This window comes from Pelophylax lessonae (assembly GCF_965119305.1).
Source record: "Pelophylax lessonae genome assembly, chromosome: 3".
NCBI lineage: Eukaryota > Metazoa > Chordata > Amphibia > Anura > Ranidae > Pelophylax > Pelophylax lessonae.
The window spans coordinates 328,352,155-328,873,415 of NC_138770.1; the positions used below are offsets into that span (position 1 = coordinate 328,352,155).

A 521,261-nucleotide genomic window follows, 5' to 3' on the forward strand; every position below is an offset into this window, starting at 1 on the left:
GAGAGATTGTATGAAGACCATTGTTGCAAGTTAGCCTCAAATTTCTTAAATAGGGGTGGGTAGTTAAATCTTTAAAGTCAGAGTCAATATTAGTGGTAAGCTGCACCCTCAAGTATGGTATATTTGGTTTGCTCCAGGTAAAAGGGAAGTGGCCCTTGAGGCGAGCAAGCACTGCTGAGAGAACCATAACTTTTAGAGCCATTGACTTGGTCGCATTCACCTCCAACCCCGATACCTTCCCAAACACTCGAAGCAATCATAAAATGTTAGGCATGGAGATCAAGGCAGAAGTTTACAAATAAGAATAGGTCGTCTGCAAACAGCGTGCACTTGTGCTCCTGCAATCCGCAACGTACCCCCTGTATGTCTGGGTCGGTCTGGACGGCCACCGCCAAGGTCCCTACTGCAACCGAAACAATCAAAAAAGACAGCGGGGAGAGGGGGAAGCCCTGTCTCATACCCCGGCCAGTAGAAGTGGGCCCAGAAAAATGTCCTGTGCTTGTGAGGCAGAATACAGGGCCTGCAAAACCCCTAGAAAGTGGGCTCCAAAACCACACCTGCTCAACACGCTAAACAAATAAGACCATATCAAATGCTTTTTGAAGGTAATAGACAGTAAATACCCTTCCTGGGGAGGCCTGCCAACCCATCCGGACTGAAGCAAAGACACAATATTAATCGCCTCATAAAACTTGGTCAGGGCCCTGCTTTTGAGGAGTAAACCCAACCTGGTCCAGCCGTCCCGCCTTCTCTGTCAGCGGGGGGAGATCGCCGGTGTCAGGCGGCGATCAGAGCCATCTGACACCCGCACTGGCTTCCCCGCTAACGATCGGGGGTGGGAGCGCACCGCACTTGCCCCCTAGTGGCCTCCCAGGCAGATGACGCCTATTAACGTGATTTTGCCTGGGAGAGCCACACTGCCGATGTAAATAGGCAGTGCAGCGACGGCAAGTGGTTAAGTAAGAGGGCCATAGAACTCTGGTAAGCATTTTCTGTCCTCACTGGTGGAGTTCTGGAGAATGGAACATATGTGCACAATCACCGAGTCTTACATCTATAAGACAATGCATGTTTTGTTGGGCTTAATGTAATCACGCTTTTGGTCACAAATTGTATTGTGTATGGGTTATCACTTGATTCTTTATTACTGCCACTGGTTTTGGCTATATTAAGTATAAGTTAACACGGAGATAATGTTTTGTTCACTTAGGTATCAGCTCTTACAACTTTTGATTACACGGGTGATATTTATTTGTATAAAGTCATATAGTGCTGCACTTTTTGGATTAATAATTAATGTCATGTATTTTTTCATGAAATCATTTCCTACTGTTTTTTCCTGCTTTCTTGTAACTTCCTCCATGAGCCTCCACACCTCTTCGTAACTATCTATAAAATAGCCATACCTGGAATTTCTTTTTAATAGCACATAATAGATAAAAAAAAAAAGTTTAGTGTCACTTTAATGTGAACTTACCCTAAAATCCCGAGACCCGTCCTGTTTTTACACTTCTCCCTCGACCTCACTCCATAATGACCCATTCTCTCTCAATTTCTCTAATTCACTAGATATCTGCAGTGGCGGCCGGTGTGTTGAGGGCCCAGGGACGCCGCCCCCCCCCCTATCCATGCGTCCAGCCCCCTAATCTACATGCGGGGCGCCGGATGCATGGAGAACAATGGGATTTTTTTTTTTTTTTTTTTAGCCATGTGCTTAGAGCCAGAGGCTCTCACAGGCTAAAAAAAGGGGTGGACCCGGGGCGCAGAGCAGTGCGTCCCAAGCCCACCCATTGTGTGACAATAGCGAATGAAAATTCGCTATTGTCACACGGATCCTCCTCCTGGCCAATCAGGAAGCGCGTCAGATACGCGCATCCTGATTGGCCGAAAGGCAAACCCCATGCAATTGGCTGGGGACTCTGGGGAGGACGGAGGCGGGAGTCGGGAGGACTGAGGACTCGCCAGTCGCCGCCACACCGGAGAAGGGAGCCAGCCCGGAGCAGTAGCAGAGAGCAGAGCTGGCTCTAATCACATGGCTAAAAAAAAAAATCCCATTGTACTCCATGCGTCCGGCGCCCCACATGTAGATTAGGGGGCCGGATGCATGGATAGGGGGGGGCGGCGTCCCTGCGCCCTCAACACACCAGCCGCCACTGGCCGCAGTACGAGCGAGGAGGTGAAGTGACAGGATGTGATCCTGGCGCACAGGTACCGTGTCCGCTTTCTTCTTTCATTCTGGCTGTTCACCTGGTATGACGGAGAGGGCAGTGTAAGCATAGAAGTGGGCACCGAAGCCCTGCGGAACTCTGGACAGGATGAGGGAACACGGCTTGGGAGGGGGGGATAGGGGGGTGGCGGCGCACTGTGTGATTTTTGTGAAGCTGCATGCTAATCAGCCTGTATTTCAGAAATGGGTATGAATCCTACCGCCTGGAGAACACGTCCAGATCTTTTGCATGCAGTGCTGTACATTGGCCTGTGCCATGCCTGTACATTGACCTGTGCCATGCCTGTACATTGACCTGTACCATGCCTGTACATTGACCTGTGCCATGCTTGTACCATCACCTGTGGCATGCCTATACCATCATCTGTGCCATGCCTGTACCATGACCTCAAAGTCACGCAATTTTTACCGCTTTTTTTGCTGCGAAGCAATACCTATTACATTTTTCTTTTTGCGCAACCCCCCCCCCCCCCAAATTTTTGAGCACCAGCCGCCACTGGATATTTGACCAACTTTTTTCCCTGCATAGCTGCCAGGTAACCCATATTTAACAAGACAGCTATAATATATACACACAGTATGTATAAAATGCAGTAAATGTGTATTTTGTTACTTTGGTTTCTGAAAGGTTGACAACACTTACAGAACATACTGACATTGCACAGCTTTTTTTTGTTATATGCACTAGATATAATTCTAAGGTTTTTGGTCTTTGTGTGTAAAGATGTAATTTTTACTACGTTGTATATGTACTTGCTCTATATGTATGGATGCTGTACAGTACCATTCCTAATGCCTTGTATACTGGGTGTAATTTTCAGTATTTGTGTTTAAAGTGGTTGTAAAGGATAAAGGTTTTTTATCTCATACATTCTCTTTCGGCTGCGGCACTGATCAGTGTAATCTAACAGCAGAGTGCAACTACAGTAATGCAGCTAGAAGTATTTGTATATTTTACTTTATTTTATTTTTTGTATCACCTTGCTTAGGACATAGGGATCTCTCTCAGTGACAACTGCTTGACTCACTGACACTGCTTTTGGCCCTATTGTAAAAAATAAAAGTAATATGTAAGCCTTTATGCAGTGCTTTATGATCTAAACCCTCTTTTGGTATAATTAGAGTATGGGTGAAAAGGCATCAGTAACAAGTGAAGAATTACCACCTGTGTCTTTAAGGATGGGTGGGTTACTTCTAGGCTCACCTGCCCTCTGCCTATCCATTACAATGCATGTGCTTCTACTATGGAGGCTCTCAAAAATGTGTTAGGACTGCGGATAATAATGGGGTGCCTTATCATGGTCTCTGCAGCTTATGCATGGATTTGCAAATGTGTGCTAATTAAACCCCTGTTTTTACAGCAAACTGTTAGACAGGTTCATTTGGTTGGTTGCAGGCTGGTTGGTAAGTTGAGCTGGGAATTTTCTTTGGTTTTGTTTTTTGCATGTGTTGCCTTTCTATGTGCTCCTTGCTGCGAAGGCTAGTTATAGATGGGGGCAGTGGCCATTTGTTTATACTATTATCAAAATTCTACAGTCGGCTGGAAATTTTACTTTCAAGTATATTTATAAAAACAGCGACTAGCCAGCAAACAGGAATGGTTCTTACATTACACAGTTTATAGCTAATTTGATGGATTAGCATCTCTTTAAAAAGCTTTACAAGTTATAAACCTGTCAACTTTTAATGTGTATTAAAATACTAGACATTTATGCACTGCCAGACATGGGCAAATAATTTGATCAATGGTAATGGCAGAGGAGCTCACTACAGACTATTCATCTCACCCATTTACACAGTTTGTAAAACTTTATTGATCTTTGCTCCCTTAAGACCCAAACCAATCATTATTAATAATAAAGAATTAGTAATTAATCTGCAAAATTGCAGTAACTAGACTGAAACAGGAAGAGAATAAAAAAAGAAAAATGTTCAACACAAAGTTTCTTTTCGAGTTTTAAAATAAACAGGCTTACATAAATATTCTGGTAGCAGCAAGGAGATTTCAAATCAATTTATAGCCTACAGGATAGAAATGACAGTACTTAGAGACAGGCAGAAATGGAGAGGAGTTTATGAGCTTTGAGACTTTCTGTGGAGCAAAGTCTGGGAATAGTTTCTGTTGTTTGAACCAAAATATTTATAATAAACATTTTTTTTTTTTTTTAGAAAATGAGAAAGGCTGAAACACAAATAGATAAGAGAGGGGGAATAAAATGACCTAACCTATGTCTGGACTAGTGGGCAGGTGTGTTCAGGCATGTGGCTGCTACAGGACATGTGGCTGCTACAGGGTTTGGGGAGGGGGAGATAAGAGTGGACTTTTGGGGATAGCTTGAGTATTTTTATAGCAGCTTACTTAATGCAACTGTGTCTCCACCCTGATGCCAGGGTTGCAGATGGGCATCAGGTGTCCTGTGCTGGAACACTAAGCATTCCAGTACAGGGGACTGATCCATTAAGCATCACAAGGAACAATGCCACCCCCCATGAAGAGCAGCTACAGACAAGCCAAAAGTACAGATGCCTGCCAGGAAATTAAGGCTCCTTTCTCTCCCTATCATGTGACCTATCACAAAACTGGCAATAGAAAGATGTTTCACTTTGCCTGTACTGATAGTAGTTCTGAAGTAAGTAGGGGAGAGGAGTGCAAAAGGAACTGAACTTTGCCCCCACAGTGCCTCCAGCCTGCTGCAGAGCCTCTCCAGCTTCTTAAGGCCCGCTGACCTCCCACAATGCCCCCCAACCTCCAGCAGTGCTCTCCAATATCCTGCACTGTTCCACAGTGCTAAGCAACCCCCTTCAGCGCCCCCAAGCTCCTCTTTCCAGCTCCAAAATCCTCTTCCTCCACTGGGCCATTCAACCTGCTGCAGAGTCCCTCACTCTCTTAGAGAACCACTATTACCCCACCATGCCTTCTAGCCCTATCCAAAGCCCTCCAGCCCCCCACAGAGCCTCCAGATTTTTCTTCCTACTAACTGTAACGGATCAATCGGCACCCTGACTGGGTACCTCCGTTGACGGATGCTCCTAGTGCTTCCCGAGAGCTCCAAGCACTCCACCAGACACCGTAACCACCGCAAACCCCACGAACCGCCGCAGCTTGGTTGGGGTCTCGCCGTCTTCTACCCACCTTGGACCTACGACAAGGCTCCAGGTTCCAGTGGGTGAACCACTATTTCTCCAGAGAGTGAAGCACGAACAAGAACAAGCTCTTACAAGAGCTTAGTGAGTTTCCAAGGGAGTATGAAGAGCATAGCAATCCCTTGTAGCAGGTTCCCACAATGAGAGACAGGACTCTAGATTGAGGGTGAAATAGAACTCAGAACTTTATTGAACAAGAAACAGACTTTTATACAGTTTTCCTCCACAAGGTTACCGCCCAGGTGGACTTTGAGGAGAACAGGACATGACATTCACAATCCAATGAAAACAGAGGTTTACACTCCCATACAGTGTACACAATCCCTCCCCATCATAGTAGCATATGCAGATGAAAGTGTATACAGGAACAGAATTAACCTAAACCAATTATCTAGCCATCTGGACAGAACAATGTGAGATCATTAACATCTAACAATGGGACAGGTACAATCCACATTCCCTCCCAATACACAAACAATAGGACAAGGCTGCCAGTGACAGTCTGTGTGTCTCTCTCACATTGAAGCTGGAATACACTTTAGCATCACTTGTAAATACAGACCCCATTTGAAGCAATCCAAACCATCAGTCTTTCACTCCCAGTGATGGGTAATACCGTCACATATCTTCCCCCCAAAGGTAGACTAACCGGGTTCCAGACCTCCAACTGGCCTGTGCCTGAGTTTGTAAGTTTGTCCTGGTAAGGAGCATGGAGCTCTCATAGCAGAACAGTCTATGGAAGTCTGGTTTGGGCAGGCCAGACTGGGCTTCTTGGGCACCCTGTGTCCCTAATAGACACAGCGTGACTTAGACATAAGAGGGGCCTAGTGGGCTGAGATAGTGGTTTTCCAACCTCTCTAAGGTAGGCTGTGTTCCACGGGCCCTCCCAATGTCTGCACCCACCCAGTTCCCCAAACAAATTGTCCAGAAAACAGTGTTAATCACCCAGCCAACCTCTGCCTCTCTCGTAGAACATACCCGCCGCTGGGGATAAGTGCGGACTGGCCCTTCTCCTGGGAGTCCTTTCAGCCACTGGAGAGAAGACAGGGTGGTGGGGCTCACTTCATCAGGCTGTTGGGGATCTTGGCCGACTGTCCAGCATCCCTGGGGTATACAAGTGAAGACTGTAGTCCCATCCACTACCACAGGAACTCCATCTTTTGTATGTTGAGGGCAGAGGCCAACTGCACTCTGCTCTGTTGCCAGCTCTTCTTATGGGTTGGTGTCATCATTCTGCCGTACCAACTGCTTCTTGGAAGGGGAGTCAGCTGCTCCATATTCCTTACCCCCACCTAGCGGTTGGGACAACCTTTCACCGATACTGTCTCCCAGATGCACAGATCTTGGCTGGGGAGGGAAGACAGTTTCCTCTGGTATTCCTGCGGGGTAGGTTGGGGATCTGGACCGACCATCCAACATCCCTGTAGGTCTGGTGCAGAGACCGCTGTCCCATCTGCACCATTGGGGTCAGGGCGGTTGTCTCCCTGTTGTTGGGGAGAAGGCTTAGTTGTCTCCTCTCCCTGGAAGGTACAGTGCCGCTGGGGAGGAAGGACGACATCTTCGGCTCCCTGTGACTCTGTCTGCCGCTGGGGAGTAGAACCCGGCTGTCTCTATTCCCAGTAACTCCTGCTTTAGCTGGGGATCTGGGCCAGCTGCCCAGCCTCCCTGTAAGTCTGGTAGAGAAACCTCGGTCCCATCTCAACCTGCCAGCGGTGGGTCTTTCCAGTAACAGTCTATAATGTCTCTCCAACTGAAGGGTTGTGGGTCTGGATCTGCCACCCCACAATCTGGCTCTGCTTGCAGGGTAGATTGGGACAGAATGGAGCAGAGGAGTCATTGGTAGTCCTGCTCTAGTTACCACTCCATTCTGACCAGAGGAATCAGGTCTGACCCCAGGTCATCCGCTCTTGGGGGGACCCAGTAGGGCTTCCCTGGTGTCGTGGATTTCCCAGCGCCGAAACTCTGCTGGACATCCAAAGTCTTCGCTCTCCTCAAAGGCCTCCCACAGCAAGCCCAGGCCACTATAATCCTCACCTTCCGACATATTGTCATCAGCCATCCAGTGGTCACACCGGGTGGCGTACCATTTTAGTGCCTGGTAAGCTCCATCCAGCCACAACTCCTTCCAAATCAGGTCCCACAGCTCCATCACCCACTCATCCAGGAGTTGCAATCCTAGGAAAGGTAACCGCAGGGCAACATGGAAAACCTGGAACCACTGTTCTTCACTGGGAAAGCTCTCTCTCCTCCTCCACTGCACATCCTCTAAGGTCTCATACCACATTTCCTTTCGAGTGACATCTCTCCAGTCCAGTATGCCTTCCTCTGATACAGGCCCATCCTGTTGGGCCAAGTGTTGCTGCAACCTCCAGAGAAACTCCTCATATGGGGACGCTGCATGGGTGTTAGCTCGCTCCATAACATTACCTGTGTCTCAGAGAGCTGCTTCTCCTTGCACTAGGACGCCATCCCACTGCTTGCCACCGACTGGGTACCTCCGTTGACAGATGCTCCTAGACTTCCCGAGGGCTCCAAGCACTCCACCAGACACCATAACCACATCAGACCCCACGAACTACCGCAGCTTGGTTGGGGTCTCGCCGTCCCCTACCCACCCTGGACCTACGACAAGGCTCCAGATTCCAGTGGGTGAACCTCTCTTTCCCCAGAGAGTGAAGCAGGAACAGGTACAAGCTCTTACAAAAGCTTAGTGATTATCCAAGGGAGTATGAAGAGCATAGCAATCCCTTGTAGCAGGTTCCCCAATGAGAGACAGGACTCTAGATTGAGGGTGAAATAGAACTCAGAACTTTATTGAACAAGAAACTGACTTTTATACAGTTTTCCCCCATAAGGTTACTGCCCAGGTGGACCTTGAGGAGAACAGGACATGACATTCACAATCCAATGAAAACAGAGTTTTACACTCCCATACAGTGTACACAATCCCTCCCCTCTGCCTGATTACAGTAGCATATGCAGATGAAAGTGTATACATGAACATAATTAACCTAAACTAAGTATCTAGCCATCTGAACAGAACAATGTGAGGTCATTAACATTTAACAATGGGACAGGCACAATCCACATTCCCTCCCAATACTCAAACAATAGGACAAGGCTGCCAGTGACAGCCTGTGTGTCTCTCTTACATTCAAGCTGGAATACACTTTAGCATCACATGTAAATACAGACCCCATATGAAGCAATCCAAACCATCAGTCTTTCACTTCCAATGACACCCAGTGACATGTAATACCATCACACTAACCATCAGGGCATTTCTACTCAAAACACTGGGATGTACTTCTTCCCCCCCACCACCGATGCCAGGGTATTTCTTCCTCCTACTGACCACCAATGCCAGGGCATTTCTTTTTCCTATTAACCATCAAAATCAATAAATGTTTTCCTCCTATTGACTACCATCACCAGGACATTTATTCTCTCTATTGACCACTTATGTATTGTCATTGCTTCTCTTTTACTGATTAGTGCTAAAATAAATTTTTACTTCTTAGCCACTGACCCCAGGGCATTTTTTCTTATGTTTTCAGTTACCACCAGTGTATACAAAGTGAGTGAGTGAGTGAGTGAGCACTCACTACCAATATGTAACATATCCTTGATTGCACAGTCCACCAAAGTATAACAGAAGCCTGTGCAGTGTGCACTAACCATTAATAGTTTGAAAGGGGAACATTTCAGTGACCACCAATGCAATGAAAGGGATATTACTTTGCGTACCACCAATGTAATAAAAGGCGTTGAGTTGAACATGCAGTACCTGGATTTTGTTTGAGCATTATTAGGGTTTGGGTGTCAAATCCCACTGAAGTCAATGAGAGCTGAATTTCAAACAGCAGTTCAGGCTATTTGCAGGCTTATAGGCAAGGGATTGTCAAACAAAAAGTTTTGCTAGGCTGTTAATTTCAATAATATGTTAAGTAAAAGATTAAACATGCAAATCTCCATAAAATGACATACCAAGGGAATGTCTTGTCCCTGCAAGAGGTCCCTCCAAGTTAAACACCAGGCCCCATGGGTTTGGTACGGGTTTTAGGAGGGAACCTCCACCCAAAATCCATACCAGACCCTTATTGGAGCATGTACAGTAGCTTCAACCCCCCTCCTGAATTATACTAGGCAATATTCCCTAAACATAGAGGGGTGTATGTTGCCAGGGGGGACCCCCCCTGGCAAAGTATCTTGTTCCCATGTTGATGAGGACAAGTGCTTCTTCCCCACAACTCTGCCCAGGAGGTTATTAGATGAGAATGGTTCCCAGATGTGTGCTGGTGGGCAGCATTTTGTCCTTTCAATGGGATACCCAGCCATGTAAGCGAATGGGGTCGGGGATATCACTGGATGTTAAGGACTCAGCAGTGCCTGCACCTGATGGAGTTATTAACAACCATCTACAGAAGGAAGTTGTCATGAGTAACAGTGGTAGTAATACTGCTATTAAACATGACATTCAGCTCCCACTGAATGGATAAATGTTCAGGTATTCGTCTGTACACCTGAACTGCCATGGCTGAGTTTGAACTTATCTTGTTCCCATGTTGATGTTGATAAGGACAAGCGCTTCTTCCCCACAACCCTGCCCCGGAGGTTATTAGGTGAGAATCATGCCCAGATGTGTGTTGGTGGGCAGCATTTTGTCCTTTCAATGGGATACCCAGCCATGTAAGCTTATGGGGTGGGGGATATCACTGGATGTTAAGGACTCAGCAGTGCCTGCACCTGATAGAGTTATTACCAACCATCTACAGAAGGAAGTTGTCATGAGTAACAGTAGTAGTAATACTGCTATTAAACATGACATTCAGCTCCCACTGAATGGATAAATGTTCAGGTATTCGTCTGTACACCTGAACTGCCATGGCTGAGTTTGAACTTATGTTCACACTGGACCTTCTCTCATCCCTACTCAAATTCATTTTACACACATAGTTGATTAGATATTTAGTTAGAGAGAGACAGTCTGAAAGCAAACAGTTGCCACTATGCTCTCTTCCTAGAAGTCTTATGCTCTGTGACAATAATGTTAAAGTTGCACCCTGTGTTAAGATTATTGCATTTAGAATTAATATAGTTACATAGTTACATAGTTAGTGAGGTTGAAAAAAGACATCAGTCCATCCAGTTCAACCTATGATGTGTGTGGGTGTTTGCTTTTAACCGTACATTGTATACCCCTGTATGTTGTGGTCTCTAAGGTGCCCATCTAATAGTTTTTTGAAACTATCAATGCTCCCTGCTGATACGACTGCTTGTGGAAGAGAATTCCACATCCTTACCGCTCTTACAGTGAAGAACCCCTTACGCATTTTAAGGTTAAACCGCCTTTCCTCTAGTTTTAGTGAGTGGCCACGTGTCTTATTGTATATCCTTTCTCTGAATAGTTTGTTCCTTATGCTAGGGTCGCCAGTACAGAATTTGTACATTGATATCATATCCCCTCTCAAGCGTCTCTTCTCCAGAGAGAATAGGTTCAGTGCTTGTAGTCTTTCCTCATAGCTGATGTCCTCCATTCCCCTAATTATTTTTGTTGCCCTTCTCTGGACTCTTTCCAATTCCAGCACATCCTTCCTGAGGACCGGTGCCCAGAACTGGACAGCATACTCCAGATGTGGCCGGACCAGAGTCTTGTAGAGCGGGAGAATAATCTCTTTATTTCTGGAGTGAATCCCCTTTTTTATACATCCCAGTATTCTGTTGGCTTTGCTTGCAGCGGCATGGCATTGCATGCCACTGCCAAGCCTGTTGTCTACCAGTACCCCCAAGTCTTTTTCCATCCTAGACTCACCCAGAGGTTCCCCCCCTAGTGAGTAGCTTTCTTTCTGGTTTCTGGCCCCCAAGTGCATTACTTTACATTTTTCAACATTAAACCTCATCTGCCATGTAGTTGCCCACCCCGTTATTTTGTTCAGGTCCGCTTGTAAGGTTTCCACATCCTGCATAGAAGATATTGGCAAGCTTAGTTTAGTATCATCCGCAAATACTGAGATTGTACTAGATATCCCCTCCTCTAGATCATTTATGAATAAATTAAACAGGATTGGTCCCAGGACAGAACCCTGGGGGACCCCACTTTCCACACCCGCCCAATCCGAGTACTCCCCATTAATCATCACCCTCTGGACTCTCCCCTGGAGCCAGTTCTCTATCCAGGTACTCACCCTATGGTCCATACCTACCTTCCTAAGTTTGTACAGTAAGCGTTTGTGGGGAACGGTGTCAAAGGCCTTTGCAAAGTCCAGATACACCACATCCACAGGCTTTCCTTTATCTAGGTGGCAGCTCACTTCATCGTAGAAGGTTAATAGAAATCCATGCTGATTACTACTAATAGTACAGTTTTCATTACTAAAGTCTTGTATGTGGTCCCTTAACATCCCCTCCAAAATCTTGCAGACTACAGATGTTAGGCTGACCGGCCGATAGTTACCCGGGATACATCTCGGCCCCTTTTTAAATATTGGTACCACGTTGGCTTTTTTCCAATCAGCTGGCACCATGCCCGTCTGTAAACTATCCTTAAAGATCAAGAATAATGGTCTGGCAATCACCTGGCTGAGCTCTTTAAGAACCCTCGGTTGCAAGCCAACCGGTCCCTGTGATTTATTTATGTTAAGTTTCTCTAGTTTAGTTTTAAGTCTATCTTCTGTTAGCCATGGCGGTATTTCCTGAGGTGTGTTGTTTAGTTCGGCCTTACAAGATAGGTTCGTGTAGCCCCCCCGATTCTTTTGTGAAGACTGAAGAGAAGAAATTTATTTAACACTTCCGCCTTTTCTCTGTCCTCAGTGGCCATATTTCCTTTGTCATCTTTTATGGGGCCAATGTGTTCTGGCCTCGCTTTCTTACTGTTTATATACTTAAAGAACTTCTTGGGGTTCTTTTTACTCTCCTCCGCTATATGTCTCTTGTGTTCTATTTTAGCCGCCCTGATTTTGTTTTTACATTTCTTATTACACTCTTTGTAATGCTTAAATGCTGCCAATGACCCCTCAGTCTTGTATTTTTTGAAGGCCTTTTCTTTAGCACTAATATGCATTTTTATGTTGGAGTTTAGCCACCCAGGGTTTAGTTTTGCTCTTTTAAATGTATTTCCATTTGGAATGCACTGGTCAATCCCCTTGTTAAGTATGCTCTTGAAGCACTCCCATTTTTCCTCCATGTTCTTTGTTCCCAGGGTTCTATCCCAATTTATATTTTCTAGCAGCGAGCGCAGTTTTGGGAAATTGGCTCTTTTGAAATTCAGCGTCATTATATTACCCCTCTGCTTCCTATTACTGTAATTAATACTGAAACTTATTGACCTATGGTCACTGTTTCCTAAGTTGCCCCGTATTTCTATATCCGTGAGCAGGTCTGTATTGTTGGTAATCAGTAGGTCAAGTACCGCATTGTTTCTTGTCAGTGCATTCACCATCTGACCCATGAAATTGTCCTGCAAAACATTTAGGAACTGCCTAGCCTTGGCTGAGTGTGCGGTTCCTTCTGCCCAGTCTATATCAGGATAATTAAAGTCCCCCATTATAATGACATTTCCCATCCTTGCTGCCAATCCTATCTGTAAAATGAGGTCCGCCTCCCCCCTCCTCCCTCTGGTTGGGGGGCCTATAGCATACGCCCAATATTACCTTCCCCACCGTGCCTTCTTTTGAAGCTCTACCCATAGGGATTCTGCCTCGTCCTTAGCTCCATTATTAATATCATCCTTCATATTTACCTGTACACTGTTCTTAATATACAGACATACCCCTCCCCCTTTTTTACCTTCTCTATCTCTGCGATAAAGGGAATACCCCTCAATGGTCGCCATCCAGTCATGAGAGCTGTCTATCCAAGTCTCTGTTATCCCCATTATATAAATAATACAAAAATGTTTAAAGCTGAACTACGGGATAAGCAAAATGTATCCTACTTGAATCTTGGTGTACTTGTGAATATCTTCCAGATCTGTGCAGTAATCCAGTTTGAAACTTTGCAAGAGATCAGTCACTGCTGCTGTGTCCTTGTACAAGGTGAGATTTTTTGTATCAGCCCTCTCCTGTTTCCTGTAAGAAGTCTGTATTGGTGATGCCTGCTGTTTAAATGCTGCTTCAGCTTAAATTCTTTGTCTGTACTGTAGGTTTACTTTGCATGTGCCAAGTTAAAAATATTGAGAACTTTTGAAAAGAATTGAAAAAAATGTATCTGTGTGTTACTATCTTTGTTTTTGGCTTTAAATGCTCAATGTTTAAGGATGATACAAAATGCAAAAAAAGCAGGAAAGGGTTAGAACCTTTAACAGTTGTTTATTACTATCTGTGTCCCTATTGGATAGATTTACCCTCACTGTCAGGTTGAAGGTGATGGGTTTTTCCTCCGATGTAGACATAGACCAAAACAAAAACAAATTTTTAGCGAGGATAGGGTAGAACTTCCCATAATAAATATATGGTTTTCTGTAACTTCCCATAAGATTTCTAGCAACCACTTTGTGCCACCCCATTTGTTGTTCTTGTGTTGCAGGGACAGGAAGTAAAGGAAATTCACCCCAATTACATGAATAAAAACCTGACAAACATTTAACTCTTCTTCAAAAATAAAACAAAAAAAGACCAGAGTAAGGCTTTAAGAAATTTCTGTGGCATAGAAAAAGAAAAACTAAAAATCCCTACAAGTGCTGCTACTAATAAAACAAATGTTGATAGACAGTTATTTTATAAGATGACTACGTCAGCACAGGGACAAAGGACGTGACTTTTTTGGCTCTGCTTGGCATTTCTCATACACCATAGTGTTTTCTTACAGGTCCTCTGGGATTTGAAGAAATAAAAGTTCCTGAGAACATGGCATTGCCTGGGAGATCATGAATCTGTGGGAATGAAAGAGTTATTAAGGTGTGAGGGTTTGACGTCTAGAAATAATGTGTTGATTGTGTATCCATTTATATATTCTACATTAGATGGGAAAAATCTAGGAAACAGGACAAAACTATTTTAGATGCTAAACAAATTTATTGAAAGACAGAAAATATTTAGTGATTTAAACAAAAAACAATATTGGTGAAAGTATGGTGGCTCACAGAGCATTCAGCCCTAAGAAGTTCCAAGCTAATACTGAGGGGATCTGGTTATTCCCGTGTAGATTGGTGCTTGTCTACAAGAATATGGAGAACAAGCCAGAACATCAGCTGCAGCTGCTTTCACTATCACTTTACTGCTATGCTGGATGTTGTGTTACACTATTCCCTCCAGTTAGCAGGAGGAGAGCTTTAGCCAGGAAAGCCTATAGACTTCTATGCAGAACACTGTGGATCATGGGACTTGAAGTCCATGAAGTAAGCCATATTGTGGGACTTATGGACTCTTTGCACTATACTAGCCAAAAGGCACTGAGGCAAGGAGGAGCAGAGGAGCTGCTTGTCTGGGACTGTTCAGCTTGGCTCTGTTTTATTTTTGCAGCACAGGAGCCGAGATGTGCACATCAGTCCTGGTGCGCACAAACCATCTACAGGGTGAGTGACCCGAACCAGAGACTGGGGCCTGTGAGCGCTGTTTGGCACCAGTCTTTCTGCCAGCACAAGGCCAGAAAGCACTGCCACTGAGTTGTTGCCACTATTGCCACAAGGAGAACCTGAGTCCCTCTGCACAGATTCAAGGAACTATTATACAGCGGTTGATCGCAGCTGTATCACTAGGACTGGTGAGAGGGCTTAACTGCCCATATCCTCTTGCTGCTAGTAGGGACTAAGCTTTTAGGGTCTGAACACTTGACTAGCAGCATCTGATACTGCATGCAGATTCATTTCTACTGTGCACTAATTCGAGTCTGGGTCCCAACGCTAGCCGGCTGACGAGTAGGGAAGGGGACTGTTTTTCTAAAGATGTTCCACAGGGCCCCTATTCACTGCCTAGATAGAGGGTACCCCTTACAGACAGGTCTGGTCACAGCATAGTCATCCATAAAGTGCACTCTTGCAGTATAGCACCCTGATTACAGGAGGCTTGTTGCCATAATTACTATTGGTATATTTAAAGTTATCATTGATATTGTTTATGCCAAACCTATTGCATAGTACTTTTTCCAAATTGCTTCTGTTTAGTAATTATACTGTCTGGTGAGTTGCATTAATTTATACTACAAATCCACTCTCTCATGCATTTACTGCTATTTGATTTAATACCTGATAATATGCTAAATCATTTTTCGCTAGTTAGTCTAGTGTCTATTTCCTGTTATAGTATGCTTTATGTGTGCAAAGTATTATTCTTGGTGCTTTCAGTGGCACTGTAAGCTCTGTTTGCTTAACCTTGTGTGTCAGAGGGGCTGAAGTTGTTCATAGCATCGAGGCAAAGAACAGAGAACCCATTCAATACAGCAGCTCCTACTGGAGTAGAGCGGGGGCTTGTCTGGGATTTCCCTACAGTAAATAATGCTGTCGCCAACAGCAACAGTTAAGAAGATTGTGAGTTTGGGGCATTCTGTAGACTGTCCAATACATGTACATGCCGGCAAGAAAGAGTTTACTACTTCTGAGGAAGAGTCTGCTTGCAGAGAAGGAGAAGCTTGGTGCCAGAGTGCTGGAGATAGAGGAGCGGAGCCACAGTGCTGCATGCCGACTGAGAAAAGGTCAGCGTGAAAGAGAATGTCATGTGCGGTGGGTGCACCAACCCATGGCAGGCAACCCCACCAGCAAGAGATACAGTGGTAGGTTAAAGTGCTTGGTCCTGCTGTGAAGCTAAAAACTGGTGACTAGCATCCTTATACATTCTCTGTGATGGCGGTGTCACAGTCACGAAAGACATGATTGCCTGCCTGCGTGCCTGTCTGTGGCAGGAGCCAGTGTGGAGCCTCTCTAGTGTGGCCCGTTCACCAGGACTCACTTAAATGTAAACAGTGGTGGTCTGGTCTGCAGCACAGGAGTTGTCTGCAGAGTCCCAATTGCTGGTGCTGCCCCTATCATTCCTGCAGCAGGTGGTGGAGTTGTTCCAGCTGAAGACAAGGAAGAGTCCAAGGTGTCAGGTTATGACATGGGCTTTGACCTCTTTTGTTAAAGCTTTCAAATGGCGCTTTTCCTCTGCATGGAACCGAACGGTTTGGCTCGCTTTGTGCTTTTCCACTGCTGGTACCGCATGGTAAGGTGTAGGAACGGTTCGGTACGGTACGGTACGGCGGCGCTTTTCCACTGCATGGAACCGAACGGTACAGCTCTCAAAAACAGTACCACCTCAATTGTGGTTCCAAGAGGTACCATACCCGGTACCATATCCCACAATCCTTTGCATGCCGTCACTACTAGCCACTGATTGGTCAGAGAATCGTTGTTATCCCACCCACTTAACTTTAGTACTACTTTAGTGGAAAAGCAAACCATACCGTACCGTACTGAACCGTTCCAACACCGTACCATGCGGTACCAGCAGTGGAAAAGCAAACCGGGCCAAGCAGGGCCGAGTAGAGCCGAGCCGGTACTTGCAGTGGAAAAGTGCCATAAAGGGACTTGCAATCATGAAAGCTGGATGCAGGGACCAGGAGTTGTTAAACATACGGGGTTCTAAGAGAAAAAAAATGGCAGAGGTCCCTGATCCCAATTTTTACAGATGATCTATTGTGCTTTTTCTTTCCTAATCTGTTGTTGAAGTCTTCTGACTTTACACTTTGCTTGTTCTTGGGAAATTTTGAAATTAGAAACTGAACTGATGCTCAACACAGGGAGCAACCTGAGTGCCCACACACATCTCAGGCCATGCAGTGTGGACTAATCTGTAAAGGTGATCCTCTGCATTCTTCCGTTTGCTAAAACTTGGAAAAGAGAAAAAGAAAAAACAGTTGCAATTGATTTTTGTTGTTTTTTTTTTTTTGGTCATTGTTTTTTTTTTTGTTTACTTCCTTAATGCATATTGGATTTTTGCCTTGGAGAGCCAATGGCCACAGTCTACCTATGTAGATACCTATACAGTACTGTGCACAAGTCTTAGACAGGTTGAAGAAATACTGTAAAGTAAGAATGCTTTCAAAAATATACATTTTAATTTTTTATTTTTATGCACGTGAGCAAACAATTGGAGTCAGGTGTATGATTAACCATTCATACCAAGCCTGTGCTAATGTTCATCAATTTCATATGTAGGATAAAACCCAGTCATTAACTGAAACAGAAACAGTTGTGTAGGAGACTTGAAACTGGGTGAAGAACAACCGTTCATCAATTTCATATGTGGGATGAAACCCAGTCATTAACTGAAACAGAAACAGTTGTGTAGGAGACTTAAAACTGGGTGAAGAACAGCCAAACTCTGGTACTAATGTGAGGTTGTGGAAGACAATTTCATGTCACAGGTCTGAGGTCATACACTATGGCAAGACTAAGCACAACAACAAGACACAAGGTTGTTATACTGCATCAGCAAGTGGCCGGCCAAGGAAACTTAATTCAGCAGATGAAAGATACATTTTGCCTACTTTCCATTGACATCAGAAGGTGTCCAGCAGTGCCATCAGCACTGAACTGGCAAAAATCAGTTGGGCTCAGATACACCCATCTACTGTCTAGAGAAGGCTAGCCAGAGTTTCAGCCAAAAAGCCATACCTCCAACGTCAAAACAAGGCTAGGCAACTTAGAAAACATAGAAAACATAGGAACTTGGGTGCAAAAAAATGGCAGCAGGTGCTGTGGTATAAGCAGTTATAAGCAGTAGAAAGAGAGAAGTGCTTATGCCGCTGTACAGAACACTGGTGAGACCTCACTTGGAGTATTGTGCGCAGTACTGGAGGCCATATCTCCAGAAGGATATAGATACTCTAGAGAGAGTTCAGAGAAGAGCTACTAAACTAGTACATGGATTGCAGGAAAAAACTTACCAGGAAAGGTTAAAGGACCTTAACATGTATAGCTTGGAAGAAAGAAGAGACAGAGGGGATATGATAGAAACTTTTAAATACATAAAGGGAATCAACTCGGTAAAGGAGGAGAGCATATTTAAAAGAAGAAAAACTACCACAAGAGGACACAGTTTTAAATTAGAGGGGCAAAGGTTTAAAAGTAATATGAGGAAGTATTACTTTACTGAGAGAGTAGTGGATGCATGGAATAACCTTCCTGCAGAAGTGGTAGCTGCAAATACAGTGAAGGAGTTTAAGGATGCATGGGATAGGCATAAGGCTATCCTTCATATAAGATAGGGCCAGGGACTATTCATAGGATTCAGATATATTGGGCAGACTAGATGGGCCAAATGGTTCTTATCTGCCGACACATTCTATGTTTCTATGTGGACTGATGAATCGAAATTTTAAATATTTGGCAGTAGCAGGAGGCAGTGTGTTCATCGAAATGCTGGAGAGCAGCACTCTAATGAGTGTCTGCAGGAAACAGTGAAGCAGCGACTATTGAATCTGAATTAATATTCTGCTTATTTTAAAATTAGGGTTGGCATTTATATTTATGTCTAATAGGTTTGCTGTAATACTTTTTGGCCACCAGGTTAGTAAAATAGCAATAGTGCAATAGTAAAAATAATTTATGAACCCTAACTACTATACTGTATCACAGGATTAAAGATTATTTTGTGCTATTGATTTATTAGATGATCATCTCTGCAGAGATAATGCTCCAAACTTGGATCATTATGTCTGTGCTGCTCTTTTATTTATGTTCTTTTGCAGGTGAGTAGTGACAGGAGACCTGCTCTTTAGTTGATATTTCAATGTGCTAATATTGCTGTTCATTAATGCAGTAACCACTTAATATAGAAACATAAAAAAGTGACGGCAGTCATGTTTTTTTTCTTTAAATACGCCCACACGCCTGGACTGGCACCCCGCTCAGCCTCTCAGTGAGCCCACTCCCGCCCCCTACACAGTCCAGCTCTCCAGTGAGCGCGGTGGGCAGAGCAGAGAACCAGTGACAGACAGTCACCAGCTCACTGCTCAGGGAGCTCTGGGAAACTATGTATCAGCGGTGTTTGATCTCTCAGTTCTTAGTCTTAGAGCCGGCTGGGGATAGATGCAGCATCAAACCGATGCTGTACTCACCTAGGTAAATATGATTAAAAAAAAACATTGCCATCTCTTTAAAGTTCCTGAAGTCGCTTTCAATATGTTTTATTCCCCAGACATTTTACCATTTTTATAAGCATGTCTCTGGATTTGTTCTATCTAATCAATATCTTTTGTAAGTGAGGTCTTTAGACCTGGACACAGTTTTCTTAATGGGGTCTCACTAAAGACTATATAGGGGAATCAGGGCCTCCTTCCACCTGCTGGTGATTCCTCTAGTTATGCATCCTAAAATTCTATTCACTTTTCCCACTGTAGGGTCGTTTTCTCATTTTGCAATTATCTGTGGTAAGTACTCCCAAATATTTTTCCTCTGCAGTGCTGGCCAACACAGTACCCCCAATGTCGTACTCTCTCAATGGACTCTTTTTCCCCTTGGTGCATTATTTTACATTTGGAAACATTGAACTGCAGTTTCCCCTGCTTTGACCAATCTTTCAGCAATGCCAAAACATGTTCTAAGTTAGACACCTCCAGGGATATCAACCCCATTAAACAAACCTTTGTCCACAGCACCACCCTGGTCCAAAACATTGGTAATATAGTCAGATTAGTCTGTCATGATTTTCCGTCAGTAAAGCCATGCTGCTTTGGGTCCAGCAAGTTATGTATTTTTAAGTGATCAATGATCCTTCTTTTCAGGAGAGATTCCATTAATTTTACTACAAACTCACTGGCCTGTATTTGCCAGCTTGTACCTTGCTGCCCTTCTTGTGGATACATACAATGTTAGCTATCCGCCAGTCATGGGGAACTTCTCTTGTTAGAAGAGATTGGTTAAAAAGATCTGCTAATGGTCCAACAACTATACCTTAAAGTTCTCTTAAAACTCTGGAATAAATATCATCAGGGTCCATTGCTTTATTACCGGTTCACGCCCGCCGTATTGTAAAATGTCGGGCGAGTGGGAGCACTCTCATTCTGGGAGGACTTCATATGATGTCCTTCCACTCTTGCCATGCCACGCATGACGAGGCTGTTTACCCATGTGATCAGCTGTGTCCAATCACAGCTGATCACATATAAACAAGGAAATGCCGGTTATCGACATTTCTCTTCTCACGCTGACAGCTCGAGAGGAGAGCCGATCAGTGGCATTTCATCACAGGGGAGATCTGCACAGATAATCAGGGCACTGATTATCAGTGCAGCCCCATCAGTGCCCAGCAGTGATGCCAATTAGTCCCCATCAGTGATGTCAATTAGTGCCAATCAGTGCCCATAAGTGATGCCAATCGGTGCCCATCAGTGATGCCTGTCAGTGCTGCCTTTCAGTGCCTGCTCATCAGTACTGCCTATCAGTTTCCATCAGTTCCGCTCATCAGTGCCCATCAGTGTCCCCTATCTGTGCCACCTATCAGTGCCCATAAGTGCTGCATATTAGTGCCCATCAGTGCTGCATATCAGTGAAGCCTGCAAGAGAAGTAGTGGAACCGCACTCAGGTAGATGAAAGCAAATGGAATTACTTTATTCTTCAAATCATAGATGAACAGACAGTGCAGGGAACAGGTAATCCAAGGTTAACGCGTTTCACGGCACACACGGCCGCTTACTCATAACCGTTATGAGTAAGCAGCCGTGTGTGCCGTGAAACGCGTTAACCTTGGATTACCTGTTCCCTGCACTGTCTGTTCATCTATGATTTGAAGAATAAAGTAATTCCATTTGCTTTCATCTACCTGAGTGCGGTTCCACTACTTCTCTTGCAATCATCCGGATGACGGGTCTTACCAGCACCAGGTCTGGCTGACACACCTGAGAGGCTTTGTTCTCTTTCATTACTGCTGATATCAGTGAAGCCTATCAGTGTCCATCAGTGCTGCATATTAGTGTCTCCCCATCAGTGCCACCCCATCAGTGACCATTAGTGCTGCCTCATCAGTGTCACCTCATCAGTGCAGCCTATCAATGCCCCTCAGTGCAGCCTCATAAGTGAAGGAGAAAAATTACTTATTTACAACATTTTATAACAGAAACTTTTAGTGAAAAGAAAAAAATTTAACATTTTTGTCCTTTTTTCTTTTTTTTTTATCAAAAACTCAGTGGTGATTAAATAACACCAAAAGAAAGCTCTATCTGTCTCAAAAAATTATTTAAAAAATGTTGGTTTTTGGGTACAGCGTTGTGTGACCCACGCAATTGTTGTTCAAGAATAAAGCTGAAAATTGGCCTGGGCAGGAAGGGGGTTAAAGTGCCCAGTAGGCTAGTGGTTAAGCTTTAATGGAGACAGTTGCTCTGCTACTTATGTCTCCAGAAATCCTAAAAAGTAATGGTCATTACTTGACCCAATTACTTGAACCAATATGATTCCCCAACTTGTTATTGTTGGTACAATTTATTTCTGAATTTCTTAATTGTTTATATGGTTTGCTATATCCAGGTCTCCCTCAACATAAGTATTGCGTCCAGTTTCCATTTCAGTGATCTTATTGTATTTTTTTCCTTCTATCGCTGATGTAGCTAAAAAATATTTTATCTCCTTTCTTAATAGACTTAGCATTTTCCTCTTCTTTCTGTGCTTTAGCAGCACTGATAATGTGTTTGGCTTCCTTTTGTCTGTTTTTATACTCTTCTCTAACAGCTGCACCGTCTGTTTCCTTGAAGCCTTTACCTGTATATGCTGATTTCTTTTCTTTACTACCCTACTTACTTCTTTAGTGAAGCATATTGTTTTTTCTTTTGTTTATTCTTGGCAACTTGCCTGACATACTGTATTATCTAGTTGCCTCCAGAATGGCAGACTTTATCAGTGCACACTGATTACTTACTTCTGTTGTTTTACTCCAACCTTTTAAGAGTTTTGACACCTAACAAGGTTTTTTTTTTATCTCCTGAGTGTATTGTACAAAGTGTATCATACCTCAACTAAAGAACATTTACACTTTTATTTCCCTCTCTCTCCATCCTATATTTTATCATGAATATTTTGCTCTTGGAAACAAGAGCATTTTTTGTTGTGTTACTTGGCCCATGAAGACAGGGCCTATTTTTAAGGGGGTTGATGTAGAGCCCTCCTAGCATAGGATAATAGATAAATGAAGTTTTTGGCTTCTTCTGTAATCAAGGGAGCAATGATATTTTTTTGTCCTAGTCTGTTCAGGGTTTCATATACTGGAAGTTTGATTACTTTCCCATGCCTCTGGAAGATGCTTCCAGAGCTTAGAGTAGGAAATTAAAATAACCAGCCTGAATATTTATTTTGCTCTAGGCAATCCCTGGAGAGGAATGCCCAGAAGGGTACTGGAAGGGTGCATAGCCTGAGGCATTCTCTTCCCCCCTGAGGGTTGCTGCCCTCATGCAGACCATTAACTGTGTAGCTGTTCTTGAGACCTCAGCAGTGTCAGGGCTGAGGGCCTGGATAGATTTTCCTATAAGCTGATTGCAGGATCTCACCACAAGGGATCTGGCCTGAAGAAGGACTGTCTCACTCACTGAACCTTGTATAGATAAAGCTGGCTACCAGTGGTTGTGCATAGGCACAAGGTAACCAAATGCCAAAGAAACTTGCCACATGGTCTCCAGGTGCTAGGCCCTAGACTGCTCACTTCCTTAAGGAGAAGATTGTGCTCTAACTGCTATGTGTAAAGCATTTTAGAGTGCCCCATGCTCTAACTCTTCTCCTGTTTGAGTTCCTTCACGCAATAAATCTTAAAAAGATATTCTCTAGACTATGTTATTGAAACCAGTGTGAATAGACTGGTGCTTGTGGTGGTGGGCAGCCTCTGTACTTTTAGAAAAGAACCAGTTATTACATGCGGCCCCTACTGGGGTAGCGTTACATCTGCTTCTATTGCTCAGGGTTATCATTCCTTATTCTAATAAGGAACTAGAGAATGCAAGGCTTGCCCAATCAAAAAATGATGTGTAATAGTAGATTTTAAGGGCTTGTCCACACGCCAACTGTAACACTAGCTTTTGGCAGGTGGTTCTGACTCCTGTCAGTGCCCACAAAAGCTGCATTAGTGTCATGCATTCAACGATCAGCAGGCAGGGAGTTGTGGTAGAGCAAACTGAACATTATAAGAAACGTTTGGAGCTCGGCTGCTTATTATTTTCTTTTTCTTTTTCCATGAGGTAAACTAGCTTAGCCCTTGGAGAAACACTGCATTAGATATTCTTCTACATTGAATGCAATTTGAATATAGTACATGTAACAGAGGTCAGAAATATTGGATCTTTCTTTTTGTTTTTTGAAATTGACAGTCTCTAATCCAGTTGCAGTGTGTAAGAAAGTCAACTTATCTGCACAATTTGGTTTATGAGTTCCTGTGTCCCCACAGGGGGTAGGACATGAGGCTGCACTCAGTAGGCAACACATAAATTTCTGTATACAGTATTAGGATAGAGACAGACAACTCAGCACCACCTGCATTTGAGGTGAGGTCTCTGGCTGAATTTAATGTACCCAGATAACAAAAAACCATGTCATTCCTCCCTCTCTCTCTCTCTTCCTAAGGGTTGGTTCACACTGGAACATTGTGTGTGCATTTCCTGCACTGCATGCAATCATGCTGCCCTTGTGAGATGCACACAGGCCCCATTCATTGATAATAGCAGCGTATTTGCAGCCACCAAACCACATGGTACTGCAGTATTATGCGGTTTGAAAAAGTAGTGCTTTGCAAAGCATCCCCATTCTCCTGAATGGGTCGTGGTCACTGGGAAGTAGTGCCTGCCAATGCATCAGCAGATATCTCTGCAGCTAAAAGGGGGGTACTTGACGAGGTGGTAAAACCATATGGTTGAGCCACAGTTTAACCACCCCTACAACCACTAGTGTGAATAAGCCCTAAGTGTTGCATATTTCTGACATTTGAGATAAGATTTGCTCCTGATTTACATTTGCTCAAGCAATGCTGCACTGTATACAGCAACTAGGTTCAGCTTCTGTTTTTTTTTAAATCAAAGACAAAGTTTATTGAACACAATTGAAAGTTCACAGGCTTCAATTCAACAAGACTCCCTTACAAAGAGAGTATAGGCATAAACCAACAAATACATGGCATCTTCAAGAAAGTGCATTCCCAGTAAAGTAAGGACATCTACATACCCAAGCATGGTAACACGAGCACACATCAAAGACCTGCTCCATAACCTGCAGACAGAACATACAGGGAGCTATTGGAGTAAGCGATCCATAATAAGATCAGCTGGTGCCAGGCCTGGCTGCGCCAGCCACCCAGCCCATATTTTTTCATATCTCAGCGGGACACCTCTGTGTTGATAAATTAGGCGTTCATACCGTAGGGTAGCGCCCATTGCCTTCACCCACATCTCCAGCGAGGGAGGGGACGGGGACGTCCAGTGCTGCAAAATAAGCTTCCGGGCCTGAAAAAAGGACCTCGACAACGCCAAACGCACGTTGACATCAGGCGAGTAGTCCTCCACCATGCCAAGGAGGCACGGCTTCGGATCAACCGGCACAGAGAGGGAAAAAGCAGCATTAACAGTCTGGACCACCGCCGTCCAATACCTGTGGAGCTTGGGGCAGCGCCACAGAAGGTGAATGAGGTCTTCACAATCTCTACTACACCTGGTGCACAAGGAGTCAGCTCTAAGACCCATCCTGTAAAGGCGGAGGGGGGTGCGATGGACCCGGAGGAGTATGTAAAGTTGAGAGAGTCGCTGCGCGACTCCCAGGGAGCACGTACGCACCGACTCCAAGGCCTCGTCCCACTGATCATCACTGAGAACCCCTACATCCGCCTCCCAGCGAGATTTAGCAGGGTTAGGAATTTTTTCCAGGTAAGCTGTTAACAACATAGAGTAGCATTCCGAAATAAATCCCTTGGTTGTAGCACAGCGCCTCATCATAGAAAAAACTGGTGTTGGGGACAGTTCCGGGCTCAGCAAGGAGGGCTGGGCCCGGACTGCATGCCGCAGCTGTAAATATGAAAACTGCATAGTCGGAGGTAGGGTGTAGACTGCACTAAGCTGGGCAAAGTCTAGCAAGCGTCCCTGGAGGAACACCTGCTTAAGGTGAGTAATTCCCCGAGCTCGCCAAGTCGCCGCACACGGCAGCCCGGCCAACTCCGGATACGTCAGATTATCCCATAGTAAACTATATTCGGTAAAACCGGTAACCCCCTGCAACTGTTTCGCCTTCGACCAGATTTTATGCATCAATCTATAAGTAGGAAACAATTTGTTAGACTTCAGGAAGAGCTGCGATTCTAATGCCTCCGGGACCCCGCGTGCCGCCACCTCATGGAGTATAACCTGAACCGTAGAGTCCCCAGTCTCCCGGTCCTCCCCACAAAGGGCCTTCACCAAGTGTTGCAGCTGCGCCGCCAAGTAATAGATCCAAGGGTTCGGGAAGGCCAAGCCTCCCCTATCTTTGGGCCTGTACAGTTGTTCAAGGCGTATCCTGGCAACCCCGGACCTCCACAACAGGGAGCGGAAGATGGAGTTCACCAGACGGAACAACCTCAGAGGGATGACCACCGGGGAATTATGTAGGAAATATAAAAGTTGGGGCATAAAGATCATCTTTACCAAATTAGCCCTACCCGCCACTGAAAGCCAAAGTTTGGACCAAACGGCCACCTTGTCCCTGAACCTCGTCAAAAGTGGGAAGAGGTTCAGGCGACAATAGTCGGTAATGACAGCGGAAATCACCACCCCCAAATATTTGAACTGTTGCACTATCTGCACCGGGCAAAAATCAGACAACTGGGGATCCACCCCCCGGTCCAGCGGCAACAAAGCCGACTTGGACCAGTTGATGGTCAGCCCCGAGAAGCCTCCAAATTCCGTGATTATGCGCATCACTGCCCGTAGGGACGGACCTGTGTCACCCAGGAGCAATAACATAGGTTCAGCTTCTGTTTAATCACGCCAATGACACTTAAATCTATCTCTCTACTCCTCACCTCACTCCTTCAGTCTCCTCTCGTATTACTAACTTACTAACTGACATATCAGCATGGATGTCGCACCACTTTCTTAGCCTCCCTGGTGGTCTGATTATGTCAGGATTTCTGTGCTAAAAGCGGTACATTGTTTTGCATGGAAATCTGTTGTTTTATATATTAAAACTCACCTTCCCCTGTGATCCCCTGCCATTGTGACGCAGGGGGGGGGGGGGGTGGAACCGGCGGCAATTTCAAAAGTGTAAATACACTAAATGACATGATACAAAGTCGTGATCCTAACGGATTACACTGTATCATCCCATTTCACCTCAGGATTTCACCTGGTGTCTTTCCCAGTGCCCTGCCTGTGCTTTTCCAGTTCTTTGTGCCTGGAAAATAGAGAACGACCATGGCATCCAAAAAGAGATCTTTTTTTAGACGAACTGGAAAACAGTGACAGGGAAATGGAGGTACTTGAAGAACTTAGCGATAGCGATTCATGGCAAAACTTTTGGGGGGAACAGTGACATTACTACAGTAATCAGTGCTATAAATATGCACTGTTACAGTAATAATGACATTGGCAGGGAAGGGGTTAACCTAGTGGGTGATCAAGGGGTTAAATGTAAGCCTAGGGAACTGTTTACTAACTGTGCGGGGGAGGGGCTTTTGAAATTACCATAGAGACCTGTGATACTATATAGAAGGATCAGAGGCGCTCTGTGATCATTTCAGAGAGAAGAACGGTCAGCTGTGTTTACAACAGCTGTCCGTCCTTCTCTCTCAGTGGGGAACGATCGCGGGTGTCAGGCGGCAATCGTGGCTGCCGGTCACATGCATCGGAGTCCCCGTTGCCTAGTGGGGGCGGCCCCCTAGAACCATGCGCGCGACCGAAGTAGTACTACATTGGTTTGCGCAGCCGAGCCAGCTTGCTGCAGAATTACTGCGGCAAGCTGGCTCGGCTGTGCAAACCGATGTATGGGTACATCGGTTTGCGGGAGCGCTCCTGGGGCCTTCACTAGGCAGCGGGGATGCCAATCCATAGGGCCGGTGGCCACAATTGCTCCCCGCTGAGAGAGAAGGACGGTCAGCTGTTTTAAACTTGTTGTTCTCTCTGAAATAATCACAGAGCGCCTGTGATCCTCCTATATAGGAACACAGGTCTCTATGGTCATGCGGACTTTCTTGTGCATCATCTTTAGAAGGGGCTTCCTTTTGGGACGACAGCCATGCAGACCAATTTGATGCAGTGCGCGGCATATGGTCTGAGCACTGACAGGCTGACCCCCCCACCCCTTCAACCTCTGCAGCAATGCTGGAAACACTCATACATCTATTTCCCAAAGACAACCTCTGGATCTGAGGCTGAGCACGTTCACTCAACTCCTTTGGTCGACCATGGCGAGGCCTGTTCTGACTGGAATCTGTCCTGTTAAACCTCTGTACGGTCTTCGCCACTGTGCTGCAGCTCAGTTTCAGGGTCTTGGCAATGTAGCCTAGGCCATCTATGTGTAGAGCAACAATTCCTTTTTTCAGATCCTTTAGAGAGTTCTTTGCCATTAAGTGCCATGTTGAACTTCCAGTGACCAGTATGAGAGAGTGAGAGCGATAACACCAAATTTAACACACCTGCTCCCCATTCACACCTGAGACCTTATAACACTAACAAATTACATGGTACCAGGGAGGGAACATGGCTAATAGGGCCCAATTTGGACATTTTCACTTAGGGGTGTACTCACTTTTGTTGCCAGCGGTTTAGACATTAATGGCTGTATAAATAATGTATATCAGGTGCGCTAACCAAATTAGTGTGTGAAAATGCAAGTGAAATCATATATATCAAAACACAAGTAGTAAGGTCTATAATAAGACCAATCAATGGTGCTAATAACATATATGAAAAGTATGCAAATACAAACTGAATGAAATCAACAATTGGGCATTCATTACACCCGTGAGTGCCAAACAATGGTGACCATACGAATAATATTGTGGCAGAAAAACAGTCCCAAATAAATGCACTCAAAAAAAAAGAAGTCCAAATCCAAAATTCTTGTGATGAAACGGTTAAACTGAAAGTGTGGAAAGCACGTGAATGAGGATTCAGTGTCCCACCACCAGCTTAGCTTCTTACCAGAAGATTGGAATATAAGGGCGTATAGAAAAATAGCTCTGCTCCAGAGATCACACAGCAAAGGAAAGACCCAAAGGGGTATAGCCACTGTTGCCTCCCAGATGGAAAAGAGAGTGATGAGCCTCTTACCAGATAATTGGTTAATTGAGCTGTGGGCAAACAAACACTCCTCTCCTATGCGGGATAAGATGTGGGATGGATCTCTGGTAGGTTCTCGCCTTTCTTGTCCTCAGTATGAATGGGGAAAGAAGAGGGACCGCCAATGGTGCATTATCGTTTAAAGCATTTATTTTGAATAAAAGAAATGCAATTACATTTAAGATGACAATACAAGCTACAGTCTCCCTCGGAGTTCAGCAGATAGCGGCAGCCGCCTGTAGTGCGGACCGCCGTGTTACTGTGTGAGTGATGACGCGGCGCCTCCCCTCTGACGCGTTTCCTCCCGATTGGGCATCAACTGAGATAGGAGGTTATTCAAAATAAATGCTTTAAATGCTTTAAACGATAATGCACCATTGGCCTGACTGAGGTTGATATTTAAAAAACATAGCTGTAAGAAGCACAACATAGACTCTCACTTCCACTCCATTCCCCCTTCTATGTCCTGCTGGCGTCCTTTTTTTTGTGGGAACTAGGCCAACCCCCCTGATCAACTGGCAGTGGTGCAGACTATTCAAGGAATCCTTATTGCTAATACCCCAATTCCCAAGAAAGTTGATACGCTGTGTAAAATCTACATAAAACAGAATGCAATAATTTGCAAATCCCATAAATTTGCATTTTATTCACAATAGCAAGGATATTAAATGCTTAAACTGAGAAAATTTAACATTTTAAGAAACAAATAAGGTCATTTTGAAATTGATGGCAGCAACTCCGCTCAAAAAAGCTGGCTTCTTCTTTGCATGACAGAGCTTTACCTTGCATTTTTGGATGGCATTGCGAACTGTTCACAGACAGATATGGTTTCTTCCTTGTATTTTTGGATGGCACAGAGAACTGAGTATTCCTGAGCCTATGCAGTGATATCCATAAAAGAATACAGGACAACTATTAGTCACACACTCCACAAATCTGGCTTTTATGGAAGAGTTGCAAGAAGAAAGCCATTGTTGAAAGAAAGCCATTAGAAGTCCCCTTTGCAGTTTGCAAGAAGCCGTGTGGGGGGCACAGCAAACATGTAGTGCTCTAGCCAGATGAGACCAAAATTGAACTTTTTGGCCTAAAAGCAAAACGCTGTATGTGGCAAAAAACTAACACTGCACATCACCCTAAACAAACCATCCCCACCGTGAAACAAGCTGGTGGCAGCAGCATGTTGTGGGGATGCTTTTCTTCAGCAGGGACAGGGAAGCTGGTCAGAGTTGATGGCAAGATGAATAAAGCCAAATACAGGGCAATCTTAGAAGAAAACCTGTTAAAGTCTTCAAAAGACTTGAGACTGGGACACGGGTTTACCTTCCAACAGGACAACAACCCTAAACGTACAGCCAGAGATACAATGGAATGATTTAGATCAAAGCATATTCATGTGTTTGAATGGCCCAGCCAAAGTCCAGACCTAAATCAAATATAGAATTTGAGGCAAGATTTGGAAATTGCTGACAGGGCTTGAGCTATTTTGCAAACAAGAATGGGAAAAAATGTTACTCTCTAGATGTGCAAAGCTTGAAGAAACATACCCAGAAAGACTTAGAGCTGTAGTTGCAGCGAAAGCTGGTTCTCCAAAGTATTAACTCAGGGGAGCTGAATAAAAATGCATGCCACACTTTTAGGGCTCTTTCACACGGTCCGCCTCCGTAGGCGGATCCGTGTTGCTCAGCGGGGATCGATCCGCGATCCCCGCTGAGCCGGGCGGATGACAGCTCCGTCTCTGCTCGCAGAGCGGAGAGGGAGGTGTCTCAGCACCCGCTGCCCTCTATGGGGGATCGGATGAGAGCGGACCGCTTGTCCGCTCTCATCAGATCCGCTCCGATTACTGAACGGATGGAAAAATAGGGTTTCCATCCGTCCAGATTTCAGCACAGGATCGGATGCGGATGGCAGCGGGTGTCAGCGGAGGTGTCTCCGCTGACACCCGCTGCCCCATAGAGCTGCATGGAGGATCCGATCAGATCCGCCTAAAAAACTGACAGGCGGATCTGATCGGACCGCCCGTGTGAAAGAGCCCTTAAGATATTTATTTGTAAAACATTTTGAAAACCATTTATTATTTTTCTTCCACTTCACAATTATGTCCACTTTGTGTTGGTCTATCACATAAAATCACAATAAAATACATTTATGTTTTTGTTTACAACATGACAAAATGTGGAAAATTTCAAGGGGTATGAATACTTTTTCAAGGCACTGTATGTTATCTGTTTTCTATTGTGAATAAAATATGGGTTTATTGGTTTATAAGATTTGCAAATGATTGCATTTTGTTTTTATGTAGATTTTACACAGTGTCTTGTTTTGTAGATAGTGGGTCAATTCCAGATTACTTTTGAATTGCTGCTTCAACTTGACCTCAAATTGTTTACTGGACTATGCTTGCTTGCTTGCTACCTACCCTGAACCTGGAACTGTCTGTTGGATTATGGTTGTTTGCTACCTGCCCTGGCACCAGAACTGTTTTAGGTCTTTGCCTGCTTACTACCTGGACTGCTACCTTGAACTGTTCCAGGATTGCACTACCAGCTGTTGTCTACTGACTGACCAGCCTCGGAGGTACAGATACCTTCCTTGTGTCATTTGCACAGTCCTGGGGCTGTCTGGCCAGGAACTATAGCATCATGATCTAAGGCTGGCCATACACTATACAATTTTCCTATTCAATTTTCTTTAGATTTACCTTCAACTATGTAGTACAAGGACCTGCCTGACTGCGTACAAATTGAAAGTGTCTAGGATTGACCTTATATTATATGGTTTTGGTAAATCTAAAGGAAAGTTGAACAAGAAAATTGTATAGTGTATGGCCAGCCTTAGACAGACAATGGTAGGCCTGCTTGCAGAAGAAACAACAGCCATCTATAATTTCTCACCTAGGCATTGGGCTGTGCATTACACTAACTAATGGCAATTTTTTTTTATATTTTTGTATAGAGCGAAAAGGGGTTAGAACACCTGTCAGTTTTTAAATGCTGTCTATGTCCCTGTAAGGTAGATTCAATCCTTTATTGAGTTGTCACCAGAGCAGGAATAGAGGGGAAATATTCCAATGGGGACACTGGCTCTGGTGATCCTAGGGACAACCAGGCATTCCCTCATTTTGGAGGTATTTTCTTTCACTGTTTTGGCTGTGGGACAGGAAGTGAAATGAAATTGCCCCAATGCGACACAGATGTCAATAACTGATAGGGGTTTATAACCCTCCCTTACTCCATCCAAAGTGCAAAAAAAAGTTTTGCCTTTAGTTCTACTTTAATGATTATTTTTTCACAATAAAATATTAATGTTTTCTTTGTATCTGCCTAATCTCAAACATTACCAGCACATGAACTTAATGAAAATTTGCCACATAGGAGATAAAACAATTTTTAAAGTCACTTATACATGTTAAATTTATTCTCATATTAGACTGTATTGGGAAGAGTTTCCTTTTATTATGTCATTTTTCCTAAAAGTGAAGCTGCTGCATGTTGATGCGCTTTTTTTGTGAGTTATTGACATATTCTTGTTAAAGCATTATTTGACAAAAATGCATCAATATGTGCTTTCATTTTAATGTTGGTTTCTTTTTGGATAATGTAAATTACCAATTCAAACATTGTACGTCACCCCCAGGTTTATACTTCGTTCATGTATACTACACAATGGTTACACAATCTCTCTCATCTGTGTCGGCTTGTGCCATGCAATGCTTGAGTTCTGTGTCTGCCTTGCTCTGGCACCGTTTGTTGCATGGATACTTAAAAAAACACAATAGGCCCCAAGGTCTGAGCTACATACGTGACGTAATCTTTCCAGTTAAAGGCTTTGCCTGTATGTGGGTACCATGGCTATGATAACTACAAATATAAATGTAGGTATTATCACTTTCATGCAGCCATGCAGGCTGGAAGTATTAGATCTATGAGTTCCTGTGATCAAATATTGTTTCCAAAGTGCAAGTAACAGACCATCACTGATATCCAAGGACATCAAAAGTAATTTATATAGTAATGTCATTTGTTTATAAGGTCTACTACGTAGATATGATGAGCTAACCAATGCAGTACAAGTATTTACTGGTTGTGAACCATAGTGAATATCCTGTTGGAACTGGAAATTATGTTCTTATTTCTTAATGTTAAAGCAGAACTTCACTTAAAAGTGAAAATTCTGCTCATCCTCCTCTTCCCCTTCTCTACCCCTTGTGGAAGTTTATAGCTTTTTTTCAGGGGCAGGTACCTTTTTCTAAAAGGTACTGGCTCCTATTTCCGAAATTCTCACCCAGACCTCCTATTATAGCCTAGACTTAGAATGAATTTGTTTACATGTGTTTAAGTGTTCTGAGGAGCGCCATTTAAAACAGAATTAATAAAGAGGAACTTTAATCACATTAAAATATGTTGTGCTGTTTTAAAGCCTGCTACCCACTTTGCATGCGTGAGATGCCTTCCACTTTCACATTGGTCTTGCAGCCTTCTGGGATATGTGATGTGTCCCAGGGAGTTGTGGGATGAGGGCACGGAGGGGCGAATTTCTGCAAAATCCCTTGTAATAGAAATAAGCTGGACAGGTCCTCTTTAATGTGAGATCTGGGGTCAAAAAGACCTCAGAAATCATTTACAATAAAAAGAAGAAAAAAAATGGCATTTTTTTTATATCATGAAAAAAATGGGCCCTTTAAGGCCGTTGGGAGGAAGCGATGTATGACGTCACTCTGGTCCTCCAAGGCCATAGAGTCGAGTGGGGGCTAGCTTGCCCTCACTCGACTTCCTGCCTAGGAGGGGATAGGACCGGATCATTTTCCCTGCTACCGTAGGCTCCGGCAAGCAGGGAAAGAGACTGGGAAACGGCAGGGTGGGTACCTCTCCCCCCGCCCATAAAAGTGATTTCACAGTGAATCTGCCGCTGGGACCACTTTTATGTGAAAGAGGACCGCCTGCCCTCTTTATCTGCCTCACTATCTGCTGCCATAACCCCGGTATTTAACGTCAAAATAGCAATGTAAAACTGGGGTGGGCGGTCTGTAAGTGATAAAGCTAGCCCCCCAGAGACAGGAAGTGCTAATATATACTAATACAGTACATCACACTGAGATATTAGCAGCTAACAGTAAAGAGCAGAAGATCCCTACACTAATTTTGTTGATTCATGATCACAAATGGAAGGTTTTAGGGAATATTTGTTTATTTGTAACATTCATTCAACTTCATACAGTATTTAACGATGTAGAGTTCTCCTTTAAACTTGCTCGGTATGTTTGCTTGACAGAGATTTGTTTTTTAGCCTGCAGTCTAATGCCGCTATGCTATGACTGCTCTGATGCAAAGTAGTAGCTGATGAGAGCCAGTGCCTTTCCTTACTGATATTTCTATCTGGAGTATTAGTCCTTTTGTGGGAATCCTAAAGATATACAGTGGCGAAAATAATTATTTGATCCCCTGCATAGTTTGTAAGTTTGCCCACTTACAAAGAAATTAAGGGTCTGCCATTTTTATTATAGATATCTTTTAAAATGATAGTCAGAATTGCAACCAAAAATCCATCAAAAACACAAATGTTATAAATTGAGCTGCAGTTCAGTAAGTAAAATAAAGATTTGATCCCAAAGCAAAACATGACTTACAACTTGGTGGAGAAACCCTTGTTGGCAAGCACAGAGGTGAGATGTTTCTTGTAGCTGGTTACCAGGTCCGCACACATCTCATGAAGTTTCAGTTCTCTTTATACATTTTCTATAGGATTAAGGTCTGGAGACTAGCTATGCCACTCCATGACCTTAATGTGCTTCTTCTTCAGCCAGTTCTTTGTTGCCTTGCTGGTATGTTTTGGGTCATTGTCATGCTGGAAGACCCATCTTTAGTCTTAAGGCTGAGGGAAGAAGGTTCTTATCCAAGATTTACAATACATGGCCCTGTCTATTGTCCCCTTAATGGGGCAAAGTCAGCCTGTACCTTTAGCAGAGAAACAGCCACAAAGCATAATGTTTCCACCTCTGTGCTTGACTGTAGGGATGGTGTTTTTAGGGTCATAGTCAGTATTTTTCTTCCTCCAAATATGCTGAGTCAAGTTAATTCCAAAGCGCTCAATTTTGGTCTCATCTGACCACAGCACTTTCGCCCAATACTTCTCTGAATCATTTAGATGTTCATTGGCAAATTTCAGATGGGTCTGTACACATGCCTTCTTGAGGAGGGGGACCTTGTGGGCGCTGCTGGATTTCAATCCATGGTGGCGTATTGTGTTACCAATGGTTTGTTTGGTGACTGTGGTCCCAACTGCCTACTGCCTTAGGATCATTCACAAGCTCCTAACGTGTAGTTCTGAGCTGTTCCCTCACTTTTCTCATGATCATCCTTACCCCATGGGCAAAATCTTGCATGGAGATCGGGACAGAGGGCGATTGATTGTTATTTTGTATTTCTTACATTTGTGAATAATCTCTCTAACAGTTGTTTCCTTCTCACAAAGCTTATTGCTGATGGGCTTGTAGGCCATTCCAACCTTCTGCGGGTGAAAGATCTTGTCCCTGATGTGCTTTGACAGCTCTTTGGTCTTGCCCATGAGGGTGAGGTTTGAATGGAAGAAAGAGATTTTGTGGACAGGTTATTTTATACACATAACGAGTTGTTGTTAGGAGCACCTTCTTAACCACTTGCTCACCAGACCATAGCCGAATGACGGCAACAGCGAGGTCGGCTTGTTCTGGGAGGTCGTACAATGGCGTTCTCCCAGAATCACGCTTCCCGCACGGCCCTGGGGCACGCACATGAAAGTGTCCATGCTCGCCAGGTTCACCAGACCCTGCGCATCATGGATCGTGGTAGAGGGCCAATGACAGCGACCCTATACCACGGGACGGAGCGATCAGTGGTCAACAAACCCGTGCATGTCCGGTTTAGCTCTCTCCTCTCCTCGCACGCTGTGGCATCCCTGCCTCTTCCGTGCCTTATTCATGCCTCATTCATGCCCATCTGTGCCTCATTCATGCCCATCTGTGCCTCCTCCATGCCTCATTCATGCCCAACTGTGCCTCATTCATGCTCATCTGTGCCTCACCCCTGCCTCATTCATTCCCATCTGTGCCTCCTCCGGGCCTCATTCATGCCCATGCTTGCCACATCCATACCTCATCTGTGCCCACCCATGTCTCATCTGTGCCCATCCATGCCCCATCAGTGCTCATCTGTGCCTCATCCATGCCACATCAGTGCTCATCCGTGCCACATCAGTGCTTATTTGTGCCACATTAGTGCACATCCGTGCCACATCCATGCTCATCCGTGCCACATCTATGCCACATCAGTACTCATTCGTGCCACATCCATTCAACATCAGTGCTCATCCGTGCCACACCCATGCCACATCAGTGCTCATCAGTGCCACATTCATGCCACATCAGTGCTTATCTGTGCCATATTCATGCCACATCAGTGCTCATCTGTACCACATCCTCGCCACATTAGTGCTCACTAGTGCCACATCAGTGCTCATCCATGCCACATCAGTGCCACTACAGTGCTTATCAGTGCCCTATAGTGCCTCACAAAAGTATAATGGGTAGTTAGGAATTTAGATTTGTTATTTTTTTGCCCCTAGAGCACCTGACGGTTCTCCCTGGATGTTGGGCCTCTGTATGTGGCTAGGCTGCGTAAAAGTCTTACATATGTGATATCGTCATACTCAGGAGGAGTAGCAGAATGTATTTTGGGGTGTAATTGTTGCTATGTAAATGCTATGTGTTAGAAATATCTTATAAATGGACAACTTTGTTTAAAAAAAAAATGTTTTTTCATTTTCTTTCCACATTTTCCAAAAACTTGTGGAAAAAAATGACACATTCAAAAGACTCATTATGCCTCCTAGATTATGTGTTGGGGTGTTTGCTTTCCAAAATGGGGTCATTTCGTGGGCTTTCCCATTTTCCTGGTGCTCAAGGACCTTCAAAAGTGTGATAGGTTGTCAGGAAATGATATGTGTAATTTATGCTCCTAGAACACCTGGAGGTGCTACTTGGATGTTGGGCCTCTGTATGTGGCCAGTCTGTGAAGAAGTCTCACACGTAGTATCACTATACTCAGAAGGAGTAGCAGAATGTATTTTGGGGTGTAGCTGCAAGTATGCCTATACAGTGTGTGAGAAATAACTTGGTAATATGACAATTTTGTGAAAAAAAATCTTAATTTTTGCAAAGAATTGTGGGAAAAAATTACAATGTCAAAAAACCCACCATGCCTACTTTCCAAAAAGGGGTCATTTGGGGGTATTTGTACTTTCCTGGCTTGTTAGGGTCTCAAGAAATGAGAAAGGGCCATCAGTACATCAGGTGTGATCAATTTTCAATAATTAGCACCATAGCTTGTAGACTCTAAAACCTTCACAAAGACCAAATAGTATATACTTATTTGGGTTATTTTTTACCAAAGATATGTAGCGGTATAACTTTTGGCCAACATTTATGAAGAAAAATTACTAATTTGCAAAATTGTAGAACGAAACGAAAAAATGCATTTTTTTTACATTTTGGTGTTTTTTCATTTATATTTCAAAAAATAAAAAAAACCCAGTGATGAATAAATACCACCAAAAGAAAGCTCTATTTGTGTAAAAGGAGGACAAAAATGTCATGTGGGTACAGTGTTGCATGACTGAGTATTTGTCATTCAAAATGTGAGAGCACTGAAAGCTGAAAATTGGCCTGGTTAGGAAGGGGGTATAAGTGTCCAATGGGTAAGTGGTTAAATTGACAGGACCAATCTGAAGTACCATACAGCATATACTGTAGCCAGTCTGGGAGCCAAAATGATTTTTGGTTGGTAGGGGATCAAATACTTATTTTACTCACTGAACTGCAACTTAATTTATAACATTTTTATTATGTGTTTTTTTCTGGATTTTTAGTTGATATTCTCTCCATCATTTAAAATATACCAATAATGACAATTATTGGCCCTTCTTTTTTTTTGTAAGTCAGCAAACTTACAAAATCTGCAGGGAATCAAATAATTATTTTGGCCACTTTACACCCTTTGCCTCCTTGCATTTCCTTCTGTCAATTTGCTGCAAAATCATTTGCTTACTGTCCTGAGCCATGAGTTTGTCACATCATCCCTATGGCCAGCCATTGCAAAGAAAGTAGGGGCATCTGTTCTATAAGATTTTCTTTCAGGTGTATGGGAAGCTGACCAATGGTCTCTTTGCCATTTATTCCCTCCAGATTTGCATGCATTCCCTAAACTGGACCAGTGCTGCTCGTACCTTGGCAGGCAAAACCTTAAGGCTCCATGCACACAGGGCATCATAAAAACGTGCTCCAAAGCTGTTTACTTGACGCCGGGAAACAGCAGCTGTAAAAACGTGCTTTCAGTAGTTTTTTCCACTAGCGTTATTGCACGTTTGGCCACAGTAGCTGTTAGCAGCGTTTTTTCTGCCTCCATTCAAAATCAATGGTTCCCTATGGGAGCCTATTGATTTGAATGTAAGTTGCACCGCTTGCGGCGACCTGCACTGTGAGAAGAGCCGGATGAAGATTTTTAATAAACTTTCCAAAACGTCTCCTGTCGTTATTTCCATACACTGCCTTTTACCCCCACAACCATCGGCCAGGGTTGTGGGGATGAGGCCCTTGTCCTCATCAACATGGGGGCAAGGTGCTTTGAGGTGGGGGGTGCAGAGCCCCCCCTGCCCCAAAGCACCCACACCCCCCATGTTGAGGGCGTGTGGCCTGGTATGATGCAGGGGGGGTGGGGCCGCTCGCTCGTCCCCTCCCCTTTCCTGGCATGCCGGGCTGCATGCTCAGATAAGGGTCTGGTATGGATTTTGGGGGGGCCCCACGCCGTTTTTTCGGCGTGGGGCTACCCTCAAATTCCATACCAGACCCGAAGGGCCTGGTTTGGAACCTGGGGGGGAACCCCACCGTTTTTTTCCCCATTTTGGCGTGGAGTTCCCCCTCAAGATTCTCACAGTGCAGGTCGCGCCGCAAGTCGGATCACCCTGATCCGACCTGCGGTGCGACTTCCATTCAAATCAATAGGCTCCCATAGGGAACCATTGATTTTGAATGGAAGAAAAAAAAACGTATAACGTGGCTTAATGCACGTTAAGCAACGTTATTCAGCCTTTAGCAGCGTCAGACGTTTTTATAGCTTGACGCTGCAGCTCCAGAACGCACAGTTCCTGGGTTTTTTTTGGAGCTGTAAAACGCCTATGCCACTTGGAGCTCCTAAAAGCTCTATGTGTGCATGAGGCCATAGAATGGATGGGCGTTCTGCAGCTGCAAAAAAAAACGTCTGACGCTGCTAACAGCAGCTCCAAAAACGTCCAGTGTGCATGAGGCCTAAATGAATCCTGTCTTGTTCAAGAATCCAGTGATAAATATGACAAAGACCAACAGGTTGTCATGTTCATTAAGCACGTGGTTCGGCTACCTCCAAAGTATTGTTTCCACTTACCTTGTGCAGGAGACACTTTCTCTGGCAAAGTCTAGTTTTCCTTCTAGAACCAGACAACAAGTCTCTAAGCTGTCTCAGGCCAATCAACTGTCAACTTTCTCTGGCAAAAATATGCAAAAGGGATGTTTTGCCCTTATTAGGGAGGAAGGTCCCTAGTGTATGAAGTTACCATGTGGCCCTTATGAGATTAGCCAGACACATGACTTACATTAGAAGATGCTGTGTTCTACAAGGAAGTCTCTCACCGCATTGATCTTGATATTAGAAGGGGAAACTTAAACTGATTGCAAAGGTCTGTAATTGTGGTTAGTAAGGCTTCCTGCCTCAAAATAATTGTCTGTTAAGTTAAAGTGATACTAAAGTCTAGTTTTTTTTTTTTTTTTTAATTAAAATTAAACATATTATACCTACCTGCTCTGTGCAGTGGTTTTGCACAGAGCAGCCCAGATCCTCCGCTTCTCTGGTCCCTTTTCGGTGCTCCTGGCCCCTCCCTCCTGTTGAATGCTCCCACAGCAAGCAGCTTGCTATGGGGCACCTGAATCCAAGACGCAGCTCCCTGTGTCCATTCAGACATGAAGCCGTGGCCTGCCCCATTTTTCTCCTCATTGGCTCGCTGACTTTGATTGACAGCAGTGGGAGCCAATGGCGCCGCGCTGCTGTCTCAGCCTATAAGGAAGTGAGTCTGAGGTGACCAAATCTATCATGCAACATCGTTGGATCTAGATGGGGCTCAGGTAAGTATTAGGGGGGCTGGGGGGGGGGGGGGCTGCTACACACAGATGTTTTTTGACTTAATGCATAAAATGCATAAAATGCATTAACATAAAAACCTTCTACCTTTACAACCACTTTAAAGAAGACCAAAGTGTAAGAGTTTGTTTCCACTCTCATTTCAGAGAGGTTGCTCCTGATTTTCCAGCTGGAAAGTGAGAACATCCTCATCTAAGAATTCAGAAAAATCCTTATTCAGGAAGCTAGGATGCTTCCTGATATTTTGGGTTTGGTGCCACCCATATATGCTCTATGGGTGCTTTGTTGCTCCTCTTTTGACATACAGTACAAATTATTATTTTTTTCATTTTGTATTTTTAATAAATTTGCAAAGATTTTACACAAATGTATTTCACGTTGTCCTTATGCAGTGTTGTTTATAGAATTTTGGGGAAAATAAAGAATTTAATCCATTTTGGAATAAGGCTGTAACATAACAAAATGTGGAAAAAGTAAAGCGCTGTGAATACTATCCGAATTTGTTGTAAAATCCACAGAATACATAGCACACCAGATCAATGAGCCTAATTACATTATCGTTTGCAAAAGAAACTGTATACAGGAGTTTAATTAATATAGCTAAGGAACTGCCAACATAAACAGTGCGCTAATCCACCTCTAGCAACTTATAGCTGACAGTGATTTAATTAACATGAACAAATTAACAACCAGCCACTTAAACCAGCCTAGGTGACCCAACCCTGGATAAAAAGTATATTACACAGTAATTATAAGCATAAACACATACAGTATCCCACAATGGTCCCATTAAAAGGTAGAGTGGTCACAATATTAATCTCATCCCCGAGAGATGATCAAACAGACAGAAACAATAGGTCACTCAATTAAGAATGGGAATGCACACCTAGGCAGCAAACAATGGGACAAAGACACTTAACACATAACACCTTAAACAGATCATATCAGGAGACCAAAGGATCAGGTTGATTTGAGTTGATAATATTAAGATCTGCTCTGAGTATCACAATCTAAAGCAGTCATTGCTGGCACTAAATATATATCCCAGAGTCTCCAGAGTCTGTGTGTTTTACTGAGACATGGACTTGAATCAGAAACAAGACCCCTCCAAGGGTCCCTCAGGCACACACCTCCTAAAGAGTAGTGTTCCCTTAAAAGCCAGGGCCCATAGTTTGTAGGCTACCCTGCAGTCCCCTCCAAAAGCCCCCTGTCCTGGTTGGGTCTGCCACAGTAGAAAAAAAACATTTGTGCTTGGGAGTATTTGTGCTGGAAAGGGTGATGGGGGGGAGGGGGGTTGAGGTTTGAGTAGGAGGGGGATTGGGGGAAACTTTTGCACCTATTTGTGCTAAGAGGGGGTGAGGAATTTGGTCTAAGAGGGTGGATTGGGGAGGAATTGTGTTAGGGGGGGATTGGGAAGGGACATGATTTGTGCTGGGAATGGCAAATTGCAGGGGGTTCTGTTGGAAGGGGGAATTGTTCATGTGAAGGGGAGAGGATTTGTTGGGGGGGGGGTTTATTTGTGCTAGGAAGGAGGATTTGTGCTAGGAGTGGGAATTGGCAGTAGAATTTATGGGGTTGGGGAATTTGGGCTAAGAGGGAGGACTGGGGGAGAATTTGTAATAGTAGGGGGGATTGGGGGAGATTTGTGCTGGGAGGAGAGTTTGGGTAGGGAGGGAGGATTTGTGCTGAGAAGGGTAATTTGGAGGATGTTGTGCTAGGAGGATTGGCAGGATTTAGGTGTATTTATGCTAGGAGGGGGTGATTTGGTGGAGAGGATTTGTGCTAGGAGGGGTGATTTTTTTGGGTAAGGGAGATGTTTGCTAGGAGGTGGGAATTGGGGGCATTGGAGGTAGGATTGGGGGGGGGGGCAAAGATTTGTGCTGGGAGGGGGATTTGAAATAGGAGGAGGGGGAATTTTTGCATTTTTGATTGAAGAGAATTTTGTCTTGCAATAATTTGTCATTTTAGCCTTGGGTACAAGATCACCTTGTCCCAGCACTGCCCGCACTGCACAGGAAACGCAACAGATCTCCTTCTCCTGACACAGCTCATAGCTGGGATTGGATTCCCTGACAGATATATCCTCAATCTGCAGAGTATATAGCTGGCTGCTATGTTGCATTTCTGATCTGTGAAACCCCCAGATCAGAATGGTAGCTAAGCTGCAGAGGCCAGCTACGCACTGTGCAGATTGAGGCTGTGTCTGTAAGGGAATCCTATCCCAGCTATGTGCTTGTATAGGGAGGAAGAGATTGGCTGAGTGCCCTGGCTGTGTGCAGTGCGAGGATGGGTGGAGGAGCTCTGCTAAGTGCTCTGCCAGCAATAACCCCTGCTTTCTGCCCTGTCAGCAGTGACCCCTGCCCTCTTCTCTGCTGACCACTGTCTTTTGCCCTGCTGACCCCTGTACACTGCCCTACTAACCCCTGTCCTCTCCCCTGCTGACCCCCTGTATCCTGCCCTGCTTACCCTGTCCTCTATCCTACTGACCTCTATACATGTCCCTTCTGACCACTGTCCTCTGCCCTGCTGACCCCCTTTCCTCTATCCTACTGCCCCTGTTTTCTGCCCTGATAACCCCTGTTCTCCATCCTGTTGACCACTGTAATCTGCTCCATTGACCCCTATCCTCCACCTTACTGACCCCTGTACACTGCCCTACTGACTCTTGTACACTCCCCTGCTAACCTCCCATCCTCTGCCCTGCTGACCCCTATCCTTTGCCTTATTTACTGCCTATACATTGCCATAGTATCTCTTGTACACTCACCTGCTAACCTCTGATCCTCTGCCCTGTTGACCCCCTGTACATTGCCCTGCTGCCCCCTGTCCTCTGCCCTGCCAACCCTTGTAAACTGCTTAGATAACTCACTTTACACTGCCCTACAAACTAATGGCCTCTGTACTCTGCTCTACAAACTGCTGATCCCTCTGCCCTGCTGACCCCCTGTGCACTGCCCCACTGACTCCTATAAAATGCCTTGCTGACCTTACATCCTCTGCCCCCATGACGCTTTTTACTGCACCCCCACATCAGACAGTCTAGATCCTGCCCTGCTTGGATTAAGGAGGGGGGGGGGGCTCTCAGGAGGCAATAAAACATGGCTTAACCACTTGTTTTTACCACCACTCACCGCAAGCATAAATTAACCTATTAGGGCGAGCTGCAGTTGTTTTGGTGTGCCCTAATATCCTTGTTATAAACACGCATACCTCCCAACATTTTGTGATGGGAATGAGGGACACCTATCAGCAAAAGTATGTAGGCATAGGACATACCCCCCACGCTCGAGTAAAGGAGATTTATACAAAAAAATAAAAATTAGTTAACTACTTCCCGTCCGTGCTATAGCCGAAAGACAGCTACAGCGTGGACCTTAATTGCCGTGGGGGCGTCCATGTACATCCTTCCGTGCATGAGCTGCCTGTGTGCTCCCTCCGGTCCCGGCCCCTTACCACATGATCAGCTGTCAGCTAATGACAGCTGATCACGTGATGTAAACAGCAGCCAGAGATCTTTTTTTTTTTTTTTCTCCTCGCGCTGTCAGCGTGAGGAGAAAAAAAAGCTGATCGCTGGCTGCTGTTAGAGGGACATCGGTCCCGAAGAGGAGAGGATATTCTGTGCCTCAGTGCCACCTACCAGTGCCCACCAGTATCCACCAGCGCTACCTACCAGTGCAGTTCAGTGTCACCTGCCAGTGACCACCAGTGCCACCTATCAGTGCCCATCAGTGCCACCTATCAATGCCCACCAGTGCCACCTGTCAGTGCCCCATCATCAGTGCTGAATCAGTGTCACCTACCAGTGCCTATCATTGTCACCCATCAGTGCTATCTGTAAGTGCCCATCAGTGACCCCTATTAGTGCCCATCAGTGACCATGAGTGCCACCTATCAGTGCCACCTATTAGTGCCCTTCAGTGCCACCTACCAGTGCCCTTCAGTGCCTCCCATCAGTGCCCATCGGTGCCACCTATCAGTGCCCACCAGTACCACCTTATCAGTGCAGTCTATCAATGCCCATCAGGGCTCATCAGTGCTGCCCCATCAGCGCACATCAATGAAGGAGAAAAATTACCTGTTTGCATAACAAACTATAAAAACTTTTATTTTTTTCGAACATTTTGTTTGTTCAGTTGAAAATAAAAACCCCAGTAGTAATTAAATACCACCAAAAGAAAGCTCTATTTGTTTGAAAAAAAATGATACAAATTTCATTTGGGTACAGTGTTGCATGACCGCGCAATTCTCATTCAAAATGCGACAGCGCTGAAAGCTGAGAATTGGTCTGGGCAGGAAGGGGGTTTTAAGTGCCCAGTAGGCAAGTGGTTAAACCCCCCATGTACTTTTTTTTCAACTGCTGCTATTCTTTTTACTGGTTTTGAAATTTACAAATGCAGCCATTTAGAAATTGGATGAAAAGTTTACCACTGGAAAACACTTTTATAGAGATAGATAGTGCTTTTTATATACAACTATACAGATCAGACCAAAATGAGGGACAGATGAGGAGGAAAGAGGGACAGAGGGACAGTCCCTCGAAATCAGGGACAGTTGGGAGCTATGTGAACACATTTCATTTTGTAATACCAGTTCGAACCACTAGATGACAGTAAAAGACAGGGTTTTAACATACCTAATAGAAAAGTAAAGTAGAACGTAATGAACGCGAAAGAATTTATTGCAATACCAGATATAGTCACTAGATGGCAGCGGCAGGTAGGGCGTGAAAAGACCAAATAGAAAAGTAAAGTAGAACGTGATAATCTGCAAAGAGGAAGTAAAAAACTTTTCTGACTCATGCCATAGTTGAAAGGTTGGAAGTTGGAGGCGGGGACCAAAGAGGTAGGAATAAACCGTGAATGCAGTTTTTAATTTGTAAATAGCATAGATTAATGAGCTGTGATTATTAATAGGAAGGAAGCAGCTTTAGTTACAGTAGTGCTTTGCTTAGCTGGCTTAGTTTTACGTTTAATTGTTTTTTGCTGTTTATGATCTCTGTATAACTAGCTTCCCCTAAAGTGTCAGCTGCCTGTCACTTGGGGACACGATTACAGGAGGACTTAGACAAGATCTGATGCAGCAGACTCTCATAGAATCCTATATAGCACCATCTGATTGTCCTATTCCAACTCTGATAGGTTCCATTCTAGTAGAAGAATAACAAGTGCAAAAGGGAAGTATGGAAACAGACCTCGTACAGAGTACAATGCACCCTTCTGATTCATTGAAGGGAGTAGAAGTTCTGCTTGGCCCCCTAGAGCCCATAGGTGGGGGTGGTGGCATTGGCACCCTTTGTGCCCCCTAGAGCCCATAGGTGGGGGTGGTGGCATTGGCACCCTTGCAATTACCCCCCACCTTGCAGTGGATGTGCAAAGTGTTGTAATTCTGGCTAAAAGTAAATGAAATGATATGCAAAGTGTAACTGCTGAAATCAGGGGTGCTCATCCTGTGGCCCTTGCAGCCCTCTGATGTGGCCCTCAAACCAGGGAAGCGCACTTCTGATATATCTGCAGGTTTCCTGCACTTTCTGAAAGCACACCAAAACCCTGTTTTGGTGCGTCTTCAGAAAGTGCACCACCCCCGCATAATATAAGTGTATGGCAAAACGCAACTAACCCGCAGGAAAGCCGCAGGTGCATAAACCGCAGCGCATCTGTGTAAAAGCAGCCTTATAGCTCTTACACACAGGAGGACTGTTCAGATCCGCCTGTCAGTTTTTTTTTGGCGGATCTGTACGATCACCCCATGCATCTCTATGGGGCATCGGATGTCAGTGGAGACATGTCCGCTGACATCCGAACCGATCCGTCAAATCTGGACGGATGGAAGCCCTATTTTCCATCTGTCCAGCGGCTTGGATTGGATGAGAATGGACTGACGGTCCGTTCCCATCCGATTCTCCCATAGAGTTGCATGGGGGCCTGACACATATGTGTGCGCAGCCTATTGCATTAGGGTGTGCACCCCAAAGCTCAAACACATCTGTGTGTGCATGTGTATATACTGACAGTGTCCGTAGAGCTGAGGACAGTGTCAGTCGGGCAGATATTGGTGTCAGTAGGGCAGTGGATGGTGACTGTAGTTTTTTTTATTAATTTTTTAAAATTATTTTTTAGTTTCATTTATTTTATAATCTTTTTACAATATATAGAATCTGAACCACATAGGATGATTAGGGTGTGCCCAGGCACAGCTGGCACACCCTGTGCGCACGCCTATGACCTGACGGCTGTGTCTCAGCACACAGAGCGGAGAACAGCTGTCATCAGGGGAGGACTGGGAAGGGGGGCAGGGTGGCAATTGCCCCCTGGGCCGCTCTGATGCTGGGTAAAAAGGCTGCACTCAGGGCTGGGTTAATGTAGGGGCCAGACACTGTAAACAGCTGCTGGTTGCCACTACACAATGTTATATTTGCAGAGCTGCAGTGGAGCGGTATGAATGTGCGGAGTACGCTCCTGCACCTGGCCGGCACAATGCTAACAGTCACTTCCCTGTCAGGCAGAGTGATCTCTGCCCGATAGGAGCTTCCTAGGCCCCGCCTGGCGTGATGTCATGTATTTTTGTTAAACCTCCTTTGTCGCTAATAACATTAAATTAGGTTACCACATTGCATCATGTTTGTCTTGCTTCATAACATCAATCTCAATTATAAAACCAGGTGGACATGGATGGTGAGCTGATTTGATGGTTCAATGGGCCACTTGACTGGACTTGCCCCCCAGGCCCAAGGCTGTCGCCCTCCCCTGGCTGTCATTCTCTTGCTCAGCGGGGGATCAGCGGATCGATCCCCCGCTAAGATAAACTGAGTCCGTCTGACGGATGGAGTGTGTGAAAGGGGCCTTATAGGGGGCTCAGGACAGTAAGGGCTTTCTGGGGGCAGTAAAATCCCATAGTTGAGACATGTTTTTAACCACACCCACCCATCCCCCAACTACTGATATAGCATTAGGCCCCTTTCACACATGCAGACCTTCTGATTCATCAGTTCAGTCAAGTTTTTTTCAAAGAAAACGCAGATAGCGTTTTTTATCAGTTGAGGTCGGGATTACATATGTGCAGCCAAAGTTTCCAGCATGTGCATTTCTGATAATCAGTTCAGGTGTGATTCAGGTCTCAATTTTTGTCTGAATACACACCTGAGCCAGACCCAAAAATGGAATTCACACTGCAGCCGCCCCAGACATGTGTGAACCCGCTCCATTGACACTCACATGTCATGCGAATTGGATGCAGTGAAAACTGCATCCAATTTGCAGATATGTGAACCTGGCCTTACATCAGTTTAACATTCGTTTTTCATTCATTTTTTTTTATCACTTTACATCCACTACTAATGCAAAAAATGGATGCAAAAAAAGACCTTTTTGTCTGTTTACATCCATTTTTCATTTTTTGTTCTGTTTTTTTAATGGAACAAAAATAGAGCTTTGACCCATTTCACAAAACAGATGTTGACAGAGGCAGATGTAAACTGATGTAAATGGATGATAATCCGGTTTTCCATAGAGATGCATTGATGTCCGTTTTTCATATGTCACCGGATGGATGAAAAACAGACAAACGGTTCACATGTGTGAAAGGGGCCTTAGGGGTCATTTAGCAACTGTTCATTATGCTATTCAAAATAAAACATTTGAAATTCAGAAATATTTAATTTCATTGTGGCCCGCAACCAGTTGCCGAATCATTTAGGTGGTCCTCGCTCTTCAAAAGGTTGAGCACCCCTGGCGTAGATGATCTTTTCTTGTTTTATGATAATAAGCCAACTTAAAAGAGAAGTGAAGGATATGAAAAAAACAAAAAAACATACTCACTAGGTGTAAAGCCCCGTACACACGTACCGAATGTCGGCCGAACGATCGGCCGTCTTTTGTCCGGTGCTGTTTTGTTGGTTGAAAAAGTGCTAAAGACTGCACACGAATTTTGTCGGGCCAACAACAGCCGACTGCAGAAGTGATGTCATGTGATGGTTAACTTTCCATGTGTTTTTTCTTTTCTGAGCATGCCCAGTCTTGCTAATCTGCTGTCTGTCGGCCGAATTCTGTACTGACTGGCGAACAATCGGCCGTTCTGGTGACGGCCAACAAAAATTTTAAAGTCTGCACGCCAGATTCTGTTCGGCCGATAACAAGCCGACAATCGCTACGTGTGTACGGGCCTTTAGCAGCATCAGTCCCCCCACCGCCTATACAGCAAGAACTGAGCAATCAAAGAGCACTGATCTTTCAGTTCTTGGTCCGCATTCCTGTTCAATTTACATGCGATTAAGTGCGGTGCAATTTGAGCCCATTTATTTTAAGTGGGCTCAAATCACATCAAAGTCAGGCATGCACCAGTTTTGGCACCGGTGTGGGAAAACGCCCTGCGTTTGGGGTGTTGTTAAGATTTCTCTGACACCCGCTGCAGATAGCAAGAACAGTGCGATTTGAATGCAGTGCAGGAAATGTGCAGGGATTGCAGGGTTTCCAGCACCGCATTAGTGTGAACCTAGGCTTAGGGTTACTAGTGAAATACTTCTCAGTCAGTTTTTCAATGTTGCCAGTGTTTAGAAGCCAGTGCTCGCTTTTCAGTTAGCAAAAGTAGATATCTGGGAAGACTTTTTACGATGAAATATTCAAATGTAGAATGCTACAAGATATGTCAATGTTTTATTAAACAATAGTTATCGCTACATCCGTGAATATTTTCAGAATCATGGCTGTGGACTGGATTGGTTTTGGATATGCTGCACTCTTGGCCTTTGGTGGCTTTTTGGGGTTTTCTCGGAAAGGTAGGTGTTTTAAAAAAAAAATGAATCCAGATTTCCATTGTCTATTTTGTTGTCCTAATCTTTTAGTTAGGTTTGCAAAGGTAATTTACTAATTTTTTTAAATGCTGTCATGTAATATTAAAATGTAACATCCTTTTATAGTAGTTTTTGTTTGAATATGATAAGTTAAATAACGTTCTGGCCTACCAGGGATGTGTGAGTATAAGGCCCCATTCACATCTCAGGGTTTTGTAGCTTAACCACTTAAGCCCCGGAAGATTTTACCCCCTTCCTTACCAGGGCCTATTTTGCGATTCGGCACTGCGTGACTTTAACAGACAATTGCGCGGTCATGCGACACTGTACCTAAACAAATTTGATGTCCTTTTTTTCCCACAAACAGAGCTTTCTTTTGGTGGTATTTGATCACCTGTGCGATTTTTGATCATGCGCTATAAACAAAAAAGTGCGTCAATTTTGCAAAAATAACAATATTTTTCACATTTTTTTCTATGAAATTCCCCCCCAAAAAAAATGTAAAAATCAAAATTTTTTAACATTTTAGGCCAATTTGTTTTCTGCTACATATGTTTGGTAAAAAAAAATTGCAAAAAGCGTATTTTGATTGGTTTGCGCAAAAGTTATTGCGTTTACTAACTAAGGGAAAGATTTTTGTCATTTTTGTTGTTTTTTTTTTTAATGCGTAATGGCGGCGATCTGCGATTTTTTTTTTTTTTTGCGGGACTGCGACATTGCGGCGGACAGATCGGACCCTTGACTGACATTTTTGACACTTTTGGGGTTACCAGTGACATTACTACAGTAATCAGTGCTATACATATGCACGGTTACTGTAAAATGACACTGCCAGTGAAGGGGTTAACTTTTTTGAGAGGGAGGGGTTAAGTGTGTCCCTAGGGGCGTGCTTCTAACTGTGATTGGCTGTGGCTTGAGGTGTAGGAACAGTGATCAACGGTCCTACATAGTAGAACCATATGATCACTATTTCTACACGGGAGAATGACAGGCGGCTTGTTTACATTAGCCGCCTGCCTTTCTCCCACTCTAACGGACGATCGCGAGTGCCCGGCGGACATCGGGTGCGCCAGGCACACGCTCGGGGGGGGGGGGGTCCGTGACCCAGCGGGAGCGCGCATCCGGCGGCGCGCACTCGCTCCCCAGGGCCTCACAGGCTAGTGACGTACCCATACGTCACTTTGCCTGTGAGGGTCTGACCGCTGCAGTATGTATACTTGCGGCGGTCGGCAAGTGGTTAAAACTCCAAAACGCTGGAGGAGAAAAAAAATCAATGATTCTCTATGGAATTGGTTCACGTCTCCACTCCAAGTCGCCTGAAGCTCAAAAAAGTTCTGGAGCATTTTTTGTAGCTCGAATCAGGCAGATTTGTGTGTCTTTGAAGCATTTATGTTCCATAGAAAGACATTAAAACACTTGATTTGCGCATTTTCAAGTGTTTTAGCGCATTGTCACACGTTTCTGAATGTTTTTCTGCTCAAATACAATATTTAAATAAAAGTAAATAATAATAATTATTAAATAAAATACATAAATAAATTATAATAATCATAAATAATAAAATATAAAATTACTCTAACCCCAACCCCTATCCCTAATATTAATCCCTAATAATAGCCCTAATCCCTAATTTAACCCCTAACCCTAATATGAAACCCTGACCCCTAATCTAACAAAATAAATAATAATAATAAGTTAATAAATACATAAATGAGTCCCTAACCATAACCTTTTAACCCCTAACCCCTTGCAAAACAAAAGTGAAACCATTAATAAATAAATAATAAATAAAAGTGGATGAAAAGCTGAAAAACATAGCTACAAATGATGAAACAGATAATATTTTTCTCTATTGGCTTATAAAAAAAAGCCAAAACTCAAAAACGCTGTACAAGAACACTCCTGACTTGACCAGTAACAGGGTTTTAGACTAAGGCTGGCCATACACTATACAATTTTCTTATTCAATTTCCTTTAGATTTACCTTAAACTACATAGTGCAAGGGCCTGCCTGACTGCATACAAATTGAAAGTGTTTAGGTTTGACCCTATATTACATGGTTTTGGTAAATCGAAAGGAAAGTTGAACAAGAAAATTGTATAGTGTATAGCCAGCCTAAAGCCTAGTACACACTCTTTTCTTTTTTTGTTGTTCAATCCAGCAATCTCCCCTGCTGTGCTATTGTGTTCAAACCCCCCTTCCCCTCACTGCCAGATCACTCGGGAGCTGATCGGCAGACCCAAACGTGATGAAAGTGTTCTTGAACTGTATTCACACCATCCACCACCTTGCAGTGTGTGATCCTTCAATTAACACCTATACCAGAGATAATATGCTTGCTTACCAGCTTGCATAGACCTCCTATCACTGAAGGTCAGTAGCACTTGTGGCCTTAAACCAAGCTAGGGCCGTTCCAGAGAACCTCATCAAACCCTGCCAAAGCAGTGACAACATCCAGGGACCTCTTTAGGCATGTGGACCGACCATCCAGGGGGCGTTAGCATATGGGATCCACAAAATACAGAAAACTTGCCATAGCATGGTCAGCCCACATGCCTAAAGATGTCCCTGGCTGTTGTTCAGGCTCTGACAGGATTTAATGAGGTTCTCCTGATGGTGTAAAGGCCCCAGCTGAGTTTAAGGCCACAAGTGCTACTGACCTTCAGTGATAGGAGGTCTATGCAAGCTGGTAAGTGAGCATTTTATCTCTGGTGGAGGTGGTAATTGAATGATCACACACTGTAAGGTGCTGGATGGTGTGGATACCGTTTAAGAACACTTTCATCACGTTTGGACTCTTGCTATCACTGTTGTTTGGATTAATATATTCATTATTAACGCAAGTCCATATTTGATACAACATAAATATAAAAGTCTGCTCCAACCCTTAAAAGGAAAACTGAGATTTGCATAAAATGTAGCTGCATATATCTCTGGATCTGTAGGTTGTTAAGAAATGCAGTTTTTACTAAGGCTCCGTTCACATGTAGGCGTTTTTGGGCGTTTTTCTGCTCACTGATCAGCTCTCAAAACGCCCAACAAGACAAATCCCATTCATTGCAATGACCCCTGTTAACATCTGAGCGTTTTGACGCCCTAAGGAAAACGCCCAACGCTCAAAAAAGTACTCGAGCTTCTTTTTGGGCAGATCACAGGCGTTTTGTCCCATAGACCTCAATGTAAAGTGATATTTGGCGTTTCACAGGCGTTTTACAAGCGTTTTGTTGCTCCTGATCAGCTCAAACAGCACAACTCTCCACCCAGCTCTCCACCCAGGTCTCCACCCCCTTGGCATGCCTCTGCTGTGAGCACATTTTCCTGAAACATGGAGAACAGCAGTTAGGCAGTTTAGGTGACCAGACCCTGCCATACCAAGGTGACCGTAATGAACTTTACTGACTTAGCCTGCTGCCATACCAGGGTGACCGTAACAAAGTTTAGCTGACTTAGCCTGCTGCCATACCAGGGTGACCGTAATGTAGTTTAGGTGAACTGACTCTGCTATGCCAGGGTGACCGAACTCAAGGTGACTGTGAACTGACTCTACTATGCCAGGGTGACCAAACTCTTCCATGCCAAGGTGACCGTAATGTAGTTTAGGTGAACTGACTCTGCTATGCCATGGTGACCGAACTCAAGGTGACTGTGAACTGACTCTACTATGCCAGGGTGACCAAACTCTTCCATGCCAAGGTGACCGTAATGTAGTTTAGGTGAACTGATTCTGCTATGCCAGGGTGACCGAACTCAAGGTGACTGTGAACTGACTCTACTATGCCAGGGTGACCAAACTCTTCCATGCCAAGGTGACCGTAATGTAGTTTAGGTGAACTGACTCTGCTATGCCAGGGTGACCGGACTCAAGGTGACTGTGAACTGACTCTACTATGCCAGGGTGACCAAACTCTTCCATGCCAAGGTGACCGTAATGTAGTTTAGGTGAACTGACTCTGCTATGCCAGGGTGACCGAACTCAAGGTGACTGTGAACTGACTCTACTATGCCAGGGTGACCAAACTCTTCCATGCCAAGGTGACCGTAACGAAGTTTAGGTGAACTGACTCTGCTATGCCAGGGTGACCAAACTCTTCCATGACAAGGTGACCGTAATGAACTTTACTGACTTAGCCTGCTGCCATACCAGGGTGACCGTAACGAAGTTTAGCTGACTTAGCCTGCTGCCATACCAGGGTGACCGTAACGAAGTTTAGCTGACTTAGCCTGCTGCCATACCAGGGTGACCGTAACGAAGTTTAGCTGACTTAGCCTGCTGCCATACCAGGGTGACCATAATGTAGTTTAGGTGAACTGACTCTGCTATGCCAGGGTGACCGAACTCAAGGTGACTGTGAACTGACTCTACTATGCCAGGGTGACCAAACTCTTCCATGCCAAGGTGACCGTAATGTAGTTTAGGGTAAATTGACTCTGCTATGCCAAGGTGACCGTAATGTAGATATATATATGGAATCATAAAACACCATTTTGAAGCCCTAAAACCAAATAAATGCCCCTAAAAAGTGCCTAGGGTTCTGGATCATGCCCCAGGGACTATGAATCAGGCAAAAAAAAGTTCTTAAAAATTGTCGTTTTTGATAGAGAGCCAATTATTGAAAAAATAAAAAAAAAAATAAAAAAAAGAAAAAAAAAAAGATTTCTTTGGATTTAGTGTCTGGGGGGTCTAAAAAGTGTACCTGTGAAGTTTCAGCTCTGTAGCATGTCCAGAACCATAAAGAAAAAAGATCATGCAGAAGAGGAGGTCCCTGGGAGGTCCAATGCAGAGGAGGAGGTCCCTGGGAGGTTCCTTTGCAAATGTTGTAAAAAAAACACTCTGCTTTTCCATTGGTCACCTCATTACACAAAAACACCTGTTAAAAACGCCCCAAAAAAACGCCTGTAAAACGCTTGCAAACGCTTGCAAAAACGCCTATAAAAACGCCTGTAAAACGCCTGAAAAACGATAAACAAACGCCTGAAAAACGCCAACGCCTACATGTGAACGGAGCCTAAAGGTAATATCTGCTTATGAATTTATTTTCGATATATTGTCAGCTGGTCCAGGTTTGCTATTTTTTCTTTAAAGTGTCATTGCCAGCCATAGAATATTAACATCTACCCAGCAAGGCAACCTTTACAACCTATAGCTTTCAAAATCTTTATTGTTGTGTGTGTGTACCCAACTTGTATACCGTGCTACTGCTTTGCTTTCTTTGGATCTCTGGCCCATCCTTTGAATAATAAGTTGTCTCACTTTTGGCCACTGAATCTAAAAGTATGTGCAAGCTTTGCATGTTTATAGGTTATATAGGATCACTATAGATTCGGTTTCATCTCTTTCTTTCCATTCCAGGTAGTATTGTGTCCTTGGCAGCTGGTCTCACTTTTGGTTTGCTAGCTGCTTATGGGGCATTCTGCGTTTCATACAATCCAAGGGATATCAAGATATCATTGAGTAAGTGAGATAAGATAGGAATGTTAAGGAGCTATGGTTAAGTGGGGATATATGTAGTGACCTGTGTTTCCTACTGTGTTATTGGGCCTTGGGTTTTAAATGTAAAAATATACAGTATGTACACTATAAAAAATTGAAGTGGTTCAATTATTGTTCTATGTGACTTTTGAAGTTTGTTCATCATCATTGATTTTAGTGCTTCTGTTATTAGTAAGCTAGATAATGCATAATGCAAACAAAACCCACATACGTATTAAATATAGCTTATTGTAATTATAAGCATGGGTTGTATCCAGGACTCCAGTGGCTCATTCACACCAGGTACTTTGACCCGCATTCAGAAATACATACTTAAAGTGATACTAAACACACACTGTTTAATTTACATTGTCCCTTCTCTTTATGTATGTGGAGGATGGCATTGTCATTTTTTTTATTGAAAAAAAACTTTTTTCCTAAATAATATACAGCTGTCACATGACTCAGCTCTTTTCCAGCCTGTCTGCAGGGAACTAAGCAGGGGGAGCTTCTAGTCCTTTGCTTCTGGTCACATGTTCAAAATAAAAAAACAGCCGTTGACATACAAAGTAAAAGTAAAAAAAATAAATCAATAAACTGTTTTAAATTGTCATGCAAAATATATTCAAAATTATATCTTTATTACTTTGGGGCAATGACTTGGTGTGGGCAGCTTTCTGCCAGTCACAAGCTGTGTCACGCCCCTCCAGCCTGTGTCTTAGAATAACAAGGAGGTGAAGCCTCCATCAATCGAAACTTAATGTCCCACCCCCATTGTGTTGAGTTGGCTAGTGGGCATGGGGGGAGGAGAGGGGAGGGAGTAGGATGTCATTTACCACTGCGTATACGTCCACAAATGTGACTCTATATAGTCACATGGGCTGCTCAGATGTGATAGGGAGGAAATGCTCATCATAGAAAGTCACTTAAAACTGAGCATGTGCAGAGCTGCCAACACTGCTCAGCAAAATCCCCAACTGAATTGGGAACATGAACAGAAGGTAGAGATGGAGAGCAGCAGGATCAACCAGGTTTTTTTGCAGAATACAGAAAACGAATCCCATAGTGACTGAGTATGAACAGCATGTAATACACCATTTATTGATAGTTTTTATGATGTGGGTTTAATGACACTAAGGCACATAGAAAATAATTGTTTTCTATTTTCCTTGTTCACACCATACATGTGCAGTGTGTAAAAATGAAGAAGGTAGTTGAAAAAAATGAATGTGACATCCTAATAAAGTTTAAAAATAAAGAAAAAGTAAATCGTGCAATGTGTAACTCATCACAACACCCCATACACAACACAATGGGCGTTATACTGGTGTGAACGAGCCTTAAGAGTTTAACTCATTGATGCAATCGTATATTTACAAATGTCCTGTATTTTCTGTCTCTTGTAAATATGTTGGATCAAATGAACCAAATTGTACAGTTATGACATAAAATCTGTGCGTAAGTGCCAGTATAAGAAACAAAATTGAAAACCCTCACATTTTATTTAGAGGCAACAACCTAAAGAGGGTATCCTGCTTTAAAGTATAAATAAACCCTTTTGCCTGGTTTTAGGCTGCCTTAGGAAATTGTTAGGGCACATTAATAATAGGAATTGCATGTGAATCTCACAGGAACGCTGTGCAGTTCTTGTGCGCTTCACATGGAGTTCTGTTCAGTGCGATTTCAGTGGGCTGTAATCGCACTGCACTGCATGCACTACTTTTTGAAACACACAGGAATCGCATTGCATGGTACTTTTATAACATGCGGTTTCGGTTCAGGCAAACGCATTGCAACCTGTGTTTTAGGTGTAGTTAACTTTGGACTGAACCCTGCAGCAGATCACAAGGGCAGTGCAATTGGAATGCAGCAGGGGAAGTGCGGCTTTCCCGCACTGCATTCTAGTGTGAACGGGCCCTTAAAAACAATGTCTGGTTTTATTATTGCTGTATCTGTCCCCACTGGGGAGACCCTTTCCCTTTATTTGCCCTGGGAACAACTGTTTAGGGAACAGAAAGTAATCACAAATTCAAAATTTTAGACTGGTTAAAGGAAGAAGAGGTGAAGAGATCCTCTGATGGGGACAACTGTTCTGGTGACAACTGTCTGAGAGGGAATACCCTTACTTTGAAAATGGAAATGAATCCCCTTGAATAGAAACAGACAGCAAAAATGAAACAAAAACGCTGAAGTTCTTTCTAAAACTTCACTACTTGATCCAAAACGAAATAAAAAAAAAGGTTCTGGAATGGGATACACTATGAAGGAACTTGTCAGATAGAAATATGCCAATATGCAATTAAAGTTACATGTTTCCCATCTATCATTATATTGTGAGCCACTGAGCTAGAAAAAACATGAAGACACCCAATATTGCCTTTTTAAAGGAAAATAAAGAGATAAATAGAAGGGTATCCATTGCTAGCTAACAGGACATTGTCTTGTGAGGAAGAGGATCATTGACCTTGTGAGCTCCACCACAGGAGGACATGGAGCTTACACGGTGATTAGGCCTCGGGCAGGTGAACGGGCTGTGTGGGAGCATTTGGTTGATAGGTATTTTTGATTGAGAGATTGGACTATCAAAAAGAACCTGGCACTTTTTTCTTAATGAGTAAAGTGACAGATTTACTTTAGATTCCAAGTTAGTTTAGGTTAGTTGATGATGTGTACTGCATGATCTAATTACTCCTTCTATATATTGTATTTTATTTCCATAGTTGCTGCAGGTTCTCTAAGTGTAATAATGGGTCTGAGGTACAATCGATCAAGGAAAATCATGCCTGCTGGACTTGTAGCTGGCATTAGGTATGTTTTACATCTATGGATTTGAATGCTTAAATTTTTATATAGATTTACCTGCTTCTTTGGATTTTATGTAAAAAAAAAAAAGTCTTATTCTTTGACTACTTACACTTGTCTTCGCACATATTAGGACCCCATGTTGTTTGCATTAGGGCGAGTTGTGCGTGTGGGTATCATTGCAGGGGTATGGTAATGCAGAACTTAGGTTCACTCTGTAGTCAGAGGGCCAAAATGTGTGTTGTGCGGTGTACATCTAAACTAAAAAACTGCTGGGAGCCAGTTGAAAAAGCCAAAAAAACTCTAACTCCTGCTGGGCTTTAGTTCTACTTTAGTCTTTAGCATTACTACAAATCCATTTAAAGGTCGCTAACTACTATTAGCTTTAGCACAGCCTGATAAATGAAGAACATTCAATGACATGTTATCAATTAGTGTCAATGTAAAACATGTTTGTTTTATAGTCTGTTATATTTGTACATGGGGGGCGCAATACTGGCTCACTTAAACAATGTATAGGGAGGCAAATTGATGATAACCTGAGTGTTTGCCCACTCTAGTGGAAAATCTCCATATTGTTCTATTTCATAAAATAAAAGGTATGTAAAAATGTCACATCAAAAGTTACTTTTAAAGTGGTTCTAAAGTTAAAACATTTTTTTACCTTAATGCATTCCCTGTATTAGGGTAAAAAACATTTTACCACTTGCTGTGCACCCCTCCCTCCCTAAACACTTACCTGAGTCCTCTATTGATCCAGTGCTATGCTTGTCTACAGGTCTTCTCTCTCCACTCTCCTTCACATGCTTCACTGAAAGCACTGGGAGCCATTGGCGCCTGCTGCTGTTGGGCAAATCTTGTGAGGAGGGAGAGGGGGCCGGAGCCGTGTGTATGTCTATGGACGCACACAGCCCGGCTTGGATCACACAGCTTGCTATGGGGGCACATGCAGGAGAGGAGGAGTGGACAGTGCTGGCAGATGACCCCAGAAGAGGAGGTAAGGAGCCGCTTTGTGTAGTTGTATGGTAAGTACAATGTACGACCAAGTAGCTGAGAAAGCAGTCTGAAATGTTTGCAGCCTGAAGAAGACTGTGTTAAAGTGTTTTTTACACTAAAAAAAAAAAAAAAAAAAAATAGATCCTGTTAAAGCATGTTATACAGAACAGTGCTTGTGCTGTGTAATTTGTCCCCTGTATCACCTGAAATACCTGGTTGATCCTGCCTGGCTATGCCCTCCCCTCTGTATACTGACCATTTCATGGCTGCTGAGCCCTGACACCGTGGTCAGTTTACGTGCCTCTGCTGCCTTTCGCAGCTATCTGCAGCTCTCCTGTGTTTCCCTCTGTCCTCCTCCCCCTTCCCCTCCCTGCCTGTCAGCTCTGTCCACACTACGATCTTCCCCTCCTACTGCTTTCATAATACAACACCCTTGCAACAATCCCCTCTGTTATGTTAAATAATGTCTCCAGTGTATTTGTTTTTTTTTTTTAAATGCCGCTGTGTACCTGATTTCAGAGCACCGATCTGCGCTCATGTGACCTCTCTCCTCCTCCTGGCTGATGTCAGTGGGAGTCTCTCAGCCCCGCCCGCTTTGTTGTCAGCTCAAGGGAGGCGGCCGGTCAAGTGAGCGCCGATCTCAGGCATACAGAGGCATTTAAAAAGAAAACAAATGCACTGGGTACATTATTTACCATAGCAGAAGGGATTGTTGCAAGGTTGTTGCATGGCTTAACAACCACATTAAGCATACAGGGTTCATTTTAGTGTTGGCCAGAATGATCAGAAACTCTGAGGGCAATAAATCTACACTACTAAGACAGCTAAATGAATTCTCCCTATTACATAGCCTGCAGAGGAAGGTCTGTGACTGGCAAGAATGATCCTGAAAAGTGCCCCTGTGGGTCTGAATTCCAAGTTAATTGTATCTAATAGTAGGTAATCACATTCAACAGGGCTTGTTCTGTAATGATGAAAATGTTTGGAGCTTATCAAGCCACTTCTTCATTTCCGTGAGTGTTAGAAAGTTACCCCAGCATTTATATTCACAGTTTAGGACCCCTTTATTTACTCTTGAATGTATAAAAGTTGACGATCCAAGAGCAGGATGGGAGGTGTGAAAGTTGTGGTGCTATCCTCACCTCGTTAGAAAACCCTGTTTTTGGTATCAGGAAGTCTGAATAGGTATTAGTTCCTCAATTTACATGGCTAAAGGTGTAAATTGTCAAATCGCTGGGATAGGAATGTTAAAATGGCATTACGTGTGGAAGAAAGTTGGTGATGAAGGCTCTCACCCCTGTTCATGAATGGTTGCTCAATTTGGATGTAGATGGCATTTTTCATATCTGTTGCACCCCAATTGTCCTCTCTGTCCAAAATGTCTACCTCACTGTTCTTGAAAGAATGTCCATTTTCCTTAATTGGAAACTACACAGAAGGAACATCAACATCTGCAATCCATGATACAGTATTGGATTTGTGTTATCTTCACATGCACACAGATTTTCTATGCTTAACTGCTTCCCGCCCCCGTATAGTAAAATGACGATTGGACGGGAGCACTCAAATTCTGGGAGGACATCATATGACGTCCTCTCATTCTCACGGCGCATGCACGCCCCTGAGGGCACGCAGCCCGGGGATCGGTGGTGCACCATGTCCCTGGAACACAGGGCAACACCGATCACGGTAAAGAGCCTATGATGTAGGCTCTTTACCATGTGGTCAGCTGTGTCCAATAACAGCTGATCATAGTGTAAACAGGAAATGCCGGTTATCGGCATTCCTTTTCTCATGCTGACAGCGTGTGAGGAGAGGAGAGCAGGTAGGAGCCATTCCTCAGCGGGGACATCTGCACTGACAATCAGGACACAGATCATCAGTGCAGCCCTAACAGTGCCCACCAGTGCTGCCAATCAGTGCCCACCAGAGCTGGCTGCAAATGGCCATCAGTGATGCGTGTCAATGCCTCTTTATCATTGCCACCCATAAGTGCTTCCTATCAGTGTCTGTCAGTGCAGCCTCATCAGATCACATCAGTGCAGCCTCACCAGAGCTTATCATTGCTGCATACCAGTGCCCATCATTGCCGCCTCATCAGCGCACATCAGTGAAGGAGGAAAAATTACCTATTTACAAAAAAATTTAAAAGCAACTATGAAAAACTTCTTGTTTTCAATAATTTTAGTCTTTTTTTTTTCTTTATTGTTTAGCAAAAAATAAAAAACCCAGTGGTGAACTCTATCTGTCTCAAAAAATGTATATACCCAAATAATGGTTTGGGTATAGCCTTGCATGACGCAGTTGTCAGTTGTCATTCAAAGTGCGACAGCGCTGAAAGCTGAAAATTGGCCTGGGCAAGAAGGGGGTAAAAGTGCCCAGTAGGCAAGTGGATAAACATTCTAAACAGCCCTCTAATGGATCCCTTTCCCCTCCAGGGTCCATAGTAGTTGCATGGGCTGCCAAGACAATTGTCATACCACTGCTATGGAAACATGCCTAGGTCCACATTTGTTGCAGATGCAATGGGGATTGACCTGATATTTTTATGTGCATTCGCCGAAGCAGGTGAAGATCCTATATGCACCCTGTATTTGCAATTATAAATACATGCCATAGCAGATTAGGTTATCTTCTGTCATTCAAGGTGCTGTATCTATTGTCACAGGGCACTACTATATTCTATTGCTATTCTGCAAAGCTTTAACAGACTTTTCTATCTTTACAGCATTTTCATGGTGTTGAGGCTGTTGTTGAGTTAAGAGATGTGCACCTGCTGAAAAAAGGTACCAACAACCAGCCCCTGGTGATGTACAGACCAGAAGCCTTCCACTTTATATACTGTATACTGTAACATGGCATATGCACTGACTTTTTAATCATTCCATAACTTGCATTGCACTCATTTTTACATCTCTGTGTTTGGCTTTTATACTGTTCTTTGTTTCAACTTTAATATTTCAGAATGACGCAAGTGTTAGAGCAAAAGCCCATATTAAATTTTAGTTTGTTTCTGTTAAAAGACAAATGACTAGAAATGCCAAGCTTAATGTTTTTCACATTTAGAAAATAAAAGTGCCTGGTTTCTTATGTTAGGTGTTTTATTCGTCTGTTATACAAACTGATTAGAGCTTTTGTTTCATGCATGATTATGATGGTATGATGGTGTAAAGCCAGTTTGCCTTTTGCTCATTTAAAGCCCTCGGAGTTGAGAAAGCCTGCCACGAGAAGAGCACTGCCATTGCTGACCTCCTTCTGAAAAATGCTAGTTGCCTGTCTCTTATGTTGACCCAATAGCATCAACGCTTAGCGTCACAGACCTAGAACTATTACACAGATCAGAAAAGTCTGAGGAATAGCAGAACACCTTATCTGCATGTTTATTCTAGGTCATTGACTGAAAATATTTAAAGAGGGTCAGAATGACTGCTGTGCAACTAGCATTTCAGGAGAAGCATCCTTTATGAATCTCTTATAATAGGTTTCTTATAAGATGATGCATGGCACAGCTTGTTTAGCCACTAGAATGTTGGCTGGGATACAGAGTGTGTGGGGAGAAGTGTGTTGATCGAATGGAAGTCAGGTATGTATGCTGCTTGTTTTGTAATATACAGTGCCTTGAAAAAGTATTCATACCCCTTCAAATGTTCCACATTTTGTCATGCTACAACCAAAAACATAAATGTATTTTATTGGGATTTTATGTGATAGAACAACACAAAGTGGCATATAATTGAGATGTGGAAGGAAAATGATAAATGGTTTTCAAAATTTTTTACAAATAAATATCTGAAAAGTGTGGCATGCATTTGTATTCAGCCCCCTTTACTCTGATACCCCGAACTTAAATCTAGTGGAACCAATTGCCTTCAGAAGTCACCTAATTAGTGAATAGAGTCCACATGTGTGTAATTTAATCTCAGTATAAATAAAGCTGTTCTGTGAAGCCCTCAGATGTTTGTTAGAGAACCTTAAAGCTGAATTCCAGGCACAAAAACAAAATTTCAATAAACATACCCCCGGGACAGTCAGGGCTAGTACATTCCACAATGGCTAGCCTCTGATCTGTCCCGGTTCGCACTTACCTGCAAGAAGAAATACTCACTTTTAAAATCTCTTCTCCAGCGTTGCCATCTCTGTTGTGGGCAGCTGAAGCCGGCACGATCCTCTTCTGCGTCCTCTTCCGCGTCTTCTTCTCCCAGAATGCACTCCTCTGTCACTTCCGGTGCGGCGCCGCATTCCTCCACAGCTTCTGGGCATGCCCCGGAAGTGACGAGCGGGGCCGGTGCCGTCGCATTGATTACTGGGAGCGATGATGTTCAGCTCCCAGGAATCATTGCAAGCCGGAAGAGACGGCGCAGGAGGAAGTGACGAAAGGTGAGTATTTCTTTCTACAATTACAAGGTAAGTAAAAAAAAAAAAAAAAAAACCTAACTATCCAATTCCTTTTCAGGTGACGGAGACCAAGCGGATGGGCACAAAAAAAAAAAGGTTGATTTTCTGCCCGGAACTCCGCTTTAATGAAAAAACAGCATCATGAAGGCCAAGGAACACACTAGACAGGTCAGGGATAAAGTTGTGGAGAAGTTTAAAGCAGGATTAGGTTTTAAAAAAATATACCAGGCTTTGAACATCTCATGGAGCACTGTTCTATCCTCCATCTGAAAATGGAAAGAGTATGGCACAACTGCAAACCTACCAAAACATGGCCGTCCACCTATACAGATAGGCCGGGCAAGGAGAGCAATAATCAGAGAAGCAGCCAAGAAGCCCATGGTAACTCTGGAGGAGCTGCAGAGATCCACAGCTCAGGTGAGAGAATCTGTCCACAGGACAACTATTAGTCGTGCTCTCCACAAATCTGCCCTTTATGGAAGAGTGGCAAGAAGAAAGCCGTTGTTGAAAGAAAGCCATAATAAGTCCCGTTTGCAGTTTGCGAGAAGCCATATGGGGGACACCGCAAACATGTGGAAGAAGGTGCTCTGCTCAGATAAGACCAAAATTTAACCTTTTGGCCTAAAAGCAAAACGCTATGTGTGGTGGAAAACTAACACTGCACATTATCCTGAATATACCATCCCCACCGTAAACATGGTTGTGGCAACATCATGCTGTGAGGATGATTTTCTTCAGCAGGGACAGGGAATATTTATACAGGGCAATCTTAGAGGAAAACCTGTTAGTCTGTGAAAAACTTGAGACTGGGGCAGAGGTTAACCTTCCAGCAGGACAATGACTCCAAACCTAAATCCAATGGAGAATCTGTGGCAAGACTTGAAAATTGCTGTTCTCAGTCACTCTCCATCCAATCTGACAGAGCTTGAGCTATTTTGCAAAGCAGAATGGGCAAAAATGTCACTCTCTAGATGTGTAAAGCTGGTAGAGACATCCCCAAAAGACTTGCAGCTGTAATTGCAGTGAAAGGTGGTTCTGCAAAGTATTGACTTAGGGGGGTTGAGTACAAATGCACGCCACACATTTTGGATATTTATTTGTAAAAAGATTTTTAAAACCATTTATCGTTTTCCTTCCACTTCACAATTATGTGCCACTTTGTGTTGGTCTATCACATAAAATCCCAATAAAATACATTTACATTTATGGTTGTAACATGACAACATGTGAAAATTTCAAGGAGTATAAATACTTTTTATAAGTACAAAATATTGCGCTTAGGCAACAATGATTGAAAAGCAAAAGATAATTAATATAAAAAATAATTAGAAAATAGCAGCCAACACAAAATCTTGAATGTTGTAAAAAAGATAACATTTCAATCTTAAGTCAGGTGTAGCGCTAATAAGTTCCACAAAAAATCCCACATCCAAGAGAGGGACACAAGTGCGATCTTCTGATTAGTGATCGACCGATATCGTTTTTTTAATACCGATACTGATTTTTTGGTCATCGGATATCAATATCGGCCAATATTTTCGGACATGTAAAACATTTTTTATTTTTTTTTTACTCTTTGTGGACCCCAAACCCCTCCTTGGCACTGAAAAGCATTCAAAATGCCAAGTTTGGCTGTTTTGAATGCTGTCAGTTTTTGGCGCCGAGTACCCTAAAGGGATGTCATGACATCACTTCAGGGTATTTTACATGGGGACCCAATCAGAGCCGAATGCGGCTTTGATCGGGTCTTCGACGGCTGTGCAGGTAGGATGCCCGGGTCTCCTGGTAGGACAGGAGACCCGGGCGAGCCGCGGAAGGCAGTGGGAAGGGGGGGGGCGTCCCCTCCCGCTCCTTGTAATGACAGCCGAGCAGCTTCTCAGCCGCATCGGTTGTCATTACAAGACAGCCGACCGTTGGCTATGGACGCCGGTACCGGGTTGATGCCTCTAGCTGCAGGCATCACTCCGGTACAAGCACTTTCCCGTAATATCGCCAATATCGGTAACCTCAGGGGGCGATTCCGATATATCGGGGAAAGTGCATTTCGGCCCCCGATATATCGGTGGTGCCGATAATTGGTCGATCCCTACTTCTGATGATGTGATTTAGGAGACCACCACCGACACCCAATATCACAGCCTCTTACCAATAAACATAGACCCTCCTTACAAAGGTCTAAGGAAGCAGTGAATCATTGTTAGGCACAGGTGGCGTTAGAATCATATCAGCTTTACACCATAGCATTCCTTTCCATTGTTCTGATAGACGATGTACAGATTATTCTCTAGTGCAAATCTCTGCATTTCTCTCTGTAGATCGGCAAAAATCCCCAGAGCCTCTGAAGCGTGGAAAATGTGGCAGAGCCCAGCTTTGTGAGTCGATAAACTTCAACACAGATTATTTTTCTGGATCTTGTCCTTCACTGCCATCCACTGAACCATGTCCTACTATGGGGATTTTTGCTGATCTACAGAGAGAAATGAAGAGATTCGCACTAAAGAATAAGCTGTACATCCTACAGAACAATGGAAAGGAATGCTATGGTGTAAAGCTGATATGATTCCCACGCCGCCTTTGCCTAACAATGATCCACTGCTTCCTTAGAGCTTCGTAATGAGGGTCTATGTTGATTGGTAAGAGGCTGTGACATTGGGTGTCGGTGGTGGTCTCCTAAATCAGATCATCAGGAGATTGCACTTGTGTCCCTCTCTTGGATGTGGGCTCTTTTGTGGAACTTATTAGTGCTACACCTGACTTACTATGAATACTTTATCAAGGCACTGTAGTTCTTTATGGAGGACTAGTTGTTATCAGTATGAACTGCTTATAGATATGTGGCATAATACTGTTATAAGAATACCAGAGCAGTGTTCTGTGATATGCTGCGCTGGTGTTTTTGCTGTTCTTGCATATGTGCCATAGAAAAGACACAGCCCAGATTATATAATAAATAAAATCGTAAACTCAACTTTTCTGACTTTGTACGGAACAACTGGTCAGGTGACTCATGATTAGAATTCTTGGTTCTTAGAGCCAAGCTAAAACGACTGTTCTTTCAGTTGTAAGGGAGCATTCACACCATGTTCAGTGACCTACATTTTTCTGCACTAAATAAAAGCAAGTCACTGCAATGGCACATAGAACATAGTGGTTTTCAATGAAACCCACATTAACATTATAAATGCCATGCATTGGCAGTCTTTTTCTGTCCCTTTTTTTATTCCTGCATCCCCAACCTTGCATTACTCTGGCAGCATATTTTTTCTTTTTTCATTTGATAGTATGCTGTGTATATTTTACATTACTTATATGTAACTGTATATTTTACATTCCTTATATGTAACTGCAACTTACCTAACATGTTGGATATTGCATTCATGTCTTTATCCAGCCTTTTTCAACCAGGGTGCCCAGGCACCATGGGGCACCTTCAGGTTTCTTCAGGGGTGCCCTGGCAAAAAGCCTAGGAATTGCCCAAAAAGTGTATACAAACCAGCGGGAGGATTAAACCTGCCTTTTAGTTACACAAAGCCACAGGTTTTCATTGTGCACCATTACAACCTTCCATTCACTGGCATTCTAACAACCAGTGACGTCATCAGTCAATGAGGAGGATGTGGAAAGCCTGCACAGCGCTCTTGTTTGCCCCACCCCTGCTGATATCCATCAAGACTGGGGCCACTTTAGCTGAGTGAGGGAGAGAAACTGAGGGAGAAGAGAAACATTGGAATACCAGTCAGCTCCGGTGTGCAAAAGGAGTGTTTGCTTTTAAAAAATAAATCATCTCTAACATTGAGTATGTGTGGATGTTGCTGCGATGTGTAAAACTATTAGTTTTCTTTTTCACATTTTAGAACGAAGTGCCTCAAGATTGTGCATCATTTTAATGAGTGCCTTTACTAAAAAAGGTTAAGAAACACTGCATTAATCCACTCTGTTGGATCTTTCTTGTAAATCATCCAAAAAAATATGAATGCCTTTGTAATATTTATTTATGTATAATTATTTACATGAATTCCGGCACGTGCATTTTTATGCACAGTATGCAGCGAAAGTACCTTAAGGCCTTTATACTAGGGCTGCGCATCTTCACTTACCTCACGATTCAATTCGATTAAGATTATTAGGGATACGATTCGATTCCGCGATAAATCACGATGCATCACGATTACTGCCCAATGCCCATGCTCAGCCCACTGCCCAATGGTTTTCAAAACTTTATAAAAAAAAACAAACAATCAAGCAGTCACAAATTAAAGAATCATTTTTATTTTCATTTGCTTTTAAAGGACACTTCCCTGGACCCTGGCATGGCCTGCAAGCCCTGCATAGTGCATTGCAAACATATAGGAGGTCTCCTCAGGGATTTGATAAATACATGGTGGTGTATGGAGGTCTCCTCAGGGATATCCAGGATGTGATATATACATGGCGGTATATGGGGGTCTCCTCAGGCATGTGATATATACATGGCGGTGTATGGGGTTCTCCTCAGGGTTGTGATATATACATGGCGGTGTATGGGGGTCTCCTCAGGGATGTGATATATACATGGCGGTGTATGGGGTCTTCTCAGGGATGTGATATATACATGGTGGTGTTACACCACCATGTATATATCACATCCCTGAGGAGACCCCCATACACCGCCATGTATATATCACATCCCTGAGGAGACCCCCATACACCGCCATATATATATATATATATATATATATGACATCCCTGAGGAGACCCCCATACACCGCCATGTATATATATCACATCCCTGAGGAGACCCCCATACACCACCATGCATATATCACATCCTGGATATCCCTGAGAAGACCTCCATACACCACTGGTGTATGGAGGTCTCCTCAGGGATATCAGGGATGTTATATATATTATATACATGGCAGTGGATGGGGGTCTCCTCAGGGATAGACTGATGAGGCTCCTTCAAATAGGGATTATGGATCCATAAAACTCTTAAAACTGTCATACCTGGCACTTTTATGTGTTCTAACTCTAGACTCAGTGACACAGTCACAATATTTTCTTGATAAATTCTCCCTGTACACAATGTGCTGGGAAGCGGGAAGATTATTCCTAGAAATCATCTTTATTGGTTACATTGAGATTGGTCTAGTACTGATATTTTACTGTTTATCTGTTTGCAAGGAAAGCACAAGAAATGAAAAATAATGAAATTATTTTGTAAGAAGTATTGTGTGCTTTTAAAGGGAATCCAGCGTACTTTCATTGAGTCCATATTTTTTAGGTTATGACTGTAATATTAACATAAACACGTGGCTTTCACATTTTGATATGATAGGTCTACCCTATTCTCACAATGGTATTTTAATACAGAAGGTAGCTTTAAATGGACAACCAATACAATGAGCAGTTAAGCTTGCAATCCCTATCAATTATCAGTGGCCAATGGTCCAAATGTCTGTCCTATGACAAGTGACATAGGAAAAGTGGACAGAGCAGTAGCAACTGTGATTTGTGTCCCTTTTTCAGAGCCGACCTAGTTTTCCTTTTCCCACTTATGCATACACACAAATTTAACATAGAATTTGGCAAGGTTTGGGGTACCCGCCACGGAGAATCTCAGCTGCAGTGACCATGCCGAATAGTCTGGCTCCCCCTCTCCCTCAGTGTGCTTCCCCTGTCTGCCCCCTCACCTGGTTCTGCCAATTCTCCTCCGGCTCGGACGAGGCCTCCTCATCCTCCACAGTCACATCTCTGGCTGTGAAGGCTGCGGCCGCCCCGAACCCTCCCGGGACCAGAGCACTGATAGCTCCGCTCTCCTCCTCTCCCGCGAGGAGCTCCATGTTCCACAAGCTCGGGCCGCTGCCGCCGCCGCTCTCATCAAGCCCCGCCACCGGAACTGACGTCATTAGCAAATCGATTTTGCAGTCACCCCGAATCGATGCAAAATCGCAAAGGATCGCATCGCGATGCATCGATTCGGCGATTATACTCCGCAGGCCTACTTTATACTAATTAGATGCATTGTCTATGGAATATTGCACACAGCTGAGTAAAGATCAGTGATACAACGATAAATACAGAGCCAAAAAACAAAAATAGAACATTTTATATTTGGTTGCAGTAATTTACAGGCATGCGCATGTTTAAACATCTGTAAGAATGTTTATGCGAGTATAATTGAGTATATTGCAATACTGCCAATGAAGAATTTTACTCATCTACACGCTTATGCACTTTTACACGGCTATACTCAACATTACTCAGGGCTTTACACACAGTTTTTTTTACTTAAAGTGGATGTAAACCCTCACATATACCCAGTGAAGTGGACAGCCTCAGGTGATACACAGAGATGAAACAAATTTCCCTACATAAGCTTTATTTGTAAATCCTATGCTTTCTTTACTGTTTAGAATGTGAACATCGTGTTAGAATTTTTTCTTCCTGTTACAGCACTGGGTGTGGAGTCTTGGCATACGCTGTGTGACAGCTATTTGGAGGAAAGGCAAACTCCCCCCTCCACATAGGCAGGAACGAAGAAACATGCAGAGCTATGCTGTGAATAGACAAGCTCTTTGCTAATCTATCTCTATGCACCCACCCTGACACAAATTTCTAGCTGCTTTTATCTCCTGCGTCAGAGAAACTTGTCAGAAGTTTTCATGCTGATAACAGAGGAACTGAGCAGCAGAAAGACACGGGACTTAAGGCTTTGGAGAGAGATAAGTAAACACTACAGATATATGTGCCCAGGACAAATTTAACCACTTCCCGTCGGCGCACTGCCTATTTATGTCGGCAGTGTGGCTCTCCCAGGCAAAATCACGTAAATAGGCGTCATCTGCCTGGGAGGCCACTAGGGGGCCCCCGATAGTCAGCGGGGAAGCCAGTGCGTGTGAACTTAACAGAGTTCAGATTGCTTTAATAGGATTGTCAATATAAACACACATGAGGTATTAAAAATGTATCCACTGTTTTGGAGTAAATACAATAACATACATGACAACACAGGTTGGCAAGATTTTAGGTATGTGTTGGTTGCCCAAGGAAACTCAGAACACCAAGAAGAACAGGAAAATGAAATAAAGAAGTAACATGAATATATAAGGATATCATCCAACAGACAGACCAGAACCTGAGACACCCTAGACATGCATTCGAGATGCCACCATTCTCCATATACTCTCTGAAACAATTATTTCTCATTGGAAGAGGTAAGATGGGCAATTCACAGCTGATATGTACCATGGAAGATTTTCTTTTGGTTCTTCAGAAACATTCAATGGAGGTAGTAGGTACATTATTTGACAAAGCAACACTGTTTTGGTACTGTCACACAAGAAACCAGTGGCCATGGTTCATCGCAACCAATAAAACCTTTGTTTTAAGCATCTAAATGTAAACAGACTAATAAAAAATCTCGCAATTTGGTTCTATAGGTGAAAACATTATTGTTCTTTGCATGTGTTACTCTCTCTGGTGTGTTGTCTTGTGGTTAAAGCACACCATGAAAAAGCTAGATGTCAATGCTAGATGCTAAATCAATAAAAATGCAAAATATTGTCACTCAAAATGTACAAAATAAGCACATAAAAATATGTCATGCTGCGTTTCACTTCTTTTTTTGTTCAGGTTAATGTTCTTAGAGCACAATAAAAATCACACACTGGCCAGGTAGATAAAAGATTTTCCAGAATGAAGGTCAAAGTACAACTAGAAGAGTTCCTTTGATATGTGAGAGCTTTCTCCCTGTGACCTAAGGACATAGTTTTATAAACCACGTCAGTGATTTTTGACTGAACAATATTTTTGCAACTGTACAAAATTCTGTAAAAAAAACTATAATTACAATTGTAGTATTAGTCGAATCCCTGTGTCCAGTATATTTATATTGTTCCCTAGAAATAGAAAATAAAATCGGTTTAGACCAGGGGTCTCCAAACTTTCTAAAGAAAGGGCCAGTGTACTGTCCTTCAGACTTTAAGGGGGCCAGATTGTGCCCAGTGGGAGTAAACAATATCTGATCTCTGGTATTAGGGGGAGAAATAGTTGGTGTCGGTGGCAGGAATTATGACCCATTGTTAGTTAATGGAAGGAATAGTGCCCCATTGCTTGTATCAGTGGCAGAAAATATGCCCCATTCTTAGTGAAAGTGGAAAATATAGTACCCGATTGTTGGTGTCAGTGGAAGGAATAGTGCACCATTGCTGGTATCAGTGGCAGGAAATATGCCCCATTCTTAGTTAAAGTGGAAGCTATAGTGCCCGATTGTTGGTGTCAGTGGAAGGAATAGTGCCCCATTGCTGGTATCAGTAGCAGAAATTATGCCACATTCTTAGAGAAAGTGGAAGGAATAGTGCCCGATTGTTGGTGTCAGTGGAAGGAATAGTGCCCCGTTGTTGGTATCAGTGGCAGGAATAATGCCCCATTGTTGGTGCCACTGGAATAAATAGTACCCCATTGTTGGTATCAGTGGCAGGAATTATGCCCCATTGTTGATTGAAGTGGAAGGAATTATGCCCCATTGTTGGTATCAGTGGCAGGAATAGTGCCCCATTGTTAGTGCCTGTGGAAGGAATAATGCCCCATTGTTAGTGTCAGTGGTAGGAGTTATGCCTTAAGGGCAGAAGAAAGGCAAGTAAAGGGCCGCATCCGGCCCCAGGGCCGCAATTTGGAGACCACTGGTTTAGGCGAATGTCTTTGTTTCCTATAACTGAATTAAGGTAATATTTTTCTGAAATGCTGTTTGCCTTTGAAGAGGATCAACAAAAATAACCCACTTTTTTAATTGTGTAATCAATATTCAAGTTTCCATGAGAGATAACCAAGACTTTGCTGCCGCAAGAGAGCTGGATTTACATACCCCACGCTTCAAGGATTATGGCTTTCAGACCTTGGCTAACACTGATATATTCATCGAGATGCATAGACACACACAGCTGAACAGACATCAAAGAAGAAAATGTGACACATTTAGCACAAAATGCTTAACTGTTAAAATAATACACATTTAGTTGTCAGTTAAATAAATATTACAGCAAGAAAAAAATGGTTAAGTAAACCTCCAACTTCCTTTCAGTCAAGCTGCAGCTGTTGCTATCAACATAGCAGATGTTTGTTCATGAGTAATAGTTGAAAAAAAAAATACAAAATTGCTTTAAATGTCAATTATTATGTACATTTACCCATTCCAAAAATGAACACCTAAACAAAATAAGAAACTGACAAAACTTTTACATTCTAGGAAAAACACATTTATTTTATATTTTGGACAAAAAGCATAATATCAGTCACCTTATAGAGACCCCTAGTGGCCAAATTAATCTATTACATGTATTGCATGTAATGTAATTAAAGCGGTTGTATACTCAAAAAAAAAACCCTGCAAGACAAAGGCATAATGAGCTAGTATGCATCGCATACTAACTAACTCATTATGAAAAACTTACCTTAAAACGAAGCCCCGACACAGACCCACGGACACCGCTGTGGGAGCGGACATGATCCCTCGGCATCTCTTCCGGGTTCGGCGGCTCCGGCGCTGTGAGTGGCCGGAGCCGAGATGACGTCACTCCCGCGCATGTGAGCGGGGGATTAACTTTCCAGCAACTTCCCGGCAAGGAACTCTAAAGGTCCGCTGGACCTTCAGAGCGCTTGCGCTGCTAGCGTCAGCGGCTGCATGCAGTGCAAATATCTCCTAAACCGTGCAGGTTTAGGAGATATTAATTGTATCTACAGGTAAGCCTTATTATAGGCTTACCTGTAGGTAAAAGTTACAAAAATCGGTATACTACCGCTTTAATTTAATTCATTTGAATGGGCTGCTGTACCTGCAGGGAAAAAAAAAATCTCCAACCCTTTTTTAAATGCAGCTCCACGGAACTGCATGGTGCTGCAGCACCAGGATATTTAGAAAATGTGCCATGTTTTCTGATACCTGGGGGTGCTATTAAGAATTAATGGTACCCTCACTCATCCCCAAAAGAGCAGTGCAATTAGCCTGCAGGTTGGAAACGCATGCAATTATGCACATGTTCTCTACCCACACATATAGGAACTACTGCAAAATAAAATTGTAATATATTGCAGCTAACCAATTTCTAAGTGTGGTGGCTGCATATTAATTTTCTTTTTTAGCCTTTTTTTCTTTATTTATTTACACATGGGTGTAACATGTTACGAAAGGTGAACCTATCCTATAACTCTTCTTGCACTAAAATTGGTCACATCTGGAATACAGCTATAGGTCTAAGTGATACCATAGCCATGTTCACATCTGAAACTCCCCAGAGGGATCATTTATTATTAAAAATTTGAAACATCTTTTTTAAAGTTTAAGCCTGATGAGATTCTGGTTTCCATTGTAGAAGAATTTCAAATTAACCCATGTATTTGATAGTAATCATATTAATTTGCATATGTTATTAATATAATAATTATTATTATTATTATCATTAGTTATTAGGATATTCATATTATTACTATAGTAGTAGTAGTGTTAATATTATAAATGTTATTATTAGTTCAGTATTAGGCAATAATTATTAGTTTATAGAAATTTATACTATACTATTTCATAATATTGAAAACGTAATTTTAGGTTGAATTCTTGACCACTGCCAAGAAAAGATAGCTTTGGCAAGAGATAAAATAGAACCTCGGAAGAAAGCATTCCTTAAAGTAGTAAAACAACCACTGACAAGAAAGTAATAAAACTTTATTTTCTGTTGGATTAAAAAAATAAACATGCGGAACAGAGTCAAAAAGGTCTGCTTGCATCCTAATACCTTTGAAATATATTTGAATAAGAGAACATTATGTGTGATACTTATGTATGTATATATATATATATATATATATATATACTGTATCTCACAAAAGTGAGTATACCCTTCACATTTTTGTAAAAATTTTATTTTATCTTTTCATGTGACAACGTTGAAGAAATGACACTTTGCTACAATGTAAAGTAGTGAATGTACAGCTTGTATAACAGTGTAAATTTGCTGTCCCCTCAAAATAACTCAACACACAGCCATTAATGTCTAAACCGCTGGCAACAAAAGCAAGTACACACCTAACTAAGTTGGGCCCAATTAGTCATTTTCCCTCCCCGGTGTCATGTGACTCATTAGTGTTACAAGGTCTCAGATGTGAATGGGGAGCAGGTGTGTTAAAATTCGGTGTTATCGCTCTCACTCTCTCATACTGGACACTGGAAGTTCAACATGGCACCTCATGACAAAGAACTCTCTGAGGATATGAAAAAAAGAATTGTTGCTCTACATGAAGATGGCCTAGGCTCTAAGAAGATTGCCAAGACCCTGAAACTGAGCTGCAGCACGGTGGCCAAGACCATACAGCCATTTAACAAGACAGGTTCCACTCAGAACAGGCCTCACCATGGTCGACCAAAGAAGTTGAGTGCACGTGCTCATCGTCAAATCCAGAGGTTGTCTTTGGGAAATAGACGTATGAGTGCTGCCAGCATTGCTGCAGAGGTTGAAGGGGTGGGGGGGTCAGCCTGTCAGTGCTCAGTCCATACGCCGCACACTGCATCAAATTGGTCTGCTTGGCTGTCGTCCCAGAAGGAAATTTCTTCTAAAGATGCACAAGAAAGCCTGCAAACAGTTTGCTGAAGACAAGCAGACTAAAGTCATGGATTGCTGGAGCCATGTCCTCTGGTCTGATGAGAATAAGATAAACTTATTTGGGTAAGATGGTGTCAAGCGTGTGCAACCAAGTGAGGAGTACAAATACTTGTCTTGTCAAGCATGGTGGTGGGAGTGTCATGGTGTGGGGCTGCATGAGTACACTTGGGAGCTACAGTTCATTGAGGGAACCATGAATGCCAACATGTACTGTGACATAATAAAGCAGAGCATGATCCCCTCCCTTTGGAGACTGGGCCACAGGGCAGTATTCCAACATAACGACCCCAAACACACCTCCAAGAAGACCACTGCCTTGCTAAAGAACCTGAGGGTAAATTTAAAGGACTGGCAAAGCATGTCTCCAGACCTAAACCCTATTTAGCATCTGTGGGGCATCCTCAAACGGAAGGTGGAGGAGTGCAAGGTCTCTAACATCCACCGGCTCCATGATGTCATCATGGATGAGTGGAAGAGGACTCCAGTGGTAACCTTTGCTGAACTCCAGTGCTGTTAAATAATGGTGGCCACACAAAATATTGACACTTTGGGCCCAATTTGGACATTGTGTACTCACTTTTGTTGCCATCGGTTTAGAGAATAATGGCTGTGTGTTGAGTTATTTTGAGGGGACAGCACACTTACACTGTTATACAAGCTGTACACTCACTACTTTACATTGTAGCAAAGTGTCATTTCTTCAGTGTTGTCACATGAAAAGATATAATAAAATATTTACAAAAATGTGAGTGGTGTAGTCATTTTTGTGAGAAACTGTAGATAGATAGATAGATAGATAGATAGATAGATAGATAGATAGATAGATAGATAGATAGATAGATAGATAGATAGATAGATAGATAGATAGATAGATAGATAGATAGAATATAATAATAGTTAGACAATATTAAATAAAATTGTTAACTTTGCATTAAACAATATACTGTAGTGCATATTTATGAAACCAATATATGAATACATACATATATAGAACTGTATGGTTAAACACTATGTGACACTTAACACGTAGAGTGGGGTAAAAAGAAAATTTATTTTCCCAAAGTCATAAATATGTTAATGTCCTTGGGTTGGAGAAGTTTTATCAAAACAAGAAGAGATTGATTTAACATGTTGGTTGTTATAATGTCTCTACACAATAATTTTAAACGAGTAAAACTATACACAAAAACTTAGTTATAAATAATTTTAATAAACATATAGGGCTCTTTCACACGGCCGCTCAGTTTTTTATCTCCGCTGCGGTACTTTTTTTTTTTCTTTCACGGACACGGATGACACTTGTGTCATCCGCTCCGTATGTCCGCATATCATCCCATCCGTTTGCGGATGATATACGGACATAATGTTAGTCTATGGGGATTGCGGATGTCAGCGGATGACACCGCTGACATCCGATTTTGCATCCGTTCCATTTTTTTTAATGGAAGAAAAATAGGGTTCTGTTCCGTTCCACAAAACAGAACTGAAAGGACACAAATCGGATGTCAGCGGATGGTCATCCGCTGACATCTGCAATCCCATTGACATGCATTATGTCCGTATACCACCCGCAAATGGATGGGGTGATATACGGACATACGGAACGTCCGTGTGAAAGACCCCATAGGAATTGTGGGATGTCTGGTTGTATGACATGTGTCAGATTTAGGCCCCTTTCACACTAGTGCGACTTGTCCCGCGATTTTGGACCGCAAAATCGCATGACAAGTCGTTTTCATTATTTTCAATGAGCTCCATTCATATCAGTGCGTTTTGAAGTTGCACCGACTTCAAAGTAGTTCCTGCACTACTTTGCCACGATTTGATTGCGTTTTCAGCCATAGCCATTGCTTTCAAAATCACGTCAAAATCGTGGCAAAGTCGCGTCAAAATCGCGGTAAAATCGTGTCGCATAAGTCTGAAAGGGGCTTTATGGTTAGTTAAAATGATGTAGATCTTTGCAACCAATCATATTGTATCACATGTAATTCTTTGGTGAAACTTTGTTTTAAAAAGACCTGCGTGCCTTCTTTCTTTGAGAAAATAATGCATCTGTTCCCAGCTGTAGCTGATATTACTAAACCTCCTGCTCTTTTGGAAATTCATTGCCTGGTTATGTTATTACCTTCCCCATCACCATTTTAAATACCCAAAACACCTCTTACTTGCAGAGTGTTAGGAAAACATCTCCACCACGTAACAGGTGACTCTTTCCAATCTTTATACTGAAACTAAATTATTATCTGCATTAATCTCTTGAGCAAAGTGTTTCACTAAATTGGTGGTTTTATTGACTTAACCACTTGCCGACCGCCGCACGAACATATACTGCGGCGGTCAGCCCCTCACAGGGAGAGTGACGTATCGGTACGTCACTAGCCTGGGAGGGTCTGGGGAGCGAGCGCGAGCCGCCGGCGGTGCGCTCCCGCTCCCGCGTGGTCACGCACCCCCCCGCGCGTGTGACCGGCGGACCCGATGTCCGCCGGTCACTCTGCGATCGTCGGGGGAGAGGGAGAAAGGCAGGCAGCTTGTGTAAACAAGCTGCCTGTCAGTTCTCCCTGTGTAGAGACACTGATCATACGGTTCTACTATGTAGAACCGTTGATCAGTGTAACTACACCTCAAGCCACAGCCAATCACAGTTAGAATCACGCCCCTAGGGACACACACAGCCCCTCCCTCTCAAATAAAGTTAACCCCTTCACTGCCAGTGTATTTTTACAGTAACAGTGCATATATATAGCACTGATTACTGTAGAAATGTCACTGGTAACCCCAAAAGTGTCAAAAATGTCAGTCAAGGGTCCGATCTGTCCGCCGCAATGTCGCAGTACCGCAAAAAAAATCGCAGATCGCCGCCATTACGCGTTAAAAAAAAAACAACAAAAATGACAAAAATCTTTCCCTTTGTTAGTAAACGCGATAACTTTTGTGCAAACCAATCAAAATACGCTTTATGTGATTTTTTTTACCAAACATATGTAGCATAAAACAAATTGGCCGAAAATGTTAAAAAATTTTGATTTTTACTTTTTTTTTGGGGAATTTCATATAAAAAAATGTGAAAAATATTGTTATTTTTGCAAAATTGACGCTCTTTTTTTGTTTATAGCGCGTGATCAAAAAATCGCACAGGTGATCAAATACCACCAAAAGAAAGCTCTGTTTGTGGGAAAAAAAGGATGTCAAATTAGTTTAGGTACAGCGTCGCACGACCGCGCAATTGTCCGTTAAAGTCACGCAGTGCCGAATCGCAAAATACCCCCTGGTCTTTTAGCAACCAAATCCTCCGGGGCTTAAGTGGTTAATATCTCCTAATTGGTCTTAAATTATTCTACCTATCAGTCAGTGTTCTCCCAAAATATTGAATTGGCTTTATGAGTAATAAGAGAAACAATATTTCTCATATTACAGTATATGCATTGGCTGTTTTCTCGTTTTTGTAGAAGTAGAAATGATGCATTTACTTTTCCATTTAATTTCACTAATGAGATTTTACGTTGATTATTAAAGGGGATTTCTAACATTCACAGGGGATAACCTCCAATCAGAAATCTCAATTTTAAATCTTTCACCTGCAGATTCAGATGTTTCAGTATAAAATATTCTGAGACGAAGACATTGACTAACCAGCAGCCCCTAATTATACGTCATGGGTGACATGGAGTGGTATGCAGAATGGTGTTCCCTGCCATGTTTTACCTATAAAAAGTGGACTCCACACTCTGGGAAACATCATCTCCAAAGAAGAATACATTCAGAAATTTTGATGTTATTTAAACATGACAAAAAAGGTGGCCAAATTACTCAAATCAGCATTAACGATAATGAATAAATCATCAATATGAAGAAAAAATAATAATCTAAATGTTTTTTACTAACATAACTCAAACAATGTTACCAAAATGCTATGTACAAATTAACAAATGGTAAAAAAAAGAAGAACTTATAGAAGCCCAATACCTGTAAATAATACTTCTAAGCAAAAGAAATTGTGTGTGAGAAAATAACTATTGCCAACAAAAACTCTTTGTGCTCCTTGGAGTAATTAATGTCCAAATCCTAATAAAATGACACTGCCACCCCAAATTATGTGGTATATGAGTATAGACTCTTCACATTGAAACTCACCCATTTATAAATGCTTTGCCAATTATATGCTAAATTATTATAGAAAAGACATTGCAGGGAACACCCATCTGCATGGCACGTCATGCCAGCCAAGACATATAATTAAGAGAACGCTGGTTGGTCAATTTCTCAGACTCAGCAGAAATTGTGCTAAAATATCTTTAAGTTGCAGGTGGAAGATTTTTTTTTTTTTTTTTTACAGAAAAGCAAGTAGAAGATCGTAAATGGAGATTCAGGAGCAGAGGTTATTCCCAGTGGATGGTAAAATAAGTGTTGATAACATTGCCCTTAATAATCAACATAAAAACTACAGTGAGGCTATAACTAAATGACAAAGAAAACAGGATTGTCATCAAATGTTTTATAACCCTTATAGTTTGCAATTGGAATAACATTAGAAATAAAAAAAAAACATTTACCAGTACTTTCAGAGGACCCAGGGTATGTTAATAAAATTGAAAACAGTGGAATAGTGGTCCTGAGGAAAGCTAATACCCTCAGCTACAGATTGTCACTTTGTTTCATTGAGGTTCCTACAGACAGTACATGATTATAAAAGCACATTCAACTGTGCTGACAAGATATGTCCATAAAGGATCTATTATTGTGCTGTTTGTCCAGTTTGCAAAATAAGTGTGTTTTTAGAATGCCTACTCTGGGTTTGCTTAGTGTGCTTATGGCATGTCTCTTGCTGATGACATCATGTTGTTGGGGCATTATTCCCTAAAGTAGCCATCTGTAGCTCATCAGATTTGGAAACCTTTAATAATCCCAAAGGAAAATTATTGAATAACCCCAAAGGGAACTTACTGGTATTAAGTGGTTTCCCATTTAAAGTGGTCCCTAGGTCCTTTTTTGACTTGTTTAGACCAGTTGGTTAACCCCTTCCCACTCAATATTGAACCCTACGGACTAAGACTGTAATGCCATTAAAGTTCATGTGCGTGTAAAGGCAGGTGTCCCAATACTTTTGGTAATATAGCGTGCCTTTCTCTTTCCTTGCAGAGAGTAAAAAAAAAAAAAAAAAGTGTGTGTAAAAAATAAATAAATAGTAAAAAATAAAGAAAAAATTCTAGATCAAAGTTTGATCTAGATCAGTGCCAGGGTTTGGGTCAAGTAAGAGTCAAAGGTCAAGGTCAGGGTCAGTATATTTTGGAAATATAAAACACAAAAAAAGGCTCTGAGGAAGAGGCATATGCCTCGAAACGCGTCAGCCGTCATCCAAATAGGACTATGGACAATCGTATGGACTACTCCTGATACTCAAGTTCTTGAGTTCGATATGATTGATTTTCACCTATGTTTCTGAGTAGCCATTTTTATGTTTTAACAATAAAGCCATTATTGAGGATAATGCGCTAGGTCGGTGCGCCCTTTTTTATGTTTTATACTTGCAGTACTGTTGGACTACCCAAGTCCTTTAGGGCAGCAAGATCGTAGCCATCCGAGACGCCATTTGTAAAGTCCCGTGGAAAGAGCAATCGGGGAGCCTTGTTGTCTGAGTGCAGGAGAAAGGTGGTTTGTTCACCTTATTTCTTTGGATCAGTATATTTTGGGCAGGATTTTTTTCGGTTTTAATTTTTTTTTAAATTTGCATCAGTGTCAGTTAGTGTCAGTGTGTTTTAGGTAGGACAAAAAAAAAAAGAAAAATGTGCACTTTTCTTTCCGAGCCCATCTACAGGTACAAACAACAAATACCATACACATATGTGGCATTACTGCGATCATCAGGAGCAGGAGAATTTATTTTGGGTTGTTCTTTGGTGGTAGGTTATGGTAGTAACAAGAAATTTACAGCTAAATTATTTTTTTTAAACTATTTTCTGCCAGTTTTCTTATGATAATAAAAATAAAATCAGGAGATATCCATAACCATTTACTACCAAATGAAAGCCAAATTTCTCCTGAAAAAAAACAAGGTATAATCCACCTGGATGCACAAAGTAGTTGAGATGATATGATATTTTACTAACACATGTCAAAGTTGCAACCTAGGCATTAAAGTGGATGTAAACCCTCACATATACCCAGTAAAGTGAACAGCCTCAGATGATGCACAGAGATGAGATAAATCACCCTGCATATGTTTTATTTGTCTATCTGCTGTCTTCAGCTTTCTACACTGTTTAGAAAGTGAACATCGTGTTACAATTTTTTCTTCCTATTCCAGCACTGGGTGTGGAATCTTGGCATACACTGTGTGACAGCTGATTGGAGGAAAGGCACACACCCCCTCCACATAAGCTCTCTGCTAATCTATCTCTATGCACCCACCCCGACACAAATCTCCAGTTGCTTTTATCTCCTGTGTCAGAGAACTTGTCAGAAGTTATCATGTTGATAACAGAGGAACAAAGCAGCAGAAAGACATGGGACATAGGGCTTTGGAGAGAGATAAGTAAACACTACAGATATATGTGCCCAGGTCAAATTTCATGAAAGGGGTTTAAGATTTGTTTTACCCTTAGGCGTGAAGGGGTTCAACAGGGAAGAGCTTGCTTCTAATTTGGTTCCATTTGGGATCAATTTTTGAGGAAAAATAGTGCATCTGAGGCCTTAAGTGTTTTTTGTATACCACTTTAAATCTTTACTATAATTATTAAATTTATGGGGTACAAGTTACTTAGATGTGGCCATCTGAGTTCCAGACATGGTGTGTGAACTTACTTGACAGCATTGTTATTTTAATGGTAAATAATTGTTTTTTTTTATATTTGTGGTATTCTTGCAATTATTAGTGAATTAATATCTTTTTGGCCACATGTGTCTTCCTAATAACTATTTATTTATTTTTTTTATGCCTCAGTGGCTGTGCTGTGGTATTGTCTTTATGAATGTGCATTTAGGTTACTTAGACCACGCCGAATTGGTGGTTTATTCTGGTTTAATTTTACTGTAATTTTCACGTGTCAAAAACAGTACAACATCCAGGATATACAGTTCATTTATACCAATAATAATAACTTCCAAAGTAGACAAAAGAACTTATGGTTTTCAGCATATGTACGTATGTAGTGTATGTAATACCATCTATACTAGAGTATGGTGATATTATACCTTATGTTTTAAGTAGAACTGATGCCAAAAGAAATCCCTCCATAGAGAGGGATTTTATTTACACATATGTAAACGGTATTCGATCCATACATGGGAGGTATCGCCACGAATGATAGAGCAAGAGCAATAATTCTAGAGCTAGACCTCCTCTGTAACTCTAAACAGGTAATCTGTAAAGGCGTTTAAAGCATCGCCTATAGAGATTTTTAAGTACCGCAGTTTCTCCCCATTCCATTAACGTGTGCAATTTTAAAGCGTGACATATTAGGTATCTATTTAGTTGATGTGACATCATCTTTCACAGTATACAAAATAAACTGCTGCGTAAATACTGTGTGACATAAAAAATTTCAGCGATCTCCATTTTATTCTACAGGATCTTTGCCTAAAAAATGTATAATGTTTTTGGGTTATAAGTAATTTTCTAGCAAAAAATACTGATTTAGACTTTTAAACAAAAAGTGCTAGAAAAAGCCTGGTCGGCAAGATGATAAAGAACGCAAACAGCGTTCCAGGTATTCAGATACTGCACTGGTTACAGTGCAGATGCTAATTGACATCTCCTTGGACATGACCCCAGTTGATGTATGTTTGCCAGTATTATAATTAGTTCAAAGACTTTGGGGCCTATTTATTAAGGGTTACATTTATACCACTTTTTGTGACCTTTTTACTGTACCCCTTTTTTTTTTGTTTTTTTTTTGTTTATAAAATATGTTAAAAGGCTTATTGACCAGGGAAATTTGCCAGTTTGTAAGTTATCAACCATTTCTGCAGTATTTTAGTGAAATTCACCAGGGGGGTATATGAACATTTCTAAAATGTCTGCATGGTTAGTATGGCGCAATAACAGAGATAAATGTAATTACTTTTTATGTAGGCCTTAAATAGAAGTTCAGCAGTTGTGTTGTAGTTGATTTTTTTCTTGTACAAAAAAAAATACAGCACTGGCTCAATATACCTGGCATATGCCAGTTAGCTGTTTGATTCTTTAAAAATGTGGCACTCAGAGGCGCATGCATGGCTTTTGGACATGGCGGACGCACGCTAGATGAGCTCCGGACTCCGCTGACTCTCCGCCGCTCCTCATCAGCTTCTATCTGCTTTTCAACCTCTGGGAGTGAGCTGCCTGACCCTCTGATACCTTTGAAGCCCCGATGGGAAAGATCGGTCAGCAGAGACAGGGGTATACAGCGCCATTGGAGACCCGTACCCAGGCCGCCATGGACTGCTTCGTTACTAGGCTGCAATCCCCGGCCTCAATTTCACAGGCAGACCCCTTTGCAACGATGGATCCACTGTTGGGAGTTGAGAACTCTGCGGACCCTCCTCCTCTGCATACACCATCTCGGGCACCCTCAGTTCCCCCAACAACGCAGCAAGTATTAACCCCAGCCATTTTGGATGAAAAACTCCAGGTGTTGCTTTTATAGATCACCCGTAATATCGCTGCAGAGGTGGGTAAACTATCAGTGGAGTTAAGGGGGGGAAATTGCACAGATTGGGGAACGTACAGATACTCTTGAATCTAAATTTGATGATTTAGTGCAATATGTACAAGTTTTGGAAGAAGAACATTCCTCTATGAAACATTCAGTCTCCCAAATGCAGTTACAGCAGGAGGATTTGGAGAATCGTGAGAGACGCCAGAATCTGCGCTTTAGGGGCATACCCGAAAATGTGGGTGACAACAACCTTCGCCCCTTTCTGCTGGGCTTGTTTAAAATTCTAGCCCCTAATATTGTGGACATAGATTGGCGTTTGGATCGGGCTCACAGATCATTGGGCCCCAAGCCGCCTGCAGGTGCGAGACTTAGAGACGTTATAGTCCGCTTCCACTACTATGACAGCAAGGAGGCCCTGACCTTGGCGACCCGCAATAAATCTCAATTGGAATATAAAGGCGCAAAAATCCAAATCTTTAATGATTTATCCCCCATCACTCTCAACAAACGGAGAGTCCTCCGTCCTGTGACCTCAAATCTACAGAAACATCGGGTCCCTTATTACTGGGGGTTTCCGTTTCGCCTGGTGGTCACCATAGATGGCGCTCAACATAACATGCGGGATCTCCATGAAGTGGAGGCCTTTATCAGAGGCCTAGGTCTTCCACCACTGCCTGAAGAGGATCTTCTCCTCTGCCAACAGCCCCCGGGACGTCCTGTACCGGTCACCCCAGGTCGTATTTGGACCCCTGCGAAGACCCCACAGCTAAAGCCTAACGCCACCCCACAACGCCCGCGATTTCCCAGATTCCCGCCTTGAACAGTCACAAGTCATGTGAAGATCCGTGAGTTTCTGTCTCCAGGCACTTCTTGATGGGACTGGTTGCCTCTGCGGTACCGTTGAAGATATTCCTTGCCACCCTGGCTAGGGTGGCCTACCTTTACCCTCCCATGGGGTTTTTTTACTAGTTCAGACGTTCTAAAGTTTTTATTTTTCTTATTTTCTTCAGCTGGAGAGCCGGTGGGGTCCTTCCCTACTGGGGTTTTACCCCATGGAAGCTCCCATGTTGCCCTTTTTGCCCTTGGGCCGTGGCCCGGGTTCCCTGGGAATTCGAAATCTCCCAGGGTTTCTTCTGATGAATCTGACTGACTTCAGATTGGTTTAATATATGTTATTGGATATGCCTTTTATTTTCCAGTTGCACATGTTTGTTGGACATTTTTTGTTTTTTTGTCCGACATTTTATTTTGGTATATGTGGATTGGTGCCTCTGTGTGTTGTCTTTGGGCAGGTCACAGACTGCATCGGTAGCTCATGGTGATGTTTCCCTTCCAAGTTATGCCTCTGCAAAGAGGTACATTTTCAACACTTGTGTCCTCTGTTCTACCCATTGGGCATTATGGCTTTGAGATTTCTCTCTTACAATGTGAAGGGCTTGAACTCAGTACAAAAGCGTTGTCTGGCTCTTAAGGGGTTCCGCTCCTCTAGGGCGGATGTGATCCTAGTTCAGGAGACACATTTCCGTTCTTGGGGATTGTTTAAATTTGCATCCAGGTACTTTCCCACCTCATTTGTAGCTTCAGGTCCATCTGGTAAGGCAGGGGTGGCAGTCCTCATTAGGAAATCTTGTCCCATTAGCGTCGGGGAGTCACTACTGGACCCTCAGGGGAGATTTATTGCTTTGGTCTGTGATTATCTATCAACTTCATTTACAGTTCTCAATCTTTATGCTCCAAATTCTGGTCAACTAGATTTTTTGGAACAAGTTCTTCACACTACCTCCCACCTTTCACAGCCTTTTATGGTGGATGGTGGTGATTTTAATATTATCATGTCCCCTTACCGAGATAGGCAGTCCCTGAGTCGAGACTCCCCTTCTCATAGACAGTTGACACAAGCCAAATCCTTTCGTAAATGTATCCGTTTCCATAGACTCTTTGATTCCTGGCTAATGAAACATCCCACCCATAGGCAGTTTTCATTTTATTCCGCTGCTCACAAAATGCACTCCAGACTGGACCACTTTTTTATCTCGGCCCCATTAATTCCTTGCATGGTTCAGTCTGAGATTCTTCCCATTTCTTGGTCTGATCATGCGCCCATTACCTTTGATGTTTCCTTGGCGGCTGCCCCCCCCCCTAAAACTTGTCATTGGAGTCTTAATGATCGCCTCCTTCAGATTCCGGTGATTTGTGACTGCCTGGAAGGGGGACTGAAGGAGTTTTTTGCACTTAATGAGGGCTCCGTAACCAAGGTGTCTACATTGTGGGAGGCACACAAAGCCTTTTTTCCGGGGCTCCTGCATTGCGGAGGGCTCCCGTTTGAAAAAGGACACTGGGAGCCTTAGGCGCTCGCTTTTGGCTGATCTTCGGGCAACCGAATCGAGGTTACAGGCTTCCCCCTCGGTGCCGGAGCTTTGGAAGGTGGTTAGTATTAGAGATCGCATCAAGGCACTAGACATGTCTAAGATGGTTAAATCCTTGATGTGGGCTCGGCAGCGTTTTTACGAATATTCCAACAAACCTCATAGGATGTTGGTTAATAAGCTCAAGCCTAGGCCGTTTCATTCAATCCCAGACCTTCTGGTGCAAAATGACGGTACTCCTACTATGAACTTAATAAATTGAATGCAGTTTGGGGTGACTGGGACTTACATGCTTCAAATTCTACCTGATCCCTTTTCTCTCTTGGATACATGTCTCTCTAGGTTGGTGTGTTGCTTTTTATACGCTGTATTGCAGTTCTGTGCTTCATTGGACTCTGTTCTTTGATGTTATTTTACTTCATAACCTTTCTGTTCCCTGTGGGGGCACCATTCCCCTCAAATGCTTGTTTATTGCATTGTTTATTTCCTGTAATGTGTTCTTTTTTTTTCTTCAAATAAAAATATTTAAAAAAAAAAAATGTGGCACTCAAGCTGCTGTGCAAGCTCCCAAAGTGATATATTAGGAAAAGGTGTAAACATTTTATAAAGAAGCCCCAAAGTTGCTACCTTGGCAGGGCTGATGTCAATGGTTCAATGTATTCTGGAAAGCAGCATGGAATATGCTGGTATTATACTGTATATTGTTTATATTATTATAAGTGATTAGTATTCTCGCATACATTCAAGGTCGGTTCAGGTAATGTGCTCACCCTTGCATTTTGACAGTAATAATTAACAGGGCGGCTTTGCTGTGATAATATCGTTTAGATGATAGGTTGCCAAATCTTAGATAATCCATGTATTCAGCCTTCACCCAGTCAGGAATATATGATGCCTAAATGCTACTTGTAATTTGTATTCATTATATGCCAAGTGTGACACACCTCTACAAAGAAAGACAATAGACCTAAAGAGGAACTGAACTCAAAAAAGAGAGGACAAAGGACTAGTCACTAGTATTACCCATAGACTTACCATCAAAAAACACTCCAAAACAAATTCCCCTACTCCTCACAGTGATACCACATACTGTATATTATTTGTTGTTTGTACCCATACTAGGGTTCAGGAACAGCAGTGTGCATTTCACTTTTTTTAATCTTACCTAACCACTTTGGGATTGCCTGCCGCAGATATACTGTGGCATAGCGCCCCCCCCCCCCGTACCAGATCACGTACATGTATGTTTTCTGCTTCTTCCAGGTAGGGGGTGGATGCGTGCGCTCTCCACCCCCAGAGTGAAATATCTTGATTGTAGAGACTTAAGTATATCAGGCAGTATTGGGCGGTTCAATAGAAACCAGCTGACATTCAGCCCGTGTGAATGGCAGCCGGTCCATCACAAGCCCACCAAAAGTCTGGCTTCTGTCGAAGGGGCATGACCAAAAAAGGTCTACATGGGCTGAGAGCACTGACCGGTGTGTTCTAATGGGGGTCAGTCCCCTTGTCAGTACACAATAACTCAGCGGGGAAGATCGCTGTACTAACATCAGATAGTAAGTACAGCGACTCCTTCCAAGCTCTTCAGTTCTGCCCGCTGAGTTGAATTAAAAAAAAACTGCTACTGTGCACTAGGCTTTCGATTTATGATGTTGTGTGATTTTCACTTCTGCCTTTGTCTTTGTGTATAGTACTAAACTGTATCCCTCTAGATTAAGCTTATCAAATCCCTTTAATTCTTCCTGTGACTCTTCAGTGTCATACTGCTTTAAGAGGTTAATAAATTTAAAGGAGTTGTAAAGTCAGAAGGTTTTTTATCTTAATGCAGTGGTCCTCAACCCTGGGCCCACTAACAGGCCAGGTTTGCAGGATAACTGAAATGCATCCCAGGTGATATCATTTGCTGCTCAGTGATTGCTGTACTCTAGTCTGCATCTCCCCAAGGTAATACTTAAAATCTGGCCTGTTAGTGGGCCCTGAGGACCGGAGTTGAGGACCACTGTCTTAATGCATTCTTTGTATTAAGATAAAAATCCTTCTGTGTGCAGCAGCCCCCCTCTGCCCCCCTAACACCTGAGGTTCCTCTCTGTCCAGCGATGTCCTCCCTCCTGATTGGTTGAAACACAGCACCGGTGACATTGGCTGCCGCTGCTGTTAATCAGAGTCAGTTAGCCAATCAGGAGAGAGAGTGGGTGGGGCCGGGTTGGGCTCCATGTCTGAATGGACACAGAGAGCTGTGACTCAGCTTGGGTGCCTCCATAGCAAGCTCCTCGCTGTGGGGGCACTCCACAGGAGGGAGGGGCCAGGAGCAGCTAAGAGGGACCCGGGAAGAGGAGGAAATGGGCTGCCCTGTGCAAATCCAAAGTATAAAATGTTTGTTTTTTTATAGGAAAAAAATTAGACTTTACAATCACTTTAAAGGCTAAGTTCAGGTTAAAAATAAATAAATAAATAAATGTACATTTTTTTGCAGGTACGTAAATGTGAATTTTTTTTTTTTCTATAAAGCCAACAGAGCACTGCACCTGCGATCAGCAGATTGCTCATGCGGGGTGGCCACGTGGGCAGATCCCTGCATGACCATGCTGTTTTAAAATTGTGGCAGAGGGTGGGGGTAAATGATCCCCCACCCACTGTCACAATGGTGGATCGGGGAAGCTGCAGGGACTGCACAGTAACATGTCACACCCTATATATGGGTATAACATGTTACAAAAGATGAACCTATCCTTTAAGGCAGTCTTTGTTAACTCTCATAGCTAGCAATTAATTGGAGCCCTCTAGTTGCAGTACCTCATAAATGGTTTAAAAAGGGATGAAAGGGAATCAAAATATTTAGGACTATAAAATATTACCATTAACCAGCAGTTCTTTTTTATCAGCCTAATTTCTTTTCAACCTTCCAAGTTGGTTAAAGCAAGGGTTGACTTTGTCTGCTTAGTTCCCGTTCTGAAAAGAATTCTGGTTCGTCCTTTTTTTTTTAGTTTCTACAGAAAATGTAATGTTTTGCTGTATCATTGTGCCAACAATGAAAGAGTCAATTGGCAATCTCTGAGAAATGCTTCAACTGCTTAACCCTGTGTCTGTTTAGGGAGCACAGACTGCTTTCTGTCTCAATTGTTATGTTAGGTATTATAATCAGAATTTAAAATGGCATGTGGGAATGCAGGCAGCTTCTGCTGTATACATGTATAATGCACAAAATGACTTGTGTAACCCAGTGCCATTAGAAAAACACTGGAATATTGCTGTCTTGTAGGCTCTAAGATGCTGTGATTAGCTTGCAGGCACGTACAGGCTTGTATGACAAGCTGCTGTATATCCAGATGATATCACATTTCACAGAGTACTCCATAGCTATAGATAATTTTTGGCTGGTGCCTTAAAAGATTTTTTGACTGTTCTGCTTCTGCAGTCCAAGCACTGAAAGTGTGATAACTATAACTGATCCAGTTTTGGTGAGATAGCTATACTTACAGTCTTAGTAGAATTAGCAGACAGTGACTCTATATAAATGACAGCTTGCATATCATAGAATGCTTTAATCCAAAAACGTGTTCATCTGTTATGGTCTGCACAGGTGATGAGGAGGCAACATAGTGACTCCCCAAAAACCGGTAATGCCTCTGAAAATCAATCTGATGGAAGACTGCTTTTCAAAGGCTCAGCAACTTTGCCAAACATCTAAACATAGCCGTTCTCAAAAGAGAAAAATTACTGAATATTTTTGTTTTTTCAATTCCAAGGATAAATGTTTTAAAAACAGAAAAGAGAGTAAAGTGAGTAAAGTATTTCATAATCAGTTTTATTCAAAACTCTGAAAAATATAGACTAGTACAATGAAAACTTCAGTTTGTTCACATATATCCATCAAATCATATTTTTTTTATTAAGACAGTACCAAGATTTCTTGTCGATATCACAAGCACAAAACTCTCTTTACGGTGTTTACATATGTGTCATCAGCAACAGGCTTTTTTTGACTGCCTGGCTCCAGGAACTTCTTAATCGTTGGTAGTGCACTCATTCTTCCTTTAAAAATCTAAAGAAGAAGAAAGTATTACAACATATAAAAACTCATCGCTTGTATACTTAAGAAGTTATCATAGGATGACATCACCACAAATAATGTATAGAAATAAAAAACATTTTTAACACAAAGTTAATATTTAAAAAAATGTGTTAAAAGACCACTGAAAGCATAGAACACAATGCTATTTTTCTATAAGGCGTTGAGATCCAGCTGTGAAAGTCATGTAGTATATTAGTAATTAATAATAACAAAAAAAAATTGGAGCAAATGAGAAATATTTTACTGTATGCAAACTCTTTTCTACCAGTTTATTTCATAACGGTTTGCAAAATTACCAGCAGCAATTATAGTACCTGGGTAACTATGTCACTGCACAGCCATTATTACTGTTCCCAGGGTATAACAGGACATAACACCTATTTCAGCAATTCCCCAATTAAAAACTTCATCTACATTTATTTTAATGACTCATGCATAAGCAGATCCATCTGACCCTGCAAACCCAATGCATTTTACTACCTCATTAACCTATTCGTAGTGTCATCTATATGTATGTAATATAAATCTCATAGGAGTGCGCACAGGGTGTGCCAGATGTGCACCTAATTACCCCTGTGACACAGATTCCCCCTGTTTAGATCCCTGATATTTCACCAAAGCCCCTAACAGGGCTCCTAAAAAAATAGTTAAAAAATAAAAAATAATTTAAAAAAAATTGTAAAAAATATAAAAACATAAAATAAAAATAAAAACTACTAACACTGTCCACTGCCCTACTGAAACCAATCTCTGCCCTACTGACCCGTCCACTGTTCTTCTGACACTGTCAGTATATATATATATATATATATATATATATATATATATATATATATATATGCAGAGATGTATAGTAACTAAGTAGAACTACTTCACTACTGTACTTAAGTACCGAAAGGCGGTATCTGTACTTTCCTAGAGTAGAATTTTTTTTTCCTACTTCCACTTTTACTTCACTACATTTTTTCAATGATTTCAATACTTCTACTCCAATATTTTTTTTGTGCTGCATAGTTACTCGTTACAATTATAAAAATTAACACTGCCAGAACAGTAGATGGCAGGTTTCATGAAGCTCAAAACGTGTATTATCAGCGCATACAAAAATAAAAGCTACTGTATGTATAAATAAAAGCTGCATTTGAAATAATAAAAAACAATATGATGTTCAAACTTTTGACTTCTTTCTTTAATAACTACATAACACAGTACTTGTACTTTTACTTTCAGTACTTGAGTAGCAAAATTTTTAAAAAAACTACTTGCAATACTTAAGTACAAAAAATGTTGAATACTTAAGTACTTCTACTCAAGTCACTTTTTGATCGAGTACTTGTACTTTTACTCAAGTATGGGTTTCGAGTACTTTATACAACTCTGTATGTATATTATATATATATATATATATATATACACACATGCAATAGGCTGTGCACGCCTATGATAAATCTATATGGTCAAGCATCCATCAGAAATTAAAATTATTCAGGCCAAGTTTACCAACAACTGTTACAGTCCATTTGCACGAGTTTAATACAAATGGCATAAACATCCATGTCATTTATGTAGTTTGCTTACCTGTAAATTAGGAAAGTCCTGCAGGAGTGTGGGATGTACCTCTTCCACTGCTAAAATGGTTTCCAAAAGACTCACATCTGCAAAACTCAACTTGTTTCCAACTAAGTATTCCTGGTTTTTCAAAGCCTAAAAGTGTAGATGAACCACACAATAAAAATGTTAAATACAAACATAAAAGGTCAGAAAAAATATACTTTTTTTTGGGTTTATATTTTAAACTATAGGGTCTGTGTACACTGGGCATAAAAAAAAGCTGCTTATACAGGCATTTGGTATTTTTTTTTACTCAACCTGTATAAACAACTCTATGTTAGCCTATTATGTTCATGCACATTGGGACATTTAGAGGCATATTTGCAGAGGAGTGTTTATAGGCTGAAAAAAAACCATCACAAGAGCATTTTTTAGAGGAGCTTTTAGGCAGAAAAAATGCTTGACGCTCATAAACGCAGCATTTATGGGCATTCAGCTTTTTCACATGTACATTGAAAAATGAGCAGAGGGAAAGTTTTCGGGAAAAAACGCATATAATAGCATATGCCCATAAACACGCATAAACTCTTCTGCAATATGTAATAGAAAAATAGTGCAGCGCAATCCTAGTGGTAAAATTCTAAAATCATGCAGAGTCCCAGTGTTAATAGGTGTCCATATAAACAGATAAAAGTCTCCAGTGTAAAGTGGTCCTAGGGCAATTCCATAAGGTGCTTGTCTCCACGAGTGCTCATGCAATCCCACCACCTGTTCACACTGCCGCTCACCTTAACAAAGAGACCCTACAGGGTCAACCAGCATTTCATCTCAAAATCAAAGCATCCTCACACTTTCTTCCTTAAGCGTAGTAAATGATTACACCTCCGATGCACTGTCAGCTCCTCAAACAATGTTACCAATATGTGTAGGAGACAAGAAAAAACGATCTAATGCTCTCTGTATGCAATCAAGCACTCTTTAATCCATATAAGAAAACAACTCACATTTTTGAAGAAAATAACAGCGCATATCTGCAGAGTTTGCAAGCAGGCGTGCATCAGGTCCACCAACCCGGAAGAGTGAGAGGCGGCCGCGGGTCACGTGACATCCCTCGTACGCGTTATGTCCGTGAAAATAAGCGGGACTTCTTCAGCAAGGGTCACGTACCATACTGCGGACCCGTCTTTTATGACAATATGATCTGCCCACCTCCTGTCTTCAATTAACTAATCAGTATGATTCCAAATGGAAACAGGAAACAGGAAGTGATGTACACAGGAAGTGATGTACACAGGAAGTGATGTACACAGGAAGTGATGTACACAGGAAGTGATGTAAACTAAGGGCAGGAAGTAAACACTGCATGACCCTTAAGCCAGGACCAGCCTGTATTCTTATATGCAGTGTGTACGGGCAATTTAAAAACTTTCCACAAGAACCAGCTTGTGGAAATACATTAAATACAATTTAATAAATATACTATGCCCAAATTTAAAATAATACATCTTCCCATAATCCAAAGGATTCAATGGGTGGTAATCGTCATTGTGACTCCGGCTAAATCTCAACTCTCCACTAGATGGCGTATCTGAGCATTGCCTAATCATAAATGTGAACAATAAGTGACATATACACAATAATGCACATAAAATTATTAAAATTACAAAATATAAACCGCAATGTGAATACTATAAAAGACAAAGAACAAAGCAATAGATATATTCCCTATAAAATATAAAATATAAGAATATGGGAACATTAAAAAGGCAAAAAATATCTCATCGGTCAGAAATAAAACAGTTGAGATCAAACTCAACATTGAGTCCTAATGGCGTTAAAACTTTACATTCAAAAATCCAATAAGACTCCCGTTGACTCAACTGTCTAATAAAATTCCCACCTCTCCAGTGTGGGTGGACTCTCTCTATTCCCCAGAATTGCAACCCACTGGGATTTTTTTGATGGAATTTTTTAAAATGTCTTGAGACACTATGCGTTTCTAAACCTTTACGGATATTAGTGATATGCTCGCCCACCCTGACGTGTAAAGCACGAGAGGTACGTCCTATGTACTGAAGGCGGCATTCACACTGTAACATGTACACCACCCCTTGCGTTTTACAGGTGATCAGATTTTTGATGTTATATGATTTATTAGTAGCAGTAGCTACAAATTCTTTTCGTTTCTTTAGGTTCTTCTTGCAGCTCTTACAGGTAGCACATTTCCCACATGTATAGGTGCCAGAAAGAAAAGAAAAAATATGATTCTCCCTGATACGAGGTGGGTCAACAACCCCAGGCGCGATTTTATCTCGCAGTGAAGGGGCCTTCCGGTAGATAAACTTAGGGAATTCTGTCAGATGGGGTCCTAGAATTTTGTCCTCTTTAAGGATAGGCCAATACTTTTTAACAATACGTTCTACTTTTTTGTAGTGTATATTGTAATCAAAAATTATTCTGTAACCTGGATCCACTGGATTAATTTTGTCTCCATTCAGGAGAGTATCGCGGTTACTCCTTCCCACATCCTCCAATTCTTTTCTAATGGGGTCCTTTTTGTATCCTTTCTCAAGAAAACGCTTTTCCAAAACCTTTGATTGTACTTGATAGTCACTATCCGAAGCGCAATTGCGTCTTAATCTAGTGAATTGTCCCCTTGGAATGTTGCAAAGCCACATCTGGTGGTGACAACTATCCAAGGGGATAAATGCATTCCTATCAGTAGGTTTGAAAAAATTCCTTGTTCTCAAGGCGCCTTCGTGTTTATAAATCTCAAGATCGAGAAAGGCAATCTTTTCCTTCTCCAAATTCCATGTTAAAGTGATATTTTTGGTGTTACTATTCAACCTATCCATAAATGTTTGCAGATCTGCCATGTCTCCTTCCCATACCATAAAAATATCATCAATATAACGTCTGTAACAAATAAGTTCCTGTGGTAGGGTGCCAAATACAGCCTCTTCCTCCCAGTGGGCCATGAAAAGATTGGCCACACTGGGAGCAAACTTGGCCCCCATCGCTACTCCCCTTGTTTGGAGGTAGTAGCGATGGTCGTACCAGAAATAATTCCTGTTTAAACAGAAGTTCAAACTTCTGTATAGGAATCTTTTGTGTTTATTAGTCAGAGTTGAAGTGGCTAGGGACCATTTGACTGCTGCTAAAGCGTCCTCATGTCCAATGATAGTGTATAAAGACCCAACGTCTGCTGTAATTAATACACTATCATTGGAACACGGCAAATCATTCAGGAGTTGGATCATATGCTTAGTGTCTCTCAGAAAGGATCTTGTTTCCCTCACAACTGGCTGTAGATAGTAATCAATATACTGGCCCAATCTTGAAGAAATGGAGTCTATTCCATTCACGATTGGGCGGCCAGGGGGGTTATCTGTACTTTTATGAATCTTAGGGAGACAATAGATAATTGGTCTTCTACAAAAAAGGGGATTAAGATACAAAGCCTCTTTATGACTCAATACCCCTTTTCTTTCTCCTTTTGTCACTAGAGAGTGCAATTCATCCTTAAACTCCAACATGGGATCATGGGGCAGGATCTGATAAGTGCTCCTGTCACCCAGGAGTCTCAGCATTTCCCCTCTGTAATAGGTTCCACTAAGGACTACCAAACCTCCTCCCTTATCGGCAGGCCGAATTACAATGTCACTCCTATTTTCAAGTGACTGAATCCCTCTTTTTATGTACTGGGGATCTGATACTCTTTTCACATTTAATTTCTCTAAGTCCCCACAGACCATGTTGCGGAACACTTCTAAATGTTTTATATCTTGGCCTGGAGGGTTAAAGGTAGATCTATTCCTTAGATTAGACTGATTAATTGTATCAGAAGATGCATTTTTTGTAATCGGATTGGAGAGGAAATATTTCTTAATATTCAACTGTCGTGTAAATTTTTGAATATTAATATACGTCTGAAATTTGTTAAGATTTCTGATGGGGGCGAATTTCAAACCCTTATCCAGAACCCTCATCTCATCTTCTGTGAGTGGGATCCCGCTAAGGTTAAAGACTCCAGCTCCTACCGAGGTCTCTGTTTTTTTGACTTTTCGTCCTCCCCTGCATCCTCTCGATTTTTTCGTTTGCCTGACTGAGGATGGTTCCCTCTCCAGGGGTGTTCCTGTTGCGGGGTTCTGAATGCTCGTGGGGGGAGCTGAGTCTGTGGTCCCCTCCAAGGGGACCCTCCCCCTAAAAAAGAAGAGGAAGAAGCGGTCGGATTGGAGTACCCTTGATTCTCTTGATAATCTCGAAGAGGAGCAAATCTATTACTTGAAAGATCAACTCCTTCTCTCTTCGCTGGGTAAGGGTGATAGTTTCCTCGACCCCTTCCCCTCCCTCTTCCTCTTCCCCTAACCATCTGCCACTGATTGGTATCTCTATGTGGAGGTGGTGGGTCAGGGATTGGGGCATATGTAGAGAACGAGGGGGGGCCATAGTCATGTCCCCTACCCCGTCCTCTCCTATTTTTTCCCTTCTTCCCTCTTTGATGGAAAACCTGGGAACGTTGAGGCAGAGGTGTTACAATTTGATGTATAGACCCCTGGGACCTTTCTACATTTATATTATTAGAAGAAGAGGAGGCTTCCATTTCTTCATTTCCCCCCCCTTCCATATTGGAAGATGAGGGTTCCAAGAAGGACTGTTGCCATTTAAAAATATCATTGGAACCAAAATCGGTCAGATCTCTCTGATATTTACTTTTCTTTTTTTTTTTTTTTTTTTTTTTTTTTTTTCTCTTGAATGTCCCTATCCCATTTTTCCATTTTAATTTTCAAATCTTTAGAAAGTCTCTGAAAATCAGAATGATCCTTTTTAAGCTCTAGTTTGTCCTTTATTTCTTTAATTTGTAATTCAACCATATCTTTTTTCTTACGTTTGCGGATTAATAGAAAACTTAAAAGTTCTAAACCTTTGGAAATAAAAAATTCCCCCCATTCTTTGAGGGAAACTTGATCCAACAGACCGTCATTAGGAGGGACATCCCACCTAAGACGTCTGGGAATAATTTTTGCAGATAAATAGTATTCAAATGTTAATATGTCCCACCAGATTTTTATGTTTTTCTCGAACAAATGTCCAAGTTTTTTAAACAAAAAACCTAGATCCTCTGGATCTTTACGGGGTACGGGAACATTAGAGAATACTTCATTCACCTTCACTTCCCTTTGTTCTAAAAACTGAAATATATCCATGTCCTGCAGCTGAATAAAGGAAGATTGTAAACAGAATCAAATAAAAAGAAATATTCAGCGCTGGACTCTTGTACACACCACTAATAAATGGACCAGCAGCTAAGCACTCAAGGGCAATATCTCCAAAACACCTTCTGAATACATAATAGAAAAATAGTGCAGCGCAATCCTAGTGGTAAAATTCTAAAATCATGCAGAGTCCCAGTGTTAATAGGTGTCCATATAAACAGATAAAAGTCTCCAGTGTAAAGTGGTCCTAGGGCAATTCCATAAGGTGCTTGTCTCCACGAGTGCTCATGCAATCCCACCACCTGTTCACACTGCCGCTCACCTTAACAAAGAGACCCTACAGGGTCAACCAGCATTTCATCTCAAAATCAAAGCATCCTCACACTTTCTTCCTTAAGCGTAGTAAATGATTACACCTCCGATGCACTGTCAGCTCCTCAAACAATGTTACCAATATGTGTAGGAGACAAGAAAAAACGATCTAATGCTCTCTGTATGCAATCAAGCACTCTTTAATCCATATAAGAAAACAACTCACATTTTTGAAGAAAATAACAGCGCATATCTGCAGAGTTTGCAAGCAGGCGTGCATCAGGTCCACCAACCCGGAAGAGTGAGAGGCGGCCGCGGGTCACGTGACATCCCTCGTACGCGTTACGTCCGTGAAAATAAGCGGGACTTCTTCAGCAAGGGTCACGTACCATACTGCGGACCCGTCTTTTATGACAATATGATCTGCCCACCTCCTGTCTTCAATTAACTAATCAGTATGATTCCAAATGGAAACAGGAAACAGGAAGTGATGTACACAGGAAGTGATGTACACAGGAAGTGATGTACACAGGAAGTGATGTAAACTAAGGGCAGGAAGTAAACACTGCATGACCCTTAAGCCAGGACCAGCCTGTATTCTTATATGCAGTGTGTACGGGCAATTTAAAAACTTTCCACAAGAACCAGCTTGTGGAAATACATTAAATACAATTTAATAAATATACTATGCCCAAATTTAAAATAATACATCTTCCCATAATCCAAAGGATTCAATGGGTGGTAATCGTCATTGTGACTCCGGCTAAATCTCAACTCTCCACTAGATGGCGTATCTGAGCATTGCCTAATCATAAATGTGAACAATAAGTGACATATACACAATAATGCACATAAAATTATTAAAATTACAAAATATAAACCGCAATGTGAATACTATAAAAGACAAAGAACAAAGCAATAAATATATTCCCTATAAAATATAAAATATAAGAATATGGGAACATTAAAAAGGCAAAAAATATCTCATCGGTCAGAAATAAAACAGTTGAGATCAAACTCAACATTGAGTCCTAATGGCGTTAAAACTTTACATTCAAAAATCCAATAAGACTCCCGTTGACTCAACTGTCTAATAAAATTCCCACCTCTCCAGTGTGGGTGGACTCTCTCTATTCCCCAGAATTGCAACCCACTGGGATTTTTTGGATGGAATTTTTTAAAATGTCTTGAGACACTATGCGTTTCTAAACCTTTACGGATATTAGTGATATGCTCGCCCACCCTGACGTGTAAAGCACGAGAGGTACGTCCTATGTACTGAAGGCGGCATTCACACTGTAACATGTACACCACCCCTTGCGTTTTACAGGTGATCAGATTTTTGATGTTATATGATTTATTAGTAGCAGTAGCTACAAATTCTTTTCGTTTCTTTAGGTTCTTCTTGCAGCTCTTACAGGTAGCACATTTCCCACATGTATAGGTGCCAGAAAGAAAAGAAAAAATATGATTCTCCCTGATACGAGGTGGGTCAACAACCCCAGGCGCGATTTTATCTCGCAGTGAAGGGGCCTTCCGGTAGATAAACTTAGGGAATTCTGTCAGATGGGGTCCTAGAATTTTGTCCTCTTTAAGGATAGGCCAATACTTTTTAACAATACGTTCTACTTTTTTGTAGTGTATATTGTAATCAAAAATTATTCTGTAACCTGGATCCACTGGATTAATTTTGTCTCCATTCAGGAGAGTATCGCGGTTACTCCTTCCCACATCCTCCAATTCTTTTCTAATGGGGTCCTTTTTGTATCCTTTCTCAAGAAAACGCTTTTCCAAAACCTTTGATTGTACTTGATAGTCACTATCCGAAGCGCAATTGCGTCTTAATCTAGTGAATTGTCCCCTTGGAATGTTGCAAAGCCACATCTGGTGGTGACAACTATCCAAGGGGATAAATGCATTCCTATCAGTAGGTTTGAAAAAATTCCTTGTTCTCAAGGCGCCTTCGTGTTTATAAATCTCAAGATCGAGAAAGGCAATCTTTTCCTTCTCCAAATTCCATGTTAAAGTGATATTTTTGGTGTTACTATTCAACCTATCCATAAATGTTTGCAGATCTGCCATGTCTCCTTCCCATACCATAAAAATATCATCAATATAACGTCTGTAACAAATAAGTTCCTGTGGTAGGGTGCCAATATGGGCATTTTTTTCAGCCGCTTTTTCTGCCAGAGGTTTTGCCATTTTTTTCTGCCCCCAATGTGAATGGACCCTTAAACACAAATCCTTACTCAACTAATTATTAACCACTTCAGCACTCACACATGTACATCACCTATGGACATGCGCAATTTTATATTTCTTCCATTTTCTTTTTTTTTTTTTTACACAAACAAGGCTTCTTATGATGAAAACAAATATTATTTTATTTTACTGCAGCCTATAATCAAAAAAATTTGGGAAAACCAAATAAAAGTTCTTTATTTTTATTTTGATCAGTTTTAGTTAAAAAAAAAAAAATAGTTACTGTACTATCACTGTGGATAGAAAGTATAAGGAAGAAGAGAATAATAATTTATTTAGGGCTGAATATGGAAAACTAAGGGTTAACAAGGGCTTAAATAGGAATACATTTATTTAAAAGTAATATATTTTTTTTTTACTTGTCAGACAGCTTTACATTTTTTTGCTTTGGATAGAGTGGAGAGGGATGACATCTGTCAGGTTTTTATTGCTGCCTTTTCCCTTATTAGGGAGTTTCACCCTCCCCATTTGTCCCATTTACTGTAATCACCAAAATTTAAAGTGGGTTGTCACAAGAACAGGGATAGAGGGAAAATTGTTCAATGTGGACACTAGTTTCAGTGACATGGGGGGTCTCAAGAGATTCACTTAAAGAGTATGTAAACCCAACCCTTTCATATTCCTGATATGTGCCTTCTGTACTATATGCTTGTATGAAAAAGCGTCCTGTTCTCTTTGTATTACTTCCTTTGTGTGATATCCCTGGTGTTCTTGCCAATCCTTCTGCTTTCCTATTCAAAACTGACCACACTAAGCAGGAGAACACACAGTGGTCAGTTCTCTAGCTATGCTGTGAACTCTCCTTCAGCCTGTTCTCCTTCAATGATCAGACTCGTCCTGGCACAAACCCCTGCACAGCCTTTAATTGGAAAGAGCAGTGTACTGCTAATCCCCCCCATTTTAACATTTGATTTTGGAATTAGTTGGTTTTCCTGAAAAAAAAAATACACTGTTGTAAATTCTTCAAGAAAAAAATTTCCATCCTGCTTCTTCAAATTATCTTGTCATTTTGGTTGAAAACAAATTATCTGACCCACATATTGATTCGAAAATCAAAGGAATATTCTTACAAGGAAAAATATCAAAATAGATTCTACTAGTGTGTGGCCAGCTTTAGCTTTTTGCATAGTTTTGGATCCTCTAAAGGTCTTGCAACACACTCCATCTCACTGGATGGGCTCCTGGGTTTGTAGGATACCCAAAGCCATAATGCTTATGTCACCATCAAACTTCTAAAGGCACAAAGCAGCTTGGGAGAGAAGCTTACCAAGGGAAATTCTGTGAATAAATAGTTGGATGGTGCTTGACCCAAGACAAGCTAGGAGAAAACCCTTCATTTACGTTTGGGTAGGGGACAAAACTGACTTTAGCGTGCCAGTGCTCCACCCCCAAATAAAGGAATAAAATTGAAATCATGCAGCACTTCTGGCATTTTCCTCTTTATATGCTGCAGTCCTTTAAGCATTCATGATCAGCAGGTTCTATGTTTGGTATGCTAAGATGGGAGTGTTTAGACTTGACACCTTGAACACACATGGTGCAGGCAGTGTGCAGCGATCAGAACTTTGCAAAGTGACAGTTTTATCCAATTTTCTTATACATCATAGTTAGACATCCAATTCTACATATTATCATTAGAGAACATTGTTAAATAAATAATCATACTTTATCAAAAACTGGAAAATATCGATTCAAAGCTCTTTGTTTAATAAGATCCCTTTGCTTCTGCTTTTCCTCTTCTTTTATGAAGGGCATTGATAGCATCAGTGTCATTAGGTCACTGTTTCCATCAACATACATGTCAATGCTGGAAAAAAAAAAGATACTTAGCAATTATCACTAACTGAACCCTCTATAAGTATTCCACTATTCACTACTGCCATATACAGTACTAAATACAAAAAAAAATCTCTTAAATTTGACCAGACATTTATTTTGAATAAATCTACTATATATTCCACAAACGGTAGATAAAATGTTACGAAGTTTAAATCAAAGTGAATGAAAAAAGCTGTAAACTTTACAATCAAATATAAGCTAATGATGATGTATCTAACATAACAATCAATGTTTCATAAAACCTTATCCAGATCATATCCACGTTAGGATTGGTAACTTTTGATCTGGGAGACAAATGCAACCAATGGACCCTTTCAAAGTGGAAAGTGGGGGCAGTTTTTTGTGGGCTAAATACAGAATCACAGTGCCATGTGCAGTTTAAAAAAAATACTGTACCATATATTCGCCTGGTGAACAGACAAGGACTTGATACGTATTGCTGATGTGTGCGATCAGAAGGGTATCTTATCGAAAAACATCCAACTAGAAAAATACTGACTTCCTATCTTGGAAATTTAACACTACTCTCAGATCATGCATTTTTTGACAACCCTACAGCGTACAAATGATCTAACCACTTCCATCTCAATAGAATATCTATGTAGGTCTTTCAATGTGGATACCGGCCATATTTCAAAAATGTATAGCATTTTGCCCTCTATGTCGGAAAAATGGTTTTCTATAAATAAATGGGAACAAGATGTAGAGAAAATGCTTGAAGTTGACGAATGGTGTGAAATAGTACAATATGCCTCAAAAAATCATACATTAATACTTTATTGATTGAGGCAAACTACAAAGTTTTGCCACAATGGTACATGGTTCCGGTGAGAGTGGTGGCATGTGTCCCAGGTTCTCCCTCTGTTTTTGGGGATGTGGAATAGAAGGCACAGTACCACATATGGTGGACATGTCCAAATGTCAGGTAATTTTGAATTCGCATCTATAATTTTATTTATTTACTAACCCAGGTGAATTTGATAAAATCACCACAGCAAGTGCTACTAGGATGCCGAATGGGGGGAGTATCTGGACACATAGGGAAACTTGTAGCATTCATCTTTACAGCATCCAGGATATCAGTAGCTATATCTTGAAAGGCACCCATTATCCCCTTAAACCTGGTGAAAAATACGTTGTCATGAATAATGATAAATGAACGCCTTTCAGCGATATTACTTGATAAGCAGGCCATCTTTGAAAAGGTATGGGAATCTTGGATTAAATATCTGTCTGAAGCCTTATGGATCATCACATCTCCCTTTATCTTACCCTCCTTTCCCCTTTTTGTTTCTTTCCTTTTTTACTGGCTTTTCTTTCCTCTCCTTGCTTTTTTTTTTTTTGAGTAACCAGTGGGTTATACATTATATGGTATATCGTTGGAAGTGACTCATTATGGGGACTCAAACATATCCTAATTACAACTTGGATTTTTTGCTTAGTCCCTTCGCCCCCACTCATCTTATATCACATAACGTTATTGATATTAACCACATGGTAATGCTGTTGTGGTTCCCTCCCCTTCCTCATCATTGAGTGTAAAGGAGCGAAAGGGACCCTAGAATATGCCAACTCTTTTGTTATTATTTTTTCTTGTTGTTTATCATGATGCAGCTCATAGAGCTAAGAAATATAACAGGTATATTTGTTGGAAAGTATCATTATGTCTATACTTCTAGTATCTTGATGTATCTTTTGGTATACTGAAATACCCGTCCTATGTAAACAATCTTTGAATTTGATATATACATTTTTAATAAAAATTATTGGAAAAGAAAAAAAATTCTGTGCAAAAATAGTTCTGACAAATGAATGAATATATCTTTGGTGTAAATGTGCAACATGTGATGAATTTTGTTCAATAAGAAGAACAAATCACCACTAATTGTGGCTGTCCTACGCATGTGAATGTTGCCACATTATGCGAAACTATGAGTTTGGTTTTTTAAATTTTAGACAGGGGTGCCTTGAGATTGTGTGGAATTTTAAAGGGTGCCTTGATAGAAAAAAGGTTGAAAAACAATGATCTAAACTGATTAAAAAATGCTTAGATTTACTCCTCCCTTTAGTATATCTGGCCACAGGTTCTGTGGAACATCAATACATGTACAGTATAATAAAATCAGGCACAAACAAAAGCAGATCATAGGGTAATACAGTTTAACATAGAAAAGTGACAGCAGAAAAAGCCCAAGTAGTTTTTTTTTTTGTTTTTTTGTTAACTTTATTGTCTGAGTATAGATTTACGTTTGTCCCAAGCATGTTTAAAGCCATTTACTGTTGACTGTTTCACTACCTCTGCTGGTAAGTTATTCCAAGCATCAACTACCCTTTCAGTAAAATAAAACTTTCTCAGATTAGTTTTGACATCTCCTCCAGTTAGTTTAAATCATGTCCCTTTGTTCTTGATTTTGCTTTCATATTGAAAAAACTGCCCTTCTGAACCTTATTGACCCCATTGATGTGTTTAAAGGTTTCAATTATGTCTCCCTTTTCCCTTCTTTCCTCCAGAGTGTATATATTAAATTCCTGAAGTTGGTCTCGATATGTTTTATCCCCCCCAGACTTTTTACCATTTTTGTTATTTTTCTCTGGACTCGTGCTATTGTATCAATATCTTTCTGTAAAAGAGATCTCTAGAACTGGACACAGTATTCTAAATGAGGTGTCACTAAAGATCTATATAGGGGAATTGGGACCTCCTTCCTCCTGGTGGTGATTCTTATAGTGATGCATCCTAGAATTATTTGCTTTTCCCACTGACTGGGGACACTGTTTGCTCATTTTGAAATCATCTGAAATAAGTACCTTCAAATCTTTTTCTGCTGTAGTGCTGGGCAACACTGTATCCCCAATGTTGTACTCTCTCAAGGGATTATTTTTTCCCTAGGTGATATTATTTTACATTTAGAAAAATGGAACTGCAGTCTACACTGCTTTGACCAATCTTCAAGCAATGCCAAATCATGTTCCATGTGACAGACACCTCCAGGTATATCAACCCTATTACACACCTTTGTATCATCAGCAAAAAGACATATCTTGCCTAACAAACCTTTAGTTATATCACTTACATATAGATTAAATAGAGCAGGACCCAGTACAGAGTCTTGTGGTACACCACTAGTGACTGGTTTCTGTTCTGAGTGAACCCCATTTATAACCAAACTCTGGTATCTATCCTTTAGCCAACTGCATATCCACTGAACCACCCAAGGTTAAGTCCTAGTTTGTACAGCTTTTGTATTAGATCATTATGTGGAACTATATCAAATGCCTTGCTAAAATCCAGATATGCTTTGAAAAAAAATAAAATAAATCAGATTAGTCTGACATGATCTGCCCTTAGTAAAGCCATGCTGTTTTGGGTCCAGCAAGTTGTGTATTTTTAAGTGATCAATGATCCTTTTTTTCAGGAGAGATTCCATTCACTTGACTACAACCGGTGTTAAACTCACTGGCCTGTAACTGCCAGCTTCTACCTTGCTGCCCTTCTTGTGAATAGGTACAATATTAGCTGTCCGCCAGTCATGGGAAACTTCTCCTGTTAAAAGAGATTGATTAAAAAGATCCGTTAAGGGTCCAACAACTATATCTCAAATTTCTCTTAGAACTCTGGGATGAATACCATCGGGGCCCACTGACTAATAAAGCTTTAGCCGAGCCAATTTCTCTGCAGCCTATGTCTCCGGAAACTAGGGATGGACCGATTATCAGCAATGCTGATATATTGGGGGCCGATATGCACTTTCCCCGATATATCGGAATCGGCCCCTGAGGTTACCGATATTGCTGATATTCCAGGAACGTGCTGTACCGGAGTGATGCCTGCAGGTAGAGGCATCACCCCTGTATCGGCGTCCATAGCCAATGGTCGCCTGTCTTGTAATGACAACCGATGCGGCTGAGAAGCCGCTCGGCTATCATTACATGGAGCAGGAAGGGACGTCCCACCCCTCCCGCCGCCATCCACGGCTCTTCCGGGTCTCCCGTCCCATCGGGTGAGCCCTGCATCCTACCACCATGCCCGCCAAAGAGAAGACCCGATCAAAGCCGCATTCGGCTCCATGTAAAGCCCCGCTGTTAGAGGTCCCAACTGGGCCAGCTGAAGGGCCTATCTAGCTGAAAGTTCCTGAAGCTGATTGAGGGATTTGTCTTCTGGGCATCTAGTCTGGTATCACTGAAAAATGTCTGGAAGATATTGTAAGGAGGCTACCAATTAGGATTCCTGAGACAGTGGGCTGCTTTTATCCCTCTTGTGCTAGAGTCAGCTGTGTTCAAATAGGATATTGTGTCTTGTGTCCTGTAGAATCTTAGTACATTAACTGCTTATGCAAGGACTCAGATCCTTAAGAAAAAGTTTCATATTCTCAAGTGCTACTACAAAGTCCATTATTTGCTGCAAGCAAGGGTTTTTATTCACATTATTGCTGTTGCTTTTGCAATAGAGTCAGTACTACCTAAAGGGAATTCACTGTCTAAAGTGTTCCTTAAAAGGTTGTTCCAATATTTGCTGCAAGCAAGAACCCTTGCTCACCTTACTAAGAGAACCTTTAGTGTCCTCAAGTTCACTAAGAGTTACTGGAGTATCCCACAGTTACCCTGAACCCATCGAAGTTCAAGTTCTGCAATAAAGCATCAGAAAATCATGCCCCTTGGCTGTTCATTGAGCCAAAGGAGTGGTTGTGACTGGGTGCCTGGCTGTAGGGCAGTTACTGGGAAAAGAACCCTGGGCATCTATTCAGTGGCCCCTGTGGGGGTGAGTGCTACAATCAGTTATTACTTGAATTTAGACAATAAAACCATTCCTAAACAGAAACATGAGGACAACCATTGGTGATCTCCTTCTGAAATTGTTGTCTAGATGTTTTTCTGATACTGTGGCTTCAATCTTTTCTGAGTCACTGAATTAGTACCAGGATCAGGAAAGTCAGAATAAAGTGAGAAGCCTTTTATTGCATTTCATTTTTTTATTTTTTTGGGGCGGGGAGACGCTTCAGAATTACAAACTTTGTCATGACCATGTACACAGTCAGTGTGGTGAGTACATTGGATTGCATCAAGGCTGGGGCTCACAGTGTATCACATGCAAACTGGCTTGCCTCCAAAGCAGGAGGAGAGACAATATTGTAATTTATGCTGATTGAAGTCAGCAGTACACACTGCAGATACCATACCTTCCAACTTTCTGAGATGATAAAGAGGGACTCCTTTCGACACAGTGTACATAAAATTCCTTTGCTAAAAGATTCTGGCCTTTGCAAAAATCCTTCTTGCACAGTGTGTTACAAGCCATGGTAAATGTGTATATGTATTTTTTTCAGTGAATACTTACAATGCTCTTTCTTTTAGGTCCTTTCCATATAGGTTGTATTTTCCAGCTATGTAGTTCTGGATGGCTTTTGATGATACTAATTTCATGCCATCTATTTCCACCATTGGAACTTGCTGAAACAACAAATCTCCTTCTGCAATGGAAAAGAACAAGTGCTGCCCGAGTAAATAAAAGTCACCTCCAAGCTGTGAAAAAGGTAATCACTAGAACAATAGTGCAGGAACTAACACAGAACATGCCTCTATTCTCATGATTTGTATTGTAAAAGGCTCATGATTATATTGTAGGATGTAGGGCCTATATCAGAGAAACTACTCAATGAAGTAAACAGAGGCAACTGTCTTGTCATAAATGAAGAAGGCTTAGTGATGACAGGGAAGGGGGGTAATAAAGAAGCACAACATTGGATTTAAAGTGTATGTACAGCCACATTTTTCAGTTTTACAAAGAGTAGAGGATGTCCCCACTAGATGATTTCCCCACACCTATTGTTCTGGGGACAGTGCTAACATTTTGGATTTCCCCTTTCTTTCTGGGAAACAGTGTTTACCAGTACAAATAAAATCAGCCTTAAAGAAAAAAAAAAACACAAAAAACTTTCCCCACTCTATTCAAAGCCAAAAAAAAGCTTTTGCCTAGAAATACTCTTTAAGAGAAAACATTGGGGAAAAAGTACAATAGCACATAAATTAGGACTCCCCCTTTGTCTAGGTGAACATTAATCTTAAACATTAAGCATTATCTTATCCAGGGCTGCCGCTAGAAATCCCGGGGCCCAATACAGCCTACCTGACAGGCCCCCCCCTTCCACCGAAAATATCAAAATTATATTATCCCCCCCTCCACCAATCCCTCTTCCTAGCAGAAATCCCTCCCAATCACCCCTCACAGTGCAACCCCCCAAATCCCTCCACAAATTCACAACCCCATCCCCGTACAGAGTGCAGGGGTAAGGAATGCTTTACATACAAAGTACAGGGGTCAGGAATACGTTCAGGAGAATGCTAGATACAGAATGCAGGGTTCTGGAGTGCATTATGCACAGGGTTCAGGAGAGTACTAGATATGGAGTAGTGCTATACTAAGCTGACCAAGATTTCCCATAGATGCAAATGTTAGACAGGGAGCAGTGCCATACCAAGTTGACCAAGATTCTCCATTGAGGCCAATGTTAAAAATTGGGAGTAGTGCTATACCAAGGTGACCAGGATTCTCCATTGAGGAAAATGTTAAAAATCAGGAGTAGTGCTATACCAAGGTGACCAAGATTTCCCATTGAGGCCAATGTTAAAAATCGGGAGTAGTGCCATACCAAGCTGTACATAGTAGCGAATGTATGTAAATGCCTCTGTACTGCACCTCTTCCCAGCTGCTTCAACCTCTGCAACACACACACCTCTCCTCTGCCCTTATCTTCCCCAAAGGTCCCCCATCTTCCACATGATTACCTTTCTAAAACACCTTTCTGTTGCTGGTTGCCATATCTTCCTTCTCCTTCTTCCCTATGCACGTGTTGCTTGACACAGGGGGCGGGTCTGAGTAGCAGTCCCGCCCATTACCAACATCACAGCATGAATCTGGCAGGTGCAGTCTCTCATTGTGGCTGCATAGTGCACACCCAGCTGGTTTGTTAGCCAATCCCTGGCTGTTCTAAATGTTCCCACTGCTGCAGGTCCTTCTGAGCTAGAAGGTAACATTTTTCAACAGAATTATGCTGGACAAAGCCTCTGTAAAGCGGGACAGTCCTGCCCAGGTTTGGAGGTATGCTGTCATACTACCGATCATCCTGCTGTCCGGGCCCCCCTATGTGCCGGGGCCCCATACAGGAGTACCGGCTCTACCCCCCTGATGGCGGCCCTGATCTTATCCCCACACACAGGGGTGGACTGGGCTGGGGGGCAGGGTGGCAATTTCCCCCTGGGCCGTCTGTATTCCCTGTAAATGGGCCGCTGTGCTGGCAGCTCGGAGCTGCACATGTCAGGTACTGGAACTGGTGGTGTGCTACTGCTCGGGTGGCTCCAGAGCGGGGTTAACAGAGTGGAGGAGCAGTGAAAGAATGCCGCTATCCCCCGCTGCAGCTACGAGCTGACGATGTGTCCTGTGACAGGGATTTGAGCTGAACCTGTCACAGAGTGTTCTATCCCTGCAGAGCACAGCCCTTCCCCCCCCTCCTCTACACAAACGGGAGAATAGATCTGCTCTCCCTCCTTCCGCCCCTCTCTCCCTGTGCCCGCTGGAAACTTTAAAGTCGGATCCTAAACATGAGGCAGCCGCATTATCCAACAGTCACATCCTAAACATGAATCCGCTGACTGAGCCAGTGAGGCTGCTGCTGGGACTGTGCAAGTGAGTGAGCTGTGACCACACTCTCCCCTCTTTACTCTTTCTTCCTACTCCGTCTCTCCAGAATGCCTCTCCCTCTCCATCAGCCTTATTTAACCACTTGCCTACTGGACACTTTCATCCCCTTCCTGCCCAGGCCAATTTTCAGGTTTCAGCGCTGTCCCTCTTTGAATGACAATTGCGCAGTCATGCTACACTGTACCTATATTACATTTTTATCATTTTTTTTCCCCACACACAATTCAAGCTTTCTGTTGGTAGTGTTTGCTAAAAAAAAAAAAACACCCAAAAAATGTTTTTAACCACTTGCCAACCAGCCGCCACAGCTATAGGGCGGCAGGTCAGCAGGTTACCACGTACGGCTGTCCACAGGAGCGCTCCTGGGGACATGTGCCCACTCGCAAGCAGGGAAGCCAAACCACGGGGGCCAGCAGCCACAATTGCCACCAGGCGCCCTCAATCACTCCCCTTGGAGAGAGAACGGCAGTCTGGCGTTGTAACACGGCAGACCGTTGTTCTCTCAGAAATCAATATAGGGCTCCTGTGTTCTCCCTATTTAGGAACACAGGTCTCTGTGTTCATTTCACAATACCATCCCCTCTAACAGTTAGAAAACACCCCCTAGGCTCACACTTAACCCAATGATCGCCCCTGGGTTAACCCCTTCCCTACCAGTGTCATTATTACAGTAACAGTGCATATTTTTAGCACTGATTACGGTAGTATTGTCACTGGTCCCCCCAAAAGTGTCAAAAATGTCAGTTAGGTGTCCGATCTGTCCGCCGCAACGTCGCAGTCCTGCTAAAAATAGCAGATCGCCACCATTAATAGTAAAATAAATTAAAATAAATAAAAATGACATAAATCTTTCCCCTAGTTTGTAGACATGATAACTTTTGCGTATATTAAATCAAAATACGCTTATTGGAATTTTTTTTACCAAAAATATGCAGCAGAATAGAAATTGGCCTAAAATGATTTTATTGGGAATGTTATATATCAGAAAGTAAAAAACAATGTTTTTCTAGGTAGCACTGATGTGGAGGCACTAATATGCCACACTTATCGGGACTGATGTGGAGGTGCTAATATGCCGCACTGATGGGCACTGATAGGTAGCACTAATGTGGAGGCATTAATATGCCACACTGATTGGCACTGATAGGTGGCACCAATATGGAGGCACTAATATGCTGCACTGATGGGCGGCACTGATAAGCAGTACTAGCAAGACACTGTGTTGCTCCAGGACAAAAAGCCTCCATTCAAAGTTCAGCCTCAGAAAGGAAATTCAGGTGCACGCCCTGGTTTCAACAGAAGCATGTGGAAGAAATGGAGTGGATAGTGGCACTCCAAAAAATGAATCCTTTATTGAAGAAAAAAAAGATACAAAAATACATGAAGGATGATCATACCATAGCGGAGATGATGACACTGGCAGCTAACGCATTTCACACCCAAGCTGGTGCTTAGTTATAGCATGATTGGAGTGCCGCCATCCAGTCCATTTCTTCAACATGATAAGCAGTACTGTTTTACACTGATGCAATGATGGGCAGCACTGATGAGCAGGCACTGATGGGCACTGAAAGGCAGCACTGATTGGTGTCACTGATAGGCACAGACTGTGGTCACCTGCTGAGCAATGCTGAGGCTGCACTGTAATGCTGTGCTCTGATTACCTGTACAGGTCTCCCCTGCGAGGAGATGCCACTAATCTGGCTCTCCACATTTACACGTGATCGGCTGTGATTGGACACAGCCAATCACATATGTAATAAGCTGCTGCATCGGCTCTTTAACAAGATCGGGGTCATGCCATGTCATATTTGTCTTGCTTCATAACATCAATACCCAATATAAAACCAGGTGGGCATGGATGGAGAGCTGATTCAGTGGTTCAACGGGCCACTTGAGTAGACTTGCCCTCCAGGCCTAAGGCTGCCAGCCCTCCCCTGTCCTCACACCCCCTTTTATAAAGATTAATACTTTGGGTTGCGGGTTGGTCCTTGGTGTCCCCACTTTCGATGCAGTACTGCTGATCCTACATTGTACATTATGACGTCACATTGCCTGTGACTGAGAGAGCTGCAAAGAGAAGCAGCTCCACAGGACCAGTCATGCAGGAAGCCTGCAGGAGCAAGGTAAAAGCTACATAAAACTGCTTTTGACTATTCTCTTGGACTAAAAAGAAGCATTTAGTTCCACTGTAATGGTAAGTTTGGATTTTCCTCAAAGTAAAGCATTAAAGTGTCCCTGTCACCACAGGCTCACTTGAGTAAAATGCAGATTGTGTAAAAGAAGAGACAATATATTTTCCTTTTTTGTGGCCCATGTGTTAAAGACTTTGCTTTGCTTCTCCTTGACCAATGCAGGTATTTGATACATCAGGTGGGTCTAATACCTAGTGCCCTGCTGCAAGCTGTGGTTCCTACCAGCAGCTCATACATCCTATAGTGATGTATGAACTAGCAGGAGCACCTACAGCGTGTGATGGTGGAGCAGTTTAGTCTACAGCGACCTGGGAGAAGCAACGCGCCAGCATTTCAACACATGGACCACCAGAAAGGTTAAGTATTCTGCCCCATATACAGCGAGTGTATCCTGCACAAGTGACCATTAGTTTGCTAAAACACAGTGGGGTAGATTTACTAAAACTGGTGCACTCAGAATCTGGTGCAACTATGCATGGTAGCCAATCAGCTTCCAACTTCCACTTGTTCAATTAGGCTTTTGCAATAAAACCTGGAAGCTGATTGGTTTCTATGCAGCGCTACCCCTGATTTTACACCTTGCAGTTTTAGTAAATAACCCTCAGTGTATCATAAATACTTGTCATTTTGTTGCAGTAAAATACTGTTTTTCACATTTTCTTCATCCTTTGTCGCATTTCAGTGCTGTTGTTTTCCTACAGCTGTTTTACAACCTCTTGTCTCCATGCATGACCTCCAGCAATGGTTGCATGGCATTTATCAGAGCCTGTTCTCTGATGGTGAAAACAGTGGACCTTGTTTGTTTAATGTGTGCTAAAAAGGCCATTTGTAGTCTCCATTGGACAATGCAGAAGGCAAATGGCAATGACGCAAAAAGGACAATCACTTTGAAATGCGACACATTAAACACAGGTAGCAGAGTTTTGCTGCATGACATAATAACACTTAAGATGAAGAATCCCATTATTCTCAATTGGCCCGTTCACATCTGACTGTTGTGTCCTTTGTTACCTGTTGCATAAAGCTTGAAAAAGTACACAAGCTTTAAAAAAACACGCATTTGTATCCCTCTTGACTTTAAAAGCAGTGCCTAAAAATGAATATTTATGCACATTTTTCATGCCCTCCTATTGGGCCAAAACACACAATTCTGTTCATGTACCACAAGTCCCGAGAAAAACATTAACATAAACCAACAGTTCTCAGTTCAAAAACAAAGCATAGATTTACATTCTCTCAGCATGGGAAACCATACCGTTCCTGAGAATGGTAACCTACAGAATACACATGTTGAAGAATTAAAATAAATATTTTATGAGAGAAATATGAGAGCTACCATTGGTAACCTTCTGAAAATGGAGCAATATAACAGCATACAGTGGCAGAGATGTATAGTAACTAAGTAGAACTACTTCACTACTGTACTTAAGTACGGAAAGGCGGTATCTGTACTTTCCTAGAGTAGAATTTTTTTCTCCTACTTCCACTTTTACTTCACTACATTTTTTCGATGATTTCAATACTTCTACTCCAATATTTTTTTTTTGTGCTGCATAGTTACTCGTTACTTTTATAAAAATTACCACTGCCAGAACAGTAGATGACAGGTTTCATGAAGCTCAAAACATGTGTATTATCAGCGCATACGAAAATAAAAGCTACTGTATGTATAAATAAAAGCTGCATTTGAAATAATAAAAAACAATATGATGTTCAAACTTTTGACTTCTTTCTTTAATAACTACATAACACAGTACTTGTACTTTTACTTTCAGTACTTGAGTAGCAATTTATTTTTCAAAACTACTGGTACTTTTACTTTCAGTACTTGAGTAGCAAAATTAAAAAAAAAACTACTTGCAATACTTAAGTACAAAAAATGTTGAATACTTTAGTACTTCTACTCAAGTCACTTTTTGATCGAGCACTTCCACTTCTACTCAAGTAACTTTTTGATCGAGCACTTGTACTTTTACTAAGTATGGGTTTCGAGTACTTTATACAACTCTGTACAGTGGGTTAAAGCTCCATCCCTTCAAGCCAAAAATACCAGTTAACTATAAATCCAGACACCCCCGATATTCATTATTCTTTTTTTTTTTTTGGTTCTTGTCTAGGATCCTTGTACTTTTTTTCTTTTTTCTTCTTTTTTTTTTTTTTTTTATTTTTTTTTACTTATTTGCTGATTTCCTGCATTCTTGCCAGAATGGTTCAGCCTCTCCTGGCATGATGTCTCCTCTGGGTAAACTTTATCAGGAACAGCACAAAGGGGGGCTCATTAATTAAAATCTTGGGAGATTTTGAGTTTTGGCACTATAAAACAAGTTCTTCAAGCAGCAGGTCCTCTTCCACACCTTTTTTATCGCCTCTGAGGACCCTCATCCTCTTCATTGGCTGCTGGAGCACATGCCATGAGCTCCACAAGCAGCTAATTCCTGTTTTTTTCTTCAGCAGATAAGATGGCAGCCAATACATGTCCTGGTGTATGCATGTGCAGCAAGCTAAAAGGGTGGGCTTTGGCCTTGTTCAAGTGGCAGTCCGAAAGTCTACCTCTGTGTATGCATGAGTGATTGCATTACGCTCAGTACAGAGGTCATGGCTTAGTAATCGAGTGGCCAGAAGGTTAAAAAGTGCTTCCTATCAAGCGGTGGTGGTGACAGTTCAGGTGATACCTGTCATTCCTTCACACCATTAAGAACCCTCTCTTCTGCAAGTGCCTGGCTGTTTATTGCTTATCCTGTCCTTGCCTGTAGGTAACCCTTTCCCATTTTTGGCACTTTAGTCCTCCTCTAGCTTATGTAATTTATTTAAATGTAAAGGTTCCACCTCTCACCCTCCATCTGCTACAATAGACTGCGTTCCCAGCATCACAGATCTTCTTTCGTTCAGGATCTCACAGCATTAAGGGGCATTTCAAATACAGATTATTATCCAGAGACCGAGAATTTTATCAGCACAAGTACCCTGATAAAGACCAGCTGAGCCTATGGGAGACAGGCCATTCCAGGAAGGTTAGTCTGTCAGGAATACCATCTAGAATTCATCTGAGATCTAGGGGCAGATGGCATGGAAGTCAGGAAACATTTGCCAAACTGTCAGAAAATCGATTATGAGCTTACAAGCCACACCTGCCTTGGCATTCCTGTCCTGTATACAACCAGTTCCTTCCACCTCTAAACAGAAAACTGTGAAGTGAGACTAGCGCTCCAAATGATGCTTCCTATTGAGGAGGCTGTATCCTTCAAGGACGTTCTAGAAAAGAAGATCAATACATACCTCAGAGTATAGCATCAATTTAATTAAACTCCTGGGATATTGATCTGTTTAGTTAAGTAGCATTGGGGGTTGTTAATCAGTTTCAGCTGCTTTGATGTTAATGAAATTAACAACAGGTGCACTAGATGGGCAACAATGAGACAACCTCCAAAACAGGAATAGTTTTCCAGGTGGAGGTTACTAACGTTTTTTTTCTCTACTCATCTTTTCTGAATGTTTTTCACAAGTTTTGCATTTGGATAGGATCGGTGTCACTGCTGGTAACATTAGGCGATACCTGTACCCTATAGACGTTGCACAGGCAGTTCAACACCTCAAGTAAGTCACATCAATACATACCATTGCAAGAAGGTTTTCTGTGTCTCCCAGCAGTCTCACGAGCATGGAGGAGATTTCAGGAGACAGACAGTTACTCTAGGAGAGCTGGACAGGGCCATAGAAGGTCCTTAACCCATCAGCAGGACCATTATCGGCTACTTTGTGCAAGCAGGAACAGGATGAGCACTGCCAGAGCCCTACAAAATGACCTCCAGCAGGCCACTGGTGTTAGGAGAATACCTGTAATGAGTGGAGACCAATGGCCGACAACGTCAGGCAAGCTCAGTTCTCAGGTCTGCAAGAGAGATAAAAAAGTCTGCATTACTAGACCAATATTCTGTGTTGGGGTCACAAGCCAAGTTCGGTGCCGGAGAGAGTTTCGTAATTGGGGTCACAAGCCAAGGTCAATGCAAGAAGAGAGTTTCGTAGTCGGGATCACAAGCCATGGTTCGATGCAGGAGGGAAGTTTCGTAGTCGGGGTCAAAAGCCAAAGTTGTTTTCCAAACAGCAATAAAAGTAGTTCAAGTAGTATGCAGGATCAGACCACAATTATCTGGCAGCTGGAAGTGCAGATGCAAAGCTTATATAGGAAGTTCATGGGAGAAGCAAGAAATTCAAGGTTCAAAAGCAATCAAGACACAAGGCAGGGTTGTCCAATAGATCAGGCAGAATTGTCCAATAGATCAGGCAGGGAGCTGTCCAGCATCCCAGATAGCTCAGCAAGAAGAAACAATGCCAGACACAGAAGAGGGCCCAGGTCCTGACAGTACTCCTCTTCTCCTATGATGTCTTAGGGCCAGGTTTTTGAGGAAATCTCTTGAGAAAATCTCTTATTATTCTAGGGGCATGAACGTGCTCCTCAGGTTCCCAAGAATCCTCCTGTGGTCCATAGCCTTTCCATCTTAATAGGTTTTGTAGTTTACTATGATGCAAAGGGGAGTCAAGAATTTTATCCAATAAGAATTACTTCTGAAAGACTTTAAAAGAGCTGTATGAAAAACAGGATGGATCTTCATAGAAGGTGGTAGTTTAAGTTTGTAAGCTCGAATTAATATTTCAGCAGCGACTTCAGCTGTAGGAACACTAGTGATGGGCTCAAAATGAGCCATCTTAGTTAAACGGTCCACCACCACCATTGACAGCTGTAAATCCCTTGGAAAGGGGTAGGCCCACAATAAAATCCATGGAAATGGATCCCCATGGTCGCGATGGCACAGGGAGAGGCTCTAGCAAACCTACCAGGAGGGAGCGTGTTACTTTGTGTCAGACACAGGTTCACATGAGGGAACATACTATTTTGCATCTTTCCGATAGGAAGGCCACCAAAGGGTACGAGCAAGGAGGTCTACCATTTTCCTAATTCCAGAGTGACCAGCAGATTTTGAATCATGCACCAGCTGAAGGACCTTAAGTCGTGCCTTTTCCGTGACATCCATTCTTTTTTCAAAGGTCCAGTGGCCCTAATGAAAGTCCATGTGCAAAATTCCTGATGTATTGTTTAAGAGTGGGTCCCGATCATACGTTTCTTTAATCTTTGAATGAAGCGCTGCAGGGTACATTACTCCCAAAAAGTGTCTGTCTTGTAAGATAGTACTTACTGGTTCTAAGTCGGTAGAAGTGTCAGCAGACATTCTCGATAAAGCATCTGCTTTTCCATTTTTACATCCTGGTCTGTAAGAAATGATAAAATTGAATCTTAAAAAAAAAAGAGTCCATCTTGCCTGCCTTGCATTGAGCCTCATTGTGGATTTAATAAATGCAAGATTTTTGTGGTTAGTAAAGACAGTTACGGGATGTGTGGTGCACTCCAGAAGGTATCTCCATTCAGTGAAGGCTTCCTTTATTGCTAAAGAATGTTGCCGATATTATAGTTCTGTTCTGCAGTTGCCATTTGGCGGAATAAAAGGCACATGGGTGTAAAAACATTTTTTCACCAATTCTCTGAGAAAGAACTGCTCCAATGGCTGTATTGAAGGCATCTACTTCTACTATAAAGGGAAGTTCTGGGTTAGGATGTACCAGTACAGGTGCAGTGGTGAATAAGGTTTTCAGATGTGTGAAAGCCATTTCTGCCTCTGTGGACCACTGGAAGTGTGCCTCCTTCCTTGTCACATGAGTAATGGGGGCCACAAATTTTTAAAAATTTTTAATAAATCTTCGATAAAAGTTTACGAACCCCAAGAACTGTTGCACATTCTGTATGTTCTTGGAGGTAGGCCAGTCTAGGATGGCTTGGATCTTGCTAAAAACCATAGTCAGCCCTTCAGGAGAGATGATGTAGCCCAAGAACTGTATACGGGTCTGTTCGATATCACATTTTTCCAAATTAAAATATAATTTATTTTGTCATAGTCATTCTAAGACAGTACGGACATGATCCCAGTATTCCTGTAAATTGGTCAAAAAGATAAGTATATCATCCAGATAAGCCAACACACAAATTGGGGCTCCTGGTACAAGCTCTATTGGGCAATCATATGCCCAGTGGGGTGGTAATTGGTCGGCATTGTTCTTATCACAAATGTCTTTAAAGTTTTGGTATTAAGGGGACAATTTTTCTAGGTTAGTCGATGTCCCTCCAATAATAGTAGATGATATATCTGTTTTTTGACAATGTAACTCACAATGTTCAGAGGGAAAGGCCAGGTTTCTGGCCTGCCAGTCAATCGTGGGATTGTGAATTGATAGCCATGGAATTCCTAAGATGACAGGAAATTGAGGAGAAGAAATCAGATTGAAAGATATTAACTCTTGGTGTCCAGGCTCGATGCTATATAGGGAAATGGTCTCATAAGTGATTGCTCCAGAAGCGAGTAGAGAACCGTCCACTGTCTCCACATGTATTGGAGATGGTTTGGGTATTTTGGTACTGCCATTTTCTTCCGCAAACTCCAAATCCATAAAGTTACCACCAACCCCGGAATCCAGCATTGCTGAGGTGGAGAGTAACTGGTCTTTCTTTTTAAGTGTGATGCCTAAAAAAATGCAGATGATGACAGACAATATTCTTCTTTCCTGGTGTTATGGAAGACAAGGGTTGTAATGGATCCCACTTGCTCCCTAGATGGGGACAATTCTCTTTGACCGGCTGCTGCAATGGTTTGTCTTGTTCGTCTTGATGAGGCACCCGAGGGCGTAGTGATCTGACTGACCGCAATAGAGGCAAAGATTCAGTTCACATCTGCATCTCTTTTCAGCAAAGCTGAGAGCTCCAATCTGCATAGGTTCGGGTTCAGGTTCATAGCTGGCAAATTATTTAGCCGTTGGTTGGAGATTGAACGAGGAACTAAAGTCAACAGATTTTTGTTTCTCAAATCATCTCTCCATAAGTCGTCTATCGATCTTAATGCTCAATTCAATAAAGTCATCAAGACCATCGGGCGTATCTATTCTGGATAGTTCATCTTTTAAAATTCTCAGAAAGTCCTTTTCTAAAGTGAAAGCGCTTTGCACTGTCATTCAAAGTGGTATCAATTACCCATCGACTAAATTCGGCAGCATATTCAGCAACAGGATGTCTCCCTTGGCGTAAGTTCAGTAAAACAGTTTTAGCAGTAGGGCTGCGATTGGGATCATTGAAAATAAATTCATGGTGTTCACAAACCCCTCCAAATCTCCTAGAATCTTATGATCTTGCTCCAGGTATGGGGAAACACATGCCATGGCCTCATCAACGAACAGAGATATAATAAAGCCTGCCTTGGAATGTGGGGTTACAAATCGGTAAGGTTGCAGCTGAAAGTGCAGTCGACATTGATTCAGGAAGCCTATATAGAGTTTAGGATCCCCATTGAATTTGTCAGACAAAGGGAAGCGGTTTGAATCACTGGTAGTAGCTGTTTGTTGGCATTGCTGTGCAAGTTGTGTTGGCAATTCAATTACTTCTCCTTGTAACTCTTGCACTCGTGTTTGTAAGCCTTGAACAACCTCAGTTAGTGAAACAACATGTTCAGTTGCGACGGTCTCTATGTTGGGGCCAGATTATTCTGTTAGGAGAATACCTGTAATGAGTGGAGACCAATGGCCGACAACGTCGGGCAAGCTCAGTTCTCAGGTCTGTGAGAGATAGGAAAGTCTGAATTATTAGACCAATAACCCGTATTGGGGTCACAAGCCAAGTTCGGTGCAGGAGAGAGTGTCGTAGTCGGGGTCACAAGCCAAAGTCATTTTCCAAACAGCAATAGAAGTAGCTCAAGTAGTATGCAGGATCAGACCACAAAAATCTGGTGCCAGGAAGGGCAGAGGCAAGGCTTATATAGGAAGTTCATGGGAGGAGCAAGGAGTTCAAGGTTCAATAGCAATCAGTACAGAAGGCAGAGTTGTCCAATAGATCAGGCAGATGAAAGCAGGTTCAACCTGAGCACATGTGACAGACGTGAAAGGGACTGGAGAAGCTGCACAGACAATGGCATCCTGACTGCCATTAGGAATCGGGATAATATCCTTGGACTCATTGTCACACCCTACGCTGGTGCAGTGGATCCTGGGCATCGCAATGCTTGGCCTCATGTGGTGAGAGTATGCTGCCAGTTCCTGGAGAATGAAGGAATTGATGCCATTGGTCCATCCGATGCCGTCAGGTTGCACCTCAGTCTGTTCAGGAGCTCAGTGATTCCCTGGTCCAGATCTGAGATCTGGACCAGGTCGCCTCATTAATCTCATGAGGTCGTCTCATTAGGAGCATAAGGAAGCCATACAAACTACTGAGTATCTTTGTGAGCTGCTGCAATGAAATTTCAGCAAAATGGACTAGCCTGTTGCATCATTTTTTCACTTTAATTTCCGGGGTGTCTTTGAATTCAGTTTTCTGTAGGTTGATAATTTCATTTCCATCAAATGATGTGGCATCCTTTCGTTCCTAACACATTACCCAGTCCTTATCAGTATAGATATCCAGCATGAGAATTTTTTCAAAGTTCTCCTTTAATTTTTTTTGAGCAGTGTATATTGGCCAGGACCTGCACTGGCAGTGACCTCGGTAGCAAAATTGGTTCAAATCTAATCTAGATACAGAGAGCATAATTAAGGCCCTATATAAGTGAAAGTTAGCTTAGTTCGTTAGGAGGTCATGGAAGGGAACACAATTGATATTATTATTATTACCTTACTTTTTGAAGCTGGACAAAATCAAGATTAATTCTTTGAGCCAAGACTCCCAAAAATCTTTTTTTGAGGGTGCTCCCACCCAGAATGGAGTAGTGGGTGCCAAGCATGCAGCATTTGTGCCAGTATGGGCAGGACACATCCAGAAACCATGGCTCATAACAACCATAAGCTAGGGCCAGAACTGAGCATCCAAGACCCAACCTCCTACAACTTTCAAAACACCTAAATATCATCAAACAACAGCATGTAACAGGTACTCTTCTAATACATTGTATCCCTGCTATTGAAACAGGTGATTCTGAAGGTTCTGGAGGAGAAAAGATCCAAGGTGTTCCAAGCTTTTTCTTTTTTTCTAGTGAAAAAGAAAACCAGAGACTGGTGCCTTATCATTGAGCTGAACAAGTTCAATATGCAAATTGAATTGCAATCCTTCAATATGAAATCTCTACAGTCTATACTTCTTGCCAACAATGAGGCTGTTTATTATTGATAGACCTTTAAGACACCTATCTGCATGTTTCCATTCACCAGTCCTTCCAGCTCCTTTTTGCTTCTGCATAGTGGGAGTGCATTTTCAGTTTGAATGCCTCAGTTTTGGAATTTCCAATGCACCTAGAGAATTCACAAAAGTGCTGTTACTGATCATCGCTCTTCTCAGGCAGAAAGGAGTGAGGATTTACCGCTACCTAGGCAATATATTTTTGCTGGTCTAGGAAAAAAGCCATTCTTTAACAGCACTAAGTACTCACACAGGTCTTGCAAACCTTTTGGGTAGCTAATCAACTGGATGAAGAATCAGCTAAATCCCATACAAAAGGATGACTTTCCTGGGCTTACTATAGGCATGGTAAAGACTCACTGAGCATGCCAAAGAAGATCTCCCACATCATATCCTGAATCCAGTCAGAGAAAACCTCTTTTTTTTCTTGTTTCCTTTAAGCTGACAACAATCAAATATACATGTTAAAAATCACCTAAGACATTATGATCAGGCATCTCTAGCATCCTGGACATTTTGTAGACAGTAATGAATCAGCTATGAGATTTTTTTCATTATTAATGTATCACCCTCCTAGATTGGTCGGAAAAATGTAGTTCTTTTTGGTTCCGCTGTAATCAGTGGAACAGTTTGTGAAGGGCTTTACTGGCTGCAGGTTTGATTGTTACTCCCTGCCTTCTGGAGTGTTCTAGAATATAGTCGGCTGAGAAAGGCAAATCAGCAGCCTGAATATTTATGTTGTCTCAGCCTCTCTGGGGTGGGAGGGGGTGCTCAGTAGGTGGCTGGGGAGTACACAAATAGTCTGGAGCCTGGGGCAGTCCTGTTCCTGTCCATTGGGAGAAGTTCCCAGCCTGAAGGGCTGCTGCCGCTCTGGGTAGTCCAGCTGATGTTCTACATGTGTTCATCTAGGTCCCAGCTAGGTTAGAGCTGCGGGCCTATATTTACAAGAATTGTTAGAACTAATCAAGAAATTTCACTAGGTATCTGGTCTGGAAAGCTCACAGGTGAATGTCTGGCTAAAATTGGAAGGAGGCATCCAAGTATCCAGGGACATTGTGAGTATAGACCTAAGTCTAGGATCCCAGTGACTGTTTTTTCTCTTGTGCAAACGTGCCGGTATTGCTTGGACTAGGACAATTCTTACAACGTCACAGTGCCCCCTCATTCCCTTGGCTGACACTAGAGGGACTGTTCTAACAAGCACTGACATAGTGCAGAAGGTCCTGGTATTACTGTGTTGCTGCAGTATCCCACAGCTCCCTGTACCCCACCCAAGATTATTCAGTAATAAATCTCAAAGACAAACACAACGACAAAGACAAAGACAAACCCCTAGGCTGTTCATTGAGACAAAGTGCAACTGTAGCTGTGTGCCTGGGGGCCTCTGCACTAATCTGAGAGAAGAATGCAGTTAGCGGTCCCTGCAGCACTATATATTATAAGCTCTAATGAGCAGGGCCCTCTGATTTCTACTGTATTAAACTGTATTGTCATTGTACTCTCTGCCCTTATGCTGTGAAGTGCTGCGTAAACTTTGGGCGCTATATAAATCCTGTATAATAAAAATTATTTACATTACTTTTTTTACATTATTTATAGTACTACCAAGTAACCAGCAAATGGTACAGTACATAACAGCCCAACCAAGCCAAGCCTTTCTTGTGAAAACAGTATGGGCAGGATAAATAGTAACAAATACGTACTTTTAAGCATCTCGTCATATTGCTCCTTTGTATCAATAAAATCCTCTTCAAACTGTCAAAATAAAATGAATAAATAAATAAGTTGCATCAGGCAATAAAACATTCACGCATACTAGAAATTTTCTGTTTATATTTACTTAAAACCAGTATCTGTAAAGCAAATTGGAGACCCAAACTCTGCCTAATGGCAGCTATGGACAGAGGACAGTTGTAAGGCAGGCTGTACGATTGTATGAACGATCAGCTCCTGAAATCTGTGGACAGTTTTAGGTCAATACCAGTCACACACCAGGCCTTCTCATCATTAAAGTAAAATCAATAAATGAATAAACAGGTACATGGTAGATTTTTTTTTTCAATTAAGCTTTACACCAAACTAGAAAAAACAAATGAATAAATACAAGAGGCATTTTATTTAAAGTGATATCAAACCCTTTTTATGTAGCTGATTTAGTCACTTACTGAGTATGCAGCCTCTTTTTTTTTTTTAATTCCTTTCTATGTTCCCATTCAAAGTGGTAGTAAAGTTAAAAAAATAAATAAAAAAACTCACCCTACAAGCAATGTCATAATGTGCTAGTATGCATCGACACGGTGCATTGTTCCTTTAGAGCTCATGTGCCGGTGATGTCCCTGGCTGATGCTCCGTGGAATATCTCCTAAACGGTGCGCGTGATACGGTAGAGTTTACAATACGCTCTTGGATTGGTCCCCTTTCCTTAGAGACTTGCTCTGTTTGACAACAGCCTCTTGACCTATCTGTTTTTTTCCATATATCAGGACCAAGTGGGCTTAATGACTAGGGAAGCCAAAGACAACACAAGCAGTGTGCTTAACCTCAGCTACTTTGCTCAATCGAGGAATGGCCTGCATCTTTGGAAATCAGCAGAGGTGAAGAAAGACTTCAACGAGATAGACTGACAGTTTTTGAAACATAAACTTACACATCTTGTCGCCAAGATCAACATGTCTAAGTTGATTGATGCAATGTACTTCCATCCTGTTGCAGCAGTTTGGGTAAATGAGGCCCTCTCTTTTACTAATGGGACATGACAGGGATGCCCTCTATCCCTTTGATCTTCATTTTGCCTGTGGAACCATTTTGTGCACTGTATTAAATCAAATCCTGAGGGTAAAGGCCAGGAGAGCACCAAGGGACATCATAAGGTTGTGGCTCAACGTGATGACCTGCACTCTTTGTTAGCTGAGGTCTGAGTTATGCAGAACTTGTTGGCAAGTTGGAAGCATTAAACACCAATATCAACCATGACAGACCATTCAAGTTTCCTGTTCAACTGGGTGACAAATTAAATTATTTGAAGTATACATTACACCATTGTTAGAGGGAATTTATAAGGAAACCCCCCCCCCCCCCCCCCCCATTACTGTAAGCAATAAGATTAGACCTAGTGCATTGGAATTATCATATGTTTATGTGGTTCGAGGGGAATATCGTATTAGAATTGAATATTTTCCCCTGGCTGTTGCATCTCCTACACACAGTCCTGACATCTATTCTTATATCCTTTCCCTGGTCCATTAAAGCTGAGTTTTCCACCTTTTTAGGGGGGAATAAATCCAAGAGGTTATTGTACAAACTCTTGTCCTTTCCAAAGCAACAGAGATTTCCAGACCCACCTAAATATCACCAGCCAGTCCACAAGTCACACATCTCTATCCTTGCAGCTTCATCTCTCTGTTATGACTCCGCCGATTGAGTCCTTGTCTTTTCCACCCGGAACCCTGAGATCCTCATTTTAAACCATTCAGAGAATCCAGGAAGTCCATTTTGAGAATACAGACAATGCTAGATCCTTCATTGAAACGTTGGCAGGACATACAGCTTAGGAATTTTCTGTCTGCCATTAAATTACATGCATTAAAGTATCTACGGCAAAACTTTTTTTCCCCAAATTTAGATAGCGTAAGGGAGGGTTATAACCCCTGTCAGTGTTTTTGCCAACGGTGTCCAATTGGGGAGATTTTCCTTCACTTCCTGTCCCATAGCTTAAACAGGAGAGAGAGGTAACCCCTCAAAAGTGAGGGAATCCTGGTGTGTCACCAGAAATAGTGTCTCCAACCAGCAATAAAAAATGACAGGTATTCTAATCCACTCTATTCAAAACAAAACAAAAAAAAAAGTTTTCCTTTAGTTATATTCAGCCTTTGATAATTATGGTCTAGACCCCTTGCCTTTATGGCATTACTTGTCAGCTTTGTACAGTCTTAAAACGCTCTCAGATAAAAGCCTTATCCCCTTCTTTCTGTAAAAAAAATGGGAACGTGACAAAAAAACAAAGGGACTATATGTTGCTTTTTGAACACAAGTCATCTATTTCTATAATATTCCAGGAGGCAAAGGATAAAATCTTGACCAGGTGTTATAAAGAACCCTTCCTTTTGCATAACATCTTTCTTTCCCCTTTTATGTGCTGGAGACGCAACTCAACGAGGAGTACTATATTGCATATTTTTGGGGAAATCCCGTTATTAGAACCTTATTGGGAAGACTGCATGGTTAACCTCACTAATGTCTCCCTTGGGGATAGCCCTGTGGCATTTCTTTTGCATCTTACTCCACTTCTTAAGCGTCACTATAAGCATTCTCTCCTTAATGACTCAAAATGCAGCAAGAGCTTGTATTCCTCAAAAATGGAAAAACACTGACCCTCTTTCTGATGGACAGCGGAAACCTGTGGTCAAAAATATCAGATGCCTGGAAGAGATTGCGGACTTACTGAAACTCATAAAGGACTTTTTTTTTTGTTAATTCTTTATTTATAAGTGTTATCAAGAAACATACAGTAGTGGTCAGACTCAGAAGTAAAGAGTACACACAACTGCATATTGCTAAGAAGTGAGATATTCCAGAATACAACATATAATCGATGTTCAGTCTACAGTATATAACATGATAAGGCTCATCCAGTATACTGTACGTTTCAATATATAACATATAACCAACTGTCAACATAAGTAACAACATATAGGTCTTCTAAGATGTGAAACCAGCTATACCATGTACCAGTACATTAGAACTCAGAAGAAGAATTGCCCCTCACTATGCAGCCCAAGACTTGTCTAGTTCAGGCTGAACAATTGATACACTATGTGCATGATGCAGAAGATAGAAAAAGCGTGTAATAAGGAAGAGAAAAAGAGAAGAAATAAGTAGGACTGTCACCCCCATAAAGGGCAGTCATGAAGGACTGGTTTTCTAATGGTGGTTTTATTGGCATGATTTCCAGTTTTCCCAGGAGTATCATTGACTTTCTTTTCTAGGGGTTTCATACCTCTAAGGCTACCTTTTCAGGCTAGCCCTTTTCCAAATGCTAGATCTGTGGGGGGACCACAACCTTTGATGCCTAGACCTTGTGGGGTTTTACCCTTTCTCTCACCTTTATAGTTCCTCCTATTTTTTTTATCTTTCTCATATCCCCCTCTAGTAGTTACTAAATTTCTGTTTCAGATATTATAAAATAAAAAATCTACCCCGGACATATATCTGGACTATATGAGCTTGATTCCTATATTTTGGTTGTGCTTTTGCCATGTTCACATGACAGTTAGGCAATATTCTGGAGTCATTAATATCAAGGTTACATTATAACTGTCCCAGGTTTAGGTTGTGATGAATATGGATTTATGTACACCCTATTGTAATTGTGTATTGATTTTTTTTGGCTACCGTGCAAGCCCGATTCGTGCTCAAGGCTTGGATGTTGACAGCCGGACACGAAAGAGCACAGGATTGTTTGATCACATGCTGGAACCCTTAGTGTCGGGATGACACTTGTTAAATGTGAGTTTCACTTTTACTTTTTAATAAAAGATTAATGTTTTTACGGAGTCATGCTATGTGGAGTCATCCTTTTCTCCCAATACATGACACATCCCTGCCTGTTCCCATGAGAGTGTCTGTCTGAGGATGTTCAGATAGAGTGGATTGCGGACCGGTATACCTGATATACTGCATATATAATTAAAGGCACAATAGCTGGTTTATAATCTGACCAGCCACTCCATCTGAGTTAGTTTGGGGTGATTGGTGGGAGTAGCACACAGGGTGTTTTCTGGCGCACACCTTCTATAAGAAGATTTATTATACAGAAATTTATTTGTGATTTATTTGCACTTTTTTTGCACACTGTTGGACTTTCTTTTCTCAAGAATATTATCTAAGAATTGTGAATAATTTTTAACTCTTTTTTTTCACATATTTATTGTAATAAGTAATGCACGTATATGATGAATTATTGATGGTTGTTTATCTCACATGTTTTTTATTGGATATCATTTTTATTGCAGATTTTACACATAATTTTTAAACAATTGGTGTTTGTGATAGGGTATATTTGGTCATTGTATTTTTGCACTTGCACTTTTGAGTGATAGGTTTTAGGATACTATAATATTTTAAAAGGTATTTTTGTGCTGATTTCACATTCTCTTTCATTCATCTTGTGTATTGTCTTATCTGTAAAAAGACTAAATAAAAAAGAAAATAAAAAGACTGGAAAATGCTGCGCTCCTTGTGCAGAGTGGCTAACGGCAGGTTTCCTGCAGGTTTCTACAGGAGTAGAGTGTAATTGCTGGGCCCCCCTCCACAGCTTTGCACAGGCTATGTGCAGTCTGTAATGACATCATTGCTACATTTATAAGGTAATACAGGAGTTTGCCAAGCCATTTGATCACACAATACACCCTTGTGACTATTGAAGAATATATGTAAGTAAAATGTATGTGCCTGGAGTTCAACTTGGATTGTACTGTTTTGGAAAGATTAGAAATAGGAGTCAAACTTTAACTTTTTATTGATGTCCGTTCCTCTTTGGAAAACTGTTTCTGAGTCAAGTAGTAAGGGAACATGTCACCTGTACAGGAAGTAAGGGGAAATCCCAAATTGGGATGTATAGCGATAAAAAGAAGATAGTTTTTTAGGCTAAAGCTGCACAGATTTCCAATAGCTCTGTCGTGCTACTAAAATCGATAGCATTTATTTGTTAGAAGTAGCAATATATTGCTAAACAGATAGACAGATGGGGTAAACTACAAAGTACACATGTAGCATGTAGTAAGTGATCAGTCTTGCATGATCGCACAATGTTCTAATTATATAGGAGTGAATACTGCAGGATGTTACTGGATGCAGCTTGCATAGATTACTCCATGAGGAGCCATTTGTGCCATCTGTTTAGCCGTCACTTGCTACCTCTTGAGTTCAATAACTAGAGATTTTGGTAGCATGACAAGGATAAAGAAAGTCTCCTATATTGCTGCTGCAATTGTGTTCCCTGCCTTCATCACTTGGGCTGGCCATATGCAGTTCAAATCTCATCCGGTCCAACAGTAGCTGGACAAGATTTGGACCATTAAAGGGCAGGCTGAATGTACCAAGTTGATTGTTCGATTAACTTGGTAACAACCAGCCTGCCAGATACTTATGAATATTGCTAGCGACTGCTATAGCCACTAGCGGTAATTAATTTATTCTCTGAGCAGGGAAGGCTCCCCCCCCCCCCCACACCGGGAGCAGACAATAGCTCTGCAGGAGTAAAATACCCCATCAACACTGTCCGTGTCGATGGGGGAATTGTGTGAATTTCTTTCGTGCAACCCACGGTTGCAGGGAAGAAATGTGCACCATGTATGGCCAGCCTAAGTATAATAAACATGTTGGGTACAATACCCTATCAATGGAATGATGAAATGCTTGTATTCACATCCACCATATTAGGGATTATATTGCATGCTATTCTACTCTGACATCAAAAGGAGTTCAAAGTTCCCCAAAACCTTATAGCTGTTCCTTGGCCAGGTTTACCTTCGTATTTCAGTCTGTGGCTGGGGGTATGAAAAAGGGGGAAACTGCATCTCTGTCTGTATATGCTATTTCCTATAGGATTAAACCTAAGAAAATATGCAAGGTTTCATCTCAGTTTTTAGTTTGTTTCTCATGCCATCAATATGCCATCAATATGTATATGATGAAACAATTATTAACTATGGAGCGAGTCCTTGTAAAAAAAAAATGGAGCATGATACACTTTTGGATTTGTACAAATTCATGCCTATTGATGCATCCAGCTAAAACCTCCAGTTTTGGTGTTTCAGATTTCTGCTATGGTTGGGCTCACTTTATTTAGGTATATTATCAGAAAACCATCCTCCTTTTTGTACGTGTATCTAAAAACACACAGCCAGCCCACTAAATGTTTCGCTTAATGCTCAGCAAATTAGCTGTGCAACATAAATGTGACATAGAACACAATTATACTTATAGTGGAAAGGGATTTGTAGTTAATGTCCTATCTATCATCTGATCTCTACAGAAAACACTGATTATTTATTATGTTTATTAGAGTAGGCAGTGGAACTTGGTTGGTCATGTTATATGGATAGAGCCACGGGCTTAATTATAATAGGATGTTTTGGGCTTAATTACCCAACTACAGCATTTTTTTTGGCATAACCCTTTCCTCTCTAGTATTTTTCAAAGAAGATCAGTATATTTTGCTTTTTTTTTTTCTGCCAGGCCAGTGATGTCAGGGGTCCTTCCTCTTCTTTTCCAGCAGAAGTTTGTCAGGTGGTTCTTTCTTCTAGACAGCGAGTATGCTCGTGTAATTGCATGGGAACACTGTTGTGTCCTGGAGTACTGTGAGCCCAGCCCGGGGTGAGGATGCTCCCCCAGGGGTTGTGTCTTTGACAACTTGGGTTTACAGCAAGTGGGTTCCATGATGAAGGGTGTCATTCAACCCTGAAGAGGAACAATGCTGGAGTTGTGAGTCTGCAGGGAAGAGTAGTGGAGAAGAATGGAGAGGAGCAGAGTATTGCAGAGAACGCTGCTTTACTATTTCTTCAACTGATGGCTTTTTTTTTTAACATTTTTTAAATGAAAATTAAGTCTAATATTTCAACATTGCATTATACCAAATTACCAACCTCAATACCAGCTTGAATTAGGTCTAATATTTCAACATTGCATTATACCAACCTCAATGCGAGCTTGAATTAGGTCTAATATTTCAACATTGCATTATATCAACCTCAATGCGAGCTTGAATTAGGTCTACTATTTCAACATTGCATTATACCAACCTCGATACCAGCTTGAATTAGGTCTAATATTTCAACATTGCATTATACCAGCCTCGATACCAGCTTGAATTAGGTCTAATATTTCAACATTGCATTATACCAACCTTGATACAAGCTTGAATTAGGTCTAATATTTTAACATTGCATTATACCAACCTCGATACCAGCTTGAATTAGAACTAATATTTCAACATTGCATTATACCAACCTTGATACCAGCTTGAATTAGGTCTAATATTTTAACATTGCATTATACCAACCTCGATACCAGCTGTAGCAAACAACCACCGGATAGTCTCCGCTCTCCCCCTTCCTTTGAAATAGTGAATCACTGGTTTATTAGACATGGTTACAAGCCTAAAAATAAATAAATAAGCTTATGTGAATATTATAGAAAATTCATGTGATGCAAAAATCTATATAGAATGTGAATGTAAAGTGTTTTCAATGTTTTAATTTAGATTAACACGTACAAGAGATAACTGTTAAAGTTTTTAAAGTGGGGCGTTGCCAAGAGCGGCATGTGAGCAGACGTGTCTCACAGAGCTCCCGCCGGTATCCATCCAAACTGATCCTTTTCCCGGCCCCACAGCCGGCTTGCCCTGCAGCCACTGATACCCGATAGCCTCGCAGACCCCTGGCACTTATACCTGCCTGTACACCGGGTGATGCGGCGCCGCAAACAGCGGGGGGAAGCCACAATGCCAGGAATCCAAGAAGCCGCCACACCGAGCCTATCACAGAAATCCATTAAGGGAGACAAGCCTGCGAGTTCCAGCAAAGTCAGTAAGCCGCCTAAATCTACTTCTAAGGAAGCGCAGCTTGACATGCGTTTTTTTACACAGAAATCCCCCATTCTAGCGGGGAAGGAGGTGAGTGCGGGGGCGATGCATGGATTGGGCCTAGTGGAGCCCTCAGTACAGGGAGGGAGCGAGCCCATGGACACTACTATTGATACTACAGCAGTGGGGGTGCGGGATTGGGACCCTGGGGACATTGAGCAGCCCACCCTAGGTGATATATTTCGGGCAATTCAAAAATGCAATGCTTCTGTGGATCATTTACAGGCCCAATTTGGTAACTTGACTGAAGCAGTCTCCTTGATCCGTCAGGATCTGCAGAAGGTCAGCGAACGCACAACTGCGGCTGAAAGCAGGATAAGTGACTTAGAAGATCAGTTGCATCCTTTGACTAAGGATTTTCAGGACACTGCTCGGCTGGCCAGGGCTCTGGAAGCAAGGGCTGAAGACATAGAGAATCGCCTTAGGCGAAATAATGTCAGGATTGTGGGTCTCCCGGAAAAGGTGGAGGGCAGGGACCCTATGGGTTTCAATGAACTTTGGTTGACTGACATTTTTGGAAAAAATGTTTTTTCCCCTCTCTATGCAGTTGAGAGGGCTCACAGGGTCCCCTCTCGCCCCCTGAGTAAGAGTTTCATTTTATCCAGACTTCTCGGCGGAGGTCCAAAGGAGTAGAGCGAAGTTCTCTGCAGTTAAACAACGCTTGAGGCAAATGCAGGTGATATATGACATGCTATATCCAGCTAAGCTGAGGATTACTGAAGGGGGCCAGAGTCATTTTTTTGAAAATCCTACAGAGGCCTCTACCTGGATTGACCGCAATGATCATCTCCTGCGCCCTCGCCCACCTACACCTGAGGGTGACGGTTGAAATAGGCATATCTACAACTGTGGACTAACGGATGGGCTGAAGTGGTGTATTCTTATTCTTTTTTTATTACATGTACCGCTGTGGAACCATGATGGGAACTTTTACTTATTTTTTCTATTTTTTGAGCTCAGGGGATCTGACCATTCCGCGGACCTTTGGTTTAATTAATTATATCCATTTTTCACACAAACTGTTGTTTAACATCTTGTCTTTGATATGCAATTGCTGGGTATGGTAGTTAGGAAAAATGAGTTGCAGCTTGTGCTGAAGAGTTCTCCAGTCTTGATTGTTTTTGTGCTGGGTGGACTGGGCCCTGTGATTAAGGGCTTGCTTTGCAGCCCGGGACACATTCCTCCTAGCACTTTTGAAGACATTAGTTTTATGTTATGTTTATTGCCTCGATGGCCATTACAGTTGTGAGTCCACCTGAGGCCCGCTTCGGATATCTTCCATGCATAGATGGATATGCTCCCTTTTATATACTTTGTAATTTGATGGTGACAGGATGGGACCTGTATTTCAGGCCCCATCGTTTCACTGCAAAGCTTGCATTCCAGCCACCATGACATCATTACCAGTGGTATCATAGAATGTAAGAGGTTTGAATGACCCGCTTAAACGCACAATGGTCTCTTCTGTGCTTCGGAGGCATTTACCGGCCATTTGTATTAAAAAAAAAAAAAGTTTTTAAAACTGTTCTGATATAACATTTTTTATTTTATACACGTGGGAGAAATCAAATTTGTTTATTACCTATTTAGGGTTCTGTTCCCTGTTTGGCAGCATTACACAATGATTGCATTGCACTTCTCACAATGCAAGCCCATGGGTTGGACAACTTTTTATAAGCAATGCCCACTTTATTTGGTTGATATTCTCTCAACAGTTAAGAGAGCTGGGTGTCGGTAAAGCGGGCAGCTAAGCCACGGTTTTACCACCCCTGTCCGCCCACCTGAATTATCCCAATACAACCGGTAGGGCCTGTACACATGCTGTGACTGCAGCAATTTTTACTCAAGGTGTAGAATTTGACAGGTGGTACCGCCAGTCAAACTCACCCATTGAGTTTATTGGAGCTGCATTGCAACTGCGTACAATGCATGCAATTGCAGTGCAATAACCCAGCATTATAGGGTTTTATCAGGCAATATAACACTTCTATGCTACCTGTAGGTGGTGTGCAGCATGGTGCGGTGGCACAAATTTACACAGATGGGTGCAATAAAGAACTTGTATTGAAGTATGCAAAAAAGTTCACAACAGAACCCGGAGGAAAGACTCGCGATTTTCAGCAATATGAATGGAGTGATGCTTAGCCAGACTGATAGCACATATAAAGTGGGCAGAATGCAGCTTGGCCGTCTCTTGCCCAATCGTGAAGATGTCCAAAGGAGTCCCAGACCCTACCCTTTCCCTCCTTGTCAGGAACCTTCTTCTACCGCTAACACTGCCTCTAACAGGCAGGGTACCTTTCCCTGCAGTGCACACTCTCAAAATTTGTGCCAAACTTGGGAGCCAGGGCCTTAAATAGGCTCTGCCTGACCCAAGATGGCCACAAGAGTCACAAGTGGCTGCAGCATCCAACGGGATAGCTTCTCCATTGACCCAGTTTTGTTATTTTTAAACCAAAAAAAAAAAGACTTTAATATCTTATTAAATTGTACTTATACTATGCCACTTCTGGTATGTATGTGAGGCATTTTTGTGAAATCTGTCTGAGACAGTTTTTCTCTCTATACGCTAAAAGAGAGTTTGTTTTAATTAGGGTCACTTTTACATTTGGAGCATTCAATGTGACACAATATAAACATAGCCTATTCAGTGCGAAAATGTAAAAGTGGCACACTTTACAACTACCTGAAATTGGCGCAGGGGTTGCTGGCAGAACCAGAAGTGTTGCAAATGCGTCATGAATTTGGTGCAATAAATGAACAAGAGGGAATAACGCCAGAAAAGTGGCGCAGCAGCTTTATTGAATTTCCCCCATTATCTCCAAGCTGTCTCCTCGTGATCTGTATATTAACCCCTTGCCTCGCTTATCTTGCACACCAGAACTTTTACTCCCCTCATCTCCTTGATACCCCTGTATGTGATCAGTACATTAACCCCTTCACTTCCTCCTTCCTCTTGGTACACCTGCACATTATTGTATCTAGTACACCATTCTCATGCTCTGTGTTTAACTCACTCAGGACTGGCATGTTTTTTCATTGCAAAAAATTGTGGCAAAATATTAGGTCACCTTAAAAAGGGTATCTTGCAGAGTGGGGGGGTTTGTACACTTCTGGTCTGTAACAGAAAGTAAGGGAAACTTTTTTTTTCTTTTTAACATTTTTCTTTTTAACATTTTAAGTACCACCAAAAGAAAGCTCTATCTGTCTCAAACAAATTATATAAAATGTATTTGTGTACAGGTTTGGTTGAGGAAGCAAATGTCTGTCAAACTATCACACTGCTGAAAACTGAAGAAATGGTCTGGGAATGGCTATTATAAACACAGCTGCCCGTTCTTCTCTCTGGAATGATCACAGAGTGCCTGTGATCCTTCTATATAGGAACACAGGTCTCTGTGATCGTTTCACAAGCCCCCCCACCCCACAGTTAGAATCACTCCCCGAGGCTCACATTTAACCCTTTGATCACCCACAGTATTAACCCCTTCCCTGTCAGTGTCATTATTACAGTCACATGGGTCCTGTACCATTTTGGTCCAAATGCGATGTAAATTCAGCAGTACAAACTGTTTGGCTGAATTTGCATCGCACAGACATCGCATGTGATCTGCACAGCAATGCAGTGCGAATCACATGCGGTGTCTGTGATCGCACAAGTGTAAACCCAGCCTTAGAGCTGGTTCACACCACATGCAGTCCAAAAACACATGGACAGTAGGTTACACGAATTTCAATGGCAAAGTTCATACCATTGCATTCCAGAACAGTAAAAAAAAGTAGAACATGCTGCATTTTGGGAATTTTCACTTGGCTTAGTGAATGAGGTGAATCTGTGCTTTCCATCATCCAATCATGTGCAAGTAAAAATATATATTTTTTTAAATTTTCTTTGCACGTGTTTGAGTATTCTTTGGATGCATGATTTTTCATCACATTCACAAAGAAAAGTCAAATTTCCTTGCAAACTGAGCAGGCTTCACTCCTTTTGTAAATCAGCCAGGTTAAAGTTAATCTATGGGGAAATTAAAAATCTACCTTTGCAGGAGCAAACACACTGCACGGGTAAATGCTCATTTTTGTTTAGGATATCCATCAAAAGAAGTTTTACTTATCCCCTTATCTTATTCCTTGCTCCTTAGGCAGCTGGTGCTCACCTGTTCTCTCTGTTGCCCAGAGATGTGGGCAGGCGATCAGCACCCTCACAATGCAGGACTACAGGTCCTGCATTGTACTGGAGGACATCAGAGCTGCAACCACCAGCCGGAGTGCTGGAGGCTTCATGGGGACTGGTCACATGGAAGACAGATCCTGTGGGTACCAGGGATACATAAAAGTGCTTTTTAATGATACCCTAGGCATAAATGAGAATTTATGGAGGAGCCCCACTGCAAGAGTAGTTTTTTTTTTTTTATATTTTTACAATTCAACTTTAAATCTTTAATCCAGGCAGGTAAAAAAAAACAAAAAACTGTTTAATGCACCTTTATATTTATTTACATTTATTTTTTTTATATGCAAGTAAAGTACTTGCATTGGACTCAGTACCATCTTGCTGTACAGCAGAGCTCACACCGGGAGAGAGAGAAGCAGCAGATGAAGACAATCAGTTGAGCTGCCTGGCAAAAGCATACTGATAGGAGGAGAAAGCAGAGTAATAGATAAACTCATTGATAGAGAGATAAACTCCTAAGTGCAGTTCTTCTCCTTTTACTGCTTGGTCACACACGATCAGATAATCGGACGACTTATCGATCGCATTTTGTTGCATGATACAAATATCGAATTCAACAATGCGTACTAAACGTATGATTTTTTTTGTATGGTTTTGGAAAAGCTTCTTGGTTGCGTAGCTACCTATCAGATAGTACCAAACAAAAACAATGGCAGCCAGGCTTTTTTCAGGGTTACTTTAATGTTACTGATCATGTGTGGTCTTTGTCTCTCGATTTTTAGTGAACGCAGGCTGAACTGATTAAACGATTGTCATTCGCTAGGCTATCGTACGACATAAGTTTTACTGTTTCTCCCTTCAGATTTTGTTGGAAAAAATGTCATGATTGGCTGTCGGAAGCTGTGTACTAATGATCGGATTACGGTGTGATCAATACGAAAACTATTTTTCCTGTGCGATTATCTGATCGTATGTATGAGGCTGAAGGGAGGAACAAGACTGTTCTTTTACACGGGTGATTAAACACCCTGCAGATTCCTGCAGCTGGAATACACAAGTGTGTCTGAAGAGCTGAGGCTAACCATGACTGTTCGCCAAGCCACTAAAGTGGCGTGTGGTAGAGCTGTATAAATCACAGTACTGGATGGACAGAAATAAAATACTTTGGCCAGGAAAACAGATCCCATACAATCAATGTATTTCATCTGTATATTTAGCCATTTGCAGGTAGTTCAGCTTTTATTCTGACATGCCTGCATTATATCCTGAGGGAAGTTCTTCTACAGTGAAAAATATTTCAACAACAAAGCAGGGTGCGTCCTAGATGAGCCATGTAGGATCATCTGGATAGAATTACACGCTTATAACTTTGCAGGATATATTGCAAATTCTTTCTGCTTTGAAAAGAAATAGATATATTAGAAGCAGTTAACATATGCATGCAGATATACAAATGCACAGTATTTTATCTACAAACAGTAGAAAAGAAGAATACACACACACACCAGTATTCCTGCTGCACACATTAATGTCTACAAGAACAGAGAAAGTAGCCCCATGTATGACAATTTGTTTGGCAGAAACGTGTGTAAAGCTCCTTTGTTCACTGGTAACCTAAGATTCTGGAATTATAGTGGTAAATGCATTTGAAATATTTTACATATCCTCAAATTATAAATCGTATCCTACCTCCAGACAAGGGAATACACAGCAATTCAATGTGAAGTCTTCTGATCAAACACTAACATAGAAGCAGTTATAGCAACTGCACAATATTATTAAATAGAGGGTGGGGTCTATCCAACCAATCCTGTTTTTCCTTACTTGTAGATTTGAATGTTTAAAGAAAGCAGAAAGATAGCTGACTTTTAAAATTTTAAAAGTATTATAAGTAATTATATAGTGGGAGCCTGGGAGGGTAAACCCTGCCATAGTATAGTAGAGATAAAACCAGTCATGGTATAGTAGAGATAAAACCAGTCATAGTATATTTGTAGAGATAAAACCAGTCATGGTATAGTAGAGATAAAACCAGTCATCGTATAGTAAAGATAAAACCAGTCATAGTATAGTAGAGATAAAACCAGTCATGGTATAGCAGAGATAAAACCAGTCATGGTATAGCAGAGATAAAACCAGCTGTGGTATAGTGGAGATAAAACCAGTCGTGGTATAGTAGAGATAAAACCAGTCATGGTATAGTAGAGATAAAACCAGTCATGGTATAGTAGAGATAAAACCAGTTATGGTATAGTAGAGATAAAACCAGTCATGGTATAGTAGAGATAAAACCAGTCATGGTATAGTAGAGACTAAACCAGTCATGGTATAGTAGAGATAAAACCAGTCATAGTATAGTAGAGATAAAACCAGTCATGGTATAGTAAAGATAAAACCAGTCATGGTATAGTAGAGATAAAACCAGTCATAGTATAGTAGAGATAAAACCAGGCATGGTATAGTAGAGATAAAACCAGTCATGGTATAGTAGAGACTAAACCAGTCATGGTATAGTAGAGATAAAACCAGTCATGGTATAGTAGAGATAAAACCAGTCATGGTATAGTAGAGACTAAACCAGTCATGGTATAGTAGAGATAAAACCAGTCATAGTATAGTAGAGATAAAACCAGTCATGGTATAGTAAAGATAAAACCAGTCATGGTATAGTAGAGATAAAACCAGTCATAGTATAGTAGAGATAAAACCAGGCATGGTATAGTAGAGATAAAACCAGTCATGGTATAGTAGAGACTAAACCAGTCATGGTATAGTAAAGATAAAACCAGTCGTGGTATAGTAGAGATAAAACCAGTCATAGTATAGTAGAGATAAAACCAGGCATGGTATAGTAGAGATAAAACCAGTCACGGTATAGAAGAGATAAAACCAATCATGGTATAGTGGAGATAAAGCCAGTCATAGTATAGTAGAGATAAAACCAGTCATGGTATAGGATAGATAAAACCAGTCATGGTATAGTAGAGATAAAACCAGTCATGGTATAGCAGAGATAAAACCAATTGTGGTATAGTAGAGATAAAACCAGTCATAGTATAGTAGAGATAAAACCAGTTGTGGTATAGTGGAGATAAAACCAGTCATGGTATAGTAGAGATAAAACCAATCATGGTATAGTAGAGATAAAGCCAGTCATGGTATAGTAGAGATAAAGTCAGTCATGGTATAGTAGAGATAAAGCCAGTCATGGTATAGTGGAGATAAAACCAGTCATGGTATAGTAGAGATAAAACCAGTCATGGTATAGTAGAGATAAAACCAGGCATGGTATAGTAGAGATAAAACCAGTCGTGGTATAGCAGAGATAAAACCAGTCATGGTATAGTAGAGATAAAACCAGTCATGGTATAGTGGAGATAAAACCAGTCATGGTGTAGTAGAGATAAAACCAGTCATGGTATAGTAAAGATAAAACCAGTCATGGTATAGTAGAGATAAAACCAGTCATGGTATAGCAGAGATAAAACCAGTCATGGTATAGTAGAGATAAAACCAGTCATGGTATAGCAGAGATAAAACCAGTTGTGGTATAGTAGAGATAAAACCAGTCATAGTATAGTAGAGATAAAACCAGTCATAGTATAGTAGAGATAAAACCAGTCATGGTATAGCAGAGATAAAACCAGTCATGGTATAGTAGAGATAAAACCAGTCATAGTATAGTAGAGATAAAACCAGGCATGGTATAGTAGAGATAAAACCAGTCATGGTATAGTAGAGACTAAACCAGTCATGGTATAGTAGAGATAAAACCAGTCATGGTATAGTAGAGATAAAACCAGTCATGGTATAGCAGAGATAAAACCAGCTGTGGTATAGTGGAGATAAAACCAGTCGTGGTATAGTAGAGATAAAACCAGTCATAGTATAGTAGAGATAAAACCAGTCATGGTATAGTAAAGATAAAACCAGTCATGGTATAGTAGAGATAAAACCAGTCATAGTATAGTAGAGATAAAACCAGGCATGGTATAGTAGAGATAAAACCAGTCATGGTATAGTAGAGACTAAACCAGTCATGGTATAGTAGAGATAAAACCAGTCATGGTATAGTAGAGATAAAACCAGTCATGGTATAGTAGAGACTAAACCAGTCATGGTATAGTAGAGATAAAACCAGTCATAGTATAGTAGAGATAAAACCAGTCATGGTATAGTAAAGATAAAACCAGTCGTGGTATAGTAGAGATAAAACCAGTCATAGTATAGTAGAGATAAAACCAGGCATGGTATAGTAGAGATAAAACCAGTCACGGTATAGAAGAGATAAAACCAATCATGGTATAGTGGAGATAAAGCCAGTCATAGTATAGTAGAGATAAAGCCAGTCATGGTATAGGATAGATAAAACCAGTCATGGTATAGTAGAGATAAAACCAGTCATGGTATAGCAGAGATAAAACCAGTTGTGGTATAGTAGAGATAAAACCAGTCATAGTATAGTAGAGATAAAACCAGTTGTGGTATAGTGGAGATAAAACCAGTCATGGTATAGTGGAGATAAAACCAGTCATAATATAGTAGAGATAAAACCAGTCATAGTATAGTAGAGATAAAACCAGTCATAGTATAGTAGAGATAAAACCAGTCATGGTATAGTAGAGATAAAACCAGTCATAGTGTAGAGAGATCTTTAAGGATAGTTTACATACGGGTATGGTGCCAGCTGATTGGAAAAAAGCCAACGTGGTACCAATATTTAAAAAAGGGCCGAGATATATCCCTGGTAACTATAGGCAGGTCAGCCTAACATCAGTAGTCTGCAAGATTTTGGAGGGGATGTTAACCACTTGCCTACTGTGCACTTAAACCCCCTTCCCATCCAGACCAATTTTTAGCTTTCAGCGCTCTCACACTTTGAATGACAATTGCGCGGTCATGCTACACTGTACCCATATGACATTTTTATCATTTTTTTCACACAAATAGAGCTTTCTTTTGGTGGTATTTAATCACCTCTGGGTTTTTTATTTTTTACAAAAAAAAAAGAAAAAATACAGAAAATTTTGAAAAAAAAAGTTTTTCTTATTTTCTGCGAGTAAATTTTGAAAATAAATACATTTTTCTCCTTCACTGATGTGCGCTGATGAGGCGGTACTGATGGGCACTGATAGGCTGCACTGATGGGCACTGATGAGGTGGCACTTATGGGCACTGATGAGGTGGCACTTATGGGCACTGATGAGGAGGTACTAATATGCCGCACTGATGAGCACTGATAGGCGGCACTGATAGGCGGCACTGATGAGCACTGATAGGCGGCACTGCTGGGCACTGAGAGGTGGCACTGCTGGGCACTGAGAGGCGGCACTGACGGGCGGCACTGATGGGCACTGATAGGCGGCACTGATGGGCACTGGCGGATGGCACTGATGGACACTGACGGGTGGCACTGATGGGCAGCACTGATGGGCAGCACCATCAGTGCCCACACTCAGTGCCCATAGTGCTGCCAGTCAGTGCTCATCAGTGCCTAGATGACCAGGCACTGATGGGCACTGACTTGCAGCACTATGGGCACTGATTGTGGGCACTGATGGGGGGCACTGATGGCGGGCACTTTGTGTTTTTTACCTTGTGTAATCAGGGCACTGGTGATCAGTGCCCTGATTACATTCTTCTGTGTCCCCGGCGGCTGATCGGCTCTCCTCCTTCCTCACACTGCAGTCTCCGTGTGAGGAAGGAGCGCTGGCGATGAGAGATGATCTCATATGTTTACATATGAGATCATCTCTCATTGCATGGGCCGATCACGTGGTAAATGACCGCTGTGATTGGCCATTTACCACGATCTGTGATTGGCTGTGTCCAAGGGACACGGCCGACACAGATTTTCCCCGATGCGTGCTCGCGGGAGCGCGCGGGGAGCCTGTTTCTGGGAGGCTGTTTAAAGACGGCCTCCTGAAAATTCGAGTCCGCGCTGCAGCCGTCTTTCGGCTATAGCACGGACCGGAAGTAGTTAAGGGACCACATACAAGACTTTAGTAATGAAAATGGTATTATTAGTAGTAATCAGCATGGTTACATGAAAAATCTATTAACCTTCTATGATGAAGTGAGCTGCCTCTTAGATAAAGGTAAGCCTGTGGATGTGGTGTATCTGGACTTTGCAAAGGCCTTTGACACCGTTCCCCACAAACGCTTACTGTACAAACTAAGGAAGGTAGGTATGGACCATAAGGTGAGTACCTGGATAGAGAACTGGCTCCAGGGGAGAGTACAGAGGGTGGTGATTAATGGGGAGTACTCGGATTGGGCGGGTGTGGAAAGTGGGGTCCCCCAGGGTTCTTTCCTGGGGCCAATCCTGTTTAATTTATTCATAAACGATCTAAAGGAGGGGATATCGAGTACAATCTCAGTATTTGTGGACGATACTAAACTAAGCATGCCAATATCTTCTATGCAGGATGTGGGAAACCTTACAAGCAGACCTGAACAAAATAACCGGGTGGGCAACTACATGGCAGATGAGAATTAATGTTGAAAAATGTAAAGTAATGCACTTGGGTGCCAGAAACACGAAAGCAAGCTACTCACTGGGGCATGCAATGCCAAGCCGCTGCAAGCAAAGCCAACAGAATACTGGGATGTATAAAAAAGGGGATTCACTCCAGAAATAAAGAAATTATTCTCCCACTCTACAAGACTCTGGTCCGGCCACATCTGGAGTATGCTGTCCAGTTCTGGGCACCGGTCCTCAGGAAGGATGTGCTGGAACTGGAGAAAGTCCAGAGAAGGGCAACAAAAATAATTAGGGGAATGGAGGGCATCGGCTATGAGGAAAGAGTACAAGCACTGAACCTTTTCTCTCTGGAGAAGAGACGATTGAGGGGGGATATGATATCAATGTACAAATACTGTACTGGCGACCCTAGCATAAGGAACAAACTATTCAGAGAAAGGAGATACAATAAGACGCGTGGCCACTCACTAAAACTAGAGGAAAGGCGGTTTAACCTTAAAATATGTAGGGGGTTCTTCACTGTAAGAGCGGTAAGGATGTGGAATTCTCTTCCGCAAACAGTCGTATCAGCAGGGAGCATCGATAGTTCTAAAAAAATATATGCTAGCCACATAAAAGACCACAACATACAGGGGTATACAATGTACGGTTAACAGCAAACACACACACATCATAGGTTGAACTGGATGGACTGGTGTCTTTTTTCAACCTCACTATGTAACTATGTAACTAAGATAAAGCCAGTCATAGTGTAGTAGAGATAAAACCAGTCATGGTATAGTAGAGATAAAACCAGTCATGGTATAGTAGAGATAAAACCAGTTATGGTATAGTAGAGATAAAACCAATCATGGTATAGAAGAGATAAAACCAGTTGTGGTATAGCGGAGATAAAACCAGTCATGGTGTAGTAGAGATAAAACCAGTCACTGTGCATGAGGAGATTTCAGGAGGCAGGCAATCTGCCTCCTGGCAATTTTTTGAAGAGTAAGTGACACAATCTGAGTCAGCGGCAGTGCGCCCCTAGGAGGCAGTGCGCCCTAGGCCGCTGCCTAGTTCGCCTAGCGGGAGCGCCGGCCCTGTTTAAGAATAGAAATCTACCGTTAATGTCACTTACACTTTCTTGATAAGTCCAAGGGACATTATTAGCTATAAGTATCGACACTCAACGTGACTTAGTTTGTAAATTGGTTGAATGGTAAACAAAAGGAAAGACTCTGTTGTTAAGATATTGTAATTTATCTGTTTTAAAGTGAGTTTCTTGGATGAATGCAACATTCGTTTTTACTCGTTTTAATTCACTTAATAAAATCCGCCTCTTCTCAGGAATATTTAATCCTTTCACATTAAGGGAAATGAGTTTTATATCCTCCATCTCTGGGAAAAAGAAAAAAAAAAAAAACCCCACACAAACCCCCCCCCCTCTTTACACTCTACCACCCCCCTCCCCCCCTATCCCTGATTAGTTCCCAGAGGAGTCTGGACTGATATTTCCCACTCTCCTGGTCCCTTCTACGGGAAGGATTTCTATCCTTTATACACACGGAACTTTGGGTGCCACTTGTGTGCAGGGCCGGACTGGCGTACCGGGATAGCGGGAAATTTCCCGGTAGGCTGCCTGCCCTGGGGCCGCTTTGGACTGTGGCCAGCTGCTGCGGTGCCCAGGACCAATCCCGGGCGGCGGGGGGGGTGGCTGAGTGCACAGAAGAGCGGGACGGTGCTCCGTGATCTGAGACAGAGGGGAGGAGCATCAAAGTCCTCTTCTCCCTCCTCCCCTCCTTGTGTATGACAGAGGCGTAATTATAGCAGCCTGCAGGGAGCCCGCGCAGGTCCTCTGTCAAGTTTGTACATAGATAGCTTTCCTTAGCCGGCGTTGTGGGCGGAGCTGGGGGCGGTCCTAGGTACGCATACCTGCTTGTCACTTCTTCACACTGTGGATACAGCTAGCACGAGGGGGTATAGGCGGGCAGGAGGGGCGACATATAGGAGAACCGATCTCCTCCTGGCTCCTGCAGGGCTTTCAGTGGCTGCAGGGGCGGGATCATTTCTACCATATGCCTCCCCACCGGACCTCCTATCCAGCCTGGCGCTAGCTGTATTCACAATTAGTCATCTGTTCCTAGGACCGCCCCCCGGCTCCGGCCGGCTTCAACTCCCGCTTCTTGTTGTCTCACAGCTGTTCCAGCCAGCTGCCACTGGGTCAGGTAGGAGAAATGCTCCCTGCCCCGAGGACACTCAAGTAGAGCACAGTACAAACACAATCTCTGCCACAGCAGAGTATCAGGAAATACACTGCCTGCAAGTATAGCGTTCCAGGTGTCCAACTGACTGTCACTCTGCTCCCACCGCCCCATACTGCCCCCCTCCCCCCATACTGTCCTCCATTGTCCCCCTCCCATCATGCTGCCCCCCCATACTGTCCCCCTATACTGCTCTATACTGCCCCCCTCCCAGCCACCCCCCTCACCACCACCACCGCAGCCACCGATCCCACCCCCCTCACCACCACCGATCCCACCCCCCTCACCAGCACCACCACCGCAGCAACCCCCTCACCACCACCGATCCCACCCCCCTCACCACCACCACCACTGATCCCACCCCCCTCACCACCACCACCACTGATCCCACCCCCCTCACCACCACCGATCCCACCCCCCTCACCACCACCACCACCGATCCCACCCCCCTCACCACCACCACCACCGCAGCCAACCCCCTCACCACCACCGATCCCACCCCCCTCACCACCACCACCACTGATCCCACCCCCCTCACCACCACAGATCCCACACCCCCTCACCACCGCCACCACCGATCCCACCCCCCTCACCACCACCACCACTGATCCCACCCCCCTCACCACCACCACCACCGCAGCTACCCCCCTCACCACCACCGATCCCACCCCCCTCACCACCACCACCACCGCAACCACCCCCCTCACCACCACCGATCCCACCCCCCTCACCACCACCGCAGTCACCCCCCTCACCACCACCGATCCCACCCCCCCTCATCACCACCACCGCAGCCACCGATTCTACCCCCCTCACCACCACCGATCCCACCCCCCTCACCACCACCACCACCGCAGCCACCCCCCTCACCACCACCGATCCCACCCCCCCTCATCACCACCACCGCAGCCACCGATCCTACCCCCCTCACCACCACCGATCCCACCCCCCTCACCACCACCACCACCACCACCGCAGCCACCCCCCTCACCACCACCGCTGCCAGACTTTGATTGTTTTTTATTCTGGTAATATATCACCATCACAATAAGTGGACTGTTCTTGATAATTGCTCCACTTTTAACTGGAATTTGCTCTTATATACAGTATTTATGTATCTATCTATATACATATATATATAAAACCCTATGTGATTTCATATCTGTCTTATCTACATATAATACACGCTTAACATGTGCTTTAAAATGCATGGTTTTCCCTTTTATGAACAGGAAAATAATGGCGTTATGCTGTTGGGCCGGTATAATAATGCTATGGGGCTGGTATGAAATTATTTCCAGGGCTGGTTTTTATTCCCAGTCCGGCCCTGCTTGTGTGTCTACCTAAATGGGGGAGTAGCCGGAAGAGGCCAAGAGTCTCCCCCCCCTCCCCCCTCCCCCTTATTTCTAAAATTATTATTATATTTTCAATACCTCTTTTCTTATGCAGTACTGCCCGTATTTTCTTTCCAATATGGTATTATTTTCTTTATTTACAATTTTACAACTTTCCTCCAGTTTTACCTTCCCTCTCCTGGAGAAAATTTTACTTAGCTATGATCATAGCTGCTGCCCATTTACACTTTACTGTAGGCATGGCTTGTTTGTGTGTGATTCAATTTGTGTGTGATTCAATGATGGCTTTTTCTTCTACAGTTATCAGCCACAAACTGCTATCTGGAACTTGATAAAAAATATATATATATATATTGACTTGCATTAGCCAGGATTCGAACCAGGGACGACCTAGATGGTAAACCGTTTCCTTACCATAGGACCATCATACTAACACACTTATAATTAGTATAAAAAGTCCTCTTATCTTTTCTCACCATGATCTGCAAAGTGAAAAGACATTGTACTTAGCTATGATCATTTTGAGCACTTTGTTCACAAGTTAAAACCAGTTTTTTATCCTAGAAAACTACTTAGAACCCCCAAACATTATATATATTTTTTTGGCAAAGACTCTGGAGAATAAAATGTCGGTCATTGCAATATTTTTTGTCACGCGGTATTTGCGCAGCGTTCTTTAAAACGCCATTTTTTGGGAAAAATTTTGAAAAATCACATTTCACTGCATTTAAAAATACTAAACAGTAAAGTTAGCCCATTTTTTTTGTATATTGTGAAAGATGATGTCACGCCGAGTAAATAGATACCCAACATGTTACGGTTTAAAATTGCGCCCCCCGTGGGATGGCGACAAACTACGGTCAATAGAGATCTCAATAGGTGACGATTTAAATTTTTCTAACGGTTACTAGTTTAGAGATAGAGTGTAGCTCTATTTTTTAAATTATTGCCCACGCTCTGGCAATCGCGGCGATGCCTCACATGTGTGGTTTGAACAGGGATTTCATTCGCGGCTCGACTTCCGTATACGTTATTTTTTGTGCGTGAGCTAACGGTGACGGGGGGCGGCTAAATTTTTTTTTTTTCCCATTTATTTTTATTTTTTTTTAACTTTATTACAGTTTTAAAAAAAAAAAAGAATCTGATCACTTTTATTGTTGTCACAAGCAATGTAAACATCCCTTGTGACACCAATATGTAGTGACAGGTACACTTTATGGAGGGATCGAGGGTCTAAAAGACCCTAGACCCCTCCACTACACTTCCCTGTATGCAAAACGCCGAAAACTGCGTTTTTGCATACAGCCATTTTTTAAATTTGCCGCCTTTTGCAGCACACTAACCCGGAAGTGACGTCATGGACGCCGCCTCCGGGTTACGTCCTCGGAATACCGATCAAAGCCGTTTCCGGCTTTGATCGGGACTCCATCAAGCCGGGTGGGTGCTCACCCAGGTAACGATCGAGCGGCTCCCGAGCCGCATCGGTCATTACCGACGGAAAGCCACCTCAGTCTGTTCAGGAGCTCAGTGATGCCCTCGTCCCGGTCTGGGAGGAAATACCCCAGGACACCATCCGTCATCTTAAAAGGAGCATTTTGAATTGCTGCAGTAAAATTTCAGCAAAATAGACTAGCTTGCTGCATCATTTTTCACTTTGATTTTCGGGGTGTCTTTGAATTTCGCCCTCTGTAGGTTGATCATTTTCATTTCCATTAAACGATGTGGCAACCTTTCATTCCTAACACATTACCCAGTCCATATCAGTATCCAGCATGATATTTTCCCCATTGGGATCTGATGTGTTTTCAAAGTGTTCCTTAATTTTTTTTTGAGCAGTGTATGTAAAGGCATTTTTTTGATTTGAATGGAGTGGGTAGGAGTTGAGCCCGGTCATTTTTTTAATACTGTGTGTGCTCCTGCTGGGGAGATTTACCCCTATATTTATCCTGGTGAGCATTATCTCTGAGACAGAGCTCTTCATTTACTAAAAGGCAAATAAGCTGTTCACTCTGGAAGGGAAGATGCACTTTGCAACAGAATTATACCCAAAGCTTAAGCTGGCCATACATGGATCAAAATTCAGCAGTTTAACAGGGACTAGCTGAATTTTAATCCATGTATGGACAGGCTGGTTGTGCAACCAGCCTGGTGGGTTTTTTTACAAGCGATCAGTGTGGTCAGCTATAGCCCGCAACACTGATCATTGTATTCTGACAGAGAAGGCTCCCGGCTGTCAGGATACAATACCACAGAAGGAGAGAATCTCCCATGCACGTGTGAATGGGAAAATCAGCTAATTTGTTTAGATCAAACCCGCTGGTTGAACAAAAAATAATGTATAAATGTATGGCCAGTCTTAGTGAATGTGGTGAAATTGCACTTTGCAAATGTCGTGGCATACCTATCTCGCATTTTCTGGATACCTTATTGGCCTTTACAGGATGCATTGACTGGCATTTAGAATGGTTATCTTAAACAAAATGTCTTTCGAGTTAATCTCATTTTACTTTGATTTCTTTACATGTGTCACTGAGCTTGCAAAGGCTAAGAATATATCAGATGAACGAAACAGTGGAAATTCCCTATCTCTCAGAATATCAACTCTGTCTGGACAGCTGACCACAAAGCCAATAATATCTTCTAAAAGCCCCTTTGGAACTTTTATTGTGTGTCACCAAGAAATTTCCCTTTATGACAGAGAATCACGATCTAGATTGACATAATGCTTACTATAATTAGTTGTTAACTTTGATTGGATAAAAGATGTTAATAACAACCCATTTCTGTACGTCAGATTGTAATGACAAACCCATATTTGAGTATATATAAACTCCAGCAATGTTGTAATAAATCAGGTCACTATGATTCAGCCATCTTGAGTCTTGTCTGATCTCATTATATATATAGCTATATATTGTCTGATTTGGTATCACTGACTAACAGGTAACAGGTATTTTGTACCTGAGGAAAAATTCCACAACACAAAGAATACCCAATCACATGCATGGAAAATTCAAAAGAGGAATTTTAACTTACCTATAAATTCCAAATCTTGGGAGTTCAATACAGAACACAGGACACTTTTTCATACACTATGGGTTAAAGGTTTGTACTCTCAGATGATTGGACACTGGCAAGCATTTGAGGACACGCCACCCTAGGACCCACCTTCTATAACCCTACCCCATTGTGTGAGGGCTCAGCAAGCAATGCAGAGTAAGAAGGAGAGTTTAGGGAGGGTGGCCTGTGTTTAGCACTGTACCTCAAGATATGGAATTTACAGGTAAGTTAAATTTCCTCTTTTGTTAAGCATACAGTACAAGGCACAGGCAACTTATTCACACACCATGGGACATCTCCAAGCAATAAATACATAGGGTGGGCAACAACTAGGCAAAAACTTTTCTAAAACTTTTCTTCTCCTGTGACTTATACTCTGGGGTGAACCAGGCCAACTATGTTTATATGTGCAAACTAAAATTTACAATGCATCCTGTTACAACTTGTGTCCCTGGGTTGATCTGCTGAGCTGGTGGATTTTATCCAAAATTTTGGAATTTAAAGAAATTTGTTAAGGGAATTTATGTCCATGGTAGGATGGATACCTCTGTTGGGCTTTGGTATTGTGAACAAATTTGAGTAAAAGCAGAATGCAGTTGCCAGATCAGCTTTGCAGGTTGGAGGTTTGTCACCTGCCATGCAACCCCATATTATCAATGATTGTGGAAATTTGCAGGTTGTTTTCTTCAGGCAGTCTTCATACTTTTCATTGGAATGGCATCAAACAAAAGTTCCAGCATCATCACCCTGCCCAATGCAGATTCATAATTCATCACTGAATATCACTTTCAGTAAGTCATCCACAGTCATGGATTGCTTTTCTTTAGCCCACGGTAACCTTGTTTTTTTCTGTTTAGGTGTTGATAGTTTTTGTTTGGCATTGACTCAATTTCTGACCATTTGTTTTGTTGTGCATTTTCTGTTTTTGAGACATATTGCTTTAAGTTTTCTATCTTGACGCTTTGATGTCTTCCTTGGTCTACCAGTACGCTTTTAACAACCTTCCCATTTGATTTGTACTTGGTCCAGATTTTAGACACAGCTGACTGGGAACAACCAACAACTTTTGCAACATTCTATGAGGATTTACCTTCTTGAAGAAGTTTTATAATACTCTCCTTTGTTTCAACTGACACCTCTCGTGTTGGAGCCAAGATTTAGGTCAATCAGGTTGGTGCAATAGCTCACCAAGGTGTGCAAGCACTTTTTTTTTTTTAACTGCAGACTAATTAGCAGATTTAATCTGATGCCGATGTTGGCTTTAGAACTGAAAACTACATGGTGATTCCATAACATTTTTCTTAGAATTGAGAGATTCTATATTTTTCTTTCCTCTGCTTCTCTTTCTTTTAAGCGTTTCTTAAAGCCAGAAGAAATGTGAAATGAAAAGAGTTTTGATGCAGGTTTGTGATTTTTTTTTTTCTACACAATTAAATTAATATTTTACAAGAGTGGCGAGTCCATACTTTTTTCCAGGGGTTGTAATGACAATATGGGGGGGGGTAGAGAAATCTTCTGCAGGTTCCTCAAATGGTGCTTCAACATCCTCTTCATTCCCCTCCTCTAGGACCAGCATATCAGGGTGTGACTCCAGTTGTAAAAAGGGAGCATGAGAAGATGCCATAGACAAAGATGGCCAAATTAAGATTGTAATCTGTCTGAGTAATTGTGACATGCATGCAGACAGAGAATTCTTTGTTGAAATAGGACGCTTGTTGCATGCCTGAAGTAGAGCTAGAATCCGCTGCTAAGACTGGTAAAACTGGGTCCAGCTCTGGTGTGAAGTAGACATCGCTATTTAATGTTGTGTGGTCCTTCAGCAAAGTGAATGTTCCCCTGTGGTTTAGAATTGGCTCCCTTTTGTCTGGTCTGCATAATAGCTACAAGTTAGGGTATACCCCTGTGGGATACTCATGGAGTAGAGTGGGAGATATGGTAAGTGTCTGCAGAACAGTCTACACCTGGGTTATCATATACTCCTTTCAAAGGATCCGTGGTAAAGGGTGGGAGGAAGCACCCAACTACCATATGGGTTCTAGGCAGAAGTGATGCAACGTGTGCGCCCAGTGGTATGATGTTACACTTGGTCATCCACCTGAGACTGAGCGCTCAGTGGTTGAATTTTAGCATCAGGTTTGAAAAGGGTACACTGAAGTGAATACATTCCAAACATAGCCTTGTTTTACACAGTAACAGTCATAGATACAGGGTGACTGTCTTACCGGTCCACAACGTTGGGTATGTAAATTTCAGGCTTCATCTCTAACAGTGGGAACAGTTCCATAGCAATTGACCACAGCCCTGGATTTTTTTTTTTTTAGCACCCTGTGATTAACTATGTGTTGCACCTAGTTTCAAGGTGAGCGTTCTATGCCATCCAATGCCTAAAGCAGCAATAAAGGCTGTCCCCACAGAGTAGGGTCTGGGTATGGTTCAAGGTTTTAAAGAGGTTGCAATGATCCAAATACACTTCTGTGTATACAGTATGTAGCACTGCCCACTTGAGGGCTGCTGTATTTCACTCTTTCGGGTCCTCCTGGATTACCATTAACAACTCCGACAATCACAGTCTATCGCTTTACTTCTTGGCTCAGTCAATAATTAGCCCAGGGGTATGTAGTGATTTTGTGTTTTATTTTATAAATTAGGGATGGGAGAAGGGAATAGTGGGATACTCCAGATTAACTATGCACAAAGTTTGGAGGACATCTGTTGATACAGCAAGGGCTTGCCCATTAGGTGGATTTAGGGTTAAAGTTTCTTTCCAGATGACTTGGTGAACTAAAGTTATCCTCAGGACACTCTCCTAGTATCCTCTTTCTTGACCACTGACACCCATCCACTGACTATCCTACTCCGGGGTAGCCCCCCTCAGGTCAGGCCCCTTGACAAGATCCCCTGTACTCACGATACTGCTTTTCTAGGGTCTCCAGTGTCTCCCCCTCAGTCAGCTTTCCTGGACCTCTGGGTTCAGCTCCACTCCTGTGGTTCTCAGGATGACCTCCTGATGCCATGTGCCACTGCTACAAAGGAGGCAGCTGCCACCCTCCCTCCGGGACTCTGCTCACCAGCCAAAGACCCCACAGCACATGTGCTCCTGGCTTTTATACAGTATCCCAGAATGCACTGAGACCACCTGTCTCTGTCAATCACCAGGACTGTATCAAAGCCTATGTATCCATTGGTCAGGTTTCCTCCTACTGTCCAACATGCCTTAATGACTCACATACTGAGCCGACCTCACTCCCAGATTCTGCTCTCTGGCAGGCAGAAAGCAATACAGATTTGCCTGCTGCTCCTCTGATAGGCAGACAGAGCCAAAAACTATACTCTCTCACTAGCACCTATCTAGGAGGGTGCTGCAAGTGGAAAACCGTAAGGGTTGACTGAAGAATTGAAAGATAAAATATTAAACTAGTGAGGTTGGGTTCTCCAGAAAGGAGAAGAGGTCCATCACCTTCAGACAGGACTGGCGTAGAGTTATAGGGGAGGTTGTGTCCGCAAAAGCTTGCCAGCATCCAATCACCTGAAAGTACAAGCCTATAACCCATGGTGTATAAATAAGATGTCCTGTATTGTATGTTTAAGATAACTGCATTATGCTTGCACATGATGATTAAAGTCAGAAGAGCTTGACCTCATTCATTAAGCGGGGGGGAAAAAAAACCCCCTCAAAATGCAGCTTCCTTTTCAAAGTAACCAAACTATTTGCCTTTAGTAAAATCAACCCCGTAAAGTGCTGGAAAATCCAAAATGTTAAAGTTGCCTTCAGAACGAAGTGGGTATTCTCCCTTGTGTTTCTGCTTATGCAGACAGTTAAGCACTTATATTTGGAGATCTTGTCCAGTGACCCAAATATTCATCTTCTCACTTCTTACTAAGCTTATAAGGTCCCTTTCACACGGGTGGTGCACCTCGGCGGACTCCATTTTGCTCAGCGGGGATTGAGCCGCCAATCCCTGCTGAGCAAGCAGACGACAACTCCCATCTCCCGCTTACTTTGCAGAGATGGAGCTGTCAGAACCCGGCTCTTCTCTATGGGAGATCAGATGAAAACAGACCACCTGTCCGTTTTTATCAGATCCGATCCTCCAGACGGATGGAAAATATGGCATTTTTTTATATGTAGCACCCTCCTAGGTAGGTGCTAGGTAACCTATAGGGGAGACCTTGTCTGCTTATCAGGAGGGTGCAATTATTTGGCAGGCTGTCATGTATCCTCAGGTGTGACTGTTGGGCTGGGGAGTCTCCCCACTGTATCCAATGAGGGTTCTTATTGGACAGTGGAGGAAACCTGGCCAATAGCACACCAGGGCTTGTATCTATCCCAGAGAGGGCATAATCTGCTGCATGGCATCCTGGGAAGGGGTACAAGTCTGAGGAGAGCACATTACAGATTGTCTTTGGCGGTTATGCAGAGTCCCAGGAGGGAGGTGATGGCTGTCTCTCCTCCTGTCCGCGTGGAACGGATGTCCTAGGTGGCTGGCCAAAGAGGACAGAGGGTTGAACTGAGCTGTAGAGAGGGATCCAGTGTGCTGAGGACCAAGCGGAGCTGTGGGGGCCGGAGTTTCCAAGAAAGCAGTGTCGTGAGTACTGTAAACTGCCCTGGGGTCTTCCTAGGATAGGGGACCACTCCGGAAGGTCAGAGGGATCCAGGAGCCAACAAGCCGGTGTAGAAGATTATAAAGGGGGTGCCAGAATTTAAGCCCTGAAGAGCAAAAAATGGATTTTTGTAAGAACTTACCGTAAAATCCTTTTCTCTTAAGCTCATTGACAGACGTAGTCTTCTTGATTCTCAAGAGCTGGGTTATGTTGTCTCCGCAGGAGTAGGACTAGGCAGAATGACAAAAACGTTCTGGCTCCACCCTAGGGGGCAGTCCCTGAGGGTATATCCTCCCTCTCTCTGCTACAGGGAATCAGTTCTGTTTAAAGCAGTACAGAGAAATTAACCCAACCCAACTCAATGATAGAGGGGCGGGTACTACGTCTGTCAATGAGCTTAAGAGAAAAGGATTTTACGGTAAGTTCTTACAAAAATCCATTTTTCTCTATCGCTCATTGACAGACGTAGTCTTCTTGATTCTCAAGAGCTGGGACATCCAGAAGCAGTGCCACAAATGAGGGGTGGGATTGACAAAATCAAATCCAATCTAGTAGGCCCAACCGGTGCCAAACTAGAAGTTTTAAAGGCTCATTATAAACAAAGAATGAGACTAAAGAAAAAATTTTCCAACGGAAAAAAACCCTCGAGGTAGACCACTGGTCTCCTCAAATTGCGGCCTGCAAAACCTTGCGGCCAAATGAGGCATCAGACGATGCCATTACATCAACTTTATAATGTTTAGAGAAGGTATGCACCGACGACCAGGTAGCCGCCTTGCACACCTGGACCACTGACGCCTGATGGCGAAAGGCCCATGACGCACTAAGTGCCCGAGTGGAGTGCGCCTTGACAGGGAACGGGGGCTCCCGACCCTTAATAGAATAAGCCTGTACTACCGTCTGTCTGATCCATTTGGAAATGGTCGCGGCAGATGCAGGCAACCCCTTTTTGGGTCCATCTGGGATCACAAAAAGTGAATCCGTCTTGCGAAACGAGTCTGTCGTTTTCAAGTATACCCTGATCGCCCGGACCACATCCAAGGAGTGCAAAGCAAATTCCCGAGGATGACTGGGCTTAGGACACAGGGAAGGTAATACAATTTCTTCATTCAGATGAAATTCTGAAACTACTTTTGGTAGGAAGGATGGATTCGGACGAAGAACCACCTTATCTCTATGAACCACCAGATATGGTGAACGACAAGATAATGCGGCCAGTTCTGACACCCTGCGTGCAGAAGTAATAGCCACCAAGAAGGCCACCTTCTGGGACAACGTGGGTAGAGGAATCTCCCTAATATCTTCAAAGGGAGGTTTCTGAAGAACCGACAACACTAAATTAAGATCCCAGGGGGGTAACGGCGCATGCACTGGCGGAGCCAGATGTCGCACCCCCTGGATGAAATTCCGCACCAAGGAATGAGTAGCCAAAGGCTTCTGAAAGAAGATGGCTAATGCTGAGACCTGACCCTTGATAGTACTCAAGGCCAATTTCTGCTCAACCCCTTGTTGCAGAAAAGCCAATATTCGACTAATCGAATAAGACCGAGGACGGAACCCCAAAGGTTCACACCATGCAATGTAGGACTTCCATGTGCGATGATAAATCTTTCTGGAAGTCGCTTTCCTTGCTTCAACTAGAGTAGGAATAACTGAAGCTGACAAACCTTTGTCCTTCAGCACCTGGGTCTCAATAGCCAGGCCGTTAAAGCCAGCGATCGTAAAGCAGGATGGAAGATCGGTCCCTGAGACAGTAGATCCTCTCTGAGAGGAAGTCTCCACGGGACGTCCGCCACCAGTCTGACCATGTCGGCGTACCAAGCTCGACGAGGCCAGTCCGGAGCTACCAGGATTACTGGGATTCCTTCCTCCTCTACCCTGCGAAGAAGTCTTGGCAGTAACGCGAGAGGAGGGAAGGCATATATTAGCTGGTATTGCCCCCACGGGGCGATCAGTGCGTCTGCGGTTTCTGCTAGAGGATCGCGGGAGCGAGCCACGAATCTCTGAACTTTCCTGTTGAATCGTGATGCCAACAGATCCACATCCGGGGTGCCCCACCGTAGGCACAACTGGTGGAAAACGTCTGGATGGAGGGACCATTCCCCCTGATCCAGGGTCTGACGGCTGAGATAATCTGCCTGCCAATTCTCCACCCCCGGACTGAACACCGCAGAGATTGCTGGAACAAATCGTTCCGCCCAGCGAAGAATGCAAGCCACTTCTTTGGCCGCTCGGACACTCTTGGTGCCCCCCTGGTGATTGACATAAGCCACGGCCGTGGCATTGTCCGACTGGATCCGAACCGGGCTGCCCTGGAGCTGCTCGGTCCAGTGAATCAGACAAAGTCTGATCGCTCTCAGTTCCAATACATTTATCGGTAATCTGGATTCTTCCGGGGACCAAAGTCCCTGGGCAGATAATTGACCGAGAATTCCTCCCCATCCGGATAGACTGGCATCCGTGGTCACTATCGTCCAATATATTGGCAGAAATGACTTTCCCTGGCTGAGCATTGGAGACCGAAGCCACCAAACCAGAGACTCTCTGGTCTGTTTGCTCAATCGTATCTGATTGTCCAGGGATTCCGGATTCCGATTCCATCTGAGGAGAATCTCTTGCTGAAGAATTCGGGTATGGGACTGGGCAAATGGGACTGCTTCGAATGAAGCCACCATCAACCCCAGAACCCTCATGCAAGTCCGAAGGGAAGACCAGCTGTTGGACAGTAACAACTGGACTGCTGATTGAATCTTTCGAAGTTTCCCTACCGGAAGAAACACTCTTGTCCTGACTGTGTCTAGAATTAGACCCAGATATTCGAGCCTCTGGGTGGGAACCAGAAAAGACTTTTGCTGGTTCACCAGCCACCCGAATTCCTGTAAAGAAATCATAGTAATTTCTATGTTTTGTAGCAAGGTCTGAGGAGACTCTGCATGCTTCGCAAACCCATTTGTCCGGGATTCTGGAAAGCCATGGATCCGGGAACCGGCGAAGACGTCCCCCCACCCCAGTTATGGGTGGGGGCGCACCTTCAGGCTTTGGATGGTTTATCTTCAGGTCTGGAGGGGGCGGGCTTTTGCTTGCCCGACCAACGACCCCTGACGCCTCCTGTAGGAACCTTGGAGGACTTAGTTTTTTCACCCGCTGGACGAAAAAACCTCTTGTGAGCAGAAAAAGAAGGCCCTCGTCTTTGACGAGTTCCTCTACCTTTAAAATTTTGCGGTAAAAAGGTGCTTTTTCCACCGGTGAGATCCTTAATGATCTCATCTAAGTTGGCTCCAAATAGACGTTCTCCTGAAAAGGGGATATTAGCCAATGCTTTTTTGGAACCTTGGTCGGCTATCCAACCTTTTAGCCACAGTGTACGCCTGAGAACCACTGCTGAGACTGATGCTCGCGCCATTAATGGAGTGGCGTCTAACGCCGCATCACATACAAACTGTAACCCCTGTATCATTTGTTCCAACAAATCTGATACCGCCTGAGGGACTTCTTCTAAGTCCCGGCGTAACCACTTGGTCCATACAGTTACAGCCTGCGAAACCAGACCAATAGCAATTATTGGCCTGAAAGCTGATCCAATCAAGGAAAACATGGTGCGAGACATAGCTTCTATCTTGCGATCCACTGGATCTTTAAAAGACGGAGCGTCTTCTAAAGGAATAACCGTGGCTTTATTCAATCTAGCAATTGGTGAATCCACCACAGGTGGTTCTGTCCATTTCTTAATAAGGGTTTCCTCAAACGGATAACGCCTGTCAATGCGTTTGGAAATATTAAAAGTGCGTTTTGGCAGACGCCATTCTTCATCGATTGGATTGCCAAAACATTTGGGCAATGGAAAAACCTTTGCCACTTTGATGCGCTTTTTAGTCCCAAAAGGGATCTCAGTTTCAGCTATTTCTGATGGAATACCCTGTAACCTTAAAGTCTCTTGAACAGATACAATGAGTGCGTTTACCAACGCTTCCTCTCGGGCTATGGCAGATGCCGAAACATCCTCCTCACTGTCTGAAGAGACAGGACCCGAGACACCAATACCAGATGAAGTACCTGCAACTGCAGAAATAGGCTCAGAGTCTGAATCCGAGGTTTCAGATAATAAGGGGTTAGGCGGGGGTCGCTTTCTTGCGCCCTGTCCCTGACAAGCCACTTCCACCCGGGACACAAAAGTTTCCATAATGGCTGACAAAGATTCAATTGTCAATGGGGTGCTGGAGGATCCCGCAGACCCCTCGAGGGGATCCGGAGGAGATACATGAGTGGCAGGGTCCATGTTAATACAGCACACTTTTGCCAGCAATAAACAAAAAAACTTTTTTTTTTTTTTTTTTTTTTGTGTGTCTCCCCCTAGCGCAATAGCGCCCCTCAGAGTACCTGCTTCTCGATCCCAGAGAGAGAGAGAGAGGGACCCCCAAGGCTCGCCAACCGATGCAGTGCAGTTTCCAACAAACTGCAGCCAGCGTCTGTCTTACACAGACTGGAAGGAGCTGTTTGCTTTTTCCCGGGCAGAAGGCGTGGCTCCGCCCCCTGTGTACGCCTTCCGGCGTTCCCAGCCCTCCACGAGGAAGCTGGGCTCACAAAACATGGCCGCCCCCATAGAAGAGACATAAGACTCCAAAAACATGGCGGCCGGCGTGACCTGAGGACATACATGCATTCGGTCTACGGCAAAATGGCGGCGGACCGCCGATATCGTCTTCCCAGCACATCCACCTGCACTCTGCTGAGAGGTGACATATGGATCTACAGAGATACACTGCACATAAGGTAGGATTATACCTCCTATGTTTGCTGTAATGTTACAGTCTGCTGGGTAGAGTGTTAGCTCTTGAACCAAGTCCACTTCCCACAAACACATGCTGTATTACAAGGGGGACTTGTAAGTGTCAGATATATACTGACCATATATGGAGGGGCCCATAATATATACTGCCTCATAAATGAGGAAAAAAGGGAACGTTTTACTCACCATACCGAACCGACAGGCACCCTCTCTTCATAATACCCTCTCCACCGAGGTGGGGGTTTGTGGACGCCTCGACTCTCTGGTCCTGGCATCCAAGCGAGCTTTTAACTCGCAAAGTCAGTCCCTTTACTGGGACTCCGTCGCGGCCGACTCAGCGCACTGGTCTGCACGCGCTTTTAGGCAGAAACCGGGGTGACCACTGGATCTCACATCCAGCCCGTCGCCCGGCCCCGCATACTTACTTGAATATGTCGCGGCCGACCAAGCGCAATGCCTGGTCTGCACGCGCTCGTAGGCCGGCTGGGGTGACCACAAGTGTCGCCCAGTCCGGCATTTTTGCTTGAAGATCTCACAGGAAAAAAACACTGGAGAAAACTACCTAAAAAATGTCTTTTTCTTAAAGAAAAAAAGTCTTGCCAGGACCAAAAGATCCCAGCAAGGAACTTAGGTCCTTACTCCTGACTAGACAGAAAAAAACTGATTCCCTGTAGCAGAGAGAGGGAGGATATACCCTCAGGGACTGCCCCCTAGGGTGGAGCCAGAACGTTTTTGTCATTCTGCCTAGTCCTACTCCTGCGGAGACAACATAACCCAGCTCTTGAGAATCAAGAAGACTACGTCTGTCAATGAGCGATAGAGAAAGTTAAGTTGCAGCGGCATTCACAGTTAAGCTACCTCATCCGGGAGGGCTAAAAGGACCAGTGCAAAGGACTTTTGTATCACTGGAGTGTATCAAAAGTCAGTTAAAGTTCAGACAGCAAGTCAGAGCTAAGTAGCGCCAACAGGCGTTGACCGACATTCAGCCAGCGCCAAGAGCCATTTTTCTCAGTGTCCCAATCTATTGTGTATAGTTGAGGAGTATCCCACTCATTCCCTTCTGCCATCCAAGTTCCTAAATATAAAACCAAAGATGCTATTTCTATGACCATTTCTTGTCTTGGTGTTCACACTTGGAGAACATGCTTAAATGTGCTGTTGCTAGCGGTAACCCTGGTGAACCCACATCCAGCAAAATGGCTGGGAATCCTGCTACATATAAAAGACAGACAGAGGTACACAGGCTTAGGAAACAAAGATGATTATTTAACACATTAAGTTATTTGAGCAGGAGGAGGGACATGGAGCTGACAGGCAGGGAAGGGGGGGAACACAGGAGAACAGAGAGCAGGGCTGCGGATAATGGAGGCATGTAAAGTGACCACGGTGTCAAGGGCTCAGCAGCCATTATATACCATGGTCAGTTTACAGGTGGGGGGGTGGGAGGGCAGAACCAGGCAGGATCAGCCAGGTTCTTTTAGGTGATACAGGGGGCCAAATTACACAGCTCAAGCACTGTGCTGTACAATATGTCTTAAGGGAACAGGATTTTTTTTTTTTTTTGGGTAACAAACGCTTTACCGGTCTTCCTAATGGAACCGATTCTGGCCTCCTGGGTCTCCAAGCAGGAATTTGACCACAGCCTAGGTTGTTCATTCCCTTTTTTTTCTCTCCATTCCCCCCCCCCCCCCCACTCCCAACCCTTCCAAGGAACATCCAGCTAAAAAATACTTTTTTCCTTCTTAAAAAATAAATAAATAATAGATAGAATCTCCATAGAGTCTTTAATGAAAAATTCTGAAATATAAACTACAGCACAAACTTCACACTTTAGTATAAATTCAAAAGTATGTATATTAAATCATTGCATTTTTTTTAAACATGGGTATATACATTTCTTATTCACGTCAGCTGAAAAGAATTTTTTTTACAGTGTTTACATATGTTGCATCAGGAATAGGCTTTTTTTTACTTCCTGGGGCCAAAAACTTCTCAATTGTTGGAACTGAAGATATTCTTGCTTTAAAAGCCTATAGAAGAAACAGTAAAACAGTATATTAAAATATATCCCTCATATAAAAGGTTTGAATAGGATGACATAAAGGTATAAAAAATTAGCCTTGTAAATGCAAAGGTAATAAGTTACTATCCTGAGATTCCTTGGAGGCCACTGGAAGTATAATTCACGGTTGAGATTCCCGCTGTGATGTTCATGTATTATATATAGAACAAATAATGGAAAACAACCATTTTGGAGTGGAGTAATTGACAAGACAGTTTTCCTGTCAGCTAAACATTTCCATCAATCCATTGAAAAACGAATCAGCACACAGTTCGTGTCCCACTATAATCCCCCATCCTTACTTTTGTATTCAATTTTCCCCCCAATGACGGTGTTGCAGTGTGCAGGTATGGCTACATGTGGTGTAGAGATGAACAGAAGAGCCAAGTTGGGCACTTTCATTTACTTTAAAGAGCTTGAACTCATACCCGAGTACTGGAGCACAGGTGTTGGGGGACAGTAAATAGTGCCTAGTGAAGCAGAGAGTTGGGCAGTGTAGAAGGACAGTGCTGGGTGTGTGGGTTAATTTCTGGTATATTAGCTAAAGGCATGGGGAAAATGGGGGGGGGGGGGTGTATTGGGGATGATCATGCTCATGTTGCAGATGCACCAGCTCAAACTATTTTAGGACATGGCAGCTCACTTAATAAAAACGGAAAGTGAACATAATCAGTTGCCCACGCAGGGGTTTCCACTATCCACAATGACAGTCAACTAAAAATGCTGTGCCACCTGGCTCCATTATCAGCAGCATCACTGCTCTTCTTACCAGTCCATATGACTGTTGTCCAGCTTCTCTGGTTCACTTAAGTTGCAGCTCACTTTAAGTTGCAGCGCCCTGTTAAACGGCCCACACTTGGCCTACAGATGAGGGGTTCCTCCTAACACCCTGATAGGAGCCCACCTGAATCCTTGAACGAGACTTCCTGTCTCCTGGCTGGGGCTCCTCTGACCCCTAGTTGAGACCTTCTGTCTTCTGACTACTGGCTGGGGCACCTCTGACCCCTAAGTTTAGACCTCCCATCTCCAATATGGGAGCTGTCCCCAAACTGGAAACTGAGCTTTGCTCAGGCTTAAATATATAATGACCCTGAAAACCTCTTGGGGGGGGGGGGGGGGGATCAGGAAGGAACTTTTTCCCCTGCTGGAGCAAATTGGATCATGCTTTGTTGGAGTCTTGCCTTCTTCTGGATCAACTGTGGATATAGGATTGTACAATTTTTTGTTCCCTTTTATTGGTTGAACTCGATGGCTTTTTTCAACCAGTCTATGTAACTATGTAACCTATGTACTCACCCAGAGTCAGGGAAGAATCTGAGGAAACCTGTCAAATATGGCAATATCCAAAATGGCCACGCTAATTCGTGCATGTGCATTAGCAAAACGGCACGCAATTGCTAATCTTCGTATGCGACAGCGCATATCGCATATGCGCATGAAAAACATGCTACTTGCCAGCATCCACTGGCTTATACAAGAACACCAATTCCTCTTATAAATTGCTGGACTATCGTCAGCCTTGTATCCTGTGCCTTATGCTTCCGCTTGATTACACGTTACTACGGCTTGCCCCTGACCTGTTCTGGCTTCTCCTCTGGCTCTGAACCAGGCTTGCTCCATGGACCTGCTTCTGCCTTGTTCCTGATCTAAATACTGTGTTTCACCCTGGCATGACCTCAACCATGCTTCTGCCTCGGCTCCTGAATGATTTCCCTTTGTTTGACCCCCGGCCTGGCTTCTGACCTTGCTTCCTGCTTTACCCATCTGTCAAGATCTGCCAGCATCGCCAGAGAATCATCTGATGCGAATTCAACTCTGCCCTTGGGTGTCCTCACATGTGGAATCAGGCAGCTTCACCTGCAGGCAACCTGTGCATAACACCCTCTGTCACCACCTTCAGGGTTACCCTGCACTCAGCCGCAAGGGAAGACCCTTCTGTCACTTCAGCCTTCAGTCAGGTTTGTGACACCCAGGCTGCAGGCACTTGGTAAAATCTGGACACAGGATTGAAGGTTCCTTCCCACCCTATACACTTTGGAACCTTCAAGCTCCAGGCCCAAATCTGGGACTACAGAATCCAGAGGAAACCGAAAACACAGCTTTCTCCACTCAGAAACAGTCTGACACTTCACATTAACCCTTAATGTGAATCCTGTGTCATTACCTCCTAAATTTTCACAGTGGCAGTATGCACTTGTTACAATGGTTTTTCATAAAAAAGGTAACGTGTACTTTAAATAAAAACGACACAACTTGCACACAAAGTATGTAATTGAATTCCCTTCTCCCTTCTTCCCTTCCCTTCCACAACTCACCACCCCACCTTTTTCTTCTTTCCCCCTCCCTCTTCTATTCTTTCTGCTTCTCTTTTCTATTTCCTCGGTTTCTCTTTATACATAAAACTCAGGTGGTTTCCTCCTCAGTCATGGGTCTATATGGACCTCACCTTTTTCATAATGTTCCCATTCTTGGGCTTGCATTGTAAGGTACTCCACATTTATTTGGTTACCTGCTTTATATATGGCCTATTCCATCGCCTTCAAGCTGTTCAATTGTATTTACCTTATCACGGTCTAATACTGGAAAATGAATCTTGCACCAGTGGATGCTTCCTATTTTTTGATTCCTGGACTTTTTGGCAACTGCTTTTTTCGCTAAATAAAAAAAAAAATGTGTCAAGTATGCAATTTGTTTACCTGTAAATTTGGAAAGTTCTGCAGGATATCGGGATGTAGCTCTTCCACTGCCAAAATGGTTTCCAGGAGCTGCACATCGGCTATACTAAATTGTCTTCCAACTAAATATTCCTGGTTTTCCAAAGCCTAAACAAATAAAACAGATTAGCTACACAAAAAATGTAAAAGTAATCACCGAGATTGCCTTGTAAGGAGGGCTTACAAAGTTTGGCCCCATCCCTCCCACCGTATAGTAACCAAGTTTCTGTTCTATTATTGGACGGCACCTTCTTACATTTAGGGAAAAGGGAACCAGTTAAAGTGTTGGGTGTTGAAGGCCGTCACTAATATAACATTGTTCTGTGTGCTGGATATACCAAGCCCTGCCATGAGGTCAACAATTTTTCCCTGTTCTAAACAAGGTGATCCCTGGATAGAGTCAGAGTTCCCCCAGGAATTCCTATTCCAGTCTGTTGTTGTTAATGGCTGTTACATATCCACGGATCCATTAACAACAAAGTTGATTACCTTGAAGTGGAACTATACCCACCAATTTAACGGTTTTCCAAAACAGTTATGTGCAAGACATGTCGTGAGTGATAACCATCACAGTTGCTTGTGCTCTCAACTGGACTGTCAAGCCATCAAATGACTGGTCTCACAACTGATTACATGTGCAGCATGATGGCAACTGCAGATCAGAGGCTAAGATGGCAACTTTCTTGGCAGTAAAGGACAGGAGTGTTTAGCTCCACATGATCTTTATTGTTGTCAAGCTGAGTGTATGACTCAATATCTAGATGCTATGTATGTACTACGTTGAGATTTCAGCAAAGTTTGTCTATTCCTCCTGTCCAGCTGTACCATTATAGAGTTTATGCTGTGAGAAGTTAACAGTGCCAGTGGGGGGGGATCAAAGCTGGGCAAGAAGCAAGGTGTTTAGCAGCCAAAGAGAAGTAGCCATCAAAGAGAACAATATGCCTCTCACATTGGAAAATAGGGAAGAGGCCTCCTGTGATGTGCAATGAAACCAAGCGGTGGAAACTGTTCTGTGTCTTCAGAGATAGGTCCTGTGTCTCAGCAATGATCAAAAAGTCCACTGGGCATTGCAGGATGTAGCGTGGGCATGGGCTGATTGTGTAGTCAAGAAGCTCCCAGTGGTGTCCCAGAGGACTTAACAGTATTGAAATCTATTTGTACTCACTTCCCCCTAAATTTTACATAAGGCTTTCCAGGGCATGACAAGTCCCACTGTGGCTTTACAAACAAAATGATTTACTTTATGTCAGGCTCGTGTTTTAGGAGATTGGTAAGATTTTCCCCCTCTATCCCTACTCGGTCTGACACCCATCATCCGAACAAAAAGTAGGATCCCCAAAAAAATATATACACCTCACAGGTTCCTATCCTTAACTACTAATAGCATTGTTTTAGTGTTTTTTGATCACAACTGGAGATTTTGCCACACTTTCATGGTTTGAAATCCATCAAATAGATAGGAAATAAGGGGAGCCATCCCTAGCAAGGAGGCACAGCAATAAAAACTTGGCAGCAGTTTTAACATTTACCTACTCTGTGCAAAGCTCCAAAAAAAAAAAAAAAAAAGTTTTGGCTGGAGCTGGCTTTAAATGGTACCCACTGACATGAGATGATCATGGTCATTTCCAGTCAACTTCACTGACTGGATGAGAAGTGCTATGTTTATACAGAGCAGAAAACTGACAGCCAATCATACTAGAAGCAACATTATATGAAGGAGGAATATCAGCATGCATATGCACAGGAAAAAATAATTGATTGGTAGTTGCATGGTGCCTGTACAAAGACAAATTTAACATATAAAAATCGACAGGATGTCAAAACTGGCCCAAGAGTGTCAGTGCTCCCCCACCAAATGGGTAGAAAAATTTGAAACCACCTTGGATTTGTTAAAAAATGTATATATTGCAGTTAGTGACTGCACTATGTCCTGTGTTCACTATGGTAACAGATCAGAGTGTTTAACTCCCTGAACATAGAGGGTGCAGACAGTCTGTAGTGATGGGAACAGGTTTTATCCTATTTCATAATACATTATGGACAGAATGGACCGCCACTTCTATTGATTTTAAACGGAAAAAAAAAATAAAAAATCATATATACACCTTTTCGTAAACTGGAAAATATCTGTTCAAAGCCCTTTGTTTAACAAGATCCCATTGTTTCTTCTGTTCAGCTTCAGCCATAAAGAATGATGGTATAATCAATCCTATTAGGTCGGAGGCCCCCTCAGAATACATATCAATGCTGGAACATAAGAAAATGCACAGTATAAATCATTTATACCAATGAACCCCTCTAAGTACAGCCCTGCATAGTACTGAGTCACAGAAGAACCCTGCTCTTAAAGAGACCCTGTCATTTTGAACATGCAGAGCAAACTGATAATGTCTCTGAAAATGGACCCCCTCTGTCTTTTTATACTAGCCAATGCCTACCATTCTTTGTTGCCAGATACACAATCTTGTGCTTACTAGGGTGGAGGAACATTCACCCTTTTAAACTAGGTGTTGGAGGGGATCCAGATGTAGAGCAGCCAGTATTGAGCAAGGTTTAGTAGGTAGGATTGGGGGCATTAGTGGTAGGGTGACTACAATATCAAAACCCAAGGTAAGCAAGTTGACAAATCCAAATTGCAGCCTCAAAACTACTAACAAGGAAATCGTATGTGACAGGACAAAATTACAAGGCTTGTACACCAATGCTAGAAAGTCTAGGTAATAAATGGGAGAACTGGAGCTGCTAATGTCCGAGGAGAATTTAGATTGTGGGAATTTCAGAAACTTGGTTTGACAGCTCATATGACTGGCTGGCTGGCAACCATTCAGGGCAGTTCCCTATAATGTAGAGAAGGGAGGAGGAATATGCCTGTATATCAAGAATGATGTGCAAGTGAACATGAGGGACGACATCACAAATGGAACAAGAGAGGATAAGGAATCCTTGTGGGTGGAGCTCCAAAGAAAGGGAAAAAAAAAAGGGGGGGAAGTAATGGGCATATGGTACAAGCCCTCTAACCTGATGGAGGAGGGGGAGTGGCAGCAAGGCTAGGAAATTTTAATTATACAGATGTCGACTGGGCAGAAGAAACCGCTTATTCGACCAAGGCTCACCAATTCCTAAATGTCTTGCAAGATAATTGTTAGGGTCAGCTGGTAAATGCACCAACAAGAGATATTGCATTACTAGACCTACTGATTACTGATCGCGGATGTGGAAATACAGAGCAACTTAGGAAATGGCAAACACAGGTCAATTTGATTCAGCATAAATCACAGAAATAGGAGGCACAAGGGTAATACAAGGCGACTGAATTTCAAAAGAGCAAACTTCCCTAAATTGCGTTCCTTAATAGACAATATTGAATGGGATAGAATCCTAGGAACAAAAAATACGGAGGAAAAATGGCAGTGCTTTAAGAGTATACTTAATAAAAAAAAGGTATTGGCCAGTGCATTCCAATCGGAAATAAGTTTAAAAGAGCTCAAATAAATCCTGGGTGGCTAAACTCAAAAGTAAAAATGCATACAAAAACAAAAGAAAAAGGCCTTCAAAAAAAAAAAAAAAAAAAAAAAAAAAAAAAAAAAACACACACAAGGCTGAGGGGTCCTTGTCACATTTCTCGCTGCATTCTTTGTATTGTTGGAATGCTAAGAGCACAATCAGGGCAGCTAACATTTGTCATTTGTTAATTATATATTATATATATATATATATATATATATATATATATATATATATATATATATATATATATATATATATATATATATATATATATATATATATATATATATATATATATATATATATATATATATATATTTTTTTTTTTTTTTTTTTTCCTTTTTTTGCAGCATCAGGTTCTGTTACTGCAATATTAGTACTATAGTAAAGAGAAGTACAGCGCCACTTAAAAATAAATGAATGTTAAATGTTCAACATTAGTAAGTAAAATAAAGGAAGTGCCATACATAGATATACAAAAATCACAATTCATATGAATATAAAATAATGCGTAAAAAATATTTTCCTTAAAATCGCTGATGTATATATAAAAAAACTATTTGAATATTCCAACTTGTGCAAAAATCCCAAAACCTCAAATATATATAAAATATATGAAAGTCCAGTGCAAAAAATGTCAAGATGTGGACCACAAAAGCCAGAAAGTGCTGGTGCTTGAGAGTGAAGCTTCAGAAATTAAAAATCCTCCACCACATACAATTGGCCGCTCACCTCACGTTCTGACCCCCGTGTTATCAGTGGGTCAGAACAAGCCGTTCGTAGAAAGGGATATAATCTTGTGGATGATAATCAGCAATTATCCTGTTAAATGCGATCCTCCACACTCCCTGTCCTTAGCGATTTCTCCAATACGAGACAAAAAACATGGACAAATCTAATGCTCTCTGTATGTATAGCTTTATTAGGGCAAAAAATACAATAGATGTCCAACTGACATTTTCAGGCACAATCAGCTGTGCGGGCTTGATAACACGATCCTCTCAATAATGAGATGCAGAGCGAGTAGACATCCGATAGCAGGCTCCGTCCTCTATACACGTTACATCATGTGAGTGACTTCGTCATCAGGGGTCGAATCTACTGATGATTTTGTAGATCTATGTATGGCACTTCCTCACTTTATTTGCACATTTAACATTCATTAATTTTCAAGTGGTGCTGCACTTCTTTACTATTGATCTCAGATGTGCAGTAGAAGCATTTATAGGGCTAGCGGCTGCTTGATTTCACTTGACACTCAATATTCATTTTTGGCACTTTAATTAGCACTAACACAATATTTTTACTCTTTTTTTTAATTAATTGTGATTTCACGGCACAATAATTTCCGTTTATATATCCATTGCGTTGCGCCGATTTTATTCTCATATCTAGTAGACCAGCAATATTAGTACTCCCCCGTTTCACAGGTGCTATTCCTTCTGCGTAGGCAGTTTTTTTTTCCTCTTTTGTGGCGCAGCAGCACTAATATTTAGGGCATAATTGCTGTCCCCCCTATAATAAAACAGTTTATAGTGGACCACGCACAAAAGTATTGAACCCAAGCACCATATTCCCTTCCCACACTCTATAATAAAGAAAAAACAAAAAAAAACAAAAACATAATGAAATGGTTTATAGTGCAAACACAAAAGTATTGCAAAAAACTTATTTCCATCCCTCACTCTATAGTAAAAAGTTATAAAAAAACCCCAAAAAGATCGCCCCCAAAAAGATCGCAGATCGCCGCCATTATGCGTTAAAAAAAAATAAAAATGACAAAAATCTTTCCCTTTGTTAGTAAACGCGATAACTTTTGCGCAAACCAATAAAAATACGCTTTTTGCGATTTTTTTTACCAAACATAGGTAGGATAAAACAAATTGGCCGAAAATGTTAAAAAATTTTGATTTTTACATTTTTTGGGGGGGAATTTCATATAAAAAAAATGTGAAAAATATTGTTATTTTTGCAAAATTTACACTCTTTTTGTTTATAGCGCAAAAAGTAAAAAGCGCACAGGTGATCAAATACCACCAAAAGAAAGCTCTGTTTGTGGAAAAAAAAAAAAAGGACGTCAAATTCGTTTTAGGTACAGCGTCGCACGACCGCGCAATTGTCCGTAAAGTCACGCAGTGCCGAATCGCAAAATACCCCCTGGTCGTTTAGCAGCCAAATCCTCCGGGGCTTAAGTGGTTAAGAAAATATATAATGTTTGGGGGTTCAAAGTAATTTGAAAAAAAAAAAAAAAAGTCAGAAAAGGCTTGGTCTTCAAGTGGTTAGAAGAGTGGGTGATGTGTGGCAAGCTTCTAAAATTGGGCATAAAATGTCAGGACAGTTAAAACACCAAATGGCCCCTTTTTGGAAAGTAGGCACGACAAGGTATTTGCTGAGAGGCATGTTGAGTCCATGGAATATTTTATATTTTTTGCCACAAGTTTCGGGAAAATTACTTTTTACACAAAGTTGTCGCTAAATGATATTTTGCCCACACATGCCATAAGTATATGTGGAATGACACCCCAAAATACATTCTGCTGCTTCTCCTGAGTATGGAGATACCACACGTGAGACTTTTTGGCAGTCTGGCCACGTACAGGACCCTGAAAATCATTCACTGCCTTCAAGCTTTCTAAGGGCGTAAATTGCTTATTTCAGCCCTCACTACCCATCACAGTTTGATGCCATTACATGCCAAGATAACACAACCCCCCCCTCCAAATTACTCCAAGGTATTTGCCAAGCGGCATGGTTAGTAGTTTGCAGCTCTCATTTGGAAAATGAAAAAAACATTTTTTTTCAAAACTTTGTGACAAAAAGTGACAACTTTGATTTTCCCAAAACTTGTGTTAAGATCTAAAATATTCTATGGACTCGCATGTCTCAGCAAATAGCTTAGGGCGTCTGCTTTCTGAAAAAAGGTAATTTTGGGGGGGGAGGGGGGGGCGGGTTGTACTGCCCTGCCATTTTATTTTAGCACTTCAAGAAATTAGATATTTTTATCAATGACATAGCTAAATATACTTTGGCCTAAATGTATGGCAAAAATTTGAGTTTATTGGAAAAAAATTTTTTAAGAAAAAAGTAGAATCTCATTTTCTCAAAAATGTTCAGCCTTTTGTCGCAAAAAATAAAAACCACAAAGGTGATCAAATACCAATAGAAAGCTCAATTTGTGGGGGGGGGGGGGGGGGGGACATAAATTTTGTTTGGTTACAGCATTGCATGACTGTGCAATTACCAGTTAAAGTCACGCAGTGCCAAATTGCAAAAAATGGCCTGGTCATTAAGGGGGTAAAACCTTCTGGTCCAGAAGTGGTTAAGCTTATAATAAAACTTCTAAGGTCTCTTTCACACAGGGCGGACTCTACCAGCAATCTGCCTGCTCAGCGGTGGATCGGTCCGCTGATCCCTGCTGAGCAGGCAGATGACAGGTTTGTGTCTGCTCCACTTATGCAGAGCAGACACAGCCCACTTTCCTCTATGGATAGTCGGATGTAAACAGATTGCCTGTCCGTTTACATCCAACTGTAATCCGATCCATCAGACGGATGGGCAACTAATCCCCATCCCTCTGTTTTTGGTGGATAGGATCAGATCAGATGGGTGTAAATGGACACATTTCCGTTTACATCCACTGCTCCATAGAGGGCAAAGGATGGTCTGATCGGGTCCGACATAAAAACAGATAGGCGGACCCAATCGGTCTGCCCGCATGTAAGGGTCCTAAAGGTGGCTGATACGTTTACACAATAGTGGGGGAGCAGTCTGTATGCAAAAGGTGTTAAAGATGAACTTTGCTCAGAGCAAGGAAACTGCCTATGTTAAAAGGATGCCTTAAAGCCTTGTAGCATTCCTTGCACTCAACCTACCAAAGAGATGATGCACAGTGCTTACTAGCAGCAGTTTCCAGTATGTTAGTCCAGTCACAGTTGCTGCTCCTTAAGCAAGGGGATGGCCTACTATTCCCTTGTAGTTCCTGAAAGGTAGCGCTGATGTCCTTACATTCTGTTCTGTGAGTTAGGTCTACATCTGAGCGATAGGACGTACATTGCTTTTCAGATCCTGGATACAGCTGGAATCCTGAAGCAGATGCAGTGACCTCATGGGTAATACATGTTTAGATAAAAGGTTTCAAAATTTTAGCCCATTTTGATTGTATTGGGGGAGATTGGGCTTTTTTGGTAAGGTTAACCGTAAAACTCAAATGTAAAAAATATTTTCCCTTTTAAATCTCTCAGTCTACTTCTCTCATTATTGCAAAAAAGAAAAAAAAAAGCAAAGCTAATTAGTTTTAATGCAAAATGCATTGCAATGTGTGTGCCCATGATATTGCAGTATGTGTGAACACGAAAAAGAAAAGGAAAAAAGTATAATCGGCCATGGCATCCCAGTATAACAAAATTACAGATTGATTACTATAGGTCAGTGCTTCTGAACCTTTTTAAAGGCACACTTTATTTTTTTACATTCCAGAATGTGCAGAATTTTTAAACTAATAGTTTTACACATCACAGCAGCATCTACACACATGGCCCACCCAACATTAGAGAGGATTTATTCCTCCACCTTTGCACACTGGCACTGGCTAGTATTCTAGCAATTAAGTTCTCAATCACTTCCTCCCATTCTCTTCGCCAACATGACCCCAGTACTGACAGAGGAGCAAACAAGGATGCTGTACAAGTAACCGATGTCCATCCTTATAGGATGCCAGTGGCTGGTTCATATGGTGTCAAAAGTTGTAATGCTGCACAATAAAACCTGTGGCTTGGAGTAGCAAAAATGCTGCCTTGCTGGCAATTTGTGGCAAACTTTTAGGAGTTTTGCCAAGGCACCCCTGAAAAACTCAAAAGGCACCCTGGTTGAAAAAGGCTGCTGTAGGTAATATACACTCATTTCTGAAATGTAATGCGTACTGTTTAAATAAACTTGGTTTACATTTTATACAAGTATGCTTTTTTAGTAAATACTTACAATAGTCTTTCTTTTAGGTCCTTTCCGTATAGGTTGTATTTTCCAGCTATGTAGTTCAGGATGGCTTTTGATTGTACTAGTTTCAAGCCATCTATTTCCACCATTGGGACTTGCTGAAAAAGCAAATCTCCACCTAGAATGTAGAACAAGAGCTGAATGAGTAAATAAGAGTCAAGCTGAGCCAAAAAGTCAATCACTCTGATATTTCCATTGCATCACACAAAGAACATGTTTCAATCAGCCTCTAGAAATGTACATGCCTTGTATTGAGGGGTCCAGTGCACAAGAGCAACTTCTCAGTGAAGTAAACACAGGCAGTCAGATACTGTCATGGCATAAACTAGCCATGGTTTAAACCTCAACCTTGGGCTAACTTTGCAACCAGTGCCGTTTTGTTGCATATATACGTTTTCCTTTAATTTGCAGGTGTGCCCTGCAGCGCTTCCTTATTACTAAAATAAGTACTCAGTCTTCCATTCTGAATGACACCAGGCATCACTTAACCTAGAAACTTGGGAAAGCTTGTGAATGAAGGTACCCTGACAACAGTGCCCTAAACTTAAATGTATTGATTATCTAGAAATGCCCCTTGCCGAAAGACCTAGAAAGTAGTAGGACCTAGTGTGTCACAAACTCACTTCCCTGCTTATTTGGGCCTTTTAGTTTAGAGACATAGGATGTATGAAAAACACAAAAATAAATAAATATGGCATGCTTTGCCAGGCAAGTAGCATTGTCATAAAAAAGGTGCAATGGGCAGCCCGTGTATTTTTAGCATGGCAGGCATGAAGTAGACCCTTACAAAGAGAAACATACGTCTTCCACTCCTGACCTCTAAAAGGTTAGTTGCATGGCTAGTATACTGAATACTCGGGAGTCACTGACATTATCATTAACACCAGTTACAGAGCCCTGCTCATTTCTCTACTAGAAACATGCAGGTCTCTGCAAGGCACACAGAAAACAATTGGGCAATGTTGGGAGGGGGACACTCTAATGAGGACCCACTAATAGGGGATTACCCTCACCGTGTAGAGAGTTCTTCCTACTTTCTGTTGCATCTATGAACAGGAAGTAAAGGGAATCCTCTCAAGAAGACACCGGTAGGTAAAAATAAAAATGCCAGAGGTTCTAATCCTTCCCAAAACTAAAACAAAATCATTTGGCTGTACAGGAACTTTAATAGTTCATTTTTTATATCAGGCTGATTGGGGTGTGTTCCAGCATCAGCAGCTGGTGTTAAAAAAATAAATAAAAATTAAACAACTGCAGATATGGTGACTGGAGTGGGCTTGTGGAATGGATAGGTGAACTACTGGTTTATTTAGCAGATAGGCTGTGCTTACTGCATGCACCTCAGGGTTATTTCAATACAGGCTGGAGCACAAGTTTAGTTACACCTTCCATGGGTGCTTGAAGTGTAACTATATTACTACATTGCATTTAAATTAGAACTAAACTCCCCTCTCCAATGCCAGCATCTTTACCCAGGCTTTTTTGGGGTTTATGATCTTCGGCCATGTTGATTGGCTAGGCTAGAATGATGGAACTCCTCTGCATGCATGTGGAAGTTCATTCATACTTGCACCAATAAATGCAGAGAATGTGCACTTAGCCATGCAAATGTAGCACCCTCCTAGATAATTACTAGTGTAGGTTTTTTATAGGTTTTTGTTTTCTCTTCCCAACAAGAGACAGCCAGGTAAATCTAGAAGCTGTCTGCTTAACAGAGAGCTGTAATTGTTAGAACCTGCCCAGTGTGCTCTGATGTTGCTCATCCTGGCTTGAGGTTTCACACTGATCCAATAGTGATACAGTGTATTGGACAGTGGGAGAAAACTATGCAGATGAGAGCAAGGGGGTATCTGTACAGCCCTGTCCAATAGGCATGGGAGGTGCCCCCGTGGATGCTGGGTGACTATTTATATCTAAAGGTGCACATGGGGCCCCTGGTCTTTGGCTGGAGAACAGGGTCCAGGTGGGGCTGCTGCCTTTCACCAGCAAAGGCTGCCATGCAGCCTCAAATGGTCGACCTGAGGGCCAGAAACAGAAATGTTGAAACCCAGGGACTCTGAGGGCTGACTAAGCGAGTATGTCCATGGATCTCATCTGGTATCATGAAGGAAGGTGACCTGCGATCAGGGCCTTGTGAGTACAGACTTTCCATGGGGATCCAAGAGACTGTTGCTGTTAAAATCCCCCTCTTGGTGCTAGAAAGTCAGCAGGCTGGGAGTAAGCTAAACAGGATACTTGAGTGTCCTGAAGATATAGAGTTCATTGAGTCTGCTGCTAACACAAGCAAAGGACTTATTCTTCCAATGCAAGTGCTGTATGGTTTAGCAGAAGATCTGCTTTTCAGCTCCACTTAGTGAGGCCAAGTGAGAGTTGTCCTCACATGTACAAAGTTGAATTTGGAGTATCCCACTGATCCCTTCTCCTATCCAAGTTCTCTAAATAAAAACACCAAAAACAAATCCCCTAGACTGGTCATTGGAGCAAACAAGCCAAAGAATGTGTGCACCTGGCAGTGTGTGAAAATGCCTGGTATCTGGCAACCGGATAATCAGAGGGAGACCCAAGGTAGATCTATATTCAGCGCCCCCCTACGGGGGGTAGTGCTACACAAGTGCAGCTTAGTGTACATTCTAAAGATTGGGAACAGACAGGTATGTTTGTTTTAATGCAGAAGTAATATAGCATGTCTCTTCTACAAGAAAGCCTCCATGCTCGCAGTTTTAAATCTTCTTTAAATCAGGTTAGCACAAAATGTGCAAAACTCACAGCATTCAGGCTATTCAGGTCTTACTGGTATGTGGTTTAATTACAGAGGTTAAGGCAAACGTCATTTGTCTATGCCAAAGTGCCTGCAGCAGTTTTATACTTTATTACAGATGAATGGATGTTCAGGTTTCCTAGCAGAACACACCCATCTATTGCCACAACATCATGTCTTAAAGATGAAACAAAAAAAATTTTTGTTATACACACAAAACTGAGTACATCCCTCACATTCTGTAAATCTTTTATCTTTTCATGTGACAACACTGAAGAAAGACACTTTGCTACAATGTAAAGTAGTGAGTGTAAAGCTTGTATAACCGTGTAAATTTGCTGTCCCCTCAAATAGTTCACACAACCATTCAGGTCTAAACCACTGAAAAAAAAAAAAGTGAGTACACCCCTAAGTAAAAATGTCCAGATTGTGCCCAATTAGCCATTTTCCCTCCCCGGTGTCATGTGACTCATTAGTGTAACAAGGTCTCAGGTGTGAATGGGGAGCAGGTGTGTTTAAATCTGGTGTCATCGCTCTCATTCTCTCATACTGGTCACTGGAAGTTACACATTTCACCTCATGGCAAAGAACTCTGAGGATCTGAAAAAAAAAAAAAAAAAAAAAAAGAAGAATTGTTGCCGATTGCTGCCAGCATTGCTGCTGAAGGGGGTGGGGTGTCAGCCTGTCAGTGCTCAGACCATACACCGCATCAAATTGGTCTGCATGGCTGTCATCCCAGAAGGAAGCCTCTTCTAAAGATGATGCACAAGGACATGGATTACTGGAACCATGTCCTGTGGTCTAATGACACCAAGATAAACTTATTTGGTTCAGATGGTGTCAAGCATGTGTGGCAGCAACCAGGTGAAGAGTACAAAGACAAGTGTGTCTTACCATCAAGCATGGTGGGGGGAGTATCATGGTCTGGGGCTGCATGAGTGCTGCCGGCACTGGGGAGCTACAGTTCATTGAAGGAACCACGAATGCCAACATATACTGTGACATACTGAAGCAGAGCATGATCCCCTCCCTTCAGAGACTGGGCCGCAGGGCAGTATTCCAACATGATAATGACCCCAAAAACGCCTCCAAGACGACCACTGCCTTGCTAAAGAAGCTGAGGGTAAAGGTGATGGACTATAAAAATATGTATATAATCAGCGCAATCCCCTAATTGATAAAAGTAAAAAACACACAAAAAGCTGAAAGCAATCAGTACCAAACACAAAACACCCACAGTAATCAGTAAATAGACCAGAGTATCAGCGCAGCAATATTTACTGAAAGGTGACTGGCTAAACATGTCTCCAGACCTAAACCCTATTGAGCATCTGTGGAGAATCCTCAAATAAAAAAGGTGGAGGAGCACAAGGTCTCCAACATCCACCAGCTCAGTGATGTCGTCATGGAGGAGTGGAAGAGGACTCCAGTGGCAACCTGTGAAGCTCTGGTGAACTTCATGCCCAAGAAGGTTAGGGCAGTGCTGGAAAATCATGGTGGTCACACCACATATTGAAACTTTGGGCCCAACTTGGACATTTTCACTTAGGGGTGTACTCACTTTTGCCAGGGGTTTTTTTTTTTTTTTTTTTTTTTTTTAGACATTTATGGCTGTGTGTCGAGTTATTTTGAGGGGACAGCAAATTTACACTATTATACAAGTTGTACACTCACTACTTTAAATTGGAGCAAAGTGTCATTACTTCAGTGTTGACACACAAATATAATATATTTACAAAAATGTAAGGAGTGTATTCACTTTTGTGATATATATTACGTTATATACAGTATTGGGACACCTGCCTTTACATGCACAGGAACTTTAATGGTATCCCAATCTTAGTCGGTAGGGCTTAATATTGAGTTGGCTCCTCCTTTGCTGCTATAACAGCTTTAACAATTCTGGGAAATCTGTCCACAAGGTTTAGGGTGTGTCTATGGGAAGGTTTGACCATTCTTCAAGAAGCACATTTGTGAGGTCCGGCACTGATGTGGATGAGAAGTCCTGGCTCAGTCTCCGCTCCAATTTATCCCAAAGGTGTTGTATTAGGTTGACGTCAGGACTCTGTGCAGGCCAATCAAGGTCCTGCACCCCAAACTCACTCACCCATGTCTTTATGGACCTCGCCATGTGCACTGGTCAAATTAATTTGGTGGAGAGGGGATTATGGTGTGGGTTGTTTTTCAGGGGTTGGACTTGGCCCCTTAGCTCCAGTGACGGGAACTCTTAAGGCATCAGCATACCAAAACATTTTGGACAATTTAATGCTCCCAACTTTGTGGGAACAGTTTGGGGATGGCCCCTTCCTGATCTAACAGGACTGTGCACCAATGCACAAACAAGGTCCATAAAGAAATGGAAGAGTGGGTTTGGGGTGGAGGAACTTGACTCTCCTGACCTCAACCCAAAAGAACACCTTTGGGATGAATTTGAGTGGAGACTGCGATCCAGGCCCTTTTGTCCAAATCAGTGCCTGACCTCACAAATGCGCTTCTGGGAGAACGGTCAAACATTCCCATAGACACTTCTAAACCTTGTGGACAGCCTTCCTATAAGAGTTGAAGCTGCTATAGCTGCAAAGGGTGGGCCAACGCAATATTGATCTCAAGGAGATACCAGCCAATTCTGCATTAAATAGCAAAATAATATTAATTGAATGCAGATTTTTTAATATTCCTTGTGTAGCACCCTCCTAGGTAGGTGCTAGAGCGAAAGTATAGTTTGAGCTCTGTCTGCTTACCAGAAGAGCTGCAGGTAACTATATGGTTCTCTGCCAACCAGGGAGCAGGATCTGTTAGTGAGGTCTGCTCTATGTGCTCAGAGTGCAACTCATTCTGTCTATCTAGAGAGTGTTTCACACTGGTCCAATAGGGAGGCATGTTGGGCAGTGGGAGGAAACCTGACAAATGGGTGCATGGGCTTTTGATACAGTCCTGATGATTGGCAGAGGAAAGTCGCCTTGGTGCATGTTGGGATACTGTATAAAAGCAAGGAGCACATGTGCTCGAGGTCTTTCGTTAGGGAGCGGAGTCTGGGAGGGAGGGAGCAGCTGCCCCCTACTCTATAGAGGTGCCATGCAGCCTCAGGGGGTCGTCCTGAGGGCCGGAAGACTAGCTGAACCCAGAGGTCCAGGGAAGCTGACAGAGGGGAGACACTGGAGGATCTGTCTCTGCAGTATAGTGAGTACAGAAACTCGTGTCAAGGGGGCTGACCTGAGGGGGACCACCCCTGCTACTAGGATAGTCAGTGGATGGGTGTCAACTAGAGGGGATGCTAGTGAGTGTCCTGAAGATAAGATTCCAATCACAAAGTCGTCTTGTTAGAGAGTAAAGAGTAAAGCGAGCAAGAGACTTCACCCCATCTAAACTTGTGGCAGTGTGGATTAACAGCCTGGCTGTTCCTGATCACTAAAGAAGTTCTGAAGATAGAAGTCCTCATCTTTGAATAGTTCAGTTGGATTATCCCACCATTCCCTTCTCCTATCCCAATTACAACAAACAAACAAAAAACCAACACCCCTAGACTGTTTATTTCTGTGAAGAGCCAACAGGAGCAAGGAGGGATTCCAGAAATGTATCCAATTATAATCATGTGTTGGTAACCAGGGGAGCCCGCAGAGTCAATGTCCAGCAGTCCCTGCAGGGGGCAGTGCTACACCTGCATCAATTATATACATCATGTAGTGGTAGTATATTTTCAGTAAATAGAACATTTTATGTGGTTACAAACATGTAAAAACTTTAAAATGTATTGTTCATAAACATTGGCAGTTGCAATCTGCTGGTTTCAGCTGTTATTGTGCATCTCTGTAAAGTGACAGCTAGAGCCAACAGGCTTGGCTGTCTGTCATGGTAATAACTTAATCAGGAACCACACTGAGGGGTGTATGACCCTTTCTATAGACGAGTTGCTGTCATAGTTCTAAAATGGGACATAGATAAATATTAAAACCCTAGAAACTTTGACTGGGAACCTTAATCTACATATTGCGGGCATCAAGGTGTTAAATGAACTTCACAAAAGAGATGAGGGACATATGGCCAACCTTCTAAAAATGCTCTTTACCTGGCTGTAATGCTAAACCGCAGGTCCGAATGCTTTCTAAGCCAGAGCATGCATGCACATCAGAAAAGTTTAAGAAAAGTTAATACCTGCATACCTGCTCCGGGTTAATGAATATAAATATTAGCACAAGAGAGCCATGGCCCTGGCATTTTTAGAAATAAAAGTTAGTAGTGGAAACCTATTTTTTACAGGTTTACAGCTAATGAAAATCACATACTGTATATTCAGCTTCAAAGCATTGTTAAAAAAAACTATAAACTCCATTTATTTACTTTTAAAGGTGATACTAAACTCTGGTTAAAAATGATATATTCTAATGAAGTATGTATTCTTAGCTCACAATAGTACCTTCTATTGCTCTAAATTAATTTTTTTGCTGCGGTGATCTGATTTTCTGCTAGAGGATGCCTACGTTCATTCCCTATGTTCCCACTAAGTAGAAATGTTGGGAAAAGGGGGAAATGGGTTTCAAGGCACCCCCCCCCCCTTTTCCTCATGGGATCACCGCAGCTAGCGGGTTTCAAGGTGGAGAGGCGTGGATTCGGCAATGTTAGAGCTTACCTGCGCGGCAAGAGGAGACTAGTGAGAAAGCAGGAGGGAGCAGTATGGCACCTCAAGCTGCGGAAGTCGGTATGGAAGACGCAGGCAGGTAATGGGGTAAAGCTGCCAATTGAAGTGCCAGCAGGTTTGTCTGCAAGAAAAGATGCTGGTAAAGATCCTTCACCAGAAATGGAAAAGTCATATAGAGAGGTTATGCCTTGTATACTGTCACCGCTTGGTTTTCATGTGTCCATGAAATGTGGCATAAAGGAGAAGATCTGGCGGAGAGAGTATATTGAATTATTTTCTTTACGCCCTAATCAAAAAGAATACTATTTAAAGGGAAAAAAGCGAGGAGGATAAAAAGAAACCGGTTCCTAGACAATTCAACAATTGGCTTCAAGCTTTTGTTACTTTTCCAGCATTTTATGTGAAAGGTTTCCTGAGCTTAGTATAGGTTTATTCCAGCACAGAGATAATATTGGAAGCCTACAGGAATTTTGGTGGGCTAGGATGGTTTTTCTACGATGAGGCGTTTAGGCAAAAAATGGCAGTTCATTCAAACATGGGCTGGGGGTAGTAAGGATGTTGGTCTCTGGTTGAATCTATTTGTTCCCCAGAGACCTAATTTGCCTCGTTTGAATAGTAGAGTGGTGATTAGTCAGGCCCGGGGGTTACAGGAAAGGTGTAGGCTTTGCATTTAATGATGCACAATGCAAGTGGCCGAATTCCTGTAAATTTTGTCATGAGTGCGCTTTTTGCACTGGACCTCACCCAATAAGCAAATCTTTTAAAAAATTGTCTCAGCAATCGGGAAAGGATAGTTTTCAAAAAAGCCAAAAACACCAGTGAAATTGGAAAACTAGGAGCCATGGCTGTGCCGATATCCAGACCAAGTGACAGCACAGCTAATTAGGCAAGGTTTTAGGTTTGGCTTTAATTTGCCAGTTTTTGAAGGATTAGGCTGTAGTTGGGTTCAGAATTTAAAATCAGTGAGGGAACTTTCGGATATGGTTAGAAACAAGTTGTTTAAAGAGTTACAAGAGGGTAGAATAGCAAGTCCGTTCAGTTTTCCTCCTTTTTCAGATTTTCGCTTGTCCCCACTTGGGATCATACCCAAGAAAGAACCAGGCAGTTCTAGACTAATCCATCATCTATCCTACCCACGAAAATGTTCTCTGAATGATCAATTTAGTGAAGACTTGTGTTCTGTCACATATGCTTCTTTTGAAGAAGCAATTGGCAAGCTGCAAAAAATAGGTCAGGCGGCTTTGATGGCAAAGGCCGATAAAATCAGCATTTAGACTGTTGCCAATCAATCCAGAGAGTTTCAACTCATTGGGTTTTCAATTTGAAGGTATGTACTTTTTTGACAAGTGTTTACTGATGGGTTGCTCTATTTCTTGCGCATATTTTGAGAGTTTTTCATCATTTGTGGAGTGGGTAGTGGCAAAAGAAGCAAGATTTGGCAATTTAGTACACTATTTGGATGATTTTCTATTCATAGGAAAACCAGACTCTTAAGAGTGTGTAACAGGGGGGCGTTGCTTGGCGCGCACGGGAGATGGAGGCCTTAACGAGGAGCTCCGTGAGTGACCCGCTCTTCTCAGCTCCCTCGGGCTTCACTTTCTACAAATATGGGCAGAATTGGCAAGCCAGGACACAGCAACAAACCCTCGAAAACCGGATCTATCAATTTAGCCAAAAACATCCCGGATTTCTTCAATACCCAGCGATCGAGCAGATCCGAGTTCCAAGGGATCCAAGATGGCACGGGCTACCTCATGAGATAAGGGAATATGAAACGGACTCTGCAGCTGATACTGAGGACACGGTTGGCGATCCGGAGATCACAGACCTACCCATAACCTACAAAAAAGGTAGGACTGCCATAGCGGCAGACATAAAAAATTCATTTGCAGCTGCCATCATTGACTTGAAAGCAGACATAACTGGTCTCTCAGGCCAGATGTCTGCAGTGGAGAAGGCGGGAAGGAGCAGGGACAGAGCCATCAAAAAACTTGAAGATGTCTCCTTGTCACATTCCTCGCACCTCATAGCAATGAATAGGCAGATTGAGGACCTCGACAATCGAGGGCGTAGGAATAACATCTGCAGAGGGATCCCAGAATCTGTAGACAGGGATCAGACCAAACCAGCCCTGAGATCCATCTTTAACAGTTTACTAGAATGCCCTGAGGAATCCCCTATAGATTTTGAGAGGGCGCACAGAGCCCTGCGCCCCAAAGCTCCAGATGATGCCCCCCCAAGAGATATAATTTGCTGTCTCTCAAGTCACCCACTGAAAGAGGAAATAATGAAAGCAAGGCAAAACGAGCACATCCTTTTTTAATGGGAGCAATATACAGCCATTTCAGGACTTGTCACCCATCACACTAAAGAACAGAAGGGTGCTTAAGCCCTGGAATCTCTCAGGGCAAAAGACCTCCAGTACCGCTGGAAATTCCCCTTCGCATTGCAGGTTACACATGGAGGCAAACAGCATTTACTCCGGACCCCGGCTGATCTCCCCGATTTCTGTTCTAACCTGAGATTAGGTGAGGTTGAGTTACCTGATTGGTACGCCGAGTTCCTGCTACCACATACACAATGCTCCCCCCATGAAGAAAACAAACCCACACCATCTCGATCTCCTCACACCAAACGTGGGAAACACCAGAGAAAACGTGAGCTACTCTCACTCTTTGGAGCCTCTCCCAAGAAACCGAAAAACCCCAAACCCAGCGATCGCACCTGAAATACTCTCTGTACCGGTTTCCTGTGGATCAATGTTCGTTCGGATGATGTTATGTTGCTGTTAAAAGATCTGACTTGTTAATTTAAAAGACAGGCTGCCCATGCCTGTACTTGTTAATTCCTTTTTTTTTTAACTCTGAGAATCATTTGAAATAAATGTGGTTGTGAGATCCCAAATTTGGCCGCTAGATGGCAGCCAAGTACTTGTCAGTGTACACTCACACCCTGCTTTTCTACACTGGACTGTTTTGTTTTATTCTCCTACTCAGCCTCAGAGACTGATTCATAATCCTTTCTTGCACATCAGAGACTCCTGGAACCAACTTTGCCTTTCCTCAAGAAACGAAAGTGAGATGACACTAGAGTTATGACTTGATTTGCTCTCATTTTGCTTCTTACTGATAGGGGCCCTTTTTGCCTCTCATTTCACACCCCGGAAACTTCCAGGATCCTGCAGTTATTCAAATAGACTGTATATTTGAATGCTATTCTAAAAACGACTTTTTTTCTTTTTAAGTTGTGGCCCTTACCTCGGGGCCTTTATATCGCTTACCTCTGAAGGCACTATGGGAATGGTTATAGGAGTACACGGACGACAGAAGTAGCCACAAAATTCCTGCTACTTTAATCTTTTGAGTTACTTGTTATACTTACCTTGCAGTTACTGACAACTCTTTACTTTTCAGACAACCACATGTATTTTCCTTATGGCAAATTACAGAAGATGCGGGTTCTCTCCTAGCTCGTTATATAGGTTTACTCTTTGTTAATTCAGTTTAGAAGTTAACCTTCTGGTCCGCCTTTCACGACCCCACAAGGATATTTAATAATTATGATACGGATTTACTGGTAATATTGTGTCCTACCATAGCGATATAGATCGGATCCCACTTTTTACAGGCGCCGGCTGGTATCGCACCACCTTGAGTCTTTTCCTCCTCCTTTCTCTTCTACCCTTGTGTGCGTTTCCCTATTCCCTCCCTTACCTGCCCCTTTACCACCTTGTATAAAATCAGAACCTTTTTTTTTATTTGTTTTTTTGCATCTATATAGCCCCTCAGCAACTGGTCTCCTTGAACTTTGGACTACGCAGAAGAGAAGCCACTGACCATTCATCATGGTGTATTTGCATCTGGGCAAGAGTCCGTTTTTGATCTCCCACAATGTTAACGGTTTAAACATTCCTGAGAAAAGAAGAAAGCTCTTATATGAGCTTAAAAAACGTAAACCACAGATGGGTTTCCTGAAGGAACACTACTTTAAAAAGTCAAATCATCCTCCGATTACGAACAAGTACTTTCTGACGGCCTATTACGCCTCGAGTGAACTTGCTAAAACAAAGGGAGTGGCGATATTACATAGAGACACTCCGTTTGTATACGAAAAACAATTGGCAGATCCCGGAGGGAGATGCATATTCATCTCCGGAAAAATTGGGGACAAACCTATCACGTTAGCGAACGTGTATTTCCCCAACAAGGCCCACCTTACATTCTGTGCCCAAATGATCTCTGACCTAAAAGGGTTTGCGCGGGGCTGTGTTATACTGGGAGGGGATTTTAATGTCCCCCTAAATCCCTTGTGCGACACCTTCTCAGGCAAATCCAGCATTTGCTATGTATGCAGCCCTTAAAAAAAAAAAAATCAAACTTATGTTACAATCACTCACCTTGATTGATGTATGGAGAACACATCACCCTTCCACTAAAGACTTCACATTTTACTCTGCCCCCCACAGGAGGTACACGAGGATAGATTCCTTCATTACCCAACGAGACCTAGCAGATGTGATGGGCGTGATTTCCATCACAGATCATGCCCCGATCTCCCTCCATATGCAATTTTCCTCTGCGCGCAAATTCGATCGTTCCTGGCGATTAAATCCGTCTCTATTAATAGACATTCCCACTCAAGAACATATTCGCTCGGTACTTAAAAACTATTTTGCTGAGAACTCAGAGGAAATTTCAGCCATGACACTATGGGAAGCCCACAAAACGGTGAGCAGAGGGGAACTGATTCGTGTAGGTGCGCAGAGGAAGAAAGAAAAAAGGAGATGCGAACAAAATTAATTACCAAGATAAAAGAATTGGAGACAAAACAAACAATCCCAAGCCCAACAGGTTGAAGAAGTGCTACTTCAATCAATCGAGGAGAGAACTACATGATCTTTTAGACAAATGCTAAACGTATACTCTTCTTTAAAAAATCCCTCTACTATGAGCAAGGGGACAAATCTGGGAAAATTTTAGCCAGAGCTTTAAAAAGACACACAATATGCAAACAATATCTATGGGATTAAAAACACACAAGGACGCCTTATACAAGACTCTAGGGAAATTGCGAACACCTTTAGAGACTTTTATGCCAAACTCTACAACATTCCACCCCCAGACTAAACCTGCAGACGTCACATCACAGAGCACAATTGATAAAAGACTACCTAACAAGGAGTGGTCTACCAACTCTAGATCCAGAGACTTTTAGTACCCTTGAAAGTGAGATCTCCAGTGACGAGGTAAGACTGGCAGTAAAATCGTTGAAACCTGGGAAGAGCCCGGGCCCAGACGGTTTCACATCGCAATATTACAAGATTTACATTGATACCCTTGCTCCCCATCTCACCAAAGCTCTTAATGTAATTAAGAAGAAACATCCACCATCAAATGAATTCCTGTTAGCTCACATAACAGTGATCCCCAAACCAGATAAGGATAATACCCTATGTTCTAACTATAGGCAAATTTTGCTACTTAATACAGACCTTAAACTGCTAGCCAAAATACTAGCTGACAGAATTAGACCCTTTTTTGAGAAAATAATTGGTCCCGACCAGGTAGGCTTCATGCCTGGCAGAGAAGCTAGGGACAATGTTATTAAAGCTGTCAATTTGATTCACGGGGCTCGCAAAGTTGGATTCGAGGACCTTCTCCTGTCCACGGACGCGGAGAAGGCTTTGATCGAGTTGCGTAGGACTTTCTCTTCGCAACATGCGAGCACATAGGCTTTGGCCCTAATGTAATGTCCTGGATTAAGGCGCTATACTCATCACCTAAAGCCAAGGTAAAAGTAAATGGAGTTTTCTTGGACCCACTCGACTTACGGAATGGCACTAGACAGGGATGCCCACTCTCCCCCCCTCCTTTTTATTCTCTCTTTAGAACCTCTCATGCGATCAATTAATCAAGACAGCTCTATCCAGGGCATCAAGGTTCTGCAGAGAGAATATAAGGTAGCTGCATATGCAGATGATCTTCTCTTCTTCATTGCACAACCGCACATATCCATCCCCAATCTCAACCTACAATTTAACCAATACCGATACTTATCCATCTTCAAGGTAAACAACTCCAAATCAGAAGCTATGAACCATACTCTCCCCCCCCCCCCCCATATGATTAATCTCACCAAAGCCAATTGCCCCTATAAATGGGAACAACATTCCCTGAAATATCTAGGGATTAAACTAACCCCAAACACATTAACTCTGTTTGAAGCTAACTTTACTCCTTTATTGAAGAGCCTAACGGAGGATCTGAAGAGATGGGACAAAGGAAGGTTCTCATGGTTCGGGAGGGCAGCAATAATTAAGATGGCGGTTTTGCCCAGATTGCTTTATCCTTTTCATGCCATCTACCCAATTCCTTCTTTAGGAGACTTTCTACCATCCAAAGAAGATTTATCTGGGCAAATAAGCACCCAAGAATACATTTCAGTTATCTACAGCGCAACAGGGAAGATGGAGGCATGGGAATCCCTAATTTTTATAAATATTATATGGCCACGCATCTTACTAGGATTATTGACTGGTATTGCCATGACAAAACCAAAGACTGGGTCAATATTGAAAAACAATGGACAAATTTTCATACACATCACCTCCTATGGTCAAACCATTTGTCACATCCTACTGAAATTAAAACACACCCATTGATAAACACAACTCTCACCATTTTTCGTAAAGGTATGCTAAAATACAACCTCTCATCGTGTCCAGGTCCACTTACCTCTATACATAACAATCCTGATTTCCCCCCAGGGCTGCATAATAACTCACTTATTAGACCAACTAGAGGGAAACCTACACCCTTAACCGCAGCTGATTGTTTCCACAACGGTAAAATCTTAAGTTTCGAATCACTAAGACATAAATGCTCTAAGCATCCCTTGTCCTTCTGGAATTACGTGCAATTGCATGATTTTCTCCAAAATAGTAAAAACAAGTCTCTCCTATTCAGGAACCTCACGGAATTTGAAAGGTGTTGCTCACTCCAAATCCCTCTAAGGAGAGTAACCTCCATGGCCTATAAATGGCTTATCGCTTCTCACAAGAGCTGACCAGACCCTTTCAAATCCAGATGGGAGATTGACCTTGGCAAAAGAATCACGGATTCTCAATGGAGGAAATCATGTATATTCTCGTACAAATGCTCGATAAGCACCCAATTACAAGAGAATGCATTTAAGGTTAGAACTCAATGGTACAGAACACCATTAACTCTTAAAAAATGGTATCCCACGACTTCAGACAAATGCTGTCATTGCGGCACCGAGACTGGTAGATTCCTGCATATATGGTGGACCTGTCCTAAAATTAAGCCTTTCTGGGATTCTATATCACACTGGATTAAGCACATAATGGGACTAGTTCTAGACCATGATGCCCCTACCTTCTTACTCCACATAAATGCTTTTTCTTACAAGAAATACAAGTCTTCCTTGGCAAGACATGCCAAATAAGGCTAAAAGTCTGATTCCCCTACAGTGGAACTGTGCTACCCCTCCAAATATCAGAGACTGGGTCATCAAAATGGATCACCCATTTTAAATGGAAAGGGTAGTGGCCATGAAATTTGAGAGAAATGAACCCTTCCAAAAAATGTGGACTAATTGGTCTCACTTCACAGTGTCTCAAGAATACACCTCTCTAAAGTCTAACAGCCAAACTTAATTCCTCCTTAGAACACTCATTTCTTGGATTTCCCTAGGTAACATGATTGCCCTCACCAAACCTGGACTCTCTGCCTGATGAGATTACACTCAGAACCTATACATCTCGCCCCCTTGCCCCCCCATTCTCTCCCTCCTCACCCCCTCCCCTTTTTTCCCCTTCCCCCTTGTGTACGTCTTCCTTCTTTCTCCCCCTCTTTTCCCTTCTCTCTTTTCTTCTCCTCCCTGACGGACTTTCCTCTTTTCTCCGTTGGGTAGGTGAAGGCTATGTAGTTATGATATATTTATCACTTGAACTATTTTTTTCTAGACACCAATTGATGTACTAGCAATACTTATTTGATGAGAATTCCTGTCGTAACGTGGAAATTACCACATTATGGAATATTCCTTCTTTTCCCTTAAATGGTTGATTGCCAAAGCCCAGCATGTTGCTGACTGTTTGCTTTTGGTTTTACCACACCTTTGGCACATCCTAGATTCTGTATTCTGTTCTTTTTGAATATACCATGTATCGCACTTTATACGTTTACGACCCTATATTGTTGTTTATATGACGTGTATTGATTCTTTTTTCAATAAAGCACCTTTTTTTTTTTTTTTTTTTTTTTAAACACAAAGTGTGCAACATTGCTTGAAAAATTCTTTGAAGTGTGCAGGAAATTTGGCATCCCATTGGCAGATAAGACCGCGTTTCCTACTACATGTATTGAGTTCTTAGGGAGAACAATAGATTCGGGGAATATGGAATATAGATTACCTCAGGAAAAAATTGAAAATATCTGTAGTACAATTGTGAGGGTAATGCGGCTTAAGGTTACTGTAAAAAATATGAATATGCAGCAGCTGTTGGGTTTGTTGGCATTTGCAACGAGGGTACTTCCAATGGGGCGTATTTTCTCACGTAGGATGTACCTAGCAATTGCAGGCCTAACAAACCCATATGCACATATTAGGGTTACAGCAGAAATAAAAGAGGACCTGTTAGTTTGGCATACATTTTTGGAAGAATTCAATGGGAGATCGGCATGACAGGAAGAATTTATCATCGATCAAGACTTTAAATTATATTCAGATGCTGCTGGATCTGTTGGTTTTGGTACAATATGGAGAACACATTGGTGCGCAGCAAGATGGCCATTAGCTTGGTGTAAGAATGGTTTAGTTAAGAATATAGTGTTATTGGAGCCATTTCCCATAATTGTTGCTATAGAGATATGGGGTCTTTATTGTAGAAATAAGAGGATTTTATGCTCTACTGACAACCAAGGAGTGGTGTATGCGTTAAATTGTCTAACATCTAGGTCCAAGCCGGTGATTCGTCTGTTGAGGTATTTAGTTTATAAAGGTTTGTGCCTTAATTTGTGGGTAAAAGCTCAATATGTGAGAGGAAAAAGTAATGTATTAGCTGATGCTTTATCAAGATTTCACATGAATCATTTCTTCCAGCTTTTTCCAGAGGCAGACGCGGAAGGATCTACTTGCCCCCTGCAACTATGGGATATAGTGTGATCGCGGATAACATTATAAAGTCGCTGGCTCCTTCGACCTGGTCAGGTTACAGGGCAGTGTGGTTGGACGTCTTTTTTCAATTCGCTTAACTTAGGAAATTTTGAAGTGTCTGAAAGTCTAGCATTATTTTTGAATAATTTAATGGAAAAAGGGTACTCCTGGTCCCATATTAATAAGATTTTATCAGGGGTATCCTTTTTTCTGCAGCTGCATTCCTGTCCATCCTTATTAAAGTTCGTCTCTATAAGACAAGCGATGAAAGGATATAAAAGGAATAATTTAGCATTAGATAAAAGAAAGCCTATTACAGTTCAGATCTTAAGCGAGTTATGCGTAGGTTTAGATAAAATTGGTTATTCACCTTTTGAGGCTGATATGTTCAGGGCAGCTTTTTCAATTTGTTTTTTCGCGGCTCTGAGGATATCAGAATTAGTTCCAATGAATAGTAACGGTAGGGACGGTTTAAGGATGGGCAATGTTTTGGCTGCTTCAGAGGGTATTAAGTTATTCTTGCAGCGGTCTAAAACTGATCAGAAGGGTAAGGGTTGTTGGATTACTTTGGCAAGGTGTTCTAAAATGTTGGTATGCCCGGTGAGTTTGCTAAATAATTGTTTATTGATTAGACCAAAAAACAGGAAGGTTTTTTAGACCAAAACAGGAAGGTTTTTTATATTTCTTCATCAGGATGGTTCGCCCATGACAAGATTCCAATTCGTTAGTTTTGAAAAAAGTGGTAAGCTATTGTAAGTAGTGTTGAGCGAACACGGACTGTATTATTCGTGTCCGTACCGAATAATTGGATTTTTGTTACCCGAACACTTTACTGTATATTCGGGTAAAAATCCGTGTTCGGTCGTTTTATTTCCGGGTTTTGCATGCTTTGGCGCTCTTTTCATGGCGGGCTTTCAACAGCCAATCAACAATCGTTTAACTGGTGTGCCTTAAGCCATCCCAGCCATGCCTGCAAATGTCTCAGTAGCTGTGATTGGCCGTCTGAAGCATGTGACCAAGTCTTTATAAGTTCGAGGCAGCCGCAGCGGCGTCATTATGCTGCTTAGATCAGGGACAGAGCACACATCAACGTGCTGGCTGCTGATTAGGGAAAGATAGGCAGGAAAAAACCATTTGTGTCCGGATAGAATTGAGGGACAGGTCGGAGTGTTTAGGCAGGGCGAGTTGTAGGCATTTTAGGGATAGAGTCTGCTGAATTATAGGGTCAGTGTCTTCTGCAAACTACAATCGATATTGCTGTGTGGGGGGTGGGGTCTGCACTCAATCCTGATCTACGATCTCTTCTCAATCCTGTTAGGGAGAGGCTGCTGCTGAATTTTAGGGTCAGAGTGTTCTACAAACTACAATCGATATTGCTGTGTGGGGTGGGGTCTGCACTTAGTTCTCCTGATCTACGATCTCTTCTCAATCCTGTTAGGGACAGAGTCTGCTGAATTTTAGGGAAACTGTGTTCTACAAACTACAATCGATATTGCTGTGTGGTGTGGGATAGGAGATAGGCAGGTGTCAGTGATCCACATCCATTTTTCTGTGTGTGGGCTGCAGTGAACACAATCTTTTTGGGGTGCAGTGAAGACAATCCTTGTGGGGTGCAGTGAAGACAATCCTTGTGGGGTGCCGTGAAGACAATCCTTGTGGGGTGCCGTGAAGACAATCCTTGTGGGGTGCCGTGAAGACAATCCTTGTGGGGTGCCGTGAAGACAATCCTTGTGGGGTACAGTGAACACAATCTCATACTTCTGAAGCTTTGAGGGTGCTGTCTGTTCTATACTCCTCCTCCTCCTCCTCATCCAGCCTTTTAGGTGTACAAACAATAGTAATTGGGGCCTAGTGTGCTTCTGTACGTGTGAAAAACATACACTTTTTTTGATCATATTTCCTATTCCGCTATTCTATAAAAACCTTTGGGGCTCAATTAAATTGCGGAATAGTCTGTGTCAGTACGTGTGAGATCCACCTTTCCAAGTTTTTGGGGTTCATCTCATACTTCTGAAGCTTTGAGGGTGCTGCCTGTTCTATACTCCTCCTCCTCCTCCTCATCCATCCTTTTAGGTGTACAAACAATAGTAATTGGGGCCTAGTGTGCTTCTGTACGTGTGAAAAACACACTTTTTTTGATCATATTTCCTATTCCGCTATTCAATAAAAACCTTTGGGGCTCAATTAAATTGCGGAATAGTCTGTCGGTACGTGTGAGATCCACCTTTCCAAGTTTTTGGGGTTTATCTCATACTTCTGAAGCTTTGAGGGTGCTGCCTGTTCTATACTCCTCCTCCTCCTCCTCCTCCTCCTCATCCATCCTTTTAGGTGTACAAACAATAGTAATTGGGGCCTAGTGTGCTTCTGTACGTGTGAAAAACATACACTTTTTTTTGATCATATTTCCTATTCCGCTATTCAATAAAAACCTTTGGGGCTCAATTAAATTGCGGAATAGTCTGTGTCGGTACGTGTGAGATCCACCTTTCCAAGTTTTTGGGGTTCATCTCATACTTCTGAAGCTTTGAGGGTGCTGCCTGTTCCATACTCCTCTTCCTCATCCTCCCTTTAGGGTAGGAAAAAATTTAATCGGGCCTAGTCTGTGTTTGTACGTGTGAGATACACAGTTTTTTATCCTATTCCGCTATTCAATACACACCCTTTTGGTGTAAAAAACATTAAATTGCGGCATAGTTTGCATATTTGACTGTGAGATACACCCGTGCGATACGGTTGTTCTTTTGTTCCGCTATTCAATAAAGACCTTTCTAGGGCAAGATCTTAAATTTCAGAAATATGAGGAGAGCGTCAAATAGGGGCCGTGGCCTGGGTCGTGGTGGTGCTGCTGCTAGAGCTCCTGTTGCAAGGAGAGGACGTGGTCGATCTGTGCCAGCTACACGCACAAGTGAAACACCTTCCTCAAGTGTGAGTAGGCGACAGAACCTGCATCAGTATTTGGTAGGGCATCATACGCCCCTAGAAGTGATGAGGCCAGAACAAGTGGAGGCGATAGTAGATTGGTTTGCTGCTGACAGTGCCTCCAGTTCCTTCACATTGTCTCCCACCCAGTCTACTGCAGAAAGGTCACAGTTGGCACCTGCAGCCGATGTCCAACCGTCTTTCACCTCACCCCCTTGCAAATCAGGCAAGCAGTCTGAGCCCCAAGCCATACAGCAGTCTCTTCTTTTTGATGACTGTCAGCAGGGTTTCCCAGGGCCATCCACCTAGCCCTGCCCCAGAAGTGGAAGAGATTGAGTGCAGCGATGCCCAACCACTTATTTCTCAAGATGAGTACATGCAAGGATCATCGCAGCACGTCTCCGATGATGACGAAACGCAGGTGCCAACTGCTGCGGCGTTCAGCATTGTGGAGACCGACAAGGAGGGCAGGGGTGAAGACTGGGTGGAAGATGATGTGGAGGACGATGAGGTCCTCGACCCCACATGGAATGAACGTCATGCAGGTGACCTGAGTAGTTTGGAGGAAGAGGCGGTGGTCGCACAGAGCCACCAGCACAGCAGAAGAGGGAGCAGGGTGCAGAAGCGGAGCGGCCGTGCCCTAGACACTACGCCCGCTACTGCCCAACGCAGCAAGGGAACGAGCGCACCAAAGTCAGCTCAAAGGAGTTCTCTAGCGTGGAAGTTCTTTAGAAAATGTGCTGATGACAGGACACGAGTGGTTTGCACCCTGTGCAATCAGAGCTTGAAGCGAGGCATAAACCTTCTCAACCTGAGCACAACCTGCATGATCAGGCATCTAAGTGCAAAGCACGAGCTGCAGTGGAGTACACACCTTCAAAACCAAGAAACGTCTCTGGCTCATCCTGCTTCCTCTTCTGCTGCAGTCTCGGCCGCTCCAGCCACATCTGTAGTGATACCGGCACCTGCCACCCCGCAAACAGACGATCTGTCAGCAACACCACCACCTGGGTCACCAACAACCATCTCCACAATGTCCCGTGGAAGCGTTCAGATTTCCATCTCCCAAACACTTGAGAGGAAGAGGAAGTACCCCCCTACCCACCCGCGATCCCTGGCCCTGAATGCCAGCATTTCAAAATTATTGGCCTTTGAAATGCTGTCATTCCGTCTGGTGGAGACGCACAGTTTTAAAAACCTTATGTCGGTGGCTGTCCCACAGTACGTCGTGCCCAGCTGCCACTACTTTTCCAGGCAAGCCATCCCTTCCCTACACAACCAAGTGGGGGAAAAAAATCAGGTGTGCACTGAGCAACGCCATCTGTGCCAAGGTCCACCTAACTACCGATACATGGACCAGTAAGCACGGTCAGGGGCGTTATATCTCCCTAACGGCACACTGGGTAAATGCAGTGGCGGATGGGCCTGAGGCGGATAGCAATTTGGCGCATGTCCTTCCACCACCGAGGATTGCAGGGCGCTTCAGTTTGCCTCCTGTTCCTAACTCCTCCTACTCCGCTTCCTCATCCGGACAGCGTAACACCTTCACCACCAACTTCAGCACGGCCAGGGGTAAACGACAGCAGGCAGTTTTACAACTTGCCTGTTTGGGGGACAAACCACACACCGCGCAGGAGTTGTGGAGGAGCATGGAACAGCAAACATGAGTGGTTGCTGCCAGCGAGCCTCAAGCCCGGCCTGGTGGTGTGCGATAACGGGAGAAATCTCATAGCAGCTCTGGGCCTAGCCGGTTTGACGCACATCCCTTGCCTGGCGCATGTGCTGAATTTGGTGGTGCAGAGGTTCCTTAAAAACTAACCCGATATGTCAGAGCTGCTGCAGAAAGTGCGGGCCGTTTGTGCGCACTTTCGGCGTTCTCACCCTGCTGCTGCTCGCCTGGCAGCGCTGCAGCGTAACTTCGGCCTTCCCGCTCACCGCCTCATACGTGACGTGCCCACAAGGTGGAACTCCACCTTGCACATGCTGGAAAGACTGTGCGAGCAGCAGCAGGCCATAGTGGAGTTTCAGCTGCAGCACGCAGGAGGAGGAGGAGCTGGAGGAGGAGATGGAACCATGTTCACAGCAGGGTGGCACCCAGGCCAGCTCATGGCCATCACTGGTGCGTGGCTGGGGGGATACAGAGGACACGGACGATACACCTCCCACAGAGGACAGCCTTTCGTCGCCTCTGGGCAGCCTGGCACACATGAGCGATTACATGCTGCAGTGTCTCCACAACGACCGCCGAGTTGCCCACATTCTAACTTGTGCTGATTACTGGGTGGCCACGCTGCTGGATCCCCGTTACAAGGACAACGTACCGTCCTTAATTCACTCACTGGAGCGCGATCGCAAGATGCGCGAGTACAAGTGCACGCTGGTAGACGCGATGCTGCTGGCATTCCCATCTGACAGCGGGGCCACAGTGGAAGCACAAGGCAGAGGAGGAGGAGGTCGCCAACTCAACCAGGGCACCGCCAGCACCTCAGAAGGCAGGGTTAGCATGGCCGAAATGTGGAAAAGCTTTGTCAGCACGCCACAACAAACAGCAGCACCAGCAGCTCAGATGGAACGTCTTAGCAGGAGGCAGCATTTTACCAACATGGTGGAGCAGTATGTGTGCACACGCCTACATGTAGTGAATGAGGGGTCTGCCCCCTTCAACTTCTGGGTCTCCAAATTGGGCACATGGCCTGAGCTTGCCCTTTACGCCTTGGAGGTGCTGGCGTGCCCTGCAGCCAGTGTATTATCTGAACGGGTATTTAGCACGGCTGGGGGTGTTATAACAGACAAGCGCAGCCGCCTGTCCAGAGACAATGTGGACAAGCTCACGTTCATTAAAATGAACCAGGCATGGATCCCACGGGACTTTTCCGTACCTTGTGCAGAATAGCAATGGATACCGACCTTACCCAGCCATTGTTCCATTTTTGCTCTCTCACTCTTTTGGGGTGTACCCTCATTTAAAATTTGTGAAAAGAAGCAGTGTTGGCTACCTCGTCCTCCTCCTCAGGGCCAGATTAATGTAGGGGCTATTGGAGCTGCAGCTCCATGCAGGCCCCTACCTTTTATATAGGAGGGACAGTTGCCGATGCATGGATGTGTTTATGGGCTTCAGAGACAGCATCCCATGTTGAATTAGGCATGCATGGCTGCACCCTTCCTCCTCTGGGTGCATGCCAAGGCACGGCCCTTAAGGCCCTTCAAAATCCTCAGCACCAAGACCATGATGCTCTTAATCCGGCCCTGGTCCTCCTCCACCGCCGCTTCCACCTACACCGCCCATAGGTGTGCGCAGCCTATTGCATTAGGGTGTGCACCCCAAAGTTGAAATACACATGCATGTGTTTGCCTACATGTACATGGCCCCGATACATTACTCTCCCTGCTGGCAAAGAGAAATAGAGCAGAGCAGGTGCGAGGGAGATCTTTCCCATCTCCTCACTGGCAAACAGAGCGATAATGCTATGTGCCCTAGGTGATTAGGGTGTGCCCAGGTACACCAGGCACACCCTGTGCGCACGCCTATGACACCGCCACATCCACCACCACCTCAACCTCCCTCCTACTCCTTATGGGCCTTGTCCTTCAGAGATGAAGAACATTGTTTTATTTTTCTGTTTTTTTTTGTTGTTTTAAGTTATTTCCCTATCCACATTTGTTTGCAGAGCACTTGCCATGCTCTTAACTACGTTTTGCTGCCATTTGCAGCACTCTAGCCCTTTCCATTGGTGTTTTAAAGCCATTTTAGTGCCTTAAAGTTCGGGTCCCCATTGACTTCAATGGGGTTCGGTGTCCGGGAAAAGTTCGGTAAAAGTCCGGGACACGGACCCGGACTTTTTTTTAAAGTTCGGCCGAACCCGTCGAACACGGACATCTAGGTGTCCGCTCAACCCTAATTGTAAGTTGAATGATGTAGTGATATTGTCACATTCATTCCGAATAGGAGCAGCCACTGAGGCTGCAAGGTTAGGTTTAAATACAGAAAAAATTAAGCAAATTGGTAGATGGAAATCAAATGCATTTAAATTGTATGTCAGACCTAACAATATTTTCTGAATTACCTAGGTGTTCACCGGATAGTGTGGATAGTCGGACATTCATATATCTTTTGGGTGCAAAGAAGAGCAGCTGCTAGAAGTTATACTGAATCTCTTGGTTTGGATACAGATTTATATACCGTTTGCTGGCATGGAATTAGGGGTATGGTGTTGGTGGATCTTCTGGTTGAGTTGGGAACTATGGCATGTATGTATTCCCACCCAAATGTACTGGTAGTGCACCTGGGTGGGAATGATATAGGGCATAAGAGAACATTGGATCTGGTCTTTCAAATGAAACACTATGTCCGAACGATTAAAGCTATATACCCTAGCTCGGTGGTGGTTTTCTCCGAAATCATTCCCAGGTCATGTTTAAGTTTTGGCCGTTATGGAGATAAGATTCGTAAAAGAATCAAAAGAATAATGGAGAAGTTCATGTCCTTGGGTTATGGTTTTTCGTTTCGCCATTTGGAATTAGAAGGTAACATTAAAGGGTTATATAGGAGCGATGGGATTCATTTGTCCGATATAGGGATAGATATATTCAATAACAATCTCCAGACATGCATTGAGAAGGCCGTGGTTTGGGGGTAGACAGGAGGTGCTAGGTGCACATCCTCTGTTTGGGGACAGTGTAAGGATATGGTGATGTGGTTATTCAGCTCGAGCTGTAATAGCCGAGTTGAAAATTCGTATGGAAGTTAAAAGTTCTAAGTCATGTCGTTATTAAATATGAAGTTTTAATAAAGTGTATATTTGAAAACCAATAAAGGCCGTGGCCAAAAAAGTTTTGCCAATAAGTCTAGTTGTGTTATTTGCATGTCTGGAGATTGTTGGAGAATGAAATGCTGCGTGTTATCCCATGTTGGGGAAAGGGGGAAACGGGTTTCAAGGCACCCCCTTTTCTTCATGGGATCACCGCAGCTAGCGGGTTTCAAGGCTCCCCCTGCAGGTGAGGGCGTGGTACCATGAGGGGGCTTGTACCTGATAGGTAGGGGTCTTTGGAGGCTACTGGAAGCTTCTAGAAGCCCCTGGGGGTCTATATAAGGTGCTGACTAAAACTGGCGCCAGACGTCGCGGGATACGAAAAGCTGCGGAGCTCACCACACCCCCCCCCCTCCCCTTGTCGCGGCCTTGTTAATGTGGTGGGTCACCTTTTCGTAAGAAAAGGGGGACAGTGTAAGGATATGGTGATGTGGTTATTCAGCTCGAGCTGTAATAGAGTTGAAAATTGGTATGGAAGTTAAAAGTTATAAGTCATGTCATTATTAAATATGAAGTTGAAGTTTTAATAAAGTGTATATTTGAAAACCAATTAATAAAGGCCGTGGCCAAAAAGTTTTGCCAATAAGAAGTCTAGTTGTGTTATTTGCATGTCTGGAGATTGTTGGAGAATGAAATGCTGCGTGTTATCCCATGTAGTCACCCTCTTCCTCACAGAGGACATAATGAGACAGAAAAACAGTGAGAAAACATTACATTAAAAATAGATTACAAGGCTATTAAATAGTAGATGTGTATGGAATTTTCGGAGAAGATATTAATGTCAATTAGCTGAGCAAAAGTAAGATGACATACGTGGCAGACTACCAGCACATTAGGGCCCTATGGGGTGTTTAGGCCCTGTGGGTGCAATCCTGGCACCTTAGTGTAGTATCCAGCCCTGCTGCTTGTAGGCTGTCAAAGTCTATGGCGGACTGAAATACCCCTAGATGGGGTGAAATGCTGTACCGTGTGGTACCTGCGTTTAGGGCCCTATGCGTTTAAGGACATTCTCTTTAATTTTTTTTATAGTATTTACAATATTATCAAGTAACAATGACAGTTCAGAGTCCAATTTAGTCACGTATTGTTTGTGCAAACATAAATAGGAGGAAAAGTAATACGTACTCTTAAGCAATTTCTCATATTCCTCCTTTGTATCAAATAGCTTCTCTTCAAACTGTAAAGAAAAAGATCAAGTCAGTGACATTAGACATGAAACCTTAGAGTATGCTTTGAAAGGTCTATTGATACCCAAGCAATCGTGAGGCAAAATGGAAAATGGAGAGATAACACCGCTCAGGCTAGTCAAAAACCATGATTCAAGGTGGGTGCTGAACCTCGGCTTGCCACCAGAAGCATAAAAGAATAAAATGGTCGCACACCACCACGGAATCCAATGAAGAAAAGTTTATTTATTCACATAAGTGGTACAAATTACAGCAGGGTAGGACAGTAGATGCGTTTCACACGACTGCTACATGCTTGTTTACTATCGTGGACAAACACGTAGCAGTCGTGTGAAACGTGTCTACTGTTCTACCCTGCTGTAACTTGTACCACATGTGAATAAAGGAACTTTTCTTCATTGGATTCCGTGGTGGTGTGCAACCATTTGATTCTTTTAGGCAAAATGGAAGACTAGAACTCATTTCCTTCAATTTCCTCAAATGAATAAATGAACAAAGTATGGTTGAAGGACGGGCTGTACGTTTGCATCAGTATTAATTTTGGCAGCAAATTTCAATTTAGTCTTAGGACTAAAATGGCATTTTAGTTTTATTCCCATTTTAGTCTTCTGCAAGTGTTTTCGTTTTAGTCGTATTTAGTGGACTAAAACTCCAGTACATTTTAGTCGACTAAAACATCTTACATTTTAGTCGACTAAAACTCATTTTAGTCATCTAAATGGTCATGGTCAGGTCAGAGAGGAGGCCTGTAATGCTGCCTGCAGTAAAAGTGGAGATTAGAAAGTTGAGAGATTTAACATGTGTGTGGTCACATTTTATAACATTTTATGGTGGGGCATTGGGTGGAGCTTGGGCGGAACTTGCTTTAAAATGTGGGCGGGGTCATCAAATTTACGTTCGGGCTGAAGCCCCTGGTCTTTCTCACCTAGCAACGCCCCTGGTCACCAGTTACAGAGGATCAGGCACAGTGATGGCACTAGGACTAAGGAGAAACTCCCACTAGCTGCCCTTATAGAATAAATGGAGATTCACTGAGATCACGTGACAGCTATGCCACATAAAGAAAAAAAAAAAAAAAAATACAAACACAGATGTAAAACATTTTACCCACACAGATAGACTTGGATTATCTAACTAAATGCAGGGGATTCAAATACAAACCTTTTCTTCTACTTTAGGCTTGTCAGTTGGGTTATACTGCAGGAAGTTTAGCCTAGCTGGTGTATACAGCTCTCACTTGCCAAGAAGTTAGTTAGGCTTAAGGCCCGTATACACGAGTCGAAATTCGGCCGGGAATTTTCGTCCGACGACCGATCTGCTGATTTTCAGCTTGTTAGTATGATGCTTCCAAAAACCGACTCCGACTTTTCGGCCAAAAAAAGTCTGGTGTGCAGGCTATAAAATTTTTGTCCGTCAAAACACGTCCGATTTTCGTGCAGTCAGTACAGATTTCGACAGGGAAAAATCTTATGAGCAAGACTGGGCATGCTCAGATGAAAGAACACAAAGAAAGCAATCCAACACATGACATCACTTCTGAAGAAGAATTCTGTCGGACGACAAAATTCGTGTGCAGTCTAGAGCACATTCCAAGCAACAGACACCACTCTGGACAAAAGACGAACGACCAGTCGGCGGAAATTCGTTGCGTGTGTACAAGGCTTTAGTCTCTACTTGCAGTTGGGGAGGGGTAAAATAGGCCAGCGAGTCCCCTGCGCCCCCCCCCCCCCCCCCCATATCAAGCTTCAAAGGTAGCCACACAGGAGTATACACATGCCGCAGACATGTTCTGCAGCAAAAATTATTCTCCCCCTCGGGGTGGATGTACCACCTGCTGAACATGACTTATTCAAGTCAAAGGGGCCATTCCGCAACCATCCCACATCCACAGGCAATGATCTGAATGCTGTCTGACCTTCCTATTTGATAAGGGGCCATATACATTTGGTGAGTTTGTTTGCCCTCTAGGGGGCCTCACAAGCTTGGGTGGAGGAAGCACTTTTGACACTTTCAGGAGTGAACAGTTATCACTATATACACCACATTTTTAAAAGGACACTGTTTTTTATTCAATACATTTATGGATTGCTTATATTTATTCACGTCACTTTTTTTCAAGGATTGCATATATTTATGTTATGCACTGTTGATATTTAAAGCCTAAGTTAAGTCAAATAAAAAAAAATAAATAAATAAATTCAGCCCAAGGGACAGTACTTACAATTAATGCATTATATCCCCTTGTGCTGCTGGTTTCAGTTTTAGTCCTTGTTCATACAGGCATATTACAGCATATGTACCTGCACAGGGATGCACAGGTGGTTTGTGTATCCCAATGCAGAAGTCCCATTTGGGACGCAGCGGTTTCACGCAGATAGTCACTGCTCCCAATTTGACATTCATGTGGGTGTAGGTGCACCTCGAGCACAGACATTCTGCATGGATGTCAATTTAGTAGTAGCTGCTGCATTCTAAAAGACATACAGTAAATGGGACAGCCTGTAGGAGGATGCATGGAACACCTGTGGTAACCTGGTCTCCCCCCCCCCCCCCCACACACAGCTGTAATTTTCTGGTGCTTTGGGGGTAAATACGAGCCGAGTAACAGGTCATAGATCTCTTAAGAGTGCTGACCATGCCTGTCCTCTCTGCCCAGCTAATCCATTCACAGAAGCTGTGCAAAAGCTTCCATACAAGAAGAGCGCTCTATTGAATGAGGGACTTGTGGATAAATGAAATGTCAGCCTTCTCCATTCAAAGATGGGTTGCTTTTAAATACAGTCCCTCATGCTTTTTTTTTTTTTAAGCGGTTTTGGCTAAACTTGGGCTTTAAAGTGATGGGAGCATTTTGAATGCCCTATGGTATTTATTACAGCTGCTAGTTGAAGAGCCACTGACAGAGTAGCATGGGACAATTGTTTGTAAGTATCTTAAAAGGGATACTAAAGCTTAATTTTTCTTTAATTAAGCTTTAGTATTTTATTTTTCTAATAAAACCTGCTTTACTTACCTGCTCTGTGCAGTGGTTTAGCAGAGCCAGAGCACCTGGGGGACCCGGAAAGAGATCGGGTTGCTCTGTGCTAAACTACTGCACAGAGCAGGTAAGTAAAACGGATTTAAAAGAAAAATTAATCTTTAGTATCTCTGGCTCCTCCCCCTCAAGCAGTGCCCCCAGGGAAAGCCATTTACCCTGGGGGCACTGCTGCATGCTCGCTCCTGAGCTGCTGCTCTATGCATCCATAAAACAAAAGCAGCCGCCCAGTGCTTCTTATTGGCTCACTGGCTGTAATTGACAGCAGTGGGAGCCTATTGGCTCCCACTGCTGTCACAGCAAATGAGAAGGGAGAGTCCCCATACAACCGAGGTGATCCTGAACATTGCTGGATTGGAGGGGGCTGCTGCACACAGAGGTTTCCTTACCTTCATGCATAGAATTTATAAAGGTATAAAACCTTCAGCCTTTAGAAGTACTTTAAGCACAGAGAACCCCCCAGAGACTCCTCTAAAATAACATCACAGTTCCAAAGAAAAGGGGCGATGTTCCCCCTGGTTCCCTGTCAGATGTTGTTCAAACGCATGCAAATAAACACTGACCACAGAGTAGAAAACAATGGAGGAGACCCCCTGCTTACCACACCGCTGACTAGGTCAGGATACTACTGCTCTGCTTGGAGGAGGAGCAAGATGCAACCCGCTGCAGGCAGAGCACTGCTTACCTGAGGGATACTGGGGTTGATTTACTAAAAAAAAAAAACTGAAGAGCGCAAAATCTGATGCAGCTCTGCATAGAAACCAATGAGCTACTAGGTTTTATTCTTAAAGCTTAATTAAACAAGCTGAAGTTAGATTCCGATTGGCTACCATGCACAGCTGCACCAGATTGAGTATTCAAGTTTTATTAAATCTACCCCACTGACAAGACAGCCTCATGCCAGTCAGTCGTTTTTGTCCCTAGGAGCCAAAACTCCACAGGTGGCCCTTGCCAGGCTGTTGTAGCCAACCCTGCACTGGGGAAGAAACTGCATGTACTTGGGATCCAGATTATCCAGCATGTCAACGTGCAGCAGCTTGACCGAGGATCAGCCTCGAAGTAGAGATGAATAAAAAAAAAAAATTTGGGGAAAAAAAAAGTAAACTAAAACACACCAACTTGCTGAACTGGCAGAATTTGGGTCAGTGTATGGCCAGCTTCAAGCAGGAAATATAGGGCCCTAACTCCCATTAGGCCGGCCTCTCAACCTTTTTAACACCTATTGGGGTCTCTGGGAACCCCTGCTAAAAACGACTATCTACAATTCATAAAACAGTGTGATGTCACTGGGAAGAATGCTCCTTACACTTGTGGTCATTTGGAAGAATTACCCCCTTACAGTTAGCTAAAAAGATCAAAGGTGTCAGTGGAACAGTGAGAAGCAGAAATTGCTCAAGGAAGCCCTGGCAACTTCTGGAGGAACCTTAGGGTTCCATAGAACCCTGGTTGAGAAACCTTGCACTAGGCCAAGCTCTTCTGCAAGTGAGGCGGTTTAGCGGTGGGGACCCCTAGGCTGAGCTTTCATTTAGTACCTAATGTGGCCAACGCCTGCATTATAAACCCAATGGTGAACTGAGAAAGTTACTGTATGTCGGTTAATGAACAAAAGAGGAAAAAGTTCCCGTTTTTTGTTTAATTTTTTGCTTCTGTAGAAATCAATAAAATGTTAAATAATTTTATTTCATTCCATCTGAATGTATAAGAATTAGGCGATAACTATACCTAAAGCAACCCGGTGTTAAAAAAAAAAAAAAAAAATGATCCCAATCGTTTTTGTGTTACGATTGGGATCATTTCCCTTCACACACCAATTGATTTTTAAAAGGCACATTATCAGAAAACGTTCTATGTGTGAGTGCCTTTACAGACCAATACCTGCCTTTCAAGAAATGTGCTGCTCTCCGGTCAGTAAATCGGGATCTTAAATGTGAGATACTTGTAGTATGTGGCAGGAGAGGATTTACACTTTAGAATACATCATCTGGCCTTTAGATTACAGCAAACACAGAATATTTATTATGTCAATCAATCAGTGAAGTAATCTTGGTGACCTTTTTTACAGATTGACAGCATTCGTTTTGAGATGAAAGTTTGATAACTTGAGATTACACCAACCTCGACACCAGCTGCAGCAAGTGCCCAGCGGATAGACTCCATTCTCCCTCTTCCATTGAAGTAGTAAAGCACTGGTTTATCAGACATGATTACAGTTCTAGATAAAAAAAAGAAAAAAAAAAAAAAAGGATATAAACAGTTGTGAGCAGCTTCTACAATATTCATGAAATGCAAAATCCGTTATGAAATGAAAGTAAATGTAGAGTATTTTCAGTGTTTTTAGAGTAACGTGTACAGGGCCAGATTAACGTAGGGGCTATTGGAGCTGCAGCTCCAGGCCCCTACCTTTATATAGGCCCCAGGTTGGCCATATTCACTGTTACCGCTCTTCTGTCACTTGTAAACACAGAAGTCTGGCTTCTATGCTCGCTTCCCCAGGCAGCTCCCTCAGAACCTCCCCACACAGCATGAAGGCCGGACAAGGAGGGACAGTTGCCGCTGCATGGATGCGTTTATGGGCTTCAGAGACAGCATCCCATGTTGAATTAGGCATGTATGGCTGCACCCTTCCTCCTCTGGGTGCATGCCAAGGCACGGCCCTTAAGGCCCTTCAAAATCCTCAGCACCAAGACCATGATGCTCTTAATCCGGCCCTGAACGTGTACAAGAGATACATTTTAAAGTTTATAAACTTGCCAGCATTACACAGTGATTGTGCTTTAGTGCTTCTTCCCACAATTTAAAGCCATGGGATCAATTCATTAAAAACAATGCCCTTTCTGTGGCTGAGTTAGAGCTCCCTCAAGTGACTTATCTACAAATCTCTATTTCTTATAATAAGTTTACAGATGAGCCAGCATTAGCAGTAAAATGTAAAAGGAAAAATGATCCAAAGTTCCAAGAATAATTTTGTCATTGAACATTCATTTCATTCAATTAATTGATTATCCAGGCTTTATTTGCTGCTTGTTTTCTAATGCAATAATATGGTGTTTATACAAAGAATACTGTGATTGCACAACTGAGTATGAGGAAGGCTATTCATGCTCACATGTCGAGGCTAAAGAAGACTCACAAAAGGTTTTCATTTATACTGGGGTCATCCCAAGCCTCAGAGCACAAGAAAAACATGTGACGAAATGTTCTTGTCATATGGCTAGGCATAAAAAGTCCTGAAAAAAACTATGGATACTGAAGTCATCCCAAGCCTCAGGAGCTCAACATCATAACAAAATGAACTCCAGGTAAAAATAAACAGTTACCCTTGTAGTGAGGCTCCCTCTGCACTGCATGGGTATTAAAAATGTGCCTTTGTTTAGCAGTAACATAAAAATCAGTTAGGCCTCTTAGTGCCGGTTCACATTTGTGCGATGCGGGAATGCTGCAAATATGCAGCGTGATCCCTCATCGCATCCGCACCTCTGGCAGTTCACACTGCCATATGCAATACGCAGGGGGTGTCAATTAAAAGTTAACAACACCCCCAGTTGCGATTGCATTTCGCAGTGCGATCTGCAAGTTCACACAGAATTGGATCGCACTAGTGTGAACCACCATACGATCCGATTCTGCTGCGGATAAAAAAATGCCTCATGTGCGAGTTTAGTGCGGATGCGGTGCAAATTCAGTGTAAGGCTGAAATTTGCACCGCACATGAGATCACATGTAATTTAGTAGCAGTGCGCTCCGAATTACATGCGATCTCCACGATCGCACTAATGTGAACCGGGGCTTACACATGATACTCCTGTTTGAGCATCTCCTTTTGGCCTCTTGCACACAATACTCCTGTTTGAGCATCTACTTTTTCCAGACGTTTTTTTTGTATGCATTTGCGTGCATTGACACTTAAATTACTGACCAAAAATGCAGATTTTTCCATTTTGTTCTTACTGAAGAATGCACAGTGCTTGTTTACGCTCCTGTGTGCACAGACACATTACAATTAATGGGCTATATTTTAGCTCAGAAAAAAAAAAAGCTGTACTGAGCTTTTCCAAGCTGCGAGATTCTCAAACAGGAGTATAGTGTGCAAGAGGCCTTCTACTTACCTTATCCCTCCACTACAATAGTCTTCCTCCCAACCGTAACAAGACAAAAAGATTCCAAGCTCTCTTTACCGACCAGACTGCGACCAACCAAATAGGTTTAATAGCAAGCGTTAAAAAAACAGGGGTTTAGTTGCACACATCTGCAAATAAATGCGCAAGCCATAGAGCCCCAACAAGGCACCACATTTTCTGTGGTCCGAACTAAAGTCTGAGTCTCCAACAATGGAAGCACATACATTCAACCACTTCTAGACCGGAAGGATTTGCCCCCTTAACCGCTTGCCGACTGCTCACAGTATATTTACTGCGGCAGTCAGCCCCGGCCAGGCAGAGTGACGTAGGTCTACGTCGCTCGCCTGTCACTCCTAGAGCCAATAGTGGGCGAGCGCGCGCCTCGTTCACGGAGGAGTGCGGGAGTGTGACTGGCGGACCCGATGTCCGCCAGTCACACTACGATCGCCGGTACAGCGGGAGAAAGACAGAGCGGCTTACGTAAACAAGCCGCCTGTCAGTTCTCCCTGTGAAAAAATGAAGATCAGACGGTTCTACTATGTAGAACCGTTGATCTTTGTTTTTACACCAATAGCAATGTCCCACTACAGTTAGAAGCACGCCCCTAGAACACACTTAACCCCTCCCTGTCCAATACTGTTAACCCCTTCACTACCAGTGTCATTTTTGCAGTAACAGTGCATATGTATAGCACTGATTACTGCAGTAATGTCACTGGTACCCCCAAAAGTGTCAAAAATGTCAGTCAAGGGTCCGATCTGTCCGCCACAAAAAAAAAAAAAAAAAAATTATATATATATATATATATATATATATATATATATATATATATATATATATATATATATATATATATATATATATATATATATATATATATATATATATATATATATATATATATATATATATATATATATATATATATATATATATATATATATATATATATATATATATATAAATAAACGTTCTGCTATATAACATTCCCAAAAAAAAAAAAATTAAAAATCAAAATGTAACATTGTAGGCCAATTTGTTTTCAGGCTACATATTTTTGGTAAAAAAAAAAATTTACTAACTACGGGAAAGATTTGTCATTGTCATTTTTTTTACTAGCAATGGCGGCGATCTGCGACGGACAGATCGGACCCTTAACTGACATTGACACTTTTGGGGGGGGGGGGGGACCAGTGACATTACTATAGTAATCAGTGCTAAAAATATGCTGTAATAATGACACTGGCAGGGAAGGGGGTTAATACTGTGGGTGATCAAGGGATTCAATTTGAGCCTAGGGGAGTGTTTCCAACTGTGGGGCACAGGGCTTGTGAAATGATCACAGACCTGTAATCCTACATAGAAGGATCACAGGCACTCTGATCATTCCAGAGAGAACAGTCAGCTGTGCTTACAATAGCTGACCGTCCGTCCCTCTCAGCAGGGAACGATCGCGGGTGTCAGGCGGCAATTGGAGCCGTCTGCCCCATGCATCTGAGTCTCTGCTGCCGAGTGGTGGCGGGAGCATGTAGCCGGTGGCGCACCCTCGCCCCCTAGCTGCAAGCGCAACCGACGTATACCTACTTTGGTTTGCGCAGGAGGGGCTGCGGCAGGCGATCCTTAAGTGGTTAAAAGGACAGGTGTAGGGCAGATATAGCTGAAGGGAGCCCACCTCTTAAAGGCACAGGGGCACACTGAACACCCAGCCTATAGGACCATGGCAGCAAAGGTGTCAGTTCGTTGCCTGGCCAATATAATCCATAGCACAAATGGTTACTGCCCACACCTGTAACTGGTCTCTGCAATAAGGAGCATTGGAAGGATAACGCATGTAACAAGACTATTACCAGTACTTGTTACATGCGTACCAGTATTACCTCCCAACAGAGCAATAAAATAGGAAAATCTGTTCCTTCTAGGCCAAGTTGACCTTTTAACCATTGCAATGCAGGAGGAACCCCATTGCAAGGGTAACTTTACCCAGAGATCAGCTTTAGAGACCTGCTTGAAGTAGAAGTCTATACCAGTCTCAGGAGCCCACTGTTACTGCAACTTGTAAGTAGAACGTTGCGTGAAAACAATATATCTCATTGAAGTATAAAAAAAAAAAAAACCTATCCATTTTCTTCCATTTTTTTTATTTTACCTGAATTTTTCTGACTGCATGCAATGTTCCAGATTTTCGGCTTACATAATATACAGCATAGCTATAGCTTTTTTGGATGTGACTTACTAGGAAGACTATTACTGTCATTGAGACGGATGAAATAGAAAACAAAATAAATAAAATCTTAAAGATTTAGACAGCTTCCACCCAATGTGTCTTAACTGCAGAATTTTTTCTCATCTTTTGCTCTGCTGTCATTTTGGATTTCCCCTCAACTTCTGCCTAGGTGACACTCTTCACCAGGATAACTAGAAGGGTGACTCTGCCCCAAAACCTGCTTGAATGCCCTTACTGAATAAATCTATTCTGGGTAGTTTAACCACCTAAGGACCAGAAGGTTTTACCCCCTTAATGACCAGGCCATTTTTTGCAATACGGCACTGCGCTACTTTAACTGACAATTGCGTGGTCGTGCAACGATGTACCAAAATAAAATTTATGTCTTTTTTCCCCAAAAATAGAAATCTTTCGGTGGTATTTGATCACCTCTGCGGTTTTTATTTTTTTTGCACTATAAACAAAAAAACAACAACAATTTTGAAAAAAATATAATTTTTCACTTTGTTATAAACAATTTTTTTTTTTTTTAATCAATTTAGGTCAATATGTATTTTGCCACATTTTTGGTAAAACAAAATCACTAAGTGTATATTGATTGGTCTGCGCAAAATGTTTTGCTTCTACAAATTCGGGGATAGATTTATGTAGTTTTTTTTTCTTGTAATTTTTATTTATTTTTTTACTAGTAACGGCGGCAACTAGTAATTTTTAGCGTGATTGCAACATTGCGGCGGACAGATCGGACACCTGACATTTTTGGGGGGGACCAGTGAGATTACTACAGTAATCAGTGCTAAAAATATGCACTGTTACGGTACTAATGACACTGGCAAGGAAGGGGTTAGCACAAGGGATGATCAAAGGGTTAAGTGTGTTCCTAGGAAGTGCTTTCCAACTGTGTGGGGGGTGTACTCAATAGATTAACACAGAGACCTGTGTTCCTAAATAGTAGGAATCCCTGTTTTCATCTGTGACAGAACAGCAGTCTGCCTTGTTTACATGTTCTGTCTCCATGGGGAGTGATCAAGGGTGGCCGGAAAATGTTGCGTCCGCCGGACCTGCCGATTGGCTCCCCCCTCTGGCCAATTGCAGTAATTGGTCATAAATTGTGATCGGACCACCACAAGTCACAATGTAGCACCTTTAGGAGTGGTCCAGTCAAAGCCCAGACCTTAACCCCAGAGTCAAACTGGGCAACCTACAAATGTGTCGGTCGGAGCTGAAGCAGTTTTGTAAAGGGGAAGGGTCAACAATTCCTCCTGAACATTAAGACGGTCTGATCCAGAGCTATCAAAAGCAATTGCTTGAAATAATTGCTGCAAAAGGAGGTTTGAGCATCTACGAGGGTTCACTTACCTTTTCCTCCAGCACTGCGAATGTCTAATGGGTGGGTTCAACAAAGACCTAAGAAATTAGAATTGTGTGTGTTATTGCCTTCTCTCCCAAAAAAAATATAGTCAGCAGCTACAAATACTGTCGGCCTCTTAAGGGGTTCAGAATGTTGGGAGGCAGGGCTTATTGTCTGGTGACCGCTGTAATTGACTGTCATGGCAGTCACATGATCAGAAAGCTCCACATTGCAAGCAGTTAGTCGCCAGTAACGGTTTTGGCAGTGTGTTCGCTCTCTGCATAGCTCTATTTGCACTATTGCACGCAAATATGCGGCTGCTCAGCACCAAGGCCCACCCACCGAGAGGCTGGAAATTTGCCTGCAATTGGTGCCAAGAGGTTAAAAAAGAACACTTAGCTTTCCAGGGATCCAGTGATGTCAGCACCTGAGCCAATTCTTCAATCTGCTTCAGGTGCAGTCACTGGCATTGTAAGAAAGGGAATACAGGCAGTGAAGCATTCCGGCTTCACAGCCAGTTTCCTACTGCACATGTGTGAGTCCTTCTGCGCTTTGTGAATAGTCCCACAGGTTTTGGGACCCGTGTGTCCCAGAAGGCTGCAGGGGAGAGGGAGGAGGGGCCAAACATGCTCAAAGATTGGCATGGCGATCTGAGCCATAAGTCAGAGTAGGTACCTGCTGCCCCCTCCCTCCCGAAAAGTGCAAAAATGTGGCAGTGGAGGAGGGGAGGGTGCAAACAAGCGGAGCTTCCCCTTTTGGGTGGAGCTCCGCTTTAAGCACATTGTGTTTGTCTATTGTGACTTACATGAGGATCTGATCCTGGGGTTCACATACTTTCTTGCCACTATACATTTATATTTTGGCTGCAAAAGTAATAATGTCAGAACATGGAAAACTTCTACAGTGAGCTTACAACTTCAGAAATGGAGACATGAAAACTTGACTAGCATTTAATTTCAAACAAGAACTCTTCGAGAGGCCATAGGAACTGTAAACTCCCCCCCCCCCCCCCAACTCGGGGGGGGGGGGGGGGGGTTGTGGGGGTAGAGGCCCCTGGGTGGGGGTAGAGACGTGGACTGGTGGCACTTTTCCCTGTTCTAGCTGTAGCACCACCCCCGCAGGAGCTGCTGATTAGATTATTGGGTCTACGTCCTGCCTAACAACCCACAGAATTGGCTCGAACCCTCCCTAGGCACAACTGACCCAGAATAGGACTGGAATACCAAATGGCTACAGGAGAACACAATTTAGAATACAACACTTCAATAATAATGACTTGTTACCTTTCTCCAGCTGCAGTCCTTCTGGGTGACACAATGGGACAACACGGGATTGCGTTAGAGTAAAGATGAATTTACTATGCATCAGAATGAAACAAGAGTGATACAATGAAATATGGCTCTTTAAGGGATTACATGTACCAACTTAGAAAAATAAAAATATTCCCACATTCATATATAATAAATGGTAGACACAGTACCAGACAGGTAGACCTATTTGAGTTAGGAGTTCTTTCTCCTCAAGATCTTCGCTAGCAAGGGTGGTGCACGGTTTTTGCACTCCACATTGGGGATGGATGATCAAGAGAGAATGGCAGCGAACAGTTAATAGTCACTGCGGGGTGTCCGCAGTTTGGCGGTAAAACTTCTGTGGGAGATGTAGGCCTCGGACAGCTCTTATACAGGTATGGATGTTTTCCTATGAATCTCCTGGGGCGGTATACTGGGCCACCGGGGTTTAATGCCTTCTGTTATACTAAGGCCATCTCGGATTAAAATTACTTCTTCGGTAGATAGTCAGTTTTTGGGCAGGTGCCCTCTCACCAGCCAAACGACATGCCAGAACTCTTCCGTTGTCTCAGTCTCTGATCTGTGGCATACGCCACCTCGATGCAGATGGTGAGCGATTCCAATCTCTGTAAAGCATCGACTGGGCCTCCCAGAAGGTTCTTTTACTAAGGGTGGAACACTCTCACTTAGTGACTATGGGCCCGGGCTTCAGGCCTAGTCAACTGCTTTAGGCCACAGCGTTGAGATCTTGCTTGTCCAGGATATCGATTCCAAGAGAGCAAACCTGGCTTCTCCCTTCCTTTATCAAGCTTCCCCCAGCAGGCTGTGCTGTGGGGCAATGCACCCTGGTACTCCAAGAGAATTGTGGATAATGTAGTTTAATAAATTCCCTGACAGGAAATCACAGAACAGCTGCAATGTGGCATTTTGGCAACTAGATGGAGCCGAGTTCCTACAAAAGGTCATACAGTCTTCTTATGCACAATGTAAAGGGAGGGAAACCCCGCTACATAGCCTTTCTGGCTATGCTACTACAAAGTGATGCTGGTGGGGTTTCTGTGTTTTCTACCTCAGCTGACTCACAAGATGTTCGGTTCCCTATATTTATTCATGCTTTCTATATACAGAGCCCGATTTTGTGAAGTAATATGCTGTTACGAACTGTCTACATTCTCAATTTATACATACAGCATCTCCCTGTTTAGGTGTACATTTTTCTACGAAGTGTAATGGGAAACATCAAGACTAGATACAAATGTTTATGATCTCTGGTGGTGATCCAGAATTAGCAGGTTGAGTGGAGGTTTGCTGGCTCACCGATGTGTTGATCCCATTGACTATGTTGCATTCTTTGAAATGTAGCTCTTGAAACCTAATATGTATTATTGAATGGAAAATTTTGACAGTATAACCCTTTCCCACTATCCAAAGTAAAAAAAATAAAAAAAAAAAAACAAAAAAAAAAAAAACCAAAGTGCACATCTTCCAGTATCAAAAAAAAAAAAAAAAAAAAATTAATTTCAATTTTTCTCTTGACTGGAGTGATCTTTTCAAATACAAGAATCCCAATTATGATTCATGTACATTCAGATTGATTTTTTTCTACATTACAGTTGATCTGTTGATGTCAATAGTCACTTGTTCAGATTATATCTCCCCGTTTCATAGCTGGGCCCACTAAAGATGAACTCAGCTACTCAGTGGCATGCAAAGGATATAGTATCCAAAAACTGCATTGGGCCTAAATGTAGGCATGATCAAAGTGTGTTCATCGGTAAGAACCAAGAATAGGTTTTCATGCTCAGTTTGATTTTATACTGTGGGATAGTTTATGTATATAATAGGTGATAAAAATAAAGTGAAATAGGAATTTTTTAGTGACCTTTGCAATGAGGAAAATGGAGTTTTGATAAGCTGCAATATATTGTCATATTAGTACTGTGCATCCCTGTATTGGCCCATTTTGCAATCTTCCATGAGTCAGGTGAAAAAAAAAAAAATGGCAAGAAAGTTCCTAAACATGTTTATTTTTAAACTTGCAAGTCATACTTACTTATCTGCTTTAAGATAAGGCACAACCATGCAAACACATCATACATTACCAAGAAAAGGGCTTAACCAATATGAATATGCATTTAGCGTGTGTGTATACTGTATCTACAGTTTGTTGAGGGAAACCATGAATGCCAACATGTACTGTGACATACTGAAGCAGAGCATGATCCCCTCCCTTCGGAGACTGGGCCCGCAAGCTAGTATCCCAACATAACGACCATTGCCTTGCTAAAGAAGCTGAGGGTAAAGGTTATGGACTGGCCAAGCATATCTCCAGACCTAAACCCTATTGAGCATATGTGGGGCATCCTCAAACGGAAGGTGGCGGAGCTCAAGGTTTCTAACATCCACCAGTGATGTTGTCATGGAGGAGTGGTAGAGGGCTCCAGTGGCAACCTGTGAAGCTCTGGTGAACTCCATGCTCAAGAGGGTTAAGGCAGTGCTGGAAAAAAATGATGGCCACAAAAAATATTGACACTTTGGGCCCAATTTGGACATTTTCACGTAGGGGGTGTACTCACTTTAATGACTAGGTTGAGTTATTTTGAGGGGTACATACATACAAAATCCAACTTTTGACAGTTTTCATCAAACAGGTCTCCCTGTTAGAAGTCAGTCCATGCATACTGCTCTATGCGTAGTGCTATTCATTGGGAATAGTACCCCAGCACATTCTCCCGTAGAGGGCCCATTGGCAGTCCATTCCTATTAAATGACTTCCTTAATGCAATGCAAAAGTTGGAATCCCAGCCTTAGTCCCATTCCACTGACAACTAAAGAATCCAGTGGCTGCTATGGCCAATTAATAAAAGTGTATCTCCTCCAGTGGGGAGACAGATAGACCAATATAAAAACAGGGTTTCCAACCCAAGTTGGTTCTACAGGCAGAAGTTTTTTTTTTGTTTTTTTTACCTTCATGCATTCTCTGCATTAAGGTAAAAACCTGTGTTCAGCTGCCCCTCTAGCCCCCTTGAAATACTTACCTGAGCCCAATCACCATCCAGTGCTGTTCCTGAGAGCTGCAGCTGTGTCCTCTCTACCTCCTCACTGGACATGGAGGCAGATATGGCAACCATTGGCTCCTGCTGCGGTCACTCAGACCGAGGAGGAAAAAGTTGCGCTGTGTGTGTCAATGTACACACAGCCTGTCCTGGGTTCAAGCCCTCACGCGTGCCCTCCGAAAGCAGCTGGCTATATGGGGCAATCGGGGGGGGGGGGGGCCAGAAGCGCCAGTGGGGGACCCCAGAACAGGAGATTCAGAACTGCTCTGAACAAAACCATTGCATAGAGCAGGCAAGTAGGAGGTTTTGTTTTTAACGCATTTTTATCTTTTACAATCACAATACTTAAACATGTTTTGACTGAAGTTCTTCTTAAAAAGTTAGATGATTGTTGCAAAATCCCAGCATGGAGATCAGTAGAATTGTTCTGACCTTGTCAGGTTTTTTGTGATAAATGCTTTAGGCCTACTGGGACATCAAGCTGAAAATCGCATAAAAAAAAAAAAAAAAAAATGCTGTTGTGTGACCCTAGCCAATGATTTTCTGTTTGTTAGACTAACCCCATTTGCTTACTGTGCAGTAATGGGTCCATCAATGCCTTATTGTAAACCAATAATTATGTGGTGCATTTGGAGCACTTTAAGTACTTTAGTGGATTGTGGTGCTACTGCTATGTGCTCCAATGCACATGCATTGCATCGCACCAAAATGAACGATAACGCATTACCATGTGTATGTTGGAAAAAATGCTGCATGTACAGTGTGCTCTCTTGTCAGTCTTGATGCACTGGTATCCCAATGAAAATGAATGGAATATATCCCGCTTTCACACATATGCATCAACAATGCAGAAAAATGCCAAGCAAAGTGTGAATGGGCGTTAAGTCTTACAAGGGCAGATGTTAACCATGCGTGGTAATGGTGAATGTCATGAAGTTAAATTAAAGTGTTTTTAGCAGATAAAAGAAATCTGGCATGGGCGATATGCAATGTCTGTTATCAGGCACAGCTCTGTGGTTAAAAGTAAAAACCTCTAATCCCAAAAGAAAGTATATTAAAGTGAACTCTACTTATTGTGTATATTATTTTAACCTACAAGGGTTTTTTTTTTTTTCTAACTAAAGTTTTAGGCCCCATGCACACGGGGCGTTAGAAAAAACGTACGTCAAAGTTAGTTCTGACGCCGGAAAAAGCAGCTGTAAAAACGTGTTTTCAGTAGCTTTTTCCATTGGCGTTATAGCACGTTTTGACACGTTGCTTTTAGCAGCGTTTTTTTTTCTTCCATTCAAAATCAATGGTTCCCTATGGGAGCCTATTGATTTGAATGGAGGTCGCACCGCAACACCGCAAGTCGGATCCGACTTGCGCTGTGAGAATCTTGAGGGGGAACTCCACGCCAAAATGGGAAAAAAACGGCGTGGGGGTCCCCCCCAGGGTTCCAAACCAGGCCCTTCGGGTCTGTTATGGAATTTGAGGGTAGCCCCATGCCGAAAAAACGGCATGGGGTCCCCCCCAAAATCCATACCAAACCCTTATCCGAGCATGCAGCCCGGCAGGCCAGGAAAGGGGAGGGGACGAGCGAGCGGCCCCACCCCCCCTGGACCACACCAGGCCACATGCCCTCAACATGGGGGGGTGTTGGTGCTTTGGGGCAGGGGGAGCTCTGCACCCCCCACCTCAAAGCACCTTGCCCCCATGTTGATGAGGACAAGGGCCTCATCCCCACAACCCTGGCCGGTGGTTGTGGGGGTCTGCGGGCAGGGGGCTCATCGGAATCTGGAAGCCCCCTTTAACAAGGGGGCACCCCAGATCCCGGACCCCCTCCCTATGTGAATGGGTATGGGGTACACTGTACCCCTACCCATTCACCCCATAAAAGGCAGTGTATGGAAATAACGACAAGAGACGTTTTGGAAAGTTTATTAAAAATCTTCATCCGACTCTTCTTGTCTTCTCCTCTCCGGGGTCTTCTCCGGGGTCTTCTGCTCTTTTGCTGTCCGCCCTTCTTGTCTTCTCCTCTCCGGGGTCTTCTCCGGGGTCTTCTGCTCTTTTGCTGTCGGCTGTCGGCTGTCTTCTTCCTCCGGTCCTCCTCCGACGACGTCTCCGCTGATTATGCCTATCTCCGGTCTCTTCAGCTTATTATATAGCCATTAGGGGCGTGGCCCCGATGACGTCATCTGGAGACCCCGCCCCCTCATGTCACAGATGACGTCATATGTGACATGAGGGGGCGGGGCCTCCAGATGACGTCATCGGGGCCACGCCCCTAATGGCTATATAATAAGCTGAAGAGACCGGAGATAGGCATAATCAGCGGAGACGTCGTCGGAGGAGGACCGGAGGAAGAAGACAGCCGACAGCCGACAGCAAAAGAGCAGAAGACCGGAGAGGAGAAGAAAAGAAGAGAGGACAGCAGAAGAGGGGACAGCAGAAGACCCCGGAGACAAGAACACAAGAAGAGGGGGACAGCAAAAGAGCAGAAGACCCCGGAGAGGAGAAGACAAGAAGGGCGGACAGCAAAAGAGCAGAAGACCCCGGAGAAGACCCCGGAGAGGAGAAGACAAGAAGAGTCGGATGAAGATTTTTAATAAACTTTCCAAAACGTCTCTTGTCGTTATTTCCATACACTGCCTTTTATGGGGTGAATGGGTAGGGGTACAGTGTACCCCATACCCATTCACATAGGGAGGGGGTCCGGGATCTGGGGTGCCCCCTTGTTAAAGGGGGCTTCCAGATTCCGATGAGCCCCCTGCCCGCAGACCCCCACAACCACCGGCCAGGGTTGTGGGGATGAGGCCCTTGTCCTCATCAACATGGGGGCAAGGTGCTTTGAGGTGGGGGGTGCAGAGCTCCCCCTGCCCCAAAGCACCAACACCCCCCCATGTTGAGGGCATGTGGTCTGGTGTGGTCCAGGGGGGGTGGGGCCGCTCGCTCGTCCCCTCCCCTTTCCTGGGCTGCATGCTCGGTTAAGGGTCTGGTATGGATTTTGGGGGGGACCCCATGCCGTTTTTTCGGCATGGGGCTACCCTCAAATTCCATAACAGACCCGAAGGGCCTGGTTTGGAACCCTGGGGGGGACCCCACGCCGTTTTTTTCCCATTTTGGCGTGGCGTTCCCCCTCAAGATTCCCACAGCGCAAGTCACCCCGCAAGTCGGATCCGACTTGCGGTGTTGCGGTGTGACCTCCATTCAAATCAATAGGATCCCATAGGGAACCATTGATTTTGAATAGAAGAAAAAAAAACGTATAACGTGGCTTAACGCACGTTAAGCAACGTTATAGCAAAGTTATTCAGCTTTTAGCAGCGTCAGGCGTTTTTAACGCTGTAACGCTGGTCCTCAGAACGCGCAGGTGGTGGGTTCTTGTTGCAGCCTAAAAACGTCTAAGCCACTTACAGCTCAAAAACGTCTGAGTGTGCATGAGGCCATAGAATAACATGGAGGGGCGTTTTTAGGCTGCAAAAAGAAAACGCCTGACGCTGCTTACAGCGGCGTTAAAAACGTTAGCATTTAAACCTGTGGGTGGGGGCAGCTGGTTGGTATTTATCATGGATTAACTGCATACAATGACCAAGGAATGGGGCATGTTGTATTAGAACAGTTAAACAACAACAAACACTTGGTAATAACAGCACAAGCTCTTTTAGTAGTTCTAACAAGATGGCGACAGGGCTTAAATATCACAGCCAACTCAGTGTAATGGTTCCTCACAGTAGTATTGTTATAGCACAGTCTCTTCTGTGCAGTAAAAAAACACAAAAGCAAGCTTTAACCACTTTACCACCGGAGGATTTTGCCGTCTTAAAGCGGAGTTGCAGCCATTTCACTCACCTGTCCAACGGTCCAGCGATGCGGCCGCCCGAAGCCTCGATCCTCTCCCTCGGCATCACTGCTGTGGGCACCCGGCTGTGACAGTTTGCGGCTTCACAGCCGGGTACAACTGCATGCGCGAGTTGCGCTACGCGCTGTGATTGGCCGGCAATCTTCTGGGACCTTTGACAAGTCCCAGAAGATTGCAGGGAGGGAGGGGGAGAGGAGAACTTCCGCTCAGGGCGCCGCGGCGCTCCGAGCGGAAGTGGGAGCGGGTACCTGTCAAAACTAGGTACCCGCTCCCCCCCCCCCCCCCCCAAAAAATGACATGCCAAATGTGGCATGTCAGGGGGTTAGGACCAACTAAAGCGGAAGTTCCACTTTTGGGTGGAACTCCGCTTTAAGTCTGGGCCACTTTTTGCGATTTGGCACTGTGCGACTAACTGACAATTGCGCGGTCATGCAACGCCGTACCCAAATGAAATTGACGTCCTTTTTCTTTTTGGTGGCATTTGATCACCTGTGTGACAATTCTGAAAAAACAATATTTTTCACATTTTGTATATGAAATCCCCCCCCCCCCCCCCAAATGTAAAAATCAAATTTTTTTATCATTTTAGGCCAATTTGCTATCTGCTACATTTTTTTACCAAAAATAAATTGCAAAAAGCGTATTTTGATTGGTTTGCGCAAAAGTTATTGCATTTACTAAGGGAAAGATTTGTCGTTTTTGGTGTTTTTTTTAAAAAATGTAATGGCGGCGATCTGCGATTTTTTTGCGGGACTGCGACATTGCGGCAGACAGATCGGACCCTTGACTGACATTTTTGACACTTTTGGGGTTGCTAGTGACATTACTACAGTAATCAGTGCTATACATATGCACTATTACTGTAAAAATGACACTGGCAGGGAAGGGGTTAATTTTATTGGAGAGGGAGGGGTTAATGTATGCCTGGTGCTTACTGACATGTGTAGGGGGAGGTGACTATGTGACACAAGGACAGATCGCTATGCTGAACCCTGCAATCTGACCCTGCCTATCCGTCCCCTGGCCCGACTCCCGCTGTGACTTAAAACAGCGGGAGCAAGCCTCCGGCGGCGCACGCACCCCGCCGAGAAGGGGGAGTGTCTGGGGACGCAGGTCTATGTCGCCAGACGATAATGAACCACTTTGCCGCAGTAGAGCTCTAGTGAGCAGCAGCAAAGTGGTTAAAGGGCAACTCCACTTTTGTGGGAAAAAATATATAGGGTTTACAGTTGTAAAAACAAACCGCGTAATACAGCTTTATGAGCATTCCACACTACCACCGGGTCGGTATCAGGCAAGGCATTTTCATTAATAAAGCAATCCAGTTGATTCTGAATTCCCGCTACGTAGTCCGGATTGGTTATAAGATAGTTAGGAAGTTTCCACACAAACGTGGACAACTTAGGAGCACCCAAGGCAATCGAGATGCTTAAGGGGGAATGATCCGACCAGGTGGCAGTGTGCAGCTCGATAGATGAGACATGATCCAAAAGATGCTTGTCAGTAATGCACAGGTCAATACGCGAGTAGGTGCCGTGACGAGGGGAAAGGTAAGAATAGTCCCTCTCCCCTGCATGACAGCACCTCCACGCGTCATACAAATCAGATTCCCACAAAAATTTGGACAGGGAAGTTTTGTGCTTCTTAGGAGAGGCAGATGAATCCATAGCACTGTCAGGAGCCAGATTGAAGTCACCGCATAGTAGTAAATGTCCCCATTGGAGGGATTTAGCTTTGTCCACAATCGATCGGATAAAGGTCATCTGGTGCACATTAGGCGCATAGAGATTAACCAAAGTAAGATTGCGATTGTCTATAATGCACTGGAGGATGATGTAACGACCTTTCGGGTCTATGATAGAGTCATGAAGTTGGTATGACAAGGACTGGTGGATGGCTATTAGAACCCCTTTGCGCTTTTTCTTGCCTGACGCCAGATATATGTGGGGAAATTGAGTATGGGAACATTTGGGAGTTGCGGATTGGGAGAAATGAGTTTCCTGCACACATATTATGTCACTCTGAAAGGAGAGAGCAGATTTCCACAACGAGGACCGTTTTACAGGGTGGTTAAGGCCCCTGGCATTCAGGGAGAGAACATTGAGAGACATGGCTGGTAGAGGTGTGTAGTTGAAGACAGTGATATGTCAAAGAAGGTGGAGACAGTACCTGAAGTCCCGATGGCAGGTGGCTTATAGTGAGTCTTGCGTCACTGGTGAGGACTCCAGGTATCAGGGGGTGTCCAAAAAGGCAGACGGGTTCAGTCGCTGTCACTAGTTCCGAGAGTTACTGCCGCTGATGAATGAAGGCACTAAAGGTGGGGTACACAAAAACAGAAGCAGACAACAAAAAGAACAATGAGTATGCAATACTTCTGATGAGCAACCAAATGAGGCTGCTTGAACTATGCTCGGTAAGTGGGTTGAGTGGCCGATGTGCACTGAAAAACAGTAGGGGTATCCTACGGAGAGGCCTACTGATAAAGAAACAGGGGACATCCACCAGGGTGGATTAACTGGTTACAGGAACTGAATAAAGAAAGAGCTGTAGCCCGGCCGGGCTAGTAGACGAGAAAGCAGGGAAGCACAGCTTGTCATGGTCGGTGATTTTGGCGTCCTTGTCCTTGTTGAGGTCTCGAGCGGGATGAGGAAGAATGTTGAGAGCCATCATGGAAGTTCCTCGGGGGATCCGGGATGATACCCCAAGAGTGAAGGAGCCGCATTCCTCCTTCTATGGTGGATATGGTGTGCGGGATCCCATTGTGAGTAACAAGCAAAGTCGCCGGGTGGCGCCACTTATACAGAATTTTATGATTGAAAAGGGCTTTTGTGAGGGTTTTCAGTTGCCTCCTTTGTTGTAGGGTATGCTGAGACAAGTCAGCGTAGAGCTGCACTGCTGCATAAGGATCAGGTAGTGTTCCTAGCTGCCTGGATACCTTGAGGATTTTTTCTTTGGCGGGATAGAAGTGCATGCGCAAAAGCACATCTCTGGGCACAGAATCTTCCAGGTGGCGGGGCTTAGGGATTCTGTGAATTCTGTCAATAGTCAGTTCGATAGGAGCCAATTCTGGGACCAAAGTAGAGAAAAGAGTGAATGCATGCTGGAGAAGATCGTTCGGCTGCACTGATTCAGGAATGCCGCGCAGCTTGATGTTATTGCGGCGCGAACGATCCTCCAAATCCGCTATTTTAGATTTAATCCATTCTGTGTCCTCCCTTTTCTCCTGATAAGCGTCCACAAGGTCATTTACCGTTTCAGCACATTCCTGCATACCATGCTCCATATGTGACACCCTGCTGCCCATATGTCTCATTTCATATGTAAATCTGTCCATGATGGTGGTGAGATTAGCCATAAGGGAGGATTGGAAAGTCATTAACATGTTTTTCATTGTGGTGTCCAGGACAGGCTGGCCAGTAGTGGGAAACGCAGCAATAGAGGATTGAAGTGCTGTCATAGAGTGCATAGACGCAAAAGATGTACTCACATCAATCCCGGGAGGATTAGCAGGGTCCATGCGCATCCTCGACTTCGCTGGACTACCCGATATCGGTGTTGCAGGAGAGGAGTCCGGCATAGGAGGCAGTGAGGGGGGAGTCCTCAGGAGATGACGATGGGGCCGCATCAGGGAGATCCGTGTAGGCCGCAGGGCTCCCGCCGTCATGTCGCGCTGCGGCGCCATCTTGGATCCTCTCAGGGAAAGGCGGCTGTGGAAAGAAGAAGGCCGTGAGCTTTTTCGGGCCCCGCTCATCCTTCCTCTTACGGCTGGTCATCTTCCCGATGTGTTCAGCTAGGTGATCCGGTAAGTGTCGAGGGTCAGAGGTCGCTGTGCCTCGGATATGCTGGGGTAAGAGTCGGCCAGGTACAGAGAGCTCTCAGCTCAAGCGTCCATGCAGCACGCGCGCAAGCCACGCCCCCCAGGGTTTACAGTTGTGACGCAAGTCATTGTAATTGAAGGTTAATAAAAATTACCTTTCCTTATCAATCTGCAGCCACTGTAATTATCTGAAAATGCAGTATGCAATATGAACTGTTCTGTACACAGAATGTGTACTGACCACACCTCAAACATTTTCTGCTTGGGTGATTGGCTCACCAATTTTCCCAGAAGTCTGCACTAAGATACAAGTCAGATTTCAGGCATTCCCTGGAACACATTGAGAATGTATTTTGTGTGAGATACTCCCAATAGGAACAAATCTAAAGAGATGCAGGCCCAGCAGATTTCCTAATTAGAGCTCTGCAGGCGCACAGCTGATTGATAATTATGAAACCACTCCCATTAGATTCATTTACATAGGCACAGAGAAACGCAGAGGGATTTATTCAGAACAAAGGTAGGAATCTGCAACAAAGGTTGTTAAAATCCCTGTAATGTATAGATCACCCACACTGCTGTCAAAGTTAGACTAGCAGCCGTCCATGCAGTTGCTGCATCCCTATAGACTTGAATAGGCAACCTGCACACAGCACTTGGTGGCTTAAAGTGGTTCTACAGCCTAAGCATTTTTTACCTTAGTGTGTGCTATGCATTAAGGTAAATAAACACCCCACTACTTATTTCCCACCTTCCCCATCGCTAAACACTTACCTTCCTCCTCTTGTCAATCCAGTGCTGTCCCTGGGTACACCATTCCTCTCTCTGCTTTACAAGGACACAGAGAGCAGTGGGAGTCATTGGCTCCTGCAGATGTTAGTCAAATCCTGGGAGGAGGGAGTAGGGGGTGTGGCCAAGCCATGCTGTGCCACGGATGCCCCCTTAGCACATGGCTTGTAAGTCGGGCCACCATAGAGTGTTGGTGGGGGATTTCAAAAGAGGTGGTAAGGGACTGCTCTGTGCAATACCATTACACTGAGCAGATAAATACAACTTCTTTTATTTTACATTTTAAAAAATGTGCCATTACAATCACTTTAAGCCGCTTAAACACACAACCCCATTTATAAACTACAGATCTCAGTGTTCACATGAATGATCCCATCCAGGCTTATTTATTGTGGCAGGAATAAGAACAATGACTATAAGAGTGCAATAATCTATAACAGTGGTCTCCAATCTTTCTAAAGGGCCAGTTTACTGTCCTTCAGACTTTAGGGGGGCTGGAGTGGCAGTGGAAGTTGGAAAATGCCCAAGCGCCAGTGGGAACAACAAAATTACTTAGTGCCTATAGCCAGTAGAAAGAGGAATGGTGCCCCATGATGGTAATAGTGGGAGGAACAGTGCCTATTTTAATAGTATCAGTGGGAGGAGTTAGGTCTTATTTCTGGTGTTAGTAGGAGGAATAGTGCCCTATCATTTGTTTCAGGGAGAGGAGTTGTTCACCACTGTTGGTGTCAGTGGAAGGAATGGTGCCTTCTTGTTGGTATCAGTGGGAGGAGTAGTGCCCCGAGGGCAGGATAATAGGCAAGCAAAGGGCTGCATTTGGCCCATGGGCCACAGTTGAGACTAATGTCCTAAAACAACCAGATCTGAGTCCACACAGGCCAGTGAGCTTGAAATCTGAATGATATGGTTTTCAGAAATAATGTGCAAATAGAAGACTTGTTACTAAATATTTCTACATTTTTTTCAGCCTGACTATGACAATATAATTCTGTTGAATCCTATTCGTATGTGTGAAACTTTCAGTTTTTTGCTAAAAACACCTCATTGTAAGTTACACTCGCTACCAGAGAAGGAAAACCTATGTATGCTTTGCACCTAAACACACAGGAAAAAGTAGGTTTACTTAGTGAGGCCCTATTCATACTGGGATATTTACACAAGTCAAGAACTCTGTTTTCACTGGGCTAGCTACAGACGTATCAGGGCACTCCGATATGTATGCATGATCCCAAAGTCAAAAGATCTTTCCATATACATGCATACCAAGATCAACCCAGTGTACATGTTTACAACTATGAAGAATGAGGAAAATATGAGGCTGGTCAATGATCTCATTCTGAAAATGCAAGTTGACTGGCTTGTCATTCTGACCCACTTCCTTCAATACTTTGAGTCTCTGATTCATAACAAGTATGCAAAGACTGATTTCTCCACACATTTATTCTTGTTCAGTGACTGGGATATCAGTGAAGCCAGAGGGTAAATGGTACAGCCAGATATCTAGCATTTTCCAATAGAGATCTGCAGAGTCACCCAAAGATTTCCCTTATGATAGGTTTCTTTGATCATGCCACTTGCTAAATGGCAAAATTAACTATACAATTCTCAGTATTAATGAAAGAAAAAGTCCTGGGAGCTTCATTCTGAATCTTAGGTATTTTTTCAGATCCCATTATATTCAAAAGCACAGAAAGAAGTGGAACTGCACTGCTTCTGATCACCACAAACCAAAAATGCCATTTCATTGATTTGTTTTTAATTCAAAGCAATCACCCTCATCCAATCTTTGTCCCCGTGCTTTATTTTGCTGAGAAATCATTTTGAAAAGCACCCTTTAGCATTTCTGGGTATGGCCATCTTGAGTAAGGGAAGAGGATTCATGTATCATTTACTTCCTGGAATTCATCTGCCGATGACTCAGGCATAGGCTGAGCTGAGAACCCTCCCTCTCCTGAAGACTCCTGGGATGTATGGCATACTTTGCCTAGGCATAGAAACCAGGAAGTAAAAAAAAAAATGTAAAAAAAAAAAAGTTTAATTACTACGTTGTACTTTCCTATCTATTTAATGCTAGCAGCATAAGGATTTAAAATAGTACCACTTTAATCTCTTCCGGTCACTGCCTCCTGGCCAGACAGTGTTGACAGGGTACTCCCTCCTGCCGAGAAATTGTCTGCTCCTGGGGGGGCAGGGTGGGGGGGGGGGAAGCTGTCCCCCCAGGGAGAAGACAGTGATTATTGCTAGAGGCTAAAGCAGCCGTTGGCAATAATTGCAAGACAATCCAGCAGGCTGGTTGTACCAAAGTTGAGCGATCAACTTGGTAGATTCAGCCTGCCCACTAACAGGCCTTAGTTTACTCTATTCAGCCCTAATTAACTCATTGGTCTTCTCTCCTCAATTGTTTTTCTGCTGATCTTTTTTTGTTGGCTTCCATTTTATTAACAATCAAGATTTCAACTTTGTTTGGTAATATTTTTACACATTTAACATATTTACACATTTCCTGTTAAAAAAAAAAAAAAAAAAGTGAAAAAAAGTGAAAAAAAAAAACTCCACTTTTAATTCATATGTAGATAAATTTGCAATGCTTTGTACCAGAATCATCATTTTAGCGTCATTTTAAATAGTACAACTTACAGAACAGCATGCACACTTTATCTGCAGTAACACTACCTGTCAAATAATAGCACACGTTGAGTCATTGTATGGAAGCAGGGATTTGTCAACTTTTTTCCTCTTCAAAAGTATTTTTTCACTGTTGAGGGCCGGTTCACAATTGTGCGATCACAGAGATCGCATGCAATTCGGAGCGCACTGTGTGGTGCTAATTCAGCCATACAGTTTGTATGGCTGAATTCACACCGTAATCGCACCCAACTCACACTGGACCCTTTTTTTGGCCTGCAGCAGAATCAGATCACATGGTGGTTCACACTAGTGCGATGCGATTCTTTGCGAACTTTCAGATCGCACTGTGATATGATCTGGGGGTGTCGTTAACTGTTAATTGACACCCCCAGCGTATCGCATATGGCAGTGTGAACTGCCAGGGGTGTGGATGCGATGCGGGAACACGCTGTATATTCGCAGCGTTCCTGGATCACAGAAATGTGAATCGGCACTAAGCTAGGTATACACAGTTTTCTTTTTTCTTCCGGGTCACAAAAACCCCTGACAGATCACCGCATCAACACAACAATGTGTGATGTGGGAATCTATCCCACTGCTCTATTGTATTCCGACAGGGTGCCCTATGGAAATCCCCCCCCCCCCCCCCATCAGAATACACACCTCAAAGCGCTGATCAAATGGTGTTTTTTTCTGTGCAACAGAAGCCGGTCGTTCAACAGCGTTCTGTTGAACAGTTTAAGTACACACTACCAAAAGTCACCCGATTCCTGCTAAACCATTTGACTTTAGGTACATATGTACCTGGCTTTATTCACTGTTCTAGTAAGGCAGTGAGGGCAGCATTTAAGAAGCAGGCCTTGCATTAGGGGCAAGGTTCACTTTAAAAGGAACAGGATAGGTTTTCACACTGTTCTAGTTCTTTAGAGTTGCCAGTAAATGACTGGTACAGTGCCTTGTGAAAGTATTCGGCCCCCTTGAACTTTGCGACCTTTTGCCACATTTCAGGCTTCAAAACATAAAGATATAAAACTAAGTTTTTGTAAAGAATCAACAAGTGGGACACAATCATGAAGTGGAACGAAATTTATTGGATATTTCAAACTTTAACAAATAAAAAAAACTGAAAAATTGGGCGTGCAAAATTATTCAGCCCCCTTAAGTTAATACTTTGTAGCGCCACCTTTTGCTGCGATTACAGCTGTAAGTCGCTTGGGGTATGTCTACCAGTTTTGCACATCGAGAGACTGACATTTTTGCCCATTCCTCCTTGCAAAACAGCTCAAGCTCAGTGAGGTTGGATGGAGAGTGTTTGTGAACAGCAGTTTTCAGTTCTTTCCACAGATTTTCGATTGGATTCAGGTCTGGACTTTGACTTGGCCATTCTAACACCTGGATATGTTTGTGAACCATTCCATTGTAGATTTTGCTTTATGTTTTGGATCATTGTCTTGTTGGAAGACAAATCTCCGTCCCAGTCTCAGGTCTTTTGTAGACTCCATCAGGTTTTCTTCCAGAATGGTCCTGTATTTGGCTCCATCCATCTTCCCATCAATTTTAACCATCTTCCCTGTCCCTGCTGAAGAAAAACAGGCCCAAACCGTGATGCTGCCACCACCATGTTTGACAGTGGGGATGGTGTGTTCAGGGTGACGAGTTGTGTTGCTTTTACGCCAAACATAACGTTTTGCATTGTTGCCAAAAAGTTCGATTTTGGTTTCAGCTGACCAGAGCACCTTCTTCCACATGTTTGGTGCGTCTCCCAGGTGGCTTGTGGCAAACTTTAAACGACACTTCTTATGGACATCTTTAAGAAATGGCTTTCTTCTTGCCACTCTTCCATAAAGGCCAGATTTGTGCAGTATACGACTGATTGTTGTCCTATGGACAGAGTCTCCCACCTCAGCTGTAGATCTCTGCAGTTCATCCAGAGTGATCATGGGCCTCTTGGCTGCATCTCTGATCAGTCTCCTTGTATGAGCTGAAAGTTTAGAGGGACGGCCAGGTCTTCATAGATTTGCAGTGGTCTAATACTCCTTCCATTTCAATATTATCGCTTGCACAGTGCTCCTTGGGATGTTTAAAGCTTAGGAAATCTTTTTGTATCCAAATCCGGCTTTAAACTTCTCCACAACAGTATCTCGGACCTGCCTGGTGTGTTCCTTGTTCTTCATGATGCTCTCTGCTCTTTAAACGGACCTCTGAAACTATCACAGTGCAGGTGCATTTATATGGAGACTTGATTACACACAGGTGGATTCTATTTATCATCATTAGTCATTTAGGTCAACATTGGATCATTCAGAGATCCTCACAACTTCTGGAGAGACTTTGCTGCACTGAAAGTAAAGGGGCTGAATAATTTTGCACGCCCAATTTTTCAGTTTTTTTATTTGTTAAAGTTTGAAATATCCAATAAATTTCGTTCCACTTCATGATTGTGTCCCACTTGTTGATTCTTCACAAAAAATTAAAGTTTTATATCTTTATGCTTGAAGCCTGAAATGTGGCAAAAGGTCGCAAAGTTCAAGGGGTCTGAATACTTTCGGAAGGCACTGTAGCTTCAGACAAAGGGACTCGTTTAAAATGGAGAGAGGATATTGTTATCCGTTCTCGGGTATGCACCACTATGCAATGTGTATCACGACCCATCTCATATCACAACCCATCTCATTCATAGAAATCAAGCCACGTTTGCAGCTGGCGAATTCCTACAAACTTCTCTCTGCTCAATGTAGCAGAGAGCTTTGGGATTGGATGAGGATGGAGGTAGGCGACTTGCACAGGTCACATGACCAGGCTTTTTTTCGTTTTTTACAGTACTGTCTTTCTGATTGAGTGCCGATCACATTTATGAAGCACATCACTGTGGTTGAAAGTGAGCAGTACTTGTGTTTTATTTAAAGCACTGGCATAAATGGGGTGTGCCATACTAATGCTAATTTTTTTAAATGAGCCCCAAATTGTTAGTTGGCAAGTCTGTCACCAGCAACCTAGATAATGGGCATGCGTTGGTGAGCAGGTGCCAGTTATCGGTCATGCAGTAAAAAAAAATAAAAAAATAAAAAAAAAAGGAGGGGGGGGGTGGTCTGTGTGTAATGCCCCGTACACACGTGCAGATTATCTGAAGACTTGTCTGCAGACTTACCTTTTCTATGTAGTGCAAAGGCCTGCCAGATTGCATACAAATTTAAAGTGTTTAGGTTTGACCTCATATTATATGGTTTTGGTAAGTCTGCAGACAAAAGTCTGCAGATAATCTGCACTTGTGTATGGGGCATTAGAGATCACAGTGTTGGTGACAGGGGGGAATGATAGACAGAACATTTAGTGCAGAAACCTTAAACTAGCTTTAATTTCAGTGTATTATTGTATTAAAAGGAAGTGGAGTTAATCCAGAATAGAGAGACCGCTTGCTGCACAGGATATGGAAATGTGGGAGTTGGTATCCTAGGCAACCACACCGGCCTAGTTAGCAGTGGTCATGCAAAGCCTACAAAGTAACATGTATTATGGTCATTGCAGATTTAAACACAATGTAACTAAACTCAGCTGGGTGTACTTCTATATTAAATATTTTCTCTGTGTGGAAACATAACAGAGGGTAGTAAGACTTGATAATGAATGGAAGAAAACAGCAAAAAGCTGGAGAGGAAACAGAAGTGATATTTCAGTTATATGATGATTAGTTAGGCGTAATGGAACAAGATTATTATTCTCCAAAAATAACCCATACATATTCACTACTTATGGGCCCTGTAATATGTTTTTCATGAAATTGGTTCTTAGCCTAAAATAACACTAGTGCCGCTACATCATAATGCATTTTTCAGGGTGTTTTTGTAATGTGGTTTCATGCATTTTTTTTTTTTTTGTAGGAGTTGTTAAACCCAAAATCGCACCAAAATCACATGTACATGAGTTTTGCATGCGCTCCCATTAAAGTCTACAGAGCAACAAATACACTATGCTGCTCCTAAAGAAGCACCTGCACCTTTGCAAATATCGCACTGTCACTGGCGTAGCTAAAGGGGGGGGGGGCACAATTGCGTCCAGGACCGTCTGGCCTCCCTGCCACGTTAGGTTAAAGTAGCCCTTATCAACTGGGGTGCATGAGTTCAAGTAGCCCTTATCAACTGGGGTGCACGAGTTCAAGTAGCCCTTATCAACTGGGGTGCACAAGTTCAAGTAGCCCTTATCAACTGGGGTGCACGAGTTCTTAGGGATGCCGCAGGCCAAGGCTTCCTGGGCTAGTTACTTATAGAAACATGCAGCCTCAGACAGATGAACTCCTGTTCTTTAAAGAGGAAGTAAACTTCCCCTGCAAACATCTACCTACAGGTAAGCCTATAATAAGGCTTACCTATAGGTAGCGTAAATTTTCTACCGTTTAGAAGAGATTTACATGACATACAACCAGTGACATCACTGACGCATGTGCTCTGAAGGAACAACCATGGGGGCCGTGCCTTTCGAGCTCTGTGCCATGAACGGCAGCTCCCTCGCGCATGTGTGGGAGTGACGTCATTGCAGCTCTGGCCAATCACAGCCCTGGAGCCTGCGAACCTGGAAGAAACTCTAGGGAAAATGTCAGCAGTGTGCGGGCGCTTCATTCTAAGGCAAGTATTACATAATGAGCTAGTATGGAACGCATACTAGATTATTATGTCTTTGTCTTACAGGGTTTTTAAGAGTTTACAACCTCTTTAAAAGCGTAAAAGCGTGATTCCCCATGTATCATAATGTTTTGTTTTCCTTCTACTTTGTTGAAAAAGTTAGTGGAGTTCCACCCATTTTTAATAACTTGGATTACATAGATGCATGTAATCCCCTTTAAAACGACTTTTACCAATGGAAACTTGGGGGGGGGGGGTCCAAGGTTAACTTTTGCGTTGGGGCCCACAAGCTTCAAGTTACATCTCTGCGCACTGCACCATGTTGCATTAATGTGAACAAGCACCATAGAGATTATTGTGATTTGCACTTTTGTACATTGTAGTGTAACAGCAGACACATGAGAATTTGCATTAGTGTGAATAAAACCCTACTGTTTTTCTGCCTCAAAAAATCTGGAGATTTGGAGACAGAGCAATTGATAGTGCAGAAATACTTGAAAAAAAAAAAAAAATACATACTTGAAACCATACTTTCAAGTGTCAAATGGGACTTCTTTTAAAGGGCAGATAAGAGTTTTTGGCAGAAGAGACGATGAAATTATTTTGCTTAACTGCTGACAAATGTTTGTTATCTGTACACCGACTTGCAGCATATGCACAGTACATTCAACAGTCCCGACATCTGCAATGGAGAGAATAGAACTGGGTACTGAAACTCCAGCACACTTGCACCACTTTAACCACTTTACCACCGGAGCATTTTGCTGTCTTACGTCTGGGACACTTTTTGCGATTCGGCGCTGTGCGACTTTAACTGACAATTGCGCGGTCATGCGACGCCGTACCCAAACAAAATTTACGTCCTTTTTTTTTCCACAAACAGAGCTTTCCTTTGGTGGTGTTTGATCACCTGTGCGATTTTTACTTTTTGCGCTATAAACAAAAAAAGAGCGTTTATTTTGAAAAAACAACAATATTTTTAACATTTTTTTTATATGAAATTCCCCCCCAAAAAAGATGTAAAAACCAATTTTTTTTTTAATTTTTGGCCAATTTGTTCTCTGCTACCCATGTTTGGTAAAAGAAAAAAAAAAAAAATCGCAATAAGCGTATTTTGATTGGTTTGTGCAAAAGTTATTGCGTTTACTAACTAAGGTAAAGATTTATGTCATTTTTGGTGGGTTTTTTTAACGAGTAATGGCGGCGATCTGCGATTTTTTTTTGCGGGACTGCGACATTGCGGCGGACAGATCGGACCCTTGACTGACATTTTTGACACTTTTGGGGGTACCAGTGACATTACTGCAGTAATCAGTGCTATAAATATGCACTGTTATTGTAAAAATGACACTGGCAGGGAAGGGGTTAATTTTATTGGAGAGGGAGGGGTTAATGTATGCCTGGTGCTTACTAACGTGTGGGGGGGGAGGTGACTAAGTGAGCCAGGGACAGATCGGATGTTCAGCTATGCTGAAAACTCCGATCTGTCACTCCCTGTCACTTAGGAGATCCGCCCGCTCTGTTTACACAGGCGGGCGGATCTCCAAACTGGATTCCCCGACGATCGGGGCAGAGCAGCAGCGATCGCCGCCGCTCCTCCCCTGGCCCGACTCCCGCTGTGAATGAAAACAGCGGGAGCGCGCCTCCGGCGGCGCGCGAGTGTCGCCTACAGGGGGAGGAGTCTGGCGACGTAGGTCTACGTCGTCAGACCTACAAGAGCCACTTTGCCGCAGTAGTACTACGGTACTCAGCGGTAAAGTGGTTAAAAACAAACTTTGGTCACTGAGTGCATTACAGTAAGGCAATTCAGCTCCCAACACAATGCATAACCCATGGTTGTGGTGGGTTGCTTAGTAAAAAAAAAAAAAAAGAAAAACGCTACATGTTTTTTTTCCCCCTTAAATTCAGCAGCCCATTCAAATTTAATAGGCAGCACTAAGGTGACTAAAGTTTAAAAAAAAAAAAAAAATTACATCCAGGTTATACTTACCTCCTCTGTGCAGTTGGTTTTGCACAGGGCAGCCCGGATCCTCCTCTTCTCGGGTCCCTCCCTCCTGATGAGCAGATTGCTATGGGGGCACCTGAGCAGAGCTACAGCCCTGTGTATCCATTCAGACACAGAGCTGCCGTTTGCCACCACCCCCTCTCTCTCCTGATTGGCTAACTGACAGCCGCTGGAGCCAATGGCGCCACAGCTGTGTCTCAGCCAATCAGGAGAGAAAGCCAATTAAATAAATCTACAGTTTAAGGTTAGCTTGAAACATAGGCATGACAATTTTGTAGAAATATTGGTATCCAGGAAGAATAATAAAATCCTATTGAGACTCAATAGCAGAAAATATTTAACCAAATTTGTTTAGACAAGCTTCCCTAAAAATCACATGACAGCATTTTTTTTTTGTTTAAAGTCAAATACTCTTTTAGGCTGGATTCACTGTTCTCCATTCCTTGGTAGCTTTAACTCACATTGTCATGCATTTGTTGCATTAAAAGGAGTTGTAAAGTCAGGAAGGTTTTTTATCTTAATGCATTAACATTAAAAGCCTTCTGTGTGTAGCAGCCCCAGCACCCCTAATACTTACCTGAGCCACCTCTCTGTCCAACGATGTCCACAACTCCCTCGGGCGTCCTGGGATTCTCCCCCTTGATTGGTTGAAATACAGCCGTGGCACCATTGGCTCCGGCAGCTGTCAAAGTCAGTGAGCCAATCATAAGAGAGAAGTAGGAGGGCCGAATGGCATCTCCGTGTCTGAATTGATACATAGAGCTGCAGCTCGGGTGACCCCATAGCAAGCCGCTTGCTGTGGGGGCACTTGATAGGAGGGAGGGGCCAGGAGCAAAAACAAGGGACCCGAGAAAAGAGGATCCAGCCTGCTCTGTGCAAAACCAACTGCACAGAAGAGGTATTATAACATGTATGTTTGTTTTTTTCTTAAAATGAGACTTTACAAACACTTTAACTTCCCACCAAGTTCATATGGACTGACGCTCGCATTTTGTATACCTTTCCATCATGTACCTTTTTTTCCCTATATATTCGTATATATTCTAGCTACCTATAGTTCCACTATCAGTGGATAGGCAAGTTTACTGAAAAAGTGTTATGTTTTCATTTAAAGTTGCCCTTTTTTCCAGACCCTATAACTGATCAGTAAAATGCCTCGATCAGCATATCTACAAAGACCTTTGAAATCTTACCTAGTGCATTGCTGCTATCATTGTCCATGAACAGTAGCAGACTTGGGTGCTCTGATATTTGACCATTTACACAATGAAATATTACTGCATTTGTTTTTATGAAAAGCCAATATAAAAGGCAAGTCACAAAGTGCCTTGTCTCAAAGTGTGATTTAGCCAATCACTTTCTGCATATTTGATTTTTGTAGTCCGTGTAACCAGGGCCATGGCCAGGACGGGATTATTTTTCTATATACTGTGTGCTAAAAGATATCCACTCTCATTTTAGAAAGTTTGGAGGTATTCTGTGGATTGATCTGCTAGAAATACGCTCAGCTTCTAAGCCCTGTTGTGGACTGACAACACGCAGATTTTTGTAGACTGTGTGGTGTCAGCTCTGCCCAGTTTTCGCTTGCCAAACTACTCATGCCCTCCTACTCCACAACATAAGGGCTAAATATTATTCCAAGATAAGAACAAGAGGGGCTAATTGCTCTCCTTGGGATAGCACAGGACTTAGGGCTCTTTCACACGGTCCGCCTCCGCAGGCGGATCCGTGTTGCTCAGCGGGGATCGATCCGCGATCCCCGCTGAGCCGCGCGGATGACAGCTCCCTCTCCGCTTGCAGAGCGGAGAGGGAGGTGTCTCAGAACCCACTGCCCTCTATGGGGGATCGGAGGAGAGCGGACTGCCTGTCCGCTCTCATCAGATCCGCTCCGATTACTGAACGGATGGAAAAATAGGGTTTCCCTCCGTCCAGATTTCAGCACAGGATCGGATGCGGATGGCAGCGGGTGTCAGCGGAGGCGACCTCCGCTGACACCCGCTGCCCCATAGAGCTGCATGGAGGATCCGATCAGATCCGCCTAAAAAACTGACAGGCGGATCTGATCGGACCGCCCGTGTGAAAGAGCCCTTAAGCATGTGACACAGGATAGCACTGAAGTTCTGATATGATTAAAGCGGAGTTCCACCCTAAAATTATACTTACCTCCATCTTTTTGCTCCGGGTCACCTGAAAAACAAATGGATAATCGCATTTTTTTTTTTTTTTTTACTTACCATGTTTAGAAGAAAATATACTTACCTTACTTCCTCTTCCTCCCCTCGGCGGCCACGGCGATTCATCACTTCCTGGCTTGCAATGATTCCTGGGAGCTGAACGTCATCGCTCCCAGGATCAATCGCCTGCACCGGCCCTGACGTCAGTTCCGGTGCAGGCGCGTCATACTTTGCTAAACAGCTTCTGGGCGTGCCCAGAAGCTGTGCAGGGATGGCGCTGCGGCACCGGAAGTGACGGCGGGGCCGGTGCAGTGCATCGTGGGACCGAAGACGACGGAAGAGGACACAGAAGAGGATCGCGCTGGCTTCAAGCTGCCCACACCTGAGATGGCAGCGCTGGACAATACATTTTAAAGGTAAGTATTTCTAAAAGGTAAGTGCAACCCGGGACAGATCAGAGGCTAGCCATTGTGGAATGCACTAGCCCTGACTGTCCCGGGGGTATTTTTATTCAAAAAAAAAAAAAACACTTTCCCAGGGTGGAACTCCGCTTTAAGGCCCCTTTCACACATGCGGATCGTTCTGATCCGCCTGTCAGTTTTTCAGGCGGATATGAATGGATGCCCCATGCATCTCTATGGGGCAGCAGATGTCAGCTGAGACATGTCCGCTGACATCTGATCCGAGCCGGTCGTCAAATTCGGACGGATGGAAACCCCATTTTCCATCTGTCTGGCGGATGGGATCGGATGAGATCCCATTCTCGGTCCATTCTCATCCGATTCCCCCATAGGGAACAGCAGGGATCTGACACCTCCGTCTCCGCACATAGAGCGGAGACAGAGCTGTCATCTGCCTGCTCAGCGGGGATCGGTGGATCGATCCCCCGCTGAGCAAAACGGAGTCCGCCGACGGAACAGAAAGGGGCCTTAGGGTAAAGTTAGGAATGTGCCTTACTTTTTCTTGCCTCTGAAGCCCAATCCTCATTTGTATCATGCTCCAGAGGCTACTGACAGGCAGTGAGCAGGTACTGAAACGCCGCCGTACTGCCTGTTTAACCCCATCTTTTCTGTAAAATATGCCGCATTTGGAACGTTTACAGTGCTTACCTATTTTCTCGAATATGTAGCGTTCGGTGGGCTTGCCACCTGCCGATTACTACAAGTCGGCTAAACTTTGCTGCAGGAGTGATGCTTCGCACCCACAGCATGTAAATGCCCCTGCCCATTGCACCTTAAAAGGGTACGATTGGTGGGAGGCAAAAATGGGGCTCAACCGTGCATTTTTGCCCCCACCCCTAGTCACACATCTAAATGAAGCCTAGTAAATGTTTTCTGCACTTATTGAATAGATAATATACCATAAAAAGCTTTATTATAAAGGGAGCAAATATGAGAAGTTCATGGTTAGGGTTTATATACACTTTAAGAGCACCTTTACACTTGGGCGGTGCTATGCGATCCAGATTATTATGTGCAGGATACCGCGTGTTAACATGCATTGTGTTTAGGCAGCCTATTTTTTTTTGGGGGGGGGGGGCATTGCACTGCAATATACCTAAAACTAAATGTGTCCCTTTTTAAAAACATACTGCACCACAACACACAGATGGTTCATATTTGTGCATTGTTGTATGCTTTAATGCACATGGATTGAGAGGCTATTGCAAGTTGTATAGGTTTACTATTGCAATTGAATGGTAACACCGCACCACTGATTATGTGCTACTGTGTATTGTGCTAATGAGTTTTACTGCCTGTTACTGCAAAGAGCAGATGTGAAGCCAGTCACAGGTCCATTCACATGGGCGCTTACATGTGCCTCGATTTCTAGTGGCAAGAGCCTGCAGATTCCTTCCTGCTGCTAGAATAGATAGGTGTGGTCAGGTGCTGCACAGCCAGCAATTACCTGCTAGGCTCAGTTTTTCATACACCTGTCCATTCCAGTTCCAGGATTCCACAAATTTTTAGGGTCCTTTCACACGGAATTTCCACCCGACGGACTCAGTTTCGCTCAACGGGGATTGATCCGCCAATCCCCATTGAGCAGGCGGATGACAGGTCCATCTCCGTTTACTTTGCAGAGACAAACCTGTCAGATCCCCGCTCCCCTCTATGGGAGATAGGATGAAATTGGACCGCCTGTCTGCATTCATCCGATACTATACGATCCTCCAGACGGATGGAAGATAGGGTTTCCATCCGTCTGGATTGCACAGACAGGATCTAATCGGATAGCAGCGGGTGCCAGCGGACATGTCACCGCTGACATCCTTTGTTCCATAGGGATGCATGGAGCATTCAATCAGGTCCGTCTGAAAAACTGACAGGCGGACCAAATCAGAAAGCCCGTGTGAAAGGGGCCTTACATTAGAAATTGCCGCATGTAAATGGACCCTTACACAGTTACATTGTTGGTAAGGTTGAATAAAGACAACAGTCCATCCAGTTCAACCTGTGTTTAGGTGTGTGTGTGCGTAGAAAATTATTTCCCACATCTTGTATATTGTTTTCGCTAAGATGCACGTCCAAGAGTCTTTGCAAACTATCCTTACTTCCTGCCGCCACCACCGATTGTGGAGGAGTTTCACAACTTAAAGTGGTTATAAACCCCTACATATACCCAGTGAAGTGCCTGGCCTCAGGTGATACACAGAGATGAAACAAATCCGCTTACAGGAGTTGTACCTGTTTATCTACAGCCATATTTCTCCTACATCCATATTCAAAGTGCAGAAGAATTTACACAGGATCTCTCAGCTGTGAAAAGGTAGGAGAGCTCTGAGAGCTGATTGAATCGTGGGAAACCCAAGAAAAAGCAATGAACATCTAGGCAGCCTTACAAAACTCTAGTAACCGTAATACATTTTTAACACTTATGGGCCATACACACTATACAATTGTCTTTAGATTTTTTTCCTTTAGATTTACCAAAGCCATATAATACAAGATCAAAATCTAAACACTTATTTGTATGCAATCAGGCAGGCCCTTGCACTACATAGTTGAAGGTAAATCTAAAGGAAATCTAACAACAAGTTGTATAGTGTGTATCCAGCTTTAGGGTCCTTTCACAGGGGTTTTCTGCCCAGCAGGGATCGATCCGCCGATCCCCACTCAGCAGGCAGATGACAGCTCCGTCTCCTCTTAGGGCTCTTTCACACGGGCGGTCCGATCAGATCCCCCTGTCAGTTTTTTAGGCGGATCTGATCGGATCCTCCATGCAGCTCTATGGGGCAGCGGGTGTCAGCGGAGGTCACCTCCGCTGACACCCGCTGCCATCCGCATCCGATCCTGTGCAGAAATCTGGACGGATGGAAACCCTATTTTTCCATCCGTTCAGTAATCGGAGCGGAGCTGATCTGATGAGAGCGGACAAGCGGTCCGCTCTCCTCCGATCCCCCATAGAGGGCAGCGGGTGCTGTGACACCTCCCTCTCCGCTCTGCAAGCGGAGACGGAGCTGTCATCCGCCCGGCTCAGCGGGGATCGCTGATCGATCCCCGCTGAGCAACACGGATCCGCCTGCGGAGGCGGACAGTGTGAAAGAAGCCTTACTGTGCAGAGACAGACCTGTCAGATCCCCGCTCTCCTCTATGGGAGATTGGATGAAAACAGACCCCCTGTCAGTTTTCATCCGATCCTCCAGACGGATGAAAAATAGAGTTTCCATCCATCTGGATTTCACGGACAGGATCCGATCAGATAGCAGCGGGTGTCAGCGGACATGTCACCGCTTACATCCGCGGCTCCATAGGGGTGCACGGAGCATCCAATCAGGTCCACATGAAAAAACGGACAGGCTGACCAGATCAGAAAAAGTCAGTGTGAAAGGGCCCTTACCCTTTTCCCATTGGTTACAGGTTGTTAGCAAATCATTAGAATAACAATGTTTCTAAAAATTACAAAATGTGTCAGGCAAAGAGAAGTAGAAGTTAATAAAACTAGTGTCTTTTGGCAGCTACTGAGTATTAAGGTTTCCTTATTCTTTTACAACTACATTATACCGTGTATCCAGAGGGATATTTCTATATGCTCATAGCTTTAATTACAGAGCATGGTGTACACCTGATGGGCCATGTAGGTTCATTTCCATGTAACGGTTCATCTCCATGGAAAGGCACACTTGTAATTCAGGGTATACTAAATGCTGTGTATTTTGAAAAGCAATACAAATTAAAGACAGTTACCAATAAAAATGTATATACACAAATACACATAGTAGAACAGGAGAATATACACAAAAATTAATAAATTAGCAATCTGCAATTACAAGTTTTCTAGTTTGTTTTTGTTCTTGCAGGAAAAGTCTTACCCTACCTCCAGACCAAAGAACTCCCAGCAACTCAGATATCAATGACCCTCTGCTCAGACACTAAAGGCGCAGCTGCAGTTCTAGCATATGTATAGAATTAACATTTGGGGGGAGGGGTCTGTCCTGCCAATCCTGTTGCTCGTTCTCTGAGGATTTGCATGTTATAAGGAAAGCACACAGATTCCTTGAATTTTGTAAATTGATGGTGGAGGGGGGGTAAAATTAGTAATACATTTAGTAGGTATCAACTGCAATGGCAGTAAATAAAAAACAAAAGCACAAAAAACAAAAGCACAAAATATTCTCTCCATAAGCCCAGGAGAACAAAATTTGCACCCTCTATATATAAAGTATGGCAACCTCTTTTTTATTGGATGTGAGGGTGATTTGGTGTGACATCTGTCACCTCATTGATCGCTAGTGTTTGTATGGGCTGATCTGATTGGCTAGGCTGGTGTCCCTTTCCCCCCACATCCGTATAGCTCTCCTGAAGCTCCTGCGCCCAGTGGTAGAGCAAGGCTGGGTTCCCTGTAGAGGAGTAGATAAATACTGGGTGCAGTAAAAAGCTTGTAACCCTTCATCAAACACATCCAAATGTGGCACTGCATGTAGCAGAATGCCCTTCTTTTTACATATTATGACTTTGTGTTGTCATAGCATTCATGCTATGAACTTTGCCCATCTGCTAAATGCTGCGTAACAAACAGCGCATTCATGCATAATAATGTGCTTCCAAATGCAGACGGCACCACTGACATCTGCAGGCCTAACTGAAGCATGTAGAGAAAAGGGAGTGCTGCCATTACTGATCTCCTTTTGAAAATGCTGCTTGCTTGGCTGATTTGACGAAACCCATGGCCTCAATAATTAGTTATCAATCTGAAAAAAAAAAGCATGCAGCGGAATTACTGGTGTGCGCACTTGTTTTAGGTGAGCAACATAGAAAAATAGGTCGTGACAGCCAAGCAACTAGCATTTTCAGAAGAAGAGGTCAGAAATGGCAGTTTACATATTTCTTTCAGTAGGTTTCCTTTCAACCAGGGAATACAGAAATGTTTATGTATACTGTAGTCCCATGGTAAAGAACAAGTGCACATTTCTAGTTAACTGGCATTGTAGTCAGTATAAAGAACACACACATTTATTTCAGGTAATTATATAGCAACATCAAATTACTGAGTGCTTTACAAATGTATTAGAGGTGGTTCACACTACCAGGACCAGAAAGTCGCCCCGTGACTTGAAGAGACTTGTGAGAGACTTGGAAGAGACTTGGAAGAGACTTGGAAGAGACTTGTGCATTACTTTGAAGAGACAGGCGACTTTGTCTGTGGGGAATGCCTGGCTAATCTCTTTCTTCTTCCTGGAAAGTCTGATAAGTCGCTTCCATTAAGATAAGGAGGCGACTCCCATTGAAGTATATAGGACAGTCGGATCAAGGGTCGCCTCAAAGTAGTACAGGACCCTTTTCTGAAGTCAGTAGTGCCAATTAAGATGGCACTGATTGATTAACATTGCTTTTGTTATGTCAAGCGACCTGGGGCTACACAAGTCGCCTCACAAGTCGTGCTAGTGTGAATGGGCTCTTATACAATCACATCAGTCCCTACCCTTAAGGAGCTTACAATCTAAGGCAGGGATTCCCAAACTACGGCCCTGCAGCTGTTGCAGAACTACACATCCCATGAGGCATTGTAAAACTCTGAAATTCACATACATGACTAGGCATGATGGGAATTGTAGTTCCTGAACAACTGGAGGGCCGTAGTTTGGGAATCCCTGATCTAAGGTCTTTAACTCACATTTATATATACACATAGTAGGGCCAAATTAGACAAAAGCCAGGTAAACTACTAACATGTCTATGAAGTGTGGGAAGAAACCCATGAAGGCACCAGGAGAACATGCAGACTCTGTACAGGTAGTGCCATGGTTGGGATTCAAACCAATGTCCCCAGGGCTGCCAGGTGAAGGTGCTAACCACTTTGCTACTTGGCTGCAGACACAAAAGAAATGTTTGAGAATTTAGAAACAGACAACACATTACTAATGAATTTTGATGTGAATGAAGATCTTTTTATTTGTTATAGGTGGGTAGTATACTAAATAAAACATAGATAATAATGTAAGAAATGGCTCCAGCATTTTTAATATACAAATGCCTTATTTAGCACAAGATTATTGCCAGGACAAGGTCGCGCATAGGACAGCCCACTCACTTGATAGGCTGCCCTATGTGCGTTTGTCGTGGCAAAGACGCTCATGGAACAAATTATGGCCCTGTTCCAGGCGTGTTTTTACATGTGCGTTTGTTGTGTGATAAATATGGCAAAATCATACGGGTGCCTGTAGGAATGAATGGGGTGCCTGTAGTAATGAATGGAACCAGAACATGTGCCGTACATTTTGCCGTGATTTTAGCATGATCTTGCATCGTAGGCAGAATGGTACCAATTCTGCCCGCGATTCCAAATCACTTAGGCTCCATTCACACCTGGGCATATTTGAGCGTTTTTCAGCTCCAAAAACACTAAATAAAAAACGTTCCAAAACGCCCAACAAGTAAAACCCCATTCATTTAAATGGCCCCTGTTCACATCTGAGCGTTTTGCAAAACGCCTGTAGCTGAAAAAAGTACATGAGCTTCTTTTTGGGCTGATTACCAGCGTTTTTGATAGATGTCAATGCCTGCCTCCAAAAACGCCTGAAAAAAAGCCTGAAAATCGCGGTAAAATTGAAGTAAAAATCGCAGTAAAATCACGGTAAAAAATGCGCGAAAACGCTACACTCAAGTGTGAATGCAGCCTAAGTGTAAACAGGGCCTTTTGTGTGTTAGACAAAACACCCACTTTCCCACATGAGGTTGCTGTCCATGCAGTCATAGGGCAGGCTCTCTCAGTTGGGTGCAAGAAAACAGGGAAGGGGGAAGGGTAGACTAGGATATGAGTGAAGAGGGATGGGGTGAAGAGTGAAAGGAAAGGGGGGTACTATGGGAAGGGAATGATGAAGGCTCTGATGCCCTGTAAAAAGGCCATACTGCTTCCAACCCCAGACATGCCAAAAGGCTTCCGAGTGAGGAGGAGTAAAAAGTCCCTGCCGGTGTCCTACCAAGTGCAGGATGAGGACAAGGACAGAGCACAGGTCGACTCCCCCCCCCCCCCCCCCACACACACACACGGCATAGATAGTGTACACCATGTCTGAGTAGAGGCCGGCTTCATGGCCCAATGTAGGCTCTTCTCTCCCGGCCAGCCTTGACCAGCTCCCCCCTGAAGGCCCCAGCTGCCTCTTCCCGGGCCTGTTTGAGAGCCCGGAGTCAGTGTCGCAGGCCTGGCCCGACCCAACCCGACTAATGAGCAGAGTTACCTGGAGTGGAGCTTCAGCTTGGAATGAGTGTCGGGAGGAAGCAGGGAAGAGGGAGAGTGGGAGGGGGGCTGAGTCGCTGCGCCATGGGCCTCTGGGTTGTACTTCCCCCTAGTCCAAAAGTTGCCAGTCAGCTCCTGGATGGAGGTGACAGGAGGCAGTATTATAGTAGTGGAGATGCTCTGCAGAAGGGGAGTGTGGGAATAAGTGCATGTACAGTAGATGCTGGAAGCGGAGAAGGATGGAGAAACACGGTGACAGGAGGGGGTGCAAGGAGAAAGAAGAGATGTTGTTCAGGGCTGGGAGAGAGACAGCCCATTGCTTGTACACACAGGGCTGTACCGCAACATAAGGGTTCCCTTGCTGCCAGGCCATGCATGGATTTCATCATCAAATTAGCCACCATTAGAGATGTATAGAACTGTTCGCCGGCGAACAGTTCCCCGCGAACTTCGCATGTTCGCGTTCGCCGCTGCGGGCGAACATATGCGATGTTCGGTCCGCCCCCCATAATACATCATTGAGGCAAACTTTGACCCTGAACCTCACAGTCAGCAGACACATTTCCAGCCAATCAGCATACCTCCCTCCCACACCCTCCCACCTCCTATAAATAAGCAAGGGCAGCATCCATCTTAGATCATTCTGAAGCAGTGTGTGTAGTGAGAGTAGGGAGAGCTGCTGCTGCTGCTGTTAAGCTAGGGACAGTTAGTCAGTGTTCCTGGTCTTGCAGTGTTCTTGGTCCACTACTGCTGTAAGGACAGCACCCCAAAAAGCCCTTCTAAGGGCTGGTATTTGTGTAATAATTTTTTTTATATATATACATATATATATATATATATATATATATATATATCTAGCGTCCCCAAAAGCCCTTTTAAGGGCTGGTAATTGAGTTGTTTCTTCTTATATATATATATATATATCTATCTATCTAGTGTCCCCAAAAGCCCTTTTAAGGGCTGGTAATTGAGGTTTTTTTTTTTTATTTATATATATACATATATATATATTTAGCGTCCCCAAAAGCCCTTTTAAGGGCTGGTAAGGTAATAGAGTTTTTTATATATATATATATATATATATATATATATATATATATATTGTACACTGTGACTGCAGTTGCCTGCCCGCTGTGTGTGAGAGGCCACAGACCTACCACAGACTGTACTGTGTGCACACCACACTCATTTCGGGTGGCACAGGCACAGTACCTGGCATTTTAAAAAATATTTTTTTTTTTCCTCTGTCATAATTGCAGTGAGTGCTGTGTCAGGTCCACAGAGTGCACTGTACCCACTGCAGTGCACTGCCCACCACTGATATATATACGGTGGCACAGCATCTTGTTGCAATAAATTGAAAAAAATAATATTTTTTATTATTGCAGTTGCCTGGGCTGCCAGTGACTGTCAGGTCCACAGAGTGTACTGTGCCCACTGCAGTGCCACTGTGTGCCCACCCACCACTGATATATATACGGTGGCACAGCAGCTTGCAAAGTAAAAAAAAATATATATTTTTTTTAAATTGCAGTTGCCTGGGTGCCAGTGACTGCTGTCAGGTCCACAGAGAGTGTACTGTGCCACTGCCCACCCACCACTGATATATAAGGTGGCACAGCAGCTTGCAAAGTAAAAAAATATATATATTTTTTTAAATTGCAGTTGCCTGGGTGCCAGTGACTGCTGTCAGGTCCACAGAGAGTGTACTGTGCCACTGCCCACCCACCACTGATATATAAGGTGGCACAGCAGCTTGCAAAGTAAAAAAAAATATATATATTTTTTAAATTGCAGTTGCCTGGGTGCCAGTGACTGCTGTCAGGTCCACAGAGAGTGTACTGTGCCACTGCCCACCCACCACTGATATATAAGGTGGCACAGCAGCTTGCAAAGTAAAAAAAAATATATATATTTTTTAAATTGCAGTTGCCTGGGTGCCAGTGACTGCTGTCAGGTCCACAGAGAGTGTACTGTGCCACTGCCCACCCACCACTGATATATAAGGTGGCACAGCAGCTTGCAAAGTAAAAAAATATATATATATTTTTTAAATTGCAGTTGCCTGGGTGCCAGTGACTGCTGTCAGGTCCACAGAGAGTGTACTGTGCCACTGCCCACCCACCACTGATATATAAGGTGGCACAGCAGCTTGCAAAGTAAAAAAAAATATATATATTTTTTAAATTGCAGTTGCCTGGGTGCCAGTGACTGCTGTCAGGTCCACAGAGAGTGTACTGTGCCACTGCCCACCCACCACTGATATATAAGGTGGCACAGCAGCTTGCAAAGTAAAAATATATATATATATTTTTTAATTGCAGTTGCCTGGGTGCCAGTGACTGCTGTCAGGTCCACAGAGAGTGTACTGTGCCACTGCCCACCCACCACTGATATATAAGGTGGCACAGCAGCTTGCACTCATAGTACAACAGTAACAACACATTAAAAAAAATGACAGGCAGAGGCAGGCCACCCCGCAAGGGCCGTCGTGGTCGTGGTGCTGTGATTTCCTTAGGCCCTAGAACAATGCCCAGTGTTCAGAGGCCACCACAGACCCTGAACTCAAAAAATTCTGAGGCCATAGTTGACTGGCTTACACAGGACACCCAATCGTCTACAGCTTCCGCTCGGAACCTTAATGTACCATCCTCCTCCAGCTCAGCTTCGGGCACCTCTCAATTTACCACTCGCCAGCCCGCCGGCACCACCACCAACACTAGCACCACAGCCGCTTCACTTGATCCATCAGAGGAGTTATTTTCACATCAGTTGGAAGAAATAAGTGATGCGCAACTATTAGTGCCAGAGGATGTAGATAACGGGGATATGTCTCAGTCAGGCAGCATTATACACATGGACGTACATTGTAATGATGATGATGATGATGATGTTGTACCTGCTGCTGCTGCCTTTGCTGAGTTGTCAAGTGAAGCGGCTGATGATGACGATGTGTCTATGGATGTCACCTGGGTGCCTGCTCGAAGAGCAGAAGAAGAGGGGGAAAGTTCAGATGGGGAGACAGAGAGGAGGAGGAGACGAGTTGGAAGCAGGGGGAGGAGGTCATCGCAAGGAGCTAGTGGCGCAGTCAGACAGCATGTAGATTCGGCACCCGGGGTCAGCCAGACAGCACGCCAATCAACGCAAGCTGTTGCCACCACCAGAATGCCGTCCTTGCAAAGCTCAGCAGTGTGGCATTTTTTTTGTGTATCTGCCTCTGATATCAGCGATGCCATTTGTAACCTGTGCCAAAAGAAACTGAGTCGTGGGAAGTCCAACACCCACCTAGGTACAACTGCTTTGCGAAGGCACATGATCTCACATCACAAACGCCTATGGGATCAACACATGAGTAAAAGCAGCACACAAACTGAAAGCCACCATCCTCCTCCTGGTCCAGCATCTTCAGCCACGTCAACCACTGCTGTCCTCCATGCCCCCTATCAACAACCCGCCCCTCCGCCTCTCACCTTCAGCAGTTCCTGCTCACCTGCCCACAGTCAGGTGTCTGTCAAGGAAATGTTTGAGCGTAAGAAGCCAATCTCACAGAGTCACCCCCTTGCCCGGCGTCTGACAGCTGGCTTGTCGGAACTCTTAGCCCGCCAGCTTTTACCATACAAGCTGGTGGAGTCTGAGGCCTTCAAAAAATTTGTCGCTATTGGGACACCGCAGTGGAAGGTACCCGGCCGAAATTATTTTTCACAAAAGGCAATCCCCAACCTGTACTCTATTGTGGAAAAGGAAATCATGTCCCGTCTGGCACACAGTGTTGGGGCAAGGGTCCATCTGACCACTGATAGCTGGTCTGCAAAGCACGGTCAGGGCAGGTATATAACTTACACTGCGCATTGGGTAAACCTGCTGGCGGCTGCCAAGCATGGAATGCGTGGCTCTGCTGCAGAGGAGTTGGTGACACCGCCACGACTTGCAGGCAGGCCTGCTGCCACCTCCTCTACTCCTCCTACTCCATCCTCTTTGCTAACCTCCTCGGCTGAGTCCTCTTCTGCTGTTGCGTCTTGCTCCACACCAACTGCACCCCCCCAGCTCCCCAGGGGCTATTCCACATGCCAGATACGACAGTGTCACGCTGTCTTGGGGTTGACTTGCCTGAAAGCAGAGAGTCACACCGGACCAGCACTACTGTCCGCCCTGAACGCACAGGTGGATCAGTGGCTGACCCCGCACCAACTGGAGATCGGCAAAGTGGTGTGTGACAACGGCAGCAATTTGTTGGCGGCATTGAATTTGGGCAAGTTGACACATGTGCCGTGCATGGCACATGTGTTGAATCTGATTGTGCAACGTTTTGTGCAGAAGTACCCAGGCTTACAGGACGTCCTCAAGCAGGCCAGGAAGGTGTGTGGCCATTTCAGGCGTTCCTACACGGCCATGGCGCACTTTGCAGATATTCAGCGGCGAAACAACATGCCAGTGAGGCGCTTGATTTGCGACAGCCCGACACGTTGGAATTCAACACTGCTAATGTTCGACCGCCTGCTCCAACAAGAAAAAGCGGTCAACGAGTATTTGTATGACCGGAGTGCTAGGACAGCCTCTGCGGAGCTGGGTATTTTTTTGCCACGTTACTGGACGCTCATGCGCAATGCCTGTAGGCTCATGCGTCCTTTTGAGGAGGTGACAAACCTAGTGAGTCGCACCGAAGGCACCATCAGCGACATCATCCCATATGTTTTTTTCCTGGAGTGTGCCCTGCGAAGAGTGCTGGATCAGGCCGTAGATGAGCGTGAAGAGGAAGAGGAAGAGTTGTGGTCACCATCACCACCACCAGAAACAGTCTTACCATCGATTGCTGGACCTGCGGCAACACTGGAAGAGGAGTGTGAGGAAGAGGAGTCAGAGGAGGAATGTGGCTTTGAGGAGGAGGAACACCAACCACAGCAGGCATCCCAGGGTGCTCGTTGTCACCTATCTGGTACCCGTGGTGTTGTACGTGGCTGGGGGGAAGAACACACCTTCAATGACATCAGTGAGGACGAGGAATTGGACATGAGTAGCTCGGCATCCAACCTTGTGCAAATGGGGTCTTTCATGCTGTCATGCCTGTTGAGGGACCCTCGTATAAAAAGGCTGAAGGAGAACGACCTGTACTGGGTGGCCACGCTACTAGACCCCCGGTATAAGCAGAAAGTCTGTGATATGTTACCCAATTACCGGCAGTCGCAAAGGATGCAGCAGCTACAAAATAAGTTAAAAAGTATGCTTTACACAGCATATAAGGGTGATGTCACAGCACAACGGGAATCCAACAGGGAAGAGGTGAAAGTAATCCTCCTCCTACCACCACAACCACGCCGGCAAGGACAGGGCGCTTTACAGACGTCTTGTTGATGGAGGACATGCGGAGCTTTTTTAGTCCTATGCATCGCCACAGCCCTTCGGGGTCCACCCTCAGAGAACGACTCGACCGACAGGTAGCAGACTACCTTGCCTTAACTGCAGATATCGACACTCTGAGGAGCGATGAACCCCTTGACTACTGGGTGTGCAGGCTTGACCTGTGGCCTGAGCTATCCCAATTTGCCATTGAACTTCTGGCCTGCCCCGCTTCAAGTGTGCTGTCAGAAAGGACCTTCAGCGCAGCAGGAGGTATTGTCACTGAGAAGAGAAGTCGCCTAGGTCAAAAAAGTCTTGATTACCTCACGTTTATTAAGATGAATGAGGCATGGATCCCGAAGGGACTGACAGTGGGGGATGCATTTGACTAAAAAAGGCCTGGTGATGACTGAGATGCCTTGGCCTAAAAATGGTCCACACGCTGCTGTATATAATCATTCTCTGCATGCCGGATGACTTACGTGACGTCTCCGCCACCAACTACGGTTCAAGCCGCAATGTTTTAGTGCACTTTCTGCCTTAAAACCTCAATTTTTCAGGCCGCTGCTACAGCAGCGGCTGCAACAATACCTGCTTTTTCATGCATGTGTACATGCCTAATTTTTCTGGCCTCTGGTGCTACACTGTGGCTGCAAAAAAACAAAAAACAAAAAAAAAGGCACATACATGTGTCAATTCCCCTTCGTGATCGTTACTTTGTCGTGGTGAAGGGGCTTGCGTATCACAATGAAGCGATCACCTCTAGGATTGTGTTGGCACACCCCAGATGATAAGGTCGTTGCTTCATTGTGTACAGACCAAAAGCGATCCGCAGGATAATTTTTCATAGAAAAAACATTCATTTTCTTTCATTCTTTCTGCGGAGCTGGGTATTTTTTGGCCGCGTTACTGAATGCTCATGAACAATGGCTGTAGGCTCATGCGTCCTTTTGCGGAGGTGACAACCCTGGTGGTCAGTCGAACCCAAGGCAACATCATCGACCTCATCCCATATGCGTTTTTTCTGGAGCGTGCCCTGCGAAGAGTACTGGATCAGGCTGTAGATGAGCATGAAGAGGAAGAGTTGTGGTCCCCATCACCACCAGAAGCAGCCTTGTCGTTGTCAGTTGCTGGACCTGTGGCAACGCAGAGAGAGGAGTCTGAAGAAGAGAAGTCAGAGGAGGAAGGTGGCTTTGAGGAGGTGGAATACCAGCCACAGCAGGCGTCCCAGGGGGCTTGTTGTCACCTTTCGGGGACCCTTGGTGTTGTACGTGGCTGGGTGGAGGAAGAGACCTTCAATGATGTCAGTGAGGACAAGGAACGGGACATGGCTAGCTTGGTATCCAACCTTGTGCAAATGGGGAGTTTGCGGTTGTGCAAATGGACTGACTGACTGTTGTTAAACGGGGAGTTTGGTCTGTCAGAGTTTGGTCTGTCACTGTGAAGCGGGCGTAACCCTTACACTACTTGACCGATAAAACATCATACCTGATCGTATTCACACACTGGATGTTTTAAAGCATGTTATTCCAAACAATTTAGGAATGTTCGGTGATTTATGCCCTTTATGGATCAAAACCCGACTCTGCGTCAACTACGTAATTTTCCATGGGCGTTTTGCCATGGATCCCCCTCCGGCATGCCACAGTCCAGGTGTCCCTGCTCTACTGAAAAATTATCTTTTGTTTCTGGTTCTGGACATGCTACAGAGCTGAAACTTCACACAAAAAAAGTTCTTAAAAATTGTCATTTTTGATAGAGAGCCAATTATTGAAAAAAAAAAAAAAATTTCTTTGGATTTATTGTCTGGGGGGTCTAAAAAGTGTACCTGTGAAGTTTCAGCTCTGTAGCATGTCCAGAACCAGAAAAAAAATAGAATTAGGGTTAGGGCTAGGGTTAGGGTTAGGGTTAGGGCTAGGGCTAGGGTCAGGGCTAAGGTTAGGGCTAGGGTTAGGGTCAGGGCTAAGGTTAGGGTTATTTTTAGTGCTTAGGGTTAGAGTTAGAGGGGTAGGGCTACTAACTCTAACCCTAAGTATCTCACCGTAACCCTAGCCCCTAACACTAAACCTAACCCTAACCCTCTAACCATAACCCTAACCCTCTAACCTTAACCCTAACCCTCTAAGCCTAGCCATAAAAATAACCCAAACCCTAAACCTAACCCTAGCCCTAACCCTAACCCTAACCCTAGCCCTAACCCTAATTCTATTTTTTTTCTGGTTCTGGACATGCTACAGAGCTGAAACTTCACAGGTACACTTTTTAGACCCCCCAGATGCTAAATCCAAAGAATTTTTTTATTTTTATTTTTTTTTTTAAATTTTTCCAATAATTGGCTCTCTATCAAAAAATTACAGTTTTTAAGAACTTTTTTTTGTGTGATCCCTCTCCGGCATGCCACAGTCCAGGTGTTTGTCCCCTTGAAACAACTTTTCCATTACTATTGTGGCCTGCCTATTAAAGTCTATGGCGGTTCGCCTGGTTCGCCGGTTCGCGAACATTTGCCGATGTTCGCGTTCGCCGTTCGCGAACGGCGAATTTTAGGTTCGCGACATCACTAGCCACCATTTAACTCCTCATAATCCCCTAGCTTTCCTGAAGTATTTCACAAGAAAAAAAAACAGTTTTTGCAGTCTAACCAAAGATTCACTATTCACCAAGTTTCAGCTTTTGACAAAAGTTTAGGTTTTGCAGCCTCTGTATAGCCAGACATACATGCAGAATTTTTGTTCTTCTCCTCTAAACACATTGAAACACTGTATCTGTTCAGTAACCTTTGCTCACTTCAACTCCATTAATATTGTATTATTTTACTGTAATATTTGACTAAAAGCTGGAAAGCACAGGTCTCCGATAATTCTCTGATTTAGTGCACACTAGAACGCAGTGCAGGAAACCTCATCCGACATGTAGCAGTCTCATCCTGAAAAAGTTGAAATAGAATGTAGGTAGCTTAAGGCAGACTATACAGGCAAAAAGGGTCATTGTAAAAACACCTAGAATACACTGTACTGTATATACATTGAGCATTGAAAAAAAGCTAGCATGCTAATACAGAATACAGAATGGAGAGCAACTAGTAAAAGCGATAACCATTACATTTTCTAAAAAAAAAAAAAAAAAAGGACTAAATACTATATTGCACAGCAAACTAATTCAAGAAATTCATGGGATTGTACACCCCATTAACACCCATAATGCTATAACAGCATACCTAAAATAATAAAGGAAATACACAAGGATTGTGGAAAGGTTTAGGCTGTAACCTCTTTATTGGATTTAAATCAATTTTAATTGAAAAAATTAACTTTAACCTTTAATACCAAACAGAACTGCTGTTAACCATTACCAGACCAATCTGTTTAGTCACTAAGACTTGAGCAGCAATATGTTATACCAACCAAATAACAGTTTATCAACCACTGTCCACCAACAAAGTGGGCGACATTACCCTTGGTCACTTGGACCATGCCAAGGGAAAATAACAAAGGGGAGAGGGGGGTGGGAGAGCAGGTCCAAAGATCCAAAAGGAAGGCTGAAGATAATGCACAGGTAAGTTGACCTCTCACCTTATTACAAGACCTGAATGCTACAGGTCAATACCAGCATTTTCCCTCACTCAGGGGAGATGTTGATATGCAAACAGGGGGGCTGATCCTGGATATCACTTCCGATCATAGATGGGACACATGGGGAGTAAAGACAGAAGATATCTAGTGCTCTCTGCTTATTCCAACGATAGTTTATTGAGATAAATAGCTGCACTTACATACAAGGCACTCTGTAGTGCCTGCTTTAAAAGCGGTTCGTAAGACACCAGGGAGAGATGCAACATCGGGTATGCATCTGAGGAGAATTTTCCTTTTTTCCTCTGTTTTGTTTGTTGAGTACTGTTATGGTCAACGGACGCCAATAGCCCCTAGTGGGGCAAAAGGTGGTATAGGGAGTGATTCAAGGGGGGCATTCATCCCCCCACTCTCTTCCATCCTAACTATAAAGCTGTGTAGGAGAGAGAAACCTTGCTGTTTTCTATGATTTCTTTGATCGCTGCCTGCCCATGGGTTGCTCCCTTTCTTGTGCATATTTTGAAGCTTTTGCCACCTTTTTACAATGAGTGATGATTTATGAATCGAGTTGTAAAGGAATACTACACTACTTAGATGATTTTCTTTTTGTAGGTCCTCCCGATTCTAACCTTTGTTTGTTTTTGTTAAAGTTATTTTTGGCCTATTTGTAATCATTTTGGTATCCCGCTAGCAGAAGATAAAACGGTCCTTCCCAACACTACTAATGATTTTTTAGGCATCTCAATTGATATGGTGGTGGGTGAATTTCGGTTGCCAGCGGAGAAAATTGGTAGGATACAGGCTTTAATAAGCTGTTTTTTGCGTTGGCGCAAAATTATTTTAAAAGAGCTGCAATCTTTGCTAGGATTGCTAGCCTTTGCGTCTCGTATTATGCCTGTAGGCAGAATTTTATCCAGACGCTTGTCGCAAGCCATGTCCAGCTTTAAATCCCCATTTTCAAATATCAGATTGACCATTGATTTAAAAGAAGATCTGTGAGTATGGTCACGTTTTGTAGAGTATTATAATGGCAGTTCTTTTTTCCAGAGTGATTGAGTATTTTCGGCGGACCTTAAATTATTTACAGACACAGCAGGTTCTTTAGGATTTGCAGCAGTCTGGGATACTCGTTGGTGCTGTGGGTCATGGCCTTCTTCATGGGTTGAAATTAAAGCTACGAAAAATGTAGTCTTATTAGAATTATTCTCGATCGTTGTGGCTCTGGAACTCTTGGGTTCTAATTTCAGGGATAAAAGAATACTAGTCCATTCAGATAATAGAGGAGTTTTGTACGCAATTAATTGCCTATCATCTAAATCTATTTTAGTAATAAAACTCCTCCGTTATTTGGTATTTTTGTGCTTGACATTAAACATCTAGATAAAGGTCAAGTATGTTTCGGGTGTGACAAACTGCATTGCTGATTCTTTGTCTCGTTTCCAGATTACTCGTTTCAGAGAACTCCTTCCGAACGCAGATCTGGTGGGATCCCATTGCCCGAATCACCTGTGGAGTTTAAGCTAGATTCGGTTTCTGCTGCTATAAAGTGTTCGGTTGCCCCTCACACATGGGCAGACTATTGGTCTGCATGGCAAAAATGGTTGCTATTCTGCAATAATACAGTATGGGCATAACTTCAGGGCTTCCTTCTGAGCAGGATATTTTAGCTTTTCTGTGTTCACTAATGAATCTACAACTGTTATACAATCACATTAGCAAAATTTTAGCGGGTGTTTCGTTTTTTCTTAAATTAAAAAAAAAAATTCAGGTTGCAATAGGTTTTTCTCGGTCATACAAGCCCTTAAGGGTTATAGAAAAATGACGTTTGCACCAGATACACGTAGGCCCATATCACTTGATTTGTTGAAAATACTTTGTTTGGCTTCTTCTGTTGTTTGTTTTTCGGATTACAAGGCTAAGCTTTTTTCAGCAGCTTTTGTTTTATGTTTTTTTTTTGCTGCGCTTCGTGTATCTGAGCTAGTTTCAGAAAACAGAAGGGGCCAATCAGGTCTTAGGTCTAGTGAAGTCATTTTAGGTTTGGATAGTGTGCAAGTGTATATTTGTCAATCAAAAACCGATCAGTTTAAAAAGGGTCATTGGCTTCATCTGGCTGCTTGCGGTGATACTTATATATGCCCTTGTTTAGTTCTTGACAGGTATCTAGTAGGGTTGAGCGGACACCTAGATGTCCGTGTTCGACGGGTTCGGCCGAACTTTAAAAAAAAGTCCGGGTCCGTGTCCCGGACTTTTACCGAACTTTTCCCGGACACCGAACCCCATTGAAGTCAATGGGGACCCGAACTTTAAGGCACTAAAATGGCTCTAAAACACCAAAGGAAAGGGCTAGAGTGCTGCAAATGGCAGCAAAACGTAATTAAGAGCATGGCAAGTGCTCTGCAAACAAATGTGGATAGGGAAATAACTTAAAACAACAAAAAAAAACAGAAAAATAAAACAATGTTCTTCTTCATCTCTGAAGGACGAGGCCCATATGGAGTAGGAGGGAGGTTGAGGTGGTGGTGGATGTGGCGGTGACATAGGCGTGCGCACAGGGTGTGCTGGGTGTGCCTGGGCACACCCTAATCACCTAGGGCACATAGCATTGCCAGTGAGGAGATGGGAAAGATCTCCCTGGGACCTGCTCTGCTCTATTTCTCCTTGCCTACAGGTACATGGCCCCGATACATTACTCTCCCTGCTGGCAAACACATGCATGTGTATTTCAACTTTGGGGTGCACACCTTAATGCAATAGGCTGCGCACACCTATGGGCGGTGTAGGTGGAAGCGGCGGTGGAGGAGGACCAGGGCCGGATTAACAGCATCATGGGCTTGGTGCTGAGGATTTTGAAGGGCCTTAGGGCCGTGCCTTGCCATGCACCCAGAGGAGGAAGGGTGCAGCCATGCATGCCTAATTCAACATGGGATGCTGTCTCTGAAGCCCATAAACACATCCATGCATCGCCAACTGTCCCTCCTTGTCCGGCCTTCACGCTGTGTGGGGAGGTTCTGAGGGTGCTGCCTGGGGAAGCGAGCATAGAAGCCAGACTTCTGTGTTTACAAGTGACAGAAGAGCGGTAACAGTGAATATGGCCAACCCGGGGCCTATATAAAAGGTAGGGGCCTGGAGCTGCAGCTCCAATAGACCCTACATTAATCTGGCCCTGAGGAGGAGGACGAGGTAGCCAACACTGCTTCTTTTCACAAATTTTAAATGAGGGTACACCCCAAAAGAGTGAGAAAGAGCAAAAATGGAACAATGGGTGGGTAAGGTCGGTATCCATTGCTATTCTGCATAAGGTACGGAAAAGTCCCGTGGGATCCATGCCTGGTTCATTTTAATGAACGTGAGCTTGTCCACATTGTCTCTGGACAGGCGGCTGCGCTTGTCTGTTATAACGCCCCCAGCCGTGCTAAATACCCGTTCAGATAATACACTGGCTGCAGGGCACGCCAGCACCTCCAAGGCGTAAAGGGCAAGCTCAGGCCATGTGCCCAATTTGGAGACCCAGAAGTTGAAGGGGGCAGACCCGTCATTCACTACATGTAGGCGTGTGCACACATACTGCTCCACCATGTTGGTAAAATGCTGCCTCCTGCTAAGACGTTCCATCTGAGCTGCTGGTGCTGCTGTTTGTTGTGGCGTGCTGACAAAGCTTTTCCACATTTCGGCCATGCTAACCCTGCCTTCTGAGGTGCTGGCGGTGCCCTGGTTGCGTTGGCGACCTCCTCCTCCTCCTCCTCTGCCTTGTGCTTCCACTGTGGCCCCGCTGTCAGATGGGAATGCCAGCAGCATGGCGTCTACCAGCGTGCGCTTGTACTCGCGCATCTTGCGATCGCGCTCCAGTGAGTGAATTAAGGACGGTACGTTGTCCTTGTAACGGGGATCCAGCAGCGTGGCCACCCAGTAATCAGCACAAGTTAGAATGTGGGCAACTCGGCGGTCGTTGTGGAGACACTGCAGCATGTAATCGCTCATGTGTGCCAGGCTGCCCAGAGGCGACGAAAGGCTGTCCTCTGTGGGAGGTGTATGGTCCGTGTCCTCTGTATCCCCCCAGCCACGCACCAGTGATGGCCATGAGCTGGCCTGGGTGCCACCCTGCTGTGAACATGGTTCCATCTCCTCCTCCAGCTCCTCCTCCTCCTCATCCTCCTCATCCTCCAGAACTGTGCCCCTGCTGGACAATTGCGTCCCTGGCGTTTGCGTGTGCAGGAACCCACCCTCGGAGCCCCTTGCGAATGACTGCCCTGAAAGCCTTGGAAATGTTACCTCTTCATCCTCCTCCTCCTCCTCATCCTGTGCCACATCCTCTTCCATCATCGCCCGAATTGTTTTTTCAAGGAGGCATAGAAGTGGGATAGTTAAGCTGAGAACGGCGTCATTGCCACTGGCCATGTTGGTGGAGTACTCAAAACAGCGCAACAAGGCACACAGGTCTCGCATGGAGGCCCAGTTATTGGTGGTGAAGTGGTGCTGTTCCGCAGAGCGACTCACGCGTGCGTGCTGCAGCTGAAACTCCACTATGGCCTGCTGCTGCTCGCACAGTCTTTCCAGCATGTGCAAGGTGGAGTTCCACCTTGTGGGCACGTCACATATGAGGCGGTGAGCGGGAAGGCCGAAGTTACGCTGCAGCGCTGCCAGGCGAGCAGCAGCAGGGTGAGAACGCCGAAAGTGCGCACAAACGGCCCGCACTTTCTGCAGCAGCTCTGACATATCGGGGTAGTTTTTAAGGAACCTCTGCACCACCAAATTCAGCACATGCGCCAGGCAAGGGATGTGCGTCAAACCGGCTAGGCCCAGAGCTGCTATGAGATTTCGCCCGTTATCGCACACCACCAGGCCGGGCTTGAGGCTCGCTGGCAGCAACCACTCATTTGTCTGCTGTTCCATGCTCCTCCACAACTCCTGCGCGGTGTGTGGTTTGTCCCCCAAACAGGCAAGTTGTAAAACTGCCTGCTGTCGTTTACCCCTGGCCGTGCTGAAGTTGGTGGTGAAGGTGTTACGCTGTCCGGATGAGGAGGCGGTAGAGGATGAGGAAGCGGAGTAGGAGGAGTTAGGAACAGGAGGCAAACTGAAGCGCCCTGCAATCCTCGGTGGTGGAAGGACATGCGCCAAATTGCTATCCGCCTCAGGCCCATCCGCCACTGCATTTACCCAGTGTGCCGTTAGGGAGATATAACGCCCCTGACCGTGCTTACTGGTCCACGTATCCGTAGTTAGGTGGACCTTGGCACAGATGGCGTTGCGCAGTGCACACCTGATTTTTTCCCCCACTTGGTTGTGCAGGGAAGGGATGGCTTGCCTGGAAAAGTAGTGGCGGCTGGGCACGACGTACTGTGGGACAGCCACCGACATAAGGTTTTTAAAACTGTGCGTCTCCACCAGACGGAATGACAGCATTTCAAAGGCCAATAATTTTGAAATGCTGGCATTCAGGGCCAGGGATCGCGGGTGGGTAGGGGGGTACTTCCTCTTCCTCTCAAGTGTTTGGGAGATGGAAAGCTGAACGCTTCCACGGGACATTGTGGAGATGGTTGTTGGTGACCCAGGTGGTGGTGTTGCTGACAGATCGTCTGTTTGCGGGGTGGCAGGTGCCGGTATCACTACAGATGTGGCTGGAGCGGCCGAGACTGCAGCAGAAGAGGAAGCAGGATGAGCCAGAGACGTTTCTTGGTTTTGAAGGTGTGTACTCCACTGCAGCTCGTGCTTTGCACTTAGATGCCTGATCATGCAGGTTGTGCTCAGGTTGAGAAGGTTCATGCCTCGCTTCAAGCTCTGATTGCACAGGGTGCAAACCACTCGTGTCCTGTCATCAGCACATTTTCTAAAGAACTTCCACGCTAGAGAACTCCTTTGAGCTGACTTTGGTGCGCTCGTTCCCTTGCTGCGTTGGGCAGTAGCGGGCGTAGTGTCTAGGGCACGGCCGCTCCGCTTCTGCACCCTGCTCCCTCTTCTGCTGTGCTGGTGGCTCTGTGCGACCACCGCCTCTTCCTCCAAACTACTCAGTTCACCTGCATGACGTTCATTCCATGTGGGGTCGAGGACCTCATCGTCCTCCACATCATCTTCCACCCAGTCTTCACCCCTGCCCTCCTTGTCGGTCTCCACAATGCTGAACGCCGCAGCAGTTGGCACCTGCGTTTCGTCATCATCGGAGACGTGCTGCGATGATCCTTGCATGTACTCATCTTGAGGAATAAGTGGTTGGGCATCGCTGCACTCAATCTCTTCCACTTCTGGGGCAGGGCTAGGTGGATGGCCCTGGGAAACCCTGCTGACAGAGTCCTCAAAAAGAATAAGAGACTGCTGTATGGCTTGGGGCTCAGACTGCTGGCCTGATTTGCAAGGGGGTGAGGTGAAAGACGGTTGGACATTGGCTGCAGGTGCCAACTCTGACCTTTCTGCAGTAGACTGGGTGGGAGACAATGTGAAGGAACTGGAGGCACTGTCAGCAGCAAACCAATCTACTATCGCCTCAACTTGTTCTGGCCTCATCACTTCTAGGGGCGTTTGATGCCCTACCAAATACTGATGCAGGTTCTGTCGCCTACTCACACTTGAGGAAGGTGTTTCACTTGTGCGTGTAGCTGGCACAGATCGACCATGTCCTCTCCTTGCAACAGGAGCTCTACCAGCAGCACCACGACCCAGGCCACGGCCCTTATTTGACGGTCTCCTCATATTTCTGTAATTTAAGATCTTGCCCTAGAAAGGTTTTTATTGAATAGCGGAATAGAAAATATGATCCAAAAAAAGTGTATGTATATCACACGTACACAACCACACTAGGCCCCAATTACTATTGTTTGTACCCCTAAAAGGCTAGATGAGGAGTAGGGGGAGTATGGAACAGGCAGCACCCTCAAACCTTCAGAAGTATGAGATGAACCCCAACAACTTGGAAAGGTGGATCTCTCTCACACGTACCGACACAGACTATCCCGCAATTCAATTGATCCTCAAAGGTTTTTATTGAATAGCGGAATAGGAAATATGATCAAAAAAAGTGTATGTATCTCGCACGTACACAACCACACTAGGCCCCAATTACTATTGTTTGTACCCCTAAAAGGCTAGATGAGGAGTAGGGGGGGTATGGAACAGGCAGCACCCTCAAACCTTCAGAAGTATGAGATGAACCCCAACAACTTGGAAAGGTGGATCTCTCTCACACGTACCGACACAGACTATCCCGCAATTCAATTGATCCCCAAAGGTTTTTATTGAATAGCGGAATAGGAAATATGATCAAAAAAAGTGTATGTATCTCACACGTACAGAAACACACTAGGCCCCAATTACTATTGTTTGTACACCTAAAAGGATGGATGAGGAGGAGGAGGAGTATGGAACAGGCAGCACCCTCAAAGCTTCAGAAGTATGAGATGAACCCCAAAAACTTGGAAAGGTGGATCTCACACGTACCGACACAGACTATTCCGCAATTTAATTGATCCCCAAAGGTTTTTATTGAATAGCGGAATAGGAAATATGATCAAAAAATGTGTATGTATCTCACACGTACAGAAGCACACTAGGCCCCAATTACTATTGTTTGTACACCTAAAAGGATGGATGAGGAGGAGGAGGAGTATGGAACAGGCAGCACCCTCAAAGCTTCAGAAGTATGAGATGAACCCCAAAAACTTGGAAAGGTGGATCTCACACGTACCGACACAGACTATCCCGCAATTTAATTGATCCCCAAAGGTTTTTATTGAATAGCGGAATAGGAAATATGATCAAAAAATGTGTATGTATCTCACACGTACAGAAGCACACTAGGCCCCAATTACTATTGTTTGTACACCTAAAAGGATGGATGAGGAGGAGGAGGAGTATGGAACAGGCAGCACCCTCAAAGCTTCAGAAGTATGAGATGAACCCCAAAAACTTGGAAAGGTGGATCTCACACGTACCGACACAGACTATCCCGCAATTTAATTGATCCCCAAAGGTTTTTATTGAATAGCGGAATAGGAAATATGATCAAAAAATGTGTATGTATCTCACACGTACAGAAGCACACTAGGCCCCAATTACTATTGTTTGTACACCTAAAAGGATGGATGAGGAGGAGGAGGAGTATGGAACAGGCAGCACCCTCAAAGCTTCAGAAGTATGAGATGAACCCCAAAAACTTGGAAAGGTGGATCTCACACGTACCGACACAGACTATCCCGCAATTTAATTGATCCCCAAAGGTTTTTATTGAATAGCGGAATAGGAAATATGATCAAAAAAAGTGTATGTATCTCGCACGTACAGAAACACACTAGGCCCCAATTACTATTGTTTGTACACCTAAAAGGATGGATGAGGAGGAGGAGGAGTATGGAACAGGCAGCACCCTCAAAGCTTCAGAAGTATGAGATGAACCCCAAAAACTTGGAAAGGTGGATCTCACACGTACCGACACAGACTATTCCGCAATTTAATTGATCCCCAAAGGTTTTTATTGAATAGCGGAATAGGAAATATGATCAAAAAATGTGTATGTATCTCACACGTACAGAAGCACACTAGGCCCCAATTACTATTGTTTGTACACCTAAAAGGATGGATGAGGAGGAGGAGGAGTATGGAACAGGCAGCACCCTCAAAGCTTCAGAAGTATGAGATGAACCCCAAAAACTTGGAAAGGTGGATCTCACACGTACCGACACAGACTATCCCGCAATTTAATTGATCCCCAAAGGTTTTTATTGAATAGCGGAATAGGAAATATGATCAAAAAAAGTGTATGTATCTCGCACGTACACAACCACACTAGGCCCCAATTACTATTGTTTGTACCCCTAAAAGGCTAGATGAGGAGTAGGGGGGGTATGGAACAGGCAGCACCCTCAAACCTTCAGAAGTATGAGATGAACCCCAACAACTTGGAAAGGTGGATCTCTCTCACACGTACCGACACAGACTATCCCGCAATTCAATTGATCCTCAAAGGTTTTTATTGAATAGCGGAATAGGAAATATGATCAAAAAAAGTGTATGTATCTCGCACGTACACAACCACACTAGGCCCCAATTACTATTGTTTGTACCCCTAAAAGGCTAGATGAGGAGTAGGGGGGGTATGGAACAGGCAGCACCCTCAAACCTTCAGAAGTATGAGATGAACCCCAACAACTTGGAAAGGTGGATCTCTCTCACACGTACCAACACAGACTATCCCCCAATTTAACTGATCCCCAGAGGTTTTTGATTAAATAGCGGAATAGAAAATATGATCCCAAAAAAGTGTATGTATATCACACGTACACAACCACACTAGGCCCCAATTACTATTGTTTGTACCCCTAAAAGGCTAGGAGTAGGGGGAGTATGGAACAGGCAGCACCCTCAAACCTTCAGAAGTATGAGATGAACCCCAACAACTTGGAAAGGTGGATCTCTCTCACACGTACCAACACAGACTATCCCCCAATTTAACTGATCCCCAAAGGTTTTTGATTAAATAGCGGAATAGAAAATATGATCCCAAAAAAGTGTATGTATATCACACGTACACAACCACACTAGGCCCCAATTACTATTGTTTGTACCCCTAAAAGGCTAGGAGTAGGGGGAGTATGGAACAGGCAGCACCCTCAAACCTTCAGAAGTATGAGATGAACCCCAACAACTTGGAAAGGTGGATCTCTCTCACACGTACCAACACAGACTATCCCCCAATTTAACTGATCCCCAAAGGTTTTTGATTAAATAGCGGAATAGAAAATATGATCCCAAAAAAGTGTATGTATATCACACGTACACAACCACACTAGGCCCCAATTACTATTGTTTGTACCCCTAAAAGGCTAGGAGTAGGGGGAGTATGGAACAGGCAGCACCCTCAAACCTTCAGAAGTATGAGATGAACCCCAACAACTTGGAAAGGTGGATCTCTCTCACACGTACCAACACAGACTATCCCCCAATTTAACTGATCCCCAGAGGTTTTTGATTAAATAGCGGAATAGAAAATATGATCCCAAAAAAGTGTATGTATATCACACGTACACAACCACACTAGGCCCCAATTACTATTGTTTGTACCCCTAAAAGGCTAGGAGTAGGGGGAGTATGGAACAGGCAGCACCCTCAAACCTTCAGAAGTATGAGATGAACCCCAACAACTTGGAAAGGTGGATCTCTCTCACACGTACCAACACAGACTATCCCCCAATTTAACTGATCCCCAGAGGTTTTTGATTAAATAGCGGAATAGAAAATATGATCCCAAAAAAGTGTATGTATATCACACGTACACAACCACACTAGGCCCCAATTACTATTGTTTGTACCCCTAAAAGGCTAGGAGTAGGGGGAGTATGGAACAGGCAGCACCCTCAAACCTTCAGAAGTATGAGATGAACCCCAACAACTTGGAAAGGTGGATCTCTCTCACACGTACCAACACAGACTATCCCCCAATTTAACTGATCCCCAGAGGTTTTTGATTAAATAGCGGAATAGAAAATATGATCCCAAAAAAGTGTATGTATATCACACGTACACAACCACACTAGGCCCCAATTACTATTGTTTGTACCCCTAAAAGGCTAGGAGTAGGGGGGAGTATGGAACAGGCAGCACCCTCAAACCTTCAGAAGTATGAGATGAACCCCAACAACTTGGAAAGGTGGATCTCTCTCACACGTACCAACACAGACTATCCCCCAATTTAACTGATCCCCAGAGGTTTTTGATTAAATAGCGGAATAGAAAATATGATCCCAAAAAAGTGTATGTATATCACACGTACACAACCACACTAGGCCCCAATTACTATTGTTTGTACCCCTAAAAGGCTAGGAGTAGGGGGGAGTATGGAACAGGCAGCACCCTCAAACCTTCAGAAGTATGAGATGAACCCCAACAACTTGGAAAGGTGGATCTCTCTCACACGTACCAACACAGACTATCCCCCAATTTAACTGATCCCCAGAGGTTTTTGATTAAATAGCGGAATAGAAAATATGATCCCAAAAAAGTGTATGTATATCACACGTACACAACCACACTAGGCCCCAATTACTATTGTTTGTACCCCTAAAAGGCTAGGAGTAGGGGGAGTATGGAACAGGCAGCACCCTCAAACCTTCAGAAGTATGAGATGAACCCCAACAACTTGGAAAGGTGGATCTCTCTCACACGTACCAACACAGACTATCCCCCAATTTAACTGATCCCCAGAGGTTTTTGATTAAATAGCGGAATAGAAAATATGATCCCAAAAAAGTGTATGTATATCACACGTACACAACCACACTAGGCCCCAATTACTATTGTTTGTACCCCTAAAAGGCTAGATGAGGAGTAGGGGGAGTATGGAACAGGCAGCACCCTCAAACCTTCAGTATGAGATTGTGTTCACTGTACCCCACAAAGATTGAGTTCACTGCACCCCACAATGATTGTGTTCACTGCACCCCACAAAGATTGTGTTCACTGCACCTCACAAAGATTGTGTTCACTGTACCCCCCAAAGATTGTGTTCACTGCACCCCACAAAGATTCTGTTCACTGTACCCCACAAAGATTGTGTTCACTGCACCCCAAAAAGATTGTGTTCACTGCACCCCAAAAAGGATGTTGTTCACTGCACCCCAAAAAGGATTTTGTTCACTGCACCCCAAAAAGGATGTTGTTCACTCCACCCCAAAAAGATTGTGTTCACTGCACCCCACAAAGATTGTGTTCACTGCACCCCAAAAAGATTGTGTTCACTGCACCCCAAAAATGATTTTGTTCACTGCACCCCAAAAAGGATTTTGTTCACTGCACCCCAAAAAGGATGTTGTTCACTCCACCCCAAAAAGATTGTGTTCACTGCACCCCAAAAAGATTGTGTTCACTGCACCCCACAAAGGATTTTGTTCACTGCACCCCAAAAAGATTGTGTTCACTGCACCCCAAAAAGGATGTTGTTCACTGCACCCCAAAAAGGATTTTGTTCACTGCACCCCAAAAAGATTGTGTTCACTGCACCCCACAAAGGATTTTGTTCACTGCACCCCACAAAGATTGTGTTCACTGCACACCAAAAAGGATTGTGTTCACTGCACCCCAAAAAGATTTTGTTCACTGCACCCCAAAAAGATTGTGTTCACTGCAGCCCAAAAAGATTGTGTTCACTGCAGCCCAAAAAGATTGTGTTCACTGCAGCCCAAAAAGATTGTGTTCACTGCAGCCCAAAAAGATTGTGTTCACTGCAGCCCAAAAAGATTGTGTTCACTGCAGCTCACACACAGAAAAATGGATGTGGATCACTGACACCTGCCTATCTCCAATCCCACACCACACAGCAATATCGATTGTAGTTTGTAGAACACAGTTTCCCTAAAATTCAGCAGACTCTGTCCCTAACAGGATTGAGAAGAGATCGTAGATCAGGATTGAGTGCAGATTCACCCCACCCCCCACACAGCAATATCGATTGTAGTTTGTAGAACACAGTTTCCCTAAAATTCAGCAGACTCTGTCCCTAACAGGATTGAGAAGAGATCGTAGATCAGGATTGAGTGCAGATTCACCCCACCCCCCACACAGCAATATCGATTGTAGTTTGTAGAACACAGTTTCCCTAAAATTCAGCAGACTCTGTCCCTAACAGGATTGAGAAGAGATCGTAGATCAGGATTGAGTGCAGATTCACCCCACCCCCCACACAGCAATATCGATTGTAGTTTGTAGAAGACACTGACCCTATATAATTCAGCAGACTCTATCCCTAAAATGCCTACAACTCGCCCTGCCTAAACACTCCGACCTGTCCCTCAATTCTATCCGGACACAAATGGTTTTTTCCTGCCTATCTTTCCCTAATCAGCAGCCAGCACGTTGATGTGTGCTCTGTCCCTGAATCTAAGCAGCATAATGACGCCGCTGCGGCTGCCTCGAACTTATAAAGACTTGGTCACATGCTTCAGACGGCCAATCACAGCTACTGAGACATTTGCAGGCATGGCTGGGATGGCTTAAGGCACACCAGTTAAACGATTGTTGATTGGCTGTTGAAAGCCCGCCATGAAAAGAGCGCCAAAGCATGCAAAACCCGGAAATAAAACGACCGAACACGGATTTTTACCCGAACATACAGTAAAGTGTCCGTGTCCGTGTTCGGGTACAAAAAATCCAATTATTCGGTACGAACACGAATAATACAGTCCGTGTTCGCTCAACACTAGTATCTAGCAGTTAGACCAACTAGCATAGACAAATTTTTCATTCATTTGGATGGCTCAGCAGTTACGAAGTTTCAGTTTTCTGCTATGCTAAAACGTTGTTTAAAACATTTAGGTTTTGATAATTTGAGAATTACTTCACATTCTTTTAGGATAGGAGCCGCCACTGAAGCAGCCAGGTTAGGTTTGGATGAATCCATTATCAGAAGATTGGGGAGATGGGAGTCACACAGGTTCAACATGTATATCAGACCTAATCTATCTGTTTAATTCCGTAGGTTCCAAGATTTCAGTATGGATTGTTGCCATTCTTTCATTCATTGGGCACGCAAGAGAGCATCACATCGTTGTTATTCTGAGAATTTATCATTAAAGGATGACCCTTTTCATGTTTTTTGGAAAGGGGTTCGAGGTTTGAAATTGACTAATCTTTCTCCTTTAATTTACAGGTTATCTAATGTTTGGCCTTCACCGTCCATATTAGTATTACACTTGGGAGGAAATGATGTCGGGGGTTTTAAAATTGTTAGATTTGTTATTCAGGATTAAAAAAAATTTATATCAGTTTAGACTGTTTTTTCCAAATTGCGTTATAATTTTTTCTGAAATGGCTTTCCTTGGCAGAATTCAAACCTCTTGAAAGGACAAGGAGGAGAATTAACCATTCAATGGCTAAATTTATGCCATTGATCGGTGGGTTTCCCTTTCGGCATGTCGACCTTGAAGGTGGCTTTTCTGGCCTGTACAGGCAGGAGGAGGTTCATCTCTCCGATATAGGCTTAGACATATTTAACTTGGATTTACAAACCAGCATAGAAATGGCCACGGTTTTGGGTGGGCCGGCACTAGTTTGTAACTAGTTCCGGCTGGTGGGACTTTGGTGGTTGGATAAATATGGATTATATTTCGCTTGAGTTCTGGGACTAAGCGAGACAAATGTATGTTTTATAATTTTGTTTGGTTTGAGAGATTTATTAGATGGATTTTTAAATAAAGAATTTAATTTATTTATTTAAACCAATAAAGTGCCGCGGCCATTTCTTATGCCAAAAAATTGAAGTTGTGTCGTGTTTTTTTTTGTTTAGTTAGATCTTATACTAAATAATACAAAATGCATCCTCCTGTCCCATGGAAAGAGGGCACAAGTATTGGTGCCCTCAAACATGGGACTGGGGATGCTAAGAATTAAAAAAAAAAAAAAAATTATGAGGTGATTTTGAGGGTCGCGGCTCCTTTAAGAGCTTAAGCCGCCCCTCGCGTTTTTTGTGGCGGGAAGTTTTAATTCACAGGTGTCTCTCCAGAACCTTCCATACCCCCCTTATATAAAGGGGTCTGTGAGGTAATCCCCTCAGTTGGTTGGTGACTGCCTGGCGAGCTCCCCCTCCCTCCCACCCGTCGCGGGCACTTTATGTGGTGACGTCACCCTTGAATCAAAGGGGGACTTACAAAATGCATCCTCCTGTCCCATGTGTACAGGATACTGTACTGGATACTGTACTGTACACATAGGCATGCGCAGGGGGTGTGCCGGGTGTGTCTGGGCACACCCTAATCACCCTGTGCAGCGCAGATTCCCCCTGCTGATATTTCACCAAAGCCCCCCAACGGGACTCCTAAAAAAAGAGTAAAAAATCAAAAACTACTTACACTGTCCACTGCCCTACTGACACCAACCTCTGCCCTACTGACACCAACTTCTGCCCTACTGACAAGTCCGATGCCCTACTGACAAGTCTGGGGCCCTACTGACAAGTCCACTGCCCTACCGATGCCAGCCGATGCCCAACTGACAAGTCTGGGGCCCTACTGACAAGTCCACTGCCCTACCGATGCCAGCCGATGCCCTACTGACAAGTCCGATGCCCTACTGACAAGTCTGGGGCCCTACTGACAAGTCCACTGCTCTACTGATGCCAACCTCTGCCCTACTGACACCAACTTCTGCCCTACTGACAAGTCTGATACCCTACTGACAAGTCTGGGGCCCTACTGACAAGTCCACTTCCCTACCGATGCCAACCGATGCCCTACTGACAAGTCTGGGGCCCTACTGACAAGTCCTCTGCCCTACTGATGCCAACCGATGCCCTACTGACAAGTCTGGGGCCCTACTGACAAGTCCTCTGCCCTACCGATGCCAACCGATGCCCTACTGACAAGTCTGGGGCCCTACTGACAAGTCCACTGCTCTACTGATGCCAACCTCTGCCCTACTGACAAGTCCACGGCCCTACTGACACTATCCACGTTTTAATACATTTGGGGTGCACACCCTAATGCAATAGGCTGCGCACACCTATGACTGTACAGGCCCATTACTATTGAAGGAAAAATACTTGTGGCCATTACTATGTTGCATTTTACACATCTCAATATGGTTTTTAACTATTTGATCATTTAAGATTTACCCCAGGTATCAGAGATGCTGTAACTAGATATTTTATCAATTTCTTCTTTCCCAATGCTAAGTGATGCTGGCTGGCAGGCAGGCAGGCAGGCAGGGGTTTTGCTAGCCAGCTAAAAAGCTTGGAGCACTGTGGAGTACTGATGAGGTTCACAAAAGGTGCCATAGTTTATTATTCATTGTAAATGGTGCATGGTTTGTATAGAGTAAAGTTTATAAGTGACAGGTTTTACTTTATATATCCTATAGGCTTTGCACTCACATGGAAAACTTGCTATTTCCTCAAGATAAGCACCCAGGTTACCAGTTTGACGTCATGCACACTAGATTATTGTAAACACTGGAGATAATCAGCGTTATAAAACTCACCTAAGCTACATTTTTTTTTTCAAAACAGTCTATGTGAGTTTATTAGAGTTTAACAGAGTTTGGAGTTTGTGAGTTTATTTATTTCATTGGCCATAATTTTAATTTATTTAGCCATTACAATAAATAAATAAATGCTGAAGTGCTAAATGTGCCTAGCGTTTATGCGCATTTATGAGTGTTTTTCAGCGTTCAGCATTCTTTGTGGTCAGAAGAACTGCACTTGAACGCCTGAAAAACAACCCCACACCATAATCCCCCCTCCACCAAATGATTCAGACCTGTGCACAAAGCAAGGTCTATAAAGACATGAATGAGCGAATTTGGGGTGGACAGGCCAGGACTCTTAGACTTCATTCACACCGGAGCGTATCGTTTTCAGGCATTTTTTGGGGCTTTTTTCAGGCGCTTTTTCAGGCATTTTTCAGGCTTTTTTTCAGGCGTTTTTTGCAGGTGTTTGGAGGCAAGCATTGACATCTAACAAAAACGCTTGTAATCTGCAAAAAAGAGGCGCATGTACTTTTTTGAGCTACAGGCATTTTGGTTCAGGCAACAAAACCTTCAAATGTGAACAGGGGCCTTTGAAATTAATAGGGTTTTGCTTGTTGGGCATTTTGAGACTTCAGAGATGAGCGTTTTACGAGCTGAAAAACGCTCAGGTGTGAACAGGGCCTAAGGTGCAGGCCAGTCAAGATCCTCCACCCCAGATGCGCTCATCTACGTCTTTATGGACTTTGCTTTGTGCACTGGTCCATATAAATTGGTGGAAGGGGGATTATGGTGTGGGATTGTTTTTTTGGGTTGGGCTTGGCCCCTAAGTTCCAGTGAAGGGAACTCTTAAGGTGTCAGCATGCCAAGACATTTTGGACAATTTCATGCTCCCAACTTTGTGGGAACAGTTTAGGGAATGGCCCCTTCCTGTTCCAACATGATTGCACACCAGTGCACAAAGCACGGTCCATAAAGACACTCCCCTGGTTTGTGTAATCAATAGTTATTGGGTTTGTAATGATAACTAACAGAGATTTGGCTTCAGCTATAAATAAATGTCCATTATCATTCTTTAAGGGTTCTCCTTAAGGCTGGGTTCACACTTTTGTGAATTCCAATGTCAGGAGATTGTGACCGGCTCTCTTTGGAGCCAGTTCACATATCTCCGGAGCGGCTCCGGTGCGAATTGCACTGGAGTCTGGTGCGTCTTCTGGTCCCTTTCAGGTCTGAATTCAGCCAAAAATTCGGACTGAAATCGGACTTGAAACGGTGAGCAGGGATGCACTGGACCCCTGCTGTGAGCCGCTCCGTGCTGCAGTGTGAACCCAGCCTTAAGCTGAAATTTAGGCTTGGACCAAGGTAAGTACCGTATGTATGTTCTATACCTGGCCAATCCTGGAAGCTGGAAATCAATGTAGTATGCACTCCAACTACTACATCGCCACTGGCTTCCAAGTCCCTTGCACAACATGGACACTATTTAGAGAACACTTTTCTCAAAGAATGCAAAGTGTTCTCTGATTGCACGAGGTAGAAACCGTGATGTCACCACCCGCCCCTCTACTTTGTCCAATCAAAGAACGTTTTGCATTCTTCAAGAAAATGCAAACATTTCTCTGAATGGTGCCCATTGCAAGTGAGTGACCTACTGTGTTCACTAAGCAGCAAAGCAGCCACTCAGCTGGCCATGATCACAGTAGTAGTGATACCTATTACAGAGATCCCTGCTGTTAGAAATCATGGGGCCCTGAACAGCCTACCTGGCAGCCCCCCCAATGTGTCTACAATATTTTCACAAAAAATACACTAAAATCATTATTAGCGGACACAAACATAACTGAGAACCTGTGTGAATTAGCCCTTTTTAATTGTTTTTTTACATTTTTTTAAAGTTAAATATGTTTACAATTATTTTATTTTACAATTTTTTTTTATTACAATGTTTAATTGTTATTTTTTTTTTTACAATTTGTTATCTTTTTTACAGGACATGGAAGCCTGCAGCACTGTGGGAGGGAGGGAAGGGGAGGGGAGGGGAGGGGAGGGGGGGTAAATGGCAAATGTAAAAGGGGTGCACAGGGGGGGGGGGGGAATCAGGAGTAGGCAGAACAGGGAGGGGGATCAGTGTCAGAGAAGCAATTACAGGAACGTAAGCAATTACAGGAAGCAATGCCCTGCGTCTGTGACTCTTCCTGCAGCAGCTGAAAACTGACAGGAGGGGTAGAAACTGGCTTTCAGCTGCTGCAGAGAGCCACACAGGGCTTCCTTCTGTAATTGCTCCTCCGCCCGACTGCACTGATTCCCAATGCTGTTGGGCCCCCCTGTGTGCCCTGGCCCCCTACAGGAGGCCTTGCCCACAGGTATAGACCATCTAAATTGAGTCTACTGTATGTAACTATGCTAAAATATATGTACAGTACCTAAACTTCAACTTTAAATATTGCTTTTAATGTATCCACTCATGATATAAGTACATTGTTGCAACAGAGATTTATAGTCCCTCGGTGCAAATATATAATAGTTACACACAGAATTTTGCCATAGTTATATGTGAGCTTCCATTATCAGTCTCCTCAGTATTTCATATAATTTATCCACCCATAATACAGTACACATTGTTGCAATAGGAATTTCAGCAGCACTCTGTCAGTTTTATAAGGTTATTTATGTTTTGTTATTGGTTACTTTTTTACCTCACAAGCTACACTCTAGTAGTGCATGGATCCTCAAACTACAGCCCTCCAGCTTTTGCGGAATTACACATCCCATGAGGCATTGTAAAACTCTGACATTCACAGACATGACTAGGCATGATGGGAATTGTAGTTCCTGAATAACTGGAGGGCCATAGTTTGATGACCCCTGCTCTAGTGCACGGAGTTATTGCTCAGCTGCCAATTGTTGCACTTTGGACATCAAAAGAGACTGTTTATCAATTATCTTTACCAGACAGAGCAGTCCAGCAAAAGATTCAGCTAGAGAGTTCAGACAAGCCACTGACATGGGTGCAAACCACTGACAAAAGTCAGCTTTTATTTATTTTGTTAAAAGCTTACAGTAAATTGCTTAAAAAGTGTTAGCAGGAGTGTGATTTATTTGTATGTAAGGTCCATCCAAATCGACTAGACCACAGGTAGCAAACACAAGGCCCGCGGGCCGAATTTGACCCACCAGGCACTGTCATGTGGCCTGTGCAGCGGCCACCGGCCGCCACCTTCTGGTCTCACCAGCTGTTTTCCGCCATCACAGAACAGGTCTCCTTGCCAACTGGAGTAAACACTTCCTGCGCCCTGCTCCTCAATCTCCCTAGCGGCGCCGGCTGTGTGAGTAGCTCAGCACTTGCGCTGTTGTTCTGGCATAACCTGTCAGTCCCAGAGCCATCAGGTACCTCTGCCATCATGTGTTCTAATCAACATCCAGTGGCTGCATCTTGAGGGTGGGCTTTTAAAGAACTTGTAGCAATAGTGGCCATGAGAAAATTCTTGTACATGCTATCTTACATCCGGTAGGAAAGCTTACAGATGTGAGGTTTGCTTTGGAAGGTGGGGGTGGGGTGGGGAGGGGTGGAGGACTGTGGAGGTGTGTAGGAAGATGTGTTTAAAGGTGGGGGATGGGGGCAGAGAGCTGGCTGCAGGGATCAGAACCCAGGAGGAGGGGTGGAAATAGGAGGTTGCACATTGGGCACAGCGCACCCCTGAATCCTTGCACTCTGTATGTAGCGCACCCCTAAATCCCTGCACTCTGTACCTAGCACACACCTGAATCCTTGCCCTTTGTACATAGTGCACCCCTGAATCCCTGCCCTCTGTATATAGTGCACCCCTGAATCCCTGCCCTCTGTATGTAGCGCACCCTAAATCCCTTCCTTCTGTATATAGAGTACCCCTAAATCCCTGCCCTCTGTACATAGTGCACCCCTGAATCTCTGCACGCTGTACCTAGCACACCCCTGAATCCTTGCCCTCTACACATAGCGCACTCCTGAATCCTTGCCCTCTGTACATAGTGCACCCCAGAATCCCTGCCCTCTGTATATAGTGCACCCCTGAATCTCTGCCCTCTGTACATAGCGCACCCTAAATCCCTGCCTTCTGTACATAGCGTACCACTAAATCCCTGCCCTCTGTACATAGTGCACCCCTGAATCCCTGCACTCTGTACCTAGCGCACCCCTGAATCCTTGCCCTCTGTACATAGTGCACCCCTGAATCCCTGCCCTCTGTATATAGTGCACCCCTGAATCCCTGCCCTCTGTATGTAGCGCACCCTAAATCCCTGCCTTCTGTAGGTAGCGTACCCCTAAATCCCTGCCCTCTGTACATAGTGCACCCCTGAATCCCTGCACTCTGTACCCAGCGCACCCCTGACTCCTTGCACTCTGTACATAGTGCACCCCTGAATCCCTGCACTCCATACGTACAGCACCCCTGAATCCCTGCACTCTGTATGCAGTGCACCTCTAAACCCTGCTCTCTGTACAAAGCTTACTCCTGAATCCCTGCACTTTGTGTGTAGTGCACCCCTGACTCCCTGCACTCTATACATAGAGCACCCATAGGAGGACATCGTATGGCACATTTTCATTACTGTTTTATGTATTTTATGTATTCTGGACTTGGCTATGGTGTCTGTTGTTACAAAAAAAGGATTATTTGACTGCAAAAATGTTTACCGCAAAAGTCAATTCTACAGTAGCATGTGGGTCAAAATGCTATCATTGACAGTGTATCTTCTATTTGTTGGCCAGTCGTACCTATACCCTGTATTCTTTGACTAATTCCTTATGTCTCATAACAATAACCACTTGAAGATCAGGCCTTTTCTGGCACTTTTTGTTTACAAGATTAAATCAGTAATATTTGCTAGAAAATTACTTATAACCACCAAACATTATAGATTTTTTTTAGCAGAAACCCTTGAGACTCTACTACCATTTTAAAAATCTCCATAGGCAACACTTGAATTTTTTTTACAGGTTACCTGTTCAGAGTTACAGAGGAGGCCCAGCACTAGAATTATTGCTCTTATTCTAATGTTCGCAGTGATACCTCACATGTGTGGTGCGAACACTATTTCGTTTATTTAAGTGTGCCCGACTTAGTAATGCATTTACTTCTGTGTGCGAGCACGGAGAGATAGGGGCCCTCTAAACTTTTTTTTTTAATATTTATTTAATACCTTGTTTTTAATAAAAATGAACTTACCTTCCTTCCTCTTACTCCTTATGCGGCCGCGGCCCCAGATGTCACTTCCTCCTTTGCATTGCGTCCTGGGAGATGAGCGTCATCAATCCCAGGATGCAATGGGAATGGCTGGCCGTTACTCTGATTGCCTGCGCTAGATTGTGATCGGCATTCTGGGTAGCTGAAAGCAGGAAGAAGGATACGAGGGGGGGGGGGACACAATGGCTTCAGACGCCCACACCGGAGATGGCCACGCTCTTCAAACAATTTTAAAGGTAAGATTTTATCTTAATTCATTTACTGTCCTGTACTGTAATGTGGGGTTAGTGTTAGTGTAATTGGGGATAGTTTTGGATTAGGGGGGTATTTTTAGGTAAAAAATGTTTTTGTGGCCGGAACTCCGCTTTAAGTACATGTCTGTGTAAATGTACAAGAATAACTAAGTATTTTCTATCATTTTGTTATAAAAGACACACTTAAGTTACCTTTGTACTTTGATACCTAGCTTTATATGAAAAAAAGCTAATACAGAAAAGTGAGTGTTAATAATTTACTTTTGCATCATTTACTAAAAAGCAATTAGCACGGCTGGCTAAAGCTAGTCACACATGGCTCAAACCTTTCAGCAGAAATAAAAACCATGAGTTGTACAATTTAGGCAATCCCCTTCCCCTAGCTGTCCAGGATCTTATGGGATCCTCCCGAGATTTTACATTTCAGTGTATATTATTTAGTCTGTGTGTAAGTTCTGTAAAGTCTACAAACTATGATATATATATGTTTGAACTTTGATCAATCCGGATGTACTGATGGCCTATCTCATTTCTCGAGGCCCCTAAAATGCCAGAACAGAACAGTATAAATATCCCCCAAATGACTCCTTTTTGGAAAGTAGACAATCCAAGATATTTTGTAAGAGGCATGGTGATTTTTTTGAAGTTATATTTTTTTTGTCACAATTTTTTGGAAAATGAAGAAAATAAATAAAATTTGGGTGTTTTTTTACAGACTGTCACCGGTGCAGTACAGCATTATCATACTATCATATGACTGGTGTGACGGTGATCAGGGATACTGGCTGGTAGCAGGATGTAAAAAAAAAATTATATTAATAAAACATTTTTTTTCTTTCTTTAGGGTTTTGTTTTTTCTTACATATTCTCAATGAAGTAGTTCAGTGTCACCATAGTGACTACTCTGGGGGTTATCAGGGATTTTTTTTACTGTACACTGTTATTGCTTATAACAGTAATAATCACTGACATAAGCAATAGTTTTAAGTGTCATGAATGGCTTTTAATCATAACAGCTTGCTTTCTATAGTGATCTATGATTGGCTACAGCTAATCACATGGTATAGAGTGCCCATGTTTGTGTGCTGCCTGCTCGCAGTAAAAGTATGGTGGGCAGTCGGCAAGTGGTTAAAGTTAATATCAGTACAAAGTAAAAAAAAAAAACGTATGGAGTACAATTCTGCAATCCATACACATTTCTTCATGTTTTATCCCTTTATAAAACCCTGCAGGTGCAGACAATAATTATTCTATAGACCACAATAAAGACTTGGAGGGCCATAAGTCAGTATGTGTGCACAGGACAGCTCTTTTCTGATATGAATAACTGATATTTTTTTGCACTTAACAGCTATAACAAAACACTTATATTGGTATATTTACCAGACCAAAAAGTAGTTAATATGAGAAGTTAATAGTTACCTATACCTTTGTATGCCACACCCAACATTCATTGTAGCGTAGTTGCGTCCATTGTTTCCTGCGACCTTCACCACATTTCCTTCTCCAAGTATCTCAAGTTCTGATGCTGGGCGTTACAGTATGTGAAGGGTTTTCATTCTATAGTGGGAAGTAAAGTAGAGATTTAAAGCCTAACTTCAGGTTTCATTTCACTTTAAGCAGTTTGTTTAGGCAAAGCTGGCCCAAATGAACTTTTTCCATTACTAAGAAATACACCTGCTGTTAGGAGGCAGATAAACTAATATGAAACCTGGGGTTAGGAGAACAAAGCATACTTTTCATTAAATCCTCACATTCTGGTATGGACTGTTACCAATCTCCAAGGTTTCACCACGCACCCTCTCATAACCCTTTACAGTCTCACACACATTGTATATAGATTTATTACAACTCCCTGCCCTATAGTGGTATAATCCGCAGCCTTCCTCTATGTACTCCTTTCCAAGCACTCTTTAACATTAAGGCCCACCACTGACTACCCAACACCTCCTCCCCCTAAGACGTCAGCCACCTAGCCGCTGTTGAACCAGCAGGACTAATAAAGAAATCCCTGTCTCTATACTGACGGCCATGTTAAATAAACCCAAGACTGATGACTGCATGTAGCCACCTAGACTACATACTACAAACAACATTCCCTGGACTAAACCACTTCTTGTTCACAATAGACAAATTTCCACCAACCCTCTCTGGTGGCTGACCATGCACACCCCACGGACTGCCAACACGCCATTACTTGACAAACAACCACCCTTACCCATCAGACAGATTGCTGCCACCTTTAATCCCTAAACTGCAAGATCCAACATTTATTAGATTTTAGATGTAATACATTTCTTCAATTCACCAACAAAGGATTATTTTTCACAACCCAAAAAACATTTTTCTTTCTTTTTCAGAACTAAGAACACTTTTTATTCTCTACTATTTTGAAAATACAGCATGAGTAGCATTTAGAAAAACATGTTTAATTTTTGCGGTCAGCATATGTCTATCATTTTTATTATCTATCAGCCTGTAAATGCTGCGTTCTTACTCTAGGCAGAAATAATAAATGAAAGCAGGCATATAAACATCACATATGTTCAGTCCAGAGACCAGACACATTGTACTTATTTCTATCAAGTCATCATGACTAAGCAGAAATAGTGGAAATAGAATACAGGGAGCAATGAGAGGCTTATGGATATTGTGTGTGAACATTATAAGCATGAAAAAAGCCAGATTGCAGCATGACTAAGGGATCAGAGCATAGAAATAGACAATAAAAATGCAGGCAAGAGTTCCAGTATAATGAAGATGGGGAGAGGAGTGTCGGTGATGTAGTGGGGACATTGATGGTGGGGGATGTTCTCTCAGCAGAAAAGAGGATACCGAATTTACTGATACACCTGTTATATACCAGGAGGGGGGGGGGGCTGGGCAGACCTGGGTTTAATATTATCATTACAGGATGACGTGGCATCATGGGGTTGTCAGGGGAGAAATAATTATAGACAGAAGGTGTCACTGCTACAGGGTGACCAAGAATGGGGGATGCACAGTTAGTACTATGGGGTGCCATGGGATGGAGTAGGTGCAGTTTTAGGGCTATGGGGGATGCTGGGTGTGGGGGGCAGCATGTCAGGGCTATGGGGTGCTAGGTGTGGAGGGGAGGGGTGCAGTGTCATGGCTATGGGGGTACCGGGTGTAGGGGGTGCAGTATGAGAACTATGGGGGGAGGGGGGGTTGCTGGGTGTGTGTGTGTGGGAGGGTAGATTGTCAGGGTTATGGTTTTAGGGGGCTGCAGTGTCAGGGTTATGGGGGTTCTGGGTGTAGGGAGGATGGGGGTGCATTGTTAGGGCTAGGAGGGGTGCTGAGTGTGAGTGGAGGGCTGCAGTGTCAGTCAGTGTCAGGGCTTTGGAGGTGCTGAGTGTGAAGGGGTGCAGTGTCAGGGCTATGGGGGTGCTGGGTGTAGGGGGGGTGGGGTGCTGGGTGTGGGGGAAAGGAGGTTGGGAGAAAAAAAAAAACCTTGGCAGCTAATGAAAAATAAATGGACTGCCTAAGTGCAAAGCATGTTAACATGTGGTATCCTGCACATAACATTCTGAATCATATGTTCCATTAAAGTGTATATAAAGCCTAACAATGAATATCTCTAATTTTCTCCCTTTCTGTGTGCTAAATATACCATTGAAAGAATTTGTTACAGTATATCTGCCCAATAAGTGCAAAAGATACTTAATTTTTAATAGAGTAGGGGGGAAGAGGGTTACAACCCCTGTCAGTTTATTTCTTGCCATCTGTGTCCCATTGGGGAGATATGCCTTCACTTCCTGTTTTGGCTGTTCTAATTCCTCTCCACTCTATCCTAAACCAAAAAAAAAAAAAAAAGTTTTGCCTTTAATTATACTTTAAGCCGACCATGGATGGTTTGAATCTTTGCCGGTACAGCATTCATGGTTCCATCAATGATGGCAAGTCGTCCAGGTCCTAAAACTACAAAGAAGCCCCAGGCCATCATGCTTCCACCACCATGTTTGACTGTTGATATAACTAAAAAAAGAAATGAGATATTGGGACTTTAAATGGAGAACAGGTAAATGTGCCCCCATCCCTAATTTTTTTAAATGTATCTTTTATTGAGAAATATATGTATTATTACAATCATAAAATAAAGAAAGGGAAGAGGGAGAGAAAAGGAAGACAAAAAAAGAAGAAGAAGAGGGGGGAGGATATGGCCTTCATCTACGAGCCCTATTTAAAGAGCCTATAAATTGTCTCTACGCAAAAATACAGATATGAGTGGCTCCCATGAGGTGTCCTAACAATTAAATACATAAAACACAAGAGAGGACGTCTGAGTGTCCATTGCTTGGTATTCAGTGTTCAAGGGGATTGTTAGAACCCATCAGATCATATGTTTAAGCGGAGGCCTTTCCAAAAAAAAAAAAAAAGGGAACAGTTAATGAAAGGAAAAAAGGGGAAGGGGTGGGAAAAGAGGGAGGGGGGGGAAGTCCCTTGGTGTACTTCAGTCATCCCCATTATCCTAAAGAGGTGTTAGCCAGATGCGATGCGTATGAGCTGGATTGGGTAAATATTACCCACCCAGACCAAATCCTCCGGGCCAGGGGCGCCTGGCCACGGAGGTCCATGGTCATATCCTCCAAATAATAGATATGGTCAACCGCACGCAGCCACTCCGCTATCGAGGGGGCTGCGGGCTGCTTCCAATGTTTCGGGATTAAGGCTTTGGCTGCGTTTAAAAGGTGAGGAGTAATAGATTTACGGTATTGTGTAAGTTGAGTTTTAGTGTTATGGAAAAGAACTGTCAACGGATCTTTCGCAATCGGTGAACCCTGAATTATTTCAACTAAAGATAGTACTGTATTCCAAAATGGGCGAATCGCAGGGCAAAACCACCATATATGCGCGTGTGTGGCTCTAAGCCCACATCCTCTCCAGCAGGTGTCCGAGAGAGATGGAAACATCTTCTGTAACTTGGCAGGGGAATAATGCCATCTAGTAAGAAGTTTATAATTGGCTTCTGCCGTTCTGGCAGAAATTGCTGAGCTATGGGTCATTTGTAAGATAACCTCCACATGTGTCGAAGAGAGGGTACAATTGAGGTCCAGCTCCCACTTTTTAATAAAGGATGGAGTAGAGCTAGGGAGTAGTGCTTCTAAAGCTTTATAAAACTGAGATAGCATAACCTGGTTCTGAACGTGAAAGAATTTGTTCAATCGGATTCAAGGAGTGCATATGACGTAAAGGATGGGGTAGTGCTTTCACAAATTGCTGTAATTGGTAATATTTCCACGAATCCATGAATTTCTTTGGTACTGAACAACATAATTTAGATAATGGCAGTATTCCCTCCGTCCCGGTTATATGATGGAGAAGAGTGGTTTTACCCTTAGAAAGCCATTGGGAAAAAGAAGGGTCCTTATGGCCCGGCGGAAAGTATCTATGGCCAAGAATTGGCATTAGCGGTGAGTTGTATGGTAACTTGTGATGTTTATAAAGCCCGTCCCAGACACGGAGAACCGAACTGGAAAGGGGTGACGCGGTATCGGCTAGATTTCTAAATGTCGGAGGTATCCAGATTTGAGCATATAGCGAAGTATTTGCCAATTTCTCCTCCAACTGGACCCATAGCTTTTCCCCAAGAGAGAATTTCCAGTCGGCTATCCGTACCAGGGAGGCGGCAGTCAGGTATCTATCGAAATCTGGCACCGCCAACCCCCCCCGGTTTTTATCTCGCATCAAAAGCGATAACGCCAGACGAGGTTGTGAACAGCGCCACACGTATGTTCTTACCAAGGTGTTTAAAATCTTAATAAAATTCCCTGGCACATTAAACGGGAGCACCTGGAACATAAAGAGCACCCTGGGTAGCACGTTCATTTTGACAACATTTACCCTCCCAATCCAAGAAGTAGCCGGGTGCTGCCAATTTATGAAGTTAACTCTGATTGTGTTGAGTAACGGGATATAATTCACTCGGGCTGTCTTCTACACAGGCAGTGATGTAAACTCCCAAATATTTAAGTGAGTGAGATTGCCAAGTGAAGGGGAAGGATGAACGGATACTAGAGACTTCATCCGGGGGAATAGAAACATTTAAGATCTCCGACTACGCAAGGTTAATTTTAAAATTAGACAGTTTGCTATATCTGTCCAATTCCGAGAGAAGATTAGGAAGTGAAACCAAGGGTTGTTGGACATAAAATAGGACATCATCCGCGTATGCGGCATATTTATGTGACATTGATCCAACTGTAATGCCATGAATGGAAGAATTTGCTTGAATTCTGGCAAGTAGGGGTTTCCCTTGTCAAAGCAAAGAGTATCGGAGAGAGCGGGCAGCCTTGCCTAGTCCCATTATAGAGCGTAAATGGTTCGCTAAGAATACCGTTAACTCTAATCTGAGCAGTAGGGGATTTATAGAGGGTGTTAATTAATTGTAGCAAGCGAGGACCCAGGCCAAACTCCTGAAGTGTAGCCATCAGAAACTCCCAGTCCACCCTGTCAAATGCCTTCTCCGCATCTGTGGAGAGCATCAGGGTGGGCTGGGAGTGCCGACGGACATAAGATACAAGGGAGATGGTACGTGACACATTATCCCTGACCTCGCGGCCAGGAACAAAGCCTGTTTGACTGTTTGCAATACAGGCAGGGAGGAAAGGGAGTATTCTATTCACAATTACTTTGGCGTAAAGTTTAGCATCGATGTTTAACAAAGTAATGGGGCGGTAGCTGGAGCATAAAGAAGGGTCTTTACCCTCTTTCGGAATCACTGTGATGTATGCATGTAGGGTCTCCGAGCGTAGTGGTGAAACTTCCGAGATAGAATTAACATAAGAGGCCAAGTGGGGGAGAAGAATATCAGGATACTGTTTAATATAATAAGCCGAGAAGCCGTCAGGGCCAGGGGCCTTTCCCGTGGATGTAGAAGTTAAGGCAAACTGAAGTTCTTCCACCGAAACGTCAGCCTCCAGGCGTTGCAGTTTCTCTAAAGGAATAGAGGGCAAGTGGGCACCCGCCAAATATTCCATCGTCAATAATCTACGTGTTTCAGTGTCCCGGATAGATTTGGGGACAGAATATAGATTTGTGTAAAACTTGTAAAATTCAGCAGTGATTGACGTAGAGTCATGCACCAAGGAGTCATCCTTACGTTTAATTTTTGAAACAAGGGAAGCCGCCTTTTGTTTTTGCAAAGATCGTGCTAAAACCCGGCTCGGTTTATCACCCCATTCATACACCCTTTGAGAAACCTTACGATAGTAAGCTTTATTTTGTACGTGAAACAAGGCTTTAAGTTCCTCCCGTTTCTGGGTGAGTAGGGATAAGGTAGATGCCGCAAGGGATGCCTTATGAGAACGTTCAAGAACGTGAATTTCGGCGATGAGGGCTCTTTGACGCAGAGTATGCTCCTTCTTCCTCCTCGCTCCCAACTCTATAAGCTTACCCCGAATATAAGCTTTGTGGGCCTCCCATCGCACAGCTGGGCTAACATCAGGCAAAGAATTGTCAGTAAAGAAACTGGCAATTTCTTCCCCTATGTACTGTTTATCTGGGAGTTTGTGAATTAGGTTATCATTTAACTTCCATGTAGATCTTTTGTAAGGGAGAGAGGGGATCTTCAAAACTAACCTAATGGGAGAATGATCTGAAATAGTAGATGAAGCTATACTAGAGGAGTCAACTATTTCGAGGTGGAAATGATCCACCAGGAAGTAGTCAAGTCTTGAGTAAGAATTATGTGTTTTGGAAAAATACAAGTAGTCCCTATCTGATGGATGCATAATACGCCAAATATCTATTAGTTGAAATTCGTAAAGGTGTGTGCGCAAGAAGTTTAAACGTTTGTGTGTAATATAGGTCTTACCAGAGGATGTGTCCATTAAAGAGTCCATTGGGACATTAAAATCACCTGCCACTACCGATATTCCAACAGCGAATTCTTGAAACTTGCGCATGGTAGACACTAAAAAAGACACTTGATCTTGGTTAGGAGCATAAACATTAGCATAAGAACATACTGTGCCACCCAGAGTGCCCTTCAGGAACAGATATTGACCGCAATCGTCAGCAACCTTATGTGTAAGTTTAAACAATGATCCCTTGTGGAACCCAATGGCGACGCCTTTCGAGTTACGGGTGTCCGAGAGGCCATAATACCAAGTGGGATATGAGGGGGTATTCAATTTGAGATTAGAAGTATGGGTAATATGGGTCTCCTGGAGAAACACCACTTCTCCTTTTAATGCTTCCAATTCCCTAAATAAGCAGTGACGTTTAGCTGGAGTGTGAAGACCTCTCACATTATAGGATATATGTGTCACAGATGCCATGGCTATCGCACCGGGCGGGTACTAACCTCTGCGTATTGACTAGCGAACACCAAGGGAAAGGGACAGGGAAAGCGTGAAGGGAAGGGACAAGGGGAGAAGGGAAAAGAGTGGGGTGAGAAAATCAAAAAAGAAAACTTAGGGAGGGAAAAAAGAAAAAAAAAGAAAAAAAAGGGATGGAACAACCGCCAGAATCGGCGGTATTTTGGTGAGGAACACTCACCATTGAGCGGGAGGTCGGAGTCCCGCTACCCGGGTGGGAACGAAGGCGAGGGAGAACCGCACCCCACACATGGTCCAAGGGGGGGGGGGGTGGTCAGCAGGAGGGGGGTCCAACAAAAACCCATAATAGTACAGGTCCCAGAGCCCCTACTGCGAGACCCCGCCAAATCGCAAAAGGTAAAAAAGAAAAAAAAAAAACTTTTATCAGTCAATACCAGTCAATGTTATCCATGTAGCCCATGGAAAAAAGAGCCCCTGGGAAAAAAAAAAAAGGGGCATCAAAAAATCAGAAAAAGGGAAGATTCTTTTCTTTTCTTTTTCATCTTTCCTTCCTTCCTCCCTCTTTCTCCTTTTTAGACTGGTATCCGCAAGTTTCATGTTTTCAGGCTTCATGCTTCCTACTTCATACAGGTTTATCCGACTTGTCAGAGTTATCCGAGGGACGAGACACCGGGGGAGGTTTCTGTGACTTAGGAATTTTCTGCCAGGCGACCTCTACTAAAGATGATAAATCTGGGAGAGCTTCAGCTTGCCAGCCCAGAAGGTCCAGGGGGGCTATATCCAGAGCCAAGCAGAACTTCTCCAAGTCTTCCGGAAAACGCAGAGTCGCAGAGCGACCTTCTCTAGAAGCGATTAAACATGATGAAAACCCCCAGCGATATGTGATAGAAGCAGCCCGCAGCATTTCTGTAAGGGATCTCAGTGCTCTACGGCGCTCCAAAGTCTCCCTAGCCAAATCAGGGTAAAGGGAGAGAGGGGTCCCATCGAAGTCCAGAGGTTGTGCATCTCGCACCCTTAGCATTATCAGTTCTTTTTCAGGGTAATGATGGACCCTACAGATGACATCCCTAGGGGTGTCTACCTGGAGGTTGCGAGGGCGGAAGGCTCTATGGACTCTATCCATCCGCATTGGATTGTCCCTGGGGAGACCGAGCAGTTTGTTAAATATACCACAGACTGTATAATTGTGAAAAAGTCCTGACTGAACAATTAAATCACAAATACTGTGCAAGCTAAAAATAAAGAAGAGTCCTTTAAATGTCACAAATCCAAGCCATAAGATCAAGGAAAACCCGTGCTATAAAGGATGAAACAGATGCACCTCTTCATAAGTGACTCCATCACCAGAGTGTGTGCTAGCCTCTCACCTCAATTCTCAGACCTCTAGGGTCATAGCGCAGTGTGTTTTCAAACACCTGATGGGCTCCCAATCTGCTCAGCTTTGCCTCCAACCTCCAACCTCAGACCGATCATAGAGTAAGAGATTCCATCATAGAGGAGGGGACAAAAGGACATCTAGTGCTCTCCGTATATATAACAGTTTATTAAATAATAAAAGATATTGCACTTACAAGCATGGCACTATCCTAGTGCAAAACGAACAGCATAAGTATAAAACAGCACAGCCAGCTGGCCGCTCGGTGTGCGATCCCTTCGGAGCGTCGCGGGTGACGTCACAACTCCTCCCCCGTACGCGTTGCGTCAGTGGGCGTGACTTCTTCAGCGGGGTACGTGGAGGGCGGCACCCGCACGCTATTTATTGATGCTGCTAAGCAACCGGACCAATCGTTCCAGGGCGGAACAGGAAACTCTCAGGTTTCCATTTTAGAATAGGGAAAGAGAACCAACCCTACTTCCTGGTGACTCCGGAGCTAACAAAAACTCATATTTACAGACCGGAAACTAGGGAAAAGACACGGTTCAGTTCCTCTCTGCCTCTGTCGATGTAATTAGGAGCTAATAAATATACTATTGCACTTCGTGAATGCTAGGGGCACAAAACCTTTAACAGGACATAAAGTGACAATGCATAGTGCATAATATAATAACCTAAAAGTTTTCAAAAAAACTCTTTTTTAAAAACTCTTTTTTTCTTTAAAAGTCCTTTTGAAAAAATGGCAAATGTCAAATAAGATAGTAAATACAATTCTAAAATCTTCTCATAAAAGCTAAAAAAGACGTGTAACCGCGATGCTCCGTATGGATCTTACAAACACATGTATATATAAAAAACATAAAAAACATAACAGAAAAAACATCTAAAAATCAGCAATAATCATCTATTGGAAATAAAACAATTCAGATCAAATTCTACATTTAACCCCCCTGGTACTAAAACTTTAGTCTGGTAAATCCAGAATGATTCTCTTCGACTTAGTTGCCTAGTAAAGTTACCTCCCCTCCAATGCCTGGTGGTTTTCTCAATCCCCCAAAACTTTAATCCAGTAGGGTCACAGTGATGGTATCTTTTAAAGTGTTTGGGGACATTGTGCTTATCCTTTCCCTGTCTAATTCTGTTCATATGCTCTCCTACTCGAACATGCAATGCCCTCGTGGTTCTGCCCACGTATTGATATCCGCATTTACATTCGAGCATATAAACGACACCTTTGGTCTCACATGTAATGAAATCCCTCAAAACATGCACTTCCTGTGTGGCTGTAGCTAAAAATTCCTTCCTTCTTTTGATGTTACCTTTTGAGGTTTTGCATGCAGCACATCTTCCACAGGCGTAAAAACCTTTCATAGATGGAAAGAGCCTATTATCAGATTTAATGGGGGGATCCAGAACCCCTGGTGCCAACCGATCTCTCAGGGTTGGCGCCCTTCGGTAGACAAATTTAGGTTTTGATGGAAGGGTCGGGCCCAATACCCTGTCTTGTTGTAGGATGGGCCAATACTTGGCTACTATGTTTTCAAACTTCTTGTACTGGACATTATAGTCCAGCACAAAGCAAAATTCATTACTGGTAGCCATTTTTTTAGAGGGCATAAGAGTGGTTTCTCGTTCGATCTCACTCACTCTAGATAGTTCCTTCTCTATGTGTTCTGGAGCATAACCTTTTTCTAAAAACCTAGAGGCTAATATTTTGGACTGTGAGCGAAAGTCTTCTTCCTGAGAACAGTTTCGTTTCATCCTTAAAAACTGCCCTCTGGGGATATTACATAACCAAAGATTATGGTGGCAACTTCCTGTCGGTATATAGGAGTTACGATCAGTGGGTTTGAAGTAGGTACGAGTTTTTAGACACCCATCATTTTTAAAAATCTCCAAATCCAAGAATATAATGCTTTCGGTGTTTACATTCCAAGTTAGTTCAATGTTCCTATTATTGGAACTAAGATGGTTCATGAATTGCTGCAGACTGGTCATATCTCCTCTCCAAACTAGGAGGAGATCGTCGATGAAACGACGATAACAACTCAGCTGGGGAGGACGGTTTGTGAAGATCACCAAAATCCCGATAGGAACCGGAATATTCAATCTTAGCGGTGTTACTCTTACTGATGATGAGATCAGAGTTTTAGACAAAGGACTAAAATTCGCACCGACTAAGAATATGAATAAGTTCGATACCTATGTCAATCTTCAAAAATTTGCTAGAACATTAAGTATCAAAAAACATTTTTTAACAAATCCATATCCTGATAGGGGAGAGGTTAGAGTCTCACACCATTCCAAATTACGGAATAAATCAGTGTTTAATCCCCCTAATGTGGACACTAAGAACATTGAAGTGTTCAAAAATATGGTAAGCCGTGATTTGGACTCACTTAGGATCAGGAGAGCGAATGATCCCCAACAAATCAAAAAGGGTGTTAAACTGTTAGAGAGCAGGAAAGATCTAGTGATCCGCCCGGCTGATAAGGGAGGTGCCTTGGTAGTAATGAGTGGGACCTACTACCGTCAAGAGATGCAGAGGCTCCTTAGTGACAGAAATACCTACTCTCTCTTGTCAGGTAACCCTATGATCAGGTTCAAAAAAGAACTGGGAGTTTTGATCAACAAAGGGGAGAAATCTGGAATTTTGAGCTCTAAGGAAGCCCAGTATCTCAACCCCTTATTTTGCAGGACCCCTATAATTTATTTTCTCCCTAAAATCCACAAGAACCAAACGTGTCCACCTGGCCGTCCAATCGTAAACGGCATAGATTCTATAACGGCAAGGTTAGGTCAGTATATCGACCACTATCTGCAGCCTTTGGTATGTGGTACATCCGCATACCTCAAGGACACTAAACATGTAATCCAGCTTCTTGGGGACCTAACGGGAACTTCAGAAAGCATATTGGTGACTGCTGACGTAGGGTCGCTTTACACCATTATAAATCATGAAGATGCTTTGAATTCTGTGAAGTGGGCCCTAAGTAAGTCAGATTTGACCTCTAAACATCGTAAGTTCCTTGTCGAATGTTTAGATTTCTGTTTACTAAAAAATTATTTTTGGTACAACCGAGAATATTTCCTACAAGTGAAAGGAGTTGCTATGGGAGGACGGTTTGCTCCCAGTGTGGCAAATTTATTTATGTCACACTGGGAGGAGGAGGTGATCTTCACAAACCGTCCTCCCCAGCTGAGTTGTTATCGTCGTTTCATCGACGATCTCCTCCTAGTTTGGAGAGGAGATATGACCAGTCTGCAGCAATTCATGAACCATCTTAGTTCCAATAATAGGAACATTGAACTAACTTGGAATGTAAACACCGAAAGCATTATATTCTTGGATTTGGAGATTTTTAAAAATGATGGGTGTCTAAAAACTCGTACCTACTTCAAACCCACTGATCGTAACTCCTATATACCGACAGGAAGTTGCCACCATAATCTTTGGTTATGTAATATCCCCAGAGGGCAGTTTTTAAGGATGAAACGAAACTGTTCTCAGGAAGAAGACTTTCGCTCACAGTCCAAAATATTAGCCTCTAGGTTTTTAGAAAAAGGTTATGCTCCAGAACACATAGAGAAGGAACTATCTAGAGTGAGTGAGATCGAACGAGAAACCACTCTTATGCCCTCTAAAAAAATGGCTACCAGTAATGAATTTTGCTTTGTGCTGGACTATAATGTCCAGTACAAGAAGTTTGAAAACATAGTAGCCAAGTATTGGCCCATCCTACAACAAGACAGGGTATTGGGCCCGACCCTTCCATCAAAACCTAAATTTGTCTACCGAAGGGCGCCAACCCTGAGAGATCGGTTGGCACCAGGGGTTCTGGATCCCCCCATTAAATCTGATAATAGGCTCTTTCCATCTATGAAAGGTTTTTACGCCTGTGGAAGATGTGCTGCATGCAAAACCTCAAAAGGTAACATCAAAAGAAGGAAGGAATTTTTAGCTACAGCCACACAGGAAGTGCATGTTTTGAGGGATTTCATTACATGTGAGACCAAAGGTGTCGTTTATATGCTCGAATGTAAATGCGGATATCAATACGTGGGCAGAACCACGAGGGCATTGCATGTTCGAGTAGGAGAGCATATGAACAGAATTAGACAGGGAAAGGATAAGCACAATGTCCCCAAACACTTTAAAAGATACCATCACTGTGACCCTACTGGATTAAAGTTTTGGGGGATTGAGAAAACCACCAGGCATTGGAGGGGAGGTAACTTTACTAGGCAACTAAGTCGAAGAGAATCATTCTGGATTTACCAGACTAAAGTTTTAGTACCAGGGGGGTTAAATGTAGAATTTGATCTGAATTGTTTTATTTCCAATAGATGATTATTGCTGATTTTTAGATGTTTTTTCTGTTATGTTTTTTATGTTTTTTATATATACATGTGTTTGTAAGATCCATACGGAGCATCGCGGTTACACGTCTTTTTTAGCTTTTATGAGAAGATTTTAGAATTGTATTTACTATCTTATTTGACATTTGCCATTTTTTCAAAAGGACTTTTAAAGAAAAAAAGAGTTTTTAAAAAAGAGTTTTTTTGAAAACTTTTAGGTTATTATATTATGCACTATGCATTGTCACTTTATGTCCTGTTAAAGGTTTTGTGCCCCTAGCATTCACGAAGTGCAATAGTATATTTATTAGCTCCTAATTACATCGACAGAGGCAGAGAGGAACTGAACCGTGTCTTTTCCCTAGTTTCCGGTCTGTAAATATGAGTTTTTGTTAGCTCCGGAGTCACCAGGAAGTAGGGTTGGTTCTCTTTCCCTATTCTAAAATGGAAACCTGAGAGTTTCCTGTTCCGCCCTGGAACGATTGGTCCGGTTGCTTAGCAGCATCAATAAATAGCGTGCGGGTGCCGCCCTCCACGTACCCCGCTGAAGAAGTCACGCCCACTGACGCAACGCGTACGGGGGAGGAGTTGTGACGTCACCCGCGACGCTCCGAAGGGATCGCACACCGAGCGGCCAGCTGGCTGTGCTGTTTTATACTTATGCTGTTCGTTTTGCACTAGGATAGTGCCATGCTTGTAAGTGCAATATCTTTTATTATTTAATAAACTGTTATATATACGGAGAGCACTAGATGTCCTTTTGTCCCCTCCTCTATGATGGAATCTCTTACTCTATGATCGGTCTGAGGTTGGAGGTTGGAGGCAAAGCTGAGCAGATTGGGAGCCCATCAGGTGTTTGAAAACACACTGCGCTATGACCCTAGAGGTCTGAGAATTGAGGTGAGAGGCTAGCACACACTCTGGTGATGGAGTCACTTATGAAGAGGTGCATCTGTTTCATCCTTTATAGCACGGGTTTTCCTTGATCTTATGGCTTGGATTTGTGACATTTAAAGGACTCTTCTTTATTTTTAGCTTGCACAGTATTTGTGATTTAATTGTTCAGTCAGGACTTTTTCACAATTATACAGTCTGAGTTCATATTTTCTACTGTAGCGCTGCACCCCTTTTGTATTTTATGTTTCATCTGGGTTTTGATAGATTTGACCTTTACCGGTGTCCAGCAGCTTTTATTCCATTTTGCTGATTGTAGCGCTGAATGAGTTTTCATTTTATGTTAAATATACCACGTATCGTGGGGAGCAGGTCCTTGATGGTTTCTGGAAGGCCACGGATCTGTATGTTATTACGCCTGCTACGGTTCTCCTGGTCCTCCAACTTATATAGGGCCATCCTATGGGCTTGAGCTTGGCGTCTAGAAGCGGTTTGAAGCTCCTGAATTGCTGCAGCATGCAGGTCAAGCTTTTTCTTTGAGTCCTCTACCCGTGTAAGAACGTGGTTCAGATCTGACCTGACAGTGGAGACCTCCTTTTAAATTGCTTTCTCTAAACCTTTTAGCATCGGAGCAAGGTTAGATTTTGTAGGTAAGCCGCTCACAAGTGCCGCTACTGTGGACCTACTCGGCGAGTCCCCTTCCGTCCTATCGGAGCACCACGAGGACGCTGGAGATCTTTGATCGACTGTCTGCAGAGTCGACTGCGCTGATGGGCTCTGAGAAGGGGCGGAGCGTACACTGCTAGTCGAGCGGTCAAGCACCCCAGCGCCCGGAAGATCCTCTGTCTCCACTGCTAGATACCTCCTTATGGACCCCGAGGATGGCTTTTTTGGAGGCTGGGTTCGCAGATTCCGCTTCCCCATAATGGACAATAGACACTAGACAAAAATACTCAGGCACAGAGGTGTCCAGAGACACCCAGCTGCATGCAGCGCAGCCACGAATCACCGGGCTGGTAGGTTCTATGAGTTCTATGAGTTATGTGGACTTTATGCACTTTATGCAAGGTATGCAAGGTGTAAAGCTATATAAGCTATATAAGCTATATAAGCTATACAAGCTATACAAGTTATGCCGGTATGCAGGCTGTGCAGGCTGAGCTGGACTGAACTGAACCGTCTGCAAACGGTAATACTTGGCAATACGGTCTGTACGTTACCAGTTGTCAGATGTGCAGAGCATGCAGGCATGTAGGCTGTCCAGGCTGGGCGGTCTGCAAGCGATAAGACTGGTCTATTCGGACTGCGAGTTTACCAGTAGCCGAAGGTGCCGAGTATGCCGAGAATGTTGAGTATGCAGGCTATGCAAGCTGTGCAAGTGGATAGGATTTGCGAGCGGCAGGGCTGAACTGTTCGGTCTGCAGGTTACCAATTGCCGGGCATACTGACTGTGCGGGCTGAGCGGTTTTGCGAGCGGTAGGACTGAGCTAGTTAGTCTGCATGCTACCAATCACCAATTGCTAATTGCCAGGTGGCGGATCTCATGGGTCTCGCAGAGGAGCTCGGTGTGTGCTCTCACTCACAGCCTCATGCGCTCCCTCCCGTCTCCCCCCCATCCCTAATTGCTTGAATAGAGGAAAAGATTTGGGACTTAAGATGAGGTGGAAACCAGAACGCTGGGAAACATGGGCAATAGAAACATTTTATTTTGTGGTCTATACGGAGTGCCATTAGTCCCTATACTCTTGATATATACATATCAAACTGACTCAAGTGTTTTGATTGTGTTGTTTATAAATGAATTGATATTTTCACATGTTGTACTTTGTTAATTGCTGGTGTATAGCAATAAAATGTTTCTATTGTTCATGTTTCCCAGCGTTCTGGTTTCCACCTCATCTAAAGCCCCAAATCTTTTCCTCTTTTCGACTGTTGATATAATGTTCTTTTTATGAAATGATGTGTTAAAGAGGTTGTAAACCCACTTGTATAACTTTTACCTATAGGTAAGCCTATATTAAGGCTTACCTATAGGTGCTATAAATATCTCCTAAACATGCACCGTTTAGGAGATATTTACAGTGCAATCTGCTGATGACGTCATCGGCGCAGGCGCTCTGAGGGAACGGCCACCCGTGCCGTTCCTTCAGAGCCCAGTGCCGTGAACGGCGGCTCCCGCGCGCAGGCGCGGGAGTGATGTAATCGCGCCTCCGGCCAATCAGATGGCCGGAGGACGCAAACCCGGAAGCAGGACGGCAGGACATGTCGCCATCCTGTCGCTGAGTTGGCGGCGATGCATACTAGCTCATTATGCCTTTCTCTTTACAGGGCTTTTTTTTTCTCGTTTTTTTTTTTCGACTTTACTTCCTCTTTAATGTTACGCCAGATGTAACGGGACGCACACCTTTCAAAAAGTTCAACTTTGGTCTTAACAATTTGCAGAAAGTATTGGGGATATTAAAGATGTTTTTTGGCACATGTGAGACAAGCCTTTGTGTCCTTTTTGGTCAGCAGGGGCTTTCGCCTTGGAACTTTCCCATAGATGCCATTTTTGCCCAGTCTCTTTATATTGTTGAATCATGAACACTGACTATAACTGAGGCAAGTAAGACCTGCAGTTCTTTAGATGTTCTGCGTTCTTTTATGACCTCCTTGATGAGTTGTCGTTGTTTTCTTGGAGTAATTTTGGTAAGCCGATCACTCCTGCCAATGTTCACTATTATTCCAAGTTTTCTCCATTTGTGGATAATTGCTCTTACCGTGGTTCACTGGAGTCCCAAAGCCTAAGAAATTACTTTGTGACCCTTTTCAGACTGATACATGTCCATTACTTTGTTTTGTTTTTGTTCTTGAATTTCTTTTGATCATTGCATTATATTTTGCTTTTTGAGATCCTTTAGCGTGCTTCACTTTGTCAGACAGCTTATTTTTAAATGATTTCTTGATTCAACAGCTCTGCCAGTAATTCGTCCTGGGCGTGACAAGTGAAATTTAACCCAGCCTTCCAAAAAATGTGGGTACTGACAATTTATTCATGATTTAGCAAAGTGTGTGGGGGGGGGGGGGGGGGGTTAATTACTTTTTCACATGGGGCCAGGCAGATTTTGACAGCTTTGTTCCCTAAACAAATTAAATTACTATTTAAAAACATTTTGTATTTACTCGGGTTATCTTTGTGTAATATTAAAATTTGTTTGATAATCTAAATCATTTAGGTGTGACAAATATGCAAAAAAAATAAAAAATCAGGAAGGGGGTAAATACTTCACAGCATTGTATATATATTAGGGCTAATTCTTTAAAAAGAGAATGCATTTTATTTTATTTTTCCACATTTCTATGTTTGCTGTCAGATCAAAAGCAATTCTGAAAAGTTTGTAAAATGCACTGAAACATGACCAACTTTGATCCTGTTGCCCATTATTTGCGAAGTAATCCTGTAGGGCAGCCATAGACAGACACATCTTCTAGGTTACTAGAAAATCCATCTATTTTGAAGCGATCACTTAAAATCAATACTGTCTGTGTTCTTGACTCAAACAATCGACTTGTCAAGCAGCGAGGGCCACACACTGATCAAAATTTGACAGGTCTCTGCTGAACCGGCAGCATTTCAGTTAGTGGCCAGCTTAAAGCGGAGTTCCACCCTGGATTTTTTTATTTTTTTTTTAATACCCCCGGGACAGTCAGGGCTAGTACATTCCACAATGGCTAGCCTCTGATCTGTCCCGGGTTGCACTTACCTGTTAGGACAAATACTTACCTTGCAAACGTCTTGTCCAGCGCTGCCATCTCAGATGTGGGCAGCTTGAAGCCAGCGATATCCCCTTCGGCGTCTTCTGCCGCCTTCTTTGGTCCCACGATGCTCTGCGCCGGCCCCGACGTCACTTCCGGGTCGCGCGCGTCATCCCTCTACAGCTTCTGGGCATGCCCAGAAGCTGTTTAGAAGGGGATGACGCGCGCGACCCGGAACTGACGTCAGGGCCGGTGCAGGCGCAATGATTCCTGGGAGCTATGACGTTCAGCTCCCAGGAATCATTGCAGAGCCAGGAAGTGACGACGGGCCGCGGCCGAGGAAGGAGGAAGAAGGAAGTAAGGTAAGTATATTTTCTTCGCTACGAGGTAAGTAAAAAAAAAAAAAATATGCGATTATCCATTTCTTTTTCAGGTGACCCGGAGCGAGAAGATGGAGGTAAGTATAAAAATAGGGTGGAACTCCACTTTAAGTATCATGTCTTATCTGTTATCTGGCTGAACTCATCTATACAAATGAGTTTAAAAGATAGTGCCACCATTTTTTAATCCAGCAAGCATCCCACAGATAGACGCAATAGAAAAAGAAGATTTGTTTATTATCTGAAGGCAAGAAAGGCTTCCCTTAAGAGATGAGTTTTTAGGCATCACCTAAAAATGGATAGAGTGGGAGATAGCCAGACAGATTGGGGTAGTGAGTTCCAGAGTTCCAAGGAAACTAGGGAGCAGGAGGTCTTAGGAACATAAATACTTTCTGTGATCTTGAATCAAAAGATCGAATACTGTCAAATGGTGAGGGCCACACATTTCCTCTCCCACTGACCACCAATGTCAGGGCATTTTTACTCCTAATGACATTAGGAATATTTTGCATTTTTTTCTTCCATTGACACCAGGTATGTTTCCTCCCACCGATCACCACCAGCACTAGCATGTTTACCTCCAACTGACCACTGGCACTGGGGCATTATTTCTTCCAACTATTAATGGGGCATTTTTCCACTGACACTGGGGCATTTTATCTTCCCACTGACCCCTTGCGTTTTTTATACTTCCACAGACCACTGGCTTCAGTCATTTTTTTCTTCCACTGACCACCACCAGTAAGGTATTTTTCCCTTCCACTGACCAGCAATATAAGGAGTCCTATAATACATATTTCTATATATCTTGTGTAGTATGTTACATAGACCTGATCCCTACATGCTATATGCTATATTGTTACACAAAGAGGTGAAAAAGTCTTTTACTTACAGAATTGAACAGCAGAGGAGATCGCTGTACTAACAGTGGATTGTTAGTACAGCGGCTCTAACTGGAGCTGTCAGTGGGTTGAATGGAAACTATTCCATTCTATTTAACCATTTGACCTCTGAAAGGTTTTACCCCTTTGAAAATAGCAAACTACGACTGTACTGCATGTACTGAGCATCAGTGTACCATCTGCTAGATATGTTCTTGGGTTAGAAACATTCAGTCACTTATGCAGGCACAGGATTCAGCCATATTCTTGTGTTTTATCCTTGTTCTTAAATGTATAAAAAGGCATTTTTTATGTTTGGATGGAGTGTAAAAGAGTTGAGCCCTGTCAAATTTTTAATGCTGTGTGTGCCCCTCCTGGAGAGATTCACCCCTATATTTATCCTGGTGAGCATTATCTCTGAGACAGAGTTGTTGATTTAGTCAAATAGGCTGTTCCCTTTGTAACGTAATTATCCCCAAAGCTTAAGCTGACCATACATGGATCAAAATTCAGCCAGTTTGGAGGGACCAGCTGAATTTCAATTTATGTATGGACAGGCTGGTTGTGTGGCAACCTATCTGGTTTTTCCCAAACGATCATTGCTGCCAGCTACAGTATCTCACAAAAGTGAGTACACCTTTCACATTTTTGTAAATATTTTATTATATCTTTTCATGTGACAACACTGAAGAAATGACACTTTGCTACAATGTAAAGTAGTGATTGTACAGCTTGTAAAACAGTGTAAATTTTCTGTCCCTTCAAAATAGCTCTAATAATGTTTAAACCACTGGCAACAAAAGTGAGTACACCCCTAAGTACAAATGTCCAAATTGGGCCCAAAGTGTTAATATTTTGTATGGCCACCATTATTTTCCAGCACTGCCTTAACCCTCTTGGCCATGGAGTTTGCCAGAGCTTCATAGGTTGTCACTGCAGTCCTCTTCCACACCTCTATGATGACATCACAGAGCCGGTGGATGTTAGAGACCTTGGGCTCCTCCACCTTCCATTTGAGGATGCCCCACAGATGCTCAATTGGGGTTAGGTCTGGAGACATGCTTGGCCAGTCCATCACCTTTGTCCTCAGCTTCTTTAGCAAGGCAGAGGTCATCTTGGAGGTGTGTTTGGGTTCGTTATTATGTTGGAATACTTCCCTATGGCCCAGTCTTCGAAGGGAGGGGATCATGCTCTGCTTCAGTATGTCACAGTACGTGTTGGCATTCATGGTTCCCTCAATGAACTGTAACTCCCCAGTGTCGGCAGCACTCATGCAGCCCCAGACCATGACACTCCCACCATGCTTGACAGTAGGCAAGACACACTTGTCTTTGTACTCCTCACCTGGTTGCCGCCACACACGCTTGACACCATCTGAACCAAATAAGTTTGTCTTGGTCTCATCAGACCACAGGACATGGTTCCAGTAATCTATGTCCTTAGTCTGCTTGACTTCAGCAAACTGTTTGAGGGTTTTCTTGTGCATCATCTTTAGAAGAGGGTTCCTTCTGGGGTGACAGCCATGCAGACCAATTTGATGCAGTGTGCGGCGTATGGTCTGAGCACTGACAGGCTGACCCCCCCCCCCACCCCTTTAACCCCTGCAGCAATGCTGGCTGCACTCATATGTCTATTTCCCAAGGATAACCTCTAGATATGATGCTGAGCACATGCACTCAACTTCCTTGGTCGACCATGGCGAGGCCTGTTCTGAGTGGAATCTGTCCTGTTAAACCGCTGTATGGTCTTGGCCACCATGCTGCAGCTCAGTTTCAAGGTCTTTGTAATATTCTTATAGCCTAGGCCATCTTTATGTAGAGCAACAATTCTTTTTTTTTTCAGATCCTCAGAGAGTTCTTTGCCAGGAGGTGCAATGTTAAACTTCCAGTGACCAGTATGAGAGAGTGAAAGCGATAACCCTAAATTTAACACACCTTCTCCCCATTCACACCTTAGACCTTGTAACACTAACAAGTCACAGGACACCGGGGAGGGAAAATGGCTAATTGGACAATTTGGACATTTTCACTTAGGGGTGTACTCACTTTTGTTGCCAGCGGTTTAGACATCAATGGCTGTGTGTTGAGTTATTTTGAGGGGAAAGCAAGTTTACAATGTCATACAAGCTGTACACTCACTACTTTACATTGTAGCAAAGTGTAATTTCTTTAGTGTTGTCACATGAAAAGATATAATAAAATATTTACAAAAATGTGAGGGGTGTACTTACTTTTGTGAGATACTGTATAGCTGGTAACACTTATCGTTGTATTCTGATGGCAGGGAAGGCTCCCCACTGTCAGGATACAATACCACAGCGAGAGGGAATCCCTCATCCACATCAAATGTGTGGATGGGAGTATCGGCCCATTTTTTTAGTTCAACCTGCTGGCTGAACGAAAAAGAATATATAATTTATGGCCAGGCTTAGTAAATGTGGTGAAATTTCACTTATACCCACTAATTTCACAGAATACCCTAACACATGCATGGAAAATACAATAAGAGGAATTTTAACTTACCTGTAAATTCCAAAGCTTAGAGTACAGTACAGGACACAGGAAACTTGTTCATGCATTATGGATTATTGGCTTGTACCTTCAGGTGATTGGACACTGGCAAGCTATTGAGGACATGCCACCCCATGGCCCCTCTCCCATAACCCTGCCCTTTTCCGTGAGTCCTCAGCAAGCAATGCAGATTAACAAGGAGGGTTTAGGGAGGGTAGCCTGTGTTTTGTACTGTTCTTCAAAATATGGAATTGACAGGTAAGTCAAAGTTCCTCTTTTGTTAATTGTACAGTATAAGACACAGACAACTTATTCACACATCATGGAACATCTCCAAGCAATAAATACATCGGGTGGGCCACAACTAGGCATATGTGTAAGCAGGTGTTCCAAGAGTGTTCTAAAGTGGTAAAAGTTTTCTTCTCCTGCGACTTCTGCTCTGAGGTGAACCAGGTTAACTATGCTTATGTGTGTAAACTAAATGTTACAATGTATCTTGTTGCAACTTATGTCCTTGGGTTGACCTGCTGAGCTGGTGATTCTGAGCTTGTGGAATCCATACGAAATTTTAGAATTTAAAGAAATTTTGAGGGATTTTAAGTCCAGGATAAGATGGATACCTCTGTTGGGCTTTGGTATTATGAACAGGTTTGAGCAGAATCCCTTGAACTTGTCCTATGGCCATACTGGTATAGCACCTCCCTGGGAGAGATGGTTCAGGGCCTTTTTCAAATCTGACTGCCTTGGCCAGTTTTTGGCTGATTTTAAAAAAAGAAAGTGGTGATGCAATAGAGGTTTGAACTCTATCTTGTACCCTTTTAAAACCACAATTGAACCCACAGGTCTGGGATGTTTGTAATCCAGAGAGATGCAAACTGCATCAGATGTCCACTCATTGTCAGGAGGAATTTGGGGAGGGCTTAGTTGCCTTTGTGGGCCAAGCCTTGTGCCAAAACCTAGAGTAGTGCAACCCCGAAGGAGTCACTAATAGATTTGGGTCCTCTGTTCTTTCCTTGGCCATGCTGACATCACCAAAATACCTTGGTCAGGGAGTCTACCGGCAGTTACACAAAAAAAGATACACACTAATAGTAATAAAATGAATAGGTTATATTAGTAGCAATAAATGATTAGGCAATGCAACAGTTTAGAGGTTATACGATAGACAGAGTGAATCAACACAGTAAGAATACCGTACAGTCAAATACCCTTTTTAAAAATTGGCCCCTTAGGTCCTGCAGGACCAAGGGCATAAACAATAGCCCTCTGACTGGAAGATCATTCCCCAAAGGAAACGTATTGATAAACAAGGAAACAAATTGGCTAGTTCACTTAACCACTTGCCGACCAGTCACGTTGACTGTACTGCGGCAAAGTGGTTAGTTATCGTCCAGCGACGTAGACCTACGTCGCTGGACTCCTCCCCTTGTGGGCGGCGCGCACGCACAGCCGGAGGCTCACTCCCGCTGTATTCAGTAAGGAGTCAGGCCAGGGGAGGAGCGGCGGTGATCACTGCCGCTCTTCCCCGATCGTCGGGGAATCGAGTGTGGAGATCCGCCCGCTTGTGTAAACAAAGCGGGCGGATCTCCTAAGTGACAGACAGGGTCAGACTGCAGGGTTCAGCATAGCTGAACCTGCGATCTGTCCCTGTGTCACTCAGTCACCTCCCCCCACACACTTAGTAAGCACCAGGCATACATTAACCCCTTGATCAACAATAAAAATTAACCCCTTCCCTGCCAGTGTCATTTTTACAGTAACAGTGCATATTTATAGCACTGATTACTGTAGTAATGTCACTGGTACCCCCAAAAGTGTCAAAAATGTCAGTCAAGGGTCCGATCTGTCCGCCGCAATGTCACAGTCCCGCAAAAAAAATCGCAGATCGCCGCCATAACTCATTAAAAAAAAAAACACCAAAAATGACAGAAATCTTTCCCTTAGTTAGTAAACGCAATAACTTTTGCGCAAACCAATCAAAATACGCTTATTGCAATTTTTTTTACCAAAAATATGTAGCAGAAAACAAATTGGCCTAAAATGTTAAAAAATTAGGATTTTTACATTTTTTTTTTGGGGGGGGGAATTTCATATAAAAAAATGTGAAAAATATTGTTATTTTTTCAAAATTGTCGCTCTTTTTTTGTTCATAGCGCAAAAAGTAAAAATCACACAGGTGATCAAATACCACCAAAAGAAAGCTTTGTTTGTGGGGAAAAAAGGACGTCAATTTCGTTTGGGTACGGCGTTGCATGACCGCGCAATTGTCAGTTAAAATCGCACAGTGCCGAATCGCAAAAAGTGGCCTGGACGTAAGACAGCAAAATCCTCCGGTGGTAAAGTGGTTAAAGGCCCTCAGTCAGGGGAGTCTTGAACTAAAAGATACATTTTTGGAGCAGAGCTGTAGTATTGAAAACAGGAGAAGTGTATCCTAGTTTCTGAAAAGTTCACCATACACCATACAATCTGATTGTAAATCTCCTTTAGATCTGCCATCAACTATGATGCAAGGGCCTGCTTGGTTGGCTGACTAGGTGGTTCCTCCTATTATATAAATTTGGTAAATCTAAAGGAGATTGTACAATTAGATTGTACAGCTCTGCTCCACATAGGCTGTTATCTCCTCTTTCATTTCCTGCACACTTCAAAATGCCAAATTAATTATCTATGCAAGATTAAAGTTAAGGTAGGGGAAAAAAAGGATGCCTGTGTATTTAGTGATTAGGGTGATCACTGATTGATCGAATTTAATTTAAAAAACATGCACCTGGAAATGGGTGGGTAGGTAGGAGGGTAGATGATGCAGGGTGTGTGCTAATAAGGTCAGCTGGTCAACTCCTTCCTGTGTCATGACCTATAGTCTGCCCCGGGAGTAAGGCAGAAGTAATAGATAGGTGTTTGGAAACATCCATGAAGACAGTGAAGTGTGTGTAGAAATAAATAAAAAGCTGTTTTATTGTTGCAAAATATGTACATCAATGCTATATTGGTACATAGGGGAGCTGGAACTAAAACAACAAAAAAGTGAACTTATCCTTTAAGGCTATCGCAAGTGAAAGTGGTGAATGCTGCCATCTAATGGATGAATAAAACTCTGCATTCTCAGTAACAATGCATATGTTTTCAAGTTCAAGCCTGGTTTCAGTGTGAAGATGAGCTTCTGATTAGGGGGGTTGTCACCTTCCTCTGAGGAATCAAACTTTCCCACTTTTGACCTCTTTGACTAATGGGTCCTGTGCATCACCAAACAAATGTCTTCCATGAAAATACATGCATGTGAGGTGCATTTTAGAGGCAGCTGCAGCTGTCCAAGCCTTTTATTATAATATTCAGTGCATATGGATGGAGGTTAGAGCCATTCTGAATATTTTCCTTATGACTTGTTCCAAGGCATCTACACAAGAAAAGAAAAGCAGAAGGCAGTTGTTGTAAATGTTCTGCAACAGCAAAATCCTGAAATACGTGGTCATGTTGTTTATTCATGGTCCTAGTCCAGTTAGCTGCAGTTTGATGTCAAGAAATTGCAGCAAGAGTTGCTTGCAGGGCTGGACCTGCCAGGTTAACCAGTTCCGGACCGCCCAACACATATATACTGCGGCAGGGTGGCCCTGCTGCGCAAAATCACGAGCCTTCCCGGCAGCAATCTGATACGGTTCAGAACTGATCAGTCATCGGGTCCAGGTCAATGATTTAAGGCCTGGACCTGGTGATCAGTTCTGACCAATGGCAGAACCTCCTGTGCCTGTGTAATGTAAACACAGGCACAGGAAATTATGCAATCTTCTCTCCTGGAGCCCTTTTCGCTTCCAGCGTGAGAGGAGAGAGTGTCTACTGTGAGTACACAAGCACTAAACTGACACCAGTACACATAGGCACAATTTTCACCCCCTGATCACCCCAGCTAATCCTTTCACTCCCTGTGACAGTTTCACTATATACAGTATACAGATAATTTACTAATTACTGTATAAGTATCACTGGTGACGCGAGTTAGCGCCAGCTGAAGTTAGCTGTAGTTATTGTCAGTCCCAGATAGGTTTAGGGTACCCACCATATATTCCCTAATAAAGGTTTAACCCCTTGATCACCTCCAGTTAACCCTTTCACTTCCTGCCACAGTGTCACTATGTATAGTGTACAGATAATTTACTGAATACTGTATTAGTGTCACGGGTGACACCAGTCAGCGTCAGCATCAGCGTAAGTTAGGGTCAATCCCAGACAGCGGTATATTTTAACCCTTTGATTGCCAGTAACACTAACACACACACTACATACCTCCATTACTAGTATAGTGTCTTAACTGATCATTATCTTTAATCTGATCAGAACTTGACTAGCCTCCCCAATAGTTTAGTGTTCCAAAAAATGCAGCATTAGCAGGATCATCACTGACACCTGCCAGCGCCTGCGTTTAGACCCTCCACCGAGCCCACATAAACAAGTGCAGTATCAATAGATCACTGTCACTTCCAATACACGGCACATAAAATCGCAGTGTTAGCAGAGTTAGGCCTGATCTCTGCTAGCGTATTTTTTTGTAGCAGTTGAAACAGTCATCGACTACCAGGTGCTTTTTTACCTGTGAGTCACACTATACCTGTAAATTTAGTGGTCAAAATGTCAAACGAAAGGTACACTAGTGAAGAAGCTTACAGGATACTGAGCATGACAGATGAGAGCGATGGGGAAGCCTCACCGTCAGAATCAGGCTCAGTATACGAACCTGTAGAGAGCAGCAGCACCCTGACAGATAGCTTTGATGATGGAATGGAGGTCCCGGCTAAGGTCAGGCGTACCTGACCCCGTTCTTCTGTTGCTGAGGTGCAACAACCGCATGATGCTCATATGCAGCAGTATCGGTACTAGTGCCGCTCAACCTTCTGGTGGACTGGTGAGCACCAGCGGCCTAGTACACCCTGGTCATAGACAACCAGCACTGCAGTATCACTTAGTGAAGTGGCAAGTCCCATAAGTGCAGTTCAAGCCGGTGCGGTGGCTAGCAGAAGTAGTGGCTAGCAGCCACCAAGATTTGAAACACAGTCCCGTAGAGCCCATAGTGCCCTTGCCGATGCACTTGCTAATCCTGAATGGCAGCCCACTGATTCTGCAGCACCCGTACTTCCCCCATTCACTGGTCAACCTGGAATTCAGGTGGAAACAGCCAATGTTACTCCCCTTGATTTTTCTTAACCATTTTTTCACAGAAGATCGGTACAGATCCATTGTGGACCAAAGCAATTTATTTGCTAATCAATTTATTGCCGCAAACCCAAATTTGACTCTTGCCAGACAATTTGGCTGGAAACTGGTTCCCAAATTGAAGACCTTTCTGGGCCTATCACTCAACATGGGCATTACTAAAAAGATTGAGTTGCGGTCATATTGGTCCACTGACCTGATTCATCATCTGCCCATGTTCCCTGCTGCCATGGCCAGGACTAGATACAAGCAAATATTGCGGTTCATGCACTTCAACGACAATGAACTCTGTCATTCGCGGGGTGACCCTGAATATGACCGGCTCCACAAAATTCGGCCCCGTGTAAACCACTTCTACCAAAATTGTGCAGCCTTGTTTATACCCCAACAAGCTTAATTTACGAGTCCCTGATTAGGTTTTTTGGCCACCTTGTATAGGTCCTGTGACAGGGCAACAGGCTATACACGTAGTTTCCTGGTTTACAAGGGAAAAGATAGCAACGTAGAGCCCTTCAACTGCCCAGACTATATAGGGAGCAGAGGCAAGATTGTTTGGAACTTGGTGTCACCCTCATTCAGAAAGGGGTACCATATATATGTGGACAACTTCTATACAAGCCTACCACTCTTTAGACACCTTTTTCAATTAGGAATTGGCGCATGTGGCACCATGCGATCTAATCATCAGGGCTTCCCCCAACGACTTGTAAATGCCCCACTTAGTCAGAAGGAGGGAGCCTGCTTGAGGTGCAATGAATTGCTTGCAGTGAGGTGGAAGGACAAATGGAACGACAGTCCAAATTACAACGGCGACTGGTGTTGTTGAGAAGCCCCTCTGTGTCCACGACTACAACCGAGGGGTGGACTTTAATGACCAGATGATGGGGCCATACCTAGTTGCCCATAAGGCCAGACGCTGGTACAAAAAAGTGTCTGTATACTTATTCCAATTGTCTCTTTTCAACGCTTATGTACTATACAAGGCGTCTGGAAGAAGTGGATCCTTCCTAAAATTCCAGGAAGAGATCATCACAGCCCTTCTGTATCCAGAAAGTGCTATGAACCAATTTCCCACACAAGATACAGTGAACCAGCTGCATGAGAGTAATTTTCTGGATGTCCTCCCTGGTACCCCTACCCAAGGAGCACCCCAATAAAGCTGCCGTGTCTGTAGCAAGCGCAGATATAGGCGTGACACCCACTATTTTTGTCACTCCTGTCCTGGCGAACCTGGTCTCTGCCTTAGTTACTGTTTCTGTCTCTACCACACACTAGTGGAGTATTAGTATAGGGAACAGCACGGCACAGTATAGGGCACACTTTTACACAGGGTCTCTAAAGATGTTAGATGGCTATCACATTTTGAGAGACCCTTACCTGAAACATTTATAGTTACAATAAAAGTGTAAAAAAAAAAGACAAAAAAAAAACATTTAAAAAAAATAAAATAAAAAAGACAAAAATAGTTGTCGTTTTATTGTTCTTACTGTTTTACTGTATTTTATGCTATACTGTACTGTTTTATTGTTACTGTGTTTTATTGTTAACCATTGTTTGCATTGCAGGTATGTCATTCTACTGTTTTACTGTACTGTTACTGTGTTTTATTGTTAACCATTGTTTGCTTTGCAGGTACCCCATTCAGCTGCAGCGCTGATTTGTTTATTTTGACAGCAACAGGGTTTGCTCTCATGATATGTAAATCTGGGACTTCAGTGCTGTAGGAGGGGATTTCACCACCGCAGTTAAAAAAAAAAGCATATAAGCATAGGGGATAGGGTGGACACAGAGGGCAAATCTCCCCTTTGTTACGGCACATATTTTTATTTTATTTTCATGGCAGAGATTTCTTCATTCACATCGATCGATGTGAATGGAGGAATCTGTTAGGTTCTTTTTTTTTTAGCCCATGGGCTGAATGAAAAAAAGAACAGTGCATGTGTGGACATCATTAGAAGTGGGTGGATGCAGGGCAGTATTCTAATTGGGGGCATACCACTGATCAATCGATGTGAATGGAGGGATCTGTTAAGTTCTATTTTTTCCTTCAGCCCACAGGCTGCATTAAACTAGAGAACATTACAATATATGACCAACAAGGACCAGTAAGGTACTGGTATGTTGCTGGACTTTGAGTGGTTATACCGGCATAATGCCTGCAGGTTAGACATCATCTTTGTATCGTTTTTTTCAGCTAGTGGTCAGCTTTTATGTAAAAGCAATCCTAGCAGCTGACTAGCCGCTAGACTGCTTTTGCAAACAGTGGTAAGGGATGTTTCCCCCCTCCCCCTGCCTTCCATGGTTTTCCTGGCTTTCCTGTCCCACCGGGAAACCTGAAAATGCAGCCGTTGGTTCTGCCAGCTGACCATAGAGCTGATCGGAGACCAAAATGGCTCCAATCATCTCTATAGCCTAAGAAGCTATGAGCATTTCATTACTTAGGTTTAGCCATTGGGAAATTGGGAAAGCATCTTATCACACCGATCTTGGTGTGGTCAGGTGCTTTAAGGGCAGAGGAGAGGAGAGATCTAGAGTCTAATAGACCGCACACTTGAAAAAAAAGAGTATCTGTTACTACCTATTGCTATAATTACATGCCCTGTGAAAACAATAAAAATGATAAAAAAAAATAAATGAAAGGGACAGTGTAAAAATAAAATATAAAGGAGAAATAAATGATAAAAAAAAAAAACATTAAAGCACTCCTATCCCCCCCCCCCCCCCGGGCACGCGCGCAAAGGCAAATGCAAGCATAGGTCTCGTGTCATATGTAAAGAGCAATTGCACCATGCATGTGAGTTATCACAGCAAATCAGATTGAGGGCAGTAATTCTAGCAGTAGATCTCCTCTGTAAATCTAAAGTGGTAACCTGTAAAGGCTTTTAAAGGCTTTAAATGGCTTTTAACAATGTATGCAGTTTGTCACCGCTGCATGGGCGTGCGCAATTTTAAAGCATGTCGTGTTTGGTATCTACTGTATGTACTCGGCATTAGATCATATTTTATATTTTACCAAATATTTTTGGGCAATATAGTGAGTTTTTGTGCATTAAAATTCAAAAAAGTGTTTTTTTTACCAAAAAAATTGCGTTTGTAAAATCGCTGTGCATTTACTGTGTGAAAAAAAATTGCAACACCCTTTATTATAATCTGTAGGGTGTCTGCTTTAAAAAAATATATAATGTTTGGGGGTTCAAAGTAATTTTCCAGGAAAAAAAAAAATTTTTTTCATGTAAACAAAAAGTACCAAAAAGGGCTTGGTCTTCAAGTGGTTAGAAGTGTGAGGGATGTGTGGCATAAGCTTCTAATATTTTCCATAAAATGCCAGGACAATTCAACCCCCCCCCCCCCCCCAAATTACACCTTTTTGCAAAGTAGACATCCCAGGCTATTTGCTGAGAGGCATGTAGAGTCCATTAAATATTTTATATTTTGCCACAAGTTTTGAGAAAAATTACACTTTTGTTTATTACACAAAGTTGTCACTAAATTATATATTGCTCACACAAGCCATGGGTATATCTGGAATTTCACCCCAATATACATTCTGCTGCTTCTCCTGAGCATACCTCATGTGTGAGCCTTTTTGGGAGCCTAGTCCTGTACAGGATCCCGAAAACCAATCACCGCCTTCAGGCTTTCTAAGGGCGTAAATTGTTAATTTCACTCCTCACTACCTGTCACACTTTCTTAGGCCATGAAATGCCAGGACAGCACAAACTCCCCAAAATAACCCCTTTTTGGAAAGTAGACACTCCAAGCTATTTGCTGAGAGGCATGCTGAGTATTTTACAGATCTTGCTATAAAAGGATAAATCTTGCTTCTAAAAGGATAAAGTCCACTCTTTGTCTGTCACAGTGGGCAAACCCCCGAACAGGTCTTCAGGGACTGAGTTCCATAGAGATTGGCCATGGACTTTTATAGCATGCTGCAGCTAACTTCAGTGTGTTCCACCTAGTGCCAAGGTGAGCGCCCCATGCCACCCAATGCCAAAAGCAGCAAAACAAGCTGTCCCCACAGATTCGGGTCTTGGTATGGCCCCCATGTTTTTAAAGAGGTTGCAGCGATCCAAATACACTTCTTCTGTGTACACAGTAAAAGGCAGTAAGGGTTGACTGAAGAATTGGAAGATAAAATATTAAACTAGTAAAGTTGTTTTCTCCAGAATGGAAAAAGAGGTCCATCACTTTCAGACAGGACTGGGGTAGGGGCATAGAGGAGGTGGGGGAGGTTGTGTCCTCAAAAGCTTGCCAGCGTCCAATCACCTGAAAGTACAAGCCTATAACCCATGGTGTATAAATAAGATGTCCTGTACTGTATGTTTAAGATAACTGCATTTTGCTTGCACATGTTTTGATGATTAAAGTCAGCAGAGCTTAACCTCATTCATTAAGCTCTGGGGAAAATACCCTCATAAAATGCAACTTCCCTTGCAAAGTAAGCAATCTATTTGCCTTTAGTAAATCAACCCCATAAAGTGATGGAAAATCCAAAATTTTAAAGTTGCCTTCAGAACAAGGAATGGGAAAATACTCTAATTTGTACATGTTTCTATGTCAACCTTCTAGGATGCCACTGTCTCTACACATCATGAAATGAGAGTGTATTCTATTAGCAATTTAGCTGCGGTTTATTCCTTCAAAATTCCCTAGTTTTCAGAAAGCAATTCACAGTAGCAAGCTGTAGTCCAATTTTACCAAAGATTCACTGAGGTATTAGGTATCAAACTTTGATGAAGGTATTTGTTTTGTAGCCATCCCTTCTAATCATGTGTTGCAAACCATGCATCTGATCAGTAACTCTTAATCCATATTGTATTAGTTCACCATAAACTGGGAACTGTGGATCTCAGAGGAAAATCTCTGATTTAAAAGAATTGATCAAATCAGATCTTGTCTACTTTGTCTTATCCCAGCATTGGAATTTGTTATCATCCTAGCCCCAGGTCCAGCTGGAAAATGAATACCTGAGCAGTATCATGTTATCCATCAAGCCTGCCTGCATCTAATGCCCTGAGTGAGGTGAGATGGTTGCAGGTTCCACCAACAGAATGAAAGTGAAAGTTGATCTGACAAGTTCTGTTTATAGCCCAATTTAGTCTGCTCACAAAGTATTTGGCCAAAGGAAGGGTTCAGAAATATGCCAATTTTTAAATTTTATAAAGTTTCCATGTTTTCAAATCAGCCCCAGCAGCACAAATCATTCTCCCGAGTTGTGTGCTGTTTTCTGTGTGAAAGCAGTGACCTATCTGCGACAGCCCAACACACCCCCTTTTAAATGAGAAATAAAGCTTGGGTTAGGTACAAATTTATTAAAAAAGAATAGCGCGCAAATGCAAAAGAAATAACTACCAAATCTGAAGACAATCCATAAATAAAAATGGGGGTTTGGTCCCACCATATGGCCATATCGTGCTCAAGCCCACTACTGCGTCAAAGTACCCCATTATCAGTGGGTCCTACACTATCCATGAAAAAGAGATGAATCCAGCCTAACCCTTCTTTTTTAATATACATGTCTTTTGGTTCATAGCTGCAGCAGCTTTAGAAATACATGGGTATGCTCCCCCAAATTTTTTGCCTGTTTATTATGTATTCGGTCTGACCAGACTATCGAGGTTGAGCAACCCTTCCCCACCCCCCCACACACACCTGTACTCAATCAGTGTCCACCATCTAGTGGATATAGTAGGAGCCCCCTGTAGTGCATTTGCACATCCTTCCCAGCAAGGAGTATTATCTCCAAGGGTTAGGCTGGATTCATCTCTTTTTGAGATGGTCCGCGTGGTCACGGACCCCCCCGCGCGCGTGACCGGCGGACCCGATCGCCGCCGGCCACTCTCCGGGTCACTTCATCTCCTCAAGAGCTATCGGACTGCTGTCTCCCTCCCCCCCCCTTTTTCTGGCTAGTTTGTCGCGGCCAGTTATTAATTATTGGCTTTTGCTGTCGCCTTAGCTAAAGTGCTTGGGTGGATGACTAAGTTTATTGTGTAATATTTTGCTTGTGTGTGGGTCACGGACCCCCCCGCGCGCGTGACCGGCGGACCCGATCGCCGCCGGCCACTCTCCGGGTCACTTCATCTCCTCAAGAGCTATCGGACTGCTGTCTCCCTCCCCCCCCCTTTTTCTGGCTAGTTTGTCGCGGCCAGTTATTAATTATTGGCTTTTGCTGTCGCCTTAGCTAAAGTGCTTGGGTGGATGACTAAGTTTATTGTGTAATATTTTGCTTGTGTGTGACTTGGAAAATGTTGGTTAAAAAATGTTAATGTTATATTGTCAGCCCGAGCCGTAGTGGCTGGGTCGTTGGATGTTTTTCTTTAGTGCCGGTTCACATATGTGCGGCTGCGGCGATCGCATATAATATCGGAGCGCACTGCTCCTTCATTACATGCGATCGGGTGTGCGGTGCGAATTCAGCCATACACTTTGTATGGCTAAATTCGCACTGCACCCGCAGTAAACTCGCACATGACCCTTTTTTTGAGCCGCATCAGGATCGGATCGCACAGTGGTTCACACTTGTGCGATCCGATCCTGTGCGAACTGTCAGATCGCACTGCGATATGCGATCAAACTGGGGGTGTCATTAAGATTACATTGACACCCCCAGCGTATGGCATATGGCAGTGTGAACTGCCAAGGGTGCGTTTGCGATGCGGGAACAGGCTGCGAATTCGCAGCCTTCCCGCATCGCATAAGTGTGAACCGAGCCTTAAAGTGAAGATGTAAATAAAGTATCAAAGTATTTATATTTATTTAAGCCAATAATAAAAACAGCCGCTGCCTTTGTCCAAACCAATTTCTTGTGTGGTCTTTTATTATTTATTAACCACTTGCCGACCGCCGCACGACTATCTACGGCGGCGGTCAGCCCCTCACAGGCAAAGTGACGTAGGTCTACGTCGCTCGCCTGTGAGGGTTTAGGGAGCGAGCGCGCGCCGCCGGAGGCGCGCTCCCGCTCCCGCGTGGTCACGGACCCCCCCGCGCGCGTGACCGGCGGACCCGATCGCCGCCGGCCACTCTGCGATCGGCGGGGGAGAGGGAGATAGTCAGGCAGCTTGTGTAAACAAGCTGCCTGTCATTCTCCTCTCTGTATGAGAGCTGATCACATGGATCTACTATGTAGATCCATTGATCACTCCTCATACAGTTGAAGCCACAGCCAATCACAGTTAGAATCACGCCCCTAGGGACACACACAGCCCCTCCCTCTCAAATAAAGTTAACCCCTTCACTACCAGTGCATTTTTACAGTAACAGTGCATATGTATAGCACTGATTACTGTAGAAATGTCACTGGTAACCCCAAAAGTGTCAAAAATGTCAGTCAAGGGTCCGATCTGTCCGCCGCAATGTCGCAGTACCGCAAAAAAAATCGCAGATCGCCGCCATTACGCGTTAAAAAAAAAAACAACAAAAATGACAAAAATCTTTCCCTTTGTTAGTAAACGCAATAACTTTTGCGCAAACCAATCAAAATACGCTTTTTGCGATTTTTTTTACCAAACATAGGTAGCATAAAACAAATTGGCCGAAAATATTAAAAAATTTTGATTTTTACATTTTTTTTTGGGGGAATTTCATATAAAAAAAAGGGAAAAATATTGCTATTTTTGCAAAATTTACGCTCTTTTTTTGTTTATAGCGCGTGATCAAAAAATCGCACAGGTGATCAAATACCACCAAAAGAAAGCTCTGTTTGTGGGAAAAAAAGGACGCCAAATTCGTTTCGGTACAGCGTCGCACGACCGCGCAATTGTCCGTTAAAGTCACGCAGTGCCGAATCGCAAAATGCCCTCTGGTCGTTTAGCAGCCAAATCCTCCGGGGCTTAAGTGGTTAAGTATTTGTTTAAGGGTTATTATTTATTTAGATAAGACATCCTGCTTGCCATTTCCATAAGCTATCAGATGGCACCCCACGTTTGGCACCCTTTGAACAGCATTGTAAAGATGACTTACATGTGCTCAGCCTAATCCCGCTTATATATATACGTATATTCTGTTAGTTTCCCCCACCGTTTTTCAGCTTCCGACATACAAGGTGTGACAATACAATTCCCGGAATCCTTTCAAACACCTCTGCATTCTTCGCAGGATAGGATGAAGACTACATTCTTTCAAGATTCGAGGCACCATTTTGCAGAAATCTTTCCCATTCCCAAATCCTCCTTTAGAATCTACCACACTGTTTCCCTGTTCATATTAAATTTTTCTGCCATCATTTGCACATTTAAGCTTTGATCTGAGCTTACGAAAGTTCACATTCTGTCCATATTTGCATCTGTCATATGCGTTTTTGGTAGCCCACTTCTTGTGTAATGGTGGACATCTTACTACCCTTCTTTATCCACTTTAATACAGGGCACGTTTACCCCCTTTCTGCCATGCCAATTTTCAGTGTTCTGCGCTGTCACATTTTGAATGACAATTAGACAGTCATGCAACACTGTACACAATTAATATTTTTATTATTTTTTTTTTACACAAATAGAGATTTCTTTTGGTAGTATTTAATCACCGCTGGGGGGGGGGGGGGGGGGGTTCCAAAAAAAATGAAAACAGACCGAAAAATGTAAGAAAAAACTTACAAGAAAGATTTTCTTTGTTTCTGGCAGAAAATGTTGTAAATAAGTGATTTTTCTCTTTCACTGAGGTGCGCTGATGAGGCTGCACTGATGGACACGGATAGGCTGCACTTATGCGCACTAATAAGGTGGCACTTATTGGCACTAATGAGACACTACTGAAGGGCAGTGATGAGGAAGCAGTAATATGCAGCACTGATGGGCACTGATAGGTGGCACATATGGGCACTGATGGGCGGCACTTATAAGCAGGCACTAATGAGCACTGAAAGGCAGCACTGATGGGCATTTCTGAAGGGCACTGATTGGCATCACTGATGGGAACAAAGTGCCATCACTGATGGGCACAGATTGGCATTATTGATGGGCACTGCCTGGCATCCCTGCTTGGCACTGTTGGGGCTGCACAGATAATCAGAGCACTGATCAGCGGCATCTCCTCTCCTCACACTCTGTCTGTGTGAAATAAGAGCTGATAAATGCACTTCCATGACACAATGGATCACATGGGTATAGACCAGCGTCATCGGCTCTTTACCAAGATCAGGGTCGCGGTGTGTCCTGGGGACATTGCACAGCCGCAATTGCTGCGCAGTGCTCCCTTGCGAGCGTGCCAACCCAGTGAGACTGGAGCGACATCATATGACATCATCCCAGAACCAGAGGGGATCCTGCCCGCTGTCATTTGTCTATACGGTGGGCGGGAGGAGATTAGAGGATAAGTTCACCTTTTCTAACACATTACAACAGGGTTTCTCAACCAGGGTTCCGTGCAGTGGCGGCCTGTGCATAGGGGGCGCTAGAGCGCCGCTCCCCCTAAAAAAAAAAGAAAAAAAAAATAGAAAAAAATGACAAAAAGAACAAATAAAGTTTTGAAAAAAAAATCGTATTCGCAGGCCTATGCGCTCGGCCTGGTGGCTATGGGGGGGGGGGGGTTTACGACCCAGAAGAGGCGCCGATTGGCTGCCTTCCGGGGGCGTAACCTGGGCGCAGGAAAAAGCGCTGAGCCACCCCCACCTTCGTGATATCCTGGCTGTGATTGGTCCAGTCTCCAGCCTAGACCAATCATCATCCAGGACATCGCTGACTCGCAATGGGGGCGGTGCCGGTGCGTGCGTCAGTCACGCACCGTCACTGCCCGATCTCCTTCCCGCCGCCCGGACCGGAAGACAGAAGACTGAAGAGGAGGACGTCCACGGCGCTGCTCGTCTCGGTTCCCGGAATCCCGCCATCCCGCCGCCATCAGAAGGTAAGTGATTGAAGCCGACCTGTGCCCTCACCTGTGCCATGCCTGTACCATCACCTGTGCCATGCCTATGCCATCACCTGTGCCATGCCTATGCCATCACATGTGCCATCACCTGTGCCATGCCTATGCCATCACCTGTGCCATGCCTATGCCATCACCTGTGCCATCACCTGTGCCATGCCTATGCCATCACCTGTGCCATCACCTGTGCCATGCCTATGCCATCACCTGTGCCATGCCTATGCCATCACCTGTGCCATCATCTGTGCCATGCCTATGCCATCACCTGTGCCATGCCTATGCCATCACCTGTGTCATCACCTGTGCCATGCCTATGCCATCACCTGTGCCATGCCTATGCCATCACCTATGCCATCACCTGTGCCATCACCTATGCCATGCCTATGCCATCACCTGTGCCATGCCTATGCCATCACCTGTGCCATCACCTGTGCCATGCCTATGATATCACCTGTACCATGCCTATGCCATCACCTGTGCCATGCCTATGCCATCCCCTGTGCCAACACCTGTGCCATGCCTATGCCATCACCTGTGCCATGCCTATGCCATCACCTGTGCCATCACCTGTGCCATGCCTATGCCATCACCTGTGCCATGCCTATGCCATCACCCGTGCCATCACCTGTGCCATGCCTATACCATCACATGTGCCATGCCTATGCCATGACCTCAAAGTCATGCAATTTTTTTACCGCATTTTTTGCCGCGAAGCAATACCTATTACATTTTTCTTTTTGCGCCCCCCCCCCCCCCCCCAAAAAAAAATTTTGAGCACCAGCCGCCACTGGTTCCGTGGAACCCAAGGGCTCCTCTTGAGGTTGCTAGGGGTTCCTTGAGAAATGGGCAATTTTTGCCTTTCAGATAAGTTCCCAATGACACCATTGTTCCTTTTAGCTATCTGTAAGGGGGTAATTATTCCCAATGATGACAAGAGTAAAGAGCATTCTTCCCATTGACTCACACTAATGTGTCATGAGTTGTAGATTTTTCATTTTTAGCAGGGGTTCCCCGAGACCAGAAATTTATTTCAAGGGTTCCTCTGTGTTGAAAAGGTTGAGAAAGACTGTGTTACAACCATATTCAGGGAGTAACATGTAACATGTTAGTGCTGCAGCTGCCCCCGCGCCCCCTCCCCCCAATCTTCTCCATGTGTCTGCTGCCACAATTTAAAAAAGACGAGCCTGTGCAGCTGTGTTTACAGTGTTCTGTGAATAGGAAACTACAACTACCGACATCCTTTGTGGCTGTCCGGTTGTAGTTCTCAATGAACTACCATGGTGCTGTTGAGTGCTGTGGTAGTTCATGGAAACTTTCTGTCAGTGTGTAACTGAATGCTCATACGAGGTATGAGCACACAACTTACACGCAGGGTCTGCTGATCGTGGTTGCAATGCTTTATAGGCTCCAAATAAAAGAAATGCAAATTTGTTTACCTGAAACCAAATGTGAATTTATTTTTATTTTTTGAAAAGGTTAACTTATCCTTTAACCACATACTACCCGCCCACCGTCAAATGACGGTGGAGCGGTGGAGCGGAGGAGCTATTATCCTGGGACGTCGTCATATGACGGCGCACCAGAACAGCCTCTCTCGCGCGCCCCCGGGGGCGCGCGGAGCGGCGATCATGACCGCGCCGTGTTGCTAGGAAACGGCGCGATCCTGATCTCGGTAAAGAGTCAATGACATGACTCTTTACCCATTTGATAGGCTGTGTCCAATCACAGCCGGTCACATGTAAATGAGGAAGTGCCGTTATTCGTCTCTCCTCGCCTCACACTGTCAGTGCCCATAGTACTGCCAGTCAGTGCCCATCAGTGCCCATCAGTGCCTGCTCATCTAGGCCCTGATGGGCACTGACTGGCAGCATTATGGTCACTGATTGTGGGCACTGATGGTGCTGCCCACCAGTGTCCATCAGTGCCGCCCATCAGTGCTCATCAGTGCCACCCGTCAGTGCCACCCATCAGTGTCCATCAGTGCCGCCTGTCAGTGCCCATCAGTGCCGCATCTCAATGCCCGTTAGTGCCGCCTCTCAGTGCCCATCAGTGCCACCTCTCAGTGCCCATCAGTGCCACATATCAGTGCCGCCTATCAGTGCTCATCAGTGCCGCCTATCAGTGCCACCTATCAGTGCCCATCAGTGCGGCATATTAGTACCTCCTCATCAGTGCCACCTCATTAGTGCCCATAAGTGCCACCTCATCAGTGCCCATTAGTGCAGCCTATCAGTGCACATCAGTGCCGCCTCATCAGGGCACATCAGTGAAGGAGAAAAATTTATTTATTTTCAAAATTTACTCACCGAAAATAAGAAAAACTTTTTTTTTGTTCAATATTTTCTCATTTTTTTTTCTTTTTTTTTGTAAGAAATAAAAAACCCACCATATGTTCTGTGTTAGCCGGAGCATAAAAAAAAAAACAGAGGTGATTAAATACCACCAAAAGAAAGCTCTATTTGTGTGAAAAAAAATGATAAAAATGTCATATGGGTACAGTGTTGTATGACCGCGTAATTGTCATTCAAAGTGTGAGAGCACTGAAAGTTGAAAATTGGGCAGGAAGGGGGTGAAAGTGCACTGTAGGCAAGTGGGTAAACCGCCTATGCCATTTAAAAAAACACTTGATTTCTTCATGGAGTGTTCACCATATGCCTGTTGTAAGAAAACTAAAGTTTCACTTGCACTTTTGCCAATTTTCACACAAAATTTTATGTTAATCCGCTGCTCCCGATTTCTGTTAATCATTTTTTACCAACAGCATAACGCACACACCTGTTATTTATTCTACTGCTCCGTAAAGACTAAGCCAACTGGTCTGTGATCCAGGCAAGTGCAAGTTAGAACATTTCAGAACACCCTTGAGAGCGAATAGCACCGTGGGCATTACAGGAAATAAACTGTTACACCTCATATGCACAAAAATGGCACAAAGATTTGAGCAAGTCTAGGGGAGCAATGGATCCAAATCTGGAAAACAAAGAACTACAAGGACATAACAAGAGGGTATACCAGTACAAGTCACACATTATGTACCTGGATATTCTCCCTTGTGTTTCTGCTTATGCTTATGTAGACAGGTACTTTTTATCATTTTTGGTGGTTTTGTCCAGTGGCCAAACTATTCTGGACTAACATCTTCTCACTCTGTACTAAGCTTTTGGGAAAATGATTCCCCCAGACACCTAAAGTGGTGCTCCTCTGTGTTAAACTCCCAGGTGTTTTTTAAGGCTCAATTTTATTTACTAAAGTAATAAATTAACACAGTAAGTATATGACAATCTGGTACCTTTGGCCTTGGTACACTAACTGTCTTCCTAATAGAACTGATTCTGGCCTCCTGGGTCTCTAAGCAGGAACATGATCACAGCCTAGATTCCTAGATTTATTCCCCTTTTTTTTTCATTCCCCCATTTTTCCCAACTCCCAACCCTTCTCAGCTCCACACCCATACATGCATCCTTTAGGCACATCCATTAAAAAAAAAAATGATAGAATTTCCATAGAGTCTTTATTTAAAAACTCTGAAATATAAACTTCAAACACATATTAACTTCACACTTTAGTATGAGTGCAAAAGTATGCATGTTAATCATTGTATTTTTTGTAAACACGGGTTTTGATATTTCTTGTTCACATCAGCTGAAAATTTTATTTATATTGTTTACATATGCTGTATCAGGAATAGGCTTTCTTTTACTTCCTGGGGCCAAAAACTTCTTAATTGTTGGGACTGAAGATATTCTTGCTTTGAAAGCCTATAGAGGAAGCAATACAACAGTATATTAAAACCCCTCCTTTATATAAATAAAATGTTTGAATAGGATGACATAAGGAAGGTATAAAAAAATAAGCCTTGTAAATGCAAAGATAATAACTTAATAATCTGAGATTCCTTGGAGACCGCTGGAAGCATAATTCACAGTTGATATTCAGCTGTGATGTTTATGTAGTATATATAGAAATAATATCTGAAAACAACCATTTTGGTGTAATTGACAAGACATAGTTTTCCTATTAGCTGAACGTTTTCCATCAATTCTTCGCAAAATTATTTAGCACACAATTTGTGTCCCACTATAACCCCCCATCCTCCCTTAGCTAATATAGTTAAAATGAATTCAGATGCAGTGTGGTGTAGTGTGCAGGTATGGCTACATGTTCTATAGAGATGACTGTGTTGCAGTGGGCAGGTTTGGCTACATGTTCTATAGAGAAGAGCCAAGTTGGACACTTTCATTCATCTTTATAGAGCTTGTATATTACCTGAGTATTTGAGCACAGGTCGTGGGGGAAAGTAAATAGTGCCTAGTGAAGCAGAGAGCTGAAGGAAGACAGAGCTGGGTGTTGGGTTTGATTTCAGGTATAATAACTAAGGGCATGGGGGGGTAAAGGGTGTGGTATTGGGGTGATTAGGCTTATGTGGTAGGTGCTTTTCCAATGAGTTGCGCTAGCTCAAACTTTATTTAGGGCACGGCAGCGCACTTTTTTTGAACAAAATGAAAAATGAACATAAACATCAATTGCCCATGCATAGGTTTCCACCATCAACAGTCAACTGACAATGCCAAGCCACCTGGCTTCCTTTGTCGGCAGCACCGCTACTCTTCTTACCTGTCCCTCTAACTGTATTATCCAGTTCCTCTGGTTCACTTGGCTCACTCAGCCTTTAGTCACAGCACCCTACTGCATAACTCACACCTGGCCCATTGATAGGGGTTCCCCTTGATACTCCGATAGGAACTCACCTGACTCCTGGAATTAAACCTTCTGTCTCCTGGCTGCTGGCAGGGCACCTCTGACTCCTTGGTTGAAACCTCTGTCTCTTGACTTTTGGCTGGGGCTCCTCTGACCCCTGGTTGACACCTTCTGTCTCCCAACTCCTGGCTGGGGCTCCTCAGACCCCTGGGTGAGACCTCTTGTCTCCAATATAGGAGCTGTCTCCAAACTCGGAGCTCCAAGCTATTCTCAGGCTTGAGTATATAACAAACCCTGCACACCTGTGTACTCACCCAGGCTGCAGGCACCTTGCAAAATCCGGATGCAGGATTGAAGGTTCCTTCCCACCCCATACACTTTGGAACCTTCAAGCTTCATGCCCCAATCTGGGACTACAGAACCCAGAGAAAACCAAACATACAGCTTTCTCTGCTCAGAAATGACAGTCTGGAACTTTGCATTAACCCTTAATGCGAATCCTGTGTAATTATTTCCTACATTATCACAGTGGCAGGGTCTTGCACTATCACAACAGTTTTTCATAAAAAGGTAATCTGTGCTTTAAATAAAAAATGGCACCATTTGCACATAAAGTATGTCTTTTTTACCTGTAAATTGGGAAATTTCTGCAGGATATCAGGATGTAGCTCTTCCACTGCTAAAATGACTTCCAGGAGCAGCACATCTGCTATACTAAATTGTCTTCCAACTAAATATTCCTGGTTTTCTAAAACCTAAAAAATTAAAACCGATTAGCTACACAAAATGTAAACATACAGTAATCACAGAGATTGCCATGTAAAGAGTGCTTACAAAGTTTGGCCCCATTCCTCCCACCGTATAGCAACAAAGTTTCTGTTCAATGATTGGACGGCACCTTCTTACAATCAGGGAAAAGAGCACCAGTTGAAGTGTTGGCTGTTGAAGGCAGTCACTAAAATAACATTTTCTGTGTACTGGATATACCTTGACCTACCATGAGGTCAACAGTTTTTCCCTGTTTTAAAGAAGGTGATCCCTGGACAGGGTCAGAGTTCCCCTCAGGAATTACTATGATGATGCCTCAGAGACTGTTGTTGGAAATGACTGCTACATATCCACAGATCTATCAACCAAGGTGATCACTTTGATGTAGAACTAAACCCAGTGATTTACCTGTTTCCCAAAACAGTTACGTTCAAGGCATGCCTTGAATGATAACTATCACAGTTGCTTGTGCTCTCAACTGGACTGTCAAGCCATGAAATGGCCCGTGTCACAAATAATCACATTTGCAGCACCATGGCAACTGCAGATCAAACAGAGGCTAAGATGGCAACTTTCTTGGCTGTAAAGGACAGGAGGGTTTAGTTCCACATTACTTTTATTGTTGTGCAGCTGAGTGTACGACCCAAAGATCTAGATGCTATGTACTACGTTGGCATTTCAGCAAAGTGTGTCCATTCCTCATATCCAACTGTTCCCAAATAGTGTTTATGCTATGAGAAGTGAACACAGTGCCAGTGGGGGGATCAAAGCTGGGCAAGAAGCAAGGTGTTTAGCAGCCAAAGAGAAGTAGCTATCAAAGAGAACAATATGCCTCTCACAATTTGTGAAGAGGCCTCCTGTGATGTGCAATGAAACCAATGGGTTAAAACTGTTCTGTGTCTTCAGAGAATGGGCATGTGTCTCAGAAACCACTGGGCATTGCAGGATGTAGTGTGGGGGAATGGGCTGATTGTGTAGTCCAGAAGCTCCCAGTGGTGTCCCAGAGGACTTACCTGTGTACTGTATTGAAATCTATTCGTAATGGCTCCCACGAAATTTTACATAAGGCTTTCCAGGGCATGACATTGAAGTCTCCCACTGGGGTTTTACAAACAGAATCATTTACTTCATATCAGGCTCATGTTTTATGAGATTGGTGAGATTTTTCCTCTATCCCTACACCCATCACCCGGACAAAAATTGGAATCACAACAAAATCCACACCTCACAGAGGTTCTTATCCTTCTTTACTAATAGCATTGTTTTAGTGTTTTTTGGTCACGACTAGAGATTTTCCCATACTTTCTGTTCTGTCTAAAATTCATCAAATAAACAGGAAAAAAGGGGAGCCATCCATAGCGAGGACACACAGCAAAAAAAAACTTGGCAACAGTTTTACATTTGCCTACTCTGGGCAAAGCTCAAAAAAATAAAGCTTTGGCTGGAGCTGGCTTTAAATGGTACTCACCGACATGAGATGATCATGGTCATTTCCAGTCAACTTCAGTCTGACTGGATGATAAGTGCTATGTTTATACAGAGCAGAAAACACTGACAGCCAATCATACTAGAAGCAACACAATATCCGTTCAAAGTTCAATTTTGCAGCCAATAATTGGGTTATGCCCTATATTAGACGAGGTGCTTAGATTATCTGGCAATTCTCCTGCATTATATGAATGAGGAATATCAGCATGCATATTTACAGGAAAAAATAATCGATCAGTAGTTCGATGGCAAGACAAATTTAACATACATTTCAGCAAGATGGCAAAACTGGCCCAAGAGTGCTTCTGCTCCCTCACCGAATAGTTATAAAAAACTGAAACCACCTCTGATTTGTTAAAAATGTATATATTGCAGAGTTAGTGAAGCATTCACGAGCTTCTGTGTTCACTATGGTAACAGATAGGAGTGTTTAACTTACTGATCATAGAGGGTGTAGGTAGTGTGTAGTGATGGGGACAGGTTTTATCCTGTTTCATAATGCATTAAGGACAAGATAGACCTCCACTTCTATTCATTTTAAATCTACAGTATGTAGACCATTGGTAACAGAAAGAAATCATACCTTTTCATAAACTGGAAAATATCTGTTCAAAGCTTTTTGTTTCACAAGATCCCGTTGTTTCTTCTGTTCAGCTTCAGCCATAAAGAATAATGATGTAATCAAATCCATTAGGTCTTTGATCCCCTCGGTATACATATCAATGCTGGAACATAAGAAAATACACAGTAACTATCACTTATACCAACAGACCCCTCTCTAAGTAAAGCCTTGTGTAGTACTGAGTCACAGAAGAGCCCTGTTCTTAATAAAGAGAAACTGGAGAGTGCACAATCTAGTGTAGCTGTGCATGGTAGCCAATCAGCTTCTAACTTCAACTTGTTTAACCACTTGCCTACAGTGCACTTTCACCCCCTTCCTGCCCAGACCGATTTTCAGCTTTCAGCGCTCTCACACTTTGACTGAGAATTACTCAGTCATGCAACACTGTACCCATACAAAAAAGTGTGTCCTTTTTTTCACACAAATAGAGCTTTCTTTTGATGGTATTTGATCAATACTGGGTTTTTTATTTTTTGTGCTATAAATAAAAAAAGACTGAAAATATCGTGAAAAAACGCATTTTTCTTTGTTTCTGTCATAAAATTTTGCAAATTAGTCATTTTTCTTCACAAATTTTGGCCAAAATTTATACTGCTACTTATCTTTGGTAAAAAAAACCCAAATAAGTGTATATTATTTGGTCTTTGTGAAAGTTATAGAGTCCACAAGTTATGGTGCTATTCATTGAAAATTGATCACACTTGATCACACCTGATGTACTGAAGGCCTATCTCATTTCTTGAGACACTAAAAGGTCAGGAAAGTACAAATACCCCCCAAATGACCCCTTTTTGGAAAGTAGACATTCCAAGGTATTTAATAAGGGGCATGATGAGTTTTTTGAAGTTGTAATTTTTTCCCACAATGCTTTGCAAAATGAATATTTATTTTTTTTTATTTTTTATTTTTTTACAAATTGCCGTATTAACAGGTTATTTCTCTCACACAGCACATGTATACTTGCAACTACACCCCAAAACACATTCTACTACTCCGCCTGAGTATGGCGATACCACATGTGTGAGACTTTTTCACAGCCTGGCCACATACAGAGGCCTAACATCCGAGTAGCAGCGTCCGGCATTCTAGGAGCACAAATTACACATATCATTTCCTGACAACCTATCGCACTTTTGAAGGCCCTGGAGCACCAGGACAATGGAAACCCCCATAAAATGACCCCATTTTGGAAAGCAAACAGCCCAACGTATAATTTTTGAGGCATAATGAGTCTTTTGAATATGTCATTTTTTTCCACAAGTTTTTGGAAAATGTGGAAAGAAAATGAAAACACATTTTTTTTACACAAAGCTGTCCATTTATGCAATATTTCTAACACATCGCATGTACATAGCAAAACTTGCACCCCAAAATACATTCTGCTATTCCTCCTGAGTATGGCGATACCACATGTGTAACACTTTTTCACAGCCTGGCCACATACATAGGCCTCACATCCAAGTAGCGCTTTACACAAAGTTGTCCATTTATCCACTTTAAGACTGGGCCTATTTTTGACACTTGGTGTTTACAAGCTAAAATCATTTTTTTTGCTAGAAAACTACTTTGAACCCCCAAACATTATATATTTTTTTTTAGCAGAGACCCTAGAGAATAAAATGGAGATCGTTGCAATATTTTTTATCACACCATATTTGCGCAGCAGTCTTCCAAATGCGATTTTTTTGAAAAAAATTCACTTTTTTGAACTAAAAAATAAGAAAACAGTAAATTTAGCCCAATTGTTTTCCATAATGTGAAAGATAATGTTACGCCGAGTAATTAGATACCCAACATGTCATGCTTCAAAATTGCGCATGCTCACAGAATGGCGCCAAACATTGGTACTTAAAAATCCCCATAGGCAACATTTTAAAAATTTCTGCAGGTTACTAGCTTAGAGTTACAGAGGAGGTCTAGGGCTTAAATTATTGCACTCGCTCTAACGATCGCGGCGATACCTCACATGTATGGTTTGAACACCGTTTACATATGTGGGCAAGACTTGCGTATACGTTTGCTTCTGCGCGCGAGCTAACGGGGACAGGGCGCTTTAATTTTTTTTTTTTTTCCTATTTATTTTATTTATTATTTTTTTATTTTTACACAGTTTAAAAAAAAAAATGTTTTGATCATTTTTATTCCTATTACAAGGAATGTAAACATCCCTTGTAATAGAAATAGGCATGACAGGTCCTCTTTATTGTGAGATCTGGGGTCAAAAAGACCTCAAACCTCACAACTACACTAAAAAAGAAAAAAAAAAAAAAAATGTTGAAAGAGGAAAAAAAAAAAGCAAAAAAAAAAAAGCGGCCCTTTAAACCGGTTGCTAGGCAACGTCTTTTGACGTAGCTCCGGTCCTCCAAGACCATAGAGTTGAGTGAGGGCCATCTTGCCCTCACTCGACTTCCTGTCTCTGAGGATCCGGGACCGGATAGTTTTCCCCGCTGCCGGCGGGTCCGGTAAGCTGGGAAAACGTCTGGGACGCGGCAGGAGGGGGGGGGGCACCTCTTCCCCTGCACCGTAAGGGTAATTCCGCGGCGAATCCGCCACTGGGACCACCCTTATCTGAAAGCCGACCGCCCGCCGTTTCAAAAAATACCGGGGTTATGGGGGCTATCTTCTGCCATAACCCCAGTATTTAGCTTTTAATGGCCGACGCATAGAGTCGTTAGGCGGTCAGTAAGTGATTGCATGTATATGGCAAACAGGTGACGATGACTGATGGGGTGACAGGTGACGATGACTGATGGGGTGACAGGTGATGATGACTGATGGGGTGACAGGTGACGATGATTGATGAGGTGACAGGTGATGATGATTGATGAGGTGACAGGTGACGATGATTGATGGGGTGACAGGTGACGATGATTGATGAGGTGACAGGTGAGGATGATTGATGGGGTGACAGATGACGATGATTGATGGGGTGACAGATGACAGTCACTGACGGGGTGACATGTGACGATGATTGATGGGGTGACAAGTGACGATCACTTTTGGGGTGTCAAGTGACGATGACTGATGGGGTGACAGGTGACCGTGATTGATGGGGTGACAGGTGACGGTCACTGATGGGTGACAGGTGACGGGCGATGGTGCACGGCGGTACTGATGGCAGTCTCTGGTGACCGGTGAACTTTAGGCTACGTTCACATGTGAGCGTAGCGATCGCGGGCAGAATCACTGCGATTCTGCCCGTGATCCAGAAATCATTGCAAATTGCGGGGCGCCTGTGCGTTGCCCGTTTTTTGCAATAGCACCCCAAACGCTGTGCGATGTTGCTGCGATTTCCGCCTGCCGAATCGAGGTAACATCGCGCAAACAACGCATGACGCTCCAAAGAAACTCTTGTACCTTTTTTGGGCGTCATGCGATGTTTGCGCGATGTTACCGCGATTCGGCAGGCGGAAATGGCGGCAACATCGCACAGCGTTTGGGGTGCTATTGCAAATCAGGGGCAACGCACAGGCGTCCCGCGATTTGCAATGATTTCCGGATTGCGGGCAGAATCGCAGTGATTCTGCCTGCGATCGCTACGCTCACATGTGAACGTTATGGGTGTCAATTTCTGGGCACTGATGAGGTGACTGTTGGGTGACAGGTGACATTGGGGGGGCTGAGGACTGTGTGGGGACATTTATTAGTGTGATTTTTACTTTGTGACATGTGTACAGAGCAGTAACTCACTATTTCTAGCTCTTCTCCCCTCATACTGGAAACTGTATGAGGAGAGAAGAGCTAGTAACACTGAGTTACTGCTCTTTGTTTACATTTTGTGATCGGCTGTGAATGGATTCACAGCCGATCACTTAGTAAACAGTCACTGTCAGTGACTGTTTACTACCGCCGGTGACAGCTGTGTTCCTACGGAACACAGTGCCACCGACATGACCGCGCTGCGCGCTCCCGATCGCGCATGCGCGGTCATCTGGTGGGCGCCTTCATTGTGATCGGCTGTGTCATTGGAACACAGCCGATCACGTGGGAAACAGCCACGCCCATTGGCTGTTTCCCCCCTGCCGGTGACGGGGGGTGTCCCGGGGACACCCCGACACCGGCAGTGCAGGGCGGCGCGCACGCGATCGCGCGCCTGCCCTGCTTAATGTGCCGCCGTCATATGACGGCGGCCCAGGATAATGGTCGCTCCGCTCCGCCGTCATATGACGGCGGGCGGGCGGCAAGCGGTTAATTAAGCTTTGACAAATAACTAGAAGCTGATTGGTTTCTATGCACAGCTGCACCAGATTTTGCATTCTCCAGTTTTAGTAAATCAACCCCACTGTCACTTTGAACATGCAGGGCAAAATGATAATGTCTCTGACAATAGCCCCCACTGTCCCCTTTATATATGGTGCTTACAAGGGTGGAGAAACATTCAACCTCTCTCTTGTGATAGTGCTTCTATCTAGTAGTCATATGCTGTGCTGAAGCACTGTCATATGACCAAGCGAATTACATTACCACTTCCCCTGGTTGCTGACAATGCCGATTTTGGTGTTGGCAGTGACAGAGGATGGAGCAGCAAGGAAACACAGGCAAGGTAAATATAAGAGTGTAAGGAAGGCCTTTGCAGAGACATTGCAACTTGCTTCAGTAAGTATTCCTTAAGCTGGTCACAGACACATCACTTTCTAATTCTAATTATTTTGCTTCCTAATTATTAAATCCACTTCATTTTGGCTGAATGGTAAATAAAGTGCACATATCTTACAGTCAAAATGTAATGAAATTGTCTCCAACATTTGTATATTTCATACAACCTCATCCAGATTTCACATTTTTGAATGTGAGCCCATACAGTTTAGGATTTTTACGCACCAAACAATGTCTAATGAGATTGTGATATACTGTAAGTGGCCAGCTTAAGGCTATAATATCTGCTGAGTTACTGACCTGGAAAAAGTATGCAGATCAGGAAAGTCAGAATAAAGTCAGGAGAATTCCTAATTAGCATACTTGTTCTGGGGAAATTAAGGGTCACTATGACATCCAGGGAACTAAACTTTAGAGAATGATAAGTCAGCTATGTGAACAGGAATTCTTCCCAAGCAAACAGCAACAGACAGCAACAGACAGACTGTGAATAGCGTTGAATCAGATAAAAAAAAAATTTGACACGCATGTGGAGGTCAGCTTACAAGCAAAACAATCACCAACCCATGTTGATCATATAGTGTGTATGTACTCTGCAATCAAGATAAAACGAATCACACACCACTGGTCTTTATATCAGTTATGTACAAAAATTATTTCGATCTGATTCCAGAGCAATATTGAATTAGTCGCCCATGGCAACAGCATGCCCTGATCCATGACTTTTCAGAATTGCCATATTCCTAATATTTTTTGAAAATTACCCTCATCACTTACAGACATACTCTCAAGTCACATAACAATGACGTAGCAATATTTCTCATCAAAAAACATGTTTACAAAGTTTTATACATGTCATGACACGTACAGTGGGTACGGAAAGTATTCAGACCCCCTTAAATTTTTCACTCTTTGTTATATTGCAGCCATTTAGCTAAAATCATTTAGGTTCATTCTTCTTCCTCATGAATGTACACATAGCACCCCATACTGACAGAAGAACACATAATTGTTGACATTGTTGCAGATTTATTAAAAAAGAAAAACTGAAATATCACATGATCCTAAGTATTCAGACCCTTTGCTCAGTATTTAGTAGAAGCCCCCTTTTGATCTAATACAGCCAGGAGTCTTTTTGGGAAAGATGCAACAAGTCTTTCACACCTGAATTTGGGGATCCTCTGCCATTCCTCCTTGCAGATCCTCTCCATTTCTGTCAGGTTGGATGGTAAACGTTGGTGGACAGCCATTTTTAGGTCTCTCCAGAGATGCTCAATTGGGTTTAAGTCAGGGCTCTGGCTGGGCCATTCAAGAACAGTCACGGAGTTGTTGTGAAGCCACTCCTTCGTTATTTTAGCTGTGTGCTTAGGGTCATTGTCTTGTTGGAAGGTAAACCTTCGGCCCAGTCTGAGGTCCAGAGCACTCTGGAGAAGGTTTTTGTCCAGGATATCCCTGTACTTGGCCGCATTCATCTTTCCCTCGATTGCAACCAGTCGTCCTGTCCCTGCAGCTGAAAAACACCCCCACAGCATGATGCTGCCACCACCATGCTTCACTGATGGGACTGTATTGGACAGGTGATGAGCAGTGCCTGGTTTTCTCCACACATACCGCTTAGAATTAAGGCCAAAAAGTTCTATTTTGGTCTCATCAGACCAGAGAATCTTATTTCTCACCATCTTGGAGTCCTTCGGGTGTTTTTTAGCAAACTCCATGCGGGCTTTCATGTGTCTTACACTGAGGAGAGGCTTCCGTCGGGCCACTCTGCCATAAAGCCCCGACTGGTGGAGGGCTGCAGTGATGGTTGCCTTTCTACAACTTTCTCCCATCTCCTGACTGCATCTCTGGAGCTCAGCCACAGTGATCTTTGGGTTCTTCTTTACCTCTCTCACCAAGGCTCTTCTCCCCCGATAGCTCAGTTTGGCCGGACGGCCAGCTCTAGGAAGGGTTCTGGTCGTCCCAAACGTCTTCCATTTGAGGATTATGGAGGCCACTGTGCTCTTAGGAACCTTAAGTGCAGCAAAAGTCTTTTTGTAACCTTGGCCAGATCTGTGCCTTGCCACAATTCTGTCTCTGAGCTCTTCAGGCAGTTCCTTTGACCTCATGATTCTCATTTGCTCTGACATGCATTGTGATCTGGAAGGTCTTATATAGACAGGTGTGTCTGATTGGACTAATCAAGTCCAATCAGTATAATCAAACACAGCTGGACTCAAATGAAGGTGTAGAACCATCTCAAGGATGATCAGAAGAAATGGAAAGCACCTGAGTTAAATATATGAGTGTCACAGCAAAGGGTCTGAATACTTAGGACCATGTGATATTTCAGTTTTTCTTTTTTAATAAATCTGCAACAATGTCAACAATTCTGTGTTTTTCTGTCAGTATGGGGTGCTATGTGTATATTCATGAGGAAGAAGAATGAACTTAAATGATTTTAGCAAATGGCTGAAATATAACAAAGAGTGAAAAATTTAAGGGGGTCTGAATACTTTCCGTACCCACTGTACATCTATTAAGCTTATAATAAAGCTAATCTAAGATGACTGATACTGTTACACAATAGTGGGAGAGCAGGTGATTAAGCAAGGATCATCCTGGTTCCATACACAAATGGCAACCTCAATATTTCATTCAGGAACAGGAATTCTTGCCACAGGTGTTACCTTTAAGCAGTGGAATGGCCTTGCAACCATTCCCTTGTAATTCCTGAAATGCAGCGCCCCATGGCACCTCATCCATAGCAAACAATACAGAATATACCAAGCCATCCACATCTTTTGGTTGGGACTTGACGGCTGCTGCAGTTTGAGAGCGGTGTCACTGTAACTGGGTGTGGTTGTGTGGCAGTTAAGAGGACCAGTAATGCCTATGAGGTACTTGGCTTAAGCTCAATTTGGTTACTCCATGGTCATATTCTTGGCCTTGAGTCTGTACTATGTAACATGGTGAGATTGACCAATAGGAACCTGTGTGGGAGGATGGATAGTTTAATATGTTCTGCAATGTTCACTAAGGAGGAGGTGCCATGCATGGTTGGTTTTTCATATTTACCAGCTACAGTGCCTGCTTTGTAACATTCAAGCTGCTTGCTCTCTGCCACTAAGCTTGGCTATGCCCAGTGCTTGTGCTGCTAATATTGCTACTTGCCATTTCCAGCCTCTGTCTGCGTCTGTGGATAGAACTGATCTGCAGTGATCTCTAAGCCTAATGAAAGCTGTGAAAAAACAGTCCACTGGACTTATCTAAGTGAATCTGACCTTGAGTCTAATATAACTGTTATCCTTTATTGGGGTTATTTTTAGATAGCAATATAGTCAATACAAGCTGAGATCAGGCTACTTTGGGTCCCAACTTTATCCTAGCCCAAATATTCTGATTTATATTATGGGGCTGGTTGACATATAGGCTATTGTCCTCTAAATAAAGTTCTCATAAGTGGCTTATTTTGCAAAACAGCTCATCAAAAACCTTGACGTGGAATGTCTACATCTATTGGCCCCTGCAACCTATAATCTTTCAGAATCTGTGGCACCTTATAGATGAAATAGGTGTGTCTAGTCAGTCTGTCCGGACCTTACATGACAAAGTTTTTATAATTTAACGGGTGTTTGGTGGAGGTGTTTTTTCAGCTTGTGATACCCATTGTTATTAACGTTTTGTAAACAATCTTTTTAATACAAGTATTTTGATTAAACCATGTGGTCCCCTAAGGGGTTGGTTACTCTTTCTTGGGCTTCTCTTAGTCTGTTACTTTTTGAGTTAAGGTGCAGGTCATTGTAAATGTGATTGTGTCATGTGCATTATAATGCACATTGACATTTCATGCAAAATGCATTGCAGCGTGCGTTTAAATCCCATAATGATGCACGTTCATTAGCATTAACAAATGCTTTAATACATTTCCATTCATTTAAATGGAAAATGCATCAGGGGTGAACCCAGTCTAACACTTATAAATGGTAAAAAAAAAACAAAAAACTGTGTGTAGGTGTGTGTAATAGACCATAGAATCCTAGTATAACAATATGGCACAGTTGCATTTATTATTATAGGTTGTAAACGTATGTGCACACATTGCACCATGTTTGGAAATGTAATGCGTACTGTTTTAACTTTGTTTACATTTATATAAGTATGCTTTATTCAGTGAAAACTTACAATAGTCTTTCTTTTAGGTCCTTTCCGTATATCTTATATTTTCCAGCTATGTAGTTCAGGATGGCTTTTGATTGTACTAGTTTCAAGCCATCCATTTCCACCATTGGGACTTGCTGAAACAGCAAATCTCCACCTAGAATGTAGAAGAACAAGTGCTGAATGAGTAAATACGAGTCAAGCTGAGCCAAAGTCAATCACTCTGATATTTCCATTGCATCACACAAAGAACATGTTTTAATCAACCTCTAGAAATGTACACGCTTTGTATTGAGGGTCTAGGGCCCAAGAGCAACTTCTCAGTGAAGTAAACACAGGCAGTCAGATACTGTCATGGCATAAACTAGCCTTGGTTTAAACCTCAACCTTGGGCTAACTTTGATATATACAACAAAACAGTACTGGTTGCAATGTTCACCTTTAATTTGCAGGTATCCCCTGCAGTGCTTCCTAATTACTAAAATAAGTACTCAGTTTTCCATGCTGAATGACAACCGGCATCACCTAACCGTTTGTTTTTTTAGGAGTTTTTATTCGTTTTTTCAAACTTTCTCACTTTTGTTTGTTTTCAAAAAAATCGACACTGATATAGGAAAAATGAATTAATTCACATATTATTAGGTGGGGAATACTATCATGGTGGATATATTTAGTTTTTTGATAATAGACAGGTGAATGTAGAGGAGGTATTTTCACAACATGCAGAGAATAATTTTGATTTGGATAAAGCATTCAACCAACTAATACACACTATGAAGAAAAAAGTGAGATCTTGATGGGATATTGTTACTCTTGAACAGTACATGAGAAAAAAATATCACACCTATAAGTCTCAGATGGGATCAGGGGCCTAATGATGGGTTGGAAGATCCTGAATTGATAATTGAATAGTATCAATTTTTCAATCAATGTGAACAAAAATTACTGGGATTGATCGTCTCTAGGAGAAAAACTAAATTGAATTAATAGGAGTCAAGGATATCCACATTGAAAGAAAGTATGACACAATTCTTAGACACAGAGGAATACAAAAGTAAGGACCAACAATTAAAGGGACACCTTAATAAAATATGATAATGAAATTAAGCAAAAAAATATTTAGAAATATCAAAGGGACTCTGAGGAGTACAAGGAAAAGGGAAGTATATCAATGGCAAGATGACCCAGGGGCTGAAACATCAATGGAAAGAGATTTAAGAATACAGGAAAGTAAGCTAAATTGCCAAATACAAACAGAAGTAGTAATCCCGACACAAGGACTATGAATATTTACCAAAGACAGGCACTGCCCTATTGGAGGCAAAATAGAGATAGATCACCTAATAATGGCACATTTGAGACTATCAAAGTTGTTGTGGAGGAAACCCCACTTATGGAAAAGGGGATTGCCACATCTAATAGATTCTGCCATCTTAGAGAAAGATTACCTCTGAGGTATCTTTAATCAAACCCTTCCCAGGCCTATTCTGACACTTTGTTCCTACATGTAAAAATCTACCTTTTTGCTATAAAATTACATAGAACCCCCAAACATTATATTTTTTAGCAGAAACCCTATAGAATAAAATTGTGGGTTTTCATGTCACACGGTATTTGCGCAGCGGTTTTTCAAACAAATTTTTTGGGGAAAAAAAAACACATTGATGAATAAAAAAAAAAAAAACAGTAAAGTTAGCCCAATTTTTTTGTATAATGTGAAAGATGATGTTACACCGAGTAAATAGATACCTAACATGTCACGCTTTAAAATTGTGGCAAACTACAGTGCCTAAATTTCTCCATAGGCGACGCTTTAAAACGCCTTTACAGGTTACCAGTTTAGAGTGGCACAGGAGGTCTTGTGCTAGAATTATTGCTCTCATGCTGACGTTGGCGACAACTTTTTTTTTACACATTTAAACATTTTTTTTTGTACGAACTTTATTGCTATCACAAGGGAGGAACAACATCCCTTGTGATAGCATGAGTCATGACAGGTCATCTTTATGGAGAGATTTTGTGTCTACTAGAACTCAAATCTCTCCTCTGGCCCCCCATACAGCAGATCAGATCAAGATTGGTCCGATCGGCTGCTTCTCTGGCCGCTGGTGGCGAGGTAAACAAAGGGGCATAAACGGAAGTGGCGAATACTCATCGCTCCCAGTTTCCAGGGTTACAGAGAGAGGGGAACGACGTCAGTTCCTCTCTCTCTGTCCCAGACAGCCATAGCTGCCAGCTGATTGCTCCCGACCTCCGCGATGGGACCGGAGAGCCCAGGAAAGGCAGCGTCAGGAGTGGGGTGGGACCCCCTTCCGCCACCCACAGAAGTGATCGAGTGGCTAATTAGCCACTCAGATCACTTCTGCCTGAAAGGGGATCTCTGACTGCAAACAATGATACTGGGATTATGCCTGTAGGTGCAGGCATCATTCCGGTATAACCACTGAAACCCAAGGATGTACAGGTACGTCCTTGGGTGGGAATTGGTAAATAGATTTTCCCCACGGCAAGTGAGAACCCTTCCAAGATATTCACAAAATGTATATAGGGAAAATCCCCCATCTAGAACACAAAGAGTAAGATTTAGGGGAAACAATAGGACCCTCTCAACAGCAACATGGGGAATGGAGGGATGGAAGGAACCATATGGTATCCCCTAAGATACCCCTAGAAGACTAGAAGAAAGGGAAGAAAGAGAGAATGTCAAGGAGGGCAACAGAAAAAGGAAAAGGGAAACCTAGATATAGAAATTTTCAACCTTGCAAGAGTTCAATTTTCGGACAAAAGAATTGTTGGTTCTGAAAGAAGGTCTCAAATTTGCCCTGGCTAAGTTTCTAAATTTTCAAGGAAGCTGAATATAAAAAAGTGTTTATAATGAAAACAAGATAAAAGAGAGGCTTTACTCATAGTGGTTTGAAATACAAATCTACCTTTAACTGCAAATCTATCTTGTATAAATATATAATATATACATGTAGCACTGCCCCTAGGGAGCTCTTGAATGTGGATTCCCCTGGGTTACCCATAGCAACAGTCTGTAAAACTTATCACTTTAAGACTGGGCTCAGACAATGAACAGTCCAGGGGATTTTTTTTTTTTTATTTTAAAACTTGGATGGGAGAAGGGATGAGTGGGATACTCCAACATGAACTATACACAATTTCTGAGTACACTAACTGTGATGTGTGCTGCAAGGCCGCTGCTTCACCTTGCCACTGAAGTGAAGTAGAAGATATGTTCCTGACTGAATTTCTCTTCAGGGTCCTGACTTGGCACCCCCTTTCTCACTTCCTGTGCATGCTAGCCCCTTGTCCACTGATTCTCCCCTGGAGTGGTCCCCTTCCTGGGCAGACCCCTGGCAAGCTTCCCGGTACTCACGGACACTGTTTTTCCCTGGGTTGCTCTGCCTTCAGCCCCTTCCTTGCTGTGACAAACTTCCTTGCTGACAGGAGGAGAGATAGCCATCACCCTTCTCCTGGGACCTGGTTTCCCGCCCAAAGACGCCCTGTCACATGTGCCCCTGGCTTTTATGACCTATCCCAGGATGCACCACTGTTGTGCCCTCCCACTGGGACAGCCACAAAAGCCTGTGTGTCACTGGCTGGGTTTCCTCCACTGTCCAACAGGCTCCACTATTGGATACAGTGGGGACACTCCCTCAGACCAAGTGAATCACACATAGACACATGTAACAGGCAAAACTACTAATCAGGCTCCCCTGATAAGCAGATGGAGCAAACAATGCTTTTACCTAGCACCTACCTAGGAGGGTGCTACATACAGTATTTCACAAAAGTGAGTACACCCCTCACATTTTTGTAAATACTTCATTATATCTACTCATGGGAAAACACTGAAGAAATGACACTTTGCTACAATGTAAAGTAGTCAGTGTACAGCATGTACAACAGTGTAAATTTGCTGTCCCCTCAAAATAACTCAACACGCAGCCATTAATGTCTAAACCACTGGCAACAAAAGTGAGTACACCCCTATGGGAAAATGTCCAAGTTGGGCCCAATTAGCCATTTTTCATGTGACTCATTAGTGTTACAAGGTCTCAGGTTTGAATGGGGAGCAGGTGTGTTACCCTGAAACTGAGCTGCAGCACGGTGGCCAAGACCATATAGCAGTTTAACAGGACAGGTTCCACCCAGTACAGGCCTCGCCATGGCTGACCAAAGAAGTTTAATGCACATGCTCAACATCATATCCAAAGGTTGTCTTGGGGAAATAGAAGTATAAGGGCTGTCAGCATTGCTGCAAAGGTTGAAGGGGTGGGGACAGCCTGTCAGTGCTCAGATCATACGCTGCGCACTGCATCAAATCGGTCTGCATGGCTGTTGTCCCAGAAGAAAGCCTCTTCTAAAGATGATGCACAAAAAAATCCACAAACAGTTTGCTAAAGAAGCAAATTTACACTGTTATACAAGCTGTACACTCACTACTTTACATTGTAGCAAAGTGACATTTCTTCAGTGTTGTCACATGAAAAGATAATAAAATATTTACAAAAATATGAGGGGTGTACTCACTTTTGTGAGATACTGTAAGTGTTCAAAAGTGTGATACAGGAGGATGTTAAGAAGTTAAAAAATTGAGAAGAAAAGAGGAACAGTAATTAGACCAGCAGACAAGGGTGGGGGGCTGGTTATTTTAAACAAAATAGATTATAAGGCAGAAAATGCAAAGGATTCTTGGAGACACCAACACATATAAAAAAACTAATGGGTGACCCCACATTGAAATTGAAAAAGAAATTGAATGAATGGATCAAAAAGTGAAGAACTAAACAGAAATTGAAGAAAAGGGAAGCCAAATATCTATGTCCGAAAGCACCAAGAATCCTGGTAATTTACCAATTACCGAAAATGCATAAGAACAAGGAATGACCACCTGAGAGGCTCATAGTTAGTGGGATAAACTCCCTTTATGCCCATTTGGAAAAATATTTAGACACCTTCCTCCAGCCTTTGGTGGCAAGAGGGAAAGCTTTTGTGAAGGACAGTCGGGACACTATCTCTTTGTTACAAAAGCAATTAGTTGATGAATCCATGTTGCTGGTGACAGTAGACGTGGAGTCGTTATCCACAAATATTAAACAAAAAGATCCCCTTAATGCTGGGAAATGGGCTTTGCATGAGTATACTGACATTAAACAAGCACATATTGATTTAATACTGGAGGGACTACATATGGCAATGTCTAATAATTATTTTTGGCATCAAGGGGAGTATTTTAATCAAATAAAAGGCATAGCAATGGGGCTAGATATGCCCCCAGTATAGCAAACATTTTTCTCAACAAATGGGAAAAGGAGGAGGTATTTCCTGGGGACTGGCCTGAACTGATATGCTACCGAAGATTCATTGATGACATCTTGATTTTATGGGAGGGATCTGAGGAAACACTAAATACATTTTTGAGTTAACTGAATAATAATGCATATATCAAATTGACAGCTAGTTGGAGTACAAGGGTGATACAATTCTTAGATTTAGAGATATATAAAAATTACAACTGTTTGGCCACATGCACCCACTTCAAGGATGTGGACAAAAATGGGTATGTGTCAACCAGGAGTTGCCAATACCCCAAGTAGATTAGGGCTATCCTTAAGGGACAGTTCATATGAGTGAGAAGAAACTGTGATAGTTTAAACGATTTTTTGTCCCAATCTAATAGGCTCATCAACAGTTTTTTTGAAAAAGGATATAAAAAGAAAGATCTCATGAGAATCCGTGAAGAAGTGAGGAAAATGGATAGAGGTAGAAACAATTTATAAGTGAATAAAAAAACCATACTAAAATACTGGCCAATATTATTTAAAGATAACAGTTTGAGGAAAGCACTCCCAAAAAAAACAAAACAATCTTTATATATATATATATATATATATATATATATATATATATATATATATATATATATATATATATATAAAAAAAAAACCCAGATATTAGAAACACGATAGTGAGAAATGTTCTAGATCCTCCAAAGAGAAAAAAAAACTTTTTTGAAAAGAACAGGATTCTATAGGTGCAGGAGATGCATCTCTTGCAGGACCACCAAAGATAAAAGGAGGAAGGTGGATCATTTTTCATTCTTTTTTCCTCCTTTCCCTGTACGGAAATAGTATGGTATTGAGAAATTTATAACATGTAACACCAGATATGTAACTTATCTCCTCACCGGCCTGTGTGGCTTAAATTATGTGAGAAGAACTACTAGACCCCTTTATAAAAGCATCAATGAAAATGGAAAATAACAAAAAAAGAATTGACTCAACATAGTGTATCAAATCATTTTAGGAGGGTACACAATAGGGATCAATCTGCATTAAGCTTAATTGGAATTGATAGAGTGTTAAACACTGGAGGGGGAGTTATCTTTGTAGGCAAATATCCCAGAATGAGACCAGATGGATACATGAGCTCATGTCTTTGTATCTGTCTGGTCTCAATATTGATATTGACCTACATTATTTTATTACTGATTTTTAGTGTGTAGTTCCTGCCCTCTGAACTTTGATTTACAATGGATATCTGTGAAATATTGTATATTTATTTAGTAGTGTCTGTCTCTCTACAGTAAAACTGTTGTTCTTGCACTGATTAAAATATGTTTTGTTAACAAAATGTTTACGTGGCTCAAGAATACCTCAATAGTTCCTTGATGGCCTAATTACTATTAGAGGGCTTTGCACAAATGTTGTATTGTTCTATAGAAAAGGTGTCTTATTGCTCTAAACCACTAGATGGCATTTCTGAGAAATGGGGATTAGAATTTCTGAGAAATAGATGTTATAATGTATACAAACGGCTAGAGGGCTTCCAATATATAATTTTATTAAATATAGCACATCTATGTTTTTTTTTAAAACAACTTTTAATTTAAGATTTTTATGAAAGATTTTTTGATAAAGATTTTTTCAATATATGATTTGCATAGAATAGTGTCATTTATAGTATATTGATTGGTGTTTAATATGTATCGAATTAATGTTATGATTCTAACAATTGTGTTAAAGTAGAAGTTTCCCCCAAAACTAAAATCTGTAAATCTAGTTGCATCCATAATCTAATGCTGGCTATACAGTATACGAAAAATAAGCCGAAATACAGGCGTTTGGACAGTTAGTTAGTTTTTGGCCAGTTAATGGGTACAAATCAGTAATCGGCTGTGACATTTTTGAGCCGAAAAAAACGAAGGACAAGTTGGGAAATTTTCTGCCGAATGAACGATAAATTGTAAGGTTAATGTATTCCTCGGCCAAACTGTTTTCACTAGGTAAAGGTGAAAAAAATGAACAAAAAACTGATTAATTTATGAATGATTTATTGGTCATTAGTTACATGATGGCATGATCGTTTCCTCTCATGGCCAAGTGTTCGTTTTTTGAAAATGAGTTTGAATGATTTTTCTTATAGTGTATGGCCAGCATAAGACTAACCTATCTATCCCTGTAAAGAAGAAATCGCTATACATACCTTTTTGAAGCCGCTCCGGTCCGGTCTCCAGTGGCGGAAGCTCTGTGCAGGAGACAGCCAACAACGGCTGTGAAATGCCTGGGAAGGTACATCACCCATAGAGGTATAATGGGGCTTCCATTGTTGGCTGCCTCCTCTGCACCCACCTCCACAGAGCGGCTTCAGAAAAGGCATGTATAGCAATTTCTTCTTTACAGGGCTAGATAGGTTAGTCAAAGATTGTGGATGCCGGAATATTTACAGATTTTAGTTTTAGGGTGAGCCTGCAACATACACAGCCTGCTTTGGTATAAGAGTATTTATCTGATCGTTCAGAAATTGTATCAATAGAAGAAATCATGATCGAATATTACTTTGACCAGTAGCAATTGAGGAAGGGGTATTTAGGGCTCCACTAAGATGATGGTGGGTGAGCTTCCTGATGACGCAGATTTTGCAAAATGCATTAGGGCTGCATGTCCACCATCATTGACGTAACTTCCTGTTGGATCTTGGGCATCACTTCCGGTTGTTGGAACACACACTGGCTCTATACGAGTGACTGGCTTCTACAACAAGGTTGTTTATGTTGGTGCTGATGGTAGCCCCATTAAATGTAAGTGCACATCTGTTGTTTTATATTGTTTTTTAATTTTAAATTAAAAAATACTACACTATTACGATCTATTATACTTTTTGGATTCCTTTGCCATGGAATGAGAGAAAGATATCTGGAGGGCCTGATGTCGGCTAACCTTCTACAGCATCACATGTGGAGTATCTAATCTATGAGCTGAGGAGTGACATCAGTTACCATGCCAAATTATTTAAGGCGTGTTTAATTTTTTATGGTTGGTGAGTGTGCATTTTTTACACACGGTGGAGAAGAACTAAGTGAAGGAGGTTTAAGCACTTTTTACACATACAGTATATAGGAATTAAGATATTAATTATGGATTTATGGTTGTGTATATATTATTATTATTATTATTATTATTTCAGGTACTTATATAGCGCTGTCAATTTACGCAGCGCTTAACATATACATTACACATTCACATCAGTCCCTGCCCTCAAGGAGCATACAATCTAAGGTCCCTAACTCACATTCATAAATACATAGTAGGGCCAATTTTTATACAGGATCCAATTAACCTACCAGCATGTCTTCGGAGTGTGGGAGGAAACCAGAGTACCCGGAGGAAACCTAAGCAGGCACAGGGAGAACATGCAAACTCCAGGCAGGTAGTGTCGTGGTTGGGATTCGAACCAGCGACCCTCTTGCTGCTAGGTGAGTTATGTTGTAATTGTGTCTGATAAAAATTATTTATTGTATTTTTATCAAAATTTTGCTTTAATACTTTCTTGAGGGGGGGGGGGGTTTGTCAGGTAGTCTGTACGGGGCCCTGCAATTTCTATCAGCAGCCCCACATTTACTATACACATATGAACAACAGCCGTGCCAAGAACTCCTAGCACAGAACATAGTGCATCATTCAAAACAATCTTAGAAGGTCTGCTGACATTATACCCCTCAGTCCCCATTCACACTAGCGCGACTTGTCAGGCGACTTGGTCGCCTGACAAGTCGCGGCGGGTCGCCTGCCATTGATTAGCACAGGACCCGTTCTAATAGGAGCGACACAAGTCGCTCCGACTTAGAAAAAGGGACCTGTACTACTTTGGGGCGACCTGGAGGCGACCTGCATTGTCTTCAATGATATGAAGTCCGTGCATGTCGCGCCGAGGTCGCGGTGCACTCGGTGCACCGCGACTTCACAGGTCGCCCCAGCAAGTAGCGTCGCCCCTGTCTGAACGGGGTCTCATTCTGTCTGTCTTATCTTCTATCTCTTCCTCCCTCTCTCTCTCTCTCTCTCTCTCTCTCTTTCTCTCTCTCCCCCCTCCCTCCCTTTCTCTTCCCCCTTCCCCTCTATCTCTCTCTCCCCCCTCCCTCTCTCATTCACCCCCTCTCCCTCCTTTTCTCTCCCCCCTTCCCCTCTATCTCTCTGCCTCTCTCTTTCCCCCCTGCCTTCTCTCTCACCATCTCTCCCCCCCCCCCCCCCATGTGAATCCCATGCCCACAGCTGGAGGATGAAGGATCGGGTGAGAGAGACACCAGGGTCACCAGTGGGGGAGGAGGGGATGATCGGTGGGGGTGAGAGAAACTGGGGCAGGAGGGGGTTCCATGAGTTGTCAGTCTGCCCCTGTTACATGCAAATGTCATGTGTCTATGACAAAGTGCCTTCAGAACTTCAGAAGTTATATAATTTAATACTGCAAAAGTAATATTGCAGATAAATGGACGCTAAGATTTCCTAGCAGAACATACCCATCCATTGCCACAACATTGTGTCTAAAACAAGGATAAAAAAAAATATATATATATATAGATTTTGTTAAATATTTTCTGTGTCCATTATATACCTCATTTACAGTAGCTGTAGTACATTTTCAGTTAATAGACATTTTATATGATTGTAAACAAAATGTAAAAACTTTAATGAATTTATTGTTCAGAAGCAGTGGCAGTTGGCTTGCACCCTGCTGGCTTCAGCTATTACTGTGCATCTCTCTGTGCAGCATATAGTGACAGCTGCAGCCAACAGGTATGTCTGGCTGTCATGGTGATAACATGATCAGGAACCACACTGAGCGGTGTCTTACCCTTTCTATAGGCCAGGTGCTGTCAGTAACACAGCTGTGTGCTCACAGTTCTAAAACAGGACATAGATAAATATTCTTACAACCATAGAAACTTTCCCTGAGAACCTTAATCTACTTATCTGCATACCTGTTTAGGGTTAATATATATATATATATATATATATATATATATATATATATATATATATATATTGGCATAATAGAGCCATGGAGCTGGCATTTTCAGAAAGAAATGTCAGCAGTGAAAACCTTTATATTTTTACAGGTTTACCACTGATCAAAATCATATATATATACAATCAAAACATTGTTAAAAAAAACTATAAGTTCCATTTATTTACTTTTAAAGTGATACTAAACTCTGGTTAAAAAATATACAGTATATTCTATTGCAGTATGTATTCTTAGCTCACAATAGTATCGTCTATTGCTCTAAACCTCCAAATTATTATTATTATTTATTTATTTTGTTGCTGCTGTAATCTGATTTCCTGCTAGAGGATGGCTACGTTCATTCCCCATGGTCCCACTGCAAGTAGGAATGTAGTCACCCTCTTCCTCATGGAGGAGGTTACAAGGAGACAGAAAAACACAGTAAGGAACCATTCCATGAAAAATAGATTAGAAGGCTATTAATAAGATTTTTTTCAGAGAATAACGGATATTAATTCGTGTCACTTTAACAATTGAGCAAAAGAAAAATGACATACATGGCAGACTACTAGCACAATAGGGCACCATGAGGTGTCTAGGCCCTGTGGGTGCAATCCTAGCACCTTAGACTATCCAGCCCTGCTGCCTGTAGCCTGTCAAAGTCTATGGTGGACTGAAATATGCTGTGCCTAGATGGGCTAGAAATGGGGGCTCTCGGCTTTTAAGGACAGTCTTTTTAAAACATTCTTTATATTATTTGCAATATTATTAAGTAACAAGGACACATTTCAGAGTCCAATTTAGCCAAGTATTGTTTGTGCAAACAACATAGATGAGGAGGAAAAGTAATAAATACGTACTCTTAAGCAATTTCTCATAGTCCTCCTTTTTATCATGTAGCTTCTCTTCAAACTGTAAAGAAAAAAAAATGACATTGATCAATGAAACCTACAAGTATGCTGTGAAATGTCCCAAGCACCCATAAGGCAAAATGAAAGAAAGACTAGAATGTGTGGCCTCTATAATTTCCTCAAAGAAATAAATAAATGAACAAACAAAGAATGGTTTGAAGGGCAGGCTGTATGTTTGCATGAACAACAATCCTCCCAAGTCTGTGGGCATTTTTAAGGCATTACCTGCCCCCTATCAGGCCTCGTTGTCATTAAGAATTAAAAAAAAAAAAAAAAAGTAATGAACTGATACATCCCCACTATTTGCCAGGTTCCAATTGCCTATCTATTTATTTTTAACACAAAACACACCATCATTTTTTTTTTTTTTTGTAGTTAGATTGTATACATTTTAGAAAGGATAGGAAACAGAATTATCCTTCACTTCTTATCCACTTCGAAGCAATCATAATTGCGAACACATAGCAATAGGAGTCAGAAAGAAGTTCTATCCTCCTTCCTAATAAAAAAAAATTAAAAATATTTTTTTTTTTGTACTCACTGTAAATTCCTTATTTTCTGTTTTCAAGGCTCTCTTAAAGTGGAATTCCAGGTAAAATTTTAAAAAAACTATACTTTATTTCTATGAATAATAAAAAAAAAACGTGTATATTATGCATTATTGGAATTGCTAAATGTTTTATTACAAATAGCAGTCTAATCAAAACATTCAGCAATCCTCCTTTCCTCCACCGACAACAACAGTGTGTTGCTGTGCAGCAGGGATCCTCAAACTACGGCCCTCCAGCTGTTTCGGAACTACATGTCCCATGAGGCTTTGTAAAACTCTGACATTCACAGCCATGACTAGGCATGATGGGAATTATAGTTCCTGAACAACTGGAGGGCCATAGTTTGAAGACCCCTGCTGTGCAGGAAGCCAGACTCTGCCCCAGAACCACCCAGCTACACCCTGCACCACTAGCCCCACCCCCATACTTCCCCAGTCACGCCCCTGTACTGATCAGCCCCACCCTCACCAAGTACAGAGGATCAGGCACAGTGATGGCACTAGGACTAAAGAGAAACTCCCACCAGCCGCCCTTACAAAATGAATGGAGATGCACTGAGGTCACGTGACAGCTATGCCACATAAGAAAAAAAAAAAAGGATACAAACACAGAGATGTAAAAAATGTTATCCATACAGATAGACTTGGATTACCTAACTGAATGCAAGGGATTATTTAAATACAAGCTTTTTCTTCTACTTTAAGCTTGTCAGTTGGGTTATACTGCAGGAATGGGTCAGAACAAAAATTTCGCCTGGCTAGTGGCCACAGCTTCTACCTGCTAAGGAGCTTAGTAAGGCCTAGTTTTCACTTACAGTTGGGGAAGGAGGGGGAATAAGCAATTGACACACTTTTACAGCCCCCCTCCAAGCTAAAAAGGTAGCCACACAGGGGTATGCACATGTTGCAGACATGTTTTGCATCATGGTTGAGTAAAAATTATTGATTCCCTCTGGGATACTGGCCGCACCACCTGCAGAACATGATTCAAGTCAAAGGGGCCATTTGGCAACCATCCCACAACCACAAGCAACGATCTGAATGCTGTCTGCCCTTCTTATTTGATAACGGGCCATATATATTTGGTGAGTTTGTTTGCCCTCTAGGGGGGGCCTCACAAGGTTGTGTGGAGGAAGCACTTTGACACTTTCAGGAGTGGATTGTTATCACTATTTACACCACATTTCTAAAGGAGACTTTTGTATGAAAAAAATGGATTCAAGCAATTAAAATTAGGCCCATCTACACTAGGCCAGCCTTTCTCAACCTTTTCAACACCTACTGTGGTCTTAGGGAAACCCTGCTAAAAATGACTATCTACAATTCATGATGCATTAGTGTGATGGTCACTGGGAAGAATTCTTCTTACACTTGTGATCATTGGGGAGAATTACCCTCTAACAGATAACTAAAAAGATCAATGGTGTCAGTGGGAGGCAGAAATTGCTCAAGGAACCCCTAGCAACCTCTGGAGGAACCTTAGGCATCCCAGGATTTTTTTTAAGTCCCTGTGAGTCTGGTCTTAATCCCGGAGCCCAGTGCTGGAACAACAAGGGTTTGCTCCACTAACCCTTCTGACGTAGGCACACTAGTGTGGGCAACTGGCGCGCTTGCACCGCATCTCTTGCCCCACATGCTTACCCCATCTATGGCAGCTGGAATCTCTCCCAGCCAGCTGCCTGTAAATTCACTTGCGGCTGAGCGGACTCACACAGTGCAGCAAGCCACCTCCTCCTCAGCTCTGATGATGCCATATACACTGGGCAGGAGGAGGATCTGGGGAGGACAGACACTGCTGTGCAGAACCCGCACTGATCTGAGGTCTGAGAGGAGCACATAATGACAGTGAGGGGGAGAACAAAGTGGCAGTGAAGGAATGAAAAGCGTAACCAGGAAAAGGGAGAAAACAGGAACTGGGAAGGAAACAGTGAACTTGAATGGGCAACAGTGACTGGAGAGGAGAAAACAGGGACTGAGAAGGGGAGAATCACATATCCCCCAAAAAGATGCTAGCTGCCATCACCTTGGACCCCGGGCAAAAGGCAAGAGATGCTGGGCATATGCCCTGGGTGCACACAGTAGTGCACCCCTGTCAGGCAGGTGAGTGGAGCCAAGTGGCAGTACTTGTTTTGGTATCTGGTCGGGGACTCAGCTCAGATATGCAGGACAAAAGAATTTTGTTTAAATCTCATGAAGGTCCCGCCAAATCCAGGATGGTTGGGGAGGGGGGAGGGGGAGTTATGCTAGAAGTGCAAAGAGGATTTGGGATGGAAGCAGGGGCTAGGAGAAGGAGAATTTGTGCTGGGGGGGATTTAAAGAAGGGGAAGAATGGTTTGTACCGGGATGAGAAGGGGTACGATTTGTGATAAAAGTGGGGAGAGGATTTGTGCTTTGAGGGGGGATTTGGGGGAAGGAGGATTTGTGCTGGGGGGATTTGTTCTGGGGTGAGGAGTTTTGCTGCGAGGGGTTATTTGTAGGGGTGGGTCAAAGAAGATTTGTGCTGGGGGGGATTTAAAGAAGGGGAAGAATGGTTTGTACAGGGATGAGAAGGGGTACGATTTGTGATAAAAGTGGGGAGAGGATTTGTGCTTTGAGGGGGGATTTGGGGGAAGGAGGATTTGTGCTGGGGGGATTTGTTCTAGGGTGAGGAGTTTTGCTGGGAGGGGTTATTTGTAGGGGTGGGTCAAAGAAGATTTGTGCTGGGAGGAAGGATTTGGGGGAAGAGGATTTGTGCTTGAAGTGGGGAAAGGATTCACACTGGGAGGTGAGGATTTGTTCTAGAAGTGGTATTTGTGCTTGAAGAGAATTTTTTTTTCTGGGGAGAGGAACTGGGAGGGGGGGGGGGTGATTTGTGGTTCTGGGCGGGGGTATTGGGGGGTAAGGAGAATTTGTGCTGGGGGAATTTGTACCGGAACATAGAGTCGTTTTGGGAGGGGTAATTTTGGAGGGGGGGGATCAAAGAAGATTTGTGCTGGTAGGAGGCAAAGCATAGATTGTGGGTACAAGAAAGCCTGGGTTTTGTTTAACCATGGCCCTTAAGCCCCCTCTCACTATTAACAGCTTGGCCACACCCAATTTTTGCCACAGCACGCGTAGCGCGCCGCAGGTCACTGCCTCCCTTAACTGTCCCTCATTCTCAAGTTCAAAAGTTGGGAGGTATGCCTTAGGGTTCCATGGAACCCTAGTTGAGAAACCCTGCACTATGCTGAGATCCTCTGGAAGTGAGGAATCTGTATGGCTGAATGTGCACCGCACAGAGATTGCATGTAATTTTAGGAGCAGTGCGCTCCGAATTACATGCAATCTCTGTGATCGCATAAATGTGAACCGGCACTTACAGACCAATACCTGCCTTTCAAGAATTGTGCTGCTTTCTTGTCAGTAAATCAGGATCATAAACATGATGATACTTATAGTACATGGCAGATGATAGAAGAGGATTTAAACTGTAGAATACATCATCTGGTCTTTATACTACAGCAAACACAGAATATGTATTATGTCAATCAATCAGTGAAGTCATTTTAGTGACCATTTTATAGATAGACATCATTTTGTTATGAAATAAAAGTTTTGGACAAGTTTTGAGATTACACCAACCTCAACACCAACTGCAGCAAATGCCCAGCGGATAGACTCCATTTTCCCTCTTCCATTGAAGTAGTAAAGCACTGGTTTATCAGACATGATTACAGTTCTAGATAAGAGAAAAAAATTATACAGTCAAGAGAAGCTTACATAATATTCCTGTAATACAAAATCTATATGAAATAAAAGTAATTGTAGAGTCTTTTCAATGTTCTTTTTAGAGTAACGTACAAGAAAGACAACTCTGCTTGTCAGTGTTCCACAGTAATTGTGCTATAAGCCTCATACACACCATATAAATATCAGGCAAATGATCGTCTGTTTTTTTTTCTTTTTTTTGCATGCTAGTCTCATATCGAAAACCAATAGGTTACTACAATTACGAAAGTTCCCGTGCGACAGAATACAACTTTGGAAGTGATGTAATGTGGTGTATTGTATTGTAATGTACTCTTTAATATCCGAGCATGCGTGATCTTGATTTTCTGATTTATTTCGGATGAATACTGTACTGATTAAAAGAAAAGTGTTCGTTCTGGTATCATACAAGAAAAATATTTGTGATTGTCCCTTTGGATAATTTTGCATGAACTGTCATGATCGTCTCTTGTACTAACGATCAGATTATTGTACGATCGCTTCAAAAGCAGTATTTTACGTCTGATTTTCTCATCGTGTTTATCGTGTGTGCTAGGCATAAGTGCTCCTTCCCACAATTTGAAGCCATGGAATAAACTCATTAAAAACTTTGCCCTTCCTATATGGCTGATATCTTATTGCAACAATAAAAAGAACAATGCACTGGGTTACTTAGTGGCTTAGCTACAAATCTCCATATTTAGTATAATAAATTCACAGAGGAGCCAGCATTAGCAGTAAAATGTGAAAGGAAAACTTATCCCAGAATTCCAGAACAATATTTTTAAGGTGTTCATCCAATTCATTGATTACCTAAGCTTTATTTGCTGTTTTTGAATGCATTAAATATTAAAGGTGTTTTTACAAAGAATACTCTCTGATTGTCAAACTGAGTATCAGGGAGGCTATTTATGCCCACCATTTATGCCAATCCAAGCCTCTGACAGCACAAGAAAAACATTTGACAAAAAAAAACTCCAGGTAAAATCATCAGTTACCCTTGCAGTGGGGCTCCAACTGCACTGCATGGGTATTAACCACTTGCCAACCAGCCACTGTACCTATACTGCGGCAGGTCAGCTCTGTCCCACGAAACGACGTACCTGTACTTCATTTCACGGGACAGCTAGTGGGAGCATGTGCGTGCCAATTGGCCACAGGGGGAGCCAATCAATGGGTCCGGCGGCCGCGATGTCCGCCGGACACCTGCGATTGCTCCCCGTGGAGACAGAACATCAGTCTGCCTATGTAAACACGGCAGACTGATGTTCTGTCAGTAATGAACACAGGGATCCTGTGTTCCTCCTATTTAAGAACACAGGTCTCTGTCTTCATCCAGCAAGTCCATCCCCAACACAGTTAGAAAACACCCCTTAGGGACACATTTTTGATTGCCCCTGGTGTTAACCCCTTCCCTGCCAGTGTCATTAGTACAGTAACAGTGCATATTTTTAGCATTGATTACTGTAGCAATGTCACTGGTCCCCCCATAAGTGTCAAAAATGTCAGTTAGGTGTCCGATCTGTCCGCCGCAATGACGCAGTCCCGCTAAAAATCGCTAATCGCCGCCATTACTAGTAAAAAATGAATAGATAAATAAAAATGACATAAATTTTTCCCCTAGTTTGTAAACGCAATATTTTTTGCGCAAACCAGTCAATATACACTTATTGGGATGTTTTTGTTTTTTTTTTACCAAAAATATGTAGCAGAGTACATATTGGCCTAAAATGATGAACAAATTTGATTTTTTTATGTTTTTTTTATTGTGAATGTTTTATAGCAGAAAGTAAAAAATATTGTTGTTGTTTTTTTTTCAGAATTTCGCTCTTTTTTTTGTTTATAGCGCAAAAAATTAAAATCGCACAGGTCACCAAATACCACCAAATGAAAACTCTATTTGTGGAAAAAAAAAGGACATAAATTTTATTTGGGTACAGCGTCGCACGACAATTGTCAGTTAAATAACGCAAAAAATGGCCAGGTCATTAACCACTTTACCACCGGAGGATTTTGCTGTCTTCCGTCCAGGCCACTTTTTGCGATTCGGCGCTGTGCGACTTCAACTGACAATTGCGCGGTCGTGCGACGCCGTACCCAAACGAAATTTACGTCCTTTTTTTCCCACAAACAGAGCTTTCTTTTGGTGGTATTTGATCACCTGTGCGATTTTTACTTTTTGCGCTATAAACAAAAAAAGAGCGTTTATTTTGAAAAAATAACAATATTTTTAACATTTTTTTATATGAAATTCCCCCCAAAAAAGATGTAAAAACCAATTTTTTAAAAAATTTTTGGCCAATTTGTTTTCTGCTACCTATGTTTGGTAAAAAAAATCACAATAAGCGTATTTTGATTGGTTTGCGCAAAAGTTATTGCGTTTACTAACAAAGGGAAAGATTTCTGTCATTTTTGGTGTTTTTTTTTTAACGCGTAATGGCGGCGATCTGCGATTTTTTTTGTGGGACAGCGACATTGCGGCGGACAGATCGGACACTTGACTGACATTTTTGACACTTTTGGGGTTACCAGTGACATTACTGCAGTAATCAGTGCTATATATATGCACTGTTACTGTAAAAATGACACTGGCAGGGAAGGGGTTAATTTTATTTGAGAGGGAGGGGTTAATGTATGCCTGGTGCTTACTGATGTGTAGGGGGGGAGGTGACTGTGTGAGTCATGGACAGATCGGATGTCCAGCTATGCTGAACAGTCCGATCTGTCACTCCCTGTCACTATGGAGATCCGCCCGCTGTGTTTACACACAGCGGGCGGATCTCCACACTAGATCCCCGGCGATCGGGGCAGAGCAGCGGCGATCGCCGCTGCTCCTCCCCTGGCCCGACTCCCGCTGTGAATGAAAACAGCGGGAGCGAGCCTCCGGCGGCGCGCAAGCGCCGCCCAGAAGGGGGAGTGTCTGACGACGTTAATACTACGTCGTCAGACGATAACGAACCACTTTGCCGCAGTACTATTACCGTACTCGGTCGGCAAGTGGTTAAGGGGGTAAAACCTTCCAGTCCAGAAGTGGTTAATATGTGTCTTTGTCTAGGAGTACCATAAAAATCAGTTATAAATTCCCAGGAAGCCCTTAGCCTCCAATCTTCTTTCAAGTTTAAGTGGAGTGAGTCTCATATCAAATATCTAGGCATAAACTTATCTTCCAGAATAGAACAACTCCATAAATTGAATTACACAGCAATCTATCAATCCTTGGGGAGAGAACTGGCGGAATGGTCTTCTCATAATCTATCCTGGCTGGGCAGAATTAACTCGATCAAGATGAATGTGCTTCCGAGATTATTATATCTTTTTAGAGCTTTGCCTATCCCTGTACTCAGGGATCAGCTGCAAAAATTTCAAAATACAGTAATGAAATTTATTTGGGGTAAATCGGGCCATAGGCTGCAACGCAAAGTACTATTTAGGCCACGAAAACAAGGGGGACTGGGAGTCCCGAATTTCTGGGCTTATTATCAGGCTGCGAGGCTAGCTCAACTCTCAATATGTGAGATAGGGAAATACTGCGCTACCCTTTTCTAACTAAATGAACAGCTTAAATAATGGGTTAATCAACGGTGTGAATATTATAAATATTGATATACTGTAAGTGGAAATAAATGAGTGTGGATCACTCCAATAAACTCAAATATATGGTGCAACAATTACCCATACAAAATAATACAAAAACAATATATACAAATGGCAAGAATACGTGCAAAAATATTAATAAGTGGCAAGAATACGTGCTAAAATATTATTGAGAAATATAAATAAATAAATTTGTGACAGTCCATAGAAACGTGACTAAAGTGCAAGGTGCTGTATACAAAGTCTCTTTCGTGCAATTTGCGGTCGGTGGTGACTCCTGTGACCCTCTGTTTCACCCTTCAGTGCTCAAAGGTAAGGTAGCCCACTTACCAGATGTAGTGGATTCTTATGGCATACGCCAAAAAGAATCTATATGCGCTTGTATGTATCTCCTGGTTTCAGATGATCCGGTTCCGTGTTGAGCCCATATACACTCGGGATAAACAAGAAAAGGAAATGCTCCTCATAGTGTAAAAAGGTAACGACCTTTATTTTCACTCGAACACATTGTAAAACACAACCTTCATATTAAAAACATCCGGTAAAAGTCCATAAAAACACTGTGGTAAAACCTCCAAAAACAGTATGAACACTTGTGCACACTCGCAAGAAAAAACAGTGAAGGGTCACAGCAAAAAAAGGGGGTACCCGTTTGAAAGTCAAATAGTAGGTAGATTGCCGCTACTGAGCTCCTGTATTGCCTCGCGGCACGGTATGACAGGACGCTGGTGTGGTTCCGCTGTTTGCGCCATACCCGGAAGTGGTGTAACCGGCGTGCGGTCCAGCAGTAGCTCAGAGCGAGGCAGCGTGCGTACCAACTTGACGCGTTTCGTCAGAGATATGATGTCTTCCGAAGACATCAGGATGATGAAGATGAAATGAGGAGGGGGGGGGGGGACATTTCAGCAGGACAATGATCCCAAACACACAGCAATGGAAACTCTCAATTGGTTTCAAAGAAAGAAAATAAAGCTGCTAGAATTACCCAACCGATCACATGACTTGAATCCAATAGGAAATCTATGAAAAGAACTAAAGATCAGAGTTCATAGAAGAGGCCCACAGAACCTTCAAGATTTGAAGACTGTTTGTGTGGAAGAATGGGCCAAAATCGGACCTGAGCAATGCATGTGACTAGTTTCTTTATATAGGAGGCATCGTGAAGCTGTCATTACCAACAAAGGATTTTGTACCAAGTATTAAATACATTAGAGAGTTTACTGTCTCTCTACCCTGCTATGATCTGCCCTGACAGTAGAGAGTTTACTGTCTCTCTGCCCTGCTATGAACTGCCCTGATGGTAGAGAGTTTACTGTCTCTCTGCCCTTCTATGAACTGCCCTGTCAGTTTACTGTCTCTCTGCCCTGCTATGAACTGCCCTGACAGTAGAGAGTTTACTGTCTCTCTGCCCTGCTATGAACTGCCCTGACGGTAGAGAGTTTACTGTCTCTCTGCCCTGCTATGAACTGCCCTGACGGTAGAGAGTTTACTGTCTCTCTGCCCTGCTATGAACTGCCCTGACAGTAGAGAGTTTACTGTCTCTCTGCCCTGCTATGAACTGCCCTGACAGTAGAGAATTTACTGTCTCTCTGCCCTGCTATGAACTGCCCTGACAGTAGAGAGATTACTGTCTCTCTGCCCTGCTATGAACTGCCCTGACAGTAGAGAGTTTACTGTCTCTCTGCCCTGCTATGATCTGCCCTGACAGTAGAGAGTTTACTGTCTCTCTGCCCTGCTATGAACTGCCCTGACAGTAGAGAGATTACTGTCTCTCTGCCCTGCTATGAACTGCCCTGACAGTAGAGAGTTTACTGTCTCTCTGCCCTGCTATGATCTGCCCTGACAGTAGAGAGTTTACTGTCTCTCTGCCCTGCTATGAACTGCCCTGATGGTAGAGAGTTTACTGTCTCTCTGCCCTTCTATGAACTGCCCTGTCAGTTTACTGTCTCTCTGCCCTGCTATGAACTGCCCTGACAGTAGAGAGTTTACTGTCTCTCTGCCCTGCTATGAACTGCCCTGACGGTAGAGAGTTTACTGTCTCTCTGCCCTGCTATGAACTGCCCTGACGGTAGAGAGTTTACTGTCTCTCTGCCCTGCTATGAACTGCCCTGACAGTAGAGAGTTTACTGTCTCTCTGCCCTGCTATGAACTGCCCTGACAGTAGAGAATTTACTGTCTCTCTGCCCTGCTATGAACTGCCCTGACAGTAGAGAGATTACTGTCTCTCTGCCCTGCTATGAACTGCCCTGACAGTAGAGAGTTTACTGTCTCTCTGCCCTGCTATGATCTGCCCTGACAGTAGAGAGTTTACTGTCTCTCTGCCCTGCTATGAACTGCCCTGACAGTAGAGAGTTTACTGTCTCTCTGCCCTGCTATGAACTGCCCTGACAGTAGAGAGTTTACTGTCTCTCTGCCCTGCTATGATCTGCCCTGACGGTAGAGAGTTTACTGTCTCTCTGCCCTGCTATGATCTGCCCTGACAGTAGAGAGTTTACTGTCTCTCTGCCCTGCTATGAACTGCCCTGACGGTAGAGAGTTTACTGTCTCTCTGCCCTGCTATGATCTGCCCTGACAGTAGAGAGTTTACTGTCTCTCTGCCCTGCTATGAACTGCCCTGACAGTAGAGAGTTTACTGTCTCTCTGCCCTGCTATGAACTGCCCTGACGGTAGAGAGTTTACTGTCTCTCTGCCCTGCTATGATCTGCCCTGACGGTAGAGAGTTTACTGTCTCTCTGCCCTGCTATGAACTGCCCTGACAGTAGAGAGTTTACTGTCTCTCTGCCCTGCTATGATCTGCCCTGACAGTAGAGAGTTTACTGTCTCTCTGCCCTGCTATGAACTGCCCTGACAGTAGAGGGTTTACTGTCTCTCTGCCCTGCTATGAACTGCCCTGACAGTAGAGAGTTTACTGTCTCTCTGCCCTGCTATGAACGGCCCTGACAGTAGAGAGTTTACTGTCTCTCTGCCCTGCTATGAACTGCCCTGACAGTAGAGAGTTTACGGTCTCTCTGCCCTGCTATGAACTGCCCTGACGGTAGAGAGTTTACTGTCTCTCTGCCCTGCTATGAACTGCCCTGACAGTAGAGAGTTTACTGTCTCTCTGCCCTGCTATGATCTGCCCTGACGGTAGAGAGTTTACTGTCTCTCTGCCCTGCTATGAACTGCCCTGACGGTAGAGAGTTTACTGTCTCTCTGCCCTGCTATGAACTGCCCTGACAGTAGAGAGTTTACTGTCTCTCTGCCCTGCTATGATCTGCCCTGACGGTAGAGAGTTTACTGTCTCTCTGCCCTGCTATGAACTGCCCTGACAGTAGAGAGTTTACTGTCTCTCTGCCCTGCTATGATCTGCCCTGGTGGTAGAGAGTTTACTGTCTCTCTGCCCTGCTATGATCTGCCCTGACGGTAGAGAGTTTACTGTCTCTCTGCCCTGCTATGATCTGCCCTGACAGTAGAGAGTTTACTGTCTCTCTGCCCTGCTATGATCTGCCCTGACAGTAGAGAGTTTACTGTCTCTCTGCCCTGCTATGAACTGCCCTGACAGTAGAGAGTTTACTGTCTCTCTGCCCTGCTATGATCTGCCCTGACGGTAGAGAGTTTACTGTCTCTCTGCCCTGCTATGAACTGCCCTGACGGTAGAGAGTTTACTGTCTCTCTGCCCTGCTATGAACTGCCCTGACAGTAGAGAGTTTACTGTCTCTCTGCCCTGCTATGATCTGCCCTGACGGTAGAGAGTTTACTGTCTCTCTGCCCTGCTATGAACTGCCCTGACGGTAGAGAGTTTACTGTCTCTCTGCCCTGCTATGATCTGCCCTGACGGTAGAGAGTTTACTGTCTCTCTGCCCTGCTATGATCTGCCCTGACAGTAGAGAGTTTACTGTCTCTCTGCCCTGCTATGAACTGCCCTGACAGTAGAGAGTTTACTGTCTCTTTGCCCTGCTATGATCTGCCCTGACGGTAGAGAGTTTACTGTCTCTCTGCCCTGCTATGATCTGCCCTGACAGTAGAGAGTTTACTGTCTCTCTGCCCTGCTATGAACTCCCCTGACAGTAGAGAGTTTACTGTCTCTCTGCCCTGCTATGAACTCCCCTGACAGTAGAGAGTTTACTGTCTCTCTGCCCTGCTTCTGAAACCCCTCCTCCTAGTATACAACAATTGTTGGCTTTGATTATTCAAAGCCAGCATTACTGCATACTCAGAGAAGCTGCTAACAGTTGCAGCTGTCAAATAAGCAGCCTGTATAAGTGTTTATAAACAACATTTCTCAGAGGCCAATATACAAAGAAACAAAGTAGCATATTGTTATTTTTGTATCATTCTGTTAACTCACCTGCACATCAAAGGGAGGATCTGAAAATAATGCCAGTTATGTTCCCTGCTGATAGGGCAACTGCATTTCAGGGTAAATTCAGCTACCTGGGGATCCGTCCCCTGATGTCTCTGTGTACTGCTGTTACTATAAGAAACCTTATGCTGAATGTTTCTTTTCATGGCTCATTTTACATGCTCTAATAAGAACAGATTATTAAGACGTTTATAACTCTGTTACAAGATATGTTAAGTTATTGAAATCCTTTTTATATTATATTTTGTAACTTTATTTTCTCAATAATGTTTTTATTGTGAAAAAAAAAAATAATGCCAGTTAAAACAGTCTGACAAGTATTTTTTTTTTTTTATTTTTAATTCAATACCTTTGTTATACCATCTACAAACTATGGTATATACTGGAATATTTATTTATTTACTTTTTTATATTAGTAATGGCAGCAATCATGGGTCAGCAAGCATTTAAAAGAATTGGACCATTGCAAGAACTTTGCCATGGACATTCGTAACTCATTTAAAATGCTGGTTTAGTAGATTAAAAAGAAGAAAACTACGAACATATAGGCAGCCTCACAAAACTCTGATAATCGTAATACATTTTTAGCACTTACTTTTTTTTCCAATTGGTTACAGGCTGTTAGCAAAATATTAGAATAACAATGTTAACCTTAGAAAAAAAAAAATAAAGATAAAGTAAGTGCCGGTTCACATAGCCGCGACCCGACTTGCCGGGGCGACCTGTGAAGTCGCGGTGCGCAACTTGCACCGCGACCTCGGAGCGGCCGGCACGGACTTCATATCATTGAAGTCAATGCAGGTCGCTCCAGGTCGCCCCAAAGAAGCTCAGGACCCTTTTTCTAAGTTGGAGCGACTTGTGTCGCTCCTATTAGAACGGGTCCTGTGCTACTCTATGGCAGGTGACCCACGGCGACTTGTCAGGTGACCAAGTCGCCTGACAAGTTGCCCCAGTGTGAACGGGGTCTAAAAAAAAAAAAGAATAACAATGTTAACAAAAATTACAAAGTTTATCAGGCAAGGGGAAGCACAAATTAATAAGTAACTACTGAATATCAATGTTGGTTTCCTAATTGTGACAAAATGACATTATATATCCAGAGGGATATGTTCTATATGCTCATAGCTTTAATTACAGAGCATGGTGTACACCTGATGAACTATGCAGGTACATTTCCATGTAACGGTTCATCTCCATGTAACGGCACACTTGTAATTCAGCATTTACTGTAAATGCTGTGTATTTTGAAGAGCAATCTAACTGAAAGACAGTCACCAATACAAATGCATATATAAAAATACACATTATATTATACACACATAGTAGAACAGGAGAATATGCATAAACACAAGTGAATTAGCAATCTGCAATTACAAGTTTTCTAGTAAAACTTTTAAAATCCTTTCCTTCTTCTTGTATTTAAAGTCTAATGGGCCATACACACTATAAGATTATCTGAAGACTTTTTCCTTTAGACTTACCAAAACCATATAATATGAGGTCAAACCTAAACACCTTCAATTTGTATGCAATCAGGCAGGCCCTTGCACTACATAGAAAAGGTAAATCTGAAGGAAATCTAACCACAAAAGTTGGATAGTGTGTATCTAGTTTAACCCTACCTCCAGACAAAAGAACTCCCAGCAATTCAGATGTTAATGACCCTCTGCTCAGACACTAAAGGCACAGCTGCAGTTCTAGCATATGTATAGTATTACCATTTGTGGGGAGGGGTTTGTCCTACCAATCCTGTTGCTCAGTTTTTGGAGGATTTGCATGTTAGGAAAAGCACGTAGATTCCTTGAATTTTAACAATTTTAACGTAATACATAGAAAAAAATTATCGTAGGAGGGGAGAGTAAAATTAGTAGGTATCACTTGCAATGGGAGTGAAAAAAAAAAAAGTAAAAAAATGTTCTCTCCATAACCGCAAGAGAACACAATTTTTAGCCTATATATAAAAAAATATGGCAGCTCTTTATATTGGATGTGAGGGTGATTTGGCGTGACATCTGTCACTTCATTGATCGCTAGTGTTTGTATGGGCTGATCTGATTGGCTAGGCGGGTGTCCCTTTCCCCCCTCATCTGTATAGCTCTCCTGAAGCTCCTGCGCTCAGTGGTAGAGCAAGGCTTGGGTTCCCTGTAGAGGAGTAGAAAATTCCAACATTGCAGTGAAAAGCTATACCCTTCTTCAAACACATCCAAGTATGGCACTGCGAGTAGCAGAATGCCCTTCTTTTGATTTTATGTTGTCATACCATTTTTATTTCATGCTATGAACTTTGAAGTTCATTTACTTAAGCTGAATAGTGAAAAATCTGGTGCAGCTCTGCATAGAAACCAATCAGCTTCCAGGTTTTTTTTTTGTCAAATTGTACTTGAACAAGCTGAAGTTAGACTATAAATATATAACAAATTTTCTGAGCTTACCCAAACTTAGGTAAAAAAAAATAATTAAAAATGTAAAGACGGTTGCTGCTACTTATGTAAGCCGGAATACACAACTTATCCATATGTATATAAAAATAAGTGCGCAACCTTAACCTGCTCACATCCGCGCTACAGCCTATATACGGCTGCAGCGCGGACTTGAATTTTCGGGAGGCCGTTTTTAAACGGCCTCCCATAAACACGCCCGCCGCGCGCTCCCGCGAGCGCGCATCGGGCAGAAGCTGTGTTGGCCGTGTCCCTTGGACACAGCCAATCACAGATCGAGACGAATGGCCAATCACAGCGGCCATTCGTCACGATCGAGGCATCCAATGAGAGATGATCTCATATGTAAACATATGAGATCATCTGTCATTGCCTCGGTAGTAACAGACTCCCCGCGCGCTCCCGCGAGCGCGCACCGGGGATAATCTGTGTTGGCCGTGTCCCTTGGACACAGCCAATCACAGATCGTGACGAATGGCCAATCACAGCGGCCATTCGTCACGATCGAGGCATCCAATGAGAGATGATCTCAAATGTAAACATTTGAGATCATCACTCATTGCCAGCTCTCCCTCCTCACACACAGACTGCAGTGTGAGGAGAGGAGAGATCGTAAGTGGTAAAAAAAGTGCCCACCATTGCCCACCAGTGATCACCAGTGCCCACCAGTGCCCACCAGTGCCCACCAGTGTTCCCACCAGTGTTCCCACCAGTGTGCCATCAGTGTGCCATCAGTGTGCCCAGTCTCATCAGTGCCCACCAGTGTGCCCACCAGTGCCCACCAGTGTGCCCACCAGTGCCCACCAGTGTGCCCACCAGTGTGCCCACCAGTGCCTGCCCAGTGCTCATCAGTGCCGCCCAGTGCTCATCACTGCCGCCCAGTGCTCATCAGTGCCGCCCAGTGCCCACCAGTGTGCCCATCAGTGCCCGCCCAGTGCTCATCAGTGCCGCCCAGTGCTCATCAGTGCCGTCCAGTGCTCATCAGTGCCGCCCAGTGCTCATCAGTGCCGCCCAGTGCTCATAAGTGTGCCTAGTGCCCACCAGTGTGCCCATCAGTGCCGCCCAGTGCTCATCAGTGCCGCCCAGTGCTCATCAGTGCCGTCCAGTGCTCATCAGTGCCGCCCAGTGCTCATCAGTGCCGCCCAGTGCTCATAAGTGTGCCCAGTGCCCACCAGTGTGCCCATCAGTGCCGCCCAGTGCTCATCAGTGCCGCCCAGTGCCCATCAGTGCCCGCCCAGTGCTCATCAGTGTCGCCCAGTGCTCATCAGTGCTGCCCAGTGCTCATCAGTGCCGTCCAGTGCTCATCAGTGCCGCCCAGTGCTCATCAGTGCCGTCCAGTGCTCATCAGTGCCGCCCAGTGCTCATAAGTGTGCCCAGTGCCCACCAGTGTGCCCATCAGTGCCGCCCAGTGCTCATCAGTGCCGCCCAGTGCTCATCAGTGCCGTCCAGTGCTCATCAGTGCCGCCCAGTGCTCATCAGTGCCGCCCAGTGCTCATAAGTGTGCCCAGTGCCCACCAGTGTGCCCATCAGTGCCGCCCAGTGCTCATCAGTGTCACCGTGCCCATCAGTGTCACCAACGATGGCAAAAAAATTTTTCTCAGCCGAGGAGGCCTTCAATATAATCAGTGAGGACATGGACAGGGAGCTTTCTGCTTCGGAATCTTCGGAGTCAGAGTCTGACTCCGAAGTAAATTACGAGCCGGTCATTAGCAGCGGGACACAGACCGACTCCGACGAGGAGGAATACTGCCCGCCTGCCAAACGAAGGCGTTCTGGTGAGGAGGAGGCAGTGCCATCCACCAGCTCCGCGGTGCCATCCACCAGCTTCGCAGTGCCATCCACCAGCTCCGCAGTGCCATCCACCAGCTCCGCAGTGCCATCCACCAGCACCACAGTGCCTCGGCAAGAAAGGCCAAGCTCAAGTGGGGTGTCACCTCGCCCCCAAAGGGTTAGGACCAACGCCAGCCTTCCCTATGCCCTTCTGAACCCCCTGTGGCTTCCTCCCAACTCAGGAGAAGCCATCATCCCCCCTTTCACTGCCCAGCCAGGAGTCCAGGTCAACACTGAGAACTTTGCCCCAATTGACTACTTCCGTTTAATTTTTACGGAGGACCTGCTGACGTCCATTGTGGCCCAGTGCAACCTGTATGCACATCAATTTATCCAGAGTAACCCCACATCTTTTTATTCCCGTCCCTTTGAGTGGAGAGACCTAACGGTGGAGGAGTTCAAGATATTTTTAGGCCTCACCCTCAACATGGGACTCAATAAAAAAAACGAACTGCAAGCATATTGGTCAACCAAACCAATCTACCATATGCCCATCTACTCTGCAGTAATGCCCAGGGCCAGGTATCTGATGATCATGAGGTTCCTACATTTCAACGACAATACCCAGTGCCCTCCCCGAAATTCCCCAGCATTTGACAAGCTGTTCAAAATTCGGCCACTTCTAAATTATTTTTCAGAAATATTCCCTCAATTATTTACCCCAGACCAAAATATATGTGTGGATGAGTCCCTTGTGAAATTTACTGGCAGGCTGGGCATCAAACAATTCATTCCCAGCAAACGGGCCCGCTATGGGGTGAAGCTTTACAAACTATGTGACCGAGCCACAGGGTACACCTATGCCTTCAGGGTGTACGAAGGGAAGGACACCCAGCTGCATCCCCCTGAATGTCCGGACTACATGGGATCAAGCGGGAAAGTCGTTTGGGACCTCATTTACCCCCTCCTTGAAAAAGGCTACCACCTGTACGTAGACAATTTCTACACCAGTTTGCCCCTGTTCCGAAACCTTCACAGAAAGAAGACTCCTGCATGTGGCACGGTCCGAAAAAACCGGAAAGGCTTTCCTCAAAGGCTAGTAAACACCAAGCTGAGAAGAGGGGAGACGGCGAGTCTGAGAAATGAGGAAGTTCTGGCTGTGAAGTGGAGGGACAGAAGAGACGTGTACATGTTGTCTTCGATCCACAATGACAACTATGTGGAATCCCGACGAAGGAATGGCCCAGTCCGAAAGCCAACATGTGTACATGAGTACAACTTATTCATGGGGGGAGTGGATTTCAACGACCAAATGATGGAACCCTATCTACCCACAAGACGTACCTATCATTGGTACAAAAAAGTAGCAATTTATATTTTTCATTTGGCCATATACAATTCCTACATTTTATACCGCAAATCCACCGAAAGCCCCCAACCCTTCCTTTATTACCTGGAGGAAATCTTCACAACCCTCATATTTCCAAACGGCCCACCAGAAAACATTAGATCTGACGTAATAAGCAGACTGTCTGAACGCCATTTTCCAAGTAAAATCCCTCCCACACAAAGAGACCAAAAACGGCAGAAAAAATGTAGGGTGTGTACCAAGGCAGGAATTCGAAAAGACACCCGCTATTACTGTCCCCAGTGTCCTTCCCAACCAGGCCTCTGTGTAGACGACTGTTTCCGCCGTTACCATACTTGTCTAAATTATTAGTATGGTAAACGTAGTCCTCCGCTTTCACCCCTTATGCCACTGTATACTCCTGAAATGACCCTGGACTGTTATACAACGACGCCTTTGCCTGCTGATTTTGTACCTATGTCTGCCTGCTCCGGAACTGACCCTGGCCTGTTTTTTGACCATGCTTCTGCCTGCTGATTCTGTTCATACCTCTGCCTGATCTGGAACTGACCCTGGACTGTTATTTGACCACGCCTTTGCCTGCCGATTTTGTACCTACCTCTGCCTGCTCTGGAACTGACCCTGGACTGTTTGACCACGATTTTTGCCTGCCTCTGGAAGTAGTGGGATTCATACCACAGGGGTCTCGCATATGTGAGGGGACCAGAAATGTTTTTCTGGATGAAGAAAACAATTTTTTTTGTTTTTCTTCTTCTCAGATTAGGGTCTGGATCCCGGAGGCTTCAAAGCGATTTGGGTGGGAGAAGCCTCTACCCCTGTCCCCATTCTATCCCGACAGAGGCCCTACTTCTGCCTGCAGGACTTACTGCCATCATGCCTCTGCCTACCGCATGCACTGACACTGGACTGGTATCCTTGCCTGGAGAATTGCATGCACTGTTGCTGATCAAGTCCCTGCCTGCTGCCTGGACTCAACTCCTGTGGACAACTGTGCTTCTAAAACTACAGGTAAGCTTTTGTTTACCCTTTGCTCAGCAGAATGTATTGTGGGGTGTAATTCATGGTAATTCATGGTATGTGCATGCTATGTGTCTTTGCATGTTGGGCCTCTGTATGTGACCTGACTGCGTAAAAGTCTCACACATGTGGTATCGCCATACTCAGGGGTGTCATTTTTGCTATGTACATGCTATGTGTTGGAAATATCTTATAAATGGACAACTTTGTGTAAAAAAAATGCGTTTTCATTTTTTTTCCACATTTTCCGAAAGATTCTGGAAAAAAATGACATGTTCAAAAGACTCATTATGCCTCATAGATTATACATTGGGGTGTTTGCTTTCCAAAATGGGGTCATTTAGTGGGCTTTTTCATTGTGCTGGTGCTCCAGGGCCTTCAAAAGTGTAATAGGTGGTTGAGAAATGAAAAGTGTATTTTATGCTCCGAGAACGCCTGGAGGTGCTACTTCAATGTTGGACTTCTGTATGTGGCCTGGCTGTAAAAAAGTCTCACACATGTGGTATCGCCATACTCAGGAGGAGTAGCAGAATGTATTTTGGGGTGTCATTTTTGCTATGTAAATGCTATGTGTTGGAAATATCTTATAAATGGACAACTTTGTGTAAAAAAAATGCGTTTTCATTTTTTTTCCACATTTTCCGAAAGATTCTGGAAAAAAATGACATGTTCAAAAGACTCATTATGCCTCATAGATTATACGTTGGGGTGTTTGCTTTCCAAAATGGGGTCATTTAGTGGGCTTTTTCATTGTGCTGGTGCTCCAGGGCCTTCAAAAGTGTAATAGGTGGTTGAGAAATGAAAAGTGTATTTTATGCTCCGAGAACGCCTGGAGGTGCTACTTCAATGTTGGACTTCTGTATGTGGCCTGGCTGTAAAAAAGTCTCACACATGTGGTATCGCCATACTCAGGAGGAGTAGCAGAATGTATTTTGGGGTGTCATTTTTGCTATGTACATGCTATGTGTTTGAAATATCTTATAAATGGACAACTTTGTGTAAAAAAAATGCGTTTTCATTTTTTTTCCACATTTTCCGAAAGATTCTGGAAAAAAATGACATGTTCAAAAGACTCATTATGCCTCATAGATTATACGTTGGGGTGTTTGCTTTCCAAAATGGGGTCATTTAGTGGGCTTTTTCATTGTGCTGGTGCTCCAGGGCCTTCAAAAGTGTAATAGGTGGTTGAGAAATGAAAAGTGTATTTTATGCTCCGAGAACGCCTGGAGGTGCTACTTCAATGTTGGACCTCTGTATGTGGCCAGGCTGTAAAAAAGTCTCACACATGTGGTATCGCCATACTCAGGAGGAGTAGCAGAATGTGTTTTGGGGTGTAGTTGTAAGTATTCATATGCCATGTGAGAGAAATAACCTGTTGAATATGACAATTTTGTAAAAAAAAAAAAAAAAAATTTATTTTGCAAAGAATTGTGGGAAAAAATGACAACTTCAAAAAACTCACCATGCCTTTTATTAAATACCTTGGAATGTCTACTTTCCAAAAAGGGGTCATTTGGGGGTCATTTGTACTTTCCTGGCTTGTTAGGGTCTCAAGAAGTGAGATAGGCTGTCAGTACATTAGGTGTGATCAATTTTCAATGATTAGCACCATAACTTGTAGACTCTCTAACTTTCACGCAGACCAAATAATGTACACTTATTTGGGTTATTTTTACCAAAGATATGTAGAAGTATACATTTTGGCCAAAATTTATGAAGAAAAATTACTAATTTGCAAAATTTTATAACAGAAACTAAAAAAAAAACGTTTTTTTTTTAAATTTGCGGTCTTTTTTCATTTATAGCGCACAAAATAAAAAGCCCAGCGGTGAATAAATACCATCAAAAGAAAGCTCTATTTCTATGAAAAAAAGGACGAAAAATTTATATGGGTTGAGTGTTGCATGACCGCGCAATTGTCATTCAAAGTGTGAGAGCACTGAAAGCTAAAAATTGGTCTGGATGGGAAGGGGGTTTAAGTGCAAAGTAGGCAAGTGGTTAAAATCAACATTTAATAATTAATGACATTGAATGTAAATGTGAAAAAATTAAATGAAATTAAAAAAAAAAATCAATCAAAATATATCTAGTCCAAAGTAAAAAATAGTCCAATATTTGGTACCTTATCAGTGAAAAGTGATTCACAATAAACACACGCCACCTACCAGAAGTATTGGATCTCCGAGTTATGGAGATCAAACTCGCTCTCACAGATGTCAGCTACCAGAGGTATTCCACTCATCAGCTCTATTAGGGGGCTCCTTCTGTGCAAAGTGGGGTACACACTATAAGAAAATTGGGTGGATGATCATCCGATTTTCCTCGTTGTTTCACAGCAAATCGGAACCGATGAACGAAAATTTGTACGAAAATTCTCATACGACAAAGGCTTTTTTTTTTTGTTGTTTATTGTTTCTGATCATGCGCATGTCTTTCTTTTATGATTTTACTTGTACAAAAACCGTACGAAAACAGTACACATTGAACAAAAATCATTCGTTTTTTCCCGTACGAGAAAAATTTTTGAGTTTGTCCCTTCGAGAATTTTTGTACTAAAATTCAGAATCAGCTGTAGAAAGTTGTGTACACACTATACGAAAACTGTACAAAAATTCTTTGGAGGAAAATGTTCGCCCGATTTTCTTATAGTGTGTACGAGCCTTAAGACTCCTGCTCCACCCGTTATATGTCTTGTGTATCTGCCAAATCCACATAAGTGTGCCGCTGCAGATTCTCACACATGGAGGGTAATAGAAGGAAGAGGCTTCATGGTGCCATAAATTTAATCAACATTTATTTTAAATGTTTTGCTGCACATGTTCCACACAGCTTTTTACCGTTTTTTTTTTTTTTTTACAAAAATTGGAAAATTTTGCATTTCATTTGGAAATCAAGGTCCAAGTTACATGAGGTCCAGTGTGAAGTTTCCACAATCAGTGATGATTTGGGGAGTCATGTCATCTGCTGGTGTTGGTCCACTGTGTTTTATCAAGTCCAATCACAGCGCAGCCCTCTAGCAGTAAATTTTAGAGCACCTCCTGACCATTTTAATGGAGATGATGACTTCTTTTTCCAGCAGGACTTGGCACCTGCCCACATTGCCAAAACCCGGTTTAATGATCATGGTATCACTATGCTTGGCAGGCTGATATCCCCAATTTGGAGGTAGATGAGTGGGAAGATTTACCCAGGATTTTTTTTCTGCCTCTAAATGCCCCTCAATGTTAGCCTATATGTTCATACACACATAGGTGTTTAGAGGCAGAAAAACCCACTGCCAGAACATCCGGGAGTAGCGGCATTTAGGCAGAAATAATACTAGACAAGTGTAAACATGTGTAAACACGTCTAAACCTGAGGAAATGCTAGGCGCATGAAGCACTTAAACTTTATTTCATTTCAATGGTAAGAATAAATATTAATCTGTCCAATGAAATGAATGAATGCACAAGAGCTTGATGCACCTAGATGCGTTGGCACGCTCTTAAGTGTTTTTTCAGCAAAACGCTGCTGCCAGGAGGAAAAGTGTTTAGGAGAACTGGGCAAAGCCCTGTGTGCATGAGGCCTAAGGTCTCAATCACATGAGTGCTAAGACCTGTAGTCCATGACTGGGCCATGTGTTGAAACCAGAGATGTATAGTAACGAAGTAGAACTACTTAAGTACTGTACTTAAGTACCGAAATGCGGTATCTGTACTTTCCTAGAGTAGAATTTTTTTCTCCTACTTCTACTTTTACTTCACTACATTTTTTCGATGATTTCGATACTTCTACTCAAGTATTTTTTTTTTGTGCTGCATAGTTACTCGTTACTTTTAAAAAAATTACCACTGCCAGAACAGTAGATGGCAGGTTGCATAAAGCTCAAAAAAATGTGTATAATGTCATTTGTAAATCAGCGCATACGAAAATAAAGCCCATGTATAATAAAAGCTGCTACACATAATCTCTTCAATAAAAAGAAAATATGAAACAAACAAATAAATGGTGCTACAGCGCTAAAAGTGCATCAAGAAACTACTAACAAACACAGGTTAATCGTTTGAATAAATCATTTGAAATAATAAAAAACAATATGATGTTCAAACTTTTGACTTCTTTCTTTAATAACTACATAACACATTACTTGTACTTCTACTTTCAGTACTTGAGTAGAATTTTTTTTTCAAAACTACTGGTACTTTTTACTTTTAGTACTTAAGTAGCAAATTTTTTGAAAAAACTACTTGCAATACTTAAGTAAAAAAAATGTTGAATACTTTAGTACTTCTACTTAAGTAACTTTTTCTGCGAGCACTTCCACTTCTACTCAAGTCACTTTTTGATCGAGCACTTGTACTTTTACTCAAGTAGAAATTTTGAGTACTTTATACAAGTCTGGTTGAAACAGGTTAAGCCACCAGGTGCTGTGTGGAGGCTGCCCATTCAAATCTATGGGGATGCAGCAGCTGCATGGTCTCTCTGCCCTGCTATGATCTGCCCTGACGGTAGAGAGTTTACTGTCTCTCTGCCCTGCTATGATCTGCCCTGACGGTAGAGAGTTTACTGTCTCTCTGCCCTGCTATGAACTGCCCTGACAGTACAGAGTTTATTGTATCTCTGCCCTGCTATGAACTGCCCTGACGGTAGAGAGTTTACTGTCTCTCTGCCCTGCTATGAACTGCCCTGACAGTAGAGTTTACTGTCTCTCTGCCCTGCTATGAACTGCCCTGACAGTAGAGTTTACTGTCTCTCTGCCCTGCTATGAACTGCCCTGACGGTACAGAGTTTATTGTATCTCTGCCCTGCTATGAACTGCCCTGACGGTAGAGAGTTTACTGTCTCTCTGCCCTGCTATGATCTGCCCTGATGGTAGAGAGTTTACTGTATCTCTGCCCTGCTATGAACTGCCCTGACAGTAGAGAGTTTACTGTCTCTCTGCCCTGCTATGATCTGCCCTGACAGTAGAGAGTTTACTGTCTCTCTGCCCTGCTATGAACTGCCCTGACAGTAGAGAGTTTACTGTCTCTCTGCCCTGCTATGATCTGCCCTGACAGTAGAGAGTTTACTGTCTCTCTGCCCTGCTATGAACTGCCCTGACAGTAGAGAGTTTACTGTCTCTCTGCCCTGCTATGATCTGCCCTGACGGTAGAGAGTTTACTGTCTCTCTGCCCTCAAATGAACTGCCCTGACAGTAGAGAGTTTACTGTCTCTCTGCCCTGCTATGAACTGCCCTGACAGTACAGAGTTTATTGTATCTCTGCCCTGCTATGAACTGCCCTGACGGTAGAGAGTTTACTGTCTCTCTGCCCTGCTATGATCTGCCCTGATGGTAGAGAGTTTACTGTATCTCTGCCCTGCTATGAACTGCCCTGACGGTAGAGAGTTTACTGTCTCTCTGCCCTGCTATGAACTGCCCTGGCAGTAGAGAGTTTACTGTCTCTCTGCCCTGCTATGAACTGCCCTGACAGTAGAGTTTACTGTCTCTCTGCCCTGCTATGAACTGCCCTGACATTAAAGAGTTTACTGTCTCTCTGCCCTGCTATGAACTGCCCTGACAGTAGAAAGTTTACTGTCTCTCTGCCCTGCTATGAACTGCCCTGACAGTACAGAGTTTATTGTATCTCTGCCCTGCTATGAACTGCCCTGACAGTAGAGAGTTTACTGTCTCTCTGCCCTGCTATGATCTGCCCTGATGGTAGAGAGTTTACTGTATCTCTGCCCTGCTATGAACTGCCCTGACGGTAGAGAGTTTACTGTCTCTCTGCCCTGCTATGAACTGCCCTGGCAGTAGAGAGTTTACTGTCTCTGTGCCCTGCTATGAACTGCCCTGACAGTAGAGTTTACTGTCTCTCTGCCCTGCTATGAACTGCCCTGGCAGTAGAGAGTTTACTGTCTCTGTGCCCTGCTATGAACTGCCCTGACAGTAGAGTTTACTGTCTCTCTGCCCTGCTATGAACTGCCCTGACAGTAGAGAGTTTACTGTCTCTGTGCCCTGCTATGAACTGCCCTGACAGTAGAGTTTACTGTCTCTCTGCCCTGCTATGAACTGCCCTGACAGTAGAGAGTTTACTGTCTCTCTGCCCTGCTATGAACTGCCCTGACAGTAGAGAGTTTACTGTCTCTCTGCCCTGCTATGAACTGCCCTGACAGTAGAGAGTTTACTGTCTCTCTGTCCTGCTATGAACTGCCCTGACAGTAGAGAGTTTACTGTCTCTCTGCCCTGCTATGATCTGCCCTGACAGTAGAGAGTTTACTGTCTCTCTGCCCTGCTATGAACTGCCCTGACGGTAGAGAGTTTACTGTCTCTCTGCCCTGCTATGAACTGCCCTGACAGTAGAGAGTTTACTGTCTCTCTGCCCTGCTATGATCTGCCCTGACAGTAGAGAGTTTACTGTCTCTCCGCCCTGCTATGAACTGCCCTGACAGTAGAGAGTTTACTGTCTCTCCGCCCTGCTATGAACTGCCCTGACAGTAGAGAGTTTACTGACTCTCTGCCCTGCTATGAACTGCCCTGACAGTAGAGAGTTTACTGTCTCTCTGCCCTGCTATGAACTGCCCTGACAGTAGAGAGTTTACTGTCTCTCTGCCCTGCTATGATCTGCCCTGACAGTAGAGAGTTTACTGTCTCTCTGCCCTGCTATGATCTGCCCTAACAGTAGAGAGTTTACTGACTCTCTGCCCTGCTATGAACTGCCCTGACAGTAGAGAGTTTACTGTCTCTCTGCCCTGCTATGAACTGCCCTGACAGTAGAGAGTTTACTGTCTCTCTGCCCTGCTATGATCTGCCCTGACAGTAGAGAGTTTACTGTCTCTCTGCCCTGCTATGAACTGCCCTGACAGTAGAGAGTTTACTGTCTCTCTGCCCTGCTATGATCTGCCCTGACGGTAGAGAGTTTACTGTCTCTCTGCCCTGCTATGAACTGCCCTGACGGTAGAGAGTTTACTGTCTCTCTGCCCTGCTATGATCTGCCCTGACGGTAGAGAGTTTACTGTCTCTCTGCCCTGCTATGATCTGCCCTGACGGTAGAGAGTTTACTGTCTCTCTGCCCTGCTATGATCTGCCCTGACAGTAGAGAGTTTACTGTCTCTCTGCCCTGCTTCTGAAACCCCTCCTCCTAGTATACAACAATTGTCGGCTTTGATTATTCAAAGCCAGCATTACTGCATACTCAGAAAAGTTGCTAACAGTTGCAGCTGTCTAATAAGCAGCCTGTATAAGTGTTTATAAACAACATTTCTCAGAGGCCAATATACAAAGAAACAAAGTAGCATTTTGTTATTTTTGTATCATTCTGTGAACTCACCTGCACATCAAAGGGAGGAACTTAGATCTGAAAATAATGCCAGTTAAAACAGTCTGACAAGTAGATTTTCTTTCCTTTTTTTTTCTTTTTAAATATAATGTTCCTGTTTAACCCCTTATTAATATTTAGTTTTCTCTAATCAGCCCTAATTAACTTTCCTTCTCTCCTCAACTATTATTTTCCTGATGATTTTTTTGTGTGTTTCTATTTTATGATCTATTAATATTTTAACAATTAACAATTTTTTTTGTTAATATTTTTACAAATTTAACATATATTTACACATTTCCTATTTTAACACCTTCCCACTCAGCCTATAGCAGAATGAGGCCCGGGCAGTGGCTTTACCATCCTGAGTGGATGTCAGATGCCGCCCTTCTAGAAAGCGCAGTCTGTCACCAGCTGTGTCCACTGGACACAGCCAATGACTGATCAGTGTACCATCTCGCTGCAGATACCTTGTGACCGCAGTGACCAATCACAGCAGGTCACATGACAGCTGTAAACAATGGATGCTTCATTTCATGCCATCCATTGTGTACAACTGTGTTGCTAGCTGTGATTGGTCAATGTGATCATATGGTACAGACAGGCCCTATCATAGCCCATCTGTACTGTGTGATTAGCTTTGACCAATCACAGCTAATCACAACAAAATAAACTGAATGAACCTGTTTTATTCAGTAAAATGCTTGCTTATAGCAATGTAACTCACTGCTATAAGCAATCATAATGTGTAAAAAAAAAAAAAAAACGTAATGACTTACCCAGCACAGTACAATGTTACTATGGTAACATTATACTGCTCTGGTCACAGCATGTTAAAAAAAATCGTATAAATAAAGAAAAAAAATGTAAGTAAAAAAATGTAAAAAACTGCAAAAATTATTACATTTTATTTTTCGTACTGTCACCAGGCAGTATACCTGATCACCACCCCACCCATTATATGATAAAGCTGTACTGCACTGGTGCATTGTGAATTTTTTTTGTTTCTTCATTTTACAAAAAATTATGACAAAAAAATCTAAATTTCATAAAACCTGCTATGCCTCTTACTAAATACCTTGGACTGTCTACTTTCCAAAAAGGGGTAATTTAGCGGGTATTTGTACTGTCCTGGCATTTCAGGGCCTCATGAGAGCCATCAGTACATCAATTTTCAGATATATACTATAGTGTATGGACTCTATAACTTTCTTATAGACTAAATAACATACACTGATTTGAGTTATTTTAACCAAAGAAATGTATCCGAATACATTTTGGCCTACATTTATGAAAAACAATTATTTTTTTGCAAAGTTTTGTAACAATTTTTAAAAAAAAATGTTCAGTCTTTTTTAGTTTGTTTAGCAAAATATAAAAAAAGATATATATATAAAGCTCTTGTTGTGTAAACAAAATAATAAAAGCAATAATCACAAATCTGGCGCCCCTGGGGTGCCTTTAGGGTGGAGGGATAGAAATAAGCCTGTGAGGCTCCCCAGCGTTTTTTCTGCTAGCCAACGAGCATAGGAAGGGTGCTGATATGGACAAAAGTACATGAGGTAGGCAGCGCATGAACCACACCGGGATGCAATGGATAAGGAAGTCAGGTGAACATCCAGTATAGAAAGGGTTAACAGTTTATTGGTATTGATAACCAAAAAACAAAGTGCATAAAATGCTTACATCCCCCTGGGCTGGAGTGGACACGGGCACCTGGCAGCAAGCAACACGAGTGCGAGGAGGTCAGTCTCCCAGGACTGCTGAGCAGTGTGTGCACAAAGTTGGAAACCAGCCGGCGCGAGGATCAAAGGACTCTGCTGTAGTTCCATAGCGGTGACATCAGCCAGACAGGCGCCACTTGCGGGGAAATACCAGGAACCAGGGTGGAACACAAGCTATATGGTTGCCATGACTACACGTTTCACGCTATGCACTTTATCAAGTCCAAACAAAATAATAACAATTTAGTTTGGATACAGTGTTGCATGACCGCACAATTGTCGTTCAAAGTGTGACAGTGAAGAAAGCTGAATATAGCTGAATATAAGCAGAAACACAGATCTCTGTTTTCCCACAGTACAAGCACCCCCCACACAGTTAGTAAACACTCCCCAGGGACACATTTAAACCTTTGATGTTAACCCCTTCCTTGCCAGTGTCAATAGTACAGTGACAGTGCATCTTTTTTAGCACTGATCACTGTATTGGTGTCACTGGTCCCCAAAAAGTCACACTTAGTTTCTGATTCCCCTCGCAATGTCGCATTCCCACTATAATTCGCTGATTGGACTTAAGAAATAGAAAGAGGGCACACCGGCCTAGTGCATTATCCTCTATAAAAATGGCTTTATTTAGTAAAAATTCTAATTCATACTCACAAACATGAGTTTGACAATGGCACATCCACTCAAATATTATAACATCAAGAATATACTTTATAGCAGATATGACATCCTCAATACCACTGCCTGATGCGTTTCGAGGCCTCGCCTCTTTTTCAGAGCCTCAGGGGCTTTTAAGAGAGAAAAGGGAAAAGAGAAACAAGGAAACAGAGAGAGAAAAGGAAAAAAAGAGAAAGAAAAGGAAAGAGAGATAGAGAGAAAGAGAGAGAGAGAAAAGGAAAAAGAGAGAGTTAGGAGCTGTCAGCTCCTAACTGCACTGCGGGGCAGTGTGGTGCGCAGTTCAGCTCACCGCATGACTCCCTTTTTTTGTTTTGGACAAACTTTATTTACAGTGTACAAAACATACATTTCTTTCACTGTAGCGTTGCTGTATAGTGCCGTGTGGTTCTGTACAGTGAACTTCAATAAAATTCAAGTCTGCATTTTATTGCAGCATGCTCCAGTGCAGCTTCAGGATGCACTGCAGTGTGAATGGGTTACGATGGAAATATTTGTTTTCTGTGTGTCCTTGCGGTGACAGACTTACAATGCAGTAAAATGTCTGTCACCACACGATGTGTGAATTAGCCTTTACACTATGTCACTGGGGAAAAGCATTTGCCTCGACTTCAGTAAACTCAGAGTGTCCAGGCCAGGGTCTGTGTACAAGTATTAACAAGAAGTGGAGAGGTATGTCAAAATGTGGAGAGTTTCTCCAAAATCCTTTGAATTACCCTCTCAATATGTAAATAAAGATGTGAAATAACTCTGAAAAGAGTATCTTGGCATGCTGTGGGAGTATCTTGGTGTGCAGATAAGAAATGGCAGATGGGTAGTGGGGCAAGGTTAACTATTGCATCAAGGCCCACAAGCTTCAAATTATGCCTCTGCGCACTGCACCACGTTGCATTGATGTGAACAGGCATCATAGAGTTTAATGTGATTTCCACTGTTGTACATTGCAGTGCAACAGAAGACACAGGAGAAATTGCTGGGGGGGAGGAGAAGCATTAGCACACTGAGCTTCCCAGTGAATGGCTGCGCAGTGGGGGAGTGTCAGGACAAGTCTGCTCATTGGAGGAGAGCACACTGAGTGATGCTGGTGACATGGCTGTTTTCATGTCTAGGGCAGAGGAGGTGGAGGAGGTGGTCTCGGTGATGAAGCAGTATGCTTAGGCATCTGGCTCAAAGATCAATCAGGATAAGAGTGAGGTTTTCTGGGTGGGAGGGGAAGGTGAAGGCTTTGAGCTATCAGATGCCTTAATAGGGAAAGGATTGACCTGATTAAAACTTACCTGATCCCAGTATTTCTGTATGTCAGCTTTGTCTGTGTTTTGCCAGCGTCTTTCTGCGAGAATCTACAGCTGTTTCTTCAACTATTATGGGGAAACAGGCGCGTTCATGCAATCCTTTACCCAAACAATATTTATATAATTTTTTCACACAAATAGAGCTTTCTTTTGGTGGTATTTGATCACCCCTGGGTTTTTTAATGTTTTTATTTGAACAAAAAAAGATAGACAATTAAAAAAAATAAAAATGTTATTATTTACTTTCTACTATAAAAAAAAATATCCCATAAAAAAATGTAAATAATCAAATCTCCTAATACATTTTGGCCAAAATGTATTCTGCTTCATGTTTTTGGTAAATAAAAAAAATATCCCAATAAGTGTATATTGATTGGCTTATTTGAAAGTTATAGCGCAGGCATCACTAAATGGTGGATCATGGGCCAAGTCCGGACCAAGTCAATGTTCCGTCCAGCCCCGCCGTGGTCGCGCCATTTAGGATGTGCTTTTTTCCCTCAGCCACTGCTACCTGCTAGCTCTGTTGTTTTTACAGAGCTGACATCGGAAAAGCAGCACAGTGATGCACGGAGGATGGGGGCTGGCCCAGGTAACTGATTGGTTGCTAGAGCCACCCTGCATTCTAGCAACCAATCAATTAACTGGAGCAGGTCCCGCCCTCCGTTCATCCTTTTGCTGCACTTCCGATGTCAGCTACTGTGCCTCCTACTGTGTTGTGCCTCCAATGTCAACTGCTGTGCCCTGTGTAAGGTAGGACAGGAAAGGGGGCACTGTTATTGTTATGAAGGAAGGAGCAAGCTGATGTAAAGGTAGAAAGGATCAGAAACTGTAATAGGAAAGAGGAAGGGTCATATAAACCAGGCAGGGCAGGAATATGAAGGGAGATGGGATTCTACAAAGGGGGTGAGGACAGAAATATGAAGGGGGGCACTATAAAGGGGATGAGGACAGGAATGTGAAGGGGGGTGCTATAAAGGGGATGAGGACAGGAATGTGAAGGGGGACTGCAATATGAAGGAGGGGTGCTATAAAGGGGATGAGGAGAGGAATGTGAAGGGGGACTGGGGACTGCAATGTGAAGGAGGGGTACTATAAAGGGGACGAGGACAGAATTATGAAGGGGGCTGGAAACTGCAATTTGAAGTAGGGGGGGAAATAAAGGGGAGTCGCAGACAAAAATGTGAAGGGGGCTGAGGACTCTAATATAAGGGGGGATGGTGTGCAGGGGAACTGAGAACACTGATGTAATAAAAAGGATTGTGATATGAATGATCTGAAACTAGGTTCACATTATTGCGTAACACACATAGGCGACCCATTTATTTCAGTGGGCTGCCTTATAAACAAAAACGCAGAGAAATAAATCCCTGACCTTTTTTTTTTTTTATTGCGCCGTACCAAGCTGTATGGTACTGTGGTACCATGCGGTGTGGCACACGCAAAAATGTGCCTCATTTGCCATTGTGCAGAGGTGCCAATAAGAGTCAAACATATGCTTTGGACCTCGGCTGGAAGAAAATTTTACTGACCGGACCTTCATGAATTTTGATTCAATACCTCTGTTATAGCATCTACAAACTATGATATATATACTGGAATATTTATTTATTTACTTTTTTATACTAGTAATGGCGGCAATCATGGGTCAGCAAGCATTTAAAAGAATTGGACCATTGCAAGAACTTTGCCATGGACATTCGTAACTCATTTAAAATGCTGGCTTAGTAGATTAAAAAGAAGAAAACTACGAACATATAGGCAGCCTCACAAAACTCTGATAATCGTAATACATTTTTAGCACTTACTTTTTTTTCCAATTGGTTACAGGCTGTTCGCAAAATATTAGAATCACAATGTTAACCTTAGAAAAAAATAAATAAAGTTAAAAAAAAAAAAGAATAACAATGTTAACAAAAATTACAAAGTTTATCAGGCAAGGGGAAGCACAAATGATTAAAGTAACTATATTACTGAATATCAATGTTGGTTTCTTAATTGTGACAAAATGACATTATATATCCAGAGGGATATGTTCTATATGCTCATAGCTTTAATTACAGAGCATGGTGTACACCTGATGAACTATGCAGGTACATTTCCATGTAACGGTTCATCTCCGTGTAACGGCACACTTGTAATTCAGCATTTACTGTAAATGCTGTGTATTTTGAAGAGCAATCTAACTGAAAGACAGTTTCCAATACAAATGCATATATAAAAACACACATTATATTATATACGCATAGTAGAACAGGAGAATATACACAAAAATTAATAAATATGCAATCTGCAATTACAAGTTTTCTAGTAAAACTTTTAAAATCCTTTCCTTCTTCTTGTATTAAAAGTCTTACCCTACCTCCAGACAAAAGAACTCCCAGCAATTCAGATGTTAATGACCCTCTGCTCAGACACTAAAGGCACAGCTGCAGTTCTAGCATATGTATAGTATTACCATTTGGGGGGAGGGGTTTGTCCTACCAATCCTGTTGCTCGGTTTTTGCAGGATTTGCATGTTAGGAAAAGCACGTAGATTGCTTGAATTTTAAAAATTTTAAAGTAATACGTAGAAAAAAATTATCGTAGGAGGGGGAGAGTAAAATTAGTAGGTATCACTTGCAACGGGAGTGAAAAAAAAAAAGTGAAAAAATGTTCTCTCCATAACTTCAAGAGAAGACAAATTTTCGCCTATATATAAAAAATACGGCAGCTCTTTGTATTGGATGTGAGGGTGATTTGGTGTGACATCTGTCACCTCATTGATCGCTAGTAAACATATGTATGGGCTGATCTGATTGGCTAGGCGGGTGTCCCTTTCCCCCCTCATCTGTATAGCTCTCCTGAAGCCCCCACGCTCAGCGGTAGAGCAAGGCTGAAATCCCTGTAGAGGAGTAGAAAATTCCACATTGCAGTGAAAAGCTGTACCCTTCTTCAAACACATCCAAGTATGGCACTGCGAGTAGCAGAATGCCCTTCTTTTGATTTTGTGTTGTCATACCATTTTTATTTCATGCTATGAACTTTGAAGTTCATTTACTTAAACTGAATAGTGTAAAATCTGGTGCAGCTCTGCATAGAAGAAACCAATCAGCTTCCAGTTTTTTTTTTTTTTGTCAAAGCTTACTTGAACAAGCTGAAGTTAGATTATAACTATATAACAAATTTCCTGACAGACTCCATGGCAGCCTACGTGTGGGTTAACCCTGCCTCCTCTCCAAGGTTATTATAGGACCCCCCTCCCATAAATTTCAGCTCATGGATCTAGACCGTGTTCCTTTTTTGTCCTCCTCCAAGGACCATATAGATTACCTGCATGAAGGATGGCATCCTGCTTGTTTCAAGTGGATATGCGGTGTCTGTGCTGCCCAGGGCCCAGCCATGGGCGGGTGAGTGGCATTTCAATCCCCTGGCTCTGTGCGGTTCTCAGGACGTGGCCGGAAAAAGTCCTAGCAGGGTCTGAAGTTTTGGTATTTTGCTTCATGGCAGCTCTTTGTGTTCTGTGTATGTGTTGTTTTTGCTTCTTTTTCCCTGGTGCTAGTGGTTTGGCTCTTATGGCGGCTGGAACACTTCCTGCGTTCCAGGCATTTACTTCCTTCCTCTCCGCCGCTCGGAATTGCTAGGGTGCATGTGCGAACCGCGGATGGAACCAAAGCTTGATTTCGCGCATGTGCGGTCGCGATCGCGGCCATGTCAGCCGATGACGTCATTTCGACGGGGGATTTAAACCAACTGTCAGCCCCAGTACTCTTGGGGAGTCCTGTGGGCATCGGGACAGCTTCCCCGTGCTTGCTGCTTCTTCTAACTAGGTAGGTGCAAGGGTATTTGTGAAGTGTAGCGGCGGGGGGGGGGGGCAGGGAGGAATGCTCACTCTGGCTGATCCTCTGTTACCCTTCCTTCCTTAGTCTGGAATTTGCCTGAGGATGGAGCCTGCGTCACCACCCTCCTGTGGCCAGCCCTCTCATACCAGGTGGGTGCTGGTGCAGTCAGGGGGAGGGGGGGGGGCAGCTGGCTCCTCATTCAGGGCTAAATCCCATTTCTCCCCAAACTTTTCTCTTTCTCCTCTTAGCTCTTCCAGGTCTAGTATACATCAGGATAGGGACCCTGCCAGATCGCGAAGTGATTCGTCTCCCAGATCCAGGCGCCATGAGTTTCCATCAGGGAGCAGGCTTCAGAGGAGATGCTCTAGTTCCTCCTCCAGACACCGCACTCACCTCCACGGTAGCCGCACAGCCCAGAGAGCCTGTTGGAGATGTGGGGCACATGTCCCGGAGGACAAGTCCCTTTGTGAGCCATGCTTTGCTCGTGCAGTCAGTGAGAGGGTAGCCGATGACCAGAGGTTGCTGTCCCTGGTGAAATGGGTAGTACAGTAGTCCCTGAAAGAATGGGGCACTACCCCCGCACAAGGTCATTCTACGACTGGATCTCCCGTTGTGGCCCATGAAGATCAGGGCCCCTCTCAGCCGAGCTTTGCTTCTGGAAGGTCATCAGAGAGTGACTCCGAAGAGGATGGAGCAATAGGAGGTTTAGACTTTGCCCTAGTCTCTCCTCTAATCAGATCTATTAAAGAGGCCCTGAAGTGGGAAGATCCCGTGACACCCCAGGTGAAACAACGGAACTAAAAGATGTCATCACTGATGAGTGGAGCAAGGGGGACAGCAAATCTTCCCTATCTTCCAAGCTGGCAAAGCTTTACCGATTAAAACCAGAGGACATGAGTCACCTAGAGTCAGCCACCTTAGTGGATGCTGCGGTGGCAAGGCTGGCGAAACATGTCACCCTGCCCCTAGACTATGCCGTTTCCTTCAAGGACTTATTGGACAGGAAAATAGACCTGGACCTGAAGAGGATATATGTTACGGCAGGTGCAACCTGTAAGCCTATCTTGCCACTGGCGGCTATGTCCAAGGCCATGGAAGCCTGGGTGTCTGACATTGAGGCCAACCTTGGGGGCATCTCGGATGAGGTAGTTGAAAACTCTCCCATTCAGGAGCTTAAACTGGCATCAGTTTTCTTGGGGCAAGCCTCCATTGATGTCCATTGTCTCCTGTCCAGGACTATGCTTTCATCCATAATGGCTAAACAAGCCCTATGGCTGTGCCCCTGGCTCACTGATCCAGCTTCTAAACAAGCCTGGTGTAAGATTCCTTTTGAAGGTTCCTCTCTATTTGGGAACAAACTAGACAGCACTATAGCTCGGGCCACTGGGGGAAAATCGGGCTTCCTTTCCCAGGATAGGCGCCTGTTTGGCCAGAAAAAGGGAAGCCCGCTCCTACAGGCCTGGTCAGGACTTTTGGAGGAATTTGAGGGGAGGCCAGTCGTCCTCCCGAAGACCAGCTAGAAACCCCGCTCAGACATGCCAGGTGGTGACGCACCTGCTCCTCTTTCGGCATGTCTGGGCAGCCTCAATCTCAGACTTTTGTAGCGTCAAAACAGTCTCCAGGGGTCACACATGGTCCTTCCTAGCAGACCCTATTCCCAGATTCATTCCCACTCTCTTGCCTCGTCTAGAAGAGAAAAGAGGAGTCTTGCTTGCCTATGTAGACACTTTGGTGTCCCAAGGCGTAGTGGTTCCGGTGCCGGATCAAGAGAGGTTCCAAGGCGTATACTCACCCCTCTTTCTAGTGCAAAAAAAGAATGGATCCTGGAGGCCCGTCATAGACCTCACCTACCTAAACAAATTTATAAGAAACGAGTGATTCAAGATGGAGACTCTATCCACCATTCAGAAAGCGGTACTACCGGGCGACTGGTTGGCCTTGATAGACCTCAAAGACACATACTTCCATGTGCCTGTGGCAGAGGATTTCCGCAGGTACCTCCGGTTCGCGGTCAGACAGTGCCTTCCTTTCGGCCTGTCTACATCCCTGAGGGTGTTCTCCAAGGTTCTCCTGGCAGTAGTAGTGGCTCTCATCAGAATAAGAGGGATACGATTACATCACTACCTGGATGATCTCTTCCTTCTGTCTCAGGCAGAAGAGCCACTTAGAGCCTACCCAACCATTTATCTAGGGGCTCAGTTCGACACAATCAGGAGTATGATCTCCCTACCCCTAGAGAAGATCCCGGTGATACGGGAGAGGATTCTTACAGCCCTCTCCTCCTCATTTCTGAAGGCTTCCCGGTGCCTCAAAATCATTGGTACAATGGTCTCCACGACTCCCATGGTCAAATGGGCTCTCTGGAGGATGCGTCCTTTTCAAAGAGGCTTTCTCCAACAGTGGGACCCAGAAGAGCACGATCAACGCATCTTTATTTCTCCAAACATGTGTGTCAGTCTTCTCTGGTGGCTCAAGCGCAAAAATCTGCTCAACTGCCATTCCATAGTCCCCATCTCATGGACCATCATCACAACGGACACCAGCAATTCTGGTTGGGGAGCTCATTGCATGACGGAGGTGGCTCAAGGAAGGTGGACTCCACAATCCCACACTCCCATCTCCAATTTTCTGGAGCTACGGGCAGCTTTCCTGGCCCTCCGAGTCTTTCGCCATCTAACGGAGGGAAAGTCTGTGCTATTTAGGATGGACAATACCATGGCCGTGTCTTATGTTAAGAGGCAAGGCGGGACTCGGAGTCTTCCCCTCCTGCGGGAAATGGACTCCATCATGACATGGGCTCAAAACCATCTGGCCGACATATCGGCAGTCTACATTCCTGGGTCTCAGAACGTCCAAGCGAATTTCCTCTCCAGGGTACAGCTGAACCACAACAAGTGGTCCCTCCATGCGGAGACACTTAGGTGGATCCTGTCGCTGGGAGTTTCTCCCGAGATCGACCTGTTCGCCTCTCCCTGCAACCACAAGTTGGAGAGATATTACACAAGGGGCAAGTGTCACCAAGCCTGTGGAACAGATGCTCTGACCGACAAGTGGGAGTTCGAGAGGGCATATGCCTTTCCTCCAATTCTCATCATCCTCAGGTTTCTGCAAAGACTCCACGCAGAGGACGTGGAGATCGTTATCCGTACTGGCTGAACAAGCTGTGGTTCCCGCTACTCCTGCAGCTCAGTAATCGGAACCCGATCCCTCTCCCCCTCAGGCCAGACCTTCTTGCACAGGGAGTGACGCTACACCCCTTCCCTGCACTGCTCCGGTTGATGGTCTGGTTTTTGAGAGGGAGAGGTTGGAATCCCTTGGATGCTCCCCGGGGGTCATCCCCACCTTGTTGAGTTCCAGAAGATCAGGCACAAATAGAGTTTACTGCAGGGTCTGGGCCAGATTCATGGAGTTCACATATCCAGAAGGAAGGTCATTTTCGGATCCCAGTATACAGGAGGTCTTGAAATTTCTTCAGTCAGGTCTGGACCTGGCCCTATCATTAGGCCCTCTCAGAGTCTAAGTGTCGGCCTTGTCTGCTTTCACCGGTGTCTCTTGGGCCAAACATCCACTCATTCGACAATTTTTCAAAGGAGCAGCCAGACTCAGACCACAGAGGAAACCAAGATTTCCGAAATGGGACCTTACTCTCGTCCTTAATGCCTTCTCTGATTCCGGTTTGGTCATTTCCACCTCCATCAAGGATCTCACCATCAATACAGCCTTCTTGGTGGCTATCACTTCTGCCAAAAGGGTTTCTGAGATTGGGGCCCTTGGACACAAGGAATCGTTTCTTACTTTTTTTTCCGGATCGGGTGGTCCTTATACCCATGCTCAATTCAAACCCGAAAGTCACATCAATCTTTCATGAGAACCAGGAGATTGTCCTCCCTACTTTCCGGACCTCTGAAGAAACTGAGCCCCATCTCCTGGATGTGGTCATCCGTCAACACCTTTATGTCCCATTACTGTGTGGAGCCAGCCTCCTTGTCTTCTGTTAATTTTGGTATGACTGTTCTGTCAGTTAATAATGTGAATTCAATTTTCTTTGTTTAAGCATTCCCACCCGTGTGGCGTTGGCTAGTTATTTCCCACACGTAGGCTGCCATGGAGTCTGTCACGAAAACGGAAAATTTCCTGTTGAATACTTACCGTAACTTTCCTTTCCTGATGGACTCCATGGCAGCCGGAGTTCCCACCCTCTGGTCTTGAATTCAGCTAAGATATGGAACACGGTCTAGATCCATGAGTTGAAATTTATGGGAAGGGGTCCTATAACCTTGGAGAGGAGGCAGGGTTAACCCACACGTAGGCTGCCATGGAGTCCATCAGGAAAGGAAAATTACGGTAAGTATTTGATAGGAAATTTTCTGTTATTCTGCGCTTAGGTTAAAAAAAAAATAATTGAAAATGTAAAGACGGTGCTGCTATTTATGTAAGCCTGAATACACAACTTATCCATATATATATATATAAAAATAACCTTAAAGCGGAGTTCCAGCCAGTTCCAGCCTTTTTTTATTTTATTTTTTTAAATCACCCCCGTGATAGTCGCCAAATATGTATTGGAAATCGGCATTTGCTGCATGTGTCAATGTTTTCTGTGTCATTAAAAGTGTTAGTACTCACTGTAGCCTTCTGATCCAACAAGTGTCCATCCTGAGTGTGGGCATCTGAAGCTCACTAGGAGTCTCTTCCAGGATAAGGTGCTGCTGGCTACCCAGCAAGCACCTTCCGATCATGTGCAGTGGGACTTTATCAGGACCGTAGCCCAGCCTAGCATCACGTCATTTCTGGTTTAGAAGTAACGAGTTACTAGCCGCGGAGGATGCCCATTGGCTCCTGGGATTGCTTACACTGGTATCCCCGGAGCCATTGCGAAAGAGGATATGATGTACTTCGCCAGGGCCGGGTTTGGACAGAAGTGGATCTTTTTTAGAAGAAAAGGTAATATATATATATTAAAAAAAAAAAAAAATGACACTATCCAAAAGGGAATAGTGGAGTGATCAGCAGCACGTGCAGATTTAGATGCAAATTAGGGTGGAACTCCGCTTTAAGATCAACATTTATTAATGAATGACATTGAATGTAAATGTGAAAAAATTAAATGAAATTAAATAGAAAAAGAAGTGGAGGGAATATAGATTCAAAGGTACATAGGGCAATCAGCATAATGTGTAGCATATGGTAAAACAAATGATCTGTACTGACTGTATAGTCCTTCAGTGTCTCCCCTTCCAGTCAGCTTCACAGAACCTCTGGGTTCAGTTCCTCTCTAGCTCCTGAGGCCCTCAGGTCGACTACCTGAGGCCGCATGGCACCTTTAAAGAGGAGGCAGCTGCCCCCTCCCTCCGGCACTCCGCTCTCCAGCTGAAAGACCCCAAGCACAAGTGCTCCTTGCATTTATACAGTATCCCAGCATGCACCAAGGCACTGCCAAATCACCAAGGCTGTATTAAACGCCTGTGCACTCATTTGTCAGGTTTCCTCCCACTGTCCAATATACCTCCCTATTGGACTAGTGTGAAACACTCTGCAGACAGACTGAGTTGCACCTGAGCACATTGAGCAGACCTCACTAGCAGATCCTGCTCTCTGGTAGGCAGAGAACAATATAGATTTACCTGCAATCCCTCTGGTAAGCAGACAGGATTCAAAAACGATACGCTCTCTCTCTAGCACCTACCGAGGAGGGTGCTACACACACATATATATATATATATATATATATATATATATATATACTGTATAAATGAAGCAAGGATGGATGAAGGAATTAAAAAATGAGGATGAACTGGAATTTTTAATTTTACCTACACGTAGTATTTGGCCCCGTTGCCAATTTATTTTTGAGCGATTAAAATGCATTTCCGCATGTCGTGCATAGGACAGCCCACTCACTTGATTGGCTGCCCTATGTGCATTTGTCATGGCAAAGAAGCTCAGGAACTACATTTTGTCCCTGAGCCAGGCACATTTTTACATGAGCATTTTATTGTGTGACAATCATGATGAAAACACACTGTGTTTGGGGTGCTATTAAAAACAAATGGAACCCAAACGTGCATTGCACATCTTGCTGCTATTTTAGCAAGTTCTGAGTGTGAACAGGGCCTTATGGGTATTAGGCACTCACCCACTTTCCTGCAGTCCCTTGGGCAAGCTCTCTCATTTGAATGGAGTGTGGAACAACAAGGGGGGGGGGGGGTATGCTAGGAGGATAGTGAACAGGGATGGGGTACAGAGTGAAAGGACAGGGGGGTATTGTTTGGAAGGGAATGATGGAGGTGACAGGAGGCAGTATTATAGTAGGGGAGATACTAGTGCACATGCGCCCAATTGGTAGGGAAATTTGATAACATCGCAACGGTCTGGCACACGTCCTAGTGCGTATGTGTGGCAACGGGTCGGGCAGCAGGCAGGGAGATCTCTTATAACAAATATCCATCCGATCTCCAGGCCCCACATGGCACCGACCCGACAATGGGACATAGCCATCAAATGGACAGTGGGCATATTGTCACATTGTCGGGTCGGTGCAGTGTGGGGCATGGAGATAGGATGGATATTTGTTATAAGAGATCTCCCTGCCCACTGCCCAACCCGCATGCGCACTAGGACGTGTGACGCGGCTACAGCTGATGCATACAGCTGATGCATGACGAATCCACAGCTGATCTGAACCAGAAATGACGAGGGTATGGATTTCTGATGAGGTAGGGTTTTCTGATAGAACAGGGATAGAGACAGCCCACTGCTTGTACACACAGGGCTGTACCGCAACATAAGGGTTCCCTTGCTGCCAGGCCATTCATGGATTTCATCATCAAATTAGCCACAATTTAACTCCTCATAATCCCCTAGCTTTCCTGAAGTATTTCACAGGAAAAATCTGTTTTCCCGTCTTATCAAAGATTCACTATTCACCAAGTTTCAGATTTTGACAAAAGTTTAGGTATTGCAGCCTCTCTATAGCCTGACATACATGCAGAATTCTTGTCCTTCACCTCTAAATACATATTGGTAACAATGTATCTGTTCAGTTATCCTTTGCTCACTTCTACTTTATTCACATTGTATCATTTTATTATAATGTTTGACAAAAAGCTGGAAAGCACAGGTCTCGGATAAAATTCTCTGATTTAGTGCACATTGGAACGCAGTGCAGGAAACCTCATCCGACATGTAGCAGTCTCATCCTGAAAAAGTTGAAATAGAATGTAGGTAGCTTACGGCAGACTATACAGGCAAAAAGGGTCATTGTCAAAACACCTAGAATACAGTGTACTGTATATACATTGAGCATTGAAAAAAGCTAGCATGCTAATACAGAATGGAGAGCAACTAGTAAAAGTTTTTACCATTATATTTTTAAAGCAAAAGGAATAAATGGTATAAAATATATTGCGCAACATATTAATTCAAGAAATGCATGGGATTGTACACCCTGTTAACACCCATTATACCGTAAGAGCATACCTAAAAAAATAAAGAAAACACACAAGGATAGTGGAGAAGTTTAGGCCAGGACCCCCTTATTGGGTTTATATAAATTTTATTTATGAAATTAACTTTAACCCCTTCCGCTGACCGCATTCCAGCCATTTAAGGGTTCTAAAACCTGGCAGGCGGAGAAGGGCATTCAGGTCATGTGACCGCTGTGATTGGCAGTCACAGCCGTTGTTCCGTGAGAATTACCTACCCGTGAGAAAAACCTACCCTCGTCACTTCCGGGGCACGGCAGTCTGTGTAACGCGAGCAGTTACATTAAAACAGCTGTGCTGCACTATGAGTCATCTCCGCTCCTGTCCCGGTCACTTCCCTGCTCTCGGCTAGTAAATATAAAAGCGGCGGCGGCTGTATGAAAAGATAAATCACGGAGCTGCCAGCCGCTTTTATATTTACTAGCCAAGATCAGGGAAGTGACCGGGACAGGAGCGGAGATGAGTGATAGTGCAGCACAGCTGTTTTATGTCAACGCCGCGTCGGTAGGTTTTTTTCACGGACACCGAGATCGTTTCAGACTAGTGCGCATCTGATCCTCAGCTCTTCCATTAGGTATCCGGGGCTGTGAGCATGCGCAGTGCTGCGCTGCTCAGCTGTTCCTGGCAGGAAGTGACGTGGGTAGGTTTTTCTCACGGGGTAGGTAATTCTCACATTACACCGTCACATGATCGGAAAGCTCTCAATAGCCATTATGCATCGCAAGCTTTCCAGTACCCACCAGCTACCGTGCTGGGAGTGCGCTCTCAGCGCGATAAGTGGCTCACACAGAGCTGCATATACAGTGCTTTGCAAAAGTATTCGGCCCCCTTGAACTTTTCGACCTTTTGCCACATTTCAGGCTTCAAACATAAAGATATAAAATTGTAATTTTTTGTGAAGAATCAACAACAAGTGGGACACAATCATGAAGTGGAATGAAATTTATTGGATATTTCAAACTTTTTTAACAAATAAAAAACTGAAAAATTGGGCGTGCAAAATTATTCAGCCCCCTTAAGTTAATACTTTGTAGCGCCACCTTTTGTTGCGATTACAGCCGTAAGTCGCTTGGGGTATGTCTCTATCAGTTTTGCACATCGAGAGACTGAAATTTTTGCCTATTCCTCCTTGCAAAACAGCTCGAGCTCAGTGAGGTTGGATGGAGAGCGTTTGTGAACAGCAGTTTTCAGTTCTTTCCACAGATTCTTGATTGGATTCAGGTCTGGACTTTGACTTGGCCATTCTAACACCTGGATATGTTTATTTGTGAACCATTCCATTGTAGATTTTGCTTTATGTTTTGGATCATTGTCTTGTTGGAAGACAAATCTCCGTCCCAGTCTCAGGTCTTTTGCAGACTCCATCAGGTTTTCTTCCAGAATGGTCCTGTATTTGGCTCCATCCATCTTCCCTGTCCCTGCTGAAGAAAAGCAGGCCTAAACCATGATGCTGCCACCACCATGTTTGACAGTGGGGATGGTGTGTTCAGGGTGATTAGCTGTGTTGCTTTTGCGCCAAACATAACAATTTGCATTGTTGCCAAAAAGTTTGATTTTGGTTTCATCTGACCAGAGCACCTTCTTCCACATGTTTGGTGTGTCTCCCAGGTGGCTTGTGGCAAACTTTAAACTACACTTTTTATGGATATCTTTAAGAAATGGCTTTCTTCTTGCCACTCTTAAAGGCCAGATTTGTGCAGTATACGACTGATTGTTGTCCTATGGACAGAGTCTCCCACCTCAGCTGTAGATCTCTGCAGTTCCTCCAGAGTGATCATGGGCCTCTTGGCTGCATCTCTGATCAGTCTTCTCCTTGTATGAGCTGAAAGTTTAGAGGGACGGCCAGGTCTTCGTAGATTTGCAGTGGTCTGATACTCCTTCCATTTCAATATTATCGCTTGCACAGTGCTCCTTGGGATGTTTAAAGCTCGGGAAATCTTTTTGTATCCAAATCCAGCTTTAAACTTCTCCACAACAGTATCTCGGACCTGCCTGGTGTGTTCCCTGTTCTTCATGATGCTCTCTGCTCTTTAAATGGACCTCTGAGACTATCACAGTGCAGGTGCATTTATACGGAGACTTGATTACACACAGGTGGATTCTATTTATCATCATTAGTCATTTAGGTCAACATTGGATCATTCAGAGATCCTCACTGAACTTCTGGAGAGAGTTTGCCGCACTGAAAGTAAAGGGGCTGAATAATTTTGGAAAAATCATTTCCACTACTTTCTGGACACACCTCGTACAAGTGAAAGGTTACACTCATTAGCTAGATGTTTCCCGAAAACTGATTTGTCACCAATCCAGTGCTCAGCTGATGACGAAAATCTTCCTAGCAACAGCAGGCAGCTTGTCACCTGAAACACAAAACAGAAAGGACCAGCAAAACAGCCATAGAGAACCAAGTACTTAACAATCATCATAGCCCTCTATTAAGAGTAAAATTTATTTAAAAATCAAATAGGAAAGCTAAGTTGACCTGGATTATGGTAAACGAGAGAATGGTGGCCATACTCCAGGACAAGCTACCCCTCTTTGAGAAGACCTGGGACCCCTGGATGAGATATCTGGCGGGACCCCAGTAGTATGCAAATCTTTCCTTGGAGGCTCCCACGGGAGCACCTTCCCACGGCTATCTCGATTTCTTTGAGGCAGGCCTGGACACCTACCCTTCCTTGCTCCTTAGCCCCATCCTTTTCTCTACTTCCTCCTTTCCCTCCCTTTTCTCTCTGACTTCATTCTCTTCCCTTCCTATTTCTATCTCTTCTTTTCTTTATCTCCGCTGATCTGTACTTTAACAGACGCGATCCCCCTGGGATCCCATTGGATTTGACAGCGCCGCCTAGTGCGGCTATATTGTTATACATTACTGTACTTTAATCTGGTGTATTACTGCGGTTCCACTGATGTCCCGGCGCCAGTGGTTGGCGGTGGGTTGGGGTCTGGACGGCGATCCCCTCCTTTCGGCGCAGTGTGTTCCCTTGTGGGGCGCTGGGGGGGGGCACGTCCGGGCCTGGCTGGGGCCGCCTCGGTCTCTGATGTAGTTGGACATATATTGAGTAGAGTAACGGACCACTGTTATGTGCTCTTTCGGAGACTGTGTCGCTAGTTCTGTTTTCTGATTTGTATTAATGTATTCCATAATGGACATTTTCTACACTGTTTTATTGTGTATTTTTCCTTAGCACTTAAAACCAAATAAAATTTTATTGAAAGTCAAAAATCAAATAGGTGATGGGGGTGACAATCTCATAGGGCCACTTCTCAATTTTTTTTCGTTTGTGGTCCTGACATACAGTGAAAAGAATTACTTGATGGCTTACTGTATATACTGTATACAACAAAAAATACACTGTGGAAGTTTCCCGCAAACCTTGTTGGACCTTGAGGCTGCGTGTTTGGTCAACTTTACAGGCATTTGCTTTACAGATTCATGTAGCTTGATACATGTGTGCCCATAATCTGGTGGGCATGGTGTTGTATGTACTCTTTCTAGGCTCTACAAACCTGTTTGGGGGACAGATTGTTTTGTTCTAAGCTGGACATGTGCTATAGATCGCCAGAAGTGTAATCAACATCCAACAGAACTTTCTACACAATAGTTCATCTCAACTGGGGTGTCCTGAGGAAGCAGCTCTATGCTGCAAATGCGCAGACCCTGATATACAGGATTACTATTGAAGGAAAAATACTTGTGGCCGTTGCTATGTTGCAATTTATAATTCAAAAAGTATTTCTGCGCTAAGAATTGGTGAATGAAAAGTGAATCAAAAGTGGCTAACACAGACTCATAGAAAAAAAGTCCAAACAATACATATAAAACAATTTGTGTTGCACTAATGTGCATGCAAAATAGGTTATAAACTAAAAAATTAATGTGGGTTAATAAACACTATAAATTTGAAAAATCATACAATAACCAGTGACGGTGTGATGAGCCTTCAAAACAATATATAAATGTTCATTGTAAATAACAAGTAATAAAGTCCTCTGATGTGATTGAGCCAAAAGAAAAATGAAGAGGATGTGCTCAAATCAAAAGTGAGAAGAAGCACCACATAGTCCCAGTGACATCCGATGAAAAACAAATCCTTGTGTATCACCCGTGGGGAAATAATATATAGAACTGCTTACCAGACCCTTAAGGTCTTCAGGCATATAGGCAACCACTGACAGGTGGATATCACAGGTATGGAGCTCATCAGGAACACACTTCTCCCACAAAGGCACCAGGGTAAAATATTAGAAGGGTGAATAACCACCGTCACTGGTTATTGTATGATTTTTCAAATTTATAGTGTTTATTAACCCACATAATTTTTTTGGTTTCTAACCTATTTTGCATGCCCATTAGCGCAACACAAATTGTTTTATATATGTTGCATTTTACACATGTCAATATGCTTTTTAACTATTTGAGTTCCTAAGTACTCTCCAAGTGCAATTTAAAGTCCTTTTCAATGGTGGTATTAAAGTGACTGTAATTTGTGGGATAGAGTATGCGTCTTTATCTCTCTACTAATGCACAATATATATTTATGGTAAAAGTTGGTACAGGACAGTAAACATAGTCAAAACAAGCCAGGGTCAGAAGTAAAAATGGAAAGTCAGATGAGCCAGTGATCAGGAAAGCAGAAATCAGCGTAGTCAGAGGCAGAGGAACAGGATCAGGAACCAGAAGGGACATCAGCCTGCAATGTCTTTCACAGGAACACAGCAGAGAAACTCCAGATATGTTGACCAGGTGAAGGCAGGAAATTACTGAACCAGGCAGCCTAAATAGCCAGAAGGGGCTGGATGTAGATAGGACTGACGAGTAGATAATGATAATAAGGTGAGCCACTGAGGAAACAATAAGTGCTGACAATTATCCGACAGCTGAGTAGCCTGAGCACAGAGAAGAGAGCTGCCCTGACCTGACAGTATGTTCAGTGCTGTATTTTGGCCTAGGCCAACAAGGCCCAGGCCTAGGGCGGCACTTTGCAGGGGGGCAGCAAAGAAACTGCCCCCCTCCACCTGAGTCTCTATTGGCCACTGGTTGCTAGAGCCACCTCTCTCATTCCCCCTCTCTCTCAACCCCCTCTCTCTCACTCTCATCCCCCCTCTCTCTCACTCTCATCCCCCTTCTCTCACTCTCATCCCCCCTCTCTCTCACCCCTCTTCTCTCTCTCTCTCACCCCTCTTCTCTCTCTCTCTTTCACCCCTCTTCTCTCTCTCTCATCCCCCCTCTCGCTCTCTGTCTCTCTCTCTCATCCCCCTCTCTCTGTCTCTCTCTCTCATCCCCCCTTTCTTGCTCTCTCACCCCCCCTCTCTCTCAACCCCCCCTCACCTACCCCCTCTCTCTCTCCCTCACCCACCCCCTCTCTCGTGAGATCTCAGGGGTTCATGCTGGGACTTGTAGTCCTTCAATTTTGGAGGGAGCCAAATCCATTAAAAAAGGAGTGGGGCAAAGTTACACAGGTGGGGGAGGCAGGGCGCCCACTTTTAGTCTTGCCTAGGGCAGCACAAAACCAAAATACACCACTGAGTATGTTCCTTGTTATACCTCCTTGGCTGTCAAGCGAGGGGGTCTGCTAGCCACCTAAAAAGCTTGGAGCAGCGTGGAGTACCAATAAGGTTCAAGGTGCCATGGTTTACTGTCTACAACAAATGGTACATGGTTTGAAAAAGGTAAGGTTTAAAAATGACAGTTTTTTACTATTTGTATGCTATAGGCATTATAGGCTTATATGCTATAGGCATTACACTCACATGGAAAACCTGCTATTCCCTCAACATATGTGCCAAGGGTACAGTAATGTTAACCCAGGTAAAGAGTATTGTCAACCTGTCAAGTTCAGGTAAAGAGTATTGTCAACCTGTCAAGTTCACACTCACAAACTATTACAGCATATGGAGATTTTCCATCTTATCAGTAGTAGAACCCCAGCCTTAGTTTTTTTTTTCTGTTTTTTGCTCTGTTTGTTTTTTTTTCTAACAGGTCTCTGCGTGTAATCATTATATATTTGCATATATTTGTTAATGGGTTTTTGGCATTATATGTAATGATACGATTTGAATGCAGTTATATATGAACATTCATTATTAATTCTAAAGGGTTCTCCGTAAAAAACCTAAGCCCTGGAAGATTTTACCCCCTTCATGACAAAGCCAATTTTTTTGCTATTCAGCCCTGTGCTTCCTTAACTGGCAATTGCGACGTTGTGCAACGCCATACATAAATGAAATTTATATCCTTCTTTTTTTCACACATATAAAGCTTTCTTTTGGTGTTATTTTAACACCACTGTGTTTTTTTTTTTTTTTTTTTGCTATATAAACAAAAAAAACATTTTTGAAAAAGACTATATTTTCTAAATTCTGTTATAAAACATTTATCATAAAATCTAATTTCTTCATAAATTTAGGCCAAAATGTATTCTGCTACATGTCTATGGTAAACAAAAATCCCAATAAGGGCATAAGAATTAGTTCGTGTGAAACCTATAGCGTCTACAAACAAAGTTGCAAAGAAAAGAAAGAATTTAAAATCATTTTTTATTCAATTTTTTATTTTATTTTTTTAACTTCTTTATTTTTACTGTTTTTTGTGCATACTCTCATCAGAGTAGTTCAGTGTCACCATAGTAACACTGTACTACTCTGGGGGGTGATCAGGGATTTTTTTTAATGCTGTTTTAATGATGATCAATGTAACAGCAATGTTTTGAACTGTCACGTTACATTCATAATGGTTGTGATTACTAGTGATCTGTGATTGGGTATATCTATCACATAGTATAGTACAGGTTGCTGTTTGGCCCAGGTACCATGTGATAGCTGTGGGTCAATCACAGCATCACTCAAAAGGAAACACAGCTGTTATGAATAAAATTAATTTATTGTGATCATGTGGACACCGTGGTCACAGGAGAGGCTTGCTGCATGCCCTAACCCATAACAGGCTGGATCACGTACATGTCAGCTCTCCAAAGCAGTGGAACCAGAAACACACAGAATCGCACTGATATGTTCTGCAGGTAAAAATGTTGTACAATGAAACATAGGTCTTGTTCACACCAGCAGGTGCACATTATGGTCCACTGGTGTGCAATGCACAGGCACGGTGCAATGCAATGTAACACTGAATTGCAATGTTTACATTTTTTATTTTTTAAGGTTAAAAAATACAACAGTTCATTGAACTGTATGCACAATAAAGCACTGTGAAGCGTTGTCATGTGCTGTAAAGTGTTGTTGTGTGTTGCACTGCATTTTCTGTAAAATGTAAACAGGGCACATAGAAACAATTGTTTTTTATGGAGTGGATTTACTAAAGGCAAATAGTGCAACTGTGCTTGCAAAGTGCAGAGTCAATTTTTTATCAGAGTTTAGTAAATGTGGTGAAGCTTCACTTTGGAAATCAACAGAGCTTTACCACATTCACTAAGCTCCAGGGAAAAGGAGTACAACTACACTTGCAAAGTGTACAGTCTACTTGCCTTCATAAAATGAACCCCATTACGTTTGTAAGCAGTTTACAGAAACTGTGTAGTATATTTATTTATAGAAAGTAAAATGTTACACCTCTTGCCCAGGGATCTTTGTACTAATGTTCTTACTGCATGTGTTACCACCCAATTTGAATTCCCATTGTTTAATCACAAGACATTTAAACAACAAAAGAATTACAAGTTAGTGAAACTCACAACTCTGTTGAGATGTTTAAATGCATTTGCATTGTATTTAACACCCCTCTCCAATTTACCATAATGTGGATTTTAGGAGTGGACAAGCAGAGTTTACCATTTTACATTCACCTACTTGTCTAGGAGCAGCTTCTTTCCTTAGAAGGCAAAATTTGGATTTCATGTCTGGTGAGGATAAATCTTATATAACCTGGACTGATGTATATGCCAGGTGGATGTGCTTTCTTATATCTGCTTTTAGGAGGACGTCCTATGGCACATTTTTATTACTACAGTAACATGTGGGTCAAAACGCTATTGTTCACAACATTTCTTTTATTTGTTGGACAATCGCACCTATATATTATAACTAATTGTTTATGCCTGTTAACAATAAATACAATTACGAGTAAAGTGAGTGTGTTATTTAAAATTTTATTTTAATATATTTTTACACATTTCTATGTTCGCTGTCAGATCAAAAGCAATACTGAAAAGTTTGTAAAATACACTGAAACATGACCATCTTTGATTCCGTTTCCCATTTTTTTGTGAAGTAATGCTGTAGGGCAGCCATAGACAGGCACATCTTCTAGGCCTCGAGAAAATCCATCTTTTTTTGAAGTGATTGCTTAACATCAATACTTTCTCTGATTTTGACTCAAACAATCAACTTCTGATGAGTGGCAAGGGCCACACATTAATCAAAATTCAGCCAGTCTCTGCTGAACCAGCTGAATTTTGGTTAGTGTGCGGCCAACTTAAGTATCATGTCTTGTCTATTATCTGGCTGAACTCATCTATACAAATGGGCTTAAAAGATAGAGCCACCATTCAGTCCAGCAAGCATCCCACAGAGGGACACATTCTATTTATCTATAGCTGACAGGAAGTTTTAATAAGCTCTCTGTCGTGTTTTAAGTGATATAGATGTAGCACCCTCCTAAGTAGGTGCTAGGAAAAGCATATATGTGGCCCTGTCTGCTTATCAGGGGGGCCTGATCAGTCAGTTAGGCTGTCATGTGTTCCCAGGTGTGGTCTGTTGAGTCTGGGGAGTCTCCCCACTGTATCCAATGAGGGCTCTTGTTGGACAGTGGAGGAAACCTGGCCAATATCGCACCAGGGCTTCTATCTGTCTCAATGGGCGGTGGAATGGGGTATAAGCCTGAGGGGAGCCCTTGACAGCAGGTCTTTGGCTGGAAGCAGAGTCCCAGGAGGAGGCTGATGGCTGTCTCTCCTCCTGTCAGAGTAGTGAGAGTGTCCTGGGCGGTCGGCCTAGAGGACTGGAGGCTGAGCTGGGCTACAGGAAGGATCCAGAGTGCTGTGAACCGAGCGGAGCTGCTGGGCAGAAGTTTCCTGGAAAAACAGTGTTCAGTACTCGAAACTGCCCAGGGGTCTGCCTGAGAGAGGAGACCACTCCAGAAGGTCAAAAGGATCCGGGAGCCAGCTAGCCAGTAGTGGTGGCTTAGAAACGGGGTGCCAGTATCTAAGCCCTGAAGATTAGAGAGAGAAAGGGGGCGCCGGTGCAGGCCCTGAAGTGTTCATCAGTGCAGCAGTGTATTCAAGTAGCTACCTCAGCAGGAGTGCTTAGCAGGGCCGGACTGGCCTACTGGGATAACGGGAAATTTCCCTGGGGCCGCTTTCAGATGGGGCCGTTTTAAGATGCGGCCGCTTTAAGCATTGGGACCGCTTGCTGTGATGGCCGCTGCAGCCCCGGCCCCCGCTGCGCTCCAGTGACAGATACGGATACACTCTTTCCTACGTCAGCCGCAATGAGCGGCATGACGTCACATCCAGCGGGAGCGGCTGCGCGGCGGTGGATCCGCTGACTGCAAGATGGTCACAGCGCCGATCCCTCCCACACAGACGCCAGCAGCAGCATGATCGCAGGTCACACTGCCTGAAAGTCGACTGGCTGAAGGAGCGGAGCAGAGCCTGAGTGAGCCAGCCAGGCAAGAGTAAATGGGCTGGGGGGGACCTCGTCCTCTTGCATTTGGGGGGGAGAATCAGCATATTAGGGCCCCTAGTACAATGCTAACCTAGGTGGGAGGGGGAGAAGAGCATTGTATTAAGGGGAGAGTGCAGGGGGGTGTCAGCATTGTATTAGGGGGAGAGGGCCGGGGGGGGACAGCGTTGTATTAGGGGGAGGGGGGATCAGCATTGTATTAGGGCCCCTAATACAATGCTGATCCCCTCCCCCTAATACAATGCAGTTCCCGGCCCTCTCCCCCTAATACAATGCTGACTCCCCCCCCGCCACTTTCCCCCTAATACAGGGGTGGGGAACCTGCATGTGGCCCGCACGGTCATTGCGTCCGGCCCCCCCCATGCTGCTGAGCCTGTGGCTCCGTCCTGACAGTGTGAGTCACAGAAAAGCTTCAGAAAAGGGTGGACCCGGGGCCACCCATTTGTGTGACAAATGAAAATGAAAATTCGCTATTGTCACACGGATTCTCCTCCTGGCCAATCAGGAAGCGGGTCCGAGACCCACTTCCTGATTGGCTGAAAGGCGAACTCATGCCATTGGTCGAGGAGGAGGCGGGAGGACTTGAGGAGAAGCCGCCGCTGCAGATAAGTGCACTGGCTTTCTGCATTAAAAGGGGGCACGCTGTGGTCAGTCTGCATTGAAAGGGGGCACGCAGTGGTCAGTCTGCATTGAAAGGGGGCAAGCAGTGGTCAGTCTGCATTGAAAGGGGGCACGCTGTGGTCAGTCTGCATTGAAAGGGGGCACGCAGTGGTCAGTCTGCATTGAAAGGGGGCACGCAGTGGTCAGTCTGCATTGAAAGGGGGCACGCTGTGGTCAGTCTGCATTGAAAGGGGGCACGCTGTGGTCAGTCTGCATTGAAAGGGGGCACGCTGTGGTCAGTCTGCATTGAAAGGGGGCAAGCAGTGGTCAGTCTGCATTGAAAGGGGGCACGCTGTGGTCAGTCTGCATTGAAAGGGGGCACGCAGTGGTCAGTCTGCATTGAAAGGGGGCACGCAGTGGTCAGTCTGCATTGAAAGGGGGCACGCTGTGGTCAGTCTGCATTGAAAGGGGGCACGCTGTGGTCAGTCTGCATTGAAAGGGGGGATGCTGTGGTCAGTCTGCATTGAAAGGGGGCATGCTGTGGTCAGTCTGCATTGAAAGGGGGCACGCAGTGGTCAGTCTACATTGAAAGGGGGCAGGCAGTGGTCAGTCTGCATTGAAAGGGGGCATGTAGTGGTCAGTCTGCATTGAAAGGGGGCACGCAGTGGTCAGTCTGCATTGAAAGGGGGCACGCTGTGGTCAGTCTGCATTGAAAGGGGGCACGCTGTGGTCAGTCTGCATTGAAAGGGGGCAGGCAGTGGTCAGTCTGCATTGAAAGGGGGCAGGCAGTGGTCAGTCTGCATTGAAAGGGGGCACGCAGTGGTCAGTCTGCATTGAAAGGGGGCACGCTGTGGTCAGTCTGCATTGAAAGGGGGCACGCTGTGGTCAGTCTGCATTGAAAGGGGGCACGCAGTGGTCAGTCTGCATTGAATGGGGCAGGCTGTGGTCATTGAAAGGGGGTACGCAATGCATGATTTTACCTTTTATGAACAAGAAATTGACGTTGTGCTGGTATTACGACGCAATGCTATGGGGCTGGTATGTAATTTTTTCCAGGGCTGGTTTTCATACCCAGTCCGGCCCTGGTGCTTAGGGGAGCTTGAAGAGGACTCTTTTAGTCATAAAGCATTCCCAAGTCAATTCAGCGTTAACAGGCATCTGGCCAGCGTCAAGTCAGCCTTGATAGGCATTCAGCCAGCGTCAAGTCAGCACCAAACAGCAATTTTCAAGTGTCTCCGCCAAAACGAGCCTAGTTTAGTTCCAGGAGTATCCCACTCATCCCTTCTCCCATCCAAGTTACCAAATAAATACTAAAAACCCAAAGATACTGGACTGGTCATTGTCTCAGTGCTCACACTTGGAGAAACATGCTCAGAGGTACTTTTGTTGCACTCGGTGACCCAGGGGGACCCATATTTAGCAAAACGGCTGGGAATTGTGCTACATAAATGATATTTGATAACAATGCAGGTACATTCTTTGTGTGTTGAATATGCATCATGATTACACTACCAAAGTGACTTTAAATACATGTCTGTGTGGATGTACAAAACTTACTAAGGATTCTCTATCATTTTGTTATAAAAGACACCCTCAAGCTACCTTTGTACTTTGATACTAACCTTCATATGAAAACGTATTTCACCACTAATACAGAAATGTGAGTGGTATTAATCTACTTTTGCATTATTTTCTAAAAATCTTTTAGCACAACTGACTAAAGCTACTCATACAGGGCTCAAAGCTTCCAGCAGAAATAAGAACCACCAGTTGTAAATTTAGGCAATCCCCTTCCCCTAGCTGTCCAGGATCCCATGGGACTTTCCCAGGATTATAAAAATCTAGGGTCTTGCAGCTCAGGGCTGTGTCCCGAAGCCAAGTACTGGAACTGCCAACAGTATCTTTCTAGTTTCCGCAGAGAGTACAGGGAGACAAACTGAGCAGAAATAGATACTGCTTTGCGGGAGTTTATACTAAGTACCAGTGTTCTATTCTCCCCCACCCACACTGACACCAATGTTCAAATCTTCTCTTTTCTCCACTGACACCATTGCTCTTGATTTATGTTTTTTTACCCACTGACACCAACAATAGAGTATTCCCTCTCCCACTGACCACCAACGTCAGGGCATTCTTACTCCTAATGACAGTAGGAATACTGGGCACTTTTTTCTTCTATTAACACCAGGTAATTTTTTTACTTTTTGATTCCATGCTATGAATACAACAATGATGACGAGTACGACCCTGTAATTGTAAGAAAGGGAAGGAGCCATACCCATCCATATTACAAAAGGATAGATACTATGCCTTGTTAATCCATACTGTGGTGTGTGGAGAGCACAGAGTGGCACTTATGATATTCACAAGAAAGATTCATCAACACCTACAATTTGTTTGCACTGATGGACTAATAATTCGTTAAGTTGAATGCCCTTTCACTTTATATATAGATGTGTATAATTATGTAAATTCGATTTTGAATGTGGAAGCAGTGCTAGGTTTATTTTATTTTTTTTGGCAGTTTTTGAGGTCAGTTGACCTTTCACAAAAGCAGCAGCTCCAGTATTTACTTTAATTCATGTTTGATCACTTGTTTGTTTATATGCACTAACACGTTTAGTAATAGCACACAATAGACAACCATAACGCGGGTAAACAAACAAGTCCTGATATACTGACGACTTATCTCATTTCTTGAGGCACTAAAATGCCAGTACAGTACAAATACCCCAAAAATTGAGCCTTTTGTGGAAAGTAGACAGTCCAAGTTATTTAGTAAGAGGCATGGTGAGTTTTTTGAATTTAAAGCGGAGTTCCACCCTGGAATTTTTTTTTTCTTTTTTTAAATACCCCCGGGACAGTCAGGGCTAGTGCATTCCACAATGGCTAGCCTCTGATCCGTCCCGGGTTGCACTTACCTGTTAGGACAAATACTTACCTTGAAAAAGTCTTGTCCAGCGCTGCCATCTCAGATGTGGGCAGCTTGAAGCCAGCGCGATCCTCTTCGGCGTCCTCTTCCGCCTTCTTCGGTCCCACGATGCCCTGCGCCGGCCCCGCCGTCACTTCCGGGCGCGCAGGGTTTAGAAGGGGATGACGCGCGCGCCCCGGAACTGACGTCGGGGCCGGTGCAGGCGCAATGATTCCTGGGAGCGATGACGTTCAGCTCCCAGGAATCATTGCAGAGCCAGGAAGTGACGACGGGCCGTGGCCGAGGAAGGAGGAAGAAGGAAGTAAGGTAAGTATATTTTCTTCGCTACGAGGTAAGTAAAAAAAAAAAAAAAAAATGCGATTAGCCATTTGTTTTTCAGGTGACCCGAAGCGAGAAGATGGAGGTAAGTATAAAATTAGGGTGGAACTCCACTTTAACATTTTTTTGGCACCATTTTTTGAAAATAAATACAATTTGGGTTTTTTTCACAATTTTTTTTACATACTGTCACCAGTGCAGTATAGCATCTCTATGTGACTGGTGTGTCGGTGATCAGAGATACTGACTGGTGACAGTATGTAAAAAAATAAATAAATCATTTTCAAATTAAATTTTTTTAAGTTTTTTTCTTTCCTTAGATTTTTCTATTTTTTTTACATACTCTCATAAGAGTAGTTTAGTGTCACCATAGTGGGGGGGGGGGTATGATCAGGAATTCTTTTTTTTACACAATGATCACTGTTATTAGCAATATTTTTAACTGTCATTATTATTATTAATATTATTATTATACAGGATTTATATAGCGCCTACAGTTTGTGCAGCATTTTACAACATAAGGGCAGACAGTACAGTTACAATACAATTCAATACAGGAGGAATCAGAGGGCCCTACTCATTAGAGCTTATTACAATCATGAATGGCTTTCAGTTATGACAGCATCCTAATCACATGATATAGGGTGCCAGGTACCACGTTATGTGGGCCAATCACAGCATCAGAATAGTAATCAAGCAGTCATAAATGGAAGCCATTCATGACTATTTTGTTTACATGCAATAATATCTTGGAGGGCTATAAGTCAGTAGGTGTGCACAGAACAGCTCTTTTCTGATATGAATAACAGATATTTGTTACACTTAACAGCTATAACAAAACACTTATATTGGTATATACAGTAAACCCCCCTCCATTGCGGGGGTTACGTTCCGGACCCAGCTGCGAAAAGTGAAAATCCGCAAAATAGAAAAACCCTATTAAAATGCATTGTAGGCATGTTTTTTTTTACTGTCACTGTATGTGTAAAAGCATTTTAAGGTCTTTAAACACACTTTTAAAACAATAGAAACTCATTTAAACACATAAAAGATACTGAGAGACATAGCAAGAGCTATGGAAAACACAAAAATATTTCATTTTCAATGATTTATATAGTAAAATAACATTACAAAAAAAAAACGCAATATACCGGGACTGCAAAAACTGAACCGCGATGGAGCGGGGGTTTACTGTATACCAGACCAAAAAGTAGTTAATATGAGAAGTTAATAGTTACCTATACCCTTGTATGCCACACCAAACATTCATTGTAGCGTAGTTACGTCCATTGTTTCCTGCGACCTTCACCACATTTCATTCTCCAAGTATCTCAAGTTCTGATGCTGGGCGTTACAGTATGTGTAGGGTTTTCATTCTATAGTGGGAAGTAAAGTAGAGATTTAAAGCCTAACTTCAGGTTTCATTTCACTTTAAACAGTTTGTTTAGGCAAAGCTGGCCCAAATGAACTTTTTCCATTACTAAGAAATACACCTGCTGTTAGGAGGCAGATAAACTAATATGAAACCTGGGGTTAGGAGAACAAAGCATACTTTTCATTAAATCCTCACATTCTGGTATGGACTGTTACCAATCTCCAAGGTTTCACCACGCACCCTCTCATAACCCTTTACAGTCTCACACACATTGTATATAGATTTATTACAACTCCCTGCCCTATAGTGGTATAATCCACAGCCTTCCTCTATGTACTCCTTTCCAAGCACTCTTTAACATTAAGGCCCACCACTGACTACCCAACACCTCCTCCCCCTAAGACTGTCAGCCACCTAGCCCCTGTTGAACCAGCAGGACTGATAAAGAAATCCCTGTCTCCATACTGACGGCCATGTTAAATAAACCCAAGACTGATGACTGCATGTAGCCACCTAGACTACATACTACAAACAACATTCCCTGGACTAAACCACTTCTTGCTCACAATAGACAAATTTCCACCAACCCTCTCTGGTGGCTGACCATGCACACCCCACGGACTGCCAACACGCCATTACTTGACAAACAACCACCCTTACCCATCAGACAGATTACTGCCACCTTCAATCCCTAAACTGCAAGATCCAACATTTATTAGATTTTAGATGTAATACATTTCTTCAATTCACCAACAAAGGATTCTTTTTCACAACCCAAAAAACATTTTTATTTCCTTTTCCGAACTGAGAACACTTTTTCTAGTGTTGTCTACTATTTTGAAAATACAGCATGAGTTGGCATTTAGAAAAACATGTTTATTATTTGCGGTCAGCGTATGTCTATAATTTTTGGTACCTCTCAGCCTCTAAATGCTGTGTTCTTACTCTAGGCAGAAATACTAAATGAAACCAGACATATAAACATCACATTTGTTCAGTCCAGAGACCAGACACATTTCTATCAAGTCATCGTGACTAATCTGAAATAGTGGAAATAGGATACAAGGAGCAATGAGAGGCTTATGGATATTGTATGGGAACATTATAAGCATGAAAAAGGGCCAGATTGCATCAGAGCATAGAAATAGACCATAAAAATGCAGGCAAGAGTTCCGGTATAATGAAGATGGGGAGAGGAGTGTCGGTGATGTAGTGGGGACATTGATGGCGGGGGATACAGAAATTACTATTACACCTGTGAAAAACAATAGACCTGTGCTTTACAGATTTAGGATAATGTACAGTAAAGCAGCTGACACAATTCACTGGTGGTGAATACTGGCATAAAAACATACAAATGTGCAGCGCTACAAAAATAACAGAAAGTACTTGACAGGAAATTCAACAGAAAGAGTCCAATAGGTGTGGGGTCCAAAATAGAAAATCTTGTGAGCGATCCTCCACCGACAGATGTACACACACTGACTCAAACCATCCAGAGTGGAGTGGACCACTACATACAGTGGTCAAATGTACTTGGTATAGAATCCAATCGCTCAAACAGCAGCACTCTTCTACCTTAGGGCTCCTTTCACACTTGTGTGACCTTAAAGTCACGCGATTTTACCGTGATTTTTTGACGTGATTTTGACTAGACTTGAAGCAATGCCTGTGTAATCTTGAGGTCTATGGACCTCAAAACGCATCAAAGTCAGACCAAAGTAGTGCAGGGACTACTTTGAAGTCGTTGCGACTTGAAGTTGCACAGATATGAACGGTACTCATAAGTGTGACAAGTGTGTCACAAGTGTGAAAGGAGCCCTAAGCAGATTCCACTTCATATGGCTCTCAATGGATATAACGTTCCAACATAGTTATAAAGACTTTATAGTGTAACACTACGTTCAGTATAAAATTTAAAAAAAAATCAAAAAACTCACTCCATAAAAGGTAAGACAAAATCTTGAATGTGCATCAATAATGTTATATCCATTAATGGGGGGGGGGGGGGGGTGTAGAAAGCATATTATAGTGGATTAGTAGTATTATTGTGCACTGTGCAGCATTGTGACAGGTGTGGTGACTGAGCGTTGCTGCAGCAATACTACAAACAGTGACAAAAGCACTTTTAATGTATTATAACTGGTGTGATAGACCAGTGGCCCCCCAATACCACATATTGAAGTGGGGTGTTATCTGAGTATACTTTTACAAGTGTATTTGTGTCCTGCAACAATATTGCCTCTTTTGCTTTGTTAAGTCTGGTACACACAGTGCCAAATTCCCTGTTGCCATCTGCAGCCTTTGCAGTCAACGCATAAATTGCGGTAAGCCCAACACTCACCTAGGGACAACCACTTTAAGTAGGCACCTAAAATCCCATCACCGAGCCCAGTGGGAGCAACACCGTCAGAACCCACAAAGCCACACTCCAGGCTCTTACCGTCCAGCCTCTTCTCCTTCTCCTTCTCCTCCTCACATTTGTCCTCCACTCCACCTTCCATGATGCCGTCGTCACGTTGTTCTGGAAAAAGGCAGGCTTCTGTGGCCCAAATGTTGCAGCGTAAAAAAAGGTGTCCGACGGGTGTCCGACTACATCGGGTTAACGGCCGATGTGGACGCTCTGAGGAGTGATGAACTGGACTACTGGGTGGACAGGCTTTACCTCTGGCCAGAGTTTGCACAATTTGCAATGGAAATGTTGGCTTGCCCCCCGTCCAGTGTCCTGTCCGAAGGGACGTTCAGCGCAGCAGGGGGGATCGTGACCGATAAGCGCACTCGCCTAGCTCATGACAGTGTAGACTACCTCACATTTATAAAAATGAATGAGGCATGGATCTCTGAGGAATTCAACACATGTGACCAGTAGACCATGTTTCATTGAAATTCCTCATGCCAGGCCACAAATATCCGCCAGACCGCCATCCACCCATAGCAATTCCTGGTCCTTGGCTTCGCTACATACAGCGGCATAAAAGGCATTTCATGTCCATTGAATAGCAAATTTTTGGGACCTTTCAGGGCCAACAATTATTTTTTCTGTGAATGCCTAATGTACCTCCAGCCACAGAGTACAACTTTCTTAGCTGTCAGTTAAACCCATGTGGGCTAATTTTTGGGGCCTATACAGGCCGACATTTAATTCTGTATACTGTGAATGCCTAATGTACCTCCAGCCACCAAATACTACGCCTAACTTCAGGTTTCATTTCACTTTAAACAGTTTGTTTAGGCAAAGCTGGCCCAAACGAACTTTTTTCATTACTAGGAAATACACCTGCTGTTAGGAGGCATATAAACTAATATGAAACCTGGGGTTAGGAGAACAAAGCATACCTTTCATTAAATCCTCACATTCTGGACTATTACCAATCTCCAAGGTTTCACCACGCACCCTAACATAACCCTTTACAGTCTCGCACACATTGTATATAATTTTATTGCAACTCCCTGCCCTATAGTGGTATAATCCGCAGCCTTCCTCTATGTACTCCTTTCCAAGCACTCTTTAACATTAAGGCCCACCACTGACTACCCAACACCTCCTCCCCCTAAGACTGTCAGCCACCTAGCCGCTGTTGAACCAGCAGGACTGATAAAGAAATCCCTGTCTCTATACTGATGGCGATGTTAAATTAACCCAAGACTGATGACTGCATGTAGCCACCTAGACTACATACTACAAACAAAATTCCCTGGACTAAACCACTTCTTGCTCACAATAGACAAATTTCCACCAACCCTCTCTGGTGGCTGACCATGCACACCCCACGGACTGCCAACACGCCATTACTTGACAAACAACCACCCTTACCCATCAGACAGATTGCTGCCACCTTCAATTCCTAAACTGCAAGATCCAACATTTATTAGATTTTAGATGTAATACATTTCTTCAATTCACCAACAAAGGATTCTTTTTCACAACCCAAAAAACATTTTTATTTCCTTTTCCGAACTGAGAACACTTTTTCTAGTGTGCAGCAAAGCTGCTTTTATTGTCTTCTATTTTTAAAATATAGCAGTTGGCATTGAGAAAATCATGTTTATTATTTGTGGTCAGCGTATGTCTATAATTTTTGGTACCTCTCAGCCTGTAAATGCTGCATTCTTACTCTAGGCAGAAATACTGGTCCAAAATAGAAAATCTTGTGAGCGATCCTCCACCGACAGATGTACACACACTGACTCAAACCATCCAGAGTGGAGTGGACCACTACATACAGTGGTCGAATGTACTTGGTATAGAATCCAATCGCTCGAACAGCAGCACTCTTCTACCTTAGGGCTCCTTTCACACTTGTGTGACCTTAAAGTCACGCGATTATACTGTGATTTTTTGCCGTGATTTTCACTAGACTTGAAGCAATGCCTGTGTAATCTTGAGGTCTATGGACCTCAAAACGCGTCAAAGTCAGACCAATGTAGTGCAGGGACTACTTTGAAGTCGTTGCGACTTGAAGTCGCACAGATATGAACGGCACTCATAAGTGTGACAAGTGTGTGTCACAAGTGTGAAAGGTGCCCTAAGCAGATTCCACTTCATATGGCTCTCAATGGATATAACGTTCCAACATAGTTATAAAGACTTCATAGTGTAACAATACGTTCAGTATAAAATTTAAAAAAAATTCAGAAAAGCCTCTCCATAAAAGGTAAGACAAAATCTTGAATGTGCATCAATAATGTTATATCCATTAATTGGGGGGGGGGGGGGTAATCTACAGTATAATGTACTTTGTAGAAAGCAGGTTATAGTGGATTAGTAGTATTATTGTGCACTGTGCAGCATTGTGACAGGTGTGGTGACTGAGCGTTGCTGCAGAAATATTACAAACAGTGACAAAAGCACTTTTAATGTATTATAACTGGTGTGATAGACCAGTGGCCCCCCAATACCAGATATTGTAGTGGGGTGTTATCTGAGTATACTTTTACAAGTGTATTTGTGTCCTGCAACAATATTGCCTCTTTTGCTTTGTTAAGTCTGGTACACACAGTGCCAAACTCCCTGGCCAATTTTTTGAACAACTGGTGTGATAGACCAGTGGCCCCACAATACCACATATTGAAGTGGGGTGTTATCTGAGTATACTTTTACAAGTGTATTTGTGTCCTGCAACAATATTGCCTCTTTTGCTGTGTTAAGTCTGGTACACACAGTGCCAAACTCACTGGCCAATTTTTTGAACAATTGGTGTGATAGACTAGTGGCCCCCCAATACCACATATTAAAGTGGGGTGTTATTTCTTTTCTAGGAGTGTATTTTAGTCCTGCAAAAAATTGGCCTCTCTTGCTGTGTTAACTGTGCTTCACACAGTGACAACAGTTACTGGCCAATTATTTGTAGAACTGGTGTAATAAACCTGTGGCCCCCCAATACCACAGATTAAAGCGGGGTGTTATCTGAGTATACTTTCATAAGTGTATTTGTGTCCTGCAACAATATTGCCTCTTTTGCTGCGTTAACTCTGATACACACAGTGACAAACTCCCTGGCCAATTTTTTGAACAACTGGTGTGATAGACAAGTGCCCCCCCCCCCCCAATACCACATATTGAAGTGAGGTGTTATTTAACAGTATACTTTTCTAAGATTGTATTTTAGTCCTGCAAAAATTTGGCCTCTTTTGCTGTGTTAACTGTGCTACACACAGTGACAACAGTTACTGGCCAATTATTTGTAGAACTGGTGTGATAAAACCGTGGCCCCCCAATACCACAGATTGAAGTGAGGTGTTATTTAACAGTATACTTTTCTAAGATTGTGTTTTAGTCCTGCAAAACTTTGGCCTCTTTTGCTGTGTTAACTGTGCTTCACACAGCGACAACAGTTACTGGCCAATTATTTGTAGAACTGGTGTGATAAACCTGTGCCCCCCCCCCCCCATACCACAGATTGAAGCGGGGTGTTATATACCTTTTTCCAGATATACTGCAATTCTCTAGAGACTTTTGTCACAGGGTAATTAAAAAACATGACAGGCAGAGGAAGAGGCAGACATTTACGCAGGGGTGGTTGGGGTAGGGCAGATGCAGTAGGCCGGAGTCAAAGTGTGAAGTTTCAAAAGCTGCGTGCAATTACGTCAAAGGACGCACCGGACTTGGTTGAGTGGCTTACTCAGCCTTCCTCTTCGGCACCCTCCTCATCCTCTCTATCTGCACCCTCTTCACTCTCTGCTGTGTGCACCCCCAAAGACACCACCACAAACACCACTACCACCACCACATACCCTCCGCTTGAGTCACTGGAATTATTTTCCGATCCATCACAAGACATTTGCGATGCACAGCCATTGTTGGCATCGAATCAGGAAGAGGAGGTAGCAACAGCCGCCACTCAGCAGTCTGAAGACAGTACCCAGATCAGCCCAAGGAGGTTGGCCCCTGATGTTGCTGCCTACTCCGAGATCTCGAATGTTAGTGTTGGGGAAGGTGATGTGGATGATGATGTGTCTTTGGACATCACGTGGGTGGCCACAAGAGAGGAAGAGGAGGGGAGTTCAGAGGGGAGAGATGGACCGGCAGATAGGGAGGAGAGGCAGGCAGAACTTGCATTGCACAAGAGGTACAAAGCAGACTGCAAATGTATCAGGAGCGAGCCATCAACCATGTACAGTCACATCTGGCGCTCCCAGGATGCCGGCACATGGCTCCGCAGTGTGTCCTTTTTTAATGTGTCCGTTGCTGACAACAGTGTTGCCATCTGCAGCCTTTGCAGTCAAAGCATAAGTCGCGGTAAGCCCAACACTCACCTAGGGACAACCGCCTTAAGTAGGCACCTGAAATCCCATCACCGAGCCCAGTGGGAGCAACACCGTCAGAACCCACAAAGCCACACTCCAGGCTTTCACCGTCCAGCTTCTTCTCCTCTCTCCTCACATTTGTCCTCCACTCCACCTTCCATGATGCCGTCGTCACGTTGTTCGGGAAAAAGGCAGGCTTCTGTGGCCCAAATGTTGGAGCGTAAAAAAAGGTGTCCGACAGGTGTCCGACTACATCGGGTTAACGGCCGATGTGGACGCTCTGAGGAGTGATGAACTGGACTACTGGGTGGGCAGGCTTGACCTCTGGCCAGAGTTTGCACAATTTGCAATGGAAATATTGGCTTGCCCCCCGTCCAGTGTCCTGTCCGAAAGGACGTTCAGCGCAGCAGGGGGGATCGTGACCGATAAGCGCACTCGCCTAGCTCATGACAGTGTAGACTACCTCACATTTATAAAAATGAATGAGGCATGGATCTCTGAGGAATTCAACACATGTGACCAGTAGACCATGTTTCATTGAAATTCCTCATGCCAGGCCACAAATGTCCGCCAGACCGCCATCCACCCACAGCAATTCCTGGTCCTTGGCTTCGCTACATACAGCGGCATAAAAGGCATTTCATGTCCATTGAATAGCAAATTTTTGGGGCCTTTCAGGGCCAACAATTATTTTTTCTGTGAATGCCTAATGTACCTTCAGCCACAGAGTACAACTTTCTTAGCTGTCAGTTAAACCCATGTGGGCTAATTTTTGGGGCCTATACAGGCCGACACTTACTTCTGTATACTGTGAATGCCTAATGTACCTCCAGCCACCAAATACTATGTTCTTAGCTGTCAGGTAAACCCATGTGGGCTAATTTTTGGGGCCTATACAGGCCAACACTTACTTCTGTATACTGTGAATGCCTAATGTACCTCCAGCCACCAAATACTACATTCTTAGCTGTCAGGTAAACCCATGTGGGCTAATTTTTGGGGCCTATACAGGCCGACACTTACTTCTGTATACTGTGAATGCCTAATGTACCTCCAGCCACCAAATACTATGTTCTTAGCTGTCAGGTAAACCCATGTGGGCTAATTTTTGGGGCCTATACAGGCCAACACTTACTTCTGTATACTGTGAATGCCTAATGTACCTCCAGCCACCAAATACTACGTTCTTAGCTGTCATGTAAACCCATGTGGGCTAATTTTTGGGGCCTATACAGGCCGACACTTACTTCTGTATACTGCGAATGCCTAAAATACCTCCAGCCACCAAATACTACGTTCTTAGCTGTCAGTTAAACCCATGTGGGCTAACAATCTGGCATTGTCCATGTGCTGGGACTATTTGTGCACAGCTAGTACGTCTTTTGTGGCTGCAAATATGACCTAAAGGTTTTTAACCACTTAAGCCCCAGCCCTATTTCGGACACTTTTTGTTTACAAGTTAAAACCAGTATTTTTTCCTAGAAAACTACTTAGAACCCCCAAACATTATATATATATATATATATATATATATATATATATATATTTTTAGCAAAGACTCTGGAGAATAAAATGTCGGTCATTGCAATATTTTTTGTCACGCGGTATTTGCGCAGCGGTCTTTAAAACGCCATTTTTTTGGAAAAATTTTGAAAAATCACATTTCACTGCATTTAAAAAATACTAAACAGTAAAGTTAGCCCATTTTTTTGTATATTGTGAAAGATGATGTCACCCCGAGTAAATAGATACCCAACATGTTACGGTTTAAAATTGCGCCCCCCCCCCCCCCCCCCGCGGGATGGCGACAAACTACGGTCAATAGAGATCTCAATAGGCGACGCTTTAAATTTATTTAACAGTTACCAGTTTAGAGTTAGAGTGTAGCTCTTTTTTTAATTATTGCCCATGCTCTGGCGATCGCGGCGATACCTCACATGTGTGGTTTGAACAGCGATTTCATTCGTGGCTCGACTTCCGTATACGTTTTTTTTTTGTGCACGAGCTAACGGTGATGGGGGTGGCTAAATTTTTTTTCTTTTTTCTTATTTATTTTATTTTTTTAACTTTATTACAGGTTTTTTAAAAAAAAAAAAAAATCTGATCACTTTTTTTGCTATCACAAGCAATGTAAACATCCCTTGTGACACCAATATGTAGTGACAGGTACTCTTTATGGAGGGATCGAGGGTCTAAAAGACCCTAGACCCCTCCACTACACTTCCATGTATGCAAAACGCAGAAAACAGCGTTTTTGCATACAGCCGTTTTTTAAATTTGCCGCCTTTTGCAGCACAGTAACCCGGAAGTGGCGTCATGGACGCCGCCTCCGTGTTACGTCATCAGAGACCCGATCAAAGCCGTTTCCGGCTTTGATCGGGACTCCATCCAGCCGGCGGACGTTCCGGCTGGGTGCTCGGGGCTCCCGGTGGGACGGGAGCCACAAACAAAGTCACGGAAGGAAGGTGGCGGGAGGGGGGGGACGTCCCCTCCCGCTCACCCGGGTAACGATCGAGCGGCTCCCAAACCGCATCGGTCGTTACTGATGGAAAGCCGATGGTGCCTCTAGCTAGAGGCATCATCCCGGTATAACACCGCAAAGTTTACCAACGTATATATACGTTAGTATGCGGTAAGTGGTTAAAGTTCGGCTACCATTAAAGCCAATGGGGCCCGCCTCAAACTTGCAGTTCGCGGACTTTTGAGAAAATTTGCGGCTTACGTTCGCGAACCGCCCCGTCCGATGTTCGTCCATCACTAGTGTACATCTGTCGGTGGAGGATCGCTCACAAGATTTCCTATTTTGGACCCCACACCTAATGGACTCTTTCTGTTGAATTTCCTGTCAAGGACTTTCTGTTACTTTTTTAGCGCTGCACCTTTGTATGTTTTTATTACTATTACACCTGTTATATAATGGGAGGGGGGCTGGACAGACCTGGGTTTATCATTACAGGATGACATGGCGTCATGGGGGTGTCAGGGGAAGGAGGGACAGAAGGTGTCACTGTTACAGTGTGACCAGGATTAGGGGGGTGCAGAGTATGTACTATGGGAAGCTTTTGGGAGGAGGAGGTGCAGTGTCAGAGCTATGGGGAAGTGCTGGGTGTGTGTGGGGGGTGCATGTCAGGGCTATGGGGGTGCTAGGTGTGTGTGTGGGGGGGTTCATTTTAGGGCTACGGGGTTGCTAGGTTTGGGGCGAGGGGGTGCAGTGCCAGGACAGTGAGGGGTACTGGGTGTGGGGGGTGCAGTGTGAAGACTATGGGATTGATGTCTGGAGGAAGGGTAGAGTGTCAGGGCTATGGGGGTGCTGGGTGTAAGGAGGTTGGGGGTACAGCAATAGACCTTGGGGGGGGTGCTATGTGTGTGTGGGGGGGTGCATTGTCAGTCAGCATCAGGGCTTTGGGAGGTGCTAAGTGTGAAGGGGTGCAGTGTCAGGGCTATGGGGGGGGGTTCTGGGTGATATGATTGGGTGTTCTTTGTAAAGTTAAGCTTTTCCTTGTTTTCTAAGCTCTGGAGCAACTACACTTGCAAAGTGCACAGTCTACTTGCCTTGAGGTCAACCCCCATATATGTTTTATAAAAATGGACACGTCAGACATCCCAAGTCTCCCGCGAGGTGTGGGAGTCTCCTGCATGTGGCCTGCGGCTCCCTGACACCCGCAAGTGCCGTGCGATATCCCACTTGTCAGCTGAGCTGTCAGAACGGAGCCAATGCTTCCTGTATAGTTCCAGCTCCCTCCTGACAGTCTGAGTCACAGACAGACTGATATCAAATGCACTCCGCCTGTGAGGAGATTGACCGAGATACAGGAAGCATCGGCTCTGCAGCATGCTTCTTCCAGCGTGGCGCCGTTCCTCACATTCTCACTCCGTTGATGTCATCGTGTGTCTTGAGCCAGCATTTTCTGCCAGCAGTAGCAGCCAGCAGTACCCACAACAGTACCAGCCAGCAGTGAGTACTACCCACAGCAGTACCAGCCAGCAGTACCCACAGCAGTGCCAGTCAGCAGTACCAGTTAGCAGTACCCGCCTGAAATACCAGCCAGCAGTACCCACTAGCAGTACCAGCCAGCAGTACCCGCCAGCAGGTAAACCGTAGTGCATCCGTGTGAAAGCAGCCTTAGGCCTCTTTCACATGATAGGTCTGTGCATTAGCGTGTGTATATTGTTGCAATATGTTTTTTTACCTAGTTGTGTCCTGTCAAAATGAAATGTCTTGTCCTTGTTCATACATGTATGAATTAGGACATGACATTTTCTGGCGGCCTAAGTCACATGTGCTAGGGGGGGGGGGGTGCAACTAGCCCCCAACACATAATTGTAACTATCCCATCATGTGCAGTGTTTATGACTCCTCCCACCATGGCCATTTCAAATCACTGAGTGTTCCTTTAATATCCCTCAGAAGAAGTGAACCTCTGTATACTGATTCCTAAATTGGTGGGGGGGGGGGGGCAGAGTGCCACCTCCCTGAAATTCGTTTTTGCAGGTTGGGATGTCTGACATGTATGTTGGCAGCCTAATTTTAAGAAGCATGTTAACACACGGTATCTTCACATAACATTCTGAATTATATAGCACTGCACAGTTGTAAAGGTTCCATTAGAGTGTTTATAAAGCCTAACAATGAATGTCGCTTATAAAACCCACAAAACATACGTGCTACCTCAAGAACAAAGAAAAAAAAGAACAATAGCAGCCAGCAAATGATTTGTTGATTACAAATACACAACATATAAAGAACTAGATATACAGCACTATTCAAATGTGAACAATGACCTTAAAATAAACATAAGATGTCATATTCAAAAATGTCCATGTAATGCAAGATGGAGAGAGCAGATAGAAGATCCCCACACCAGCTTCTGTGCAAAAGAGAAGAACACAATACCACCGTGCTTGCAGCGGGTCTCCTTACCAGATGAAGCGGGCCCTCAGATTACTGAGTGGCCACATAAGTGAGTATCCAAGGGAAATCCTCTGATCAGCCCTGTAGGCTTCTTTTTCACAACCCATAAAACATTTTTATTTCCTTTTCCGAACTGAGAACACTTTTTCTAGTGTGCAGCAAAGCTGCCTTTATTGTCTACTATTTTGAAAATACAGCATGAGTTGGCATTTATAAAAACATGTTTATTATTTGCGGTCAGCGTATGTCTATAATTTTTGGTACCTCTCAGCCTGTAAATGCTGCGTTCTTACTCTAGGCAGAAATACTAAATGAAACCAGGCATATAAACATCACATTTGTTCAGTCCAGAGACCAGGTACACATTTCTATCAAGTCATCATGACTAAGCTGAAATAGTGGAAATAGGATACAGGGAGCAATGAGAGGCTTATGGATTTTGTATGTGAACATCAAAAGCATGAAAAAGAGCCAGATTGCATCAGAGCATAGAAATAGACCATAAAAATGCAGGCAAGAGTTCCGGTATAATGAAGATGGGGAGAGGAGTGTCGGTGATGTAGTGGGGACATTGATGGCGGGGGATACAGAAATTACTATTACACCTGTGAAAAACAATAGACCTGTGCTTTACAGATTTAGGATAATGTACAGTAAAGCAGCTGACACAATTCACTGGTGGTGAATACTGGCATAAAAACATACAAATGTGCAGCGCTACAAAAATAACAGAAAGTCCTTGACAGGAAATTCAACAGAAAGAGTCCAATAGGTGTGGGGTCCAAAATAGGAAATCTTGTGAGCGATCCTCCACCGACAGATGTACACACACTGACTCAAACCATTCAGAGTGGACCACTACATACAGTGGTCGAATGTACTTGGTATAGAATCCAATCGCTCGAACAGCAGCACTCTTCTACCTTAGGGCTCCTTTCACACTTGTGCGACCTTAAAGTCATGCGATTTTACCGTGATTTTTTGTCGTGATTTTGACTAGACTTGAAGCAATGCCTGTGTAATCTTGAGGTCTATGGACCTCAAAACGCGTCAAAGTCAGACCAAAGTAGTGTAGGGACTACTTTGAAGTCGTTGCGACTTGAAGTCGCACAGATATGAACAGTGCTCATAAGTGTGACAAGTGTGTCACAAGTGTAAAAGGTGCCCTAAGCAGATTCCACTTCATATGGCTCTCAATGGATATAACGTTCCAACATAGTTATAAAGTCTTCATAGTGTAACACTACGTTCAGTATAAAATGTAAAAAAATTGAGAAAACTCATTCCTTAAAAGGTAAGACAAAATCTTGAATGTGCATCAATAATGTTATATCCATTGATGGCCATATGAAGTGGAATTTGCTTAAGGGTGGAAGAGTGTTGCTGATCGATTGATTGGATTCTGTAGCAAGTGCAATCGACCAGTGTATGTAGTGGTCCACTCTGGCTGGAACATGATATCCATTGAGGGCCATATTAAGTGGAGTCTGCTTAAAGGTAGAAGAGTGTTGCTGTTCGATCCATTGGATTCTGTAACCAGTGCATTCAACCACTGTATGTAGTGGTCCACCCTGGATGGTTTGAGTCAGTGTGTGTACATCTGTCGGTGGAGGATCGCTCACAAGATTTCCTATTTTGGACCCCACACCTAATGGACTCTTTCTATTGAATTTCCTGTCAAGGACTTTCTGTTACTTTTTTAGCGCTGCACCTTTGTATGTTTTTATTACTTTTACACCTGTTATATAATTGGAGGGGGGCTGGACAGACCTGGGTTTATCATTACAGGATGACATGGCATCATGGGGGTGTCAGGGGAAGAAGGGACAGAAGGTGTCACTGTTACAGTGTGACCAGGATTAGGGGGGTGCATAGTATGTACTATGGGAAGCTTTTGGGAGGAGGAGGTGCAGTGTCAGAGCTATGGGGAAGTGCTGGGTGTGTGTGTGTGGGGGGGGGGGGTGCATGTCAGGGCTTTGGGGGTGCTAGGTGTGTGTGGGGGGTTTTATTTTAGGGCTACGGGGTTGCTAGGTTTGGGGTGAGGGGGTGCAGTGCCAGGGCAGTGAGGAGTACTGGGTATGGGGGGGGGGGTGCAGTGTGAAGACTATGGGATTGGTGTGTGGAGGAAGGGTAGAGTGTCAGGGCTATGGGGGTGCTGGGTGTAAGGAGGTTGGGTGCAGTATTAGTGCTTGGGTGGGTGCTACGTGTGTGTGGGGGGTGCATTGTCAGTCAGCATCAGGACTTTGGGGGGTGCTAAGTGTGAAGGGGTGCAGTGTCAGGGCTATGGGGGGTGCTGGGTGTATGGGGTGAGGGTGCAGTGTTAGGGCTATGGGGGTGCTGGGTGTGGGAGAGAGGGGGTGGGAAAGAAAAAAAATGCAGGCTCATTAAGGATGTCTACAATATCTGTTGAAAAAGAAATGCAAAATGTATTTCTTTCTGTGTTTGAGTATCAGCTTATCCCTAACATTTTTAATCTGAGGCTTGTTTGAACATTCCTAAACTGAGTACATACCACATAACCATTGGGGTTGATTTAGTAAGGGTAAAAATATTGTGTACTCACAAGAGCAGTTGCTCCAAAGCTTAGTAAATGAGAGGAAGCTCTGCTGACTTTCATCATCTAGTCATGTATAAGCAAAAATGCTGTTTTTTTTTTTTTTTTGTTTGTTTGTTTTTTTCCTTGCATGTGATTGGGTATTCTTTGTAAAGTTAAGCTTTTCCTTGTTTTCTAAGCTATGGAGCAACTACACTTGCAAAGTGCACAGTCTGCTTGCTTTGAGGTCAACCCCCATATGTTTTATAAAAATGGACACATCAGACATCCCAAGTCTCCCGCGAGGTGTGGGAGTCTCCTGCATGTGGCCTGCGGCTCCCTGACACCTGCAAGTGCCGTGCGATATCCCGGCTGTCAGCTGAGCTGTCAGAACGGAGCCAATGCTTCCTGTACAGTTCCAGCTCCCTCCTGACACTCTGAGTCATAGACAGACTTATATCAAATGCACTCCGCCTGTGAGGAGACTGACCGAGATACAGGAAGCATTGGCTCTGCAGCATGCTTCTTCCAGCGTGGCGCCGTTCCTCACATTCTCACTCCGTTGATGTCATTGTGTGTCTTGAGCCAGCATTTCCTGCCAGCAGTACCAGCCAGCAGTACCCACAACAGTACCAGCCAGCAGTGAGTACTACCCACAACAGTACCAGCCAGCAGTACCAGCCAGCAGTACCCACAGCAGTATCAGTCAGCAGTACCAGTCAGCAGTACCCGCCAGCAATACCAGCCAGCAGTACCAGTCAGCAGTATCAGCCAGCAGGTAAACCACAGTGCATCCGTGTGAAAGCAGCCTTAGGCCTCTTTCACATGATAGGTCTGTGCATTAGCGTGTGTATATTGTTGCAATATGTTTTTTACCTAGCTGTGTTCTGTCATAATAAAATGTCTTGTCCTTGTTCATACATGTATGAACAAGGACATGACATTTTCTGGCGGCCTAAGTCACATGTGCTATGGGTGCAACTAGCCCCCATCACATAATTGTAACTATCCCATCATGTGCAGTGTTTATGACTCCTCCCACCATGGCCATTTCAATCACTGAAGTGGTCATGGTGGTTAGAGTGTTCCTTTAATATCTGGGGGGGGGCAGAGTGCCACCTCCCTGAAATTCGTTTTTGCAGGTTGGGATGTCTGACATGTATATTGGCAGCCTAATTTTAAGAAGCATGTTAACACACGGTATCTTCACATAACATTCTGAATCATATAGCACTACACAGATGTAAAGGTTCCATTATAGTGTTTATAAAGCCTAACAATGAATTTCGCTTATAAAACCCACAAAACATACGTGCTACCTCAAGAACAAAGAAAAAAAGGAACAATAGCAGCCAGCAAATGAATGATGAACTACGAGTGGAGTGATTCGGAATAACCTTCACAGGATTAGACTTGCAACCTCTCTTTCACATGAAGCTCACAAGAATGTTAAGCACAAAAGAAGACTCCCATAATGAAGTACGTTTTGATAAAAACAAGGAGCTTTATTTAAGCGTCAGGTCCCACCTAACCCGTTTCGTCATTAACTGACATCATCATCATCATCATCGCTTTTGATGATATCAGTTAATTACGAAACACGTTAGGCAGGACTTGACACTTGGCAACGCAAGCACGCTACCAGCCGCAGCCATCTTGATTTGTCTGTATGGAATGCTGTGTTTATTCAGACACGTTGTAAGTACAATACAATAAAACTCCTTGTTTTTATCAAAAGGTACTTCACTATGGGAGTCTTCTTTTGTGCTTAACATTCTGGTGAGCTTCATGTGAATGAAAGGTTGCGAGTCTGATCCTGTGAAGGTTATTCCGGATGTTCAGGACTGATCAGAGGATTTCCCTTGGATACTCACTTAAGTGGCCACTCAGTAATCTGAGGGCCCATTTTATCTGGTAAGGAGACCCGCTGCAAGCACGGTGGTATTGTGCTCTTCTCTTTTGATCAAAAGCTGGTGTGGGGATCTTCTATCTGCTCTCTCCATCTTACATTACATGGACATTTTTGAATATGACATCTTATGTTGATTTTAAAGTCATTATTCACATTTGAATAGCGCTGCATATCTAATGAATTGCTCGTATTTGCTCCCTTTGTGTCTGCTAAATATACTATTGAAACAGTTTGTTATCTGAAAGAGAGTAATTGTCCCCTCTTGGACTACATAATGATTAATGATTGACCCTAATTTTGTGAAGTAAGAGCATCTGGGTAGTTTGGCAAGAGAAAACTGGGCAGGGTTAACACCACTCAGTTCACAACAGGACTTAGAGCGTTTGTTACCCAACACTTCATATTCCTGATATGTGCCTGCTGTACCATGTACTTGTATGAGAAAGGATCTTGTGCTTTCTTTCAATAAAATCCCTGGAGTTCTTGCCAGTACCCCTGCTTTCCTGTTAAAAATTGACCACACTAAGCAGCAAAGCACACTGTGGTCAGTTCTCTAGCTATACTGGAAACTCAATGTGCTCTTCTCCAAAGATCAAACTTGTCCTGACACGCCCCCGCTGCACAGCCATTCACTGAGAAGCTCAGTGTACTGCTGCTTCTCCTCTCCCAGCTCTTATGCAGCTGAGAACAGAGGGAGCGTGATCACTTAGGGGGAAAAAAGGGTATTTTTAATGTAAAGTATATCTATACAAAAATGTTTTGCCTTTCATTTCTATTTTAGTGAATGGGTTATTTTTCAAGGTGATCGTTTACAATCACTTTAAGCTTGCCATAGATGGTTTGAATCGCAACTGGTACAGCAGGGACTGGTGAAGATTCAAACCATGTATGGGCAGGCTGATTGTGCCCAAGTTGATCGATTGATCAACTTGGGTACAACCAGCATGTCAGATTTTTCATGCGATTATTGCCAGCGCCTACAGCCGCTAACAATAATCACTGTGTTTTCTACCGGCAGGTAGGGATTCTTCCATCAACTCTGACTGTGTTGATGGGGGAATCAAGCGATTTTATTTTCTGCAACCATGAAAACCACACCATGTATGGCTTTAGAAACTGAACCTCTCATCTTTCTGAAATGATAAAGAAGAACACCTTTTAGCCCACAGTGGGGGAGATTTCTTAAAACGGAGTGTGCATAATCAATCAGCTTCCAGGTTTTATTGTCAAAGCTTAATTGAACAAACTGAAATTAGAAGATGAATAGCTACTATGCAAAGCTGCACCAGATTCTGAGTGCTCCGGTTTTAGTAAATTTCCCCCGTATGTAGGGGAATAAATACTTTTTGGCCACAGCTCTGGTTACACGGATCACACAGATCTAATATGCAGAAATGGATTGGCAAAAGCCCACAAGGCTTTTTTTTTTGTATTCTATTTTCCCTTTATATTGGCTCTTCAAAATTCCATATGCAGTAATATAGAAGTTGGATAAAAATGTTAGTGTAACATAACACTTTCAGTAGTAAAGTAGTATATTTTGTATACAGATGACTAAAAAAAGGGAAAACCAAGGCTAACGAAGGATAGAGGGATTTGTTCTCAAAAGAGGGACAATCCCACCAAATGAGGAACAGTTAGGAGCCTTTGCAACAGGTATATTACTGTACTTGCAGGGTCTTTAAAGGGACCAAACATGCTGAAATGTACATGTACTGGAGAAGAGCACTGCATGTTTTTCTTAAATTTTTCCCTGATATACAATTTATTAATAAAAGTTGATGTCAGAACAAATAACCTCTTGGATTATTGCTTGCTAAAATGATTTTTATTCCCAAACTCATCTGAAATTTTCAATTTTTTAATTCAATCATCCTAGCGTTGGATGCTAGGCAAATCTTGCTTTTGGCTCCTTCTACGGTCAAGGGAGCAGTGATTATTTGCTATGGTGTGTTCAGGTTTTTACAGGCTGGGAGTTTGATTGCTTCCCCCCCACCCCTGGTAGAATTTTCCAGAGCATTGAAAGGGAGATTCAAATGTCCAGCCTAAATATTTATCACGCCCTAGCCAATCCCTGGAGAGAAGTGTCCAGAAGATGGCCAGGGAGGTGATAAATAGTCTGAAGCCCTGGAGAGATTGTTCTTTCCTTAACAGAGAGCTGTTCTCTGAGATCTTAGCTGTGGCAGAGATAAGGACCTGCAGTGATCTTTCTTTCTGAGGAGCTGGCTGTAGGATCAGTTCTGGAGAAGGACCGTATCCGGAGGAAGCTGGAAGGTGTGCAGCTGTCCTGGGGACTTGTGGATGCTGACCCTGAATTGTGACCCCTGGTGACATAAGCTTTTGGGATGTAAATGCTAGAGGTAGCTCTGGACTGAAACCACTCTCATAGGGTGTCAGAGTACTGGCCATTTCTCTGTCCTCAGCAGATTCCTGAAGTGGGAGCCTAGAGAAAGGTGTCCTCTGTTACTGTGCAGCAATTAGGAGCATCCCATGCCCTAATCCCTCTCCTGCAAGCAGGAAAATCTCAAAAAGACATCCTCTTGACTGGGTTAATAAAGCCAGAGTGCATGAACTGGTGCTTGTGGTGGTGGGCAGCATCTGTATTATTAGGGAAGAACCAGTTATTATCAGCAGCCCATGTGGGGGTAGCTGTACCTTTGCTATAGGTGTGATCAAAATATTGAAATAATTAGTGAATTCCAGTAAAGAAATTAATTTACATATGTGGTTGGCTTGAGATAGCTGTCTAGAGTATGAGTGTTTCTCTATCGATCCAACTAGTAATCCCACCTACCTAAAGCAGAGCTCCACCTAAAAAGTGAAGCTCCGCTTGTTTACTTCCTCCCCCCCTTCCACTGACACATTTGGCACCCTTTGGGGGGGAGCATGTACCTGTTTTTAATAGGTACTCACCCCCACTTCCCGGTGACCTTGCCGCGGTGAGGCGCCCCTGAAGTTGGCCCCTACTCCTTACCCCACCGCTGGGCCATTCACAAAGTGCAGCGCACTGTGGGCATGCACAGTAGGGAACCGGCTGTGAACCATTTCACGGCTGGTTTCCCTTACAAGGAATGGCGGTGGCAGCACCCGAGAGCCGACTTAAAAATCGGCTGGGGTGCTGACATCTCGCAATCCCTGGACAAGTATGTGTTCTAATATTAAAAGTCAGCAGCTAGAGCATTTGAAATATTCAGAGAAGAAATTAATTTACAAATGTGGTTGGTGTGAGACAGCTGTCTGGGACAGAATGAGTGTTTCTCATTATATCCAACTAGTAAGCCCACCTACTAAAAATACTTCTAAAAAAACTAACATAAGGAATGTGTATTCGCTTGTCTTTTGTGTCACTAAAGCAGTTTGAAAGGACTCTAATATTCGTCTTGAGTTAGATCTTATGGCGTAGTGTTCACTTGTATATTATGTCTACATCTACTCTATATTTTGGTAAAAGCAGCATTCTCTATTCCAGGGGCGTCAAACTCCATTTCTTCGCGGGCCACATCAGCATCATGGTTGCCCTTTAAAGAACTGATATCTGTAAGACTATATAAATGTATCTACTCTTTACCATATTAAATATTTGCCTCTGCATTTGATTCTTACCGATTTATTACTGCAGCAGATGATGTAAGTCTGAAAAGGAGACGCACACCACCAGTATCATCTGCAAGAAACTTTATTGGAGACTGCTCAGACAGAACATGGTTCTGCCATTGTGTTCTGTCTGAGCCGTTTCCAATAAATGGCATAAAATTGTATAATTCTCATAATCATTGTAAGCAGATGCTCAGATCGCTCCACCCCCCCCCCCCCAAATCGGATGTCAAGAGCCCCCCCCCCCACATCAGAAATCAAGAGTCCCCTATCCTCCCTTCCATCACAACCCACCCCCCCTAACCTTGTGCTGCAGCCAGGAAGAAGCTGGGGATGGAGCTATGAAACAGAAAGTGCAGAGTATGCAGGAGGAGGACCAGAGAAGGGCTGGAGCCCAGGGGAGGCAGAGACGAGGGGGCCCTTCAGCTGCACAGAGCAGTGCAGGATCTGTAAGAAGAGACTTATCCTCCTCTCTGCTGCCAACTGCTGAGACGGGTGGGGCGCAGAGACAAGCCTCTCAGCGGCTGCACAGAGGAGAGCAGGATCTGAAGGAGGAGTTCTGTCCTCCTTTCAGCTGCCAACTGCAGAGACAAGGTGTAGGCGTAAACGAGGGAAGTGTAGCAGCTGCGGAAAAGAGGTGCATGGACCACATGAAATGGCATGACAGGCTGGATTCAACCCGCAGGCCTTGTGTTTTTAACACATGTGGTCTATTCTGTTACGTTTGAACTGCACAACCTTCCCACAATACAAGTTAAAGTGTACTGTATATAAGAACATCATTTTAAAAAATTGTATTCAGTAAACCTCTCAGATACATGCAAGTTTCCTCATCTTTTTCTCTTTAAAAAGGATAAAAGTATAGAAAAATATCTGTTGATCCTGACAAAAAAATCTAGTAAGTTGCTAACTTCCTGTGCTCTCTGACTGTTCTGCACTGAACTTACAACCAGTGTCATTGGCCAAGTCTAGTTCTAGACTATAGAGCATCCCCCCATGTTATGCAGATGAGGAAAGAGGTATGTGTTCAAGCAGCCAATGGTGACAATGCTGCTCCTGCACAGATGCAGCATACTAAATGAGCTTTGTCACCCTAGGACAATGTGTTACTGGAAAGAAAAATCGCATGAAAATAAAGAAAAAGAGTAAGTATATCTGGGGCCTGGTAAGCTGTGATATATTATTTTTTGTTCTTAGCTTTACAGTGAGTTTACAGAAAAGTATATCACATGCAAGCCATTTTTTAACAAAGCTCCTGAACATATGCTGAGTTTGATTATGTCTGAAACTCATTATCTAACTATGAATTGGGCAGACTGGTGAAGATAGGTCTTCTATTTTACTGTTATGGGTTTGAGTGCCCTTGATCTTTGCATTGGCAATCGGCCAACATGTTCAAAATCCAAGTTCTAAACTCCATCTGCATTGAGAAATATTTAATTGTGAAATTGGTCAAATATTACTGCATCTTACCAAGTCTGCTACTGTTCAGGGACAATAATGTTTAAAACCAGAATTCACTAGATAAGATTTCAAAGGTCTTTGTAGGTGAGCTGAGCAAGGCATTTTAACGATTGGTCAATTGGTTTGACTTACTAAAGGCAAATAGACTGCGCACTTAGTAAGTGCAGTTCCACTCATTTTCTTTATTAAATGTAAATGTGCTAAAGCTTTACTTTGTAAAGAATACCTATTTAGTTGCAAAGAAAAAAAAAAAAAAAGCATTTTTGCTTGCAAATGATTGTATGATGGAAATGTACACGACACGTATAATTACTAAAGTGTTACTAATACAGTAATGCTGTTAGAAATTAGACAACAAAGTTATTGTGGGCTATCTAATTTTAATATGAACACGTATCTGTAAATATGTAATAATTTCCAGGCAGTTGAATGGAAAAAAAAATGTGTGTGTGTGTGTGTGTATGTGTGTGTGTATATATATATATATACACACAAGGATGGATTATGTGGGTTTTAGCTACCTACAGAGCTTGCTAAAATCAGCAACTTAGGAATGTGCAGTATACTTCAATTAATATCATGTGACTTTTCATTATTACTGACTTATTACTGTAGCAGATGATGCAAGTCTGAAAAGGAGAGTCGCACACACTAGTATTATCCATAAGAAACTTTATTGGAGACAGCTCAGACAGAACATGGTTCTGCCATGGTGTTCTGTCTGAGCAGTTTCCAATAAAGTTTCTAAAAGATGATAGCAGCAGTGTGTGATCCTTATTTTCAACTGGCATAGAATTGTATAATTCTCATAGTAATTACAAGCAGATGTCCAGAGCAACCCCCCCCCCCCCTTATATCGGATGTCAAGAGCCACCCACCACCACCACCACCATCACCATCAGAAGTCAAGAGTTCCCCACCCTCCATTCTATCACAGTGCACCCCCTTACCTTGTGCTGCTGTCAGAAAGAAGCTGGGGCGGAGCTGGGAAGCAGAAAATGCAGAGTCTGCAGGAGGACCAGAGGAGGGCTGGAGACCAGGGAAAGTTGAGATGAGGGGGTGCTGTGGTTGCACAGAGAGGCTTAGGATCTGTAGGAAGAGTCATGTCCTCCTCTCTGCTGCCGATTGCTGAGACAGGTGGGGGGCAGAGACAAGCCTCTCCACAACTGCACAGAGGAGAGCAGGATCTGAAGGAGGAATTCTGTCCTCCTATCTGCTGCCAACTGCTGAGACAAGGTGTAGGCATAGACGAGGGAGGTGCCGCTGCTGTGGGAGAGGTGCAAGGGCCACGTAAAATGGCCTGGTGGGCCAGATTCGGTCTGCGGGCCTTGTGTTTGACACGTGGTCTATTCTGTCACGTTTGAACTGCACATCCTTCCGACAATACAAGTTTAAGTGTATGTAACGACAACACTTTGTATTGGGGGGCGTGGCCGGCTGTGGATATGTGAGGAGTAGGGTTGAGCGGACACCTAGATGTCCGTGTTCGACGGGTTCGGCCGAACTTTAAAAAAAAGTCCGGGTCCGTGTCCCGGACTTTTACCAAACTTTTCCCGGACACCGAACCCCATTGAAGTCAATGGGGACCCGAACTTTAAGGCACTAAAATGGCTCTAAAACACCAATGGAAAGGGCTAGAGTGCTGCAAATGGCAGCAAAACGTAGTTAAGAGCATGGCAAGTGCTCTGCAAACAAATGTGGATAGGGAAATAACTTAAAACAACAAAAAAAAAACAGAGAAATAAAACAATGTTCTTCATCTCTGAAGGACGAGGCCCATATGGAGTAGGAGGGAGGTTGAGGTGGTGGTGGATGTGCCGGTGTCATAGGCGTGCGCACAGGGTGTGCCTGGTGTACCTGGGCACACCCTAATCACCTAGGGCACATAGCATTATCGCTCTGTTTGCCAGTGAGGAGATGGGAAAGATCTCCCTCGCACCTGCTCTGCTCTATTTCTCTTTGCCAGCAGGGAGAGTAATGTATCGGGGCCATGTACATGTAGGCAAACACATGCATGTGTATTTCAACTTTGGGGTGCACACCCTAATGCAATAGGCTGCGCACACCTATGGGCGGTGTAGGTGGAAGCGGCGGTGGAGGAGGACCAGGGCCGGATTAAGAGCATCATGGTCTTGGTGCTGAGGATTTTGAAGGGCCTTAAGGGCCATGCCTTGGCATGCACCCAGAGGAGGAAGGGTGCAGCCATGCATGCCTAATTCAACATGGGATGCTGTCTCTGAAGCCCATAAACGCATCCATGCATCGGCAACTGTCCCTCCTTGTCCGGCCTTCGCGCTGTGTGGGGAGGTTCTGAGGGTGCTGCCTGGGGAAGCAAGCATAGAAGCCAGACTTCTGTGTTTACAAGTGACAGAAGAGCTGTCACAGTGAATATGGCCAACCCGGGGCCTATATAAAAGGTAGGGGCCTGCATGGAGCTGCAGCTCCAATAGCCCCTACGTTAATCTGGCCCTGAGGAGGAGGACGAGGTAGCCAACACTGCTTCTTTTCACAAATTTTAAATGAGGGTACACCCCAAAAGAGTGAGAAAGAGCAAAAATGGAACAATGGCTGGGTAAGGTCGGTATCCATTGCTATTCTGCACAAGGTACGGAAAAGTCCCGTGGGATCCATGCCTGGTTCATTTTAATGAACGTGAGCTTGTCCACATTGTCTCTGGACAGGCGGCTGCGCTTGTCTGTTATAACACCCCCAGCCGTGCTAAATACCCGTTCAGATAATACACTGGCTGCAGGGCACGCCAGCACCTCCAAGGCGTAAAGGGCAAGCTCAGGCCATGTACCCAATTTGGAGACCCAGAAGTTGAAGGGGGCAGACCCCTCATTCACTACATGTAGGCGTGTGCACACATACTGCTCCACCATGTTGGTAAAATGCTGCCTCCTGCTAAGACGTTCCATCTGAGCTGCTGGTGCTGCTGTTTGTTGTGGCGTGCTGACAAAGCTTTTCCACATTTCGGCCATGCTAACCCTGCCTTCTGAGGTGCTGGCGGTGCCCTGGTTGAGTTGGCGACCTCCTCCTCCTCCTCCTCTGCCTTGTGCTTCCACTGTGGCCCCGCTGTCAGATGGGAATGCCAGCAGCATCGCGTCTACCAGCGTGCGCTTGTACTCGCGCATCTTGCGATCACGCTCCAGTGAGTGAATTAAGGACGGTACGTTGTCCTTGTAACGGGGATCCAGCAGCGTGGCCACCCAGTAATCAGCACAAGTTAGAATGTGGGCAACTCGGCGGTCGTTGTGGAGACACTGCAGCATGTAATCGCTCATGTGTGCCAGGCTGCCCAGAGGCGACGAAAGGCTGTCCTCTGTGGGAGGTGTATCGTCCGTGTCCTCTGTATCCCCCCAGCCACGCACCAGTGATGGCCATGAGCTGGCCTGGGTGCCACCCTGCTGTGAACATGGTTCCATCTCCTCCTCCAGCTCCTCCTCCTCCTCATCCTCCTCATCCTCCAGAACTGTGCCCCTGCTGGACAATTGTGTCCCTGGCGTTTGTGTGTGCAGGAACCCACCCTCGGAGCCCCTTGCGAATGACTGCCCTGAAAGCCTTGGAAATGTTACCTCTTCATCCTCCTCCTCCTCCTCCTCATCCTGTGCCACATCCTCTTCCATCATCGCCCGAATTGTTTTTTCAAGGAGGCATAGAAGTGGGATAGTTAAGCTGAGAACGGCGTCATTGCCACTGGCCATGTTGGTGGAGTACTCAAAACAGCGCAACAAGGCACACAGGTCTCGCATGGAGGCCCAGTTATTGGTGGTGAAGTGGTGCTGTTCCGCAGAGCGACTCACGCGTGCGTGCTGCAGCTGAAACTCCACTATGGCCTGCTGCTGCTCGCACAGTCTTTCCAGCATGTGCAAGGTGGAGTTCCACCTTGTGGGCACGTCACATATGAGGCGGTGAGCCGAATGGCCGAAGTTACGCTGCAGCGCTGCCAGGCGAGCAGCAGCAGGGTGAGAACGCCGAAAGTGCGCACAAATGGCCCGCACTTTCTGCAGCAGCTCTGACATATCGGGGTAGTTTTTAAGGAACCTCTGCACCACCAAATTCAGCACATGCGCCAGGCAAGGGATGTGCGTCAAACCGGCTAGGCCCAGAGCTGCTATGAGATTTCTCCCGTTATCGCACACCACCAGGCCGGGCTTGAGGCTCGCTGGCAGCAACCACTCATTTGTCTGCTGTTCCATGCTCCTCCACAACTCCTGCGCGGTGTGTGGTTTGTCCCCCAAACAGGCAAGTTGTAAAACTGCCTGCTGTCGTTTACCCCTGGCCGTGCTGAAGTTGGTGGTGAAGGTGTTACGCTGTCCGGATGAGGAGGCGGTAGAGGATGAGGAAGCGGAGTAGGAGGAGTTAGGAACAGGAGGCAAACTGAAGCGCCCTGCAATCCTCGGTGGTGGAAGGACATGCGCCAAATTGCTATCCGCCTCAGGCCCATCCGCCACTGCATTTACCCAGTGTGCCGTTAGGGAGATATAACGCCCCTGACCGTGCTTACTGGTCCACGTATCGGTAGTTAGGTGGACCTTGGCACAGATGGCGTTGCGCAGTGCACACCTGATTTTTTCCCCCACTTGGTTGTGCAGGGAAGGGATGGCTTGCCTGGAAAAGTAGTGGCGGCTGGGCACGACGTACTGTGGGACAGCCACCGACATAAGGTTTTTAAAACTGTGCGTCTCCACCAGACGGAATGACAGCATTTCAAAGGCCAATAATTTTGAAATGCTGGCATTTAGGGCCAGGGATCGCGGGTGGGTAGGGGGGTACTTCCTCTTCCTCTCAAGTGTTTGGGAGATGGAAAGCTGAACGCTTCCACGGGACATTGTGGAGATGGTTGTTGGTGACCCAGGTGGTGGTGTTGCTGACAGATCGTCTGTTTGCGGGGTGGCAGGTGCCGGTATCACTACAGATGTGGCTGGAGCGGCCGAGACTGCAGCAGAAGAGGAAGCAGGATGAGCCAGAGACGTTTCTTGGTTTTGAAGGTGTGTACTCCACTGCAGCTCGTGCTTTGCACTTAGATGCCTGATCATGCAGGTTGTGCTCAGGTTGAGAAGGTTTATGCCTCGCTTCAAGCTCTGATTGCACAGGGTGCAAACCACTCGTGTCCTGTCATCAGCACATTTTCTAAAGAACTTCCACGCTAGAGAACTCCTTTGAGCTGACTTTGGTGCGCTCGTTCCCTTGCTGCGTTGGGCAGTAGCGGGCGTAGTGTCTAGGGCACGGCCGCTCCGCTTCTGCACCCTGCTCCCTCTTCTGCTGTGCTGGTGGCTCTGTGCGACCACCGCCTCTTCCTCCAAACTACTCAGGTCACCTGCATGACGTTCATTCCATGTGGGGTCAAGGACCTCATCGTCCTCCACATCATCTTCCACCCAGTCTTCACCCCTGCCCTCCTTGTCGGTCTCCACAATGCTGAACGCCGCAGCAGTTGGCACCTGCGTTTCGTCATCATTGGAGACGTGCTGCGATGATCCTTGCATGTACTCATCTTGAGAAATAAGTGGTTGGGCATCGCTGCACTCAATCTCTTCCACTTCTGGGGCAGGGCTAGGTGGATGGCCCTGGGAAACCCTGCTGACAGAGTCATCAAAAAGAAGAAGAGACTGCTGTATGGCTTGGGGCTCAGACTGCTTGCCTGATTTGCAAGGGGGTGAGGTGAAAGACGGTTGGACATCGGCTGCAGGTGCCAACTGTGACCTTTCTGCAGTAGACTGGGTGGGAGACAATGTGAAGGAACTGGAGGCACTGTCAGCAGCAAACCAATCTACTATCGCCTCCACTTGTTCTGGCCTCATCACTTCTAGGGGCGTATGATGCCCTACCAAATACTGATGCAGGTTCTGTCGCCTACTCACACTTGAGGAAGGTGTTTCACTTGTGCGTGTAGCTGGCACAGATCGACCACGTCCTCTCCTTGCAACAGGAGCTCTAGCAGCAGCACCACCACGACCCAGGCCACGGCCCCTATTTGACGCTCTCCTCATATTTCTGAAATTTAAGATCTTGCCCTAGAAAGGTCTTTATTGAATAGCGGAACAAAAGAACAACAGTATCGCACGGGTGTATCTCACAGTCAAATATGCAAACTATGCCGCAATTTAATGTTTTTTACACCAAAAGGGTGTGTATTGAATAGCGGAATAGGATAAAAAACTGTGTATCTCACACGTACAAACACAGACTAGGCCCGATTAAATTTTTTCCTACCCTAAAGGGAGGATGAGGAAGAGGAGTATGGAACAGGCAGCACCCTCAAATCTTCAGAAGTATGAGATGAACCCCAAAAACTTGGAAAGGTGGATCTCACACGTACCGACACAGACTATTCCGCAATTTAATTGAGCCACAAAGGTTTTTATTGAATAGCGGAATAGGAAATATGATCAAAAAAAAGTGTATGTTTTTCACACGTACAGAAGCACACTAGGCCCCAATTACTATTGTTTGTACACCTAAAAGGATGGATGAGGAGGAGGAGGAGGAGGAGTATAGAACAGGCAGCACCCTCAAAGCTTCAGAAGTATGAGATGAACCCCAAAAACTTAGAAAGGTGGATCTCACACGTACCGACACAGACTATTCCGCAATTTAATTGAGCCCCAAAGGTTTTTATTGAATAGCGGAATAGGAAATATGATCAAAAAAAAGTGTATGTTTTTCACACGTACAGAAGCACACTAGGCCCCAATTACTATTGTTTGTACACCTAAAAGGATGGATGAGGAAGAGGAGGAGGAGGAGTATAGAACAGGCAGCACCCTCAAAGCTTCAGAAGTATGAGATGAACCCCAAAAACTTGGAAAGCTGGATCTCACACGTACCGACACAGACTATTCCGCAATTTAATTGAGCCCCAAAGGTTTTTATTGAATAGCGGAATAGGAAATATGACCAAAAAAAGTGTATGTTTTTCACACGTACAGAAGCACACTAGGCCCCAATTACTAATGTTTGTACACCTAAAAGGATGGATGAGGAGGAGGAGGAGGAGGAGTATAGAACAGGCAGCACCCTCAAAGCTTCAGAAGTATGAGATGAACCCCAAAAACTTGGAAAGGTGGATCTCACACGTACCGACACAGACTATTCTGCAATTTAATTGAGCCCCAAAGGTTTTTATTGAATAGCGGAATAGGAAATATGATCAAAAAAAAGTGTATGTTTTTCACACGTACAGAAGCACACTAGGCCCCAATTACTATTGTTTGTACACCTAAAAGGATGGATGAGGAAGAGGAGGAGGAGGAGTATAGAACAGGCAGCACCCTCAAAGCTTCAGAAGTATGAGATGAACCCCAAAAACTTGGAAAGCTGGATCTCACACGTACCGACACAGACTATTCCGCAATTTAATTGAGCCCCAAAGGTTTTTATTGAATAGCGGAATAGGAAATATGACCAAAAAAAGTGTATGTTTTTCACACGTACAGAAGCACACTAGGCGCCAATTACTAATGTTTGTACACCTAAAAGGATGGATGAGGAGGAGGAGGAGGAGGAGTATAGAACAGGCAGCACCCTCAAAGCTTCAGAAGTATGAGATGAACCCCAAAAACTTGGAAAGGTGGATCTCACACGTACCGACACAGACTATTCTGCAATTTAATTGAGCCCCAAAGGTTTTTATTGAATAGCGGAATAGGAAATATGATCAAAAAAAAGTGTATGTTTTTCACACGTACAGAAGCACACTAGGCCCCAATTACTATTGTTTGTACACCTAAAAGGATGGATGAGGAAGAGGAGGAGGAGGAGTATAGAACAGGCAGCACCCTCAAAGCTTCAGAAGTATGAGATGAACCCCAAAAACTTGGAAAGCTGGATCTCACACGTACCGACACAGACTATTCCGCAATTTAATTGAGCCCCAAAGGTTTTTATTGAATAGCGGAATAGGAAATATGACCAAAAAAAGTGTATGTTTTTCACACGTACAGAAGCACACTAGGCCCCAATTACTAATGTTTGTACACCTAAAAGGATGGATGAGGAGGAGGAGGAGGAGGAGTATAGAACAGGCAGCACCCTCAAAGCTTCAGAAGTATGAGATGAACCCCAAAAACTTGGAAAGGTGGATCTCACACGTACCGACACAGACTATTCCGCAATTTAATTGAGCCCCAAAGGTTTTTATTGAATAGCGGAATAGGAAATATGATCAAAAAAAAGTGTATGTTTTTCACACGTACAGAAGCACACTAGGCCCCAATTACTATTGTTTGTACACCTAAAAGGATGGATGAGGAAGAGGAGGAGGAGGAGTATAGAACAGGCAGCACCCTCAAAGCTTCAGAAGTATGAGATGAACCCCAAAAACTTGGAAAGGTGGATCTCACACGTACCGACACAGACTATTCCGCAATTTAATTGAGCCCCAAAGGTTTTTATTGAATAGCGGAATAGGAAATATGATCAAAAAAAAGTGTATGTTTTTCACACGTACAGAAGCACACTAGGCCCCAATTACTATTGTTTGTACACCTAAAAGGATGGATGAGGAGGAGGAGGAGGAGAATAGAACAGGCAGCACCCTCAAAGCTTCAGAAGTATGAGATGAACCCCAAAAACTTGGAAAGGTGGATCTCACATGTACCGACACAGACTATTCCGCAATTTAATTGAGCCCCAAAGGTTTTTATTGAATAGCGGAATAGGAAATATGATCAAAAAAAGTGTATGTTTTTCACACGTACAGAAGCACACTAGGCCCCAATTACTATTGTTTGTACACCTAAAAGGATGGATGAGGAAGAGGAGGAGGAGGAGTATAGAACAGGCAGCACCCTCAAAGCTTCAGAAGTATGAGAAGAACCCCAAAAACTTGGAAAGGTGGATCTCACACGTACCGACACAGACTATTCCGCAATTGAATTGAGCCCCAAAGGTTTTTATTGAATAGCGGAATAGGAAATATGATAAAAAAAAAGTGTATGTTTTTCACACGTACAGAAGCACACTAGGCCCCAATTACTATTGTTTGTACACCTAAAAGGATGGATGAGGAGGAGGAGGAGGAGGAGTATAGAACAGGCAGCACCCTCAAAGCTTCAGAAGTATGAGATGAACCCCAAAAACTTGGAAAGGTGGATCTCACACGTACCGACACAGACTATTCCGCAATTTAATTGAGCCCCAAAGGTTTTTATTGAATAACGGAATAGGAAATATGATCAAAAAAAGTGTATGTTTTTCACACGTACAGAAGCACACTAGGCCCCAATTACTATTGTTTGTACACCTAAAAGGATGGATGAGGAAGAGGAGGAGGAGGAGTATAGAACAGGCAGCACCCTCAAAGCTTCAGAAGTATGAGATGAACCCCAAAAACTTGGAAAGGTGGATCTCACACGTACCGACACAGACTATTCCGCAATTTAATTGAGCCCCAAAGGTTTTTATTGAATAACGGAATAGGAAATATGATCAAAAAAAGTGTATGTTTTTCACACGTACAGAAGCACACTAGGCCCCAATTACTATTGTTTGTACACCTAAAAGGATGGATGAGGAAGAGGAGGAGGAGGAGTATAGAACAGGCAGCACCCTCAAAGCTTCAGAAGTATGAGATGAACCCCAAAAACTTGGAAAGGTGGATCTCACACGTACCGACACAGACTATTCCGCAATTTAATTGAGCCGCAAAGGTTTTTATCGAATAGCGGAATAGGAAATATGATCAAAAAAAAAGTGTATGTTTTTCACACGTACAGAAGCACACTAGGCCCCAATTACTATTGTTTGTACACCTAAAAGGATGGATGAGGAAGAGGAGGAGGAGGAGTATAGAACAGGCAGCACCCTCAAAGCTTCAGAAGTATGAGATGAACCCCAAAAACTTGGAAAGGTGGATCTCACACGTACCGACACAGACTATTCCGCAATTTAATTGAGCCCCAAAGGTTTTTATTGAATAACGGAATAGGAAATATGATCAAAAAAAGTGTATGTTTTTCACACGTACAGAAGCACACTAGGCCCCAATTACTATTGTTTGTACACCTAAAAGGATGGATGAGGAGGAGGAGGAGGAGTATAGAACAGGCAGCACCCTCAAAGCTTCAGAAGTATGAGATGAACCCCAAAAACTTGGAAAGGTGGATCTCACACGTACCGACACAGACTATTCCGCAATTTAATTGAGCCCCAAAGGTTTTTATTGAATAGCGGAATAGGAAATATGATCAAAAAAAAGTGTATGTTTTTCACACGTACAGAAGCACACTAGGCCCCAATTACTATTGTTTGTACCCCTAAAAGGATGGATGAGGAAGAGGAGGAGGAGGAGTATAGAACAGGCAGCACCCTCAAAGCTTCAGAAGTATGAGATGAACCCCAAAAACTTGGAAAGGTGGATCTCACACGTACCGACACAGACTATTCCGCAATTTAATTGAGCCCCAAAGGTTTTTATTGAATAGCGGAATAGGAAATATGATCAAAAAAAAGTGTATGTTTTTCACACGTACAGAAGCACACTAGGCCCCAATTACTATTGTTTGTACACCTAAAAGGATGGATGAGGAAGAGGAGGAGGAGGATTATAGAACAGGCAGCACCCTCAAAGCTTCAGAAGTATGAGATGAACCCCAAAAACTTGGAAAGGTGGATCTCACACGTACCGACACAGACTATTCCGCAATTTAATTGAGCCCCAAAGGTTTTTATTGAATAACGGAATAGGAAATATGATCAAAAATAGTGTATGTTTTTCACACGTACAGAAGCACACTAGGCCCCAATTACTATTGTTTGTACACCTAAAAGGATGGATGAGGAGGAGGAGGAGGAGTATAGAACAGGCAGCACCCTCAAAGCTTCAGAAGTATGAGATTGTGTTCACTGTACCCCACAAAGATTGTGTTCACTGTACCCCACAAAGATTGTGTTCACTGTACCCCACAAAGGTTTTGTTCACTGCACCCCACAAAGATTGTGTTCACTGTACCCCACAAAGGTTTTGTTCACTGCACCCCACAAAGATTGTGTTCACTGTACCCCACAAAGATTGTGTTCACTGCACCCCAAAAGGATTGTCTTCTCTGCACCCCACAAAGATTGTGTTCACTGTACCCCACAAAGGTTTTGTTCACTGTACCCCACAAAGATTGTGTTCACTGCACTCCAAAAGGATTGTCTTCACTGCACCCCACAAAGATTGTGTTCACTGTACCCCACAAAGGTTTTGTTCACTGCACCCCACAAAGATTGTGTTCACTGCACCCCACAAAGATTGTGTTCACTGTACCCCCCAAAGATTTAGTTCACTGCACCCCACAAGGATTGTCTTCACTGCACCCCACAAGGATTGTCTTCACTGCACCCCACAAAGATTGTGTTCACTGTACCCCACAAAGACTTTGTTCACTGCACCCCACAAAGATTGTGTTCACTGTACCCCACAAAGATTTTGTTCACTGCACTCCAAAAGGATTGTCTTCACTGCACCCCACAAAGATTGTGTTCACTGTACCCCACAAAGGTTTTGTTCACTGCACCCCACAAAGATTGTGTTCACTGTACCCCACAAAGGTTTTGTTCACTGCACCCCACAAAGATTGTGTTCACTGTACCCCACAAAGATTGTGTTCACTGTACCCCACAAAGGTTTTGTTCACTGCACCCCACAAAGATTGTGTTCACTGTACCCCACAAAGGTTGTGTTCACTGCACCCCACAAAGGTTTTGTTCACTGCACCCCACAAAGATTGTGTTCACTGTACCCCACAAAGGTTTTGTTCACTGCACCCCACAAAGATTGTGTTCACTGTACCCCACAAAGATTGTGTTCACTGTACCCCACAAAGGTTTTGTTCACTGCACCCCACAAAGATTGTGTTAACTGTACCCCACAAAGGTTGTGTTCACTGCACCCCACAAAGGTTTTGTTCACTGCACCCCACAAAGATTGTGTTCACTGCACCCCACAAAGATTGTGTTCACTGTACCCCACAAAGGTTGTGTTCACTGCACCCCACAAAGATTGTGTTCACTGTACCCCACAAAGATTGTGTTCACTGCACTCCAAAAGGATTGTCTTCACTGCACCCCACAAAGATTGTGTTCACTGTACCCCACAAAGGTTTTGTTCACTGCACCCCACAAAGATTGTGTTTACTGTACCCCACAAAGGTTTTGTTCACTGCACCCCACAAAGATTGTGTTCACTGTACCCCCCAAAGATTTTGTTCACTGCACCCCACAAGGATTGTCTTCACTGCACCCCACAAAGATTGTGTTCACTGTACCCCACAAAGACTTTGTTCACTGCACCCCACAAAGATTGTGTTCACTGTACCCCACAAAGATTTTGTTCACTGCACTCCAAAAGGATTGTCTTCACTGCACCCCACAAAGATTGTGTTCACTGTACCCCACAAAGGTTTTGTTCACTGCACCCCACAAAGATTGTGTTCACTGTACCCCACAAAGGTTTTGTTCACTGCACCCCACAAAGATTGTGTTCACTGTACCCCACAAAGATTGTGTTCACTGTACCCCACAAAGGTTTTGTTCACTGCACCCCACAAAGATTGTGTTCACTGTACCCCACAAAGGTTGTGTTCACTGCACCCCACAAAGGTTTTGTTCACTGCACCCCACAAAGATTGTGTTCACTGTACCCCACAAAGGTTTTGTTCACTGCACCCCACAAAGATTGTGTTCACTGTACCCCACAAAGATTGTGTTCACTGTACCCCACAAAGGTTTTGTTCACTGCACCCCACAAAGATTGTGTTAACTGTACCCCACAAAGGTTGTGTTCACTGCACCCCACAAAGGTTTTGTTCACTGCACCCCACAAAGATTGTGTTCACTGCACCCCACAAAGATTGTGTTCACTGTACCCCACAAAGGTTGTGTTCACTGCACCCCACAAAGATTGTGTTCACTGTACCCCACAAAGATTGTGTTCACTGCACTCCAAAAGGATTGTCTTCACTGCACCCCACAAAGATTGTGTTCACTGTACCCCACAAAGGTTTTGTTCACTGCACCCCACAAAGATTGTGTTTACTGTACCCCACAAAGGTTTTGTTCACTGCACCCCACAAAGATTGTGTTCACTGTACCCCCCAAAGATTTTGTTCACTGCACCCCACAAGGATTGTCTTCACTGCACCCCACAAGGATTGTCTTCACTGCACCCCACAAAGATTGTGTTCACTGCACCCCACAAAGGTTTTGTTCACTGCACCCCACAAAGATTGTGTTCACTGTACCCCCCCCCCCAAAGATTTTGTTCACTGCACCCCACAAGGATTGTCTTCTCTGCACCCCACAAAGATTGTGTTCACTGTACCCCCCAAAGATTTTGTTCACTGCACCCCACAAGGATTGTCTTCACTGCACCCCACAAGGATTGTCTTCACTGCACCCCACAAAGATTGTGTTCACTGTACCCCCACAAAGGTTTTGTTCACTGCACCCCACAAAGATTTTGTTCACTGCACTCCAAAAGGATTGTGTTCACTGCACCCCAAAAAGATTGTGTTCACTGCAGCCCACACACAGAAAAATGGATGTGGATCACTGACACCTGCCTATCTCCTATCCCACACCACACAGCAATATCGATTGTAGTTTGTAGAACACACTTTCCCTAAAATTCAGCAGACTCTGTCCCTAACAGGATTGAGAAGAGATCGTAGATCAGGAGAACTAAGTGCAGACCCCACCCCACACAGCAATATCGATTGTAGTTTGTAGAACACACTGACCCTATAATTCAGCAGACTCTATCCCTAAAATGCCTACAACTCGCCCTGCCTAAACACTCCGACCTGTCCCTCAATTCTATCCGGACACAAATGTTTTTTTCCTGCCTATCTTTCCCTAATCAGCAGCCAGCACGTTGATGTGTGCTCTGTCCCTGATCTAAGCAGCATAATGACGCCGCTGCGGCTGCCTCGAACTTATAAAGACTTGGTCACATGCTTCAGACGGCCAATCACAGCTACTGAGACATTTGCAGGCATGGCTGGGATGGCTTAAGGCACACCAGTTAAACGATTGTTGATTGGCTGTTGAAAGCCCGCCATGAAAAGAGCGCCAAAGCATGCAAAACCCGGAAATAAAACGTCCGAACACGGATTTTTACCCGAATATACAGTAAAGTGTCCGTGTTCGTGTTTGGGTAACAAAAATCCAATTATTCGGTACGAACACGAATATTACAGTCCGTGTTCGCTCAACACTAGTGAGGAGTTCTTATTGAGTAGCTCTGGCAGCACCGCTCTTTTGAACGAATCCTGCAGACACAGCATGCCAGGAATTCGCTGACAAAACATCCTCCCGGACTGCTGACAGCCTGCTGCTACTCCCAGGATGGTCAGAAACGGGCAGGGTGCTCCCAAATCATCAGGGGATCATTCTCCTTAGCCCCCTCTGCCAGCAGTAAAGATGGTGGCGGCCCGGTGGCCCCATGTGGGGAAGACTGGGGTAAGTGCATGCAAATCCCTCTCAGCCAAAAAAATAAATAAAAATAAAGGTGTGAAGCACAAGCCTCCTTCAACTATCAGGGAGCACTTTGCAGAATTCCCTCCTTTCTCCCCTAAGATCAGTCCTGCATAAGAAGCTGATGTGCTGCCAAGCCAATAGGAGAGAAATTGGGGAGGGGAGGAGGATCATACAAATGATGACACCTTCATGTCTGCTTCTGAGTCTCCCACAACCTCTCCTGATCCCCTGCCGCACCAATGGAGGAAGAATTAACCCTCAAACATGTCCTGGCTGCAATTCATACATGTCAGTCTACTCTTATTGCTTAGATCGATTCAGTCAAAGTGGACCTGTCATTTTTAAAAAATGATATGCAAAAATTAGAAGGAAGAGTGACTAATGCAGAGCAACGCATTCGTGACATGGAGGATGCCACAGCCCATTTGCATGCAGATGTCCACTCCTTGTAGCAGTCTTCTTCGGATCAGGTCACTAAACTGATTGATCTGGAGGACAGACTGCAACGTAATAACCTGTCTTTCATTGGCTTCCCAGAGGGATCCAAGGACAAGGATCCATGGAAAATTGGCTGCAAACCATCATGCCGCCGAACATTTTAACCCCTCTTTTTGCCATTGAGCAGGCCCATAGGTTTCCACTTTGCCCATTGCCCTCTGGTGCCCCCCCCCCCCCAGAGGGCCATGTTGATTAAGCTGCTGCACTTCAGGAATAGAGATCTGATTCTCTGTGAAACCCGTAATTTGGAGGAAGATTCCTTTAATGGGAACCACATTTCTATATTCCTAGACTTTTCTGTCGCCACTCAAAAGCAGAGGGCAGCCTACACTGCGGTGAAGAGGAGGCTGCGGGATAAGAACCTGCCATATAGCATGATCTATCTGACCAAGTTGTGAGTTGTCTATAATGGAAGAGCAAACTTCTTCATTACTCCTGAGGATGCCTGTGCATGGCTTGACGGTCTGACGTGAAGTCCTCGATCAACTCTAATTGTCTTATGAACGTGTTAATGTTCCTTTAACGGCACTCATTACTCCTCAGGTCTATAAGTTAGCTTGCTGTGTCACAAATATGTCTCCAGTGGTGCTGACCTGTGATGTTGCCATAATGTTTTATTTTTCTGTTTAAGCTGTTTATTATGTCTCCTTACTTTGGGTATGTTGTTTGTTAGGTTGTTTTACGTTGCTGGGTCTACCAGATATCCCTGTGTGGGGTACTGGGGCTCTCCCCTCTCTAGTTCCACAAGTTTCAGGAAAATGCCCACTGTACTCCTTTCAGGTGGGCCGATTGGGGGGACTGGGAGTTATTGTTTTTGTGCACCCTACACATACTATTTTCACCATTCAAGTGCTGCTACATTACTTCTGTTATTACTTAGGTGGTTACGCGGCTATCCGTCCAGTTCGATTCTGTTTAACAGTAAAATGTTATGCACTTATCCGTAGTGTCTTGGAATGTCTGAACTCTAAAATCAAAAGATCACTTGTGTTTTCTCAATTAAAGAAACTTGGGGCTCAGATTATTTTTCTTCAAGAGACCCATTTATTGGGCTCAAAATTGCTGGCCTTAAAAAGACTGCACATAGCACACGCCTTTAACGCCACATATTCCTCCTACTTCAGAGGAGTATATTTTTTAATTACGAAGGCCCTGTCGGTTCGGATAGAAGATGTCTGTACAGATCCTCAGGGTTGTTTCATAATATTGGTACTCAGCTGTCATGATACCTTTTATACATTAGTCAATGTGTATCTTCCCCCCGTTTGACAGGCATTCAACCTGTATGTCTAAATTGCTTCGGATGGCGAAAGGAACCATTTTAATATCCAGTGATTTTAATGCGGTCCTAATCCCCTCCCTGGACAGATTGGGAGGCTCCCACACACTTATTACTTTCTTGCAGAAATGGGCGGATGGCCACGGGTTTGTTGATATCTGGAGATGGAAATTTTCTGATCACAAAGTCTACTCCTGTCATTCAAATTCTCATGGCACTTTTTCACATTTTGTCATGGTTTTCACCACACTGGCCTCTCTGCACCAGGTTTTGGAAGTGCACTATCTCCCCAGGGCATTATCTGATCATGCCCCATTGGAGTTACACCTTCGCCTGTCACTTGCACCTGGCTTTCAGGCCTGGAGAATGAGCCCTTTTTGGCTAGCGGACTCCATGATGCTTTACAAATGTCGTATGCCATGGGAGCTTATTGGTAGGAGACAGATCCTGGGGGTCCCTCGGGCCTCCAATGAGATGCCTTTAAGGCAGTAATGAGGGGCTCTTACATATCAGGTGTGAGTGAGCTTAAGAAGGCCAACAATTCTACATTATCTGAATTGTCGCAAATAGTGGGTGATAGGGAGCGTCAATATGTATCTGACCCTGGATTTTGGGTTAACTGGAGCAAATCACATTTTTTCCTGATAGATGAGAGTCCTAATTTTGTGTTACCTCTGGATTGCCCTCTGCGGATCACTTCTAAATTTAGGTATCTAGGTGTGGAAATTCAACTTCCTTTAGCCAGGTTTTACGACAAAAATTTGGCCCTCTCTATTTCCTCCTTCCGTTCTAGAATGACTCAATGGGTTAATCTACCCCTCTCTTTGATGGGTCGAGTTAACCTATTTAGGATGGTCTTTCTTCCTAAATTTTTATATATTTTAGCAAATTCACCAGTCTATATACCGAAAAGTGTATTTGCTGAAATTGACTCACTACAAAACTCACCTTTCCAATCCAAGTGCCTGCATCATCCTGTTTTTAGCCCTGATGACAGGGAGTGCTGAGCCTCCAAAACGCTTTGGTTGTTCCAAAATAAAAATCTTTTAAAAGTTTATACAAGCTGGTGTGGTGCTCCCATCCTTTCAAAACTTTAATCAATCCCTCTGGGGTCCAGCAAGACCCCACAAAAATACATACGCATAAAGTTCAGTGCTCCTACATCACAAAGATTGCATGTTCTAATTTTTTTATGGCACCCAAAGCCCCTATAATGTTGTTAGCCACCCTACAATTACAGAGTAATAGGGGAGGCTTGGCACTTCCTAATCTTTGTATGTACTATTTCGCAGCACAACTCATTTATGTACATTGGTGGATGTTTCCACAACTAAATAATGCCGCTACTGCCACGGAGGCTGCCATAGCTTCATTGTATAGAACTCTATCCAGTTTTTTGTATAGACGCTCTTTACAAGTAACAGAAGGTACTACCATATGTACTTAAAATGTTCCCCCGAATTTATGTCCAATGCTCTAATATATTAGGAGAGAATAGCCACATAAGCTCTCCTAATCAACCGCTTTGGCGTAACCCTAGATTACCTCACTTCCTTTAACTTTCCTATGGTCTGCATTGGGCAAGCCGGGGTCTACGATATTTACATTAGTTATATGAGGCTGGTACATTTAAGACTTTTGTGCAATTGTGAAATAAGCTACAAATCCCATTTCAATGGTCATTTTATTATACCCAACTACGTCATGCAGCCGAAGCCTAATTTAGCCTCTGTAATGTTTCCCCTATCAACTCCAAACTAGAACATCACCTCCTCAGAGATAATCATAGATGCCTCATTTCCTCTTATTATGCCCTGCTTATAGATCGGCCGTCAAAATCCCTCCCTAATATTCAGAATAGATAGTTGGGGGATCCCAAATCTGACTAAATAAAAATTGGCAGGGATTGTCTGACTCACATGCTGATACTGTTATTTCAGCCAGGGATAAGCTCATTCAGTTACGTTATCTGCATAAAACTTGCTACACTCCGGTGGGTTTGTTCTATATGCGTAAAATATCTGCTCCAACATGTCATAAATGTGAATTTGAGAGGGAGGATTTCCTGCATATGGTCTGGAGCTGCAACAGAATCCGCCCCTTATGGTCGCAGGTCACAGTATTTATAGCAGACACATTTGAGTTACCCGATGTGTGTTGTCCTAAATGGTGTCTCCTGGGTATCTTTGGGGATCTGGAAGCCACCATAGTGACAAAACATTTGCGCCGTTTGTTGTTTTACTATGCAAGGAAAACAATTGTAATGAACTGGACTCTGACTGAAGGCCTACACCTTGGATTATGGAAGCAACTTATTGATAGTTATTGTAGGGGTGCACTAGTTTGAGGTTTTATACATGCAGCTGTTTGTCTGCTTTGTGTTATAAAGGCTAGATTATGTTTATTTAATTTTTTCCTTCATTGCTTTCATGTGTCAGGACTAGAGATGATCCTGCAATTATTGCTGTGCTTCGGACTTTGAGTGTTCTCCCACATACAATGTTCTAGGATGCATTCTCTGTTAGATCTTGTATGTACAATGGTTGAGAACCCTAATTTCTGTAAGGAACCCTTTTGCCTGCTGACATTGTATATAATGTATGTACCCTTGTTCATGCAGAAGACGTGTATATTTTCAATAAAACAGATTTAAAAAAAAAAAAATTGTATTCAGTAAATATCTCAAATATATGCAAATTTCCCCATCTTTTTCTCTTTAAAAAAAGGTGTGAGTATAGAAAAATTTCTGTTGATCCTGACAGAAATCCAGTGAGCTGCTAACTTTCTGTGCTCTCTGACTGTTCTGCACTGAATGTGCAACCAGTGTCATTGGCCAAGTCTAGTTCTAGACTATAGAGCATCCCCCCATGTTATAAAAATGAGGAAAGAGGTATGTGTCCAAGCAGCCAAGGATGACAATGCTGCTAAATGAGCTTTGTAGGACTATGAAACCTCGCGCTTGTGGTATTTTGAATCTACAGTATGTGATTACAGTGCTCTAGTTTTGTGTTCAAACACAAAAATTGATTTAAATAAATAAATAAACTTGTGCAAGCTGCTTGCTGCAAAGAAAAGTGCTAGTGCTCTTTTAAAAGTATATCGGTCAATGGTTGCAGCGCTGCTTTTAAGTAACTGTGCAAATGTGCTTAAGCATAAATATACATAGTGAAAAGGTTCATAAAAAAGTAAAAACGTTCATATAAGGTGCATATCAAATTAAATAGTGCATATCACAAATATATATATATATATATATAGTGTCCATATTTCAGTCCTCCAGAATAACAAAGTGCTTTAGTGCTTGATCCGTGCTCTGTGTGGGGTCACCCCCCGTGGTTATCTACTTACCACAATGTGGTTGCAAGCAGGCATGGAATACCGATCATACTCTGTATACAGCTTCTCTGGTGCTGTTGGGAGGATTGATGCCGGTAAGATCCTTAAAAGTGGTAATTAATCCCGAGATTCCTTTCTGGCACTTGGCCCCATGCTTGCGGGTTTCTTATCTAGCCAAGAACCACGTCTCCCCCTGCCTAAAGCCGTCTTTGATCCTAAAGTCTAGGGATGAGCTCAGGTTTGGTTCAGACCAAACCCAAAAGCACGCTGACTCCCCCACCAAAATGAGCTTTGTCAGCCTAGGACAGTGTGTTACTAGAATGAAACGCCGAGTGAAAATAAAGAAAAAACAAGTACATCTTCAGACTGGTAAGCTGTGATATATTCTTTTTTGTTTTCGGCTTTTAAGTGAGTTTACAGAAAAGTATCTCACATGCGAGCCATTTTTTCCACAAAGCTCCTGAACAAATGCTGAAGTTGACTAAAGCTGGAAACACCATATAGAATTATCATTCGATTTTTTGCCTTTAGATTTACCAAAATCATATAATATGAGGTCAAATCTAAACACTTTCAATCTGTATGCAATCAGGCAGGCCCCTGCACTACATAGTTGAAGGTAAATCTAAAGGAAATTGAGCAACAAAAGTTGTATATTGTGTATCCAACTTATATCTGAAACTCATTTGCTAACTAGAAATTGGGCAGACTGGTGAAGAAAGGTTTTTTTTTATTTCATTGTTTTGAGTTTAAGTGCCCCTGGTCTTTACATTTTCAATCGGCCAGCATGTTCAAATCCAAGTTCTAAGCTCCATCTGCATTAGGAAATATTTCATTGTGCAATTGGTCAATTGGATTGACCAATTGCAAAATTTCTTTGTGCAGTTGGTCAATCCAAGTCTGCTACTGTTCAAGGACAATAATGTTTAGGTAAGATTTCAAAGGTCTTTTTAAGTTTTACTGATTAATCATAGGGAACGATTTACTAAAGGCAAAAAGACTGTGCGCTTTGTAAGTGCATTTGCACTCAATTTTCTTAGTAATTGTAAATGTGGTAAAGCTTTACTTTGTAAAGAATGCCCAATCAGTTGCAAGAAAAATTTAAGAAAAAGCATGTTTGCTTGCACATGATTGGATGATGGAAATTAGCAGATTTTCAGCTTGCATGGAGGGTAGATTGTTTTCGTTATTAAAGTGTAACTGAACCTAAAATGTGAAGATTTTCTATATCTATAGATAGATGTAGCATAGTTAGACCACTAGGCTAAATTTAGTTTTTTTTTGCCTTCAACAGAAGCAGTGGAGCAGTGATCTACTATTGTTTGGCCTGGGTTTTCTAAGCTGGAAGTTTGATTCTTTCCATCTGCTTCTGGAAGAAGCTTCCAGAATATAGGGAAGGGAGAGTCAAAGAAACCAGTATGATTTTTTATCATGTCCCAGACAATCCCTGGAAGGAGGCATCCATAAGGTTGCTGGTGAGAAAATTAAGGATTGTGAGTTTTTCTAGAGTGTTCTATCCTCTCCAGGGAGGGTTCCTGTTCTCCCGGGGCTGCTACCCCTGGGAGATAGCTACTGAGACAGGAAGTTGCAGCATGGGCGGGAGGGCACTGTCCTGAAGTCCTGGTCTGGAGAAGATTCTTTTACCTCTCTGCCTGAGAATCTATCTGTGGATGTTGGGTGTCAGACAGTTCCTGGGGCATTGTGAGGAAGACCTGATTTGGGACTGTAGTTTGTGCTGCTCCTGTAAGGATTTTCTACTAAGAAGATTGTTCTCCCATTGATTGCAATTACAATTTTGGAGTATTCTGTGAACCTAAATCCCTCTCCTGTTCAGGTTCTTCAGCAATAAATAGTAAAAAAACATCTCCTAGACTAGACAAAGCTGTTATTGTCGGTGTGCGTGAGACTGTGCACTATTCTTTCCAGCCTAGCACACCACAATTTACAGTTTACACAACTTATACTCAGTAATGCTATGCATATGTGTGAAAGAACAAGGCATAACTTTTTTTCATTTTGGATAGAGTAAGGGAGGGTTAGAAACCATGACAGTTTTTTTTCCTACCTGTGTCCCATAAGGGAGATTTCCCTTCATTTCCTGTCCCATAGCCAAAACAGGAGGCAAGAGGAAACCACTCCAAATTAAGGGAATCCCTGGTTGTCACCAGAACTGGTGTCCCCATTGGAAGATTTCCCCTCTAATACTGCTCTGGGGACAACTCAAGATTTGAGATTTTCTTTTCCTTTCACTTTTGATGATAGCGGTAAACAGGATGTATACAGAGGGCAAATCGCCATAACAGGGACACAGACACGAATAAAAACTGACCGGTACTCTAATCCTTCTCCAAAAAAAAAAAACAAATTTTGCCTTTAGTTACAATTTTTACAGAATACATTTTTCAATCACTTTTTCATTTAATTTTCAAGCATTCAGTTTTTCCAAAACCAATAAACGACTGAAACTATGTGATAGATTCAGAAATAATAAACTTATGCGCGATTTTGAGGTAAGCGATCAAATGGATCTTCCCAATCTAAAAAATAGATGTGGAACTCCTCCAAGCCAGCAGCTGATTCTGATAGTGTCACCACTAATCACAACGTAATTAAAAAATATAAAGATCAGCGCTCAACTTATCAACAGGGGGACCACTAGATCTAATATAAATGTATGTAGAAAAGACGTGCCTTAAAAGAATATTGAATGGTGATCAAATTAATAAATGTGTCAATAAAAGTGTGTTCAGAAATGCTGAATGTAAAGAGTGATGATAGAATAGATAAATGTATAAAAAATAAATCCAATCAAAGATGCAATGCTGAGTGACTGTTCAAGTAAACCAAACTCATGTGCGACTCTATACGATCAAATAAATCCAACTCATAAAAGTGTAGAACATGAGTGACAGTGACAAAAATAAATAAATATAGCAATATTAAGCTAAAAAGTGCTTCAATAGTCCATAAAGTGCGTATATTAATTTAACAAATATTCATGATAGCAGTCCCAAATGAAGTAAATAAAGTGCAGTGTGCCAAAACAAATCTTTCTATATATGGTGATCTTTCCAATCAACTCAAAAAAGTGAAAGGTGCTCTTCAAACACAGCAAGGTGAGTGTGTCCCGGTGAGCATACAATCCAGACACCGAGTGCAGTGGCCGCTCACCTCCACAACACTCAGATTGAGCGTTATATATAACAATCCTGGCAACCCTTTCAACTTGTTCGCTAACAACCCAGCGTGCTCCAGCAGCAATGGATACAATAGTGGAGATATCGCAGCATAGGAAGCTCAGAACTGCCTTAATTCCTGTGTTGGTAACTGTTAAGCTTTATTCAAATCTTCTGGGAACTTCTGCGGTGGTCAGGTGACTTGAAGAACCTTCTTTATGGAGTCTCTGGCCCGGCGCTGTCTGCTCCTCCTTCCCTGTTGGTGCCTCCTCGGTAAGCTTACCTTGTTGCAGCAGCCGGTGTTCTTGTCTCTCCCTCTGTCAGTGTCTGGCTGTCTGCGGTGCGGTTGCGGTTTGCTGAAGAGTCCTGTGTGTTTTCTAGGCCCTTTCAGTTCTGAATCCAGCCAAAAATTTTTCCCTGAAATGGAGAACAGGGACACACCGGACCCCTGCTGTGAGCCACTCCACACAGCAGTTTGAATCCAACCTCAAAGTTATCCATTCATTGCTGCAGCATCATATAGGTGGAACTAGTGTATAATGATTCAGCTCACAATGATATAGACCACAGTCTGCGATTCTGGTGTACATCCCACCAGGTGTCCGAGAAGTGAAAACCCGGCAAATGGAAGGACCTTTACAATAATGGTGGTGGGCAGCAGTCCGTGGTGGATGTCTTTTCAGAGGACAGCTGCAGTTCTCAGGCAGCTCAGAGGCAATGTGTCACCTCCTTATCTATTTTTTTAACCCTTGAAAAACCCCGGAATCGCTCTGCAACTGGGTGCACTATGCATGGTAGTGGCGTGGTCTTAATCACTTGAATTTGATGAATTTGACATGGGGTAAATACGAAACAAAGGGTTGTGGCCACAGTAAATGTGTGTGCGTGTATTAGTAAAAATAGGCAGGTAAGCTGTGGTTTTACCTACCACACACCCCAAGCATAAACATAGCCTAAGGGTAAATAGCCCTGCAGGGGTCAGCTGTAAAAAACATAGATACATAGTATACCTGTCCACAGTGCACTGACAGAAAACCAAAGTAAACTGAAGCTTGCATTCTTAAACCTCTGATGTAACGTGTATAATGAGTACTTGATGGTAACATTGTTTTTAAAGCTGAAATTGTCAAAAACATTAAAGCAATACAGAATAGGTTTATACAGCGAGATCTTTAACTTGCAGATCACAGCTATATATTGTTTGAGCAGCGAGTGCCCTCCTTATGTCTCCTGCATGGAACAACTGAGCCAGTGCCCCCTCCTATACTTTGTATCGAGCCAGTGCCCCTTCCATCTCCAGCATAGAATAACAGAGCCAACTCATCTTCCCTTCTCCAACATAGAATGAGTGTGCCAGTGCCCCCTTCTGTCTCCTGCAAAGAATGACTTTGAGCCAGCAACCCCACCTATCTCTACTCTATTATTGAAACTAAACCAGTGCTATCTGCTGTCTCCTGCACAGAAAAACCAAACCTACCCAATGTGGCTAACAGCATGTTCCCTCACACCACAGCGGTAGGGAAACAAGTGGAAGAGATGGGATGATATGTATGAAGCAATCACAGTTGAGTTTCCTTTTGCATGGGCCAAAAGAAAAAGTCTGAATATCAATTTTGGTATAGCAGATTGCAAATAAAGTAACATATAGGTGTACAATCACAATGGTTTCAACATTTTCTTAGTCAGGACAAAAAGTTTGAATTGCTACATTTTTTTTTTTTAACCACAAAATTACTGTAAGTGCCTGATATCATCACCACATAAAAATAGTCAGCCCACTGTGTGTACTTGGATGTGAGGATGATTTGGCTGTGACATGTGTCACCCCAGTCTAGGGGGAGGATGTGTGATAATTATAATGTGTGATAGTTAGCTTGGTGGTCAATTTCAGCAGGCCATGAGGAGAAGTGTCCACCAGGCCTTTTGGCTAGATGGGCCATGCATGACTGTGTTTTGTGCTGATCAGCTCTTCATCAACTTGCTTGTCCAGGACCTCCGAGGACATCGGACGAGCTTTGGGGGCAAAAGTAAACTGCAGGAAGTCAGAAGACATGCCCTTGGAAAGTAGTTCTTGCCTTTCAATGTGTCCTTTCCATATGCATCAAGGCAGACTTCACCAAATCCTGGGAGTCAGGTTTGGAGATGAAGGTGCAGCCCTGAAGTCCTGGGAGGAGAGACTATTCACAAAGAAACAAAAGTTTGGACTATGGAGCCTCGGAGAACTTAGACCCGGTTCACACTACTCCGACTTGGGACGCGACTTGTGCAACCTCAAGTCGCCCCAAGTCGCTTGTCATTACAAATGCAATGTAAATGAATGAGAGCTGTCTTAATCTGCACTACTGAAGTCGCTCCGACTTCAGAAAAGGTTCCTGTACTACTTTAAGGCTACCTCTATACGACTTGTGAACATAGACTTCAATGGGAGTCGCCTCTAAGTGGGATCCTTATCTATTTTCAAGCGACTGTGATCAGACTTTTCAGGAAGAAGAAAAAGATTACCCAGGCATTCCCCACAGACAAAGTCGCCTATCATTTAAGTCTCTTAAAAGTCTCTTCAAAAGTCTCTTCAAAGTCATGCTAAAGTCGCGCTAAAAAGTCTCTCCTTCATGAGGCGACTTTCTGGTCGCAGTAGTGTGAACCGGCTCTTAACATTGAAGGAAAGACACTGGTGCTCTTCAGTAAGATTCTTCCTGTGTTGCAGTACCTTGCCCAGACCCCCCCCCCCCCTCCCCAGTAATTACCTGCAAGGCCATCACCAGTGCAGTTAAATGCATCACCGTTTACAGACGTTAACCATCTGCACATTTGTGGTGCACTACCACTAAAAATAGTGCATGTCTGTTAAAATGTCAGTTGCGGTTCATTTGCAGCCCATTCAAAATTAGTGGGCTTCCTTACAATAACACACATTACCATGCAACATTATGCATGTGCAGTGAAGCACTGGAAATTTGTAAATTGGCCTTTATCTTAAGTCATGATAGAAATTAGAAAAAGCAAAATGTCTGTGTAGTTTATAAAACTGGTGTAATGAGAGATTAAAATACAACAGTATGTCTTTTATGCTGCTGCTACTAGTGAATAGAAACACGAAGAAAGGTAAAGAGATCATTTATTTATTCAAAAGTGGTGGTGTACAACAGAAGATTGCTTACAGAACTAGCCATTTCACCATTAATCTAGTTCAGTCAGTGAAACCATACCTGTTAAATGCCTCAATTTCATGGCATCATCTCTGGATTAATGAGTAATCCTAATCAATAGAGTAGTGGCTATTCAGTTATAGTACTTCAAAATATCTAATCTAAAAAAATGTCAGAGCTGTCACCAATTACATCTTTCTCTAAAAATGCTATTTGCCAACTGAACAGCTTAAATGCATCATGCGTTCCTGCTCTGCAACACGTACGAGCCCCAACAGCTATGATTTCACTGTCTGCATGATTGTTGTAGGTCAATGACTCAAAAAGCAATGAAGCCAGAGACAGCCAGGCAACTAACATCATAAGAAGGGCAACCCAAGATGTTTCAGTATGGGTTTCCTTATAGGTAAAGACAAAACAATCTGACTAGTGTGTAAATATCAAATTTAGAAATAGGTAGGTAATAGATAAAAAAAATCATACATTTTTATTCCAAATTACATTTATAATGTTATGATGCATGATCTAAAAATTGCACAAAAGCTTTTAGCTTAGGATGAAGTGCATTTTAACATGGTTTTTTATTGTCTTCAAAGGAACCTAAGGTGTGCTAAATAGCGCGTAAGGAATGCTAAAATAACTTTGACTGAGGAAACCTTACCACTTTCAGTATTCTTTAAAGTTTGATTAATTTAGGGTCTGTAAATGTGTTTATGCATGTGCAGTCTGATTCTACACTAATTTACACTAATTAATATAATTCAATTTTACATTGTAGTAGGCCTGCAGAACCGTCCTCACTGTGGCCACATATTTATCATCAGACACTGGTTTTCTTTTGCTACCAGGCTGCAGGAATGCTTTGATTGTAGGTATATCACTTATTCTCTGCTTAAACTCCTAGAAAAAAAGAAATAAGGTTAGTCAATATCCTGAGGGCAGATTAACCTTTATCGCATTTATCTGACAGTGTCTGTGTATTGCAAAAAAATGATGAGGTGCGCTTCTCAATTAACAAATCAATCATCATCATGAAATGTGTGCTACATAGCCATTACATGAATAAATAAGAACAAAACCAAACAACCTAAAATATGAAACTTACATCACAGATAAAAAGTCCATATGGTTCTCCCAGTGAAAAAATAAGAGAAAACACGGCAACACATATAGTTGTAGCGGGGTTAAACATGCCTAAAGACACTGTTTGATATGTGGGAAGGAACTAGGCTCCCTCTAGTGGTAGCTGCATGGAATTTCCTGGGCTGTGACTTCCTTTTCACAAGATGAAGAAACTACATCTCCCAGGCTGCTTTGCAAGATCCAGGAACTAGGCTCCCTCTAGTGGTAGCTGCATGGAATTTCCCAGGCTGTGACTTCCTTTTCACAAGATGAAGAAACTACATCTCCCAGGCTGCTTTGCAAGATCCAGGAACTAGGCTCCCTCTAGTGGTAGCTGCATGGAATTTCCCGGGCTGTGACTTCCTTTTCACAAGATGAAGAAACTACATCTCCCAGGCTGCTTTGCAAGATCCAGGGTGCACGGCTGCACCGCACGGCACTATGGGGGAGGTTATTTAAAGGGGAGAGAAGCGCGCGAAGGGGGGGGCCTTTCTGCGCTGGACTCTGAGGAACCAGCGAGCGAGAGTGAAGGACTGACACTGGATATTGGGCCAGAGCCTTTTAGCCTGGAGGGACGACGTGGAACCGTCCCATCTCAAGCACGAGGCACATTCCTGGAGGTCATACTGCTGTTTGCCGAGACCGGAAGTCATCCGCCAGAAGGACCCCGCGCGGCTGGCATATAGCCAAAGGACTGAGACCGCAGTGGAAGCGCGCGAAGGAGAAACTTCTGTTGGTGAGAGGGCACATGCCCAATAACTGACTTTATCTGCTGAAGAGACAGTTTTATCTACAGATAGCGGTAGCGCAGTAGGAGGTGATAAAACCCCGGGGTTTATCACCATACTCTCTCAGGAGACTCATAGACAAACAATAAGGTCTGTAAAGGAGTCGCCAGAGGCTTATCTCTCTCGCAGAAGTTATTGCTCAGTTACGCAGACACCCTGCGGTGACAACTAACAGCTCGTTGTTTTTTCTTTCTTGATCTTTATTCCTAATCTGGATTACAAATGAGCTCTATTCAATAACCTTGCTAGCGAAGATCAACAAGAAAGAAGAGAACTCTGGGGGAGGGACTCAGATAGGCCCACCTACCTGGTACTGTGTCTAGCCTTAATGCAGGAGGAGTGTGGGGGTATTCTTTTACCTTTTTAAAGCTGTTTTAAATAACCTTTTATGGACTTGTATTGTATTGTATTGTATCTCCCCTATTCAATTTGATACATAGTAAACTAAGTTTGGTTAATTACAATCTTGTGCGTTGTTCCATTGTGTCACCCAGAAGGACTACTATTCAAGAAGGTAACAAGGTATTGTTGCATAGTGAAGTATTGTATTCCAACCTGTGTATCTATTTGATAGTCCAGTCCTATTCTGGGTCAGTTGTGCCTGAGGAGGGATCGAGCCAATTTGATTGGGTTGTTAGGCAGGGTGTAGACCCAATAATATAATCAGCAGCTCCTGCGGGGGTGGTGCTACACGTGGGGGCTCGTCCGGGATTTCTACAGTCCTGCAATACAACCCTCTCAGCCATAGAATTCCCTCCCACGCAGAAATGGATCCTGTCGCTGCTGCTGAGTGGTGCAAGGAAGAGAATGTCATAGTGGAAAATGGCCTGGTGGTTGAAATCAAGGGAGAAGCCTGGACTGAAGAAAAGCTCCTCCCTGTTTTGAGGGCACTATCCACAGACAGGAAATTTTGGGTGATTGACATGAAAACTGACACCACTGTCCCACACACGTATGCACTGTGTGAGTGGAGGAAGGGGGTCCCTGATTATTTCAACGGAAACAGTGTAAAAACTACTGACCAAACAGAACTTTTCCTGATACATCCAGGAGTTCCTATTGCGGGTCCCTCATCCACCACCCCTGGGGTATCCAGCCAAGAAAAAGGTGTCCAAGAAGGGCATCCTGAGTCATCACCTTTGTCGACTTTTAGCTCAGAACTGTGTGCTGTTCTTGGGGAGATTGTGGCAAAATGTAGTAGGGACTCCTCGAGCTATTTGATGACTGGATATAGGAAGCTCCGGACATTCTCTGGGAAACAGCCTGTGCCTTCAGCAGAAGATGGGTTCGAAGAGTGGTTAGATACCGCCACTCAGGCTTTGGAGGAATGGGAGGTACCAGAACAGCACAAGAAGCAGAGAATCACAGAGAGTTTAAGGGGACCTGCATTAGAGGCTGTACGTAATCTAAAGCTTAGCAAGAAGAACTGCACTGCACAGGATTATTTGGACATTCTGCAAGATGTGTTTGGTCGGACGGAGAACGCGGCTGAACTTCTCTACCAGTTGGACCACTGTTATCAAGAAGAGGGGGAGAAGTTGTCCGAATTCATTAAACGTCTGGATAGGATTATCCACCAGATTCTGCTAAAGAAAGGAATAGACCACCGGAAAATAGATGAGACTCGTGCACGACAGGTTCTGAAAGGGGCTCAACCTTTAGATCCCATTGCCATACTGTTACGAACTCGTCGAGATGGCGGCATTCTAGAATACCCCGATCTGATTCGAATGGTCAGAGAGGAAGAGGTTATGTTGGACAACAAGAAGAAAAGTCGGCAGTTTGACTCAACTGCCCGGGTTGGAGTGATAAGTGTGGAAGAGGGTGACTCTCAAGTTGAACTCCTAAAGACCCAAGTGTCTCAGTTGATAGAAATGGTGTCCATCCTGATTGGTCAGGTATCCACTCTACCCAAGGGGAGTATATCGGAGAGGCCAGATGAACCTGTTAGTCTCAGCACAGATCCAGAGCCACGGCCTGCAAGATTGTTAACTTGTTTCAACTGCGGGGGAGTTGGGCATGTTAGAAGGGTATGTCCCAGCTCAGGAAATGCTGCCGCGAAACCTCGCGAGCCAGCGGGAAACTTCAGAGGACACCGGTGAAGGAGTCAACCGGGTGTCCGTCAGTCTTAAGGGACTCCAGAAGTGGTGCAGGATCAGGGAAACTGAGTCAGGGGGTCAGACCCAAATATAATACCCCCAGTTCTAGACTCCGGGTTACTGAGGGAAGGAAAGTCAATGCACACCGGGTTCAGCGGGGGCCCAGATCAAGGAAGAAAAAGGAGAAGAGGGCCAGGGTACAGAGAACTGAATCAGACAACCAGGCTACATCAAGAGAATTCCCAACTAACTTGGTCGGGCCCTCCCCAGTGGTCTCGGTTCAGGTGGAAGGAATTTACACAAGAGCCCTCCTTGACACAGGGGCCCAGGTGACTCTTTTGTATAGAGACTTCTATGATAAATATCTTACCCATCTACCTTTGCAGAAGTTGGAAGATCTGGAGATATGGGGTATTGGGACCCAAAGTTTTCCCTATGACGGGTATCTGCCAATCAAGTTGACCTTTGATCCATCAGTGGCTGGTGAAGCGGAAACCTTCGACACCTTAGCGGTGGTCTGTCCTCGTCCACCAGGGGCCAACAAAAGCTCTCTCATCGTAGGAACAAACACTGACCTGGTAAGGCGCCTTCTGATACAACTGGTCCAGGGACAAGATGCTCAGGCGCCAAGGATCCATCCCATGCTACGGCAGGCCTACCAACGATTAGTGTTGGAGCAAGAGACCCCCGCAGAAGGAGTTGGACGACTTTGGAAGCTGGATAGAGCAGAAAAGGTCTTACAGCCAGGAGAGGTGGCCTGTTTTAAGGCTTCTGTTAAACTCACATGGCAACAGCCGGGTCCCTTCATTATCTTTGAATCAGGTCAAAAGGAGAGACAGAGAGGGATAGAAGTGATCCCTGAGGTGATCCCTTTGAAGGTGTTACAGGAAAACCGTGGAAGGGTTTTAGTGAGTGTCAGAAACACCTCTATTACACCAGTGAAGGTACCGGCCAGAGTGCTCCTGGGCCAAGTCAACCCGGCTACCCCAGTTGCCCCCATTGATTTCAAAGAAAAGGAACAGGGTGAAGCGGTTATAGAGGAGCTTTGCTCTGGAAACGCTGCCCTCCCGCCGGAATGGGTGAAGAGGGCCAAGGCACAACTTGCTCGATGTAGGGAAATATTCTCTAAGGACGAGTTTGACGTGGGATGTGCCAGGGGCGCCACTCATAAGATCCGCCTGAGTGAGGACAAGCCTTTCAGGGAGAGAGTCCGGCGAGTCCCCTTAGGTGACTTAGAAGATCTACGTCAACAGCTGGCAGAGCTCAAAAAGATCGGGATTATCCGAGAATCCAGGAGCCCGTATGCTTCCCCGATAGTGGTAGTCCGGAAGAAAAATGGATCTTTGAGGCTTTGTATCGACTACCGAACGCTGAACAGAAGAACCATCCCAGACCAGTATACCACTCCTCGAATCGAAGATGCCCTACAGAGTCTGTCAGGGGCGAAGTGGTTCAGTGTGATGGACTTAAAGAGTGGGTATTATCAGATCCCCATGCACCCTGAAGATCGGGAGAAAACAGCCTTCATCACCCCTGTGGGGTTCTTTGAGTTCAATCGCATGCCTCAGGGGTTGTCCGGGGCCCCTGCTACCTTCCAAAGGCTGATGGAGAGGACCGTTGGAGATATGAATTTGATAGAGGTACTGGTATACTTGGATGATGTTATCGTGTTTGGCAGAACTTTAGAAGAACATGAGGAGAGGTTGGAAAAGGTCTTGAAGAGGCTACATGAAGAAGGTCTGAAACTTTCTCCTGAGAAGTGCCAATTCTATCAGTCCTCGGTCCATTACCTGGGCCATATCGTGTCTGAAGAAGGGGTGGCCACTGACCCGGACAAGCTGGATGCTGTTGCTTCCTGGCCGAGACCCACAAATGTGACCGAACTCCGGTCATTCTTGGGCTTTTGCTCCTATTACAGGAGGTTTGTGGAGGGGTTCGCCCAGATTGCCCGACCCCTAAATGAGCTCCTGAAGAATGAAGAAGATGATGTCCCTGAGTTGGTAAAGCCGGCGAAGTCCACCATAGGCCCCCGGAAGGCTAAGGAATCCATCCAGGATCAGTGGACCCCGGAATGCGAAGGGGCCTTTGTCCAGCTGAAGGAAACCCTAACCACTGCCCCTGTGTTGGCCTATGCGGACCCCACAAAACCATATGAACTGCATGTTGATGCCAGCCGAGATGGGCTGGGGGGGGTACTTTATCAGGAGCATGAGGGTCATCTGCGACCTGTTGCCTATGTGAGCAGAAGTCTACTGCCTGCTGAAAGGAATTATCCTACTCACAAACTTGAATTCTTGGCCTTGAAGTGGGCAGTGGTTGACAAATTGAAAGACTACCTGTACGGAGCTGAATTCATTGTCAAGACAGATAATAATCCCCTCACCTATCTGTTGACTACGGCCAAGCTGGATGCAACAGGACATCGATGGTTGGCTGCCCTCTCTAGCTTCAATTTTAGCCTGAAGTATCGGCCAGGAATCGGAAATAGGGATGCAGATGCCCTATCCAGAAGGTTGCATGTTCCACAGGAACCTGCGGAAGAATGGACTCATTTGGCTCCAGAAGGGGTGCGTGCCCTATATCAGGGAACTGAATTTCGATCCCGAGGAGGGTCAAGAGCAGAAGAGATTGGGGTTTCGGCTATCGGAGTACCCAAATGCTACTGCCAGGTGACCCAAGTTGAAGGGGAGGGTTTGCCCCGGCTGTCCAAAAGGGACTTGCGGAAGGAGCAGTTGGAAGACCCTTTGGGAAAACTTCTCTTGGAAGCCCTGGAGATCCAGAGCCCTGAGTTGCTTCTAACTGACTCCCCTCAGGGGGCCCGTCTGTTGCATAGAGAGTGGACCCGGTTACAGATCAGAGAAGGAGTGGCCTACCGGAGAGGTCCATCTGAAGATCTGGAGGAGAAGTGGCAACTGTTCTTACCAGCTAAATACAGAGAGGGAGTTCTGGCCGCTCTTCATGATAATCATGGCCATCTGGGGCCCGAAAGAACCTTTCAGCTTGTCAGGGACAGGTTCTACTGGCCTTGTATGAGGGCCGAAGTTGAAGGATACTGTCATTCTTGTGTCCGGTGTATACAGAGGAAGACTCTGCCACGTCAAGCAGCCCCAATGGGCCATCTACAAAGTCAGGGACCCATGGAGCTGGTGTGCATTGATTTCCTTTGCTTAGAGCCTGATCTGAGTGGCCAGGGGAATGTCCTTGTGGTAACAGACCATTTTACCAGATATGCTCAAGCATTCCCAACAAGGGATCAGAAGGCCTCAACGGTAGCCAAAGTTCTTGTAGAGAAGTTCTTTGTACATTATGGGTTACCACAACGCCTCCATTCTGATCAGGGAAGGGACTTTGAAAGCAGACTGATCAAGAGACTGTTAGATATGTTAGGCATTCAAAAGACTAGAACCACTCCCTACCATCCACAGGGGGATGCCCAGCCTGAACGATTTAACAGGACTCTTTTGGATATGTTGGGGACTTTGAGCTCAGAGAAGAAACAGCATTGGGGCAAGCACGTAGCTGCCATTGTGCATGCCTACAACAGCACTGTCAGTGATGCTACTGGATATTCCCCTTATCGGCTGATGTTTGGAAGGGAGGCTCGGTTGCCAGTGGATTTGGCCTTTGGCATTTCGCCTGATCATACCTCTTCAGCATCGCATAGAGGATATGTGGACCGACTGCGGAAGAGTCTGAAAGCGGCCTATGACAAGGCTCAGGCCACATCTGATCAACGTGGACTGCGGAATAAAAAAAATTTCGACCTAAAAGTTCGGATCCATGACCTGCAACCAGGGGACAGGGTTTTGTTGAGAAACTTGGGTGTCCCGGGAAAACACAAGTTGGCAGACCGCTGGAAGTCCCAACCTTATGTTATCTGCAAGCAACTGCCAAACCTTCCTGTGTACCAAATTCGGCCTGAAGGAAGTGTGGGTCCATTGAAGGCTTGGCATCGGAACCATTTGCTGCCTCTCTCTGAAGCGGTTCGTATGCCCCCTGTGGAAGACTTGTCAGAGGCCCCTTCGACTTCTCGCCGGTCCAGACCAGTTACCAGATCTCAGACGACGCTCCCAGATGAGGGAGAGGGAAGTTCTCCATCTGAAGATTTGGAAGATGAAGAGGAGGTACCCGACTGGTTGTGGTCATCTCAGTTGCCAGAACCCACACCTGCCTCCCTGTCTTCATCTGACTTGGCTGATAGAGGAGCCCTTCGGGCAGAAGCCCCTGAATTCATACCCTTTCATATGCTTCCAGAAGAAGCAGCTGAGGATGAAGATTCTGAGGAGGAGGTTGCACCCTTCTCTGAAGAAGAACTGACCTCTCTTGAACCATCAGGTTCCTCTGTGTTGGAACATGAGGAGGGGGACATTGAAGAATCCTCAGAAGTGCCTGATCCTAGCACCTCTGAGAGCATGCCTCCACGGGAACAGAGGGAAAGGAGAGTCATTCACCCACCTAAGAGACTGACCTATGATCAATTGGGCGAATGTTCGGAAGAAGCTGTTTTTACCTCCAAAAGATCTCCTGACCAGCCTAGTTCCTCCACTGTAGATTTGGTGGGGGACAACCCTAGCTCACCCCCAGGCACAACTGTACAAGCCACCCAAGTTTTGGGGGGTCTGTGAGAGATCATGAGAACAAAGTATTGAAGTAGAAAACGTTTGCATTTAAGTTTGTACATAAGGATATTGGGTTTGGCCATTATAATAAGCACAGTTTTTGATGTTCACAATTTGGTTTACTTTGTAAGTTAATGTTTGCGCACATTTTGTTGCTCTGACCTCACTATATGTTTTTTTTTCTTTCTCACCTTTTGATGTTTTTTTTTTTTCAACACAAACTTTAAGATGTAAGTGTTTAAGAAATTGCAAAGGCACAAGTGCTTTTTAAAGGAGCACTATATAAAAGCACTAGAAATCAGCACTATATTAACACTGTAGAAATCACTTATTTGGTTATTAATTGCACTTTATCGTTTTACTGTTGCACTGCTATTAGAATACAAAATTGGATATATTCAGATTGACTTATTTCAGCAAAATGTTAATGTTTTTGTTGTATAATGCCAACTTATGCACTAGGGTACATACTGTTGACCTCTTTGGGGACCAAAGTTTCTCAAGTGGGGGGAGTGTGTAGCGGGGTTAAACATGCCTAAAGACACTGTTTGATATGTGGGAAGGAACTAGGCTCCCTCTAGTGGTAGCTGCATGGAATTTCCTGGGCTGTGACTTCCTTTTCACAAGATGAAGAAACTACATCTCCCAGGCTGCTTTGCAAGATCCAGGAACTAGGCTCCCTCTAGTGGTAGCTGCATGGAATTTCCCAGGCTGTGACTTCCTTTTCACAAGATGAAGAAACTACATCTCCCAGGCTGCTTTGCAAGATCCAGGAACTAGGCTCCCTCTAGTGGTAGCTGCATGGAATTTCCCGGGCTGTGACTTCCTTTTCACAAGATGAAGAAACTACATCTCCCAGGCTGCTTTGCAAGATCCAGGGTGCACGGCTGCACCGCACGGCACTATGGGGGAGGTTATTTAAAGGGGAGAGAAGCGCGCGAAGGGGGGGGCCTTTCTGCGCTGGACTCTGAGGAACCAGCGAGCGAGAGTGAAGGACTGACACTGGATATTGGGCCAGAGCCTTTTAGCCTGGAGGGACGACGTGGAACCGTCCCATCTCAAGCACGAGGCACATTCCTGGAGGTCATACTGCTGTTTGCCGAGACCGGAAGTCATCCGCCAGAAGGACCCCGCGCGGCTGGCATATAGCCAAAGGACTGAGACCGCAGTGGAAGCGCGCGAAGGAGAAACTTCTGTTGGTGAGAGGGCACATGCCCAATAACTGACTTTATCTGCTGAAGAGACAGTTTTATCTACAGATAGCGGTAGCGCAGTAGGAGGTGATAAAACCCCGGGGTTTATCACCATACTCTCTCAGGAGACTCATAGACAAACAATAAGGTCTGTAAAGGAGTCGCCAGAGGCTTATCTCTCTCGCAGAAGTTATTGCTCAGTTACGCAGACACCCTGCGGTGACAACTAACAGCTCGTTGTTTTTTCTTTCTTGATCTTTATTCCTAATCTGGATTACAAATGAGCTCTATTCAATAACCTTGCTAGCGAAGATCAACAAGAAAGAAGAGAACTCTGGGGGAGGGACTCAGATAGGCCCACCTACCTGGTACTGTGTCTAGCCTTAATGCAGGAGGAGTGTGGGGGTATTCTTTTACCTTTTTAAAGCTGTTTTAAATAACCTTTTATGGACTTGTATTGTATTGTATTGTATCTCCCCTATTCAATTTGATACATAGTAAACTAAGTTTGGTTAATTACAATCTTGTGCGTTGTTCCATTGTGTCACCCAGAAGGACTACTATTCAAGAAGGTAACAAGGTATTGTTGCATAGTGAAGTATTGTATTCCAACCTGTGTATCTATTTGATAGTCCAGTCCTATTCTGGGTCAGTTGTGCCTGAGGAGGGATCGAGCCAATTTGATTGGGTTGTTAGGCAGGGTGTAGACCCAATAATATAATCAGCAGCTCCTGCGGGGGTGGTGCTACATAGTGATAGGGTGCTCTGAGAGATCCCTTTCCATCAATAACACTCGCCTCTTACCAGAGACTATATGTCTCAGATATTAGAGACCAAACGCGCTTTGTTCTCCACACTTCTGTGTATCATTTGAGGAGAAAGACTGTTCATCAGCCAAGATGGTTCTGCATATAACTTGCGAGATCTGATCATCACCCAGGTAATTCAATGTGTGACCAATAAACAATTTTCCATATAAAGCACTACAACAGTGTTAAAATCGATCCTCAGCATGTATCAAGTGAAAGAAGAGGTAGGGAATTCATAGTGTAGTATTTAAAACATTCCAGTTTATTAAAACATAGCTTGCACTTAAACTTAAAGCGGAGTTCCGGCCACAAAATCAACATAATCGATTTTGTGGCCATCCGCTTGCTTTTCTTCACCTGAAAAGGAAATGGATAGTTAGGATTTATTTATTTTTTTTTACTTACCTTGTTATTGTAGAAAGAAATACTCACCTTTCTTCCACTTCCTCCCTCGGTGGCCGCGGCCCGCGCCGTCACTTCCGGTTTGCAATGATTCCTGGGAGCTGAACGTCAACGCTCCCAGGAATCAATGCGACGGCACCAGCCCCGCTCGTCACTTCTGGTGCGACTTCCAGTGCGATTCCCTGCTAAACAGCTTCTGGGCATGCCCAGAAGCTGTGGAGGAATGCGGCTCCGCACCGGAAGTGACGAGAGGGGCCGGTGCAGGCGCATTCTGGGAGAAGAAGACACGGAAGAGGATGCAGAAGAGGATCGCGCTGGCTTCAGCTGCCCACAACAGAGATGGCAACGCTGGAGAAGAAATTTTAAAAGTGAGTATTTCTTCTTGCAGGTAAGTGCGAACCAGGACAGATCAGAGGCTAGCCATTGTGGAATGTACTAGTCCTGACTGTCCCGGGGGTATGTTCATTGAAATTTTTTTTTTGTGGCCGGAACTCCGCTTTAAGATGAAAACAAACAGTGGTAGTATCAAATGAACACGGCTGCGGACCCGCCATCCAGCTCGTGTGAACAGACGTCTCAGATGTGACTCCACCCGACGCATTTCCCCATAACAACTGGGAAAGGAGGTCTTTCTTCCAAATGATACACAAAAGTGTGGAGAACAAATTTCTTTTGGGCTCTATTATCTGAGACCCATAGTCTCTGGTAAGAGGCGAGTGTTATTGATGGAAAGGGATCTGTCAGAGCACCCTATCACTATATGTGTTGCCGTGTTTTCACTTCTTCTTTTTCACTGGGAGAACCATAAAGACTTTTTAGCTGTGATTAAGTTTACATTTTCCAAGTTGTTTTGCTTTCTTCTTAATTATTCATGTAATGGCTATGCAGCACACATTTCATGATGATGATTGATTGTTAATTGAGAAGCGCACCTAGTCACCGTTTTGCATTTACCTTTTTGATTACCCAGTGGAGTCTATTCAGACTTCACTGGGTAGCTGCTTTCAAATTCGTTTTTAATATTTTACACAAAAATCCACTGTTGTTTTATTCAATTAAGTGGTATTGGTTATCACATTATTTTATTTATAATATTGGGAGAATCAGTACAGGATTCCTCTCCTTTTAGTGTCTCTGTATTGTGTGTCCCTATATGGCGAAGCATCTGGCAGTGTCCCTTTATGGCTCAGTCTCTAGCAGTGCCCCTATGTGACACAGTCCTTGGCACTGTCCACACTCTTTGGCAGTGTCTCTGTTTGAAACAACCTTTTGCAGTGTCTCGGTTTGATACAACCTTTGGCAGTGTCTCTGTATGGCGCAAAATCTGGCAGTGTAGCTGTATGTCACAGACTCTGTCTATGTCTCTGTGTGACACAGTCTCTGGCAGTGTCCCAGTAAATAAGTATCTGGAAATGTCTCTGTATGTCTTTGGTAGTGTCCCCTTATGGAACAATGTCCCTGTATGTCAATCTCTGGTCATATGTCTGAATGGCACAATCTTTGTCCACTTCTCTGTATGGCACAGTCTCTGCAAGTGTTCCAGTATGTCAGTCTCTGGTAATGTCTCTGTATGATACTCTCTGGTATTGTCCCCATATGGCACAATGTCCCTGTAAGTCATTCTCTGGCCATGTCTTTGAATGGCACAATCTATGGCCACTTCTCTGTATGGCACAGTCTGTGGCAGTGTCTCTGTATGGCACAGTTATTGGCCATGTCTGTGTACAGCACAAACTCGTATGGCACAGTCTTAGGCAGCGTTTCTGTATGGCACAGTGATTGGCCATGTCTGTGTACAGCACAATCTCGTATGGCACAGTCTCTGGCACTGTCCCTTGTTGAAGAAGTATATGGATGTTTCTGTACAATGTACAATAAATGGCAGTATTTCTATAACCTTGTCAGACTTTTGTGTAAGCTCACTGTCTCATGTATCATAGCAGATCTTTTTTGTTTGCCATTATGACTAAAGGACCCACTAACCAGGTCTGTTTTGCATGCATTAGTGGCTACACAAGCAGGTTGTACAGTGTTCACAGGGCCCTGTGCTGCTACTTGTGTATAAAATCTCTATACACAAACACCAGTAGCCAGCTAACACTAATATGTGTTTCACATATTAAAAACGAATAGTAAACTATAACAGTGCAGCGCTATTCCCATTTAAATACAATACATCATAAATAAAAATTGTTTTGCAAAAACATCAAAACAGTCCAATGGTGTATTCCAAAGAAAATTCAATCCTATGTGTCAACATAAATCATTATAATCCAACTGTGCTGTCCGAACAATAAATCCACCCCAGATGTCACAGAACCCCATTTACTCTGTGCAGTGTCTCTAATGATTCATTCCACTCCTCCTCCAGTAGTACTGTACTGTTACTATTCATTTATACAAAATAAAACTCATCCATTATATACTATATGCTTTGCTACAGAAATCCTACCTTGCACAAGAACTTTATTAACAAAGTCAGTGACTACTTAGCAATCAGCAACTGTTGTACAATATATAGAGTGCAGTGGTCAGGAGCACGTTATATACAGCCCAGTGTAAAGAGTGCAGTGCTCAGGAGTAATAAATATACAGCAGCCCGGGAGTACATATGCACAGGGCTCAGGGGTCAGGAGTGCACAATGCATAGAGTGCTAAGGTCAGGGTATGCAACTCACAGAGTTCAGGGGATGTAATGCACAGAGGATTGGGGTCAGGTGATCATAATGCACAGGTCAGTAGGCAGAGTACAACAAACTATTACCTCCCTTCCTTAGGCCGAACTCCCTCCAGTACAGATCCCCAAATTTCCACTAGTACAGATGCCCTCCAGTACAGCTCTCTCCCCTCCATAATACACACTCACTAGACCAGGCAGTTCAAAGTTAGGGGAAGTCCTTAATCAGCGTGGTCATGTGACTGGAGAAGCTAAGAGAGCCTCCATCACTTTGAAATGCCACTGCCCGTATCTCACAGCCAGCAGGAGCAGCGCCCCCATAAATTAAACTAAAAACAAAATGAATAGGTCTGGCAGTCCCAGCTTTGGGACCCCATCCACCCTGCAAAAGATGCAAAGCAAGTCCTTTGTGTGTATTAAAAAAGAATAGCGCGCAAATGCAAAAGAAATTACTACCAAATCTGAAGAGAGTCCATAAATAAAAATGGGGGTTTGGTCCCACCATATGGCCATATCGTGCTCAAGCCCACTACTGCGTCAAAGTACCCCATTATCAGTGGGTCCTACACTATCCATGAAAAAGAGATGAATCCAGCCTTTCTAACCCTTGGAGATAATACTCCTTGCTGGGAAAGATGTGCAAATGCACTACAGGGGACTCCTCCTATATCCACTTGATGGTGGACACTGATTGAGTACAGGTGTGTGTGGGGGGTGGGGAGGGCTGCTCAACCTCGATAGTCTGGTCAGACCGAATACATAATAAACAGGCAAAAAATTTGGGGGAGCATACCCATATATTTCCAAAGCTGCTGCAGCTATGAACCAAAAGACATGTATATTAAAAAAGAATAGCGCGCAAATGCAAAAGAAATTACTACCAAATCTGAAGAGAGTCCATAAATAAAAATGGGGGTTTGGTCCCACCATATGGCCATATCGTGCTCAAGCCCACTACTGCGTCAAAGTACCCCATTATCAGTGGGTCCTACACTATCCATGAAAAAGAGATGAATCCAGCCTTTCTAACCCTTGGAGATAATACTCCTTGCTGGGAAAGATGTGCAAATGCACTACAGGGGACTCCTCCTATATCCACTTGATGGTGGACACTGATTGAGTACAGGTGTGTGTGGGGGGTGGGGAGGGTTGCTCAACCTCGATAGTCTGGTCAGACCGAATACATAATAAACAGGCAAAAAATTTGGGGGAGCATACCCATATATTTCCAAAGCTGCTGCAGCTATGAACCAAAAGACATGTATATTAAAAAAGAATAGCGCGCAAATGCAAAAGAAATTACTACCAAATCTGAAGAGAGTCCATAAATAAAAATGGGGGTTTGGTCCCACCATATGGCCATATCGTGCTCAAGCCCACTACTGCGTCAAAGTACCCCATTATCAGTGGGTCCTACACTATCCATGAAAAAGAGATGAATCCAGCCTTTCTAACCCTTGGAGATAATACTCCTTGCTGGGAAAGATGTGCAAATGCACTACAGGGGACTCCTCCTATATCCACTTGATGGTGGACACTGATTGAGTACAGGTGTGTGTGGGGGGTGGGGAGGGCTGCTCAACCTCGATAGTCTGGTCAGACCAAATACATAATAAACCGGCAAAAAATTTGGGGGAGCATACCCATATATTTCCAAAGCTGCTGCAGCTATGAACCAAAAGACATGTATATTAAAAAAGAATAGCGCGCAAATGCAAAAGAAATTACTACCAAATCTGAAGAGAGTCCATAAATAAAAATGGGGTTTGGTCCCACCATATGGCCATATCGTGCTCAAGCCCACTACTGCGTCAAAGTACCCCATTATCAGTGGGTCCTACACTATCCATGAAAAAGAGATGAATCCAGCCTTTCTAACCCTTGGAGATAATACTCCTTGCTGGTAAAGATGTGCAAATGCACTACAGGGGACTCCTCCTATATCCACTTGATGGTGGACACTGATTGAGTACAGGTGTGTGTGGGGGGTGGGGAGGGCTGCTCAACCTCGATAGTCTGGTCAGACCGAATACATAATAAACAGGCAAAAAATTTGGGGGAGCATACCCATGTATTTCCAAAGCTGCTGCAGCTATGAACCAAAAGACATGTATATTAAAAAAGAATAGCGCGCAAATGCAAAAGAAATTACTACCAAATCTAAAGAGAGTCCATAAATAAAAATGGGGGTTTGGTCCCACCATATGGCCATATCGTGCTCAAGCCCACTACTGCGTCAAAGTACCCCATTATCAGTGGGTCCTACACTATCCATGAAAAAGAGATGAATCCAGCCTTTCTAACCCTTGGAGATAATACTCCTTGCTGGGAAAGATGTGCAAATGCACTACAGGGGACTCCTCCTATATCCACTTGATGGTGGACACTGATTGAGTACAGGTGTGTGTGGGGGGTGGGGAGGGCTGCTCAACCTCGATAGTCTGGTCAGACCGAATACATAATAAACAGGCAAAAAATTTGGGGGAGCATACCCATATATTTCCAAAGCTGCTGCAGCTATGAACCAAAAGACATGTATATTAAAAAAGAATAGCGCGCAAATGCAAAAGAAATTACTACCAAATCTGAAGAGAGTCCATAAATAAAAATGGGGGTTTGGTCCCACCATATGGCCATATCGTGCTCAAGCCCACTACTGCGTCAAAGTACCCCATTATCAGTGGGTCCTACACTATCCATGAAAAAGAGATGAATCCAGCCTTTCTAACCCTTGGAGATAATACTCCTTGCTGGGAAAGATGTGCAAATGCACTACAGGGGACTCCTCCTATATCCACTTGATGGTGGATATAGGAAGAGTCCCCTGTAGTGCATTCGCACATCTTTCCCAGCAAGGAGTATTATCTCCAAGGGTTAGAAAGGCTGGATTCATCTCTTTTTCATGGATAGTGTAGGACCCACTGATAATGGGGTACTTTGACGCAGTAGTGGGCTTGAGCACGATATGGCCATATGGTGGGACCAAACCCCCATTTTTATTTATGGATTGTCTTCAGATTTGGTAGCAATTTCTTTTGCATTTGCGCGCTATTCTTTTTTAAATATACATGTCTTTTGGTTCATAGCTGCAGCAGCTTTAGAAATACATGGGTATGCTCCCCCAAATTTTTTGCCTGTTTATTATGTATTCGGTCTGACCAGACTATCGAGGTTGAGCAACCCTCCCCACCCCCCCCACACACACCTGTACTCAATCAGTGTCCACCATCAAGTGGATATAGGAAGAGTCCCCTGTAGTGCATTCGCACATCTTTCCCAGCAAGGAGTATTATCTCCAAGGGTTAGAAAGGCTGGATTCATCTCTTTTTCATGGATAGTGTAGGACCCACTGATAATGGGGTACTTTGACGCAGTAGTGGGCTTGAGCACGATATGGCCATATGGTGGGACCAAACCCCCATTTTTATTTATGGATTGTCTTCAGATTTGGTAGCAATTTCTTTTGCATTTGCGCGCTATTCTTTTTTAAATATACATGTATTTTGGTTCATAGCTGCAGCAGCTTTAGAAATACATGGGTATGCTCCCCCAAATTTTTTGCCTGTTTATTAAGTCCTTTGTGTGCCCAGCAACTGTCAGCACAAGCTGCTGCGTCATGGATTCCTGCTGCGTCATGGATACGCTGCTGCGTCCTCCTTCCTTAAATACTCCCCTGTGTATACAGTGCCTTGAAATGGTATTCATACTCCTTGAAATTTTCCACATTTTGTCATCTTACAACCAAAAGCATAAATTTATTTTATTGGGATTTTATGTGATAGAACACAAAGTGGCACATAATTGTGAAGTGGAGGGAAAATGATAAATGGTTTTCAAATGTATTTATTTTTTATAAATAAATATGTGAAAAGTGTGGAGTGCATTTGTATTCAGCCCCTTCTGAGTCAATTCTTTGTAGAACCGCCTTTCGCTGCAATTACAGCTGCAAGTCTTTTTTGGGTATGTCTCTACCAGCTTTGCACATCTAGAGAGTGAAATTTTTGCCCATTCTTCTTTGCAAAATAGCTCAAGTTCTGTCAGATTGGATGGAGGGTGTCTGTGAACAGCAATTTTCAAGTCTTGCCACAGATTCTCCATTGGATTTAGGTCTGGACTTTGACTGGGCCATTATAACATGAATATGCTTTGATCAAAACCATTCCATTGTAGCTCTGGCTGTATGTTTAGAGTAGTTGTGCTGCTGGAAGGTGAACCTCCGCCCCAGTCTCAATTATTTTTCAGACTTTAACAGGTTTTCTTCTAGGATTGCCCTGTATTTGGCTCCATCCATCTTCCCATCAACTCTGACCAGCTTCCCTGTCCCTGCTGAAGAAAGGCATCCCCAAAACATGATGATGCCACCACCATGTTTCACGGTGGAGATGGTGTGTTGAGGGCGATGTGCAGTGTTCGTTTTTCACCACACATAGCATTTTGCTTTTAGGCCAAAAAGTTAAATTTTGGTCTCATCTGAGTAGGGAACCTTCTTCCACATGTTTGCTGTGTCCCCCACATGGCTTCTTGCAAACTGCAAATGGGACTTCTTATGGCTTTCTTTCAACAATGGCTTTCTTCTTGCCACTCTTCCATAAAGGCCAGATTGGTGGAGTGCACAACCAATAGTTGTCCTGTGGGCAGATTCACCCACCTGACCTATGGATTTCTCCAGAGGCTCCTCCAGAGTTACCATGGGCCTCTTGGCTGCTTCTCTGATTAATGCTCTCATTGCCCGGCCTGTCAGTTTAGGTGGACGGCCATGTCTTGGTAGATTTGCAGTTGTGCCATACTCTTTCCATTTTCAGATGATGGATTGAACAGTGCTCTGTGAGATGTTCAGAGCTTAGGATATTTTTTTATAACCTAACCCTGCTTTAAACATCTCCACAACTTTATCCCTGACCTTTTTTGGTTGTAACATGACAAAATGTGGAAAATTTCAAGGGGTATGAATAATTTTTCAAGGCACTGTATTCATTTTTCTCCATTCCAGGGTATGCATCAACATGCTTGCCTGTGCAAGCTTTAAAGGTACCAACAGTTTGCACATCACTGTAACATAATAAAGGGAGACAGTACAGTTAAAAAAGGTATTCATTCTGGGAGGGATAAGTTGTTCAAGAAAGTAAAATGCAGTTATATAGTAGAGGTGGGATAGGTTTCCCTGAAGAGAAGAGATTTCAGCGATCACCTAAGGGCTCATTTACACCAGATTCAGTTGAACTGTGGTACTTTCATGAACGTTTACATGTAAAAAAAATGCTGTACTTTTTTTAAACATACTGGAACATATTGCGAACACATATAAATGCAAAAAAGCACTGAAAATGCGACACAAATGCACTGCAAATGTATTACAAGCGCATGTAAATGCATTAAGGAAACTGCCCACTGCAGTGTAGATGAGCCATAATGTCAAAGAGAGTAGGAGACGAGCCATTCAGACTGGGGTTGAGAGTTCCTGAGGATGGGAGAGGCTTTGAAGAAATCCTGGAGTTGAGCATGAGAGGAGATGACAAGAGAAGAAGACAGCAGTAGGTTTTGGGAGGAGCTATGAGAACTGCTTGAGTGATATTTTGAGATAAAGTTTGTAATGTAGCTAGGGGCAGAGTAGTGGATGGCTTTTTATAGAGTTAATATTTAGAATTTTATTTGCAATGTGACAGAAGCCAAAGGGGAGATTGGCAGAGAGCGAGGGGTGGAATTCCTTATAGACTGAAGAGGAGATGTGTAGAGGTAGGCCTATGAGGAGGGAGCTGAAGTAGTTTAGATGAGAGATAAACTAGTAGATTTGTAACTTAATGGAGTAGTTGGTTGGGAAGGGGCAATTTTGGAAATGTTATGCAGTTAAAGTGGAGTTCCACCCTAATTTAATCCTTACCTCCATCTTCTCGCTCCGGGTCACCTGAAAAAGAAATGGATAATCGCATATTTTTTTTTTTTTTACTTACCTCGTAGCGAAGAAAAAATACTTACCTTACTTCCTTCTTCCTCCTTCCTCGGCCGCGGCCCGTCGTCACTTCCTGGCTCTGCAATGATTCCTGGGAGCTGAACGTCATAGCTCCCAGGAATCATTGCGCCTGCACCGGCCCCAACGTCAGTTCCGGGTCGCGCGCGTCATCCCCTTCTAAACAGCTTGCCCAGAAGCTGTAAAGGGATGACGCGCGCGACCCGGAAGTGACGTCGGGGCCGGCGCAGAGCATCGTGGGACCAAAGAAGGCGGAAGAAGACGCCGAAGGGGATCTCGCTGGCTTCAAGCTGCCCACATCTGAGATGGCAGCGCTGGACAAGACGTTTTCAAGGTAAGTATTTGTCCTAACAGGTAAGTGCAACCCGGGACAGATCAGAGGCTAGCCATTGTGGAATGTACTAGCCCTGACTGTCCCGGGGGTATTAAAAAAAAAAAAAAAAATCCAGGGTGGAACTCCGCTTTAAGACAGCAGGATCTGGACAGTTCCAACCAGACAATGCTGCTTCAGGTAGGTCTGCCAACACGGTCCTCCACACAGTACTCCAAATGGATACCAGCTCAGTTCATGATTTAATATGATTTAATAAGATGACCTTTCCCAGAGACCAGCTGTCCAAACTTCTGTTCACTACATATACTTAAGATTTCAACATTGATTAGATGTGGGACTGAAGGGATATAATGACTTAATAATTTTATTGATGGATTATCTAGTTCTAATTCATCTTCCCTTCTTCAACCACCGACTTAAGACTAGAATGTAAGGATAGGTGAGACAAACATAGGGCTTATGTAGATGCTCATGTTCATGTAAAATGTAATATTAATAAATGACATATAATTCTACAAGTTACATGAAAATCTTGTCTATAAAGCTATTATGACAAAAGAAAAATCTCCACATAAGCAGTATATTTTACAAGTTCTAATCACTGCAATACCTTCAGTCGTGGAAAGTCAGATAGGATGTTGGCACATTTTTCTTCTACCATTAGGATGGCCTCCAGCAGCTGTACATCTGCCCAACTCAGCTGATTTCCAACCAGAAATTTCCCACCGTGTTCTTTTAAGATCTGCAGTAAATGTAGAGATAGATTCAATCGTCATGTTGTCCTAAACTGGCCATATACTAGTACATTTTCCTATGAACATTTATACGAAAATTCTCAGAACATTTAAAGCCCTGATGAATGTTCAAAAGTACTTCAACATTTTGTTTGTTTTTACCATTCGGTTTTGAATCAATGTAATTTCCCAAATAAAACCTGTTTGCTCTCTAAGTGCCGGTTCACACTGATCCGACTTGTCAGGCGACTTGGTCGCCTGACAAGTAGCGCTCCATGCTGTGCCATGGAACCGTTCTAATCAGAGTGACTCAAGTCGCTCCGACTTAGAAAAAGGTTCCTGCACCTTTTTTTTGCAAAGTCGGAGCGACTTGCATTGACTTCCATTATGTGAAGTCGTTGCAAGCCGCGCCAAAGTCGCGCTGCACGGGCGACTTCATTAGTCGCCCGAAGTCGGGGCGACTTTGAGTCGGATCAGTGTGAACCGACACTTAGAAACGTGTTTATTTAAGGATTGATTTCACAGTAATATACAATAAAAGTTTTGGATAGAGTTGGAGAGAGATTAGAACCCCTGTCAGTTTGTATTGTATTGTCTGTACCCTCCATTAGGGAGAATCACCCTCTCTCTTTGTCCTGTTTACCATTATCATTGAAAGTGAAAGTAAAAGAGAATCCCAAATTTTGGGTTGTCCCCAGAAAAGTAATTGAGGAGGAATCTTCCAAAGGGGATCTTAGTTCTTGTGACCTGGGGGTCCTCAAGGAATTCCCCAAATTTGCAGTGATTTCATTTCACTTCCTGTTTGGCTATGGGATAGGAAGTGAAGGTAAATCTCTGCAATGGGACACAGATGGCGAAAAAAATCTCACAGGAGTATATTTCTCCCCTTACTTTTTATTGTTTAAAATAAAGTGGGGTTGTTTTGCAACCTTTGTTAGATTTTCTTGTTGTCTGTATCCCTTTTGGCAAAATCGATATTATTGCAGAAGTGCCCTATGAAATGCTGGCAGAAGAAGCTCATGATAAAATAAATTACCTTTTCATAAACTGGGAAGTATCTTTCTTTAGCCTTTTGCACAATAACCTTCATGTGCTTCTGTTTGTCTTCAGGTGATAAAAATTGGTGTGGGATGATGATCTCTATAAGATCAGTAGTGCCCCCAACATACATATCAATTCTGAAAGCATAAAGAAACAATGACATGCTCTTTATAGATTCAAGCTATATGCCTGCCAATATAAATAACTATACAAATGAAACAACTTTGAAAGGGATCCTGTCTTGTGAGAATTGGGGAGGCTGCCTTTAATAAACTCTTCTTTTGAAAGTGCTAGTTCCCTGGCTGTCGTGCTGAAGCTATGGCTTCTAGGCTTTCTCAGTCACTGACCCAGAACCATTTTAGAGGTTAGGAATTCTAAAACGTTTCTGATACTCATTTACAGCATGCTTGATCTGGGTCTGTAACTCAAAAGTAGGCCAGGGGCCAAGGAACATGAGCCACTGTACTCCCCTCACAACAAAGTCACTTTAACCACTTAACCAGCGGCCGCCGCAGTTTTACTGCAGCAGGTCGGCTCTGGTCCGCGAAACGACGTAACCGTACGTCGCTTCGCGGGACCACTAGCAGGGGTGCGAGTGTGCCCATTCCCCACAGGGGAAGCTGATCAGCAGGTAAAGGGGCTGCGATTGCTGCCGGGCACCCGCGATTGCTCCTCGTGGAGACAGAACGGCGGTCTGTCGCTGTATACACGGCAGACCGCATGTTCTGTTAGTTATGAACACAGGAATCCTTTGTTCCTCTTATTTTGGTCTCTGTGTTCATGCAGAAAGCCCATCAGTTAGAAAGGGACACATTTAATCATTTGATTACCGCTGGTTTTAACCCCTTTCCTGCCAGTGTCATTAGTACAGTAGCAGTGCATATTTTTAGCAATGATTATTGTAGTAATGTCACTGGTCCCCCCAAAAGTGTAAAAAATGTCAGTTAGGTGTCCGATCTGTCCATCGCAATGTCGCAGTCCTGCTAAAAATCACTGATCACCGCTATTACTAGTAAAATAAATAAATACATAAATAAATAAAAATGACATAAAGCTTTCCCCTAGTGTGTAGATGTGATAACTTTTGCACAAACTAATCAATATACACTTATTGGGATTTTTTTTTTACCAAAAATATGTAGCAGAAATTGGCCTAAAATGATGAAAAAAATTGATTTTTACATTTTGTTTTATTGGGAATGTTACAGTGGGTACGGAAAGTATTCAGACCCCCTTAAATTTTTCACTCTTTGTTATATTGCAGCCATTTGCTAAAATCATTTAGGTATATTCTTCTTCCTCATGAATGTACACATAGCACCCCATACTGACAGAAAAACACAGAGTTGTTGACATTGTTGCAGATTTATTAAAAAAGAAAAACTGAAATATCACATGGTCCTAAGTATTCAGACCCTTTGCTCAGTATTTAGTAGAAGCCCCCTTTTGATCTAATCCAGCCAGGAGTCTTTTTGGGAAAGATGCAACAAGTCTTTCACACCTGGATTTGGGGAACCTCTGCCATTCCTCCTTGCAGATCCTCTCCAGTTCTGTCAGGTTGGATGGTAAACGTTGGTGGACAACCATTTTTAGGTCTCTCCAGAGATGCTCAATTGGGTTTAAGTCAGGGCTCTGGCTGGGCCATTCAAGAACAGTCACAGAGTTGTTGTGAAGCCACTCCTTCGTTATTTTAGCTGTGTGCTTAGGGTCATTGTCTTGTTGGAAGGTAAACCTTCGGCCCAGTCTGAGGTCCAGAGCACTCTGGAGAAGGTTTTTGTCCAGGATATCCCTGTTCTTGGCCGCATTCATCTTTCCCTCGATTGCAACCAGTCGTCCTGTCCCTGCAGCTGAAAAACACCCCCACAGCATGATGCTGCCACCACCATGCTTCACTGTTGGGACTGTATTGGACAGGTGATGAGCAGTGCCTGGTTTTCTCCACACATACCGCTTAGAATTAAGGCCAAAAAGTTCTATTTTGGTCTCATCAGACCAGAGAATCTTATTTCTCACCATCTTGGAGTCCTTCAGGTGTTTTTTAGCAAACTCCATGCGGGCTTTCATGTGTCTTACACTGAGGAGAGGCTTCCGTCGGCCACTCTGCCATAAAGCCCCGACTGGTGGAGGGCTGCAGTGATGGTTGACTTTCTACAACTTTCTCCCATCTCCTGACTGCATCTCTGGAGCTCAACCACAGTGATCTTTGGGTTCTTCTTTACCTCTCTCACCAAGGCTCTTCTCCCCCGATAGCTCAGTTTGGACGGACGGCCAGCTCTAGGAAGGGTTCTGGTCGTCCCAAACGTCTTCCATTTGAGGATTATGGAGGCCACTGTGCTCTTAGGAACCTTAAGTGCAGCAGAAATCTTTTTGTAACCTTGGCCAGATCTGTGCCTTGCCACAATTCTGTCTCTGAGCTCTTCAGGCAGTTCCTTTGACCTCATGATTCTCATTTGCTCTGACATGCATTGTGATCTGGAAGGTCTTATATAGACAGGTGTGTGGCTTTCCTAATCAAGTCCAATCAGTATAATCAAACACAGCTGGACTCAAATGAAGGTGTAGAACCATCTCAAGGATGATCAGAAGAAATGGAAAGCACCTGAGTTAAATATATGAGTGTCACATCAAAGGGTCTGAATACTTAGGACCATGTGATATTTCAGTTTTTCTTTTTTAATAAATCTGCAACAATGTCAACAATTCTGTGTTTTTCTGTCAGTATGGGGTGCTATGTGTACATTCATGAGGAAGAAGAATGAACCTAAATGATTTTAGCAAATGGCTGCAATATAACAAAGAGTGAAAAATTTAAGGGGGTCTGAATACTTTCCGTAGCCACTGTATATATAGCAGAAAGTAAAAAATATTGTTTTTTTTTCAGAATTGTTGCTCTTTTTTTGTTTATAGCGCAAAAAATAAAAACCGCACAGGTGATCAAATGCCACCAAAAGAAAGCTCTATTTATGGGAAAAAAAGGACATCAAATTTATTTGGGTACATTGTCGCACGACTGCGCAATTTTTAGTTAAACTAATGCAGTGCCAAATTGCAAAAAATTGCCTGGTCATTTAGAGTCGATCCACACTAGCGCGACTTGTCAGACGACTTGTCAGCCTGACAAGTTGCGCTCCCTCGCGGTCCATTGACCACTACAGGACCCGTTCTAATAGGATCGACACAAGTCGCTCCAACTTAGAAAAAGGATCCTGTACTACTTCGGGGCGACCTCGGAGCGACTTGCATAGACTTCCATTATGTGAAGTCCATGCAAGTCGCTCCGAAGTCATGGTGCATGGGAATGCACAAGTCGCCCCTGAAGTAGGACAGAGTCGTGTCGCCTTAGTGTGAACCGACTGTAAGGGGGTAAATCCTTCTGGTCCAGAAGTGGTTAATTGACTGTGCCAAGTGCCAAAATCATTCTGGGATTCTTTGGTGCCACCAGTTCTGTTTTAATAGGCCATTCCTTCCAAAAGAAGTAAGGCGCTGCTACCCCAAATTTACAAATGTATCCATTTAGTGTTTTTATGCATATTATATTCTACATATGTATACTATAATTTACTGCAAACATTAGTCTTGCTAGATTACAGTAATCATTGTGCACATATACAAAGTGGCTTCAAGAGTAATGTTACTCCTCTTTGTTCTGGTAAGCGTCTTTTAAACTTCCCTCGAATTAAAGAAAAGGTGGACTTGGCTTTTCTTTTTTTTTTTTTTCCAAATTGGCTTTTCTTTAGACATACCCATGTATAATTTTGGAAATTTTCATTTTTGATCCCTTCTCCTTATAGTGCAGTTTGACATATTTTTGTTTGTGTTCTTACGATTCTATATTATTTGTTATAGTAGGTCAGATCACAAATACTGTATATATTTTTGGATTCCCATACATTGATGGTATCATATCAAGTTCAGATGAGGTTATTATATGAATATATTGATCCTCTACATAGAGAGTGTTCTGATAATAACAGCAGTCATTTTTTTTTTTCAGAAACATAAAAAACAAAAAAAAAAACAGGGCAGTCTCATTGGAGACAATAAGGCACCATGCACACTGGTGCCTGGGGCTTTACAACATACATTGCAGGTGTATTTCCCCACCTGGGTACACAGCTATTGTATAGTATCTGCTCATAGTAATAACGGTTGTATACAAAAGTATGAGGGAACATGCCAATACTTTCATGAACCCGGGCATGTGTAAAGCAGTACACCCTTGGATGCATCTCGGATCGGATTGTACACTTGTAAATGTGCGCAGGTTTATGCAAGTACAAGCGTATTCCCAATTGCATACAGCTAATTCATTATTCTGGGCCACAGTATACCAGTAGCCATGTCTCATGGGTGAGGTAAAAAGCCCACAATAGTGACATTAAAATAACCAGCACACTGGATACACAATATGGAAAAATTGAATAATCATTTGTAACATTGCCACCGTTATTGATAAATGGTTAGTCATCAACTTAAAATTGTCCTAGGAAAAAATAAAAGTCATACAGCAATCTTTCCCTCAGGTTTTTCCCATACAGGTCATATTTTGCAGCAATATATTGCATTATGGCTCTTGATTGTACAAGCCTCATTCCATCCATTTCCACCATTGGTACTTGCTCAAAAAGTAATGCTCCTTCTGAAAATATAAAACACAAGTTAAAATGTGCATCACCAGTACAATAATGGGTAAATGACAAAGGCCAGATTATTAATCAGTCAAAAATCCTAGTGTATATGTGGCCGCATCCTATTTGCCAGGATGAACAAATTTGAAAAAGCTCAGCGGGCATAAGTGTCATTGTTTACTGCTACTTGGCACCTCCTGGTATGTCAAAAAGAAGACATCTTTTGGTCATTAGGAAACATTTTCTTTTATTAACAATTGGGCTTTAATACCATATTATGCAATCCTACTGACCTAAACAGGGGAGGGGATCTTAACCTCTTGCTGCCCACGTAAAGCATATTTTCAGCAGAAATGAGGATGGGCTTCAATGCCAATACGCCAGGAATATGTGTCCATGGGTGGCAGAGCTTTCTGTGCTGAGAGTGCGCTTACTGCACGCTCCCAGCACAGTGACTGAGCTGTCAAAGACCGCTCCTGGTCTCTACTAATGATCATGTGACCACTGTGAAAGCCAATCACTGTGGTCATGTGACTAGCCAGTCCTTCCTGCCCATTGACGTAAAAATCCTGTTAAAGGAATGTCGGGACTGGGCAGTATAGGGCTAAAGGCTCATTCCACCTTTTGAAAAAAAAAAAACACTAATTGAAAAAAAACTAAAATTGCATGTTAATGTTTTTTTTTTTTTAAATTTCAAAGCATTGCAAATGTGATCAGTGGGTGTTGGGGGGGGGGGGGGGGGGTATACTGTGATTTTGATTCATGTTTTACCCTACATGTACATGTAACATAGTCATAAATATGAAATTGGCTTTTAAAATCCAAAGGTCACCTCACTGAGAGAAATTTAGTACTGTAGTAGAAAACGATAAAAACTTTGCTCGCCCAAATCTTTTTGCAGATTGAGGTCATGACCATGAAGTCTTTTTGTATGTCAATGTTGTTAAATGTGGTTTTGATCTAGTATATAATATTTTTAGTTGATCATACCTTTGAGTAAGGCTTCATACTGCTCCCTTGTTTCTAAAAATTCTTCTTCAAACTGAAGAAAAATGCAAGATCGTTAACAACTTTAGGTATGAATTCATCAGTCATTAATGATGTAGAACATACAGTACATACCTCAATCCCAGCTGCTGCAAGCAGCCAACGAATGGATTCCATCCTACCTCTGCCATCAAAGTAATAAAGTTTGGGTTTTGCAGACATCTCTCAGCTCTTTCACTGTGTAGAAGTATAATCTCTGGGTAAGTCATGGTAAAATCATATAATAATGTACTAGATTCATACTACCAGTAATCCCTTACATGAACACAAGTAAACATCTGTTCTAGGGAATAGATAATAAGCATGAGAAGCACATAAACTGCCTGAAACATGTAAAGATCTTTACTGAGAAAATAGAAACAGGCAGCACAAAATGGAAAGTAAACTTTATTTCTAGCGATCGCATATTTTCAGTTGCTTTCGCCGTAAATACAATCATTTTCTATGTGAATTTCACATGCTTTCCCTTCTATATTTTTCTCATAACTGTTGAGACTTGTAAATTAATTACTTTGTCATGATTGCTGCCTGGAAAGCCATCGCCATGGCCTGGAAACAACCACACCACCCTGATAGATCTACTTTCTTCAACATCCTCAATACGCACACCCAGTATGAGATTGTTTGCAAAAAAGAGTGGAGATCTTCTGGAAACAATGGACTACTTGGCTAACCCATCCAGTTTGTACTGTCGGCAATTAACCAATCGGCATTGCCCTTGTCCTAGTCTGCATTGAGGAAGCCACAAAACCTGGACATCCTAACCAAACCCACTGTTCAAATTTCACAGTATTACCTATTATCTCTAAGACCCGATCCACAATAGCGCGACTTGTCAGCCTGACAAGTCGCGCTCCCTTGCGGTCCATTGACTGCTACAGGACCCGTTCTAGTAAGAGCGACACAAGTCGCTCCGACTTAGAAAAAGGGTCCTGTACTACTTCAGGGCAACCTCGGAGCGACTTGCATAGACATTCATTCTGTGAAGTCCCTGCAAGTCGCTCCAAAGTCGTGGTGCATGGGAATGCACAAGTCGCCCCCGAAGTAGTACAGAGTCGTGTCGCCCCAGTGTGAACCGACTCTAACTCTATGTATTTACTGGCTCAATGTTCTCACACAGAGCTGTTTCTCATGTTTATATCACTACATTTGTCACCTTACTGTACTGTCTCTAGTAACCTCAGCGGTTACTTCTCTGTATATGCCTCTTTTTCTCAATAAAATACATTTGAGTCAAAAAAACTAAAAAATTATTTACTTTGAATGAGCCTAATTCTGCCTATTTGCTTAATGGCTGTGGAGACAAGATAGCCACATAGGGAGTACATTGTTTTAAATGAGTCAGCCAGGTGCCATCTTAAGAGCATTAAAGGGCCCCGGGCAATGCAGTGCACTGGGGCACTGCCTACACAATCAACCACGAGAATAAAAATGCAAATTATCGAGAAGACGGTATTTATTGGTACAACAGTGCCAGGCTAATGACAGCTTCCAAGTTCAGCCATTGGGTCCGGTGAACACACACAAACACGGACGGGAGTAAGACTCGACTGTCCTGTGTGTGCCTGTTTCCCGTAGAGGCAGACAGGCATTCCTGCAGATGTGGGCTTCCCCTCCATGGCCCAAGTGGCCTGACAGCAGAGCATGGCCAACATGCGCTTGCCACCTGCTAAGTTCAGCGGCAGGATGCACGCAGGAATTGGGAATATTGCTTGGCTGGGGCTGGGTCCCAGCGTGCCCATTCGGTAAGATGGCCCTAAGTCAGCCAACCCATAGACTTGCACTGTGTGAAGGAGCAGAAAAGCAGGACTATTGTGCAGCACAGTGAAGCAGGAATCAGAGCCTGTGCCTACAGTATGTAATTAAAAACCATTAAATGAATGAGGATTTTTTAAAGTCTTTATATGTGTTGAGTACATCAAGCCGATCTCATTTACCTATCTATCTAAATACATTTTAAAAAATATATACAAGTCCCCACCCAGAAACTCTGGTTCTAACTTCTATGCTGACATCCTTGTGATCTGCTAAGTAATAGCACTACAGGACAATACTTGCATTTTTAGACTTCCTAGGGCTACCAGCGGTCCTAATAAACTATCTTGACAATGGAGAGTAATCATTTTGGCTTCCTTAAAGGGTGTAGGGTAGATATTTGCTATTTTTCTTTTACATACCATTTAAAACAGTTTGTTAGATCTGTTCAGTCAAATGCAAAAAAAAAAATAAATACTTGTTGATTCTGCTGAAAATTCTGTGAACTTACTACTTTCTGTATAATTTGCCTGTGCGGCACTGTTGTCCATTTCCAATGTTAACAGTCTTTCACAATTCATTTTGTGGACTACATAGCACCCCCCCCCCCCACATGTTGCAGAAATGAGAAGGGGAGGTGTTCTGCAGTTCTAACACACTTCCTAACCTAGAGTTACAACTCTGCTCCTCCACAGACACAATACTGTGCGTTACAAGTCAACTTTGCTAATCATTTGTGTTCCCCCAAAATGCAAAACTGATCTCTTACTTGTAGTTCCATCCACAAAAATATGGTCTTGTCTTACCTCCTTGCTACACAAGACTGGAAGATGTAGGCTTTGCCACATCTCACCTGCTGATCAGTATGGCTTGCTTCATGGCCACTTTTTGTCCAGCTTCTCAATCTTTCTCTCTATCGAAACTGTGCTCAGGGTGCCTGAATAACAGGTTGTGCTGCAGGACCCTTTTCTAGTGTTTCTGAGCAGCCCCGGCTTACAGCTTCTATGTTCCTGAGCATTCCTGTGACCCCGGTGCTTCTTTTATTCCCTTGTTCATGTGTCCCTAGCACCCTAGTGCTGCAAGAGAAACTCACTCCTATAGGCTATGTTCCTGGATTCTAGCATCTGAGTGCTCCCACTGACCACTGTACACACCTGTTACCCCACTGTTCCCAGTAACCCTTTGCACTCTCTGCCTCTGGTGACCCATATGTTTCCCAATGTATTTAAGTCCAGTGTCCGGGCAATCCCCCAGTTCCCATGTTTCTGTCTTTGTTGTCTTCAACCTTGGCCTTTCCCCATTTCTAAAATCATTTTACGATTTAGTGCTTTGTTCTGGTTCTTTGTCTGGTCAGCTCTGTCTGAAGGCTAAAACCTGGGAGTTGTACTGCAGCACAGTCCATAACCCCCTGTTTTTCTGATATTTAATTTTATTTATTTAATAAGAGAGGGTCTGCTTTTGTAATGGCTATAGTAGCTTTGCCTTGGTTAAATGCTTTTTAAAGTGCTTTGTTTCATTAAATCATAAATACCACATTCAAAACCAAAACTGTGTTACATGTAATAAATATGCATAAAAACTCAATAAAGTGTGTCCAACATACAAGAAAAGGTATTTGAATTATTCAGACCAATGTATAAGTGAGAAGGTTCCAACACCACTGTGATGTCGCAAATCAAATGCACAGTTCATAAATTCCAAACGGTTCTCTGAAAATGTAGGAAATTCCATGTGAACCAACGTGATTCCCTCTTTGGTGTGAACCACCACCACCAATCATTCTTCGCACTCACCTTTTCTCTTGACCTTTTAAAAGGTCACCATGCGCATTCCCCTTTAAGCCCTGGTTCACGCTGCCCCAACTTGAGAGTTCAAAGTCACATGACAAGTCGCGCCCCATTAACAGCAAAGGAACCATTCTAATCGGTACAACTCAAGTCGCTCCGACTTAGAAAAAGGTTCCTGCACTACTTTTGGTGCGACTTCAACATTCTTCTGTTAAAGAAGTCGTATGCGAGCAGCAATGAAGGCGTGCAGGGATGTTGTATTCAAAGTGACAACATTTTATGGAAGGTGTAGGTTCCTTAAGAACCAATTTAAAGAACTAGGCTGCAAGTTGAAGGGAAGGACCTTTAAAGTGATATTCTCTGAAATATTGCCTGTGCCATGCGCAACATAGGAAAGGCAGGGGGAGATTACAGAGCTGAATGCATGGCTAAAGACCTGGTGTAAGAAAGAGGGATTTGGGTTTTTAGAGCACTTGGCTGACTTTTCATTGGGGTACAACCTATATGCTAAAGATGGTTTGCACCTAAATGGAAGGGGGTCTGCTGTGCTGGAGGAGAGGTATGTGGGCAGGCTGGAGGATTATTTAAACTAGGATTGAGGTGGGGGGGGGTGAATTAGGTTATAATGGGGCAGACAGGTCCGACAGTTGGAGCCTCTATTAGTGAGTGGAATGGGGAAAGATGGGGGGAGAGTTATGGCATAGGATAAGAAGGTTCCCATGTTACAAACAACCATTGGAAATGGTACTATTTATACTAAAATAAAAAATATGCAAAATAAGTGTGCAAAATGTAACAATGGTTTAAAGTATTTGTTTTACCAATGTCAGAAGTCTGCAAAGCAAAATAGGTGAGTAGGAAGCTCTGGTGCATGAGAACTATGATTTAATTTGTATTGCTGAATCTTGGCTTCATTCTTCACATGTCTGCGCTATTAATATTCCTGACTATGTTCTATTTAGAAAAAACAGGATAAAACGGAGGGGTGGTGGTGTCTGTCTCTATGTGAGAAGTGATCTCAAAGCGAGTGTGAAAGAGGACCTTGTTGATGGAGAGTGGGCTGAGTCTGAAGCAGTATGGGTGGAAATGTACATGGGTGTGCGTAATACAAAAGTTATCATTTGAGTTTGTTATAGACCTCCCAGTATTAATGAGGAGGTGGAGACTCAGCTCCTGGCACAGATAGAAAAGGCTGCAAGGGCTGTGACAGTGATAATAATGGGGATTTAAACTACACAGACATTGACTGGAGTAATGGCACTGCTGGAGCAGTTGAAGGGAAAAAAATTATAAACCTATTACAAGACAATTTTCTGGTCCAGTTCATAGAGGCCCTGACTAGAAATGACACTCTGTTGGACCTGGTAATTTCAAACCATGCAGAGCTTTTTACCAATGTTCATGTAAAAGTCCATCTGGGTAGCAGTGACCATAATATAATTTCATTTAAAGTGATTGTTACCCCAACCCCCCAAAAAAAAATCATGCTCCTGTTCCTTTAAGGCACGAGCTATAGCATAATGCTTTTGCCTAGTCAATTGCCCCTTTGTATCTCCTATAGTACTTGGTTGATTCTGCCTGGTTCTGACTTCCCCCTGTGAGCAGACCACGTTTATCATGGCTGCTAAGCCATGAGATTGTGGTCAGGATACGTGCCTCTGTCATCTAGCTTCTGTCCTGTGCATCTGTGTGTCTCTGAAGTTCCTCCCTCCTCCACCTGCTCTCTCCCTGTCTGTTCAGTGAGAACATGATCTCACGGCCCCTCCCCTCTCCTCACAGCCCCTCCCCTCTCCTACAGCCTTCATTCACTGACTGAGGGGAATCTTAGCCCCTCCCACTTGTCTCTCTTAGATCGGGATAGAGAGCAGAGAGAGGAGGTGACTACAAACGAGCACAAAGAAAAAAAAAAAGGTATTTAACCACTTTACCCACCTTGGCGGTAATCCAGAGCGTGACTGGGGGTTGATTTTTTATATCAGGAGCGGTAACCCCGAGTGACGCTCGGGGTGGATGTGCAGAGAGCACAGCGGTGTTCTCTTACCTTCTCCTGGCGATCCAGCGATGATCTCTCATTGCTGTGATCGCCAGCCGAGAGTCCCGCTGCTCGTCCGTCGGTGTGATCACTTCCTAGTTCCGTTCCCTGCAGCAGCAATGCTGCATGGGAGCGGAACTAGGGAGGGAAATTAAAAAAAAAAAAAAAAACGTTGCACAAAACACATTTTATATTATATATATGCGCATATATATATATATATATATATATATATACATGTGTGTGTATATATATATATATATATATATATATATATATATATATATATGCACACACACACACACACATATATATATAAAATTATATTATTGATTCAATTATAATTCATGCGTTATATATTATATATATATGTATATATATATATATATATATATATATATATATATACACACACACACACATATATCTATATATAATATATAATGCATGAATTATAATCTGTGACGGAACTCACCGTCACTGGAATTTAAAGACGGATAAGTCATGGGGCTAATGGAGTCTTGCCTCTAGCCTAGAAGCTAAACCTTTATTCCTGTAAACTGTAAGGTACAGGAAGTCCACTCCTTATATGGGCATCCAGGAACTGGTAGAGACAGCATGGCTGCTAATCATTGAAGTGCTTTTGTCTAAAATAGGGTCTGAGACACCTTTTCCATTCACCTATTGTTAACTGTGCTAATGAGCCCACCTGTCTGTCTGCTTTAAGAGAAACTTATAGGAATGTTGATTAGATGCAAAGGGGGAGGGGGGATTGTCTCACATTGTATATTTTGTAGACTGTATGAGAGTGTAAAACTCTGTTCCTATTGGATGGTGAATATTATGTTCAGTCTTCAACAAGGTCCATCTGGGTGGTAACTTTGTGAGTGAAAACTGTATATAAGTCGTGTTCAATAAAGTTGTGCTGAGTTCATTCAACCTCAATCTAGAGTTCTGTCTCTTATTGGGGGAATCTGCTGCAAGGGATTGCTATGGTCCTCCATACTCCCTTAGAGAATCACTGAGCTCTTTTAAGAGCTTGTGTAGAGCTTGTTCTGCTGCACTCTCTGGGGAAAGAGAGGTTCACCCACAGGAACCTGGAGCCTTGTCGTAGGTCCAGGGTGGGTAGGAGATTGCGAGACCCTAACCAAGCTGCGGCGGTTCGTGGAATCTGAGGTGGTTACGGTGTCTGGTGGAGTGCTTGGAGTCCTCGGAAAGCACTAGGAGCATCTTTCAACGGAGGCACCCGGTCCGGGGTGCCCTGTTCCGTTACATAATCTAATCAATAATATAATTTTATTATATATATTATATATTAAATAATAAAATAATATTATTGATTCGATTATAATTCACGCGTTTGTGTTTCAAATTTATCACATCTGGGATGTCTACTAAAGTCTTGTTTTGGTCAGGTTTAAGTCAGTAATTACTAAGAATTGTAGGCCTATAATACATAACGCCAAATTTCCATGAAAAAAATTGTACCGCTTTTGGTATGTAATTCCTGACATAATCATACCGCCAGGGAGGTTAAGACCGGAAGATTTTCCTGCTTAATGACCAGGCCCTATTTTGCGGTTCGGCACTGCGCTACTTTAATGGACAATTGCACGGTTTTGCGGCGCTTTACCCAAACTACCTTTTTTTCCCCACAAATAGAGCTTTCTAGGGGTGGCTTTTGATCAACTGTGCGATTTTTATTGTAGCACCCTACAAAGTAGGTGCTTGGTAAAGTATAGTGGGCCCTGGCTGCCTAACAGCAGGGCCATGATTTTCAGCTGGGCTGTCATGTCTCTCAGGTGTAGCTGTTGAGACTGGGGAGTCTCCCCACTGTGCTCCATGAGAGGGTTATCATTGGGCAGTGGAGGAAACCCAGCCAATGGTGCACTCAGGCTTGTATTTACCCCAGAAAGGCAGATTCTGCCACACAGCAATCTGGGAGTGGGTATAAGTTTGAGGGGAACGCATGACGCAGCGTCTTTGGCGGGAAGCAGAGTCCCAGCAGGGAGAGTACGGCTGTCTCTCCTCCTGTCAACAGGATCGGGTGTCCCAGGTGGCTTGCCTGAGGTGACAGAGGGCTGAGCTGAGCTGCAGAGAGGATCCGGTGTGCCGAGGACCAGCGGAGAGAGAGGGGTCCAGTTTCAGGAAAGCATTCCCAGTTTGTGAGTACTGCAAACTGCATCCTGGGGGTCTGCCTAGAGAGAGAGAGGGGACCACTCCAGTAAAGGTCGTGGGGATCCAGGAGCTAGCTAGCCGGTGCCGGAGTAAAAGTAAAGGGGGTGCCAGTGTTGACCCTGAAGAGAATCAGAGAGGGTGCCAGTGTATGGACCCTGACGTGTAGAGGGGGTGCCTAGTGAGAGGACCCTGAAGTGTAGAGGGGGTGCCTAGTGAGAGGACCCTGAAGTGTAGAAGGGGTGCCTAGTGAGAGGACCCTGAAGGTAGAGGGGGTGCCTAGTGAGAGGACCCTGAAGTGCAAAGGGGGCACCAGTGGTTGGGCCCTGAAGTGTTAAAGTGTACAGCGTGCAGTGCACAGTGTTGAGAGTTGCAGCAGCACAAGCAGTTACAGGAGCTACCTCAGTCAGGAAGGACTGGAGGGAGCTGTATGCAGGACTTTTGAGCTACCCAGAGCGTCAGAAGTCAAGTCTTAGTACAGTCAAGGACTTTTAAGCTGATCAGAGTGTCAGAAGTCAAGTTCAAGTACAGTTCAGCATGTCAGTGTTTTTCAAGCGCTAGCAAGCGTTGGTCGGCATCCAGCTGGCGTCAAGACAGCGCTGAAAGGCATTTTTCCACAAAGTGTCCCATTTGTACCTAGTTGAATCAGAGGAGTATTCCACTCATTCCCTTCTCCCATCCCCAATATCAAATAAACAAAACAAACCAAAGATGCCGGAATGGTCATTATCTCCAATCTCACACTTGGGTATTCAGCCTAAATGGGCTGAAGGTGTCACCGGTAACCATGGCAGACCCATACCAGGCCCAATGCCTGGAAAACCTGCTACATTATTTTTTGCGCTAAAAAAAAAAAATTTGAAAAAAAAAAACATTCCCAAAAAAAATTTAAAAATCCAAATTTTTTTGACATTTTAGGCCAATTTGTTTTCTGCTACATACTGTAATTTTGGTAAAAAAAAGACGCAATAAGCGTATTTTGATTGATTTGTGCAAAAGTTATTGCGTTTACTAACTACGGGAAAGTTATGGCGGCTATCTGAGATTTTTTGCGGGACTGCGGCATTGCGGCAGACAGATCGGACCCCTAACTGACATTTTGTACATTTTTGGGGGTACCAGTGACATTACTACAGTAATCAGTGCTAAAAATATGCACTGTTACTGTAATAATGCCATTGGCAGGGAAGGGGTTAATACTATTGGTGGTCAAGGGGTTAAATGTAAGCCTAGGGGAGTGATTCTAACTGTGGGGGGGTTGGGCTTTTGAAATGATTATAGAGACATGCGATCCTATATAGCAGGATCGCATGCTTTCTGTGATCATTGCAGGGAGAAAGACGGACGGCTGTGTTTACATCAGCCGCCTGTCCTTCTCTGTCACTGGGGAGAGATTGCCGGTGTCAGGCAGCAATTGGAGCCGCCTGACACCCGCACTGGCTTCCCCGCTGACGATCAGGGGCGGAAGCGCGCTGCTGGTGGCGCGCACTTGCCCCCTAGTGGCCTCCCAGGCAGATGACGCATATTAACTTGATTTGCCTGGTAGAACCACACTGCCGACGTAAATAGGCAGTGCACAAACAGGAAGTGGTTAAATTGAAAAAAAAGAAAAACACACTGCACTGCTTGAAGCGGAGTTCCAGCAGTTTCTGTGTTTATTAAAAGTCAACAGCTACGAAAAGTGTAGCTGCTGACTTTTAATTAACACACACTCCGCTGTCCCACAATCTGGCAGCCGGAACCCTTGGTTCTCTTACTCTCCTTTCGGCAGTGCCAGCATCACTAGTGCTTCACAGCCGGGTGCGTGGGCGAATCATGCTGCACATCCTGAATGGCCGGGCAATATTCTGGGACCTGTGACTTGTCCCAGAAGATTGCAGGGAGGGAGGGGGAGAGAAGAACTTCCAGTCAGAGCAGGCCACTTGCAAAACTAGGTATCTGCCCCCGCCCCCCCCCCAAAAGAAAATTACATGCCAAATGTGGCATGTCAGGGGGTTAGGAGTATTTAAAGTGGAAGTTTCACTTTTGAGTTGAACTCTACTTTAATGAACAAACACATGGAGGCTAGATCAATTTTAGCACTTTGAGTTTACAAACACTTGCAAGCATGAAACACATACTGGAAATATAAATACACTTAAATTTAACCACTTGGTGCCCATGCTATAGCTGAAAGATGGCTACAGAGCAGGCTTAAATTGCCGGGAGGGTGTACATCCTCCCGTTCTCGCGCTGCCCGCATGCCCCCTGTGATCACTGAGTCCTTTGGAGTCGGCTGATCACAGATCGGAGTTTAGGGCTGATCCCGGGCCTTTTACCACGTGATCAGCTGTCAGCCATTGACAGCTAATCACATGATGTAAACAGAAGCCGAAAATCGGCTTTCTTTTTCCTCACACTCACAGCTTCTATAAAATGGACATCAGTCTCACACTGTGATTGCCAGTGCTGCTAACCAGTACCACCAGTGCCACCTATCAGTACTGCCAACCATTGCCCATCAGTGCTGCCTTTTAGTGCCACCTACCAATGCCTATCAGTGCCCATCAGTGCCACCTATCAGTGCTGCCTATCAGTGCCACTTCTTAATGCCCTTCAGTGCTGTCTATCAGTGCCCTTCAGTGCTGCCTATCAGTGCCCATCAGTGCCACCTATCAATGCTGCCTCATCAATGCCCATCAATGCCACCTATCAGTGCCCATCAGTGTAGCCTATCAGTGCCCATCAGTGCAGTCTCATCAGCGCACATCAATGAAGGAGAAAAATGACCTCTTTGAAAAAATGTTATCGATGGCATTGATGGACACACAACATAAATTAAATTATTCTAAAAGACTGTATGCAAACTCATTGCTAAGTATATTCCCATGGACAATGTTTAAAAGAATAAAAATAAAACCTATGTTGCTCACGGCCAAAGTTAAAAAAGCTATAAATAATAAGAAAAGCTCTTATATTAAAAAATATAAAAATGAAGGAACACTATCATTGTTTAAATGTTACAAAGAATATAACAGAATATGTAAAAAGGTATTTAGGGATGCAAAAATTCAAAACGAACGACAGATTGCAAAAGATAGTAGGACAAACCTCCAAAAATTCTTCAAAAATAATAATAAATAAGTCAGATCTGAGCATGAAGGCCCTTTACAAAATAATCTGGAGTGGGTGACTGGGGACAAAGAGAAGGCAAATTTATTAAATACCTTCTTTAGCTCTGTGTATACAAAGGCATGATAGGGAGGATATTGACACAGCTCCAAATGATCCACAATGGCTCAATAGTTATATGGTCCAGAAATATTTAGACAGAATCAAAGTGGATAAAGCACCTGGACCAGATGGCATCCACCCACAGATCCTAAAAGAATTGAACTCCATCATTTCAAAGCCATTGTTTCTTTGAAAGGGAATCTTTAATGACTGGAATAGTACCACTGGATTGGCATGGGGCCAGTGTGGTGCCTATACTTAAAAAGGGATCAAAGTCTTTGCCAAGTAACTATAGACCTGTTAGTTTAACTTCTATATTCAGGAAGATACTGGAGAGTTTATTAAAAGGCCACATAAATGAGTTCTTCTGGACAGCATGGATTCATGAAAGACAGAAGTTGTCAAACAAACCGGATTTCTTTTTATGAGGAGGTAAGTAAAACCTTGGACAGAGGGGTGGCTGTGGACGTAGTATACTTGGATTTTGCAAAAGTGTTTGACACAGTTCTTCACACACGACTAATGTGTAAGGTAAAGTCTACAGGCTTGGAAAGATCAGTTTATAAATGGATAGAAAACTGTCTAAAAGACAGAATTCAGAAAGCAGTGATTAATGATTCTTACTCTGAATGATCTAAGGTTATTAGTGGTATACCCCAAGGTTCAGTATTGGGATCCTTACTTTTAATATATTTATAAATGATATAGGGTCTGGGATTAAGTACCATGTCAGGCTTTGCAGATGACACCAAGCTTTGCAGTGGAATAACGCCCTTACAGGATGTCTCCAACGTACAAGCCAACCTCATAGCACTGTTTATTTGGACAACTTGGTGGCAAATGAGGTTTAATGTTGATAAAACGTTGATAAAGTTATGCACTTGGGGGCTAAGAATATGCATGCATCATATATATTAAGGGGAGTACAACTGGGGGAATCAATGGTGGAGAAGGATCTGGGTGTTCTGGTAGATCATAAGTTTAATAATAGCATGCAATGCCAAGCTGCAGCTTCCAAAGCAAGCAAAGTCCTTTCTTATATTAAGAGAGGTATAGATTCCAGGGATAATGATATAATTTTGCCCCTGTAAAAGTCATTAGTAAGACCTCATCTGGAATATACAGTTCAGTTTTGGGCACTAGTCCTCAAAAAGGATATGGGGGAAATGGGGAAAGTGCAGAGAAGAGCAAACAAACTGATAAGAGACTTGGAACAGCTCAGCTATGAGGACAGATTCGAGGTACTGAATTTATTCTCTCTTGAGAAGAGGAGATTAAGGGGAGATAGGATCAACATGTACAAATACATAAGGGGTCCATGTAGTGAAAAAGGTGTTGAGTTATTCACTTTAAGGTCATCACAGAGGACAAGGGGGCACTCTTTACGTCTGGAGGGAAAGCGATTTAATCTCTAAATATGGAAAGGTTTCTTCACAGTAAGAACTGTGAAAATGTGGAATAGACTCCCTCAACAGCTGGTTCTGGCGAGCTCAGTAGATTGCTTTAGCCTGGATACTAATATTTATAAAAAAAGTTGATCCAGGGAATATCTGATTGCCTCTTGGGGGATCAGGAAGGAATGTTTTCCCCTGCTGTAGCAAATTGGATTATGATTTTCTGGGGTTTTTCACCTTCCTCTGGATCAACTGTGGGTATAGGGACTGTGTATATGGGATTGTATGTTTTTTTTTTTTTCTCTTTCATTGGTTAACCTTGATGGACTTATGTATTTTTTTCAACCTGACTAACTATGTAAAATCACAGGACTCTGAAGGCACAGCAGTGTGAACAAGAGCTGAGGGGTCACTAATGGTCACTCTATCCCTCCAAATCCTTCCCCTGAATATTTCTCCAGGAATTATGTAATCCCGCCACCAGTAAGTAGCAAGCTAGATACTCAAGTTTGGTGATGCTGTGATCTTTTCGTTAAGGGGAAATGTACCTGCATTTGTAACCATTTATTTTTATGGTGGTGCACTGCTGATAACTAGTGCACTAACGTTTGACATTTAATGGTGGTTTAATTGGATATATATTGCGATTCTTGGAGAAATAGTCAGAGGAAGGATATGGAGGATTGGTGTGACCATTAGTGACCCCTTAAAAGGGAAAGCACATGGTAACCTTTATAAGGTCCAAGAGACAAGGTGAGCATGGAGAGTGATTGGTGGTGGTTCACACCAAAGAGGGATTACATTAGTGCACATAGAATATCCTGCATTTATTATCAGAGCACCATTTGGAAATTATTAACTGTGCATTTGATTAGCAACATCACAGTGGTGGTGGAACCTTCCTACATACACATTGGACTGATTATACAAATACTGTACCTTTTCTTGAATGTTGGACACACTTTATTGAGTCTTTATGCATATTTATTACTGATCAGATCAATATCCCAGGATTTTAATTGAATTGATACTATACTCTGATTAAAAAGTGTTTTTAACCGGATGAAATGAGCAAAGAATAATGTGCTAGACAGGCTCCTATTTGTAATGATACCCCCAAATGTATTATACAACAAGGAAAAGTTAAGGTAATTTCCCAATACTGCAATAATACTGTATAATGACATTATACTAATGATTTTGCTTTCTTCCTTTGCGGTGCAATGGCAGTCACTGTAGGTGTTCTCTAATCTGGTTGCCTTTGTGAAGGGTACGCACTGGATGCAGCCATTGCAACAGAAAGAGTGCTGTATCACTCCATGTTTGCAGAAATCCATTTGTGTTAATTAGGAAGAAAAATAATATTTAACAAAATATTCAATGTTTTTGTTATTTGCCAAGGTAAGGCCTGTTGTCAGAGGTTTACTAGTAGTGTTGAGCGAACACGGACTGTATTATTCGTGTTCGTACCGAATAATTGGATTTTTTGTACCCGAACACGGACACGGACACTTTACTGTATGTTCGGGTAAAAATCCGTGTTCGGTCGTTTTATTTCCGGGTTTTGCATGCTTTGGCGCTCTTTTCATGGCGGGCTTTCAACAGCCAATCAACAATCGTTTAACTGGTGTGCCTTAAGCCATCCCAGCCATGCCTGCAAATGTCTCAGTAGCTGTGATTGGCCGTCTGAAGCATGTGACCAAGTCTTTATAAGTTCGAGGCAGCCGCAGCGGCGTCATTATGCTGCTTAGATTCAGGGACAGAGCACACATCAACGTGCTGGCTGCTGATTAGGGAAAGATAGGCAGGAAAAAACCATTTGTGTCCGGATAGAATTGAGGGACAGGTCGGAGTGTTTAGGCAGGGCGAGTTGTAGGCATTTTAGGGATAGAGTCTGCTGAATTATATAGGGTCAGTGTCTTCTACAAACTACAATCGATATTGCTGTGTGGGGGGTGGGGTCTGCACTCAATCCTGATCTACGATCTCTTCTCAATCCTGTTAGGGACAGAGTCTGCTGAATTTTAGGGAAACTGTGTTCTACAAACTACAATCGATATTGCTGTGTGGTGTGGGATTGGAGATAGGCAGGTGTCAGTGATCCACATCCATTTTTCTGTGTGTGAGCTGCAGTGAACACAATCTTTTTGGGCTGCAGTGAACACAATCTTTTTGGGCTGCAGTGAACACAATCTTTTTGGGCTGCAGTGAACACAATCTTTTTGGGCTGCAGTGAACACAATCTTTTTGGGGTGCAGTGAACAAAATCTTTTTGGGGTGCAGTGAACACAATCCTTTTTGGTGTGCAGTGAACACAATCTTTGTGGGGTGCAGTGAACAAAATCCTTTGTGGGGTGCAGTGAACACAATCTTTTTGGGGTGCAGTGAACAAAATCCTTTTTGGGGTGCAGTGAACAACATCCTTTTTGGGGTGCAGTGAACACAATCTTTTTGGGGTGCAGTGAACAAAATCCTTTGTGGGGTGCAGTGAACACAATCTTTTTGGGGTGCAGTGAACACAATCTTTTTGGGGTGGAGTGAACAACATCCTTTTTGGGGTGCAGTGAACAAAATCCTTTTTGGGGTGCAGTGAACAAAATCATTTTTGGGGTGCAGTGAACACAATCTTTTTGGGGTGCAGTGAACACAATCTTTGTGGGGTGCAGTGAACACAATCTTTTTGGGGTGGAGTGAACAACATCCTTTTTGGGGTGCAGTGAACAACATCCTTTTTGGGGTGCAGTGAACACAATCTTTTTGGGGTGCAGTGAACACAATCTTTGTGGGGTACAGTGAACAGAATCTTTGTGGGGTGCAGTGAACACAATCTTTGGGGGGTACAGTGAACACAATCTTTGTGAGGTGCAGTGAACACAATCTTTGTGGGGTGCAGTGAACACAATCATTGTGGGGTGCAGTGAACTCAATCTTTGTGGGGTACAGTGAACACAATCTCATACTGAAGGTTTGAGGGTGCTGCCTGTTCCATACTCCCCCTACTCCTCATCTAGCCTTTTAGGGGTACAAACAATAGTAATTGGGGCCTAGTGTGGTTGTGTACGTGTGATATACATACACTTTTTTGGGATCATATTTTCTATTCCGCTATTTAATCAAAAACCTTTGGGGATCAGTTAAATTGGGGGATAGTCTGTGTTGGTACGTGTGAGAGAGATCCACCTTTCCAAGTTGTTGGGGTTCATCTCATACTTCTGAAGGTTTGAGGGTGCTGCCTGTTCCATACTCCCCCTACTCCTAGCCTTTTAGGGGTACAAACAATAGTAATTGGGGCCTAGTGTGGTTGTGTACGTGTGATATACATACACTTTTTTGGGATCATATTTTCTATTCCGCTATTTAATCAAAAACCTTTGGGGATCAGTTAAATTGGGGGATAGTCTGTGTTGGTACGTGTGAGAGAGATCCACCTTTCCAAGTTGTTGGGGTTCATCTCATACTTCTGAAGGTTTGAGGGTGCTGCCTGTTCCATACTCCCCCTACTCCTAGCCTTTTAGGGGTACAAACAATAGTAATTGGGGCCTAGTGTGGTTGTGTACGTGTGATATACATACACTTTTTTGGGATCATATTTTCTATTCCGCTATTTAATCAAAAACCTTTGGGGATCAGTTAAATTGGGGGATAGTCTGTGTTGGTACGTGTGAGAGAGATCCACCTTTCCAAGTTGTTGAGGTTCATCTCATACTTCTGAAGGTTTGAGGGTGCTGCCTGTTCCATACTCCCCCTACTCCTAGCCTTTTAGGGGTACAAACAATAGTAATTGGGGCCTAGTGTGGTTGTGTACGTGTGATATACATACACTTTTTTGGGATCATATTTTCTATTCCGCTATTTAATCAAAAACCTTTGGGGATCAGTTAAATTGGGGGATAGTCTGTGTTGGTACGTGTGAGAGAGATCCACCTTTCCAAGTTGTTGGGGTTCATCTCATACTTCTGAAGGTTTGAGGGTGCTGCCTGTTACATACTCCCCCTACTCCTAGCCTTTTAGGGGTACAAACAATAGTAATTGGGGCCTAGTGTGGTTGTGTACGTGTGATATACATACACTTTTTTGGGATCATATTTTCTATTCCGCTATTTAATCAAAAACCTTTGGGGATCAGTTAAATTGGGGGATAGTCTGTGTTGGTACGTGTGAGAGAGATCCACCTTTCCAAGTTGTTGAGGTTCATCTCATACTTCTGAAGGTTTGAGGGTGCTGCCTGTTCCATACTCCCCCTACTCCTAGCCTTTTAGGGGTACAAACAATAGTAATTGGGGCCTAGTGTGGTTGTGTACGTGTGATATACATACACTTTTTTGGGATCATATTTTCTATTCCGCTATTTAATCAAAAACCTTTGGGGATCAGTTAAATTGGGGGATAGTCTGTGTTGGTACGTGTGAGAGAGATCCACCTTTCCAAGTTGTTGGGGTTCATCTCATACTTCTGAAGGTTTGAGGGTGCTGCCTGTTCCATACTCCCCCTACTCCTAGCCTTTTAGGGGTACAAACAATAGTAATTGGGGCCTAGTGTGGTTGTGTACGTGTGATATACATACACTTTTTTGGGATCATATTTTCTATTCCGCTATTTAATCAAAAACCTTTGGGGATCAGTTAAATTGGGGGATAGTCTGTGTTGGTACGTGTGAGAGAGATCCACCTTTCCAAGTTGTTGGGGTTCATCTCATACTTCTGAAGGTTTGAGGGTGCTGCCTGTTCCATACTCCCCCTACTCCTAGCCTTTTAGGGGTACAAACAATAGTAATTGGGGCCTAGTGTGGTTGTGTACGTGTGATATACATACACTTTTTTGGGATCATATTTTCTATTCCGCTATTTAATCAAAAACCTTTGGGGATCAGTTAAATTGGGGGATAGTCTGTGTTGGTACGTGTGAGAGAGATCTACCTTTCCAAGTTGTTGGGGTTCATCTCATACTTCTGAAGGTTTGAGGGTGCTGCCTGTTCCATACTCCCCCTACTCCTAGCCTTTTAGGGGTACAAACAATAGTAATTGGGGCCTAGTGTGGTTGTGTACGTGTGATATACATACACTTTTTTGGGATCATATTTTCTATTCCGCTATTTAATCAAAAACCTTTGGGGATCAGTTAAATTGGGGGATAGTCTGTGTTGGTACGTGTGAGAGAGATCCACCTTTCCAAGTTGTTGGGGTTCATCTCATACTTCTGAAGGTTTGAGGGTGCTGCCTGTTCCATACTCCCCCTACTCCTAGCCTTTTAGGGGTACAAACAATAGTAATTGGGGCCTAGTGTGGTTGTGTACGTGTGATATACATACACTTTTTTGGGATCATATTTTCTATTCCGCTATTTAATCAAAAACCTCTGGGGATCAGTTAAATTGGGGGATAGTCTGTGTTGGTACGTGTGAGAGAGATCCACCTTTCCAAGTTGTTGGGGTTCATCTCATACTTCTGAAGGTTTGAGGGTGCTGCCTGTTCCATACTCCCCCTACTCCTAGCCTTTTAGGGGTACAAACAATAGTAATTGGGGCCTAGTGTGGTTGTGTACGTGTGATATACATACACTTTTTTGGGATCATATTTTCTATTCCGCTATTTAATCAAAAACCTTTGGGGATCAGTTAAATTGGGGGATAGTCTGTGTTGGTACGTGTGAGAGAGATCCACCTTTCCAAGTTGTTGGGGTTCATCTCATACTTCTGAAGGTTTGAGGGTGCTGCCTGTTCCATACTCACCCTACTCCTAGCCTTTTAGGGGTACAAACAATAGTAATTGGGGCCTAGTGTGGTTGTGTACGTGTGATATACATACACTTTTTTGGGATCATATTTTCTATTCCGCTATTTAATCAAAAACCTTTGGGGATCAGTTAAATTGGGGGATAGTCTGTGTTGGTACGTGTGAGAGAGATCCACCTTTCCAAGTTGTTGGGGTTCATCTCATACTTCTGAAGGTTTGAGGGTGCTGCCTGTTACATACCCCCCCTACTCCTCATCTAGCCTTTTAGGGGTACAAACAATAGTAATTGGGGCCTAGTGTGGTTGTGTACGTGCGAGATACATACACTTTTTTTGATCATATTTCCTATTCCGCTATTCAATAAAAACCTTTGAGGATCAATTGAATTGCGGGATAGTCTGTGTCGGTACGTGTGAGAGAGATCCACCTTTCCAAGTTGTTGGGGTTCATCTCATACTTCTGAAGGTTTGAGGGTGCTGCCTGTTCCATACCCCCCCTACTCCTCATCTAGCCTTTTAGGGGTACAAACAATAGTAATTGGGGCCTAGTGTGGTTGTGTACGTGCGAGATACATACACTTTTTTTGATCATATTTCCTATTCCGCTATTCAATAAAAACCTTTGAGGATCAATTGAATTGCGGGATAGTCTGTGTCGGTACGTGTGAGAGAGATCCACCTTTCCAAGTTGTTGGGGTTCATCTCATACTTCTGAAGGTTTGAGGGTGCTGCCTGTTCCATACCCCCCCTACTCCTCATCTAGCCTTTTAGGGGTACAAACAATAGTAATTGGGGCCTAGTGTGGTTGTGTACGTGCGAGATACATACACTTTTTTTGATCATATTTCCTATTCCGCTATTCAATAAAAACCTTTGAGGATCAATTGAATTGCGGGATAGTCTGTGTCGGTACGTGTGAGAGAGATCCACCTTTCCAAGTTGTTGGGGTTCATCTCATACTTCTGAAGGTTTGAGGGTGCTGCCTGTTCCATACCCCCCTACTCCTCATCTAGCCTTTTAGGGGTACAAACAATAGTAATTGGGGCCTAGTGTGGTTGTGTACGTGCGAGATACATACACTTTTTTTGATCATATTTCCTATTCCGCTATTCAATAAAAACCTTTGAGGATCAATTGAATTGCGGGATAGTCTGTGTCGGTACGTGTGAGAGAGATCCACCTTTCCAAGTTGTTGGGGTTCATCTCATACTTCTGAAGGTTTGAGGGTGCTGCCTGTTCCATACCCCCCCTACTCCTCATCTAGCCTTTTAGGGGTACAAACAATAGTAATTGGGGCCTAGTGTGGTTGTGTACGTGCGAGATACATACACTTTTTTTGATCATATTTCCTATTCCGCTATTCAATAAAAACCTTTGAGGATCAATTGAATTGCGGGATAGTCTGTGTCGGTACGTGTGAGAGAGATCCACCTTTCCAAGTTGTTGGGGTTCATCTCATACTTCTGAAGGTTTGAGGGTGCTGCCTGTTCCATACCCCCCCTACTCCTCATCTAGCCTTTTAGGGGTACAAACAATAGTAATTGGGGCCTAGTGTGGTTGTGTACGTGCGAGATACATACACTTTTTTTGATCATATTTCCTATTCCGCTATTCAATAAAAACCTTTGAGGATCAATTGAATTGCGGGATAGTCTGTGTCGGTACGTGTGAGAGAGATCCACCTTTCCAAGTTGTTGGGGTTCATCTCATACTTCTGAAGGTTTGAGGGTGCTGCCTGTTCCATACTCCCCCTACTCCTCATCTAGCCTTTTAGGGGTACAAACAATAGTAATTGGGGCCTAGTGTGGTTGTGTACGTGTGATATACATACACTTTTTTTGGATCATATTTTCTATTCCGCTATTTAATTTAACTGGGCCTCCATGCGAGACCTGTGTGCCTTGTTGCGCTGTTTTGAGTACTCCACCAACATGGCCAGTGGCAATGACGCCGTTCTCAGCTTAACTATCCCACTTCTATGCCTCCTTGAAAAAACAATTCGGGCGATGATGGAAGAGGATGTGGCACAGGATGAGGAGGAGGAGGAGGATGAAGAGGTAACATTTCCAAGGCTTTCAGGGCAGTCATTCGCAAGGGGCTCCGAGGGTGGGTTCCTGCACACGCAAACGCCAGGGACGCAATTGTCCAGCAGGGGCACAGTTCTGGAGGATGAGGAGGATGAGGAGGAGGAGGAGCTGGAGGAGGAGATGGAACCATGTTCACAGCAGGGTGGCACCCAGGCCAGCTCATGGCCATCACTGGTGCGTGGCTGGGGGGATACAGAGGACACGGACCATACACCTCCCACAGAGGACAGCCTTTCGTTGCCTCTGGGCAGCCTGGCACACATGAGCGATTACATGCTGCAGTGTCTCCACAACGACCGCCGAGTTGCCCACATTCTAACTTGTGCTGATTACTGGGTGGCCACGCTGCTGGATCCCCGTTACAAGGACAACGTACCGTCCTTAATTCACTCACTGGAGCGCGATCGCAAGATGCGCGAGTACAAGCGCACGCTGGTAGACGCCATGCTGCTGGCATTCCCATCTGACAGCGGGGCCACAGTGGAAGCACAAGGCAGAGGAGGAGGAGGAGGAGGTCGCCAACGCAACCAGGGCACCGCCAGCACCTCAGAAGGCAGGGTTAGCATGGCCGAAATGTGGAAAAGCTTTGTCAGCACGCCACAACAAACAGCAGCACCAGCAGCTCAGATGGAACGTCTTAGCAGGAGGCAGCATTTTACCAACATGGTGGAGCAGTATGTGTGCACACGCCTACATGTAGTGAATGACGGGTCTGCCCCCTTCAACTTCTGGGTCTCCAAATTGGGCACATGGCCTGAGCTTGCCCTTTACGCCTTGGAGGTGCTGGCGTGCCCTGCAGCCAGTGTATTATCTGAACGGGTATTTAGCACGGCTGGGGGCGTTATAACAGACAAGCGCAGCCGCCTGTCCAGAGACAATGTGGACAAGCTCACGTTCATTAAAATGAACCAGGCATGGATCCCACGGGACTTTTCCGTACCTTATGCAGAATAGCAATGGATACCGACCTTACCCACCCATTGTTCCATTTTTGCTCTTTCTCACTCTTTTGGGGTGTACCCTCATTTAAAATTTGTGAAAAGAAGCAGTGTTGGCTACCTCGTCCTCCTCCTCAGGGCCAGATTAATGTAGGGGCTATTGGAGCTGCAGCTCCAGGCCCCTACCTTTTATATAGGCCCCGGGTTGGCCATATTCACTGTTACCGCTCTTCTGTCACTTGTAAACACAGAAGTCTGGCTTCTATGCTCGCTTCCCCAGGCAGCACCCTCAGAACCTCCCCACACAGCGTGAAGGCCGGACAAGGAGGGACAGTTGGCGATGCATGGATGTGTTTATGGGCTTCAGAGACAGCATCCCATGTTGAATTAGGCATGCATGGCTGCACCCTTCCTCCTCTGGGTGCATGGCAAGGCACGGCCCTTAAGGCCCTTCAAAATCCTCAGCACCAAGCCCATGATGCTGTTAATCCGGCCCTGGTCCTCCTCCACCGCCGCTTCCACCTACACCGCCCATAGGTGTGCGCAGCCTATTGCATTAAGGTGTGCACCCCAAAGTTGAAATACACATGCATGTGTTTGCCAGCAGGGAGAGTAATGTATCGGGGCCATGTACCTGTAGGCAAGGAGAAATAGAGCAGAGCAGGTCCCAGGGAGATCTTTCCCATCTCCTCACTGGCAATGCTATGTGCCCTAGGTGATTAGGGTGTGCCCAGGCACACCCAGCACACCCTGTGCGCACGCCTATGTCACCGCCACATCCACCACCACCTTAACCTCCCTCCTACTCCATATGGGCCTCGTCCTTCAGAGATGAAGAAGAACATTGTTTTATTTTTCTGTTTTTTTTTGTTGTTTTAAGTTATTTCCCTATCCACATTTGTTTGCAGAGCACTTGCCATGCTCTTAATTACGTTTTGCTGCCATTTGCAGCACTCTAGCCCTTTCCTTTGGTGTTTTAGAGCCATTTTAGTGCCTTAAAGTTCGGGTCCCCATTGACTTCAATGGGGTTCGGTGTCCGGGAAAAGTTCGGTAAAAGTCCGGGACACGGACCCGGACTTTTTTTTAAAGTTCGGCCGAACCCGTCGAACACGGACATCTAGGTGTTCGCTCAACCCTATTTACTAGCATATGAAGCCCACACAATCGTTTTTTCAATACCGACATGAATCCAAGCTAGTGTAACAGTGATACTTGTTTCTGCAGTCTTTCCCATGGAGTTTTTTCCCTGAATTTAAACAAAGAACATTTTGTTGAGATCTGGCAGGAGAATAAATTAAATTCTGCTCATTCAGCAGTGACAATGAACAGAAGCCAAAAAAGTCAGGAACATTGGACCCTGCAATTTGTTTAGAGATGGTGGTGGAGAAATATACTTGTTTCATAAGATATTTCGTTTTGGCTTCACTGTAGTGAGTGTAGCAATGATTGATTTTTTTTTCTGTCTGTTCAGGGTTTCCTAAGCTGGGTGTATGATTTATCCCACCTGTCTTTAGAAGAAGCTAACAATATATGGCAGGAAGATGCAGATGACCAGTATGAATATTTATATTGCCCCAGCCAATCCTTGGAAGGAGGTATCCAGAAAGTGTCTGAGGGGGTGATAAATGTTTTGGAGGCTCTGGGTGAGTGGGTATCTTTCCTCTTTAGGGACAGTTCTAGTCTACTGCTTCTAGGAGAGAGTTTCTGAAATGAAATTTCTTCGCATGAGTGAGGCTGAGAGCCCAGGGAAGACTGCCAAAGGAATATACACTGGAGGACAACGTTCTGAAGTCCTGGGTCTGGAAAAGGATCTTTTTATCTCCCTTACTGAGGAGATCTACCTATGGAGGCTGGGTGGCAGATAGCACCAATGGCATTGTGAGTAAAGACCTTGCTGCGGACTTTGGGTGTTTTTGTACTATAAAGGGATCTAAGTGCCAGAGGCTGCTACATGGACTGGGGCTGCTCTAACAGAGTCCTAGATATAAAGGACATTCCCTGATACCTCCGGAAAAGGCTGCTGTAAGAAGAATAGTGAGAAATTTGTCCTCCCAATATTGCTATTGAACGTTTTGGAGTATCCCATGCCCTTAACCCCTCTCCTGCGTAAAGGTTATCAAAACTATACATTTAAAAAAGACATCCCCCAGACCGTGGAGTTGGTGTGAGTGGACTGGTGCTTGAGGTGACAGGCAGCCTCTGTACATTTAGGGAAAAAACGACATATTACTATACCAATAGCTGGGGAACAAATGAGTGGCTATTTTGCATTACTGTACTGTACTGTAGGATCAGGCTGTTGTCCTGAGTTAAAAACATTGTTTACCAACTACGTTAAACAAGGGCATTGATCTAAAGAGTATAATCTTTCAACCTGAAACCTACAAGTTATGTAATCTAGGGGAATGAAGAAAGCATGACTAATGCACTGTCAAAGGCTAATATAAACAGCAAATATCCAGTTGGTTGTTAAGCATTTCTCTATGTAGTCAGTTACCAAACATGTGTTGGAGAGGGGAAACTCCTAGAATTGACACTCCACAGCTATAAATGTTGGCCTAACACAACACAATTGTTCAGCTATGAGAATATATTCCACACCAGTAAATGAACATGTGCTGGGCATCGCAGCTCCTACAACTGGGACTCCACATCTCTAAATAGCAGGATACCGCAACACAATTGTTCAGCTATGAGAATATATAATATATCATATACATTTTGACCCTACCTTTAGATACGGTACCTCTTGTGTTACTAGGACTCTTCTGGGTTTCTTAGGGTACTGATGACTCCATACCTATACTCCAGCCAGGCTTCAAGTGGTTTTAAATCTAAAATGTTTTTTTACCTTAATGAATTCCAGGCATCAAGGTAAAAAATGTTTAACTTGCTATACTCCCCCATCTCCCCAAATACGGAACCCTAAATCGGTCCAGTGTTGTTGCCATCTGCATCTCTTCTCTTTCTTCTCCCTCTACTCACAGAGACTGAAGCAGTAGTGGAAGCCATTGGCTCCTACTGCTGTCAATCAAATGCTGTGCGGAGAGAGCGGAAGGTGGGGCCAAGCTGTGCTGTTTGTTTCTATGGACACACACAGCCTGGCTCGGGATTAAGCTGCTTTCTATGGTGCCAGACACAGAAGGCGAGGAACCAAGATCACTGGTGGGGAACCCCAGAAGAGAAGGTTCAGGGCTGCTTTGTGCAATTCGTTTGCACAGAGCAGGTAATACTTATTCAATTTTTTTATTTTATTTTAAAAATGTGCCTTTAGAATCACTTTAATTACTACCTGAACTAACACTTACAGAAAAATGTGCAGGCACACACACAATATACAGTATATTTAGGGGCTAATGCCACCTTTTGCACTGTTACACCCACTTCCCGAACAATGTGCAGGGGCTCTTGTCCTCTGAACTTTGCATGGCCGTGCGGGCAGAAATCTCTGAACAAATAACCCACCCACTGAGGCAGACGGCTGCACTAGTAGTTCATTGACACTTCATCCAGCTCTCTAACTGAAAGTCTGAACCTTGGAATGAACAGAGAGCTGGAGGAAAGAGCATGCAGGAGCCTGGCATTGTACTTGCAATCCACTGATCACGGTTGCAATGCTTTGCAAAAAAAAAACTTTCTTGAAAAGATATGTGCATTTGTTATTTCTTTTGTGAAAGGTGGACTTAACCTTTGATTCTTGTTAATTACATGCTGCATCCTTGCCCATTGGGATAACCAATTCCAATGTGTTTTAATTAATGCTTTATGTTCAGTGTTTTTACAACTGAATTGCTTACGTGGACTTGTAGAATCTCCTGCTAAAGATTATCGATATAGCAGAACTTGTGACAGCTACGGAGTCTGGCTACACAGTGGTAAATGTAAGTAGCAATAGCACTTGACAAATACATTTGAGTACAATAAATGCATACAAAGTTTATGAACTTACAATTACAATGAAAAAAATAGACTTGCATCTCACTCTAGGAATTGTCTGCAAGATGAAGATTTTTAATGGATCATTGCATCTATGGAAGTACACCACAAGGCAGAGATGTGAAATATTTGTGCAATGTAGTGAAAAAATGCCGCTGGTGTGTTTGCAAAAGTTGTGAGGCATGAGTAGTCCAGTCAAAACGAATAAGCTGCTAACTGAAAAAACACACAGTAGGTCATGAAATATTGGATATTTAATGGATTCATTCAGATGTAGTTTGACAATATCTAACAATGAAGAAATTATTCATGGGTTTATTTCAGCTCAGATGCTGCTCCTCTACTTACAGTATAGGAGTTGTTAGTTATTTATATGGTTTATAGACAGTGAGATACTGTTGCAGTTCAACCACTTAAGCCCCAGAGGATTTTCCTGCTCAAAGACCAGGGCCTATTTTGCAATTCGGCACTGCTTGACTTTAACGGACAATTGCACGGCCGTGCGTCGCTATACCCAAATTAAATTTTTTCCCACAAACAGAGCTTTCTTTTGGTGGTATTTGATCACCTGTGTGATTTTTATTTTTTGGGCTATGAACAAAAAAAGAGCAACAATTTTGAAAAAATAACAATATTTTTCACATTTTTTTTATATGAAATTCCCCAAAAAAATGTAAAAATCTAAATTTTTTAACATGTTAGGCCAAATTGTTTTCTGCTACATATTTTTGGTAAAAAAAATTGCAATATGCATATTTTGATTGGTTTGTTTGCGTTTACTAAGGGAAAGATTTATGTCATTTTTATTGTTGTTTTTTTTTTAACTAGTAATGGCGCGATCTGCGATTTTTTTTGCGGGACTGCGACATTGCGGCGGACAGATTGGACCCTTGACTAACATTTTTGACACTTTTGGGGGTACCTGTGACGTTATACAGTAATCAGTGCTATACATATGCACTGTTACTGTAAAAATGACACCGGCAGGGAAGGGGTTAACTTTTTTAGTGATCAAGGGGTTAAGTGTGTCCCTAGGGGCGTGATTCTAACTGTAAAGGGGCGTGGCTTGTGATGGAACAACAGAGACATACGATCCTACATAGCAGGATCATGTAGTCTCTGAAGTTACATCAGGGAGAATGACAGGCGGCTTTGTTTACATTAGCCACCTGCCTTTCTCCCTCTCCAGCGGGAGATCGCGAGTGACCGGCAGACATCAGAGCCGCCGGTCACTCGCTCGGGTACGGGCGGGAGTGCACCTCTGGCGGCGCGCGCTCGCCCCCTAGAGGCTCCTGGGCAAGCGACATAGCCCTACGTCGGTTTGCCCAGGAGAGCCAGACTGCCGCAGTAAATAGTCGTGCGGCAGTCGGCAAGTGGTTAAAGCGGAGTTCCGGGCACAGAAAGCATTTTTCAATAAACATACCCCCGGGACAGTCAGGGATAGCACATTCCACAATGGCTAGCCTCTGATCTGTCCCGGTTCGCACTTACCTGCAAGAAGAAATACTTACTTATAAAATTTCTTCCACAGCGTTTCCATCTCTCTTGTGGGCAGCTGAAGCTGGCGCGATCCTCTTCCGCGTCTTCTTCCGCATCCTCTTCTCCCAGAATGCGCCTGCACCGGCCCCTCTCGTCACTTCCGGCGCGGCACCGCATTCCTCCACAGCTTCTGGGCATGCCCAGAAGCTGTTTAGCAGGGGAATGCGGCGTCGCCCCGGAAGTGACGAGCGGGGCCGGTGCCGTCGAATTGATTCCTGGGAGCGATGACGTTCAGCTCCCAGGAATCATTGCGAAGGAGGAAGTGATGGAGGAGCCGCGGCACAGAGGGAGGAAGTACATTGAGGTGAGTATTTTCGATCTTCAATTACAAGGTGAGTTTTAAAAAAAAAAAAACCTAACTATCCAATTCCTTTTCAAGTGAAGGTGAAGAAGCGGACGGGCACAAAAAAAAAATATCGATTTTGTGCCCGGAACTCAGCTTTAAGGACCTATTTAGACTTATGTGTTGCAATAAAACACATATTTTAGCACGTCACTGTAAAGATTGGCACTTTGTATTGCCATTCATTTAGAGGCACTTAAAGTGTTACTAAACCCAGAAGCCTGTATTCACTATATCTGGTCTCCCACAGTACAAAAAAATGCAATAGTTTTAGTAAATATAAACTGCTAAATACCATTTCTCATTAGCAGGATATAGCAGTCTTGTGACTCCTATCAGTGTCCAATTGAGCACTTGTTAAAGCATGCAGGAGTTTTTATTCTCCTCTGACTGTCCTATGAGGCTGCAGGACCCCTGACCCTCTGTCTGGACAGTGCTGATTGGCCCTGTGCTGATCACATGCACCCTCCCAAGAAGAAAAACAAACAAACTCTCTAGCAATACACACTAAATTGAGCATGTGCAGAGTGCCTCCTAGGACTCTGTTCAATCAGGAGATGGATTGGGGATTGTGGAAGCGGGGGAGGATCAGAGAAGACAGGATCACACAGCCTTTTTTACACAAGGCAGAGGACTAACCGCTTAGGCTCCACAGTGAGCCTAACAAGCGTGCTTTACTGCATATACAGACTGATTCTGTTGTAGGTTGGTTTAGGAACACTAAATTGTTAATAGAAAGTGAGATACGGTTGCGGTTAGGGATAGGTCGATACTAAGCATTTGAGTGAGTACCAGTACTCGACCCAAATGCTCCCAATACCGAAACTGATTCTTTAGGGTGCGATTTACGTCAATACAAAACGAGTGGGTGCAAATCGCACTGCAAAGAATTGCATGCTATTTGAACAGGAATGTGGTGCGATTCCTGTCCTAAGCAATTTCTGTGTGTGTACAAAGAGATTAAAGCGCCATCTAGTCAGGTTAAGCAATGTTAAAACTTACAGTACATATCTGGTAGCCAATCAGGGCCACAGGAGGTGCTGACAGGGCTGGAGGAGATGTAGAGGTGGTCCACCCCCAAGCCGATATCACTTCCGCCCTATACCCATGGGGTCAAGGAACTTCTCCTTCAGCCCTGTGAGCACCTCCAGTAGACCTGCTTTGCTACCAGATATGTACTGTGAGTTCTAACATTGTTTAACCTGACTAGATGGCACTTTAATCCCTTTGTATACATATAAATATGTATACACACACACACAACATTTTTTTTGTATTGACACAAATCGCACTGCAAAGTATCGGTACTCGGTATTGCCGAATACTTGACCGAAATTATTGGTACTCATACTCGCCAATAAATAACGGTATCGGTGCAACCCTAGTTGCAGTTTAAGGACCTATTTAGACTTATGTGTTGCAATAAAACACACATTTTACCATGTGTTACTGTAATGCATGGCATTTTGTATTGCCATTTATTTAGATGGCACTTACAGTGCCTTGCGAAAGTATTCGGCCCCCTTGAACTTTGCGACCTTTTGCCACATTTCAGGCTTCAAACATAAAGATATAAAACTGTAATTTTTTGTGAAGAATCAACAAGTGTGACACAATCATGAAGTGGAACGAAATTTATTGGATATTTCAAACTTTGTTAACAAATAAAAAACTGAAAAATTGGGCGTGCAAAATTATTCAGCCCCTTTACTTTCAGTGCAGCAAACTCTCTCCAGAAGTTCAGTGAGGATCTCTGAATGATCCAATGTTGACCTAAATGACTAATGATGATAAATAGAATCCACCTGTGTGTAATCAAGTCTCCGTATAAATGCACCTGCACTGTGATAGTCTCAGAGGTACGTTTAAAGCGCAGAGAGCATCATGAAGAACAAGGAACACACCAGGCAGGTCCGAGATACTGTTGTGGAGAAGTTTAAAGCCGGATTTGGATACAAAAAGATTTCCCAAGCTTTAACCACTTAAGCCCCGGAGGATTTGGCTGCTAAAAGACCAGGGGGTATTTTGCGATTCGGCACTGCGTGACTTTAACGGACTATTGCGCGGTCGTGCGACGATGTACCTAACGTACCTAAACTAATTTGACGTCCTTTTTTTTCCCACAAACAGAGCTTTCTTTTGGTGGTATTTGATCACCTGTGCAATTTTTTGATCATGCGCTATAAACAAAAAAAGAGCGTCAATTTTGCAAAAATAAAATTTTTCACATTTTTTTATATGAAATTCCCCAAAAAAATTTAAAAATCAAATTTTTTTAACATTTTCGGCCAATTTGTTTTATGCTACATATGTTTGGTAAAAAAAAAAAAATCGCAAAAAGCGTATTTTGATTGCTTTGTGCAAAAGTTATCGCGTTTACTAACAAAGGGAAAGATTTTTTGGTGTTTTTTTTTTAACGAGTAATGGCGGCGATCTGCGATTTTTTTTTTGCGGTACTGCGACATTGCAGCAGACAGATCGGACCCTTGACTGACATTTTTGACACTTTTGGGGTTACCAGTGACATTACTGCAGTAATCAGTGCTATACATATGCACTGTTACTGCAAAAATGACACTGGCAGGGAAGGGGGTAACTGTATTGGAGAGGGAGGGGTTAAGTGTGTCCTAGGGGCGTGATTCTAACTGTAAAGGGACATGGCTATTGTTGTAAAAACAAAGATCAACGGTCCTACATAGTAGAACCGTCTGATCTTAATTTTTACACCAGGGAGAATGACAGGCGGCTTGTTTACATTAGCCGCCTGACTTTCTCCCTTCACCGGAGCGATCGTGAGTGACCGGCGGACGATCGGGTCCGCCGGTCACACGCACTGACTTGTCAGTGAACGAGCTGGGGCGGGCGCATGCCCGCCCACAATTGGCTCACAAGTCAGTGACAGGCGAGTGACGTACCCCTACGTCACTCTGCCTGGCCGGGGCTGACCGCCGCAGTATATAGCCGTGCGGCGGTCGGCAACCGGTTAAACATCCCAAGGAGCACTGTGCAAGCAATAATATTGAAATGGAAGGAGTATCAGACCACTGCAAATCTACGAAGACCTGGCTGCCCCTCTAAACTTTCAGCTCATACAAGGAGAAGACTGATCAGAGATGCAGCCAAGAGGCCCATGATCACTCTGGATGAACTGCAGAGATCTACAGCTGAGGTGGAAGACTCTGTCCATAGGACAACAATCAGTCATATACTGCACAAATCTGGCCTTTATGGAAAAGTGGCAAGAAGAAAGCCATTTCTTAAAGATATCCATAAAAAGTGTTGTTTGAAGTTTGCTACAAGCCACCTGGGAGACACACCAAACATGTGGAAGAAGGTGCTCTGGTCAGATGAAACCAAAAGTGAACTTTTTGGCAACAATACAAAACGTTATGTTTGGCATAAAAGCAACACAGCTCATTACCCTGAACACACCAACCCCACTGTCAAACATGGTGGTGGCAGCATCATGGTTTGGGCCTGCTTTTCTTCAGCAGGGACAGGGAAGATGGTTAAAATTGATGGGAAGATGGATGGAGCCAAATACAGGACCATTCTGGAAGAAAACCTGATGGAGTCTGCAAAAGACCTGAGACTGGGACGGAGATTTGTCTTCCAACAAGACAATGATCCAAAACATAAAGCAAAATATACAATGGAATGGTTCACAAATAAACATATCCAGGTGTTAGAATGGCCAAGTCAAAGTCCAGACCTGAATCCAATCGAGAATCTGTGGAAAGAACTTAAAACTGCTGTTTACAAACGCTCTCCATCCAACCTCACTGAGCTCGAGCTGTTTTGCAAGGAGGAATGGGCAAAAATTTCAGTCTCTCGATGTGCAAAACTTATAGAGACATACCCCAAGCTACTTACAGCTGTAATCGCAGCAAAAGGTGGCGCTACAAAGTATTAACTTAAGGGGGCTGAATAATTTTGCACGCCCAATTTGTTAGTTTTTTATTTGTTAAAAAAGTTTGAAATATCCAATAAATTTTGTTCCACTTCATGATTGTGTCCCTCTTGTTGTTGATTCTTCACAAAAAAATTAAAGTTTTATATCTTTATGTTTGAAGCCTGAAATGTGGCAAAAGTTTGAAAAGTTCAAGGGGGCTGAATGCTTTCGCAAGGCACTGTAAATGTAAAAATAAGCCCGGATCTTAAGGTGGAACAGAACAGCTCTTGGGGGAAAGGGGGGCGACACTACAAGGGCATTTTGTCTAATTCCCAGAGATCAGCTTTAATGTAAGCATAGTAATGCACCATAAAAGATCTCAAAAGGGGTCTAAAGAAATATATGAGTTTAGCTTATTTAATAAAACAATGCTCATAAGGACACTCTTGTTTTGATATTATATGGCATCACTGGGTGTGTATTTTGCAAATGTGTGATCTTCTTAGCAAAGGAAGTCTTTGTGTTTACAGAATGGTTGTTCTCATAAAATTGTACATTTTTGACGAGCAAGTCTTATGTTTGCTTTATGTTTGTTGTTAGCCTAACCCACAGTGGACAATCAAGTGAGTTTACTGATTCCAAATACATTAAAGCTGAACTTCTATAAGGAATATTGCAGTATGCCCAATGTTACCAAGTAGGCAAAAACTGGGGCTTATTCGATAAACTGTAAAAATAGGATAAAGGAAGATGTGTTAGATGTTCAAAAACACGCAGCACCATAACCCCCCCAAATCTACTCTGCCAGTTAGTGGGCCCCTTACAATCCAGTGTGCCTTGTTTCTAAGAAAAGAACATATTCACAATCATATTTGCTCTTGGACCAATGCATTATACAGTGGTAAAATAATAATCATAAGCACTTACACAATTGCAGATTGACAAATCCAGGCTTCCCTTTGGATAAACAGCAGCTGCAGTGTAGTGAATTGAAGCTAAGCTCCAAATCAGTTACTTTATACTGGCAGAGAAGAGGAGAAGGGGTGAAGGGGGAGTGTCCATCACTTTATGGAATCAGGCTGAACAGCACAGCATAACCAGTACAGAACAACTAACAAGGTCAGATCTGCTACACAGGAAAATCAGGTTAAAGAGCAATTTACACCCAAACTTTTTTTTTTTCATTCGAGCTTTACATTGTGAACGGTTAGATTGACGGTTGTCTCTGGGGGCAAAAAAAAAAAAAAAAATCAAGCAATATTTTCCTGAGCTCTTTAACCCAGCACATACCAATTGATAGCCTTGATTTTTTTCTGATTACGTTTTCCTGCAGATTTGACTTCACCACAGACTATGAAATGTATATAAAGCATGACATTGCTCATCAGTGTATGAATTGCTTTGCTAAGATAATACATTTGATGCTTGCTATGAAGCATTATCATTTGTACAAATGGTAGATAAAGCACATGTCTAATGTCTGTTTACAGGTGTTTAGGATTAGTGGCTGGATCACAAAGGTATGTGGCACTGTATTAAGAAATTCCTAAATGTACAGTTTTTTAAATGCAAGAAATGTAAGTACCGATGTGCCTACTGGGTATTACGAGTGAGATTCCTACCCTTCAGATCACTAAACAAGCTATCGCCAGAGCGCTGTTTCAGGCGAGGAAACTGATACCGCGGCACTGGATTTCCCTGACCCCCCTACTGTCAAGGAATGGATTGCCCAGATGGGTGACATGCTTAGATTGGAAAAATACATATTTCAACATAAGGGCAACCTGAATAAATTTGATAAATTATCGCCTCCATGGTTGGCGGTGCCGGGTGTGGCCCCGGTAGACCTGGTCTTAGATAGATTGGTGGCTGGTGGGATGTGCGTTATAGTGACTCTCTCCTTCTGCAGTACGTAAACTATAGATAGTGGGATATGCATAGATGCTAAATACATTGCTAATTTGAATTGTTAGTTGTTGGCCTTGATGGTTTCAGAGACATTTACATTAATGTTTTTACGTATTATACCATGACAGTATTTTTGGTATTTATGTATAATGTGGGCACTTCTGCCCTGGACTCTGTAATGTTCAATAAAGTTTTTTTGATATAAAAAAGAAATGTAAGTACCGAATTTGATCTGGTATCAGCCTCTTCCAATCCCTGTACAGCAGACCTCAGACTGGTGGAGGGAGAAGCAGCACAGACAGTCAATCAGGTGTGTTGCAGTTCTGACAGAAGGTTAGAGCAGAGTGACAGAAGGTAAGCTTATCAGTGTTTTCTCCTTTACAGTTCAGCGCACAGGAGGGACAAGACCTGTAAGAGTTACTAAAGTTCTTCCAGACAGGGCTGTGCTGTGTGACAGAGCTGTGTTAATATCATGACCGATTGGACAGAACTACAAATCCTTTGGCAGGTAAAACCTCTATCTTACACGAGGTGGATTCCATTCTGATCAGCAGGGAATCCACTCACAGATCCTCTGCTGATCAAAGCAGAGCGGGCAGATGACACATCGCTGTCCACTCATTTCCTGCAGAACGGTCACTGACAGACGACACTCTGCTCTCCGGGTGGCCAGGTACCAATGGATGTTTACACCTGACTGCCCTCTGATCCGATCCACCTAAACAGAAGAGGACTGATCCTCATCTGTTCTTTTTAAGCAGACCAGATCTGAGCTGGAGGTAGGTGGGTGTAATTGGACAAAAATCTGTTTCACTAGGGGTGAATGGACATTCTGATTAGGTCCGCCTGAAAAGCTAAACGGCAGACCTGCTTGGACCCACCGTGTGAAAGGGCCTTTAATGGAAGTGTACAAACTACAATGAACACTTGGGGGAAAGAAATGCAACTGCATTGTTTATCCTTCTTGACATATTCCAACTTAGATAATAGCAGGTAGTTTGCTACCATGACTTTCTTGGTTCTATTATAAATACATAGAAACCCACACAGTTACCCATCTACCTTTTATTTCCAAACTTTCATTAGAAATATGATAGGTGGCAATTGTCTAAATTCTATGGGCAACAAAAACACTCCTCATACATCTTACCCTTCTGGGAATGAATATCCAGAGTATTCATTTGTATACACATGTATATTCCAGTTGCAGTGACAAACACATATAGAGAATTGGAAAATCCTGCTGCTTGCCCAGTGTCACAATGGAAGGATGCTGGGCATGTACATGGGCTTTAAAAGGAATGTGTTTGTGGGTATATATATATATCATTATTTATAGTAATTTCTTTATTATGGCCAAGACAACAAAACTATAATTCATGTTAATATTTTGCATTCCTCCCAGCAGTTAGAGCCTACGCTGAGGTACACGCTATCAGCTTGTTTTCGTTCAACCCAGCAGGCTACCTACTAACACAAGTAGCCATCTTCCCCGCTGTGCCTTTGTGTTCTGAGGGGGAAGGGGGGACTGCAATTGGCTGCCAGCGCTGAGCACATGCCAGTCAGATGCTGGTTTTCCAGCATGCCCGTTTAACAGAAGCTGGTCTTGAGTTTTCTGTAGAACAGATAGCTGTACACATGCACTGAAAGTTGGCCAATTTCTGCCGAACCAACCATTTTCGGCCTGTGCGTACCCAACTATAGTCTTATTTTTTATGTTTTTAGACTCATCTTTTTGTTTAAATCTTATTTTATTAAAGTTTTCAATTATATAAGAAAGTTCATCTTTATAGTAAACATAAAAAACAAGTGTGTATACAAAAAAAACCTTTACCAATGGTTGGGGTACAGTGTACATTCCTTGTATATCAAGGAAGTACAGTCCCAAACTAGTATACAATAAGTTTACCAGAAGTAATGGGTTTAAGTTACCTTACGGTAAAAAGACCAATCATGCTTAGTGGCCCTCCTGGCCTCAGATCCGGTACCTGCTGGGCTTATCCCCCACCGACCGAGGTCCCTTCCTGGGCAAGCGATACCCTCCAGGTCCGGTTAGGGAGAGATAAAAGAATTTGCTCCATATGGTGTATTTCCGCCTACCCGGAAGTTAGCTGGAACGCAGCTCGGTAGCTACCGCTTTCCACGCTACAGACTTCAGGCTAGCGGGCGCGATTTATATTTTAAACTCACTTTGCGTGTATATTTTACCTCTGAACTCCAATAAAACCCTTGTTAAACGGTACTACACCATCTGGAGCAAATTCTTTTATCTCTCCCTAACCGGACCTGGAGGATATCGCTTGCCCAGGAAGGGACCTCGGTCGTGGGGGATAAGACCAGCAGGTACCGGATCTGAGGCCAGGAGGGCCACTAAGCACGATTGGTCTTTTTACCGTAAGGTAACTTAGACCCATTACTTCTGGTAAGCTTACATCTTATTTATCTTAAAAGTCACTTCACTCAACTGGTTAACGGACCATTGGAAGATCCAGCACTGAGCACTCTGCACTTTGTTTTGCACTGAAGTGCAATCTACTCTCACCAAGTCACATATGAACTTTTATTGGACTACTTTTTGGCACTAATATGCACTTTTATGACACCTATTTGATTTAATATTGTATGTTATTTATTGGGTATACTATTTATGAATTTATTAATTTTAAATGTAAATTTTAGTGAATTTTTAGTGATATTTTAGTCTATATGAATATTTATTGTTCATTTAATATTCTCATTTCCTACTAGCAAGCGCTATTGAATCCCAATTCCCTTTGGGATTTATTTATTCATTTCAATCCACACATACTATGGCTGCTGCTCCCCCTTAGAGTTTAACCCCATCCCACCCTTTAGCTGCTCCTAGGCGCGAAGAATACACTCCACAGAGTGTATATACTATATACAATAAGTACTAACTTAAGTGTTCAGCTAAATCAAATATTATAGAGAATATAAAAGACAAAGAATTTTTTTTTTTAAATATCCTCCCACCTCTATCTACTTATAGCTTTGGGTGTTCGCTTATTCAGCACTGCAATACAAATCGTTTAATCTGGGTCTGCATTGGGACCTGTTGTCATTGGTATTTGTACATCATATATTGGTAAGCAAAAAATTTTCTTTCATATACTGTTACAACATATTTGTCAATTTCGAAATGATACGAGCAGATTGTTTTTGCTTATGATCTATGATAGGTTGTATGAACTTAGGATATGCTGTATGGTACTCATGCACTGTGCCTTTGTTTTCTTCAGATCTTACATTTTTCTAAATCATTACACTCTCCTGAAGAAGCGTTATATTAGAACGCGAAACATGTAGAGGAAATTCATTCTACAGTGGCTCCTTCAACACCGGATATTCACCTGCATATACTATGACCTATATTGAAGTATCAGGTCTTCATGGGATTAAAAAACGTAGTGGTGATTGAGGGATATCCACATTTCATGATTGTGATGTTATGATCTGTTTTTAGCTTGATTGTATTACATCTATTTGCACTTTTGTGACGTATATATGTTTATAAACTTTTTTAACTAATTATTAATAAATAATATTTTTTATGACATTAGTGTCAATTACTGTGCCGAAAAAGTCCACTTCTTTAGCAAAAGCTAACTTTTTTCTCTATATTGAATAATTAGGACGTGGCACATATACTAAGGGTGTCCACAAGGGCCATCTTGTGGTGACACTATCACTACATCTAAATCGAATATTAATTATTTGTATATTCTGCCTTTGTTTTGGGGATCACATCTTTATAGTTATTGTTTGTGTTACACCAGCTAAACGCAGGAGACAAGAGAGAGGAAGATAAAAAGAAAAAAATACATCTTTTTATGCAAAGTCTGTTTATAGAAGTCAGTAGCTCAAGCTGAAATTTACACACATGAATGACTCATCACAATAATCCCTTTATTAAATGGCTCCTAACACAAATGATAAAACCAGCAGCACTGAGTGCAGAAGAAGGGACCAGTATGCCTAAAAACCAAACAAGCAATCCCTTGAAAACATCTCTCTGCAAAGTAAACTGTATATCAAAATGTGAACCTTATTGAAACGTTATCAGCTAGGAGTTGATATATGAACTGGGCAGTTTAGAAGAAGGGATTTCACACATTAGTGGATGAAAAGGACACTTGGACTGAACGGTTATTGATTGGAGAAGTCTTGCACAGACTGATGTCCCTGTGGTGCCAAGACAAATACTTAGAGTAATGGGTGTCCCTGGGAAAGAGGGCACAGACAGCAATAAAAACCGCTCACTGTGATTCTAATCTCTCCCCATTCTGCTAAGAAAATATGTACAGTATGTCTGTTTAAATTTTATGTCCACATTAGAAAGAGTTATTTTCATTTTCAACCACCAGATACAGAAATCTCTCGAATTACAATGGAGGTTCTATTAAGAATCTGCTACTTATTCAGAACAACACCCAAAGCACCTGCATTGTAGTGCACTTCATTGCACTACTGTGTTGAGTTGTGCTTGAATTTATAAAAAACTGGATTTTTGTCAGAACTTACCATAAAATCCTTTTCTCTGAAGTTCGACAGAGGCAGCTTCTTATCTTCATGACTCAGAGTTATGCTCCTCCTTCTAAGAATAGGCACTAGGCAGGAAAAAAACTTAACCATGCCTATGGGGGCTGTCCCTGCAGGCATAACCCCTCAGACTCTGCTATTACCAAACAGTTTAGTTGCAGTGTTTAGAAGACAAAAAAAAAAACCATAACTCAGAAATAGAGGGGCGGGTGCTGCGTCTGTCGATGAACTTCATAGAAAAGGATTTTACAATAAGTTTTTACAAAAATCCAGTTCTCGCTATTGTTCGACACACGCAGCTCCTTATCTTCATGACTCATAGGGACTACCCAAAGCGGTATAATCATGAGGGGTGGGAAGCAACGCAGAAACAAAAACCAGGTAACATGGAGCTCAACCAGGAACAACTGGAGCCCAACCGGAAAAAAAATTGAACCCTCAAAGAGAAACGAAACAGAGTTCTCTTTTAAACTGCAGCCTGCAAAACCTTGCAGCCAAAAGAAGCATCCGCGGATGCCAACACATCTACCTTGTAGAATTTTGTGAACGTATGCACAGACGACCAAATTGCCGCCTTGTAAACTTGTAGCACCGACGCCTGATGGCGAAAAGCCCAAGAGCCACTCAGTGCTCTCGAAGAATGAGCCTTCACTGGGAAAAGAGGAACCTCTCCCCCTCAATGAATAGGCCTGTATCACCATCTGCCTAATCCATCTGGAAATGGTCGCAGCAGGCGCAGCCAATCCCTTACGAGGTCCATCAGTAAGGTCTCTAAATAAACCATGATTGCCCAAACCACATCCAAAGAATGCAAGGCATACTCCTTGGGATGCTAAGGTTTAGGGCAAAGTTAAGGCAACACAATGTCTTCATTCAGATGCAAATCAGAAACCACCTTAGGAAGGAACAACTGATTAGGTCAAAGTACCACCTTATCCCTGTGTACCACCAGATAAGGTGAGCTGCAAGACAATGCCGCCAATCCAGATACCCTGCGGGCAGCACTGATCGCCACCAAGAAGGCAACTTTCTGAGACAAAGAAAGCTGCGAAATCTCCCGAATTTTTTCAAAAGGAGGCTTTTGAAGAACAGATAACACCGGATTTAGATCCCACGGAGGTAACGGGGATCGCCCCGGGGGAGCCATATGGCGAAAGGTAGAGGAAAGGAAAAAGGTAGAGAAAAATGACTGCAGTATTGAAGGTCCCAATGAGCACAGTGGCCTCCATCATCTGTAAATGGAAGACATTAGAACCACCAGGACTCTTCCTAGAGCCGGCCGCCCGGCCAAACTGAGCGATTGGGGGAGAAGGGCCTTAGTCAGGGAGGTGACCAAGAACCCGATGGTCACTCTGACAGAGCTCCAGCCTTTCTCTGTGAAGAGAGGAGAACCTTCCAGAAGAACAACCATCTCTGCAGCATTTCACCAATCAGGCCTGTATGGTAAAGTGGCCAGATGGAAGCCACTCCCAAGTAAAAGGCACATGACAGCCCACCTGGAGTTTCCCAAAAGGCACCTGAAGGACTCTCAGACCATGAGAAACAAAATTATTTGGTCCGATGAAACACCTATTAAACTCTTTTGCCTGAATGGCAAATGTCATGTCTGCAGGAAACCGCTCATCACCTGGCCAATTGCATCCTACAGTGAAGCATGGTGGTGGCATCATCATGCTGTGGGGATGTTTTTAAACGGCAGGTACTGGAAGACTATTTAGGATCGAGGTAAAGATTAATTCAGCAATGTACAGAGTCATCCTTGATGAAAACCTGCTCCAGAGCGCTCTGGACCTCAGACTGGGGCGAAGGTTCATCTTTCAACAGGACAACAACCCTAAGTACACAGCCAAGATACCAAAGGAATGGTTACAGGACAACTCTGTGAATGTCCTTGAGTGGCCCAGCCAGAGCCCAGACTTTAACCCGAGAGGTCCTGCAAAGAAGAATGGGAGACAAGGCACAAAAATAGGTGTTCCAAGCTTGTAGCATCATACTCAAAAAGACTTGAGGCTGTAACTGGTGCCAAAGGCGCATCAACAAAGTATTGAACAAAGGCTGTGAATATTTATGTACATGTCATTTTTTTTGTTTTGTTTTTTTTTTTTTTTATATATATATTTGCAAAGCTTTCAAACAAACTTCATTCACATTGTCATTATGTGGCATTGTTTGTAGAAATTGGAGAAAAAAAATGTATATAATCCATTTTGGAAAAAGGCTGTAACATAACAAAATGTTAAAAAAGTAAAGCACTTTGAATGCTTTCCGGATGCACTGTATTTCCTCTCACAATATTTTCAAATTGCAGCTTTGCACTCTGGGAATGTTTTCAAACTCTAGATGTTGGTCTCAACAGCCAATTAACTGACCAAACTATAGGTAAGCATAATGCTGTGATGGTGGAGAACATTCATAGGAGTTGTTCAAAGGTTAAAAAATAAATAAACTAGGTTATTAAACAAATGTACCCACTTACCTGTCAATTACAGTCTGAGAGGACAGAAACTATCATCTACTGCACATGTGTCAAACACAAGGCCCGGGGGCCGAATGCGGTCCTCCAGGCCATTTTATGTGACCCTCACACCTCTCCTTTAGCTTTGCATCCAGCTTCTTCCCGGCAGCAGCACAAGGTAAGGGGGGTGCACTGTGATGTAAAGGAAAGTGATGGACTCTTGACTTCTGATGGTGGGGGGGACTCTTCACATTTGATGTAAGCGGGGGGGGGGGGGGGGAAGGGGGTGCTCTAGACATCTGCTTAAAAGTATAATGAGAATACTACGATTTTATGCCAGTTAAAAAGGAGGGTCTCACTCCACTGGTATCATCCATAAGAAACTTTATTGAAGACTTCAGACAGAACACCATGGCAGAACCATGTTCTCTCTGAACAGTCTCCAGGAGGGTTTCTTGTGAATGATACCAGCGGTGTGCGACCCTCCTTTTCAGACTTGCAGTAGATACATATATATACACATATAAAGTCTTGTAGATACATATATATATACACATATAAAGTCTTACAGATACAACCGGCCCTTTGAGGGCAACCATAATGCTGATGCGGTCCGCGATGAAATTGAGTTTGACATCCCTGATCTACTGTATCCCAACAATAACCCAACTGTAGGAAGTACAAGATGGAGCCCAAAAGCAAACTAAACTGGAGCCTTTCCCATGCAGTACCCCCTAGTGGCAGAAATGCATGTTTCTCGTTTGAGAAATATAGGGGTAGATTTACTAAAGGCAAATCCGGTCTGCACTACAAGTATACTTGGAAGTGCAGTCCCTGTGGATCTGAGGAGGAAGATCTGAAATGAGGGGAAGCTTTGCTGATTTCTATCGTTCAATCATGTGCAAGCAAAAATGCTGTTTTTTATTTTCCTTGCATGTTCCCCCTCAGATCTACAGGGACTGCACTTCCAAGTGCTCTACTAGTAGTGCAGAGTGGATTTGCCTTTAGTAAATATTAGTAAATATACCCCATAGAGTTACTTGAATAGTATTCCAGGCTTTAGTTGTCTTCAACTGAGAGAACTTGCAGTAATTTAATGTCTCGGAAATTTTTCATTAGGTCTTCATGTTCTATAGTTTGAATACCATGTCATGGATATATTACTCATCATTGTAAAAGAACGTATTCCACACTTGTTTTCCCATTGTTCCGGGAAAAACAAAAAACAGCATTGAAAAAAAAAGGGGGGAAAAAAAAAAAGTTTTTTTAAATGTTTCTAGTTTTTTTTTTTCCCCATGCCTTTCCATCTCTAGTGCATACACTGCCAGAGCTGGTCTAGCAGTGGGGGGGGGGGGGGGGGGGGGGAGAGACTGGGTAAGTAAATTGCCTTTAACACTTACCCTGGACCTAAAGAAGCAATTAACCCTTTCAATGCAGGCACAGTTTTTAGTTGCTTGAAACTGGGCTTTAAGTAATTGAATGATTACATTTTGGGACCATTCTAAAACACACTGTGTATGATTGTGGACGTTGTCTTTATTACCACTGCTTCCTCTCTGTAGATGAAAACTAGATAATACAATATTGTTACCCAGATCAACAATTATAGGAAATTTCAGTATTAAGGTAGTATTATAAACAAGGTTGTATTATAAACAAGCACCAAAGAACATGGTTGAAGTACATTTTATTAATATTTATACCAGTGATGATTCCTTAAAACACAGGTGTCCTGTTTTAGGGTGGGTCCTTTCACTTTGTGCATGTTATATAGTTACTCTTGTATTCAGGGAATAGAGTTGTCTCTCCCTATGTTGTATGCATTAATAGAAACTCAGCCCCACAGCCTAGAATGGCAAGGCGCTCTCTTCCTCTCCCCCCTTCCCAAGCTAACATACTGACTGGAGATCTCACTGTCTACTGCCAACTCTTTCCTGTGAAAAAAAATAAGTTCAGGGAAGCAGCACTGATAGACCAGAGAGGAGCAACATTGAAAGTTGTAAACTGAAAGTGCTGAGGTATGAATGTTAAACAGTTTACTGGGGACTGTTTATTATGCCTAATTTGTTGAACTAAAAACTGAGGATTCCATACAGCATTAAGGGACCATAGGATGTACTGTTATGTGCTGGTCCTGTGGGCCCAGGAAGTAAGGTGTGCAACATCAGAGGGAGATCAGCAAACATCCTCTGCCTAATCTAGCCTTTGATGAATAAAGCTGGAAGCATCACTTTCTATTTCAGGCTGTCATTCCTCCAGGTCGCTGTAAAGGAAGTGTGGGGAACCTGCGGCCCGTGAATTCATTTGGTCCGGCCCCCCCGTGCCTCTGAGTCTTTGTCTCAGCTGAGCTGTCAGAACAGACCTGTTGTTTCCTGTATAGTTCCGGCTCCGTCCTGACAGTCTGAATGAGTCACAGGCGGAGTGATATCAAATGAACTCCACCTGTGAGAAGACTGACCAAAACCAAATCGCCTCTGTCTTCCTCCAGCGCGCCACTGCTCCTGAGTCTCTAGCCAGCATTTTGCCGCCAGCAGTACCCACCAGCAATACGAGCCTGAGCCAGCAGTACCAGCCAGCACTACCCACAGCAGTACCAGCCAGCAGTAGCAGCCTGAGCCAGCAGTACCCACAGCAGTACCAGCATGAACCAGCAGTACCAGCATGAACCAGCAGTACCCACAGTAGTACCAGCAAGAGCCAGCAGTACACACAGTAGTACCAGCAAGAGCCAGCAGTACACACAGTAGTACCAGCCAGCAGTACCCACAGCAGTACCAGCCAGAGCCAGCAGTACCAGCTAGCAGTACCCACAGCACAGTACTTTACCAGCCAGCAGTACCAGCCTGAGCCAGCATTACCAACCAGCAGTACCAGCCAGCATTTCACACCAACAGTACCAGTCAGCAGTACCAGACAGCAGCTGTACCCACCAGCTGTACCAGCCAGCAGTGCCCGCCAACAGTATCTTCCAGCAGTTCTTTTCAAAACATACCACTGCAAAGAGTCTACTGCTCTCCAGACTGATCGACGCAAACCTGGAAAACCAGTTGCGAGTAGCAACATCATCAATACCATCACACACCTCACCAAAGAGAAGCAGTTCCAGCCATCACATTAGGGGCGAGTTAATTAAATGTTTGACCAAATATTACAGGCTAATTTTTAAGTTGATAATTTTGTAAGGCCCCCGAATTATGTTATAAATATCCAAATGGCCCTTGGCAGAAAAAAGGTTCCCCACCTCTGCTGTAAAGGCTTTATTGGGACACCGCTGTAGCTCCTTCTGACTAGTTTTGTTCTTTATCCCTTGATGATGTTCTTTTAAACTAAACTAGTTGGAAGGAGCTACAGCGGCGACTTTATCACACCCACTGGTTTGTCTGCATGTGATTTTACTCCTGCCTTCTTGTAAGTAGTTTTAACCTACAATAAAAAGTCTGCATTTTTAATGGACTACACTAGGAGTTCCTCCCTTGTCCCTTCCTTTTGCTGAGCCCACTGTTGAACATCCTTGCCGCATGGTAACCCATAATGGAATCTTGGCTACCGATATCCATCCATCCCATGGGGATACTGGGAGAAAGTGCAGCCTGACCCCCATCTTGGGGTCAGAGCAGCTGAGCCCACTGTTGAACATTCTGGTTGTATAGAAAACCATCCTGGAATCTTGGATCCCGATACCCATCCCATGGGGATACTGGGATGAAGTGCAGCCAGACCCCCATCTTAGGGTCAGAATAGCTGGTAAGCGGACAGAGTTGGGTGTGCACTTTTGGGTGTGAAAATGTGGCGATTCATACTGAAACGTGGATTTTTGTTGATACAAATTAACTTTTTGAACAAGAGCACTTCTCTTCTTTTTCTGATGGACTTTACTGGAATATATATGAATGTTTTTAAACACATTTTTATTTACAGTTTTTGATGTATATGAATTTCCTACTTGATTGAATTTATGCACCTTAAATTGATAGCGCAACACATTTTTCGTTATTATTAACCTCGTGTTTTACCAAAAATTGGCTATTATGTTCATGTGCACTAAATTAATTTTAGGCCATTCTTTACTAAAAATATTGCTTACACATTTGCACAAATATCATGCAACATAAAAGACTATTGCAACTGCCTTTTTTGTCCCATCCACAGGGCCACTATGGAAGGTAGGGCAACCTCTTTAGGGGCTACGAAAAAATAGAATTTTTGTAAGAACTTACCGTAAAATTATTTTCTGAGTCCTCTGACAGACGCAGCCTCTTCCAAGTTTCATCACTATTGGGTAATGGCGCCCTCTGCAGGAGCAGGCTAGGTAGTGAAACTTAAACTTAAAAAGCTTTAACTAGACACACCTTAGGGGCTGTCCCCCTCAACATTACCCTCAGACACTTAGAGCTTACTAATCATTTTCGTAGCAAGCAGTACAGGAAGACAAAACAACCCCAAAATAGAGGGGCGAGGGCTTTGTCTGCCAGAGGACTCAAGAGAAAATAATTTTACGGTAAGTTCTTACAAAAATTCTATTTTCTCCTACGTCCTCTGACAGACGCAGCCTCTTCCAAGTTTCATCACTATTGGGATGTCTTGGGATGTCCCAAAGCAGTGCAGGTGTGAGGGGTGGGAAAAGACGCAACCAAAAGAACGGTAACGTGCCAACAAGGCCAGCACAAAATGTGGCCAACAGGGCAACAAAAGCTCAACCAACAGGAGCTAACCCCAGAACAACAAATTCACCCCAAGAAGAGAAACATGTCTCTTCAACAGAGCCGTCAATTCAGACACTCTGCGAGCAGAAGTGATAGCCACCAGGAAAGCTACCTTCTGGGACAACACAGGCAGAGGTATTTCTCTGATATTTTCAAATCTATCTGTCTACTCCTCACCTCACTCCTTTAGTCTCCTCTCGCATTGCTAACTTACTTACTGACATATCAACATGGATGTTGCACCACTTCCTCAAACTAAATCTCTCTAAAACTGAGCTGGTAATATTCCCCCCTACCCATGCCCCCCTCCATGACTTTTGCATCAAAATTAGTTATGCAACCATCAATCCCTCCCCTCAAGCCAGGGTTCTAGGTGTAATCCTAGACTCTAACCTGTCCTTTCGGCCCCAAATCGGAACATTGTCGAAAACTTGTAGACTTCACCTCCGTAACATCTCTAAAATTCGCCCCTTTTTAACAACTGAAACCACCAAGCTACACATTCACTCCCTTGTTATTTCTCGCCTCGACTATTGCAACTCCCTTCTCATAGGCCTACCACTCCATAGGCTATCCCCTCTTCAGTCTGTCATGAATGCTGCTGCCAGGCTTGTTCACCTTACCAACCGCTCAGTGTCTGCCTCCCCTCTCTGCCAATCCCTACACTAGCTCCCGATTGCCCAGCGATTGAAATTCAAAATACTAACCACAACATACAAAGCCATTCACAACTCTGCCCCGAGCTACATTGCCAACCTTGTCTTCAAATATCACCCAAATCGTCCTCTCCGCTCCTCTGAAGACCTCCTACTCTCAAGCTCCCTGGTCTCCTCCTCTCATGCTCATCTCCAAGATTTCTCCAGGGCCTCTCCCATCCTCTGGAACGCTCTACATCAACCTGTACGGCTATCTCCTACTCTAGCTGTTTTCAGGCGAACCCTGAAAACTCATCTCTTCAGGGAAGCCTATCACTAATCTTCCATCAGTTCATTCCCCACTGTTACAACCTCTTGTATCACCTGCCCCACCCCATTAGATTGTAAGCTCTTCTGAGCAGGGCCCTCTTAATCCTCTTGTATTTTATTGTATTGTAACTGTATTGTCTCCATGTTATATTGTAAAGTGCTGTGTAAACTGCTGACGCTATAAAAATCCTGAATGATAATAATAATAATAATAATAAATAAATAAATAAAAGGGAGGTAGTTGCAAAACTGACAAAACCATATTCAAATCCCATGGAGGCAAAGGGGCCCTCCGCGGGGGGAGCCAGAAGACGCACCCCTTGAATAAAGGTGTGAATTAGGGAATTAGTCGCCAAGAGACGCTGGAAGAAAATGGCCAAGGCCGACACCTGACCTTTAATCAAGCCCACCGTCAAACGCTGTTCCACACCTTTCTGCAAGAAAGCTAGGACCCTCGCCACCGAAAAGGAGCGAGGATGCAACCCTTGTGACTCACACCAGGCAATGTACGCCTTCCAGGTATGATGATAAATCTTCCTGGGAGGTAGCCTTCCGAGCTCTCAGCAAGGTAGGAATAACAGCATCAGAGAGACCTCAACACCTGGCCTTCAACTGCCATGCCGTTAAAGACAGAGACTTTAAAGCTAGGTGGAAGATCGATCCTTGAGACAGCAGATCTTCTCTCAGAGGTAGTCGCCAGGGAGACTCGGTTACCATCTTGACGAGGTCTGCACACCAAGACCGACGAGGCCAGTCTGGGGCCACCAGAATCACTTGTACCTGTTCCAGCGCTAACCTGCAGAGGAACCGGGACAAAAGTCATTGACCTAAAAGACGCCACCACCGACCTGATGGATTCCATCCGGAACTTCTGCACCTGCACAAAGCGGTTCAGTGACTTGAGGTCTAGAATCGGACAAACCTTGAACCTTTGAATAAAACCTGAAAAATCTCTCCCGCTGTGGGACAATAACGCCATGAGCAAAAAGATCTTGCACTGCCCCCTTGAGAGCCATCAGGCGATCGGGAGACAGACGGAGATTTGATGGAAAGAACCAGTTTGCGGGGGTCGAGATTGAAATTCGATCTTGTACCCTGAACAAATCAGTTTGTGAACCCATTTGTCCTGAATAAGGGAAAACCAGGGTTCTTGAAAGTAACGCAGACATCCCCCCTCCACCCCTAAAACGGGTGAGGGCATCCCTTCATGCGGAAGAAGACTGGGCCGCAGCACCGGACTGACCGGCCTTGGGCTTACCAGACCAGGGCTTCTTGTTACCGCCGGAGGCCTTGAAGGATTTTCCTTTTTCCTGCGCCCCTGAGGCACAAAAGGGCCCCCAATGAGCCTTGAAGGAAGTACCCCGCCGCTTGCGGGGCGATTTACCCTTCGCGGATTGGGGCAGGAGGGTACTCTTACCCCCTGTGAGACCCTTGACCACCTCATCCAAGGAGTCCCCAAAAGGTGTTTCCCCAAATAGGGGATATCAGACACGGTCTTTTTAGAGGCATGGTCTGCCGACCAGCTCTTTAGCCACACCATGCGGCAGAGTGCAATCCCCTTCGCAGACAATCTTGCGACCAGGGGAGCCTCGTCGAGGGCCGTGTCACACAGATACACAATGACCCGGTCCATTTGGTCCGTGAGCTCAATGAGATTTGGAGGAACCTATTCCGCCACCAAGTTGCGCCTAAGCACCTTAATCCATTCCGTAACCGTCTGAGACCAGCACTGAAGCTAATACCGGCTTGAGGAGTGAGCCCGCCACCAAGTACATGTGGTGGGAAAGTGACTCCACGCGCCTATCCATCGGGTCTTTAAACACCGGGGAGTCCTCCACAGGAACCACCGTGGATTTATTTAACCTGGAAACGGAGTGGTCCACTTTAGGTGACACCGTCAAGTGATTGGAAAGAGGGTCCGCAAAGGGGTAGCGGCATTGAAAACGCTTAAGCACCGCCAGCACGTGCTTTACGCGATGCCACTGTTCGTTCACGATATCGTGAAACTCCTCGGAGCAGGGGAAAACCTGACCTGACTTCTGGGCTTTGCGGGACCCGAAGGAAACTCGCTTACCTGACAGGGGGGGGGGCTCATCGTCAATGTTCAAAGTCTCCCTAATGGAGCGAACAAGTGGGGAAATTGTCAACCTGGGACTCCATTTTGGCAGAAATACAAAAAAAGGCCCTTTAAATAGACGATTGCGGTCCACACCACATTCCACGCTGCTGCTGGAGTCCCCCTTTATATTGCCAGATAACTGAGAAAGCAATGTGGCTAAGGACAAATGCCCAAAAAGCAATAAAACGAGAGAGAGAGAGAGAGAGACAGAGACAGAGAGAGACACAAACTGCTCTCCACGCTTCTTCTGCAGCAAGTGAAAGATGGCTGGAGGAAGTGACCGAATTTACTAGAGGCCAAAAAGCGCCCTGAGCCACACAAACATGGATGCCAATAGAAAGGATATGGGAAAACACAGGGAAAATGGCTGCCGCCCTTACAATGCGGCTGCCCACATCAAAGATGGTTTTAAAAACGGCACCAAAAGCACATGTTAATGCAAAAAATGTCTGCTGCCCATACACTGATGCAGCCAGGCTTGCCCTCTCCCAAAATGGCGGCCAAAAAAGGTGCCGACAGTCATGAGCCCAGGAACCCTGGCCACCGCGGGAATCTACTACAGGAAGCCCCCCAAGACAAGGTAGGAGCCCTACACCCCCCCCCCACGCAGTGGACGCCGCTAGAGCACCCCCATAAGGAACAGGGAGGCAGGATCCTGTCTAGACCAGCCAGGGGGGACCATACAGAGACCACCGCTCTGAAATCCCCAGGAGTGGGCCCACATCACCCCCCCCCCCCAGAATACTGTTCCAGGGACATGGGGTGTAGCATCACTCACCATATCATGGACCGCGGGCACTGCTCCGATACAGCTCGCCTCCCACACTGAGTGGAGGTGCCATCAGCCAAGAGGGGGCGCTGCAAAACAGGGCGTTCCAGGTTGATGCATCCCAGCGAAGAGTTTCCCATCCGTCGGGGCACTGTTGTGGCAAGGCCTGGGCGGACCACAACCTGCGCACACTTGTAGGCCAGGCTGGGGTACCATAAAATCTAGATTATCCAGTGCAAAGCCCAGCCCGGCTGTCACTTGTAGTTCTCCAGGAGGATCCCCATGACTAGCTAGCGATAGTGAGAGAAGAAAATAAAATAAACATTTTTCAAAGTAAAAACAAAAAACGGAGACCGGAGTCCCAGCAGGGTATCCTAGGTCATACTCCTGAGCTAGGCAGCAAGAAACTGATTAGTAAGCGCTAAGTGTCTGAGGGTAATGTCGAGAGGGACAGCCCCTAAGGTGTGTCTAGTTAAAGCTTTTTAAAGCGGAGTTCCGGGCACAAAATCTGCCTTTTTTTTTTGTGCCCATCCGCTTGGTCTCCTTCACCTGAAAAGGAATTGGATAGTTAGGTTTTTTTTTTACTTACCTTGTAATTGTAGAAAGAAATACTCACCTTTCGTCACTTCCTCCCTCTGCGGCCTCGGCCCGCGCCGTCTCTTCCGGCTTGCAATGATTCCTGGGGGCTGAACGTCATCGCTCCCAGGAATCAATGCAACGGCACCGGCCCCGCTCGTCACTTCCGGGGCGACGCCCAGAAGCTGTGGAGGAATGCGGCGCCGCACCGGAAGTGACGAGAGGAGCCGGTGAAGGCGCATTCTGGGAGAAGAAGACGGGGAAGAGGATGCAGAAGAGGATCGCGCCGGCTTCAGCTGCCCACAACAGAGATGGCAACGCTGGAGAAGAAATTTTAAAAGTGAGTATTTCTTCTTGCAGGTAAGTGCAAACCGGGACAGATCAGAGGCTAGCCATTGTGGAATGTACTAGCCCTGACTGTCCCGGGAGTATGTTTATTGAAATTTTGTTTTTGTGCCCGGAATTCCGCTTTAATGAAGTTTCACTACCTAGCTTGCTCCTGCAGAGGGTGCTATTACCCAATAGTGATGAAACTTAGAAGAGGCTGCGTCTGTCAGAGGACGTAAGAGAAAAAGAGAATACAGGACACACAACTGTATCTTAGATGTGCACTGTAAAAATACAAAAGTAAAGAATTCGATTTTTTCAAATGCCCATTTTTAAAATCCTTTTTAGCTGCAAAATTCAGCTACTAATACTATTAGACATGTTTCATTTCAGACACAGAATCTGTGTATAAATCTGACAGTTAAACCCCATATTTTTTTTGGGGGGGGGCCAATGTACTTATAAAACATACGCAATAATTAAAGCACATAAGTAAGAAAAAATATTTATTGTTAGATTTGTAGAAAGTGACAAACACAATAAAAAATGTAAACAGAAGCATTGCCTAGAAATGTGTACAACACAAAGGCAGAAGTGTTGCTATACAGTTTGGGCCACTAATATCAATGCCATTAGTTATTCCAGTAATAAAATCATACCGGTAAAATATAGTGTATCTTCTCGTATTTACATGGAAACACAATTTAAAAATGATCAGTGCACTGACATAACTAATAAGATTTGGCACAAAAACAAAAAATGAAATTATGCTTTAGAGTATATAAATTAGAAAAAACAAAAAGATACAAGAATACTATATTAAATGTGTAACATGTTTGGAGTATTATGACACAAATATTAACTGCATTGTTAGGGGATCATAAAAGAAAGCAGCCAGCCAATCAGTAGCATTACAAGCACACAGATCCCATATGATTTCAGCTGAGGAGTGGAAATGTTCCAGCTTTCCAGTTTAGAATTTGTGGGTTTGAAAGCTGGTGGGGGAAAGTACTCAAAGGCTAAGTTCCCCTTTAATAACATGTTACACTTGTATTTAGGATTTAACATACTATGGATCAGAGGACGGAGGTTCTTCTCCCTGCACCCCTTGTCACATTTTAAAAACAACATGGCTGTGCAGGGCTTTGCATGAACAGCTGCGTCATTCATTCACAGGGATTCATGAAGGAATGAACTACAAGTCCCGTTTGCCAATGCAGCATACAGCTTGTAGTTCTCAGTGAACTACCAGGGAGCTAATTTTATTGCATTTATTTTATTTTATTGCATTTGAGCCGTCAAAGCATTACAATTGCGATCAGTGGATTAATGCAATGCTCTGGCTCCTGCAGACTTTTCCTCTAGCCCCTGGCCCTCGAAGAAGTGCAGACCCCTCAGTTTTGGAGCTGAAGGATCTATCAATGGATTACAAGTGTAGGGATGTCACATTGATTTAGCTGTATATGGCCATGGCAATCCTAAAGAGGTTGTAAACCTCCCCAAAAAAAAAAAAAAAAAGAACATAAAAAACTGAAAAAACAAAGGCATAATGAGCTAGTATGCATCGCATACTAGCTTACTATGAAATAATTACCTTAGAAGGAAGCCTCCTCACAACGCTGACATGTTAACCCGTCTTCCTTTCGGGTTCTCGCCCTCCGTCCATTTGATTGGCCAGAGCTGCAATAATGTCTCTCTGGAGCATGCGCACAGGAGCTGACGGTCACGGCACAGGGCTCTGAAGAAACGGCATGGGCGGCCGTTCCTTCAGGCGCATGCGCCAGTGATGTCAGTGGATGCATGCAAAGTAAATATCCCCTAAACGGTGCATGTTTAGGAGATATTTACAGTACCTATAGGTAAGCCTCATCATAGGCTTACCTATAGGTACAGGTTACAGAGGAAGCTTTACTTCCTCTGTAAGCTGGGTATTTTTGAAAGAGGTATATTAATTGTAAGCTGGAAGGCCCCATACACGTTGGACCTTTTTAATGCTGCTCTTAAAGAGGGGTTCCAGCTGTGGAAAAAAAAAATTAAAAGTCAACAGCTACAAATACTGTAGCTGCTGACTTTTAATATATAGACACTTACCTGTCCAGGGAGCACGCGATGTCAGCACCCCAGCCCATTTTTCGGATCGGCTGCCAGGTGCTGCTGTCGCCATTCACTTTAAGGGACACTGGCAATGAAGCCTTTCAGCTTCACAGCCGGTTCCCTACTGCGCATGTGTGAAGCTCGCTGCGCATTCTGATTGGCTCGGCAGCGGGGGAAGGAGAAACTGGACGGAACTTCCGAGGGACGGCGCCGCTGCCCTGTTTCCCGTAAGTGGAGAAGGGTACCTCTCAAAAACAGGTACCCGTTCCCCCCTCCCCCTGAAAGGTGTCAAATGTGGCACAGAAGGGAGGGAGGGAACTCTACTTTAAGAGCATCTAGCATTTTTTTTTAACCTCTAATGCCCCTGCATGTTAGTCTTTGTGTCCACGCACACATAGGCATGTAGAGGAGTTGAGGCAGGGGCATTTAGAGGCAGAAAAAGGAAAACCCCACTGCCAGCATGTCCAGGAGCAGCAGCGTTTTGGTAGAAAATAAAATGCTTGAGGTGCCTAAACACACATTAATGCTAGGGAAATTTAGCGCTTGAGCGTTCATTTATTTCAATGACCAGAATAAATTATTCTAGGCCAATGAAATGAATCAACACCCAAGCGCTCAATGTGCCTAAATGTGTTACATAGTTTTACAAATGTCAAGCGTTCTTTCTGCCAAAACATTGTTGCCAGGAGGAAAGGCGTTTAGGTGAGATGGCCAAAGTGTCCAGTGTGCATGAGGCCTAAAAACTGACACCCCGCCTAAGTGTCCACTGGGCCTATGTTTCATTAAGGTACAACAGTTATTGTTATAATGCATAGGTAAATATCTTTCAGCATAATGAAATGACAAGGAACAGATGAAATTCACACTTTTAAACTGAAAGGGAATTTGTGTTTTTGTTGTGAATTAACTTAATATATAAAAAAAACCATGACAGTTTACCTTCAATAGTATTTGATGCAGCTACCTAAGGTTTTTATCCATTACAATGGCGTAAACATATTTTAGGAATGGAGAAAAACAATGTATTAACATATATAGTACATTGGCACAATGTAAAATTCTTCATGTCCTTATATACACCAAAATTAAATATTTATGCAGCTGGCAACTACTGTACCTAAGATCATATTGCAGCTTAGGCAGAGTGTAGGGAGCCTGTTCTCCCATCTTGTATGAAGATTCCCCATTCTCTCAGCATGCCAAGTCAACTAAGCTGGGCTTGTATCATTACAGGTTAAGGCAAATTTTGCATATTCTGATAAAGATCTATAACAGTTACCCCCACTGAGTTCCTAAAGACTTTTAAAACTGACTTTTAGTAGTAAGTTTGCAGCAGATTACAGGGAGCAGATAAAGACAAATACAGGGGATCACACTAGTTTCATACATGTAATGCTATTATAATAAACTCAAACTGCATTTTCTTGTCTGTTTGGAGATTAGCTTTAAAAAACACATTGAGAAATAAAACCTAGCCCTGCACTCCTGAAACCTTTAAAAAATGTTAACTTGCCAGCTTTGTCAAATGTTCCCAAATATTATTTTTAAGCTGGGTACACACAGGTAGTTTTTTTTTTTTTCCGCTCAACCAGAGGGTTGAAAAAACAAAACAAAAACCAAAAACAAAAAAAAACCTGACAGATCCCTGCATCAACACAATCGATGTGTGAGGATCTCTCCCACTGTGCTGTTGTATCTCAACAGGGGGACCCCCCCCCCCTTCCAGAATACACTGATCAGTGCTCACAGCCATTGGCTGCAAGTGCTGATCGAATGCTGGTTTTCCAACATGCCCGTACAACAGGCATGAACAGACAGCTGTACATATGGACCAAAAGACGTCCAGTTCCTGCTGAACCCACTGATTTTCAGCCCATGTGTACCAGGCTTTACTCTTAACAAATATTTACAATTTTAATTCCAAATTGCATCTGTGCGAAAAACTGTCAAAGCCAATGTTACTGCTAAAGTGCAGACTGCTGCGATAACCTTGAAATTAAAGTGATATTAAAGGGTTGTTTTAAAGAGCAAACATGTCATGCGTCCTTGCCTTGCGCAAAGGTTTTGCACAGCGTAGCCCTAATACTCTTCTTCTCGGGTCCCCCTCTGGTGCTCCTACCTAGCTCTCCCCCCTTGACCAGTGCCCCCAAGAGGAATCCCCTTGCTATGGGGGCACTGGTGCTTGCTCGCCATAAGACACAGAGCCGTAACTCGTCCCCGCCCTCTGCTCCCACCTTATTGGCTCACTGGTTGTGATTGATCAATGAGGAGAGAGGAACCTGGGACAGGGGCTGCTCCTGTGCAAAGCACTGGATTGAGATTGGGTTCAGGTATTAGGGAGGGGGGAACTGCACACTGAAGGTTTTTTACCTTCATGCATAGACTGCATGAAGTTTAAAAAAAAAAACCTTCAACCTTTACAACCACTTTAAAGTAGTACTAAAGTTTTTTTTTTTTTTTTAATATATTCGTTCTTATAAAAGTAGTACAGGACAATAACTGAAACAAAAAAAAAAAAAAAACTCCAGAAACCCACTGTGATCATGTTACAGACACAGCCTCTGCCTCCCCTGAACTTCCAGTCTGGAAATGCACACCCATATCATCATCACCACAAGTCACATGATCGACCCCTTCAAGAATATATGTCCTACAGCCAGCACGCATGCATGCCCCTAGTCATTCACAAAACATGCAGCTGCTTTTAATCTTAGGCTGCCTGTGTGCATCAACGCAAGAGGTGTGCCTATGTCCACATGTAGTCCTTTACAGGGAGTGTATAGGACAGGGTGGCTCCATAGGCCCCTGCAAGACATGGAACCACCGTTGACAATAAAAAGCAAGGCCATCAATCAGGGAACCTCAGGAGAAGTGATCTTTAAAACATAAAAGAGCTGCATACAATGTAAAGCTGGCCATACACAGATTCCTCGATCCACACAAACCAGGTGGATGGAGAAATCCCTCTCACAGGGACACTGAATTCTGACAGCTACACCTGTTACACAGTGGTTGCAGCTGCTGTGTTTCTCTATGGACCCCAAATAGACTCAGGCTCTGCCCAACTTCCTTCCAAATTGGAGCCATGTCAATTCGTACAGTCTAAGAACAAATATAGGGCATCCACAGGGTCTGATTAATAGTTATAGGTAACTTGCAGCCACCCCGAGGCATCTGTTTTCAGCAATATTGTTAGCGGTTTATAGGACTTAGCAGGATAAGCATTTCACACAATTTAAACACGGATGAGCATCCAAGCCCTAAGCTAGCTTTAGATAACAGTTTTTCATGCCTGTGATTGTTATTTTTACAGAAATATGCTTATAAGGCATTCTCTGCAAACTGGGCTACATATTGTCCCTTTGTGTTACATGCTCAGATAGTTTTCAGTAACCTCCACACTTAGTAAATTCAGTAGCTAAGTGAGAAATTTATGCTATACGGTTTTTTAAGAATTTCCATAAAAAGGTCATTGTGATAATTGGACACAATTGCATCATGCTTACGTGATAAATTCTCTAAAATGTAAATTAAACAAATAATTATAGAGCAAAAAAATATTTGAGGCACAAGAGACTGACAAATTATTTATCTGGTGGGGTAGAGACAAAAAGGAGGTAGGTTGGCACCCCAATGGATGACAGATCAGGCATAAATATGTGGAAAGGGATTTCAAAGCACCGCACAAGTCCTACCTACTATTGGATTACTCCAGCTGCTTAGACTGCACATTTAAGGAGGTAGCCTGGAATGGAAATCATAGATGTCATGAGTGCCAAACACACTGGGATGGTGGGTATTCACACTGCACTAGTTGAGGTGGGCAAGATGGTCCCTATTCAAGCAGGACTGTAGTTGCTTGCAAGCATTAGGGCTCAATATATACAGAATTTCAATAACACTATGTGAATGTATACATTCACAAGTTTGCAGGTCTCCCCCCAAAACCAATGCAGTAGCCAAGACTGTCAGTGAAGAGAGGTGCTAAATGTTCCATTCTCCAGTTTAGCTTGTAGTGCAGTTTAAGAGACTGTCACTTTGCTAAATACATGTACCTCAATAGGTTAGGCTTATTGTACTGGAGTCAGGCACAAGTACAATGCATCTGTCACCGTTACGTCAGCTTGTGCTCTGGGTCTGGGGCAGGCGCCGCACTGGTGAACCCGCTCCTGCTGTGATTGGACACAGCGGGAGCCAATCAGTTGGTCCGGCGGAAGTGAAGGTGCATTTTTTTTTAGCACAGATCACTGTATTGGTGTCACTGGTCCCCAAAAAGTGTCAGATTTGTCCACCGCACTGTCGCAGTCCCGTAAAAAAAAAAAAAAAAAAAAAAAAAAAAAAAAAAAAAAATCGCTGATCGCCGCCATTACTAGTTAAAAAAATAAAAATTCCATAAATCTATCCCATAGATTGTAGACGCTATAACTTTTGCGAAAGCCAATCAATATACAATTATTGGGATTTTTTTTTTACCATAAAAATGTAGCAGAATACATATTAGCCTAAATTGATGAATATATTTTATTTTTTTACATTTTTTTATATTGGGAGTGTTTTATAGCAGAAAGTAAAAAATATTGTTTTATTTTCAAAATGGTCAGTCTTTATTTTGTTTATAGCGCAAAAATAAATAAAATCGCAGACACGATCAAATACCACCAAATGATATGATGATAAGACCTAATGCCAATGAAAAAACCCTCCAGCGGAATGCTCCAACACTGCCAAGTCACCCAAAGCTCATAGATCAGGAGACAGGACTCCTATGACAATCAAGTCCACTGCACTAACAGTGCCCAAGACCCCTCCCAAGCCCAACAGGCTGACAATTATGAGGACATGCCAAATGATAATAAGTTCCCCGATTCCAAAGCTAGTGTCAACAGAATCAGATTATCCAGGGGCTAGATTGACTTCTCCTAGGATGACGACAGAATGTTGTGTTGTAAAGATCTGTAGTGAAACTCGGAAAATGATTCTGCTTGAATGAAGGAAAGGCAATAATCAGACACAGGATCCTCATGCAAAAATGGAGAGTTGGACAACTTTTGTACTGGAGGTTATGAACTTGGGATTGGAGAGTCTGAAATTTCTCCTAAGGGGGAAACACTCATGCCTAAATTGTGGCAGGTGCAGACATAGATGTAGTGGGAGTGGTATAACAAAGACTTTTATAAGCCTTCCCTGTCTGTGCCTTTGGCTTCTTTTTGCCAAGGAAGATGGGTGCTCTTGTCACCAGCAGAATTAGCACAGGTTCTACAGTTCATTACTTTAACCATAGTGCTCTATACTAGGGATAGACCGATATGTTTTTTTTAGGGCCGATACCGATATTTTGGTCACACGTCTTAGTAGAGGATAGACTAGGCATTAGCATGCTATGTCAAGCTGCAGCTGCCAAAGCCAGCAGTATATTAGCAAGCATAAAGAAGGGGATGTATTCCAGAGATAAAACTATAAACCTACCACTTTATAAAACACTGGTCCGATCGCATCTGGAGTATTCTGTCCAGTTCTGGTCGCCAGTCCTCTGGAGGGATGTGTTGGAGCTGGAGAGAGTCCAGAGAAGGGCAACTAAAACTAATTAGGAGGACCTTAATTATGAAGAGCGTTTACAATCGCTTGATTTATTCTCCCTGGAGAAGAGACGCCTGAGAGGGGACATGATAGCAATTTACAAATACCTCATTGGTGATCTCAGCATAGAAAAAAAACTATTCAGTCGCAAAGGATTGCATGAGGACGCGAGGACATACAATGCGATTAGAGGAGAAGCGTTTTAACCTCAGGCAATGCAGGGGGTTCTTTACTGTTAGGGCTACAAGATTGTGGAATGAATTCTCTACCACAAGAGATAGTTTCTGCGGGAAGTATGGCTACTTTCAAAAGACTCTTGGACATACATCTCAAGGATCAGAACATTCAGGGGTATGAGAAATGATTACGGCCACACACACCTACACAGGTTGAACTGGATGGACTATTGTCTTTATTCAACCTCAACTACTATGTAACGTATCGGTATCGGCCGATATGGACCGATACTTTGTACATTTAAAGTTTTGAAAAATAAAGAACATTTTTGACAAAAATCTTGTACTGAACATATAAATTTTTTGTTTAATGCTTAATGGCTGGCTTGATGGCACCCTGTGGTGGGTGTCTGGCACCCTGTGATGGGTGGCTGGCTTGCTGGCACCCTTTGGTGGATGGCTGTCTGGCACCCAGTGGTGGGTGGCTGGCTGGCACCCTTTGGTGGGTGGCTGGCACCCTGTGGTAGGTGGGTGGCTGGCTGGTACAGGGCTGCTGTGAATGGGTGTATGGCTGTGACACACTCCCACAAGTCTAGTCCCAACTCCAGATGAGGCTGTCCAAGGTGAGGGAGGCGGCCTAAGAAGGCAGAATGACGTCACAAAAATATCTGCAATATCGGCCAATTCCAGGGCCGATACCGATATATCAGGGAAAGTGCATATCGGCCTTGCCGATAATCGGTCTATCTCTACTCTATACATACTGTATGTATTGACTGAAAACCCATGTGAGACATTGGCACAAGCAGCATCAGCACAGATTCTGAAAGTCCATCACTTTAATCATAGTGCTCTTTGCATGTGTATTGACAGAAAACCCATGAGAGAGGAGACAGGAAACTTCCAGCACACCGTCACAAAAAAAAAAATTAAATCTACAGCCATTTGCTATATGCATTCTAAAAGCAAGGGTCCACCCCCATGGATTAGCGGGGTCCCCTTTAGAGGATTTTGACCAGTCAACTATAGTTGAGCAAAGTAAAGATAGGTTGAAGAGCAGGGACCACCAGTGGGGGCAGCATTCCAGAGAGGGCTTCCAACTGTATATAAATTGGGTCCTTACAGATGCATTCTCCACTGGTATGGTGGCCCCTTTGTTAAGGTAGAACACTGAGATTCACAGTGGGAGTAGACAACTGTAGCCTAAAAACCTCCACAAACAGGTACATTGCCTTTTAAAAGTGTTTAACCCCTGTTCTGTTGCATTACAAACTGGGATTAACACGGATTTAAAAAAAAAATGGAGGCATGCTAGTTGTGAGAGGGGTAATCCCAGGCAGGCCCACAGTTATTTTGTTTGCCAGTGTCCAATCCAACTTTAGGTGGCAATATAACCCAAAGGTGAATGACTTCCTCTGTCCATCGATGGAGGAGAAAGGAAATGTATTTGTTTCACACTGGCAAATTTAAAGCTCATATAATTACACCTAAAAACACATAAAAAAAATTGTTGGAGTCTAATGCATAGAAAATAAGAAATAA

At 43.5% G+C, this 521,261-nt stretch overlaps 3 protein-coding genes across 5 annotated transcripts in view; 1 reads left to right on the forward strand and 2 right to left on the reverse strand.

Moving 5' to 3' along the window:
• TMEM14A (transmembrane protein 14A) overlaps positions 1-60,898 on the forward strand; it is a 1,080,999-nt gene extending 1,020,101 nt beyond the window's left edge. Inside the window, exons 1-5 of one of the 3 annotated variants that reach the window (XM_082249374.1) lie at positions 44,525-44,596; positions 48,445-48,524; positions 53,891-53,992; positions 56,731-56,818; positions 60,537-60,898. In XM_082249374.1, the coding sequence (XP_082105500.1) occupies positions 48,449-48,524; positions 53,891-53,992; positions 56,731-56,818; positions 60,537-60,570 (300 nt within the window). In that variant the 5' untranslated portion in view covers positions 44,525-44,596; positions 48,445-48,448 and the 3' untranslated portion in view covers positions 60,571-60,898. Of the gene's footprint in view, positions 1-44,524; positions 44,597-48,416; positions 48,525-53,890; positions 53,993-56,730; positions 56,819-60,536 lie in introns of those variants that run through there. The other 2 variants (XM_082249375.1, XM_082249376.1) reach the window with 2 other exon arrangements.
• Positions 60,899-88,739: 27,841 nt separating this feature from the next.
• On the reverse strand, positions 88,740-346,188 carry LOC309550518 (uncharacterized protein). Its single transcript, XM_082250880.1, has 14 exons — positions 346,045-346,188; positions 336,361-336,457; positions 194,223-194,274; positions 168,782-168,914; positions 162,403-162,544; positions 160,280-160,405; positions 157,434-157,551; positions 132,978-133,131; positions 128,239-128,335; positions 120,881-120,932; positions 105,423-105,555; positions 99,914-100,055; positions 90,486-90,611; positions 88,740-88,877 (listed from the first exon to the last, which is right to left on the reverse strand). The coding sequence occupies exons 2-14, from the start codon at positions 336,445-336,447 to the stop codon at positions 88,755-88,757; spliced, it is 1,485 nt and encodes a 494-aa protein (XP_082107006.1). The 5' UTR covers positions 336,448-336,457; positions 346,045-346,188; the 3' UTR covers positions 88,740-88,754.
• An 89,727-nt stretch (positions 346,189-435,915) lies between these two features.
• LOC309550930 (glutathione S-transferase 3-like) lies at positions 435,916-494,542 on the reverse strand. Its single transcript, XM_082251330.1, has 7 exons — positions 494,418-494,542; positions 462,744-462,845; positions 462,612-462,663; positions 461,500-461,632; positions 456,989-457,130; positions 455,829-455,960; positions 435,916-436,110 (listed from the first exon to the last, which is right to left on the reverse strand). Exons 2-7 carry the CDS (start codon positions 462,828-462,830, stop codon positions 435,958-435,960), a joined length of 699 nt encoding a protein of 232 aa, XP_082107456.1. The 5' UTR covers positions 462,831-462,845; positions 494,418-494,542; the 3' UTR covers positions 435,916-435,957.
• Positions 494,543-521,261: the final 26,719 nt, after the last annotated feature.

Bases quoted from the DNA above. Each gene is read 5' to 3' on its own strand.
- LOC309550930 (XM_082251330.1), bottom strand. From the start codon at position 462,830: ATGTCTGCAAAACCCAAACTTTATTACTTTGATGGCAGAGGTAGGATG. The intron at 457,131-461,499 runs GTATGACTTTTA...TTATGCTTTCAG, and splicing joins AACCTGAGGGAAAGATTGCT to AATTGATATGTATGTTGGGG. The intron at 436,111-455,828 runs GTATTGCAGTGA...CTTTTTTTCTAG, and splicing joins CTGACTTTCCACGACTGAAG to GAGTTTAAGCAGAGAATAAG.
- LOC309550518 (XM_082250880.1), bottom strand. From the start codon at position 336,447: ATGTCTGATAAACCAGTGCTTTACTACTTCAATGGAAGAGGGAAAATG. The intron at 128,336-132,977 runs GTGAGCACCAGC...ATTTATTTTTAG, and splicing joins CTGGGCAACAGAGAGAACAG to GCTTGTAACCATGTCTAATA. The intron at 100,056-105,422 runs GTAAGTATTCAC...TTTTTTTTCCAG, and splicing joins GACCTAAAAGAAAGAGCATT to CATTGACATGTATGTTGATG.